We start from the raw sequence: 506100 nt of genomic DNA, 5'->3' as shown, positions 1-506100 counted from the left end.
GAAGGCCACCAGAGAATTGAATTGAAGCGCATTGTGTAAATCAGCGGCTCAATAAAATCTAATAGCCCCGTCAGATTGCGGCTCAGCACGCACCGCACCAAGGCAACACAAAATGGGAGGGGGTCCTTTAGGGGGCAGCAAACATAAATTACTAGACGGGCACAAAGCTCGTCCTTGACAGTGGCTAAATTTTGATAGGCATCATAATAAATGGCAGGAATGACAGACTGACGTCAGTGATCCGAAGAGCTTCAACCCGTTAAGAATCCTGTGAGCAGATTGTCTTGAAAAGTTGGTTGGAAAATATTAAGTATAATGGGGTATTCTGACCAGCAGGTAATGAAGATTTTCTCAAACAGAATATCTATCAATATAAAAAAGTGTTTTATATAGAAATATTAACAGGTGAAAAAGAAAGTAGAGGTATATACTTGATTATTAAATCCTCTATTTTATCAGTAAAAATACTTGTATTCTTGTTTTTTGGGAACTTAAAATGCCGTCTTATAATAGACTAATCAACTAGTTGAATTAGTAAGTTAATCAACATTTTATTATATTAAATGAAGCGGTTTAGCTATTAAATAGATTCCAATTAAAACATATAATTTACAGTTGAGATATAGAATACCACCCTGTACAAATATTTATACTGCCAAGGTCATTATCCAATCTGTTTTGAATAAAAATATAATTGTAAAAAAAGTAATTTCCCCGGTATCATTAATTTCCCATAGACAGGGGGAAGTACTGGTAATCCCAGTTCTCCCCGCCGGATGCTTTCTTTGTTCATTATCGAACTTCCCGACGTTATAACGTTATAACACTTGCAGGGCCAAAGCCACCGGCAGAGTATTACCACAGGGAAGCCGCTTTGGCAAATTAACTAATGACCCCATGTCGGGGGATGCGGGGCTAAGGACGGAATCGAAGTTCTGAGCGGGGGGTTTTTGCCGGATTGTGTGGCCGGGACTCGCCGGATTGGGGGGTGGTTGAATGGCGAATAGCGAATGGCGAGGGGCGTTTGTTTAATTGTCGTGCGACCCGCTTTTTGCTCCGTTTTAATGAGTCAATTTAAATTCCGATTTCGATTACGGGAAAAGCGTTTTTCGAGCAGCTGAGGCCAAATCGATGTTCATTAGCAGAAGGCGAGCCACGCCCCGGCCGCCTTCTTTGTTCGCTCTCTTATTTTTTGCCCTCTGACCTCTTTGTTCCCGGCATTGTCAACGCAATTAGCAGCGCGAGCGAGACAGAAGTTTTAAAGTTAATATTGGTTTTTGTTTTTAGCATTCAAACGACTTCGCACGTCGTCGTGCAAAAAGGTGGCGGATTGAAACATATTTCTCGATCCCCCGGGCGAAGGTCAAATATCCATAATTGAAGCATTTGGCTTTTATTATAATTTAAATTGTAATGCCGGAGCTTTTTTAGTGGTTTTTAATTAAAAACCAACCGCACTTTTTGTTAGCTAAATTAATGAGCAGAGGCGTGTAAAAGTATGCCAACTCTTTTAGCATTCCCAGTTTTTTGCCAGCTGGCCATTTTAATTAAAACATCAGGGCTTTATTATTTGATTTATTGCACCATCTGACAGGCCGCAATAATCGCCGTAAACAAATGCATATGTAATTGCATATTTGAACTCAATTAACCCGTGACTTGACCGCACAAATTTTGCAAATTTGTCAACCCAATCGCCGAGAAGGCGCTTGGTGGGTGGTCCTCCCACTGGCAGGGTCATAAATCTCGGCCTACACTTTCAACTTGACCCCAACGGAGTCGCCTCGATGTCGTTGGAGGCGCAGCGCTGCATGAAATGAAATTTAGCGCAACGGCCTCCTTCCATATGCTTTTTTGTTTTGAGTTGAGTTTTTCGGCTTTTCCGGAGCTGCTTCTATATTTTTTATACCGTTCTTTCTCGCTTTTCCGTGCGTCGCTCAACGCAACAATTTATGGCTAAGCGCTCGTGTTTGGCCTGAAAGTATATCCATATATATGTGAGGGGAAAAACCAGTTACATAGAAACACGTCGATAAATTACAGTCGCCCCGAGAGGCCTCGGTCTCGCCGACCTAGCCGAGTTGAACTAATGGCAGCCGAGCAATATCGTTATATAACCGCGAAAAAAGGGAATTCTTAAAAAAATTATCCCTAACCGGATTGCTCTGATTTGTAACAGGTGTTTGTATTGATTTTAACTAAAACCACCTCCAGTTTTAAGTGAAGCCATATTATTATTTACATTTAATTATTTTCATAATAACTATGGGGATTTTTTCTATTAATCTGTTATTATTTTGTTTTCATAAAAACTATGGTAAGGATTATATAGACTTGCTGTTACGCTCACTGAACAATGTTTTTGGCATCCTAAATGTTTATTAAAAACTAATATTATTAATGTGCTGTTTCACTATCTGAAATATATATTTTTTTAACCAAAGGAAACTTCCTCCATTTATTCCCAATTCAAGCACTATGCCAAAAATGGTAATTCCATTGTGGATTTCTAGGCTCATCAATGGTATACCTATAATACCTTCAACATTTCTAACCAACATTGTCGAAAAACGCATATACCTCAAATTATTTAAATGGGCTGTGAAAATAATCACGCAAACAACAAGAAAAATAAATTTAAATTCTGTGTCAACATGCGGCGTGGTGAGATGTTGCCAAGTCAACTCCCCCTAACAATTTATGCAAAAAAAAAGAGTGAAGGGAAAACAAATATACCAACGCAATAACATCGGGGGAGGGCAACTTGTGTGTGGGCTCGTGTATGTGTTAATTAAAATGCCTTAATTAAAATAATTTTCAAATATTTTGCAAGCTGAAAAAGTTTAACGCACACACAGAAACACAGGAGCGATGCAAATATGAACGATTCGGAGTGGCAGGAGTGGCCGGAGTGGAGCTACAAATTTTTTCCTTCCATTGACTGGCGCACAGATTGACAACCATGACAGGAGCAACTGCCTCCTCGCCAGGGGGAAATGCGCCCCCGAACGTATTAAAAACTTTACAATTTGTGCAGTGTAGTCAAGTTTAATTTTTTGGTTGAGTTCATGCGAAAATTGCAAAAATCATATTCCAACTGTTTGGCAAGCCATCAAAGGTATGGACGACGATCCGCATCGGCAGGGGATTGGACTGCTGCATAGAGGGTGAGGGATACGAATCTGAAACCTGCAAAGGACAGTTTTAGGGAAGGAATAGCTCCGAAATGGAACTGCAGTTTGGCAGGGGAGGGTTAGGGGAGCAACATGTGTTTGTCCATTCAGCACAAATCGATTCAAGCAGAGCTATTTGCTTAGCAAATTGAAAATTTCCATAAACCTTGATTTCCGCCGCACAACCGGCTTACGAAAAGGTTGACAATTGTCCCCTGCATTATTGTTATCCTTGAGTCCTTCGGTGAACTGGCCCTTCTCATTTTCCCTGCTTATCTGTGCCCTTTGTTAAGTTCCTTCTTTTGCGGTAGCTGCCACTTTTTAATGTCTTATCTACGTGGACTGTTTCTCGAAATGGAGCTACAAATTTAACCCAAAACACACGCGCCACACATAAAAAGCAAGCGGCGAAACGAAACGAAGCAAAATAGGCGAAAGCAAAAAAATTGTGTTGAACTGTAAAGAGTGGAGTATGCCGCACACTAACCCTTTATTGCCCTCCTCGAGTCCTGTGGGAAATAAACCCCCAGCCTCCCAAAAGAAGTCATAATTATGCCCGGCCCATCGCGCAATGAACGCGGCACGCAAAACATTTTTCGTAATTATCTCTCTAAAACCAGAAAAAAATACAATGAAAAGTACGCGAACAAACACTAAATAAAAAAGAATCCACGGGTTGTGAAAATTGTGAAACCGACCTTATATGCCCTATTCAGAATAGAGCTCAATAAAAAATTTAAGATAATAAATAAAAAACTTAACTGTTACTTATAAATGAAAAAACTTTATTTACCAACACACCTTTTTCATAAAGCACATATAAAAACATACTTTAAAAAGTTATTTTTGTCTAAATAATATTTATTAATAAAGGAATTTATAAAAAAAAGTGTCAACACAATTCTTTTTTAACCTAAAATATATGATTTTAGTATTTTTAAAAAAATATTTATTAAGAGGAGAGCTTAAAAGCCATCAACTCTAATGGCAAACTTGAAACATTTTGTTGATGTTTAAAAAAAAAAAATGTTTTTTAAAGGTAATATATATTTATGAAATGTTTATTCACTGCACAACCCACAAAAGAGTATCTCACTTTGACTCTGGCAAAATAAAGTTACCGCATCACAGCACGTGAAGCCAAGGATAAGAAAAAAAAGGTACACGAGCAGAAATAAAGAAATTTAACAGCTACAAGGCCATTTTGTTGTCTTTGCTTTAAGCGAATATCACTGAGTTATTATTGCGTTTAAGTGTTTTGACTTTGTATCTCTATTGCAATTCTGTAGGTACTTCTTATAATTAAATCTAATAAGAGTTTAATTCAAAAGCTTAATTATCTCACAGAATAATATAATAGTTTTAAAGCCTCTTTATAAAAAGTTCTTTATTTTCAACTGATGTTTACTCTACTATAATTTATTTTATCATCTTTACTAGTTTAAAGTATATTAAGAAAATAAGAGATATCTATAGATTTTTGCTGAAAATCTATAGATGCACCTCACAAGAGGGATCTACAGATTCCTGTCAATTTCTTAAAGAGTTGTCCAGTTCCTAGCGTCAACTCAGCCGCATCTTGGCTTACTTCCATGGAGGGCCAACACTCCGGGCCGCGATATCTGGGCCAAGAGTCGCGTCAGGGGCACGAAAACCCAAATTCGAGGCGGGAAAGGATGAACCTTCGCAGCCAAACGACGGGTGGGCGTGTTGCTCATGCCAAATATCCTTGGAGCGAGTGTGTGTGTGCGAGGGGAAAAGTTATTGTTGGTAATATCAACACTAAAAGTGTTTATGATATGAAAAATGTTGACAGCAACTGCAGAATAGATATGCTCCGGGTGGCAAAGGATGAGCAGAGATGTGTATATATGCCTGGGTATGCGAGTGTGTCTGTAGTTTTTATCGCTGCTGCTGACTTTGATGAAAAATATGATTATGTCCTTTATGCGAATGCCTTGCAGTAAAAATAATAATAACACCGAGATACATTCCCGCCTCGTTGTGGCATTTCCACCGAGATCCTGGCCCTTTCTCCGACTGTTGTTTATTTTTTTTGGCAACATTTTTCATGACTTTGTTCGGCTTCCCTCGACTTTATTGGCCGCCTGTCCGGCTTTTGCCTGCGGCAAAGCATTGGCGATTCTCCCAAGAATTCCCTCGTTGCTTGCTTGTCATATGTTTGCTTTATTATGGACAACGCGAGCAGTAAGCAACACTGGCCATAACAATAACAGAAGGCAACAAGCCACCAAAAGACCGACCCACCAGCGAATGCAGTCAAACGGTTGTGACCCATAAAGTGACAAAGTTGCAAGTGGCTCCGGAGATTTGACAGGGCAGCCACGCCCAGAAATCCGGCAAAAGTCACGCCCCCACATATAAAACGCTCGTTTTCACTTAGATGCGATTAGTTATGGTGGTGGGAAGTGCCTGAAAAAGGATTACCCAGAGTGAAGTCAACTTATAGCAGATCCCCGAAAAGTATGCTATGATTTTTTAAACTTTCTAAGAGTTTCTCTGAAATGGTTTATAGCTCTCTTGGCGCAATAAGAAATCGTGGCGTAAGCACTTTTTCTACTAAAGAAAAAGTCCTTAAATTTATTTATTTCTTAAGAGAAACTTTTTTTTTATCAACAAATAAATCAAGAATGTAGGAAAGTATAGTCATCCCATCTTTTAATAAGGAAACCAGGATTCTAAGAAAGGACTTAGTAAGAGATTTAGCCTGATCAGGCAATTATACAACTTTTTCGCAAATTGATATAATTATCGAAAACTTTTTGATTAAACTTACATGATAACAACCTCTCTTAAAGATTTTCACAAACACACTTTATTACCGAGTGATTCAGATTGTGGGAAGCCCAAACTCCCCCAAAACAAAACCTGATTCTTAAGCAAAACAGGAAACCCCCAGAAGCCTTGTCTCCACATGATTTACTTTATATAATTTTGTTCCGGCGATGGTTAATTTATGGGGGAGGAACTGCTGAGGAAGAATTCCGCCACCCAAGTCCACTTAATGTCGCTGGAATGTAATAAAAATCCAAGTCGATGGATAAAGGACGATGAACGAGGGGCGCCAGACAAATGTCCCGTTAAATATTTAGTTGATTTAATTATGTGGACACACTCTGTTTCAGTGTGTGTGTTTGGGGTGTGGGGTGTGTGTTGTGCGACTGTGATGAAGTGAGAGAAAAGGGGCGGGGCAGGAGGAAAACCATTAAATCAACTCAAACTACGGCAGCAGAATTTACGAGCCCCGAAGTTTTGGCTCTCTTTTAATTGTTCTTTTCGGTTATCTGTTGCTTATTTATTACGAATGCCATATGCCATATGACATAACAGCGCTGAGGAAAGAAGAAGAAGACCCACACACACATATGTATATTCACACATGGGGGATGATGGTTTTGCTTTGTGGTCATTTTTTGGTAAATTAATTAAACAAATAAAATAATATGTCAGCAGCAGCAAAAGGCAATAAATACTAATTTGCCTGTTTCAACACAAATGTCATCTTTGTGTTGAGATAAATAAGGCAGAGGAAGCCCACAGGAAACACACACACCCACATATAAATGTTGTTGTCCTTGCGGCTGCCCGAATTCCTCGGCATTTGTTGCCAAGGATTCCAGCTGCTCGCCGTGCGGTTGGCCAGGACCATGGGTTAAGTGGATGTGATGGGATGGTGTTCTTGAGGGTTCGGTGGATCCTGGGCTCGGTGGTTGGCTAGACAACTTATCGCTGACGCTGTTATATTTCTCCTTTGAATTAATATCAGATATTTCTAGTTATGGGGGGAAAACAGACTTTAATATCTTTTAAGCCCGCAGTCCATCTTATTTCGTATACAACATTTTCCTTAATTGGTATTAATTGAAAATTGAATTTGCTTCCTCTCTGTAAATATTTAATCTCGAATTGAGAACAATATCGCATCCAATGGCCTCGCGGGATAATAAATGCCACATTGTATGATTATTATTTGTTATTAAAATGTTTTGTGTTTCGAGCACATCCTGAAGCATCTGCTGAATAATTTCTTTGGATTTAATCCCCATTAAAGAACGGTTATGTTCGGGCCGGCCATAATTGTTATGCTCCTTGTACGAACATCTCCTTTGTTTTCCATCTTTGTTTTTCACCCCCGGGAGCCCGGGCTTGTTAGTAATTCTCCGACTCTGGGCTGTTTGGTTTCGGATTCAATTCACTTTTTGTTTCTATTAATGACACACACACAGTCAGAGTCAGACATTCAGAGCGATCCAGTCGCTGTGAAGGACATTTGGCAGCGCTTTTGGCCCAGTCTCTCCGGGTTTGTCGTCGCTGGATTTATTTCACGGCACATTTAATTCCAGCACGCGCCTGCCAGCGAGAAAATGGCTCTGGAATATCCCTAAAAACAGCGCTGACAAGGGGGACAAATCGACGACAGGCATTTGGATAAGCAATACAATACCGTCGCAGGCGCAGTAATTTGTTTAATTTTAAGTAGCCCCGAGTAAAACTATTCCCACTGCCCAGTGGGTCAGAGTAATCGCCTTCGCCATGGGGGCCAGGACAATTCCCCAGCTCACTTATCAAGTGCCCGCAGATCCTCTGCGCCGCTGTGGCCATAAAAATCAAAAGAGCATAAAAATACATTTGATAACAGTGACGACTTCTGTTTTTGGTGTTTAGTTCGTTGGTTTGGGTGGATGGTGTCTCGATTCCCCAATCTTCCAATCCCCAAATCCCCGATTCTGGAGCAACTCCCCCTGGCCCTCGGCTTATTTGCCTAAAGTGCTCATTTCAATGTCGCCCAGTGTCATGCCAAGATGTGGGCAGCATCCACATCGGACCAAAAGGCCATGGAAGTTTGGGCTCAGGAAATTGGCAATGCCAAAACCAAAAAAGAAAAAAACACAAGTACCAAGAAAAACAGAGGGGAATACGAGGCGAAACGGAACGGAACTGAGCGACAGGCGGCGTCCAAAAGTGAATTAAAATAAATTTGCTAGCGGGGATTTGGGGATTTGTTGTGCTGCGCATTTTTAGCAGGCGGCTACCAAGGACACGACTAACGCATTCCCGTTCCAAGTCTCAGGGCTGCGAAATCGTATTGGTATCCCATAAAGGAGGCCACATCATATAAATTTATATTGCTTTAAATACAATTAATAATAAAATTGTATTGGTATCCCATAAAGGAAGACCCCGCAACTAATGTATATCTCTTTTAATATGAACAAAAAAAGTAGTAAATAAATAATGGGATAGTGGCGACCACAAAAACATAACTTCTAAATTAAGGATAACAAATTGGTCAAATAAATTTCTTCAGTTGTTCGTTACCCATTATAAAAGTATATATATTTTAACCTTACTTTTTTGTATACGTTCGATGTTTGTTTTTGTGTTGTTTTTCACTTAGATTATAGGTTTAATATTATTTCTTTATCCCTTATCAAATTTTAATACTTAAACTAAAACAAAAAAGTTTCTTTCATTTAAATCATATACCTAAAAAGGGTACAAATTGAACAAAAAATATATCAAAACATTTATACTTAATTTAGCGAATATATTATTTTTTTATAGTATGTAATCTTTCCAAGCTCTGGAGTATGTATTATATTTTCAGTACCATTTTCATTATATACCAATTTTTTCTTCAGCCCTGAACTCTGTTCCCCTTCCCTCGACCCCATTGATGGACTTATAAAATATAATAAAAATGTTCTGGAGGAATTGGCCATGTTTTTCTATGCCCGCAGCTATTATCTCTTCTTGAGACGGCGACTAAGGCGGCTGCCCCTTGAGCCTTGACTTCTCCTGCTTTCTGGGCCTTGACTTCGACTTGGACTTCGACATCGGCTTCGGCTTGTCCAGTGATGCATATAAGCAGGCGGCATTTATATAATTGTTATATCAAATATTCGACATCGCTGAGAACACTTTAAGCGCTCAAAAGGCCATCAAATTTATGGCTTTAAAATTAGACCAAAGGCAGCTAGGGAAAAAAACAAGGGGCGAAAGCATGGGGCAAGGATTTGGGACTGGTGGACAGGATTAGCGGGTGCCGAAGGTCCTGGCGGTATTTCTGTGGTTCCGGCGACGTCTGTCGGTTTTGTTGTGGGTTTGTTCTGGAACTGGAAACCCCGCTGCGTTTATAATGACGATGCGGCCTGTTGGAGTTTACTAATTCTTGTCCCGCTTTTGAAAACTTTACAATTAGATTTTCGCCCTGCCTCACAGTTGGTCGGCTGTTTTCGGGGCCCTCGTTTGGGGGCTTGATTTATTGACAGACCGGCCAGTCGCGAGGAAAGCTCCTTGTGGTATCCTGTGGTCAGCCCATAAATCAACGAAATGTACGTAATATGTCGTCGTCTTCTCTTTAAGTACATTTTAGGTAGACGGGCCTTCAATTTCGTTTCCTATTTATATTCTTATAAAAGTACCAGTTTTGGGAAATGGGTCTAGCCTAATGATCACGGCATAATCCAATTTTCATTACATTTACATCAGTCCCGAATGATAAATGAAAAATTCAAATAATGAGACTAAGTCCGGCCTTCTCTGTGGGTAACCCTTTTTCGCAGACCGCTGACATTTTATACAATTCCTTTTTTCGGGCTGGACATATACCCGTTTTTTGTGGAGTAAGTACTCTATCTCTTTTGGGGTATGTATTATAAATAAGAGATATAATTTTATTATTATTGGTTGAGTTTATTTTATAAAACAATTTTCTATTTATTAATTGTTTTGGAATTTAATTGTAATAAAAATACTATGGTAGATATACGCCTCAGTAACTAATTGTAATAAAATGTAACATTGTGTTAGGTTTTGAATCAATAAAATCACAGATGAAAATATTAAAAAAGATGTATAGTTATTCCTATTTCAGACACAAAAAATATATATATTTGGATATATACGTTAGAAAGAGTATTCCGCGTTTAGTTTCCTCTACCCCAGAGGCCTTTTGTTTCATTTCTAGCATTTGCATAATTTTCTGCAGATTAAACTACAATTTATCATAATTTTTTCATGAGTGAATTGTTGCCTTGCGCCCGACTGCTCAAAGTGATTTTTAATAGCCGACGGGCGACATTTTCCCAGCTCAAGTTTTGCATTCACATCATTTGTTTGATGAAAATGGCTGTCCGAATACGGCTTTAAGCATTTTCGGTGGTAGAACTGTGCCCAGTCAGCGAATGGAGACAACCATGCGAAGAAGTGAGTACATCAAAGGCGGGCAATAAATCCAGGGAAACTGGAAAGGCGAGTGCAATGCATGTACCATATATGGGGGCGGATAGGGGGATTTGGGGAAGTGAAGGAGCCACACACACGATAACTTGACCAAACACCAAACAGCACAGATAGAAACGGGCTAAAGGGGGTGTTGTGTATACATAAATCCAACTTGGCATTGGGCTGGCAACTTTTGAGTGAAGTCAACACATTTTCACACACAATAAATTTTTGCCAACGTTTGCTGGAATCGGCGGAAGACGCTGTCCGGAAGGCGTTGCCATTTGGGGCGTGGTCAGTGCGCTGGTTTGCCTATTGATTTTCTGCTTCGGATCGGTGTTAAAGCTCATAGTCAGCTCTGCACACATGGCGTATGCGCAATATTGGCAAGGCCAGCGCATCGAGGATTTCCGAGGATAACGACCACGCGACAACCTTGAGACGAAATTGTCTGGTGTCCAAAGTTTCCTCTGAAAGATTTATGGAGGAAGTGGCAGCGGCACTCTGAATCTCTCACACACACAAAGCGTTAATCCAAGTCAATTAGTTTCTTTGTTGTTTTCGACAGCGCCTAAAATGTTCGCCACTTAACTTTATGGCAAAGTTGAAAACTTCCACAATGCCAGCAACAAGCAGCAAACACTATAGCAACAACAATGACCTTTGCATCCGAGCCATCTACCGTTTTGGGGGCTTAAAACTAAATTAAAACTGGGGAGAATGCGAAGGTCAAAGTTGTGACAGCCTCTCGAACTTGCCTTTAATTTATGACTTCACTTCTCATTACGCAGCGGCCTAAAGCTGAAATTTTCCCAAAAAATAAAGGGGAAAAGTTTTCAACAACCTGTTGTGGATTTTAAATTAAAAGAAGAATTTTCAACATAAGTGTAAGGATGGGTTTCAAATGGCTGTCAGTCACAACGATGAGTTTGTCGCATTTATAAACTTAATTAAGATAAGAATTTTTGTGTGTACAATATATTTTTAAAGTCTTCAGCTGACATCTTAAAATTAAAAGGTGATTTAAAAAATCAACTATTAAAAATATAATAAAATTTTGAAAGATATGGGTGTCGCATTTATAAATTAAATTTTACAACAATTCATATAAAAAAAATAGCTTTAAACATAAAAAAGATGTTTAAAAAAATTAGATAGTAAATATAAAATATTGAAAATATAATATAATATTAAAAAAATATTTGCTTACATTCCATAACTTTGATTAAAATCTAACAAACATAATCCTTTAAAAACAAGCCTTTGGTAGCATTCATGAGAAATCAAACTTAGATTCAATATCAGTTTTCTCTAAAAAATATGTATGCTTTAAAACTAATAACATATGCGCTTTGGATAATGTCTCTATAAGTACTTAAACAAATATCCTGCATATACTCCCGCATTATTCATTTAGCGGTACTGAAGCAGAAACCCTAAAACGCTGATGTCTTATTTGCTCCACGCCCAATTCCCCAGCCAAACCCTTTTTTCAGATGTCAAGCCTACTCGCCTGATTTGCTGCCATTGAATTGAATGATTTTGTTTTTCAATTTATTGGGATTTTCTTGAAGGCCATCAGCGGCGCGGGGGAAATGCGGAAGTTGCCAAGCGGCAGGGCCCGCCATCAAAACATATAAAGCATTTTTATTATAAAACGGGTAAGGGCCACACGCACGATATTATCAGAATTGATTTATTTGCCTGCTTCCCCTTGCTGTTGTTGCTGTTTTGTTGGCCCATCTCCTGGCAATGTTTAAAAGGATATCTGGGGTTAAAGCCTTTGATTTCCTAACCGGGCTCTCGCTCAATTTGCTGGTCACAACACGTTTCAACTGTTTGGAGTTTTTATTTTCCTCGCCTCGAAGCATAAAATATTTATTTCTTCAAATTGTTTTCGCACGAGTTTTATTTAATTAAAATGCCGCGTTGTTTTTGGACGCCCGTAAAGGTGAGAATGGGACCGTAATCCTAAATGTACACTAAAAAAAACCTACATTTTTATTTTAATGGTTATACGAGAGTGACGCGTTTATTTGCTGAAAATCAGTTAATACCAAATAATTATGGGCTCTATAAACTTGGCCATAAATTCAACACAGGTGCGATTGCCGAACTAAAATAAAAACCTAAAAAGAGCTGTAAGAAAATTATTACTGTAATAAACACAGTAGTTTTAAAAGAGTTGTTGGGCAAAAATAATTAAAAAGAAACAACAAACTGAGTAAATATAATATATAAAATACATTTTCAGACCATTTCTGTATTTTTATTTAGTATTATATTTGTTTGAGTGCACCTATTTCTGAACACACTTCAAATATTATTTCTTGAATGTGTGTTTTCTTTTTATTATTTTAAAAACCGCAAAGCTGATGAACGCCGGGAGCTGGGTGTTGGTTTTTTGGCTTTGTTGGTTTGTCTGACTGGTTATTAAAAATGGGGAAAAAAGCGCAACAGAAGAGTGAAAAAGGAAACAAACAGCCCAGCGAAAGGCGTCGCATCCATAAATCCCGCCAGCATTTCACATTTCACATGTGTATAGGTTTTTTATTGCCATGGGTGCTGTGTTGGCCAAAAGGCAAACGCTTCGCGCTTCCCAACCCAAAAAAAAGCCAAAAACAAAATAGGAGGTCGAAAGGGGAGATATTTGAAGGAAGGGGGGACGGAGCGGACTGGCAGCGGGCTTTGCGCTTAAGTCTAATGCGAAAAGTTGTGAATAGGCTCAGTAGGAAATCCTATTTTATGGCGCAAAGTTACTGCAGTCATAAAAACGTTGGGTTATGCGAGGAACCCGCTGAATATGGAGTAAGAGGTAAATTTTCAGGACTCAGATCCTTCAACTCGTTTCGTTTTGACATCTTCATCGTTTTGTTTGCTGGCCAAATATTTAGATTGGTACGATGGTATTTTTGGGATAATAGAAATCATATGTCGTTTATTTAGCTAGGAATAGGTATATTTTATGGGCTCTTAAATATTTTAAATTGTATGGCATTTACCATAGGGGTTAGTACTATTATAAACGCTTTATTTTCTTCCTTATTTTATTTAATAAAATGCATAGTAATTTATTCCCACAAAACTCATTCCCAGATTCCAATCCGGAAGCGAAATAAATGGCTCTTTTCGCCATGACAGCCGACAGGGCATCATTAACAAAAACACTTTGCCTATCAAGTGTGATAAATGCCGGGAGCAACTGCCGTCAACATTTGCTGCCAAACTGAGCATAATTTTTTGAAGGTTACTTTACCCCTGCAGACCCCTCTTCAAAATAGCGCCCTCGATGCAGCGTTTCTAAGTCGCTTTGTAAACAGGCCGCAAATTAATTGATTGTACATCATTTATTAGGCACGCGTCGCAGCCATCGAACTGTTTTGGCAGTGTCGTGTAAACAGAAATATCGCGCATACGCCGCGTGGCCCTGAAAACCCAAGCAGGGACATAAAATCACAGCGTAATTGCTATGCAAAATACACGTAAATATAATTTACTTTATTTTGTGGTGTTGCGTTTACCCCGCGACTCGATTTTCATTGCCAATGAGCGAGCAGAAATGTCAAACGACAAAAGCGAGTTTCGCACACATTTTTATGGTCCCCTTTCCCGGGAGTCGAGAATTGTGAGAGGCGTCGGCGAAGCTTTTCAGTATTTCAAATCTAATTTATGACATTGAATCAATTTCCCCAATCTATGTGTGTGTGTCTGTGCCTGAGTGTGTGTTTGCTCTGCGGTCAGCGACGATTTTTCATATTTTCCAGCACTTTTTGCGCTCCTTCGGGCTCGCCTTTGATGTCTGGCCTCGATACCGCCAACATCAGCAGAGGATTCGAACCCAAGCCAACTTTCTGTTTCCGTAGTTTTCCTCGGCTCACTTCCGCCGCCATCGTCCTGCGTCCTTCGTCCTTTGGCCACCGTCCTCAGTCCAGCAAATGCCAAATTGAAAATTGATGAATGCCTCTGATTGAATTTGATAGGTGCCAAGCACTCAGTGCGGCTATTAATCTCCGCTAACGTATGATGTGCGGAGGCTCAACCATGGACTGAAAAGAGATCCGAATGTTTATAGTTCCCTATAAAGTGGACCAGGGATATTCGTATTTTATCCTTAAGATATTTCCAACGAATGTAATGTATGGGTATACGAACATTTTTATAAAACAAGATCAGAATTCTATTCAATTATGCCTAGTAATAAAAATTGAATACCTATTACTCCAACATTTTATATTCCATTCCATATATGGAAATTAAAAATTTAATATCTTATACTCCAACATTTTATATTTTACTCCATATATGGAAAAAAAAATAATTTTTAGGTATTATATTTATGTTCGGATTTTTTTAAACTATAAATAGACTTTATGGTATTTCGTCTTGTAATATTTCAATATATTTAGTCTCAATGGTTTAAAATCATTCAGAAATGTTCTAAAACCAGGGTATATTTTGGTTACCCATCCCTATTTTTGATCATTTATGGACGTTCTGGTATCTCGGCTTTGTCTGTTATTGCTGTGCGAATTTATGGCCTACAGATTGGCTGTCTACACAGCCTCTATTTTCGCCCCGAAGATTCGCGTTCCTAGTGGAGCTCCAATATTGGCATTAGCTTCTCAGCCCCATGCCCATATATTTGCCATTTACCCATCACAGTCACCATCACCATCGCCATCGAAAGCTGTTCCCCAGATGCAATTAAACATGTTGAGCACGTCAGGTTTCAATGAAATCGATGCGACCGCGACAGTCACGTGCCTGAGATATTGAAAATTCAATCGTGGCCATTAATGCTCACAAATCTTGACTTTTCGGGGAATCATCAATGCGATAATGGCACTCAGGCTTCAGGTACTCTGCTCACTTTTGCAGGACGACATCAGGCGGAAGTGCGGAAGCGCTTTGAATTTTTCAACATTTCCGCTTATTATTTTACGTGTCGGATTTGCGTGTCACGCAGCATCGTGCACTGGAGCATTGAGGCAGTAAGTAGATAGCGAAAAAGGGGCCTCTACCTCATCCCGAATCCAAAACCCAGCCACCCACCATGTTTATGCAAATTAAAATATGTGCAATCAAATAGAATAACATGTTAACCGAATTATTTGCATATTACGACAGTTGCAAAAATTGTTTTCCGCATTTGCGATTTATGGCTTAGCAGCCAATTTACAATAAAAGTTTATTAGCAGAAAGAATGGCACAACAACTGGTCATTAAGTCGGAAATTTCCATGCAACATTTTAATAAAAATAGTCCTTAATAGAACAACATGATTGAACATTGAATTATTTCTCAATACTAGATAGTATAACATATCTTGAAATGGCTGATTTTATTCAGAATTTAACTAATAGAAATCAGAATATACTTATGTAAACAAGGATGATAATATATTATCCTTCTTAGTAATCTAAACAATTTTTAATAAAAATTCTTTATAAGGAATTTTAGAATTATATCTTCTAATCGAAGATTCGTTTAAGAATCAAATGAGCGATGAGCTCGAAGGAGTAAAAATCATATATTGGAAATCCTTTGGTCAAACGATCAACAAGCGATCCATCAGTCTCATCCAAAATGTGACAAAAGCTTCCCCAATATCCATTTGGGTTTGATTCTAATTAGAGGGAATGGGGACGCGGTTCTGCCCAAAATGATTGGTCACTTACATCCATCATGTCCCCAGTCGAATATCAATATGATTGGGTTGGCAAAGTCAACTCTCTTCCTCCCTTCATATTGACATATTAATCACGAAGTGTCCGACTTTTAAGCTGATTTCTAGTCAAACAAAAGTGGGTTTCCCAACCAATGTACATCTTTTGACTTCTGGGACCAAGGTCCATGCAATTTTAATGCGTTGCGGATACCGAGATGTATTTAAATGATTTTCGGAAAAGCCAACAGTAACGAGGACACTTCATTTTATATGCCACAGTAAAAGGAGACAGAGCAACTTTTACGAGAGAATTGAAAACTTTTGACCTTTGGGTTTGAGCTCACAACAATACAATCAACACGTTTCCACAATCGATCGATTTCATGAGCAATCAAATGTTGTCACATCCAGCCCCAGCGTCGAAAAAGTTACAGCACAAGTTCAAAGTTCTTAACCCACAAGGCACCCAGCTCGGTCCCGAAAAACGGAAAAATGAAAAGGGAGTTTGGTAACAAAACCCGAGCCAAACAACAACAGCAGCAACAAGGAGCCAAAATGTCCGGCAATGAAAAAGAAATCCATTCAACATCCGCATCAACCGTCTGACAAAACTGTGACAAATGCGATGAGAACGAAACAAATTTAAATTAAATTTGCGCCCTATTCGGCAGCCAAAAACTTTATACGGTTCACCAGTTGGTTTTTAGTTTGTCCTTATTTTCGGTACTTTATTTTTAAAAGTTAAAGATGTTAATAGAATAAAATGGTACTAAAATTAAAAAAATATTTATATTGTTAATATTAATCAAGGATTTTAAGTATAAGTGTTTTAAGCTTATGAATTTGTTTCAAGTACTTTAAAGATACATATAAATATTCTTTATGTGGAACATCAGCAATAATATTGAGAACATCTTTTTTTTTTGTATAGAAACTGAAAAGAGAAAAACGTTTAAAAATAGTAATAACAAAGTATTAATAATATAGTTCCGAATTATCTTTAATTATTTGATAGAATGCATGGAAGATAAAGGCAAAAATTTTCTGGAAATTGAGATAATAAATTGATTTTCTAAACACTATAGTTATAATGGAAAATACTGTGAAGCTCTTTATTTATTTCAAGTATTTGAAATCGCATCTCGCTCATTTTTATGAGTGTCCCCAAGGTAAAATAACAATAGCGCTAACCGGTTTCTCGAGTATTTATGGCTTAGCCAAGTGTCAGCACCCAGAGAATAATTCACCGAGCAGTTGTCTTATGGCTCGATGGCCGTGCCAGTGCGAGGAAAAGTTAACAAGAACACGTAGTAAAGATTTTGCCGTTTAGGTTTTAATGCGATTAGAGTGGCAGACAACAGCAAAGGCGAGATCTTGGCTTGCCCCGTGATTTATGGCCTGAAATACACGTACCCATAATCGATGCTGACCCACAAAGCGAAGGGACCTAGGCCAAGAAGCTGGTGACCGACCCACACAATATTTAAGTTTAAAAATTTATCAATTGGATTTGCGAACTGCTTTGTCATAAGTTCTCTAACCTTTGGAACTCTCAACTTTTTCTCGGTTCCCAGGTTCAGATAGGGCCAGGAATTTCCCTCCATCTCGGGATGACTAGTTATCGCGTAGACTTTTGGCACGTGCCAGTATTTTGTATTTGATTTACTGCCATACTCAAGAGATTTATCCCAGTTCGGTTTGGAGGAATCCCTGCGGGAGATTCGGTTCATGAAGGAATCCCGTCTTAATTTGCCTGAGGGCAGCGGATAGTCCAAGTGTTGATAAAGTTCTCAGAACTGTATTTATTTTCCTCATTCAATTAACTAGCTTTTATTTAGAGCAAACGCGGTTATTATATTATTGCTGGATTAATTATTTTCGAAACCGTTTGTATTGCCTAATCAGTTCAATCGTATAATTTCCTGCCAGCGCCATTCAGAACTGCCGACTAACTCAATTATAACTCGATTGGTGGCTAATTCAATGCACTGCCAGCATCATGAATGCGATAATAAAGCTTTGTTTGCCCGCTCGTCAATGGAAACCGAATGATAACCAAAATATTTCATGTCACTTAAATTAGTTAATTTTGCGCATAAATGCATAGATAAATGTACGAATGCGGTTAACTGCATTTGCCGGTATTAACTCACCTTCAGTCTCTCAGCACTCAATGCTATCCTCATAATTATTATTCCGTTTTTCAATATTTAATTTGTTATTCCACCCCATGAATCCTGCCCCCTTTTGGGCGGCCGCACTTTTCGACTCATTTAGTATGTGGCAATATTTCTAATTAAAGGTTGCAAACAAAATCAAAACAACCGCGGGCCAGCTGGACATTCTGGATGCGGATACATACTATATGGTGTGTATCCTCCGCACAGAACAGCCTCCATGCTCGCCGATGCATCTGTGTGTGTGCCTGCGTGTTTGCCCTGTTAAGTATGCTATGATTTATGCATCGCTGCTAAATGCTGCTGAGGTTTTCCCCGTTGATCCTGCGACCAGTGGCAACTATTCCGCATTCTAAATTGCAATATTCGATGCACGCATAATTGGAGCTATTGATTAAATCGACCAGAGGGCGTGCGTGCCACCAATGACATGGGGCAGACTAATTAAGTTGGATGGATGATGACAGGATTTTCAGGGAAATATATTCGGGAAATAGGAGACGATTTTTTGGTAAAATAAATTAAGGGTAGTGTGGGCTATCGCTTACCTTCCAAATATTATTATTTGCTTACCTTATACAAGCATTATTACCTTTTTGTTGCAATAAATGCTTAGCAATAAGTTTCCCTAGCTACCTTTTTTGATTAACTTTATAAAGCAAAATGAATAGCTACTGTTGTTAATGAAAAATGTTGCAGAGAGTTTTGCTAGGATATGCCTAACGAGATCCAGATTGCCTTAGCCAGACTCTCCAAACTGATATAAAGAAAAAACAGATTAACGAAAAGTACATAACATCTATTTAAGTCTAATAATCATAGCTTATTAAGCTCTTTATATTGTGGCTTTAATTTACGTATGTAAATTAAGAAATATTTTTAAAGAAAGCTTAAAGTTCTTAATTTTAATTTTGTAATCCTGTCCTGTTGTAAAAGTCAGCGTCTGGGGCTATCGAGATTTGGTTGGCTCCCCTTTTGTGTTCCTCTTTAACGACTCCCCTTCTATTTCTGTACGATTTTACTTTCACCCTTGGGCCAGGCATCCCCATTTTGGTTTATTTACCGGCATGCATTACCTTTTTCCAACTTATCGACGTAATTATCTTAAAAAATATGAAATTATATATAGCACGTAAAAAGACAGAGAAAAGCGCTGCGCAAAAAGAAAAGGAAACATGAAATTCCAAGGTGAGCATAAAAAGGCAGGCAAAGTGGCTTCCATGCCCAACGCCCTTTGATTATGTGGCTGTGATAGCCCAGCTTTGTTGTTTTCTTTTTTTCGTTTTTTGGGGCCTTGTAACGAAGGCGAGCCAGAAAAACTTGGAGCAGAGCACTTCTCATTAGAATGCTTCACAGCGCAGATTTGACAAGACGTCCGCCTAAATACAGCCAGCATTTTGCCTCCCAAAAACCACACAGCACTTTCTCATACCTCTGTTTATAATACTCTTTCGGATGGTAAGGAAACTTTAACAAAAAGGCAGGTGGAAACACCTTTCAGTTGGTAAAAATTATTATGAGTGACCCTGATTAAATATATTTCTTAAATGTTTTAAAATAAATGTTAGTTCTCATGGTCTTTTTTTAGGACTTGTTAATAATTGTTTTTACAAATATTTTATTGGAAGTTCAAGATCATATTAAACATTTTTATTTAAGTTCTATATATTTAAAAGAATTTTAATCATCGGGTATTTGCTTTAATGTATTTCTTCCTAGTATTTGATGGTAATAATATTTACAAAAGATATATTTTTCAATATTAGATTAAAAGTTTGTGTTGAAATTCTGTATATTAAAAGATTTTTAAGCTCCTGTTACTTGGAATTAAATAAAATTAGTAGTAGTTTTCATGGATTTCTTTCTAGGATTTGATCGTGATAATATTTACAAAAGACCTTTTTGATTTCTTTCTAGGATTTTATGGTGATAATATATACAAAAGACATATTTGATGTTCTTCTAAAAGGAAAACATGACTTTTTTCTGAATTTAATGTTAAATAGAAAAGGACACAAAGGTCCTTTGTGTGGCTTAAGCTTGTGTTAAACATTTAAATTAAGATTATATCCTTTATAGAGTATATAACCTTCGACTGTTTGGGGTTTCCTTTCTGGGCCTGCGAGTCGGTTGCCTCACCTTAGCACACAAGCACGCATTTCTCGTCGCTGTCGTTGTTGTTACAGCTGCGCATTTTTAAACAAGATTAAAGCGCGCACGTCGTCAAGATTTTAGAGTGTGAGGCAAATGGGTGTTGCGAAAATGGGGGCGGTGGTTGAGTGGTGCGGGTGGTCCGGGGTGGTGCGTGGTGGGGGTGGCATTGCTGGCGGCAATTTGTTGACTTGACTGCAAATGTGTCGCATCTTAATGCGCTGTTATTAAATATGCCACAGCAAATGGAAACGGGAATATACCAACAGCAGCAACAAGGAAGCATAGGAAAATTTTTACAATCTCGAATCAAAGCGAGTGTCTAGCTTCTTTTCCATTTTGTAAGATGGATCCCTGGAATATTTTACTAAGGGGAATGTATTCAAGGCAACAGCAGTTGAATAAAGGCCATATCTCTGAATTTAGTTGAAAATCCATCTTATTATACATGTAATTTCCCCAGTACTATGCAGTACGTGCACTCGTTAAACCCCAATGCTTTAGTCTTCAGCTCGATTATGCAACGCCGTGTACCAGGGTGCAAATTGAAATTATAATTGTGTTAACCGCATTTCGAGTCCCCTCTTATAATTTGTTCGAAGCTTGTTTCTCTGATGATTATTTTCGTATGCTGATTTTATTGAAATAATTAAACGCGGAAAATGCCGAAGGTGCGCAATTCATTGATGACCCAAAAGTGACACTTGCACATTCATTTGTTGCATTTTTATTCGATTTTATATTTTTTTGTGGGTGCGTGTGCGTTGGATTTAAATTGCATTCTGTTCGCAAAACTGTCCGATGGCCGCCGATGCCTGCTTGCAATAAATTCGCTTAATGAAGTTTTAAAAAAAAATACGAACTGCTTGTGGGCGTTGTCAGCGCGATCCACGTGTTATGTAGGAAATGCATTTAATGTAATTATTTCTTTAATTAAAATATTTAGCGCAACAGCAGGGGCAGCAACAACAAAGTCGCGAGGAGCGCCGACGTTAACAATTTGCACAAAAGTCACGTCGTTGCTGTTATTATTGTTAATGTTGTTATAATGCCTCGAATCGGCCATTCAGCTTAATTGAAACCATTAAAAATATCGTTGCAATCGGCATACTTCTCCAGGATGGCCACGTGATAAAAGAGGATTTCGTTGCATAACATTTCGACTCTATAAAGCTTGAAAAGCACTGCTTATTAAGCATCATCGAGCACTAAACTCCAGCCACTACTTGGAAATTCCATTTACAACTTCAATGGCACATCATGACAAATATGGGACCTCCGGCTGCCAACAGTCCCCCCAAAATCCCCATTCATTTCTTGAGTTGGACGAGTGCCAGGCAAAGGTTAATTTACTTGAAAAATTCCGGAATGCTTATTCTTAACAAATATGCGAGCAATTGCTTAGCTTACTTTTCAGGGAATTGAATTGGCTTAGGGTACAAAGGAAACGGAGTGGAGGTGGGGGAAATACCAAGGCAGCACTAACAACTGCGCTGATTTATCTGCACAAATTGCCAACTGAAATTAATAAGAGAAATCAGTTTACCATTTCCTGTCGACGACGAGCAGGACGAGGACGACAAAAATACTAGAAAAATGCCAACTAATAGTCCATTGTCGATGTCGTTTCTAGGGATACTTGAGAACGGGTGGTGGAAATGAAGAGACATTCCAATAACTGTACAACATCCGGTTGCATACACACACGTACACAGGGGCAAACACAATGGCAAAAACGTTTCCATTTTCAATGGAGAAATATTTCTATTTCAACATGAAAATATTTTTAGCAGCCTTTTGTGTGGGATATCTAAACGACTCTTCACCTGACGAAGACCAGATAAAAATTTCTGCTTCAGCAGAGGAAACTGATAAAAATAAAAAAGAGGTAAAAAAAAACCAAAAACCAAGAAAAATTCAATCTTAATCCAGTCGCTTGGCAGGATATTTTTTATAGACAGAAAAGTAACTAACAAGAGTGGAGCAACCAAAGAATAAAATCAAACCAAAATGGATGCCGTGCACTTAGACCTTAGGTATGGCTCTGCCGAATGCTGAATGGAACCAGTGACGTATGCACTTGACTTGCACATTTGCGGTGGCAGAAAGCCTCTGGAACTCAATTCGAGCCACATCCCAGTTACCAGTTACCAGTTACCAGATCCCAGGCCAAAGCCAAATCCAAAGAAAAATAGTTATTGTTAGGGCAACGAGGACATCGCCAACGAGGAAGGCAGTAAGTAGCTTTATTATGGGATTTTAAGTTATTACACCGGTGGCCCGATGATGGAAAGCGGGTGAGTTCGGATGGGTTGGCGGGAAAATAGGAAGCCAGGATCTGGCAGCGATGATAATCGGGGTGCCATTGCCAACACTCACATATGCGACTCCTTGCACTTGAGTGCAGGACTTGGCCTACAGCCGAATTTGTCAACAAGACTGGCAAGGAATTCAATTCGTCTTCCTTTCTTCGCCTTTTGCAGCTTCGGTGGGGAGTATTTGCATTGCCATGTGGATAGGATTACAGAGTTCTTATTTAAAGCAAACTTATAAAAAGGAATTTCTGAGGGGGAAATAGAAAATATGAGAAATGATCAGAGCTCGCAGGTAAGTATTACTTTGAAACACCTACTATTGCATGTGGGTTTCTATTTATGTATAAAAAAATACTTAAATACTTTTTTTGTTTTCTAAATTGTATACTCCTTTTTGTTTTAAGCAGACTTATAAAAGGAAATTTCAATTCAAAAGAGAAAAAATTGTAAATAACCAGGAAGAACCCGTATTACCTAAAACTAGTATCGATTTTTATTCTTATTCATAATGGGCAAGATTATGTTGAATGTTTGATAGTTGCTTATTTTATTAGATTATTATTTAACGGACAATGGTGCTATTTTTTTTCAGGCTTAAAGAGAACTTTTAAATTATTTGTGAATGCCTAAATTAATAAATAATTAATAAAATTATTTTTAGAACCCCTGGAGACTACAAAATGTTCTATTTCTTACTCCAAGTACCCCGCACCTTCGTGTTATTCTTGAAAGCTTAATGCCAGAGTTTTGACAGTTTGTTTCCCAAGATTCGGATACTGATACTTTTTATTTGTATGACCCAGTTAATAATTCAGTGCCATACCATTAGGCGACATTGAGTGTCTTACCCGCCCTCGGCACATCAGTTTTGGTGTCAGAACCTGACACTAAGGCTAATTTAATGGAAAATGTCCGAGCGGAGAACTTGAAATTCGTGTTTATCGCAACGACACGCAACGGAGGCATTTTCGCCTCGGGCAAACGGGAACAAAGTATAGGCCATATAGGACCGGCTCATATGGTTCATATTTTAGCTGACATATCTATTTATATGCAAATGCCGCGGCGGAAGTCCCTCTGTCACCTGGACTTGGCCTACTCATCCTGCGTGCGTGCCAAAGTCGAAGTCGGGGAATTTTCCTTTGTTGTTTTCGCATTCCCGGAAACTATAAATCACGGCACCTATGATAAAGGCGAGAGGGGTAAAAACTAATAAATCTAGGGCCAATTAATTGACTTAACTGCTGCTGGCGAAGGCAGAGACCAAAGATGAAGCAGCGTTAGAGGCACAGACTGCAAAAGGGTCGCAATTTATGGCCACACCATCAACTTGAACCCGCACATAATAAATCATAACATTTTACAGATAATAGAAAACCTCACACATGTCCAAACAATCGGAATCCCCAAGCCGTTTCACCCCGAAAATTCCTTTGCCCGGCGGCTACAAAATTTTAATAAACCGCAAACGAGTAGTGGGAATAAAAATTGTTTCACATAATTTATGCCGCCTTGGAGGAAAACTAAGCACGAGGAAACACGGGGGCGGACCCAAGGAACAGCAGGATGTTTCCCAGGATTCGTATCCGCCGGCGCCCCTTCGATCAAATCTAACTTTGCTCCATCTAGTTGGCATGGGTTTTGTAGTAAAGCCTTGATCTGGCATCTCAGCTCGTTAGAACTTCAGTAGTAACTTGGTGTAGCTCACAAACAGTTCGCATCCAAAACTCACAGTAAAATTGGTAGTGGTAATTTCAGTTATCTTTCAAAATATCCAGTGAAAAAAAGATTTGCTTTTATAAAATAACGACGACAAGAGGTGAGTGAAATGGAAACAAAACGTGTACATATTTGGAAAAAAATTCGGATAAATGTTTTAGGCCGGAACCGAATGAGACATTATTTGTGGTATTTTTTTTAACGACTACAGCGCTTTTCGTTTTTAAGTTGCTTATAAATATTCTTGCTCGTCGACTTCGTTGAATTGGCATCGTTCCTTATCAAGTCAATATTATCGGTGGTCCTTCTTATTTCGTAGTGTGCCTTGACCTATTTGTCACTTGTGACTTGGTGTATTGAAACACATTTAAATTTCTGTGTAAAAATTTTGTAGTCCAAAAAGGGCAGTTATAAGAAAGTGAAACCTTTAGCTCCTAAATTTCAATAAATTTAAATTTCAAGTAAACAATTTTAAGGCAAGGATATACTACTCGCGCAGTAAGTCAATGTCGAATGCGAGGTTGTGGGGCGTGTTGCACAAAAGTGTTGCAAGTCGGAACGGAAACTCGCCGGCCACGCCCATTTTGGCGGCCCGCGTGTTTGTCTAGATGTCGGATGGCTGTGGCCGGGCCCTCCTATCTGGCTTTAAACTAATGCCGGGGGCAGCCCGTCGACAGGAGACCACCTAGCCACGCCCCACGCCTTGTAATGACGTCATTTACATGCTGCACTACACTCGGCTACAAGCAACGGGCAATTACATAAATCATAGTGCGCGGGGGCTTGAAGGAGGAAAGATCTCCGGAGTTAATCCGGAGAGGCACTCTAGATTCTTTCGTAAATAAATTACATGTCCTGATTGATCAACTTTTTGGCCCGATGACAACCATAAAGGGGCAGCAGACACACGGGGGCACTGTCATTGTGGCCGAAAATGTCGAGGCAGCCGCTCGTAAACATAAATCCAAGTGACGCTAATTGTTTGTTGCAATTACTGCTGCAGTTGTTGCCACCGTTCAGTTACGTGTGCAGCCAGAGGGGTCAGCAAGTGGGGTCAAGTGGGGCAGGAGCCCCTTCTGTTTGCATGCAAATTTTGTTGCATCTGCAGTTGCTGCTGTTGCCTCTTGCTGCTGCTGCAACGGCAAACAATTACTCAAACATTGTTGCAACTGCAACTGCTGCTGCTGCTGCTGATGTTGCTGTCGTGCATCTCGTTGTGCGTGCTAAATGGCAACTACTCTGCCGGCTAATGATAATCACTCGACGCCCTCGGCTCCTGTCGATCCTTACTTAGTTTCACCTGCTTCCCTTCGGCATTTATGGCCATTTTGCCATTTTGCCATTTTAGCACTTAATCAAAATGGTTTAACCTGATTCAATATGAAGAGCTCGGGAAAGAAAAGTATTTCTAGTTTAAAGATAAGCTCTGGAGAGCCTGCGAATAATGGCATTTAATATTCCACATAATTCCTCCTGTCCTCTCATATTTAACCACAAGATGAATTTGAAGTTTGCATGCAAAGCCAACAGCAGCAGCATAACTAGCCACAAATGAGGCATCTATAAAGGGGTCATACTGTGGTGGTTCGGGGAGTACATAAGCAAGGACCTCTGCAGACAGTCCAATGGCACAGCTGGTTATAAATTAGAATTTATGCATATCCATTACGATTCCAAATTAATATTTCAAATTAATATTTCGAGTTAACATTTTTGGGGCACAGAATTTCAACTGGGTCGACTAGAAGATTCTGGCGACCATTAATAAAAGAGATAATATTGAATGGATTATGGGTAACTCAGCTTTAAACTCGATTTATAAACGGAAAAAGATTTACTTTGAATAATTTCTTCACTAAAATGGGTTGACCAACTTAAATAAATTAAAGCTTGGTTACTGTACACCTTTTAAAGTAAAATAAATAGACTCACACAGTAATAAAAATGGAAAGCCTCTAGACCTTAGACCTTTGTGATCCGAACGCTTAGAGATAACTACAAAGTAATGCCGATTTTTCCAGATTAATTACATACCCTCCCATCTACTTGGGCTGACTAATTTGCACAACAAAACCATAAGAGACATGGAACTTTGCCCGACAATTAAATAAACAGTTCTTAATACCATACCCACTAGGTCTTGGGCAACAACCGACACTTCCACTTCCATGTGCCCCACACATGGTGACTAAACTGTCGGCTGTCGTGCGGCAGTTTGCAACTGTAAAGTGATATTAATTATGGGCTTTGTTGCAGTTGCAACCGCCTGTCGGCTGCAGTTCAGGTCTACGGACTTCTGGGTGGAGATGAGATGAGGCTCCACTTCTGGTTCCGTCCGGTTTCAGCTTCGGGCCAGGGTTACTCGTTCCTCGCTGATTAAGTGACACAACTCTGCGGCTTCTGGGGACGGCACTCGGTGCATCAGGCAGGACAAACTAATTTTATCGCAAATAATAGTGGACATCGCACACAACTAGGCAGTAAAGGGGAAGCCACAATTTAATCCTATATTAACCACTGGTTATTTTTTTTTATTTCTAAAATGTATGTTATGTATTAGATTTGGGGAAGTTTTCCTAACCTCTGGTTAAATTTTTTTTCACAATTTAATCCTTAACAGTTAAATATTTTTCTAATTTTTCTAATTTTTCATATGTTTCCTAAATCCTCCCAGGTTTCGTGAAAATTTCTATATTTTCCAGGTCTTCATACGAACCTATTTTTGATACTCTTAACGAATTTGACCCTCAAGATGACAGGCGAAGCAATGGAAAGCGAGAGCATGAGTGTGGGATCTTGGGCGACCAATGGATTTCTGAACTATATGCGTCAACTCCGTAAGCAAACTAACCCCATGAGTTGGATGGATTTCGCCGAGGAGAGTGCCAGGGGCTGGAAAAAAATGAGCCAGAAGGAGAAGAATAGCTACCGCGATATGGATAACGCCTGCGAGGACAATGCCATGTATGTTGATGGCGAGGACCCCCAGAGATCCAATGAGATGTGCAACCATCCCATGGGCAAGCAGCGCAGGTCCAGGAACTCCTGTGCCCCGCCGGAGAAGTCCTGTGCCAAGCCGATGAGGTCCTGTCCCAAGCCCAGGAAGTCCTGTGCCAAGCCAAGGAAGAAGTCGGCTTGTTCCAAGCCCAGGAGATCGGCTTGTGCGAAGCCCAGAAAGCCGGCTTGCCCCAAACGGCAAAATAGGTGTGGAGCCAGGCCAAAGTGCAGTAAGCCCGGTCCTGTGACCAATAATGGCTACCTCAACTTTGTGCGCTCCTTCCGCAAGAAGCACTGCGGCCTGAAGCCCCAGGAACTGATCTCGGAGGCCGCCAAGGCCTGGACCAAGCTCCCCGAGGAGAAGAAGGACCGCTACCGCCGCATGGTAATCTATTTTATAAGGTTCCCTTAATACAATTTTATATCTCTGCTTTTTCTGCAGGCCTGCAAGGTCACTCATAACGAACGCCACAAGCGCCGTCGCGTCTGCAAACGCTGTTAATATCCAAAGTGGGTGGAAGCGAGTCCCAATATCCATCAGAGTCCAAGTTCCGTACGCTTTACATATTCATGCAACTTTTCGGTCTATAAATTGTGGTTTTTGCATTCGAAAGTAAGAGCGTCGTCGTTTTCGAAATAAAGAAAAACATTTTGGCATATACAAAAATTAAAATGCAAACCCTTGTTGAATATTTCTTTTGGGGAGAGCATCTTAGCTAACGTGTTGAATATAGATATTGCCGAAATTATATTATACTGCAAATATAAAAATCCTTACAAAAATGTACCTAAGCTTTAATTTTGTGAATAATGATGTGCCTACCTTATATATTTAGGCAAAATAAAATACAAATAGGATGAATACACTATTTCCCTTGGTGTATAATTAAGTTATCTTAGAGAATTTTAGTTTTTTTTCGTATACATATGTACAGTATTTTTCTAAAGGGAGTTTAAGGGAATTTAAGTTTTTGATAGAACTGATACGACTTAGAAACGTGAGTAAAACTGGGTTTTCTCGGCTTGGCCTAACACGTGTAACTGTTTATGCAATTGTACCAGCTCGTGGACAAAATTCCATTTATTATTCCCCTATATGAGCTTTCGCACTTAACTTGCATGAATAGATAATGAGCTAACCGCCGTGGAAATGTAAGTGGAACGGGCAACTGCTAAATGGTAATGGGGTTTCCTCGGAATATTGAAGTCGAAGGTATCGCATTGCGTGTTTGAAGCTTTCCCAGAGTTCTCTGACCCGGCGCCTGTTGTGAGAAGGCTAAATTGAATTATTAATAACACGCAGCGGATGCTTTAACCCCGTTTCTGTATCTCTAAATATATATGTGTAATGCATATTTCTGTGGTTTTGGGGAGACAACCTTGGGACAGTTGGCGAAAATAACAAGCGAAGGGAGCGGACTAATCGCAGCACTTACGACCATAATTTGTCAATTTTCGAAACAATTCCCCAAGCTCGCATAAATTGTCTGGTGGCCTCCTGTCTCCTTTTCCCTGTCGTTGGCTTTTGGCACCCATTACAGCTCATTTCTCTTACTCAGAGGGACATTGCGCAGTGAAAAATGAAAGTGAACCCGAAACACTGACGAACTGGAGCGGCCTTGTTTCGAAAAAGGAGGAAATAAAGGCATTTAAATGCCGTTGTGTGCATAAATTACTCAGGAGTTGACGTTTTCCCACATAAATGTGTAAATGAGTCTCAGTTTTCGCTGGTTTTTTCGGTGCTGTTGCGAGTGAAATTGAAATGAATGCACGGATCGAGTTGGAGTCCTTGGGTTGGTTTTCGGTTGTAACTTGTTGCTCCCGCTGATTGAAGATGGAGCTGATATGTGTATTTCAACGCGGCCTCCCAGCGGAAATTGTATGTAGCCGTCGACTATATTTTTTGGATATTTTTGACTCAGTTGTGGGTCAGCTTAAAGTTAATTCACATATCAAAGAGATTTTAAGGTACAATTACCATTTCATATATGCTAAAAAAATGTTGAACAGACCCCTTCTATGCTTTTAGGGAATTTTTAAATTCAGTATATAATTCACAGAGCATTTTGAATATTCTTTAGATTATATTCAAGCTAATTCCTTTTCTTGGACTTGAAAGCTAAGTAAAATCAAAAGTAAAAACCAAATAAAATTAAACACATACCCCTAAATAAAGTCTGCCAATCGAATAAATTTAATGGACATTTACTAATAGCTATGGCAAATAAAAATTCACTTAGCTAACAAGAAAGGAAATCCAAAAAAAAGCTTGGGGCCTTTTGTTTTTTTGGCAAAAAGGAAATGTTCAGAAAATTACCGCCCCTTTGTGCATTTGGCCCTAAGATAACTGCCGGCCAAATGACACACATTAGGACCAGGCCAAGGTGTATTTTTTGGTACGGAGGAGGCAGATGTGTGCAAAATCAATTCAAGCTCGATTTCCTTTGATGAAATGGTAAGTGTGGGCATGCCAGACGTACGTGACAGTTATTCCTAAATGGCCCAAAACGAACAAATTACTGAAAATAATGTAAGGTAGATGGTGCGGCCTGAAAGTGCGCAGACCCCAGCGAGAACTGTAGAATATTGATCCGAAAAGCGTTCAATTAATAACGCAAATCCTTTATGGTCAGTTACCAGGGACAGCGGACCGTTAATTAATGCACTTGTCTGTTCCATCCTCCAATCGCCTTATCTCATCCTTCAACCCGATTTCTCCCCGCCAGCCGCCTATGATTAATGTTTAATTAAGTTTGCAGCATTTAAAAAAAATTCCCGAAATGGCAGCCCTGGCAAAGGATTACATCATATTTAATCAGAGTCATTATTTATAATGATACCGCTTGCATGGAGCATTATTATAGTCAGTGCTCCTGAAATATGCCACAAGTTATCAAAAGCCCGAAGTAAGCGCCATATCATATAAGCGTTATTAAGTGAATTCCATGAGAGCCCCGGTAGTTGTTCTGCAAATTAATTTCGTGTGCATTGCAACGGGGTTTTGGTATGGTAAATATATTTTACATGAAGTATTTACCGATAGCCGTGTTCCCAGGTATTTTTAAAGAATTTTAAGTTCTGGAATTTATTTTAAGTATTCAATAAATGGCGGGAAAACTTTCTTATGCAACTAGTCAATATATTTTTTTGAAATATTTATAGACAACCAAATTCCCAGATATTTTATGGGGTTTTTAAAATTTGATCTTTAATTTTCTTAATTTTTCAAAATGGTGGAAAATTGGGAATACTTCCTTATGCAACTCATCCACGCAGAGAAGCTTAAAGTCATCCGTTTCGCTGGAGTGAGCCAAAGCCAAAGTGCAGTTCTCGTTCGAGTTGAAGTAAATTAATTAACAATGTTTATTGTTTGCATAATATGCGAAAATTCCCTTGCAGTTGCCATTGTGTGGTCGTTGTTTTCGCAACTCTTATTCCTGTGGCTGTAGTTGTTCGAAAGTTGTTGTCGTTGTCGCTGCAGTTTCTGATGTTTGTGGCCGCTTTGCCTGACTGACAGTCAATTTGCAGCAGCACTTAAAATGTGCAGAAATGTTTTACATTATTTGCACATGCTGGAAATTTAAATTAAATTATTTTGTTTTGCCCCGACTACGGCAGGCTTCGGCATCGGGCACTCTGACCTGCATCTTCATCAAGCACTTCGGTCAATGCAATAATCTGTTAATTGGTAATTGTAAGCCATTAGGATATGAGCTGGCTGAGAATACCTGCGGCCGGATACTCTTAATTATAAGCATAATAATTGAGGTGACCCCTTTGGAGAAGTTGTTCTTGCATCTTGATGAATGGCGTTGCCTTTGCCATACAGATACTGTAAATAAAAGGGAAACAATTCAGGGTTATCTGGAAACTGGCCAAGCCATTTTGAATTAATTCAAGCAGTAATAGTGTAATTTACCTTTGACTTCAGGCAAACATATTTATTCAATATGGTCCTGGGCAACCAAGGGCACTTATTTATTTTCATTTAAAATTTTATATTTTGTTGTATAATTTCTAAGATATCCACGACCTAATTGTCTATCAATTGAACATTCAGTTTCGGTACATCTATTCTAAATTACTAACAATTTGTAGGAGAGTTAGTTACAATGGCCGATGTGCATGAACTTGTAGTGACGTGCATTATATTTCTTTACCAGATTTTCCTGATTTTTGTAAGCTATGATATGTGCATTATGTCTAGGATATTAATCGAAAATGTATGTTCTTCATAGCGATCAATACATCCATTGAAGAAGGACGCCCTGCTGCTCATCCTGCATAACTTTCTGCTGTACTATGTGATCAATATGTTCAAGCACCTAGCTCAGGGTGGGTTACAATCACTATATCCTGATCCTATAACCTGTAACAATTTTCCCTGGACAGCTTCTATTAACTCCGATGGACCGGTGAACACCTTCTACTATGTACCTTTGGTATATGAAGAGAACGTGCCTTCGGGATCCCATCAGAGTTGGCACGAGGTCCTCAGGTCATCCAGCTGGCAGTTCTTTGAGGTCCTTTTCAGGCATCATCTGGCCCTGCTGTTGCCGTTTAATTTGGCTCTCCTGGTGCCCGTAAGAAGTGATTGCTCTTTGTGTCTTTGTGGTGGTCAAACTCCTTATATTTCCCGGCAGCGCTGCAAGTTGGCCTTCATTAGCACTTTGGTGCTGGTGTCCAACTTCGTGATGTTCGTCTGTTTCTCCTCGGCCATTTGCCAGCTGGTCCTGGCCACCAGCCACGCCCACGGCATGCGCCTCCTTGCGATCCTGTGTGTGGGCCCCGTGTGCCAGGGGCTCCTGGTGTGCCGCCTCCTGGCCCGAATATGGGTGAGTCCCCGTGGCCAGGGAACCCTGGGAGTTGGCAGCCCTTTCTTTAACCTGGCCATGTTCCTTTAGCTCAGCCAGTGGATCCTTGTTTGAGGCATGAAATTTGATTTGCCGGCACTGATTGCTGGCCAAAACGCCAAACCCACACCCACAGCCACAGCCCCAGAAGTTTAGCAGCAGCAAATCAAAGCAATAAACCAACTGAACCCATCCGAAAATCACTTTCACTGCACAAACTGCCAAAACTGCAGGCATTTATGACAGCCAGTGGGTTGAGGGGGCCAAAATCGCATAGCAAAATTGTTGCTGAAAAGTTGAACAAATATTGAGGTCAGCAGAATGTCGAGCTGGAGAGTCTCGAGCATTGTTGGTGGTGCAAACTGTTTGCTAGCCCCCGGCACAAACTCCCGACTCAGTCTGGAAGCCCTGACTCCAAAAGGCCTCTCCAGGCCCTCGTTTCGAGGCCGAAAAATATTCAATGAAAATCGGCAGTCGACCGTCGTCCCCTCTTTGTCAATAATACAAAATGGGAAAAATGAGTTGTTGCTGCCGCAGCTCGAGTTTGCATGGCGCAATGCAGACGTCCATGTAGCCCGGGGGTCCGGTTACGATGCCGTCTGCCCTGACAGACCCTGCCCCTCGAAAGCCCCCTTTCGACGCCTCTGGGCCGACCACCAACCCCCTCCCTGCCAGCTGCCTTCACTTCGAATTGAGAAATTGCCGCAAATGCTTTTCGATTTTTCGTTTTCCTCGGACAAGCCTTGGCTTTTCATATTGCATAATTGATTGTGGGTGTGCGAGTTGCATAAATACCGAGCAGACGGCATTGTCACCACCCCCTCTCAACCCCTCCTCACTCCGACCCTGCCAGCATTTATGCACATTTTCAATATGCATTCAGATTCGGATTCAGATGCATTGGGCCTGCATTGATTTCCGCAGAGGCCCAGAAAAGAGCATTGCCAAGTTGGCGTGTTGTGTTTACGCTTTCTTGGGTAATAATTAAATTTCGGAGCTTTTAAATGAATTTCTTTGAAAATCAACAAGTTCAGTTAAAGAAATATTAAGCGCTGAAAAATTGTGTATTAAAGTTTAAAGAGAATTCATATATATACATATTCACTCCAGAAAAATTAAATTAGCTTATTATTGCGGGTTTTTCCACTTCAAATTATTTCAATAGTTATAAAGCTATATATACTTTTTTAATTGAAGGTGAATTTTTTGCTGCATATCGACGGGACTTTTCACCATTTGAAAATAAAAAATAAAAGTGTTTTTTATGAACAAGGAAAACATTTGTCATATAAAAAGCACGCAGATTATCAATACAAAATTATATTATGTTTTTCACAGGAATGCATATATTTATACAGCTTTGTATTTAGGTTAACACGAACGTGACACATAAGTTGTGACACTTTTGTTGATTTCCCTGGCAAAATGCACAACATTTTAAATTCAAAAGCAATAACAAGTGGATATTACTTTATAGAAGAGCTATATAAGCATTGGCTGCCGTCCTCATTATGCCACCCACACAAAAGCAAGTTATCCGTACTCCCTGGCCAAGTGTATATAAATGCTTATATGCTCATTTGATTTACACACTAAATATATACGAACTGTGGTGGCAAGAAGGAAAGATTGCAAATTGCATGTGCTATTCCCAAGAGTCTAATAACATCAAAACAAAGCAAAAAACTTGCAGACATCAGGCATAAGGAAGTGGAAGATACCCTTTAACTTTTGTGAGCCTGGGGTACATAGGGAATTTTTAAGAACGATATCATACATGCCCTTTTATGCTCCTTTGAACTTAAAACATGATTTTATATAGAACCTACTCCTGATGGTTTTTTTTGGATCACATAAGGAAGTGAAAGATACCCTTGAACTTGTATTTTAACTAACTTAAAATATTTTTTTATGGAAAAAACATGAAAAACGTGAAAAGTTTGTGATCTTTTGTTATTTTTCTATAATTATATTATAATATTTTAGGGATTCTTTGTTCTTCAGTTGTTTTCAGGGTATTAAAACTATTTTTATAAAGAATATACCCCTATTAGTATTTTTATGAGATCGCAGTGAGTTACCTTTTTGCAAGTTCATTTCTCTCTGAGGATTTTTTGCACCCCTTTCGCTTTTGTGCTCTTTATCACATAGTTAGTTTACCCAGCTTGAGTGATGCTCTAGAACTGGGAGGGCCCTCGACGAATCTCAAGTCGTGATATAGCCGCGCAGTAACGAGCCACAGACCGTGTCCGTACTCGTATTCGTCTTCCAGCCCCTGCCACGTGACTATATAATAATGAGCAACGGCACAGGTCCTCGGTCTCTAAGCATGAGAAATTTAATTTTAAGCCACCCCACATGCGAAGCTCCATCGCTGGCACACGCCCATGCCACATAATTGTGTATTCAAGTAAGAGATATGGGAGCTGAAAGAAGCTCTATCAACGGGGTGGTGAGGAGGGCTCGGGGCAAGGACTGCCTTAAATTAAGATAATGACACGTGAGGTATCGCCTCCTGGGGCGCAGGAGTGGTTGGTAAATTGCGATAACATAGAAATGGCCTGAATGGCGGCTCACTTTAAAACACTTAACCCTTGACACCGACACCCTGCCAACGCCCTGCTGCCCCGAACCACCCTGCTGGCACGCACTTTTAAAGCGCAACTTGATGGCAAAGTGCCAAAGAGTTGACTTCCTTGGGCGAAGAAAGTAGGGCACGCCAATGGGCCTGCCGTTTGGAAATTTAATTTTCCCCCAAGCTCATGCAGAGCTCAATTGAGCCCTCACTTGCCCAGTTTGACTTTGAGGAATGCTCCGATCACAATCTGCATACTTTTTCCAACCAAAAGCTCATGGTGTCGACAGCGATAGTAAATAACTCACTGTTGTTACATTCAGGTACTTAAAACAAACGAACATTGCTTGTTAAACATATTTGTAAGACAATAAAATTATCTGTTTAATGAAAAGACATTTTCGTATATAACTAATCAATCCACAAAATATTTTAGCTATGTTAAAAGTCTTAAAAGTTCAAGCAATCGGAATAATTTTCACAATAATTATCCTATCCTGTCTTTGAGCATTGCAATCCTTTCAAAACAATTTCCTGTCCTCACATCATAAAATATCTTTTTCGATTGATGTGGAAGTCAGCTAATCAATTGGAAAAAAGAGAACTAGGAAAATAAAATCACAACAGACGAATTGACGAACTGAATGAGAATTTTCTGGGAAATTCAACCGAGTGGACGTTGCAAACAAAATTTGCATATTAAATGGCCGCAAGGTGGGCAAGGTCCTTATATGTGTATTGCAAATATATACGAGTATATAAATCTCTCAATGTGATTTGTACAAGATAGGCAAACACTAGTTTGACGAAGCAATGTATAAAAGTGTCTGGACGACGGAAAACGGATTTCTCCTCAAGAAAACCCCAGGGGTGTTAACTACTTAGACTCCCAGACAAACACTCTTTTCCCCACACAGAAGAAACTCCCAGGGGTCTACATCACCGCCGAAAGCTGGAAGGAATCTCAAATCCTTGCCTCGTAATTTACTATGCAAAGCGGCACTGTGGTTAAAATATGGCATCTCTTAATAAAATTAAATTATAATTAAATATAATAATTACAGCACTCAATGAAGTATTCGTTCTTATTTTAAGAAACTTAGTTTTATATAATAATTCTACTTTTACTTTTCACTTTTTACAAGGGGCAACAAATTTTTATATATTTTTTTAAATTCTGGGCGATTACTTTGACTAATTTATATATACTCGTATATTGAATGCATTCACTTCCAATTTATAATTAAACTATACTTTTTTTTTGATACACATATATTTAAAAAATATTTAACGTAAAACGGTTTTGAGCTATCTGATCACACTGTGCAGGCTGCTGCTTTATTTTCACATGTAATGGCATTTTAATTGCACGCTACAGCTCAGCCAAGTGTCTCTCAATTAAAAGTGTCTGCTTGGCTCAAAACGACATCCTGTCCCCTCCTTTTTCGTCCTGCCTTCACCCGCCGTAATCTTTGAATGGCTGAGGAAGGAAAATGATGTCAGCCACATGTCGTAATTTGCGTAAAACGAGAGGTGAGGGGATCCCCCGAACCGGAGAGACCCCCTGAATCGCACGCACCCCGACTGAATCGGATATATCTGTTAATTATGCAGGGCAGGCCGCGTGTTCTGCGAGATAAGAAGTCCAGGGGAATACGCCATGGGTTAATTGCCGCCGGAAACTCGGGGAGCATAAATGCCTTGAACTAACAGTCATTTCTCTGTTGATATCCAGCTGATTTGCTGTATAATACACAAAATATTTTTATAAATGTATCGTATGTTCGGTGGTACAGAGCCGCAATCATCGAACGGCTATCTTCAGGAACCCTTAAGTCTGAGGGAAGAGTTCCGCTCCAGCAGATTCGGGCTAGGTCATTCCAATCCGTCCGATTTTTTACGATCTCAAGTTGGTTTTCTACACTTTCCGATCGAGTTGTTATATTAATATTTTATTTTTAGTGGCAATCAAAACCAAAATCTTCTATTTTCTTGGCCTATCGATGGCTTCTGGGCGGATTCTTTAACGTCGGATTGGTCAATTATGTTATTCAATACTACAGGAACGGAACTGTTTTTATCTACCTGACCAACTGGGCATTTATCATGTGCGGCATCACCAGCATAACAGGAGCCGTTCTTGTGACAATATATCACTGCAAGCCGGAAACATGGGGTAAGGCTGTTATTCCGTTTACTCATTTTTAATCAGTGTTTAATAGTTTTACAATCTTAAACTCCTATCTCACTTAGTTCCCCCCAGGTGCGTGATCAAGACTTATTGGGCCTTTTATTGGACCACTATAATAATGGAATGTTTGATCGCAATTACCTATTGGGCAGCCATATATCCCGACGATCGCGTGCTTACTAACCCGACGCGAGTCTCCGATTTCTATAACATATTTATACACCTTCTGCCGCCGATTTTCTTCACCATCGATCATATCATAGTAGCGCAGCCAGCCCGTCTGCTGCATTTCGTCTATCCAATGGTATTTGGTTATTCATATGGACTATTCGCTTTAATATACTATGAACTGGGAGGTCTTAACTAGTATTTGAATTTTACCCACTCCCTTTAGGAAATATTAATTTAATAACATATTTCAGCAACGGGAATTCCTTTATCTATACATTTCTGGACTTTGAAAATCCGAAGATGGTGCTAGTCACGGTGTCAATGATAACTTTGGCGACGGTCTTCCTGTCCGTCCTGCAATATGGAGTCTATCGGCTAAGGACTTTCATAGCACGCAAGATGGGGAAACTTCTGTGATGCTGTGCTGTTCCCCTAATAATTGCATTAAAGTGAAGCGTGTCAAAACTTTAAAACTAAGCATGCAGACAGTAAAGGGGGGAGATAGCTGTACCAACTTGAAGACACCCTATAGAAAGTCATTATAGTTTTATTCAGCCTTGCACAGCTATTTATGAAATATTTTTAAATCTTTTCCCCTTATATAGAGAGAGACAATCAACTTCTGCTGCTGGTGAGCACTGGGCATAATAAAGACCACAGCAAAAGAGGAGGGATGTCAAAACAAATTCAGCTTATTTGTCCTCTGATATGTCGGACTTGTTTTGTTGTTTACGCCGCTCGCACGTGTTTGGAAAATTAAAAGCACTGCTTCTGATGCTGCAGCTCCCCATCCTTTTATTCCCGTTCCCATTCCCAGGGGTTATATGGGTTGGCCACATCATGTCGCCTGTATCTATATCAGCTTGTATCTATCTTGAATGTGCTATCGCATGCGGTTTTATATGTCGGGTGCTCATAATTTGTTTTGATAAAGTTTCGTTTGAGTTTTTCTCTCCTATTTTTTTATGTTTTCCTTCTTTTGCTATATAATAATATATTATTTTGCATGGCCTAACCCTAGCATTTTTTCTACAATTTAATTTTTATATTTTATGTTCTGTATAACGAGTTCCCTTTAAATATTTAAGCCACCAGCACGAGTTGCACCTGCAATTACAGCTGTAAATAATGTTGGGGCGACAGCAACAATAAGTTGACTCATTGCTGCATTTTTCCATCCAACCAGCATGCAACCACCCCCTCACACCCCCCGCCGCATTAACTTCTGCTTCGATAAATAAACAAGTTGAGCTACTTAAGATTTAAGTTGTTGTTGCAGTTGTTCCCGTCCTCGTTCGCCCGTTGTTGTTGCAAGTGGTGCGCACACAAAATTTATAGTGAATACTTTTCCCCTCATAAACCCGGGGGTGCCCCACCCCCCTTTCGCCCCCTTGGACCCCTTTAACTGCATTAACCCCTTCAGTCCGTTACAAAATTGCACATTACGTATACGCTACGTATGCTCACTTGAAGCATGAAACCCTTCTGCACAGTGCACAACAGCAGCTGCGCTGCCTGCGTGTGCGTTGGATAATAATATAAGCATATAAATGTTTATGTTAAATTAAATTGAATGCAAAAAGGCGGAAATGTTACGAAAATTGTAAAAATAAAAACGAAGCGAAACGAATGAAAAAACATTGAATACAAATGTATTTTCGCCTTGTTGGGCTGCAAAGTCAGGAAACGGTACATAATTGCCCCAAATGGAGCGCCATGGCGATGGAAATTTAAGACGTCCCTTTTAAGTTACGTTGGCTTAAACTGCCATCGCCACCCACTTCGTATGGCCATGCAGTTTGGCGGCTGTCAGGCTGAGTGCAGCCATAAATACGTTAACGTTCGATGTTTTAGGCGATGCCAGCTGCAACTATGGAGCCCTACTAAGTGGCTGCACTTTAGCAGTTCCCACAGGGTCCCTCTCAAGCGCCACTAAGCAGGGGGACTTTATGGGAACGTCTTTTTTCAGTCCTCACATGTGAAGAAGCCAATATCTCTATAGGTATATTAGCCTGCTGCGAAAGACTTGCAATTTTCCGAAGCCGAAATCACTTAAGTAAGTTGGTGATGGCAAGGAACATTTAACAGCTTTTAAAATAAGTTTGCATTAAAACTATCACGAACATCTCTGAAGAACTTAAATATTTCCGACAGTCCAACAACTTAATTTTCTTTTGTGGCATTTAGTTGAAGGATTCGCGTTCTTGTTGTTCCTAATATTCGTTCTCAAGGAACATTTAACCATTCCAAAAATTAATTTCCCTTAAAAGAATACCCAAATTATATGTAAACTATTAAAACACATACGAGAAGGTACAAACGTTCAAATAACTTTTTACGCATTTATCTGAAGAATTCGCGTTCCCATTATTGTTCATAAATTACTTTTAAATATTTATAATTAAAAGGTTAATTTCGTGTAATTAAAAATTGAAGCATAAAATATTCATTCGAGTGCCCTGCCGAATAATCATATAATGCCCAACTATTTCGCATTGTGAGTTCAATGCTCATTGTGTTCTGTGGAATGTTTCGGTAGGCATTTTGTTGTGCCCCGAGGGCTCAACTCAAGCGGCATTGGAATTTTATTCTTTACCAGTGCATTCAAGTGTTAAAATATGTATATGAAATTGATTGGCTGATTAAGCACACACTTTACACACAGCCCGCCCACATATAGGCGCTCTTTTTCTCCACTCAATATTTTTTTTTTGCTATACATTGTCTGGGATTCGTGTTTTCCCCTTTTTTGATTTGCTTCGGAAATGACGCAAATAACGCAACAAATTTAAGCCAGTCACAAAGTTGAACAAAAACCAACCCAGACGAGCTCACACATTGACAAACGCAAACGCAAACATACCTTCAGAACGGGTTATTTATGACAATAGGCATGTGAGCGGCAATAACAGGATGTTTTATATTATGCCATGGGAAAATAAAGGACATCACACAAACACACACATCCGCTCACGTAGCTACAATCCGAATTTTGCATAAATTCCATTTAATATATAGAGAATGACGGGTATACGTGGGGCAGCCGAAATTTAAAATAATCTGATGAGTTTGGTAAAGTATAAAATAAATCTACCCGACGTCCAAAATAAACTCCACAATTTATTATAGTGACTCCTTAAACAAGAGTTATGCTAAAACACAACTGATAAATTTTCATCCAATTAAGCGGTAAGAGCAACGAAAAGTCTACTTTGCGTATGGGAACCAAATTATTGTTCATCCTTTCGAGTAATTTTGAGAGTGAAATTTAATTGTGCTGCTCATTAATAGCACGTCGAACGGTCAAGAGCTCACCGGAAATATGTGATTTCCGGAAATAAATTCATATTTGTTTCGTATTCAAAAGCGTTTCGTGTAGGCTGGGGAATCAGCAAATAATTACCAAAAGTAAAAGTATTCAGACTGAATTTGGAGTGCTTCATCTTGAAAAGAATTTATTTGATTGAATTTAAATTTATTACCTGATTATCATTTTTGGATTCGCTGCTTGGGGATGGTTGTTGGGATTTTTTTCCTTTGTCAGCTTTTTAAGGGTATGCATGGGATAACAATAAACAGTCATTTGAGCATAAGGACATAAATCTAAGAAGTCAATAATCTGAATCCCTTGAAAAATGCAGAAGGGGAAATGTTTCGATGAAAAGCCCAAAAAAGCGAACTCGCATAACGAAGTATTGTAGTTAACTGGGAGTTGTTTCTTCAATATACTGAGAAGCACAGACAGAAATCACTGAGCATTATCTCTTATTATTTCCCCTAATTTGTCCTTTTGTGTTTTGACAGCAAGACAGTACTTATCTCTCAGTGACACTCACTTCGGCATAAATCTAATAAATTTCATCGTGTTAAAGCGTATGCATATATCCTTTGCAATAAGGACGGTAGAGAAGCAGGGGTCAGAAAAGCAAGTAGAGAGCAAAGCCGAAGCCAATCAAAGGCGAAACAATAAACAAGCATGACAATAAATAAATAAATAAATAAATGCCCAGACAAAAGACTTAAAATGAGGAGTCGCTAGCCAGGATACGGGTTTCAGGATCCAGGATACAGGATCCGGCCAAAGAAGTGCGAGAATGAGGTCCGTCGTTTTTGTTTGCGTGAAAGGATAATGACGCGCTCGTTTCTCTGGGTTCTGGATTCTGGAATCTCTTCGCCTGCAAATGCAAACGACAATATTGAAAAAGAAGGACATCGACAGGATAAGGCTGCCAGTGGTCGGGGTTGCGGTGCAGAAAGTGATTGAATGGCGTATTAAACTTAAGCCACACAAACACACGCGCCGCCATAAGCAAACATTTATCTTCCCCCTTTTTGGCTCTGTTATTTTCCCTTACCCACTTCAATTTAACGGCTACTTAAGTCCATCATTTTGAATAATGCTATGTACCGAAAGGAACTCGGGCTGAAGTCTATTGCAATGAAGAATATGTGTATGTACTGCTGAATTTCGTAACTTGGGCAATTGAATCTCGAATTAGAAGTGGCATACCTCTAGAGTTTGTGGTGGAATTTCTTAATATTCTACATTTAAATTTATGTTTTAAAAGGGGGTCGTATTTCTGATGGATTTCAGAAAGAGTTCCCAAAACTGCCTTTCCAGATTCCATAACATGAGTTAATGGACCCCGATTTTGAAGTGGGATACCTCTATATGCATGTGGTTGAATTCCCTTAAACTCTACATTCAAATATTACAATTTTTCGATATCTAATCTTTCAGTATGGGATCCAAATTTGATCCCGATTTTTATGTGGGATACCTCTATGAGTTTGTGGTTAAATTCCCTGATATTCTACATTCAAATTATTGGCCTGTTTTCATGTTTTATTTTTCCGGATTTCTGAGGGCTTTCAGTATGGGATCCCAAAACTGGACTTCCAGATTTCATAACTTGGGTAATTGGTTCCCGATTTTTATGTGGGATACCTCTATGAGTTCGTGGATAAATTCCCTGATGTTCTACATTCAAATTATTCTATTAAATAAGGGTCAAAATTTTAACCCATTTTCATGTTCGATTTTTCAGTATTTTCAATGGCTCTCAGATTGGGACTCCAAAATTGAACTTCTAGATTCCATAACTTGGGTAACTGGATCCCAATTTTGAAGTGGGATACCTCTATGATTTTGTGATAGAATATTTAAACATACTACATTAAAATATTTATTTTAATCGAGGGTCCATATTTTAGCCTGTTTTCATGTTTTATTTTTCAGGATTTCTAAGGGCTCTCAGTATGGGATCCCAAAACTGGACTTTCAGATTTCATAACTTGAGTAGTTGGTTCCCGATTTTTATGTGGGATACCTCTATGAGTTTGTGGTTAAAGTTCCTAATATTCTACATTCAAATTATTCTTTTAAACAAGGGTCAAAATTTTAACCCGTTCTCATGTTCGATTTTTCAGTATTTTCAATGGCTCTCAGAATGGGTCTCCAAAATTGAACTTCTAGATTCCATAACTTGGGTAACTGGATTCCGATTTTGAAGTGGGATACCTCTATGAGTTTGTGATTGAATTTTCAAATATACTGCATTCATATATATCTTTTAAACGAGGGTCCAGATTTTAGCCTGTTTTCGTGTTTTATTTTTCAGGATTTCTGATTCCTAATATTCTACATTCAAATTATTCTTTTAAACAAGGGTCAAAATTTTAACCCATTTTCATGTTCGATTTTTCAGTATTTTCAATGGCTCTCAGAATGGGACTCCAAAACTTAATTTATAGACTCCATAACTTGGGTACCTGGATCCCGATTTTGATGTGGGATACCTCTATGAGCTTGTGATTGAATTTCCAAATATACTGCATTCAAATATATCTTTTAAACGAGGGTCCAGATTTTAGCCTGTTTTCAGGATTTCTGAGGGCTTTCAGTTGGGATTCCAAAACTGCCCTTCCAGATTTCATAACTTGGGTAATTGGTTCCCGATTTTTATGTGGGATACCTCTATGAGTTTGTGGTTATATTTCCTAATATTCTACATTCAAATTATTCTTTTGAAAAAGGGTCAACATTTTGACCCATTTTCATGTTTGATTTTTCAGTATTTCAGATGGCTCTCAGAATGGGACTCCAAAATTGAACTTTTAGATTCCATATCTTGGTTAACTGGATTCCGATTTTGAAGTGGGATACCTCTTTGAGTTTGTGATTGAATTTCCAAATAAACTGCATTCAAGTATACCTTTTAAACGAGGGTCCAGATTTTAGCCTGTTTTCATGTTTTAGTTTTTAGGATTTCTATGGGCTTTCAGTATAGGATCCAAAAACTGCTTTTCTAGATATCATAACTTGGGTAATTGTATCCTGATTTTTATGTAGGATACCTCTAAAAAGTTCAAATTCTCTTAAATTTTTTATTTTTGTTTTAAAAAAAATAATTCCAAGTGGTTTTTTTTATATTTAGTTTTTAAGAAGAAATTTTGTTCACTATCTAGTCGAAGCTTTAAATGTAATACCTTATATTAATAACATTATTTAGATATTTTGAATGCTCAAATAATATCGTATACGAAATAAAACGGTTCCACCTAGTGGATTAAAGGCAAGATTGTACTGATTTATTTGACAAGCACATTTCGCTTCTTATTCACACTTTTCAATCGCCGAGGACCGCAAAAGCCGCCCTTCTGTTTAGCTTACCTCCTTCAATTTAACGGCTACTTTAATCCATCATTTCAAATTATTATCTTCTCGCCCGGTGGCAAAGTTGGCAAGTTCCCGGGCACGCTCAGTTGGCCACGCATCAAATGGGCCCTCAATGGGCGTTAAAAGGAGCCTTGGCGATTCCACCTGAAAATCGTGATGCGGGACTGGGGGACTGACTGGGAAGTTGAGTGAAGGACCGAAGACCCATTAAAAGGCCACCGCACAAAACTGCTGACATCACGACTGATGGCGCCGCTGTTGGCCGGCCACTTGGGCGGCGAATTAAAAAGTTGCCTTGATAATCCTTTCGCAAAATAGACGGGATTAAGTAAAATGCTGAGCCGGAAATTTATGCCGGCCCAGGTGGGCCAATTGGCTGCTGGCCAGGTGTTGACCATCAAACTGGCCGAGCCGAATGAAAAGTTCCCCGCTTGAGCACTTAAAATGTGCCACAGTGTTGCAATAATTACCGTTAAATGGTCACAGTTAAGAGGGCACTTTCGGTGGAAAAGAGGGGATTCAATCTTGTGCAGCAGGTTGTCTGTTATTATCCTTGCAGCCGCGTCCAGCATCACAATGTCCTTGGCGCCCCGATGGCTGATGGCGGTGATTTGTAATTTTAAGCGCCCTATGATTAACTTTACGGCTGAGGTAGAGAACAAAGAAAAGAAGTTTCAGATCCTTCACCACTTTAAGTTGAATAAGTTGGTATTTAAAAAAGGTATTAATGATGTAAATGAAATGAGCAGGACTCAAAATACAGTTTAAACTATTTAACGTACGGTAAATAAGAGTCTTTGGAAGTTATAGTTAGGTGACTATAAACAATAAACTTTGTCTTTCAAGATGTAATTCCACAGATTTTATTTGATTTCGTTACATTTTGATTAAATTCATTATTTTTTATTTATTTATAAGCCCAAAAAAATAGATAAATTAAAAAGAATAAAGTCAAAATTGTAAAAAATATTTTTTTATTTGACAACTGCATTTTGGTTTCATTTTTAATTTCACAACACGTTACTTCCGTTTTACCGCACGATTTCATCATACGATTTATCTTTAAAACCTAATATTAGTTTAACATGCGGATGATAAAATGGTCCCTAATATGTATACTTTGCAATACGACCAAGTTGGTCTCTTTTAATGACTCTTTAAATAATTTCCCCTGTCAGATTTCTTGAATAAAGCTCATCTTATAACTAAAATCAGTATGTTTTTTCCACATTTTACCCAGGGCCCAACTGGCTGCAGACAAGAACTAATGACTTGCCATTAAATTGGCTAGCCAAACACTGCATTTAAATAAATGCACAGACAATTGGAGAGTGCTGGGAGGCCCTGGAGGGGATTATAGAAGGAAAGAGGAGACTGGGGGTACTGGAACCCCTGCCTTCAGGCAATTGCAAGCGGAGCGTTAAGCCCAATCCGACCTCAACCCACTGAAAGTGCCGGGTTGGCACCCTTTTTCGGTGCCAGACAAGTGTGCACTTGTACTCATAGTTTAGCCAGCGTAAAAACATATAAATAAATATGAAAATGAAAATCGCATAGAAAAACCAACAGCCAGCAGCAGCACCAACAATGGCGGCAGACACGGAAAAGTGTCCTTGTTGGTGTTGTTAATGTTTTTCCACTGGCTGTCTGAGGGAGCACGAGATGCGATGCGATGCGATGCGGCTGTCTCTGAACCAAAGTGCCATGCATTTGAAATTTTTAAGCACAACACTGCGTATGATCAACGTGTGTAGGTGGGTGGTTTAGCTGGATTTTCTGAGCCAGGGCAAAAGGTCAGGGGTGGGGTGGAGAGGGGAGGGGTCTGGCGGGGGCGTGACTATGTGGCACTGCACATGAAATAATGACAACAGCTATAAAATTTTGTTGGCTTTTTGCGACACAAGCAGAGACACAAAAGTGAGCCATGTTCCTGGAATCGCTGGCAGCTACCAAATTGGAATTGCATATCAAATATTTAGTTTGTGTCTTGCGGTTATCGAAAAGCATAATAAAGTATGCATCGAAATAACTGCTTACTTTGAGGGGAAAAATATCATAAAAAAGATTTTTGATATGAATTAATTATCTGATCAGCATCCTGATAAACATCCAAACAGTTCACCAAAACTCAACTTATAAAAAAAAAATTGTTTTATTTTAATTTGATATTTCAGAAATATGTTAAGCTGTAAAATAAAAGTAGAATAATTAGCTATAGTTTTGAAAATTCTAACAAAAGCTTCGTAGCAAAAAAGCATAGGACAATATTATATAATAATATCGAAAAATAGTCCACTGAAATAAATAATTGTCATATAATACTGACCTTAAACATTTTATTTTCATGTAAGTTAAATATTATGGGTCCTTAATTTGAATAATATTTGTATGATCAAATTAAGAAACTCTTTTTATTTAATGAATATTAAATGAATGTTAAGTGTATCTCATTTCCTTGCAAATTCACGAGTTTTGGGGGCGAAATGCGTAATCGAGAACACACGACAAACGCATTTACTCAAGTGGCTCTTTGATACTGTGCGTCTGCTTTTCCTGCTTTTCCAGTTGTTGTTTTTGCTGTAGGTTATTTCCCTGGCCCGACTGCCTTGAATTATTATTCATGAGAGCTTTAATTTATGCTGCAGTTAGAATTAGTGCGCTTTGCATTTTTCGCCATCTCGCTCACTTGTTCACATCCATATGCATATGTACATTCTGTATGTGGTGTGTTTAGTTTTCGTAGCGGAAGTACTTAAAACGGCATTAATACTTTCATGACTTGTGGCCCAGGGAATCTGCGGTCAGGTGGTGCCACCAAATATCCCCATTAAATATTCAAATCCATTCCATTCGAGATTTCGGGCGGGTTCCCTTGAATTTATTCGTGTAATTGGCTAGCATATGTAATGAATTGATAGGATATTAAATTAGACATTGGTTGGGTGCAAATCAATTTTGGGAATTTAATGAAATATTATGGTGGTTTGATTTAAATTGTAAACTATTGCTATTTATCAAATAAATTAAGTAATTTTTGTAGTGGAACATGTCTTGACTCTTTCTCGTATTTATTTCAAGAAAGCCACCCAGGGAAATTTCGATTTCCATAAGATTCCCTTTATTCACAAAACTTGTTTGTCATCCCCATCTATTTACGTGTTCAATTAGTTTGATGGGCAGTCGAAAATAGGGGAGCTGAGCCTGCGGCAAGTGGGGAATCAGTTTATCTGACTTTTGACGGTTCAGAAACTCAAAACTTTTTTATTTCACTCCCCCTCCATATTTCATTACGCCATTTGCCTGCAATCTCCTCAGCATTTTGGTAGCTGCTTATGGCCATTTACTTGTAGCCAATTTCCATTTTAGTTTGAGTGGCAATCAGAGCTGGGATTTGTTTATGGTATTTTCATGCTTATTTTTATTTCCATTATCTTCCCTTTTATTTGTTTGTTTTGCTCTTGCCACTATGAATGAGCAGTGAACTGGCTCTCCATTTGCCATAGAAATACATTGGCATTTGCATACCCCCAACTCGCACTCCTCATTCCACCCAATCAGAAACAACAATAATAAGTTCAGAGATCTGCGGAACTTGGCTGCATATATGTATGTATCATACCGCTTTCCACTTCCGATGGAGAATTTTCTTTAGCCAGGGTTTCGCTGCGTTCGTTTTGCATTTTTGCGCTGCTTGTTTGAAAACTAATTAAAAGTTTAAATGTTTGTAATTAGCGTCGAAATAAATGTCTGCCTGCCACATTATAAAATTAGTAAATTTTATGCCAAACTTCTGCTGCAGTCAAAATATTCGTACTGAAAAAACAAACGCCAACGCAGTACTGCTGTCCTTTCTGCCTGCGATGCGGTAGTTTTAATTTCGCAATTTCCAGTTCGGTGTGGTTATATATTGCGTTTGCCTTTTTTGGCCATTAAGCTAGCTGGGTTTGAACGCGATATTTGTATAAGTTTTTGCTAATTTTATTTATTCGAAACTAACATTTTGAGCGAACTTCGCAACTTGCGTGGGTAGTGAGAGCCAATTTGTGTATCTGAAATAATCTAAAGAAACCTAAAGAGGATTTAATATTTGTATTGCAGCACGAATAAAAAACATTGATGATTCAAAAATGTTTTATTCTATTTAAATATTACAGATAAACATCAATGTTAATGATTCTTAAAAATTGATTTTAATATGAAATATTTCCCTATCTTCATATAATAATTAAAGTAAATATCTCGAGCATCGTAATAAATATTTTCTAAACAGTTAAAGCTGAATTCAATTGCATATATTTATTTTAACTACTCCATTTTTATCAGTGAGTAAACCAAAGTTACCCAGGCCAAAGTCAATTGAGTATTACAATGTTTTTTGGCCAAGGCCCACCAACTTGGCCAAGAAGTCAATACATCCTGTTGATGAAAATACAAACAGGTTATTGCGAGGGGCGGTTCGGATGGCCACGCCCATGTCAGGGCATTCAATCAACAATAAAAACGCACACGCTTAATTAATTTAACCCGAAAAGTCAACCACGCGAAACGTTGACGAATGACAACGGCAGCATGAGCAGAAGGGGCCAGGAAGGCCAAGTTAAATTCCCCAACAACAATACCACCGAGCCTCGTCCTCCCAAAAAAATGTCACAATGTCAGACATCGATAACAAGTTGATTTTGATTTCGTTGTCGGCATTAAAATAAAAAAGTCAAATGAACAACGACAAAGGATACAATCAGGCCTTTGTATGTTTTCCGGGTAGAAAGGAGATTTACGAAAGCAATATTACTTTTATGCGCATTAAGCAATCTCATCAGAAGGACGCTTTTCATTGTTCTTAATTTCTAGTTATTACCTAAAGATTGATTTTTTGTCAGCAGTTCATTTATTCAAACAGCTGGAGGTAATGAAAACACAGTCCCAATTGATGATTTTTATATATTAAGAAAAAGTATTTTCAACGAGGGCCTAATATCATTTTTACATGACGAGTTTACAAGAAAAATAAAGATTGGATAGGTGTGTCAGTAAATACAACACAATGTAATGAAAAAGGGGTATCGAATATTTGTTATTTCTTAAATATATCTAACCAGACGAATAGTCAGCGATTAAGTGTGCTTTTTAGAAATCTGTGATGATAAAGGTGCTAAAGATACTGTTCTCTTACCTACTTAACAGGTGTCCTACCTTAGTTTGAAGGGGCCACCAGCATTCCATCACATTTTCAACAGGCTTACGTTTTGAGTCGGATCCCATGGACCAGACCGTAAATGCAGGCTAGCAAACATAAACTCATTAGCCCAAAATCAGCCTGTATTGAAGGTGGTGAAACTGTAGCGTCCGAGTTTCCGATTGGTCAAATATTCAATAAGCGCCCACTGAGTAAGCGGACACCACAGCATCAGATAAACGCAATACATCGTCGCTTAATTAAGGTTTGCTAGTCAGCCTTCGCTTACACCCACCATCATCCGACCATCATGCCACCCAACTATTCATACTAAATCCCCGATTCAATTGAATGGACTTATGCACACATTCCCATGTTCGCAGACAACTCAATGAAATTATGTGCTAAGTAATCGAGCTACTACCCAAAATTCATTCAACATTCGACAATCGCGATATGGTCGAGGGAGAATGGCCCTGTTGGCGGATTGGCTGCAAACCGATAACCAACAATTCACATAACTGTGAACGTTCTTGGCCATCCCCAGCAACTATGAAATTAACAGAACTGTTGTAACCTGTTTTAACTGATTTGAAAACTGAGATAATTATCAGCATATAGATTTTTTAGATACTCCTTAATATTGAGTAAAAATAATCCAAAGTGACTACTGTAGGTTTGCCCAAAGAGAATAACTCTTAATTTTTCGTCGATCCTAGCTCTTATTTTAGTCAAAAATCATTTCAATAATGCTCGTTTCTTGTTACTGGAATTGTATATATAAACATATTTTTTTTAACCTATTCTAAACGCGAATTCTTCAGTACGAAAACTAAAGGGTTAAGGCTTGTTGCTTACTGCAGAACTGACTCCTTTGTCTTCCTTTCCTTATTGTGCTCTCTGAATGCCTGTTAAATGAAACTTATTTTACTTAATTTCTGCAATTCCCCTTAAAGGCACTTGTGCTACCCCGTGAAGTTTTGGCCCTGCCACCCCAAGAAATTTTCGCATTGCTGGCTCAGCAGGAGCCGATGACCAGAGAGCTGCGGGCGGGTTAAATGTCGTCGCTGTCGCTTGTGCTGTGTTGACCGGAAAAACGCGGGAAATTAAGGATAATGTAATTTATTGATATACTGTAAAAGTTAAGCTCCAGCCGGCGGTGCGGAGCCCCTGTGTTCCAGTATAAATTACAATTTGACAGAGCAGACAAGATATGGAAAAGGATTCTCGCTGGTCGGGATTCATGCGGGTTCCCCAGGGCACTCATTACCTTTTATGAGCCCAATTAAATGCAAAATATTGCCATGGCTTAAACAGTTTCAAAACTTAGAAGCACTATAACAGAAAATTTAAAACGTAAAAAATACAAACGATATACACACCACGCAAAAGCACTCAAAAGCCTTTGTGAGTTTCAAAATATTTGCGGGGCACTTGACCACGGCGGTACGTGAAGCACAAACTTAAGCAAAACAACATCAGTTGACTCTATTGGTTCTCTTTAGAATGAAAATTGGCAGAATTTATAGTTTCCATAATATTTTGGCATTATAAAACATCGAAATAAACATTCATAAATACATTTTTATTCTTGGTTTAAGAAAATAACCACTATTTTTTGAAAACCTAATTGTGGCAATTAAAGCACACTCAAGGAAAGTCAAGCGTTTTCCGTGACTGCAACGGAAATTCTTTCTGACCAAACAATCAACACTTGTCAGGAACTGGCCCACTCACCCACACACTGGCGAAAGTGTGCAAATATTCCATGGCTTTCGGCTTTGACCAAACAAACATATTTGCCGAAATGCCTTTGGCTTTAATTTCGGGCGACGTCTTTGGGATCGGAGGCGCTTGGTCTTGTTCTGTCTATTTATATCCCAAGTTCCCGCCCATATATATCCCATATCCCGTGGCCCAGAAGACACACATACACATCCTTGAAAGGAATGCCAGCAGCTAGTGGCAAGTGTAAGTGTGGCGCATTCCAGGCGTGTTGAAACTGTAAAATAGAAGCTGCCATCCCCATTTCCGCCGCCCACCCAAGATGCAATTGCAGCTGGTTACATTCGAACGAACTTACAGATAATTACACTACGGGTCATAAGTTAAAGTTCGAAATCAAAGTTATACAACTAATTATTAAACTTAAATTTTCATCGAATAAAACTACGAATTTGAACCATTTTTATAATCCGTCCATACTTATATCATACTTCTTAAAGAGAATCTCAGAGTGTAATAACTTTCCTACAATTTGAGATCTTTTTTTTAAGATATGATGTATGATATGATGTATAATATGATGTATGATATGATGTATGATATGATGAATGATGTATGATCTTCAAAGTAAAAAGTGAAGTACAAATATTTATTTTAATTTATTAAGTGTCTTACCAAATCTACAATTCAGTTTATAATCAACCTTATTATTTGTGATACCAAATAAATATTTTTATTCGACATTTTTATATGTCCTAATCCTTCAGTTTAAAAGACATCTTATATTGCTGAAACTCAGTGTACCACTTCCCCACATGCTTAATCTGGAAATCCTTTTTGGCCTGCTCACACAAACACCATATAACTAACAAGGATGCGAGGATGCCCCCTCCTCGTATTTTAGGTTCCATACGCTCTGAGCTAGCTTAGCTGGAGGAGATTTATGGAGGAATTCCTAAAAGAAATCCAAGTCAATTACTTGCTTAATTATTTCCTTTGAAATTTATTGATTTCTTTCGCTTTTCCCTCGGAGAACGCCAGGAATTTTCGCTCAACACGCTTCGTTTGCTATTTGTTTTGTCTTGGAAATCGGCAACTGTACGATTTCTCCAGCGGAAATGTGAAATGAAATGGGAAAAGCGAGTGGGTTTTGCTCCTGGCGTTTGACTTTAGTTTAGGTGCGACTGAGCTGTAGCCTAAGTGCAATTCGTGACTGTCAGTTAGCTGGGAGCCAATACAAATAGTTGACTGGAAAATAATAATTAAATGTAATGCAAGTTGTATACTTGAATTTTCAATCTAAAGCTCAACGCCAACTAAACAATATCATTCATTCCATTTTGTTTTCCCCGACAACAATATAACATGGCATTTTTCATCAATTAAGCAAATTGTTTTCAATCGCTTCCAGTGAATTAAATTTAATTATTAAGACCCGAAGCAGAAATTCGATAGATCAACTTTTGAATCTCTTTGTCTTGAATTAAGGGCAGTTTTTTCGCTTGCTTAACTGTGCATATGAAAAGTATGAATATTGACGTACTTTCGCCTGAATGCGTTTCGGTTGTTTAAAACAATTTGTGTGTAAGCTGATGCTTCCTTTATTCACTTTTTTAGATTTTTCCCTTTTTTGTTGATGTGCTTGTTTTCTGCATGACTATTTATGTGTGTGGATTTTAAAGTAGTTTTTTGACGGTGGATGGGACTCGAGGTCAATTTATAAAATCTCTAGTGCTGCGGCAATAAATGATTATTCTAAAGTGAAGAGAGAAAAGGTTGCTTTGTATTGTACTTACTTTAAATAGGTCCATTTTTATAAATAACTAGTTCACTTAACTTAAATTAAATTAATTAAATTTTATAAACCCTTTAATGAAAATTAACTGAGGAGTATGAAAAAATCCAAAGCATATTAAAGTTTATAACTAATTTGAATGGAGTATTTTTCTGGACTTTAAAAGCAATTACACATTTGAAAGGCCACTAAAATCTAAATTGAAGCAGCCATTCCGTGGCGTTGAAATCACTTTCCTCCACCATTTGTAAATTCCGTCGTCGAGTGTCGCCTCAATTGTTTTGCACACAGAGACAGGACTTTTTTTGTTAGCTTGTCGTGTCCCAGTGAAAATGTTTTCCCTTTTTTTTAGCGATTTTTTGTGTGCACCCTACGGCAACAGCCACAACGAAAATCTCTTTATTGGATTATCCTGCAAAATTTACGCGGCATTAAAAGCGGCCAAACGAAACCCACTACCGCGGCCCCTGGGGTGATACGAATAGGTGTGTGTGTATTGTGAGTGCGCGGGCTTCAAGGGGTTAAGCACAAGGTAGCCGGCCAACTCGTGAACAACAAAACGAGAGAAACATTTATTTACATTTTTAAGGTCGTCGTCGGGGCTTCCATTAGTCCACAGCAACAACGAGCTTCCAATACCCCATGCCATCCCATCCAAAAAAATAAAAGTGGGTAAGGAAAAAAGAATCCATTAGCCCGGCGCATATTTCGCAGCCATTCCCTACTTAGGCCATTTAAAGTTTTAAGGCCGCAATGAAACAGCGGGTTTTGTGTAGCGGACTGGGAATCAAAGGGAATTGAAATGTTGGCGAATTAAGCACTAGGGGTAGGGTATCAATCAATTCAAAGAAACTCTTGCTTTTAGGCTTATTAAAAATGGTTCAGAGAATTAAATTTGTTTATTGGAAATGTAGAATCTACAAATATGTAATGTCTTTTCCAAGTTTGGAGGCCCTGCAGACCCTACCTTCAACGGAGTCCTCTTCTCTTGTCACTCAGTTTTTATTTTGATTGGTCGTATTCCAAAAAAAACCCCTGATGTTCCAATCACTACCAGCGAAATGTAGTTTCCAGATGTTTGGATCTGGGTCCCCTCCTCTGAGACCCCAAAGGAGAAAAAGCGAAAAGAATGCACCATTCAAATTGCTGAGAAACCCCAGCAACGGCAGTGACGGTACCGCTGATGACTCCCAGAAAACAGGACCATTCCGGAATTCTCCACAAAAAATGGAAAACTTTCTGAAAACATGCGTATGGATGGGGATGTGAGTGGATGTGGGTAACGTTTGTTTGGCTGCACCAAATTGGAAAATTCAACCCAACAAAGTTCTGTGCCAAGAACACTTTACAAGTGATTTGTTCAAAAAAAATTTGTAAGTCAGTATAGGCAGAAACATTTTCTTTAAAAATACGTTGATTTATTGTTAATTTGCAAATGAGAAACCATTTTTTAATTTGTTCAAAATAAACACTTTAAATGTCACTTAAATAATTAGTAAAAAAATTATTCTTTTTAACATACCTATTATGTGTGTTCTCATTTACTAAAATATTGTTGTAAGTATTATTTCAAGTAGTTATAAATTATTAATGGCGACCTTAAAAACTTATATTCCTTTCGTCACTCTTGCTACTCCTTATCCACAGGAAGGACTGTTTGACATGTCAGAGCCAACATCGCTGTCATAGCAACAATAATTGAATATAATTTGGCATGGAAATCAAATAAATGCAAAAAAGAAATCAAATATGTCAAAAAGAAGTGGGAGGATGTGGGTGGTTGGGGAGTTCTCATTCAAGGATTTTTATCTATAATAGAAATACATGTATGAGTGATTTTAGATCTATATAAAAGGGCTATATACGCATAAATATGGGAGAATCAAAATGCAAATGCATGTCCGCATATTTATTACGTGACTGCGGAAAAAATTAGGAAATGATTTTTTTATTCGAAGTGATAAGTACCCTAACATCACTTCTATTGTATATTTAAAAACAAAATTAAGAACATATATTTTGAAATATTCCTAGTTTTATGTACATGAAGAGTTCACATTAATCTGGCTTTAAATACCATCTGCACAATAAATTTCTTACTATATAAATTCACAAATGCAACCTGGCGAGCGCACAAAAATATGAGTTAAATAAAAATAAATAGAAAAAATATATGAAGGCAAAACAGTTTGTTGTTGCCCCCAGGATGCATCAACACAATGGAGGAAACTTCGCAAGCCCCGAAAAAAACCCTCACCTTTCTCCTGAACCACCAACCTAAAAATCACGCATGACAAAATGCCAAAGTGCCGGCAACAACCATATTTACAGCAGTGGCAACCAAATATTCGAAGAAATTTCGAACGGGTTTCGTTTCGCCCCTTTTTTTGTCGGCCGCAGCAGCAATGACTTTTTACAATTTTCATATGAAATGAACCATTAAATTGAATTGGCATTAAAATTATGTGCATGCTCGTGAACGAAACAGAAAATACGGAGAAGAGGGAGATATTTTCGTAGCTTTTGGCACTTTGCATACGACTAGCCAAAACCCATTCGAGTTCGAGTTATTTGCATTTTTATTACAACAACTGCGAGCGCACTGGGAGCCGCAAATAATAAAAGAAGACGGAGAGGAAAAATTCAAATAAATGTTTGTTAAGTATTTTTGAATTGAGTTCCAGGCACACCCGCCCGAACATCCATGCACGCATTAGGCCAAAGTGAATAGGAAACCGTTTAGATCCGTGCACCTGCTGCTTCTCAGCCACAACATCGCAAATGGCAATAACAGCAGAGCCCGCATGGCAACGACAGCGACAGATGTGTGCAACAAAGGCGGCGAAAGGCGGGGGCATCTTATATTGTGGCTCAGAACGTGGGGCTTTGCCGGGGAAAGAAACCAGATCGAATATTTATAACAACGGGCAACTATCTGAGGCACCACTTACTTTTCCCCTTTGTGATCCTTTGTTATTCGATTTTCAGAAAGGGAACTCAATGGAAAAAATACTTATTAAATAAGGAATACAATTTCAATACATTTTAATTTAAAATAAAATAAAATTTTATAACTAATTTATAATACTTATTAGTTTAGTTTATTTTATAATATTTTTTATGATTTATTCTTTGAACTATTGTTCTGATGTAAGTTTCTTCTTTATAATAGAAATATTTCTTAACTTATAAAAGCCTTGGAACTTTGACCAATTTTGGTTTATTAATAAATAAAAATCAACCTTTTGAATTAAATATTAAAAGCCAAGTTTTAAATAAATAAGTTCTTATGTCAATTTATTTAATTCACAAAACGTTTCAAAACATTTATTATTGAAACTGCATTTAATTGCGTAAATAACACAAGGCTGCCTTTGTCATATTTAAAGCAATATTTACTTTTGGTTCGGGGGACTAACAAACCCCGATTGATGAGCCATTTTTGGCCCCAATTGGTTTCCCTTTCCCCTGCTTTTCCTACGCATTTTCCTGACCGTAAATTGTGGTCTGCTTTTCGCATTTCCCTCGCCCCTGGCTCTTTGGCCCCAGGCCACTCCTTTGGTTTCGATGCCACGCTTTCCTCGCACTAGTTGCAGGCATCGCGTGTCTCTAATGACCCGCGACAATGGACGTTTACGAAATTTCGGGCCACCGCCTCCTTTTGCATATTGCACTGCAGCTGACATAAAATTGCCATCGCAGGACGACCGAAACACCAAGCCACTCGATGGGGCATTCGAAAGCCAGTTGGCAGACGGGCATTGCAGTTTATCGGTTCGCAGTTCTAATTTTCGAAGGGGCAGCGGAAGTTGGTCACTCAAACGCAGACGTTGCTGTCTTTTCCAGTCGAGGGGCCGAAGTTTTCAGTTCGACTTGGTCAAATATAATTAGAAACGCTTTAGTCAGGACTCTTTATGCCCCATTCGAAATTTTAAGTTAAGGAAATTTGGTGGGTACAATTAAAACAGGAAGATTGAAAGACATTGCAACCCGAAGTACAATTCACCCTGCGTGTACTTAATATGAAAAATATTAAAAGATTTTCACTTCCAACTTTAGGATAAAAAAATCTAAAAAATAAATAATTTATTTTCAATTTGTACTATCTAATGAAAGATTTCTGTATGGGAATCCCTCTTGAATTTGTATCTCTACTAGCATAATAACTATCATAATCTCATTCAATCTTTCAAAGAAACCTTAAAAAATAAATATTGGTAAAGAGTGCCTTACCTTTTTTCAATTATTTCCCACAGCATATTCTTAATTTTAGAAATATACAAAAATATTCACATCGTACTTTAACCTTTAAAAATGTTCTGAATTGAGCTTAAGTATACATACAAAAAGATGTGTTTATGATATGTTCCTAAAAATAGAAAGCTGTATTAGAATGTCCATTTGAATTTGTATCTTGACTAGCGTAGCCCTCCCATTTAATCAATCAAGAAGCCCTAAAAAGAATTATATGTAAAATGTGCTTTACCTTTTTCGATTTTCCCATTACCATCACCGGCCAATAAATAATTTTCAGGACGGATTCCCATCGTTTAGCCGGCTTCAAAATGATTTCATTCCCATTCCAATGGAGCCTCGAGTGGCTGTCAATGGGTTCGATGCCACTTGAATCAGTTTGCGTGAAAGAAACGACAAAAAGGCGAAATCCTTTTCATGTTTTTACGTTATTTAATTAACAAGCAATTTGTTTCGGCCCGCTGCTAATTAGGCGCGCCCCATCAAAGGCGACAGAAGACAAAAGTCTGGCGATGCATCGAAGCGAGCTCGAATTTCGCCCAGCGCCTTAACCCTTGACAACTTGAACGCCTTTCAGACACATTTCCATTTTCGCACTCAACGTGCCGAAAACAATTAAACGAAAGGAGCCCTAAAAAGGAAGCAGCCAAAAAAAGTAAAAAATCGCTCGCTTTGTCTTAGGGAATCCTTTCAACTTTCGGTGCAGAGTGTCGAAGGAGTTTCGAGGGGTATGAAAAGAGGCGGCAAATTATGGGTGTGTATCCCCCGATATATCTCGAATTCGTTTGACAAAGATGGTCGCCGGCAATTTGAAGAACCGCCATCTCGCAGCGGCAAACTTGCGAACTGCACGCACCACAAGAGTCAGCTAACTATAACAACTTGCGTTGCATGCCTCTTTGAGTCGAACAACAGCTATAACAACTAGCACAGCATTAGTGGTTCGGCGGCTATGGTTCCCATTCACAGATGCACTGGGGGAATTTCGTTGTATTATTGGGGAAAAATAATTGGATTAGATTTTATTTGGTTAGGACTGGCTTTCTTCAAGAAGTAAAGTCTATCGAAAAAATTGAAAAGTTCTTTGCTGGGAGATTATGCAAGGCAACACTGCGTATGCGCTATATATAGGGGATACCATTTCTAATATAGCGGATTAATATGGTATCTTTAAAAATCGATATAAATCCTGATTGTAGGTATACCTAAAATATTCATTTGTAATTCCTTTTAAATTCAACAAAATTTAATTGAGCATGAACTAAACTTTTATTTAAAATAATTTTATTTTTAAATATTTCTCATTTGATATGCGCTTTAGAGGTCGTGTGTCTGAGACCCATTTCTCCCAGTGCAGGGCCAGAATCGTTGTCATGGTCACGTTCAGCATCTGGTGCAGCTTCCGGCTGGCGCTCCGCACGAACGGACGATGAATGGCGGCCATGTTCCGAGTTGCATGCTCCATGCTCCATTCTGCCACCGCAACAATTGTCAAACAAGCCAGAAAAATGGCGGCTTTCTGCTGTATCTCCGGCTGCCACTTTTACTGCTCCTCCGAAAGCCGCGGGCGCTTTTGATGCAGTGCTTATTATCCTCTAATTTTTTTTTTGTGGCCAGCTGCTTATGACCGTCTGAATTATGACATTATGTCTTCTTTGACGAATACTGGTAGTCTTATTAATTTAATGTACTTTAAATTAATATCTTTAATGGTTTGGTGTAAACAGAAGAAACCGTATTTCGTGAATTTTTTAAGACATCTGAAATAAAGTTAATATCTTTAACAAATATTTTAAATTGCAATGGTGGAACAGGAGAAAAAAAATTAAAAAAGAAAATGCGCTTAAGTTCAGAGTCGTATGCTTGCAGAGCAATTAAAGATAAATGACAGAAAAAAAAAAGATGAGAGGATGAAAAGGAATTCGAATTTAAAGAGACGCACGCAAGAAATCAACAGAAAACGAGGTGGCAAAAAGTATTCCCATGTTGGTTAATTCATCGACCTAAAAACTTTCCTTTTGGGAAAAAATAATGTTTACTTTACATTTTCCGTCCTTCTCTTAATGTTCATTTCGATTTCTTTAAGAGACTATTTAAGAGCTTAAATATCCGTTTCCACCAAGCTATTTACGTTTAATAGGACCACGAAAATTAACTACAGAAATAAGTGGCCCAGAATCATTTTCAATTAGCGCTCAGCTCGGAACATTTATGGGATTTGTCCAATATATAATTTGAGGAAAACTTTGTTTTATGGCTCCGTGGCTTTTTGAGCCCGCAAATAAACATTTGCGTAATGCTCACAGTTTGTCCCATGGCCTGTTATGCAAAAGTTGTAAACGACAACGATGGCGGAGCTTCTGGAAATCCTGTTTTATGCCCGACACCCCCGTCCCCATTCTCCTCGCAAAAGTTGCCGCAGTAATAAAGGAGATTACCTTGCACATAACATGTGAGTAGCCGAGTCGAGTCAGATCCAGATTCAGATTCAGAGGACTGAAATGATTTCTGGCCTGGCCACAAAAGCCGAAAGGAGCCTTTGAGGCGGTCGGACATGGATATCCAGGATGCTACTGCATCCTCTGCCGGCCAAAGAAAGTTGAACATTTGGAGCGGCGGCTCCAGAGAAAATGCATTTAAATGTGTCGAAAAATTTTAAACGAAACTTTTTCATCTCCGTTGGGGCTAAGCGTTTGCCACAAAGGGGATCAAATGGGACCTTGCCTACATTCCGACGAATATTATACAACTTTGCAAATATGTTTTATCATATTTTGTATCGTGTCCATTCTAAGAAAGGGATACTTTAATAAAAATTGAAGGCCCATTTTTAAATATATTTTTTTTTAATTAGCTTATATGTTCAAATCAATTTATCTCTTCTTTATAGTTACCTATTTTATATAACAAAAATTATATCCACAGACAATGTCAATTTGGAAAAATATCGCTACAAAAAATAATAATAATTCGTTTAGCGGAAAATGTTGAATTCCAGTTTTTAAAGGCAAAATAAAATATGTTCAAGAATAAATAGCCATCGATTTTTGACGCGAGATTTACGAAGCTTAACATTCCATACAACACTTACATTTTTGTTTCAAAAAAACTAATTTTCATTTACAAATATTGTAAACTTGCGACTAGTTTTTGGTTAGCCTATATATAAATAAATGGATTACTTTTGATGTTATTTTCTGCGTGACCTAAAAAGCACCCGGCTATGTCCTCCACAACTTTAACCCTTAATTGTGACACCAACTTTTCTTGGCGTTGCAATATTTAAAATATAGCTGAAGTAAAAATAGCAATCTGTAAGTTTTTCGGTCTCGGCCACCGTCATTTAATTCGGAAACAACAACAGCATCTGAGCCAGAGACTTAACAATTTCTTAGCCAAGACTTTTGCTTAGTTTTTAATTGCAATTAAAAAGTTGTGCGCCAGGGGGAGATGGACGGGGATCACACATAGCGACGTCCATTTGGTAGGGCTCCGAGGACTGGACAGTTGGCCAGTTGATCCAGTTTTGTCACCCCCAAGGTCCCAGTCATAATGACAAAAACCGAGACCCACTAAAGGGCCCTGGATGCTGCATCGGAGTCTGAGAAGGGCGTCTGGATGTGGAAAATCCCACAGTGGCCCAGAGTAAACCGCAAAATGGCCATGCAACCAATTTTCTAGCATAAAACAAGCTAACTTCTTCCGCCCAATCCCTTGTCCATCGTCTCGCTCTCTGGCACATCGGCAAAATGCTCTTTGCAGACTTAATGATTTTTGGCTTAAAGTTTTACCAGTTAGCAGTATTTTTGCAAGTAGTTAACATTTTATGAGACAAACCACCCCATCACACACACCACCTTCTCGGACCCAATGCCCTGGGGGCTTTGTTTTATGCATTTTCCAGCTAGCCAACGAACAACTTGCTCGCTCTCCTCCGCTTCTCCTATCTTATGGGGGAAATCAACGGCTTGGCATAGCCAAAACCAGACTAAGAACAGGACCAAGACGATGACGACACACAAAAACGAAGCGAAACTTGATAAAAACTTTTATCATAACAATTTGTGTTGTTTTGCTTAGCTGCTGCGGCCCGTGCCCCAAACCCCCGAAAAGAACAATAGCTCTATGTGTATATTTGGTGTGCGTAATGAGAAAAGTGTAAGTGCATAGCCCAGGGCTCGAAGAAAGCTACAGTCCGGCGCTTAAAGTTGGAGTTTTCAGATCCGGCATTGAAACCACTTTAAAATGTTCAAAAGTTTTTTAAGCCAAGACAAAAAAATATATCACGCTTGCACCATTTAATATAAAACATTTACTTTTCCTTGGAATTGTTTTTAGGTTTTCTTAAACTTCTTATCTACCAAAATGTAAATGAGTTCCATGAAAATTGTACCCACCTTCACATTTGTATGTAACTTCATTTATTCAAATTCATTCATGAATATTTTAGAATCTGAATAAGCAGGCAATGATTATTGACGAAACGCATAAATATTTATCGAAATATAGATTATTTAAATATAAACAAAGGGGAACTTAAAATTTTTATTAAGTCGAAAAGGTTACTAAATTAAGATTAAATAAATAAGTATTTGCTTTTTCTAGACACGAACCAATGATCACTTAGCAAGGTCAGCAACCACCTGCCGGAAGATCACTCATCAAAGACCCGAGCCCAGTGGCCCTAAAACTGTAGGCTGAGCTTTCACCTATATAGCTGGCTCTAACTACGGCTCTAGAGTCAAGTTCACAATAAAACCATCGGAACCTTGCCCTGGCTCATTCAGTTGGCTGCTGGCACTCGGCTTGGCTTTTTGGCTTTTTGGATTTCGGCTCACGATCGATCGGGAAACGCGTTTCGCGGCAAAAGGCTCTTGCAATAATAACGGGTTTCTCGGATGCGACCCTCTCGGCTCGGAAGTCTTACCAAAAATCGTGTGTGTGCTGCTGCTCATCGGTTAAAACCGTAGAGTCACCAAAACAATAGCACTAAAACAGAGTGTACTCTTAGCATTTGTAAAACATACAACCTTGGGTTGGGCAAAGAGTTTTAATTGAACAAGTACAACTCCAGCAAAGCAGTTCAAAGCAGTTAAAGCCGCCTGGTACCTTACCAACATTAACAAATATCAGCCAACAACAGCACCTGCAAATCGGCATAAAACAACCTCAATTGTCGCCTGGTGAATTGCATCGAAGTGAAGGTGTTAAGGCCCAGTACGAAGAATATCGTGTATAAGAAGCCGCTAAAACAAAACCGGGTAAGACACCATCAATTAGTTCAAGGAAGCGGAGATCATGCAAATAAAGTGGTTTAGTGTCTAGAAACTGGGGATCTGAAAATACAAAATAAAAAACAAATAAAGTATGGAGCTTAAAAATATAGTTGCCAAGTCGAACTGAACAACAGAGTTATAAAAATAACTTTAAATACATATAAAGCTGTGAAATAATGTGATGCCAATAATAATCCACTTATAAATAGCAATCAATATATCGTTATTCTGGAAACCGATTACCATTTAAACATCTATTTTAAATAACTAAATTGCTTATAATAAAATGAGATATCAATTTTCCGTTTAGTTTCAACATTGTGTTGCATTGTTTGATCACAATTATTGAGTTTGCACAATGTGTTTGACCTTTTCCACCGTTACCAGCATTTCCATAATGACGTATACGCAACGTGGGTAACAAAATCATAGCACCGAATGCATACATATTTAATAGTGATTCGTCTATCGATCGTTACCGTCCATTTGTTTTGGCAGTGAGCGCAACAAGTTGGCCATATAAAAACACGTTTTTGCATGCTAATGCCCTGACGGTAGTCGATTGAAGTGTCTGGGATCCAAACTGAGTAAATTTAAATTGGTTTTATACCATCATTCATTTCAATGTGGGCGCAAAACTGTTTACCATGCAGGAAAATAATAACAAATAAATAATATGAAACAATAACTTGAGTAAGGGAAAATAACCAAAACATTGTGCTGGCTTTTTTTTTAATTTCTTCAAGCTTTTTGTCCCAAAATCTCCTAAATTAAGATGAAACCAGAAATATCTGCTTATAACCACTACGTCTCTGCGATGTTAATGACGTCAGTTCAACCATTCCCTATGTTTTCTTTAAAGAAGTAAAAAAAATCAACAGAATAGAGTTCTGATGGTCTGACTCACTGGCGGGGAAATCACTTTTTGTCTCAACGTTTGCCATTAAAAACAGAATATTTTTAAGCAGAATCCCAAACCAGTTTTATAATGAGCACAATAAAATCGAAATAAATGCAAATGTATTATTGCGGATTTAGACAGGTATTCAATGAGTATTGTTGTGGTCTCCTTACTTACTGACTTAGTTTTGTTATTTTTACTAGTGGACTTAAAAATGGTTTATTACTAAAATGCAGCTCTTCTTATCTGTATTATAGCACGCTGTCAATATTTTTTATTTTTAGAGTTTCCTTTTCTTACTGTTGCTAATCATAAATTTTAATTTGGCTCATTAAAATTCTTTTATCTTAACGTAACTCATCATTCTGTCCACATTGTTGCTCTTACTGATATTGTGCATCTGCAAACGTTGGGCACAACAATTGGTTAAGTAATTGGAAACAATTTTTTTTATTTACACAATATGTGACGAAATGTATATTGAACAGATCAATCAAAGTACACAGTACTAAATATTTTAAGAAATATTCTAATGAATTGAAACATGCTTTGGATAATAACAGTCAAGTTAATGAAAAACAAAATTGCGATCGAAAAACGTGCTACCTTACATCAAATTAATAATTGTGGATAAATGCAAACAAGACGTGTCAATATTTCACCCTACTGTCTGGTTCGCCAAGTCAAGCATACCTGTACTTTGTGTTCGTAGCCAAACAAATATCAAATATGAATTTATACATCACTCACGCTTAGCAGTTTTATTTACCACACCCATTAACAGCTGGGGAAGTAAATCCAACAAGGTGTAAATTGTTTAAATGGTTCAGCAAATAAAAGTCTTTATCTTTAGTTCACTCAAGTAATGGCACTAACTCGAACAGATGTCTTAGCATCTTATAAATATTTACTGTTTTGGGTTTTCAATGAAAGTAATTTCTTAGTAAATTTACAGACTCCGTTGATACCTGTTTTGTGGTTGGATTTACAAGATATTTTATCTCAATTTGTATAAGTTCAGTTCAGGTTTCCTTTATTTATTTCCCGTAGTTTAAATTAAAACGAAATAAACCTCACTTTTCTTTTGGCAAGCATTACTACTTGCTCTTCCATATCTGATGAAAACATTAATAAAATGGTATATTTTACCATCTGTAAACTTTCCTGGGGATTAACTTTTAGAAGATCTTATCAAGGCCAGACAAGTGCCATAATTTCAGTATCTAAAGGGCACTGCAGCGACCCCTTTCCAGTATCTGTCCAAGCATCTAAGTTTATCTAGCTCGTGACAGTGACATCATTTCTTATCTGCAAGATCAGTGGGTTAGTCTGATTGTCAGTTATACGGCTTCCACAAAGAACATCCCGCAGAGAGCCCACTTAGTTCAGGTCCAAAACTCGATGCTAACAGAACGAATAATTCCAGCTGGATTTGCACTGACAATATGGAACCGTCGCATAGGAACCACCAAAATCCAGCCTTCGTGGGCGACGATGGACGCAGCACGGCCAGCACAGTGGAGATTTCGGTATGCTCCGCCTGAAAGCGGTTCCCACATAATCCATGAGCCAACTAATCATCGTTCCACAGGCCAACAATCCCGCCCTGCGAGATAATGCCGAAGACCAGGAGGCGGGCGGCAAATTGCCGGAGGAGCGTGCCACCTGGGGCAAGGGCGTGGAGTTCCTCATGTCCTGCATCGCCATGTCCGTGGGCCTGGGCAACGTGTGGCGGTTTCCCTTCACCGCTCTGGATAATGGCGGGGGCGCCTTCCTCATCCCATATCTCATTGTCCTGTTCCTGATTGGCAAACCGATTTACTATCTGGAAATGGTAATTGGCCAGTTTTCCAGTCGCGGCTCGGTAAAGGTGTTCGATTTGTGCCCGGCAATGAAAGGTAAGCGTCCGTGTTTTCATTACAGTAGGCTCGAAGTTGTCATGCTCTTCTCGGAAAAACAAATATAGAGAAAAAGAGAACGAAATAATCTAAGGTGAAATTCCTGTAAATAGAAAAACATTAATTATTCATTAAAAAAAATCGTTTATTATTATTTTTGAAAAAAAAAAGATTTGAAAATGCCAATTTAACATATACCAGTTCAATTTTTGAAAACTATAGATTATCATTTTGATGTTGCCTAAAATTTATAGATGTTTTCAAAATATTAAAATATATAATCGAATATTTCCTTAAACCTATGCGATATGTCAATTTAATATTGTAGTTACCATCGAAATAATTTGTAAGTCTGAGATATTCTTAAAAATTTAAATAGGGATATATCAGACTCCTATAAAATAAAGCTAACCCTGATAAGTAAGAGCATGACAACAGCGAACTAAAGAAAGTACATCGTCATTCTGTTCATCAACTCGCCTGCCCGTCCCGAATTCGCGACCGCATCCATAGGTGTCGGAATCGGCCAGGTGATATCCATATCCATGGTGACCACCTACTACGTGGCCATAATGGGCATAACCCTGCGCTATCTGTACGACTCGTTCCGGTCGCCGTTGCCCTGGTCCGAGTGCCAGCCGGAGTGGCAGTCCTTCTGCGTGGCCTCCAGTCTGGGCAACACCTCCCAACTGGCCAGTCCCAGTACCAGTTCCACTCCCATTTCCGGGGACCCGGAGATGGCCAGGTTGCCCCAGCAGCAGCCCGTCGCATCCGCGGAGTTGTACTTTCTGTAAGTGGTTTGTTCTCGTTCTGTGGTTGTTCCCCATTGTGGAGTGTGGATTGTAGATGGGTTGGTGGTGTTGCAGCCGCATGTTATTCGGTAGTCGGTGGTGTTATGTGTGGGTGATTGTGCACTGTGGGTAATCTTATCGCGGTGCTCGCAACTCGAAATCACAGCGGCGTACTCAAGTTTATGGCCCCAACCCGGCCGACAAAGGCGCGGAATGTCCGCTTTATTACGCGACTAATTGAATGAGTACCCGCATCCCTCTGCCGGCAATTATGGCGCCCATTGCCCAGTGCCCATTGCCATCAATTGTGGGCCAGTGGCTCTGCAATAGAGCGATGCGATTGCAACAGCCAAACAGAAAGTGATTCCATTTCCATCCGCTGGCCAGTTCAATTGACAGCCATCACCAGCGTCAATATCTGCATCCAATTTCCGAGGGATTGAATCACTCAATCGCAACAATGTCCGGCCTTGACCTAAACTTGAATTATGTGAATGCACACGAGCACTAAAATGATAAGAAGCCAATTTAAGGGGTGATCTTTCAAAATAGAGGTTCCTTATATTGCAGGAAAAGTGCACAATTTTAATGAAAAAGATAAATAACCCATTAATATTTTTAAATATATTCATTTTTAATCACAACAAACTTGCTAACTCTTAAAATAGACAAGTTTCATTTTAATAACTGTGTTTAATATCTTAGAAGTTCAAAAATTTACCCGTAATATCTAATAATATCCGGAAAATCTTCTTACTGCCCGCAAGTCTTACACAAGATTATCCCCAATGAAGCACTTACCACTAACTGATCCACTATATGTTTGAGACCTTCTTTTCCCCATCATCCGATTATCATCCCCAAAATAATCTTAATGCTCTCATAACTCTCTTCTATCTCATTCGAATTGTGCTTAAACTCTTTCTTCCCGTAACTCGTTTATAATCGATTGGAAAAAGGTGTTGGAGCCGGCCAGGCGTTCCAGGTGTTTATGCTGAACACTTACTATGCCGCCCTGGTAGCGATAATTGGCCGATATTTCATTGATTCATTTGGCGACCCACTGCCCTGGGCCACATGCCGAGCGGAGTGGGGTAGCCTCTGCATTAACTCGGCCCCCGATGCGAGTAATTGGTCTCTGGTGGAAAGCGATCAGCGAACTCAAAATAACACTATAAAATCACAAAACGATCGGGTCATCACCAGTTCGGAATGGTACTTTGTGTAAGTGCTATAAGTCTGGGACATTGCGGTTGTGACACTTACTGGAAAGTTCACCAAATGACTAATATAGGGTTTCTAAGCAAGTTGTATTATAAGTATTATTGTAGGAATCCTAAGGGGAAATTTTTGTTAGTTGATTGGTCCAATTGTATAGAAACTTGAGGGGTTTTACTCACCTAAATACTTATATTTATTTAAAAAATTCCTTAACACTCATACGTACTGTTGCCTTTTGATCAACACTTTTTTCAACCAAACATTTGATCACTTTTTCATTTTTTAACAATTATTCAAATATTTAGATAACATTTTGTTTGTCTTTCAATACATTTTTTGCTTATCAACAAGATTTTGGTAAAGTACAAAAGTTTAGACTATTGTCAATTTGTGAACTTTATAGAAAGTGTCACCGCAGCAAAAACATAAAATCGGTGATGGTTTTGACTGAATGTTTTTAATTGGTGGTGGTGTATGCTCAGTGATATCTCTGCTAATTAAATAATATCCCTCCCCATTTAGTAAGGAAGTGCTGCACGAGAAACCAAACATTGAGGATGGAATTGGCCTGCCCAATTGGGAGCTGGTCCTTGGGCTCTTTGTGGCCTGGGCCTGTGTCTTCTTCATTATTCGGCGCGGAGTCAAGAGTTCGGGAAAGGCATCCTACTTCCTGGCCCTCTTCCCGTACGTGATCATGGGTGTCCTTTTGGTAAGAGCCGTCACTTTGCCCGGATCCTTAGATGGCATCTACTACTTCATAAAGCCACAATGGGGCAAGATCCTGGATCCGAAAGTGTGGTACGCGGCTGTAACCCAGTGCTTTTACTCCCTGTCCGTTTGTTTCGGCAACATCATCATGTACTCGTCGTTCAATAAGTTCGGTCATAATGTGCATAGAGATGCGGCCATTGTCACGGGTCTGGATACAATGACCTCTCTGCTAGCGGGATTCACGATTTTTGGTATTCTCGGACATTTGGCCCACGAGATCGGAACCGATGATATAGGATCGGTGGTGAAAGGTGGCGCCGGATTGGCCTTTATCTCGTATCCCGATGCCATTGCCAAGTTCAAGCAGCTGCCACAGATCTTCTCGGTTTTGTTCTTCCTAATGCTCTTCGTCTTGGGCATAGGATCGAATATTGCCATGACTTCCTGTTCAGTGACCGCCATTCGGGATCGGTTCCCCAACTTCAAGCAGTGGCAGTGCTCACTTCTCATAGCGGTGCTCAGCTTTTTGATCGGTCTGATGTACATAACGCCGGTATGTTGTAGATACTCCAATATCTAGAAGGTTTTTCTACATTTTCTTTGTATTTCCAGGGCGGTCAATATATGCTAACTCTGGTGGACTTTTTCGGCGCCTCCATGATTGCATTGGTCCTCGGAATCGCCGAGCTCTACACTATAGGATGGATTTACGGTACAGATCGCCTGTGCAAGGACATTGAGTTCATGCTGAATCGGAAAGTGGGTCTCTACTGGAGACTCTGTTGGAGCATCTTTACCCCGCTGATCATGACTGTTATTCTGATCTACTTCTATGCGACTTACGAGCCCCTGACATACAATAATATTATCTACCCGAACTGGGCTTACAGTGAGTCTTACTGATAAAAAAAAAAGCACCTACCATTAATAAGTCTTAATTTTCAGGCATTGGCTGGATGATCACCGCCTTTGGCATTCTTCAACTGCCTATTTGGATGATTGTGGCCATTATTCGAGATCCTGGCAAAACTGTGGGTGCGAAAATCCGCGGAGCCTTCACGCCGAAAAAGAACTGGGGACCTATAGATCCTTTGCTCCGAGAGCAATACAACAAGGAAATCGAAAACGAGTTGACCCCGAAACGGGGTCAGGGAATTTGGGCTGCCATCAAGCAAAACATATTCGGTTGATCCATCCAATACAACAAAAAGCGCTCATGTAAATAATCCGTTGTATCTTAAGTGAAAAGAATTTAAAAGATCTTGTATTAATCCTAAGTCTGCCAATAAATTTGATAAGCATCAAAAAAGTATTGTTTCCTCACTGAAATTTTTTATAGAGGTGTAAATTTCCCTTTACATTCATGTAATGCTATAAATTAAACTTAACACACCTCTTCTATCACCTTGATTAACTGGAAACACAATTCAAGCGTAGTTTGGAATTTCGCAAAAAAGAAAGGATTAGGGTTACCCGGTCCTCGCCAACCACTATTAAATAACCTCGCTTCGCTCCACTTCTCGTTGACCCCACAAATTCACCGCAACATTTGACAATTTTCGGCATTTGCCAAATCCGCCGCAGAAATGGTGGCCCGGGAAAGAGATAGAGCAAATCAAGAGAAATGTTATGTACTTTGTCTCCGTTACTGTTCCAAATCAAACAAAGACAGCGGCAAACCGGCGACGGAGGGTCGAATTCACAAAAGCAGACGACGGTCACTGTCATTGTCAGCGATTCACAGTGGTCAAAAGGTGAGAAAAATGTAAGCTTCTAATTTTATTCAATAAAAAAATTTCCAAAAATTTTAAAATCCTTTTTTAAACGACCAAATAGTCAGAGTACCATAAAGGAATAATAAAATGCAAAATATAAACTAAAAAATAAATTTGTATGATAGATCATACATAAGTTGATTTAACTTGCTAGCTGAACTCAAGATTATAGGTGGATATAGTATGTCTTTTTAAATTTTTTTTTAAAATCGAGTACAGAATTCTTTCGGATTTCCCAAGGCTTACCACTTTTAAATACTTAAGTCTATAAACAGGCAAAGTAAAATAAAGATTATCTATTTTAATTTGTTAAATAAAATAACTCGTAATATTTATTTTTACAAATATTTTTCTCAAATATCTTTTAGATTTGTAAAATATATAGCTTTGACCCACTGTCCAATAAAGCTGTTAGCAAAAGGGAGTGGGCGGGGCAGGTCGACGACGAGGCATCTTAGAGATAATTGCTTTGATAAGGCTTCGCGTTCGGTCGAAAAGAGGAGCCGGGGGCTGTCCGAAAACATTTTTTATAAATGTCGCCAAATATTTACATGTCGCGCAGCATTGTGAAGCGGCCCGGCTGATTTTTTCCCGGCCTTTCCTTTGCCTTTGCCTATTTCCCACCAAGTTTTCACCCTGGCCCGCATTCTGCCTGCGGCTTGACTTTGCCAACTGGCCAACTGGGCAACTGGGCGTAGTGGCTTCCTGGCCGGCAATGGCGATGGCGATGGTGATTCCGGATGGCGGCGGCCACCGTCGCGTTGGTGGAAACCGCATAAAAGTCATTGTCACAGCAAATGGATTAATTTTCGCGGCACGCTGACATATACACCTCTCTTTCGCACCCACTCCATAGCACCCACTCAGTCCGTTTGTCTTTCCGACTCTCTTTTCGTACCGCTTAATGATGAGGTATATCGGATCTAAGAATTCCAATTTATTTTGTTTTCATTAAAAATATAATCCTTAAAATGAAGTACTTTTTCTGAAATGTTAGCCAAATATACCAATATTTTAGCGGATCTGTAATTGTTACTTTGTCCTGAACAGCTTGTAACTAAAGCTAACAATTCACATCACTTTTCGTTTAATTTATTTTTTGACCAGTTTTCGAATATTTCTTAAGGAGTTACATCATACTTTTTTCGAAAAATGGGAAAAATTAAAAATTTTTCGGTTTGATCGCCAATGGATTGAAACTTAAATAACGAGCTTAATGAGGTATGGCATTCATCATTCTAGCCCTTTTTGCTTGTTTCGAGTCAAAATAAGTAATTCATTTGTTGCAAAAATTAGGCATTTTTAATTAGCAATCATAAAAAATAAGAGATTTCTTTGTGATTTACCAAAATATTTGTTCACATAATAGAGCGTTTTATAATAAATTTAAAAGAGACCGTTGGTTTTAAGTATTTGCGATGTTATCCTTTTTTTAAGCTCTCCATGAAGTTTCTGTGAATCCTTTTATGACTGGTAAGTATATTATTATACATATCTTAAAAGAAGGTATGCTTACCCATTTATTTTACAAGTATTTTAAGTGAAAATAGTATAGGGTATTATGGAGTCGATAATATGGCCTTTTTCTCGTTTAACTTTTTTTTTTGTATAAAGAAATTAAAAAGCCTGGTCTGTGGTCGAGGGCGGGGGCGTGGCAATGGGGGTTTGGCATTTACCGCAACAATAATTACGTTTTGGGTGGGTTTTTCAGATCCTGATGCTGGCACGGAAGTGTATAATGTTGCTAAGTAGTTGCGGTTACTTGTTGTTGTTGGGCGACATTTTTTGTTTCGTCCCCCCTCCCCTTGATGTTGTTGTTTTTGTTTCGTGTTCCGTAATTATCCTGAGAGGCAACAGGAGGTTTATTTCACGCTATAAATGCTTCATAATTAAGTTTTGTGGCTCTTCACAGCCAGAAAGGAACTCATTTTATAGCTTCTTTTGCAGTGTATGCAAAGCACCTTTTTGAGAAAAACAAGAGATTAACTGAAATGCTGCAGTTGCTAACTGTTTTCGACTTTATGATGAAATATGATTTACCCCTTTCATTACTACGTTTACCGATCCAATACGACCCACTAAAAAAACATCATTCTTAATAACTAATACTGCCATAAGTATAAATGATTAAGGTTTTGAAGCATTTTCTGTTTATTACTTATACAGGTGAATTAATGTGAACCCCATTTGTTTAGTTGTTCATATATTTGTTTTGGTTTCTCAATGACTTTTTCAAAAATGCCCTTCTCCCGCGTAGTAGTTGTAGTCGTATATGGCACCATTTTTTTGTATTGCGTAGTTTTCTTAGTAGCCTTTTGGGTAACTACACTAGGCAAATTTAAATTACTAGGATCCAATACTTCAAGAGGGTCCTTTATTGTAAGCTCCTCTGGGTTCTCAGAAGCAACGGGAACTGGAGTTGTAACAGTTCTGGAAACAGTTGGTGAAGGTTTGGTTTTCTTGGTGGTTGGTCTGGTTGGCCTGGTTGACCTGGTTGACCTGGTTGCCCTGGGTGGCCTTGGAGGCTTCGTCTTTTGCTTGTATTTTCCGTTAAGCTGATCTAATATCCTTTGAAGTTCCGCAAGCGACTTAGCTGGTTCTTCACTTTCCCGTTTGCGAGGGTCAATGCAATGGCGTTCGCAATCCGTTCGATAAGTAAAACCGTGCCTACAAGTCAGTCTCTGCAAACACATAGCCGCTATGGGATTGTAGAACCATTTTATTTTTCGTAGTTGGCAATCAAGGCTGAAGCGTTTTTTGCACCTGACTAAATGAAGAAAATATTTAGTAATTATGAAATTCGACCTATCAGCTCTTCTAATATGCAAAATGCTTATACTCGTATTTATTTTCAACACTTTAGCAAATATAGTTGTAAAACAGTTTACTACGTTTTTTGATTTTTAGAGCAACTCATATTTAAGTCATTATTTCACGGTAATTTTATAACTATTAAATATCATACAAATTTTTTTTTGTGAACTTTGTATTGAGTCTGTTACATTTAGCTTTCAATTTTGCAAATGTTACCGAAAAGGGTTTGTATTTTATAATTTTTGTACTCACATTTATTTTCACTGATTCCTTCGACCAACAGCAGTAAACAGAAAAAGCCAAGCACGAAGTACATGACTTCAACAATGAGTGCGTAATGAAGATGTGTCAATCCTTAAGTGAAATCGAAAACAGTAAAAGTTCTGCCCGTTCAAATGCAATTAGTTAAGCCGATTCTCCACCGAGCCGAAACGATTTTCAAATATCCATCTTTGCCTTAGCTTGTTTCGAGGGCTGACATGTTGCCAATCAGTCCGAGTGCCAAAAACTTGGGCAAACTGCGATCCGAGAGTAAACTCGCACATAAGGCGGTAGCATCTCGCAGACTCCAAATAGAGTTCTATTTAACTAAAAGCCAAAAAGCACCGACAGAAGCTCCGATTCTCCCCCGACTGAGACCGCGTTTCTTGCCTACGCTCACAAATGCATTTGTCTTGCCGAAAAACCCGCAGCCATGCAGCAAAAAGGAGATACAGAGCCCGAACTAATCCTCAATTAGGGATGGCAGTGTAAGAAAAGCGGTCCTAAGTAATTTTAATAAAGTTCAATGCAACACTTAAACTTAAAATTTATTGTTTTCTTTTCTTTCTAAAGTTCTGCAAATAACAAATTAAACAAATTTGGTAAGCTAAGATCAGCTGATTAGATTCTTTTTATGGCTATATAAACTCAAAAACGTTTTAGAAACAAATCCGGCCGGGTAGTACAAAATCTTGGAAGGATAATAGGATAAGATATCATTTTTTTTGACCCATTGTATCGTAAGGATTTTAGGTATCTATTGTAGCCAAAGGATAAGAGGTCTTTTAATACTTTATATACCCGTAATATATTTCTACTCACGCTCCCATCTCCAACAGCGGTTCTGGCTGACTCATTCGCACTCCAGCTCGCAGATAACCTGGCCAAAAAGAAAGATTTTCAGCTAAAAGCAAGCCAGCATAGAAATGGACCAAGGGAAAGCAAACCGAAAAGAGGAGACTAACAAAAAATTCGGTGTGTTCTTGGGAGTTTTTGGCAAGTAAAGTTGCGCGCTCATGCGAAGAGCCGCAAATGTGTGCAGTGGGCACAAGTTGCGAAATGGGCCGGGGAAGGGTATCCCTTTTTCGGGCCCTTTTTTATTTCTCTGTTTTTGGCCCTTTCAAATGCTCTCTTTGCCATTTCTTTCGGCAACGGGTGAAAATTTCTATGTAATTTCGCGAGCGTGTAGAAAAAAGGTTGGAAATGTTTGGTGTTTAGAGTAACTGACAGGTGCAGCGCGTTTGTGTGCGAGTCCGGTGGGCGGAAGTGGGTGGGCGGTGTGTTTGTTTTGCGGCCGGTAGATGGCGTACAAACATATGGGCGGGTGGCGAAAATCGGATGAGGATACAGCAAAATAAAGTAATTGAATTTTCATAGTGCTCAGAGCACACAAAACTTGCAGGCCCCGTTGTTGTTTGCATTGTGCCCCGCATTCGGTTGCTTTTAATGCCCTGATTGTCTTTTTGTAACCACCAGAGATCCTGATAAAACTAAGTAAGATGGGGAGAGAAAAAATGTAATAGTAGAAATTACTACAAAAATTACATTTTTACTTAAATTATGTGTTTCTTATATTTTTAAAGAAATTAAATTAAATTTTTTTATTTATAACATTACATTTAATAATTGAATAGCTTGTAAATTGACTAGTTATAATTTAGTTGTTCGTCTGTTTTTATTAAGTTACAAAATGTTCATGTTGATCCATTCATTGCAATTCTCGGAGTTCAAATATACCTACATCAAGTTACAATTTACAACAGGGAGAGATCGAAAAGGATAAAGCGCTGGTGGGAGTATATTTACGACCTTCAGTGTGCGACGTAAATATTCCTTTGTATTAACTTTTTAAGCACGGTGAACTGATTTGAGTGACACATAAACGCTTTTTCTACGGGATTACCGCTCCTTTAATTACGAAACAAACAACAGGGAGCCAGTAAAATGATGGTTTTGATGGTCTGATAAATGTGATTGCCCTTGGTCATTGACGTTTTTGTTTTTCGGCGATGGTGACCCCGACCGGCAACAAAGACAATCCAGTGGTTAAGCCATGGGCGTGGCCGAATTTCGCGTGCCTACCAAGCAGCCGCAGCGTTTGTGGTCCACCACAAGCGGATGTGCAGCCCCTGGCCAAAATGCCAAAATGCCAATAGCCGTATATATATATATGTACATCTGGATCCCTTGCCTCGTAGAACGTGCGTTAAATTGGGGTAAATGTTTATAAATAGGCTGCGGTGGCCGTCGAAATTTAACACTGATACCAGCTCCATTCGACGGCGCATAAACCACTTCTGGCAGTGGCGAGGTTCTCGTGGTTTGCTGTTCATTTATTCCAAATTGTTAGATTTTAATTACATAGAGTTTGCATATGCTCAGTTATTTGCATACCATTTAAAAGGTGGATTTTTTAGGGGAGTTTGAACTCTCTGTGCTGTAATATACAATGGTTTGGAAATTACACACACAAACAATAGACCTTTTTTTCCATTTTTTCAAACCAATGATTTTGAACTTAACATGGATGTTGACTTTATTTATATAAAAACGTGTCTTGAAAAGATCAAAAATTCATTATTAACTAAATTTCATCGCCAAAAAGTATCTTATCTCCTTGTCTAATTATGTTCTTTAAAAGTGTTAAATTTGAAAGCATTCCATGCTGGTAAAAACTTACTGAACATTAGTATGTAAATTTTCAAATAGTTTCTGCGGTTTTGTATCTGTTTCAGGATCCACGGCCCGTCAATTCAACGTGAACCAGTCTTGAACCAAATTGGACACCAATCCATGCCACTAGAACCATTGCCGAAATAAACATTTCGCAACAAAAACTAAACCTAACCAATGGCGACCACATTGAAACAAATAACAGGGCCAACAACAACGGGAACTGGTTATAACTGCAACATCTGTTTGAACAAATAAGCAAAACACGGAAATGTAGATGGCTGCTTTGCCCCACCACGCCCATTCAGAAATTGTTTTTAAATTTTAAGTTTCGGAGGTAGAACCTAAAATCCTATTAAAAAAAAAAAATTAGCTTGAAATCCTTACTTAAATTAAAACAAATCATTATATTTAATATTCCTTAAATTAAATATTACTTTCACGAAAAAATACATAACATTAATATTTAAAGAAATAAAAAATTCGTATTCATCATATAGTTTTACAAATAAATACGGTTGTTGCTTTAAATTCCGTTTTTTAAATTTTATTTTCAATCAAAACAAAAGTGTGCTATTTTTTCTCACCCAATCCAATTTAAGCACATACATTTTTTAATATTTGAAGCCCATTGAACGCAAGGACAATTATTTGTTCAGAGACGGAAATCTCATTTAGGTTGTAATAACAAAATGCCACGCGAAAATCAATTAAATTCATTTCCCATTAAAATTGTCCGTTGCAGAGCAGCAGCGTCATCCGCCAGTGGGTGGTGTTTCAGGATCTGGTTCTGTTTTTGTTTCACCTGCCGATGGAACCACCAACCCACCTCATTTGGCATCTGTTGCCACCGTTGTCATTTCGGTCGCAATTCACGTGTCTCCATCGCCAGAACCATCCTCATCCCCACCGCCTTCCTCCCAACAATGTTGTTTTACATTTCCGGTAATAAATATACATTTGACAAAATAATAGAGAAAGCTGTGGAACGGAGGGAGATGGGGATACACTCACACACAGGTGGCACTTGGCAATTTGCCGAAATTTTTGCGGGGCGTGGGAAATTGGAATTTTGGAAATTCGCTCGCTAGGTGAGAAACTTTGCGGCATTTCATTTCCTATAATTAATTAATTATTGTTTTGAGTCGTGCTGATAGCTTTTAAACCGTTCAATATATATACGCTGTGGAAATTGAGACGCCATTAGGTGTTTTAATTTATTTCAGTGACATATACTTGATAATAAAGATCTTTTAATATTTTTCTAGTTTAAATTAGTCAGAAAAAACATAATATGTGGAGAAAACATTAAAATAGATCACAAGAAAAAAAGGTTGGTATGGGAATTTGTATTCTATTTGCTTTATGTGCTAATGTTTAGTAAAAATGTTTCTATATGTTAAGCCTTTAACCTCTAGTTCTACTAATTATCAGCTGTTAAATAACCCAACTGATCCCTAAGTTTGCAAATTATTACAGTTCCACACATCCTGTTGGATTTAACTGACAGCGCGACTGAACAAAGGGACAATCCGTGTCCGGTGTGAAAAGGGTGTGGGAATGGGTTCTGAAGGGAGGGGTAAAGGGAAGGAGTCCGGAGGCACACACCTGAGAAGGAGTCAGGAGTCATAACCATGACCAAAGTCACACATGGAACTCACATACACACACACACGGCTAGGTCCACATCCGGTGACATCCGGTACTTCCTGCTCTGCACACTCCCATTCTCCCATCTCTGTCGCACTCGCTCGCCGAGGATCCTGCGGCCTTGTCATACGTTATCCTGCCCACCAGCAACTACTGCCTACTGAAAGCAGCCATACCAAGAATTCGAGCACCAACCATCCCACTTTACGAGGGACCGGGAAGTTAGGAGTACAATGCAGTCAGGGATACTCTGGGTTTTTTTTTAAAGTATTTTAAAAAATTGTTATACAAATAGGTATACCAGTCTAGACTACGCCTTTGATGACCTACCAATAAATTAAGTTAGGCAAGAACTGGATGTTTTACGCCTTTAATCCTATGAACTCTACTATGAATAATCGAGTTGTTGATAATTATAATAAAAATACGTTTTAAAATTCTTTACAAACCTTAAATACAATTTGGGACTTTTTAAGTTTTTATGTTTAAATGCGGGAATTACTTATACGTCCTGTTGTATCTGGTCAAACTTTATTTTTAAGCCATACATTGACTTTTTCCCATGTTTTAGCAAATACATATTTCAAATTTTATTTCAACAAAATTAAGTTTATAAATGGAACAACGATTTTTACATAATTCCTAGTGGCATACGAGTCGTATTAACTATTGTTAAAAAAGCAAGCTTTCAATCCTAAAATAGTATTTTTTGTTTTTTAATATATTACGTATATATTACGCAGAAAAAGATAATATATTTTAGACCACACTATTATACATATAAGTCGAAGCAAACATCAAATGTGAATTCGTTTCTAGAAACCTTTTACCTGAATTACCATTACCAATATTCCATAGGGTGTACAAATGAAGACTTGGCAATCGTGATTCCATACTTACGGCTTACTCCTTGAAGTTGGCTGCTGGAGTCGCTCCTCGTCTCCTGTCTGTCATGCATCCGTTTGCAGGACGCACGGAATAATTCTATTTGTGTGTGCGTCCCCCTTTCCCCGTTGTCCTCGTCCTGCCGGAGTCCTTCTCCTGGTCCTAGTCCTGGCATCCTTTGGTCCTAAGTGTGCGTGCTTTCATCGGCGTGGGTGGTGCTGATGATCCCAGCTGCACCGTTCTCCCCGCCCGACTAGCTGGCTGACTTATTCCACTTCCCTCCTGGGATCCTGGCATCATGGAATCAGGGAATGCTGGGGATCCGAGCCACTGCAGCCCTGGATCTCTCACGCTTGATGTAGTTGGTGGTTTACTACTAATTTGCAACCACATCGTTTGTTTTGTGTGAGGGGTTCCCTTCTGCTCCTCCTTCTCCTCCAGCAGCAGCCAGTGTCCTTTGTGTGTGACAGGAGCTCCAATTCAGCCCCTTCTTCCCCTGCTGCGACACGTCTGGTGCATTAATTCTTGCATCACAATAGCAGCAGGAGGAGAAGGCTCCTCCTCTCAGCACACTTTCTGTCAGCTCGCTTTGTTATAAATGGTCCTCGTCCTTCTCGTCCTCATCCTCGTCCTTGAGGAGGAGTAGTACTGGTAGTCCTGGAGTCGTCTTTTCGGAATTTTCGCCGCTTATCAGTCCAAGCTGCATATTTTGTGGCGCCATTGACATGGCTAACGGCGAAAACTCTGGAGCAGTCTTCCCCAAAGCGAGCTATTTGCCTCATTTTGGGATCTTTATAATTATGAATACATTGTGCCGTGCATACATTGTTCAGATATTTAAGTAAGATTTCCAAGCTTCTCAGAAGGCAACTCAATATCTAGAAGATCTCGTAATTTTCCCTCTGTCGGTTTTCTTAAAATATCTAAATGAAAACTACCTACATTTTTTCGATTGCTAATCTTAAGCTCAAGAAAGCCATGCTTTAGAAATGTAAAACCTTTGACGGTTTTTCTTTCACTATAGCATAGGATAACTACTTCACTTGCTTTAAATACCTGTTTATTTTCCATCAGCTGAAGTTACTTCACCATCTCTACAGAATGCTTCATAAATTGGCATTAAAAATCATTCAGCATGTTAACAAGGCAACTCAGAAGCATGGAAATTAGAGCTTTGCCTTCGGTATTCAAATTCAAAAATAATAGAAATAAAAAATTGACAGAAGCCAGAGTTCATATGTGAGAGGCAACACACAACATAAACATAAATATATACACGCATACTCATAAGGGACATGAGTATGATATAGAAATTGCCTTTATAATCGGCTTACGATTCTGATATGGGGACAACAGAGAAATGCCAGTACACAAACAAGCTTAAATTGACTTTCCTACGCAAACAACATTAAACATATATGTATGCATGTACAAAGTACATACAGTATAAACCCCCTTGAGGGGACGTGGCCTTGTCAGGTATTTTTTTAAGCCTCTTTTATGGGCCATCATATCTTTCCATCCAAAAAAGTCAAATTCATATGCTAAGATGGTGATTTTAACATTTGTAAAATGTTTGTAAATGTTCTTAAATAGTCAATTTCATCTTCACGGCACTAATAAATTTGCATCCGACTTAGTAAATTGGATTCATCAACTTTTCAAACCTTTTAAAAAGTAGCTATTTATATAAATTAAACGAAAAAATTTAAATATTTTTAAGGCAGCATAAATCTTTGAGCTTTAATAAAATACCAAGAAGAATCGCGAAAAAACTTAGATAAAGCCGTCTATTTGTCTTTATTCATCTTCTGCATCAACGCGCTAATACAAAAGCCAAAATCGCCCTTTCCACTCCCTGAAACAACAGAACTTTCAGTCTCCCAAACGCTTTAAATGCTCGGAATGCATTATTCATGCTTCAGTTATTTGATTATTAGAAATTTATTGATAACCATTTCTCCTACAACGATTCCTGATTGCTGCATTAACGAACTTTAATGGATTCAATTACTTTCGACTTGTAACTTCACTTAAGGATTTTCGAAACTAATTTGACATTTGAGAAACGTATGAAGGATGTTTTAATGTTTTAATGTTCTTGAGCTTAAGGTTTCTTGTAATTGAACGCCTTTAAGTAATCCTTTTGTTGCAACCCCATTTCATTTGTATAATCCCTACATCCCCCATTCAAACTAATTACATATTTTCTGTCATTCTCCGCATTTGTCTTCGATTTCATAGGAAAGTCATTTCCCACCTCTGTGTTTTAGTGAATCAATGGGAAGTCAGAGCTGAGATGTAGGGAGTAAAACTCTTGAAGAATTTAATTTTAGGGCGCTACAAATTATTTGGGCATCTAAAAAGCATATGCTTTCTTGGGAGCCCTTACTCCATTTCATACCGTGCACCCATTTATCTCATGTAGGGCTCTCGTCGAGTCGAATCAGCTGGCTTAGAGCACTTTAATGCGCAATTGCCCTGGCTTAACCCACGAAGCCCCCACTGGCCAACCCGTCCCATCGTATACCCCATACCCATGTCCCGATGTCCTTATGTGTGGGTTTTGTCTTGCCGTTCCTGTTGTTCTTGTCGCCGATGTTGTTGTCGTCTAGTCACGTCTGCCGTTGACAAGCGTCTGTTGTGCACAGTACACCCCATATTGAATGTCCTCTGGTCTCCTTTCCAGGACAGCTCCTTACCGCCTAACTCCCACTATCCACCCCTTCTCCATGGCCAGGCTGCACTGCATGGCGCATTTTGCGACGCCATTGTCCTGCTGGAGGTACTATTTTTGTGTCGCACAATTTACTGCACTTCCTGGCCGGGGCAAACAGCAAAAAAACAACGTACAGCAGAGCCAGAAGGAGCTGGAGCTCCGAAGGACGAAGGACGCGAGCATTGTCTCGATAATTACCCATGTCCCCTGGTGTGGCGCCGACGACTCCCGACTGACCCCTGACCCCCGGGCCCTGGCCACGTTTACTATCTATCAACAACTTTTCGAACAAAAGTTGGGCACGTTCGCCGCAGACGGAGTGACAGACTGCGAGGAGCAGGATGGGGAGCATCCCCATCATCGGGAATCAGGAATCGGGAATCGCAAACGTATTTTCCAAGCAAGGACTTGTCAAAAATACATTCACTTCGGCCACTTGAAATCGCTTAAAGAGAGTACCGGCTGAGATTTGGGAACGCTGGGGCATTCAAGGGCTGCGACAACTCGAGTAGTTGCACTTTAAATTGGAAACAAGAGTTCAAATATTTTAGAGGAGACTTTCTTGGACATAAAGATAGAACATTTAACCTAAATTGTCAGTACAAATTTACTTAAAACATCTTAATAAGGGCTGGCAATATGATAACATTCTTCTCGAGTTTTAACTTAGAAGCAGAACTTTATCTTTTTGAGAATTTATACAGAACTCTGCCTTTTGATTTAATTCTCAAATATTAAATTTCAATACCATTAAAATAATGAAAGCTCGCTTGAATTAGGCACCATATCTCCAAGTAAAATTGTGACCCAATACGAATTGAACATGACAGACCCGAGGCTCTTGCGCAGACACCCACAGAGGAAGTGAATACACCCACGCACACGAGGAGAGGAGCCACTGACGTGCCGCAACCATAAACATAAATCTCTGGCATTTAGCTCGGGCTAAAATAAAATCAGGCAGCACACAAACCCACTAGCCGTCTAAACGCCACGGATTGTGTTTGAGGGCCGGGGAAACAAAAACCTCTGATGACGGAACACGGCACGATATTCAATTGTTTCTGCAGCAGGAGAATTTAATTTGACACGTACTTTTAATGTGGGGCTCTATGCTCTCGGCACTCGCCGGCTAATGCCAGGACATGGGTCTGAGCATCCAGCATCAGTTCCGAGTTGCCAGGTCCCTCGATCCAGGACCAAAAGCACCCACATGTGCGTGGGGTAGTCACAAATTGAATTTAGATACAATTTCCTGTGACTGCGTGACTCTGAGCCTAAGCCGTCCCGGGCTCGGTTCCACCCGACGCTCTATTCGTCGCCATTTTCCAGGGCAATTAAAAAAAATTGCTCCCCCTGCTGATGGGTGCTGGGGAAAATTTGCTGTCGCCAAACAATAAATAAGCAATTTATATGCACAAATGCATTTATCGAGCGTGAAAAGATGCCATGAATGAACGGTTCGAACATTGAGAGTTGAGGGCGGGAGGATCAATATTGTTGGACCTTTAAAGAGCAGAACAATTTTATTTACTACATGTTCGTTCCGCTGCCAGCTGGCGCTATTAATTATATTTGCCACTTCGATATGAAAAAATCTCCGAAAACATCAACAGCCAGTTTTTATAAGCGGAATTTACGAAAATAAAAGGAGTTAGAGTTCGGTGATTAATGCAAATAAAATGCCCTTTTTTGGGGCAAATATTGAATTTCGTTGGGGGAACTGAACTTTCTTTAAAATAATAATGGGTAATATATTTAGCTTAAATAATATGTTTTATATATACAGTCTTTTACAAAAAATGTATAAATGAAAAACTGGGTCTCACAATTATCTTATAAATTTACTAACCGTAAGGGTATAGCCACCCATTTTTTACACAATATTCAATATTCATAGTTTTTTGTATTTCAAATTTTCCTTGCACACCCACCAATAAAAACCACTCGTCCTTCATTCATTTTTTGCTTGCCGACAACCATTCAATATTTGCCTAAAAAATTTACGAGGCGGAGGACGGGCGTGCAAATGCCGGGCATTGCGTGAATAATTCTCTCACTGAGTGGCCGTTGAGTCGCCAACGTCCCCATGCCAAAACCTTTTTCCATTTTGCAAATATGAAGGCGAAAAAATACCAGGGGCGCCTCTACAAACTGCCCTCAAAGGCAGGAATGCTGGCTTAAATGGTGAAGGGGCACTACAAAAATAAAGGAACCCGTTAATGAAAATATTATTGCGCATTCTGTGTGTGCTCATATTTTTTATGGAGGTGCGAAATATTGGATTCCGAAATGTAGTTTGCCTAATTGTATTTTTAAGTGACGGTTAATACTTAAATAAATGGGGAAAACAGTTTTAAAGATTTATTTTCTTCATAGATCTTTTGTGGGATCAAAAAGTTCCATCTTTATAAATTGACAAAAAGAATTTGCGATATTATGTGGCTGCCAAAAACCAAAATAGGAAAAGCCATAGTAAAGTCAGCCAATTTTAATATTCTTTTTAAAAGGGCTCCCCCAAACATTTATATTGGTTCCGAACGAAGGTTAAAGTTTCCCATTTTATAGGCCAAACAAATAATAGATTTTTTAATAAAAATTTTGTTTTTTGTGTGGGCTTGCAGGATAGCAGCAAGTTAAATATTAGTTTTTGTTCTGCCTTTGGACTATTTGTGTCTTGCTGGCGATGGAACAGCTGTTCCGCCGCTTCACGATGCAAAATTAATCACGGTCGGCACTTTGGAGTTGTTTGGACAGCAGCATTATGACAAACGGCGGCGGCAGATGGCGCCACCATGCATGTCATGCAAATTATGAAACTTTTATGCTCCGCTGCCCCGAACAGACTCACGTTCAGCTATGCGTATGCGTGATATTATTGGAAATGGTCGGGAAACTAGCCAAACTAATAAAGAGTAACAAGTTAAAGTTGCGTTCTCTTTGTCCGGTGTCTTGTTCTTCAGCTGGTTTCATTTCTCAAACTTGTCAAAATAAGTTTTATTGTTTATGATAAACAAACAATGGGAATTGCATTCGTAGAGCACCCAAACCGAAATATTCATTTCTGCAACGTAACCCGAGACACCGAAAAAGTTGCTCTACTTTCATTTTCAATACCCACACTATCCCCGACTACGAGAAAGTTTTAATTTTCCAAACACGTTTTGGTCAAATGAAAATAGCAGCCATCTCTCTGTGCTTGTTCTTGTCGCTTCTTTGTACCCAGGATATGTAAGATTGCAAGGGCATGTTATGGAAGTCCTATTCTAGACTTTAGATTTAGACATAAATTATCTGGGATATATATATATATTTTATAGTATAAAATCCTTATTTATTTATATACTTTCCATATTTTATGACTTATTTCTAAAGTATTTAATAGTCGAGTCCTTGAAATGGCTGTATTAGGTTCACTTGTTTCCTATACAAGTAGACCGTTTTGAAGAGAGTGTTAGATGGTTGGGTGGCGAAAAAACTTCCAGCTGGACTACCCAGTTTCAGTTTCGGGGGATCGAATTCGCAGGACATCAGCCCCTCACTCCAACTTCCAGCTCACTCGTCCGAATTGTCTGTGCAAACATATGGAATAGAATTGGAGAATCGGATACGTGGAATTGCGACCAGCACCCCCACCCAAACACCCCATACCCTCGTTGTATTGCGAACTGAGCGCACGACTTCACCTACCTTCTTCCGGCGGATTTTTTGGGGGTCAACCCATCGGAGGGCTAAAGTGTCCGAAACGATTTAGTGGATGCTCCCAGCTTCTGAGGTTATGTGTTTCCTGCGTGAAGTACTCACTGGGAATAATGGAGTGTCTCGGCCAGAGATTGCTCTTGTTTCAGGGTGAAAGTGTCGTCCGAGAGGTCAGCAAAGTGATTGGATATACAATGTAGGTCCAGTAAACACTTAGGCCATTTCAATTGAGATTGAGTCTCTTGTCTAACCTAATTAACAAAACAAACTAGTTAGGCTCTATATAATTTATTTCTTTCAATTATGATTGGGAGAGCTTACTGAACAAACTGTTACTATATTGTGTTAAGATCTTAAGATTGTCCTCATATCTGTGATAAGGGACTTAAGAACTAGGAATATTACCACTTGACCTAACCTCAAGCATTCAATTAGTTATAAATTTGCTCTATACCTCAATAAAATATTTGCACGACCTATGGTGGCTGAAAAAAATCTAGCAATTTGCATTGCGCTGGGCAGCAGTGGCGACCGCTTCCAAAAACAAACACAACCGCGCCTGGATAAACATTTAGATGGAGAACGCCCAAAGTTCCGGCTTTCCACCGGCAGGTGTATTTGTGGATGTGTGCGCCGATGTGTACAGAACGCAATATGCTCAACATGTTGGCAAACTTTCACAACTGTTAGTGTAAATATTGCATGCAACAAAACGATGCCTTAAAATAACAAAGCACCCACATACGCCGAACGAGTGGAGGCCGCAATGGTTACAAGGACGAAAAGTGGGTGTCGAGAGGTCCTGAGCGCCACAGGATGGTCGAGGAGTTTGGAAATAACCATTCATAACTTTCATTAGCAATAACTTATTTTTGGCGGTGCTAAAAAAGGAATTTATTTTTTAACTGAAGGTTACTTTAGGGTTAAGTCTTCATTTACTAACATAATAGCTCACAATCAACGTTAAAACTATAAGTGCGAGTATAATTATTTGTATGCAATTGTTTAGCTATAAGACATTTTTAAAAAATTATAAAGGTATATTATCCATTAAATTTGTTAACCAACGGTTAAATCGAGAGGTTACCTGCTTCACTGTCGGATTTTCAGTTGGCCACATGATTTCCTTGCTAATCACATGGCGTGGTCATGTCCAGAGGCACAGGATAAGGCAATAACTGGGGATACAGCAGCAGTAATCGGTTCTTTGTGGCAATATCAATATCATTTAAATTCAAATGTGTGGAAGAAGGGCAAGCTCAGTGCTAAAATACACTGACAAAAATCTGGATCAATTTTTAATGTGTATCAGGTCTTATAAAAATGTAGTTGCCGAGTAATCTAGTGAATAGCGAGTCTATATACCTCTTAAAATATTTGTATGTTGTCTAGATACAATAAATTCTTTTATTACATACTGTCTGGGTTTCGGCTTTGATCACAACTTTTAATTCCCAGTGCAATGGTCACAAAGACAACGCTGGAAAGTTCAGGCTGGACTTCAATTGGCAACGGTTTTTTCCCTTGCAATTTTCTTTCACAATTTTTGTTTTGCATTTTTGCCGATGCAAAATGCTTTCAAAGTCGAGAATGGTTGGGGAAATGGAAATCGTATGGCACGGCATATTAGTAAAAGAACCAGAAGTTGGCAAAAACTGCGTGCCTGTGTGTGTCGGGGAAATTGAAAATGCTTTTTAACAGAACGAAATCGCAGGGCTTCGTCTGCTTGCAAGTCCAGGGCCGAGTTCAGAGCCTGTTTCTGCTCTGGGTCCAATATCATCCGTATGTACCATATCCCTAACCCCTGTCCCCATCCCCTCCCCCGTGACCCCACCCAATTCAGATTTGATGCATTTACATTTGCACCTGTGCCAGAAACACACACAGCCAGCCGGTTTGTAAGCTTAAGTGCCATTACATGCAATCGAGTCGAGTTTGAGTTGAGTTTTCTCCACTCCACTCCGTTTTTGCTCACTCTTTCCATCGGATTTCCCCAACTCCGCTCTATTCAGTGATACCAACTGTGGCTATGGCTACACGAAAGGATCTTGGGGTGTAGTCTATGCAGGATTATTAATTGCTGATTCAGAATGCTGGTCCACTGTTTTCCCTCTCCTTTATTAAAACATCGATTATTGTCATAAATTAAAAAGGTTCTTATCAACAGGTATTTAACAAGCTCGAGTAAAGGTGCCTTGACCTTCAAAAAAGCCAGATTAAATGGCATCACTGACCACCAAAAGCGTTTCGTGTATTTGGAGTTTGGTCCATAAGAGCATAATGCATATTTAAGCATATTTTGTAGTCTACTTTCCAGGGCAGCTCGCAAACATCCTCGTCCCAGCACTCCGACTCCTGGCGCAAAGTGCACTTCATCAGACAATTTGTTGGGCGGTTAGAGGCCCTCTCCACTGACTCTTTTTTTTGGAATTTGTATGGCTTGTAAGTGGGTAGATTATGTGCTGGCAAAGTTGTGACAGCTTCGAGTGACTGCAGGTAAATATTGTGGGCGTTGGGTGGCAGCTGGTGAGGTAATATTTAAAGAAAGAACGTTAATAACTACTAAGCGGTGTTTTTTATTAGCTTTTAACACTTTCAATAAAGATTATAATTTTGTAGCTAGATTACAATATGCATAATAAGGTAGGGGATAGAGGAAATACAGCATCCAGAATGCTTGTAAACATGATTATCTACTTCTTAAGAACAACATTCGTATGCATTTTCGATAAGCCAGACATAATCTGTTAACATTAAATTAAAGGTTAACTAGGTCATCTAAAATTTATCAACATCCTTTACAATTTATTTTATACGTTCTCGATTAATAACAAAAATATGTCATTGTAAATGTAAACGTCATTACTTATAGTATTATTAAATTTAAATTCGTTTTTGGCTAACTCCATATCAAGATGGTTAAACTTAAGAAACGAAAACTTAAGCTTTTTACACTAGAGTCTCGAAACCTTGCTATCGATTCATCAATGTTATTAACAAACTTTTTTTGTATTCCTGGTGCCTTTTTGAAATAGAAACCACTTGCTCATTTTTTAGAATATTTGTTTTAACAAAACAAGAGTAACAAAAGTACTTGACTTTTGTTAACCGTGAAGACCGTGTCCTAAGACTATATTGCCAAGCTGCAAATCAATAAAAAATTTAAATTCTAAAAATAACGGAATTCCTATATGGGAGTTTTTTCTGCGTATATATAGTCGGGCACTACATATTTCATGGCCAAAATCAGGCCACATTGGGAGTAGGCGTAGGTGGCGCAACCCCGTGTAACCTGTGTAACATGACTGAATAAACACAATTTCCTCCTGTTTTGCCGCTCCGTTCGTATGTCAACAATTCAATTCATCAAGCGAAAGTTTCACCTGAAAGGGGAGAGATATTCGTGCATTGGAGCGCAGATAGAGAATCGTTTCGTTACTTTCGTTTCTCTATTTTCTTTAACTAAAACCCCCTTGAGAGTTTTTCTTTATTTGATCATCTTAGCTGCCACTTGCAGCGCACACAGACAGACAAACACTCGGCAGCAGGACGAAGGACGAAGGACTCAGGACGATGGAAGTCGACCTCCTGACATCCTTGACTTGCTGCCTCCCATAGACTTTTACTTTTGGCTTTGGCAAACATGTGGAGGCTCCATGAGGGCGTGTGCGGGTGCTTCCGAGGCACAAAAAGTTTGCCAACTTATATTGAAAAATGTTGTTAACACGCAAAAGTTTTTTGCAACGTTTACTCAGCCCCAAAAACAACAATACCCACTACAACTACAACAGCAGCATGGGGCAGAAACAAAATAAGGCTAAACAAGTGGAATTCAATAACTGGACACAGAGTGCAAACAAAATATCCAAAAAGCCGCTCAGCCCATGTTAAAGTGCTTGGAAAGATGCCCCGACCAGCAGATAGGAGATGGAGATGAGCCAGCTCTGGCCCTGATTTGAATAGAATTAGAATGTTTTCCCTACCTGAGACGTGTTTTGGCCAAAGGTAGCAGTGCTAAGGGCCGAGTGCCAGTGGGTTCTGGGTAAATATTTACCCGAGGTTAAGAGCGGCGGCCATTTGAAGGTAGCAACTTCTGAAGATCTGGCCAACTCTCGGCGAATGGGGCAGAGCCCGAAATTTGTGTGTGTCCGCTAATTCAATTTTGGAAAAGTTTTTGCAAAGCATTCCAGCTGCTTTTTTCATGTTAATTTGCCCAACCGACGTTCATTCAGAATATATTTTTATTATTTGTATAAGTTCTTGATTAGTAGACTGGGGGAGAGAGGAAGAAGGTAGCAGCATCTTAAAAGTATCTGTTTATGAATTTCAACGAACTTGGATTTAAAACCTTTAAACTTGAACAAGCTTTATGCTCAGGCTTGAAACGACTAACAACATAGAAGTAAATATATTGAAAGAAAATTGTATTAGTAAGTTAATTTATGTTTATTAAATCCATGCTAAACGTAAAGTTTAGTTATTCTCATATTCTTCAAAAAGAAATAACATCTTTTAGAAGGTTTTCGGCTATAGTGCGCACATGAACCCATTAAAACCTACAAAACAAATGATTTAATATTAAATAATTTTAAGCCAACTTACTATTATCACTCAATACGATTCCGATGTAATAAAATAGGGAGCGGCAAAACCCTTGACAGAAACATTTTTGAAAATCTCCGAGATATCCTTAGGTGTTTATGGCTTTACTAGAAATGCACGGCCAAAATTTTAAAATTAGTTTCTTTTTTACAGCTGATGGTGCTTACATTACAAATTATGGTAACAAAGAATTGACAGACATGCCCTCTTTGTTTTATAATTAAATCTAAGCCAGTCAAATATCTTCGCTCGGAGCTTAACCATTAAAAATAAACCTATGTGTAGCTGTATGTATATTGTGTGAAAATCGTGTTAGATCTTTTTCACTAGCAAAGTCCCTATGATTTGTTGTTGTTTTCTCCATGTATAAGCTAATCATGATTTGCAATTTAATTTGTTTGCTCGCGTGCGTGGCGGAAATAAATTTATGTCACCCACACGGCCACGTCCCTTGGAAAGCAGCCCTGCTCTTCATGTAAGTGTGGTTCGGTATTGCTTCAGGAACACCCTGGTGTCTTTTTTTCTGGAGTGTGAGATATTGCTTTCAACGTGTGTACTTGGCTCACTTTGGCACACATTTTAATTTTATAATTATATGCATATTATATCACGTATACGCCCACGCTCGTGATGCGCCAAAATAATTTGATTTATGCTATATTTTGACATACAAGTGTTATAATTTGACGGAGACAGTTAACGCCCACTTCATTATTTGCTGTGAAACTGTTTTAAGCAAACAGTATTTTAATATTTATAAATTTCTTAAGGAAGTCCATACATTTTCTAGCACTTTAACAATATACCCAGTCGCCCCGAAAGTAGGTATATTTTATTTGACTTCTGAATTATATCGAAAGAAACCAACGTTGAAATAAACAAATCTAGATGGATATCCATACTTGATAGTGGACAGAACAGGACAAGGGGTACGGGGTCGGATGGAAGGGCAGATATGTCTGGGGAGAACTTCGAACCATTTACGAATGCTCAAAAAGCCATTTAAAATGATTTACGTATCGAGTCGTGTGCATCTGTGTGGTGGCTGAATAAAGCGGGACTAAGGCGGCAAGGCGGACATCGATTCTAGTTTGGCAGTTAATTACAATCGGTGCACAACTTCCTCTTTCTCCGCTCTAATCGTGAATTAATAAAGTGCCAGTCAGTGGGAGATTTATGACGCAAACATCGGAAATCGAGACAAACCGTTTTGAGTGCAAACATTTTCGTCAATGATTTAGTCTTTCCTACTGGTCACTAGAAGACCTTTTTAGTCGCTGAAAAAGTGTTAAAAAGTGTTAAGAATGATATCTACAACAAATATAGATTATTCGGTGAGAGAGGTCATAAAGTCCTGATATCAAGCTATTTTAAATGTAAATATTAGACTTTTTTGTGTTGCTGCTACTCAGAAAGTATTAAGCCATAGAAAATTTATGAGAATTATAAAAAATATTAATTTAAAGTTGTAACGTTTTCTAAAGTTAAATTATTCGCTTAGTCAATTTTAATATATCCTATGATTTTAAGCTCGTTCCATGTATTAATCATTAATCTTAAAATATGTAAAGATTTGAGGTATATTATTATTGAAGTAGTAATCTGAGGGGTAGTTCCCTGTAGTAAGGGCGGTAGAGGTTCCCACCCTTGAAGTCCCTTGTTAAAGGATATTGAAAATGGCGCCCAGCTGGACTTGAAAACCCGAGGCGGAGTGCCAGGATACGAATGCACTCGAGCACTAGAGCGTGTGGCGCGGCTAATGCCTTCTTCCTTGGCTGCACTAAACGCCGGAGTGTGCGGCCCATTGTTGAGGGCTGCCATACAATTTGACTTCCTTATCGCACGCTTTCGAGTGCCAATACAACAGGCGGCTCCAATGAGAGCTTCAATTTCGTGCCGCTTCCTCCGCTCCTCGGGTCCTGCTCCTTCGGATCCCCAGGATCCCCTGGATCCCCGGGATTCCCCGGATCCAATGGCTCCTTTTTGCTCCTCCGACAATGAGTTGTGCTCGAAGCGGAGCTCAATGACGACGACGCATCGTTGACATCAACAGCGCATTTGATTTATCAAAAGCCAAGAAAAGAATAAAGCGGAAAGCTGGCAAAGTGGCAATGGAAATGGCAACTGCAAAAGCGCAAATCACTTCCGTGTGAAAGGGCCAACAAAAAGTGCGATCAGGTTTCCGTTTCGAGGGCCACCTACCCAGAACCAGAACACTGAGCCAAGGCTGGGGGCATGTTTATGACTCGGAATTTATTGCAATTGATATCGTCGGGCACAGTGGGAAGTGGCCAGGCCATTTCATTGATTGTTCCTTTGATCAGACAATGTTTATGGTGTTTACAGTTGCTAAATGGGTAGAAATCTGTTATGCCGAAAACGTTTTGGGTAACCATAAAGTATTTTATGAAAATATGTAGGTGGGAGCAGACTCTACCAAATATCCAAGCATTATCATCTTAATTTAAGAGGCTTCTTCAACTTTCAATTCTTATCTTAAAAATAACATAACTATTTGGAAAATTTTGGAAATTATTGAGCTCAGTAAATTAATATTAAACTTTTAAGCCATCTGGAAGAACAAAAAAAATTTTCTCACTTAAACAGTCTCTCATATTGTAAACATTTCGGTGAGATGTTATGCCCAACTTTATGGATTTAAAATAAATTCCTAAAATGTGCTGTTCCTGCTCAAAAAAAAATATAATTTGGTAAGATGAAAATATATTTATAACTCCCACTGTGGAAAATGCATTTGCCAATAAGACGACTTCGTTTTCCCTATTTTGCATGCTCATCCAAAAACCGAAAATAAATGCGAAGGAGAAAAATGGAGCAAAAAGTCTGCCCCAAGAAATTTGCTCAGCACTCACGTCTTCACGGCTGCTTTGCCATAGTTTTTGTTCTTTTTTGCCGATGGATTTTTCCTTCGTTTTTTGTTTATTTTGCTTATTTTTGTGGTTGTCTGGCGCAGGCAGCGGTGCAAGAACAACATCACATAAATCTTCATAAGCAAGTTTGAGCAGAGCGAAGGAACCACAGCCTCTCGGCTGGCTGGTTAGTTTACCTTTACCTGGGCAGAGCCATTTGGCTTGGGCCTCCATTTCCCCACTTTCCCCACTTTCCTGAGTTTTCCCCACCCACCCACAACTCCCACTGGTAGTGCTAATTTTTTGCACGCCCTCGTCTGTAAATAAAACACGTTGCAAATGGCACGCCCCCGAAGAAGATATCCACACGCAGCCGAACACAATAGGCGCCATAATTCAACATAATATATAACGCACAGACCAGAGATTCTGCAGAAGGGGAATCCCGAAGCCAACTGCTCTGCAGTTTGGCAAGTGGCTGGAAAATGTTCTTTTAGTTTCGCCTCACATTTGGAAAGCCTCGGAAAACTTTGCTGAAAACCAAAGATACACAACGGAGTGCAATGATATTTTGAATTCAAGCGTTCTTTTGGGAAACAAAAATTAGTAAATTCTTTGAAAGTTAGCCTCGGCAGAAGTGACTATTCAGAAACCCGCTTTTATGAAGATCAAATACTAACTTAAAAAAGGTTAATTTAATTCGAATGCTGCCTTATTTATATTTACTATTTACCACTTCTTCTCTTATTTAAATGATCATTTACTTTATTGTGTGTATATATTTTTGTTGTGTTAATTATTGACTTATTTAGAAGTGTTTTCTATATTTACAACTCATTTTTCATTTGATTACCAACATTTGTTTTGATCATCTGCTATGTCACAAGCACTCTTCTTGGAAAAAGTAAATTTTTCGATTCGACTTAGCTTTACAAAAGTAAAGACATGTAGAAATATACGTCTCTAATTCAAACTGAACGAAAGTCATGACGTTTCTCTATGGGAATAAAAATCACTACAAAATGTACCACCAGCAAGGCAATGAACGAAAAAAACGGAAAACTTTTCTTATTTCGGATGAAAAATGCAAAACTTTTTTAATATGCCGAAAGTTAAATTTCATTTAAATCAAGACTGCTGCAGACGCCTTATGCAATGCTCTGTCTGTTGATTGTCTGTTGATGCAAGGGCTTATATGAACTTTTTTGTTGATGTTTTTAAAAATTAAAACCTACTAAATAACGTAAAAAATAGTATCAATTTATATTGTTACGAAAGGGATTGAAGATTACTAGTTAGTGTCTGGAAAAACCAATTGTCAAGAAAACATTTAGTCTCATTTTTAAGCATCGATCAATTCGAAATATTTTGGCATTACATAATCACTGGATTTTCGACATTTGCCTTCAAAACTGAAATTAATCCGCAGTAAATTTGGCTTCCCCATTTACGTAGATTCTGCGTACTGTTTAGCTACAATTTTCAAACCACAGCCGCTTAAATTACCTTTACAGTTCAGTGCTTTCGGAGAGCAGAATTTTGGAATTGCGAATATCGCGTATTCGCCCCGTTAGCCGTTGGAATTTATGGCAATGCAATACAAACAATTACCTTACCGAGCATTCATTGACGAGCCAGATTATGATTGCACCTTTCCATTATTTCTCAAAAGGTTTACAAATTCTGTAAAATTTGGCTTGAAACCAAACATTAAATTTTTAGCATGAGTCTTCTACATCCTGCCTTTTTTAATAGTTTTTATTCATTTCGTTAGTACCAACCCGATCCGATGTCCAGTGCCCAGTGGCAGGAAAAATCATATCAAAGTGCTGCCCCACTTGAGCTAGGTGCAAAAGCAATTACGCGCATTGACTTTGTAATTAAAATCGATTTTCATCAAGTTTTAGTGCCAACCAAAGCGCTTTTGATTTCCCCTCAAACGCTCACACACGCGACCATGTAGATACACGCCCTTCCTCACACTTTTTGGAAAGTGCAGTCCCGAAACAATCCGTTTTTGCCTGCTGCAACTGCTGTTTTGCGGCAATTTTGATTAGAAATTCGGCACGTACCCCTTCACTCTTTCTCTGTGCAAATTAATCTGCCAGTTGAACACTGCCCACTTCACACACACCTCGCCTCCCCTGAAAAGGAACTTTCGTCCCATTATCAGCATCGACATCATCGTTCCGATAGGTTCCTTCCACAGCTGTTGAAAGCTCGAAAGGGCCCCCCGCCAGGCAGTCCTGCTTTTGACAAGGATATTTTCATAATTCCACAAGAGCTAGTCTTCGATGAGTGCCAGAAAATATTCCAAGAGGATCTTAAAGTCCTGGCTGGAAGTCGCCGTTATTCTTAAATTTGGAGTACATTTTCTTTTCCCATTTTTAATGATCATTGTTCTCTTTAAAGACTGAAACCGCCTGTCAATATTGCTTCGCTTGCCTTCGTTTAATTGTGGACATATTCGAGAAAAGAGTAAATAAAGTAAAACCATAATTAAAGACAGAAATCGCATTCCATCAGGCGCATATACCTCATATATTTATATCTGCTGATGCCGGCAAAGTGAATAATAAAAATATATTTTTTAAAACCTGATCGAATGCGTCGTTTCACGTGCTTTTGATGCATTGTGCCAACAATTCAATTGAATTAAATTTTACGCCATTACTCGAAGAGCCCTTGGTCCTTCGGTCGTATTCCCCGTACTCCCCATCCGACCATTTCCGCATCTCCACAGTTCCATCCGTTGGAGGACATACGAGTCACGGCTGCCTGTGCACATTGCCCACATGTGTAATCTGTTTGCCAATATTAAAATATTCATTCACCTTAATTGTCAACGGAGCGGGGAAGGACGGCAATGGTCACTGTCTCTTTCTCTGTCTCTGGCTCGATCTCGACCTGCACCCACCTGAACGCCACAACCGCGTCAAAATCCCCCTCTATTTATCCCTCTGTCACTCGGTCCCTACGCATATCTATATATAGCTATATCTCCCACCAGCCCACACACACGGATATAATAACTTGATCTCTGTTGAGTTGTCAGCAGAACATCACGAAAATTGTAACGAGCGGCGTAAAAAACTTTCTCTTTTTGTGCAGGTACCTATTAGTAAGGGAAATGGGGAATATTAGTTTTTAAATTAGTTCTTCTTAGAAAAAAAATAATAATAAATAATGAAATAAAACATTTAGTCGTTGAGAAGTGAGTAATTTTCACGAGGCAGCTCGTTGATGAGTGCTGTTGTACACTGTACGTGTGGCGGAAGAAAGCGATCAGAGCTTCGAAAGGCTGCCGAACGCTGCATTATAGAGATTGATAATGCAGTAAGTAAATGAAAGGTGATTTTTATTATTATTCTCTTGGATTAAAATTGTAATAAATTTCCGATATAATTTATGTTTAAACACATATAAAGTAGTAACAACAAAGTGAAACCATCTAGAACCAAAGGTAATCATGAAAAATATCATTGGTGCCGGAAATGGGTCAGATTTTTTGTTGTCTACAGGATATCGTATAGTTCAAGTGGGTTCCTTTACAATAATATTTTTGGTTCCATTTTGCCAGGGTCTCGTGTGCGAAAATTTCGCAATGCCTGGTACACCCACACGGCCAAACTCACTGTTTGTTGTTCTTTTTATTTATCTGTATCTGCATGTGCTGTGCTTTTTGCCACCCAGCTAGGAAAACCGAGGACTGTGGGAAAGGTGGGTAGATTGGGTGGTGGTGTGGTATGCCGGTCTAGGTCCAGGAATACAACAATTGTAATCACTGGGAATCAGCATGTTTCACATACCAACACGAAAATCTGTCGAACATAAAAAGCAAAAATGCTGTGGCCCACCACCCACCATAAAATAAAACTGTTGAAGGTGCAAGTATGAGAGTCTCTCCGTGTGGAGAGTGTGGCGTTCGAGGGGGCCATCACAAAGTGCTGTGCTCCACGAAAATAAAAATAAATATAAAAACAAAAATAAAATAAAACCCAACTTCGGACCCTGTGTGAGGGGACCAGTGCCACGCCCACACGCATTTTTACCTTTTGCGTTCCGCATATGAAAATTCAATTTGCCCTTCAATATTTGTGTTTCGTACCCATCGCCTTTCCCCTTTCTCCGACCCTGTCGTTTGTGTCATCCGCTTTCTTCCTTGTGCTTACTTGGCTTTTTCCTTTTTCGACATTTAAATTTCATTCAGACTTGTTGTAATTAATGATTTTTATGCAGTGCAATAAAAGCGGCAATTGTTTGACCAATTCGAGCAGACAGTGCGGAGCGGAGGAAGATGGCAATCCGAGAGAACCGTCGTTACCAATCTGGATAATACCTATATATTTTGGGGACAGAATAAAAAGTTAAAGCCCATTAAATCCATTCTTTCCTCTCTTCATTAAGCAGCTGACTGTAATATAAAAATTTAAGATATAACTACGGTTTTAAAATCACTTAAAAGGGCGCCTAACAGTATGCAGCAAAAGGGAGAGCTTTGATCTTGCGAATAAATTGATTGAACTTCCTATTTTACAATTTCCTATTTTTATGAATAATTAATTTATAAATTATACTACCAATTTTAACAAACATTCATATTCCAAAACCGCATTAAGTGTCAATTGATTGTAATGACGCATTTGAAAATCCGCTAATGCGGCTAATTCCAATTAACCACAGCGCCCGTCATTAAGGCAATGCAAAGTGGTAAGCTCCCCTGGTCAAAAGGCGACAGCTGCAATAAATATTAATGGCAATCGACCTGCAAAAACCCGCACAAAAGGGCAAATAGTATTAATAATCATTTCGCGGTGACCGCAACTTTGAAAGGCTTTGCAGACTCCGGCCCGAATGCATTTAGCACGTAATTCACAAGCAATTTAAATCCAAAAACACTGGGCCACCTCCACCCTGGCCAGGAGCCATCCGGCTTATACTTTCGCTCTACGCATCATTTGTTTGCCATGCGAAACACGACCGCAGAATATTTATTCTATACACCCGCTATATTTATACATTTTTTCAATTTTTTCCCTCTGGCTTGTCAAACGATTTGCAAAACCAACTGGCGGCTGCCGTTAACAATTGCATTTGCAGTTCTGTTTTCTGTTTGCGTGGTCAATTCCTCCGCTTTTTTGCGCTGTTGTTTTAAGCGTTAAATTTAATTACTCGCCAATGGCTGGGAAAACTATAAAAATTCATGGTGGCAACGGTGTGTGTGTGTGCCGAGTGTTTGGGGAAATGGAAAACGCATTCAGCGCGGTATAGAAATTTGAACAGCTGCTGCAAATAAGCAAACAATCAAGAGAGCGGCTTGCGAAAATATGAGGACGCCCAGCTCGGAGATAGTCCACCGCATGCATCCTAAAAACCGTTTTTATATCAACCAAACCAAATATAAATATGGCCATATATCAATTAAACGTGTTTACTTTCCAAAATCGAACCATTTTAGCTGTAGCAACAAACCACAGTTAATTAAATAGAATACTCTGTTTTGCAAGCTGCAAAAAAGTATGTTACACTTTTTGTTTACGACAATCTTAATTAATTTTAATTGCAATTTGAACTTAAAATACCTCGATTTTTTCACACCGTATTGAGATGAATGCATTAATTATTAAATTGGATAATCCTGCAGGCAAATGTAAGTCTAATTTAATGAATGTTCTACATATTTTTCCAAATTAATAAAATGGTAGATTGCAATACAATTTTAATGCATATTTGATAGATTTTTAAGACTAATCCCTGTAATTTGAAATGCGTAATAGAACTTAAGGTGGGAATGGTCAGCAAATAGCCGCGTAATATTGTCGTGGTCAATTACAAGGACCTTCCGATTTATGGCTGATTTAATTCGCCGAACTTCGCTATCGGACCCACTGGCCAAATGCTCCGTGGACACGCATTGGGTTTAATTAATTTAACACAAAATCATTGAGACGATGTTTCCGAAACTAAGCGAAGCCTGCATCAAATAGCTTATTGACATGCCACAAGTGGATGGTCATTTGTTCAGAAGGTGAAGGTCTTAATTAGCCGACCAATTTTCGATTGATTTAATCGAGCACATTTATAATATCAAAAGTAAACACAAAATAAAATGCTCCCCCAAGCATTTTATTATTCTCACAATATTTATATTCATTTCAAAATATTACAACATATTAAAAAAACTCTTAAATAAACTTTGTCATCGTATATTCATTAGTTTTATTTTTCGCAACTCAAGTGAGCAACACACTTTGGCCAAGAAAACGGCAAAGGAAAACAAGTATTTCCAACGGTGAAATATTTTCAATTTAAATTTCCAGTTGCAATCTTTTCGGCTTGTTAACGACCATTTACTGAGAGCAAAGTTTCCCAGCCTCTATCCCCGCCCACGATACCCGGAGTTTGGTCTATTTCAAAGTGTTTATGCGGCTACAAAATGAAGCAGAGCAAAGTTTTCGTTTTATTTTCGGTGACTTTTTTTTGTTTTGACAAACTTTACTTTTGGTCACAAAAACTTCTGCAGTTGGCAGCTGGCAAGACTGGCGGAAAAGTAAAGCAAAACATTTTTCATAAATTTAAAATTGCAAATTTTTGGTCCCCAAATCAAAGGGGAGAGTGAAGGAACCACCTCCCCCCGAAAAAAGTATAATATCTATCTATTTGGGGAAGATTGTGTTGGCTTTGTCTTTACCCAGAAATCAATAAGGCAGCGGTTCAGGACAACTGAATTGTGCGTCCTTGTGTTTGTGCGGATTTGCGGATGTCGGCAGACAGGACATTAGATAAATAGGCACACGGCACGGAATTCTATATGCGGCATGGGGTTTACGGAACACGATGGTCGGTTGGACGGACGGTACGATGTGGGAACGGTGATGGCAACGTCTTAATTGATTTAACACGAAATCAGTCAAACGATAATCGAAAATTGCTACGCAAACTGTTTGATTACATGCAATGTGGGCAGAAGGACCTCGGCCGGCACAATTGACCTGCCGAGCCACCCGAAAAGTCCCCGAAACCACCCAACCACCCAGCACATCCTTCGGCTCATCCGCTTCCAGCACGCTTCACTGCCGACTGAGGAATTGACAAAGTTGCCCGATTTGGTCTGGTCGTGGGGACATAATTGAATTTCCTAAATTGCAACCGTTAGTTACTGCGGCTCCGGCGGATTTGATTTGGGCGCCCCGATTTGTGGGCGTGGCCGGTCGTATGAGCAATTGTCGTAATTGTGTGCATTTTCTTTGCTTATCATTCATAATCGCGCCCCCCACCCATTACCTCCAAGCGGTATCTTTTGCTGCCCATTCATCGAAATTGAATTACAGTCCCTGCAATACCATCCAGTTTCTTATCGGCAGGCTTTACATTCGATTTGGCAATGAACTGCCGGTCTGCCAGTGTTGACTAATGCCCCCTAATTAGTCAACGGAACTGTTGTTTTTTCCACCCCGCCTATTTTTGTTTACTTCGGCTATTTCCAGTTTCCCATTGTAGTTCCCAAACTAATGTTGGATAATTTATATTTATTTTTGGTTATTTATGGGGAATGCGCCAATAGTGGGAGGTGCCGAGTGAGAGGTTGCTAAATAATATGTACACAAGGAAGAATAGATTGAGCGACGGGCCTGATTCTAATGGAAATTGATTAAGTGTTTTTGTGGTCGGAGAAAGTTCCTAAGAAATTGTTCCTAAAGTGGTGGTCTGAGAACAATAATATTTTTGGGACTCTTCTGTTTTAGATAATCAATTAAGGACAAGGTCTACAACACTTAGAATGACGAAACTCTAAGTAAAGACATTAGGAACTTTCAAAGAAAACTATAAAAATTATATATTATAAGCTTCAGACTATGTAATAACTTATATTCTTGCTAATATCAATTTTACTTTATATGTTCAGGCATTATTTTTCCGGCAAGAGCTCGTCGTATTTGTGGAGGGTTTTCCCTAACGGTCAAAGTGCGAATTAAATCAATTATTGTTTTACTTACTTTCAGAATACGCTAAATTGCTTAAATTTGTATTACTAGATATGCATGTATGGCGGTCAGAAATAAGCAATTATGCATGCATAAACAAAATGGTCATTTCGGCGGATTGTGGGTGGGGGTCAATTGAGGTCGATGGGTGGCCTGGGGAAATACGTGAGCAAGTTGGCACTTAACCCCAGGCCCCGACCTCTGACCCTCCCCTCGCTCCTTGCCGGCGTCTCCTGTGCGTTTGCAATTGAATTGCCAATGAAGCAAAGTGCCATCGTATGAATTAATGAGCAGACGGTCCGTCCGGCAACAACAATAAGAGCATTAAAGTGAGTCGGCGACTCACGAGGGAAAGGGGGGAAATCGGGCAGGGTTCGAACGGAACGGCACTATTGAGTGTGATAATCCGTAGGCCGTTTCGCTTTCGCTTTCTCCTTTCACTTCGCCCAAAATGGTTGTGGCCGTTTGAAATATTCATGCACTGCATATGGCCCCTAAATGATGCACCAATTTTCCCTCTTTGAGTGAAACCCATGGACCAATTTCCATTCATTCAAATGGTTTGTCCGAGCTTTCGAGTCGGCATTTCATCAGTTTCAAATATAAGAGAAGGTGAATCGGATAGTTCAGGAATCTGCATAAATTTAGAATCATCACACTAGGAACTCTTACCATTAAATATGTAGTATCTAAAAAAACGTATTTAAGTTACTAAGGGCCGTTTTAACATGACATTGTTAACTTTTGCCATTGAGTTAAATATCTTTTAGGTAAAAATTTTGATTCTCAATATTATGTTAGGCTCATATATATACAGCAGAATTTTTAATGATTTGCCGCTCTCAAAATTAGAAGGACATTGAGAAAATCGTCTGACTGATATCCAACTAGACCCTTAACTTGACATTGAGATATCGGCCTTTTTTAAAACTCATTGTATTTCTTTGATAATTAAAAATGCCTCAGAATATATAGAAAAACAATAAAATAAATGAAATAAATATTGCATTTATTTTTGCTCCATATTCCAGTAGGAATACTTTATTGAACTGCTGCTCGGCGACTGAGTAATTCACTGTATAAGAGGTCGAGTGAGTCAACACTTTGATAGACAGTGGGATACGTAATCGAGCAGACTTGTTTCACCTGGAGTGGATCCACGCCCACCGTGCATACGACGCCCACTCACGCACACACTCACGCACAGCAATGTCGGAACGAGATTCATGCATAAAATTATAATAAATCATGGTCCGCAATAAATATGGAATGCAGGGAGGACGGCCCATATGCGTGGGCGTCGATAAGCTGCCCGAAAAGCGGCTAAACATAATCGAAAACGCGTTTCCGTTTCCTTTGGCCCCCACTTTCCCCCAACTTTCACCCGCCCTTCCATTCCGAAATCCATATTCCCGAATCCCCTGCTGCTGCTGCTGCCTTTCTTCTGCGTTTTTTGTATTTAAATATAAATGAAAATGTTTTGCAGCTTGATTGCGGCATATTTTGACGCAGCCCAGGGGCGCCGAAGGGGGTGGGGTTGTGGTGGTGCTCGCGGTGGGTGGTTCAGTGGGTGGCTCAGGGCCCCATTTCGCTTTCTCTTTGATAAAATCACGTACTGCCTCCTCAGGCATTGGGCTCTCCAGAAAGGCTTAAGCCTTAAGTTTTGCGCCCAACAAAAGGAAGCGTTTGCGCCATTTTGTTGTCTGCTTGAAGTGTCGTTGTTGTTGCCGATGCGTCACTTCACCACGCCCACCGCCCACCACCCATCAACCCCCTTAAAGCCCTTCTAAAAATCCCCCCTTTCCAATCGGTGGCACTTGAGATGCCTCTGAAGTGGTGAGAATAAGCAGTTTACGGAACTTGATAAAGTCACATGTGCTCCATGAGCCGAGTGCATTCGGCGGAGTTGAGGCGGGTTTTGTCACCATTTCACGGGTGTTTAGACACAGCCCTTTTGGCCGCGCCCACTGATTGAAAATGCCGCCGAGGAGGCGTTCAATTTCATGGCTGACTGCCGGCAGGTGGGGTCAACGTGGGTCAATCGTAATGTTCGGCTCCAGGTGCACTTAATGTTCCAAGTTGCACAGAACCCACATGTGCTCTTGCGATTCCTTCTCTACCGCTTTATATATTTTTTGAAATTCTTCCTTTTTATTGAACTAACTTTACATTTCTGTGAAACTTAAATACATCATGGCTTACAAATCTTTTTTGCATAGTTATAGTGAGAGAAATAGAACACCATAAAAGAGAACAAATATTAAATTGTATATTTGTTGAAAAATTAAACAATCAATTACATTTTTGTGTTTAATTTTAATTTTTTTTTTATAAAACCAGAAATATTTTATAAGTAATCGTAAATTACAAAGAATAATTAGTAAGAAACGTCGTAAAATTCGTTAGATTTTGTAATAGTTACAAATATTTTTAACGAAAATATGTGTCATTCTGCCACAGATTTTCCACTTCAGATTGAGGTTATCCAAAACCCGCTAATAGCTAAATGTCCCTGTGGCAACCCTCGATAAAGTCGCAGAGATTTCCGCATATATACATTTCTGATTTAGTAACCATATCCCATATCGCAGCACAGCAATCTCGCTAAACGCATTCGCAAATAAAACGTTTCTATTGCCGTGCTCGGCGATGGGTGAAAAATTAAACAACTTGCGAGGGTCGTGAGTTGCCTTAGAAATTTCGCATAACGAGGCGAAACAAGCGAGCGACCACGCCCCCTCCACCTCATATCATACCATACCATCCTAACCGCCCAGATCTGTCCAAAAGTCAAACAAATTTAAGTACTTTTATGCGCCATAAGAGCCACCTGATAGAAATCTTTTATTTGAACAGGAGACAGGGGGTGAAATGCATTTTGCATGGGGGCTCTGAGCAATAAGGGTTGCCATGTGTGCGTCTTTCGTATCAGCGCGCTTTGTGCGATTTATGAATTAACTTTTTTTGAATGAATGAAGTCGACTCGCAAAGCACACACACACCCACATCGGAAAAGAAAGGAAGACATGCTAAATCCTTACAAATGCTGCCCAGACATATGCACAGAAAAACTGAAAGAAAAAAATTCGAATGCAGAGCGAGTCGAGGATTCTGCAGAATTCGCAAGTAAATCGTAGCGAATGCACATGCCCTATAGTTAAAAATATACTCACCTAAATACAAAAATACCCTTTCGGATTAGTTGAAATTCTAAGAATATTAGGTATCGATAGATAATTGCACTTTGAGATTTATGATAATTATATCAAGTGTTGAATAAATGGTTTTAAATTATTTATCATATTGATCTCATACTTTTCAAACTAATATTGTTTTGTAGTGTTAAAACTATTTTTGATACCAAGACGAAGATAAATAAAATCCGCTTCTTTTTAAATACCCTGCACCCTTAGTTTCCCTTGTACCAAATGCCCATCAAAGCCAACCTATTTGGTTAATTAAAGAGTGATCGTTCAGCGTTGAGATTCGCAGATTGCGAGTTCCTGATAAATAGCAGCTCAGAGGTCTTTGAGGCGGGTTCTGCACCCCTCCCAACTCTTTGGTCCGCCCAACTGAACATTTCACTCCTCTGTCGTTGCATATCGTATTAGTTGAACTTTTGTGCTGCGAGCTCTCATTTCTGTGTATTTTTCTGGATGTGTTCCGTACCCTCGCCATCTTGCACATTGCGAGCCTTTAATTGAAATGCCTCTCAGACTAACGAGTGACTTGACTTGCACGTTTTGTTTTGACATAATTTCCACTTGCCTGCAAAAGTGCCTGCATAATGCATTGAAAAGATGGGATGGATGGTATGGATGGTATGGATGAGATGCCTTCGTTATGGGCTTTGTACCGCTGGAGCCGAGGTCCTTTGAGCACATATTTGCTGATTGCATATAGATAGCATTTGTCTAGTGAGTATTTACCGAGGCATATTACCAGATGAGAATTTTTATGTTTGCCTTGGTGGAATCAGGCCAATGCGATTCAGATTCAGGCGTATATTTGGAAATGAGGTGAACGGAAAAGATATCGAAGAATACAGGCTCTTTGGTTTTTATCAACATTTTATCAAATACCCCAAAATGATGGCTATATTTATTTTCGAGATACATTTATCCTGACTGTTGCTTAGGTACAAGTTTATATTATATAACTTTATTGAGTATACTTATCCTCATTATTATTTTTTCTTAGCCACTCACCGAGGGGAAACCATAAATAACCATCCCACGTCATCGGCCATTTGTACGGCCTCAGTCATGCACTCAGCATGGAGTTTGCCTATCAATAGCTTGCCACCGATAAGGAGGCATCGAATGAGCTTGCAACTTCTGCCTAATATTAATTTCATCAACTTCGCCAAAGTGCAAAAGTCATGGACAGCCGGGAAAAAGGCGGAGAAATCTCTCAAGAGCCATAATCATGCGAATGTCAAAGTTAATGCGACTCAGTATCAAATTGCTAAAATAAGAAACACAAATATATATATATACGGCGGTCCCTGATTTGACAACCGACCTCAAAAACAGAGTTCATCATTTTGTGGCTGTCATCGTGGGGAATTGCTTTCGGCCATGCCAATCGGTTTTTGAGATTTTTTTGCCGCAGATTTGGGCTTTGTTTGGGTGGCGTTTAAGTGATTTGACGCCACTAACTCGGTACAATGGCTTATGCCTCGTCATTTCCTCGGCCAACCGAAAAGTAATATCGAAGATAACATCCCACTGCAGAGCCTTTTCTCTGGCATGATGAATGTATGCCTGCTTTGTTTTCAGTTTATTTGGGCAACGATTTATCTGCATTCTAACCCAAGGGGCCAATTTCTAATCAGCGAAACTATAACTCATTGCGTTCTTTATTACTAATATCTTAGGGATACAAGTGTGCTTGCTTGAACTCGGCAAAGATGCCTGCAGAATACCTATAGATGTGCTCCTTTAATAAAACAATTATTTATGGTTTATATTAAGGTTATTGACCAAGGATTATTACATTATAGTTAGAATTATATAGATAATTTAATTAAATATTGTATTTCAAATTACTGGGCATTTTATTAAATATGTGAAATGTAAACTACAAATTAAATTCAGTAATTCCGTTATTTGAAGGTACTTTCAATAAATTATATTGAACCCATTTTTAGACTGAAAAACAGATACAAGATGGATATTTTTGAAGCTTTTATTGTTTTTAACAAATAAATGGAAAACGTAATCTACTTGGGAAGCAAGCAATTCGGCATCTTCGAATAAAACAAATAAAAGCAAAGCAGACAAACACAAATAGTTCATTAAGGAGTGCAGTGATATTTCAAATTCATTTGTCCCGTTCCATTTTGCGATTTGCATATTTATTTGAAATGGGGGACCATTGCTATTTCTATTTCTATTGCTATTGCCATTCCTATTTTCTATTTGTGTCGCCTGTGCTGGCTTTCCGTCAACTGTATCGCAGTCGGGGCCCCTTAAAATCTATTCATGGTAAGTGCTTTTCCAAGTTGGTTTGCTCTGTTTAATGAACTGAACATGAAGAAATTATATTTTGCCCAACAAGCATGGAGAAGCGAACAACACACATCGAGAACCGAATGTATCTGCCAGATACGAGTAGCAGGAATACACCCTGCCAAACAGATACACATATATACAGTTTAATTTTTGCTTGTCAAGCTTAATTTGCGCTTGAATGCATTGCTTGTGTGTGCGTGTGTGGTTGTCCTGGCCGCTGTGAGTGTGTGAGTGCTTGTATCTATGTGTTTTGGATTGCATGCACGAGTGGCAGGACACGGCAGGAAATGCCAAAAGAAAAAGCCCCACACTCGCACACCCAAATCCCCCTGCGGATTGCATTTGACGAACGAGGGTCCTCCGCACAGTCAGCATTTGTTTTTAGGGGCGTAAGATCCAATCCCATGCGATCCGGGCCATTGCTCATATTTGACTGCGGTCGTTGGCAGTTGTCAGTTCGCCGATCTGTGCGGGAATAAGCAGAACAATTACCGCAAATGTCGGTTATAAACACATCTATGGGCCTTCTTTGAGGTCTAAGCGCTGAACAAAACCATTGCGAAGGATTAGCTTTGAAGGTATTACTCGGAAAGTGGTTGACAGCAACGCGTTTGCTATCGAAGATCCAAAAAATGCATAGCATCTACATACCTACCCTATTTTGACCTAACAGTCCTAACACTCTGATGATGATACAAAAAGAATAACTTAAAAAAATATTTAAAAAATCGAAATGCAATTCTAATTCAGTCACGCAACTAAAAAAATGTTCATCGTACAGTTTGATTTCAAATAATTTTACAGATTCCCAAGCCAACGTTTTCAAAGAGTTTTGAGATTTTTCTGAAAACACTTGTATCTGAATGAAGAAAACTACATTAATTATTCGATAAAAATTAAACTTTTGATTAGTACTCATCATAAAAACCCCTATATATTTTATTTCAAATGAAATGAGCTCTCTAAATGTAAAAGTTTGCGACATCAGATATTCAGATTTCAATGTTCAATCGACTGCTAGCTTTTGCTGTGGTCTGTGATTCTCACATCCACTTGCCTAATGTAAAATTTAAGCGAGGGTTAGCTGGGGATATTGCCAATTCTCCAGCAGACTAAGATGAAACAACACCATCCACTAATGCGCATTGATTTTCGCATTTCCACTGGCGTCATTTTCCATTGTTATCCGTCGCTCTTGTTGTTTAGCAACGGTTTTCCGACGGATCCGACGGTTCTTTCGGTTCCGACGGTGAACTAATAGCAGCGGATGTGGTTAAAAGCATTTGCCCGGCTACCTTTTTCATAGACCATTAAATTTGCATTTGCTAACGTTCACTGGCGCGATTGCCTGTCAGGCAGGCTGTTGTTCCTGCCATCTCCATCTTCATCTCAAATCGGGTATTTTAGGAAAGGAGTAGGCAGGGGTAATCGACTGGGTACTAAATATTTAAATGACTTGTTTCTGAGACACTTGCATTCCATGACGAGGCCACAAAAGGTTTTCGAACCTCATTTGATAAATGAGAAATGATATGAGCAACTATTTGCTGTCAGCCAGCTCCGTTTTGTGTTCAGAATATCCTCAAAACATAATAATTTCCGCATCTTTAAAGGTCAATTTACTAAAAATTAAATTCTAAAATATAAACAGTCTTCAAGCCAATGCATATACGATTTTTTTTTTCATTTTTACACTTATAAATTTGGAAAACGTTTATATGGTTATTCCAAAAGTAAGCAAAACGTTCTGCCAAAGCGTCCGAGGTACAGGTCGCCCAATATAAGTCTTATAATATACGTAAAACAAAAGAGCCGTGAAAAGTATTGAAAAACAAATGTTAATTAGGTACGTTGTCAATGTCGAAGGAAACGGTTTTCTTTCTCTGGGAATATTAAGCTTTTCAAGTACCCTCTGGCGGCAAAACCTGCTTATCCGCTTATTATGTTTTTTCTTTTTTCGACTTAATTCATCTTCCATCGAGGCGTCCAATAAATCCGTCGTGAGTCTTCTGAAATAAGAGGGCGTTGGATAAATGAAGTCATGTAAGTGCACTTCCCAAGAAGTAGCGGGATCGCCTGTTGGCGGGTCAATGACCCACTGGAGTGTGGGATAAACATTATTATCTCCATTGTCACTGGTAACAGGAGTAACTAACCTCTGTCCTGGTCGCATCACACGAGGTTTACGTTGAGCTACAGTAGGATTTACAACGGCTACATTACCAGGGCGTCCCAACGGTTGGCGATTAGTATTGACTTTAGCTTTGAGTTTAATATCTGAGGGGGGCTTAGAATTTTCCTTAATTGGGGTCTCATTCGGCCTTTCCAACCCTTTCCCGGGCGAAGTGCAGTTCGGTATTTCCTTTATTTCTTCCTCTTCATTTTCTAAAACAAAATCTTTCGGCTTGGTTTCTCCTACCGATGGAATGGTTTCTTCTTCCGATGAAATGGATCCTTCGTTTCCCAAATTTAAGCTAAAGTTATATCTATAGTCATAGTCTAAGATAAAGTCATCTAAGGTGATCTCTTTCTCTTGAAAATAAGCTTCCTCTGACAATGAATTCGCCGAATCATTTTCTGAGCTTAACCCATTCGCCATGCAGTCCATCTCATTATTTTCTGGAATGGTTTCTTCTTCCGATGAAATGGATCCTTCACTTCCCAAATTTAAGCTAAAGTTATATCTATACTCATAGTCTAAGATGAAGTCATCTAAGGTGATCTTCTCTTTCTCTTGAAAATAAGCTTCGTCTGACAAAGAATTCGCCGATTCATTTTCTGAGCTTAACCCATCTGCCATGCAGTCCATCTCATTATTTTCTGGATCAGAGGTGATATCATTTCTAGGTGTCACGTTTTCGGATTCACATAGAGTAACATCATCATATTCTCGCTTTGCAGCTAGCTTTTTTGTAAAAGATTTTTTTGTGGTTTTAAGACAAGATTTGTTTGACTTTTTTCCGCAATTGTGCTTCTCAACCCTCCCTTTATAATATTCTTTGCGTTGTCGTGGAGAGTTCTTGGCAATCTCCAAAACGCGTTTGCCAATGGGATTTACAAGTTTTGGATTCATGAGAAGGTTAAATTTGTTTATCCTTTTCATGGGGGATTTCTCTTTGCCTAGATTAGGTGTAGTAGGCTGAACCTCATATACATTCATCATATCCGAAGCTATGGTTTCCAATGAGCTTCTATCTTCAGGACACTGATCACTTTCGCATGTCTTTGTTTTAAAAAAATTGTTCATATCCATTCCAAAATTCACGATGTGTTTCTTCTCTACGGCTATAGTCTGACCATTGGCACTCAACCAGGTCGTTTTGTCCTCCTCGATTGGCTTATTTTTCCGACCCTTCTTCATCTTCTGACTTACGATTATGAGGGAAGACCTCCGACGGAGGCCATGTCTTACTTTACAAGATGGTTTCTGTTGTAACCGAACCTTTCCCTCTTCCCATTTCTTCAAGGACTGTTTGGCTATTAACTGGTTATAAAAAATAAGTTAATGTGAATAAAAAAAAAATATATGAAGCTCACCGGCATTTTCTCAATGTTTTATGGGTATTAGTTATGTGACTAGTGAGAGAAAAAGCTACTGACTGTAGTGACTGCTGACACAAAGATAAAGTTTAAAGAAAGCCTACTTTGTATATGGTGTTTTCCGAAATGTATGTTTGAACATTCGCAATTTAAATTATAAATCCAGTCCCTTTAAATTGATTTAAAAATTTCACATTCCTGCTACCTCTTTGCCGACATTCGGAATCCTTTTAAAGCTCCACCGTCATCGCCGCCAAACAGTTGGCACGTGCCCGATGCATAAATCGAAGTGGGATGAGTATTGTCGACATCTGCTTCTGGTCTGGCGCACATGAATCATTCATGAATCGTTTTGGCACAAATGCAAATCGTGCAAATCTTTACAACAAACAAAGGCCGCCCCTCTGCATCGGGCACACCCGCATTTCGACACGGAAAACGCGAGCTAAACAATGTAAAATGTTAAATAATTATTTAAATCAGTCGGATGGCTGGCGGGTTGGGGGCGGCGGAGAGCAACAATAAAATGTTTACTGTTTACTTTTTGGCAAATTTATGGCCTAATGCAGCTGGCACTTGACCAACCCAACCCCCTTTAAAAGTCGATTCCACAACAAAAAACTTGCTATGCAAAAAAATCATTCACACTGCGGGTTGGCAGCTATGTAAATAACACAATGCAACATAAGTGATTTGCATTATATGCACATAATAATACCACAAATACATTTTAATTCATCTTATATAATGCAGTGGTTTAAATGTTTATTCAATGGAAGCTAACCTCTACTTCTTATCCATTTATGTTTTGGTTAAATTGGTGGTAGCAAATAGTAAAACGAAATTCTAAGCCTTTGCATTTTAGGAGAACTATAAGTAATATCCACTTAATCATGCCACAAATACATATTAATTCTTTAAATAAAATGCAGTGATTTAAATGCTTACAATAATATGTTTACTCATACGAAACTAACCTCAACTTCGTATGTAGTTATATTTATTGGTGGATAAAAATAGACTTATTAATCAAAATCATAAACAACAACTATAGTATTTTCTCTTTGATTGATGTTTGTCCTATTTAATTCTGCTTAGTTTAGTTTCCGGTTAATTGTGTTAAACAGTTTAATGGTCAAATCAAAGGCCCAGCAACAGCAGCGACCACAATAATCAGAGTGGCAAATATGTAATCTGTCAAATCATGGAATTAAATTAAACAACACCTTCGGCAGTGCCAAACAGAGCCAAATAGAACAACCCAGAATTTCCAAGGAAGCAAAGCTGGACAGGCAAATGTTTGACTCTGGCACATATGGCCTCGAGAGTGGAAATTTTAAAGCAATGCGAGCCAACCTGGCAATTATATTTATGTTCCCATTTACCAAGGGGCATACTGTTTACTTGAAAGCAATTAAAAGCAAACCAGAAGCAGGAATACAAACATCCAAACGCCCATTCCCCCGATACTTCATCATATTTGTGTGCGAATATTTGCTTAGTTCTGGCCCCAAGATAGGGGTTGAGTAGCTGGATGGCTAGATGGCTGGATGGGATGATATAGGGGGCACTCCAACTGAAAGGCCTCGCAGTAAAATGGCCACTCAGGAAACGAACTTCGTTTATTGTGTCAGGGATATATATCTTTTCTGAATTGTTTGTCTGAGTACGCTGGCATCCCGGAATGTAGAATGTAGACCGTGCCAGCGAGTCAGAGCGATGCACAAATAACCTACGGGGCCATAAAAGAAATACGTTTACTACGTACTAAAATTGAGTAAACGCTGCCATTACACAGGCTGCAGCAGTCAGAGATCCTGGGATCCTAGGATCCTTGAATCCCTGAATCCTCCTCCCAAGTATTCAGTTTTCAGTTTTCAGCTTGCGTTTTGTCCCTTTGTCGTATTTGCGCTCTACTGTTCTCTATTATTTTGAGTGCACACAACCTGCTGCAGCAAAAAAGACAACAAAATTTAGGATGGAGCTCTGAATGGGCATAGACCCAATTTGAATTGTCCGTTCAGATTGGGGCTTTGGCATTGCCCATTTGGGCTTTGGTCTGCCCCACTCATCAATTAATCTCGTTTGCAGCGTTTGCTCAAATCAATTAAGAAGTACCACACGCCGATTGACGATAATCGAATTAACCCCGTTTCGCCCCAACAATAACAAGGAGCCAGTTCTATATATCAAATCGGGTGGGTACAGGAATTAAAGCGGGCAGAATAAATATTAAACAACATTTTCACACACTTTGGAATCCTTAGACCCGAATTCAAATGCAAATTCCTACTTTAACAATCATCAGCTTAGCCGAAAGCTTTAACTTGAGGCTAATGGAATGGAAGAGAGTAACATTCAACCACCTGACTTGCCACTTTGCCAACATTTACATTTGCACAACAGTTGCGGGCTCGGATTCAGATTTGGATTCAGATTCGGATTCTGATGGGGAGAGGGCAAAAAGTGAGATACAGATACAGTTCAAGATACATTTTAAGCAACAATCAAAGCTTTGCATTCAGGGCATCTCCTCTGATGGCAAAAATGTTCGATTTCAAGTGGTTTACCACATAAATTTGCACTTTGCCTTGTTTACAAAGCCATTGAGGGAACAAACAGAAAAATAACAAAGAAATTGGGGGCAAGTGAAACCAGCAATTGAAAAAAAATAAATGGAAAGGTCGGCAGTTTATTCCCAGTTAAGTGAGGTAATCAGGATAATGTCTAAGTGCTTACTTCTGGATAGGTATTCACAAATTGCACAAGACGCACTCATTTTTCTTACACCTTATTATCATTATAAGTATTATTGTTTGCCTAAGATATGTAGTGGTGTTTAGCTTATTTTTCAAAATATTTATAAAATAGGTAGTGGTGTACAGCTTTTATTCAAAATATTATTACAATAAAATACTTTTTAATTACAATCAAGATTTAGTACCCGCTTGGCCTCTCCGAAATATGTCTTGAAGCGATTGAGATTAAGGGAGTAGTCCGATTTCTTGAACGTTACCATGTTGGTGAGAAAGACAAACTTCTCGATATTTTTCTTGTGAGGCTTCAGATACTTCCTTTCGTAGGGGGGTCCAAATGGGATTTGTCCCCCTTGATACCGATCGTTATTTGTGTTTTTTGATTCTGATAAACGACCACGTACCTTAGAAATCGATGGAGGTTCCTTGGGCGGACCTACAAGCATGGCACTCATCTCCTTAGGATCGTTCGATAGATAATGCCTTGAACGGTTCAGTAACTCCTCAGACTCTTTGACATGCTTCAATAACTTAGCTTTTTTTGGGCTGCTCAACTTCCTTCCACTGACATCGATTTTTTCGAGCCTCCTATATATGTTGTGCAAGTCCAAAAATATCTCAGCTATGTCCTGATCTACTGCTTTCACTTGCTGAACATATGATTCTAGTAATTTTTTGATATTTTGAACTTCCTTGTAGACCGTATCACAGCCCAACAATTCGCTTCTAATTTTAGGCAGAGCCGCTTCCAATATTTCATTTACATTGAGGTTGCCACAGTGAGGAACTGCTTGAATTTCTTCCAAGGCCTTTGTCACAATTTGCTTTAGTTCTGAACATGTTGACGGGGAACTGGCGTCTAAGGAACTGCTGCTAATATCCAGAAGCGAATCTACCTCCTTTAGCACAGTGTTAACCAGCGAACTATTCGCACTTTTCTCATTTGTTTCCGACATAATTTGGGCAAGGCAATACGAAAATTTTACCACACAACAATCTAAATCAATTGATGATTTTAAGTGACATTTTTTTCTTGGATCTATCTATGTGTACTATGCGAAAATAGTAATAATACCTATATTCCCACTCGATTTTTAAAAGGTTGCCTTCCATGTAAAATGTATATTTTTAGCCAAAATCCTTGGCAGATTTCTCTGATTTAGCCCTGGGCTGTGGGGCCTAACTCAATTGCCTAAATGGGAAACAGCCCGCTATTTCCTGCCTGCAGTGCACACCCATTCACTTAAACCCACTCATCTGATTCCGATTCTGATTCCGACTCGCTTCTGCCCACAGCCAACCATATTTCGAACTATTTTTATGGGGCATGCAAAAAATTGCCAGTGCAGAATCGAGTCCTGCCGAGTCAATTCGATTCGAGTGGTCGAGATGGTATATGGTCGCTGGTCGATGGGCGACGTTCGATGGCTGGGCCCGTGGAGAGTTCAGCGTGACGCTGAGCGCTGTCAACAATCACGAACCAATTGTCTATAAATACCAGCAGCGTTAAAGCAAACTCATTCGGATAGGGCCGTAGTCCGTGGTCCTGATTCCGAACCGGGCCCCCTCGCCACTCGCCAGTCGCCACCCCTGGTGAAATGGGGAGCCGGAGACCCACTGCGACTTCCGCCCTGTCCTTTTTCATTACATCGCATGTAACTTCCGGTTTGTTAAAGCGACACGCACTGTGCTCTTGTCCTCGCTCTCGTCCTCGTCCTCGAGCTGAGTCCTGACTGCAGTCCTTTGGCAGGGCTGCTGACAGCCAGGCCAGCAAAAAGGCCAAATATGAGCAGGACTCACGATTAAATTGGGCGGCGATCGGATCGTGACCTTAAAAATTCCAAAAATACCAGAGGTGATAGAGGTGATCTTTAAAATGTACTTGTTTAGTATTCTATCTTAAATAAAGCGATCTTAGAAAAGGTATTTGTTAAATATTCAGTCTTGATTTTCGTTAAACGTTAAAAGTATTTTTAATTTCATTAATAGGATGAATAACAATAATAATCCTTAGAATATTATTTATTTCTTATTGTCTATCCTATCCTATCTTTATAGTCTTTATATTATTATCTTTAAATCGAAAAGGTCTCTGAGATCATATACAAGTCCTAACTCATCGAACTCGAAGCACGCCATCATCTCTAGGACCCTCGCACACCGAAACGGCATGGAGCAGGCACAGCCCGACTGGGGCTTCCGTGTCCCATCTCCATCTCATGGCTGGGCGGCCGGCCTTCTGCGAATCCCGATTCCCAAGCCCCACATCCCCGAATCCCCTCATCCTGTGGCCCTCGGGCACGACTGATTCAGTGTTTGTCCGCACGTTTAGAACTGGAAATGACAAATTCACCGTAGGTGGGCCCAGCGATGGGACGGCTCTGTTCTGGCCCGCAAACTCATCCCGCTTAACTCCGCCAACACGTTTGCGACTCAGCAAACACCATCATCAATTTCCGTGGGGAAATCACACAAAATTTTTGCACAAACAAAATGTTTGGTTGGTCAGCGGCAGCAGAAGCCGGAGCAGCTAGAAAAAACAGCGAAATGCCCACGAATTTTTGCATGTGACTCTGCGGTGGGGGTTTATCTTCTGTATACCGGTTGGTTTTTCCGACTGCGGCTTAGACCCGCGGTGGAATATTGAATCAAAGAACGTATATCTGAGTTTCAGTTCATTAACGGGGAATTTTACTAACATTTTTTACCCTTGGAAAGTCTGTATGAAAAGTAAATGAAAATAAATGTTATAAAACTAAAAATCAATGCACAGCTAAATCCACTTGACTGGCAATATTAAAATTTCTTTTATTACACTTTATATATTTAAAATAAAAATGTTTGCTAACTACTCACCTACTCTTCTTAACTCAGCTAAAAATTTAAGTTTCCTCAAGTTTATTTTGGGCCACTTGGTATTTAAGTACTCCAGTTTAATCCCACGTATTGACCCATTACTTTCAGAGCCACTCAAAGCTGTGGTCCAATTAGTCGCAATTTTGGCTCATTTGTTGCACTCACTTGTTGGGGGTCAAAAGTCCCGGAGTCTCGACCATCAAGTTATGACGAGGTGGGCCAGCGAGGGTCCCAACTTTATATCTTTTTCTGTAGCTCCTTCCGGATGCTGATGCTCTGGCCCTTGTTATTGTGGGCCATGAGTAATACTGGTCCGTGTAATTTGCGTTTTACTTCTGGTGAAGCGTAAAACTTTCAAAAAGTCATCAAAAGTTCTCTTAGGCGGACCCACCTAAGTCGAAGCATTTTTCCAGATTTTTTCTACGCTTTGCATATGTTAGCAGAGGAAATTTCAACGCTTGCAAGTTGGCAAGAACTTTTTAAAGTCGTCTCACTTTTGAGTTCATTTAAGTGGGCATAATTTAAGTCCGGTTGGCTCTTTAAGTTAGGGCTAAGGAAAAGGAAAAGCCGAAGGAGGTGTTTCAGCTAATTAGCCAATGCCAATGGGAAACGCACTAAGAGTAAACTCGATTCGATGCTATCGGGTTGCGACTTCATTCCCCCAACCGATTTCTTGATTCTGCTTCGTTTACTCTCGCCTCTTGTAATTGCAAAAGTTTATCTTTATCTCGGCCAAAGCAGCAGCAACTAAAGCGGCAAATGGTCGCATTAAAGTAATTACATTCACTGCCCTCTCCTCATGCAAAAACGAGTGCTATTTGAGACGAAACAGAAATCAGGAAAAGGGAAAGTCGGATAGGTAAGGTACTATAGAACTCGCGTTGATCAGAACTAACCCCTCTTTTGTACAAGGAGTCAGCAGAATGATTGATAAATTATACTGATAAATTAATACAAGCTGCTGAAACGAATTGAAGAACATCTAAGTCAAAACTGCGATAATTGCAATTTTCTAAATATAAGTTTCCATATATGTATGTAATCCTTTTTGTAACCAAAGAAGTAGAAACCAGTATTATAATAAGATAAGGCATCTCTACACAAAATGAAACTTCATAGGAAGAGAGCATGTCAGAATCAGCAAATGAGTAGGTGTATTGACTGACTAATTTCCTGTCAGAAAACAATACCAATAAAATTAGATAGGAAAACAAAACAAAACTGTAATGATTCCCAAATGGAAATCCGGTTAATTTTCCAAACTTCTGGTAATCAATCAAATGCCTTAAATTCGCCTTAGACAATGGAAGAAATAAGCTGGCTCTACCATCCAAAGCCGGGATGTTATAGGGAGATAGAAGGAAATGGAAGGACATAAAAATGCCAGAAAAGGAGGATCTGAAAGCTCCTTGGCTGGTTGGCTCCTTGGCCTGGTTTATTACCAACTCACATTCAGTCCTGATGACAGTCGTCCACTGGCAGAGCAGCTGGGCACTCTCACTTAAGAAGATTAAAGACTATTCGTTAGTTGGACTGCGCCTGCAGGTCCTTTCTCTATTTTTGTGTTTTTTTTTTTCACTCACCAGCTCAATTTTCCGTTTGCGGCTTTTCGCGGTCTGCCTATATGTATGAAACCACTGGTGACAACTTCATTTGTTTGCGGCATCTCTTACAATCAGTCCTAAAAGCCGCAAAGTCGAATTGCTTTTTATGGAGGCTGCTCCTACGTTTCCTTTTTTCGGACTGTTAAATGGGATACAAATACCCTTTTATAGGGATTTTCAAGAACAATTCTTTATTAAGGTGCTAGGACTGAGTCACATTCAAACATATCAAATACATTTTCACCTGTGTTCGTCGGCTAACCTAAATACAACCCTTTAACAACCTGATTCAGGCGCATCCTTAACCCAAATATTATTTTGGAAATAGTAAGCTCAAGGTTCTATCTTTGCTGTCATCGCCACCAATCGTATTCCCATTGCCACATCCCCTGCCTCCCTTCTATTTATTTCCCGACATCCCCCACTTGTCGAATCCTCGAATTTTCCTCGCCCTCCGCTAACACATTTATAGCTGAAAACATATTTCTGCTGCATTTGTCGCCGTTCCGTTCGTCAGCCAAAATGCAAATATCGCACTAAACATAAATCGAAGCATTTTCAATAAATTCCCACAGTGTCGACGGAGCTCCTCTAGGTTCTACCCACCCAACGAAACCCCACTCTTGCTTTCCACCAATCTTCCATCGAAGCGAGGCGAAAAATAATAAAAACTAAAAACTTGTCAACGAAACAGTGAGACACGAGAACAATGTGTTCCACTATTTGCAATTGAATTTGGCACTGTTGATTTGCTGCACCCCACATTTCCCCTCCCAATCATCGCAGCCATCGACTCTTGCATTTTATTTGAAATGGATGCTGCTTGGGTGTGGTGCAGATACTCGCACCAGGTCCGTAGAATTTCCCTTTTTTAATTTTTGAATTGCTTTGGGAATAGTCAGAAAAAGAGAACACACTAGATTTGCAAATACAGCCTGATTGACAAGTTAATATTTATTTTAGAATTTTGAAAAATAAACAATTATCTTACTAAACAGTTTCTGTGTTTCATATGGTTTCTCAACTCATAAAATTGTTCCTGAATATAAATGTTGGTTAGATGTAGAATGTAAAATAGATTTTATGTAGATAAAAGAGATATATATTTTCTAAGTTCTAGAAACTCATCTTATCTTATAGATTGCATTAGTAAAGTTAATCATAAAATATTTTAATATTTTTACACTTTCCTGAAAACATAAAATATTTCAAAACGTAAAAATTTACTAAAGGTAAATAATTGTTTAGTTTTTTTGTGGACATAGTTTTAACAACAATCTTCTTTGAAAAGAAAATTTTGGTTATAATAAAATATTAATCGAAATACCTCCATATACAAGTCAAATCGTTAGTGCTATAAATTTATACCTTTTTTACCAATTGCTGGCTCTCTTCGAATATATATTTCGCTCTCTTATACTGCGAGTCCTAAAGAGTCCTGTAGCCGGCTTTTAGCCCAGTTGTCCTGGCTGTTGCTCCACTTTTGGGCTTCGTTGGCAGCCGAGTTTCCCTGGCCTACCGCAAGCACAAACTTGGTCAACATTTCCCGGCTCTCCGCATTCAGCTGCTTGTCTATTATGGCTGAATCGGCGCTCTTTTACCCCCATTTGGCTCTCATTTTCCCAGACATATTCTCAGTGACGTTGGGGCCTCGTGTGTCGCGTCGCTCTGTGTCAGTTTGAGTTTATGTCTTCATTGGATTGGGTCTGCTGGAAATTTATTTGCATGCCGGTCAGGCCTTGCCCCTTGGAGTATGCTCTATAAATTAAACATAAATCAGCTGCACGGCAAATCATTTGATTTCATTTGATTTGACGAACATTTAGACTTGTCTCACGTAGTTCGTGCCTGGCTGGCCTTAGGTTCCAAGACCAAAATGATTTGAGATTGTCAAGTCAAACAACTGGCGGGGCAGCAATTGATGAGTGAGTGTCAAGGGCCACAGGCCATGGGAGTGGGCTGTGTCCAATAGGTTGACACGGCATTGATAAGCAAATAGCCATTTAATGGGCCTGAACCGAACAGTCAAAGTAATCAGAGTGATTAGCCGCGAATGAGGTTAAGGGGTTCACTTTTTTATTCTGTTTATCGCGATCTGGATACTCAGAAAATCGATGAAGGTGTGGGGGCACCCAAAAACACCCACACTCGATAAACGCATCTATCAATATATTTTATGGTGCATTTTCGACCAAATTTACGATGCGCCAAAATGGAAACTTTTGAAATAAAAATGCTTTGGAAGGGGGACGGGCATATTCGAATAGGGGCTTACATTGTTGGCCAGGTTGACGACAAAACAGACAGCCACGTGTGGCCATAAAAACCGGTACATGGGTATGGGTTGTCCTCTTTACACCCATTGAAACTTGATTGTATTCCAGAAATGTTTTTCGGTTTGTCTGACCTAGATTTTGTTTTACTTTTGCATCGTGGCTGTGTGACCATGGCTCCGGCTTTTATTTTATGGAACGGAAAAAATACATATTCATTAAAATAAGTACTATATATTAAATACCATTTTAACATAATCAAATATCAGTCTTAAATTTCTAAAACAATATTTTTTTTCAACAACTTTCATTGCAAGTCACCATGAAACTATATGTAACAATAAGACATTTTGTTAATTATGTGTGACAGGGCAATATATATTGATGAACCTAAATATTTTAATCGACATTGAGGAATTAGATCTTGACCTAAATATATGACTCGTGGCAAAGTCGCGTATAGTAACTCGAGTTTTATATACATATCTATCTATAGATATATTTCTTTTTTAAATAATTCGAAGTTACAATTTATGAAGCCTATTAAAAATCAACTGCTTGAAGCATTCTAAATATATTGTACTGAAAAGTAGGCCCTAAGCGCTATAGATACTTTTAACCGCTGTTTATATTAACCTACTCTAGCCTTTTGTGCCCTGTGGCAAGTATGGTGGTTAACCCCTTCCCAAAAATGGGGGTGATTTTTGCCACGTCATAGAAAATACGCAATAAAATCAAATCATGCTCGAAATTTGATGAATATTCATGGCATTAAAAGCTCTTGAATTATTAACGACGAAGATATTCAGTTGGCCAACTGCTCTTAGGCGAAAGCACTTGCCACCCCGCACATCCATGTACATACGTAGTACCCTCATGCATATTCCCGTTCTATCATCTCCGTCGATGGCTGAAAGTGTTCAATTATGAATTTTTGACAATGTCTCCCTGGCAGCAGCGAGCTCGAGTCACGAGCAGAAGGTGCAAAATAGGCAAAAAAAGGGTCTGTGGAAGTGAAAGGGGGCTAACAACCCCTAAATGGGTCTGCAATTTCACCTTTGCCGGCGATGTGCTGTGAAGAGTCATTGAAATTGCCTTTGGCAGAGTGCATCCCACTGATCCCCAAAACAGAAAGGAGCAATGCAAGTGAAAGTGCCAACAAAGGCGCTGATTAGACGATGGAACAGACAAAAGAAGGAAAGTGTCCTCCTGGATGCGTGTTAATTGAGCCGGAGGAAAGGGACTTTTGAGGAGTGTGTGCCAAATGTTGCTGTCTGAAAAATGTCTTTCTGTTTTTCTCATTTTGCCCTGCTTACTCGTACAATCACACTTCAGAATTTACTTCTTATCCCAGAGAAAATGTTTCGCAAAAAACAGACAGTTGAAGTGGATATGGACATTTTTCTTAGTCACATCTTGTTCTCTTTTTAAGTCATTGATTTCTTCAGGATTTATGAAAACAATGACTTTAGATTTCTTGTGCCTCTCTGCAGAAAACACAAGAAAATATTCGATTTTTTGCTAGGCAAAATGTACTTATTGTTTTTTTTTTACTTTCGTTTCACTCGTCGCACAAAAAGTCAGACTGTCTAGACGTCTCAACGTGGGTATACAAAAACCCACGTATCTACAATTTACACAGACTTATGTGCATTGATGGTCTAAAATATTAACAACAATAAAAATATATTAAAAAGTCCTTTATTTTAACTGAAATTAAAATTTTTTTAAGGCAATTAATGAATTTTTTAGCTTTGTAAATGCATGAAATTGTGCGTCTTCCCCAGAACTCGAAAAAAAAAACTTTTTTTATTACCTGCACACTTTTTTCTTGGACAGGCCCATTAAATGAAGTACCTACAAAACCGAAAAGGACATAAAAACAAGGAAGAACGCTATAGTCGAGTACCTCGACTATCAGATACCCGTTACTCAAAGGGAAATGGAGATATGCAAGCAGCAAAGCGAAATTAAAATGCGCCACCTACCGGCGGTAGACAGATTTAAGCGTTATGGGCGTTAGAGTGGGCGTGGCAAAATTATTTTTGGATCAATCGATAGGTATTGACGACACCAATACATTTCAGTTAAAATTTTTTATCTAGCATGCAAATTGTGGGCGTCACAGGTTTTCGCGGTTTGTGGGCGTTTAAGTGGGCGTGGCAAACTTTTTTTTAGGTCAATCGATAGGTATTGATGAGAACAATACATATCAGTTAAAATTTTCTATCTAGCATCAAAACTGTAGGAGTTACAGTTTTGGGCGGTTTGTGGGCGTTAGAGTGGGCGTGGCAGTCTACTGAAACAAACTTGCGCTGCGTAAGAAGCTCAGGAATTTGTACGCCAAATCTCAATAGCCTAGCTCTCATAGTTTCCGAGATCTCAGCGTTCATCCGGACGGACAGACAGACGGACAGACGGACAGACGGTCAGACGGACAGACGGACAGACGGACAGACGGACATGGCTAGATCGACTCGGCTAGTGATCCTGATCAAGAATATATATACTTTATGGGGTCGGAAACGCTTCCTTCTGCCTGTTACATACTTTCCGACGAATCTAGTATACCCTTTTACTCTACGAGTAACGGGTATAAAAAGGAAATCAAATTATGACTTAATTATTCCTAAACGCCTATTACCAGAAGGACACAGATGCTCGGTATTATTATGTTTGTCTCTGCGCAGAAAACCACAGAAGGAATGTTGATTTCGCTACAATATAAATAACACAGGACTATTTGTTACTTGAGTAAATTGGTCACGTCGTCGCTTTCAGGTATAAAGCGGATATTGTAAAATTAAATTGATTCTCTTTTGCCTGCCTCCGCTTTGTTTGGCCTCTGTAGACTTTATTTTTCGGTTTTTGCTTTACATCACAAAATGGATATATATATACTTTGTGGGCAGAATAAATAAATATAAATGCTGGTTCATCATTCTCATTTTCATCAAGAAAACGTTACGAATTTACGTGACAGATTAGTGAGTGATAGATAGAAAACCAGGAAGCAGAAAATGCCAGACGAGGAATTTATTTTTAATAAATTTTAAATGAATTCCCAAGCACGAATAGGGGCTTTTAAGCCCTGCCGTTGAGCATGTGCAGCGGAAGCAAGTAAAATCTTAGAAAATTGGTTTCGATATGGCTTAAATACAGTTTTATATGTTAAAGAAATTGCACCTTAAAGGTGTACTTTGTCAAAGAAGTTTATGGATACAACTTAATCGTCTGACACAAAGTGGGAAGCATTTTAAAAGTAAAAAAATATTTAATTAAAATTTTGCATTTTAAAATTAGGAAAATTAAATTAACATCAAGATCCTGAACAGTTTAAGTATCTTACATGTGATTATATCTCTTGCAATTTTCCCCATTAGGTTTCCAATTAAGAGCATAACAGCTTATTTCATATCCCACACATCCTCTGCTTTGTTTCAATTCCCTTCGACCACTGTCAACAAGCACATCAAAATATAGAACAAAACAGGACCGGAAAATCGGAAAAAGCAGCGAAGGAAAACAACGTGGAAAACACTTCCATAAATGAAGGGGAGACGCCGAAGGAAGCGCAACAATATGTTGCAATTGTCTGGCAGCGCGTTGTAACAAAAGTGAAATTCTAACATCACGTAGGATGTACAAGCAGTGAAAACAGAGAAAAACGGGAAGTAGGAGCATCGGATACATCGGAAAAGCCAGAGCCACGTATGCGAACGTTTTGGTGGCGGGGCTTCTGATTTTGTCGAGCAGCGATATCGTCATATCGCCATATCGCCATACCATTCTCATATAGCCCCAGTGAGTGTGTGATGGAGATGGTGTGTCCATCGCAGTTGCCGTGACAATCCCAATCACAACAAGAACAAGGACCCCCGGAGGCAACTGCAGCAAACAGTGAAACGAATCCGCATCCCCAACCAGCAGCACCAACTGCCCTAGTATCACGATAATTGGTACTACGCGAATGAGTTTCTCCTCACATGTTCCACGAGGCAATATGAGACACGCCAACGGCGCGAATCCAAAAAAGGAAAAAGGACAAATCTAAGATATCCTCTACACATCAGGCAAAAAGATAGTTTGATCCCTTAGCCAGGGGAAAGTGTTTCTCGATTTTCAGTACGAAATATTTTGAATCATTGATGAATTTTAGGTATCCAGTTTACAATATCACTATATATATTTGACATTTGATATTTTGTATCAAGTACAAGTTTGGTATGATAAACAGAAACTAATAAGAAATGGAGTAGTAAAAACAAATATCTGGTTATTGAATTCCAAATTCAAAACATATTGAATTCATCACTTGAAAATATTTGAGACCCTTAAGAATATGTTATTTACAATGATACTAATTTAAAATATTCGAATTAAGGTAAAAAAATGCTGATGATAAGAATAATTTTAATCGTATACATAAATATTGATAAATTCTTGGCTTTATTATGGTGCTTAACATTGAATAAGTCAAGAAGTAATGTGTAGATCATAGCAGAAAACAATGTCAAAGTTAATCGTGCTTACACACTTGGCAACACAATTGGCAACAATCCTAGTTTGCGTTTAATCTGTAAGACACTAAGTGCTAATTTTCGGCTAGGAAATTTGGGCCAAGTGCCAAGAACAGAGGTGTTGATTATGCTTGCCAGGTACCTTCTAAAAAATGTTTAAGGGTGTTGAGGTATTTATAAAAAACGAATCGAACTTTAATCACTCTTATGTGAACTGAAAAACATAAAATTTTGTTTAAAAGTTCCCTGTATCCGTAATTATTTTATTGATAATCGAAATCTTTAATTAAAAGAGAATGGTGTCCCAAAGAAATTCTTGTTCCTAATAATGTAATTCCAATTAAGTGGAGGCTTACAGACCTAACACGCCTAAGCATTAAAGGCTGAGAAGGGAGTTGAACAAACTTTCTATTTAGGTTGTTGGATTTCAAGTCAAGTAAGTCCTTTTCCTGTTTTTCCAACAAATGAAGCATTTCGCGTTTTGTTTTGTCACTCCCTAAAAGCAGCACACAATTTGCACACACATTGTCAGCAAATCCTTTGCATCTCACATGGACACATCAAAAACCGCATTTATCATGCAGAAATGCAACTTGCCTAGGAAGTTGACGACGGAAAGCTTTTTAGTTTACTTTTCTATGTTTTTAGTCTGTACAGGTTGGAGTAGTAAAAAGAGAGACTTTTTTTATATTTCTTTGCTTGGCGAAAATTAAAAGGGCTGGCAAGGTAGAAAATACGGGGTTATTGTGGGGGGCCTTAACTGAGCAAAAGATTGTCGGTTAATCCTTCTTGGCTTGCAAGCAGTGTAAAAATATTTTTAGCTCATCACCTTAAAATAACTAACTCATCTCAACCTTTTTATTAAATTTTATGGAGGTTAACTTTAATAATCCATAATCTCGTACTTAATAATTCACATATTTATTTCTTATTTTTAGTGGGATTATTATGGTCCTATTTTAATTATATCCCTGCGATAAGCGCAAGTTATTGAAAATAAATGTTAAATGTCAAATGCGGCCGTTAAAAACTGTCGCTGCCCTTAAATGATTCAATTAAAGAAACAATTTGCATACGATTTTAAACGATTTTTATTTTCATTTTAACTTTTTTCCGCGACAACAATTACAACTGCAAATAAATTACATTAAAATAGGCAGAGCAACGTGAACGTTGCTGTAGACAGCGAAAATTAAATGCCAGTCGTGTCAGTTTAAGTTCATCAGAGGAAGCCGAATGTTGGTTACGTGAACGGAAAAAATGTTCTATAAAAAAATGCAGGAAAGGTGGGGAGGAGCTTCAACCCTAAAAGGAATTTTATATTCCCTGCCTATCTGAATACTATATTTGTTAATATACCAAACCTATTTTTCTATCTCAAGAGTACAAGAAAATACATCCTATATAAAGCTTCGGAACTTTCAAAACCCGTATAGCCCGAGGGCCTTGTAATATTCGATCGTACACATCCACAAATGCATTTCCGCTTCCGTGTGTCTCTGCTCGTTATGTTGTTTCAGTTGTCTTTTCAATTTGCATATCAATGGGCAGCGGATTCGAGTCGCATTCCCGGCCGCGCCCAAAATGCATCCATCAGCATTTCCATATGTCGACATCCTCATCGACAGGAGCGGAAAGGACGAAAGGACACTTTTGGCCAGAAGCGAAGGCAATCGGGCAATTTGTTGTTGTCATTTGGCACCTGTGAAGTTGTGCGCTGCACTGCGCGTTTTAAATTCATTTAACCGCAAAAATGTCAAGCCACAAAAGAGTTAATGCCACGCCCATTGGCCGCCGCAGCCGCCCTCTTTTTTCGCCCATGCTGAATTTAATTACTCAAGTGGCAGGCCCATGAAAAAAGAAGGCAGGAAAGAAGTTAGTACTGCGAGCGGTTTACTCTACATATATCTGTGTGAATTTATGGCCAACTTATGGCCGTTGGATATTATTTTTTCCCATGCGACTTTCATGTCGAACACGAGCACGAACATCATCAGAGGACGGCGAAAGAAAGATGGTCCGGACAGCAGAAACGACAATCTGAAAGAACAATGCAACATTTTCTTTGATTTTATTTCCCCGCCGTGATGCGTTTTCCTTAACTGTTGATTGCGAAATGACAAATGAGTTAAGTGAAATAATCGAAATGTATTTTCCATCATCGTTTGTATTTTTAAGAGATAAAGAAAGTTATGGGAGAGTGCCCACTCTGTCATATAGAACTTATCCAGTTTATAACGATATATAATAACGTATATCAAAGTATTACCTGCTAGCCAAATCTCGCCACCAAACTTAGAAAACTTTACTAAAATAGATTTACTTGTATTTAGTTTGTATATATTAAGATTTGTTTCAGAAAACAACTTGATTTGAATATTGTGTAAAGCTATCCAGTAGGCTTTTCGGATATTTACCTTTATTATATCTTATTAAAAACAATTTTTTTAGAGTTCTTTGGTGCCTGGGTGGTGTATTTTCTGGTTTGGAGGGATTTTGAAGTCTCGAGTTCAAGGGCAAACTTATAAAAAATATATACAAAGCTCAGCGCCTGATGTAAAAATGACTCACAGTTTCTTTGTTTCTTAAAATTTTATATACCAAAGCATCACCAAAACAAAACATTTCGAATCGTACTTTGAATCCATCATAATTTGTTGGGTCAAACTTTGAATGGAGCGGCTTAAAAAGATCACAACAACATTTTGTTTCAGCTATAGATCCTCCTCTTTTATCATTAGGTGTATATTTCCTATCAATTTATACCTTCATAACTTGTTGGGCAGTTTTGCTTCGAGTGGATGTTCCATCTACACCAACTTACTGGACGACTATCTTAAATCTCTTAGAGTATTTGCCACCTTCAACTTAATGCTGAGAATCCAACGAACTGGGAGCGATGGACGAGAGAGGGAAACGTCGCCATTTGCCCGTAAGTGCCAGGTTTTCGCATCCCAATGGGAGATTCCCCTGCTGCAGGCAATTGCTGCTACATACTAACGCTGCCTACCGAGAGCCCCACAGAAGTCCCGGTTAAAATATTCGATTTCTGGCACTTGCCAGCCAACTCTTTAAATATGCATTATGTACATTTGTAGCACGCCCCGAGGCAGAGGTTTGGAACCGAAACCGACCGGGGGATCGGGGAAAGCCTTTGGTGCTAGTGCCTAATGGCACTTAAGCTTAGGCATCTCCACGGGTGGAGGGGTATGGGATCGGTATGGAATAGGTATGGAATAGGTATAGGTGTGTCCCTGGTCCTCGGCCCACTATATCACGACTGGTTCTGGTTCTGGTTCTGGGTTTGTCTCTGGTGGAACGTGATTCGTTGACGCCCTACGACTTTGGTTTGGTTCCGCATCTCGCATTTTTGCCTAGGTGCAAATGCAAATTTCAGGAAAATCAGATTTCGTCTATGGATTCCTTGCTGCTCGTGCATAATTTATACGCACAATGCAAGCGGCAGCCAACAGTTGGTGAGGGATTGCACAAGAAGCGGAAATGGTGTAATGGAGGATGTAATACAGATACACCAGATATATGGTATAGTTATACCTTTCTTCAAGGAATCACTGGGAGTTGATAACTATCTGGGGAGGTTATGAAAATAATAAGACATAGTAAATGTTAAGAACTAGAAAATTTCACTTTAATATTATTTCATTAAATAATACTTATATTTTATTTTTAGGAATCTTTAAATTGATATTGATATATATTTTGTTAATTTTTATTTGGGGTGTACCTGTTCCCCTAAATAATAATAAAGTACACACTCGAAATGTATATAAATAAAGTCATATTAATGTAGTTTCCATCAGAATCTACTATATATTAATTATAAAAATCCATTATGTTTTAATTATGAAATGGATGTTTAATAAATAAATTGCTTTCCGATCGTTTAAATCGTTGGATGAAGTCGGGTAACTCTACCCCCGCTTTTGTCCATATTTTATCCAGTTGCTTTGTTATCGGGATATTTTTTCCACCATCTCGCAGTCGGTGTCTGCAGCAGGGAAAATGGAAAAACTGCGCAGGGAGACTCCGAAATGACGCCACTAAAGTCCGTGCTGCATAGCCGCGAGCTGCATTAACACAATCTTTGTAAATAAGCTTTTATCCGTGCCACGCAGAGGCATCTCCCCGCCCATTTCTCCGGCTTTCTCCGCTTTCTCCTCGCAGACGTATTGTCCAAAACGAGTTGGAAACGGGGTTTGCTTTCTCTTTATCTCTGTGCGCTGGGGCCTTTGTTTGGGCAACAACAACAGGAGCAGTCGCCGTGGAAGAAGCTGCAGCAGCAGCAGCAGCGGTTCAGACGTGCAGCGGGGCGTATGCGTAATGTTTCCACTTTTTGTCCATACATATGCCTGCCAGTGTGTATTTGTGTTGAAGTCTTTTGTGTGCCGACGGTTGTAATTATTGCTACTGCTACCGCTGTTGCTTTTCTTTTGCTGTTGCTCCAGCCATATCGTAGCCCCACACACACTCGTAGCCATAAAAAAGCCCACATATTTCTGGCCTTTCTTTTCGGCCCCGGCTTGTTCTGGGCTCTCCAGTCTTCGGGCCTTGGCAACTCCTTGTTTCGCCTCCGCGGCGCTTGTTTCAGTTTTCCGAGGCTTTTGTCTGCGCTAATTAGCACAGCTTGTGGCCTTTTGACTGAGGAATTGCCTGGGGGCTCTGCCACGGTAACGAAGTAGTAGTAGTACAAATGTGGTCTAATTCCAATGTTTGTACAGGTCTCAAAGCTTTTATCAGAGGTTATGTCGAACTATCACAATAGAGAAACAAGAAACTTATGCATTTTTAAAAAAAACTTTAACAAAATCCATTTAAAACTTGTTTCCAAATATGTGCCAATCCTAAGTAACATAAGAAAGTTATGATGTAGGAAAATATCCCTATCAGTTCCATCATGATTGGTACAATAATCGCTGGAAAAATAAAGAAGACTGTTGAAGTTATCACTTTTAAAATTTAATTAATTGAAATAGATATTTTTTTAATTTTATCTATCTATCTGTTTCTTAAAAACAATTTATGTTAAAGTGCAGAAATAATAACTAAGCCTCACCGTTTTCCAAAAGCTTATACCGCCTAATACTAGCTCAAATCAGTGTCATATAAACGTAACTTAATTTTAGGTAAGCAGGGATCGAAATAAATCCATTTAAAATCATTTATAATTTACTGTTCAAGCGGGCCTCTCAGTTAAAAGCGTTATTAAATGGGTCCATAGAAAGGATCCCGGCTACCTTCCCACGTACACCCTATTAATTCTCAATGCCGCCGGCGAAACCTTTATCCATTTAGATGAAACACATTCATCAGACCGCTTGTGTGCGACTTTATCCCCAAACTGTCAACTCGACATAATTTCAATTCCACAAATTCTAAATCAATTAATGTTAAGCTCTAACCGAAAATTTCGAGTTTTTTGTGCTCGAGAGGGGGCGGTGAGAGGGGGATGCACTGCCCCAAATTGGAAACAACAAATGTCAGCAGTTTTATGTACTGCAGACCACCGTCAGAGGCAACAAAAGCAACAACAGCAGACAAATACAATGTATAAATGATGATGTGGCTGATGATGAATGCACAAGGATGTGCCAGTGCGCCAGTGTGAGTGCGAATAAAAGGACATCCCTGCGTGCGTGTGTGTATGTGTGTGTGTTTGTCTATTTGTGTGCATGTGTGACAAAGTGAATACGAAATTTGCATACGTTGGCTTTACGACTGAATACAGGGAAAGAGTTTGCCTTGGCTACCAATTTACGAGCAGATCACCCAAATTGAAGGACTATCCCATCCGGACGTGTGTGTTTGTTGCCCTCCTCGCCTGTCATTTCGAATTTCCAAACATTTCTCGCAAAAAATAAACGATTTTGGCTTGAACCACTTGATTGCGGTACTAAATTAAATTATGGCGTTACTGAATACAGAATACATTCTAAATTTATGCAAATTTCGGTGCAAGTTTATGTCAATGCAAATGTGTGTATACCGAATGTTGAAAATCTCTAGAAGTGATTTGCTTTATTTTTCGGGGGCGCACCAATCGACTGTGCTGTTTTTCCAAGTGATTTTAAAAACATTATTTAGTATCTACAATATAGCAGTATTTTTGAAAGTTTTTTAAAGAGTTTTCCATATTAGCTTGTGGAAACGATTAAAAATGAATTATTAAAAACTAATATGTAAGTGATATTTAAATTAAATAAATTTCTTATCATTTATTGGTGGATTGTTGGTATTGTCAAGGACTTTTCCGATTAATTTTAAAATCTTTCTTGAATTTATATCTTACATATATTTTTGATTTGTCCTTAGTTATTAGGATTACCTTGTGGATTTCAGGATCATAAGGTTGATTTAATTTAATTAATATTGAAAGTGTGCTTTTTATAATTTTCGTTCCATCTCTTCACTTTCACAAAAAACCCGCCTTTATAACGAGCCCCAGTCATCTTTTGGTTCAATGCGTTTTCAGCCATTTCTCGTTAGCCTTCGTTCACTCGATTTCCACCTGAGTGTCTTGAAAAGCAAAGCGCAGCTCATTATGCAGTCTATTTGCAATATGCTTAAGTAACCAGACTCCCCAGTTTGCAGTTTCCAGGCCCCCCACAACCCACTATACAACCGCCCCAACTCCATGGAGTGCATTGTAGTGCCACTTGGTGGGCTCCTCCCTTCGCCCCCTGGGGCGGCTCGTCGTTGATGTTTTGCGAGGGCTGCGGTGAAAATTAAAATTACTTTGGTTACGTCAAATAATGTTGCCTGCGGTGCTGTCCAGGACCCAAAGAAGAAAGGGCCAAAAGGATGCCAAAGCCAGCATCTTCACCGGCAAAAGGCAACAATTTATAGTGGCCACCGAAGGAGTAGAGTGATAAATTTGACATGGCCGGCGCACAGCCCCAAAAGGGGGGCTACAGTGCATTCCAGCCCAACCTTCTGTTCATAAATTTTAATTATGCCCAGGACGAAACAATAGCCGATGATATAGGCGGGTAAAGTACAATTGAGTAGCTGGAAAATTAAAATACCTGCAATTAAGAGGTATGTTTAATTAAATTTTTACAAATACTTTTACTCCGCTACTTGCGGAATTAATTCAATCAAAATGAAAGCTCTGCATTTTTTCATAAATAAACGCAGGCCAAGTATTCCGATTAAAGCCCTCTTTCTTGTTAAAATAATAAACTTTAATCCTTGCCCCATTTTCCGCTTTTCCCCATCTCGTATTGCAATTATGCTGGCCTTTACCTCACTGCAAATCAATGGGAAATTTTTATAACGAGCTGAAAAGAAAAGAGGGAGACAGAGACAAAGAGCTACTTGCATGCAATATTTTATGGTAATTTTATGCAATAACCGTTGAAATGTTTGTCATCAATTTTCTTAACTCATATTTCATGTGCCACCCACATTTTCGCCCCACTTAGTCAACAGAGGTCTGCACTTTCTTCGCGGCAGTTGGATGGAATTGAACGCCAGCTGAGGGGGAGCGGGCAAGCCGCCTGAAAGCTATAATTTCAGACACTTTTTATTTTAGACGTTGTCTACGCTAAGCGCACCCTCCTCAAGAACACTCCAATGTTCCAACATTCATCCCACTTGGCGCCCCTGCATTGGATTCTACCTTTTCCTCTCTCTAAATGATTTTAACCCAGACGCAAAGTGCATCTAACTGATAAACAGGGTACTATTTTATATACAAATATAAATTATCATAATAATTTACATCCTTATATCATATATGTTAATATTATTTGTCATTTAATCCACCAAACATGATATTTCAATATTTTTAGCTAGATCCCTAAAGAGCACCCTGTCCTGCTTGGCACTTTTGTGAGGTATCTTGTATTGGGGCTTGTTCAACCTGAGCTTGAGCTGTGCCACCATGAACTCTCCTTTCTCAGTTGCCTAACCATTTTTATTCGCTCCTTTAGTTTTACGCTCGGCTAATGTGATTTCCAGCGAATAAAAACGATAAATCTATGGGTAGTCCGATGATGATGATGACTACGGATGGTGCGGCGGTGTTTGAGCAGGGGAGCGGTTTCGTTTTCAGCATTCTTTCCTAGATATTTCGCTGCCTTCACTAACGAGGCAGTTAAACCGAATCTGCGCCAATTTCTGAATTGCTCCGAACCGAAGCTAGAAATTGCAACCCATTAAATGCACATTTTTGTCTGTGAATGCATTGGCTTCGTTTTTTTTTAGCATTTTCCTATTTTGTTAATTTTTTTTTTTGCTTTTATGTATTTCAATTTTAAATCGAAAATGGGAAAGTGTTTGGGCAGACAACGCTTATAATTGTTTAGAAAAAATGCAGGTGAAACATAAAAAAATCAATAAGCTGTTAGGCTGAAATTGTTCAAGTGGCAATCATATACGCTTTTATTCTGTAAAATATTATGTATACATTACTATTTTTTACTTTGTTTGCAATAATGAATTTCTGATCGGAAAACTCGTAATCAATGCCTTGATAAGAATTATTGTAATTATAAAACCGAGATTCTCAATCAATCGGCGGACATTCGCGCAATGAAGACCGCAGTAATCGGAATTCTAGCAATCTCCGGATTTATTCTGGTGCTCCTGCTCCCACTCCCCGGATCAAGTCAGTTTCTCGACGCAGCCTGTGGAATCCGAGCTCAACCGAAGATTGCGACTCGTATCATTAATGGCCACATTGCAAAATCTAACTCCAGCCCGTGGATGGTTTTTCTACACTCGACTACGGATTTATTTGTGTGCGGTGGAACTCTGATCACAAACAGTTCGTGTTTACCATTCACAATACACAGTTGAAACAAAAAATGCTCGACTCTAGCTTGGTTTTTTACAAAATATAGTTAAATATTAATTTATTTGAAGTCTATTTGCTTTGCGAATTCTAGTTTAGTAATTGTAACTCATTATCTTCACAGAACTGGTACTAACTGCAGCGCATTGCTTCATTGCCAACCAGCAGTTGTAAGTTATAAAATCGTTTTTAAAGATAATAAATAAATATTAAATAATTTCTCTACTTTTCCCAGAGTAGCTCGTCTGGGTGAGTATGAAAGAACACGAAGTGAGGAGTGTGTCGGATATCACTGTAACTTTCGGGCGGAACATATGGTGGATGCGGGCTTCAAGCACCGTCTATACAATCCCAATACTCATGCTAACGATATTGCCATTCTACGACTAGCTAAGAGAGTGGTTTACAGAGGTTGGTACTGTGATATAGGGATATAAATAATATATTATAATCTCTTCTTAGATAATATAAGGCCCATTTGCATTGTGTGGGATCCGCGATGGAGGAAGTACATCGACAGCATCGATTTGCTAACCGGAACGGGATGGGGCAAGACGGAGGGAGAAAGTGATAGTGATGCTTTGAGGACCCTGGATATCCGCCGCCAGCCACCAGAGGTTTGTACTCAGTTCATTGGGCTGACCATCTCTGGAAACCAATTCTGCGCTGGAAACTGGGATAGCAATTTGTGCAACGGGGATTCCGGTGGACCAATTGGAGCAATGGTCCCATATAGAAATACCCAGCGCTTCGTTCAGATTGGCATAGCCAGCTATACGAATAAGAAGTGTCAGAAGGCAAGCGTTTTCACGGACATTTTGAGCCACGTCGACTTTATACTTCGGGTGTGGAGGCAGTACGGCAATGGACAAAGGCTCTCGATCCCAATGACACCCACAACCACCCAGGCTCCATCTTGGTGGCATACTACGCAGGTTCCACAACAGACTTTCGAGGATTATGATTCTGATCATTCTGATAATTCCCATGAAACGCATTGGGATTGGAGTACGCAATGGTCTCCTGGCGGGTATTTCCATTTTTCCATCTGGTAGAGCTCACTCCTTATTAATAAAATTATTATTTAAAAAAACAGTCTCATCATCCCCAAAATAAGTTTTCTTCTTTATGATAAAAAATAATTACATTAAAAGTCAACAAATAGCATTTTCTATTGAAAAATAAATAGCATCGGGATTTTCTCACAATCAAGAATGATGTTTACTAAGAAATTTTCCACAAAAACATTTCCTGGAACCACACACTCAATCAAACATAGATAAGCCGCATTGTCGACGTTTTAAAACAGAGATTCCCGACTGATCGTCTGACACTTGCGCAATAAATATCTCAGTGATGGAAAACATAGCGGGCACTGTGATACTTCTCTTATTTGTTTTTCCGCTCCCCGGTTTAAGTCAGTTTCTCGATCCATCCTGTGGAACTCGATCTGAACCAAAAACATCAAAACGTGTTATTAATGGCAAGATAGCGAAATATAACTCGAGTCTCTGGACGACTTTTCTTAAATCAACTGACGACAGATTCGTGTGCGGTGGAACTTTGATCACAAACAGTTCGTATTTAAAATTAGAATGTTCTCAAAACTCTCAAGTGGCTAATTTTAAAATCTAGTGCAAGTACTTTTTTATTTCTTGGAGAACTAGTATTAACTGTAGCGCACTGTTTTAAGCCAAACAAGACATTGTAAGTGACTTCTAACTGCTATACAAATGTTATTACTGGCCTCCCTGCAGATATGCTATCCTGGGGGAGTACAAAAGAAGCCAGCAAGACGGATGTATCGGAAATTACTGTCACTTTCGAGCGGAGCATAAAGTGAATGCGGGCTTCAAACATCGCCTGTACGATCCAAAAACGCATTTAAACGATATAGCAGTTTTGCGCCTGGCTACTGCCGTAAAGTACAGAGGAAGGTTCGAAGTTAATTAAACAGTAAGGAACATACTTTGGGAAAATCTTCTTATTACTAAGCTTCTCAAATGAAGGCAGTACATAGACAACATCCAGATGATAATCGGAACGGAATGGGGCAGAACCGAGTCGGAACCTGACAGCGATGAGCTTAGGACACTGGACATTCGGCGGCAGCCTCCACAAGTGTGCTACTTCTATATCGGGAGTATCATAGTCTGGTGGACCTCTGGGAGCCTTGGTTCCCTATGGGAACACTAAGCGATTTGTACAGATCGGCATAGCCAGCTATACGAATCAAAGGTGCCAAAGTCTTTACGGGTGTTCTGAACCACGTCGACTCCGAGTATGACGACAGGTTGACAATGGTCAGAAGGTACCAGTCCCAACCAGACTACCTACCAGACCTACAAGACTTCCAACAAGAACAACTACTACCAGTCCACCAACCACTCTTCCAACCTCTACTAGACCTCCTACTGTACCACCTACATCACCACCGGTAGTACCCCTACCTCAACGTGAACCGGAACCCATTTTCGAGGATTATCGGACTGGGATGAGAACCAGGAGTACCCGGACTACGATTCAAGGGAGTTTTCGAGAAATCATTATAGACCAGGTCCAAATCGAGTGCAATTTTCAGTTCAATATCCAATGTTCTTTTTTAATGTATGGTACAAGATTCAGTAAAATCATTTTAGCAAAAATAATTCTTATTTGGCTTATAAACAAATATATAAGCCTCTTGCCTCCAGGGCAGCCAAAATATCTACAAAGAAGAAAAACATTTTCCGAAAAAATATTGTGTCTTTGCCATAAAATATTTAAATCAATAATAATAAATACAGACATATGTCATCGCCCGAACATCAGTTTTCTATGTACTGCCATGGAGAAAATGCACACAGCAATTATTATTTTTGTTCCGGCTAAGCTTTTGTTTTGTTTTTCAGGGTGGCACGGAAATGCCTGTTGGGTGGTTGGGCAAAAAGCAAAGCAAAAGCATTGCCAACTAATTAAACTGATGAGAGACAAAGCCTCATGTGAAACAGTAACAAGCAGTAACAAAATAGCAGCAAATACTGTCTATCTGTCAGCAATCCACCCTGCACACTTCGCCCCACCCTATTCCCCGAGCTCAGACTGATGTATGCAAACAACAGCCAGGAGTGAATCTACATCAGTATCTGTCTTGTTTTGAATACCCTTGTACATGGAAAGATACATCTGTTTATCTGGGGGATATGAAATGCATTATATTTTATAAATAGATCACATGGATGTGTTTTAATGTACAATATATGTAGAATCACAGAAAGAAGGAAATATTCAGTTTATGACATTGACGTAATATATTTTTAGGATTCCTACACTTTAATGTACCTAAATGCATAAGAAATATAGAAGACAACATCATTATAGTAATAAATTTTTATAAATTCTTTTTATATATTTTTTGCTCAGGAGAGACTTATAAATTCGTTGTGACTTAGTCAGATATCTTTCTAGTTGTATGTGCTTTTTTTGCACTGTTGTTACGGCACATTTAAACAATTGAACACACTCGCATTCGTATGATGGTCAGGCCATGTGGCTTCGGGTATGCGTGGCATTCGAGGCCCCAAAAACGAACTGTTGTCCTGGCATTTGCACAATTTCCCACAATGAAAAATAAATAGGTGCTGGATTCATTAGGATTACAAGAGTTTGCAGTCGACAATTGTCGGAAAAAGCGGAGACATCGTATGTAGGCGTATAGAAATATAAAATCAGATAACAGTCAATTCGAAATTTCTAATTGATGAGTTCGGCCCTTGGCGAAAATGCTTTAGAAACAATGGAATTTCTGCCCAAAAAATGATCGAACTAAGTAGTATTATAGTTTTAAAAATATATAATAATATATTAAAGATAATATCTTCTAAATTGGACTCATTCAAGCTTTCTAATAATGTTGTGCACCATTTTTCATATGCCTTTCTAAATTTTGTGTACATATTTATCACTGATACGCCGACTTTCATCTGATGTTTACCGTCAAGTTTAGGGACATAGTTTACGCTGCGTCGCCTGCTAATTTCAATGTAGACTCTAATTTCCATAGCTGAATTCCACTTCCCTGGTAAATGTTTGCATAACAACAACTGGCAGTACTGGCGCAATTTCTGCACTCAAAATGTTGAGCAAATAGAGTTTTGAATGCATATGCATGCGTTATGTTTGGTCAGAAGCAGCAGGATGTGACTGCCGTGGGTTGGGTGTGAAGTCTGTGCCAAAATATTTAGCTAATTTGTAAATGGCAGAGCCTGTCCTTTGCCATCGACCATTCTTTTTTGAGGTTTCCAGTCAACAAAAGACACATGACACGAAAGTGCTGGACAAACTGCATGAAATTTACTTGGTAATATATGCCTCCGTTGTGAAATTAAAATGAACGAAGGCTATTTTCCCTTTATTATCGTGAAAAAATATAAATATAAAATGAGCTCTTAACTTGTTATAAACGTAACACATATTGTAAAAATAGATTCGTATGGAACATTTTTAGCGAAACATTGCAGGACATCTTTTAATCGGTCCTTAATATAAAATGTTATGTACAATATCCGGTTTCGTATCGCTCCAGGACGGGTACTCAGTTGTATCTACAAATATATATACGTACTGCATAGCTGCAAACATAATTCATTTTAAAAATCGATTTACCCGCTGGGTCCTGCGTCCAGTGTCCTGTGTCCTGCGTCCAGTTTCTGTGTCCTGTGACGCAGACGTCGTCGCTGCAGTTTATGAGTTTATTGTTTACGCTGCTTTCAGCCATAAATATTTGCAAAGTGCTTGTAAAAAACAAAAGGTGGCAAGAAACCCAGGGACAGACAGAGTGTTGATGATGGCCAAGAACGCTGGGATGCGGAAGTGGAAGGGATGCGGAAGTGGAGTGGAGATGGAAGCGAGAGGAAGCCAATAACTTTGTTAAACGCCATCGAGTCGAGCGGCTTTTGTTGTTATTCCGCTCGGGTCGGAGTTCGCACAAAACTTAACTTTTAGTTTGCATGTTTCAGCCATAAATGGAGCTGAAGGAAATTGAAGTGGCCATTGTCCTGGCGGGTAAGGGATAACCAGCTAGAACTGCTCGTATATATGTATAAGAGCTCCATTGGCCGGCACTCCAGCACTCTAAGCCCCCAGAAAACAAGCAAGCCAAATCTATAATTGCCCCCAAACAATCGCCAATCAAATTGGGATCCATCCTTCCATCGACCTCTGCCCTCTGACCCTGTCGTGACTGCTCCTTCCTTCATTCCTTCCGTGTTAGCGCACCCAGGCTATAAAATTTAATTTATTTGTCTCTAATAATTTCCCACGGCGACTGTTTGTTCTGCAAATGTTTGACGTTCAAGTGCTGTATACACGAATTTCAGGTTCAGGAAGTTGAAAATCATTCGAAATTGGATATTTTATGGTGAGGAAAGTATTTATATTTTAATTTGAGCGGTGCTAAGATCTAAGAATCATTTTAATATGTACACCACCCAAAATCATGATGGGTATTTGGGAATCCTTAGTCTTTTGAGATGTAAAAATTAATTGAATTATAAGATCAGATCAAAGGACACGCTTGTTTTCAATCTCTTTATCTTCTCTTTTTTTATAGTTGCCCTTTCATATAAATCCAGAATATTAAGAATACCTAGTGTGACCTTAAGACTATCAAATACCAAAAATTATATCCTCTGGTATTTTTATTTAAAGTTTTGTAGAACTGAATTTTATATTAGGGTATCCACAAGTCGCTGTTCGCTTTTCTCCCCAAAGTGCACACTTGTTGTACCGATTCCTTAAGACTTCCCCCGAGCAAATCTGAAGCTAGCAGGACCTGGAATAGGGCACACACACTCCACTTCCATCTAGTCCCCCTCTCTGGGCCAAACTCATAACTTCGGTTGGCTTGCGTGCCAATTTGAATTGAATCGGAGGTGGCTTGAGTGGGAGCAACTGGAGGAAGGCTCGTAAAGTTGCTGCTTTCCCCACTTAAGCGCAATTGGTGGCCATAAAAGCCACCGCGCTCGACTCGAAGGGATGGTCAACAAACAGGGGCCGGGATAATAAATAATTAGATCGTTTTGGCCGCAAATTGAAACTAAATGCGGCCAATAATAGGCAAACCCAGAGCTGCAGTTAGTTGCATTTTTTCAATGGCTTCCATTTGTTCTAGCCCGCTTTATTTTCCGCTCCCTTTTTGCGGATGGCTACACACTTAAAATATAACATGGATATAAATTGGAATAAATGTATATAATTATTTGTAAGAATCTGTTAGTTTACGAAACTGAAATATTACAATTTTTTAAGTTTGATTAAAATTTATATCAGTAATCGTTCTTATAGTTCTCTATCTCACTGGGTCATGAAACGCCTAGAAATAGGTCTTAAATTTATAAGTTCCCCATTTTTTTGTAACCTTCCAATTTAGAAAACCTCTACTACATTTTTCTGAGTGGTAGAGGCGGGGTTGCTGTGGCAACTGGAACGTCAAGCCAAACAATTGACTTATCATTTGACTTTGTGCGGAGCAGCCAATCCCCTGGGAAAGATCGAAGGGGACAATGGCGAAATTCCACGCAATCGGCTTATGCTGTTGACATTGCTGCGGTTTGATGCCACTCCCAGGACCTCCCCTTCCCCATCCCCCTCGACCACCTGCCCATTTCTGTGGCAGGACAACGCGAAAACCAACAACAATCACCGAGCATGGCTTCCAAACGCGAAACAAAGAAGAGCTTGTCGCAAAATCAACATTGTTGACAAATATATTCGCATTTGGGCGGGGCTCGGATGTGCCAAGTTCACGGCAATTAAAAATGGCCTTCTTGCTTTTGAAATAAACATACCAATTTATGATTATCACTGGTCTGAACAACTGAATAAACAGCTTACAAAATATATGGGAATTTCCTATTTGTTATATTCGTAGAGTTAATTTTACTCACGTTATATCGGCTGGGACCACAGTATTTTTTTTCCTAACTTAAAAGTCCCCTTAACCCTATAAATTTGCATAGATTTGCACAGACTTTGACTTTCAGACCTTTTCCAAATTAATTCTTTTATTTGCGATTCCTTCTGTCTACACTTTTTTTGAGGTACACGTGAAAAGGAGCCGCATTGGCCGAGATAAAAATTCAATTAAGCCCGGCCCAAACCAGCTAAAAACAACTGGCACGAACACCTTTGTCAACTAATTACATGTCGGCAACCCGATGGCCGACGAAAGGTTAAAGTAATTTGCAGTGAAACGTTCTTTGGCTTTTAATTGGAAAAATACGTTTTCGCATTGTGTGACAAAGGTGTGATTTATTATATTGAATGGCTGTTTGGTTCATCACTCTTTTTCTGTTTTTTCTGGCTTCCTTTCAACCCTTCTCTTTATTTTCCCGTGTTTTTGCCTTCTATTGTCTGCGAAGTTTTTTATTTTAGATTACTTCCATTTCGATTCTGCTCGCCAGACAAATTTGTTTGCCAATGCTTAAAGATGTTTGGGTTGTTTGTCTGAGGAGATTCAAATTAAATAAAATTCTTTAATTAAATTCCATTTTTCAGTGACTCAAAAAATGTGGAATTATCTATCCGATGATATTAATGAATAGGTTGATGCTCTTGTCAATAAACACCCCAATATAATTAGTACTTCAGTGAAATTTAATCAGGAAACGCACAGGAAATTAACCTACAACGTTCAGTCATCACAAAATTAGATATTTTCAATTAAAGTAGATTAAAAAAATCAGTGATTTCCCGCGCAGAGGATGAGAGCTTAGTAAAAAAGCTGTGAAAGAATGACAGAAAAATCCAAAAGATAAATAAGTAGATTGTGACACAAAAAGCACTGCAATAATATTTCCGATTAACTTTTCATTTTGATAAAAAAATAATTGTAAAATGCAAAAAATTTATTGAAAAATAAGTATGTGACATTTTATTATCCACACAAACTCCCAATATAAGCTACATTATAGAAACTGTAAGCCCAAGCTGAAGGCTTCATACTCTTATTGCCATTAACTTAAAATTGCTTGAATCACCACAAGAACAGAATCCTCAGCTTGAGCAATCCTTGAGAGATTACAAGGCATTTCCATAAATGTATCAATACGGTCTTATGAACCCAATTTAATGATATTGTCAGGGCATTATGAAAAATCCCTCTCATTCAATACTCGAGTGGCTAAGGTGCGTGTGTTTTAAGCCACTTTACGCTGCTGTGCACGTAATTAGTTAACAAGTTGCATAAGTCCTCAAACCTAAGCCGTTTAAGTAGCCATGGAGCGTTGATGTTTTAGTCCTGCTTTCGGGTTTTCTCTTCTTCAGCCAGTTAGAGTCGGCTTTGTCCACTTGTAGCTACCGTACACGTTCGTATAAACGTGTATATGGGTATCTACACGGGGAAAAATTAGTACTTCCTTAAAAAACTTATGTAAAAATCCCATTCAAAGTAATTATTTTATTTTAAATTGTGCAATATTTAAAATAGATTTTAAAATATGTATACACTAAAGTCATTATAATTACCTAAAAAAGTATATTAAAGTTATATATTTAAGCTCTAAGGGCAGTATGTTTCTTTGGGTAATTCAAAATTGTTTAAGTTTTTTGTTATCTAGAAAAATGTTCTCAGTGCATGGGTACGCTTGAGCCAGCAAGGACACTTTATGCAGCTAATGATGTATTCATTTTCCATGTGCAGCCTCGCTCCTCCCCAGTGTGTCTTTTCAGGCTTTCAATTGCCGGCAAATGAAGCTCCTTGTGGGGCTGTCAGAGCGTTCTGTGTGCTTAGTGCACTGGAAAGATACTTGAATTCGTATGAGCAAATAATGCGATTTGCTTAATGAGCTTGCCAGGACATACAAAAAAGCACAGAGCACACAGACACATTCACACCGATAAGTAGGCAATTCGGTCAGAATTTCAACCTTGAACCCGATCTGTGAGCCGTAGTTAATTCCGGTGAATATATATTCACAAATTCCTGAGGGCTCGCCGGATTCTTTCTGCCCTCCGCTCCCAGGAGAACTATAAATAACCCTTTCGATAACAAACATTGCGATGTGTTGATAATAAAGGGTTGATTTATTTCTATGCTATGTTGTGATTTATGACCTTTAATGGCCGCCGATGGAAAAGCTTGCGATGCGAACGCCATCGCTGTTGAACGACAAAGGGAGCAGAAATTCAACAATGTGATTTAACATTTAACATTGGGCAGTTGCAAACAATAAAAAAGAAAACGGTGAAACAAAATCACAATGAGGAAGAACAGCGAAAGAATGCGGAAATTGGGGTGAATGGCTTCCCTGGAGGTTAATCATGGTCGAGACAAGGGAGTATCCCATCAAATAAACATAATATTTTCAAAGTACAAATGACCATTGAATTTGTATTTTTATTATACGGTGTCTACAAATTATGATGGTTGAATTACTTCCTAATTTTAAGATAAGAATTCTTATATTGCCTCATTGAAAACCTTTACAAATTTAAAACAATTACGAGGAATAATATAGAAAACGCATTCAATGAACTAGAAATTGGTTCAAAAATAATAGGCAATGTCACGAGAATTCTATATGTTTAGCTCTGGCTAATCCATTCGACTTCTCGGAATTAAATGCTTGATAAGCCTCAATGTCGAACTTATTAAATGGGGAACCTCAGTCGATCGATCTGCAGTAGCGCCATGAAGTCAGCTGTAATCGGAATCTCAGCACTGCTGATTATTCTCCCCATCCCGGGACTATCCCAATATCTCGACGGGGAGTGTGGAATTCCTCGAAATGGAAAGATTGCTAATAATATCTCGAGCCCATGGATGGCTTATCTACACACAACAGAATTGATATTCGTATGCGGGGGAACTCTTATCACTCAAAGTTCGACAATGCGAAAAATTTCTTAATCTAACTTAATCATTTTAAAATTGTATATTACAGAACTAATATTAACTGCAGCGCATTGCACAAAGGCCAACGAACAACTGCAAGTGACTTTTGTAACCTGAAGATGGAATAACTTAATTTTAAAGATTTGGTTTTATTTGCAGAGTAGCTCGCCTGGGAGAGTTTATAGAAGCAGACAATGAAAATGACACAATTCATTCGGAGCATCAAGTAAACCAAACGTTCGTTCATCCTTTCTACAACATTAAAACAAATGACAATGACATAGCCATACTTAGATTGGATACGGATGTAGTGTATTCAGGTGAGTTGAATTGTATTTGTTTATCTATTACAAATAAAGAATAAATTTAATTGCCACCAATATCAGAAATTTATAAGCCTCAAATAGTTATATAATGTTGTTTCTATTTTTAATTAAAATCTTATTTGTAAATTATATTAACTTGACCACAATAATACAACTTTTTCTTTATCTAGAAAACATCAGACCCATCTGCATTACTTGGTGGACCATTTGGAGAGGGTATATCGACCATATTCCGGTCTTAACCGGTGCTAGATGGGGTTTGCCAATGGTAAAAAATGAAAGCGATACATTTAAAACTTTGGACATTCGGCGCCAACCCACCGAAATGTGCTCCACCAAAAATGGAACCAAAATTTCAAGCAGTCAGTTCTGCGCGGGAGATTCTGAATCAAAGCTGTGCAACGTGGACTCTAGCAATCCTCTGGGAGCATTGATATCTTACAGAAACCACACTCGTTTTGTTCTGATCGGCATAGCCACAACAAACCAAAAATGCAATAGGCCCAGTACTTACACTGATATCCTGAGCCATATCGATTTTATCCTTCGGGTGTGGCGGCAGTTTGGGAACACCAATAGGCCTCCTAACTCTCGGAATCCAAAAGTCATACTTGTTGACACTGTTACCAATTTGAGTTCGCATTCGAAAGATTAAATTTATAGATTTGAGGAAATGATTTCTTGTTAATAATTTGTATCACTATACTAATAAAACTTTGTTTGTAAAATAAAAATATCGATTGCATTTATGCATAGTTGATTTTTTATATTCTTATAATAAAAGCCAAGTGAAAATACGAAAATTATTTAGTTGGCATGGAGTTACATGTAAAAGCTTCCGTTTAAAAAAATGTTCATGGAATTGTATAAAACAAAGGAAAACGAAATGGAGTGCAAAATGACGCGGGAACCCTAAAATTAGGGCATTTGGCTCCACAAAAATGGAAAGCGTCCACTTGGATGGGCGTAGCGCTGCGAAAAGTAGAAATGCCCCGAAACTTCCGCTAAATCCCGATTTTTTTTTGAACAATTAAAATGCCTGAATAGCCGAAGAGCCCGCCCACATGCCAACCGACAGCACATTAACTACAAATTACATTCACATTAGTGTTTCGGAATTTCGCAGCCTGCCCATCCGGCCGGTTCCTTAGTCCTTAGACCTTGGTCCTTGGTCCTGGCTCCTTGTTCCTGGTTCCTGGTTCCTTGTTCCTTCGTCCGGCCTTCCATTGCCCGTCCTCTGGTGCTTTTCATTTCGTTGCCTCGCTTTTTTTAAACCAAACACCTAATAAATCAAAGCGGACTCGTGAGAGACCCCAGGAGTATGCTTGTTAAATGCTCGTAATAAATTAGCTGCCGCCTCCCGGACCGCAAAGTCCGGCCCCGCCCCCCAAGGCACCCCGCCCACCTGCCAGACATCCTGCCCCTTGATTATTGGCTTAGCTCATGGTCTGGCCAGTTTACAATTGCCTCCTCGCCATCCGATGCCCCCCAATTGAACTCAATCGATGCCATTCTTTCTCTACACTCTGTGGCCCAGACTCATTCATTTTGCTTGCCATTTTTTCTGTTTGAGATTTTTTTTTGTTATTTTTAATGAAGTCAGCGCAAATTTTTACGCTGGGCTTGCAATTATTGGCGATGGCGGGAGATTCGGAGTTTTGAGATTGGGGAAAAGATTTCGCGCATTTGGCATTCGCTTTTATGCAATTCATTGTTAATTTCATTCTGTTTGAACTTTTCTTTGATTGTTTTGGGGGAAAATGTTTAACATCAGGGTCGGTCATAAGATACGTTTTATTTCTTACAAGTCTTAAAAGTTTTTAACATTTTTAACACCTTAAACAAATAACAAAATGGTTTATGGCTATGAAAATTGTTTTTAAAAGTGATTAACTCACTCATGAATATTTCTTATTTAGAATTTCTTTTTTTTCATATTATATCACTTACACAAGTTAGGATTGCACAATTTCAATAGGAGTCTCCATCGTACTCTTTCCTTTAGTAGAAGACTCATGTTGACTAAAATTAGTTTCCGTTGATACTTATTTGCTTTCGCGATTCAGTCCAATTTTTCTTGCTGAAGTACTGAAAGCATTGCAGCTGCACATGAGCACCTACGAACGTTTTTATGAGTTGCGCGTAAATGTTGCATAATTGTTTCATGTACACAATGTCACACGCACGCGACTAACGAAGCGCTCCATGATCGGCCCAAGAAGTCAAAGTTCACGGGAATGGGGAGAGGGGACATGGGAGCAGGTGGGTCGAGTCAACGCTAATTAGAATGCCAGCGACAGGTAGACGGCACCAACGAGCAGAGATAGTCATCAGCAGCTTCCTACTCCTGCACAGAGAAAAAACAGGAGTTATAAAAGTAGAACCCTGTTTTTTTTTGAGACAAGTGACAAGAGACAAGGTTCTCCCAAATTGGATCCCTTTTAAAGAAGATCTCTTCGTAAAAACAACACATTTATATAAACATTTTAGTTGAGTTGTTTAACTGCTTAAAATGAATTGCATTTGAACGTTCCTTAATAAGGCCACGGAAAAACTTTTTTCAAATAAAATAAAAAATATTTATTTTTGTGAATACCTATTATTTTATATTTAATTAAGTCATTTTGTTATTAAGATTCTAATTTCATAAAATTTTATTTTATAAGTTTAAAATTCATTATTGGATTCCATGATCGATTAAATTATCGAGTTATTTTTATTAAAAGATGTTTTTAAAATGTTTTTTTATTTGCGATTTTGTTTCCTGTGTTGAAAAATTTCCTGCCAGCCAGGCGAAGTTGATGAGAGGCTCCTTCTTGACTTCTAGCCTCCGCCCCAAACTTCCTTTCCAGCATTTTATTTGAAGAACTTTGGCGCAGCAAAGTTCTTAAGCGTGCAGGGAAAAATGCAGCGTCAACGCCTCGAACGTAGACCGAAAGTTAAATGTATCTGAGTGCCCGGAGGTTGCAAATGGGAATGGGGAGTGCATCACGCTAATTTCTGCAAACGCGTGGCAGGCTAAAATTAAAATAGCAACGCCAGAGATGCTTACTTTCGGAATCGGAGGCAAATACAAGGTGGCGTGCGCTGCAAAGTGTGCTACGAAATTTGTGCAAGCTGCTCCTTCGCTACTAATAAAAATGTTATGAATTTGAAATGAATACAATTTGTGCATAACATACCTGAATACACGAAGAAGGGAATGCTTGAAATAAATTCCCATTCCTTACCTTCTTATAAAGTTAAGTTAAAAATTTAATAATTTTAAAAATGTGTAAGTAATACATAAATTTTGTATAAGCGTCAGTAAAATTTAAAAATACTTTATTTTCATTTTGAGTACTTATGTAATAAAGCCATAAAACAGGAAACCCCTGCAAGAGTATGTAAAATGAAATGCCCAAAAAGACCAGGACTCGTTTATTATTCAAAGGCCAAAAATAAGGGAATCCCTTATACATGCAGCAGCGAGAGGCTGAAAGGCTAAGCAATTTTTTTAATACATGCAGCAGACGTGGTCGCATGGTCACTTTGCAGTTGCATGCCGCACGCGTTCAGTTTCCCACTTCTGGCCACAACTGTTGCCCCAAGGAAGCCCAAGGAAAATCGCTCCAAATGAAAAATCACAGCGCCGTGCAGCGGTGTCTCATTCCGTGCGCTCCACTTCCGGTCTCCCGCGCTCTCTTTCCCTTCCGCTTCCTGGCCCGAGGGTTCCGCCCGAGTTCACCACCCACTGGCCGGCGAGGTCCTAACATTTTTATTGTGTTCTGCTCGGTGTGGCAAAGTCATATTCATTCACATTCATTCATTCATTCACTTCTGACTTGCAACACATTTTTATATCTCCCCCTTTGGTGTTGCTCTTTTTTGTGCGGCGAGTGTGAATGGGTTTGTCTTGTTTTTATTTCGGTTTCTCAGATACACTTCTCAGGGTCTTATATTAAAAACCATAAATACCCTGAGGAAAAGTCAAGTATTTAATAACCATATCGTTTAATAAAATGTGTGGCATAAAGTATGAAATCACTCTGTAACTATAACATGAAAATTAAGAGAAAAATAAAATTTATTGATTATATACAAGAAATAACATCACATTTTTATGTGATTTTTTTTAAAGAAAGTGGCTTATAAAGTCGGCCTGTTCTTACTGCCTGGCATTTGGTTTTTATTTATTTTTTTTCATTTTCATTTCCTATTTTCACATTTTTACTTCTGTCTGTGCTTTGGCTTTTTGATGTGTCCCATTTTGTGTTTGGTGTGGTGTGTGCAGTTAAAAGATTTATAAATATGAATTTTATACATTGTGGCATGAAAAATGCAAATTTTAGAAATGGCCAAAGGAAATAGGAATGGTCATGGGCAAAAGCACAGTTTTTGCCATTTCCCTCAAAAGACTGAAGTCCCTACACTCCTGTGGACCCCTTTTCTCCTTTCATTCCGTCTCTCATTTTTTGTGTCCTTACAAAGGAGTTTTATAGTTTTTACCACCATTTTTTCCAGTCACACAGATGCGTTTAATGACTGATACAACGAGTATTGTACCGAATGCAACAAATGGCCACAAGAACCACCAAAATGATACTCTTCTGCAGTGCCAAAAAGGTACAGTGTATATTAAACAAGATTTGCTGCAGAAGAGGGTTAATATTAAAACGTTGGCAAGGCCAATCATATTTTTAAATATTTGCGGACTTATAAAGGTTTGAAAAAATTTCTAAGATTTATTTCGTTCCTAAAACTAAAGCAGCTCATATTTTATGTTATAGTTCAAGCTTTAAATTCTGTTTAGGGTATGGATAGGCCGTTTCAACGCTACGCGAAACAATCTCGTTTCATTACTAGATAATTAATTGCTATTTGTGCACGATTTTTTACAACCCACTCGCTGAATGAACTTGTCTGCTTTTTTTGTTGGGCAACGCCATAAATCAGTACACTTTTATGCAAAATTCCCGGAAATTTTATGGGCTAAAATTGGCAGTTTGCTGCCCGGCCGAAGGACATTAATATTTATTAACATGCGGTGCATGATTAATGCATAATAATGAAATTAGTTAAAGCCTCGAGAACTGCCGGAATGCGGCCACAAAAAATAGGATGTGCAATTTACAATTAAGGGTTTCAAGTTGGATTGTAAAGTGTAATTAATATCAAATGTCATCAATTATTCTAAGCCAGCACATTTTGTGGGGCCAGTGTGCTAGAAAGGGGGTGCGATAATTGACAGAGAAATCGCTATTTCCATTTAAATCAATTAAATTATGAATGCAACCAAAATAATTTAATGATGCACAGGGGTTCGGCTCCGCCCAGCCACTTGATGACAGCAATAAAATAAATTTTGTATTACGCAATTGCAGTTAATTATTAATTCAATAAACTTTTGCCCACTCACTTAAAAGTATTTCAAATAATTGTCATCAATGAGTGCTCGTGAGTGTGTCTGTTGGTGAAGCAAATTACATAAATTATGCAGTTTATCAACGGTCGGGCAAAGAAATTGTCATTTAAAGAGTGTGTTAATTGTCAAGTGGCTTGCGGAAGTGCACATTTTAATTGAAATAGCCAACTGAAGGACTTATGAGACTAATATTTAAATAAAATGATAAGCCAAAAAAATGGGGGAATATTTTCACATACGTGAAACGAAATTCAATTGCCACATAAATTCTGCGGTGCATCGAAACTTGGCCTATTTTAACTAGTGAAATGCTCTCTAATTTCCTGCCATTGGAATCACTTAACATAGTGCCTCATTAAAATTTATCGACTGAAAGCTTGAAGTTTTATATGACTCTGAAACAGCATATAAGTAAGTGGATTGTTGGCTGCGAAATCCTTTCTCGTAAAGTTTCTCTTGGCTCAATTATGCCTTTCAGCAGACAGTTGTAAAAGGGCCACAGCTGGCTGAGATTTTATTACAGCGATTTACATAAAACCGTCTAGGAAAACGGCCGCAATATAATCGTAAATTTCAGCGACTATCAAATTAGCCTACTAATCTGTTTATTCTAGGAGAATATTTTGTTTTAAGCCAAAAAATTAATCATATTATTTAAGCTGCTAAAGTAAATATGACAATCTCACTATAGTTAGGTAAACACCTATAGGTTCATCTCAATATCTTAATTGATCCAAATCCTCACTTCTTGAACCCCAATCGAAAGTCATTTGCGGTGCTCTTGTCGTTGTCGTAAAGCTTGAGATCGATGGACTTTGATCTTGGCCGTAATACCGCCATACCCGGAGAATAAAATCTATGTGGCTTAGGACATCAGTATAAATACTTGGCATATTGCACCTTTGATTCGTGGTGGCAATACCAACTTGGACAAATCTTAGCGAACTTTGGTGAAAAACCCATGCTCCCAGAGGACTGCTGCAATCGACGTTGCAAAGATTACTTTCCGAATTTCCCGCGCAGAACTGATTGCTCGATAATGTATATATTGAGCTACCGATATGGTTGAGGCACATTTCCGGAGACTGCCTCCGGACTTCCATTATCTTGTGTCCACTGTCATTCTCATTTTCGGGCTTGCTCCTTACGGGACCCTTTAGTATCGGAATATTATCAATGTAGGCTTTCCAAGAACTATCCCACACTATGCAAATGGGCCTAATGTTGTCTAATCAGAATATAATACAGTGTTAAGCATATCGTGTGAATATAACGAAGTAAAACCAAACTCACCTGTGTACACTACACTTGTGGCCAGCTCGAGCACTGCTACATCGTTGGCATTTGCGTCTATATCGTAGAAGGGGTGTTTCCAGTACTCCCTAATCTCGTGCTCCACTGATGGGTTGTTTTCTTCAAGGGTTCCCCCAAACTCGCCAAGACGAGCTACCCTACAAAGCGAATGAAATATTTTCACGCAATTTTTCCTCCATTTTTTTAAGTTTATTTACAGTTTTGCGTTGGCCATTACGCAATGCGCTGCAGTCAGTATTAGTTCAACAAAAAAAAAAATAAAATAATTGATTAGTTACTAAAATATGAACAAAAATTGGTATTATAAGAGTAAATAAATAAATACGAACTGTGAGAGATCAGGGTTCCTTCGCATACGAATATATAATCAGTGGTGTGCAGGAATGCAATCCAGGGACTAGATGAACTATTCGCTATATAGCCATTGGGATGAGTTCCACACTCGCCATCGAGAAATTGGTTTAGTACGGGAAAGGGAAAAATAAACAATAGGAGACTGATTAAGGCTAGCATTGCGAATGCTTTTGCTTCCATTTGGGTACTGTCGTTCGATCGGTCGCAGCTCTCTGTTTAATATAAAATATGAAGTATATTAAAGCTTATCAAGCAATAAAAAAGCGTTGAACCCGTGATGATCAGTCAGAATTTTTAATGCCAGCTCAACCATTAAGATATTATTTGATGACCTGGCAGAGACCTATTCTTATAAGTAGATTCTTTTAAGTTTTTCTATCAGAAAAACGATCATATTGCTAACGGGCTTAGCACCTTTGAATTTCGGGAAATGCATAGCGATTCGGGGAATTCGGGAAATGTGCTCCCAAGTTTACAGGCCGCCGACGGCAGTCAATTTTCTTGTTTACAATGGAGCACACACACACGTGGCCCCGTCCCATTTCCCCTCCCACTGCCACCCACACACGCACACAATGACAAATAGCAAACAATTACAAGGGGGCGTGGCGGGGTTGTCTCCGCCCCCTATCTCTGAGCGACCAGCTCCCGTTGTTGTTGGTTTTTGGCCGCAATAAATACAATTTGCATGACAAAATAGCAAACAACGGCAGCTTTCGCCAGTGCATGTGTGCTGCATCCCTGTGCATGTGTGAGTGTGCGTCTGTGTGTATGGGTAAGTGTGTGGGGGCGGGTGATGAGGCGGGGGCGTGGCACGGAAGCGTCTGCAGGTTCACTCAGCCAAACAAAACTACACACAAAAACAATCAACTGCCCGTCCAATGCAACAACAATAGCAACCAATTGTAACGAAATCTTTGTTTCAAAGACCGAATCTTACAGTACCCTAGAACAAAAAGGTAGTACATTAAAAGATAATAAATAACCAAGACATTTTTAATATATTACAAAATGGATTTTAAAAAGTATATGAAATAATATATAATAATTTTTACTATAAGAAAATAAGTTAAGTGATCCTATAGTATTCATTCAACAACTTTTGATTTCAACTCTTCATACTTGCTAACAAAAAGGAATGGTAGATGAAAAAAATGAGTAGGTATGCAACAAGGAAAATTTCTACTTCATTATCAGAGACCATTTTTCATATACTCCATTTTTTAATTAAGTTCCATGCTGAATTTCAGATTTATACAAAAAATAAAAGACCATTCGCTAGGGTATACCAGAAGCAAACGAGGCGGAGGCTGAGGCCCGTAGTTAGGCTTCTGCCGCTTCTGTGAAACAACTTATGAATATTCAATTTTACATAAAAGATTTTTTGTTGTTGCTGTCGTAGCCGTTGTTATTTTGAGTTTTTGTTGCCACTGTGCTGCTGCTGCTGCTGTTCTTTCATAGACTCTTCTGGTTGCAGTCTTTTTTTTGCAGATTTCTCGCTGTTCTTCATGGCTGAAAAAACTCTTGATGCCATGAAATGTGAAAAATATTGGTCAGGCCGACAGTGTGGGGCGTTACTAACTGGATAGGATGGGTACTACCGTAAAGAACTAGCCAGGATAATACCGAAGAAAATTAACTGGTGGCGAGAAATTGGATGAGATAAATATTATAAGAACATTATTTTGAATGCTTATGTTACACCTATTAAAAATGTTTGTTAGATTTAAAAATGATTTATATTTATAATTTTAGTAAAGACGGTAGATTTTTAAACCTTTAATTTATTTTCGAATATACCACAAAACACTTTAATCATCCGATTACGAAATTATCTTAGGAAAAACAAGATAAGACTGCTAATTTGTTTCCTGTTTGGTTGATAAAGCATGAAGTGCTTTTATTTTCGGGACTCAGAACGATATGGCCCGTTTCATCAAGGATTTAAAATTTCCATCAAGGACCTCAGTCCAACTCCAGATCCTTTTCGACGAAGGCGTTGTGCGCTTGAAACTTGGACACCTTCATGACGGTCAGCGACTTGAGCAGGTCATCCATGTGGATCTCCAGTTGCTGGGAGTCCTGTAGGCTCTGATCCTTGGACGCGAAATCCCACTGGAACTCCCCCTCGCTGGCTCCCTCGCCCATATTTAGATTTTCGCGCATAAAAAGACGCATGCGGTACATGGAGGCGTGGCGACACAACTCCCGCAGATCGGATCCCGAAAATCCCGGGGTCAAGCGGGCCAGTTCCTTGAGGTTAACAGAGGGGTTCAGCTGCTCGCTCTGCAGGATCAGCCGAAGGATGGCCTGTCGCTGACTGTCATGCGGCACTCCGATGTGAAATTGAGCTGGCATTCGGCGGAGGATGGCCTTGTCCAGATCCTGTGGCCTATTGGTGGCTCCCAGGACGAGGACACACACATTGGCACTGCTCATCAGGCCATCCCACTGCAGCATGAACTGGGTCTTCATCATGGCGGTGGCCTCGTGATCGCCACTGCCGCGCATCCTCAAAAAGGATTCGATTTCGTCAATGAAAATGATGCAGGGTTGGATCTTCTGGGCCAGGGTGAAGACGGCAGTGGCCAGCTTCTGGCTTTCGCCATACCACTTGTCTGTGAGCACGGCCACATCCAGGTTAATGAACCGCATCCCGGCATCCTTGGCAATGGCCTTGGCTATGAGGGTCTTGCCACATCCTGGAGGTCCATGGAGAAGGACTCCCTTGGGAGCCCGCCAGAGTTGAGATCGTCGGAAGAGTTCACGATGGCGAACTGGCAGCACCACTGTCTCCCTGAGTTCCTGGATAACCCCATCCAATCCAGCTATGTCCGCCCAACTGACATCGATGTCCTCCGGGGTCACCAGATGCGAGGCGATCACCACCTCGTGCTCGTTGAAATCCCGGGTCCGGAACTTCTGGGCCGCCGAGGAGTTCAGCTTCCGCAACTGCTGCTCCGCCACCTGCTTGGCCTTCTTGCGCATCTTGCTATTGGGATCCAGGGCACCCAGCATCCACTTGGCACTGTAGTAGGTAATCGCGGTCACCGCGCACACCCGCACCACCATGGCCAGGATGTGCCCATGCGTTCCTCCGTCCGGCGAGTCCATTTTCCACACTCCAATTTGTAGCGGCAGTCCTATATCGGATAAAAATGTCAAATCTAAAATACCCATTGGCAGGGGATTGAGTGGCTCCTGCGACTTATCAAATATATATCTTCGGGTTTTCAAGCTTAGAGCAGTTTTAAACTAGGTTGCGTAAGATCATTTGAGTCTTTAATTAAATGCATAGAAACTTTATAGAACAATGGGTGGTCTAAGTCGCTTTTTAACTTAATTATAGGTGTCTAAAAGTATTCAGTAAGTAAAGGAGTTTAGTATGTGCTGTAGCTCACTTTTAGGCACTTCAAGAAGTAGTATTTTGAAATCATATATTAGCTTTTAATAAATCCTTTACGAAAAAGAAATATTTGATCTATTGTTCTTTCAACAACAATAAAAAAAATAACATATTTTATGTTAGTAAAGAATAATCATTATCCTATCGTATAAAAAGTCGAAAATCGTTATTAGCCATATATCGTAATACCGTAATATACATTTTTTGACCACTGTGGATGGCCCAGCTGCGTTTTAATTTCTGCTTAACTTTTCCTGGCTGCCCCTGTTCCTGCTGCAGGATTTTGACGCTAACCTGTAAGAAACGCTGGCAAATAAAACTGAAAGGCAGTGAATGGAAGGCGGAGAAGAATGTTTTCTAGTTTAGTATCTTTTAGCGGAAGTCAATGTAACAAAAGATAAACTTGTCCAGCCAGCTGCTGTTCCTTGTTGCTTGTATCTGAGCTGCGAGGCTGCCTCGCAGTTCCGTCGGAGTCCTGTGAATTGGAGGCGGCAGGAGCCGAGGACGAAAGGCCAAGGCGCAGGACGGCCAGAAGTATTAACTAAACACTGCAGCAATTTATCTGCGAACCCCTTTACCACCCAATTTTCCCCGCCCACGTAGGTCAGTTCTTTGTCTTAAAGTTTTTTCCGAAACTCCCCGTTCCCTCTTCAGGAAATCGCTGTGCACTGTGTTGTTTTGAGCTTCCTTCCGCATTACAAAAGAATTACTCAACACAATGTCTGGCTGAAGTTTTTCACTGCTGCGAAATGGAGGAAGATCAGCCCCGACCCTTTCTGCATCGTTTTCCTCCAATAGTTTTCATATTCCCAGTTCAGGTGTCTCTGCTGCCCCGAAAATTGGTATTTCACAAGCTCTTGTTTGCTTTTGAATCCAACATTTTCACTTTTGTGAGTGCTAATCAAAAATTTAACATAATTTCTACCTTAAACAAGTGTACATTAGGGAAACAGTTATGAAAAACTGCGAGACAATAGAAATAATTTTTCTTGTTTTCCAATAAATTTCATTTCAAATGAACGAAATTTATAAGAAAATCCAATTAAATTAATATTTCTTGCAATACCTAAAAAAAGACTTACCTCAAACAGCGAGATGGGCTATGTCTTCGGAGCCCTCAAAACTGATCCGCTCTTGACCTTTGGCCACTTAACTGAATTTTCCAGACTTGGGCGCAGCTTTTCAATGGAAATCACCTTTATCCGTAAGTGGGAGGATGCTAAGATGCGCTTCGGGGGGTGATGGTCCAAGGAGCATTATATCTTACCACCCCCTTGGGCGCCATTATGGATGCAATTTCAGTGCGCACTTTGTGCTACATCTTTAAGCTCGTTAGCGTGCCGGGAACCTTTATGTTGCACAAACGGCCCAACTTCTTCCACTGTCTGTGCGCCTTTCACTGAGCTACTTTTGAAAAGTTCATAAAAATCACTTCAACTGTGCAATATTTCAGTACCTTTCACTATCCGCTGGGTTTCGTCATCCTTCGTCCTTTGCCAAATTCTGTCTTCTTAGCATGATTTGGACTTTGCCCGTTCGTACTACTGAACACACAAAAAATTTAATTATATTTGTTGTTGTTGTTGATGTGCCTATATTGTTAGAGAAACTGAAGGCGCTTTTACATAAAAACTTTTTAAAGATTGAGCAAAAATATGACAATAAGTCCAATTGTGAACTATTTGTATAACATTGTTTTCTAGGACTTACTTGAAGTTACCTTTAGGAAATAATGAAATAATATTCAAACAATTTGTAATCCTACTTTGGTTGACTTGAGCTTAACAATCAACTCAATAATGTATAGATTGGCAAGAGTTCAACTGAAAGTAGTCGGTTCAAGCTTTATAAATATTATTTCTTAGCAATGGCCTTCACGACTTTACATAAGTTTATTATTCTAGATAAATATATGAACCTACAATAGCCAAATGGAAGCAAGTTTATAATTATTATTTTATAAACAATAGCTTTTACGACGAACTATGTTTTTTTTTTACAATATCAGTCATCGTTTTTCTGTCTCTTTTCTTAAGCAGTCTGCCCATGATCATCTCGTAAAGGGTGTTCACATGTGGAGAGAGATAGACATCCAGCCTGACATGATCTTCGATTTCTCGCAATAGGCCAGCACAAGTTTCGAGCTGACCCTCGCAGAACTTGGCCAAGATGTTCCACATTTTTGGTGATAGTTGGAAAAAAGGACTAAAGGATTCTGAATTGATGGCACGGAGCTGCAAATTCTCCCTGTCGAAAGTGGCTAGGGCGCACAATCCCGCATAGAAGGTGACATCTTCGGGAGCAACGATTCTATCGTAATCGTATCGGCCAAAGGGGGTGCTCAGAAAGTTCTCGGCAGCAGGTTTGTAAATCTTGAGGCCCATGTTGGCCAAACCGGCGGCGCAGCTCAGACGAGCCGGAACCTCCTGGGCGAGATACTCGAACCCAAAGGCATACTGCTTGGCCTCATCGACGTAGGTCAAAACGTGCCACCAATTCTGCATATAAATGGAGACTCTGATTAGGTTGCGGAACATGTTGATCACATTGTCGCTGCTGGTACAGTAGGGCCTGGCTCGAGCGTAAAATTTGACTGCCATCTGGAGATTGCCGCTCTTCTCGTAATGATCCCCGATCTCCTCCAGAACCCTTCGCACATAGGCGCTGCCCGAGTTGGATTTCTTGAAATTTAGCTCCGCATCCAGTTCCTGGAGCATCAGAGTGGCCTCCATGGTGTTGTCCTCCACCCAGTAGGAATCGTAGGGCACCACGATTCTCCCCCTGCCACTAGAGGTACTTGCCTCATTGGGATCTGGGGCATGACTTGTGTCGTTCTCCTCGACCTGCTTCAGGGACTTTCTGCTCACCTCAGCGCACAGTGTCTTGTAGAGCTCGTCGTACAACTTCACATTGTAGGTGGTCTTCACGTGGTTAATGGCCAACTCGAGGGCGGGAACACTTAGTTGCGGACACACCTGGGCAATGAACTTCAAGCGTATAAGACGGGGGATATCCGTATATCGATCGGCGTAACTGGGCAGGTGCAACGTACTCCCATCCACCTTCATCTCATCCTTATCCATGGAACAAGTTATTGTGTCAAAGATCGTATCAGGAGAGGCGGGCACTCCCAGTTTACAACTGGAACCAGAAAAATTTTAGCTGACAGTACCTAAAGATTTGTGATTGTAAGATAGTAGTGTTCTAAGATGGCCGCTACAAGGTATAATAACATTTAAAAATTTCTTTATGGCCAGCGAGAACGATAAATGTTGTTTTTCGCGCTAAAAACTTTATTAATCAAGTGTTCCATAAAGCGATTCCGCTATTTATTTTTAGGTATAAAATGTAATCACTAGGTTACGTAACCTGGTGCGGTAGAATAATTTGAATTTGGAAACAAATAATTTAACTTAGTGTTAGCTTCCTCCGGCAGATAACAAACTAAACCTTGATTTTTAAATTTAATAAATTAGAGTGGGACTTCCCCACTGTCATCAGACAGCCTTATCTACTCCAAGAACAACGATCTCGCTTGCTTTCCATAAGTATGGCTGCAGTTTAAGACGCAGACATCAGTTTATTAAATTATAGCGAGGAGAATGGTTCGCCTTTCAGTATTGTGTTTGCTTCTGGGGCTCTATAGAGTCCAGTCTCTACGATTTCCGGACCCGGTATCAGAGCCCGCATGTGGCTACGCAAACCGTGACATCCTGACCTTCGGCAACCTCGAGGAGGACACCGCCGAGGAGGCGGAGCTGCCTTGGATGGTGATACTGCTAGATGCTCGAAACAGCCAACCGGTGGGCGGTGGCTCCCTTATCAAACCGGATGTGGTGCTCTCAGCCACCACCGTGACCAGAAATTTCCTCGAGAACCAGCTCATTGTGCGGGCTGGCGAATGGGATCTCAGTTCCGACTTCGAGATGAGGAAACATGAGGATGTGACCATCAGAAAGATCGTGCGTCACCCGGACTTTCAGGAGGATTCAGGAGCCAACAACGTGGCACTTTTGTTTCTCGAAAGACCACTTCAACGAACCCGACATATAAATCTCATCTGCATGCCGCCGCTCCCTCGTCCGATTATCTGGAATCGCTGCATCGTCAGTGGCTGGGGTAAGAAGAACATCAACGATGTCAGTGACGCGAGTCTCATGAAGAAGATCGAGGTGCCGTTGGTGGACAGTATTACGTGCGAGCAGAAGCTTCGACAGCACTATTCGGCATCCTTCAATCTTCATGACAGCCTCACCTGCGCCGGCGGAGAGACTGGCAAGGATTCGTGCAAGGTCGGTGGGGGATCCCCACTAGCCTGTCCGCTCAGGGGCGATCCCAATCGTTACGAGCAAGTCGGCATCGCGAACTTCGGAGCCGAATGTGGAGAGCCATTCCCTACAGTCTACACTGATGTTTCCAAAATGCTACCCTGGATTTTCCAAGAGATCCTAGCGAACTTACCCGGTTTTGAAGAGTTTTTACAGTTAAATTGGTAACATATATTACTCATGTTAGGTGGCCGCAAATCGAATCAGTTAGGTGGCGGTCAAAAATTGCATTTGCAATAAGGAGAGTACAATGAAATTTGACACGATGCCGTAAATTACTATAGAAGATGTTTAGTAAATTTTCTTATCTATTTCGAGTGCCTCGTAGGGTACAACAACTTTGGCTTGCCGAAGCAAGCTTTCCTTCTTGTTAGATTTTAACTTTATCCAGATAAAAATTAAATAGTCTTTCCGAAATTTTATCAATGTCGTTGGCTTTTAAATTCACCAAATTAATATATTCCCACCATCCTTTGAAATTTTATTTTGCATTTTCGTTTTTTTCCAGACTTAGCCATCCAGTTATATTTTGTAGATGGCAACCAAACCTTTTGGCCGGCTAAAGAAGGCGGCTAAGAGCCAAATCAATTCAAAGCTTTCGCACGATTTTCCTCCTGTTCTGTTTTGGCCATTTTGCATTTGCGTGAGGAAGAGGAAGCGAAAGACCAACGACCAGGCCAATAAATTCAGCCAAAAGCGACGCATCAATAAACCGTTAACTAGCGGTAACAATTTCTTATATACGTATGTACGATTCGATTCCCTGCCTTTCGATTTACTGATTTATGGCTCTCTGATGTCTGCGATTTCTCAAGTTCTGGTAATTTGATTTTTGCATATTCCCCTCACCACTCCAGCCAACCCTCGTTTGATCCCTTTCAATGCCTTTTGCCAATTTGATTTGTATCTGTATAATGGAATTTGGTTATTTCCCGGGAATCGTGAACATTTCGTACAATCTGCAGATACAGATTCGCGTTCGGTTCGGGCTGTTGCATATTGCATTTTTGCGACCATGTCTGGCCAGCCGGCTACCAATGGCATTCAAATATTCATACTAACTTGCACCTACAAGTCAGATATCACACATTTTATGATAATCTTGACTTAGCAATGTGTTACTTTGTTGTCCAGCTCAACGAGAATATATATAATCTGCTTTACTATTAATTATTCAGATAGTTAACGAATTTGTCAGTCTAATAGCTTAATACATACAATTTACTCAGCTTTTAGATATTAAAACCTCGAGAAAATATTTTGTTCAACGACACATTTTCTTGTACAAGTGCTACATATTTAAATAGCAGCATACCCTTCAAAATACAAAAAAATACCGAAATTACAATTTTTAAAAATACATATTCAATACAAGTATGTTTATATGTACATGGAAGGAAAGAAGGATCGCTCAGTACTCGTAATCTCTTTAATTTGTAAATTTTTTATAATAATTTCTTACAGTTTTTATATGTCTTTAGTACGAGTATAAGAAACATCTTTTTTGAATAGAATTACCAAAGTTCTCCAAAAAAAACAAGCTGGCTAGAGCTTTTTAGTGAATTTTTAGATGCGGTAGGCTTTGGTAAAACAAAAATTTTGGTTGGTCCTAATTTGGTAAAATCAGACAGCCGATGAGGAATTGCACCGTCCTCTGGCGTCCGGGAATTTTAAAAAACCAATAAGCGATCATTGATCAGCCATTCCGGCGGCGATAGTGCCGCCACATCTCGCAGATGGCCGGCTTGAGCAGGCAGTTGCACTCGATGGGTCGGGCCTCTGAGAAGGGATCCCGCTTGCACTCGGAGAAACTGGGATACTTGGTCTTACGACGGCTGCCACATCTTCGGAAGGGTCGACGGCATTGGGGCGGATTGCGGGCGGCCACACAGCAGTTGGGCATCTTGAATCGCGGACACTTCGTGGGCTTCATCAAGGTGCAGGGTTCCGTAAGATGGAGTTCCAGTTTTCCCAGGACACACAGATCCTCGGGGCACTTGGCCTTGAGTGATTTCCTCTTGCGCCGCGGCATTGGAGGCGCTATTGGCACACAGTGGGCCTTTCGCTTGCGCCGCTTGACTATGCACTCGAACCAGGTGCGGGGATACCTCCTTTTGGCCATGTCCTGCGGCTTGTAGTGGGTGATGTCCATAGGCAGCATCTCGGTGGCACAGGGATCGGCCAAACACTGTTTGCGGGCATCAACGAAGGCGTGCACATTGAACTCGGGGTCCGAACGGCATTTGTACTCCGTGCGGCGCATCGACTGCCAGCAGGCATCGTATACCTTGGACCTGTCCTTTTTCTCCATGGGCTTTAGGTCCTTGCGCTTCGAGAACTTGGGATAGCCATCCTCCGAGTGCAAACTGCCCTCCGAGCTGAACTGACGACAGGTTGACGAGAGCAACAGGCTAGAAACTCGCTTTTGCAGCACGTTCGAGATTGAATTCAGCGTAAAACTCTTTGCCAGCATCGTAATTTTTGTTTATTTCAATAAGGAACTAAAAAAATTTTGAGTCAAAAAAGAGTAAAAGGCCGCGAGAACACTTTGTCTTGGAATTTTGCAAGAATACTACTGACCGCACCGCATTTTACGTTTTAGATGTGCTCCCTTTGGAGCTGTTGGCAAGACTGAAGGAAAGGCAGTCCTACTGGGGGCAAGCCACTGACACTTGGACTGAAACAAATCTCATGGGTGTATAGAAGTATTTTACTTTCCTTGGTGGCAAGTTCTTAGAGGGTTAATGGCCATTCTAGTGATAATTTGGTTTGTTTTATAATAAATATTTATTATATTCTGGTTCTTATTTAGCCCTAGTAAATAATGGTAACCTTGAGCTTAAACACCTCTGTTATGATTCTTGATGCAATGAATATGACAAATCCACTTAAGTATTGCTTTAGTCCTAACACTTTATAAGTCCTTTCAACTCTTTTAACTGTCTTAAAGGCAAGGGAATGTATTATCGTTATTATACATTGCATCATAGTTCTTGCTAATCCCTAAAATATGATATATTAACGACTTTATCTTGAGTTTCAACAACTGCAAGTCCTTCAACTCTTTTTGTTATCTTATATAACATTTTGATTTTTTTGACTGGATGATTTTATTTTCTCTAATCTCAACCTTTTTTGGCGGCCTTTAAATCACCGGTAGCATAGCAAATCGGATTCTTTAAATCGAAATAGAAAAAAGTTGGATTGTAAAGCATACTCTGGACCAAGGGCCGACATGCCACGCCCCGTTAATTCCCACTTCCCACCGTCACACACTCGCCCACTTGACCGCTAATCGAGCGCCGAGGCTTTGGGCCTAGATTGCAATTAAAATCGATTTTCTACTTTGATCGGCGCTCTTTGATTGCCAAAGCTGCCCCGCCCACAGTCCGCAGCTACGCCCACCCATCCGCCTGCGTTTGACGTCTATTGTGTCGATTTGTGTCTGTCAACGTCTGGGGCTCCAACAGCCATCAGCCCTTTGAACAAATTTTAATGAAATTAGAAATTTGTACGCACTGACGAAAAACTGAAAACGATGCCAACGTTTTCTGGGGCACACACTCTCCCGTCCTCTCGATTACTTGCCAATTGTGAGGCATTTTTGACTTTGATTGGCGAGCCCAGGAAGCAGCGAAAATCCCATCTTTCCATCTTTCAGGCATCAATCTGGTTGGCTCGGATACTTGGGCACAAGCGCGTTTGCAACATTCAATCAAAAGTCATTGTCCAACGGGCAGTTCGCGATGCCAAAGGTACTGCGGATAAATTCAATTGGTTTTCAAACTAATTTAAATTCGATATTAAGTACTTTTACCAAAGTATTTTTCTTAAAATAAATAGAAAGTAATAACCAGTCTTTCGATAATGTTATTTTTTGTCTAAAATAAAAGAATTTTGTTTGTTATTTAGTTTTACCATTCGACTATGACAAATATTTATATATAGTTTTTGCTTTCCATTTTTTAAAAGGGTGTTACATATATATTTCAACAGTGGTCAGGGTTTGCGAACCACTCAAGATGTGCATTCAATTTATGTTAAGCGTCTGCCGTTGCGTGAAAATTTAATTATATTTCAATTCATTTCTTTTTCCATTTTTCTTCCTCCGCAGGAAATTAACACAAACAAAAGATGACTCGGAGCCAAGAGCTGAAGAAAGCTACCACTTTTGCACTCCAATTTACTGTCTTTGACGCGGTCCAAGGAGCTAGACAGTGCCACGCCCCCAGAATGAGCTCGGGAGGCGGTTACCACAACAGAGAAAGTGTGTGAAAAGGAAGGAGAACTTCTGGTTTTGCTAATTAAGTTGGGGTTGCCTTTAATAACAACGCTTTATGACTGCGGATGAGTAAGGAAAAATAGTGAAATTGAAATCCAATATTAAATTACCCGACTAAATTTAAAAAAGGGGCTTCAAAATCAACACAATTAATGAACTATAACAATTTTCCAACATGTCATGCTATTTTAAAAATACACCCAAACTTGTTGGTCCAATCAAGGCAATTAGGTAAAAACAAAAGCCGAATTCAGATAGATGCTGAACTGACAACTCAAAAAATGGCAGGCAACAAGCCAATCATGTCTAAATAATTGTTTATTTTCAACAAAATTTATTGTTCACTGCACCTGCGGCATGCCCCAAAAGTGAGCACATAGAAGGGGGGCAGAAGTATTTTCCAGCCTTGTATAGATTTTCATTTGCTCTCGAAAACATGGAAATTGAATGCCCTCATGAGTGTGCAAATTTTGTATATAATTTGTACGACAAACAAATGAGTGCGACAGAGAGAGTGCCTTCAGGCTTCGTGCTGTGTTGACCATTCAGCTTGGGCAAATAAAACATGTAAGCCGTTTGTCAAATATTTGCCGTCGAAGCTTTAATGCCATTGCATGCGCGATTTCGGACACTTAAAGCACACGATACTACACTGACCTGCGCAAGAATAGAGCAGAGAAACTTCCTTATCCATGTACAATGAAGGATGGTCAAAATATACTAACAATGGTATGCTATATATAAAAACGTGAAAGAGCTTTGGTATATTTTGGTATCTTAGTTCAAAATATTGTAATAATGGAATTGTATTTATTTCAATGTAAAAGAACTTTTGAATATTTTGGAATTTTAATTCCCCTTAACAAATTTGTATATGTTTTTAGGTAACTACAACTATATCCTGTAAACATTATAAAATTAAACACTTTTTAATTCTCACAACTCACAACAATGTGAAATACATATTGATAAGAATTATTACAATTTTTGGAAATATTTAACTTAACTTAAACTTAACTTAACTAAATTTGATACGATTTTTAAGATTGGTTATGGTAGTCCCTAAGGGTAGTCGCTAAGGGATTTTTTCTTTAATTGGAAAAAATTTAATTCACTTCCATATTTTATAAAAATTCTGATTATGGTTAAAAATAAAAGATACAAAAATAAAATGTTTACATGTTAAAGTACTAAATTTCTGAACAGTTTCGCTGCTGTTTCTGCCCCGTACACCTGACATACTGAGAAGGCAGCCCGAGTAGCTGTAGTAAGTGGGAGGCGAGGACGATGAGCGGCAAAGTTCAAATTCAATTACCTTTCAAATATTTGCATTTTGCGACACAAACTTTCATCATAATGCTGCACAATGGCTGCCACTCGAATGCCACTTGAAAGCGGCCAGTGGGTGGTGGGTGATGGGTGGAGATGGTGGGGGAGGGTGGCCTACGGTGGGTTGGTGGGTGGTAGTTGGGCTGTGGTGCAGGAACGATAAAGAACAGACCGGCAGGAAGCAGCACTCAAAACAGTTGCCGCTAATGTCGTCCTTCTTCTTTTGGCCCAACGACAACGACCCAACGTCGTCGAGTTCGGAAACGACAATGACGTTAACTTTCGCCGCCTACTGTATCCCGCCCCGCCCCCTCGTCGCCGCCCACTTTCGAAACAATTACAAAACAAAGGCCAGGGACTTCAGGGCCCTGCAGCAGAGCACAGAAAAGCAGGGAACAGCACGGTCGACGTTGAATGTCGAGCGCATAAAAAATACCTAAATAAGCCAATTTCAAAACAGAAATTGCAACAGCAACTCTGGCGACCTCTTCCCAAAAGCTGCATGCGGTTCGGAATATTTTCAATGTCCTAGATGGTTGGATGAGGGGTATAAGTCTACATGCTTAAAGGGATTATGTTTCATTTGTTTAAAGAAATAATATATGGTAACATTCCAATGGCACTTTTTTATCTACGTTTTACTTACTCAGATCAGATGTTCGATAGAACATAAATAAAATATATCCTTAAAATATCCCCCTCTGATTATTTAGAGGCATGTATAAAGGATGAAATATTTTTTATTGAGTTTTGAAACAGCGAAAACATTTTTTCCTCAATATACCATTAAGAAACTCAATATATTTCAACTGGAAATATACCGTAACTATATTGTATTTTATTTTGGCAACAATCTAAGAATACTTTTAAAACTGCCCCTGAGTAGCAGGTTGTATTGCTTGCTATTAATCCACCATTGTTTTTTGCAGAGATCCTTCTACCAAAACTTTACTTTTTCAGAGATTGAAGCCTCGCCCTGAATTGGCAATTTGTCATTTGCCAAGCAGACATCGAATGCATTATGCATCAGGGAAGTCCTAGTCCTAGTCGCTCAGTGACTTCACACGCTAACCCTATTTACATGATGAATTCTTTGCCACGCACCAATTGAGGAACCCAGGTGAGTGGCAATAGGTCCTCATAGAGCATACGTAATGCCCCCAGACTTCCTGCCAGTGGGTTTCGCGTGTGTACGGCAAAATGAAACTTCCATCTGCATACATATAATATGTATGTTGCATGTACTTACTTACATTCATCGTATGAATGCCCTCTGGCACGATATAAAATGCATAGAATTTTCCCTTTAGTCGATGCGTTTTGAGTAAAATCTATATTATGCATGGCGCTGTCCCAACAAAACCAACTACAACAAAGCAACAAACATAAACACAACGAGAAAATTCATTTCTAAGGGGATCCAGATTGAAAATAAGTTTTTTTTATCAGTTCTGAAAAATCAATTAATTTTAAGGCTTCCCCAAACTAATAATAAAGAAGATTATAATCAAAATTCTTTATAAAATTGCATTTATAATTATTAATAATTTAGACTGAATATTTTTCATTTTTTATAAGTAGATCAAGGTTTAAAGTCTACTAACGCGCCATTTACTTACCTTGATAAGTGTCCTGTTATTTTTCGCAATCTTCTTAATTATTCTTTTTAAATTTTCGGTTCTTTTGAGCATAGATTAAAAGATATGTCTATGAATATTTGGAAATTTATGAGTCATGCCACGGACAAAGGAAGGGCTTAAAGAACAAAAAGAACAAGTTAATGGGGAAATGTGGGGGATCGGGAACGGGAACGGATACGGGGCATATGGTATATGGGTACTGTACTGCCTGATCCGAGCGCTCTGTCTCGGGCGGCTAAAAGTGCAGCTGCTGTCGCTGCAGGAGTCGGCAGAGGACAATGGGAGCTGTCATCTACAATGAAGATGAGCAGCAGACTGGCTTGAATGAGCTCGGTATGGAAAATATATGAAAATGAGCAGGGAGGAGGTGGATTGTCTGGCCGCCTCGTGATATGTGCAGCCTGCATGGCCGGTCGGGCAAACAATAAGGGCTAACATTTATACAAGCCGCCCACATACGCACACACTACGTACTACATACACAGGAGTGGGGTCATACACACAGTCCAATCCTTTGGCCAAGTTTGTTTCTGTCCTCGTCATCGTTGCAGTTTCCTTATCCCAGCATTGTCTTTATGCCGGTTTAATCTGTGTCAAAAGGCGTGAGTTATTACAAGCCGGCCACGCCCACTTAGCTGCCGACTGCATTGTGGCTGCAAAATGGGGCTGAGATCCAGGGCCAAGTCAAAGGTTTATCTCTTGTCAACGGCTTTTGTGTCCACGGCCTAATCAACTCACTTTGATCGGCTCTTCCTTCGGGGCTAAAATCACCAGACTGCTCAATTATGCAAGGGTTATTCAATAAAGGGCAATTGCTCAAAATCTCTACTTGCCGTTCCTGTCAACCAAAAATGTCATTCTATTAATTAGGGTAATTCAAATTAAAGTTCGATTGGCCATTAGCAAGCCGACTGTGAGCAAAGCCTATCTAGCAGGAAATTAAAATATGATTGTGTGAGCATAAAAGAAACATTAACTCCAATTAAAGTAAAAAAGCTTCTGGCAAACATTTGCAGTTCCGTGCTGGGAAGTCCAGTCCCCCACTCCAACGCTCTGTTACTTTAATGCTAATGAACTTATTCCGCATTTTGAATTCAAATGCAGAGCATTTTGCCTCACTCCCCCTCACACCTACCTATTGCAAATTGGCTTATTGCAATCAAGGGTCATTAAACAATCGAATCTGCTGCAATGGTTGGTAAAACAGAGTGCCAGGTGGCCTACAACTGAAGGTGGAGTGTCCAAGCATGGTCATTGTGGAGCCAGGTCTTTAATAAATTTAATGTTTCCATTACCATAATTTATTTACTTTTTTATTTAATTTTAATAAATTTATCAATATAAAAAAATCGTTTAAAAATTTTTTATTTCGATACTAAATAATTAGGAATTTTCCAAGAAACTAGAAACGTAACATTGCATTTTCCCTCTATATTAAACAGATGTGTATATTAAAATAAAAGTATTGAAATAAAATAGGCTTATGACTCTTTTAAAGATTAGTTTTCGAAAGTTTTTGAGTTCCATGAACTGAAACTGCTAGAGGGTTCTTCATGTTACTTTTTGTGTATATCGTTTATCCCATGACTTCCGCAGGACCTCAGGATACAGCACATACGATTGCACCAACTGTACAACATTGCTGTTGTCTGGGCCCTTGAAGCGAACCTAGCTGGATTTTTATTATCTCAACAATATATAAAGCTATTTTAGTTGATATTTGTTAAGTGGGCGTTGGAACCGCCCCTCGTCCAGTATTCCTGCAAAGGAATGCATAGGACAGGGGCGGGGAAATGGGGGATAGAAAAATATGGCCAGCTAACTAAAGAGCAAAATAACCATGAAGTTGTATGTTTTGCAGTTCACTGCATTCTGCTTATTGTAGCAGATACGGCTGCCCCTCCGAAAGCTTAACCCACTATTTTTTGTGAAGTGCACTGCCAGATAACCAAATGGATGGGATGGCAGCAGCTGAACCCATTTAGGAGTGCTCGTATCCTGATCTCCTTAAGACCTCCACCTCCCTTTTCCTCTCGACCGATTTCCTATTTAGTTTTATTTTTTTAGAGAACGTTTTCTGCTTTATGGCCAAGACAGGCTAGACTCCAGTATTAGTCGAATCTCGGAGATGAGATTGTTTTGTTTCCGGTGAAAATAGACTTATGTAGGAGCTGCCTTCGCCAGAGCTTAGACACTCCAACTGGACATTGCTAGAACAGGGGCATCAGCCGTTTCCGGATCCTGCCTACTCTGTCTGCATTAATACTTAATCAGCTGTAAAACAGAGTCCATAGTTGAGCGGAAAAATAAAACCCAGACCAAGGAGATTTTAAAATGTATATTCAAAGTTTTTCACTTTGGTTTCAAAAAATGATTTTGTAATAAGAAGTTTTTTGGAAAAGACATGTCTTATATACAAATTTCGATTTAGAATGCTAAAAACCATTATTTCCATTATTATTTCCATTAAATTTATATACAAGTTTATATATTATTTGGTTCCAGTACATCCTACGATATGAATTATACCTTGCATTTACTCTGTCAGCTGCATCCACTGTGCAATCGGATTTAATGACACTTAACATCTGCCATGCAGTTAACAAAACTAATGCAGTAAGAAACTGGAACCATTTTCCATTTGTACATGTCAGTGCTGCGTTTAAGAAACTACAGAACAAAATGTGCACCTCATTTATATAAAGAAAAAATGAAGTTCAAAAATAAAGCAATACTCATAAAATGTTCTACAAGCTGGATCAGTCAAGATAATACTTAATACCTATAATAAAAAAAAATATATTTTCGCTTAAATTTATTAAAACTGTCATTGGAAAATAAATGTCTTATATGAATATGAGAATATCTGTATAAAAAAGCATAACACCCCCAAAATGTCATCACTGACGTATTTTCTAAAAACTAAAAAAAGAATTTGAGTTGAAAAATGTTTCCAAGTTAAATGAAGCGCATCAAACGTCAGTCGATAAATTTAAAAGCCAAGCTATTGACTTGCAGAAATAAAAGCAAATAATGCTCCTGGCCAGGCGGAGTCAGCCGGGTTGGCGAAGGATGTCAGATGGCAGGATGGCTGGATGGCGGGATGGATGGAGGCCAATCGCCAGCCCAGACCCAATCAAATACAGGAGAGTGGAAAAAGCGATTCCATGTGCATGCTGGTGACATTTTGCTGACAGCAGCAGCAGCCACCGGAAGTCCAAGTGTTGACAGCGCTCCCTGCGGACCGCCAAAAAGGAACTGCACACGGAACTGCATCTGCAGGAAGGAGGAAGGGATGGAGGAGGACACGGCTGAAGGACAAAGGAGGACATGGTGATTGGCTACTTAACTCCTTGCCAACTCCTGACTCAGATGGGCGTGGCAGCACCGTATGTGATCCGACTTCCGCCGCCCAGCCCCAAATTCACCCACACTTCCCACGGCCAGTGGACAAAGTTTGTCTTTTGCATGCTGTCGAAACTTTTATAGAAATTCAATTTCTCCTATATCGGTTCGGTTCTGTTTTATTTTGTTCCCAACGAACTGCATGTGTCGCTGGGCTCTATTGAAACAATAAATTTTTGAACTTGAGAAGGGTATATGTCTAACCCAGTCGAGAGCTTTGACCCCAGCCCAATAAAACCAATAAAATGAATAGAAGTGTTCCAGCATGAGGGGTAAAAAGAGTTGAACAAAGTTTGCACTTTTAGAATAGGTATTGTGCTTGCAGTTTCGCAAATTATTCAGACGTAGAAATAATAATAAAATTCCTCCAAGTTTATAATTGGAAAACGGGCAATCAAGTTAGAGACCACTCAAACCTTATAAACCAAGTTGCAGATCTATAACCCCACCGAAATGTTAATAAGAAATATATACCTATGATTTTGCAAAGATAAAATTTTAAAGTTAATATCCCTTAGCTCACCCTTTCTTCGCTGGCACAAATACTACTTTTCAGTGCATGTTTTCAGTTTCAGAAATGCTGACACAATTAGTCAAATAGGGTTTCCTTTGCTGAATCTTGTGCTTTTCGCAAACAAATTGCATATAAATTGCGCTCATTTATTTGCGGGTGGGGACCGATGTAGCAAAAAATAGGGAATCTACATAAAAATATTTCGTGGGAACATAAATTTCAAATCTTGCAATTTTCCCCTGCTCTGCGGAGCATATCAAGGGGCTGTCAGCAAATGAACAACAAAATCAACAACCAGAACCGGAACGGGAATAAAAGTAAAAGCAGCGGCAACTTTTACCTTGTCAAATGACTTGCCACGGCAGGTTCCCCTTTTCCAGATGGTATTTTTGATGAGCTCTACTTGGGTTGTGGCACTCGGTATGTCTAGCAAAGTCCTGTTTTCTAGGACTTTATTAAAATTATATATTTGCATGCTCGTTGCAATTTTCAGCGGAGGCACGAAGGCAAAAGAAATGGCAGTTGCATATGAATTTATAAATATGAGAAGCCATTTCAGTTAACTTCGAAATAAGTTTTTGTTGACTCGCCCGTTTGGCCAACTAACAGTTTTTTAATGAAAAGGTATCAAGCTCACTTATAAGGTAGGTTTTTATATAACCTAACATAATAATATAATTAGACTTACCATTTCATTACATAAGTGCCCCTAAAACTGTAAATAATATGTCTTTCTAGTTGGTGAATGGAAATCAGCTTTTAGCTTGTTTACCAGGAAGTGATCCCGAAAATTCCGCCATGCAAATGAGTTAAGTGAGAGATGCAAAATGCCTGCCCCTTGGATTTTTGTGCGCACCTTCAAGTGGCATAGACGTCTGCACAAATAAGCCGAGCATAAAATGCCTGCTCAGATAGGATATCCTGGAAGGGATATGGGAGTCATGTTAACCACGTTAGCCCAGGTGCAAGTGTTCGAGTCCCTGGGTTATATTAAATTGAAAGGCAAATGCAGGGAGCCAGGAAATGTGAGCATAACATTTTCGCCTTGTTAGTTTGTCAACGCTTCGCTGGAGCTGAATGATGACGACTGGGATGATGGCATGGATATGGAGGGCGTGGAGTGGTTGGCCGAAGGAGTCCAACGGAGTGGGGCGATGGGCGAAAAATGTTTCACATTTAATGACATTTAACGGCCGACAACGACGGCCACATAATTAAAATGCGAAACTACACTAGGTTACAAAGTAAAATGGTTAAATGTTCCACTAAACCGAAATAAGTTTAATCTTTCCAATCTTAAAGAATTCAATGTGGTGAAGAATAAAAACGTTTTATTTCCCGGTTTTGAGTGGACTGTACTTCAATGATTAAATTTGTCACATTTTTTTTATGTCCGGTGCTTTCCGTTGTAGTCTTAACACTAAGTCCTAAAAAATCTCTAAAGTGTGACGCAGCACCAAAATACATAAAAAAGGCAAAAGTTAGTATTTCATATACCAAAGAGAATAAGATTCAAAATTAAATAACGGCTGCAATGCGTTCATCAACATCCCGGGCCGCCCTGAAACAATGTTTCAGAATTAGGCAGTACTGCTAACTTGGTGATGGGCCGGGTCATCTCTCCAGTAGACGTCTTAAGTTTTACAGCGCGTACAAGTCCATCTGGTCCAGGATGAGCTTCCACTACACGGGCTAGTATCCAAGCTGCTGGAGGGAGATTTGAGTCCTTGACGAGGACTACATTATCTACTGCGATGTTGCGTTCCTTGCTGCTCCACTTTTGACGTTGCTGTAGGGATGTCAAATACTCTTGATGCCAGCGTTTCCAAAACCCTTGATACATCGATTGCAAGTGCTGCCAATAGTCCAGACGATTGATCGGCAAATGAGTCAGATCTCCCTCTGGAACATTTGTGAATGGGCGCCCAATTAAAAAGTGGGCCGGAGACAAGTAGGTGAGGTCGGTGTCAGGTGTGTAGCATAGCGGTCGCGAGTTCACCACTGCACTTATCTGAGCAATAAGAGTTTGCATTTGTTCACAGGTTAGAACAGTTTTTCCCACAACTCGACGCAGATGTAGTTTGACGGAACGTACTGATGACTCCCACTTCCCTCCCCAATGTGGCGAATGGGGAGGTATAAAACTCCATTTGATTCCATCATTGGCCAGCGATTGTGTTAGATTGCGTTGATGCTCCTGCGAAGATAGAAGTTGCTGCATCTCATCTAATGCCCGTTTGGCACCAACAAAATTCGTCCCGTTGTCGCTGAAGATCTGTGAGCATTTTCCTCGAAGGGACATGAATCGCCGAAGACATGCCAGGAATGTGGCAAACAAAGAGGCATATGTAGCCCTTAGTTTTTCGGGGATTGCGCCCTCTCCTTTCCTTTAGAATAAATGGTCCAGCGTAATCACAGCCTGAGTGCTGGAAGGGTAAAGCTTCTGTTATACGGATGCCTGGTAGATCGGCCATGAATTGGTGCTCCGTGAGTTTACGTTGGCGAAAGCATTTGATGCAGTTGTGAACCAGATTTCTTATCAGGTTGCGCGCACCAAAGATCCAGTACTTTTGACGAACAATTACAAAAAGTGCAGAAACTCCTGGATGAAGATTTGTCGTATGCTCGTGTTCCAAAATCATTCTTGTGATGCGGTTCGACTTGGGAAGCAGTATAGGGTGTTTTACATCAGCTGGTAATTGTGAGTTGTCCAGTCGTCCACCAACTCGAAGAAGGCCATCCTTGCAGATAATCGGCGAGAGTTTCACCAACTGGGAGCGGCAGTGAAGTGGCTTGTTTTCCGTCAGTAGTTTGCGGTCTTCCATGAAACATTTCTGAGCCTCTTGCAGGCAAAGAATGCGAGCAGCCTGAATCTCCTCAAAGGTGAGCATCTTTCCATTTGCCAGCGTTGGTCTTTTGGTCTTTTGGATGAAGCGCAAGGCGTAAGCTACAACGCGTACCAGCTTTGTCCAGGACGAGACGCGTTGAGTCAAAGCTTCGATTGGTGACAATGAGCAGGTTTCCTGTGCGGTTAATGCGGTGGTCTTCACTTCCTCTTTTCCATGGTTTTCTAAAAGGGAAGAACAGAACTTTTTAGAGGTCATCTTTACCGCAAGCATTTCTGGATCTTGCAGCCATGAAGGTCCCATCCACCATAAGTCGAAATGGAGCAGGTCCGAAGCAAGCATTCCTCGTGTGGCGCAGTCCGCCGGATTCTCCTTTGTGTTTACATGATGCCATGCGTTGCGCGGTAAGGCTTCGAGTATTTCTGAGGTTCTATTGGCTACAAATGTTTTAAGCTTAGATGGTGGATGTGAAAGCCAGGCCAAGACTATGGTTGAGTCGCACCATGCATGCACTTCAATGTCCTTGTGTTGTAGCGCAGCCTTGACTGATAAGAACAGTCGACTCAGTAGCAAAGCGCCACACAGCTCAAGACGCGGTAGAGACTGCTGCTTCAGCGGAGCAACTCTGGTTTTTCCTGCTATGAGTGAAACAGATACGGTGCCATCTGATCGCACCACTCTGCTATAGATGACTGCGGAATATGCCTTGATGGATGCATCTGAAAATCCATGCAGTTCGATGTGATCTTCATTGTTTTGAACAAACCGTGGCAGGCGCAGGTCGCGAAGGATGTGTAGGTCGTTACGGCATTTATTCCACCAGTCCGCAATTTTTGGAGGAAGCTCCGTGTCCCAGCCGAGATCGAGCAGCCACAATTCTTGGAACAGAATTTTAAACTGCACTACCACTGGCGACAGAATACCCAGCGGGTCAAAAATGCGTGCCACATCTGACAGCACTTGGCGTTTGGTGTTGTGCGGATTTGTTGTGAGGCAAACTTTGTAGGATAACATATCCTCTTCTGGATCCCAATGAATGCCAAGAACCTTTGCTGTAGAAATGGATCCTTTGCCTTGTACTTCGGTTGTAGCTAGAGATCTGTCAGCGACAAGTGATGAATTGGAAACCCATTTACCAAGTTCCATGCCTGCACATTTCATCAACTGGATCAACTCATTTTGATTGCGAATGAGCTCCTCCTCGGTATGTGCTCCGGTCAGTACGTCGTCCACATAAAACTGCTCCTTCAAGATCCTTGCAGCTGCAGGAAAGTCGTGTTGATGGTCGTGAGCTAACTGATCCAGGACCCTCACTGCTAAAAATGGTGCGCAGGATGTGCCGTATGTTACCGTGGACAGTTCATAGTGTTTAATAGGAGTCGTTTCGTCTTCTCTCCAAACAATTCGCTGAAAGCCACAATGGTTGGCAGCCACCCAGATTTGTCTATACATTTTGACGATGTCTGCTGAGAAGACAAACTTGAACATTCTGAAACGCATGCAAATCGAGAAAAGGTTTCGTAGAATGCTGGGTCCAATGTGCAGAGCTTCGTTTAAGGACCGTCCATTCGTGTCCTTGAACGAGCCGTCAAATACGACGCGTAGTTTTTGAGTAATTACAGGATGATGTGGCAAGTAAAAGCTCGGCTTTTTGTCAATGTCTTTTGGCGATAGTTCTCGCATGTGGCCCAACTGGAGATACTCACGCATAAATTGCACGTACCGTGAATGCAGATTGGGGTCTTTCTTTAGGCGGCGCTCTACACCCCTAAATCTTGTTAGCGCTCCCTGTAAAGTATCCGAAAACTGTTCCTTGGAGTTTTTGAACGGAAGTTCGACGATGTAACGCCCCTTAGAGTCCCGAGTGTGCGTCTTCACAAAGTGCTGTTCAACTTCATCGTCCTCTGGTTTCCCATGGAATTCCTGGTTGACATCCTCCAGCTCCCAAAAGCGTCTTAGCGATTCGTCAATGTCAATAGCCGTGTGCATTGTTGTTGTAAATGAACATCCGGTAGTAACGATAGATGTGATGACCCATCCAAATATGGTCGAAATGGCGATGATGTTGCCCTGGTTGTCGAACATCTTTTGACCGGTGAATACGGTCCAAACGTAGTCGCTGCCCAGGAGTATATCAACTGGCGCCAACGATTGATAGTCAGAATCCGCAAGCTCAAAGCCAGCGAATGCCTTGAGTGCTGAGGCGGCGATATCGTGTCTTGCCAACGTGGAGGTAATTTTGCTGAGTACGTGAGCACGTACCTTCATTGTGTGATCAGAGATCCTTGACTGCAAGTCCAGTGTGCTGCAACCTCTAGTTGTCTCAGCCTTGATTGACGAAATTCCGGTCACCAAGATTCGTGACGGTGAGCGTGCCAGTCCGAGCGCCTGTACGCACCGCTCGGAGATGTACGACAGTTCCGAGCCACTGTCCAAAAGAACCCGACAGGTAGTGTGCGATCCTGTTGCGTTTCTTACAAACACTAGAGCTGTTGGCAATGCACTTTTTCGTAGCCCTTGTGGCTGTGTTGCGGTTGTTGATCCGTTGCAGAAGGATTCAGCTGTGGGAGCCACTTGTGCCCGTGCGATATGGCTGATGGTGACGGTGGCATCTTCGGGAGCGCTTGGGATGTGTCTTTCATCATCTCGTGAGTGTGTCGCAGCGACAGCGGCTTGCGAACCAAGAATATCTGCATGTAGCAGAGAGTGGTGACGATTGTGGCAAAACTTGCATGTGAATTTGGATTCACACTTTCGCGACACATGCCCAGGCTTAAGGCAGTTAAAACACAGTGATTTTGCCTTAACAAATGTGCGTCTCTGCTCGATTGACAATTCACCAAACTTTGAGCAGGCGTAGATCTTGTGCTCCTTGGAGTTACACTTCCCACAAGTGTTTGCTTCCATCGATACTAAAGCGTGTGACGATCGCTTTGCCTTGCCATGTTGTGGGCCAACCTTGGAGTCTATGTCTGACTCACTTTTGCTGAGCTCAAATTCCTCGCAACGTCGGTCTAAAAACTTGAGTAGATCATCCACAGACGGAGATTCCAGTTCCCGGCTTCCTTCGATCCATTTGCGACGGGTTTCAGCATCGATCTTGGCTAGAATGAAATGTATAATCCAGCAGTCCCTATTAGTTTGCCCTGCTGCATCCAGGCCGCGTACAATTTCGGTGGCTCCGTCCGTCACCTTGCGCAGAACCGTTACATCTGCTCTGGCGGTCGAAGGTAAGGAAACAAATGTCTCCAGCAGAGTGTTAACAATGTGACGCGGTCTATTGTACCGATCAATTAGGCAAGTCCAAGCAGCCTCGTAAGCTGCATCCGTTATTGGCATATGTCGAATCAAGTCAGCTGCTTCGCCAGTGATGTACGTTTTCAAGTAGTGCAACTTTTGTATTGCTGTCAAATGCTGCTTGCTATGGATCGTACTCTCGAAGATGTTTTTAAAGGCTGGCCACTCCTTGTAGTCGCCAGTGAACAGCTTGATGTGAATTTTTGGCAGTTCATTATGCATTACATTTGCTGCCGAGTTTGCCCTTAAAAGCGTTGCTTGTTGCTCAGCCAAACGCTCGTTGAGCTGTTGTTGTTGTTCCAAAAAACGAACTAGGTTTTCGTTTCCCACTCCTGATGCCATTGATGCGGCCTCATCAGGGTTGCCAGATTGTCTGAAGTTATTGCCTTCTCTTTCATTCTCTTGAGATTCTTCACAGGTGCGTATGAGGTTGCGAAATAATGTGCTTGCCTGTAAGTACTTGTCCTCGTACCTTTCGTTGTCGATGGCTGGATCGACGTACCCTTCCTCTTCGTCAAAAAGGACCAGTTGGTCGCTGATGGACTCGAATTCTTTCCAGACGATGTTGAGCCTTTCCAATGAAACTTGTATTTCATCAAGCTCCCATTTTGATCCCGCACGTGGATCTTGAGACGCCGTTAGCAAACGCGTAATGCTTGCCTTCGCACGGCTTCTAGCTGCCTTCAAAAGTTTAAACTGATCCATGTTAATCAGTAACTAAATTTGGCTAGAAGGACCAAAGATATGGTGAAGAATAAAAACGTTTTATTTCCCGGTTTTGAGTGGACTGTATTTCAATGATTAAATTTGTCACATTTTTTTTATGTCCGGTGCTTTCCGTTGTAGTCTTAACACTAAGTCCTAAAAAATCTCTAAAGTGTAACGCAGCACCAAAATACATAAAAAAGGCAAAAGTTAGTATTTCATATACCAAAGAGAATAAGATTCAAAATTAAATAACGGCTGCAATGCGTTCATCAACACAATGTATTAGAAAACTAAACAATGAAGTTAATTGTTAAAAATTACTCATACGACACATATGACAGTTATAATTTCTTACAGTAAAATCGTATGCCCAATTTAAGATTATTTTTTAAAAAACAAGCAAATGGTTGATATCTGTGACACCTATGTGGAAATAAGTTTTTAATCAAAGTCAACGTATGAATGATTATCCTTGAAGCCAATGCGCAGACCCTAATTTAAGAATAAATAGGAATGTTTAAGCGATATGGTTAACCAGAACTACAGCTATAAAGACATATTTAATAATAATATCAAGCTATAAACACATATTTAACTTAAATATTTGCCATACTGCACTACTAAAATCACAATAATGTCTTAATTTTGTTTTGTAAAGTAGTGTTATTATGGAGATAAAAACTCTTCATGAAAAAATCAAATAAAATAAAATGAGAGCAATTTCCGTTCCAATTTCAGCTTGGCATTGGACTACTGGGAAAGTTAAAGCAACGCGGCACTGAAAGACCGAAACCCCAACCAGGCAACTGCCAGAATCACGCTTAAGCTAACGATTTATGTGAGATTCTTTAAGCGAAATCCAAGTCAATTAGTTTCCTAATTCGTTTTACGAAAAGGAATTTATCGATTTTATCTGCAGACGTGCAGAAAGTAGTTAAGACCAGTTTTCTCCGGACCTACTTTCTCCGCATACGATTCTCTATGTGTGTGTGGCTGTGCACTAGTGTTGATAATGATGCCGGGTGTTTGTGTGTGTGTTTTATGCTTTCTCTGTGGGAGCGTAAGCAATAAACCAGCCGCATTGTTCATACGCCACGTGGAGCATTGCAGTAAAAAAATGGAGGACCAACAAAGAGAACTCTGGGTAATTAAATTAGATTTGCAAACATGTGACTAAATAATTTAAAGTGATTTTTAAGAAATACAAAATCATTATGGTTTTTATTTGATATACTTAATTGTATTAAGGCGCTTCTTTTTAAGGGTTTGTTAAAAATCTGATCATTTTTGTAAAATGTATCTTAAGTGGGAAGTATGTAAGTCAACACTTGGCAATATCTCATTTATCCTTTACTTACAGCATCGTTTTAATTCCATTCCAAAAAGCTGGAACTCAGACCTCGAAATAAATCAAAAATATATAAATCATTTAAAATTAAAAACTTGAGTTAATTCCGCATTTGTTTACATTTTCCAGCACTTTCCGCGGCGCCCTTTTAACCCGAAGCGCAATCGCGAATTTCTTGGCCTTCCGCGGCAGGAAGCGTGGTTCTTGTAGTGGCTCAGGACGACGTGGTAAAAGTGTTCCGCAGTCTTAAAGAATTTTTAATTGCTTTAAAAACAAGTTGAATGCTGTTTTATTTATTTTGGCGGAGCGAAAGGCGATGGGCTGGGCGGAAGGCCTGGGGGCAAGACGATGCCATAGACAAATTCCATTAAACTTTTGGCTCCTAAACTGTGTCAAAGTTTTGGCCGGGGAGTAGGCTTCCCTGGTCCGCTGGCTCAGGATAATTCACTGGAGGACTGGAGGACCGGGGGACGAGGGCGACTCGGAAGCTCTCTGGGTAAAAGTTTTAGCGCAAAGTAAACTCAACTCTGAATGAAATGAAAATGCCACAGAGGCAGTCCAATAGGGTATAAAAAGCGGGGGACTGCTGCTGCTGGTGCTGCTGTTCTTGGTGAGCAATCAATTTCTGTTGACGTTGACAACAAGGCAAAAGTCCGGCTAAAGTTAAGGCCAAAAAGAGTGGGTCCGGGGCGGAGGGGCAGATGAGATGAGACGCGACCGAAGAGGCAACAAATCAAAGTCGATGCCGATGCCGATGCCGATGGCTCTTAAGACGCCTGTCGAATTGTTCTGGACGTCACGCCCCTCGGCCACCACCGCCCACTTTCATCCCTGCTGCAATATCTCAATCTTAAGTCTACTGCGGTTGAAGTGTATTTAAAAGTTTGATTAGTTTTTAATGTTTGTAGGGCAAGTTTTCCATCATCATCTCTTTTTGTATTTTTCGTAATTTCTATAAAGTTGATTCGATTTGCGGCTGGTACTTTATGTATCTGCACCTATCTATATGGGCATGTGCCGCCCATCCAGCCATAAACGCACTAATCACAAGCATATTGCATAAAATAGCAATTTCATTTGTCTAGACACATTGTTGGCTTCCCATTTAAAATTGTATGAATAAAATTATGCAAATGGTTGGCGTTTTAAAATACTTCCTAAAATTATTGTGCAGCTTTTGAACTGTGTACCTATTATTCAAATACAAAGAACGATAATTCAATATAAAAATACGTCATGCCGAAGGATTTAAATTTCTACATAATTTTATTATTTTGTCATGAAAAATAGTTTATTAAATATTAAGACTTTTATAAAATTAAAAACAACATCAACCCAAAAAAATATAAAATGTTAGCAATATGTTTAAATATAATAAATGCATTACCATAACTTTAAAAACAAAATCTGGATTTTATCAAATTTTTTGGCTGTAATTGAAATATTTTTAATCATGCGACTCCAGAACACGAAAATCGTGTGCCTTCCATCTGCCACCTTTCAGCAGTTGAATTATAATATATATACTATAAGGAGACGTTCAGATGCAGTCATAAATTATGAATTATGAATGTCAAGGTGGCTTCGTACGTGTGTGGCCCGAGGACTTCGCCCTTTCCGTTCAGTTCCGTTCTTTTCGGGCCTCTCGTCCCTCGGGTCCAATAATGTTAAGAGGGCCCCGGCCCCGGCCCTCAGGGGGCGGAACCCCGGGCCAAGTTAATAGAAACACTTTCGGTGCGCTGAAGTTATAAACATTTATGGCAGCTACTTAAAAATGTCAAGCGAAAAAATTATGATAATGATACGTGACATTTGAAAGCAATAACAATTTAGTTAGCACGCACTTTTTGATTACTCTTCTTTTTCATCGCCCTCTTCCTTTTTTGGCATCGACCTTCCACTCTGCTTTGGGTTCCCTTTATAATTTATGAGTTTTGTCCACATAAAATGGAACCATTTCTTTAAAAATTGTATGGGTGTGGTAAAATGAAATGCTTCCGCATTTACGGTGTTTAAGTAGGGGGTCAGGTACTTTACAAAAATAATTCCTACATGAGTACGAGTACATGCATTTGGGATGGTAAAAGGTATTTTAATTTACACATCCTTTTTTGAATATGATAAAGTACCATATAGACGTCCAGAGACTTTAATATATGCCTTAAAAATTAAATCTTACACTGAAAAAAAGGAATAGGAATATTTTAGGATACAAATGACTAAAAATCGACTGTAGGCAATGTGTTGACTTCAATTTAAGTTTTTCCTAGAACATGAGGGCATATCTACTTAATACAATCTCATTACAAATTTCGTTTTAGAAGATCTTGGAGGTAGAGCGAATAGAATTTAACAGACATGACCTTTTTCGGTATAATTGGTCAAACCTAGATTTTATAAAAATAACTACACTTTTATAACATTTTCCACTGGTTTACCCGGCTAAGCTCCTTTTGCGCAATCCCTGCTTTTTACTTTAACAACTGCTGGGTGTGGGGGTGTGTTAATTTTTCACCAATTGTCATGGTTACGAAATTAACCAAAAATGCAGAGGGAACTGGGCTAGGATCCGGGCGCAGATCCTCCGAGGAAAGCCGTATCCAGTACCCAGCAGCCAGCCACCAGCAACTGCAACCAGCAGTGTGGCAGTGGCAACAACATGAACAGCAAAGCACACATCCTGTGTGTCAACTGAATAATTCGTTGCATGCACAAAAGGCATGCACTCACATCCGGTTTCCTGTCATTCTTTTTGCTTTCTGCTTGCCAGAGACAGAAAGGACCGGCCCACAGTACTAGTGGGTAGTGGGAACGGGCTATAACCGGGTGGAGTGGAGTGGCCAAGCCTGCAATTTATGTCTATGTGTTTGCTGTTGTTGTCTTTATGGCGTGTTCGGTATTTGTTGCAACTTTTGTTTTGAATTCCTGCGGCCTTGTCACACGGCTCCATGAGCTCGCAGTTAAATTTATGTTGCATCCCACCCACATACAGGGCCAACTCTTAACGAACAATGAGCGGGGCTGAAAAAAGTGTTGAATGCATCAGGGGGCATCCAGGGGGCGGCTCGGGTCATAGGTCTTCCTGGGACTGGGACTGGGAACTGGTTACTGGAATGGCGACGCGACGCCCGCTTTTGTAAAGCAGCGTATAATCCACTGATTGCTCCCAAGGTTCAGCTTTCAACAATGAAGGACGCAGCACATACACCGAGCGAAAACGGGGGGCGAAAAGGTGAAAGATGGGGCAGTGGCCATGCGGAGGCGAAGAGTGATGACGGGACAGGTTGCCTCGGCTATAGCTGTCGGGTCAACGGATGTGCTGCACTTCGCTGTTGCAGGCCGAGATGTGTTACCAGATGGGGTACATCGGCTGTTCCATGAGATTAAGGATTAATTTCTTAATTTAGAGCATAGTATTTAAGGCCGGAAGCTAGTCTATTATGACACTATCTGGATTTCTCACTAACTGACTAGATTTAGTTTATCAATTCGTGGCAACCTAAAGAAAAGCTTGCTCTAGAGCTTTAAAACTTGTTATGAACCTTGACTTTAAAATAATATACAATCAGTTAATCAAAAACCAAGCAAGAGTCATTGGGCCTTATCGAAATGTTATTATTTTAGAAATTTACTAGTAAATGCTCTAGGTAAATAAGGTTTAACAAATTATTATTCTAATAAAAAATTGTTTTCTTTTTTGACTTTTGTAATGATACATTGAGATACTTAATAGATAACATAAAAAGCAAAACAGCATTCTTAAGTAATCCATTCCTTCAAATTTTAATTCCTGTGTTTAGGTGAGCTGATCAAAGATATCATATCCTTTCATTTTTAACTTAATGTATAGCCTCTTAAACAGCTTAATACGATTTAATACATTTGATAGTTTTTTTATTAACTTTTTTTTATATATTTATTTTTAATTTAACATATTTAAACAACGTTGTTAATGCTTAAAATTATAAATCCCCGGGTGAGGGTATTTCGATTGTGCAAGAACTGTGTGTCCTTGGACCAACATCCTGCAATTCTTGGTGTCCTTTGTGTGTCCGCTGAATGACATCGCACCTGGCCTGGTCGGGGCTTGAACTTTCCATACCCAAAGTCCCCATCTGGAGTCCCCAACCAGTATTAATTTTGCATATGAATACGATCACCATGGACCACTGGATGTGTCCTTGTTGTCAGAATTGCGCATTGCCGCTGCTGCTGCTACTTTTCCCAGCATTGCCATTCTGAAGTTACTTTTCCTCGCACTCGCTTCATGTTTATTGCAGGCAATAAATTAAAAAAAAATGTATCTAAACCCATCACACGTACCCATCCTGGCGTTACAAGCACTTTAAGCTGTTGAAATTGTGGCATTTGGGGGCAGAGCTCGAATTTCCCATCGATTTCGTTTGAAGCCTTAGCCTGGGCCAATTAGCTGCCGCAGTCGCCTCATTAGCAACACGAGATGGAAAACGGGGGACTTCCTGAAATTTGGCAGCTGTTGAACATGAATCCCAAAAATCCAAAAACTGGAAATGGAAGGAACAAAGGTTTTTGTTTTCCACGTGACTGCCTTTTTGATGATGAAATCAATGTACTGAATAGTAATAAAAATGGAGCGATTCTAAAGATTAATTAACACAAAAAAATTCATATTATAGGTAACTTTTTTATCAGAAATCTAAAAATTTGTATATATTTTACTAAAAAGTACAGAGACAAGACTCACTTTAATTAATTCTCTGAAAGTATGCAATGTTTTTAGGAATATCTAAACCTAAACAGTCGATGTTTCTGCTGCTGATTTCCATTTTCAATTTCTTGCGGTGGCTTCATTAGGCAGCCCCCAAGTAAATCAAGTAGGTTTGCAGTCGTAGCAGAATAGCTGAAAAATTAAAATGATATATACTATGTGCGCACATCCGAACCGAACCAAGTATTTTTCTTCCACACACGCAACTGCTCACCTGAAAAAGGGGTAAAATAAAGCTGCCAACTCGGCAGTTGTTGTTGCCCTGCATTGCATTTAAGTAAAATGAATTGCTTGCAATTTATTTTTGTTGCTTATCATATAAATTGCACTCGCTCGCCTGCAAGTCATTATTTGGCACATTTGCGCTCAATGACTGCACATTGTTTCTACATCGCAGCCCTCCACTCGTAGTCCCCGGCCACAGTGTTAAATAGGAGTGACGAACCGGAAGTTTCCAGATACAACAACTGCTGACCCAATGGGGCTGGGGGCTGGCTGGCAAAAATAGTCCTGGACGGTTGGTCTTTTGCACTTGACTGCATCTTTAACCTCCTGCAGAAGTGAAATTCGAAGACACCTGAAAATGCCACTTACGCATTTCCAGTTCCTTTATTTACCCTCCACTTGGGCACTCCACCCAACACCCACTCAAATAAATTTCCGGTTGTTTTACCACATTTTTGATTTACACAGTGCACTGTGGGCCAGAAAGTTCATTTTTTGGCCAAAAATCTGTAATTTCTTTCCTGGGATAGTTAGAAGGATGCAGTTTTTTGCATTTATCTCTTAAAAGATTGAACTTTTCAACGAACTAAAAGTAAAATTTATTGGAATTTTATATGGTATAGATAATCCAAACCAAAATCGGAAAATTTTACATACTTTTCGGTTTTTTATTTTTAAAAAAATAACTAGAAGACGCACTCAATCCATTTTCATACACGATTAAGTATGAGAGAAAACAAATTAAAAAAAATTAACACCACTATAAAATATGATGTCGTTTGAGATTTATGAACCGTTAAAAATTGCTACTTTCGGAGGCTCCCAATGAACGTTTCTTTAATAATCGACCTAACAAAATTTTCTATTTTTTTCTTCTTGCTATCTGTTTAGATTCTTATAATCAAATTATTAGAAAAAAATTGTTTGAAAAATATTGTTTTTTAATTCGTTTAATGTTAATTTGACATTTTCTGAAGTCATCACAAAAGTATGCTATTTATTTATTTATTTATTAATTTGAGATCATAGTAAAGTTTAAAAAACTAATACTAACATAGGGGGTAGTGCTAGCTACGGGGCCTTCGACTACGTATTTATGTAAGCTACATTTATATTTTTATAATATATTTTAGTTCTTCTCCGAAGAAAGTACAAGAAATGCAGCATACCTTTGGGCATACATAAGTCCTCCCTTAAGCGCTGTGCCAGGCATTTCATCTCTGAGCTGTAATTTCCTGTTTAATAGTTTCCGCATGGAAACTATACAGATTTCGAAAGTGACATGAACGGTTAGCGTAACTTTCTGTACCAATCACATGAAATTCCACATAAATGATCAACGTGGCGCTCACAACATTTGTCAACAAAGAAAACGAAACGGATTAGATTCGCTTGCCTTTAGGCTCAGCTCGCAAGCGGTATTGAAATAGAAACTGACAGTCTGCCAATTCTAGTGATCATGATCCTTCTGTCAAATGTTGTGGGCGCCACGTTGACCGTTTATGTGGCATTTCAAGTGATTGGTAAAGAAACCGAGAGTTGAACGGACGAATAGATGGATTTTAGAGATTGTAAGCCTTTAATATTCTTCTTCTGACAATTCTAGGGAGTTTTGGTCCTCTGAGTCTGAATCGGAAAAGTCTGAGTCGCTTATGTATAAATCTTCATTTGGGTTTAACATACACAATGCTTCTTTTGGAAAGTGCTGTTCTCGTTCCTTGCAATTTTTTAAACGTAATGAAGAAATAACAGGGTCGGAACAGTCCATTGATCTATAAAAAAGGTCTGACATCGTTGATATGCGATCACACTTTCTCGTATGGTTTATCCGATCATTTTTGTAAAATTTGTTTTTAGCCTCAGAGGCTTCTTCGCCCAACATACCTACCGGTAAAATACTCGTTCGAATTATATCTGCTCCATGAACCAATATTTTATGTAAAGTAGCGGTCATTGGGTACCACGGATATGCATCTATATACAGAAGAGCAGTTTGTAAAGCATATTTTTAAAATTTTTGATCATTTATGTCATGTTTTGAGTTAATAACTATTAAAATAATTTTTAGATTTTAGAGGTTAGGCAGACTAAAATCAAATTTTGGCGCGCAAAACGTACATTAAAACCTGACGGAAAAAAATACGGCATACTTTTAGGCATTCTTAGTAAAGCTCATCAAAATGGTTCGACTTCAAATTAAGCCATCAACTAAAACTAAAATTACTGAAAACTAAGGCAAAACCGCATCGAGTCGGCGATGAGCGATTTTAGTAAATTAATTAAAGAATTTATTTTTGATGTAATGACTTCATTCGGGGATGGCACTCAAAAGCACTCGAAAAGCAAAGTACTCATTTGCTAAAAAAAGCAGTAAAAATCAACGAAAAAGTTTCTTTTAGGAAACAAGTAAGTCAGAAGAGCTATTTATAATTTTTTACTTGTTGAAAATAATGACTTCTAAAAGTTCTGTGAAGAAGTCGAACAGCTACATCAGCATCTTTGACTTCTAGATTTTTTTTCATTTCCATCAATATTTGATGAATTTTTAACTTTAAAAACACGGTAAAAAAAAACTACTTGCCCGAATTCTTTGAAACTTTGGCATAAATTAGTTTAATGTATAATAAAAAGGACTCCGTACTCGGTCTTGTCATTTTCTTAAAAAAAAAAAACGTATTTTTGGCCAAAAATCGGATCGGCTGGCCCAGTGTGCAGTGTGGAGTATTTTGGGGAAATGCATTCTTACGAAATAAAAACAAAGCCTTTTTTGTATGGTTACTAATAAAGAAGGATTCTCAAACATTATTTTAAAACATTTAAACTTAGAAACATGTAGTTCTATAAAAAGTGTAATAAATTCATCAAACACATTTGTTATTTTGTATTAAATGTTTGCCATATAAAATAAAAATCAAATTACATAAGTGAGTGAGTAAAGAAGTACGTAAATTCAAAAGGGAACTTGGCCCATAGGCAATATCTGCAATTGAAGGTGGCAATAAAAACATTGGGCAAGAAAAAACCAATAGCACACAAAAAATTAATATTAAAATCAGTTACACTTTTTGGAACGCAAACCTATTTACTTTAAATATGAAATATGAAATTCAAGTTATTACAAGCCCACAAATAAATTATATTGTAAACAGATTTTTAATTAGTAAACATTACAAATATTTCGAATATAAATCAGTGCAAATACATTAATCAGCAGTGAGCTGGATTTAATTTCATGTTGCACAATAGGATCCCAATCTATTGGTTACCCGACGAATTGGTATATAAGCAAGCAGATTCCAAGCAACATTTTACTTGTCTACAATGGACTTCAAGAGCTGCGTAAGTTCGCTCAGGAATACATTCAGCTGAGCTGATAATCGCGACCCGAGCCAGACCCCGATTCTGATTAATAATACTTCTTTGCAGCTGATTTTCCTATCGCTATTGTTTGCCGGTGTTGCGGCGCGTGCAACCACGCCCCCTTCGCCGCCGCCCTGCACGCCCTGGTGCGCCGGACAGCCCCCACCGCCCCCCGGAGCAGTAAACTAATTCGTCTGGCCAATCCCATTCTGTCATCATAATAATATAAACATTTGAAAGATCACAATATACAATGCCTAAAATTCTTAAGCTGAATGATTATATTATGTTCAAATGTCCAATATGGCATTTACTTTTTTTGGATTAATAAATACTGTTTTAAGCAATCGTATCAGGGACATCTTCAACCCAAAAAAAACAAGATTGATTTAAATGCACACTTTATACATAGCAACATACATTGTTTATACTAATTTTCCGATCATATCAGTGATAAAATTTCTTTATTTATTTCATAAATACATGCTATTATTATAATTTATATAGTTTTTAGATTGAATGCTAAATAATTGCTCATTGGATGAGCGTTTGTTATGATCCTACGATTATTTTTTTTTTGTTTCGTTTGGAAATTCCCCAGGTAATTTAAAATTGTTCATACTTCTAGATACTCCTCCACCGTTTGGAGTAGTAACACTAGTTGTGCAATTTTTGTTACCATCGAAGAAATGTGTGCAACGTATGTGAGTGCACTTATATTTCCCTGTATTCCAAACACAAGAATATCTGTAAGAGGTTGCACTTCCCATGACTCCTGCTCCTTTTGGAGTTGTAACACTCGTTGTGCAGTTGTGTTTTCCTTCAAGTGAATGTGTGCAAAGCAGATAAGTGCATCTATGTTGTCCTGTATTCCAATTACAGAAATATCGCCAAGCGGATCCAGGGTTGGCCTCAGCAAAAACCCATGCCATAAAGATGACTAGAACAAGCTGGAGTTAGTAGAAGGTCAAAAATGTAAATTATTTATATTTGACTTTTAAGTCCTCTCACCGTAAACTGCATTATGCCAATGAAATGAGATCTTTGTTCCGAACTTTGCCTTATATAGAGTTAATGGTATAGGGCTGGCATGCAACATTAAATACCCTTACACAATAGTGTTGTAGTTTTTATAAACGACCATATTTTTTTCAATATTTATTTTTTAAATAAAGATATGCGGATAATTAAAACTCGATAGTCGAAGTGATAGTTTTCGTACTTGTATTATTTTTACACACATTTACGAGTGGAATGTAAAAAGAACAGTACTCATCTTTTTATATTTCCTGTTGTCAGTTTTCTTTAGAAATGTTACATACTTTTTCTAGTAAATGTTTTTAATAAGAATTTGCTGATAAGAGATTTTTTTTTGTTAACCTTGCCAACCATGATAGCAGTAGCTTCTTTAGAAGTGAAATAATAATTCATTGATATGTCTTTTAGTTTATAAACAGAAGAAAAAATGTGACAGGTTTTTAGTATAATAATTACTAATGTAAGCCAATCATAATAATAATTAGTTAAATCTTCCAGGGAAATCATAATGAGAAATTTCGCTTTTTTCGGTTGGTCTGCCAGTTGTATTACCATTTCCTAAGTTTGGGCTTAGTGCATTATTTTCCATGTGCAATTGATCGGTATTTGTTGAGCCATCGCTTGAGGAACATTCTTGCCTACCGTTGAACGAAGTGCAACGTAGATAAGTGCAAGTTTTAATTCCGTTGTGAGTTCTACATAGGGTCTTATATAAATGACCACGGATTCCTGGCCTGTCCACTCTGTAGTTGGAACTACTTCCCCAGCTGGCTGAGCCGTGGTTTTCAGAACTGGGTCCGCCGATCCCTGGGCTCGGCATATATCCAACATTTCCAATCGATCCGCCAGATGTCGGAACTTCGCTTATGGTGCACTCTTTTCGGCCATCAAAAGAATGTTTGCAACTTTCCTTGGTGCATTTAAATTTTCCCGCTTTCCAATCACAAGAAGTACGGTATGAGTTGGCCATGGCCCATTTCCATTGATATTGCCCATGAGCCTCACCAAGGTAAACGAACACCAATGTTGTTAACAAAAACTTTAAAAAGAAAAGAAAACATATTTAATAATTATTTTCATTATTTTATATAGCTTTGGTGTACTACCCACCAGTGAGTTCATTTTGTTATGAATATAAAATGTCATCTGCACATTGGCTTTATATAGAATGCAATGGTGCAAGTGTGCTGCTTCTTTTAAATACCCTTACAATGTATTATTATTCGAGCAGGAACGAAGAAAATTGTGAAATAGTAATTATTAATTTAAAGAACAATTTGTATAACCAAAGTTTAAGCCTATTGTTTTTATTTTGTGTACATTTTATTTTTAAGGGCAGGTATGTTAATATTCTTATAACTCAAATGTGTTGAAAATAACTTTATAATAAGTATGCTTCTGGGAACTTTAAATAAAAACTCAAACCAAGCTCGATTCTTATCGAAATATGCATTTAACTAGCAAAGAAGTCCAAATGTAAAGACAAAATTAACTTTCGATCTGCCGATTAGCTTTGATTACATTTTATTGTTTTGGCTTTAATCAAAACTGGGAATGTTGTCAGGGCCGTCAATATAACTGCCATATGAAGATGCTTATCCGCCGTTCTCTATGTTTCCTCCGTTATCATAAACGCCACTAGCATTACCTTGAAGTCCCTGACTTTGGGCGGAATTCCAGTAGTAATTGTTTCTAACAGGCTGGATCGGATTTATAGTTGACGACAGTATTCTTCCACCACTATTTGTGCTATGGTCGTAAATGGGTGAGTAACCTACGAGCATATTACTACCGTAGTTGGGTCTGATGCTTCCAGAACCTTGGATTCCATTGCTTTGAGCAGAAGCACCCGTATAATATCTGTTTCCAGGCGCATCCATATTATTTATAGCACTGCCTGTCGTTGTTCCTACTTCAATACCATTAATTCCATTTCTTGGTAATCCATAACTTTGAATCGAAGCACTAATGGCACTTGGTACGCAAGTTATTACTCCATTGGAAGCCGAGCAAGGAACACAATGTCTCTTTCCATCTATGTTTGAACAGAACAACCGAGAAGTGAACTCATAGCTCTCGGATTTTTGGGCCGTTGACAAACAAAATGCCAACAGAGCTACTAAAACCCGACCCTGTAAAAAAAATTTGGAATACCCATTTATTAAAGATTTATTTTTTGTTTTTTCTCCTTTTGACTGCTCACCAATAATTTCATTTTGTTAATAATGAGAGCTATCTTCTTCACACTTGTCTTATAAGGCATTTTAATGAGTATGCTCTGACAATTTTTAAATACTCTTCTTTTTTAAAATGATAATCATAATTTTGTCAATAATAATTCAAATGGGAGAAATACAATGAAACATATACTTCAGAAAGAAAAGGTGACGATTTTTATTTTAACTCGCGTGAATAAACCGATAAAAACGAAAGATGATAAGTGCTTACATTTTTTCGCGATCCAATTCTAAACAAAACTAACTTTATAACCACATGTATTAAATAAGTCTTCGCAATCTTTAAAAATTATTATGCTCGAATAAAAGAAGAGTAAACAATCTTATCTTGTACTTTTCTTGGAAATCGTTTACTTGATTGTTATAAAATTTAAGTACAGCGTTGTCTCAAGCTTTTAAATTGTGAAATATGTTGCCGAATAGGAAAACATTTGCGAACATAATAAATAAAGACTGTTCTTTTTTCTAACATCAGCTTTCAAATAATTTTTGTAGTATTGTATTTAAAGTTAAATTATGTCCAAATACCAATTACTCAGAGCTGCCGTTCAGCTTAATTTTTAAGAGTCCCAATGTAAAACTTTAAAAGTTAAATATAATCGCGGTTGTTCTTTTTGAAAAAGACAATAGCAAATAAATTATATTGCAAAGATTAAGGTTAGAATGTCTTTTAAAATTTTAATTTTCGATGCCTTTTTTTAAGTCTATCTGTTCAGGAACGTCCATGACCACCTCGACCTCCTTGTTGTCCACGTCCGCCTTGACCGAATCCTTGACCCTGTCCTCCTTGACCGAATGCTTGCTGGCCCTATCCTCCTTGACCGAATCCTTGCTGGCCCTGTCCTCCTTGTTGTCCACGTCCTCCCTGACCGAATCCTTGCTGACCCTGTCCTCCGTGCTGACCACGTCCTGCTGCAAGAGCCACAGCGATCAGGGCGAAGAAAAGGACAATCTATAACAAAAGCAGAAATGAAGAAATGTTACTTCTTGGCCCCAATAATATTCTTAAGGACCTTAAAGAACTTACGAAGAATTTCATTTTGGTAGATTCATTCTGTTCACGGTTTAAAGTGTTATAACCAATTCAACGTCGATCTGCTGGTCGTATATGACGATTCTTTGCAGCTTCCGCCACCAAAACAAAATATTTTAATTTTTGTTTTGATGTTTACTCGCATGCAATGAGACGACATAATTTGACCAAACACTGACTTAGCCTTGTGCCATAAAGAAAGATACCTTGAGCGTGATCTTCCACTTAATTCGGAGCTGATTAGGTAACTCCCGATTAAAAGGTTTGTGATTTTTACTTGCTATAGTTTAATAAATGCACAGAATTTTTCTTAGTGTCAGCTTTGCTGATTTTACAGTATTCTTTTGGGCTGAATTAGTTTTCAGGCACACAGAACGCTTCACTAATAATTCATACAATACAAATCTTTTAGAGAACACTTATTTACTTGTAAATAACAATGGCAGCCCAAAAATATATTTTTTTCTTTCATCTCAGTGAAGAATAAACGCAAAAAAACTAACAATTCTTCTCATCGAAATACAGAAGTTCACATTATAGGATACCATTGAGTTTTTTTAATACATAACCAAAATAGTATATCTTTCAGGAATTCCTCAAATCTATGATTTCGTATTTACTTTTGCCGGGTTTTTGGTCACCAGGGTCTCTCACACCAAGTTTGCTGCTCCCATCGATGGAAACGTCTGCAGATGAGTCGATGACTCCGTCCCGGTTCTGAAAGTTAGCTATACTTATGCAGCCGGGAATCATCAAGGCGCCTTTACTTCCTGGAACTGGTAGGACACCTCCAGCGCCGGGAATCAATATGGTACCTCCCCTTACTGAAACCAGTGTAGAGCATTCACTGTTGGGAGCGGAATTTGGTAAAAAATTTTGGGAGCCAGTAATGGTTGGGACATTTTCGGAGTAGCTGGGAATAGGTATGGGAGTTGGTAATCCCTTTCCGACATAGGCAATGGGTAGAGCTTTTCCTGTTGGGGTGACAGTGAGCGGATGACCTCTCATGGGAATGGAAGGCGTTAGGGAATAAGTCCCGCTCCTTAATGCTCTCTGTCCTCTGTGACCAATCCATTGGCCCTTGATCCAAGAAGAGTCTGCCAAAACATAAGCTATGATTACCTGAAATTTTAAATTCAATGCCTTTACATTTTGCTTGTGAAAAATTCTGGCTCTGCAATCGCAGAGTATTGCTCCCAACTCACCAGTAATCTCATTTTGAGTGATGCTTTGACTCTTGGAACAAAGCGGTCTTACGAAGAATATTGATAGGGCAGTTCTATAATCGAAAAAGAGTCTGAAAAACAGCAATCGCACCCATTAGTTTACAGATACTGGAAACAAAAAATGTTCAAAATAAAATACAGTAGTACATTATTTCGTTTTTGTACAAAGAGGACGAGTAGAATAAGTCGGTCTTATATATTTATATATATCAAACAAAGACTGGTAAAAAAAAGTAACGAAATAATAACATACTAATATGTAGTGAAAAATAAGGTATTTCATATATTTACAATTTTACCCGTCGCTTTAAGATAAGAAGTGTAAGGATAAAATATTATTTTGCTTAAAATTCCATGTAGAGTAAACCAAAAATGGTTTTATACTAAACTAAACCTTCTTATTTGCCAAATGTACTATATTAAAAGATATTTTCGTTACATTTTTTATATAATGTTACTTCATTTTTAATGCTGAAAATTCTTAGTTCGACTCCCACCAACCGAGTTTATTATTTAAAATGATGAGGCCTTCAAGTCAATGATTTCGTACTTGCTGCCAATATTTCCGGTGGTCTGTCCGCGGCCGGCACTATCGGAATTTTCACCACCGCTATTTCCATTGCTGGGACTTTCACTAACAGTATCCGGTTTTCCGATTCCTAGGGATCCACCGAAAGGATGGTGGCCAGCTGGATATCCAGCACCGGGATTTTGCCCACCAGAGTAACCAGGAGGAAGTCTATCCGGATGGTTCCAATGTCCGGGATTTCGCCAAGGACCGGGGTTGTTGTGGCTCCAGCCTCGAGGATTTTGCCAAGGGCCGGGATGGTTCCAATCTCCAGGACTTCGCCAGGGACCGGGATTGTTCCAGCCTCCTGGTCCCTGCCAGCTTCCCGCATGTTGCCAGGATCCCGGGCGGTTCCAATGTACCGGACGTGGCCAGCCCCCTAAGTGGTTTGGCCTGCCGCTTGATCCATGAAAAACTCCTTCTTCGTAGGACCCACCACCGCTTCCTTCGTATAACTCATTATGGGAACTTCGAGCTAGCGAAACCGCCAAGTAAACTATGAATATTTGCTATTATAAAAATATTTTTATTAATATTGAAAAAGTATTGTATGCGGAAAAGCTGTGTTTTCTTACTAGCACTTTCATTCTGCTTGATCTTCAAAATGCGCATTGCAATACGCAAACCCGCTGTATTTATACACACATTTTTCATATATGTATCAGCCGATAATGGAATTTCGTTGAATGTGTAATGTATTGCATTATCAGATCAGAGTCTTATATATTTGAATTTCATCTTTTGAGATTGTTTTACAGATCTAACAAGATATAATTTAATTTGGGAGTTCCATATTGCATTTATATTGCTTCGAAATGGTACTTTAAGATCCTTAAAAAAAATTAAAGGTGGAAAACCAAAGAAAAAGTGTAACACTTGCCTAATTAAATGTTTTAAAATTAAAAACTCGTTTTTTAAGGGTTTTGTATTTTTAGTGTTTGTTTATTGAATTCGTTTTTTAGTAACGTCCGCCGTGTCCTTGCTGGCCGTGTCCTCCCGGGCCAAATCCTTGCTGGCCGTGTCCTCCCTGTCCAAATCCTTGCTGGCCGTGTCCTCCCTGTCCAAATCCTTGCTGGCCGTGTCCTTCCTGTCCAAATCCTTGCTGGCCATGTCCTCCCTGGCCAAATCCTTGCTGGCCGTGTCCGCCCTGGCCAAATCCTTGCTGGCCGTGTCCTTCCTGTCCAAATCCTTGCTGGCCATGTCCTCCCTGGCCAAATCCTTGCTGTCCGTGTCCTCCCTGGCCATAGCCAGCGAAGACGACAGCGATCAAAGCGAAGAAGACAATCTACAAGGAGAGAAGAGGAAGACAATCTTTAGGTTCTTGTTCCACCAAAATCCTTTTAAAGACTTTGAAAAACTTACGAAGAATTTCATTTTGGTTGATTGATTGTTTACAACGTCGAAAGCGTTCTAACTGACTAATAGTCGGCGATCAGGTCTTTTATAGCGACCGGTGGTCTGTTTGCAGCGTCCGTCACCAAAACAAAGTAATAAATTCAATTTTTGTTTTTATTTTTTTAATATTTCCACGTGAAATCTATATACCCCAAGCTGAATTTACTTTTCGTTGCTAGATTAATTGTCTGAGATGAGATGACAAAATTCTAGCACAGCTTTGACAGAGCTGATTGGTGATCAGGGATGAAGACCCTTAGCCTGATCTTTCTTTTTCTTAATTTGTTTTGATTATTTCAAAACTGATTAGCTAAGCGCCGAGTAAAAGCTTTGTGATTTACATTGAAATTTCCCAAAGAATACATTTTGGCGAAGACTTATTTGGTAATTTAAAAGCATCGTTTTAGGCGGAATTATAAAGGATGTAAAAAATTGTTTACCTTGACACTCTGACAACCGTTCATTAATTCTAATAAATATAAATATTTCTTCAGCATTACAGAAATATTTACAACACTGACAGCGATTATATTAATAATAAACTAGAACGGAAGTCTTAATACCCGTGCTAATTTTATGAATTAAAATATGACTTAAGCAAGATTAACTTAAAATATTAGCATTTAACAACAATACATAGGCATATATCTTAAAAAAACATCAAACTTGTATCCTATTCACCCTATGGCTAGCATGGTAGCTATATATTATAGCCGCCCGACAGCTTAAAAGCAGCTCAACTTTGCTAGTTTCATCCGATCTCTTAAAAACGCTAGCCTTTATTCTGATCTATATAGACGGTCTTGGTTATATTGTCTCGTCTAGTTACGCTGATCAAGATTATAAAGTAAGAAACGTCGCTACAAGCTTCTGACCACTCTCTGCAAGGGTATACAAATAAAACCATAAAAAACCATTGTTCTTTTTTAATGACTTTTTTATTTATGATAAATATGAATTAAATTCATTCAAACAAATATATCCCTTACAAATCGATAAGAATTATGTAAGAATAATCTATAACTGAGATGAAGTTAAGAAAAAGGGAGCCCGGCCTCAACGCTATCAGTGAGTGTATTTGATTCGTTTCTATTTATTTAAAAATTGTATTCTTTATATTTTGAGAGCACATAAACTTTGGCACGTTTTCAATGCGTGGAAACGCAAGCAGTTTTAAAGCAAACCTCGATAAAGTGCTCTTCTAAGTAGCACCTAAATATTTCTTATGTTCTATTGAGGCTTGAAACCAGACCCCGCTGGTTTTTGAAGGGTTGTTTGCTTGAGCTTGGATTTCTTATCAGGGCTCAAACATGGGAACCCCAGACGCATGGAAATTTTTTGGGTCAAATTTAATGGCATGTACTGGGTCTGTCTGGACATTCAAAAATCTGGATTCGTGACGACACAGATGAGATTGCGGGAGAGTATAAAAGGGCATAGGCGGCCGATAATGTCATTCATACCAGCTAGATTAGCCAAAGCATCAGCAACATGAAATTCTTGGTGAGCTCTTGATGGTATTTTCTTTAAGGAATATGAAGAGGACTAAATTCGTATTCCCTTTGTCACAGATCCTTTTCATTGCCCTCTTCGCCCTGGCGGCTGCAGCGCCTCAGTGGGGCGGACAACAGCAGCAGCAGCAGGATGGTTTTGGAGGTGGATTCGGTGGCGGATTCGGAGGCCAACAACAGCAGCAACAGGAAAACTTTGGAGGTGGATTCGGTGGCGGTTTCGGAGATCAGCAACAACAACAGCAGGGTGGATTCGGAGGCGGATTCGGAGGCCAACAACAGCAGCAACAGGAAGGCTTTGGAGGATTCGGTGGCGGATTCGGGGATCAGCAGCAGCAACAGCAGGGCTGGTAAACAGCTGATTACTATGCAAGAAACACAAAAACGCCTAGAACTGAAATTACCAATAAAATTATGAGACTTTGATTACAAAATGCTTAAAGGAATGAATTCCAAATGGAAAAAATCTTCAAAATCACCACAAGGAAAATGTTCTTTCTACAGTCTGGCTTATTTGCCGTACATTTTTATGCGTCCACACTAAGGATGAATTTTCAAGTCTTTTGAAAAGTCTGATACAGAGTTCACATGCATTTCAAGTCCTCTTACATAAAAATTTGTAAAGAACTTACAAGCAGCCATATTTGTTGTTATATGTGGAGGAGGGACCTATCGTTCAAAAACCCTAACGTTCTATATAAAATATTATATAAAAATTAAAGGTTTATTAAATGATTGGTTAATGTACCAATCCTTTAGATATGTATTATATATTACTTATTGTTATTCCGATGTGAGCCATACATGTTCATTTACCAATCCATGTTTGATTTCTAAAAATCCAACTAGCATTTCACAGACATTTTAGGCAACTGCTTTGTCAGCAGCAGCTTTTTCAAATTCGGGTACAAATGCAAGGAATTAAAAACTTTGGGTTGCATAACCTTGTTTTCACCTTAAAACATTTTAGTTTAGTATAAATATAGGCCAAAATGATCACAAAAATTTTGTTGTTTCTGGCATTGAAATAAAAACACAACCACAAATCGGGATCAACATGCTGGGAAATAAAAACATAGACAAAATTGGCCATGTGGCACCTAATCAATGGCCTCCTCAACCGGAGTCTTTTCCGGTTTCGCATGCTGTTCCCGCCCATCGACAAGAATAATCTCTGGCTTGGTGGCTGCCTGGACCACGGATCCCTCGCCTTCCGAACCGCCCAGCTGGGTGGCCTGCCATGCTCTTGTCCACGGCAAGGACATCACCGACATGACCTTGGACAGGCCGAGCCGCTGATCCCGATTCCTGACCCTCTCCTCGGGCATTTGCAGTTCCTCGCTGCACAGCATGGAAACTATCAGGTGCTCGGCGAAGAGGGCGTGTCTTCGCCGTGGACTTCCGCCCGCTTCCGTTTCCTGCTGGCAGCGCACTTCCTGCTGCGCCACCCACTGCAGCAGAAGATACTGCTCGGGCTGCTCCTTGGGCTGGGGTTCCACAATGATCGGGCTGGAAGGAGTCTGATCCTCTGGCGGATCGACCATAATGCTGGGGGGCAGCTGGGGATCGGTGGGGTCCCAAGGGGCAGCGGCGAGCTGCAGGATCACGTTGTTGGGTTGCTGCAATTGTTGCGTCTGCAATAAGCGCCGTCGGCGGATGCGACTCCGGTTGAATGTCCTTCGCAGGGGCGGCGTTTCCGGCTCCAGGAAGTTGGCGTGATCGATGTGGTTGAGCAGGAGATGACCCGACAGATTGCGAATGGCCACCAGCTCGGCGGCCGGCAGTCCGGCGCACAGGGGGCAGACCACATAGCCTTCGGCCAGGCGATGGCGTCCACACACGTGCTCGATCAGCCGCTTGGCCGTGTGGCCGAATTCACCGCAATACGGACATGTGAAGCAATTGGGCAGGTGCACCACTTCCGGCACTTCGCCGTTGAGCAGCAGACTCGGCTGCGGATCATCCGGGTCCGGGATTAGCTGCATGGGATGGTCGGTGTGATGCTCCGGAGACTCAAACCGCCTGTCGTAGCAATCGCCGCACAGGTCGAAGTTCACGCAGCGCAAACAGCGGTAGCGGCGTCCCCGGAAGTCCCGCCTCTCACAGCCGTCGCAGCAAATGTTGCGGTGACCCATCCTCACTTCTCTCCGGTCGCATGCACTTAAACTCTGGTCGAAAAACAGGGCAATGGGGTTTGGAATTTCTACAAATATATTCTAAGCAATGACATTTTTTTCTTCGATTTTCTCTGATACTGACTTAATTTGAATCCAAAATTAATCATAAACCATAGGTTTTTCAATACGCTTTTCTGAGAGATATATTTATTTTTCGATTAGCACTATCAACACTATATTTTTATTAGGCGCGTGCTGAGACGTTTTCGATAAGAAACACAAAAAGCCATTGTTGACCTTAAACCCTAAATTTTCAAGTGCTCAAGGCAGCCAGCAAGATAAGCAAATCTGCTGGCACTGCTGATTATGGAAAAATAATCATTTTGAATACTTACACCATTTTTATAAGGCGTACATCTATTGATATAATCAATAAATATTATTTAAATTGAAGAATTTGTTTTAAAAACATATATGTAAAATCCGAGTTAATATTTCTGGTATTGTTTTCCTACATTTTAGTGAATGCTTGCAACTGAAAGCCAAAATCCAATTTAGTCCGTTGGGACCGCTTATATTTATTTAATTGGCTATCCAGGCAGTAATGGGTTAAGCACATCGGTTCTAACTGTGGCTTCTGCTCCTTTCGTAGCTCTTTCTGTCTCTCTCTCGCTTTCGGAATCTCCCTCTCGCTCTATTCTTTTCAATTTTCCAAGCTGGGTGCGCGGCATTTGTAATGGAAGTCTTCCGGCTTCATGCACCTCCTTCTCGGCACCACCCACTTTTCGTAGTCCATTCTGGTAGAGGCAGTACACTCATAAAAATAAACCCCTACATATGGGATAGAAGTTTTCCGTTTTTGCAAATAATATTACGGCTTTTGCAAATAAATATTGTAAACAGTAAGTCATTTTAAAGAAAATCACTTTTGGAAGTACCTTACTTTTGAGAGTACATTTGACGTTATTTTTGTTGAAATTTGTCTATGCCCCATTAACATTCTTAAATATTTAATAGTTAAAAAAGTTTTAAGTTTAATTTGCTTAGATGCCAATTGTTACATCAAATTTGTACAGGGGATCTCAATTTTTTTCGAGTGTACGACCAGAGCTCCTGTTCCTGCACTGGTGTTGGTAATTATTTTATGGAGTGTGGCGGACGGGACGCAATCTCCTCGCCAGTGTGTATGTGTGTATGTGTCTGCGTGGGCAACTTATGTTTACCAAGTGCGAAAGTGGAAACGTGCTGCAAACATGAAGTCCTGCCGCCACTCCCCCTTTTCCGCCCACCCCCCCAGTGTTTTACGCTTTATAATAGGATTTGAATACAATGGCATTGTAATGAAATGTGCAGCAAACGATGGTCTGCAGACGGTCGGTGGGTCTGTAGCAAGTCGGGTTCTGCGGTTGCCTTTGGACTCCGGGCCCCGAGTTCTGCGATTGCGATACTGGAACGACGATTCTCCTCCGGTTCGCCACCGGCTCTCCACCGATTCTCCTCGGGCTTGGTTCCTGGCCGAGAACAAGCCAAACAGCTGTTCCGCCTTTGTCTGTCTGTCTTCTGTCTGCGCGTGTAATTTGAGTTGGTAATTAAAAGTAAAGCAAAAGGCAAACTGCTGCAACTGCCGCACATCAAGTTACCGCTTCACACGTATGTGTGTTCCCTAATGCCGAAGCAGTCCTCTAAGTGCTCCACATTGGATTTTATTCGAGAGAGCTGCCTTAAAGGTGTCCTTTTGAAGTTCGGTGGGTTTATTGGATTCTCAACTACAATATTAAAAAAACATTGAATAACTGGATATTAATAATAAATAAACTATTTTAAAAAAAGTGTGTCCGTGTGATTTTATATTTATTCTATATTACCATATTAGAACAACTTTTATAAATAAATATATTATTAAAGTTTAGATAGCTTTAAGTATGGGGCCTTATAGTATTTTTAACACATTTACTAAGTAATAAACTAATATGTTCACGATTTTTAAGTAGTACTATCTTATTATTGGTATAATAAAAATTATTGAGTATAATTCCAGAAATAGAAGCGAACAGAAAGTTTAATTTGAAGTGTCAAAAGGTTTAAAACTTTTCAACTGCCTTAACGTTTGAAGGCCTCATTAGGTACGGCCGAAATATTTTTTTACAATTTAAAAAGCAGAAGAAAGCCCATCAATCAACGCCTGTCGACCTTTGTTGATTAGTTTATCAATTAAATGTAATTGCAATTTTATTTTCATTAGCCTTTCAAAGGGTGTCGTTGGGCCCGCTTCAATTGGGCTAATTAATGGCAAGCCTGTCTGAGAAGAAGTTCCCCATGGAAATCTCACAGCCATAAGCGATTTTGGAAAATCAGGCGCCCTAATGAAAATTACAAGGCATTGCCCATTAAAATTGGAAGGTGGGATTCGGGGGATTGATTGGATTCTTCTAATTGCGCTCCGCTTTTCCTTCTGCCGGAAGCTGTCAATGAAAATTTGGTTCTTTGGCCTCTTTTATTTATGTTAATTTGTTTGCCTCGCTCTGCCCGATTTCTTATAATTTTTTTCTGAGCCAGCGTGACGATATGCTCAATTGCTTTTGTAATCAATCAAAGTCAAAAGCGCAAAATGTTACTTACATACACGTATTGTGGGGCGGGCGATAAAGGAGCATATCCTGATGGGATTGGGATTGGGTGGGAAAGTGCAGCCAGGATATCCCGGGGGCGGAAACTGGATTGTCATGTGTGCTCGCGATGCTAGATACTCGATGCTCGATGCTCTTTGCTCGTATTTTGTGTTGGTGTTTGACGTGACACTTGAGCGACACTTGAAGCCCGATAATTGATATTGTGCTGCCTGAGGACGGGCTTCCGGAAGGGGCTGCGGATGGAGTGGGCGTGGCCGCGTGCCGGTACACGGCGGTCCCGGATTCTTGTAATTGTCGCTGACACATTTTCGTGGTTTAGTTGCGACCGATAAATCTAAAGGGATGTCCGTCAATCAGTGGTTAAATTCACAAAAGAAGTTCGTTTATGAGATAAGGAGCGTAATAAGATTAAGGTAAAGAAATCATGATCATTCAAAATAGATTTAGTTTCCCATCCTAAAATGTATATTCCGGAACTTAAACTCATTGTCCCAATAAGATGTAGAATATACATGCTCATAAAATGTTTTCTTTAACTTGATGTCTCAATGACTAGAACATTTTTTGTTTGAATAAAAAGAAATACTGTAAAATGTATGTGCTATATCTAATCTAATGACTTGAGAACAGCTTTAGCAAAGAATCATTCATCTGGACTTTGAGAAGTTTCTTCCTGGTGAAAATCCTAGCTCTCCACCCCAGTTTGCTTTAATTTGGGGCATTTGGTTGACCGTCCCTTGAATCTGGTCAATGTGCCAACTGCCGCACACTTAGTGTCAACTTCAGGAACAGTGAGCTTCCCCCAAGCCCCCCAGAAAGCCACCAGATAATTGTTAACCATTAAGTCGCACCGCAAATCAAGTGCAGCAATTGCAACTGGACTGCAATTCATTTGCGGCATGGATCATTAAAGGGCGCAGGGGCCGAGAACTTCGGACCGGGGACAAACCGCACGCAAAGTTGCCAACGTGGCCGAAACAGACGTCACCGCCGGAACCGACCGGGCCAAAACAAACCACTATCCTCAGCCATCCCCGAGCCCTGGGGCCATCGAAAAAGCTCCAGCCGGAAAGTTTGTGAGCATAAAGAGTTCTCAGCCACGTGATGGATGGAGTGGATGAGCTGGCAGGGTAATGGGTACAAAAAGGATTGCAGAATGGTTTCACGCTGCTTTCAGATCCATTAAGCATTGGATGCCAATCCGGCGATGATAATAAAGGGGTTGGAGACGGGGATGATGAGCTCCACGGCGCTTTGAACTTTCTCCGGGGACTATAATGACATGCGTCGCAACTATTTCGCATTTGGAATATTTAATGTACTGAGTTTCGGAAAACATTATCTGTCATTAGTGTCAGAAATTATGGCACATCTAGCAGAATCCTTTTAGTGCCCAACCCTTCCTTGGCGACAAGTGATAAGTCGATTCAGTTAATAATGTCAGCAGAGCTGACATCTATTAGACGACTGCGAGACACTTTTCAGCCTGTCTGCCAACCGCTCGCATTAATATTAATTTATCCGCAAAGTACATTATTTATGAAATTTTATCATTCTCGGTAATTAAGCTGCGCTCACGGGGTCTATGACATTTTAATTAAAGCGTAACCAAAAGCCGCCGCCATGAAGAACCAAAAAAAAAGCAAAGATAAACGCCCCAGTCGAATGCCTCTTGAAATTATTATCATCACACCCACGAAGGCAAACACAAGGGTAAAAAAGAGCAAGTAAAGAAAGCAAAAGTTTGGCGACAATCCCGACGCACTTTTATGGCACGGCTTTTGGCTGCGAGTGAAAATGAAGATACGAGAAAGTCCCGGCCCGACCCCAAACTTGGTATCAGTGTCATGAGTGGGAGATGAGTTAGAGATGGGACTAAAAAACTATTCAAATATGGAAAATCTTTTTAAAGGGGGTTAACATAGAAAAGCAACATGGTCTTGATAAAGAAAAACCATAGTATATTGATTAGATCTCATCAAATGGTCTTATTAGAAAGGGGACTGTCTTTAATTGACTTATATATCTAGGACTTATCTTTGATTTCAAGAAAATAATGTTGACTAATTTTTTTATTTTTTCAAATACAGTTCATACACTTTTCTTAACCGTTCTTAAGACATCTGTTTTCTTCGGTTTTTTAGGGGCTTCCATCTCTACCGTGAAACTTCGGCGTGTGTGAGAGTGTACTTTTCTGCTTAAAGTATGATTGCAAGTGTGAAAATATATATGCTAAACGTGCCCGAATGCCCCGCTTCGCCTTTGCCGTTGCGCTTCATGCGTTTTTGTTTTATGACGCGGCGACGTGCTCGGAAAATGAAAAGCACTTGACGCGCCAAAGTGCTGAACTTGGCGGTCCTCCACTGGAGCTCCGTGCGTCCGTCCTTCAGTCCGCCGGTTCATCAGGCCCCGAACCCAAGCCCCAACCACCCGACTCGCAGTTGGTCCACACATGCTAAATCGTAAAATGCTCCATTCTTCCTTTTTTTTCTGCTCGAGTTTTTTCTTTACTGTTAAAGTTCTCATACACTTTTTTTGAGGGGTATATATCGAAGACAAGCCAAGTTATGTCTGAAAAAGAAACGAATTTTAAAAACTTAATATTACTTTTTTTAATTCAAAGCTTTATAGAAAATGTAAAGGTTTTTGACCCTTCTTCGAAGAAAATTAACAAAATAATATTTATAGGTCAAATGTTTTAAAAATTAAAAAAAATATCATGGTGAATGTAATGATTAATACCATCTTAAACTAAAATTCCCTAGGACCAACTTCGAAAACTCCCTGGTCCTCGATTTTAATAATACAAGAGTATGTCGAAAACATTTCGAAGGACCAAATCAGTTTCCACTTTTTCCCGCTGCCTTATTTTTTATGCGACGTGCGCTCGCCTGCAAATGGGTTTCTCCTTGGCTTCCATTACTTCTATTCCATTCTCATTTGTTCGAACAATTTAAGAAATTGTCGCCTGTCTTGCCCCAGCACCGTGGCCCAACCTCCTGGCATAAAAAACACTATGCATGTGTGAAGTTTATAGTAAATAAAGTATGATTGTCTATTGTCAATGCTCGTTGTTTTTGTGGTTTATAAAAATTCAACACTCTATTTGCTGCTCGTCGTTGGCTCGCTCCCTCTCAGTTAATTTCATTTGATTTATATGGACTGTGCAAATGGAAATGGAAATGGAAATGGGATCCAGGATGGAGATGGAGGTGAGGATGGGGACGAGGATGAGCCTTCTGGTTGGGGTTAAGCCGGTTCTGTAATCGCTCTTGTTGATGACGCTGATTCTGGATGCTATTGTGGTCAATAAATTACCAGCTGTGCAGAAAGGCCTTTCACGCTTTTGTTCCTTTTCACACATTTGAAGTGCACTTTATGCTTTTTGCATGCACAATTCGCAATTAATTAAAACAATTATGTAGGCAGCGACACGACAACAAAAACAACAGTAGCAGAAACAGGAAAAAGGCAAACAAGAGGGCAGTTCAAAAAAGGTACAAAAATCCAACAAGAAAAACGAATTTTCTGCGGTAAAATGTCATGTCGCCTGTCAACCACACATTCTCAGTTCGAGTACTATGCAATTATAAAATTGGAAGAACAGGTCTGGTTAAATTACCCTGACACATCAGGCGATTCTTACACCTTGCTTCTTGAGTCAAATTTAAATCGAAAATGGAGAGAAGTGAGCAAAATGGTGATCTATGTATTGAGCCGCTTGTCTGAACTATGCAATTGTTCTTGTACCTCATGACCACATCGATATCGCTAATGTTGATCATGGAAAACGACGGAACCCCATTAATGGCATTATTGGATGGAACCTTCCTGAAGGGTAACAATCTTTCCACCGGAAGTTCTCAATCATTAAGGAGCGCAGAAGTTCGGTATACCTCCAAAACCTCTAGGTTAAGTAAAATGTTACGGTCAAGAAAAGATCAAGACGACAGTCAAAGAAAATTAGCTGTCGATGAGGAACAAAAAAGGATTGAGAGTTTATGGGATCCCGTTCTTAATCAAAGCTACGACTTCTCTAGTTTTAGGGATTACTATAACACTCCCTATATATTACCCACTAGAATAAGTAAAAAGTTAAGCCTGGAAGATTTGTATAATGAAGAACGGAATAGTTATCCGAATTTATGGCAACCCCTGATTAATAAAACCTTTGAACCTCCGGTCCTAGAGGATTATGATAGTCGAAACTTCACGGCGGAAAGTGAAATCGAAATAAATAAGGGAGAACATCGAAATATCTCACTTCCACAAATTGAGAAACGTTGGTATCCCATATATAACAAAAGCTCAATTTGCGAGAGTCCCAACTCATTAGAGTTTCAAAATGAAACAGAGGATGTTAACTTTAAATTACCCTGTCTGAAAAACCGATCACCACTGGAGAGCTACTTTGAAAGAGATCGTGGACCTAATAGGCCTAGAAGGCGAGGCCTACAAGTGCACTTGTACATCAAAGCGAAACTGGTATATGGAAAAGAATATTACATTTTCACGACCTTGCCCAGTCTGGGCAAGAATAATTTTGTGCTCACAATTACGGTGGATACCAAAGATTATTTAATCAATGAGATCGATACGGCCGTCGATGTCGAATATACTGGTTGGAGTTATACAACAAACTTAAAGGCTTTACTGCAAAGGTTTGGCATACATGACTATCGACTTAAATATCGGAGTTGTTATTATTACCGCAGCACAGCTACATTCTACAGTACGAAGCACCAATACATTATCGCCGAAGTAAGTTCCATGAAAGACAGGCGGAGGCTATTGGCACATGTGGTGCGTAGGAGAATTAGAGTGCGGAGACCCCCACATGTGACCTGCCTACCCTCTTTGAACTTAGAATTCTGCAAGAACCCCGAAGAAGCAGTAGTGCTCTCTCCCTGGGGTCATGTGGAATTCTTCGCAACTATAGGTGATGAGTGTCCCCTAGTGAAGTATAAAAATGTGAAATGGCTATTTTACGATATTCGTGAGAAAAGTAAGTTAAATTCATTTCCATTTCATAGAATTATGTTTTGTATTACGCTTTCCAAAATTATTTTCTAATCATAAAGATTAAAACTTAAATAATCGTCAGATATTTTAGTAATATTATACTTTCGTATCACAGAATTTCTCGGTCAGGCAGAGGGAGCCGTAGGACTTGTTTTAAAGTTATTGCCGTACCGTCTAAAATTCCGGAAAAATCCACAAGGAACAAAAGTCTTTCTGTTACGAGTAGAAGCCATAATAAATGACTTATTTACGGTAGCTCGTGTGAGTGTAGAAGCTCTAGGAGAAATGTATAACCCATCAGTCTTTGAACTTCTTCCAGTGCTATGTGACGTACAGAACCCCCCAAGTTGAACCTCAAATCAAGGGCAATGAGCGACGGAAGGTCGACGTACGAAAACCAATTTCCCTCGATGGGTCCGGCAGCAAGGACAGAATGAAAAAGACGGAATCTACTGAATCGAAGGATTTCTTTTGGAGCTGTCGCAGTCTAGACGATCCAGAAAACAAATATTGCAAAAAATATATGTCAGAGGGTGAGTTCTTATTATTTGCAATACCAGTAGTTTTAGGTCTTTACGATTTAAACAGACTTACGAATTTTATTGACTGTTAAATTAAAAAATTAATCTTGTTAATATTTTATTTAATAAGCCAGTGAATGCAGTAAAATCTGTATCCGATTATATTAAATCACAGTACATTATAGTTAGCAAATATTCCGAAATAAAGTTCAGGCTACATAATTATAAAATTTTTTCCTAGTGCCCTCCTTAAGATTACCAGCAAATGCCCTCAAGCCGAATTCCGACTACGACTTCACTTTGACCGTAGCTTCGCGAATCGACCCGGGGAATCGGAAAACCGTTTCCCAGGTGGTAAGGGGTACCACCATGAAGTCCTTTACTCCCCAAATCCTCTGCCGTCGTAACTGCGACCTGGGCGTCTATGCCCCCATCGAAAGTGTTCATCTGATCCCCAAATGCGACGACTGTCCGGGCAAGATTAAGAGGTATGAGTGGTGGGTGCTGCCGGAGGGAGATGCACCCCACCTAGAATCGCGGTACAAATATCTGATTCTTCACCACCAAGAGCCCCATCTATACATTCGACTCAAGATGGAGATGGAGAACAAGAGGTGGGTGGAAGCCTTTTATACGCTGCGCAGAAACGACGGTCCTCAAAAGGGAGATTGCAGAGTGTCTCCAATGTTTGGTCTGGAGAGCATTACGATTTTTGAAATAAGTTGCCTGGGCTTTGAGACGAACTACAGCCCGCTGACCTTTCGCTACACGACGGATACCGGGGTTATCGCCACGAATGTGCCGTACAAAAGGTTTAAAGTGACCCTACCAGCCACCCAGGGGCTGAAGATCTCGATTTGCGATAACATCGATATGTGTGTGGACCGGAAAGGCCGTGTATGGGTGATACCAATATATAGGATCTTTAGAAGTAAGATCGACTATGTAATGGAGAATGTGACCCATTTGCTGCTACATGGCCAGTGGAATAGGGCCTTTGTCACGAGCTTAGCTGCCTCAAATTTGATAAGGTCGACGGGTGAGGGACGTCAGGTCTACTCGTATGTACAGAAGGCGGCGGCCCACACGGGGTCCCAGCTGGAGCAGCTTACATCGCTGGCTACGCACATTATGGGGAAACTGAAGCCAATCGATTATCGCGGCGCCACCCTAATGGCGGACATCTTCAGCCAACTGAGCGGCATCTTCGAGGAGATCGTCCGGGAGCGCGAGTGGCTGCATCGGGATGCCTACCAGTCGCTGACTGCCAGTCATATGTTCTTCATGTCGGTGCTGGGGCAGAAAACGGAGCACCATTCGGTGGCCATGTGCAAGCCATATAATCCCGAGTGCCTGAACCTGCAGAAGCTTGACTTCGAGAGGCACTTTGCCATCGAGTTTGATCCCCTGATTCTGCTGCGCATCAACAGCTGGATGATGAACACTTGGTATCTGTACAAGTGCGTTTACTATATAGGCGTCGTGGCTACCCAACGACATCATCCCTACGATGACGCCTTGTCGGTCCAAGTGGGCGGCATTGCGTACCAGGTAGAATTTTATCGATACGATGAGCTTGAGATGAAAAAGTATAGTAAATGTGATCGCTAACTTTTGTTTTCATAGTACAAATTTAGCTTTTATCAAAAATTATCGTTTTGTTAGCTTCATCGAAATTTAAAGATTTTATATCAAGCTATCGATTTTTTTTTTCTGAAAAACATTTTTTCGAATATTTATCGATTTTTCCGATAGTAAACATATTTTCTTTTTCCAGATAAATGTCACGGAGGTAACGGTCAATGCCAAGGACATCGTTATGGAGACAATCGACAATATACACGTTGTTGAAATATCTAAAGAGCTCCTCTTCGAGTTGAAAGCCAGCCTGAATCACAGCACCATTCTGTTTCAGACCATCTCGCAACAAAACCACCACAATATCTTCTGGTGGTACCCGGATCCCCTGCCCTCGAAGACCAGTGTGCTAATCCTGCACGCCTACAGTCCCACTAACTTTTTTCATAGCTCCAAGGAGGCTGAGTTGAAGAATCCTCTAGTGTACAAGACGAACATTACCCAGTTCAACGACGAATTCTTCACGCAGTGGATGGCCAACAGCAGTATTCGAAATAGTACGGAGATCCACATATATAGCCTTATGCTGAACCAAAAGGCCATGTTGGCGGTGCGAATAGTGAGTTGTTCGGAGCTGATGTACATAAAGATGAGGATGCACAGGTGGCCAACTTTGGGTCAGATACGACAGGGGGCCTGTCGCATAACTCCCGAAATGGTGGGCAAACGCATTTGGATGGCAAACTCCTGTGCACGAAGTCGGGCCTATGTGGCCATTCACAGGCCGGGTGATGTGCGATATAGAAAGAAACTGAGGACGGGGAAGAAGTATAAAAAGAAGCGGATAAAAAGGGAAGCGTACTACGACTACGAATATGAAGAGCCGGAGGAAATTCTTGAGTCGCGGTTTCTGAACTACTCGATTCTTCTGGAGATATACCAGTGCAATTTCTGGAAGAACCGTTCGTTGGATCCCGGCTGGAGCAAGGACTACTGCACCACCACCTTCGAGCACGCTTCTGGAACCTCCGTTCAGTGCACCTGCTACACCCTAGGCACTCTGTCTTCTCGGATCTTTCCTATCTCAGCGGAACTGTTTGTGGAGCACATACCCGTTCCCGTGCTGTTGTACAACATGACCATGCTGCTCATCTTCCTGGTGCTGTTCCTAATGATCATCCTTAAGTGGATTTTCAATGCGGATATTATTACTGCCCATCTGAGGGAGCCAAGTATTCTGCATTGCGAAACTGCGAAAGGAAAAACGGATCGCTGGCACGGTAAAGGAGCTGAGATCCTTCTCGTAATAGTCACTGGAGGTCAAGAGTTTGCGGGCACTACGTCGAACATTAAGTTCTACTTCAAGTCGCCAAATCGACCGCAGACCTCGTATCAAATCACCCAGGATCCTGGGCATCCAAAGTTATTGAGGAACAGCACCAACAAGCTGATGATTCCGCGGGGGAATATCTACATACCCACCCGTTTGGCCCTGGGAATCGGCAGGAATGGAAGATACCCCTCGTGGTATTGCCGATCCATCACAGTCGTAGATCTGGAGTTGAATGTACAGCAGCTGTTCCTGGTGGACAGCTGGATAGAGCGGGGTCACACTCACTTCATGCGCTCCAAGTACTTCACGATGGGCCCCTACAGAAAGACCCCGAAGTACACGTGGTGTCAGCGATTACGACTTCGGATCGAGCAGCTATATGTCAGCTGGTTCATGATCAACCCGATCACCGGACCCTGGCAAAGTAACGTCGGCGGCATCACCATGAATCGCTTCGAGAGGAGTTGTGTGTGGATCTGCAATACGGCAGTCACTTTGGCCGTGGTTTCCTTGTACTTTGGAAAGTCCACCGTGGAGTCCATTCAGGAGGAGACGCGCCAGAACATAGAACACAGCCTTCAGATCACCGTGGTCATTGTCCTGGCCTTTTACGCCTTTGTCATCTGCTTATGCATACATTTCGTGTTCGAAGTCGTCATGTTGCGGTGGCTGTGGCCGCAGAAGTAATTTAAGATTATAAAATAAATAATAAAAAAAATAATAAATTGTACTAAATATTCTAAGGGACATAAAAGGTTTTGTGTTTTAAATGTCTCTGAATGGCGAATGTTTGAACAGTTTTTATTAACAGCCTTATTCCATTTTAGATCAAGAACACGGTAACCCTAAATCTTAATTTTTGAAGTTTCTATTTTTAATGATACTTAAGTGCTCCGGAGTCATTACCTACAGTTCCAGCTAAGCATACGAAAATATGCATTTGTCGAAAACTTTTATTTATGAGGGCCATGTAATTCATTTTTAGAATTGCTAAAAAATGTTTGCAGTACTAAGCCTATAATAAATTTCTGACCGATTGATTTTAGCGACTTTAAGTTGGCATTGTTGTTTTTTTTGCTATTAACTGGCAATTTTCAAATTTAAATAGTCCAAATTAGCACTGGAAGGGCTTCGCCTTCTGTTCCTGGCAACTGTATCCGACCGGGCCTGGGCTAATGGATTTTTCCACGCCTAATTACCATTACTTAGCCGAAAGGGGGCAAAAAACGCAGACACCAACGTAGGAAAAAAAGGTAAAATTGCATTAAAAATTATCGCTTTTTTTTAGAAACTATGCTTTTCGTATATTATTTTTTGTAACTTGAGTGTGTATGCAAATGGAATTTCATAGTCACCATTAACACCTTTTTGCACTGTCTCTGCTTCACACCTGTTTCTTGTGGTCCCTGCCATTTTTTTTGTTCGCATATTTTATGTGACGTTGGGTGAATTTAAAAAAAAATAAAAATGCATTTAATTAAATGCCACACAAATGCTGCGAAAAACGTTTTCAACGTGTGATATTTTATGCCAGAAGTCGGGGGTTTTTTCGGCATCGCGCTGTTGTTCCCGTTTCTCATTGTCGTGGGGACAGTCGAAAAATGCATTTTCATAACGTTACCGGACATTATAAATGTGTTAAGTTGGGGTGGCTGCTCTGGGTCCTGAATAATTTCCCCTTAAGGAATATTTCAGGATGTCCAAATAGATTAACATGGCATGCAAGTGTTAGAAAAGAAGAATGTAGAGAAAAGAATATTTATTAGATAAAAAAAAAATGTAAAATTATTAAAAAAGAGTTCAGTAGAAGTCTAAAAGATTTCCTACAATAGGAATGTCCTATTTCAATGAAAGTATCTGTAAATCTGATGCCAATTTCAATGCATTTCCATCGACAACTTCAGTATTCACCCTTGAGGCTGTAACCTAGTCGTGGATCCTCGAAATTTTGGCAACAGCTCAATCTGCACCCAGTTCCGATTTTTGCTTACTTTGTAGTTAGGCATAGATTTGCAGCCCTGCCTCCCATTCGCCTGAAGTGATTCTTTTTTTTTGTTCGAATGCAACGAGGATGCTACGGAAATTGTACTGAGGGCACGGCCATTATTCTCTTCACTCTGCCAGAAGCCCAAGGAGACGACATACGCATCTGAATTTGTCATATTGTAGTTCTTTGGGCTACAATGCCTGTGTACCCACTATTTGAAGGGTTAGAACTGGGTATGATTGGCATTCAGAACTGGGAAAGTACTATAATGGGGAATGGTACTGTATGTAAACTTAGAAATCTCTGCAACTATCCAGGTCCAAAAGAACATCCTTTAAAAGTTGCCTTAAAATATTAAATACTATACAGTTTTGTAGTAGTTAAGATACTGAATTATTAATAAATGCCGGGAACACTTTTAAAAATATTTTGTTTATATTTATTTTATGCTTTTTGTACTCATCTAAAAATGTAAATCATTAATTTATGCAATATCGTTAAGTATTTTAAAAAGGCATCTACAACCACTTTATTTTTTATTTATCAGTAATGTGGAATATTTAAATTAAAAAAAAATAATTTTTTAGAAGCTATTACTTAGGATCCCATGTATAATTAATTAAATACTGGGTATCTTTGAGTCGAAGAAGTATTCTAAAATTCTTACGTGCTTTTTTCTGTTTATGCGTTTTTCTGGAGCCACCAGCCGACAAAATTGCAGCCGACAGTTTGGCACATTCCCATTTCGAGGTTCTGGCATGGCCACGCCCACTTTTTGGCCACTGTTTGCATACGTGCCCGTTGTGAAATTGCCTGGGCGCACTCCTCAAATCATTGGCCGCTGCCACGCCCCACGTGCAACATGCCCACCCAAGGCCCCCGCCCCCTTTTGGCCTGTGGGAGCGCAACATGTTAGTGACACAATCGAAATGGAAAACGACATGGAACATGGCAACAATAACGAGCGGCAATAACAAACAACTTCGAATTTTCACCGGCGATGAGACAGGTAAGAAAACCAGGCGGAAATTGAAGTGTGAAGTGTGTGAGTGGATTAGTTATCCTGAGAATTGTTGCCGCTTGGCAAATTTCCTTCTGATTTGCGGCACTCACCTTTCAGCTTATGCTCACAGTTTGCGATTCGAGCTGAAAAAGATTCGCCCTCGGAGCAAACACCAAAAAACCAGAATTCAAGGAGAAGTTTTCCTTGCTGCATAAGCAGCTCTGGCGAATCTCCCGGGGAAAGCTACCTGTAAATAGTGGCAGTTTTCCTTCAGCCTTATGCTCGCTTTCGGCCCCCATTTCCCCCACATTTCTTTCCCATTTCCCAGCGGTTTGTTTACACTGCGACGACGACGCGACACTGCGGTGGCACATAGGCAAATGCAGTTGCAGATGGAACTTAAGTTGAGCCAGGTAAATGCTCGGATTGAGTGACTGTCTGAGGAGATCTCACTGGAAGGGATTACTGGGCATGATGGAAAGCTATTTAGTTTTTAATTAAAGTAAATAAGACAGCCTTGAAGAGCGTGGTTAATTAATTTATAAATATTTCTAAGGTTACCAGAGATTTTCAGAGTGTTTCGGTTAGGTTACTTAGTCGATTCAATAATGTATCTTAGCACACAACATAAAGCTCTTTAAATAAATATATTCAATCATCTTGTAAAATACTTGGTTAAGTTAATTTATAATAGCTTTTACGACTTGTGAATCTTATGCGGCTGACTCATTAAAGTGAATTTACTGGGCGTCAGTATACCAATAAGATAAATAAATAGATATCAATTTAATTTTTAATTTTTTGTGTATTTGTTGTTAAAGTAAATCAGTAAATCTCATTCCGCAACTAAAAATATCATTTCAATTAAAATTTTGCTAACAATGCACTTTAAAAATAAGTTCAAAAAGCTGTTCCCTTAGATTTGATTTTTATTTAAATGTATCATTACAAATACAAGGGAGTAATGTAGTAAACTTTTTAAATATGAGGTCACAAAAGGAGGTATCTAAAGACATATAGCCGAGACTACCCGCGACTGCTCAAGTGGAACGTCTACTGGTGAAGTCGTCGTCGTCTGTGGTTTTCCCAGGTTTCCCAGTTTTCCAACTTCCTATTCCCAATCCACCAACGCTCTCTGCGGCACATCGCACATACGCCGTGTGGTGCAGTTGAGTTTCGTTCACGGTATTTTGCCTATGAAATTCGCAAGAATTCCTTGTGTCAATGTCTGCGCTGGCTGACTTGTCTAGTTGGCAAATATTTCTTTACAGCCTTAAATTTTGCTCAACAAATTGGCATTTTTATTGTGCGGGTACGCAGCGCTTTAAGCCAAACACGAAGTCGTTTGCAGCTACATTTCGCGCAAAATTGTGGCTGTAGCTGAAAGCAGACCATCAAGTCTGCATTACATGGGGCGTATGCGTAATTTCGGATGCAGTAAAAATCCAGCTGCAGATGTTTCGAAGCACGAAATTAATTACGGAAAATAAGAACACACATACGCGAACGGAGACGGCGACTGGATACTGGCGCATAATAAGGCGGGGAAGGACCAACCCAAGGAACAGCGCCGGAATAATAATAATAAGTAACAAAAATAAACTTTACACGCTCGAGAAAAGCAGCCGAGCAACAAAAGCAGAAGCAATGCAAAAGCAGAAGGAGCCAAGAGCCATAAACAAGCATATGCTAAGGCAGAAGGCATAAAAATAAATCCGAGGAAGGGAAAACTTTTTGATATTATCTGAGGATGGACGTGTGTGTGCCTCTGTGTATCTATGTGTCTTGCAGATCATTTCGGTTGTCTGAGAATCCGTCACGAGAAACCGCGCTTTGTTTTTGACAGCTGTCAAAAAGCTGACTCCCTTCAAAGCGCTTTTATATAAATTAATTAGTCTATTGCTAAAAGTGTATTGAAAGTATCCTTTCTTATTCCAACTAAATCATCGTACTGCATTTTTAATTAAATTTATTACCAGCTAGAAAAATGTTATCTTTTTTGTCAAAGTTTTCCATCTCATTCACTTTATTTCCTTTGTCTTGCCTTTCATCTTGACCTGTTTTCCCTATTCTTATTACTGGGTTTCGCCTCTTAAGCATTTTATTTCACTGGCCAAAGGCAAAGGCCAAGCTCAGAGCTTAAAACATAAAATAAAGGCAGCAATTAGTGCTAAATAAAGAAATCATAAAGTGTAAATAATATTTTTCCAGCGCAAATGAAAAGCAAGCAGGGCAAACCACAAGAAGCCATAGCAGGCCAGTACGGAAAATACGTATTATTTACGGCTGTCATTGTTTTGGCATTTAAAAGGGAGAAGAAAACTCTTTGGCCGACAGCCTGCAATCAGTTTTGTAAGAGACATTTCGAGCAATTAATGTTAGGCAAAATATTTTGAGCAACGACAGAGCTTGTCTAAGCACACGTCCTGGAATAAAAGGTTGGAATTGCCTTTTAATAGATTTTAAAATATAATATTATTGTTCTAATTGTTATTTTAGAGAAAAAATGAGCTAAAATATTTTGAAAATAATTGGTATAGCTTTTCTTAGTTATGTTTTTCATACATTATGCAACACGTCTTCATTTATTCGACCCGTAATAAATCTGAGAGAGCACATTTGCCTCACAACAAATGCATGCGAAATGCATTTCCTCGTGCACAATCTAAATGAATTTATGACTACAATTCACAAAAACTCAATAAAATATGACTGTTAACTGTGAATTTGTCCTCCATTCAGATTGCATGCATAAAACCATCAGGGAAACCACCAAAATAAAAAACCCAGTCGTCTATATGTATTTATATTGTCTATCTGCAGAGGAGGAGAAAAGGTAAGAGTTTGTCTCTTGGCTTTAAGTAAAGTGAAGAGCGACGGGAGAGGGGAAGGGTGGCAATTCCTGGCGGGAATCACGTAACGAAGTGCATTGTTAAAATATAATAAAATTGCAATTTTGCGTTCATGTTGCAATGTGGCGTCATATCCTTTTTCCTTTAATTTTTCACGAATTCGCCATTTCGTAGTTCCGAAAAACTGAAACTATCCAACATTCCGGCACTCCGGCACCACCATCCTTAGTCCTTGGTCCTCGGTCCTTTTTGGGCGGAACATCCTCCGCTTTCTATGCACACTCCATAGATTTTAATGCAATTTTCTCAATGGCGGGCGCTGGTTGGGTGGCTCTGCGTATGTTTGAGTGTACATATTTTTATTTTCGCCGCTGTCATTGTCGCAGCTGCCAAAGTCTTTGTTCTTGGCCCGTCGAGAGTGCGAGTCGAGTGGTGTCGCGTCCGAGTTTCGAGCATCGAGCTGGGTACTGGGAACTGGGGGTGGAGGTGGAGGTGGGGAGTTGGGCGATCCGGGTTCAAGTCCAAGCCCAAGTCCATCCGTTCTCCCCGGCTGGTTACGTTTAGTGGACAGTGCTGCCAATTTCAAGATTATCTAGCTATTTCCAGCTATTTTTGAAGGATGTAATTGTAATCCTCTTTATCCCTGATGAAGTGAAAATGATATATTTACTTATATAATAAGATTTCTTTCTCATTTAAGATTACCCTAAGTATTTTTACTCCTTTGACATTCCAAAAATTTAAAACAATATTCGAGGGTGCAACACAAATAACTAGGGTTTTAAAATCACGCTACAACTACATTTTATGTGTTCAAAAGAATGCAACAATATATTTCAGGCTCAGAAGTACAGTGGTTACTTACTTTTGGACATATACTTTTATTATATTCTTTAGACATCAAAAATTACATTCATTCTTATCGAAACGGCTTAAAAATTACTGTAGTTTCTTAAGTTGATATTATTATTTTAAGTATTTTAATATTTTTATATATTTCTTAAACTTATATTTGACAACTCTGTTAGTGCCCGCTAATGTTTCTGAATCGCTTCGGTTCGGTTTGGTTTGGCTTGCCTGTTTGGACAGCGTATCCGCTTGCTAGTTTCTCTCCGGCTTTTGGCCATATTTCTGCACTCAATTGTCCTTCAGTGCATTTTGTGGTCGTCTCTATTCTCCCTCTGCATTGTGTTTGTCATCTCTCCCTCTTAGCCAGAGCTGTAAAGTATAATGCCTTTGTTTGTTCGCGCAATAAAAAATGATTACTTTAATTTCCGAGCCACATAAAAAGGCACGTCTAACATGAGAAATCGCTGTCATTGCCGGTTCGGTCCTCTCAGCCATCTAAACTGGCTGCATTGACCATAGACCTGTCATGGGAAATGCATTAGGGGTTTTGTCAGGGACACTTGGTCCTGTTGTGGAGGTGTAATCGCACAGATTATTCTTTTATACTTCCTTTGATTAGAATACTTAAGTGTGGGCTGCCTTGCCTGTTCTTTGTAATTTATGCTTTTATAGAACCTTGTAAAGGGAAATCTTTGTAATTGAGCATGGAGTGGTTTATGGTTTGGTGTTTAGTAGGTATACAATTGAAATATATTGAAAACATATTTGGTTACCATTTTATTAGTATATTTCTTTTTTACAATACTTAAGATTTATTTAATTTTAATAGTTGTAGAAGTTTACTTAGTACTACGAAGGAAAATGTTTAAAATATACTGGAAGCACAATTCATCACATTTCTTAATAAGCTATATATTTAAGATTTACTTAATTCTAACAGTTATAAGTTGTACTTGGTAGGTATACAATTAATACATAGAGTGAGTATATAGAAGATATGTATATCAACTGCTAACATATTTAAAATTATGTATTTTTAATGGGATTATCTAGATTTATTTCAATTAAAAGTTACAACAAATCCCCTTGAGAATTTACTTCACGATCACCTTAAATCAACCTTTTTTTGTGTGTTTGTGAGTCCTATCCTTTTTGTGCCATTTATTTCCTTTTTAACAATCGTAGCTCTCCAAATGCAAAAATATGCCTGCCAAGTCAAGTAATTCTTTTTGGGCTTCTTCTGTTTGTTTTCTTCTCTCGATTTAGGTGTTTTTCCTCCTTGTGATTCTTTTTTTGCTGTCTTGGCCCCTTTTTGTTCGCTCTGTTTTGTGTCAAACCGCATTGGGCCACAAAACAGAAGTCAGAGCCATATCCTGGCCGAGGTCCTTGGGTCGCCAACGCGCTGAGCTGCTAAGCGAGAACTTTATGCACCAAATTGTTTTCACCTGCTGTCCCAAATTTATAACACCTCACCCACCCAGGGCCTCTTTCTGTGTTTTTTTTATATTTTTATTTGTATAATCCTTTCGGTTATGGGCCAGGACACCCGCACCCTTTTTTTCTGAGGGGGTGGGGGAATGGGGCACCGAGTAACTTTTGGGGATGACAGAAACCAGCATCGGAATTTGCGAGCCGGCGCAGGGATTAAGCGAAAGACAAAAACCGGAGGCGACTCCGAAATGCGGATTCCACTGTTCACTGCTCACAGGCCCGGCACAGTGGGCCTCATGGCCACTTCAAGTGCTGCGGGGCCTCTCTTCACTTTATGGCCGCATCTCTGGTACTTTGCATAATGTTGTTAAGCAATTTTTACGACACTGTACTGAGGGTCACTCATAATGGCCGGCACACTTGTTGTGCCCGCCGGCTACTCGGCGAAAATGGGAGTTTTCCCGGCGAACACTTTTGAATGAGCCATCATTAAACGACCAGAAATTATATTAAATTTGCCAAGAACAAAACGCCCGCCAGCGGTGGCAGCAAAAATGTTTGCTGCATAAAAAAGTTGTAAATATTTTTATGCCTGCATTAATATGCAACGCCAACCACTGTGGGGCAGGGGCAGTCCGATGGGAAAGTGGGTGTGGGATGGCTGGGGATCCTTCCCCTCCTGGCTTGCTGTCGCTGCTAATACCACCGCTAATAAAATCTTACTGCCGCAGTAGCGTCAGCCTCCTCCAGATTCCGCTTCGCAGCCATGAAGCACAGCTGTGTGCAGTCATTTTTACTGCTGCACTGCAAAGGCATAGAAAGTCGGCGTTATAATAGGGATGCCCCTCCACTCCGGGGGCGGTATACCCGCCCCAAACTGGGCGTGGCCCGATCCAGTTGAAGCCAAAAGGCCAAAGTGCTCAAGTGCCCAAACTTTGTTATTAGATTGCCCATGGCCACTAGTTCAACACAATGATCTTTGGCAGGAAATGAAGTGAGCTGTTATTCATGCCACGCACAAAACTTATTATAAGTCCGTTTTCGGTGTTATTAGTTTTATTTAATTTAAACGGTAATTAAACAAAGATTTCATTTAAAGTATGAGTTGTGTTAATTTAATGGATTGAGAGCAAAAAATGAGAACTATACAATCTACTTAACAGTCTACTTCTTTGAACAATTCTTGAAGCTATTGGACAACCTCCAAGTTCAATTTTAGTTATATTTTAGTTGATGGATATTTTTTTATTTTATTTTAGAAAATTAAATTTATTTTACAATACTTAGTTTAATAAGTTTTCGTATCATTATCATTGATTCTAGAACACTTAAAAATACAAATATTTTTATATTTCTTTACTAAAAATGGGTTTGTGCATACATTAACTTTACATTTGTGATTTAATTTTAATGTTTTATAAACACAATTAGCTATTTTGCATTTTTTAGGGGACAACTAAGCAGAGTTCTCTACATCTGTTTATCAGTCAAAAATACTACCAAAACGGTGAGTTTATGTTATCAGGACCTATTTTAATGACCCGAACAAGGACTTGCTTCACTTTTGAGCATGTCACTTTAGCCGCTTTCTTGTCATATGAATTCAAGGAGAACGGCATTTGCAGATTGCAAACATTATAATATTCCGTATTCCATACTCCTGCTCCCCCACAGATGCCCTCTGACAGCTCGAGACTCGCTGCCTGTATCCTGTCCATCCTTACTGGATGTGTGCGAGGTCTGGCTCTTCGGCTCGGACCGCATTTCTTGCTTTGTTTGGCCTGTCTGTCTAGCTGTCAGTTCAGTTAGCTTTTGTTGGTAATTATTCAGATTTTGTTTGCATTTCATGCATAAATAAATCACCGAAAATTGCGACTCAAAACTATAAATGCCAAGTCATACATCTGTCACTATTTGGAGAGCTGAGATGGCGTTGGGATAATATTATTCTCGGACGGCACTAAAATGCAGCTGCCTCTCATTAGTACTCAGTGCCCCGTTCTGCTATACTCTAATTTAATCAAGTTGAATGGTAAGGGAAATTACGCTCCTTTTTTTCGGTGGGTGCTTCAAAAAATGTATATCCACAACAAAAAGCGATGAAGAAACGGAAAATTACCATGGCTAACAACATTTGGGGCTGCGCGTCCTTTATGTAAATTGCGGCCAAATTAGTGAGTCAAGGAAAAAAGGAATCCCAGCACAGGTAAGAAAAACAGACACTTGGAGGTTACTAAGACAGCTTTGGTCCTCCGAAATTACTAAACCGCCGGGCAAGTGGCTGTACATAAAGATCCATTAGATGCCAAAGGTAAGTGGTTAAGCGACAACATCAGTGGCCCCATCATATTTTAATTTGCATTCAAATTAAATGGCATATCAACGAAATCCAAACATTGACATTGCTTGGGAAGTGCTGAGATGCCATGGCTTTTAATTCTTTGTAAATGGTTTACATCATTAAGATGTGGGACTCCTCTACGAGTCGTGGTTAATTTTCTAATATTCTACAATAAAATATTTATTTTCAAAGAAGGTCAAATTAGTGAACCATTTTTATGTTCGATTTTTACGTATTTCCAATGGCTATCAGAATGGACACCCAAAACTGCACATCCACGTTAAACAAATTGAGTAATTGGATCCCGACTTCGAAGTGGGGTACCTCTTTGAATTTGTAGTTGAATTCTCCAATAATCTTCATTAAAATTTATCTTTTAAACAATGGTCAAAAATTTAAACCATTTTCATGTTCAATTTTTCTGTAATTCCAATGGCTTTCAGAATGGGAACCAAAAACTACACTTCAAGAATCCATAACTTGACTTATTGTATCCCGATATTGAAGTGGGATACCTCTATGAATTTGTGGTTGAATTCTCTAACATTATTTATTAAAATTTATCTTTTAAACGATGGTCAAAAATTTAACCCGTTTTCATGTTCGATTTTTCCGTAATTCCAATGGCTTTCAGAATGGGAACCCAAAACTGCACTTCAAGAATCCATAACTTGACTTATTGTATCCCGATATTGAAGTGGGATACCTCTATCAATTTGTGGTTGAATTCTCTAACATTATTTATTAAAATTTATCTTTTAAATGATGGTCAAAAATTTAACCCGTTTTCATGTTCGATTTTTCCGTAATTCCAATGGCTTTCAGAATGGGAACCAAAAACTACATTTCTAGATTCCATAACTTGAGTTAATGTGTCCCGATTTTGAACTGGGATACCTCTATGAATTTGTCCTTGAATTCTTTAATATAATTCATTAAAATTTATCTGTTTAATGAGGGTCAAAAATTTAACCCATTTTCATGTTAGATTTTTCCGTAATTCCAATGGCTTTCAGAATGGGAACCAAAAACTGCACTTCTAGATTTCGTAACTTGAGTTATTGTATCCCGATTTTGAAGTGGGATACCTCTACGAATTTGTGCTTGAATTCTCTAATAGTCTTCATTAAAATGTACCTTTTAAACGATGTTCAAAAATTTAACCCATTTTCATGTTCGATTTTTCCGCAATTCCAATGGCTTTCAGAATGGGAACTAAAAACTGTACTTCTAGATTCCATAACTTGGGTTATTCTATCCCGATTTTAAAGTGGAATACCTCTATGAATTTGGGGTTGAATTCTCAAATATTCTGCAGTTAAATTTATCTTTTCATGTTAGATTTTTCCGTAATTCCAACGGCTTTCAGAATGTGAACCAAAAACTGCACTAATAGATTCCATAACTTGAGTTATTGTATCCCGATTTTGAAGTGGGATACCTCTATGAATTTGCGGTTGAATTCTCAAATATTCTACATTTAAATTTATCTTTAAAACGATGGTCAAAAATTTAACCCATTTTCATGTTCGATTTTTCCGTAATGCCAATGGCTTTCAGAATGGGAACCAAAAACTACATTTCTAGATTCCATAACTTGAGTTAATGTGTCCCGATTTTGAATTGGGATACCTCTATGAATTTGTCCTTGAATTCTTTAATATAATTCATTAAAATTTATCTGTTTAATGAGGGTCAAAAATTGAACCCATTTTCATGTTAGATTTTTCCGTAATTCCAACGGCTTTCAGAATGTGAACCCTAAACTGCACTTCAAGATTCCATAACTTCAGTTATTGTATCCCGATTTTGAAGAGGGATACCTCTTTGAATTTGGGGTTGAATTCTTAAATATTATACATTTAAATTTATCTTTTAAACGATGGTCAAAAATTTATCCCATTTTCATGTTAGATTTTACCGTAATTACAATGGCTTTCAGAATGTGAACCAAAAACTGCACTAATAGATTCCATAACTTGAGTTATTGTATCCCGATTTTGAAGTGGGATACCTCTATGAATTTGTGGCTGAATTTTCTAATATTATTCATTCAAATGTATCTGCTTAATGAGGGTCAAAAATTTAACCCATTTTCATGTTCGATTTTTCCGTAATTCCAATTGCTTTCAGAATGGGAACCAAAAACTGCACTTCTAGATTCCATAACTTGAGTTATTGTATCCCGAATTTAAAGTGAGATACCTCTATGAATTTGTTGTTGAATTCTCTAATAATCTTCATTTAAATTTATCTTTTAAACGATGGTCAAAAATTTAACCCATTTTTCCGTAATTCCAATGGCTTTCGGAATGGGAACCCAAAACTGCAATTCTAGATTCCATTACTTGAGTGATTGTATCCCGATTTTGAAGTTGGATACCTCTATGAATTTGTGGCTAAATTCTCTAATATTCTACATTAAAATTTATCTGTTTAATGAGGGTCAAAAAATTAAGCCATTTTCATGTTCGATTTTTACGTAATTCCAATGGCTTTCAATATGGGAACCAAAAACTGCACTTCAAGATTCCCTAACTTGAGTTATTGTTTCCCGATTTTTAAGTGGCATACCTCTATGAATTTGTGGTTGAATTTTCTAATGTTCTGCATCAAACTTTTTATTTTTAAAGAGGGTCAAAATTATAGCCTAACTAAAAAAGTATTTTATAAATGCAAATTAAATGATAAACCATTTATAAAAGGAAACTATTAAGAGTAATTATTGTATTATACTCCATCTCTTAAATTGTTTTAAAATTAAGGCGTTTCGGCAATGATTGGATGCGTATGCCTCGATGAACTTGATGATTTGATTAAAAGTTCCCGCAAAATGTGCTTCCCCGCTTAACCCGAAAGTCATTAGGGTTTCCACTTAATTCCCTAATCCGCAACATCCTTTTCCGCCGCCCCCTGACAGAATGTGTGTGTGATGGGGGCGGAATTCCTCTCCACTTACCACTTTCCACCGTCTCCAATATAATCCCCAAAGCTCGCTTTTCTTACGATCCATTCCCCGTCCCAGTCCCATCGTTCTGGCCCCATAGACGACTGTCATCAACGACGTCAAAAGCGCTGCCCGCTGAGCCAACAATTAACAATTAAAACCCCAAAGCGCACAACTCAATTTTGCAATACACACAGCGAGTGGGGCAAACACTGCAATGGCAATTCCGTATATATATCTATGTGAATATCCCACAGATAGCTGGGGATAGATAAGGGCAACCCGCAACAACAATATTCCGGCACCAATGGGCACTACTGCCACGGCTAAGTTCCCTGTGTGCTCGTCGCACTTACAACTAAAAACTTGTTACGTATTTAATTGCAATTAAAAAGTTGTTTTGTAGTTACGAGTGTTGGTGCTCTTGGCTTTCTTCGGTTGGTGGGTGGTTGTTGGGCTGGCTTTCCCCGCTTTCCCCGACTCCTGCCGTTGTTTTGTCAGACAGCCAACAACAGGATGGCTTCGAAAGTGTCTCCAATAACAAAACCAGAACCGAAACCCCAAAGACTCTGAAGCTGGGATGAAGTCATTACAAGGCGAAATGAAAATGCGTGGAAAAGAAGCCAAAAGGGTTTTCCGCTTAATGACTTTGATGGTGTTTCGGTGCTTTCGGATAAAGGAACCAAATATCCCGGCCCGCACCCGTTCTCTGCTCCTCTGATTTCAACGATAGCACTCATTAGAGTTTTGCGATTTTTGGCTTAAAACTTTGGCCATAACAATTGGCCATGGCCATCATCGCGATTTTGACACAGAACACGAAACCATTGGCAAACTCACATCCAAATAGGAGGCAAATTGTCTGCTCCTTGGCCTCGTAAATAAATTACTTTCATTTGATTTGATTTCATTTCACTGGGCAAAGCGTTAAAGATTAAGAAAGCTGGGGGAATCACTTCAAGGAGCTTTATAACTATATTTAACTAGTGAAGTAATTTAAAGCAAAAGCAGTTCTCTGGAAACACAAAAATATTCAATTTTTTTCCATTTCTAAATGTGTATCTTTTGGATCATGGCTTTTCAGGATGGCTTCCTTTTGAATTCAAGAGGTGCTGGTCAGTCTTTGGCTAGATTTCCTTATTAAGCAGGATTAACCAAAGAAATTGAATAGATTTTCCTGCTGCTGCTGTTGCTGCTGACCGCCGCCTCCTTGCTGCTGCTGCTGCTGCCCCTCGAAGAGCTCGAGGCCGCCGCCAAAAGGACCTCTGATTATGAACCCCTCTTCCTGCTGCTGCTGCTGTTGACCTCCTCCAAAGCCGCTCTGCTGCTGCTGCTGTTGTTGACCCTGTTCCAATCGCTCAATAAATCCGCCAAAAGGCCCAAACTGAGCTGATGCATAGGCGAGCAGGGCCACAAGCAGGAATATCTAATGGAAATGTTAAATTAAATTATCTAATTAAAGTTGAAAATTGTGAATTTAAAATGTTACAAAACAATAATCGAAACGTAGTTGATGGAAGTCACACTTTTTAACTCATGATAATAAAATATAAAATCTCAAAGCCAAACCATCTGTAATATTTCTTATGATTTCTTTTAGAGGAGTTATAGGTATTATTTATATTAATATATAGGCTACACATTTTCCATTTACTTAATCTTTATTTTACTTTATATCTTATGTATGCGAGCACAATAAAATTTTTCATAGTTCAACTTTTTCCTTAACCGATGGCAAAAATATCCTGATGTTGTTGTTGATACTTACCAAGAATTTCATTTTAATTTTTAGGTTTTCACTCCACTGAATATCTTATTTGGCCGAGTTGCTAAACTCAACTGTTTGAGCTCTGCCTGCTGGCTGGGGTTATTTATTTGATTTTCGGTTTGGCTCACAACCACTCCAAACTGGTTGGACACGGTCCGAACGCAGCTCGGACTTCCCTTTGCGCTGATCGTAGATATTTGCCTTCAACGGGGATTTTTTCCGGTGATGAGATGAGATGTTCAAGTATCTGGAGCTGACGGGCCCACTAAAAATACAGGTTTTCAATCAGCTCTTTCTGGCATATGCTCTTCGCTAATCAAATTAGTTGAGTTGTTATTGTTTGAATATTTAGCTATACCACAATTTTTGCACACGTCATTGGACTCCTCCTCCACTTTTGTCTTATAAGTATTTGCACAATTGCTCGGAAATTATAGTAATTTTTTTAATAATACTTCCGCAAAGAGACGATAAACTTATTATTCCATTAACCTCTAAAGTGATCTTTGAATAACCACTTTATTCTTAGGAATATTTTACAACATCTGGAACTGGTTAGCGCATCAAGCAAATTAAAATGATCTTCTTTTGTAAATCGTATTGGTGGTGATAATTTGTTGGTTTGTTTGAAAGTTGGGTGTTTTTAATATCTAGGCTCATAAAGTTATTTATAAGACTGTAAAAATAAAATATTGAGAGATGGTAAGCATTCAACTTAAAACATTTATAAAACATTGATTTAGGAAAAGGTAATGATTTTAAATCACTCGAATCATTAATTTGAAATTGGTATGAAAAATTAGAAATCACAGCTTTGGTTCTTTATAATATTATTTTATTAATTTAAACTATTTTGATATTTCATAATTTAATAGCCTTAGAAGAAGCCTCCTTGCTGCTGCTGCTGCTGTTGCTCGAATCCTCCGAATCCACCCCCGAAGCTTTCTTGCTGCTGCTGTTGCTGCCCGAGACTTCCTCCTCCGAATCCTCCAAATCCTTCCTGCTGCTGTTGCTGCTGACCACCAAATCCTCCTCCGAATCCTCCGAATCCAAATTGGGGCGCAGCGGAGGCGAAGGCAAGCAGGGCCACGAAAACGATCACCTGAAGAGGTTTTCAAAATGAAATAGTCCTTAATTCGTGCGCGGTGTGTCGCTCAAGAGGCGTAACTCACCAAGAACTTCATGTTGTGCTTTAATATAAATTCGATCTTTTGATATATCCCAATAGATGAGGACGCTGCGACGTTGCACTCGATACTGTGCCCTTTTCAGCAAGTCTTTCTCTATTTATACGATTTTATCATAGTCATCTTATGTGCGAATTTCGGAGGTTCTTTACCCGCATAGGAAAAAACAAGTCCCCAGACACTGGACTAGACGAGGGGGCTTTCCTCACAGCTGACCAGCGTTTCTCTTTTGATCCGGTTTTGAATTTGTTTTGGTTATTGGCCGGTTTTATGGTTTGCGTTTTTTATCTGTGGGTGAGCAGGCGCCAGGTGCGTGCTATTTGATTTGAATTTTACTAGTTTGTTAATTTATATTTAAATAGGATTCTTTCAAATTTATGACTAATCTGAGACACGTTTCGAAAATCAGTAAATTGATCTCAATTCGAATCTTTTGATTTTGAATTTTCCACTTTTGCTTAGGTACGCATGTGTTTGTTAGTTCTCAAAACATCTTGCTTCCTTATGTAACGATTTTCACTAAATTATAATTTATAGGAAATAATTTAGTTTGTTATATAAGCTTTGTTTAAAATCACTTCCTAATTTTATATTCGGCCAAAGGTAAATGCAAATGAGTTCATGCGAAAAACATATTTTCTCAGTTCGGTTACATTTTGTAAAGATAAACACCTGCCATTCGCATAATCAAAAGAAACTCTTTTGTCGTTTTGTTATTTTGTCGGCGTTGATTTCAAGAGTTGTCCAAATGGAGCAAACGGAGCTCAATAGATAAGTGCTGCAAAGGGGAATCACCTGCAGCTGGGGAATACTTGGGACCCGAGAAAGACCCTACAAATTTCCTTTTACCTCCACGACGAGGGTGAAGTGAAATTGCATTTGATGTACGGAGCCAGGGGCAATCGAGTTTGGCAATACGTGTTGCCTTTAACTTGGCTCTTAACCCTGCCAGCCAAAAAAGAGGGTGACGTGAATGACGACGACGACGGTGTCTTTTTGGCATACTTCAGTGGAGCGCATAAAGCCCTAAATGAATTTATTTGGCTCATTTAAAGCGGCTAATTTATTTTTATTTTCATTGAATTTGTGTTTAGTCGGGCACGAGTTGCCCTTTCCAGCTTTCCAGCAAGTAAGCTGTTTAGTGTCTTTATCCGCCTGAAGTTGTACTACAGTTTCACTTAAGCTGGGTTACTTAAATAAAAGGGAGCCCTCTACTTCAAATAATCCACTACCTTAGGTCTAATCATAGAGAAGTCGCCGCTGGAAATGTGCTGTAATTTCGGTAAAATGTCTAATGAACCCTTTTCGGCAGGCCTAGAGGACCTCAAAATTGCAGAACCATGGGGCTAAAACCCTCTTCATCGCGTGTCAAAGTTGCAACATTCAACACTCAACGCTCTTTGGCTCCTTTAATTTTGATGGTGAAACAACACGACACCCAACGCCGTGCACTCAAATTTGTTCAAATTCATTTCAATTACCGTCAATTTTCAATAATTTTGTTCAAATTATATTCCATTAGGTTCAAAGACCGAAAAACACTTTGCATAAGCATAATTAGCCTTTGCGCACAGCACAGATTTTTGGGCCATTCTTTGCTCTCTTATATTTTAATGAAGTTGAATTTATAATCGAATACTGGCGTCACAGATAGTCACATCAACGGGTAAACACGTTGGAGTCTGATGACTAAACTGACTAAAGAGTTAAGTTGAATGGGGATTTTTATATAAATGGTAAGAATATTTTTTGAAAGTCAAAGTTAACCTGATCATTTATTAATTATATGTGGGACCTACGTTGTAGAAACTAGAAGGTGGAAACATTTCCATTTGTTCTGAGATTTATCTGAAGATATTTTTTAAAAGATTTTTTTTTATTTAAGAATTATATTATTAAGTAAATAAAAATATTCTCAGTACCCTACCTATCTTGAAGCTATTAGCCATACCTTATTTATTATTTATTAGCAAATATTTTTTGGAGAAATATTATCTTAATTTCGAATTAACAAGTAATGAAACGGAATATTTTTCGCAATATTTTTTAAATATTCAAAATCGTAAAAAAATTTTTTTTATAAAAAGAGAGTACCTTATTACTTTTTGTTACTTTTTTTAGAAGATTATCATGTTAATTGCGAAAGACTTAGTAACTAAATGAAGATTCTCCTAATACCCTGCGCATTTGTGACCTACCTGGTAGCGTTTTCTCCGATCCAACGTCATTTAATTTTAAACTTTTGGCGCCAGTAAGTTCGTTTGACTTTTTCAGCACCCCGTGGACGCAGTGTCTTGGATTATTTGGGTGGCTGGCAATGCATTAGCCATGTCAGTATTTTATGGGAAATTCGGAGGAGGTTGCCACCTTCCTTCCATATGAATTTCACATGCTTAAGCCGCAAACTTATGTGCGCGCACAGCTTGAAATCCACGCTCACGTAAACTTAACTGGAAACTAAAACCGAAAGAAATGGTATTCCGAAGAGGAAGATGTCGGCTCTTCCGTATCTGGTGCCAGGGAACTTTGGCCAACATGTTAGCAGGGGCTTAGGACTTAGAACTCGACACTCAACAATTTTTGAGCCAAGTCAATGAGCAATTGACTGCCAACGCACCTCCGCCACCTGCCTACATATAGAGATGGTGTGTATATGCGGGGAAACTTCCTTGCACTCTCCAGGCATCTGCATATTTTTGCGCAAATATGTTTTAATATGGGGTTAGAAAAGTTTTCCTCTGCACTCGCCTCGCTTCTTTTGGCGCCAAAGTTGGTTTTTCCTTCACCGGGTTAGTCTTTTTTTACTAAGTGCTCTTCCGGCAGAAATGCGAGGAAAACTGAATTTTACTTTTTGATGGATGTTTGCGCAGGAGCTATTTCGAAACCAGGCCAAGAAGAGATTTTTGAAGGCTTTGGCTTGATTTTCCTAATCCCAATCAAGGGAGTGTTTTCTTAGTTTTGGGTTCAAAGATTTTTGTTTCTAGGAATCTAGAAGTGCGCTGACTTATCCGGTAAATATACAGGTACTGTTGAATTACATAAAATTTGTAAAAACAAAAATGTACACCAATGTATTATAAATTAAGTTACATAACAGGAAGTGCTTTACATTTTTACGACTTTGGCTTTTAGGAAACTACGCCACAATTTAGTGAACATTTTTTAGTAAAACTTATTTGTTAAATGTGTTCTCCTGCAAAAGAATTGAATACATATAGAAAAGCTAACCAAATTAAGATAAGTTCTCAAAAAATTCTTGAAAGAAAGTAAAATATCTTAACTATTCTTATAAGTTTTATTTTCTTTTCCAGTCAATTTCGTTAAGTGCTTCGAAATAGTTATTTTTTGAAGACGATTTAGGCACTTCAACTGCGAAACCTTGTAGGCACATTGCAGTGTCCTTAGGCCCTAATTGTATTTCTGCACCTGAGCAAACTTTGGCCTTTAATCGCTTCGCCTGGCGACCAACAAAAGCGGCCCGCACTTAGGGCCTCACTCGAAGATTATGTCGCCTTGGTTCCGCCTGAGTTGAGAACGAGTAGTTTGCAGTTGGGTTGCCGAATGAAGATGCATCTGCGGCGAGGAACGTGAAGAAGACGCCGACGAGGGGTCCTCAAAAGTTTGGTTTTAATTAAAGGAAATTTGCGTGCGTGGCACTTGATTTGTAGTTTTCCAGTGCTTCCGTGTGTGTGCGGGCGCTTTCCACCACCACCATCCACCAACTACCCTTAAGCCCCATAAAAAATATAAATATAATTGAAAATTCTAAATTGCAATTGCCGCAAGTGCTCCTCCATTTGCAGATGCCAAGTTTCCGAGTTGCCAAGATGCTGGGATGCTGCGAATACGGGCCTGCTCAGGTCTCAGGTCTCAGTTCTCGGTTCCCAGTTCTGGGCAATTTCTCGTTCCCGCTCGTAATTAGAAGCAAATGCAAATTTACACTTTGAGTGTGTCGGTGATGACGGAAGTCATTGGTAAAACCTGAAGCTGCGGGTGGGCTCGAAGTTCCCGCTGTTTGTCGCTGTGTAAGTGCAGATATAATGAGAAAAGTTTCAGGTAATGCGAGGACTCTGCAACTGCCGGTTAAATCTGTTTTAGAGGAACCAATGCTCCCTTACCCTATTAATTCATTTTACAAGAAATTTGCAGATTTTATACGCAGATTTCGACAGAACTAATAATGTTCTTCACTTTGATTATTTCCAGTTTGTAAACAGTTCATCCAAGGATTATAAAAGCATACATTAACCTTCTATAGATCTAATAAGGATCTTGAAAACAATGAGTTACTATTTTAAGCCAGCTACCGTAACGATTAATAAGCTATAGCGTAATATTTGTTGGCTTATTACCATAGTGAAATTTGTAACATTACCTTACTTTATTACTTCCATTAGTCTAATTGTGCCCTAAAATATTCCCCTTATCAGATTTAGGTTTATTAACACATAGTAAAGCATATCTAATTAGATCTAAGCAGTCCCAAACCCTTTTTCCATAAAGTACTCACATTGCTGGCTGATATCCATAAGCCCCACTCCCGATTGAAGTCCATTTCCATACCAATCCATCTCGTTCTATACAAATGCACCTCATTCATGCCAAATTAATTACCGCAAAGCTATTAATCAACAAAAGGCGAGATAACCGACGGATAAACGCGTCCTTGCTTTTCGAGTGGGCGGTGGGTGGAGAGCGGGGCGTGGCCCGAGGAATACCCCACGAAAAAGTTAATTTGGTGTATTAAAAGTAGCCACAGTAGTGGCAATAAGTTGTAATGGCCACAGGACGATAGACATCAGCGATGGTCGTCTGTGTGGCATGAAATCCTTTCAAGCGTGAAATGTCCGAAATGGAAATGGAATTACCATTTGGAGAGTTTCCTCTTTTGACTTTTAACTGATGGGCAACAAGTGGAAATGAATGAATGTCTGAGGGGAAAGTAATTAAAATCGCTTCGTTGTCGGCATTGCCTATCTGTGGCCAAGTTGAGTCGGAACTTTTCCATATTTCAAATCGAGATTTTGAAACATTCGTTCCTCGGTCGCCAGGCTGTGTTGCCAACGATGGCTTATAAGCGGCATTCCGGTTGAACGCACTTCCCTCAATTGGCCTTAGAACTGCCGCACACCCCATATCCCTACCCCCATGGCCGCCCGTTTGATCTACTTCTTAGTTGGTTTTTGCCTCACAAGCTTTTTGATGAGAGGCTGGGGCAACCACAGGTAAATGAGTTTTGATATTGACATGAATTATGCGCCTCACTTGGCCCGGCAAATGGGGGCGTGTTTGATAAGTATCTATGTACGCACCTGCAAACATTCTTAAGTATTTCCACCTGTTAGGGTAGGACTTTATAAATTAACGGATATATTTTAATATACTTACCTTGAGACGGTGGCTATTGCTTGATACAATGTAGGTGGTTCTTTGGTTAATTCCAATCAACCAACCAAACAATTAAAATCGTTTTGTAATGATATTCTTCTAAGTACTTACATACGCCTTTATTTTCATTAGTATAAGCACTATTCCGACATAAGTCGTATTCTTGGTGCAAATAAGTGTAAATATACCACACGAAAAAGAATTTAAAAAAAAATTTAAAATAGTAAGTTTCAACATTTATCTTTTATATGTATGTATTCCAGGAGAGCAATAAGTACAAAATATTAAACCAATGACTCCGAAGGGAAACTTAATCTATACATCTTTTTGGGACGCAATAAGCAATAAATTAAATCAATGTTCCAGTATCAGGATACAGCTTTAGTAAAAATAAAATAAATTTAGGTCGGAGTTATGAAAAGTGAAAACCAGGTCTTAAAAACTATTTTCTGGAAAATTAAATATTTCAAATAGTCCCAACCAATTATCAAAGATGGCGCCAGGTGACGTCGCTAAATCTTATTTATTATTAATCCCCAAGAGTAGGCAATACTTGTGACCAGATCGCTGAAACGTAACCCGTCAGGTGGCGCTGCCACTTTCATTTATTTTTAAGACCCCGAAAGTAGACCACATTTAATAACAGTCCGCCGAACGTAGCCCGACAGGTGGTGTCGTTACTTTACTTTGATTTCCCAAAAGTATGCAACATTTTAAAACAGTCCGCAGAAAAGTTACCCGACAGGTGGCGTCGTCACTTTTATTTCAAATCCCCAAAAGTAGGCAACATCTGGAAAGAGTCCGCTAAAAAGTAATCCGACAGGTGGCGTCTTTACTTTAGTTTTGTATCCCCAAAAGTAGGCAACACTTTGTAATAGACCGGTACATGACGCAATCAAGTTTCCAGTAAAAGCCAAAAGGTGTCGCCACCTGTAAGCTTTCCAACAAGGTTAGTTCTTTTGCATTCCGGTAGGAGGCGCTATTATTGATTTAAATTTTAAAAAAATGTTTTTTTAAGGAAGCGAACGCAATAGAAAAGAAAAAGAGCACAAAATGGGAGTTGAGCCATGCCCCAAAATCGCATCCAATTGCCAGAAAATTAAATAAGATAAGTAACTTTTCAATTTAACAAACCATTTCCTAACATTGTTTCCCAAGCAATTAAAAAATTCAGTTTTCCTTCAAGCAAATCTTTCTAGAAACCACAAAATGTGCTCACAGCCATGGGCTATATGTAAATTCCATGGTCAAATGATCAAATGGTTCACTGTGCCAGCTACCGAGCTTCTATAGCCAGCGATGGGAGTCACAGACAGCGCAACCCAACCGAAAGAAAATCCATTTCCCTCCGATCCTCAGCTGCACTTGATACCCAAACCCATATCCATGCCCACCGGAAAAATCGCTCGCATGACTGGGAAACTGAGGAGTTGGCACTGCGGCCGTAATTGCTGTGGCACATTGGAGTGTTCCAGTTTCGGTCTTCCTCTTCTCGGGATCAACCATGTTCGATTCGGGGATCGCCTCACGCACACCCATCGCAATCGACTGGTCATGCAAATCGCAGCCACTTGACCATGCCTTCGGTACTCCTTGGCCCACTGAACTCGAGCATGATCGCCATTATGCACAGAAAAATAGTCAAATTATTTCGAGAAACCGGAAAAAAGTTATTAGATCCATAGATTATTAATATTTTATAAGAAATTTCTCTGTTAACAATTAAATAAACCTTTTAAAGTGTAAGTAACATTTATATAAAAATTCTGTGATACATCATTTAGTGATAGATAAGCCAAAAGTAAATATATATCGTAATAATATACGAAATTAGCCGCGGAAAAGATGAATTGACCTTTGATCTTATATATCATTCTTTGGTTCATCATTGGCCAAATCATAACCACTATTGTATACAGATATATCTACAAAAATTGATATTTAATAAGTGTTAATCGATAAAATTGGTTCAGCGAGTAAATATTTAATATTACAAGAGATCAAATTAGCCGCGAGACATACGGCCCGATCTTTGATCTGATTTTTCCCTGTGTGAGATACTTTTGAGCCACGCTTGGCTACCAGCAGCATTTTCCACCATGGGCGCCACTTGCTGGGCGTTCATTGGGGCAACTTTCCAGGCCCAGCGAAGGCTGACCTTAATCGATTGTCGTTTGGCTGCAGATTTTCTTTGCCATCGAATGGGCGGAGATGCAGGGTTCGGTCTAGGTTCTCCCCCTTCCGAGCCACTTGCACTGGTACTTTTACCCGAAAAGCTGCCAAGTCATTTCTAATTGACCCAGCTAAGACGGCAGAAGGAGGATGACGTTAAGAATAATGTCTCATAGTGCAATGATTGATGTCAATCGCTGGGTCGCCCTTCCCCTGCCCCTTTGCCCCCTTCAAAGCCATTACTTCTGTCTCTCTGGCAATTGGGTCAACTATTGGAAAAGCATTTTGCATCGCAAAAGTTCATTCTCATGGCCCGCAGAAATGTGTCAAGCCGCTGGCGCCTGGGGGTCTTTTAAAAGTATTTCCATTTTTTCCTCAGTTTCAGTTTGCCATGCAAATTAAACTTAATACGACGTACTAAGACTCGGCGGGCAACCAGTTTCTTGAGGAAAAACACTTGAAATTGTTCAGAACGCACTGGTCACTGGGGGAGGGGGAAATGCGACGTCATGTTCCATGTTCCAGCCCCGGAATCATTTACACCTGCCGCTGTTGCGATAGTTTGAGAGTTGGATGGGATGGCGATGGCAAAACCCCTCTGGGGTTGGGGTCTCCTATCCACTCGCAGGGATTAGTGTTCATTTGAAGTCTTAATCGCAAATCAGATTTCCATGGCCCCTCCATAAATGGCACACGGTCCATTTTCCACCTTTGATCGGATTTTCACTGTCGTGCGAAGTGGGTTTGGATCAAAGAAGTCCTCCTATGGAATTAATTGTCATTAAAAGTCGCTTTGAAAATAATTAAAAGGAAACAAAAATTTATTTATTTTTGGTAGTGAAAAAAAAATACAATGTAAATAATTTCGTCCCATAATAAATATATAAAAAACCTAAAAAAAGAAAATTGGAAAACCGCTGTTAGCATTGGAAATATATTACAAAATATAGAAACTATTCTCTTTATTACACCCTAAACCCAAAAATTCCGCATAGAAAATGTACGATATATACAAACATTTTAAACAATTTATTTGATCAAAATTTCTACCGTAGCTCAGCTTTCCCTAAAATAATTGGAATTTTCTCTAGCATCTTAAAATCTTCAAAGTTTAATTGGTGAATTCGTTACACAAAACGATCAAAGACGTGTCAAGATCTATGGTCGACGTCAAGTGGATGACATTAATCATTGCATAAAAAACACACCTCTGGATGCGACTTTCATCCTTTCTCTGATCCTTTCATGGCTTTCAATCGCCATTAAGTTTGAATTTATCTCTTCCTTTAAATATCAGATCACCTGGTCTACGGTAAATGATCTAGGCTGAGGCCTCAGCCCCCAACACACCACATAGGCACTGGGAACTGGCTGGGGTCTGTGATTAGACTAGTTTTTAATTTTTATGCCGTGTTTAAATATTTTGTGCCACACCTTTGCCAGCGACACGAGCAGCAAATGCTGCAAAGGCAGCCAGAACGCCTCGTGTGCACTTGTTTCGAGTGGAGTCCAGGCAAAAGCAGCTGGAAGCCAAATTTAACGATGACATAAATACTGGAGATAACGAGCAGCAGGTGAGCCCGAGCGAGTTTCCCTCAAATGGTGCGGCGAAAAAATCTAAAATGTAAAATCACAAATGGTCCCCCCTTCGAAGTTGGCCACACACTGCATTGCATTGCTCGAGCGAAGTACGTTTGCAGCGATGTAAATTTAATTAAGTGCTCGGACGTCTGCGATTTTGATTGCAGCTGGGTGTGGAAGTTAGCTTGGAAATATTTTATATAAATGACTAGGGAGCCGAGAAAGTTAACACAAGATTAGTTTATTTGTTTCGGGGGGAACTTTAGTTTTGTCTTAACAGCGGGTTTTTGTAAATTAGTATCTACGATCTAATATCTTTCCAACTTCACTATAAATTTAAAGAAAACGTTAAGCCTACGAGTAAAATACAGGCTTTTAAATACAAGAAATTTTTTTTAAAATCAATATAGATTATTTAGAAATAGTAATACAGAAACATAAATATATATAAATAGGCATTTTTTTTTATATTCTACAATTTAGGCACGTAAGCATTTATCAATCTACATAAATCAGAATAACATCTCATAGATTTATGGCCAATGTAAATATTAAGAACTTAGATTGAAGAGCCTTACAAGATTGAATATGTTTAAATAAGAATTATACCCTTCCTATATATATATATACATTGCCTACCCCTACTTATGTTTGAATTTTCCTACATGCATCTGAGACTCGAATGCAAATATCTTCTGCTCGACAAAGCCCGAAGCGATCTGCCTAGCTGCACCTTCTTTTCCACTTTTTTTCGCCCGAGCCCAGGCAATCCATAGCCCATATTTGTGGCATGCTGCAGTTTGTTGAACACAACTCTGCCTGGCCGCCGTGCCAGGAGCTGTTGTTCATGCTCATGATCTTGCTGTTCTGTTGTCGCTGAGCTGATAACTGGAGCAATAATCATGCAAAGCACAGTTAAATGAAGTCGCGCATGAAAAGCGCCAGCACAGAAAAGATACATCATAATGAAAGCAAAAAGTATATAGTTGGGTGCAAAAAGAAAACAAAACTAACAAGAGAAACGTAGTAATTGCCAGATGGTAGTCGGGCCAGCAGATGAAAGAAAGAATTTCTTCGGAAATTATATTTAACAATTTCAGTGAAAATGGCCAAGAATTAAGAGTTTGGAGCTTGCCCCGTTTTAATCAGCGGTTGCATGCAACAACCTGTTGTTGCACACACGACTGAGCAGATGATCGAGATTCGCAGGCCCCTCCACTGGGTGGGTTTTCTGGGTGTAGTCTTGTCATTATCTCGCTCGACGGCATTAATCAGAACGACCTCCTCCAGCCAGCCATCCACTATTCGATTCCATTCGAGTGAACCTATTTAATTAGAATAGATTCCCATTCCGATTCCTTTTCTCGCTGACTCTAACCTGAAACAAATTTGAACGTCGCAGCGAGTTAACGAGATTTTGATTTATTACATTTCTATAATTTGAAATAGCCAGGGAAAGAACAAGCGGTTGGGCGAAAAAAAATTGTAATGAAATTCGTATTTTTATTTCGCACTGTCGCCGGCAGTCAACAATGTTCTATGAAGATTTATGGCCACCAATTGACCCAAGTTTCGCCAAGGTGCTGGCTGCTGGCCCAAGAAGCTGTCAATTGGCCGCGGAGGGAGTCGGCGGCAAATTGAAATTGAGTTTCAACGGCAGAAGAAAGCCTCGCCAGTCGCGAATTGCGGCATTCAATGGGCGGAATTTGATGAATTGTTATTGCTAAAATTTATTTGGTTAACAGTAATTGTGGGTTTTATTTATAAGCGAAGCTGTCTGAAAAGAAAATTATGTTTTGCAATATACAATGTCAAATAAATACTAGTGTTTGGAAAATGGGAATTTTCAAATAATAACAACCAAATAAGCAAAATAATATTTTTTTTATGAAAATTATTTAGTCTAATGAAGTGTTAAATACATTTTTAAAAATGTTTAAAATGTGGAATTTATAAAAATATGTTTCCTTAGTTTTGGGGTTTATTTAGGGGTTATAACTATCTATCTAAATATCTATCTGATTCAAGTATACAGTTTCTATTTTTTTTAATTTAAAAATTAAAACCATATTAAAAAATATCTAAGCTCCTATTGCTAATTATTAAGTTTTGAACAATCCAAGTGAAACCTTAAAGATTTCACTGGCTGACTGCAATCTAATTACATCCCCAGTCGAGTAATCCCCCCGCCCAAGCAAATCGCACCACGTCTCAGCCCAAACTCAAAGCAAATTTGATTAATTTCACTTCAATTTCACTTGCTCGCCCAGCACGGCGGCATCTTTCAAAAATCTGACAGAAAGGGATCAGCGATGATCAGGGAGGCATCGACTCCCAAGAGCTTTGGGGGTAATTAGAGTAGAGCCGCAGGTAAGCGCCTTAGTATTGTAGTGTTTTGTAGCCCGGCTGCAGTTGCTGCACATTTTCACCGGGCAATTAAAGCGGCAATGAGTGCATAGAGAGGAGACAGGTAGCGACACTGGGAGAAATAGTGGGACTATTCTGGGGAATAGTTATAGATATTATACCTTTTTGTTCTCATTGAACTTCGAATTTTCGGGATACAAATACCTATGCAACTGCCTCATCAATATTTTTTATCAAATCTAATATTCTAATAATACGAAAACACATAATTTAACTAGGTACCACAAAGTTCAACAAAACTTTACTATTTTATAAAAAATATATTTAAAGATACCCTCTTTTTATCCTCCCAGAACCATTGAATAATGTTAAATTGAAAGTGGAAAATAATATTTCCTTGATTCCCTTTTTCAATGGATTTTTTACCTAGACCAGCTTAAATTACTTATAAATTATTATTAAATTTTTGTTTCAGTGCACCTAAGAGCCAGCACTATACTTTCGTGCGGCACTGTAGCCGCGCTGGCTGGGGCTGCACCCGCCCGCTTCTAACGAGCGAAAGTGTTGTAAAATATTTTGTTCGCTTTTTGCCCCATCTGGCCTCCTTCAGCTGGTCCATGTTTATGCTTTGAGCACATATTTCTCTTGTGATTTTATTGTTTTTCCATTTCGATTTTTTAATTGCATTTTTAGTTGTTGTCTGCTGTTGGTAGTTTGTTGTTTGTTGTGGGCTTGGTCGCGCTCCAATTTGTTGACAAACAATTTTTGTGCACGATGCGTCACAGTTGATTGAGTGACTCGCAGGTGGCAGGAAAAAAGGGGGAAAAGCCGAGCCGCTTTCGTGTTGCTTATGTATTTAATTAATTTCAATTTCTTTCGTTCACTTTGGAAGTGTGGAAATGTGCAGGCCAATGCAATCTCTCAAAACTTGTTGAAAAGCGTTTTGTCCACCGTCTGTGGCAACAAAAATGCAATCACAAGAAAAACTTACCTACAATTACTTTCATTTTCACAATGGGAAAAGAGCAAAACCGTTGCACGCGAAAATGCACATTGTCTAGCAGAGCGATGAGATCTTTTTTTATAAATGACATTACTAGGGATTTTTTGCGAACTCAAAATAATTGCTTTATAATTATAGATGGTATGGCAGAAAAAGCCACTAATTGCAGGAAGATTTTCAAGCAGAAAATATGAAACTTTATAATTTGAGTGAGGGAAAAATATTGCTGATGTTTCCAGAAGCTAATTAATCTATAAATATAAATAATATATTTTATGTTTCAGGTGCCAAAGATTTTTAACCTATAGATACCCACAACTTAGTTACGCTTGGGTTAAAAATATTTGCCAAGCAAATTGAAATCCCTCCTGTTCTATCCCCCAGTTGATCCATCACGTTTGTGTCTGAGTTCTGTGACATTTGCCACCGTAGCTGGCTAAAAACACTTCGAATTGCCAATTCACAACACGATCAGGCGCAAAGACCTCGGATAACAGCGGCCACAATGGCAATTTGTTGGCCCATTACAACAGCATTAAGCTCAAAAACAAAAAGCGGTAGTTGGGGGAAAATAATGGAATAAAATTGACAACCACCGAGCCCAGCTTGCAGCTCTTTTAATAGACTGAAACTGAGGCGCGGCGGGCTCTTAACGCCCCCCTTCCACGAAAAGTTGACTACGCACTGGCATGTGGCCAAAACCAAAGCCAAAACCAAAGGTAAAATCCAAAGTCTGTTCGCTCTCACTCATATACCCATCGAAAATTGGGTGCGTTTATGCAAAAAAGTGACAAGTCGACGTGGTTGCGACCAGGCCCCCTTTTTCCCCGAAAGTCCCCCTTTGACGCCGCCTCTGCGGAGTACTCAGAGGTATATATAAACGTATATCTGTAGGTGAAATCGCTTGGCGCACGCCTCAGGCATATTTTCATGCGTTTATTATGGCTGCGTTCGCTTTTTGGACGCCGCCACCGCCGAAACGTTTCCAGTCGTCAGTCCATCAGTTTGTCCCTCTGTCATTCTGTCCCTCTGTCCATCTGTCCACTCTTCCACCGCCGACTGCATTTGAAACATGTCTAAAATTTATGATTAACACACGTGCATTCAAATTTTTACCTCATTGGTTTTTAATTCTATGCAGCTTCGAGGCATGCCAAAGATTTCTATTTGTTTATGTGAATAATTTTTATGGGGATATTGTGGATATTTATAGTTCTTAATGGTGGGAGAGAAATGTTTAGGATAAAGGTTCAACAAATTTTAATTCAGAAGTGTGTGAATTTTATTAGAATATTACTAAGAAATTTCTCATTATTTTGAATGGATAAAGAACAAGATCTTAAAGAGCTTTTAAGAAACTAGAGAGCTTTGGAATTTCTATAAAATAATAAATAATATAAAATAATAAAATAAAAAAGTGCTGATTGGAAATGGAACTTTACTTTATTCATCTTCATCGATGTTTGGCAACAGGGCGGCTACGCATTTCGTAGAGCTTTATAAAGTAATCTGGGTATTCAGATAACCGCATATCCACATATCTCATCAAACATCTTTTGTGTAGCCTAAGCACACCTGGAATATTTAAGAGATACCTTCGAATATCAATTTTATCATCATTATCAGGCATTGAACATCTATAAACATCAAATTAGAATAGCGTTTCCCCCCCAAAAACATAGGCCATAAAGTGTTTGATGTAAAACATGAACATAACTTGGCTGAAGTTTAGAGCTTGGAATATGAATACTTATGAGTGCCTAAGCCCGACTGGGAGTGGCCTTTTTACGACTCCCTGACAAGTGTCGACGGATTGGCTGAAAGTGTTGAGGCCGTGGCTAATCTGCAGCCCCGATCGGATTGTAAACCGTATTCCAGGCACTTCGAACACCGTTTTCCCATTCAGGCGTTGACAAGCCCGAGTCAAAAGTTTTCCTTTCGGCCCAGGTGTTTTGTGGGCAGCTAATTAAAGAGCGCACTCACTGCCATCAATGTCCCACTGGGGACGTCATCAACGTCGTCGCCACCATCAAAATTTCACCCAACCAATCCGACGAATGTCCATCAAACATAAATTGTAACTTGCTCTTTTTGCCATTTTTTAAACATTTTTTTGTTATGACAGGTTGCGGCCGTTACACTGTCAAAAGCGAATCGCCGAATGAAAACGAATGCAAATGTTGCGGTGGGTCGGCCAGGAGGAAAAAAAACACTCTCCCCAGCGGAATATTCATGTGGGGACAGGCCGCAATTCCAATTTTGATTAAATTATAGCAAAATACGATTTCTGATTTTGTTTTTTCGGTTTCTTTTCGAGGAGGAGGCCGGCATTTTTTGGCGTACGTCAGCCAGCGAACAGCGAAATTCAACGGCAGCGACAGCTGCTCCACCAAGAAGCCCAAGGCAAAAAAAGACAGGGGCTACTGCTACTTACACTTCTTCAGACTACACTGCCTCACTTCCACTCGACTCCCACTCGTCCAACTGGCGGAAATACCGTGGTCTAGGAACTATTTTTCTGGGTCTAAAATATTATTTAAACTAGAATATATTATATCGAAGGAAATGTTAAAAAAACAATAAATCCTATCTTTAAAGGTGTCAATTAATGTATGGTAAGCCTTTAACACCTTTTAAAATTAAAAACAGAATTTATTTTGTTCTCATACGAAGCAATATAATATTTACCAATTTATTATTTAAAGCTGTGATTACAATACACATTTTTATAAGACCAACTATATTAATCATTAGCAATACCAATTAATATATTAATTATTATTTCAAGAAAACTTTTTCCTTTAATAAAATACCTACCATGTCATTTAAATATTTGTGTTCTAATCTCCTTTCATTTTCTTAAATCAAGTACTATATGCAGCATGTACTTTGTGATTTTTGAATATCTAAAATTTAATAAATATCCATAAACAATAGAAAATACTATCCAACCCACTGTGTATTTTTTGCCACCTCATTCAGTCAACCAGTCCGTCATTCATTTGGCACGTCTTTGTTCGCGACGAGGGGTTTGACTGTAGGTGGGGGAGGAATACGGTGGTTTGGCCGGCAGTGCATTCATCATTTAATCGAATATTCATATTCAAGTGGTGTTCTTGTTTGATTGCCGTTTGCCATTTTCTGTCGTGTGAAATTTCGCCTGACACTTTTATTTTTCTCTCCTTTTTTTGGACAAGTGAAATGGTTGTCGGGTCTACCAATCCAGCTTGAATTTTCTCTTTTCCTATAAATTGTGCTGTTTGCATTTACTATTTGTGATCTGTATTAGTTGACCATGATGCTTTTGGCACGCCAACGACGAAAACGTCAAGAACCAATTTCAAAGTCAGAGCTACGTTTCATCAATCAATGCCAAGCGGCTGACTGAGGAGGAAATGCATCCGAAAGGCAATTAGAATTATTAAAATCAAATCAAGTAATCAAAGTCACTATTCAACTGGCAGGTCCATTAATATTTCGCAGCCAAGGTTAGGATTTTTGATACGAAAGTCATTACCCTATGAGAATTAAGATAATTTACATTTTGGATATTTTAAAAAATCAATAGATCTTAAATTAGAAGCTCTACGTACTTGAAGACCAGGGAATTCCAATGACCTTATCCACAACCCAGGCCAAAAAGAGTTTCCCTTCAATTTGTGGTTTTCTGTTTGTTACTTTGAACTTGACGGTGTTTTTCAGCTGACGTCGCAAGTTCGAGTTGTTCTGCCCGTTGTTTTCTTGTATCTTTTTTTTCGTTGTGGTTGGCACGCGATTAAGTCGTAATTTGTAAAACGCTTTAAAGTGATACTTCCAGACTTGATGAGGTGTTTGGGTCAAGTTGATGACGGACCGATGGATAAAAACATTTTCCAGCACTTAAGGGGGCCTTTATTCATTTCGATGCGGGTTAAGTTGTTGGGCATGTAAATGCAACAATATAAATTGGACTCTGAGAAAATAAGGAAATAGTGTTATTGTGATATATTGTATTGTAAATAATATCATCATTATCTTGTAAACACAATTTTTCGAATAAATAAAATAATGAATAAGCATTTGGATCTTTGAGAAAGTAGTTATTATAATTTTAGGTTTTTTAAAATTATATAGTTTTGACTCCCAGCGTTTCTTAGTGTTTTATTTGGGAGTAACATTAAACAATTATTATTATTTTAATGATATTTGTTTCTTAAATGCAAAACAATAAATGTATTTTTTCAGAAACAATTTGGGCACTTTTAAAAAATATAGTTGCATATCCCCTAATAACATGGTACTTATTTTCTGAAATAAATAGTAGTAGTTCCTAGAAATGAAATGATTGAGTGAATACACAACATTCATTTTAATGTTTCCCAAGATTACAGAAAAGTTTGCCAACCTGAGCCGTGTCCGATCAGAAAGGTTTCCCCATACTCATACATCATTTTGGATTTTCCATTTTCAGCCCAAACACTTGGTTCCCTGCCCTCCCGTTTGCAACCAATTACATTTGGTGTTTTTCCCCCAGCTTTTGTAACACTCCCAAAGCAATCAATTGTCCTATAAAGTTGGGGTTTTGGCTGCCTCTCTGGATGGCCAAGCCTGCCCTTTTGCCACTTGTTTCGCAATCGAAAATGAGTTGTTCGAGTCGAAATTACCACGGCCAACAACAGCACAACACACGTGTTGTCCGCTGGCCATTGCACTTTATCGATGGACTCCGATGGCTGATTTCTTATTTCTTATTACTGATTTCTGATTTGCGATGGGAGGGAGTGGGGTTTCATTGCCTCATGCCGAAAATGTTGTAAAAGTGAAAATCATAAACTGCTAATTGTATTCAAATGCAACTTGCATTTGGCTTATGTAAGAAAAAGAGATATCCAACAGGAGATTTGGGTGTTGTAAATGGCAAAAGTTGGAGTTAAGGAGTTTTGGGAGGGGCAAGTGGTGAGTGGTGAGGCATAAACGACAACCCACAGGGCGAATTTCATTGGGGTTATAAAGCCGATTTCCCAACAGCATAAACCGAGAGGGAAAAAGAAAAAAGTTTCAATTAAATACGCATATCAAATGAGTCTTTATGGCCTAGACTTTTACTTTGCCTTTCGGTTTCGGTTTTTAAGTCCTCAAGAGCATAATTTAATTTGTTTTACAGCCTCAAGTTTATCGATTTCTTGTGCAATTTTATGGCGGCTTTCAATTTGTTTTAGCTGCTTCCTTAGCATCCGTGACTCAGCAGCAAAATCGCGAAACTCTTTGCCCGCAAGTGGAAGAAACTCGTCATCGAATCAAATCTTGAAGTCGCTGAGGCCGGGGCCAGTCCATCCTACCCAGCGAAGTGATATCCTGCTGTGTTCTGTTTATTATATGATTTATCTGCATACTCCTCTGGGCCCGAAGTTGTCGTTGCTGCTGCCTTCTGCCGGGGCTGTGCGAAGATGCACTTCACTTTGAGTTAAAAAGAGAGTGGGTCAAGTGCAGTCAAAAGTGAAATTAATATTTGCTCGCCCTTGCTAAAGCGCAGATAAGCTGGGGAATGCCTTCTTTAAGCTGGATTAGGTGCAAAAACCCCTTCATATTTTAAAATTGTATAGTGAACTAACTAAAACAGTAAATGAGAGTTAAGTAAAGTATGGTATACATATATACATATAAATTAGCTAAGAAGCACATCCAAATTAATGTATGTTTGAATTTAGAATAAAAATGTATTTTAATACCTTTTTAAATTTCATCTTATTTATCCATTTATTAATTAACCAATTTGATTGATAAAAATAAGACCTTGCAAAATCATTACCTACATATATCATTAAAAATAAAATCTAAGCAAAACTATTTTTAAGTATTTATGAACTGTATTGTATTTATTTAAAATATTCAAGAAATGTTGCCTTTGCATATTCAAAAATGTTGAAAAAATCTAGTGAATACGAATATTATAAAATTTAAATTAGGTGATTATTTATAGCCTACCCAAAGGGTATCAAATGACTGCAATATTGTTAAATACGTTTTTCGTTCTACCAGCTGCTACGCTTTTTATTGGAAATATGAATGTTGCCTCTGTGATTCATAATTGATTTCTGTTTTGCTACTTTTATCTGTTTTCGTGTGTTATTTTTATTTGTGGCTGTGTTTTAGCCTTATTTATTCGATGTCTGGCCAGCAGGTGCACAAAATTGGTGCTAGCAGAAACCCACGTTTGTGGATCCATAGTGTAGAAAACTTTGCTCACACTCGGATCTCAACTGGGCGTCGAAATTGCGTGCTTGGTCTGCATCTGGACTCTTTCAAATCGGTTGCCCCGCGAACACAAAAAAATAAAATAAAATAAAAAAGAATTAATTGAAAATAAAATTCATTAAAAATGCTGCATTGACAAATAAATCATTGTTCGTTTGGCTGTCATGTCAAATAAATCATAAGACACGACAAAACTGAGCGAGCAAATGGGAAACTCGGAAACTCGGAAAATGGAAAATGGAAAACTCCTCGCACCACGATTTTGTTACTTTGCGTGCCGAGTTGCGTTGATGAAGAGTTAACGGTAAATTATGTTGTCGCAGTCACCCAAAAGAAAACCAACCAAAATAATGAAAAATATATATATACATATATATAAAACGTTTTTCCCTCTGCTTTCCCGAAAAACGAGCAAACGAAAGGTATTATATCAAAAGGAAAACGAACGGAAAGCGGTGGAAAATAGATAAGTTTGGCGACCGCAACAAGTATACGCAATGTTGGACGGCCGGCCTGCAACGCTTTTCCTTGCCCCTCGGCTCATGTCAGCCTGTGACGCTTTTCACCTCCCCTCCCCAGTTTTCAATTTTCCTTTTTCCATGTTAATGAAACGCGATTTCCTAGCTGACGTCTGTTGTTGCAACTACTGCCGTTGCTGGTTGTTATTATTCACGCGCTTAGAGTCAATTATCAAAACCGACAAAAAAATAGGCCCGGATGGCGGGAAACGCTGACGGGAAAAGTCATCGAACCAGGAATGCTCTAAAATGGGTATTTTTCTCCATTTCTGGATACTTAAAAAAAAAAATATTGATCAGTATTTCTTCAAAAAGTTTTCAAGCATTCCAGATATTAAATATGTTCCAATATACAAATATAGTAAACTAAGAATAGGTATATTACTTTCAATGTACATATTTTAAACGCTACATTTAAAAATTTGACAGGAACAAATTGTTAGCCACATAAAAAAGTTAATCTGAAGTACAAACTATATGATTTCTAAGTAATTTTAACTCATATCATTTTTTTTTTTGTAAATTTGTTTCCAAGAAATTACGTATACGTATTCAATGTTTTAAAAGGCTAGGGAAACCATATGAAGATTATTTTAATGACTTCATGGTTTTCTATTTAAATAAACTAATTGCTGGCATAATACCATTTTTCCGACAAAGGTAGATCCTTACTGCATGAGAGGTGTAATACTACCTTGATCAAAGTGCAGGAAAACCAACTGGCAGACAAACAGACACTCGCACACTCTGGAGCGGACTTTGCGAAAAATTTCACTTTCACAAAAAGGTCTATGGACGTTCGTAGCCCCCTCTCCCAAAACCGTATCTTTCAGCCCGCCCCGGCCCCTTTCTCCCCCGGGTCCACACCCTGGAATTGGCGTGAGTCCGCGAATCGCTGCCAAATTGGTACCAGTACCAGCCAAAGACTGTCAGACGTCGATTTGCGGCATTTTCGTTGGCTTTTCTCGGCTTTTCTTGCCTGCCCGCCGATTGAAAATTGTTCGCAGGTGGTTTCCGTTAGCCAAGTCAAAATGTTTCGCCTGTTTCGGGGCCTTGGATCGGTTTCGTTATAGGTTTTGGCCTGCCTCGGTCAGTTATGTAGTCTTTTTGACGCCCAAAAAGCATTGCATGCAAAATACATTTGCGTATTTTAAAACGCAAACGTGTTGTATATAGGAAGTGGTGGTGCTCTCTTTAAAAGTAAAATTATTACCTAGAGAAAACGGAACTTAAAGTTTGTCCTGTGATTTTAGAGTATGTACCTGCTAATTAAATTTTCACTTTTCAAAAAGTGTGTGGTATAATTATTTACAGAAATTAAAGATGTTAGTGGTTAGTACTCAAAAAGGTTACATATAAAATAAGTATAACCTATACGGGTTTTCAACAAAATTATAATCTATATAAATTCCAAAACACGTTTAGGAATCATGGAAACGCATTTTAAACGCATTTTTTGGAATTTGTAATAAGATGTCATACAGTAACGCCTCCATAAATATTCCATATATCTAAAAATATTTCCAACTCTAATCCCTTTAATCTATCCATAACTTATCTTTGAGTTAAGTCGAGACTTATTGCTTCATAAGAATTTGGTGGCAAGTTCATTATAAATCATTGTCATTTCATGGAATATTTATAGAAATCTTAATGCTGGGCCCCCAAATGTGCTTGATATGCTTACTTGGGGATATTTCTGAAAATAGGGAAGAAAAGCTCTGAAGTGCTCCCTTTTTCCTTGGCATCAACGTTATTATAAATTATTTACAAAATTGGGTGGGTTAAGGGGTTGGTAAACATTATAAATATTATTATAACTTGCTCTTTTCAAGTGCTTGCTTGGTCCCAAAACATCACCATATTTTCATTTCTTGCTCATAGGCACAATCCAAGCACAAGGACAGTTTTTAAAATCGTTTATGTGAAATGACTCTTGCCTTAAGTTTCCTTAAAATTTTCTAATGCACTTTTTTTTGATTTTGAGAAAATTAGCATAGAAAAAGTGAAAGTGTTGCAGCTGCAGTGAATTTAATATGTAGCAGCCCCGACAACCCGGCCAGACTTCATGTGCAGCATTTAGACCTCGCCCTCTTCTCTCTAAATTACCCATGAATCGGGGCTCGCTGGCTGTCAAAAGGGCGCAAAGTGTGGATAATTTTTTTCCTTCGATTTTTTAAAGCTTATTTTCTTTGGGAAAATGCCTCGGTCGCGATATGGAAAGTGCCGGCCCACGCGCAGATTACGAAAAACTCTGGAACTACGGAACCAGTGGGGGCGGAGGCGAAGGGGCTGACAGCTCAGATTGCCTCAAGTTCAGCGCTTTGATTTTCAATTCAGTTCACGATTTGCATGGCTAGACGAGATACTTATTAACCCAAGTGCTCCGACAAGAAGCGTGATCCGAGTTTTTGGTCACACACCCCGAAGGCGGGATCGGATGCACTTGTTGTTGCTCCTGCCCCATGTTGCATGTTGCTGTTGCCAGTTGCCAGTTCCATGGCTAAGTCCACCGACTAATTGCCGTTGGATCAGTTAATGATACATGAAATTTGATGTTTGGGAAACATTTTTCGGTCTTGTCGGAATATTATACCATTTATGGGAGTGGAATACATGGGTAAACAAAAAAATTTAGCTTTTTAGAGTCGAGTCTTTGTACGAAAACATCGTTTCGTTTTTTAGTCTTACTCAATTCCGTTCTTATAACATTATTAACAATATTAAACCCCAACCTGATGAAGTCATTTTTCTGCCCATTAATGATTATTTCATCTGTTGGGCAATTTGAAAGGCGCAGAATTTTAACGACCTCCCAAAAAAGACCAGACGTTCGCTAAGGACTTTGGAAATATTTAGGGAAATAGGTTTTCTTCTTCATTGTTTGTCTTCCACATTACTTTGAATTCATTTTGAGTACCATCGCTGGGAAAAAGACGGGTTCGAGGGGGCGTTTAAAGGGGACAACTCAACTCGTGACTCGATTGACATTTGAATGAGAGTGGAAAATGTGCAAAACGAGCGGCGGTGGCTACCAAAACCAAAAAAATACAACACACTCGCACACAAAAGTGTGTCCCCCTTCCACGTCGAAATCAATATTCGGTAATGCATTTTTCAGCTATGCAGGTATTACAACAAAAGGCACAACAATGGACCCGAAAAGAAGCCATTATCATGCAACGTCTGGTGGCAAGGCAGCTGCCAATGCAATCGAAGTATTTTTGGCAATTGCACAAGAGCCAGCCGAATCCGAATCAAATTCAAAATCAACTAATTACCGTAAATGCCACCAACGGTAGCCGAGGTGGTCAATGAACTCACTGGTTACCAATGGTTAGTTTTTGTATTGCCTTGTTTTAACTTTAATGGAACATATTGCCCACGGTTATAAGACATAAATAAAACATGGATTACATTCCATGTTTCTATGTATGTGTTTTAGGAAAGACCCTAACTAATTTGTAAGACAGTTCTCCAGTACATGCTACCAATGATCTCCAAAACATTATAAAGTAGAGGTACAAGACATTGTGATCAAAATGGGATTTACGTGGCTTCTTCATTCCACCTTTATTCCAAACGGCTCCTCCTTTTTTGTTCTTTGAGGGCAGCGCCAGACATTAGTCTTTCCGTTCCGAGGTCCCGAAGCCCCCAACCTTATCCCCTCATTACATAGAGGCTCAAAAGGTAGGTGGCAGTCAAAATATTTGATCGAGGGCCGACTCCTTTTCGCCCCTTTCCCTGCGGCCTTTACTTCAAGTGCCAGAACTCTCGACAAGCGCAATTAATCAATTTTCGTTCTACACAAAGAAAAACAAGACTTTTAAAAGAGCCTTTCTAAATCATAAGATTCTTAATAATTACTTTATAAGCTATCTGAAATATATATATTTATTAAACCATAAAATTATAATAATTAAAAAACCTTTTTCAAAACAATAGGGCATTGATAAAGAAGTAAGACTTGTAACAAACAATGTATTTTTTAAAGTGTAGTCTCTTATTATTATTATTCCTCTCCCTCTTGCGTGAAAAGGGTTCGTCTTTATCACCCGTACCCCTTTGCTTATAGCCATCTTCCTCACTCCCCCTTAATGGTTCTGCATCGCACTTGAAAATTTGTTGACCGAGGCCGTTAATGAAGCGTGCAGTTAATTGTTATTGTTATTGGTACCGCTCTCCAGGGTTGTTTGGCTCCGGCCTTTTCTGGGGATCTGTAAACAAATTGTTTTTGAAATGGTATGATTGCCTTTGCCGGCTTTGATTTTTCCACCAGCATAACTCATTTTTCCAGTTCGAGTCAAAAAACTCATCAATTACAAGTCGGAAGAGTATTGTGGCAACATTTGTTGGCTGCGAAAACAGCGCACGAAATTTGTTAGCCATTTAAAATTTAGATGAGATAATATATATATAACGAGGTTTTTATTCGTGAGGATATCAATAAATAAATGGTGTATAAATTTGTTGCAGTATTATTTCCGACATCCGCATTTTTTTGTGATAAGCCCTTTGAGTATGTTAACGACAAAAGAATGTTATAGAAGATTTGCTTATACACTTTAAGAACTCAACTAACTAGTCTGAAATTTAAGCAAATAAATTAAAGTATAACGAATTCAATTCAAGCGAATCCACAAAATTTGTGTCAATTCACTATCAAATTCATCAAAAATAGAACCATAACAAAGGCCTGGACCATCGTATTTCAAGTTTTTGGCTAGGCTCGACGATAGAACTTGGTACTCAACACTGATCATCGAGAGTGAAAGCTCTTCCAAGCTTAACGCGAGCAGTTCCTTTAGAATCTGTGTCGCCATTAGTAGGTCGCCTTTGATTTTCGATATTTTTTTTGTTCTTCAGTCAGCTCTCGGCGCTCCTCTCGATTTTTATTAAGTGACACTTTGCGCTTGGAAAGGAAATAAACAAAAATTAGATCAAAAAATCGAAAGCCAAAAATAAGAGTACGGTACACAAATACGGTATACAAATTATTTCAAAAAATATACATACAGAAATATTGTAATGTGTAAAGTGTGTAACTGGAATGCCAAATATTTTAGAAATAACTTTAGCCATTTAACCATTTACTATAAAAAAATATTTTTAAAATTGTCCTTTGCTAAGAAGTTTTTGTTCTGCAATTATTTTTTTAAATTAGTTTAATTTACTAAAATTTCCGACATAAAAATAAATCGATAAACCTATATATTTCCATAAAAAATTTAATTTGCGATGATGAGATACATTTTTTAATCGTTAGCAACATTTATTGCTAGCAACATGGCGCAACAAGTGCACATCGTCCTAGCAACATGAAAATAAAGAGAGCGAGAGAGAACCGCAACATGCTGCGTAAATTTCTCGCATGCAATTGTTTATATAAATGTTGCGGATACGAAATGGAAATGAAACATTTTGTGAAGAAAACAAACTTAATTTTGGTACAACATTTTACTTTAAGTAATTTAAAATTAAGTTTTTCTTAATTTAATTTTTTTAGGCCAGACATTTAAAAATCAGGCAATTTTATTTATTTTTTATATTTTTATATTTAACATTGCCGCAGAGAGCGTGTGCATGTGCAGAGAGAGTGAGAAGAGCGAGCTACTATACCCTATAAATGAAGTGTTTTTATTTTAGCCAGATGTTTGTAACGCGTATTGTAATTTTTGAAACTATCAAATTTTACCTAGTAATAATGTACCCTGTAAGAGGAAAAGATTTTGGGTCTTTATTGTAAATAACTTTTGTGTAGCATACTTTATGGCGCACAGACGCAGGGACCCAGGATATGATGTTCCTTCGCTTGTAACTCCTTTAAAAAAACCTAAAATATTTTTGAAAATTGAATTTATTTATTTCTAAATGAAATTAAAGAACTTAAAAAGCACACCAAAAAAAAAATTCCAAACACAGGATTTTCATATTTTGAGGACCTTTTTCTCCGAGTCCTTGCTTAAGGAAGTAAAAACCCATACATTTCTTGATAGTTCAGATAATGTTTTGTGATCAGCCGAAAGAGCATAAAGACGTCGCCTTGACGCAGTTGTGAGTAGGTCGTTTCTCGTTTCTCTCGTACCTTTCGGTTTCTCATGGTACTGTGGGCCTTAACGGTGCGGTTGCTCTTCGGGGCGCTCATTCAGTTTTGAGTTTTGAGCGCGGACGGTCGTTTTAAAGTAAAGAGCGCGCTTGTGCGCGAGAATAATAATAATACCGGGTCGACGAAAATACCACTAAACAAATAACAACAGCTCCATAGCGAAATATACGAGAAAATACGACAAAAAAAAAACAAAACAAAGCGGCGAAGAAGGCCAAGAAGAAAAGCTCTGGTTCTCAGCGTGCGCGAGTGTGAGTGTGTCCGGTGTCCGTGTGGCTTTCGCGGGCGTCTGTGTGTGTTTTGTGCGTAATTGTGTGCGTGTGTGCCAAAGCCAAGAATCAAAGTGCAAAGCGAAATTGAATAATTTCCCCATCTCTCTCTCCCCCTCTGTCTTTCTCTATTGCAGAGTGTGTAACCAAAATACCCGAAAAGTACGAAAATAATCAGAGCTGATAAAGGCCAAAAAGTGAGATAGTAAACAAGAGGGCTGGCTTTAAAGGGCCAAAACAAAAACAAGCCAATGTTTTGGCTTACGTAACACCGCATCCTTGCGAATCGAATGAGAAACAAAGCAAATTGAATCTGACACAAAAAGTAGCCATGCAATTTCAGAGAGAATTCTAAAAGCACCTCCGTTTCCGCACTCTCTTTCTCCTCTGCAATTTCCCCAATCTGTTTTTTTTCGCTGATTGAACGTAGCGAAATGTCAACCGCCACAATAACAACAACGGTGCCTGCCGCCCCCTCAAAGTCGGCACCACCCACTCCCACAGCAGCAGCAACAACAAACGCACGCACCGCCGACTGCCGCAAATTCACGCCGAACATTTTCAACAAGAGCAAGTGCAGCCACTGCTTTCGCCAGCGGGAGGAGCACTCCGCCGCCGCCTTGGAATGCAATAGGGTGAGTTTTGAAAGTAATACCTTATATGGGTTACCAAAATTTAAGACCAAACACTACGGAGATAACATGATTTTTGGTATAGGAGGTGCTGATAGGAAACTAAATTTGGATCGAAAATCAAAAGCCTTGAGACTTTGTTTCTGGTTGGTAAAACATAAGTTCAAACTCTTTGGAGAGAAACGAGATTTCTGATATAAGAGGTGATGATAGCCAAATTCCTGGGATTTAAAGTCCAAAAATTATACTTTTATTTTTAGTTGACAAAATTTAATATCACTGGATTGGTTAATGCTTCGTTTTGGAATGCAAGTACTAAACTTCTACCTCTAGTGACAACATTATATTTTCATAAAAGTTTTGGTAACAGAAGTGCTAAAGGGAACTGATTTCTACTACCCCCATATAATAAAAATTATAGTAATCATGAAAATTGTGGGGAATAAATCATAATTATGGTTAATTTATGTATGACAAAAATTAATAAAACAAGGTTCTAGATAAAAACCTCTTGATGACACACAAGAGCTATTTTCATGACAATAGACCCATTTTAGATAGGTTGGTTAGGTTAGTTTCAATTCAGATTTTTAGACATATTCCTTAAATTTGATTGTTATTGAGTTGAGTACTCCGGCACAATAAAAAGAAAAAGAATAAATAAACTAAATTTCATCCAGGTTTTTAAAATTGTAATTGTACAAGACTTTATCCAAAACACAAAGATAAATAAATATTTTTTCAAATAAATTCCACTAAAAATATTACATTTTTTAAGATCTTACTTTGTGTTCAATTTAACGAATATACACTGTACTTTGAAGTTCAGATGAAGTTTCCCTCGAAAAAAACTAGTGCATAAATTTATTTTCGGGCCTGCTATATAAATCTTTATTTAGTTTCCAACTCTGTGCGGGCGTTTCTTTGTTATTCTTAAGTTCTGAAAGTTTGATTTTCTTTTGGTTTTCCCTCAACTATTGGATTTGGTGCCGCGTGTTGGAGTAATGGGGCATTTGGTAGTTTTAAAAAATTTATTGGGAATTTCTATTGCAGGAATTAATTAAGTTGTGAACACGAAATGATTTTCATCCAAGAAATGCAGTTGAAAGAAAGGAAATTAAGGATATTCGTAAATTTGTGTACCCAAATGGTTGCTTAAATTTATTTATGATCTATCACTCATTTCATCAGAACTGTCATTAATTTTAATTAAAACATTTTTAAATAAAACAGCTTAATCTAACCCGTAAAAGCTGTTAGGGCTGACACAATTCGGTTGGAATTAAGAAACTTTATTGAGAAAAAGCAAAGGTTTGGACCAAGATTAATTCATCAACTTGACCCAAAGCATCGATCGCCCCTGGGCAAAACATCTTCTAATCTTGAAACTTTCGTTCAATCAAGTTACTAAAAAACACCAGAAGACGACCAACATTTAAAAAGCAAACAAAATTGCGGCGTGACAAAGGAAAACTCTCGCTTTCTCGTTTCACTGGAATCTGGGCTTAGAATTCGAAAAAGAAAATAACTATACGAAAAAATGCCACTGAAAACTAATTAAAATAACAAAAACTAATCAAAGCATAGAAAACATAAAAACCCACCTAGACTGAAAAATGGATGGAGAGCGGCGGGAAAAAAAGTGAAAATCGTTTATTATGTTTACCCGGGTTCGGGGCTGGGTTCCAAAAAATTTACGACAATACTACGCCCCGAACCAAAACACCGTGCCAGAGTCCCGAAGTCAAAGCTGAAAGGCCAACCGGCTTTTTTATATGCCATGATAAGTTTTGGAATTTGTATTTAATAAACATAAAATAGCCGTCGTAAAACATCGAAGAAAACTAAGCGCGGTCCCTCCTATTTGAAAAACAAAACCAGAAGAGTAGTTTACCATTGGGAAAGTTTCGGTTTTCGTTGGACTATGCAAATGAAGGTGGTAGAATAGCAGCGGGAGACATATGTCAACTGCTTCTAAACACTTGTCGAAAGATAAAGATTCCAGATTAGGCATCATTTGGGTAGAACAGTATCTAATCTTATATCTTTAGGAGATTAAGATAGTGTAAGGGGTGAATGAGTTAAGATACAGACAAAAATAGAACCCAGATTTTAGGAAAATGTTACTTATAAAGCTACTTAGTCAAAGGAACTGGTCTTATACTTTGTATTATTCTCTTGCTCGATTTCATTATGCTATTTCTACTCTGCTCCCTTTTGTTTATCATCTGCCCTGTCAGCTCATTAATTAATATTTTATAATTTTTGTGCTCATTTCGTTTCTAGTTTATGAAGATGTATTTTTAAACAACTGACCCTAATAAATTTTGATCTGTTGTTTCTTTTATTGCTGTTCTCGTTCTCAATTCTGTAGACAGGGAATTATGTGCAGTTTTTGTCTGTGTTTTATGGGTCGACAAATGTTTTTTTATATTGTATAGTTTTTTCTGATAGCTTACAGTGACGGCCCACAAGTGCCGGGTTTCTCTAAAAGCCTGCAAAAATTAATTATGCGATTGTCAAAAGCAATTTCTGGCTTGCCTCTTGTCTGTTTGCCAAATTGGACCAGGTCTTTCTTTAATTGATCACCCAAAAATTATACGGATAGGCGAGAGATTTCTAGCGCAGCTTGGCCCGAGGCGGAAATTGCTTTTTGTGGGCTAAGTGCGCGTAGAAATCAAAATTTTGTTTTCCAAAAGCTTCAAATGTGTCCGTGAGCAGGGGAGAGCATACTTCAACTGCGTGACTGATCTTAAAAAACAGAGCCAGAATGACCCCCATGAAATTAGCACAAAACGCTCACACATTCACAGCGTGTATTGTATTGTTAACCATTTATTGAGGAAGTCACAGACCCGAAAAACAACGAGAACTCATAGAGAATTACCCTCTGAGAGACCCGAGGCCAACAGCACTTGACAGCCGTGAAAAATGTCGCCCTCTGGGGAATCGAGAAATGAGATTGCGGAGTGCAGGGGGTACGGATATGTGTGTATGTAAATGATCCATAAACTGGAAAACTAGTTGATCGATTTGTTGGCTTAGCTGTTCCTGGCAGCATTTCCTAATTTATAAATAACTCGAGTTACAATATTGAATTACCCGGGCTGAGCGAAGCGTTGGAGTCAAGTGTTCACAAAGAAGAAAATAAATAAACTTTACTATTTGAGTGTGAAAGTCATTTGAGTCAATAGCCAGTGGGTAGAACAACTGTGTCAACAAGTCGGTGGTGATGGCGGGGATATGGGGAATGGGAAGTGGAAGAGGAAGTGGAGCAGGGCGGGGGTAAGTTTTCCATAAGTAGGCAGATCTAAGGTTAAACACCCTAGCTAAGAAACTATTCAAGTGTTTCCTACAGAGCGGGAAAGAGTGGGTTTATTGGGAAATTCATTTGTGAAAATATAAGATATTTTGATAAAATAAAATAGATTCCTATTTTCTGTTAAATATTGGATATGAATTTCCTTAGTTTGTAGTTCGAATTAGGCAATGCAATGGGCTAACTTAGAAACTATTTTTAAATCGTTGGAACCTCGCCACGGCTGTCATTAAAGAACCCCTCTGGCTGTAGACATTTTAAAGTCAAATCTGGGCACTGGGAACCGTGTTCTCCGCACTCCTTCGGCTCGGTTTGTTCCACATTTGGCCCCCTTCTTCTTGGCGATGCAGTTGCTCCGCAGCTAATATGTATATGTATGTAAAAATAGAACTCAACTCTTGGCTTCCGCTCGTCGAGCGGCAATTAGAAGGCGTCGGCAGCAGTCAGCTAGCTCTCCCCCTCTCAAGACCCCTCAAGACCCCTCGAGACCCCCTCCAGCGGTCCCCTTTTGCGGTTACTCAACCGACAGACCTCACAGGCTTAGTCCCCCCGACTAGGCCCCGATTTTCCTACTCCCCAGTCGTTCTAAATTTAGCAACACTTTTGCTTTTGTTTCTCGCTCTCCGCTCCAGAAGAGTGTCCATGTGTCCATGTGTCCATGTTGGCCTGTCTTCTGCCTGGGTTTTGACTAGTGCATAAATGCTGGGCCATAATTGTTGCATTGTCTGTCGCCGATCCGAAGGCTAATGAAGCCGGCAAAAGCGTCCCTAACACGGCTCTCGGATTACCTGTCCCTGGGATCGGACGGTATGAGATGGTTTGGCTGTAGCTGTAGGACCACCTATCGTTAGGGGTTCCCTTTGTAGTTGGCGGTGCAGGAAAATGCGCAAAAACAAAGGCCAAGAAAAACGCGACGAGGTGCAAAACGGATGTCAGAATGCATTGTCAAGTCAATGAAGCGGAACATTTCAGTTATCACAGCTAACATCCACTTCAGAACCCATTATATTCGAGGAGATGGAGCTCGTGTTTTTTTGGGGGCTGTGCCATGTTGACAGGTCAGGTCAAAGGCTTTTAGGTTCTGATGCCCCAAAGCCCCGGGAAAATCTCATCTTGCCACTCTGTTTTTGTTTTGTACTTTCCAGGCGCGTGACTGGGCACCCCACTATGACTTTGACTAAGACTAAGACTAAAACTAAAACTAAGACTAAGACCTAGGCCCACCAAGAGGTCTAACCCATAGGCAGTAATTGTGGACTTTTTGCTGTTTCTGGCGGCCGTCTATTTGTCTGGCAAAACAATTGGCTTGGGACACCGTGGGCCCAGGCAACTAAAAACTTATAACTCTATAACAAGTTACTTTTAAGAAAAATAAGTACTATTTACTAAAGATTACCAAAGAAATTTTGGGAACAAAGAATACTTAAAGCAAACAACCATTATTTTCTATCTAGAAGAAACCTCTTTCAAAATGGCAAAGTACCTAATATCCCTAAAAATATTTCACACCTTATTGTTAAAAATATTTTATGACAAAAAGTGTTCAAAAGCCATTTAGGAAACCCAAGTTGTTTCACTGTCCGAAATCGGGTGTCATTTCGAACTTTATGCCCCCGTTGAGTATTTGTCTATGGTTCTCCCTTCTTCCCTGTATTACCCTCTCTGCCTCACTGTTTGGCCAAGTCGGCTGGCCATCGGTGTCCTAGGTGCCTGCCTATCCCACCAAAAAGATCTCAATTGGTCCCCGGGGTGTTATTGAGCTATTGGCAGCATGCCATCCCAGTCCCATACCATCCTATACACCATTCCGTCTCCAGGTCTCCAGTGGAGTCGTCGCTATAGACCTCATTCTCTCGGTGACTCGTCTCTCGGCCTCTCGTGGCTCCCCTTTGGCCCTTTGAGGATAGGATAGGATAGTTGGTTCCCAGTTTCTGCCAGTGTGCCCGGGCCTCAGAGCCAAGTTCTTGTGTTGTTTGTCAGAGAAGTATACACATAATAAATATTACTTTTGCACACCCATCCTGTATGCCCCGTCCTATGGCATACCTTCGTGTATCCTCCTTTCCAGTCTTAACGTGCTCAAGTGGCCAACAACCAACAACCAACGTTGATTGATTGTTTGGCTTAGAAATTATTCTCAGTTCTTGGGGCCCCCTCCATAAGCATGTGTGTATGTGAAGTGGGTGTGTTGCAGAAATTTGCATTTTTCTAGGTTAATTAGTTGTGTATAAGCCATCCAGCGGAGTCAAGTGCATTGAACCCGTCCACTCACTCGTCACCTGTATCATCCACGATCGCTATTGGGGTCATCTGGTTGCTATCTAAATCTATAGTTGGTTAGTTGCATTGTTAAACATCAAGGTAACACTTCAGAGCGATAAGGCCAAGGCAAACAATTGTGCAAGTGTGAAAACAAAAGAACTAGCTAAAGACCAGATAAATAAAGGAAAACAAAGAGTGTATCTTCGAGATACACTCGACTGCAGTAGACAGTCTGCAAGATGCTTGTAGTTGGCAGTTGCGCATTCTAAGCACCATCAGCAGATAAGAGAAGTCAACTCTTCTGCTTCGGAGGTCCAGGTGGTATATTGGTCGAATCTCTTGGATGGGTTATCTAGCATGTTCCGTTTTGTTGCGACAGCTTGTTTTTAGATATTGCTGAAGATTTTTCTAGCGAAATGTATTTCGAAACTCTGAGATAATGGCTATCGCCATTTCCCGACTTGCTGAGAAAATGCACAAGATAGTTGTGAAGAAAATGATGGGAACATTTACAAATGGGTGAATATATTTTAATTTTTGGTACTTTTCGCCCAGAACTAATATTGTAATATGAGGTGTATTTTTAAAGAGCATTACCTAATAATTAAAACGCATAGTTCAAAAGATTTGGATCCTGTGGTAACATTGATGACATAGTTATTAAAGATGTTTACTAGATATAGTATAAGAAGTTTTCTAGATATAGTACAGAAGAGTATCTGAGGATAGTCTTTTGAGCTAAGAACCCTTCCGTCTTGGCGGTTGGGCTTATCTATCTAACTTTGTTGCTGCTATTTGTACTGGGTTGTCTGTCTGCAGTTGCCTGTCTGTGGTTGCAATTAGCAGGAGGCATCGTCTGAATATTCTTCAGCCACTCTGCACTTCGGATCGCCATTCTGCGCAGTCTTTCTTTTTTGCATGGGGCCGTGTCACAATTATCAGCACGAACTTCTCTGTCGCTCAAAAACATGAGCAAAGGTAACCCGAAGACAATGCCCAGAAAGTTGGCTGCCTCATCCACAATCTCCGGCGCTCTTTTTGCTTTGTTCAGCGATGGGGGCCAACAAATGGGGCCCACCAACCTTATCGCGATACACAGCCAACAAATCATCAATCATTCCATTCCATTCCACCAGCAACATCATCTACAGCAGCGGCAAAACCAAATCGACTTCTTAACGCCAACAGCTTCATCTCCGCAGCTGCTTCAGATTCAACATCATCTCTAGGCCCTGGCTATTAGATTTCCTCATAAAAACCAGCTGAAGTCGGCAAAAGTCTGAAACTAAGATCTGGAAAAGAGAGCCCCATCCGCGGATTTAGTTGAGGGCAGGGTCCCCCTTCTGATCCGAGCTCAAGACTTTAGTTTATAAACTCCCGGCGACATCTTCCGCTGCGGCGGCATTTTATTTATTTATTTCTTTTTTATTTTTGTCTACCTATTCTATCTCTGCGCTATGCCTTAATTAAGTCGGCTTTTCAGGCCCCGTGAACAGTGGGTATAGATAAGAAGGAAAAGCCCTGATATCATTCTTTACAGCGAATTCGAAAGTTATGCAGTTATTATTTAATCGATTGGGGAACTTATCAGATAAACTTGCTATCTTTTGATATGCAAATCTTATTTTTGATTATTAAATATATTTCTTCAGACGTTAATAAGTACTTTATAATACAAGTTTCTAGGTAAAAAACTCTATATACAATACATTTCAATCTTCCAGAAGAGGCACGTACCGAAAGAAATAGAGATATTTTTTTATATTAGCATTTGGTAAATTGTTTTTCCTATTTTCTTTTGAAGAATAACATCAGTTGAGCCTACCAAATACAAAAAAGAAATAACAGCTTCATATAAGACGCTTTTAACATATAGAGGATTATTTCCTAGTAGTCAACTTACTAAATTACCATATTAACTAATTTTATTTGGGCTAACTTAAAATCAAACCACTGTACCAAGACCCAAACGCACATTCTATCGCCAAGGCCCAGCTTCCTTCTGCCGTTCAAATTGAAAGCTAATTCTGTTCAGTAGCCGCGGCAGCTCCAAGTTCCAAGCCGTGCCATCTAGTCATCCATCTACCCATCCCCGAAGTCTTGGCAACCGAGAAGATCCCCAAGTTGCACATTCACTTGTTGCCTGGCTGCAACGATTTTGCCACTTCATACATCAGCCAGCATCATCATCTTTGAGCCAGAAGAAGGGTCCAGAGGCAGAGGAAAGGGGGCACTGCCTTCATCCATTGTTCCCTTCTCCAGCCCAGCCGTCCCATGTGACATTTTGCTGCATAATTGAATTCTTATTCTCTCCGCCCGGCTCACTCAATCAAGACACAACAATATACTGCCTACCAACTCCATTCTGCGGCCTGGAGCCCAAGTTCCAGTTCAAATGCCGCGCTGCGAAATCTTCTGAGTTATGGCATCTTTACACCTGCCCCTGGGCACGGTTCTTCGCTTTGAAAGAGATAGAGTCGGAATAATAAGACCTGGGTAACACCGGGCAAACACCATTAGATGGCCAGCGATAAAGACGGAGAGGATCCAGAAGGGGATCTTGGCATTTTCCTGAAATAATGACGTGTTGAGAAGGGCATCTTGATTTCAAATTAGTTTATAATTATGATTTTGCCACGACTGCAACCTGTATTTTGCCATTCCACTCTTTCTCTTCCTCGACCATTGAAATTGCTGTTTAATTGGAAAGTAATTTGCACGATATCGGAAGCTCTGCAGCGACTAGTCTCGGTAGAAATCGTTAGTTTAGACCCGTCGCGGTCCAAACTGCATGCCATAATTCCACATTTCCACACCTCCTCGTCGCCGCAATTATTGTGAATTGCCTGGCCAAATATTTATTGGTGCGCATATTTTAGCACAAAAGCGGGCCAAAAAAGCACAACCATTTCGGGGGAAACAAATACCCGCCTCTCGGGCATTTGCAATTAACTATCAAATGCTAATTTCCTGTATAACTAACACAAAAAAATAGAAAACGTATTAAAACGAAATAAATAAATATTTATGCATGCATTAGTCAGGTTTTTTGAGGGTTATTGAATGCGATGAATGCCTGTTCTTCATGAATAAACATAAGACAGATCTTATAAATCAAAAAATCACCTGTCAAAACGTGTACAAATAGCAAGCAGCCCTGAGCTAGAAGATTTTATTGCGACTAAGGTTTTGATTAATGACTTGTTATTGTGGAATGATATAATGGGAAATCCCATAAAGAACATTATTTTAGTTGTAAAACAATCGAGTAAAATTATTATGAATGAATATATGTAAAATGTATTAAATAAATATGAATAAGGAATAATAAAATATTCAGTAAACACTATAATAACAATCTTATTTGAAGTCTATCAAAACGGTTGCCCATTGAAAGTTCAATAATAATTGATTTCCATATTAATTCTAAGAGGCTTATGCATATCACTAAAATCTATTGTTAGCATCTTCCTCACCTCGCCTTTGCAACTTTAATGATTATGATCATCTTCGATGCTTTCAAAGATTTTCCTTAGCTTTCCAAAGCGAAAATTCGCCTGGCCAATTTGTTGTTATTGCTGTTTTGTAGCTCGTTCTTTGAGATTCTTCGGGTTTTGGGGCCGTGGCAAATGACGATATGTAAATTTTTTCTCTCTCAGTCTCTCAGTATCTGTGTTTTTTCGTGTTTGGTGTGCGGTCAAGGTGATCGAGCCCAGTCGAGTCAAGTCGAAACTCAATAGGAATCCACGGGCAGGTGGGGTAACGAACCGGGTGCGGCCTATAAAGCTGAGGAGCTTTAACACTTCCAGGTAGAAGTTTCAATTTTATGCTCTCCTCTGCTTGTTGGCTGTTCCATCGCGTCTAGATAAATCATCTAAAATACATTCCATTTATTTGGCAGTTTAGAATTCGGCTGTTCTCCGGTGATTTTTGTTTTCGCTGTGCGTAAAATGTTGGCATGGGTTTTTTGGTGGGTTTCTTGGAAGCGTCGTTTTTGGAAACAATGGAAGTTTGAAGATCTCTTGGGCTGATCGCAGACGTGCCCAGCAACGACAGTCCCAAAATAACAAAAAAAAGATTGATACACAAACAGAGTTCCTATGCTATATATAGGGAAACCTGAGGAAAAACAATAAGCCCAAGAAATTGGCAATTACAGACCCAAAAATAGACAAAATGAACAAGACCCCGGCTGCGCTGCCGACGACAATGGCAAAAGCATTTATTTATAACCAATAATTTAGGCAATTGCAACAACGGCAACAACACATGCTAAATTACGTAGGTGGACATGATAATTTTGCTCCGCTGCAGACACCCTGAATATGAGAAAAAATCCAACATTCAAGCCGCTCCCTGAAACAAAAAATATAGCAAACACCGCCATTGCCCTCGGGGAATTTCATTTAAATAAAATACATTTGTTGCCTTGCTGCCCAAAAAAAGAGCGATTTCGGTCTGCAATTACTGCAAATTTGTGGCGGTTACAATGCAAATGATGAGTGATCGCGAATCGGGAGAAGGGGGCTTTAAAACTCGGAATGGGAGGCGTTTAATTAGAGCTGCCGACTGGGTGCAAAAATGGAAGAGTTTGAAGTAATGAGTTTACATAGAAAAGCGAAAGGGAAGGTGCAATTCATTCATTGTACCTTTAATTAAAATTAAATGAAGAGAGGTGCTCAAAAAATATTAAAGCAACTTTCAATTAATTTTTGTTCAGTTGAATTGGGTATGTAAAATGAAAACCAAATTAAAAACGGGATCTCTTCATTAAATATATTTTTTAATTATATAACTATATATAAAGCTTATTCGCCAAAAATTTTCACATATTATGTCTTTCTATACGACCAAATAAATAAATAAAATAATATAGATATATAACAAATTAATAAATAATTAAATACTACAAATATATTTAACAAATTTAGTTGTTCAATTAAATTAAATATATAAAAATGTATTTTTCAAAATTAGACAAGAAACCCCCATCTCATGTTTTCAATTACACCTCATATATCAACAAATATGTTGACTTCCTATTATGCACACGAATAATAAATATGCAAGGCTGACTGTGATATATAGATGATTGTTTTGCGCTTTAAGAAATTGTCAAAACTATTGTCAAATTTTCGGAGCCCAGGCATTTAACACTGCTGCAGGCCAAGTGAGCCCAGGAAAAATGCATTTTTAATAAGCCATTCGATTCCGCATGCTGTGATGACGATGGCAACGGGTGGGTGTACTTGCACGGGAACTACCAAACTTGCAAACCTCCAAACTTCCAATCCATTGACCCCAACCACCCGAAAGTCCCCGCTCTACCAAGCCACCGAGTCACCCACAATTTGCGATGTTTATGTTTTGTCTTCGATTTGTTTTTTGCCTCCCACAGTACGTGGGTCGTTGTGGATTTGTGGATTTGTCGATTCGGCTTTAGCCCCACTATCTGTATCTTTTGGGCTCTAAATGGGCGAGCTTCAAGGGGCGATATCATGTACAGAACTCAGAGACCCCAGAGAAATGTACGGAAATATTTTGTTTGCGGGTGTCTCTGGGGCTTGTGGCATTTTTTGGCTCGGCGATATGCGTGTAATTTATCAACTCATGAAATATTTAGGTGTTTGCCATATTTGAGCACGTCTTGCATAATTTGTACGTTTGTACTTTTAATTAAAGATATTTTAGATATATTTCTTGTTTGGCCATATTTGGCCAGCGATTGCGAGTGCGATTGTTTTGTTGTGTGTGGGGTTTTGGGGCATGCCGCAATCGAGCAACCGAGGCAGCAAAAAAAGGAAAAAGAATAACCACCACATAGCTGCCTAAACGTTGACTTGCAAATTGCGGCCCTAATTTGTCTTTTTACCCCTTATCCGAAACCATTTATCATGTGGCCATTAATAGGCATTTTCGGGGCATAATTAGTTGTTGTTGAAATTTTAAATAACAATATTTTTCGAAAGCAAATATTTGACCCCAAAACAAAAAATATACAATGCGAAAGAAAAGGAAGCAAGACGTTTTCTTTCTGCACAATTATGAATCATTTGAGATAAGAACTTTGGCTTGTCTTTTGTCTCTGCGGGTTGAGCTGATGATGATGCTACTGATGATGTGTTTCTGGTTATATGATGATTAGCCAGCTCTTTCCCTCCCGCAGATTTAGATTTTGCCCCAGGGCTTTCGAACACGTACACAAAGTTTTCACATCTATTTACTAATTTGTATACGTTTCTCTTCTCGTTCTCGTTTCAGGTATGTACGATAAAGAAAAGTCATAGATGTTCTGCGCTTATGCGAGATTATTTGTCAATTAACAAATTGGAAGGTTCTGAAGGTATTTTTAGCTTAAGGTTGCGTCTTTTGCCAAAAATAAGTGAAATATTGGTTAACGAAAAACATTATTAATCCTAAAACTTTATTAACGTCAAAGACATTCTGAAGTATACTGTTAAGATTCAAGTTTATTTAATCGCCTACGAGATCCAGCAAATAGCATTAACATTTAATCTTATAATTTATTTATTTAGTTACCCCGGTCAATAAATGTTTATTCATTTATATCTACAAGCATTTTTTATTCCTCCCATTAGCATTAAAATCAGTCAAAAATTATAAAAAACTTTTTAGTAACGACCAAAGCTATAAACAAAACATATAAATGGAATGAATAACGTTTTTATTGGCGAGTCAAAAAAGTCAACATAAACAAAAGTGACAAACAGCTGAAATTAATTAATTAAGAAAGAAGCGAACTGAAATTTCATTCCTTTTGTTTGTTTGATTTATTTGATGTGCCGAAATGAGTTCAAATTTTGGTCAAAAACTTGGCATCGATTTAAGGCAATGCTTCGTTTAAAGCCGTAAAACATTAATTCAATAAAGTGAAGCTTTAATAACACCTACGTAAGGCTTCAAAAGAAAGCGTTTTGAGAATTTTTTTCTTCTCAGAATAAATTTTCAAGTAAAATATTGTTCTTTATAAGAGATTTTTCTTCTTTTCGTTAACTGCTTTACTTTTAGCCCGAAAATTGCACGTTCATTCTTGGTCATGTTTACATTTTCGCGCGTTATCAGTTATTAACCTACTTCCGCCAGAAGAAAAGAAGAGAAATTAATTTTTTAGTGCTGCCGAAGCCGCAACGGGCAAAATGAAGAAGCATCAGCAGAAAAATAATTTACAGAACCTAGAAAAAATCTAATAAATCATCAAAGCGAATTGGGCTAATGTCGTCGCTTCATCAGCTGAGCTGAATTTCGTGTGAAAGTCGGCGGGTCGCATACACTTCAGCTTCTCGTTTTCCTTCACACAAATTAAGTAATTTTAATTTAATTAATCAAATTATTTTGCATTTAACATGATTATTCCATGGCCCGAGAATGACAGACCTAATTGAGGTTGAGTCTGACACAGAAATTCCGATTCCAACTCACTTTTGAGGCGTTAGGTGGGCTTGGCCTTTGACTCGATACGGTTGTACATACAACGAGTATACTCACACACTCGATACATTTCATTGCGTTTCATTCATTTTCATTTGAGTTGACAAATGTGGCAGTACTGTGTTTTGTGGGCTGTGTGTGTGTGGCCCACTTTATTTCCATTCAATTCGTTTAGATTATGGCCTGAGTGGCTTGTTCGGGCAATAGAGAAGTAGCAAAAAGCAACAATAAAGTAAAAATCCACTAACAAGATGAAAAAGTTGCACTTCCATTAAATGGAAACTGTTAATACACTGAAAAGGACTTATAAAGTAAAGAAATGAAGAACCTTAAAGCTGCGAATGAGTTCTGTGTTGGTAATGAACAAAGTATTTTTCCAAAGGCCCATCTTATAGATATTTAAAATCTCCCACCATATTGGTAAACTAATTTTTTAAGAACATTAAAAGTATAAAACGTTTTTTGAATTTATTTTTCTTACATTTTATAATTTGATATAGTGTAATTTTTTAAATCTTATACCTTCCATATCGTAGCTCTTTTAATATTCACCTTTTCCCGTTCAAAAAATACCCAACTCATTTAAAGCACGTTGAATAAGTTTTGTTGTGCATTGGTAACTTGAACTGTTTTTCTTTTTTTACTTTTCGTACAAATTAAAAAAATCAATTCTCATTGTTTTTTTTGCGTTCAATTTGAATCGCGCATTGGAGGAGTTGGGCTTTTGATTTTGCGATTGGTCTCTTTGCCGAACCCGTTGACAAGGTCTAGGTGCAGCCCCGTTTGTCAGTTGAGATGGAGAAGTTGGACAACTGATTTGAATATGAATAGTACGCGTATATAAGTTTTTTGTCAGTCATTTTCGATTTCTTGCACGCGCCAGTCGGCGCACAAAAAGTCATTGGAAATGTGACTGAAGTGAGTGCGAATGAGTGTGAATGAGTACTCATGACACGGTTCATGGCGCAATCTTCGTCAAATGCAAATGACTGACAACCTAGGGCAAGGTAATCCAAGAGCTAATATCTCTTATTCGTATCTGTAGTAAACACGGCTTCCGCACTTTACAAATAGAAAGTACCCACACCCAACCAAAGACTAAAAGTAAATAAAGGCAGGAGTGATTTTTCCCAACAAAATCGGTAAAAGAACAAACGCCATGAGCTATCAACTTCCGTTCGAAAATCTTTTTCTCATGTTTACAAGGTAATTGTAGCCCCCATACATTATACCCCTCTGTCTATCTCGTTTTCTTTTCATATATCAATATCCATCTGGGAAGTGGGTAAGAAAAAAACAATTATATTGATTTGATTTGTGAAATTTTCCAGATTCTCTTCGAGGGTACCGTTCGTTGTTGTTCTTGTGGTTTCTGTTGGCGCCCTTTTGTGGGCAATTTTCGCCCAGTCTTCTCCTCGTTCTTCTTCTTTACCTTCTTGCACTTCTTGAGTTTCCTCTGATTCTTCCCGATGATGATCATCGATGTGGTTGTGGATGCCCCGAATGCGTGGTGTGAGTGAAGTAATCGCCCCATTGGGCTCTCTGCCCTCCCCTTCGAGTTTTCTACATCCCCCCACTGATCTCTCTTTCTCTTCTTGTACACTGAAGAATAAGGTATAGATTCATTTTGGTTAAGAATGTTTTTTCAATTTATATTAGCGAGAGATAATAAAAGCACTTATGTGAATGGTATAATAACTCTAAACCAATTCATCTAGAAGATTGTCAGTACATCATTAAAATTTAATATACCTGATCTTAATATACTTTTCCTAAGTTTTACAAGATACTTGCATATATTTCTTAGTAAAAACTAAAATTTCCCCATAGTAACTCTATTTTTACCGCATTGATCATTTTCTTTCGGTGGACCATCTCTCTGATGTTGATTTTCTTCAGAGACGAGACTCCTTCAGAGAAAAGGTTGTTGAACTGGTCCGTGTGTGTCTCGTGTGTTTGTGTATTCTGGTGATGTTGTTATTGTTATTGTTGTTGTTGTGTTCCCTCAATCAGTTGCTGCTGTGCTCGTTTGTTCTCTCCCCATCTCTTTCACTCGGCACATTGAGTTCTATTATAGAAAATTATATTATTATTATGTACTCCACTCGGTTTTTTCCTGTTTTGTTTGGGTCTTCTGTTGTTCTTATTTCAGGCATTTTTACTGTTATTACACGCAGGCTTTATTTCTCTTATGCAAATTTTTATGATTACTCCAGGTGATGATATTCGTTCATAAGGTTTCTTCTTACTTTGGCTCTCACACCAAAATATGCGAAATTCTTTTTAAATTGCTCCGAAGAACACGAAAACAAGATTGCGTTCTGCACTTTGGATGGTGTTTTTATAAACATGTATTTTTTCGTAATTCTCCTGCATTGTGTTTCGTTGTCGTGCAGGCGATATAATGAATTTAGGGCTCTTTTACGATCCGACAATTTAAGGTTAACGAAATTGAATTTGGGTGAGTTTACGAAAATTACTTTTCAAGTCATTAACGTTTATCAAAACCTTGAACCTCCAAACACACTTGATATATAAATTCCAAATATAATCTTTGATTGACAGGTTGTAATTGATCCCCGAAAGCCCCGTTATCTGTGTTGACACTTTCAAGAAACTAATTTCTTGTTTCCCTCTTCAAACTACAGTCACTCCAGTACTATATTTATTTTCCCACCACATCTGGTCGAGCTTATCGGATCTGGCTCTTCAATTAGCGCCCCAAAATGGCCCATCCAAATGAACCATAAAAACCAAATTAATTCAATTGAATCCAAATAGACAGTGAGACCTCTGGCAACTCACGATGACTTCGGGTTCTTATCAGCTGATCCCGCCGTCTATTCAATGACCTCTCCCCAGACATCTGAGAATTATCAACTGTCGCTTGGAATCTCAAAGTTTGTTGCCGCCATAAAACTAGAAATGCTTGACTTTACTTGGCGTTGGCGTTCAAGTTGTTTCTGTTTTTGTTTTGGTTTTCGTTTGCTGCCTTTTTTTGGGTCAATAAAAAATGCTGACCTTTTTTGTTTGTTGCCGTTTCAGGGCTCAAAAAGCCGGCCAGAGCGGCGCTAACAGGTTTTTCCCGTACATGTGAAGCAATTAATTTTAATATGAGTCGCTCTTAGAATAGAACCTTGGGGAATGTGTTTTTGTCTAGAGAAAAGAAAGTGTTGATTCGGGAAGAAAAGTTATAGTACTATTGTAGATTGAAGTAGATTGAATAAAGAATAGTTCCATTTGGAATTTGGCAGACATAAAGTGACATTTTATTCACCATAAAATCACATGAGAATAAATGGTTTTTATTTCCATTCACTGCATTAGCCAACTATTGAATTTATGTCTTTGCCAGAGTCTGGCCTCTCACCCCTCGGTCACTCGGAATAAGTGGGTTTTTTGAACCTACTCTAATCAATACATCAAAATTTACAACAAGCTCTCCGGGACCTGGACCTCATGACTAACAAAACCGCCCAGCTGGTCTCTTTTTCGGGGTCTCCAGTGTCCGAGCGGTAGAGGTGGAGCGATCTATCTGCAGACCGCCAATTGACACAACAAAACGACGAAATATTTCGACACAAGCCGCAGAAAGAGAGGGCCCCCAAAAAAACCAAACCCAATTCATGCAGAAAATATCAACTGAAAGGTTCCCACAGTGTCCACATGGACAGACACTTATGACATTTTGCTTTTTAGCAATAAATAATTTATGCATTTTACACACGTATAAAAAAATGTGGAAAAATATATATAAGTATATTCGGAACCGATAAAAATTGTTCAAAAATATCCATGCAGCGCCAAAGAAATTAACAGCAATTGACGGTTGCAATTTGATTTATTGGCTTTGTCTGGCAGCAGGCGAAAACAGAGAGAGACAGCTAGCCAGTTATCGAAATGAGAAAGAGATGGAGACAGAATTTAGTGATTTATTGGCACGATCGGTAAAACGTGTCGAAAGGAGGGGCCGTATAGCAAGTGATTCGGGCCCTCTCTTCTCCCCCAGCACACGTGGTCAATACGGAGCGGGAGTCTTGACCCATTCCCATTTCGAATTTTTAAGAAATTATAATGGAAAAAATAAACACATTTAACTGTAAATCTCATTGAGAACTCGCGCAGCACTCTTTCCCCAATTTCTTTACCTATTTCCGTCCCGTTTTCGGTTTGTCTACGACAGTTAGACTTCTTCACCGTGGCAAAGCGTTAAGCAATAAAAGCGTTTGAAGAAAGCTGAGAAGTGAAGAGGAAGACTCTCTTCCATGTGCTTCTTTACGTTGCGTGTTCAGAATGATCAGCAGAAAGGCGCCGGTCTTGAAGCGACTCTTGACTCTCCGTACCAGAAAATAAATGTTCCCAACATAATCAAGTCAAGTTCCAAGCTAAGTCCCAAGACTTCGAAAATAAGTTTATTATGTTTTTAGTTATCATAAAATACCTTAAATTCTTCTTAAAGTTTATAAAGATCAAAAAAATGTGTGTTAGCCAATGCTTCATTATTTGTAATCCCAAAATACTTTTAAAATACAAGCTTCTGTTTATGTATTTCATAATTTTCTTTTAAAGGGAATTCTCAGCCATTTCTTATTCAAATTCCAATGTTAATTTCACACCACTCTTACCAAAAAAAGGTGTCTTATTGTTCCACGCAAAAAGTACACGAAAGGTCTTTGTCATAGCGCCGGAGTTCCCTTTCTTGCTCAGCAAATCGAAACGAGTTAACAAGTGTAACATTGGCAATTTGTTAGGTAATTTGCCAGAACAGCCCGGCGAACCTTGCCCCCCATCTCCATCCACCCACTGAAAAGCCCATCAGGGGGGCAGTGACCAGGGCAAAAACAATGGGATATCTGGAGGAAACCCTAATGACTGCCAAAGCATAAGTAAAGTTATGTAATGTTTGGAAAATTGTCATAGCCTTTTGTCTCTGTGTGTTTTTCAAAGCTAATTTCATTTTCCGTCAGCCTTGTCGACTAGTAGTAGTGGTGGAAAACTAGGTCCCCCTTTGTAGATTGTACGATTTTGTTTATTTTCCACTTCATTAATTCGCGCGATGACTTTTGCCTTGCCCAACAATCGCGCGGCTGCTTCAAAATGCCCATGCCTAATGTTATGTAATTTCCTCGAAATTGTAACTACTTTATTTTGTATTCGAATGTTTTCTTTACGTCTCTTTATTTTTCTTTATATCTGCATTTGTTTATCATTCGACTTTTGCCTCTTTGCCATGCGTTTTGCCTTGGATTCAGCTCGAGTCGGGTTTTATTTGGTGGGCTTGCGTTTGTGTGTCTCCGTCGATGTTGTTTGGCTTTGCCATTACTTGGGCTTCATTATTCAATCAAATGCATTGTGTTTGCAACCGCCTTGCCCCGGTGCGTCTCCATACCCGATTCGAAACGACCAGGTCTTCGTAATGATTTTGGTTCCTACTTTTTCTGCTCTTTCACTTTTGTGACTTGTCATTATGCAGACACTGCCAACGCGATTGAGATGTTCTTGAAGGGAAATGGAAAACATAATCCAGAATAATCGTAAATAATCCAATAGAAATGGGAACTATTATATGGTTCCCATGGTATTCGGGATGTATGCAAATGGTCGTTAGTTATGCTTTGGGTTTCAAATGACGCAATCAATTAATTACGATTTTTTGTTATCCCAAACCATTTAAAGTACGATATTATATTCTGTTATCATTAAATTTGTATAACCATAAATTGTACCTATCGCTTTTAATTGGAAAATAGGTTCAAACCTCCTAAAGGAAAGTCATAGTAGAAAACCATCTGTTCTTAACCCTACTCCCAAGCTCAAGATAAACAATAAACCAATCAATGCATTTTCTTCGCACCAATTTCATTCATTCGTCTCAGTTTCGACTTTCCCATCAAAACTATTTCTTTAGAACACCACATCGATGCCCTATTAGATCTCATTATACCACTTCGTTCAGCCTCTTTTCCGCTATCAATGATCTTTCTACTCTCTTTTTCAATTATCATTGAATCAATCAATCAATCATTTCATTTCGATTTCAATTTCAACTCCAGTTTTATCAAACAAAAGCTGTGCTCCCATTTCACGATCTCTTAGCACGATCGAAAGTGTGTCATGGCGGGTGTAATGAGGAGCCCCCAACTGTCCAATTATTGTTTAGATACAGCTTTGAAGCGGGAGAGATATAGATATAGCCATGACCCATTTGTGGAGGAACACCCACTGATCAGTGATCTCTTTTAAATGCGGCTTTGAAGCTTTTGAAGTTGTTATTTCTGGGAACTCGAGCTTTTACTTTTGGTTTCAATGCGGCTGTAAGTTGGCCAGGAAAATAGGAAAATAATAAGGCAAACCGTTACCATTTTCCATTTCCCGATTTACCATGTTTGGGCTCACTAATGCATTACTAATTAGATTTTTGGGGCCGAGCCGAGCCTTTCGCCAAAATGTTTCGCCGCTGCTGCACTTTCACATGAGTGCAGTTTACAATATACTATGTACAATATACAATGTGCAATTGAATTATTGACTTTATTGTCTCAAGTGGCAATAATAAATAATCGTAGGATGTAAAACAACATTCACCATTGTTGGCAGATACACTTTTGGCCATATTCGGAGCGGCGGAACCACCGTTAGACATGCAAATCGTGTAGGACTTTCCTCAGTCGGTCCAACCTTCGAATGCGTATCTGGCATTTCATGTTCATACTCACGGCATTATCATTAGCCGTAATAAAAGCTGAATAGTCTGAATAAACTGGGTACTGAGCACTGAATACCTCAAGGCGCAGTCGCAGCCCGTGCAATCGGAATGAAAACCTCAAACCGCACTGGGTAAACATTTTTAGAACGATTCTATTAAATTATATGTCTGTATCTGCCCATTATCCGCCGTTTGTAATCAAAATCAGGGTTTTTCTCTCTCTGCTCGCTTCCCCGGTCTTAAACATCTGCCATGTGTTTGTAATTGCTGATCCACCGGAGAAATGATTTATAAACGGACCCCGAGATTGGGGTTCCGACGGAGAGGTAGAAGCACTAAATTGTGTTGCATTGCAAAAAAGGGGCGCTTATTATTATGGCAAGTCAGAAAACAACAGCAAAAAAGGTTGAAACGCTGTACCGACGAAGGTTAAATACCCTAATTAGGTCAGTTTTTACAAAACAGTTTACAGGTTCATTGAGATGTCAGAGATGAAAGCTTTGAGCTACATCGAAATCGAGTTTATTAAGTAATTGGGTAATTAGTCTTTGTTGAAATATTTCTTGACCCTTCAACTAAAGCTTTGTTTTATTACTCTATAAAATCCAAACTCCCTGTTTTATATCCATTCCCAACTGATTATACAGATTTGCATACCTAATCAATTTTTCTTTATACCTCCGCACATTTCACATTCGATATCATATTTTCCTTTCTGATCTCTGCGCTCAAGTCCAGTCAAGTTGATTACAATACGTTTGGGTTTATAATTCGATACAATTTTCGAATGCTTCAATACACCTGAGACACTGACAAACTGACTAGCTGACTGAATGACTGACTGACTGAGCGACTGACAAACGGACAAAGTCGATCACACAATGAAAAACACCACGAAAACCGGCTGACGAGTCAAGTTCGGATGAGTGACTGGCGCAAGATCATTATCAATGGGATCTGCTTAAAAAAAATCGAAATTATAGCATTGAACAAATAAGAAAATGAAAATGAGAAATAAACGAAAAACAGGTGAAGTGATGATGATCGGGCCGCGGCTCTTTGTTATTATTTTTCATTGTAAGCCTGCGTATTTTTTACCCCAACTAAACTGTAACAACTTTTTATATATATATAAAAATATAAAATATAATATATATATTATAGAAACCCGAAAGCTCTGTAATGTATTTTCGTATTATTATTTTTCTTTCTATTTTTAACTGAAAAATTACTTAATTTTTTCACTTCCAGCGAAGACAGTTTGATTCGATATTGAAACAACTTTCACTTCATTGCCGCAGCACGTTCCCACTTCAAATAATTGACAAAAAGAAAAGCCTTTCCCCACCGCCCCCTTAAATGCCACTCCTCTAATTTGAAATCGAAAAGCGAAAAAATCAAGCTCAAAGCGATTTAATTAATTACGAATGCATAGACTTAAACCTTTTTTTTTTTGGTCAGCCGTTTGTCGGCTCTTGTTGTCTTCTCCTGCAGGTGAATGCCTATAAAAATCAAATTTAAATTAATTGAAATTTTTATCTAGACGCCCAAAAGAGTTTTTCCGAAAAAACAAAAAAGAAAACCTGAAACCGAATGGAACCTCGCTTTGCCTGCCTTCTCTTAGTCGCTGCAGCTTTGGCTTGCCAGGTTAAAAAATATTTTAATTAGAAATTATGCAAATTACCTTTTATGGTGGCTGTTGGCGACGCTTACGTTAGTTGGCCTCGGGCTGGGTAAGATAGGATAGTTTCCAGCAGCTTAAGTTACTCCCCCTTGCAGGTGGCGAGGGGCGCTTAATGAGTTTGGCTGCCTATGCAAGGTTAACTTTGAAATTGGAATTTACTAAGGAGGATGGTAACAGGAATGATACAAAATAAGAGAAACAGTAAACGTTCCCAGAAAAGTAATATTTATAATCCGTTATCATTTAACATTTAAAGTTAAGATTGAGATAAAATAAAAGGCACTTACAGAAAAATAGTACCATTTTGATGAAAATGGTATTATGAATTTATTTTATTTAATTATTGTCAGTTAAGAAGATATAAAGCATTTATAAAAAATATTTCACATACAATATAATAAGCCAGCCTAATCAACACTCTGTTAGCTTATATGTATTTTTAACCATAAGACAGAATTGGATAAAAAAATACTAATTGCCCATACAAATACTAATAATAGTTGGTTTTAATAATGGGATGACATATAAGAACGATTTATTATATCTAGATATTAATTACTTTTATTTAACTGGTATCAAAAGTCCCCAAATATTGGAACTACCCTCGACCGTAGGGCCCCCCACTATTTAACTTGGCAGACAAGCTGTCTGAAAATTTTGTCATATTAGCCTGTTTAAAACGTTTCTGTATCTTTTCATTCCTTTTTTTGAGCATGCCGAGACCGCCTTTTGGAGTTCACATAATGATATAAGTTGCACTGACGTAGTCGTAGGTTGCCTGGGTTCGGTTCAGTTCGGTTGGGTTGAGTCGGGCAGAGTTGGGTTTTCAGTTGGGGGCTTCAGGGGGCGCCAGATAGCTTATGCAACAATGGGTAAAGCTCTCTTGACACACAAGTTTCTCACATTAAGAAACAATAACAATAACAACAACAGCAATTGCAAGAGTCTATGAGAAAAATCACACATTATCTGCTTGGAAAAATCAATAAATCAGGGGACTGCAGCACCAACAACAAAACAAAGGCCCTCAAGTCTGTCGCTATTGCTGTTGTATTTTTTATTCGTTTAATCTATCGCAAAAATCTGAAATATTTTGCCATGAAAAATCTCGACAAAATATCATTGAAATCCACATAAAAAGGTAAATAAATAAAACCCAAGTTACCCCTCAGTTGCAACTTGCAACTATTACAGCTACAGCTGCACAAGTGAAATGTCAAATATGCAATAAGAAGTGCCCCGGAAAAATCAGAAAAAAAGCGAACCTTTGCCTCTGGTGGTGCTTGTAAAATTTTATTGTTGCTTAGCAGTTTACATTGTTATTGGCATTTCTGCTACTTTTTGCAAATTGTATAATAACAACAATTACAAGCCGCAAAAACAAGCAGAAAACAATTTAAAAAGTTTTCGAGCAAGTCGAAAAAAACGAGCAGCAAAAACCACAACATCTCACCCACCTCAATGGGTCGCAGACTCTTTTCGAGGTTGTTGTTATTAGCCCCGGCGACTAAATGTTCATACCCAGATTCGACCTCACTTGACTTCTTTTTCACATTGAAATTAACAAGAGTCGGGCCAAGATACAAAACCAAAACACAAAATGCAGCAGACATGGAAACCGAACTCAATAAATAAGAAAGCCTCACATGCAGCAAATATTTACAAAATGTTTACCCTCGAGTCTGGAGTTTTTCTGGAGTTTCTGCAATTGCAATTTCGGTGTTTTTGTGCTGGGGAGAGAATTGTGTAATCGCGATGAGCTTTCAGCGATAACCGACTTAAACAAACTGGTTGTCTTTTTTCTCGCACGGAAAATGCTATAATCATTTGGTAGGGAATAAATTATAGGCTGACAAAAAAGAAGAAAGGGAAACTGCTATTTTAATGTGAGTTAAACAAACCCTTTCGGTTTCTAAAAAAGTTGGACCTCTCTTACTAATATTTGTAGGGTGTTTGTACGTAATCAAATAATTTAAATTATCAGGATATTAATTATTAATATCCCCGTCTGGTTCTACAAAAACTAATGTTTTTATAAAGTATATTGCTGTTTTACTTGTTGGTTTAACAGCTTGCTTTATTACATTTATAAATATATTTTTATTTGCTGGAAAAGTGACACTCTTATTATTTTAAATATTTATTTAAAGTATTTGCACCTTACTTAAATATTTAACTTAGATATTCAATTTGCAGCTCCCTTGCCAAGTTCTACAAAAAATAATGTTAATATAATTCTAAATCCACCCCAATTTATTGCCTCTTTAAAGAGATTTCCAGAGTTTTCTTTGGTATATTTAAATTAATATTATTCTATGCTTTAGCTTAAGAGTAGGGAGATCGCCTAGCGGCCAAATTGCTGGGGACCGCAAATTTCTGCAGCACGAATTCCAGATATAGAAGCAGACCATTTATTCAATTATCAAATATATCAATGGGTGGAGTTTCCCCGCCAGCGAATTGGAACTCTTGTCATTTAGTTTTGGTGAGAGGAGTTTTGGTCCGTCGAACATTTTATGGCAGTCCATAAAAAGCGAGAGGAAGAGGCTGGGGAAAAAAGAGCCGTTGTGGCATAAATCGCAGTTGGCAAATCATTTGCACATTTATCTCCCGCACCGAGAGCCACTTTACTTCACTCCATGCCACACCACTCCACTCCGCTATAGATAACGAGCCCACAATTTATGAATGACAATAATTATGCCACCAAATAAGAAAATCACAAGCGAAAATACCGAAAGGCAGCCAAAGAGGCCGTCACGTCGCATGCGAAAATCAATTAGGCGCAGTCCGACTCGGAAAGTATCTCGTGGATCGGGGATTGGGGTTTGGGGTTTGGGGATCGTGGCTATCTGGTCTTTTATCTGCTCCAGGAGAGCAGAGAGCTCTGCTCCTCGGCTGCCCCAAGACAACAGGTTGAAAACTTATCGCGATCGCTGTCGCTTACGGTAAATGTCCAAAGTTATTACTAAAAGCTGACAAATTACGACTCGAGTTGAGTCTGGGTTTCGGTTACGCGACTCTCGTACACTTTGTGTTGCATCTGGTTGCGGAAATGCAAACTCAAGCTCAAACTCTGATCGGATCTGCCCCAGAGGAGTCATCCCGGGCAGCCTATCCTAGGTCTTGCTGCTCTAACGCGCTTCAGAGAAGCGTTAAATTAAAAGTCGCTAATCATATCAATGTCCGAAGCGTAGCGGTTACCTGTCAATTGATGAGCCGAGTCTACAGTTCTTCTGGCTCTCAACTCTATGGGCAAAAAAAAGAAAACAAAACAGCTAAAAACTGGAACTGCCACCGGGCCAAGTGGCCACAAAAGCGACACGATCGGGAGGTGGAGTAACTGGCTTTCATAGCCGCTTAACTTAGCGCCAAGTTACGACATTGTCGGATTGTCTTTTGACTAGCCAAAAGGAATGCCTTAACCCAGAAGTGGGCTTGGAAAAATTATTTTTTATCAACTACTTTTAATTAAAAGGGATTTAAGAAGGCCGTATGCGCAAGATGCTCAAGAATTCGTGTTTTCAGGTGCAGGCACAGAAATAAGCTACTTAAGTCATAAGGCAATAGGTTCTTATTTAATTGGTTGTTGCTTAAAATCCTTAAGAATTCGCGGTTGCAGGTTTTGGTGCAGAAACTAACTACTGAAACCGTAAAAATTCCATTGTCGTTTAATTTTAGAAAATGAATTGTAGTCAAATATATAAAATTGCTTTAAAGATGATCTTACTAAAAATATTCCTAAATTATTTTACCATAGTTGTAAATAGTTATACTTTTTAAAGTAACCACACTGCAGCGATTAATCTTAAGGTTCCACTTCATTTGTCATGTTATGAGGGTTCGTCAAGTATGGCATTAAGTTTTAAGGATCTTTTCCGACATAAGGGTTAATTGGCCCGCTCTGGGGCCGCCGTCGAATCCAATAAAGACAGACGGACAGATGAATGTCGACAATGGGTCTACTTTGGCCAGGCCCAACCCAATGGCCAATAGCTTGGCCAGCTTTTGACTTCGGCAGCCGAGGAGGAGGTTACCTCGAGACACAACTTGATATCTTGCATCAAAAACTGTTTTTGGCTCCGCTTGGTATATATATTTTTTCCGCTGAACCGACTGTTTTCTGAGCGAGCGCACTCAACACAGCACTGAATTTGTTTATTTATTTGTTCTCGGTTTTTTGTGTCGTTTAATTTTCTGGCTTTTGCCTTGTTTCTGCCAAATTTGGCAAATTTGGCGAAAATAAAGCTGGCAGTTGGTAATTTTGAAAAGTTGCGCTTCTTTTTTATTTACATTTATATTTTTACTTGCATTTCTTTAACCTGTGTGCAGCCTGTCCTCTACATCTTTGTCTTCCCAGCTGACAGTTTAATATGCACTTTGCGCCCATTTCACAATGAGAAGGAGAATTATAAAAATAAACATTTTGCCTTGCCGCTGGCTGCTGCATATTCAACTGCCAAAATAATTAACATCAATGTGCATTTTTCCCCGTATTTCGGCTTTTGTTTTTTGTTTTGTGTGGCGAGCTGTTTATTTTTATTGGGCAGACATTTTGCTGGCGGGTAAATTTCTTGCGCACGATTCTGGTGCCAAAAGTTTTCAGCCCCATCATTCCGGGTGACACAGATTTCGGATTTCAGATCTTTGGTCGGTGAAATGCATTTATGCGTATATGCTAATTAACCCAAAATTAAAGAAGCAAAATGAGGCTGAAGAGGCGGATGACGAGTCATTTACTAAGTCCCTTGGACACCGAGCCATTAATCATATTTAAGTTCGCTGGATCCGTGGCGGAAACTTATTTCGAAACCGTTTGGAAACGGCTAATTTTCTGAATCGCTGGGCTTTTGCACAATAGCAATTTTCCGATTTCCACATTTTCATAAAAATATTTTTATATTTTACTAAATTATTTCGTACCCTGTAGAACTTTCTTTGCTTCCGTTTAACACGGGAGTATTTTAAAAATGTATATTATTTATATAAAATATGCTCAAATCTAAGTCAGCTTTAAAAAAAAACAAACATGTATAGTTAATATAATGGTCTCCTTTATTATTACTAAAATAGTAGGCATTTCTGGTCATATATTCAGCTTCAAAAATTCAGTTTTCAATATAATCTGTTGGCTTTCTTTTACTTTTTTCGAAATGAAAACTTTCTTTGAAGGGCATATTATCTTCTTTTTGGCCGCTCCTTGAAAAGTTTTCGTAATATTTTCTTGCAACATTGTTGTCTTACGAAATTTTGAGTGCGTCTAAGTAAAGTCTGGCACGCCCACTTGGAAGGCTGACTAGTTTTTCTTATTTGTGTATTTTCTCTGGGAAGAAGGAGGGGACCAGCTGTGTCTGTCAGTCCGGGTCCCCTTTCTACCCCCACTTTTGACAACTAACCAAAAACAAAAAGCCCAACAATAGGCCCCCGATTCCCGATTTGCGATCCCCAAACAACAAAGACAGTTCGTCTGCTTTGACTTCGGCCTGTGCCTCTAGACGAAAGTCGAATTGCAGAAAAAGTGCATTCATTGCAGACGCAGACGATGCGTCATCGGTTTTTATATAAACTTTTTATATACATGCTGCAATTGCAATTGCAAATGCAATTGCTGATTGGGCAGTTCACACCCCGATCCCTTCGGAGAAGTCCATAACTTAAATGGCCACCATGCATCAAGTTGGTCATAAATTATTTGCTCGTTGCTGCCTTTTTTGTGGCCGTTGGTCTGCTGCCGCTTGCGATTTTATAACGTTGACCCCGCGGATCAGGGGATCTTTGCTTTGCCCATATGTTGTCTCTTGGACAAACTTGAAATTTTTATTGTGCCTCGGTCGTGTGTTAAAGTTCAAATGTGCCTGTGCCCCATGCCACCATGCCACATGCGTCGTTGCAATCTGTGCTGTGTCCCTAAATACATATACGAGTATATATGCGCGAAGGTATCTCAATCTCTTTGGGGTTTCCAGACCCATACCATACCATACCACACCATACCATACCATGTGTATGCGGTATTTATAGGCTCTGCGGCGGGGACCTCTGTACTTTTACTTTTGTTTGCCTTTTGCCTTTGGCTCGGCGAATGTTATAAATTATATGGTTGGGGGATTAAATGCATTTTTATTGGTCTTTGACTCGACCTGCAATATTTAATCCGACTTATTGCGGCGAATTTATCGTAAGTCGGAGGATGAGATGCAGGAGAAAGGATTAAAACTGAATGCAGTTGAGTTATATAAGTGCGAATTATACGATCTTATACGATCTTCCGTAATAATACGTTTTAATACGGTATTTGAAATCTTAATATCTCAACAAGTCTTGTCTCTTTTTAAAAGTTAATTTACTACTTTATATGCAATACCTAGCTCAAGCACTGGTAAATGGTTTATATACCTATCAGTTTAATTAAATCAAGATCAAATCTGCATATCAAACTAGTTTATATTATACCATTTATCAAAACGTTCGTATTGGTCATACTTTATTTTGGTATAACAAGTTTCCTTATTACACCTGAATAAAACTAAAATAAAGTTCTTGCAATTAGTTAAACCCCATTTTTATTCTATTTTAATATTCAAATCAATAAATGTTATACAACAGCTCGTTTTGAGAGTAAACATGTTATTTAACCAATTAATTCATTTGGTACATACAATTACTATAGAATTCGCGCAGCTAAAAACCTTTCATTCTCGATGGGCGAACTCATTTATTTTTTATTCTCCACTGGAAAGGAGTTTCGATTGAGGGAAGTCACTAATCTCTTTATCGTGATCGTAAATCATTTCGCAGTGATTGGACGCATCCCAGATCAATTTGGCCCTTCGGCCGGGGAACCAAACACAAACCCAAACCAAATCGCAAACGTTCCGCTAAGAGGAGAAATACCAAAAATAGTTCACTTAGAACAAGACACGAATCCAAAGTCTTTGGCATTGCCCTGCCATGGGGATCTTCTCGGTCGTCGTCGTCGTCCAGTCATTTAAAGTCCTTGGTACAATATGGTGTGCGGAATTTCCATTTAAACCAAATTAGGCAAAGGAATAATTTTTTCGCTTAAGGCCAAGCTGAAATGCCACAACTACGCTGGGTTCTTCGACTGTTAGTTGGGATAGACTGTAGCCTGTAGACTGCAGACGGGATACGGCGATCCATCGATGGTCTGTGGAGAGCTGAGCCCAGCTTAGATATCATCATCATCGTAGTAGTCGTCTTCGTGGACCTCTCCACTCCATTGGCATCCAGATTGTCTGCGGATTTTGTGCAAAAGTCAATCGCTTGATTGACAAGTCGGTGCAGTCTAAGTCCATTGCCAGTCCCCCGTTCTTTTTGTTTTCTTTTTTGATAATGCAAGTCCAGAAAAGTGATCTTGTCTCCGTTTGATTCCTGCATCTTTACTTCCTGCTCCGAGGGCGAAGAATTCCTCGACTCTCCAGACATCCAGAAAGCCATTAGATTCAAGCTCGAGAAAGTTTTCCCCCTGCATTTTTTCTGGAATACTTTTCATTTATATAAACCTCATTTCGAATTTTTTTTTCTTTTTTTGGGATAGTGTGACTGACCCAGTTGGTCTTTTGGGATTCGACACAAAACACATTTGTCCACACGACAACGCCCCCGAATCTCAACCCATTTACGAGCTGTTTTTTTGTGGGACTCGGTAACAGTTCAAAGCATTGTTTCCATTGAACAAAGAGTTCTGGTGAAAACCGCAGTTAGCTGATGTCCGATGTGAGGCGGTGAGAGTGGGCTATATAGGGTGGAGGGGGTAGATCCCACAGTCCCACCGATGCATGTGTGCAGTGATCTATGCAATATCCCCAAGCTGTCCAACTTCGTACTTCAACTTCGGGGGAAATAAGGAAAGTATTTGTGTTTTGCAATTTGTAAACATCCTAAAGAAGGGTTCCGAAATTTGTTATTTAAAATTATCAATCCTTAAGTACAATTTAGTATTCTTCAAAGATAAGTAAACCCTATAATATGGAAAGAATTTCTGAGGAATCACTTGTATTGTTTTTTATAAAAAATCAGAGCATTGTTTAATATTTGCCAGTAACGAGATAAAGTTTTAAACCAAATTTATAAATATTTAACCATTTTTCCACACAGCTCATCTCTATTTCTAGTAAAACCCTTTCCCATTACTTTTGTTTTTTTATTATTATTTAGTTTCAATGGCTTTTGTTTTATTTTCCACTTGGCCACAATGCCCATTGTGCTATTATTGTTGTTGTTGGCCGCTCACCCCATTTAAGGCCCAAAACAATTTACAATAAATATATTTGTTATAGTTTCCAAATGCATTCAAAGCATTCCAACGAATTAAAACCAAAACAAACACAAAAAAGAGAAATATAAATAAATAAGAGTCGTCTGTGCTTAATTTTTCTTTTGATTAATTTCCGAGTGTGAAAATGGAAAGTGTGAAAGTTGCCAGAAGCCGGGGTAAATGCAGCACAGCATCAACAGAAGCCCGAGATGTCGACTAATTAGCTTTGATATATTACATTCGAGTCTGGCCAAGACAAATAGAACTTGAAATTCATCTAATTAGATGGTTTTCACCTGGAAAATCAGCGAATTATTAGTTGATTTAGATTTTCATGGTTTTTTGCACGATGCCGGCGAGTTGGAAACTCGAATTCACTGGCCAGTTGAAAACTCATAAATATTTACGAACCGCAAATCGCAATCGCGACAAGTGGCCAAGTGTAAACTTGTTTTAAGTAATTCCACCAGAGTTTAGTGGTCGATAGAAAGGGGGTAAAAGCTCGACTGTGCTAAAAGTGCAATTAGAATCGGGGAATCGGGGAGTGGGGCATATATGGCATAGGGCATTCCCGCACTTTGCCGACTTTCCGGGACTACGCAATCCCATAGCCAACTCAAAACCAGTCGGCTAGCTGCAAAAGCAAAAACAATTCTAACTCAGAAGTTGTTGTCCAAATGCCAAAGAATATTTTAGACTTGATGAACGTGCAGTGGATACTGCAGCAGCTCTACACCGGTTGCAACTGCAACATCTACTTGCAACTGCGGCAGCAACTGCAGTTGCAATTGCAACAACAGCAGCAACCACTTTTGACCTAAATTTCAAGTTAAATGCATTTTAAATTCATTGAATCGATCTACAGCAGCCACAACAACACTTGGCTCAGGCAGCCCCCAGTGTTTTTGTACATTTTAAAATTGAAAATGAGTCGAACAAAAAAAATAGCAGAATAGAGTAGGAATGAATAGGCGGCAGACTTAATTACACAAGTTCGACGGAAATCGATTACACTCATAGCAAAAAAAAATGGCAGGGAAATTTGGAAATTAATTTTTCTGATGAACCAAGCTAGTACATTATGCACAATATCGGGTGATTTAAAAAATAGCTTTTTTGAGCAGTGATTAAAAAAAATATATATTTTATGATATGCTTCAACACTAAGAAGATTAAGATATTTAAATTCCTCAAAAAATTAATTAAATAAAATAATTCAAATTTATTTTTATTATCTAGTATTATGAAAAATAATGGTTGTTGGAGTAGTGGATTTCAAATTGGGAACGCTTTTAATGTATCAAAATGAAATACTCTTCTCCAAGTTTATTTATATTAACAAAAACATTTATATGATTTATTTCAGTGAAATAAAGATACGTAAAACTTTGTGTAGGAATTTTGTAGTAACTTATACTTTTTAAAATTAAAAATTTTTTACTTTAAGAAATCTAAGGCGGTGCAAACTTTATCGTTGGATTTTCTAACAAGTATATACAATGGAAGAAAAATAGGAAAAAATAAATAAATTATACAACTTGCAATTGCCAAGTTGTGGCCGTGGATGTTTCTGTTGTTGGCTTACGCGCCACGTTGGTGTTGCCGTTGTTGCTGTTTGGGACAACAATGTTGGCTGGAAATGCCGTCACCAAACCAACGAGCCAAGAGACTTCGATATTGGTAAGACGCCGGTCTGTGAGGCGGACGAGCTCCGAAAGTACGTCAGCATCATCCAAGTTGGCTTGTTTGCCTTTGTTTGTGCGACTGCTGCTTTTGCTGCTGATTCTGCTGCTTTTCTGCTGCTGCTGCACACACAAATTGAGCAATTCCAGTCAACAACTCCTACTTCTAGTTGAAAAGTAGCCAAGTTGCTGCCGCTTCTCTCCCTCAGCCGCTGCAGAAAGAGAAAAACATTTAATAGAAAAACCAACCGGGCAGCCAAACGGCCAAACAGCCAGCAGACCATTAGGCAATATCAAATACGGTCATAAGTCTTGGTAGCAGGTTCTTTGCTTGGTTTGGTAATTTATACTTGAATTTTCTTCCTCCACCTCGACTTCTTGGCCAAGTGACGGCGATAAGTAGCACGCAGTGTTGGCCAGTCAGTCAGCCAGTCAGCCAGCCAGTCAGCAAGCCAGCAGCAATTCTCCTCGATTGGTAATGTTTTTAGCCACTGTGCGGGTTGTGGGACATATGGCACCCAGGAATGGGTTAATGTGCATATTTCCACTGAACCCACAGTCAAAACAAGGCAGCAAAGAATTTTTAAAAATAAAATAATATTGAATAAAGAAGTAAATTGAATAATATTATATTACAAGACTACATTACATTTTACCTTACATTTTATTAATTTCTTCACTTAAAAAAAACGTTCTTATTTATTCCAACTAACTTTTTAAAAGTTCTAATTGTTCTAATTTTAAGAACATTTTTGATAAGACCAATTTTCAAGAACCACTTAGTCTTGATTCAAGCACTTTTCAACTCAAAACATATATTTTTATGTTAAAGAACATTTTTAGCTAAAATGAGAACATCAAAATTATGTATGTGTATTTAGTTTGATTCGATTTTAAATTTATATGTAAATTTATATATATCATGTAATGAATAAATGTTAGTATTTAAATGATATTTCGCAATCTATTTTAGTTGTCTTTTACCATATTTGCCATGCATCCCATTTATTTTACTTCTAAATTTAAATTTTCCAATTTATTCAAGTCAATGGCTAGACGTTCCCAAATTCCCATCATAGCTCATTTCCAGCGTTCCCATCATATTTAAAGTTCATCCAGTATTTTCCTGCCATTCCGCCTGTGCTGTCAGTGGCTTGATGATGAATTTGCGTTGCTTTGACATTTGGCCAATTGGCATTGGGACACGGCAAACACACAGCGTTCCCGGCCGAAAAACCAGGCAACTCCGCAATGGCATTGGCATGGCCAGGAGCAGGGCCATAGCAACCGGTTCCCCCATTGCCAAATGATCATCATCATCATCATCAGCATCAGCATAAAAATAAATTTCAATATTGTACCATTTAACGGTTCCCGAAGATGCTGAGAGGAGTCTCCCAGTTTCTGAAGACGCTGGCTCAGCGAAATGTTCTTTTAACCAGAAGATGACTCTTCGGGTCTTCGGGTCTCCTGTCTTGCGGACTGGCTGGCACTCATCACACATTCTCCTCCAGAGAATCTTCGTTCTTCGCATTTCTTCGTATTTTTTTGGAGTCTTTTTGCACAGACAGTGGTAAATTCGCTGGGATATCAAATACAGAAATCAACTGTCATGTTGTATGTCAATGACGGAAGTCATGCGAATTTGTTGCCAGTCTTGGCTCCTTTTTGCGATTCTTCTTGTCGGCCTGTAGAATTGTTTTGGCGCGCGCAAACTTCATTCTAGCGGTACTTGACCAGCTCCCAACTCTTCGGCCTCGTCTTCGGCTCCATCTCCCTCTAATCTTTATGGCTCTGAAGATTCGAAAATTAGTATGTGGTCGTAAATAACAGCGAAAGTACAAGTCCAACTCGGCCCACGTCCCGAGATTTTATTTCTCCTCGGCCAGATGCATTTGACACCCAAAGCCGAAAACCCAAAGCGAAATAAGCCCGGCCTTTATGTAACTGGACGTCGACGTGGGGTTTATTGCATCGACTCAAACCGAAAACCAAAAGTCCATAAAAGTAACGAAAACTGCTGCAGTTTCGTTTCATTACACTTTGTCCCACTGACACACTAGCATTCCGAAAAAACAAAAACATAACTGCCCAGGCAACAATGAGGCACACTCCTAACCCATCTATGTTCGTACAGAAATGAATTGGGGCCTGAAGAGCCATAAAGGAAAATACGACTCTCGAAATGCGGCGAAAACGGTAGGAAATTCCAAGTTAGAATGGGGAATGCCCTAGCTGTAAATAATGGTGGGGAAACCAATGGTAAATGATCGTTAAAAAGGGATAAAACATACTTTACATTTTTAGTTAACTCCTAAAAAAGATGAATAGGTCTTAAATAAGTATTAATAAGGCATGCACATTGAATATTTAAAATGTAACTTAGTATATTAATAAGTATTTAAATTACATTTTATGTTACGTTTACCTAAAGATTAAAACAAATTTTTTATTTTGTTTGAGGAAATTTTAAGATAGAATAAAGAATGCTCTACCTAAATAAAAATATATTTACCAAAAGTGAATGGTCGTTAATTAGAGGTATAAAATACTTGTGTTAAGTAACTACATAATAAAGAAGTTGTTTAGTTTTTATCATTATATGACCATTATTTAAACTCAAAAAATGTATTGAAATTTTTAAAAAATATCACAAAAATCAACTTTAAGTTTATATCAATTGATTGTTTTGACATTTTTTTTTTGTTTTTCTGTATTCGGGTTTCATAAATAGTATCTTTAACCTCAGAGTAATGCACCAAGCAATCCAAACCTTTTAAATCTTTTCCAAGTGAGTGCCAAGTTATACAGCGTTAGCCATAAAAGTAATAACGCTTGCAATGGCATGGCCAAATTATGTTAAATAGCAAAGCGACAGACGACCTCTTCCAACTTCCTCCGCCGCTCAACGTGGCGTATGCGCAATGGCATTTAAACGTTTTTACGCTGGCACTTAAGTGACTTCTTCTGTTGAATTTGGCTCGCTGGCTGGCTTGTTTGTTTGTTTCTCCGGTTTCTCTGCCTTAAACAATAATGCGACAATAGGGTTGAGGAGTGAAAAGGGGCTAAACGAGGTAAAAAGGAAGTTGCAACGCCGACGCGGTTGTGTCCCACTTTTCCGATTCTCGCTAATTGAGCAACTGCTTTTCCACTGAATGAAATGTGAAACCGGCCAAAGACTATATGCGTCTATAGGCATTGCCTATCCATAAATAGACAAACGCTGAACCGTTTCTGGCCTCTGTTTTCATTCATAAAAATCATCAGAATGGGCGGGGGGCAATCGGGAAACTCTCTCTACCGCCTGCCGAACCAATTTTGTAATTACAACAACCGACCGGAGTCTCCGGATCGGCCCCAAAACCATATAAGTTGTACCGAACCCAACCTTTTTGGTGTCCAGTGTGTGTGTGTGCATTGTTTTGTTGAATTACGGCCTCGAATGGAGTCATTTGTGCCAGTTTTTCCCTCAATGCACCACTCAATGATTGTTGACTGTGGTTCCGCACAGAATATAGTAGTATTTATCATAACCGAACTAACTTTTCTACCGTTTTCTTTATCTCATTGCAGGTAAGCACACACAACTAGAGCACCCGAGCGATAAAGCCAGTCCCAGTGCTAATCTATGTCGGTCAAAAAAGTTAAAACATACGTAAGCTTGTAGATAATTAAAAACTCCAGATAAAATTCTTGTTTGGGAAGGGTTTAAAAAATGTTGTGACAGTCACTAAATACAATTTGGAGGTCATTTGGTGGGTGGCTCTCAAAATTTCAAGAGTTAGAAGGAATTTTCTTAATACATTTTTAATGGCAGGATTAAAGAACTTAGTAGATAGTAAAACGGTTAATTACTCGCTACTTTCCTAACTGTTTACAATCGTTAAAAAATTTTCCCGAACATGAATTCGACCTGCAGTAAAAAATTACAATTTTACTACCCATTTTGTACGAAATGCCAATAAAAATGTTTAGAAAATAGTGTTCCCTCTCCTGGGGACTCCTGCTGAAGCTTAGCCCAAAATATATTTCACTAATAGCTTATTTAGGCCGTTCGATTTTCTCAGAGAGCCGCTTTCCCTGTGAATGGTTCCCTCCCCATTCCAATATTTTATGGCCTTTTTTTATGGCTTACTATTCACAACCCATATAAGACGGGAAAATCGGAAAACCCGCAGCTTAAGTTTACGATCGCATAACTTAGCATTTGCTTATCTAATCGGCCCAAGTGCAATCAAAACTGGCCGAAAACTGAAAATGCAGCCAAATTGTAAAATACAACATCGATTTGGCGGAAAAGGAGGTTTTGGAAATAACCAGAAATTGAATTGCAGCTGCAGATAAGACTCCTTGTCATATTTCACTTTTCACCTTTTTTCTTGGCCAAAATCGAACGCAAATTGCTGGCAATGGACACACACTCGTATGGAAAATTCAGGCGAAATTCCATTTAAATTGCGGTCCAGCTTGGGTTTTCATCTAAGCCGCCCAGTTGTGTATTGCGTATCCCGGAACAATGTTGGATGTCAAACATTTCTAATTGGACGAATGGTGTGGTGGCTGGTCAAAAGGAAAACCAGAGATCAAACGGACTCGATCATGAATGACGGCGATCATGACGTGGCCCCATCAAGTTCACTTTCACTTAGTGTCAACAGCAGCAAAGCAGCCGCTGCCGATGACAATCATCGATCTTCATCGGCGGTAGTACCCTGGGCAGCCCCTTTTCCCTCAGTTTTCCACAGTTTTCCTCAGTTTTCCTCGGCTTTCCTCGGTTTTATCCCCCCACTTCCATTGGCCAAACAAAATTTATGTGCAAAGGCAAAACTTGACTGCGGTCTGTCGAAGGTTCGTTGCCATTTGACGGCGATCGACGATCAACGATCTCTGCACATATATACACACAACCGCAGAGCGCTTTTCCTCCTTCAGTACCGTACTTTTTTTGGATTTTTTTTATTTTTTTGTAAATTAAAAACGAAAGTAGCTGTGAGTCGGTCTGCGAAAATTTATGCAGTCGCGCAATTATTTCGCTTTTTTCTCCTCCTGCAAGTTTTCTCGCGTTGCAAGACGCCTTGTTATGGGCCTGTATTATGTATATATATTTTATAGGAGTATGTCCACAGTTTAGGGAAGCTGCATGTAAGGAAGCGAAGTATTGTTGTCAAGGTTATGGGAACAGCCAAGGGTTTAATGGATGGCAGGTGAACTTAATCTGATGCAATACATAAAATACATGAAGAGAGAATTGCACTTTAGCTAAAACAAAGTATGGGAAGTATTTCAATAATATTGGCTTATTACAATTAGATTCAAATTAAAATAATACAACTTTTGCAATGTAGTTGATTAATACTGTTTATATTAAAATGGTTTCATTTAACATGATTATTGTTACAGGAACTTTAAAGTTTATGTTTCCAATTTTTTTATTTGTTTCGAAACTCAATGATTTTTTTGATGCAGGGTAACACTGGATCGAACTCCTACCATTTTTCCTAGCCCTGTCAAGTTTTCCGCCTTTGTTTTGCTCCGTTTAAGCGCCCTGTGGCTCTCCTTGTTAAGTTACTCAATTGGCAACGAGTTGTTAACCTTTTTGGCTGCACCTTCTCCGATTTTCCCCCCACACAGTTCGATCTTCGATTGGCTCAGTTTGGTTTTTAGTTTTTTGGTCTGGCGAGAGTTTCGCATGAGGTCCCCCGAAGCGTTGACATTTAATGATGAATTTGACACACAAGGGCACGACATCGAATCATTTGCTGTTGGTCATCTGTCAGCCCCCCTCCCCTGAAATATGCCCTTCATCGCGTCCTTTCCTTGAAATCGGACAGATGATTAATTTTGGGATACCTAAAGACAATCAATCCAGGTGGTCCTTTGGTCCCCCTTTTATTTTGGGTCTTGGCTTTTTTCCATGTTTTCTTACAGATCATCGTTGTGCAACTCTCATAAATAACGATGATTGCTGTTGATTGGTAATGTAACCAGCGGCAAGTGATGGGGGAAATCTTGATTGTCCTGTGCATAACTAAATAAGCTGGCCACACTGCAATTGCATATAATTGCATGCATTTTGAAAAGTTGGGAAATCTGTTAGCGGTGCTTTGGTGTGAGATCAAATTGCTGTGGGTCTTTAAATTCGATTTGCTATTGGAGATTTCAAAATACACAGCCAGTAGGGGTTCTTTCAGTATTTCCAAACATTTATCAGACACTATTATTACTGAAATAGTCGAAATGATATTAATTTCAATAAACGGGTGGAAGAAAACTGGTAAACGAGATATTATTATAAAGTTTTTATAGATTTTCTGAAATATATTGATGTGAAAAAACTTCCGAATTTGAATCTAAACCTTTTACGAAGTTTATTATGTAAAATAAAAACATATTTCAGGATCAAGTCTTTCCAGTTTTCCTGCACATATGATGGCGAAAACTTTCCATTTCATTTTCGCATTCTTATACTTTCATTTTCATTTGCCACTGCCCATTTCCCCACTTCCCCCGCCGAAGCCTTGAGCGTTTTATGTATTTTTAAATGCATTTCTAAATGAATTGTAATACCGTCTGCCCCATCGCGAAGTCGGATTGCCAGACACGACCTGTGCGAGCCAGTATATATGTATGTGCGATGTCTATCGCCCAAAAGTCGGAATGGAGTTGAGTTTGAGTTTGAGTCCCCGGCAACTTGCAAACTCATGTGCGGCAATAAAAATAAAAATAAAAACTACATACTCGTATCGGTACAACAAAAAGAGAAAAAGAAACACAATCAAATGCAAACATATGCTGCTGCGGCACACAAGAAGCCAAAAACGTTGAAGGTGATTTTTACTTTTACTTACTGAAATTCATGTGCACGATTTTCCACCATCGGACGTCGATTTCAAATGCCGAGCTTTCAAATGAAGAGGCAACCACCGAGCAACAGCATCCACATCCACATCCACATCCATCCACGCAGAAGTCTCTCCAAATCCAGATGCGAAAGATGATGAAGCTACCAATAAAAAGGCCTCCTCCTCATCGCCCTTCTTTACCTCTTCACCTTAATTCCATTGAAAGTGAAATGTTGCCTCTAAACTATTGTTTTGTAATTTTTTGCTCTTCGTGGCCGCCCGTGCGTTGTTTTCCCCTTTTTTGGAAATCAATTTCTGACAGTTTTTCTATTGTAATTTCTTAGACAACAGCTCATCGGAGAAAACATAACATCAAGGATTGCGTTTTCCGCCTTTGTGTGTGGTCACCACCGCCTGGATGACTAGATTTTTATATCATTTATTTAATTCACAGCTTTATGGCTTGTTTGGCTAGGCTTTTACGAGTTACCCGTGGAGTTTTAATTAGTTTGGTCTGGCCGAGGTTTCCTTTTTCTGGGCAACTGCAATCTGGGCTTTAATTGTTGCCTTATGGCTTTGTAATTTGATTTTGCGGTTGGACTTTTATTGAGGTAGCAGTAATGTGAAAATCGACGTAAATGGCAATCAGATTGACTGTACAATGGTCTGAAGGCTAAGAAATGATTTTTGGGATCTATAAAGGGGGTTAACTGAAAAACTAATATAATATACCTGTATTATATTTGTTTTTCCTATTTGTTAGTACTTTTTAAATTACCTATAGATGTGTTTGGATTAATACCATAAACCCGCACGCCCTTATATTTTTCTTAATGAACTTTCTTGGTTGGTGTAGGCCCTACCCAATACCTTTTCTTCTTCTTAAGCTCTCCCTTTCTCCACTCCATAATGGTGACTAATTACCGGGCCTAAACGATGTCACCCATGCAGGTGATCTCATCCGATTCGACTCCATTCCCACTCAGCATGATGCACATGCACTTCCCACAGAGATCGGCCAACGAAAGTGAAACTGGGAAAAGAAAGAGGAGAGGCGGAAGAAACCGAAGTTTCCAATATTTCTTTTTCGGTTTTGTTTTTCTTAAATATTACACAATGGTCTGGAGTCGAACGCCCATCCAAGTCAATATTATGTTATGTTAATAACTCTGAGGCCGCCGATGGGACCCCGAAACTTTCCCACTCTAGCTGGGCAATGCAGGCGAAATTCTTGGCATGCGATGCAGAACTGGTCGGATGTTGGATGTTGGACGTGGGGATACGTTGACTCGCCTCGAATCGGATTCGATCGCTGCCAGCGGTTCCGGATCGGATCGGATCGGACCGCCAGACAAGCGGACAAACAAACAGACAGTATGTCGGAACCCCCTCGGAATCCCCCCGATTCGATGGACGTACGTACGAGTATCTCTTTGGCCCTCGCTTCGATCCGCTTTTTTCGTAAATGGAGCTTGAAGCGCGACCGCGCACCGCAGGCGATGATCAAGCGAGTACACTGAGGAAAATCTTAAAAATCTATATAACTTCAAAACTGTAAAGCACCAGTGATACTGATATAGAAGGATTGTTAGAAACTTAGGACTGAAGAAACGAAGTATTTTCTGTTAACCGCCAAATTTAATTTTATGGACTTATGTTCCGTTCTGCTCAATGCTTTCACTTATCCTAACTCTACTTCTATAAAATATTTGATCCTTAACGTTAAGAAATCATTTAGTCGGATTTTTATATCTTAATATAGATTTTAAAGTGCAGCCTTGAATTATTAGACTCTGATCCCTTTAAGCTTTTAAAGAACAGAAATTTGTAGGGATATATCCATTAGAATTTTTCTATATCTTTTCCCAGCTTTTTTATAGGCTTGGAAATATTTTTAAGTTTTTTGTTGTATCACAGATATTTTTTTCAGTGCACCAAAGCATTGCCACACAACCGCTAAAACGACGACATTCGCTTTCATTTCCAACTGCAGTTCCTCTCGGCTGCTGGTCAGTCACACTTGCTACCCAGTGCCATAGCACACCATATTTTCATGCCATGCCGTGCCATGCACTTGCCACACGGCCCCCCTGCGCCCTCGGCACTCCACGCCACTGCGACCCCTTCTCTCCATTCCCCCCGCAGAGGGGCCCCCCCTTTCAGCTCGACGGTTCATCGGTTTGTTGCACTTGATGTTCGGTCTCTCTGTTTCTGTTCAAGTTTCGTCTGTGTTGCGCAGTTTCGCTTTCGATTTCTTTTGTACTTTCGATTTTCCATACCCTTGAATAAGTTGTCAAAGGTGTTTGGGTGTTTGGTACCGTAACTCTTAATAGATCTCTTAGTATAAGCCCTTATATAGTTTAAAAATGAAAACCGTTAATATGGGAGTCCTATAATTATCTGTAATATTAAATATTATATTTATATATTTATAAGTATATACTTTAATCACTGTTTAACAATGAACACTGCATAAAAATCCATTTTGGATTCCTCGTATACACTTCAGTTCAACAAACTTTTGGAATATGGCATGGTATAGTAAGATATGGTATTTTTACCTCCCCTTTTGTTTACCTTTAAACTGCGCCCGGTACTAGTAAAGCTTACCCACAAATATGTATATAAATATGCCCATGGCATTAACCCTTGTCCCTACCCTCTTGAAGTCAATCAACCTGTGTCTCGGCTGATCGCAAACCACTTTCTTCTTTTCTTTTGATCGGGGTCTGGGGGACTTAATAATCGTGCGAAACTTATTAATCATATTTCATGTCGGAGGGGCTGCCATGCGTGGTGGGTAAGGGCATATACGTATATACTTATAGTTATGAATGAGCGGAGATTAGCCGTCATTGGCTTAATCGGGCCTAAGATCGGCGACGGCCCTTTTGGCCAGCAAGTCGGGGGCCACTTTCATTTTTATTTCAGTTGGATTCCGAACCACTGAGGCGCTGCGATTCATGGTCAGCGAAGAAAGTTGTTCTCACACATTAATTATGCTCCTCCGAAACCTCCCCATCGATTGATTGATACGATTTATAACCGGAAAAAACACTGTTTCTGGTAAAAATCGTTTTCATTCATTGATGGCCGGTCAAGTAATTCCAATTGTCTTACTCAATCTTGTTTTTCTCGATCCCTGGCCCACTTTACTTTCCTGAAGGTACGACTGTATGACAAAGACCCAGACTTCGCCAGACTTCATCCACTTTACAATTTGATGGTTCACTTATAAGAATTGATGGCCTGTAATTTTCATGTCCCATACAAAAGCATTTTGGAGAGGAAATTCCGTTTCGTTTTCTGAAGAATTTTGGGGCTCGGGAATTATGTAGTGGTTTTTGCATTTGTTTGTTGTCAACAGATTTCGCGGAATTTAAATTATATTAGCATACTGGCTAGAGTTTTGCGGAAGTGATTAAAATTCCACGAAGTTTTTTAAAAGGTTGAGAAATAAATAATGAACTTTACAAGAAAGCCTGTTTGATTGCTTATGATTAAAGAACATCAATCATGCGACTTCAATTGATGAATAACTTGTAGCTTGCACGTGTTTTAATCATAATGTTTGACTTTTATGGCTTCATTGAATGGAAAATTAAATTAAAAAAAGCTATTTGATAACTTTGGCAGAAATTAGTAACCAGAAAACCAAAAATTGTTTATAGCAAGCGCGGTTGGTTGGAAAAAACCTGTTGCCATCTCTTTGCCAACTGGATGGATGTGGTGGCTAATGATGATTTAGTCGGCTGTTGTTGTTTCTCTGTTTTTGTTGTGGTTGAGGATGTTGGTCCGATGGATGTTGCCTATTAAGCCGCAACTTAGAAACTCGAAGCGAAACAACAACTGCAATGGCAAGATTGAAAATACACATGTATAAATAAACAAAATAAATAAACAAACAGAGCTAGCAGCCAAAGCCAAAGCCAAAGCAGGCTGAAATTGAGTTAAAAGCCCAAGAGATTCGACGAGATTCAAGAGATTGAAGCTGCAAACAACTTTCCACTCCAGCTCGAAGTTGTTTGGGACTTGACTTGACTTTGACTTGGACTTGGACATGATCCACGTGTGCGTGCGGCTCACTAACTAAACACGATATACTGAGTTTATACAGATAGATACAGATAGATAGATATATGTGATATGTGGAGGGGATGCCACAAATTGTTTATTTGTCAATCGGTTTTTGGCTTATTAGCCGCTGCGGCAGCAAAAGTGAAATTTTCCACAACTCTCGAGCTCGAAGCCGATTTATGGCCAGCGGTACGATTCAGTTAATAGCCCCGACTGCTGCCAATAAATCAGCCCGCTTGGCAGTGAGTGAAAAACGTGACTTTTGATTTGACATTTCACAGTCATAAGTATGCGACTATGCCCCGGGTTTCTTATCAAATTAAATCGAAAACAAGTCGGTCTCATGCAATTTAAATTCATTTGCTGCAGCTGGGGGTAAGTTGGGGCCCGGCCTCATCGCGAGCGTCTTGAATGTCATCTCGAATGTGGCTAAATGTCAAAATGCATCAGCCCCATCCGAGACATCTTCCCCGCTGCTAATTGAGTCATTTGGTTCTTCTCCACCTCTCTCTCTCTATAACCATTTAATTCCCCAACTAACCGATTGCATTCTCTATTCGTATCTTGCACGCTTGCGCAATAGCGAACCTCGTCGAATCTGGCAGAACCAGTAAGTATAAAACTGCATATATTGCGGATAAGTATGAGCTAAGATCCCCCGATCGCCTCTGGTCTCGTTGCCCATGTCTGTCATACATAATAGTGTTTGCATGACTTCATATCGAGTGTTTTCTGTATGTGATTATTTTCATAAATAGCACGGGGGTCTATTCTCACCAGGAATTCTTGTTGTGGTTTTTCGTTTACTTTTTCATACATTTTTGTAATATACCAATTTTAAGTATTTTCATCGTATTACGTATGCAGTAAAATATATATTATTCACACTAAAATTGTTGTTGGGGTTTTTCGTTTTTGTATATTGATGTACACTCATATCACACTTTCTAAAATTTATATTTCCTAAATATAAATTTGTACATATATAGGATATAATATAACGACGTAGTAATATTGATTTTTAAACTGAAATTATTAAATGTTTCTTAATTGATTCAATAGAACATCAACTATTTTTAACGTAGTAACAAATAACGATGGCAAATTAAATGAAGTAACAACATTTTTACTTCAACGTTAAAGACTAATCCATTTTAACTTTACTAAACCTTCCAGTCGGTAATGGTTTTCAATTAAAAGTAATTTATAAACAAGTTACCCAAAACCTTGCATTATAGCCCACTAAGTACTGAGTTCTCAACAGTCACAGCCTTTGATTTGTCATTAGCATTCGGATTTGTGGCTGAGTTACTCACTCGGCGCGATCAATCAGTTGGGCTTTTTATTCGACTGAGTCGGTCCACATTTGCACGGCGCACTTTGCTTCATTAGCCAGCGCCTGGGGGCGTTGCCACGCCCATTATCCAGCGGCTCACTCAAAATTCTGCACGCGCAGCCCCACAGACCCCCCTTTAGTACCCCCTTACTACGCCCCATTTCGTTTGAAAATCTCCCATTTGTGTGTCAGCCGCGACATGCGCGATGCATAAATATTCAGCATGTGGCTTGGTTTTGATTTGAAATACCCTAAAAACAGAAGTTGGGTTGGGTTGAGGCCTCCAAGTTGGCTCCTGAACAATGAAACTCTTTAAAAACTAGAAGGCACATACGAAGAGGTAGGTGACAAATTAAATTACAAGATTGTACAGACTGAAACACCCATCATTATATCCATACTGCCTCTAGAATAATGAAGCTTTTGATAAATAAGAACACAATAGAGATCAGGAAGTCAAGATTTCAAAATAATAAATCCATTCGATTTATAAAAAATATATTTGAGTTTTACAAGCTATCCATCTTTTATTATCTCCTAATCTTCTTGAGTTAATTGGTTATCTTAACCTTAGTGCATGATTGACCTTATGAGAAACAAACATTTTTCCCACACCAACCGTTTGCTAATCTATTATTAAACACTATTTACGGAGGGTATATTATTATCCACATAAGCGAAGGCTCTTTTTCGTTGTATTTGATCAATTCTTCTGGGGGGCAACGTAAATGAAAAACAGTTCGCACAATTTGGAAGACAATTGTGACTCATTTAGTCACGAATTTTTCCTATTTTTTGCCTGTAGTTTTCGTATAAGTTTTTTCTATTTTTGCGAACAACCGAAACAGCAACCGACTGGCATTGATAATTTATGTTTGAGTGTCTGAATGTCTGTGGAGTCGGTCTACGTGGTCGGGTATTACGAGTAGCCAACGGTATTTTTCGGAACCCCTTTACCATCGGAACCATCGCAGTCCCCACACGTCGCACAGTTTAGCGGTGGCCGTAATGTTGTGACAAAAAACTAGATCGCAATTTGGTGATCGTGTGAGCCGGGGCACCGATCGCAAAACGGGTCGTTAGAAGGTGCTACCTACCCACTAAACCTGAACCTATTTCTGTCACTTAACTTCTCGGACCCATTGAAATTTATGTGGAAAACGTGTCGACTGACTTAACCTGATGAAAGGCTGACAGCAGCTGCAAGTCGCAACTGCAACTGCAATTGCGGCTACTGTTGCAGCAACTGTTGCAACTTGCAACTTGCAAGTCTCTCACTCATTCTCTCTCCCCTAGTTATTTGAATACAAACGTGCGACTTTTCACATAAATCAATGTTAATGGCGCATTTAAACGACCCACCACCGTCAACATCCAGCAGCCAGCCCAGAGAATATCATAAAATGCAAAAAGGAAAAAAGACATAAGAAAAACACAAACCAGATAAATAAAATTAGCCAGCGTAATTGCAAACCTGGCAGCCGGAGACCCCAAAAAAAGGAAAAATATATGTATATAGAGTAGCTCGATTAGACCTCCGTGGCAGAGGAGTGGGAGGTATATTTTTTCCATCCGACCAACTTTGTTAAGTTGTTGGATAGGCTAGTTTTGGAGGCGAGTGAGTGGCCGGGAACTACCGAATTACACATTTCGTTTTTGGGCTTTGGTTTTCGGCTTTTGGTTTTCGTTTTTCCCATTTTATTGTTTTGTTAACATTTTATGGTGTCAGCTTACAAGACATGATCGGGGTCGCACGGGATCGAGTCAAAAATCGGGATCCCAGGCAATATTTGGGGTTGCATTGGTCATTTGCAAAAGGTGACTTAATTGGTGGTTCGTTTAAAGTGTAGATAGAGTAAAAAGGTAGTATGATATTTATTGAAATTTTTTATTAAAAATGATTTTTTTTGGGTATCTTACCTTATGTAGAGAAATTCTGCATGAGTTCTTAGTTAGCATTATAACAAATATTGTCATTGTATTTTAAAATTTTGTATGTGTTACTTATGTTATATCTAGCTATTCATATTAAGACTCGAATATTACGATCTTAAATTTATTTTTAAAAACATCTTATTATGATATACCAATATGTGTCGCTTTTTAAAGATTGCAATTCTATGTTTTTTATACTTTATATATAAAAAAAAGTTTAGTATAATCGATTTAAAAATTGCTGATGCCATTTTAAGATCAACTCACTTTCTTTAATTAGCTGTTGATTGACGACCTTAGGCCACCGTTGGAGTTGTCTTAAATTAAATGTCGGTTCAGTTGGGTTCAATTGGAGGGGGCATTGTGCTATTCCTATCCCCACTTGGCACTCTCGTTTGCGGCTTTGTCAAATCGAAAGAAATATATGTACAAGTATACACCCACCGAATCCAGACCAAAACAATCCGAAACCAAAAAAAAACGACGGCAGCCTAATGGCGGGCGCGACTAACGACTGAAATCCACTTTAAATGCGGCCCAATTGTCGCTTATTGTTCGCCTGCTCTGGACTGTAGGCTCTATAGAGGTGTGCAAAGGCCGCGACCCCCTGAAACCCCACCAATGTGTGGCAGCCAAGTGGTCTGGTTTTTGTAGTTGTTTCTACTTGTAATTTATTTTATTTGCTTTAACCCCCCAAAAAATAGAAAATAAAAGCCAAAAATACCACGCAGACAGTTAAATTGGCGCACGTCATTAACATTAGTCATGGCTTAGACGAATAGTTTGGTTAATACCAATATAAATGTGTGTATATGTCGGGTTACGGTGTAGTTAACGTAACACGTGCGCGATAAGAAGCCCAACACAAAAGGGGGCTAAGAAAATTTGGCATTTTTTAATTAAAAATACATTTAAATTTGTTTTTTTTTCGGTCCCGAGATAAGCGAGATATGATAGCTGTGTTCATTTTCTTTTCGTTTATTTTTCGCCAATGATATTTCCGAATAAATTTGTTTTGCTAATTAAGATTACACATTCCTGGTAATTTATTAAACATTTGTTATCGAATGCTAGAAAATATTTTCATAACTCAATAGACTTTCAAGCCATAATTATGTAATTTATATTCCATAACAAATCAGCATTGAAATGTGTTTATTAGTCTTATGCGACACTTTTGTTTATCATAAATATTAACATATTTTTCTTTCGACATCTCTTTAGGCTTCGCGAAAGGTCTCCAAATGTGGATATCTATTTGTGGCGCCAGATTGGGACTTCAGCAATCCATTGTACAGAACAAAGGTGAGTTCTAATGATAATATTGATTTTGACATATTTATGTCATCTTTAAGTTTAACATGGTTCTTAGTTCTATAAGTGGTGATATTAAGCCAAACAAAGGTCTACAATTAATTTATTATTTATTTACTAGTAAACAAGTTCTCTAAAAATATACTTAATTGTATGTTTAAGTTTTTATATGACCACAGGTGTTATTTAAAGAGAAAATCTCAAACGCAACTTGAATCTGCCATTATTTTTTTTACTCATCAGAATAAGAAACCCATTTAAAACTAGTTCAAGAACAACAGACAAGATCCATATCTAATACTCGGTGAACTTAATGACCGCCGCAAGTGTAGCACCTCAACTGCACAGCTCTCCAATAAACTGACTGTTTAGAGAGATCCTCATCCCAAGAGTTCCACACTCGGCGAACCAGTTCGTTTGGGGGCACACGAAAAGAAAAAATCACACCTTGAATGCATTAAGGCTAACCAAATTTCCGATGTCCACTTTCCCAAAAATGCCAAACCGCCTATCCCCACTACAAGTAAATCCCATAAAGCAAATTGCCAGCCTTGTCCACTGAGGGGGGAGCGGGGCTGGAAGGGGTTAGCTAGGGGGAGTGGGGTTGCCATGGGTGGCGACTCCGCGGCGTTGACGGGGTGGTGTGAAAAGCAGAAACACTTGAGCAAATATTTGACAGCATCTGGCGACGCACCACAGCCACCGATTTGTTTTTGGACGGTTGGCAAAGAAAGTGCCGCTGGCTGTTGGCCAGGGGGAAAGGTGACATGGGGGAGGGGACACAGGCAGGTAATGATGACAGTTTGACACTTGATGCACTTAAAAAAAACATTTTTCTGTTGATTCATCAATAGCTATTTTTAAAGTTTTCCATAAATAAATATTCAGTGGAGTCCAGTTTATTTCCTTTGTTTTATAAGTACTGTAATTGAAATTTGTGCATTAATAAATGCATTGAAGTCTTGAATTTATTTTTAGAAATAATTTTTTATAATATTGGGAATTTTTGGGTCGAAGTAAGAATAGTTATATTAGGCTGGTTCAAAAAATAGAATCTCCCTTTGTAGGTTTGATTGAAAAAAATATGTATTCCAAATCCAAATGTTATATTTAAGGATATGTTAAAAATTACTCATACGACACGTATGCCAATTATAGTTTTGTCATAAAAATCGTTTTTTCATTTATTCGTTTATATAGTTGTTAATAAAAAGGAAGAGAAATAAAAAAAAGTTTTGAAGTCTATGCCGCTTAACTCAAAATAAATTTGTGGTTGAAGGCAACAGTACGTATGAGTGATATAAACATTGGAGGCAATGCGAAGACTTAGGGTGTTTTTTCCAAAATATTTCTTGTGGTATTCCTTTTTAAGGCCTCAATACTCTTAAAATGTCATCGTAAGGGTAGGATTTTAAAATGTTCATACAAGCGTTGTTATTGCATCGGATAAATGGATATCAAAATGTATTATATGCTAGGAATCCTAACTTGGGATACAATGTTTGCAGGATTTTCCTTGCAGTGCATTCAGTACAGCTAACAGCACCCGCAGGGGCATCAGCTGATGGCCAATGCCGGCAACGCCTCTTCCACATCCTCATCCTCTTCCTGGGACTGGGAACTCGGGCCTAAGACTTGGGGCTTCGGCTTGGTTTTAGACTGGGCCTTCGACGTCGTCACTTCACTCTCTCGTGGCGATTTGTATCTCGACCAATTAGCGAATGACGTAGCGACGTGGCGACAGCAGCGCATCGTTAAAACCGCAACGCAAACGTTCGGCGACATATGCAAATGGCTGCAAACAGTTACAGGTGGTTTGTGGGCTTTCCAGGGGGCGGCAGGTGGGTCGGACAGGTAGGAATGGTGGCCACTCTGCCCAGCCTCCTCTGATTTGTGCTGAGCGACGTCCGAGCCCCGACAAACTCTCTGGCCAAAGACAGCGATGCTGATGATAATAATAAAAGTGTGCGCATGCGCAGAGCGCACTTCCTTGTTAACAACATAAATTTACGTATGTTTTTTAATAGATGGACAGGTATTTAATTAACATTTGTGCAGAAGCAGTCGCAGTCAAAGTCGCAGTCTCAGCCTCAGTCGCTCACAAACCGGATGTTGTTTTCTGCCGAGAGCTGTTGTGCTAGCTCTGGAAAAGCACTCAGATCCATCGAGCGGGGAAGGCAGTCATCAAGTGTCTTGAATCGAGGGCGGGGCTAATTGTGGTGCTCGAGCGGGAATGGGAAGGAAATAAATTTAAGCAAACTAGCCAGTGTTCGGCGGTTACTTTCTTTTGGCGAATGTGCAAAAGTAATTGAATTAATGAAGAAAATTGGACAAACTTTTTTTTTGTTACTAATAAAATGCTTGTATTGTTGGAAAGAAATTTATGGAATTTTCTAAAAATTAATAATTGGATGATGAGACTCAAAGTGTCCAAAAATAATGATAAAATATTCAAGATTTGATGTCTGAATAAATGTTCTATCTAATTTATTCCTCTTTGTATTCAATCCAACACCTTACTCTATAGGAAGTAACTTAATATATCCGACTAAATGGCTCTCTCTATGGTAATCCCCCACTCAATTTCCATTTCACTAAAGTCCTATGTATCAGGTTGCCTAACTTTCCCGGCTTCTCGGGAAATATCTCCCTCGGCCATCAGTTCTTTATCTCAGCCAAGCAGTCATCAAGTGGTGCCCCTTTCCTGGCCTTCAGCAAATCCACAGCCATGGGCTCTGGGTTACCCACAAAGATCCGCTGCCTGCTCCCTTTACTGCCGCCATAATGTACCCATAATGTACCACTACCACCAGTGGGGCAATTACGTGCTCTGGAGCCCAGGAGTATACCATAGCTCCCCAGATTTCCGACCCCACAACGATTGCAGGTGCAGCCAATTTCTTATTGTCTCGACTTTTTGCATTGGCACTTTTTGTTTGAACATTATTAGGATAGCTGACCATGCACCTGAACTTGATTGGGATGCCTCAAGGTGTCTAGCTGGCCATGTCTTGCCATGGTTTTTTGATTAGATTTCCAGGGTCTTGGTGGGTGGTAACGTGATAAGGTCTACATTTTAAGTCCTTAAGCTACTGGAGAAAGCTGATTCTATAGTTAAATAAATGAGATAAGACTACATCTTAATCATTGTAAGGACTGAACTTAAATCACTCTTTATAAATCCCATTTAAATATTAAACAAGTCAATTAAGATATATTATCCCCCATCTTGTACCAACTAAAACTGGTCCCAGATCGGCCCAATACCCTCGAGCATAGCCCTTAAGACAAATCGACAGTTAAGTTAAGCATCTGGAGTTCCGAAAGTAATTTCACCGCGCCTGCCGCTGAAACCCTTTTTAGCATAATTTCCGATAATTTCCTTTGACAAGTTAAATGCTGCAATTTGGTATCCGATAATTTATCATATAACTTAATATTGATTGCGATTATGAAAGGGCAGGCGAAAAAGGGGGAAGACTCCTGGCTCTTTTTTCTCTCTTACTAGCTATCTTGGGCCAAGACCCGCCGAGCATCTTTCTCCCTAGGAAACGGCAATAAACTTACGGCTTGGAATTATGCAGATTTTTATCGCCTCGCCAACTTTTCTGCATACAAAGTGCATAATTTCCAGAAAGGAAAACCTGCTCCAGAGACGTGAGACGGAAAGACAGACGGACACGTGGGCAACATAAGCGCTGGCTGAGCAGCAGCCGATAAGCTTTTGCTGGGGAAATATTTTCATAATGACGACTTTTGCGTGAGGAGGCATTCAGCTGGGGTCTTTCGAGGGGACAGGAGAGTTCAATGGACCTGCTCCTGGAGAAGAAGTAGAAACCCCTTCTAAAACGGAAGTGTTTGCCTCGGGTTGATCTCGGGCCAGGGTCTGATAATGAAATTGATAATCACAATCATCATGGTCATGGGGCTCTGAAATGTTGTTGATTGACAAGTCGGCCAGGAGACTCTCCTCTCTCGCGGGCTTTATTAATTAAACCAGGAAGCATTTTCGGCCTGCCTCCGCGGGCAGTCCCACTCTATAGAGCCGTACAGCTGCTGCAGCTGGGGATCTTGAAAATATTTATTAAAAATTATGCACGCATTAGCTGGCCCGGCGGTCGGTCTCCCTGGGCTTTATTAAGGAAGTGTTTTGGCTTGGTGGGCGAATTACACGAAATGCTGCATATTAATTTAGTTTCTCTAGCGGTAATAGCCGCGATTTGCGGTCAGGCTTAGAGAGACCCAGACTCGGTTTATGGCATTTTGATAGCCGAGAGAATCCGCTATAAAAATAGGCATCCAAGATTTTACGATCCGTGCCCGTTCTCTTTCCATGCCATATCTTTGTAGAGCTCGATGGAGGCTCGAAACAATTTTTCGATTTTTTAGCTCTACGCCCACTGCATGCGTAGTCGTTTGTAATTTCCTCTCGAAACTAATTACAAATGGCAGATGGAGGGGGTTCTGCGGTGGGGAAAACAAATTAGAATATTAACTGAAAATTGTCTACACGTAAGCAAATTCATTAGTCGCAATTAACGGATGATAGGAATGGAGACTATCGATTAAGTTCGCCTCGGATTGCAGTCGTTCGGTTGTGGGCGTTCGTATCGAAATGGGATGGAAGTGGAAATGAATTGCCGGAGAGACTGTGGGTGATGCGGATGAATAGGCGGGAGATCTGTAATCCAGAACTAATGAGTATGCAGTCTGGGCTGGGGAAAAATAACGATCGATCACCTCTAAACAAATCGATCACGATGCTGTAAGCCCAAAGAAGTTGCTTCCAATTTATGAGACTGCTAATTGGGTGTTAATGATGGACATTTAACAGGAGGGAATCACGAAAACTTACATAACAAATACTATTTCAGAGTTGCTAATTGTAGGGTAATGAAAAACAAGGTTAATTAAATTGTAAAGAAATAAAAATAATACAAATAATATTTTTCGGAATAAAACACCAAATAAAAAATAACATATTTCGTAACATAAAAACATACATAAATATTAAAATTATTTGACATATTAATAATAGTAAAGGACTAAAAATAAGTTTGGAATGACAAATTTTAGTATAAAATAAAATATTTTTAAATAACCCAACTCTTTGCAAACATAAATAATATTTTTATTTGACACCTGGCAAATATTTAGCAATTATGCAGTTATTTTTGTGGCGATCATTCTGGGCACACGGCGTACAAGTGGGTTAAGCACATGCATAAAAACCAAACCAAACAAACTAATTTGCACACTTGACGGCCTGCCAACTTGAGAATGGCTGCATGAACGATTGAATGGAATGACTAACTGAATGACTGACTGTCAGACAGCGAGGCAGCTGCTCTGCCGTCTCCCACCGCCAATAAATAGCAATTAGAATAACATGCCAATAAATCTTGGCTGGCTAAACTCTTTTTCCATAAACTGCAATCGGCTGTTGTCGATGCTGCTTTTGCTGCTGCTGATTTTGCTGCAACTGCAGTTGAACGGAACTGAATCCGACCTTGGCTTGCATATGAGTACGAGATGCATATTGCAGATTTGCTCACTGTAAGAAAATATAGTCTGCAATACAGGTTTAATATGTAATCAGGAAAAAGTTAGCATTACATGGTGTCATTTTTTTTAAATTACAATTATATATATAATTAGGATTTATGCATTAAGAAGTTATATATCTAAACTAGTTAGACTCGATTTCCCAACATCATTATAAAATATACTACTATTTAACTTCATGACATAAGTTAACATAACTCTGATAAATCGGTCATTCCAAATTTTACACATTTAAGTTAAGATCTGTACAATATATTTGTCCAATTTAACTACCCATTTTTCTCAGTGCACTAGAAACTCTCCCACTTGCCATCCTCCTCTTCCACCTCCACGACCACTCGCCTCTTTGTCTCTGTCAGTTTCATTCATAAATAAATACAAAAGTGCAACACCTCTAAATTTATATGTTAATTAGTTGGGCTGCAAGCTGAAACCGCAAATTAGCCCACGACTCGCGAGCGCCTGATGCATTTGCAACTGTCAACGATGGAGTGGATGGTTGATGGTGGTCGGAGGATGGAGGATGGAGTTCTCGACGTGGGTGCCCACCACCACCTCCTCCTTTGCCTCCTCCCTTTTTTCCACCCACCCAAAGGTGTGTTAATTGATTGCTCGGGTCTCTCAGGGCCCACAATTGCTAACGGTACATGCTGCAGGCTACGGCCACCAAATCCACAAGAATTCAATGGCAAAAAAGGCAGAAACGGAGAAAATAAGTCGGAAAACAAAACTCATCTCCGGGGTCCATTCCATTCTGTCAGTCAGCAAAAACCAGACGACAAGAGAATTACTTGTGCACATTGTTTAAAGTCATATTTCAAAGTGACAATCATTTAAAAACGTATGGCATTACGATACCCTATTGAGGGAAAAGTTTAAAAATGCAATGAATTATTGACTGGCTTTCATATCTATTTTAAACTATGTCAGAGTTGACTTATTAAACTAGAACAATTTGTTATTAAACATTTTAATAAGAATCCAATTTACAATTTCATATGAGCATAATAATAATGAAGTTCTCAAGAATTTACGTTTTCCATCAGATTTCGATTGTTTCAACATAGAAAGAGTCTCAGAACTTCGATGGACTTGCAATCGGTATTATTTTGAGTGCTATATGCGATACCGCGTTGACAATGGAATATGGCCAGCTGTAGTCTCCTTCGCCTTCTGTGCTTTTTCCTCGCTTTTTGCTTCTGGCCATTACATAAAACAGCGGGCTGAGACAAGGCGAGACTTACGTAGACGTAGACCGAGCGTCTAACGGAGATGACGTTGACTTGGAGAGATCGCGTATTGGATTTCCACGCCGTCATTGTCGTTGAATGGAGCCGCTATGAGCCATGTACGATGGGCGGGGGGCGGTGGTGCAGTGGTGCTGGGAGGGGGGCGTGGTGGCAGCCCATGTGTGGTTGCATTGACGAACTGTCTGACGGCGGAAAGAGAGGCAATATTTCTAACTGTGGTGTGGTTTTATTGTGCTCATCAAGCCTAGCGGGCCAGCCTTAATAAAATGTTGGTTTTTGCCTCAGCCTACCTAGGATACCCTGGACTAGAAAAGAAAGATATAAAAAAAATCATAAACAATAAAAAATATTCCTTACGGCAATAATTAAATAATTATTCTTATTGAAACACATATGCAAACTTTGATAGAAATATCTTTATGGAAATACATTTGTTGAGTAAGACTTAGATTAGATTAATATAAACTCTTTTGAAGCTTAGAGAGTTTATAATATTCGGTTTAAATAATTCTCCAATTTTGTTTTAGGACCCATTCCCAAACGATTTTAAAGGTCGAAAACTAGGTAGTCTTGTTAAGAAAGACTAAGTTTGAGGTTAATCAATTCATCTAGAACTTAAGATCTGAATTTATTCTACAATTTCAGTAAATAAGTGCTAACAATATGTTTGGCCAAGCTTCGATTACCTATGTTACCTATGTTCTAGAACTTATCTTTGGGTTACAGCATATTCCCCATTCGAAAGACCCACACTTGAGTGCTTATGAGATCTCTACTCATCTTTCTGAGGCCCCCTTCACACCCCCTGGAAGGTATTATTCAACTTTTTTCATTTTCTGCCCGATGCTTTATGCAAGTTCGTATATCGTTTCTGTCGGCATTTGTTTTTTCATTTCATTTTTCATGCGCTGCAGCAGTTTGTTTTTGTCATCTGGCCCCATGTGCAATATTGTGCAGCCAAACAAAAAGAGAGGGGGATATTATGGGGCGGAAAAACAGAAAACAGAAATGAAAGGGGGCGGTGGAAATGGTCGCACTAAAGTTTTCATCATAACGGTAACGACTTTTGCAAAATCACCAGGGAGACGTTAGATGTTTGATTTCCGCGTAATTACCTTTTTTGTGTTGCCCCTGTTGGCTGGGTATTGTTTTTCCAACTTTGTTTGGAGAGTGTCTCGTTCGCACTAATTACGAAAAAACGCCTCCTGCAGCTGCAGATTTGTGGGCGTGTCGACGATGGTGCAATTGTTTTTTCCCAGTTTTTTTATGCTATTTTTCCAGCTCACTCGCCGTTTAACACGTATCGCATTAAGGCGCTTTTAATAAGCCCATTCCCATTCCCCATTCCCCCATAAAAGAAAATAGCTACTAGTGAACGATTTCCGCTCGCGACCGTCATTTGACACGTTTAACGAAATGAAAATGATTGACGACTGGGTTACTTGACGACTTGCCAACTCTGTATTCCCCTATGACTATGTAATACCCCTGTACATATAGACTTTGCCTCTTGCAAAATAGGCTGCTGTGGGGCCCACTGACAAGTTAATAGTCGGCTCTATTAACTTTTTATGACCGCAACAAGTGCTCTTTTGTCGCCCCAAAGGAAGTTGCCTTCACCCGAGAACAACAGCGCTGAAATAATCAATTTACCAATATTGAAAATGAGAGCTGCGAGCTGTTTGGTAATGACTAAATCAATAATTGACTTCCTGCGGTGCTTTGGCAATCCCATTTGATCATTATGGCATTGATTAGTTTTTAGTTTGTTGTGTTGTGTAATTTGTGGTGACTATTGAGTCTGATTGGTTATTAGGACAGCTTTTAATTGTCAATTAAAGCGGTAGAATGAGACTGTTTGTTAACCCAATACCCAAAACTAATTACCAAGCCAAAAAAGTCAATAAAACATTTACCAAAGTGTTGAAATGGCCAAGTCGATACGAAGTCATAAGTCAAGACTGCAATAAAAATAAGTAACTGCTTCCGACAATAGAGAAACAGATAAATTGTTTACCCAATATGGGTTTTTAATTACACGCAATTTAAGAATTGTAGAATTATAATGGTATACAACTAATTTTATTGTAAGAGGTACAAGCTTAAAAAAATGTTCAAAGACATAAAATTGTATTTATTGTCTAAAGTGAATGTTATAACATAACTTTGGGTTAACTAATTTGTATTATATATAATACCATTCCCATTACTATCGATGTGTTTTCTGATACCTGCAAATGTTTTTCCCAAATCAGTTTCCAACCATTTTTCAATCATCAAAACATTCCCTTTCGTAAGCTTTGCAATCGAACACTGATCAGAAAGGCATTTCCCAATGGCCATTCAGACTGGGTGTGTTGACAAGGCTAACCAATAGACGCCCCCGCAGATCCGTCCATCTGAAAACAAGCTCAATTTATGAGCCCAGCTTGTGGCATCCATCATCGCGCAACTTGTCTTGTCTCCTAAAAGGGCCCAGTCTTTGGAAGCTATATGTGCATATGCGTATACCTATATCTTTCTGAATGCAAACGAGAACGCCACATAATAAACGCCAAAAAGCGAACCGAAAAAAAGGGTAAGGAACGCCGTTCCGAGCTGTCCGTGTTATAAATGATGGGGCCCAACTGCGAGTCGAGATTCGAGCTCGAGTTCAAGTCTCTTTCTCTCTGAAGCCTTTTACTCTAGCGCCACATGCCACGGCAAAAGATCTAAGACCATGTTGCACATCAGAAGATTGTCTGTCCGGCTGTCTCTCTGTCTCGGAGTCTGTCTAAATGTTGGCGGCCCACGCATTCTCCGGCTAAGAGATATCCCAGAGAATACCAGGGCAGGGAAACCTGCTGCATCATTTTTCACTCGAAGATTGCATAATGATTGACAATTCATTATGCCAGCCAGCTCTTTGCTGGGATCTCTTAAGCATCAAGGAGTTAATAGCACTGGAAAAAATATGTGTGTTTTTAGGGATAAGTAGGTCTTAAATACTTCATCTTATAAATATTCCAAAAAATTAAATTCCACATTAAAAAGATTGGCATAACTTTGATCTAAATCAGTGGTTACGAGCAGAGGTAGAGTGTTCATTGAAATAATGGAATTTGTTATGCTGTGTGTGCTTGAAGAGCAGTATTCCATGGGCGGCACTGCTTATGTTTTCTAATTTTATAATATCAATACCTTTCCCCAAGTGTACAAGAGGGTTTCTTGGGCTTTTAATGGCCGGCCAGATTAGGCATCTCCCCGTAGGCAATAAGGAAGTGTGTTTGTTCTCCTTAAGTTCGTGTTCTTGCATCTAATAACTCACTAATGAATCTCTTCAAATGTTTTCTTTTCTTTCAGGTGAGTGAAGATCAAATAGACAGAACAAAACGCGATACACAGATTGAACCGTGTAAGCAGAAACTCAATTGCGAAGCAAAGTATCAAGGTCAGCTGATCGTTTAATTGAAAAATCCACAAAGGTGTGACCGCAAAAAAGCAAAACAACAGAGATATCGTGAACTTTCGAAAACAATAGAGAGATCCGAGATCCGAGTACTTGGCCCCAACCGAGAGACCCAGCGCCTGCAATTGAGGCTCATAGACAATATTGCACAACTCTGTCGGTCGTTTTGCACACCTGTTGCCGTGTGTATGCTGCCTTCAAAGCCCCAGTCGATGTCTAATTGAAGCAATTAGTGAACCCATTATGGCATTTTTCTTCGATTTTTTTTTGTTTCTGTTTTGGTTATATATTTTTCGTTACTCTCGCCGATTCAATTAGTTTGGAGGGGGGTTTCGCAGGGGTCCGAGAGGCTCATAATTAGCCCGAGCTTATCTGTGGTTCGGGGAACCTCATCCAATCCATCCATCCATCCATTTCTGTTGGGGCTATGACAACACACCGTAATAAACAACACAGAAACACTGACAAAATACAATTGACCTTCCTTAGTCAAAAGTTCATTTGCATCAATTTATTATGGCATACTACACTATGAACTGTGGGAGTTATTTGCGCAAACATTGGAATAAAAGCCAGGCTGCTTTAGTTGACTCAGATAAAGTCATCAGAAGCGGGATAACTAACAATAAGATATGAATAAATGAAGGTTTAGCCATATAAATTTAACAGCTAACCAGCATGGAATACACAGATATAAAATTTATTCACGCATTAATAAAGGGTTGATAGGTTTCGTTTTAATTTTCTTATTAAAAAGTTCACAAAAGTCTTAGCCAATGCAAAAACCATGCATGTTGTATTTCCGACAGCGGGGTCCAAGTGCAATTTCATTATCTGCCATCGAAAAATGTATAAGCCCAAAAAAGATCCAAAGGCAAATTATGAACCATTTTAAGATTCCAGACGGTTTGCGATCCATTAAAATTTTCTTCCTGCTAGCTTGAGAATAAAAATGTTACTGACTGAGGAAATTCGTTCTTGCTGTTACACAAGGAGCCAACTAAAAAATATATGTAAACAAATTTGCAATCAATCGATTTGTGAACCGTAGATAACCCAAGATTGCATATAAATAGTAAAGATTTAATCTAAGCTTCATAATAAGCAAGAAAAAATAAAAAAATTATTTATGTTTCCTATAAAAAACAATTGACACAGTTTATGGCTACACATTTACTTTAAAAGACGGCTGTCAGCTAGCATAATTTTGTTCTAGTTCAACTAGTTCACCAGAAAAATTTGCATGTGGCTTTTAATCTGGCCAGAAAACTTTACGACTCTGCCAATTTACAACTAGTTTCAAAACTGGAACTGCTTAAAATTCCAAACTCCGGCAGTGTGCTGCCCACTTTGTTTGCACAAAAGAAAAACATTGCAATTTTCATAAATCAAACGTGAAAACCTCGACAACAAATGAAGCTGAGCAGAGACCTTCAACCTTCGGCACTTTGCATAAGCTTCATTATCGTGCGAAATGCCTGGCTGAATGACCACGTGCATGGATATCTCTATGGCTCTATCTTAATTCAACCCATCTCCCTGCACAAGTGTTTCTCCACCATGGTCACAACTCACACAAAGCTGTCAGATTGGCTGACAAAAAATTGGAGGCACTCCGGCTGACATTTAATGCCGTGTCACTGCGAAAAAAAAGAAACCGAAACCGAATCTGCAAATGAGTTCAGTGAACGCGCGACACAATCAACGTCAATCAATGGTCAGCTGACTTACGATGTCCGAAGTTCCCGCTCCCCTCGAATGCAACTTCATATGCATTTTTGGGGGCTCTGCAACCAAAGTCACTTTCGGAGTTTGTTCACCCATCCACGCGGACTGGGAACGGGGCGCCATTTCCAAATATCCATACAAATATTTTTGCCGTGTTTTTCTCTTCGTTTTTTTCGGCTGCAACCTGCTTGGGTAATATCATATGTTAGCAAAACTTGTTGAAAATTCCAAGACACCAATACAAAGGCTGCGCGCAAAACACACACGCTGCTGACCAAGCTCTAATAACTAATGGCCAAGAGCGGAGGAGCGGGCCAGTTTGCGGCTTTGGCGCAATTTGAGACTCGATTTCTTGCACCTAGATACAAGGCAGCCTGCCTGGAGGAAGGCAAAGGCAAACAGCTCGGCAATCGCCAATCGCCAACCGCATTTTCTCAGCTCCGAAACAAGAAAGGAAAGCTGACTGCGAAGGAACAGAGTCCATGGATACCCTAACCTTTCCTAAATGGCAATCTTATGGATACAATTTAATAGAAAATGGGCTGCACACATATAGATATCTATGAAGATAAAGATAATTAAATATGGACAAAGCAAAAGGCAGTTTTTTATATTTAACTAAGACATTTAATTTCAGACTCAGTAAAGGAATAATATAACTCTTTTAAATGTTGTATCTTCAGATAGGAAACGACCTTTAAGTCTCTCTCTCTCTGTTGATGGTGATATTCTTGGGAATCCAATGTGTTCTAAATACATCCCCCAAGAGACAGACTTAAAACAATATTTGGTTAGAATCATATATCATATTAAGATACTTTAAACCAGAATCCGAATATAACGAGAGCATATTTCTAGTTTAATAACAAATGATAACTGGTAAAAACTTAATGTATTCCATTACATAAAGGAATGAATCGAAAATATATTTAAACAATAAATTAGTATTAGCCTTTCAGAATATTACATTAGTAAAGATTAGAACGTGCTTGGTGAAAGGCTCTCTAATTTCCAGCAAGCTTGTTTTCTTAGTCTTTTCTTTGGGGATGCTGTTCTGACATATCCTTGCCAGCAAAAAGAAAGATGAAGGCAATCAAATCGTTTAGTTCTTAGTGAGCTGCACATACTTTTTTATACCCCATATACCACTTCCCTTCTTATCCATCAAATAAACGCAGTTCTTACACGGAACATAATTTTTGTTGAATATCTATGTATATTTAATACTTATATTGCATAAAACTAAATTTTCTATTAGGTACTACTTAGAGCATATTTCAATTTGTAATAGATCCCAAAATATTTCTACCAAACACAAAAAGGTCGGTATTTTCTCTGAGTGCAGCTCCAAATGATGCAAGGCAGTAAAATGTTGCGAGAAATTTTTGCGGCAGCTTTTTCTCTTGGTCAGTTTTTCTGTGGGTAAGAGCAGCACAAGTTGCAGCCGCAGCAACAAAGACGTTCTAAATGTTACGTTATATTATAGCATGATGCTGTTGCTGCATTTGCTGCTGCAGTTGCTGCCGCAGTTGCCGTAACTCCTCTACAGATGCGCCTCGAATTGGGTCTCTTGGCTCGGGGCGCTGTTGCAGTAGCATTTGCTGCCTCTTTGCTGCTTTTTGTGGTTGTGCTTTTATTGTGTAATCAGCAGATAACGGCATTTAATGGCTGAATGAGTTTTCCGGAGAGGGAAACTGCAGCAACGCATTCCGCACGAGTCCATTTACTACCGAAACATTTTCCCCCTTTGTCGATAACTTAATTTTATTTTCGGCTCTGCCTTTGTTTTCTAAAATATTTGCTGGTCAGCTGAAGCGTGGCGCTAATCGATTTCTATTGCCGCAATTTCGGCTTGCCATCAATTTTGAAATTGCCAAATTATTTCACAATTCGTTGTTTTTCCGTTAGTTTCCCATTTCGCAGGTCTTTCGTGGGGCAACTTGAATTGCACTCGAGATACTTGTTATTTAGATAGAGTTGTTGATTGGACGGTTCAGCCCGAGTGGTTTCGATTTCATTTTAGCTGATTAAAGTGTCATAATTAACCGTGGCTCTGGAAATACTCGGTGAATAATTTCTATGTTTTATGAACGCCTTTTGAAATGGTATCTTAAGATATATTATTTCCTCAATTTTATTTTATCGAAAAAATGTAGTTAAACATATTACCCAGAAGAAAGTTCTTATCCCCTAACTGTCCAAAAATAATTTTATGGAACCATTAAATATTAAATAAAACTTTAATATTATTTTATTATATAAAAACACAAATATTTCCAAAGTCTGTGCCCAGTGCACACCCATTTCGTTGCCCCAGGCCTTTTTCTATTGAAAAACGAAGAGCAAACCATATTGGGAACGATCAAAATGCAATGTTCCAGCAACTAATAACAGTAAACGTTGAACTACTGGCCAAGATTGATTCAGCGATTGCCTCACATCATCTCGTCGTCATCATCATCTCGGCAATCAATGCCGTGCCCCCAGTTCCCAGTTCCCCGACTTCGACTTCGACTCCCAAAGGGAGAAGGGAGCTTGATCTTGAGCTCGAATGCAATTCCCCCGACAACTCGGCGTGGAGTTCAGAACCCAGCTCAACTTGCCAACTTCTCGGCTGCCTGAGCGACTGTCTCCACTGACTGGCCAGATCACTCGCATCCACATCCACATCCCCAACCCCATCTACATCCACATCCACATCTTCTGAGACAACACCAACAAACTGGGCAAAATCAACAGCGACAGCAGCAACATCAGCTACGTCGACGATGACGGCGACACATGCTATGGGTACATAGCATAAAAATTACTTCCTGATTGTGTTACATGCACCCAGGACCGGTCCCGTTCCCCGGTTGCCCCCCTTTCGAGCACCTCTCTGAGAATATTGCTTATTTTTACACTGCAAGAAGCAAGAAGTTCTAAAATGCAAAAACATATTTAAAGATGCCCATTCTTAAAAAACCGTTAAGTGCTAATGCAAATTGCAAAAAGTTCTTAGTTTCTGGAAATTATCACATTAAATTGATTAATTAATTAAAAAACCTAAACATTTGTATGAATAATCTTTGGATTTTGAAAATGGATTCTAAATACAATGAAATGTAGATTTTGAATGTATACTCCCAAAAGCTTAAATAACTTATTTGTAGGAACTTAGTTATTTACTAGATAAAATCCATTTATATTCTTAAGTAAACTCTCTGCCCTTTTCGGGGTCCTGTTTCTCGCAGTGCACCGACATCATTTCACATTCGTCTCTTGTACATACAAAGTGGTTGCTGCCTCAAGGCTGAAATGGGTACCGTGAGTGGGGTCTTGGGAGGGGGCTAAACTGAGGAGGGCAGGAACTCTGCGTGGGCCAGTCCGCCGGCTAGGTGGCCCTCCCGGTTAAACAGGGTGACCCTCCATCAGAACCCAGATCGAGAGCAGCGAGATCCGTATCATTCAAAGTGTCAATGGACGCAAATTTACAAAATGTTTGCTGTTTGTACTCCAGAGCCATTGTTATGGACCCATTGTCGCCACGGCACGTGTCGGCATCTCAGATCGGGGGATCAAGTTCTGCTCCACTCCCGAATCGGGAATGGTGGTCCATGGTTTATGGTCTATGGTTCCCTGGGTCCATGGTGCCGAATTTAGAGTGGGGCGGATGAGGTGGAAGCGACGACCCCCGGAGGGCAAGTAACGTTTTTGCCTGTCATTTTTCTTCATGTTTATTTTTCGCTTACTGCATTTTCTGGCATTTAAGCCCCGCTCTGATCTATCTGTCTTTTTGCACATTTTTTTTTTGGCCGCCAGTTGGCCAAGTTGGCGTTTTGCCTTCTCAGCCGGCTGTTTGAGTTTCTGTGTCAGCCCCAAACCCGGAGCACTTGTCGTGATTAGTTTAGAAAAATGTTGGCTATTAATTTGCTGCCTTGAGTAACACTTGTTATTTGGCTTCGCATTTCGCATATAATCTTGTCTGACCGCCTGGTGCCATGTGCGGCCGTAGATAATCTTTATGCGCCGCTCTGAACTCGACTCGGTCTCAGTCTAAATCTCAGTCGAAGGCCCATAGTTATAGAGTCTACGAGTCGGCGATACAAATGGGACTTGGCTTTTGGAGTCTTAGAGCGGATTGTCCGGGTACAGGGGCATTTGCTCTCATATCTAACATGTGTTCATGTGTTTCTTTTTTGTGTCTTATGGAACGAGATTGGGGAACTCTGCCCGGGGGGAACTAGATCAGAGAATCAGCATTGAAGAGATTTAGAACCAATAAAATTTTACAGCTTCCTGTAGTTTTTCATGAAATTAAGGTCAAATATTAATGTTTTTTAAGGCTTATATTTTTATTACAACAAAAATATGTTCACTAAAGATTTGACGGGTTTATTTATTAGAACAAGATATTGGACAAAACAAAGATACATCCTGTTTTAAATGTGACCCACATATTGGTTGGATAACCTTTGGTTAATTACTGCAATACCTTTGCCCCCCGCACAAAGTAATGAATGGTTATTACGTTCCGTAATGAGTACATTATCAGTGCTGGGTATAAACTCCCATCAAATCGGAGCTTTATTATCTCACAACGCCTATACACAGACAGCTGGCCGATCCCATCCATGCAGTTGCATAATCACAATCTTCTTCGGCTGTGGCGTGCATCCGTCAGGTTAATTAGTAAAATACCTGGTGACCAGGCACGTATTGCCATTTAAAAAGCATCAGTTATTTTTTTCCCCCATTTTTCCGTACAATTTTTTGTTGATTAATCTCCACCTACTGCCGGCAACCGGTCGGTCGCATGTTTTTGTTCGATCTATGGTGGCTATAAAAAATACTAGAACTAGTCGAGCCTCAGATACTCTTAAAATTAATGGTTGGGTTTAAAAAATATGAGAGTAATTTTTGTAAATATCTATAGGTATAATAACTACACCAGAACACATTCTGTGAGATAAACAAATAAAGATTAATTGTAAGCTATGGAAATCCGTGTCAAAGATAATTGTTTGATTGGTCTATTACCCACCAAGAATATTTATTATTTGCAGCTATTTTCCTTTACCGCAAGTTGGTAGATTTTTCTTATAGCCAACCTACCCCAACATTTTTGCCTCCAACTCACGGCCTCTCCCATTTTGGCTATTGTGCCCTAGCCAATCGATTACTTCCTGCATTTTTAAATGTCCTCCCCCCTTTGACTCCCGGCAGCCGACCAAATTAATCAAGCGTGTGCCAAAAAATAAAAAACAGAAAATGGGAAGAAACCAGCAAAAATTAAACGAAAAAAAGGAGTTATAAATGAAAAATGCTGGACAATTGCATGGTTCGCTTACAGTGACTAATCGATTTTTGGAATTAAGTTGCGCCGTGGAAAGGAAAGCAAACTTGCCGGGGTTTCAGGGGGGTACAGAGGAGAAACACTCTGGAAAAATGGTTTGATATGGCCTGGCCAGATTCCACTCCATGCGAATCCGTTGGTTCCATTCCGCTGCGTTGGGTCCTCAATGTCCGATGGCATTGTGGCTCTTTTTGGTCTGCTGGCTATTGATTTTTTTACGATCCGAGTGGCCCCCAGCTGAAGACTAGGAAGACAACGCACTCGAATTGGAAGTATGCCAAGGCGGCGTGCCCACAGTTCACCCTACTATATAGTTTTCATACACCCAGAGATATTTATTCGCAAAATATACGTACAACATATTTATAAGCGAACTATCTATACAGGAATATTTAACTATACAAAACTAATCTTCACAAATCAAATTACCACAATAAGAAAATACAGCTAAGCTAAGTGTTGATTCTTGGTACATAGGCCACAATTTTATCTTTATAGATTATTTTGTTCATCGTTTTTTGGAGCTTAATGAGTACTGAAAATATTAAAACCAAGGTGTAAATTTAAACATTTACAACGTCTTTTTTCTGAGTGCATCTATAGCCCCTCACTCCCATTTTCCTGGGCAATGTGTCGGCAGATTTGTTTGTTTTCGCATTCAATTCTCGGTCGCCCGATTGGATTTCCTTCGGTTGGCTGGCTGTGCGTTTGGAAATGTGCCAAAGTTCAATGCACGGCATTGCTCTAGCAAAATTTCGACTTGCATTCGCATAGTTGAGATGCACTAGAGACGGTCTAGAAATGTGCACGAAAATGCTGCGGATATTGATGGGGAAAAGCCTTGAGTAGTTGGTCTTGACTCAACATTTGCTATTTAGATCAAAGGGGAGAGGAGAAAATATATATGAAAGCACTGCGTCAAAAAAATTGAAGGGAAATAAATGTGTTCTACATCCTAAACTCAAATTCTTTATAAATCAGCGGATCAATATAACTGTCATTTGTTTTCTGTGTGGTTCCCCCGCATTTATATACTTTTCAAAATCTTTAATTAGCTACCTAGGTTTCCCCAACCACATTAATACGCGTATCTAATAATAGTTCCCACCAATAATCGCTGCATACTTTTGGGCACCGCCATATTTGTCATTATTCATTCACACCCCCATAGATGATGACCCATATTATTATTATGAGTATAACAAAATGAGTTGCCTACTTTTGTCGTAATTCGTTGATTTATTTGATTCGAAACTAATCTTGATCCTCTTCATCGTTGCTCTGCATATAGTGCAAGAACTGATCGGCCATATGCCAGTACCAGTGCAACTTGACCAACTCCAGTCCACCCTTATCGGCGATCCATATCTGACCATTTTCCGATCTCTCGATGGCACTGACAATATTCTGGCCACAAACCGATGTGGATTGGCAGGGAGCTCGACGCAGGCGATTGGCAAAGGATTGTCCGTACTCCAAAAAGGCTTTTAGTTCCCGGTCCACAAAGACCCTGGTAGGACCACAACAAACGGCTATGACAGCGACTCCGTTTTGAGAATAATAAAGAGGGTCCTTCGGAAGATATTATAGAAGATATTTAGGAACGAAAAGTCATAAAATTCGAGAAACCTCACCGATAGACTCCTGGTAAACCCAATAACACCAAATTTCGAAGCACTGTAGGCGCAGAAAACTGGCGAAGGATCCAATCCTATGACGGAGGTAACATTCACAATGAGACCACCAGATCCTCCCATTTTTTTGTCCATATGGGGCAACACCGTCGCCACAGTGTTCATCATTCCAGTCAGATTTGTATTGATGGTGGCATCGATGTTGTTCTCATCGCACAAGGTCGCTCCATTGATTAGAACGTCAATATAGTCCATTTGGACTATCACCTCATCGAAGTACTTCTTCATTTCCTCCCTGGCCATGGTCACATCGTAGGTCCAGAAAAATATCTGGGTACTCGGCTTTATCGACTGCAGCTGAGCGATGGCCTGGGGGTTCTCCACACTCTGTAAAATAGCAAGTTTCTGAAAGAACAAGAAATTGTTATTTACAATTGAGTGATTTGGTCAATAATAAATACCCTTTGTTTGTTTTTAACCTACCACCATTATCTTTTAAAACAGAATTCGGAGATAAAGAGTACAAATATTTGAACAATAAAATGTTTATCTTATTGAAAATAGAATTCATTGGTGGTTTAATATCGTCACCTTCATAAAAGCTTTGGATAAGAAATAAAAACGTTCTAACAATGAAGTGTTTATCGTGTCGGTGAAAATATCAATTCGTGGGAATTATATCAAATCAAAATATTTTATTTATTTTAAACTTTAAAATATGTATTATTTTATATCATATCATTCAGGGAAGCGAAAGTGCTAAGTCCTTTAGTAAAATCTAAGCCAATCCAAAACATAAACTCGATTGTTGCGGCGCGCGAAACGAACATGAAAAACTCATTAACTTAATTAGTTTCGACGGCGACTGGCTGGACTAGTTTCGAGTTCGATCTGGGCAAGAACCCATGCCGATCCCAACTCACCGCTATATTCTTGGTCATGAGAACCTTGCTGGTCTCCAGTGCAATTCCTCCGCAATCCGCCACATAGCAGACATGCTTGCCCGTCAAATCGAACATTCTTTCTTTCCGCTTTCCACGACTTCTGTTTTACGACTGACCCTACTTCGCCATTCCCAATCCCATTCCTGCCACTCCCATTTATCTATTTTAATTAAACAGAGGGCTTATCTCTTGGATTTCTCAATTTTCATACATATACTTTCATATATTTTCATTATTCATGGTGAGTTTCATTATTATCGTATTGGGAAGAATGTGAGTGTGCATCGAATCAGCCTTATTGCCATGCGTGAATATCTAGTGGTTCGCAGAACCCTATGAACTAATGTTAGGTGTGCTCTTCGGGGAGTATCACGTGGCTTAGATGCCCGAGTCCCAGTGCTTGGTCCACTGGATGGCCTCCAGGGTGCCCAAGTCCAGTTTCCAGATGGCGCCGTTCTGGTTCAGCTCGATGGCCTTGACGAAGTTCTGGGCGCAGGCCAGCGAGGGCTGGGTGGGGTGGGCCAGGAGCTTCTCGGCGACCTCGGGCTCCACATCCAGCCAGGAGTTGAACTTGTGCACCAGGGTGGTACGGGTGATGCCGGGGTTGACGGTGTAGGCGGTCACGCCGGTGATGGGGGCCAGCTTCTACGGATCGGATGAAGAAACTTAGTGTTTTCCAAGGATTTCTCTTGAGGATTACTTACCGCCAGGGAGCTGGTGAAGTTGACCACGGCGGCCTTGGTGCCGGAGTAGACGGGCACCTGGTAGATGGCATTGAATCCAGTCACGGATCCAATGTTGCAGATAATTCCTCCAGGACCTCCCTTGCGCTTGTCCCAGAAGTCCAGGATGGCGGTGGTGGTGTTGACCAGGCCAGTGTAGTTCACGGCAATGGTGCGCTCAATCTGGTGATCGTCCAGGATGCCAGCTCCGTTGATCAGGACATCGACGGTCTTCAGCTTGGCGAAGATGGTCTTCAGCAGCTTGGTGGTCTCGGCGATGGGCACGGTCACATCGTAGGGGTAGAAGGTGACGGTCACCTTGGGATTGATTGCCTTCAGCTCGGCAATGGCAGCCGGGTTGTCAATGCGGTCGAGGATCACCAGGTTCTGATTGGGGGGGATTATTATGTTATTTTTTTACCCTCTAAGGATTCTGAGGAGACCCACCTTCAGGTCGCGCTTGACCAGCTCCTTGCTGGTGTCCAGGCCAATGCCTCCCAGACCGGCCACGAAAATCACGTTCTTGTTGGTCAGTGTGAACGACATGGTGACTTCTGTTTTCTGCGCTGGCTCTTTCGATCTGTTTAGATGGGAAGGGGCTCTGTTAGTTGTTTGTTTCCAGTGCGTTTCGGCCCCGTATTTATAGGGAGATCTTTCCTGCCTGAGCTTACGCTTACGTGGAGCTTTCTCACTATCTCTAGCATTACGTGATCTGAACTACGTTAACTGCGCTGCCTAGTTTATGGTTTATTTTTATTATTTCTTTTTCGGCACACTTCGGGTTTGTTTTTGTTTGGGATCTCGAACCGGCAAAGCACTTCGTCTTGATTAGTATTCTCGTTTATATGTTTAATATTTATGCCGCACTGTGGCTGATGTTTGGAAAATTACTGCCGGTCTGCACGCGCCCCGTTTTTTTAGAGATAGCTGACGAAGGCATGACGCCGATTAACAGGGGCGGGTTATGTTAAAATAATCTAATTTTAGAAGTTAACTAACAGGTGATTTTCCTAGCAATGTACTGGGACAAGAAGCCGGCCTCCAAAAATTTGATTATGTTTCTCTTGAGTTTACAAAAAGGCCCGTCACTCTGACAGTTCGTCTTTGCAGAACAATTTCATGATTAGAATTACATACAAGGCCCCGAATCTAAATTTATAGCTCCTTTGTAAAATGGCTCAAACGATTATTATTTATTAAATTGTATTATTTAAATTTTAATAATCAAGATTAAGTGGGCGCCTTCCTTCTTACTTACTTGATCAATTTAGTAAATTTGAAGAAATGCAAGTACTCGTTAGCCGGTCTGCTGAACTGCAACTGACAACTGCACTGAGACAATAATCGGCGACTTCGGCTTTTGCAGCTCCTTAAATACTGTTCTGTCGTGGGGGCGACTGCAGTCGAAGTCGACGTCGCCGCGACAGCGACGCTCAAATAATCTGTAATATGTAAAATGCAATAAAAATACGCAAACAAATGATCTGCAAATAAATGCCCGGCCAGAGCCCAATAGAAAATAGAGCTGCAGAAAGTGCACTGGAATTTAGATACTAACAATCTCAACAGATCCAAACAAATGTTCCTTAAAATATAGCTCCTTATAACAAGACTTTAATTTTTTGGATACATTTAAAAAATTTACTTTTGACATTTACCTATTATTATTATTATTATTATTTCAAATGAATACTGTTATTACTATGATTATTTTCGATGCCCTTACTTATAAGTATAACATAGAATTTTCTTCAGTGTAGAGCTCCCGGGACAGATCAGTAAGAGCTTTAACCTTGTGAATGTCAAGCATAGCTATCAGAAGTGTAGAAAGATCCCGAGCCTGTGTTGTTGCTGCGGTCGCAATTGAACTTCGGCTTAATTTGCATACGTGTAGCTCAGATAGAGAGCACAAGGTATACGAAGGGGGTGGTATAGGGTGTAGCTGGAGGCAGCGTAGAATCAGTCTAGAAAAGTAGGAAAGCAAGCAACACGCCCCCTAAAAGCAACTCATTAGCAATCTCACTTGTCCGCAACTGTGACCAAGCCCACTTTATAACCGAGAATAGCGGTTTCGAGTGCACCTCTTAAGATTTAACCCATGTTTGGATAGCAGAAAGCGAAAAGCGTAACACTAAAGTAAATATCGATATATTAAAAATATTTTTTAATTGCTGGATCTTGCTGGAATAGAAATTACAAATATAATTTATTTTAGGCTTATAGCTATTTGAATGCTTATACTTTATTCTTCAAATCGAGATAATTTTTTTAAATACTTTATTTATACTTTACATATATTATAACCAATTAAACTCAGATCGTTAATTTCCTAGAAGAGTGAAATAAGTGTAAAAACACGAAATTTGTGTTTATGATGAAGGATCAGATGTAACAATCTATGTTGTGTAAAAATGTCATCATCCCACCTTAAACACTTAAAAGATGCGTTCATCTAAAAATGTTATTTCTTCAAATATGTCACTACTCTAGTGAATAAGCGATATTAAACAACTTTATATTTCTAAATATAAAGATCTTATCGAGTTAGTGCCACATATTTTTCAATTCAGAGAATTAAGGGGGTTAAATTGGATGAGGGAGGAGGCTACTGAAATTGCAGTTGCACGTGTGATGAGAGGGAAAGAGATAAGCATGCGGAAGAAATAAGCTTTCAATTTGCATAAAAAAACTTGAACCTGTTTAGTGCTGTGAAAAACAGATAACCAAAAGATGTGGGGTACAATCTTTTTAGAAGGCAAGACTTATAAGGCTGTGATCTCTGGAAGCTTTTCGCTGACGTTTACTTATTAATAAAAGTTGAGTCTAATTTTACTTTGCGTATTCTTATTAATTTATTAATATTAGCTATTTTTGATAATCTTTTGGGGGTCGCCCCCAGCGTTATCACCAAACCATGCATGGACACTTCGAGAAGGCATGTTAGGAAAAATTCGGTCACTGATAAAGATTTTCAGCTCGAAATTTTCCCACAATCAATAACTCATTTTCCGGATTGACCCACTAATAGAACGAGTTGCTCTAGTGCCTTGGCAACCGGTAACTGGGAAGTAGGTATAAACCACATCGTATGACTACTCGAACCCCTAGACGTTAATTTAATATGGTCTGGCCTAGTCCGAGCAACAGTTTTCCTTATCAGCAGACGTGCCTAACATCTTCGCACTGTTACCCGTCGATTTTTTGCTTTTATTGGGCACACTGAGTGAAAAAGTGGCATTTATATGCAAACATAACAAATATTATAAATAAACAGAAATTTGAGATTTGTTTATTTTGTTTTTCATACCTACGTCAAGAGAACTTATTTTTATATTTATTTGATATGTTCTACTGCTAGCTTGTGAAAGCTTTTGATGCTAACATTTCTCGAAATAATATTCTGTTTTGGTAATAATTTATTGCAGTTTTTTTAGTGCTTGAAACGTGTTTAATTGGATTAAAGAAAATTAAAATGAATATTAAATTTTACACTTTTGAGTTGTCAAACAACAAATATACCTATTGAATATTTGATTTTAAACGTACCTACGCTTGCTGTAAAATATTTTTAAAATATATTGATATTTCTATTTTTTTGGTGTATCTTGAATTTTTTCTCCGTGTGCACTGTACACTTCACAGTGGGCAGTGTGCGCCTTATCGGTTTGGCCCCCAAGTCATGCTGCCGGTGACATTCAACCTCTGCGGGGGTAATGACGCCAACGGCGTACCTGTCAAAACCGATTTACACTGGGTCTCACACTCGCCTCGCACATTTGCACACACTGATGCCCATAAGTACACGCTCGCCTTTGAGCATTGAGATGTCGTTCGCCGGGCTAATTAAGCCACTGGCATTGTCTTCCCGCTGTGAGTGTCTGAGTATTTTTCTGCCTATTGAAACGAAACTGGGGCTTCTAAACGGCGGGTTCTAAGCTGCTTACCTCAAGTATACTACTGCACCATACTATTATATGGGAAATGTAAAGTCCCGGGGAGGTGGTATAAGGGTTCCCGGGGTTCCGTGCGCTCTACATGAATATTTGGGGCGCGGTTTCCATTGCATCTCGATGTAAACATAATCTAATTTACTATTTCACTGCCTGACCCATTTGACTCTTGCCAATCTCTAGCTGGTGAAAAGGAGGAAATCAACCTGGTTTGACGTAATTGAGAGCAGAGAATCTTTCCCGCGATCCGATCAGGTTTCCTCCACGCTTGACTTTACTTTGGGGCATACTCTGCGGGAAAACCGCACAACGGTTCTATCGTATTATTTTCCATAGCAATTAAAAATTTAAATATTAATTATAGGGGCAATACAGGTTTACTTATTTACCCTTAAAGGTTAAAGACTGGCTATACCAAAAGCCCAATGTTATTACCAAAATAGTGATATATTTCCAACACTGCCAATATGTTTTTATTACCCCCACAAATCCTAATCACCCGAAAGAAAGCTCATCAGATCCAAAAGAAATCGTTAGCTCTCACTTCATCAATCCCCACATTCCTGTGGCCTCAAACATCCAATAGGTTCGATTCAATATTTATGAATTCAATCGCAAAAAAGAAATACGAAAAATATAAAGAACTAGAGCGTAAAGTGAAAAATGGTGCTATGGCTTGATTATTCGTGTGCGAGTTCCCTTCTTCTAGGCCTTATAAATAAAACGCTCGACACACCTCAGCACTTCACTCCACTTCTTTCACACTCACTCCCTCTCACCTGCCCATTGTTGGATGGGGAGAAATCAACTTTAGGGAGTTGCAATATGCAACTTGCAACACACAACTTGCAACGCAATGGGGCAACAGAATTCAACGTCATCTTCGCTGAAGGTTGAGCTTAATTTGCTTTGACTTTTAGCAATTTGCATAAATATCAGACACACGTTGAGTCCTATACCCTTGTGGCCGTGGCACGTTTGTTATGATTCTGGCAACCAACAATAACAATCAGAATCAGATCCAGATTCAGATTCAGATCCAGATCCAGACCGAATCAGTGCAAAGGCGTTGGGGCTTGGTTACCTTTCATGGGAATGACAACGCCAGAAAATATATGAAAGAACGAATTATAAAGGAATTATGATTTCTGTCGGGGGCGTTGAACATTATTTACCCCACCTTTCATACTTGCAAATTGCAAGCGACAATGCAAATTTGTTCTAGAGTGATGAGATCAAGCGATCGCGATAAACTTAGACTTGCGACTAAGTGGAGAGCAAATAACAAAAGTTGTAAACATTTAAAGTCAACTAAAAGTGAAAATAGGAAATATTAAACTTTAAACATTTTTAGTATTTTTAATATTTATTATCAATTTCTAATAAACCTTGTTTGTTTTCCATTTCCAGCGCTGGCAGAGAAGATGGTTCGTTCTCTATGACGATGGCGAGCTGACGTATTCGGTTGATGATTATGTAAGTATTTATTAATTTATTAACAACTAGGAATCTGTGAGCCATACACATTTCTAAAGGTTTGAAATTCTTTGTTATAAACCGTCGATAAACATTATTGTATTTTCTATGTTATGTTTTGATTATCGTAATAATAACAAACAAAAGCCGAAAGAACACAAAAATGTTATTGATGGTGAGATCTGGAAAGAACAGATAACAAAGCTCATTGAAGGTTTTATGAATTAAGGGGAAAGTTTGTAATTATGGCCTTGCTCTTGAAACCATATAAATTCTTATTGACTATACCTTATCGGTGGACTCAAGAAGTGTGCGACACCAACAACTTTTCCGGTGTCTAATCAGTAATCAGTAAAATATTTATGAAGTGGGCGAGTTTCAGGGGATTCTTAATTGCCATTAGACTTATTTATTTCTACACGGTAGCTAAATAAATAATAATCTTATCATATATTTATAATCTTTGAGTTCAGATAATAAAACAATAGGTTATGGCGAACCTTTTCAAATTTGAGGCCTTAACATTATGAAAAGAATTAATATATTAATCCTGTTCCTTATAGCCCGAAACCATACCGCAGGCATGCGTCGACATGACCAAAGTGCTGGAGGTGACCGGCGCCGTGGAGGTGACAGGTCATCCCAACTCCATCGCCATAACCGCCCCCGAACGAGTGACCTTTGTGAAGGGCACCAGCTCGGAGGAGTCCCAGTGGTGGCTCAACATCCTGGCCGCCTTCCCCAAGTCGAAGGGTCGCCACAAGAGGAGCGCCACCCTTCCTGGAGGTCAAGTGGTGGGCAGTCTACGTCAGTCCAATAATGGCGACCTAACACTGTCCACCAAGTTGGGCAATCGGCACAGCTCCTACCACAAAGACACCCTCACGTCCTCGCAGTCAGCGGGAAATCTTCTGAGCACCCTAGATCTGGGACCCAGCTCCACGAAGACGGGAGGATCACCACTGACCACCACCCAAACTGCTCTCGCCGATGACGAGGAGGACGACGGGGTGGAAACTGGCGAGGATGTGGACGAGGATGACGAGTTGGATGAGGCGGTGCCCAGAAAGGCGAAGACTGTCAGCATTGGCGGCCAGGACGAGAACAATCGGAATGCCGGCAACGAGATCACAAATCGGGGTGAGTTTATAAAATGTATATCATATCATAAAGGATTAAATCCTTATACAATCATAGGGGAAATATTTTTGTAGCATTAAAAAATATTTTTCTAAGTATATTTTTGTTTGAGAAATAATTTAATGATTCCAAAAGTTGATCTAGTAAAACAGAACTTAGCAAAAACTCAAACCATAAGATAATGACAGAAAGCTTTCGGAATATTCTTTCTAGAAGTATTATAATTATGAAAAGGATTAATGAACTTGTAATATATCTTATTATTCTATTGTTATAATAATCTTTAAGAATTTATGGTTCTATGAATAAACCATATAATAATTCAAGTGATTTTCCAGTCACCCAAAAGAGATAAGTTGTAAGGCAAACTCATTAATCTTTTTATGCAATAAAGTTGATGAAACCGACTTTTACTTTTTGAAGAAAATGGCTTTTAAGTTTCGTTATCTTTTGCTCTGAATTCTCAGCCCTTTTTCGCGAATTGTCTTCCGCCTGCCCCTGCCCTCCAATAAAGTAGAGTTGAGTTCGGTTCAGCCCGTATCGGCTGCTATAATTTTTATGATCATTTATGGCTCGCAGCAATCAAAATTATCAACCTCGGACCGAGGGACTCTCGGCTGAGGGATTGCAGGAATACTCCAATTCGGGGGGCAGGGAATGGAAAAGGGTAAGGGCGTCTGATGGAGATGGAGATGGAGGGCAGTGCGTGCAGCTAGTTAAAGCCGCAGCCACGAAATTAACCTTGAATTCACACACAAAGACAGGGACAAGCTGGCGGGGAGGAAGCCCCGCCACTACTTAAGATCGTATAATGGTAGGCTTCATAAATTTTCTTTAGATCCCAGCAGACTCTCGAGCGGAGGATCGGTTGGTTGGTCGGTTGGTTGGTGGGTCGGTAATTGCAGTTACTGTGAATGTTCTCACATACATTGCTGCAGGATACTTGTTCATGGAAAAATGATATTCACGCTTAAATTATAGTGTGTCTGCCCTCGGATCCGTTGTTGTGCCATCACGGCTGGGTCCCTTGGCCGCCCTCCTTATAGCCATAGTTGCAAATTCAAGGCTCAGCATCCACATCAAATGGCATTATTCCGTTGATAAATCGCCAGTTAAATACGTGAACCAGTTTGAATTGTTGGGCCCACGAAATGGAAAGCGAAAATTAACTATGCAACTTGACTGATCCGATAATTTATAAAGAGAATTCTTTTCCGATCCATAAAACAGCTTGAAAGATGCAATAACCCCGTTTCCATATTCTTAATAGCAATAGTATCTATTTTTTTACTCCGACAAATCGTAAAAGTAATAGTTCTGAATAATGCATTTCATTATTGCATTTACCTGCGGAAAGTACCGCTTCTGGAGCCACTCTAATGGTCAGTTTTCACACTCACATTTGCCACCTTTTTCGATTAGCGATGCACCGTTGGCTAGTAATGGCTCTGGAGGTCTGGATGTCTGGAAGTCTGAAAGTCTGGAGAGGCCGAGATCAGTTACCAGGTAGGACTGTAGGGCATTTCGCTCACTGGTGCTGACACAGACTAATTACATTCCATCAATAAGCAAAATTGTGCGGCAAATGAGGCAATTCATTGGTCGGCCGGCCAGTACTTTCTGAATGGGTGTTAGGATGGTGCGGCCGGAGGTAGGAAAAGCTCTTAAAATGCACAACGACAAAGATTATAAACTGTCTACACCTAATAGCCGTCGGCAGGCCAATGTCAGGCCGGGGCCAGTTGAAATATTTTCCAAGTCAGCGCTACATGATAGCCCCTCTGGACATGGGTCCGCCGTCCATGTGGACCATCCACTAGGGACTTGTAATGGGCAAAGTTTCACGGCAAAGTGAATAATTACAGTGCAAATAAATCTCGGCGACTGGTGTGGAAAGGCCCTGCTCTCCACTGGATTAGTTTAGAAATTTCAAAAGCCTCCCTGGGCAGAGGTGACGAAATGCGGCTCTACGACTTCCTTAGCTAACCAACGATTAAACGCCCCGAAAAAATAAACCCCCAGACGAATCCCAGGCCAACAATCAAAGCATCAACCCAGGGCCCATTACAACCGAACAAGTTTCCGAAGAAGTTGGGGTTTTCGCAAGAATTAAGTGCAAGATTGTAATACAATGACAAATTATAAAGGGCCCGCAGACGAGCAGAAGTAACTACTTATGATTGCAACAAAGTAACCGCGCATTTCATTAATCAGATGCACTGGTAAAAAGGATTTGATTTAAAGGATTAAATTATTAATTAAATAATAAAAATAATTTTTTTAAATTGATTAAAATGATATATGATCTCTGTTAAAACACTTAAGAAGATTCATCCTTATTTTTCATACCATATCCTTTTTATCAACTCAATGCAGTGACTTTTCTCAGTGTACCTTTAACATAGAACTTGCATTTGAACTATCTGCCAGGCGTTGTTATCGGTGCATAACCTTCATACTATATCAATCGCTAATTACAACCCTTTGCAACTTTGTAGAATACTAAAGACTGCCACAGAGAAAGAGTTCCATTAGTTCGGCGGTGAATTCATTATCTTTCTATTGAGCAGCCCCATTATGAGCCACACAGAAAAAGCATGTTAACAAACGTGGTTAGGACCCGGGTCCAGATCCCAGATCCATTGAGGCCGGACAACTTCTGTGCAAATGCAAAATGACAGCACTGGATGGCCCAGGAGGCGTCTCGGCAGCTAACGATGCAGGTTGCGCGATTTACGAGACTCGAGAACTCGAGAACTGCCGAACCCAGAGCTTTGGAGCTCGAAGAAGTAGAAGCCAGCACCATCACCTATAACCAATCAATATTCATAAGTGTAACGACTTGCAAGCAAAATTTATGCAACAAGCTGGGTCCGGTCTGGCAGGGTTTTATATTTTCCCCACACGGAGAGCGGGGTGTACGGCCAGTTAGAAATTTTTCAAAGTCATCGTGTGAGGGGAGCCTCGGGCTGGAGGGCAGGGTCTTCGACGGGCGGGAGCGATCCAATCCAAAGGCAATTTTCGCTTTCGTTCGCCCAAAAGGCAGAGACGGGCAGGTAAATCAACTTGCAATTTGATTATTTATTACGTCTGAGGCGGGGCTTTGGGTTCGGTAAAGTGGGGGGGGGGGAGATCGGGGGACTTCGAGAGTTATTTGCAGGAAGCCCCGGCCATGATTGAGTGGGTTGTTCTGAGTGCGCTTAATTGTGGTCATAATTAATCAAACGCTGTTAATTAAAGATATGAAAAAAGTCGCCACCAGAGACAATTCCAAAAATCTCAATGCCCCTCCAGATTCCCTCACCTTGTCACCTTGTATAGTGCATTGTCTGATCTTGAGAGTTCCTCAACTGGGAGGAAAGGATCCATAATTATAGGGCTCTCTGCATCAACAGCGGCATCAAGCCACTTGCCAGCCCATGTATCTGCGAACACTGTTTTTATCAACTTAATTACACTTAGCACCTTACGCGTTTTTTCTCCTCTTTTTTTTGCCCCACTGGTCTCTGTGTTCTGATTTGATCTTGAACTTGAAAGCGCGTAGTAAAAGCCACAATAAATATTAAATGGTGCAAAACACATCAAGGGCAGGCCACAAAAGCGAAACAAAGAGCCACAGATAATAAAGCAGCGAGTGGGGATGGTTTTATGGTCGGTTTTTTAAGGGCATCAGGAATCGAATGAGTGATGACCTGTAAACTTGGAGAGAGGTCCTGGCTGCCATGTAAACCCTTTTTATTACAATCGCCGCAGGGATTCCATAATAAACTTTACAGCTTACGTTTGTTCTTGAGGTTGTTAAGGCTTAAAACATTTGATTTATTGATAACTCATTTGTCGAAAAAGGTTATATGTTCCAACCTTTTATAGAATGATATTAAATATTTCAGTTCATTAGTATATTTTACAGCGTCCTAACTCTTTAACTTCTTGATCTCGAACGGAACTCATATTTCAGCGGATCCCTGATCGCGGCCTCGTAAACATAATGAACCCCATTCAGAGAGTAAAGTACCATTGTCCTGCTGTCCTCTCGGCTATGTGTAATATCATAAGCATTATAAATTCCATTGCTGACATAGTCCCGGCCCCGAACTCGAACCCTAATCGATGTAGCGTCGCCAGGGCCACTTTGGTCAGTCTTCTGGTCAGCCTTTAGCTTTGTGCGATGGGCCGACAAGTCGACCAATTAAAGGCATACCCCCTGCCCATCGCCATCACCATCAGCCCGTAACCCGTAAACTCCCCTTGGCGCAGTTAGCACAGTAACCTTGAACCTGCTCGGTGAGTCAGTCAGTCACTGGCCAGCTCTGTTTCTGTCAGAGTTTTAGTTTGAGTTTGAGCTGGATCCCCAGTACCATACCATCCCATCCCGATCTTTAGCTTTAGCATCCGTATCTGCAGCTGGAGTTCAGAGGCTGCTGGTCCACCTCCTTTCGCTTTTCGCAACAGCTCAATAATCAAGATAAACGCCGAAAGACCAACCTGTTCGACTGACCGAATTGATGCGCACTCAAAGGAGACTTCAGTCTCGGAAACTCTCAGGTTTAGGTTCAGATTCAGGTTCAGGTTCAGTACCAGTCCTCTCAGACGCCCGACTTTATGGGCAGTCGGAAATTTGTATCATAATCATAATAAACCTAAATGTGGCGGCTGGCTGGAACAGGTCTAAATATATATTTTGTAATCACATATTTTATGGGACAACTCGGAGCTGGCCTCTCTCGTTCGTCTGGTTCGTCTCCTCGATGGACATGGGTTCGAGTTTGGGTGTTAATAAAATTATGGCACTCTGCCGAGCTCTCGGGATCTGTGTTGGCCAGCCAGCCTTATCGCGATCCTTCGTATCCCCTTACAATACACACACCGTGTGCCCGTTTTAATAATTTTATTATATTTGCGCGCACATAACTTGGCTCTTTTGCCGCGTTTTACGGCCCTATGTTGGGCATAAATATTGTTAGGGGTGGAGTAGTCCTCAGTTCTCAATCCCCAATCCACCATCCACACGATCCTCTGTCTAAGTTAATTTCAGTCAATGGCATTGATATGGTTTGCTTAGCCAAGAGAGATCCCGACATGCTCATATTTCAAACTATTTAATGAAGACGTTGAGCCAATTATAAGAGAAGAATGCGTAGATGGCTGGCCGAGGTTTGTTTTGGGCTAAGGCTGATGGACAATTTATGATCCTTGATCACCGACAAGCTTGTATGCTTATAATTGCCCGCTTATCTGCTTAAATGATATTTTCTTTGTAGTTTTGACGTTTAATGGCGGTTACTTGTTATGATCCATAATCTTTGGAAAGCTTGGCTTTATCTTCTTGTTAGAAGTCGGTTTGATTATAAGATAATCTAACTTTTTGGTTTTTTTTAGTTAATTTAAAGAAAATCAAACTTTAAATTGTCTTAGAGTTGGTTTGAAGTTAATTAAACTTAAAGTTTTGGTACGGTTAATTATACTTTAATATACCTTTAAGTTGTCTTACGGTTAATTTTAAGGTAATCGAACGTATAGTTACCTTACGGTTATTTTGAGTTAATCTAACTTTTTGTTATTTTATTGTTCATTTAAAACTAATTTAAGCTCAAGCCATCCTAAGGATAATTTTAAAAATAATTTAAAACGCTATTATATTAAAACTTTATGTTTTTTTTTCAGTTTCCCAGCCCAATACCTGCCTGCTGATAGAGGACATTCGGCGCGATGAGAAGACGATCAAGGACATTGCGAACACCATTACGAATCTGAGTCAGCAGCAGAACAAACGGTGGTCCACGGCGGTGAACAATGCCCTGAACAACCAACACCACTTCAGCCATCACAGCCAGTACCAAGTGACATCCCGGGATGAGACGGACTTCCAGACTTCCAGCAAATCCCAAAATCAAGCCAGCGAGCGTCCCAAATCCCTGCCCCTGGCCTCCAACTCCACGCCTGCGATTGTCTCAGCCATAGTCAAGAAGATACCCACGGTTATGGAGCAGGGTGATAAAACAAAGCCCACTGCCAGACTCCAGTTACATCTAAAGTCCCCCAAACATTACCAACACGAGCGAGGCGATCCTGATGGCGGATGCAATCTGGACGAGCTGTGCGTTAACTACATGGCCAAAACGGATGAGCTGCGATCGGTGGGCAAGGCAAACAGTAAGTCAACCTCTGGTCAAGGCAAACCCCCGGTTAAGGCCACGGCAGAGGAATCGCTGAATGCCAAGAAGGGATGGCTGATGAAACAGGATAATCGAACGGGCGAGTGGTCCAAACATTGGTTTACTCTCAGTGGGGCGGCATTGTTTTACTACAGAGATCCCTTGTGCGAGGAAAGGGGAGTACTCGATGGAGTCCTGGATGTCAATAGTTTAACCAGCGTTTTGGCTGAACCTGCGGCTAGCAAACAACATGCTTTTCAGCTGACCACCTGGGACAAACAGCGTTTGGTTTTGGCCAGCTTGTCGCCCAGTTCGAGGAATAGTTGGCTGGCAGTCCTGAGAAGTGCAGCAGGATTGCCTCAGGTGGATACGCCTCCTAAACAGACGGATATCGAACAGGACTTCATCAAGGCACAGATGCAACAGCCTGCCTCGAGTCCTGCCACTCCAGGAACCCCAGCGGGTCCGCACTTTTCCTCGGATGAGGAGTACAGAACTGCTTCTGAGGGTGGGAGGAGGGATAGTTTGGATTGGGGATCTCCCTTGTCACCTTCACCACCTGTCCTGAGGAGTTGCCTGCGCAATCGCAGCCTGGCCAGTTTGCACAAAAGGAGTCGCAGTTCGCCACCAAGTTCCAGGCGCAGCACAGTGGACAGTGTGGCCAGTGATGAGCTACCATTACTGGTAGTTCCCGAGGAACTGCAGCCAACGGAGAGCAGGGAGCTCAAGCAGCAATGTGAGACTTTAAGAGCAGAGGCTTCGCTGAGGGAAGCTCGCATGTCGGAGCTCTTGGCCACCCTGCAAAGAACCGAGCAGCAATTGACTGCCAGGCTGCAGGAACAGCAGCAGCAACTGAACACCGAACTCAGCCAGGCCAAACAGAGTGCCTCCGAGCTGATGCACAACCTGGGGCTGCAGCTGACCGACAGTCAGTGCCAGATCAAGCAGCTGGAGGATAGGCTGGCCCAGGGCATCGAGGAGAACGAAGGTCTCTACAAGCGTTTGCGGGAGCTGCAGGCCCAGGATCATGGAGGCGGCGGTGGTGGAGGAGGAGCACTGAGCAACCTGCAGCGTCACAAAATCAAGCGAATGGACTCCCTGAGTGATCTGACCACCATCAGTGATATAGATCCTTACTGCCTGCAAAGGGATTCCCTGGCCGAGGAGTACAATGAGCTGAGATCGCGCTTCGAGAAGGCCGTCAATGAAATCCGGGCCATGAAGCGTGAACTCAAACAGTCGCAGAACCAGTATGATGCCTTGGAACTGGCACAGGCTGCACTGCAGCAAAAGCTGGAGAGGAGGCAGCACGAGGATGGAGCTCAGCTTCAGCTAATGGCAGCCAGGATTCAGGATCTGACGCTGAAGTATAGCAGTTCGGAGCGTCAGGTGCGGGCTCTCAAGCAGAAGTTGGCCAAATCCGAGAGGCGAAGATCGTTGTCCTTGAAAGGAAAAGAGCAACTGGAACTGAAACTAAGCGAGTTACAAAGAGAGACGGTGGAGCAGAGGAAGGAGGGCACTCCTCCCACGGAATCCTCCAGCAGCGAGTCCAGTAGTCAATCCCCGCTGAATGCCCACCTGCTGCAGCGCCTCCACAGCCTGGAGCACGTGCTCCTGGGCAGCAAGGAACGTCTGGAGCAGAGTCTAACCCAGCTGCAGCAAATTAGAGCAGGCCAAAGGACACGGCGCTCCGTTTCGCCCATGAACGACAGGAAGGATGGCCTGAGGCAACTGGAACGGGCTCTGGCTGAGACATGTGTGATGGTCAGCGAGCAGATGGAGCTCACCTGCCTGCAGGATGCCTGCCACAAGTGCTGCGATCTCCGCCAGCGGGTGGAGAAGCTCTCTGCCCTGCAGCAGCAAACGGAGACGGATCTGCAGAGAAGCGAGCAGCTGCTGGAGCAGCGGGAGTCTGATCTCGCCCAGGCCCTGGAGAAGTGCGCCAGCCAGGAGCAGGAGCAGGAGCTGCTCCTGCAGCAGCGCCAGGAACTGAGTGAGGAGCTGGGCAGGCAGCAGGAGCGCTGCCGGCGGTTGGAGAAGCGACTGGAGCTCCTGGAGCGGGAACACGGCAAGCAGCTGGAGTGCCTGAGGGAGGTCTACCACACCGAGCACGCCAACGCAGCCGACGAGCAGAGCTTCCGGAAGCGCTACCAAACCGAGATTGAACAGCTGAGGGTGGGTACAACATAGAACTGGTTTAGATACTCTCACTTTGTTATTTCGTTAATAGTTATTGTATTCCAATACCTAACAAAATCTTTACAATTGTAGACCCTCTGCGAGAAGGGATTGAGTGCCATGGAGACTTCGCATAGGCGGCTAACTTGCGACCTGGAGCAGAAGCACAAGATGGAGATCGAGCGCCTGCTGGCCGAGAAGGAAACCGCCCTGGCCGAGGAGACTCAGGTGGACAATCACAATTAGTTTTATACCTATCAACCCTTACTCAACTCTTCTGGATTTTGTATTTACTTAATAGGCTACTCTGGCAGCTTTGGATGCGATGAGAAAAGCACACCAGAGTGAGGTTCAACGGGAGGTGGCTCGATTTAAGCAGGAGTTCTTGCGACAGGTTCAAAGAGGCGAGCAAATGCGGGGTGATGGAGCCAAACTGAAGGAGTAAGTACAGAACTAGACATAACAAAGGATTTTTAGACTTTGTATTGGTAACTAAAAAGAACTCAGAAAGATAATGGCTTTTGTGATTATATATAGTTAATAAATTATTTAAAAAATCAAAAATTTAAAACTCAGGGAGGATCTTGGAGAGCTTCGTATGGAAATTCTGTCCTTTTCCGAGAAGTACTCCATTAAGTGCGTGGAAAACGCAGCTTTGGAGGAAAAACTGCATATGGCCAACAGCAAGCTCAGGCACTTCCAGCAGATGCAGCAACTGGAGCTGAGGTAGGCCTATAAATATGTTATACCTAATGATCCTATATCCCTTTTATGATATCTTAAAGAAACAAGCAATTTCGCGCCCACTTGGCCTCCGATGATCCATCAAATGATGTTCACTTCGTGCAGGGTCTGACCACCGACGCTCGAGAGGGTGCTGATTGTGAAGATAGCGAGGTAAGGAATTAGCATTGGAGCCCCCTAAGTACCCCCCAATTAACACTAGACAAATTAGTTTAAGTTGTGACTAACACTTAATCACTACAACAGCAGACAACAACTAATCCACTTTGTTACCATCTTCCACTATCCCAAAAACAAAAAAATGAAAAACAAAAAAACACACAACACAAACAACACACCACAACTACAAACTACAAACCACCCAAGCCTGCACCACAAATTATGGGTGCCACAGCAACAAGAACCACTGCCACAAGAACCACTACCACAGCAACCACTTCAGCGGCCTCGAGCGACACTGAGTCCAATCCCGAATCCGATTCCGAACCCGAATCCGATAGAGAAACCGCCGATACAGATACATCGCGAGGGCCAGCCGAGAAAATGGAGCAAAGTCTCTTCGTGATACCCTCCCATATGCTAAACTGTTCCCCCGTGTCTGCCGCAAACGCTTCTGATCAGAGTGAGAGATCCCTACTCTATCGAGATCTCGATGGGCCCGAGGCTGGTTACGAGCCATGCTACAGGCCCTTCGATATATTCGCCATCTATCAGAATCGTTTGAGCTTCCAAGGTAAAAACGCCAATCTCGATCTATTATCTCCTGGGGCAGCGCACTCTTCTTTCTACATTCTACACACATCATCACCACGGCTGTCTCTGCTTCTTCTGTCTTCCGTCTTTCTGCAAATCTCTCCTGGCCCTTTTCAGTACTCCTCTAGATAGAAACATTTAAATGTATATCTTAATATCCCTTGAGAAACTAACTAATTCTGGGTGTATTACCTTTGTTTTTTGGCTTCCATTACAGGTCTGAAGGGCAGCTCCACGTTTGGCAAGAGTTTGAGAAAATCCGCTGCTCAGACATCACCAGCATCATCAGAACTAACAACAACAGCACCAACAACCGATCCAAATAAGCCCAGTCACAAGCAAATGTTCAAAACGGCTGCCGTCATTAACATTCAGCAACAGGAACTCCAGGAAGAAAAAGCACAATGAACAAATCGAAAAAAGAAATGCAATAACCAAGAGCAAGCAAACAACAAACAGAACCAGTGGAACAACCAAAGAATAATTAGTGCTAATAATAACTAAATAATTATAATTATTTAAAATATATTAATTAAACCAAGCAACCAAATGCAAGACAAAATCGAACGGCACAACATCCCAAGATGTATGTACATAAAACGAATAACATTTCTCTAACAGACCGCAAAACTGGTTGAAGATCCTAAAGATGATGATGATGATGTTGGTGATGTAGCAGACGAGTGAAATACGTACATGAGGAGCTTCAGATTTCACGTGGAGTTGAGCTAACAACGACTGTTCACCCCCCTCCAACGCAAAAAGTGGAGGGGACGTCGAGCAATGGAAAACTAACCCCCAACAAAATAACAGCAGCAGCAGCCACTGCGTCATCAACAGCTACAAGAAACAACAACAATTTTGGGCCAAATTTATGTATTTATCATCTATTCTATCATTGTATCTGTATCTGTATGTTATTCTACTGTACGTTTATCCAATTCTCTATGTCCACAAAATGTGTCATTTATTTATGTTTATGTAGTTCATAGGTCACCTTTGGAGCAGAGCAATCAAGCATACTCGCCTCCCTTTGTTTCGTTTGTATTAAATATATCGAAATTGTTTTCAGCTTACATACATGTAAATGCATTATACATAAAGAAAATACAAACAATAAATCATCTAATTTTACTTTTGTTTTGTTAACCATTGGTATTAATCAATATATTTTACCTAAATTAATGCAATTTTAATCGTACTAAATAAGAGGGGCAAAACAACAAATGTTAATATTATTTACCCATAAGTCGTTATTTGTGCAACAAAAATAAAAACAATAAGCAATGTTTATAATTTGAGAAAAAAAACAAAAATGTATTTTCACTTGGGCTCGTCCGGGATTTGAACCCGGGACCTCCCGCACCCTAAGCGGAAATCATACCCCTAGACCAACGAGCCAGTTGCCACTCGCTTGTCCAAACGCCTACTTGTTTTACCGGGCATGCACTGCGCAAACAAAAACGTAAAAACTCGTTTGATTTTGTGAGCCGCCTCGATCACCTGGCTCGTTGGTCTAGGGGTATGATTTCCGCTTAGGGTGCGGGAGGTCCCGGGTTCAAATCCCGGACGAGCCCAAGATGCTTTCTTTTTTTTAACATTGATCTTTAATTTATTGTTTAGTACTTACAGAGGACAATGTTACATACTTAGTTTAAGCGCTTTGACAATAAAATGATCACAATCGCACTTTTGTAAATTGTTGTTGTTGAATACTAAAACAAATAACAAGGCTGTCTCATTTTTAGGGGGATTGCTAAAAGCAAATCGGAAATCCATTTTATAACAAGACAAATAAATAAATAGCAAAGTTATAAAGGCATTGTACTCAAATGTATTCTTGATATCATGGAATTGGGATTATTGCTGTGAGAACTTATTTGATACCGAAAAACCCGGTATTATAAGCCGAACCATCAACCGACTTATCAGTGGCAGTCTCATTTTTACAGTTACATGATTGGTATCAAAATCTGCTGTTGCTTATACTAGCCAATTTTTCTAAGGCCTTAAAGGTCAAGTGACGCGACAAATTTATGCAAAAAGCTTAATGACTGTGTTAGCCTATCGTAATATTTATACTGCTAGTAAATGATTCGTTTTTCCGTACACCTTGAAATAGGTGATAATTACTTGGGAGCTGTGCAAAAAAACAATTACTGTAGAAAAAAAATTAACTTCTCTTGGGCTCGTCCGGGATTTGAACCCGGGACCTCCCGCACCCTAAGCGGAAATCATACCCCTAGACCAACGAGCCAGTTGAACGGAGCGCGCCAAAAATTCATTTTGTTATGGCGGCCTCTCCATGCGCAAGTGCAAATAAAGCTTTTGGAAGGGTTCCAGTATAGACTCGACTGCTAGATACCCTTCCCTTCTCTTACCGGTCTAATCAAACTTGCTCTGCGCTTGCGCATTATAAAAATCTAAATCTTACAGCTAGACTTTCCAGTTTTTATATTTTTCGGCAGACAGACTTAGCTCAACTCGGTTCCTGATCAAGAATGTGTGCTGTTTATATGTAAACGATTCTTTTCGCCTCCTACATACTTCTCGAGGAATACGATATACCCATTTCCTATAAGGTAACGGGTAAAAAAACAAAAGCGCAACCAAGAGCAGTCGACTCATTACATGCCATTTCAAGTAATTTCTGCCGCAGCCAGCAAAAAACAAAAACAGCTGAATAAATGAGCTTGTTCAGACCTCGATGGTTCCAAGCAGTCTGCCGCATCATCGACAGGGAGAAGGGTGTAGTCAGGATTTCCAAGAGGGGTGTCAACTTTACAAATACAAATACGTTAGATACAAATATGTTAGATTAGAAAACCAAATTTAGATGTATAAATTATCTAATAATCAAAAACCAAGAAATGTTTTAAAAATAATATTTGATTGTTGAGCACTTTTCCCACTTCTGACTACGCCCATGCAATGGACCTTCGAAGAAGTAAGGAGTCCCATTCCATAAATGTCAACTAACGTTCCCTTGGGACGTGCGACTGGGCTGGACTAAAAAACCCTTTGGCGAGTTTAAAATGCAGAATGCATTTGCAGTTATGGAGTTTTTCCCGAGAACTCTGGGATATCTGCTTTTGGACACTTCTGCTGTGTTTTCCTTCTGGATCGATTGCCTTTTTAGGCAGCAGAGCGATTGTGACGTCACTTTAAATGAGTCGCAATCGATTTGAACTCTTGCCAATTGGAAATGGACTATTGAAATTGCGCGATTGATTTCCCATTCGCCGTTAATTCGCATAATTGTTTTGGCTACTTGGGAAGCAATTCGACAAAATGTTGACGAGGCCAAAACCAAAAGAGCAAGCTAATTCAAAGCGAAGGAAAGCAAAACGTGTAGAAATTAGTGAAAATTACAGGCCGCTGTTTGACCGGGGAATCACGATTTTCACTTCATTGGCAAGCCATCGATACAATTTGTTTGGTTTTCCTCGCTGTCTGTCCCTGACCCTTGTGGGGACACTCAGGAAAGCAAATATCCCGAGTGGCGCTTTTCTCTCTGCTTTTTAAACCCGGCTAACAATCCATTTTATTTGATTATCTACTCAGCTGCCGTCGCGTGGGTTGCCGACTGACGTGACGGAATAGAAATTACTTAATTCCGGCGATTGGCAGGCCGACTTCAGTGGCATGGGATCAAACGGGGCTAAGCGCAGGCAGGTGATTCGATCGGGGGTCACTGAACTGATATTGATTATGGTTTCTATCTGAAACAATTCAGGGAACGGAGTTCAATCAGAAAATGCACAAAACCCTTACATATTCCCTCCTTGTCTTTACAGACATCTCACCAATATGATATGATTTATAAATTTATTTTTAATGTCATGGTTCATATCTGACTTAGAATTTGGGTCACCTATGATTCAGGCTACTCCGATCTGGTCATCGCTAACAAGTGCCCAGCTATAGTAATGAGCATGATCGGGTGGAAGTCGTCCGCCCCTCCCCAACGCAATTCCCGATCTCGCCCCGTCCCATCCAATCATCCCCCAATTGGGGCCTCCACTTCCACCCAAAGCAGGCCTCCAACCAAAGTCGTCATTACCATGTTGCACACCTGCAATTACCATCTAGTTGTCCATGCAATTTCCAGCCTGAAATTGAGAAAAGTCTTCGCCTATGTATATAATGCAGCCACGAGCTCTGATTAGTCTGTGATACGCAACTGGAAATAAGAACAAACCAGTAACATACAGAGAAAGAAACATTAATTCTAAAAAAATGTTTAACTTTAATGTTCAAAAATAGCTCTTTATATGGACTTGTAAAAATCGAAGTAATCGAACTAAATTAGAATGTGTGAAAATGGATATCAAAGTTTTTATTTAGGATATCACACCGAAAAGCTTTTCCCAGCCGATTATCTTTTCCATTAATCCAATTAAACTATAATTTTAGACGGTGAAAAATTCGACAGGCCAAAGCAATTTATGGCACCTCTGCCACTCACGTCCCCCAACTAATTAAACACGGGTCGTAAACTTTTATGATACGCCATAAAAGATACGACACTAAATCGTTGAGCAACTTCAAAGGATTTCGCTTGGCTCTTTCACTCCGGCAGCGCTTAACAAGCGCCAAAAACAAAATCACCGCAAATTAGAACAAACCCATCACGATCGATTACATTAAATAATGCTACGCCTGGGCCGAAGTGCAATTTTTTGTTTCTTATTGTGGCCTGGCCCCTTGCCGCCACAGATTCTAACAAACTGCGACAACATCAAAGGCCCAGCCACGACCCAATTGGCCTTCTTCTCTCAGGGACCGAAGGGGCTCGGGATCCCAGATCTCCAGCTCAGCTCAGACCCGACTTCATTGAGGCATAACGTCCGCCTCGGATTCCTTGGGCCTGTTATAACGGCCACGAAATCGCGCTTCCCAAAACCCAAAAGCCAAGGCAACTTGCAACTTGCAGCAGTGGCACAAACGGTAGCTGGCGTTGATGTTGGTGAAAAGGGAAAATTGTTTCGTTTCGTTCCGTTTCGATTTCGCTCTGCTTGCAACTGCAACTGCGACTCTCAGGGGATATTATGTTTGGTAGCTGTTAACATAAATTTATACTGCCTTTAAACTAATTGACGATGACAACTTCTGTGCAGCAGAACAGCAACAATACCGACTCGAAAACGCTGCTGGCATACTTTTCTAGTCATCCCTGTTCGCGGATTGTCTTTGGGATCGCTTTGTGTTTGTGGGCTGGACGCGATTTACGAGTGCCGCGATCTTGAAATGCCCCTGAAAGCATTCACCAAATGTGTGTGGCAGTACCACATTTTGTTCGATAACTGAGCTAATTGGAAGGTGTGCGTCAAAAATCACGTTGAAAAGGCCAGACCTTTTAAGATGTTTTTAGCGTAAAAACCTAGAAGCACCAGTAAATTAAGAAAAAAATGGATCATGTGATCAGATGATATTAATTTCAGTAATATTTGCTGAGTTTTACAAGAATAAGAAGTAAAAACTTTTATACAATTTTTTAAAATGTATCATTCCTCCTGAATCTTATGATTTTTATAATCAGTAAAATGTTGTAAAGGCTATATATTTTTAGAAACTATGTGTAGATGGTACACTTTCTTTTGACATCCTTATACCATTATTTTTTTCGTAGATCACTAAAAATATTATTTATATATATACATCTCTTTAGATTTCAACTTTTGCAATAAAGATACTTTTTTTTAGGTTTACAAGCCGCCTTCTCAGAAAACTGACAACTTCTTGCACATTTCCCCTGATTGATTGAACACATTGACATCGGACTTCGCGCGGCTGGGCTTCCTTGACTCGACTCTCATTGGGAAATTCAGTTTCATTAGATTTTCCATTTTCATAAACGTGTACGGTCATCAATTGTCATTAGTGAAATTAAAAGCCGGCGAAGATAAAGTGCCGACTGTCAAAGTGGCCAAGGAAAGTTTCGGTTTGGGACCGTTTCGACAGAGTGAACTTCTGTGCGCCGACTCGAGATCAAGATAGTGTGGCAATTGATGAATTCGTGGAGGCGAAGAGGCGGCTAGGAGAATTGGAGGATTGGAGGAACCACCAGCACCATGGGGCCACTGGGGAAGTCGACAACAAGTTGTAAGAACAAATAAACAATTGGTAATTGTTTCGAATTGGGAATGGAAATGGAAATGGCAGTGGATTGGGATTGCCAGCTATGAGGAGGAGGAGGATGGGGAGGACGAGGAGGAGGCACAGAGACCCGGTGACACACATTTCCATCCATTTTCCAGGCACACACCATATACACTACATGGATCGTACACGAGCTTGGAAACCGAAAGTCACACAAACCGAGATAATCATCAAACGAGACTTCGACTTCGCCTCCGACTTCGACTCCTCTACGTTTCTGTTTCTCTGGGCCATCGTGTGAAACATAAATGCGCCCAAATTGATTTTTAAATGCTCCTGGGGACCGGGACCTCTCCTCTGCCGAGGATTGACCCAGCTCAACCCTCTGGGAATCGGCTGGGAAGAATCGAATTCAGCCTCTCGGCTGTCGCTGCCGTAATACGCAGACCCCGTTTTTGGCCTCGGCAGGACGGGAATGAACGAAAAAATCTGTTTACTATTTAAGGCAGTAACAATTTGTTCGGCTCACGTTTTTGGCTCGCACATATTTGGCTAGGATGCGCTTCTTTTGCCCCCGAGAAGAAAAGAGATATACGAAAAAAGTGGGGAAAGATGGCACCGCAATGCGCAAAGTTTTCGGGGGAAAAGGAAAGGAGAGATGGCCCGATCCCAGATCCCAGATCCCAACGCCCACAAGGCGTTGCTGCTACAAATTCCCAGCTGGCCGATATGAAATCACAAAAACATTGCATAAACATCGGTACATCGGTGCTGCGGTGGACAATGGGCCACCTAAATGAACCGATCGTAAATTGTGCGGTAGTTGGGCACACAGTCAAAAGATCCCCCTTCTGGGATCTGCATCCCCATCTCCATCCCCGGGTAACTGTGAAGTCATAAATTTGTCGACCGTTCCCCGTTTCTGCCGGTTAACGGAGCGTGCACAGTGCGTGTCTTTTTCGGCCTGCAGTTAAAGTTAACGTAACAGAGCACACACCCCCAAGGGAATTAACATGGTCAAGATCATCTCGGGATCGTTGCCAGGTGGGAAGGCAGGGGGTCCGGAAATGCTGGGAAGTAATGCTTTGGAACTGAATGCCGAAGGCAGTACAAAGACCAGCTTAAGCACTTACACATAGGTTATTATTAAATCTACAGCTTTTAAAGTGTGATAAGTAGGGGCTTCTTAGTGTTGATCATTAAGACAATTTTGTTTAAATACTTAACTAAGCATATGATAAACTTGGATGATTTTATAGAATTCTTTTCTCAGATGAGATGAACCAGTTGTAGAGCCTTAACTTGTGGTTAAGTATAAGTTCCTTAACTTTGGTTTTTTGCTCTTGAAACCTCTAGAAAATCGTCACCGCAAATCCAACCATCCAGTCATAAAAAGTAGCTGTTCTTCTTTATGAGCAGTGATAATTTACGGCTCGGCCTGGATAAACACACTTTCGGAGATCGCTCGGTCATTGGTCGGTAGCCAAAGCAATCGAGTAAACCATTGGTTAAAGGGGCCGAAGGGGTCGATCTCGAATCTAAGATATCTGATCGAAAATGTTCTCCAGGCCAAAGGCGAGGGCAGGGCGGGAGAACCCCAAATCAAATGCCATAAAGAAATGTTCGGCCCAAAAGTCTAATAAGCAGTAGCCCAGGCTCAGCCTTAATATTTTTAATTGAATTTTAGGCAGTGCCTGTCAGGCGACTGGCCAAAATGGCGGCAGAGCTCCGGCAGAGGGGGCAAGACAACAAATTGTAGTTGGGTGTGGTTTGGCTCGGTTTCGGTTTGGAAATTCTCCGGGCCAAGGCAAATGTCGAAACATAAATTAATATGCAGGCAGGCAATAGGCGGAACCGACGACCAAGGCAAGGCCAGTAGTCGGTAGTCAGAAGCCGGCCAGGTTTTATTGATCTCGCTGGAGAAACTGCAACTATGTGGCGGCAACTGTGCAACATGCTTGCCAAAAACATTTGCTCAGACAATTTTCTAATACCGATCATACATGCATATAAATCTTGCGGCAAGTGTGCCTGTGCGTTTCTACCCTAGCAAAAAGGTTTCCTTGGATGGTTATCCAATTTGAATAGATTCCAGCTGATGAAATATGAAAGCAATTTCCTGGAAGATTAACTATACCTTTTATTACGCTTGTCAGTATATTATAAAATTGACTGAACAAAGGACAAACAGAATAAAAATCATTCAACTTAACAGAATTATTAAATTTATCAGTTAAGTGAGATAAAAAACTCTTATTCATTTTTTAAATTAAGAAGAAAGTACCATCCTCTTCATTTGGGTTATAATACATTTTCTAATCCCCATCAAGAGTATATAAATCTCTCACATACTTAACCATTTATTTATTTTAATGACTATCTTCACTCCCCGAATTTTTCGGTTGGGTGGTGCTGCAAAATTGAACATGAACAGGAGCAACATGGACATGCATCAGCAACAAATTCAATTCGAATTTCCCATTGAGGCTGGCGAATTCTATTTAAATTGTTTCGCCAATGCCAATCGAGGTGGATTCTCTGGAGCTCCGTTTAATGGGCAGTTGGTTGTTGGTTGTTGGTTGTTTGCTTGTTGGTTGTTCTTGTTGCCGATGTGATGTTGCTGCTGTTATTAGATGTTGCTGCGGTGCAGAGACTGCTGCCTGGGCGTTTAACCATTATTATATATTGGCCTCATGCTAGTCATTCGTTTGATTTTGTGTTTTCCCCAGCTTTTTGTTTTCCTTGCTGCTCGAGTAGGCCGCAGCCTCTGCAATTTATTCAGCAGTCTCGGTCTTGTGGGTAGCCTTATACCCCGGTACTCAGATACCTCTATACCTCTATACCTCGATTCCCCGATGTTTTTTCGCTGTTGCTCTCGTTGTTGCCTAGCTGTTGCCGAGACATTGATCTAATAAATGTGGCCGGTGGAGGTCCGTGCTTTTTGTTTTATTTCGTTTTCCTCAGCAACTCAAATTGCCTTTTGCGTAGTCGTTGTCGGTTTGATCCACTAAACCAATAATGCCACAGTGCTGACCCAGTTTCTCCAGATACTCCCCCCATTTCGTATATTTTTTTTATCGCCGTTGCAGCAGCTTGTTATGCGATTTCTGTGGTAATTATAGGAATAGAAAGATGCTAACAGAAAAAGTTGTCCAAAACCTACACACAAGCAATTTGCAAGCGAAATGCTGTATTTTCGCTGGGTTTTCGCCCCGAAATTGCAAATCGAAGAGCGGGTTGGGCCGGAAAGCTCTATATAGCGATAGATAATTGGGCGAGATTTGGGTTAGCTTACTGATACTTCCCACATAAGATTGTGTCTTGAATTTTGATCTAGTTGGGATAAATTATATCTATTTTGGGGTATTTTACAAAGTTCCAAGTGTTTAGTTAAGATATTTGTAATCATCTCCATAAAAAATAGAGATTGGAAATAGATTTTCCTTCTGGGATACTTCCTACGTAAGATTGTATCTAGAGTATTGATCTAAAATAATGTTTTTATAATTTGTAGTAGATTATTGCAAGTTTTGAGATACTTCCCACATAAGATCGTATCCAGAATTATGATCTAGAAAAATGTTTTCACTATTTTTTGAGTACTTTAATCAAATAAACAGGTGTTTATAGTTTGATATTTATAATATCCGTTAAAAATACATTATGGCAAGTTTATTTAGCTTTGGAGTGTTGGTGATACATCCCACAGAGATTGTGTCATTGTTTTCGGATAAGACAATCTGAAGTATTTTAGAAAATTACCAAAATACATTAGACAAAATCAGATATTCAAAACAACATCCATAAAATATAAATTAGGAGTTTGGAGAATAGATTTAATATATTCTCTAAAACGGTTTTTAATATTTTTGCAATGTGTGTGAGTTTCGTTACTTTTCATATGTGAATTTTCTTTCACCCTGACTTTCCAAGGCCCCCGAACCGAACTTAAGAATCTTTAAATTATGAATGCCCGCGGCGTCGACGGTAGCCGGAGATCTTCCAGCGTTAACTGCCGATTTATGGCCCAACTTAGCACGGTCAACCGGCCAGAAAGAGTTAAGGAAAACACTAACTCGGGACGTAAGTTAAGTATGCCAAGTTGGCGATCTATTAGAAGATATGCTAAAAGCCCGCGCCAAGCCGGGCCAAAGTGAGTGGCTGCCACTCGACCGCCTGGCAAACACTTCTGTTAATGACTCGTCTCGCGGCTCCTTGGCCAGTGTTAATTTGCGGTCATTAGCCAGGTTCCCCAGCTCCATTGGCCAACTCCGATGGAAAACTGCGTCTTCGACTCCTTCGCGGCGTTCAATCAATTTGCGTCTGCGCGGATTCTTTTCTCTCTGGATGGGACGCGATGTGATGGCGGGTAAAAGGCTTTCTTCACAATGGGTTGTTAGCCCACAATGGGCTTTTGTTAACGGTTAAATTACACTTGATGCCGCCTCTTAGGCTAATGATGCGTATGGGAATCGGGTGAATACAAATGCTAATTCATTTGCACTCTGCCCCGCCAGATTGGCTGATTTATTTATGCAAAAATGATGCCGTTGAAGGCGCTGGCATAACAATAAATTACGGACACAAAAGTGAATGTTTAAGAATGGCTAAATGGGTCAGACTCGATCGGTTACGGTTGCAGGTGCCCGTTATCGGATAATCGGCAAATTAAGCCGCCCGATGATATATTAAGTGGCTCTTTAGGACCGACCTGCTAAAATCCTCCGACACGCCCCCCGAAAAGATGCCATTGCTAACCCAATTTCCCCGGTAAGGGAATCTGCGTGCGATTCAAATTTCCTTTTCCTTCAATCGCCATTGGCACAAACGTTCAACACACACCTGCCGAGCGGGGCCAACAAATTTCACTTATTGCCAATTTGCTGGCAATGAAATAAAATACTTTTCTTCCGCGACGCGCCTGTTTGTTGCCGATAGCCAAAAACCTGACCACGATGGACTCCAAAATCAGGGAGTGCGAGAGGGGAATCCCCGTCCAAATTGAACGGCAGCCCGCGCGGTCTCTGCAATAAATAAATTGCGAAATTTATTTGGCGGCACTTACGCGTCGCTTTTTTTCATCGACTGCATTTTCCATAGTGATTTATTTGCATCGATTGGCGCGGGGCTCGGGCATCGGGCAGATGATCCAGCCCCGGTAAATAGATGGCTAGAAAATATCAATAAAAAACTAAAATATTCTAGGTTATGGCCAGTGCCAGAGATGCGGCAGCAAGTGCGTGCCAGTGAAGTGACTGAAGATAGTGACAGGTGAAAATAATCATGGTAAAAAAGAGAATTATTCGCCTGCTTAAAAAAATGTAAATATCAATTCGATATATGATTAAGTAACTATAATTTTTACCATTGATAAAAATAAATTTGATATTGGGAAATGGCATTACATTGACTTGATACGGAATTTCAAATTATCATTATAACTCATCAATTCTAAGTTAAATATTAAGTTGTATTTTTTATCAATTCAATTTAAAATTTATTTTAATTTTTTATAGAAACCTTTCTTTTTCCCAATTTCAGTATTAACTTTAGGCTGGGCTTATAATTTTAAGGAATACGATACACCGCGTTTTCATACTACCGAATGTAGTGATTGAAATATTCAGTCAAGTTACCAGCTTATATTTTTAAATCACAAAATTCAGCCAACTTCATTCCTGTCCTACAGACACAGTTGACTTGGCCAAGCGGTGACTGGCGTTTCCAGTCCCAAGTTCCCAGGGGGCAGCATCTCCGATTCAAGTCGGAACAGCTTCCAGCTGCTTTTCCGCGAATCTCTCTCGGGTTGTGTGTGTGTCTTTCTCCCACCAAGATGCGTCGGCCTTTCGGGCATTTTCAATTGATTTTCAAATTTATCAAACAGGAAGCATCTCTGGCTACGCAGAGCGAGAACTCGCAGCAGTATGGGGCACTGGCTCTTTCTATGGCTCTGGATCTGGCATTAGCTCTTTCTGCAGATGTGGCTCGCGCTGCGTGTCCATTTAACGGCATCTTATGGCGCAGGAATTGGCCAACTCCACATCCCAGACTCCGAGTGTCCGCCAGATGGCCAAAACCAAACAAACAACCAGCCAACCGAGCGACAGACGACAGGCAAAGTGTTTCTGTCGCCGCTGATCGATGCGGCGAGTTTCGATTCGGCTTGGACTTGTATGGCGATCTGGCTGACAATTTGTCAATTGCTCGCCCAGCTTTACTTTGCTAATTTAACTGCTGTTTTAATTAGCCACCGCGCCTCCGGCGAATCTGCTTAAGTGACTGCCTTTGGGTGGGAGACGAGTGAGCGTTATTAATTGGCCGGCTTTTAGCAGACGATTCAATGGCCGAGTGGCAGGTGACAGGTAGCAGTTGCTATTAAGTCACTTTACATTTCCTGGTGAGTCCTTTTGGGATTCTAGTTCAGTTGTTAAATGTCGGCTTATAAGAAAATTTATGAAAACAGAAAGCTGTTTTATCGAAAGAAGGAAATTATCTACTTCCTGTACTTCTTCTGGTTAATTACGTTATTTTCTAAAATGTTTATTGTTTCTTGTTTAATATTTTTATTTTATCTTAACAAATTAAAGCTAGTATAAAATACTAAAATTAATATTTAAAAAGAAAGAAGGGGCGCTGGAAGCGAAAGTCCTTCGGCCCGGTTTAGTATTTTATTTTTAAAGGGTTTCCCAAATATGAGGGACAGAAAATCTAAAAACAGAAAAGCTAAAGGAAAGATTGCAAGACTATTGGTAGGTTAACTTAAGAAAAGATTTTTTCCCTTAAAGGTTTTAAATTAAAAAAAAAAATAAATAGTTTATAAAATTGCTTTTAACTGAATAAAATAAATTTGAAATAACATGCAAAAATATTAAAATTAACGCTGAAACACATTTCTTCTTCCGGAATAGATAACGTCTCGTACAAGTAAATTCTGCATGAAAAGGTTATCTACGTACAAAATAATCATTTTGTGGAGCCTCAGTAAGCAATTGTTATTGATAAGACTATATAAGTAAGGAACCTGTATAAAAGAAGCCTTCAAAACGCAGAATACATCAGTTGCATTCTGGAACGGAAAGAATTTTCAAGAGGTATTACAGACATGCACAAGCTAGCAATATTGTTATACATGATAGTTACTGGTAATCGTTATAGATCTCTAGCAGATCATGCTCCTTCTATGTGCTTATTACAAGATCCTCCAAATCAATGCGGAGAATTCTGCCTTACCGCTTTAAAGCCTCTGATCGATCACATTGCCAATCACCAGGAGCTGTGGAACTCCCGTGATGCGGTTAAGTTGAATGCAACACTGGAAAATATAGCCAAGATAAAGGATCAACTGGAAGCCGTACAAGAAACATTAAAGGGTATAATCGCTGCGGACTTTAGAGAAAAACTCGGTTACATCCAAGTTCACCAAACAGCCTTAGAAAGTCAACTACAAGCTTTGCAGATTAAGATGGATGTCCAACAAACAGCTTTACTGGAATCCCTTTCCAAAGTCAGTAAGAAAAGCATACCGCCGAACTTTAAGCGGATCGGCTCAAGATTCTTTGACATCGAAGGCAACGTAAAGCTGGATTGGAGAAGTGCTGAAAACGCCTGTCGCCATGTGGGTGGACATCTCGCCATCATCCAAAGCGATGAGGAATTCGGGGCCATCAATGCCAATCTCAATAGGAATTATATCTACTGGCTGGGCATCAACGAGCCGAACAACAGAAGTGAATTTATGACCTTAGATTCCGACCAACGAGCCCCTTTCTTGAAATGGCAACCGGGTGAACCCAAATACATAGATGATTCCAATCATTGCGTGGTCGTCTATAAAGCCCATATGTGGGTGGATCCTTGTAATTATAAGGCTTTCTTCATTTGCCAGGCAGATGATGTTATTTAGTATATAGTTAAACACAGATTATCCTCTTATGTGTAAATAAAAATATTTAATATAAAGATGTCTGCGATGGATTTAGGATTTAATTGGTCTGTCTTCTTGACCAATTTTGTGTTACATACTTTAGAACATGGGTTTACAAAAGACCTATAACTTAGACGCTCTTTAAAAAAAAAAGGTTCATGTAGAATATTAAAATTATAAACTACAAGCTCATAGCTATATACCACTTCAAAATCTGGATCCAATAACTCAAGTTATATAATCGAGATATGCAGTTTCGAGTTCTCGTTCTGAAAGCAATTCGAAATACAGAAAAATATAACATGGAAGTCGGCTTGAATTTTGACCATCTTTAAAAAGATAAAGTTTAACGTAGAACATTAGACTATTAAACAATAAATTCATAGAGATATCCGACTTTAAAAACGGGATCCAATAATTCAAGTTATGTAATCGAGAAATGCAGTCTTGGGTTTCTATCCTGATAGCCATGGGAAATACGGAAAAATATTACATGGGTTAAATGGGAAAATGGGTTAAATTTTTGACCTTCGTTTCAAAGATAAATTCTAATGAAGATTGTTAGAGAATTTAACCACAAAATCATAGAGGTATCCCACTTCAAAATCGGGATACAATAACTCAAGTTATGGAATCTTATCGTGCAGTTTTGGGTTCCGATTCTGAAAGCCATGGGAATTACGTAAAAATCGAACATGAAAATGGGTTAAATTTTCGACCTCCGTTTAAAAGATAAATTTTAATGAAGTTTATTAGAGAATTTAGCCACAAATTCATAGAGGTATCCCACTTCAAAATCGGGATACAATAACTCAAGTAATGAAATCTAGATGTGCAGTTTTTGGTTCCCATCCCGAAAGCCATGGGAATTACGGAAAAATATAACATGAAAATGGGTTAAATTTTCAACCTCAGCTTAAAAGATAAATTTTAATGAAGATTATTAGAGAATTTAACCACAAATTCATAGAGGTATCCCACTTCAAAATCGCGATACAATAATTCAAGTAATGGAATCTAGAAGTGCAGTTTTTGGTTCCCATTCTGAAAGCCATGAGAATTACGGAAAAATCGAACATGAAAATGGGTTAAATTTTTGACCTTCGTTTAAAATATAAAATTTAATGAAGATTATTAGAGAATTGAACCACAAATTCTCTGAGGTATCCCACTTCAAAATCGGGATTCAATAACTCAAGTTATGGAATCTAGAAGTGTTCCCATTCTGAAAACCATTGCAAATTCGAAAAAATCGAACGTGAAAATGGGTTAAATTTTTGACCCTCATTAAACAGATAGATTTAAATGTAGAATATTAGAGAATTCAACAACAAACTCATAGAGGTATTCCATTTTAAAATCGGGATACAATAACCCAAGTTATGGAATCTTGAAGTGCAGTTTTTAGTTCCCATTCTGAAAGCCATTGGAATTACGGAAAAATCGAACATGAAAATGGGTTAAATTTTAGACCCTCATTAAACAGATTATTGTTAATGTTGAATATTTGAGAATTCAACCCCAAATTCATAGAGGTATTCCGCTTCAAAATCGGGATACAATAACTTAATTTATAGAATCTAGAAGTGCAGTTTTGGGTTGCCATTCTGAAAGCCATTGGAATTACGGAAAAATCGAGCATGAAAATTGGTTAAATTTGTTGACCTTCCATTAAGAGATAAATTTTAATGAAGACTATTAGAGAATTCAAACACAAATTCAAAGAGGTATCCCACTTCAAAATCGGTATAGATTGTAGAATCGGATTGTAGAAAACCATTCTAATTCTGGTAAAATCTAACATAAGAATGGGTTAATATTTAAGTCTCATTAAAACTAAATTTTGAAAGTAGAAGCAAACATGGTCAAAATATTGCATACTTTTCCATGCACTTTAGCGTCTTTTAGAGTGTTTGTTTTTGGAACTATTTAAGGAAATTACAAGACGCTTACGTTGACGTGACGTTTTAGAAACGTAATGGTGTAGCGCCATTTGTTATTGTGGCCATTTCGTGTCTTATTTAGCGCCGTTAGCCCCATTGTTTGTTTTTGGAACTTCAATTTTTACATTGCTCTTTTGTCTCTTTAATGCTTTGCTAGAGGGCGCCACAATGTATTCCATGAAAAGAGGGCGTGTCTAAGATTTGATATGCCATTTTCTGCTCAAAAATAGGGGTGGAGTCCAAAGAGAGAGAAAATTACCCTGAAGGGGAATTTATTACTGGGAAATTTTTCAGCTGCTTAATGTTTAAAAAAATATTATCTTATATAAAATGAATTAAAATATTAAAACTAACATTTTTAATGTTTGATGATTTGTATACTAATATTTAAAAGTGCCACTTTCTTTTCATATACTTTTTTTAAAGTATGTAAGCCAAAAATAAGGATATCTTTAATCATTTTCAATAAGATATGTAAAAATATAAGAACAAAAACGAAACATAAGATTATTTTAAGTAGGGGTAAACGATAAGGACACCAAAATTGGTTCGTAATCACTATCAGCATTTTCTCAAAGCTGGTAAGGATGGCAGATACAAAGGATCCTTGGTCTCAAATTTCCCTCAAGAAGGCGTTTCAAACTTGAGAGCACCCCACCCCCAGTATTTTGCCACCCTCTCTGATTTTGCCACCCCATTCTCACCCCTCCACCGCAGTCGCAGTCGACGTAGCTGGCAGAAAGAGAGAGATGGCAACTGGGGGAAAGGACAAAAGTCCGGGTGGAGAAAAGGGGAGGAGAAAGCAGAGGAAAAGTGAGGCGGCAGCAAAAGTTGATTAGATGGATTTCGTTTGGTTTTTGTGTTTTTAATCACACACCAATTTCATTTATTAAATCTTCGCATCAGCATTTCATTTCTCGCATTCCCTCTCGCTCTCTTTCTCTGCTGCTGTCTCTTTCTCTTGTGGAGTGCCTTTCTTTTTGCTTTGCGACGGCATTTTTGTTTTTTTTTCCTTACCGTTCTGTTTGTTGGTTTGGCCCTCTCATTTTCTCACACTCTTGTTTGTTTGTTTGTTGTTTGCTCTTTCTCTCATTGTCACGAGCAATTTGACTCTCTCACTCCCCCTCCTCCCCTCTCTTTTCCTCTTTTGGCCCGGGCAAAACTTTTTGCAAAATGAAATTGTTTTCGTATTAACAATTTCATTAAAATTAAATTACTTTTATTATTCCGACAGAATCAGACGAACGAAAGGAGAAAAAGTCGGCCTCCCATTTCTCCCCCTCCCCCATTTTACCCACTTCCCACCTCCCTGCGACCCCTTTTCCACCCACTCTACATTAAAACAAAAGCTTGGAGTCTGTTTTCTTCAGCTGACAAACAAATTAATTGCGCTTTTAATTGATTTGGTTGGTTTTCAGTAAAGAAAGAAAATTATACGAAATTCTTGAAAATTTCTTTTAAATTATTTTACAATTTAAAAACAAATTGTTGTTGTTGAGTTTTTTTGATCTGGTTATATGATTTGGAGAATAATATATTTAACTGGATTTTTTATATGGTTCATCTAAAATGCCCACATCTTTCACAAGCTACAAAAAGGGGTTTATAAAAAATTCAATATAAAATAAAAACCACAAATAATTATTTTTTTATCATACTAATTTAGTTGTTTGAGCATATAAAATGTCACATGCTGAGAATAACAGTTTTATAGATTGAAGGATCCCAATATTTAATAATTTGTATTCGGTATTCCCAATAACGATATTAAAAAAGGAAATATTAAATGGGAACATTTTATTCGTTCCACTAATTTTATCAATGAAGTAATACCAATAATAATTCTTCCACACAAAAAGCACTTACAATAAAAAAAAAAAACAAGTAATAACCGTCCTAAATAAAAAATTCGCCACTTATGTAGAGCCGTACAGCAAATAAAATACCATAAATGCGATACCATTCACTCGTCTTTCCACATTTCCGAATAAATAACTTTGAGTAAGCCCCATACCACATCCTTTTGGGCCGCAGCTCCTTTCACTCTAATTCTGTTTAGCCATTTATTTTATTTAGGCATTTCATAGAACGATTACCATGCCACACCGTCCATCCCCAGTTTTATTCCCAAATTGTAGTTGAAGACATTGCTCCAAATGGATTCTTCGGGAGCTTTTTTTACCCTCTTTTAGCCAAATGATGCGTAGGCCATAAAACCGAAAGGGCAACGATGGAGTCTTGGCCATTTGCTTAGGCGATGGGCGTGGCCACTGCCCCTTACCCACTCAACTGACTAAAATAATAAATATACACTTGAAAAAAGAAGACATTTTATGTCACATATTGTGATTTCAAAAAAGTAGATAAGCTAGGGCTGAAATCGAATATCTAAAAATATCTTTGTAAAAAGAAATTTCCATTTGAGGTCTAGTATGTTTGGAAAAAGTAAAATTATTTATTTTATTATTATTTGGCATGTAAAATATTATGTGGTATTTTTTTTTTTGGTGCATGCAACAATTTTTGATGGCGCCAATAAATTGTCGAGGCCTTTTCATGCCTACGAATGCGAGTTGAAATGTCGCATCATAAATAAACGGGAATCGCTTTCAGGAGTAAGGTGATGAAGGGGTTGGGAGGTTGAGGAATAAGTGCCAGGGGATGGTTTTTGGGAGGGAGAAGGTGGCCTTCAAATAAACCGCAATGCAATTTGGCCTAAAAGAAGTTAATAAAATTTCGGTGGAGGGAAAGGGAACTTCGGTTGATTTTTCATGTGGTTCCCGGGAGATTGGTGTACTTATAAGGCCAAGGGCCTACTTAAAACAAAAAAGGGGTTTCAGAAAAATGAGTATATACATTTCATAAGCTTCATATGGTTAAAATGTTTAAATATAATTAAGAATTCTAAAATTTATATATCTATATATAAATACATTTTTCAGAACTATCAGAAGACCTGTATTATCTTTACCTAACAGATTAGCTTTTTTAAGATGTATTTTTTAAGGATATATGGACAAGAAGGGTGTTTCGTAGATCTTAAAACCCCCTTTCCACGCCCCTGCTGCCTTCCATCTCGCTCCCCAATTTCGCGTTGTCCCTTTCAGGCGGCTATTCATTTTCGGAGGCTGCGCCATTTTGGCTTGGAAAATTTATAAACGTAATTGAGAAGCCTTCGCCGCAGCAGAACGTTTGCCCCGCTCCCCCATTTTCCACTCCCGTTTTCCGCCACCCAACTGGCCGCACGTAAAATGCATTAACTGCTGCTTCTGGCCTCGTCCTGGTCCCGGATCAGGATCCGGATCCGGATCCGGTTACAGCTACGGGTTTTCACTCCTGGCAAAAGTCCGAGGCACTCGCAATTTGGTTTTCGAAAAATAAGCAATTTGTAAATTGAAAATGGTCGTTCCAGGAGTCAGAAAAGATGGGGTTCTTTGGGGGAGGGGCGAAATTGCAGTTACATGCGGCCATTTACTACGTGGGCGGTGGGCGGTTGGCAGGGGGCGTGGCAGGCTAGAACCGGCTTCGCGGAAGCTGGAAATTAATTATTTGCCATTAAGGCTAAGTAGATGATATAAAAAGTGGCAGCAAAGCGTGCTCCAACAGGGGAAAAGGGGGTGTGGCGGTGGGAAAACGAGCGGAAGGGGAGGGGAAAACGGGTGGAAAATGGTCGGAAAAGTGGAGGTGGCAGTGTTATCGAGGCGGTTTTTCCCGGGGGTGGGGCTCAGTTCTGCAGGCAATTTAGACAGTCAAGTGCCCATATAAATTACATAAATTTCACCCAGGAACTGCCGGGCACCAAGAAAATGGTGGAAAAGGATAATAAATAAGTACTTTAGCAGAAGATGTAGAAAATTCTTAGAAGACGAAGAGCGCTTCGGTTGGTCAGTGGCTTTAGTTTTTAATAAACGCTTTTATACTAAGTAATTTTAGAAAAGCCCCATTCTAAGTCATACTTAAAAAATTGTGGAGTAAAAAATAAAAAGAATGAGGTTCGAAGTCCATAAAATGTAACAATGACAAATAAGCGTTTATCTCTACCGAATTGAGCCCACCAATTCACTTAATTAATGCACTTTATCGCATAAATGATAGCCAACCGATTACTGGCACTGCAGTTTTGGATAAAAGCCTTCTAGTATGGCTTCTAGTATGCTTCCAAAGAATTGAATGTTATTGCAGTTGCAGGAAAAATCTTTTTCTTCGCCGAATCGCAGGCACTCACCTGCCAAAGGAAGGGGCGTTAGGAGCAAAGTGCCACGCCTTCTCTCTAGCGTCCAAAACGAATCCCAGACTCATCTATTATGGAGCAAGTAATTCCACTAAAACGAACCAACCAAGAAAAGCCCCGAAAAATGAAGAGGGTGTGGAAAATAAATACAATCAAAGAGGACAAAACAAAATTTAAGCACAAAATGAAATGAAATTCGGATTGGAAATGAAACTAAAACACAAACTAATGATGGGGGAACCAAGTGTGGGCGGAAAAGCGGAGGTTTGTGGGTGGGCGAGGAAGTAAGCTAACAATAGACAAAGTCATAAATCAGGGCGCCAATTTGCAGGCCTGACAGGACAGGCTTCCTCCAAAAGAAAGGAGCGGGAATCCAGGAGAAGGATGTAGGGAGGGCCAGAAGAAACTGAATAGTTATCCAGCACGGGCGAAATTCCAAATCTAGGGGGACGAAAGAAGTGCACTTGAAAAATCAAATATTAAATAAACGAGTTTTAATGTAAGTTTTATGAACTATAAAATAAATCAATTTATAGTGCTGATCACATTCTTCTTATTCGGGATTTTTAAAAAGTTTACTTCTAGGGGTTTCACATAAAACACTATATGAATGTTTTTGAAGTGCATAAGGGCAATCGTAATTCATAAAAAATTAAAGAATTTTATATATGCTCTGGATTGTAAGAAAATAGTCCTTTCTAGTTTTGGAAAAAAAATGTTAGCTCTATTTTTTCTTCTTGGCCAACACATTTTACCGCAGTGCAAGAAAGGCAGAATAGGGACTGCAGGAGGCAACAAATTCATTTCGTAATTGTGGCCAACGAGTCAAGGGGTGAAAGGGGGTGGGTGGAGCGAGTCCTGGGGTTCAGGGGCCGAAGGACAGTTGGAGGAGCTCATTCAGGCAAACAATAATAAATGGGATCCAAGATGGCGTCACTGGGATTGGGAATTGCGACTGTACGGGGTGTATTTTTGGGGGAGGAAACGGAAGAACGGGGGGCTGGCCATAACAATAATGCCCCATAATAAATTAACTGAAATTCACTTAGTTATTTATTTTTTTCTCGACAAGATGAGAAATTAATCTAAATAAATTGAGTTGTCAAGTGGGGCAAACGGAGAGAAAAGATAGGGGGAGGGGTGGGTAAAAAATGATATGCCAAATAAATACCAACGGTGAGTAATCGTTTTCTTATTGTTACTGCTGTAGTATCCTCTTTCTCTTCCCAGAAGAACACCCAAAGCACAAAAGCTTCGTCTTCTCCCCGTTTCTTCCCGCCTCTTTCCACTCCTCGCCCCACACACATTCACCACACTTAACGATGAAAATCCAATTTAAGGCTGCCTCAGTTGTTTGCGCTCTCTTTCCCCCCCTGGGGGCTAGTCCCGTCTCGCTCTCTCTCACACACACACCTAAATAAAGTGTAATAAAATAAAGTAGATAGGGATAAGAGTAGATAGGGATATTAGGAACACGAGAGCCCCTTCAACGTTTTGTGTTGTTGTTTTTGCAGCTCTCCATGCCGAAAATTCAATTTCCACAATGAAAATGCGCGAGAAAATTGTCTTACATACCGGGAGAAAGAGCAAGAGAGAGGGGGAGTGGTGGGTGAGCGAGATGGGTATATGTCTCGAAATAACTGTGCTTTGGTTTGCTGACTGCGCTGCGCCTGCGCGAGCAAAAATAACGGGAAATGGCAAAGGCGGCGCTTAGGGGCAAAAACAAATCCTCCCCCTCCCACCCTCTCGCTCGCTCACCCTCCCTCTCTTTCCCACCCGCAGCCATCTTTCTGCCGACGCAGATCTAATTTGCCGCCGACTGCGCTGTCGACGTTGCGAGTGGCACAGGCACCGTTAGATCATTCGCATTCTGACGTTCCACGCGGTCGGTTCGATACCATCTGATACTATATTCCACATGGACCATAGTTAAAAAGCCCCCAAAATACGTAATACCCAACTGGATTAAATGACACTTTGACATCTGAAAAGGAAGTTATTCCGTCGGCACAACGGTTCTGTTGAAAACTGTTATAAAGTCAAGATCCTTGAAAAAGATCCGTCAAAAAACTGCTATATTCTCCCAGTGCTAACCCCACACGTGTGTGCTCTTAACCCAAAACTAACTACTTTTGCGGCCTATTACCTCTCAGATTGAGTGTGTAATTTGCAGTAGAATCTTAAACTTTCGTCGACATCCTATGTGATTCCTGCACACATCCTCGCAAGAACTTTTTGGCCAAACTTCCTGCCAAGTGTTTAGACGCTCGAGAAAACTTTCGCACCTTTGTCTTACGTGAGTTCGTGCTGTGAAAATTGCGAAAAAGTTAAACTCAAAAAGAGCTCAGAGCCAAAAAGCTAAAAAACAGCAGCGACAAGGGATTTTCTTCTGTGACACGCTTGAAGTATTGTTGCCAAAATTTTCACGGACGGTAATAAGGTAAGTTGAGTTTAGGGAAATAAGAAACAATGTTATTTGTATGGTGTTTTTCAAAGTATTAAGTCTTGGAAAATCCTTTGCTCCATAAAATGAACCAAAGGTATTCTATAAACAGTCTTAAACCTAATCCTTTACCAATGGCGGATATAATACAAAAGATCTTATATTTTGATATTTTACAAATTTGAATATCCTCGAAAGCCTGGCTACTAACTTTTTGTGGAAGTAAAATTCCAAAGCGGATAACTAGAAAAATGATAAATTATATTCATAAAAGTATTATCAATCTTCAATTAAACACATAAATTGAATTATGATTGAGGATAAGAAATGAAGTACTTGAATCCATTGTCTTTCCCAAAACCCATACTGATTTCATAAGACAATCTTCCCACTTAATGCACAGCACATTGTGCTTATAATTTATTTAGACGCTTTTAATTTGCATTAAGGAATTTCCTAATGAGTTCCAATGTGATAAAAATCTCGGTTTTCAAGAGTCCCGAATCCCGAAGTTCCTGGCTCATGTGGGTTTTTGTGTGAGTGTTGAAGTGTCTGGCAAAAGTGTTTGTCCCGATGCCTTTCCTGTGAGAAATCGCACAAAACTCGTGAACACTTGAAGAGCAAATGAGAAAAAACTGAGGATTCGGGGGCGAAGAAGGAATTAAAACCAAAATTGGTGTATGCATAAAGGATTCGGCAGCAGGGATCCAAGAGGATATTGCCTCCACTCGCAAAGGAAAGGGGATTTCGGTTTAAAACTCGCCGCTTAATTGAAGACAGACCAAAAGTTGATCACTCCGCAAATGCAGTTTGAATAATTGATGGTAATTAAGAGAGGAAAAAAGAGGAGAAAGCTCATGGGTTCCGTGTGCGGAAAAGAGAGGGGACAAGGGTACAAAATCAATGGCAAATAATTCGCCAAAGAGCGGACTGAAAAAAATGCGGGGGAAAACGAAGTTTCAAATTAAATTGATCAACCGCAAATTAATTGGAAGCCATGCAAACGTTCAACGCTCCACTGGATGCCACGCCCCCAAAAAATGGGGCTGTGGGTGGCAGACAGGGGCGGGGTTTCGAGGGGGAGTACTGGATCCGCAGAGGAGTCAATTGGAGTTGACGAACGATTTTTCCATTCGTCGCCAAGTTTTGTTCGATTCGTTCAACTCAATTAGGGAAACATGGGTGGAGCGAGAAGTGGGAACGCGGGGGGTAAAAATGCGGAGAAATGGGGATTGAAGGGGGTTAAAAAGCGGGCTGTGTCATTGGACCGCAAACAAATAAAATACAATTTCGTATATTTAAATTAGCAAATGGAATTATCATAGAGAACGTTAGTCCGAAGGAGGTTAGTTCGGCCATGTTTATTGATTGCTTGATTGAATTGAACATCGAATTGGTAAATGGGCCAAATTGATGGATAGACTGGGACCCACTCACTCAGATAGGGGCATTCAATATGCAAATTAGACATGTCGCGGGATTATGAATTTCGACAAGATTTGTTTCTATAAAGGTTTTTTTATGATCCCATCACATACTATTTTGATTATATTTATAAACTCACCAATGTGAAAAGCGATAATACCAATATTTTTATTGGTTAAGGACAATAAAATTAAGATCAGTCATTGTTCAGAAATCAGTGATCAAATTCAAACTAGTAATCAATGTTTTTTATGATTATTTTATCTCTTAAAAGTTTGTCAACGTTCTATTAAAAATACCCTATTCCACTTAATCTTATCCCTTATGTTTTTCAATCACTCGACGACCCCCCGCAAAGCTTTATATATGGGACTAACACCTCCCGTCCCCTTACCCAAATGAAATGCACAAAACAATTTGCTTTAATTAAACAGAAAATTCAATCAAAATATTTATAAAACAACAAAACCAAGAGGGTAGGGGTGATCAACGGCTTTTCCTCCCCATGCGGGCGCCCCGAAGACTGGTATATATCATATATATATGCCACGCAAATTGAAGGGTTTGCTTTCGAAATCGGTTCTGTTTGGCTTTCGAGTTTTGGGTAAATTGGTGACACTTGGACACGAAAAACTGGCGGGGGTGCATCGTGGCTTGCTAATTTAATTTACTTAAATTTTTTGCAGTGCAATTCTCAGGCGCTGATTTGTTGGTGGGTGGCTCTGCACACAAATGCTCGGCATCATTTCGGTCTGATTTACACTGAGGCTCTGATTCTCTGATTCTAGGCGCGAGCCAATTGACACAATCAAATTCGAACCTCACAAATTCGCTTAATGCGCCGCGAGACAAAAACAAAACCAGCAAAAACAAAAAAGAAAATAGCCCAACCAAAACTGCAATCAAGAGGGATACTTAGATGGGGGCATATGCAAATAGTTTGTATGGACAGTAGAGATAGTTGTTAAAGGATTTCCAAATTTTTAGGTATACCTACTAAAATTTAAGAGATTAAGAGATTAAAAAATTGATTATAAACTATTGATCTTAATCTACACAGTTCTAAAAGGTTAGATGACTGGCTAACACATGTTTTTAGAGCGGATCCTTCGGGGGAATTGGAGAGTTCACACCCCCCTCCTACTCAGATACATTTTGATTATTCCATTTCTAACTTTATTTGGAAATCCTTATGCCACACAGAGTGTTCACTGTTACGCGCGTCATATGAAAGCCCACTCCAAGTTGGATCATCAGTGGCAGACTGCGCCAGTTTAGTTTGATTATGCCGGACGGACAGACGAACGGACGGACGGACAGTTCTAAAAACGGATGCACTTTACTTCGGTGGCAAAAGTGATAACCTCATCGCTGGCCGAGCGTTTTCCTGCCACCTCCTCCTGGTCGGCCCCCCAATTTCCATATCATCTCACCTCAGTGGGAAATTATCGCGCTTTCGGTTTGGGGCAAACAAAAAACTGGAAACTAGGAAAACTAGAGAGCTAAACGAGTGTGTGGGTGGGCGGTAGGCAATTTCGCAAATGCGTTTAAGTGGCTCTAATGCCAGCGGGACGGGGTTTTGGAGCAGGGATGCGCACGTGGATATGCCCATGGATACGATACCCATACGATACCATGCCGTAGAACAGTGCCGTCTGGTCTGGCTGCGAGTTATGCCACTTTCCAGTGTGCACTGCACTCTTGCGAATCCGTATCTCAGCTCGTCTCGTTTAGTAGTGATTTGGCGAACCGAGATTCAGGCGGCCGATAAATCCATTAGTCCAGCTGCCCCTGAACGAAAGGAGGTCGTCGGTGATCAGCTGTTAGTATGACCTTCAGAAGAAATGAATTAGGAAAAATGTATGTCTGATCTTCAAGAGCTGCAACAATAGTGTAACTAAAGGGAAAAATTCCCAGAACAACAATGAAAGAAGGACCACCTATAATATCTTAATGATTTTTGTTAGTCAATGAAATATATAAATATATAATCAGTAAATAAATATTCAATATACCACATAAAACATATTTTTGTAACCTTTAGAATGACACCTATGCCTTAACTTTTAGATACATCCTTTAAAAATCCACATACCACATTCTCCCTCTGGTAAACCCTTTCGTCTCCCCCAAACTCATCGCTTCTGGGTGTTGCACTCGCTGATTGACTTGTGTTTCCATTTTTAATTTGGTTAATTCAAATTAATCAAGCGACAGTTGATAATTCCTGCTCTTCGTTTTGTTATTTTTTTTATTTCGCCGGCGCAGCGAAATGCATTTGTTGCATGGAGAGTGCATTGGCATTGGAGTCCAGAGCAGACTCATCCATATTCATGTGCATCCAATGTTGTTGGGTTTTCCGTTGTCCAGACGCATTGCATTTCCCACTTTGTTGTTTGCTCAATTAATGCAATTGCTCGTTTTGTCTCTTCGCTGTTGTTGTTGTTGCTGTTGTCATTCGTGACATTATTAATTTATATTTATATTACTTTTTATAGCTGCAGCTGTTGCATAATGCCCTCAGCAGTTGTCGCTTCTGCCGCTGCAGCAAATTGCATTATGTTCTGATGCGTTTTAATTAATTTTGAGTTAATTTCGTATTTTATTTTGTGGACTTCAGGCACTCAGAAGGCACAATTAAATAGATGGGGGAGCGCTATATGGAAATAAGTTCGAAATCAGCTGTGATTGCATGAAAATTTATTAAAATAATTTGGAATTCAATCAAATAAAATATTTATTTAAAAAACACTTGAACAATATTCTCATTTTTTCTACGATTAATGATTATAATAATCATAGTCACTTTGAATATCTGCTTAGATAAACTTTTCTAATTGTAAAACGGTTTAATTGTCATTAAACTGAGTGGTTCAACCGTCCTATTTCCTGCAATTTCAGACCTTTCAAGCTGTCTCCTCCAACTTCTCTCCGCCACCTAATGCAATTTTGCGAACACTGCATCCACATCCGCTTCCAAAGTCCCCTCCAAATCGTAATCCTCCCGCTCTGATTGAATTTACCCGTTTTTGGCGACGGCTCGTGGCAGAAACTAGCGCAAGCTTCCATTACTAAACCCCATGTCCGAGGACCGACTGGACAACAAAGGCTTACCACACAGATTTCCACCAATCTGCCAGCCCTTTCACCACCCCGCTCTTCTCTATTCTGCATTTTCCATCCATTTTCCCTGCACTGAAAAAACTAACGGTCCCTGAACTCAGAATTTTGATTTTCCTGAATTTTTCATCGCATTTTATAGAATACACCTTTGAATTATACAAAATTTGAGAAATATCCGGCTCGACGGACCAATAGTAACTTAAACAGGAGGCAAAAAAAATACTAGTTTTGAAATTTCTAAATTTGTGGTTCTTTTAAGAAGACATAGTTTACTGGTCTTTAAATTTAACAACTTTTTTTCCTCTGCATCCCGCGTTTTCCCTACGATTCCGCTTGGCGTTTTGGGGAGTGCAGTCAAATCGAAATCGTTGCGCTGTTTAGTGCGCACTAATTGAATTTCGCGTGTGCTGCTCCACCATCCACACACAGATACTCACTCACACACTCTAGCAAACGCCCTCACACAGATACACACTCACACGCAGCGAGTTGTGTTGCATTGTCTAGGCCACAAACATTGCCAAGTGCATTTCGTGCAATTGGATAATTGCATTTGGCTTGGCGTCGCCAGTTGCCGGTTGCCAGCGACAGTTGCAACACCAATTGCCATTGCAGCAGCAACAGCAACACCAGGAGCAGCAACAACAACTCCCTTTCAGGTGGCGAAGTTCGCAGGTGAGGACAATTAGCAGGGTGAGCCCAAAAGTAGGCACTTTAAGTGGAGTTGGAAAGTGATCAGGAGAACATTTTAAAGAAAAGTTTTCAAATTATTCATTTTTTGAACTATAGATATTTTGTATATATATATTTCTTCTACGTATCTTATAAAATAAGTTCTATACTACATGTAGCGGAAAGAAATAGTTTTGTTACCATATTTAATATGATCATGATCTTTTAACACTTAGGGTCTTTTGTTGAAGAACAAGGAACAAATACTTTACAAATTTGAATTAAAAAGTCTTCTTAAAAGGTTCCGGTTTTAAAAAAATATCTTTCCATATAATAACTGAAGGGATTTGTTCTAAGGGTGGACGCCGGTTTGCATTTGACCTCACATTCGTCCCTGTTAGTAAAGTAGTTTCCCCTCACCACACAACCCCTGGCCTTATAGATTACACACCGGTTTCTTACCTCCGAATAGGTATATCCCACAATTCTATTGACACATAGCCCCACAGGCAGGGGTTCCAAGGAACAGACGACTAAATGGAGAATTTAAATAAAGTATGGCCACTGAAATTTTAAAGCAATACTCACGATCCTCATACGTCTGTCCTTGGGCAGGATTCATTATGATAAACAACAAGGATACAGATGTGAAAAACTTCATTTTCTTGTTGTTGCTCTGTGAACTGTCGTTTTCAGATGGTGCGATAAGACTAAAGTCGATTTGACGGAGAATTGACAGTATAACTGGGCTTAGTCTTCTGTACTTCTTTCAAAAATTTACATAGGTTTAAGTCAACTTAATTTATGGTTTGTCGTAAAAAATCCCATTTGCACATTAACTAGTTGACATGCGTGTTATACAGAAGGTGTTTCTATAGCAACAAAACTAGATCTTTTAAACAATACCACAATTACAAAATAATATTATTTTCTGGCATTACATTGTTGGAATAAAGTGACCTCAATCCATTTTGCTTCCCTGTAGTTATTATTCCTTGGTTATTTCACCTGCAAAATATCCTTTTGCAAACGATTTAGGCCTAATGCAAACTCTTGGCCAAAGTAAAAGCCCTGTCCAATTTGTGTCTCATAGTTGTGCCAACTAATTTGGCCCATATCACCATTCCATTACAGTGGTCCTCATAATCTCCGCTGCTCCATGTCCGGGACATTAAAATTTCAAAAATCAATTTCAGAAATAGCATTTTGATTTGATTTAAATGTAACGCCCCAAGGTCCAAACACAAGTGAGAGCTTTCGTGCGATTCCGAAACGCACATGGGAGTAGTATTATCCGGGTACTCTGCTCTGCTCCACTACTCTACAACTCGGCGCCGCAAAAGCCCCTCTGCTGTGCCTATTTAATACGGCCAAAATAATTCAGCATAAATTATTCACTGGAAATTAATTCACTAACAACACCAGTAACGGCCTGCCAGGCCCAAAAACCCCACCCTCCGCCCGTGGAAATCCCTCTGTTGGCGATGGCACTAAAACTTTAGAGCCTGGTCCTCTGGACCCAGGGCCAAAACATCCAGCATTCAGTTGCCAACAGCCAACAGCCAACAGGCCGCATGTGCAACATTAGACACGAAATGGCAATTTTCCATTTGGCAAATGAGTTTTGCGGCCGACGGACTCCAAATATAACAATTATGCAAAATTACAAATTCTCACAATTCTAATGGAATGCTGGCGCCCCTGGGGGGAGGGGCGTGGTCAGAAAAGGGGGCGGTGCGAAAGGGACAGGTGAGGGTGAAGACTCATTCCCGCACTAAATGGAAATTTATTGGCGCCACTTGTCGGGGCTCGACTTTTGGGATCGCGGCCACATCTGCGACCAGGAAATAGCAGGCTTTACCAGCACACTGAAAAAAACATATTTGAAATTAAAAAAATTTCTTATAGGTAATAATGACGAAAATACTATACTAGTAAATAAAAAACGGTTTCCGATACTTCCGCCAAATCTCGTATAAATTTATCTATTATCTATTTCATAGAGCAGCTCTAGTCTAATGATATACAACAAATTGTAAAATAAGAAAAGGAAAAAACTGTGAGACTAAACCTATTATATATTATGGGTAACGATTTAAAGGTTTCTCCAATTTTCTGTAGTACACTTTTTAAGAATTTACTTTTTTCTCAGTGTAATAAGGACACACCCGTAGGCAGGACACGCGCTGCCGCTGAGCACGTTAAATTATTTTGCGTGTGTAAATTTGGCGGAAATAGTCTGTAACATGATATGCTAACACTTGTGGTGCATGGGGCGGTGGGCGGTGGGTGGTGGTCGTTGGGTGGTGCTGTATATATTGTGGGTGCCACTGCCAACAGTCGTGTGGCGAGCACCATAAATAAAATTCATAAAATTTTTTTTAACAAATTTACTCAAATAAATTAAAATGTCGGCACAGGCAAGGCGAAGGCCCCACCTGCAATCCGGATGGTGCAACTGTTTCGGTTGTCTGGTTGACTGGGTAATGTGTCATATAGAAGTTACAATTAATTTTAATTGCAATTGAAATGTAACGGAAAATTTGATAGCCCAAAAAGAGGAACCATAGTTGTTGAACCAACACAGGAAATTGGACTGTGTCCATCTGTAAATAAAGAAATATTTTGTCGATTGGGTTTAGGAAATGGGATGAAATTATAATTTATTGATAATGGAATCACTATTTTTATTGGCTGAACTGCCTTAATGATTTTAATAATTTGTAGTTAGAATAAACTTTTGGGCTATTCTCAAACCTAAAATATTTTTTAAGTCCTCCAAACGTGTTCAAGAACTATCAGCTTCGGCAAAAACACTTTTCCCACCAATATCAATTTCAATTTTAATTTACCAAAGGGAAAATGCACTTTCCCAGCGCCTTTCTCTGATCTTGGCTATCTGACAATCTCTAGCTTGACACTGTGACTTCTTTCTCTGCCCTTTTTGTATCTCAAAGATATAGAATTTTCCAATTCAACGTTCCCTCCCCGTTGGTTATGCCGGCAGAGAAATTCCTCGACTAATTAAGCCGCAAACTGCATTGGGAAAGGCGCCAGCAAAACGCAAAACATCGACTCATAACTGAAGTGAGTTCATCAAGACCAGTTACAGTTACGGCCATAGTTATATGCCGAGTCTTTTGCGGCAAATGCAATTAATTTAAATCAATTGATTCGTTTGAGGACAATTTAATTGTATGCAGACGACACACAATGCAGCAGGGAAATTGAAACAGAAACAGAAACATAAAAACGGAGATGCAAAAGCAGATGAAATCGATTGTGGATGATTTGTCAGAAGACTGTAATTGCCTTTAATTGAATCGAATTGAGTTTGAGGTGCATATGACAACATTAAAGGCGACGCAAAGTCGGCCCACAAAAATGCCCGCATGTCTCCAATTGAATTGTGCACTTAAATTACAAGTTTCTCGTTCACTCACGATGATGATCATCGTTATTACCATTGTCGTGATTGGCAAGTGAATTTATCAAAATTACATGCAATTTAAAGATTCTTTTTCTCAATTTCGATCGATGAGTAACCCTTGATTCCGATTTCGATACTGATTTCTCACTTTGATTTCGATTTCAGCTCGGTCCTGCAGCCGCGGGCAGAGGAATGTTTTGCTACCAGTGTCCTCCAGCCCTGCACCCCTGCGGCCCCCATCCTCCGCGCCTGCCGACCCTCGACTACCCCTTCGCCGCCACCCATCCATGTGAGTAGATCTCAAAAATATATTCAAGGATAAAATATAAATGTGAACGGTGAAAATAAAGATGTTCCCAAACATATGATTTTAGATAAAGATTAGTTGTAGATCTTTAAGATATATTCAAGGATAAAATATAAGTTCAAACGGTAAAAATATAAAGGTTCAAGAACTAAAGTTGAAAGTTATAAATTGATTGTGGAAGCTTAAAAGATATTCAAGGATAGAATATTAGTTACAACGGTGAAAATATGGAGGTTCTAAAACGATTTAGATTTATTGTAGTATAGATTATCAGTAACACGCTTATATTTATTTTTGAGGACGACCTGTGGATATCCATTTAAAAACTAAACCATTCCAAATAGTTAAAGTAATAAAAAGAAATACAAGTATTTGGGTTTTAAAAATAGTAAAAACAGATCATTTGGCTTATATTTATTTAAAATTAATCCCTTCCTGTATATATCACAGAGTTATATAAAACATATAATAAATCATATTTCAGTTTTTTGGAACTTTGCTTTTATTCTTTCTTTTATTTTTGCACTCACACCCTAATTGCATTAAGTAATTTAAGTATCTCCCCATAATCTGCTCGAAAAGATGGATTTCGAACTGCCAAAAGAGCAATCTCCTTGTTCGCATCGAATTAAATTTAGATAAAAAGGCAATGATAATCGCCGGGCTTCTGTTGTTACTTTGGCTGTCGTCAATGGATTATTGTCTATCGGCGCATCTCTGAATCTTGTAGTTACATTAACGAATTATTCTATTAGCAGCACGTTGCAGGCAGGGTAGTACTCTTCCCCTTCTCATTTCCTATGTGGCATATCAGATTTCATGGTCGCACATGTCGAGAGATTGCTGTTTGCCTCGAAAAGTTTGGCACTTGGTCAGAGGGTAAGTGCTATGCGAAGTGGGGATGAGAATAGATTGAGATTCGGAAACTGAAGGATAGAGTATAAAATAGAAAGGAAATAGGCAGAAAGATAGGATACATTACCTATTTTAGAACAAATTAAATCATAGTACATTTAAAAAGAATGGGATCAAATATTAAGTACCTTCTAATATTGATTATGTGTGTTCAAAAACGTTGTCATACACTGTTTTCAAGTATGTAAAAGTGATGATTTCATTGGTTTCAAATATTGATATGCAAGGTTTTTCGAAAAGATCTGTTGTCAAATAATATTTGAACTATTCTATTAAGAATTGCCTATTTATAATTTAAAATAATTTATCATCTACTGACTTAAATATAATATAATAAATATAGTTTATAAATGCTATTCCTAAAAATGGTAGAGAGCTAGACAATCTCTTGCCCCAACAGAGCCGCAGAAAACACAACATTAAACGCCATTTCGATGAATTGGGTGTAAGGAAAAGCCACAGCGGAGCAATTTGATTTGCTATTGCCCACTGCTGGCCTCCCAGAGCAGAACCATTCCGCATTTTCAGACCCAGTCCCTACTCCCCACTTTCCACTCTCAATCCCCGACCAATCCGAACCCAAATATACTTTGCCTGGCACTCCAGAACCCAGAATCGGAGGACCGGGGACAGAGGCCCCGCTGCCATATAACTATAATTGAATAAAAAAAAAGCAGGAGGCGAGAGCATGGGCAACTCAATCGATATTCGCATGCAGAAGGGGATTTTTGGAGCAAAGGAGTGGCCGAACCAAAGGCAAAGTCAAGCAAACGTGAACGTGTCGAAAAGTGAAGCGATCCATTCGAATCGTAATTGGGTAGCGAAAAGGGCTCGGGGTACCGGGTGTGGGGAATTTTGGATTTCAGATTTCATTTCATGCAATTATCGAATGGCAAAGCGTTAATGCTTTGGCATGCAAATTTTCCTTCGCACTCGGATTCGGAATCGGAATGCGGCGACAGATTTCGACAGATTGAGGCTGAGTGCTGAGGCATTTATCGAAAATCATAAATCAAAGCGCCAGCCCGCCGACGGAATAGTTTATTGATTTTTTCCCACCCACTAACCATAAAAGGCGCCGCCGTAAATAAAAATGGTATCCCAAAAAAGTAAAGCTTGCCACAAATTGCAGTGCATTTTGTGGGCTGCTTCTGCGGGGGGTTTCTATCATCTCCGAGCCGAGGGAATGTGCGCTATCTAATGGGATTAGATGGAGACTTACGAACGCATTACGTAACATCTTGGCACGTCTGCCCGCCCTGTAATCCTAATCAGGTGCAAATTCCATTTACTGCTGACTGATTCAATATGACAGACGGATGGGCAGACGGCCAGGCAATAACTTATGTTCCCTTTAGGGAAGGGTCCTGCAAGGGTCGAAGGTCCTCGGAGGGACTGTCGCTTTTGATTTGCGACAGCCTAATGCAATTTACTGGGAAATAATTTGAGTCTCGGTTTCGATTATAGGCAGAATGGGCCTCAATTATTCTTGCCTAATAAGTAAACGATTCAGAAATATTAAAAAGTCCAGATTTGTTTAGGGATAATAATTACACTTGATGTGTCGCAAGAATATAAATAAAAAACTAAACCTATTTCTTAACGATCCTCAAGTTAATAAACAATCAATATATTGAAACGTATCAATATTGAAATTCCAAAATATTTGCAAATCACCACCAAATGACACGAGCACTTAGTACCAAAGTTCAAAAAAAATCTCATAATATGGTGAAAATTCCCATAACGAATCCACTTAGGGCGTGTCTGTTCTCAGTCGTCCCCCCTTTCTTCATGACATAACCAATAAATATGGCTCACAAATCAAAATAAAAAATTCCCCAGAACATTTGCATAGCTAATTCAATTTACTCGCTGTTTTTTCGAGATTCCAATTCGTGATTCCTTGACGTGACACTCCACATCCCCCAAGAAAAAGCAACCCCGAGCAGAGCTGACACCGAGAATGCTTCTCAATTGCTAAACTAATTTAAAATTTTTGCCAACGCGTGCCCGGACTTTCAAGCACTGAAATTGAGACGGTGACACTTTCCAAGGGAATTCGACCTTACGCCGGGGGAATCCTTGAGTTTTCCGAAAAGAAACTAGGCCAGCCAAGGAAAACTACACATAATGAATGCTAATTCCTGGCTCTCAGATTAAGTAAGCGAAACTGAAATCGAATGAGAATTGATTTTGGCCTCGTGTAGATACAGAAACAGAATCGGCAGACAAAGTTGCAGACAAGTATCTTACGGATACGGATATGCGGATGCGATGGCTGAGTGGGCGGAGCCCGGGCGACTAGTTGGGTGGGCGGGGCCGCTCTGACGGGTTGATTGCAAGGACTCTTGACTCCTGACTGCTCCCAGACCGAAAATTCCTTAATGATGGTTTCGCTTGTTATGCCAAATGTTTAAAAATTGAATTATCTCCCATTACCGGCGCAGCTAACGAGCAGACGCAGAGCAGCTTCGGTGCACTGGAAAAACTCGGTTCAACTCGGTTTTAAGTGGCAAGATATATTACGAACAAATCCAAATCTATAATACTAAATACCAAATAAAATATTACTCGATGTTTAGAATCTTAGAAATTGTTAAATCATTTTTTCTTAGGTATCAAATGCAGTTTGGATCTTCATACGATATCTAGAATTTCAAAAACTTCCTTGACATTAAATAAAATATTATTATATTAACGTATACAATCACAAAAAAAGTTTTTTAAAAATGATTCTTTAATTTTTACGATTGCATTTCAATGCTAATATTTTTTAAGCATACTAGATTTTTTCTCTGTGCACAATGAGACGGATTGCTTGGGTGCCAGGGAGGGTTATAGAGATATAGATGGCTGGCTGGCTGACTGACTGGCTTGTCTGCGCCCCTTTGCGTACTTTTTGAATCAATTTGGCAACAAGGATTTGTTAATCCTGTCTTCCTGACAAGTGCGGTTAGTTGACTTGTTGTTGCTGCCGGTGCTGCTGCATGACGTTTGATGTTCCAGCTGGGAAATGTGGCAGGGGAAATGTGGAAATTTGGGGGGGTGGTGGAAATCCTCCATTGGCTCGGGTTTTTGGCCAAAGCTTTCAGCATGAAATTCTTATTGCCCGGTTTTTGGGCAGCTTTTGCTCTGCGCTCTGGGATTTGCACTCGAAACCTAATTGTGCTAATTGCCAGCCGCTTGAACGTCAGTGGAACCTGTTCTGGTCTTCTTTTTCGGCCCGAGGCATTTTCCGGCCAACCTGGGGCATTTTCCATTTGCATTTTAGGCAATTATTGGCTGCAAAGAATTTGATTAGCAAGAAAATTGCACTGCAGCTGGATGAGCCGGTGATGAGCAGTTGGGAAAGGTCGTGTTCGTGATTATCTGGAATAGGGTTGGAAAAAGGGAACTAATTACAAATTAAATTAGTAACTTTTGATCGATGAAAAATGTTTTAAAACTACGCCTCTGAATAATATAATATATATATTTTTTTTAAAGTAATTAATAAGAAATATAATAATTGCCATACTTAAAGTTTTTGTTTCAAAAATTATGATTTCCATTATTTGTAATAATCTTGTAAAGTTATAATCGGAATTAATCAACGTGCCTGAGATACACGCTGCCACCTCTCATGGGAACCTAACCTTCCCCAGCCTCCTCGAAAAATTATGCTGAGTGCCCGGAGCTCAACTCATCGACTATTCGATTAGCTTCTGCCTACCTCTTTGATTGCTTGATTTGGGCCCGAAATGCGTGCTTCATTAGCAGGATATATCGAGAATATCCTTTGGGCTTACCTGAGAGCCTGATGGCGAAAGAAGCCGAAAACATTTTGTAATTATTTTCATAATTAATTATTAATCGATGGCAGGCATAGCGACACTTGCTCGGAAAATAGAGATAGAGACCGAGGAAAACATGGCAAACAACATTAGTGCGCATTACAGAGGATCTCCAGGGAATTGAGACAAAGGGGGTGAAACTTGACGACCTTCGGCCTGGCGAAAATGAATGCCAAGTAACAACATTTCAGCTAATCGGATTAGAGCCCCCAAAAAAGTTAACACACACACAGACAGAGAAACAGGGAAAGAGACGAAAAAGGTCAGAGAAAAAGAGACGGCAGCATTACTCGGCTTTGGCAAGAAGAAAATTAAAATTAAATTTTGCAATTTGCCAGCTAATTATTTATTTAAAATCAAATTGAAAATTAATTTTACAACACGAACGAACCGAGAGTCCTTAGCAAAAAAGGTCCGACAAAGTTTCCGCCTTTCGACTTTGGTTTTCCATTTTCCGGGGAATGGGGTGGGGGTGGAAAGCCCGGGCGGAGGTCAAGTGGGGCTGTCAACGCCTTTCCTTTCCTCTGTGTCTCTCTTTCTGGCTCAAAAGGCAGTTATAAAATATTTCGTAGCATACAAAATGGCGCTGCTGCTAGAAAATTCAATTAGCCTGCAATTTTTGGCAACAGCTGGCTTTCAGCAAAAGCCAAGTGGACAAGGAAAACTCAGGAGGGAGGTGGGCTTTTCCAGCAAGGGCACAGCGGCGGGGAAAACTTTTGGCATGAACGAATTCCAAGGCAGTTATAGTTGGGTCATTTAAAATTTAGAGAAAACTTCGGCTTCACTGGAGATATTGGAAAAAATAATGGAATTCTATCTAATAGCTATAAATAAGTTAGGGGTACGAAGAAGTTTAAAGAAACATATTTAAATCAAGAAAATCATATTTTACAATTTATAAATAATATAGATCTCAATTTAAGCTGAGGAAAAAGCTAAAAAAAATATCCGTTTGGCGATGAAAACATACATTTGTGTCCCTTATTGTTAATACTAGTTGTCCTTAATTAATTAACTGAACTATTTATGCAATGAGACAAATTAAAATGAAGCAATTGAACATTTTTCAATCCGAACTGATAATTTATTACACAAGCTTTCAAGGATTACATACTCTCTCAAAAATTGTCCTTTATCCTTAATACCTTTTTATTTTTCTTCTTTGGATTATTACTCCATCTTTATTTTTCCAAACACCTGAATTGAAAATCCTTCTTAAACTATTTTATTCATGGCGACTCTAGAGAAGTCACATCCCAGCTTAGTGGCACTTATGCCCTTGCACCTTAGTGCAACTAGTTGAATTAAGAGGGCTAATGCAACACCTCACACGGCTAATACCCCCGCTTCCTGCAATCTGCTATTCCTCAGATACCAGCTACTCGTATCATCCTGCCATCCACGATGAGACTTTTGTCCGGCGGAAGCAGCGACGGAATCGCACCACCTTCACACTGCAACAGGTAAGTCGAAGGGAAAAAAAGGAAAACCTCTTTTAATTTTTAATTTCGAGCAGCTGGAGGAACTGGAGACGGCCTTTGCCCAGACCCATTACCCGGATGTGTTTACTCGCGAGGATCTGGCCATGAAAATCAACCTGACCGAAGCTCGGGTTCAGGTAAGAAAAATATTCCCCCTTTCATTCCTGATTTGCTGACCTCTTTCGGGGAAAATTATGCAAAATATGAAGAGTTGAAGAATATTAAATTCGGAATTCAAGAACTTGGCGAAATCATATCAAATTTCATAAGTATATAAGTGTAGTACAACCCTAGAACGGTCACGCATTCTGATCAAAGCCTCGGTTTTTCTATATCCTCTCTTCAACTGGAACTTCATCTTCCCCCGACTCGATTAATAATGCATATGCATGCAGAACAGGCCCACGGACTCGGGGATTACCAACGGGTTCGGGTTCGGGTTCTTGGGGTGGCATGTAGCATGTAGCCAGCCTAATGCAATAACTGCCTTAAAAAATATATTTTCTATATACAGAAAGCCTGAAACAGGCGGAGCGGCAAAATATGCAAAGTTCTTAAGCGATAACAGGGAAAATATAAAAATGAAATACAAAAAGAAAGTAAAGAAGAGTGGAAAGCAAATTGCTGGTTATAAAGCCCTCTTTCTCCGACCTGCCGCTAAATCAAATTTATATTTCAATATAAGAGTTCGAGGAGAGTTTCGTTTGGCTTGGAGCAGAAGTGCAAAAGCCCCCAAAATGATGATAGAAATTTGCTTTAGATCAGGTTAAGTAGTCAAAGTAAAGAAGTTCTTTATAAAATCGAATAGAACAATGTATAAGCTTTTTCATTTGCTAAAATATAATAATAAAATAAAATGAAACGTAAACAAACCTTTTTAAAATCTTGCTCATTAGTCTTTAAGCGATTAACTACTCACATTTAATGTGTATAATATATAATATACATATTATATTATTGACAGTATCCTTGAACTGTATGACTGTAACTTTTTCACATTATTCATGATTAATTTCTGGCAACTGCAGCCAAAATTAGAATCACTTTTCCGACACTTAAGCACAGGAATACGGATTTATCAGAGCGCTGATCTAAATGTAAATTAAGTCAGGAAAAGATTGTTTGTTCGCAAAAGACCGAAACGAAATAGGTAAGTGCGAGGGCAATTTGCATGATATGGCGAGCTGCATTTGTCAGATTAAAATGACAATTAGCGGATCTACTTTGGGGGAAATGGAAATGCAAGTCCGCAGATCTTGGGTGGGTGGAAATAACGAATCTCCGGCCACTCGAGCACGTCGTCTCGCTGAGGCCGAAAGCAAATTATGCACATGAAAATGGAGGCTGGAACAGACCAGAAACTTAATGAGGATGCCACACTAACTAGACACGTTTGTCGCGAAACCCACGCACACTTTGGTGGCTATTAAAACACTTTGGTGGCGTTACGACATCCTCTCCATTTTTCTATTTCCGGCACAATTAGCCCGAGCTTTTTTCCCAGGCGTAACCAGATACTTTCAATTCAATTTGCCTTATAAAAGTTCTGGCAATTTGATATTTGTAAGTAAATACACGAAAACGTACGACAATGGGACACTTGTCGCAAACACGTGTACTTGTCAGCCTAACAAAATTACAAGTTAATAAAAAAGAGCCCACCCTCTATATGGAGAACCTGTCTATTGCTAGCAACTTCTGTGGTCCGAGTTTGCAGCGTCCAGAAAATTGTGGCGAAAATTGTGAAAAAAACCGAAAAACATTTCGACTGGACAGCTTAGTCTGGGATTTCGATAATGGAATGAATGCCAAATGTTTTGATGAGGGTGTGCGCACACAGTATTTTCCAACCGCATTTTGACACATTTTTTTGTTTTTTGTGCCCCGGCCAACGGCAAGGCGGAAATAAATTTTATAATAAAATTTATTATGTGTACTTCGCTTGATGCCCCAACATCCCCGACTTCGGTTTAGCCGCTCACTTGCCTGTAACCTGATACATTTTCCACGGGATTTTTTCGTCTGTCAATTTTTGATGCCCCGGCCAAAGCCCTGGGTTTCCCTGTTTTTATTCCCCTCCTGTCGCAACGCATTTGAGTTCATTGCAAAAATCATTTACTTAATGTATATCCCAGCGAGCTTATGGTTAAGGCCCCGGGACCCAGCTGGATCACGGGATATATCCCTAGTTATATATTCGCGGGGCAGAAAGCACATCCACCTGACAAGGACAAAGCACTTTGAAGTCGAGCTAATGCAGTACGGCTTTCTAATAACTGATATTGATTGATAAATGAGTGGGAAATTTGATTTTTGAATGGGATAATAGGGGGAGAAAATAACACTGGGGTGGAATGGAACTTACTCATCGGAAAAAGTTGTGGAAAAGATTTGCGTACCATTAAACGATGAGTTCTAAGTGGCTTACTAAAAAGGCAGAAGAAATGTATAAAAAATACTTTTGTGTTAAATTTCAAAATCTCTATTGACCAACTGTTTACCTAGGTAATTTCCAATCAAATTTCTTGAAGCACTGCAATACATTAATAATAATATCCTCAATAAGCCCTCTCCCAGGCACAATAGTTATCAATTTCCCCGTCTAAGGCGATAAATAATGAAGTCGTTAACCCACTGCGATTACCGGTTCCCACATTTCCGACTACGCACCTCATACATAACTAATTCGATTAGAATTAATGTGCTGCAGCATGACAATTCGAAAGGGATACACCCACTATAAAGCCACCCAATCGGAAAAGTAAGGAACCACCCACTCAAACCGCCGCCAAAGGGCTGCCGCCGCATATAATGCCAATAATTGATAATTTATTATAATCACGGAGGTCCCAAGTGGCGATGTGAGAAACTGTTCAAGTAAAAAAACCGCAGAAGATGGTGAGGAATGAAAGGAGGGGTGGGGTAAATGCACTGGAAAAAATATTTATTTCCAGGAAAGGGTTAAGGGTTAGAGGTTAAATCTTTAAAATCTTAAGGTAGTTGTACTTGTCAAATTACCATATCAAATACAGGGTCATTTTGATCTTTCTTAACCAAATTGGTTCTTATATATATACATAAATTATAGTAATAAAATATCTTGAATAAATACCACATCATAATGATAGGATCCAAGATCCAATTAAGGTATTCTGACATTGCGTAGGCATTACCAACCCAAGTTTAAGATCCAATGAGCTAGTATAGATTAGAACTTAACGCATCCAGAACTTCAATTCATTTTCTCGCAGTGCACTGGGGTGACTGGTTGACCGGGCTGCCTGTCAAATAATTGCATTTGCTCGAGTAATCCTTTAATGCTGATCCAAGTTGATGGCCGTCGAATCGAATCGAGTCTGCCTTATGTTGGCCTCAGGATATGGGCGGTTTCAGGGGAAGGACTCCAGGAAACCAGCATTCGGGATTCCAGGGTGCGGGGAAAGTGGAAAGGGTGGTGTGCGGTGGGTTGGTGTTGGCTGCTGCGGTAGCCCAATTATTGTTGCAAAGGGTTCTGTTTAGCCCCGAGCGAAATGCGCTTGATATTAACACATCTGTTCATTCATTCCACTTGAGCTGCGTCATCGAGGTCCTTGGTTTTTGGTTTCTGGTCCTTGTTCCCTGGGTGTTGTTTGCATTGAGTGTTCCGGGATCGGGACAAACTGTTTGCGGAAGCTAATGGTGCGCACTTGTCCGTAATTACCCCATAGACGACCTCCTGCATCTTCGCCCCTTTTCCCCTGATTTTCCCTGGCTTTTGGGTGGTGTTTCCATTGTTTCCTCTTGTGTTGTATTATATTTTTTGTGTGTAATTCGCTGTGTTACAACTTTGTATTGTTTACGCTACCCCGCTTGTTTGCTTATTTGTTTTCGTTTTCATGGCAAATCGGTTTTCGAAACTTGTAACCGCAAAAATTGTGTTTGCCAAGTATATGAATAATTGTTTTGTTTATTGTTCTTCCAGAATTATGCGAAATTTTGTCGCTCTGGGCGTTTGCTTGGGTAAATAAATTACTTGAAGTGGGTCGAGGGTTTCTGGAGAGGATCCTTTCGGATGTGTTGATTAGAAGAGACATATGCAATGGGGCATTATATTTGGGTAGGCATATAAAATATTATAGTTACACAAAAAAATTAAAAACATGACTTTTAAAAAGTCTAAAATTTTGGATGCTATCTTAACAGTTACTTATTTAATAAACTCCCATATACTAAAAATACCGCAAAAACTTATTTTTTGCGTTTTGGTCATATTTAAATGTGAACCACGCGGTATATTGATCAATTTTTTAGCCAAAGTTAAGTAAAAAAATTTATTATTTATTTAAAAGTGATCAGACTTTAACAAAGAGTGCTACGCGTAGTAGCTAGCTTTGTAAACGTTTTTAAGTTTTCAAAAAATAAGTCGTGTGACTGCCGACTGAATCGTAAGCGACTGGATCTGGATCCTTAAACCCTCAAGTGAAATGTCGCTGAATCCGCAGTACGAGAACATTGGCAAGGCATTCGTGCAGCAGTACTATGCCATCTTCGACGACCCACCAAATCGGGCGAACGTGATTAATTTCTACGACGCTACGAACTCCTTCATGACCTTCGAGGGCCAGCAAATCCAGGGGGCACCCAAGATCATCGAAAAAGTTCAGGCTCTGAGCTTCCAGAAGATTGCCCGCGTGATAACCGCAGTAGATTCGCAGCCCACTTTCGACGGCGGAGTAATAGTCAATGTCCTTGGAAGACTAAAGTGCGATGAGGATCCCCCGCACTCCTTCTCGCAGGTCTTTCTCCTAAAGCCCAGTGCCGGCTCTTTCTTCGTGGCCCACGACATCTTCCGCCTAAATGTCCACAACGCTGCCTAAGAGCCATTTAGCTGGACTATATCCAAGATATATTTTTATGAACCGACACAAACAAATGTTTCAAAAGTAAGGAGTTTTTCTTGTTATATGCATATACAAATATTTTAAAAGTCTATTCTAAATTTTTTAGGTCAACAAACACTGTTTACAAAACAATAGAAATGCTTCTGTTTCGGAATAAAAATTAAAAAAAAAATGTAGTCGAGTGCCTCGATAAGCACCCAATCGAAATAAAATACGGAATACAAAAAGGAATAAATGATAGTGGACATTAGTTGGATCTTGTGAATAAATCTTAATAATAAGTTAAAAATGTATATTTGCAATCAGATCAATCTACATGGTATACATATTAAATATTATGTATCTTGTCCCCTCCTAAAAGTATACTTTGTATTGCTATAGGTTTGAAGTTAGTACATTATTTGTTTGATTGAGCTTTCAAGGAAATTAAAATATGCAAAGAATCTTTAAACTCTAACTTCCAAAAACAGGCCTAAAACAATACCCTGAAATATTTGAAGAGGTTGAGTAGCCCATCCCCTTCCAAAGTAATTCCAAGCAAGCAATCAAGGAACTAAACCAAGCGAATTGAATAAATAAGAACACGTTAAATTCAGTGTGTAATAAAACAAGGCAAAATTGTGCATGAAATTATGATAGTGAGGGAGTGAGATGGCAATGGCCGGAGGGAAAGAGACAGACGCACACAATTGTTTTTCATTATTCAATTTTTGTCATAATAACAGGAGCAGTCAGAAGGAGAAGCTGCTTTTATCGTTATCTTGCCTCTCTTTCGTTCTTTGTATAGCTTTCTCCCTCCCTCTCCATCTACCCCCAGGGTGCACACGTACACACACAGAGAGAGAAAAAAAGTTTACCCAGCCATATTTTATTGGTAATGTGCTTATGGCATAAATATTGTATTAAGTAACTGGTGGGCGTCACCACCAAAAAACGAGGAAAACTGGAAAAGTTCAGACCTTGCAGTGGGTGGTTTGTGGGGCATTTCCTTTTTGGGGGTTGGATTGTGCGCAATTTATTGTTTGCCCAGGCAAAAAGGAGCCGGGGAAAAATCCAGGAGCAACATGGCGGCCCGAAGAGAGAGAAAAGCTATGGCCCAGTGGTTGGGGATCTCGCCTGGAGGCCAAAGTATGCTGAAATTGTTTTACGCTGCGTTATGATTACAACAATGGAGCCAAAATGCCAACTTTTGCACAATGTCTAATTTGAATTTTGATTAGGAAACTTGCTTACACACGCACACATAGAGCGCACAGAGCACATAGAGAGTGATTTTCCTTCAAGATGGCGCCCGAGCAGGGAAATCCCATTAGAGGGCGCTCTAAGCTGGGGAATCAACGCAAACCGGAACTAAAAGCAAACGAAACGAACGGGAAGTACGGAAAATTGGGAGTGAAAAACGGGAGAAAGTGGGGTTACGAAAAAGGAAACACGCGCGCATAAGCAAGCAATCCAAAGGATATTTCTAGGGATGCCAGGGCATTGTCTTGATTGAGCCTCATTAGAGCAGGAGCGTCATGTGTGTGGGAGGTTCTCGCCCCTTTGGAAAAACACTCCACCCCCTTCCCAATTTAGGCGCTGATTACAAGCCAAATTTGTTTTGTCTTCCTTAGGAAAATTGAAAATCAGATTTTGTTTGTTTATGTCTTAGATTGGCTGGCAAGACAAAAGGGAAAAACACAAACATTTTTTGGGGGTGGCACCGGCACCCGAACCCCACACACAAATTGTTAAAGTTTCTGAGGTGGAAAATTTCGTTTGTGTGTGGGGAAAGTTTTTCAATTTTCCATTGGCTGGCAGCGGGCGACTTGCCCCGTGGCATAAATAATAATAGACATGTGGCCATATCATGGCAATTTGCTCCGAAACTTTCTCAATTTCATTCGAGTTTCCCATCCCATTTTCCCATCACGCAGGTCTGGTTCCAGAATCGCAGGGCCAAGTGGCGCAAGGCGGAGCGACTCAAGGATGAGCAACGTAAGCGGGAAAACGGAGAGAGCAGCAGCTCGCTGGATAAGGTAAATAAATTGAATTATAAAGGGGTTATGGGAGGGTACAACCCATAGTTAACACCTTAAGAAGGACCTAGCTCTGGAGACTTAATATCCCTCGAGGAGGTGCTTAAAAATGTAAAAAAAGTTCATGTTAAAAATTTAATAATAACACACTCTTTATATTAGATTAGAATTAAAAATAATTATTATTAATTAATTATAATTAGTGCAGGTAGTGATTAATCATTGATTACAGGATTAACAGTGATTTTTTTCAATACTACATTTTGTTTATGTTTATGTTTTTATTGAGTTTATCCATTTTCGTAAAATAAATAAAAATGTTTTTAGCCAGTTAATGTGAATGCTCTTTATATATTCTAAAATAAATTTGAAAACATTTTTAAACCTGCTACTTACTGCTTCTTCAGCTCCACGACTCGCGTGAATCTTCGCCAGACATTACGGGTGAAATAGACGACGACATGGATGAGTTGCCGCCTCGTCAGCGGTCGCACAGTCCGCTGGCCAATGGGCAGATGGAGCAGCAGCACTCCCACTCGCATTCGCACTCGCATTCCCGCAGTCCGGGGGGCGGGATGCACCTGGACTCTAGTGACAACGAGCGCCCGTTGTCCTCCAACCAGCTGACCGCCACCCCGCACTCCGCCTCCCAGTCGCTGGGCTCTATCAGTGCCGGATCGCCATCCCCCTCGGGAATGCACAGGGATCGGGAGCATACGCCCCTGGCGGGCAGCGGGGGTCAGGGGCCGAGCAGCCCCTCCAACTCGCGGAACACCGACTCCCCCATCGAGGTGGGCGGACCCATGTCCTTGACCACCAGCTCAAGGATGCCGGCCTCCTCCAACAACTCGGCCTCTTCCACGCCCACGCCCACCACCCCACACGCCCCCCAGATGCCACACTCCTCGGCGGCTGCGGCGGCCGCTTTCGGGAGCCACATCTTCGGGAGCTTCGGTGGAGGCAGTAATGCCAGCGATAGGTAAGTCGAGTTACAGAATATGTACCTTATAAGAATGATATTGGAATTACTTAAGGAAAACAATGTACTTAAAGGACTAACTTAAATAATGATATAGACCTAAACTCGTCATATAATCATAATCAAAATGACCTAAGTCCATACTATATATTTTTAATTTCCTTGAATAAATATATAAATCGATTTTTCCCTATTTTACCATGCGTCATTAAAGAAAGCTTATACATATTGTTTAAATCTCTCGGTACTCCTCTATAATTCAATCACAGACACTGAAACACCTAATTGTCTATACAACCCCAATAAAAACGAATCAAGACTTCCGGCGATAATCAATTCGCAGAGCACTATCACCCAAGTCATTTATCTTCTGGTCCGCGTAGCTGCTGAAGGATACCCAGGATAACCATCCGGCATATCCCACATATGGCTGAGACAATGGCGGGAGTTCCGCCGATGATTAGACACTGGGCGCCCTCGGGATCGCACGTGTCGGCCATATCGATGATGACCGGCATCATTAGCGGGGGGTCAGGACTGGGATTCCACGGGATGGGACTCCTTCCCCTCAACGGTGGCCATCGGGGGAGGAGACTGCTCTCTTAATGTTTCCGCTGGCGCACACGACATCCGCTGACCGGAAGTGCGCCAATGGAATTTAAACGTTTTCCATCCAAAACATTAAGTAGAACGCCTTCCGCTGCGCACGCCTGTTCAATAACCCGTGAGCCGGGAAAATCCAACGGGAAAAAGACAGAGAGTCGAGAATCAAGAGATAAACACCGCAGGAGTCGATGGCACAAGGACACTGGGGGAAAAATCCTTGTAAAACGAAAATAAGTATTAAATTTTTTATTACTTACAAACAGAGAGCATCAAGAAAACTGATCTTAGAGATTACCAGGGTTTTGAAATGAAGTTTAAAATCCAATCTAATCTATATAGATGAAAGATCAAAAGTGTTCACAAGTATGTTTCATATCCCAAACTTCAAATAATATATGCAATACATTTAGAAGAACTAACAAATTTATATCTTTATGTTCTTTCGTAACATCTCATGTACTTAAAAATGAGTTCGACAAACTATACTGCAACTTTCTAACCCATTTTCCCAGTGGAAGACGACTAAAGATGCAAAAAACAGGGGATCTGGAGCCAAGAATCGCATTGTCCACCCGGCCAAGCATCTAATGTCATTACTGCTCTCATTGCGGTCATTGTCTGGCTGCCTCCCCCAAATCCACCCACTCATCCACCCCCCGCCCCCTTAATCAGTTGCTAATTCAGTCATCGTCGCCAGAAAAAATAAGAGAGTGTTAAACAGAGAGGAAAGACAAAGAGAAAGAGAGACGGCTACATTGGCACTGCCCACTTAGGGGTGATATTTTGTCGCAATTTCCTCGTTTTGTTGGATTTTTGTAAATATCTGCCAGGGGTTGAAAAACAGTTTGTTTCCACTTCTCCTTTATTTTCCTGCCAGTTGTTTTTGTCGCTGCTTGATGACAAAATGCGACACTTGCCATAAATTTTATTGTTTGTTTGTCTAATTCCTTTGTAAGTGGAGGCTTAATGACACGCAGGCAATTAGCAGATCATTTGGCTTATAATCGTTTAGACTGCCCGAAAGGGGAGGGATCGTGTGAGGGTGCTGAATGGGATATTGCCGGGGGGTTGGGGTTGTTGTTTTCACATACATGCTTATTCATGAAGTGTACATTTTTCTTAATATTTTTTTACATCGATAATACTTATTAGGAAGACCCTTATTTAGTTTAACAAGTTGAATGGCTGTAAGCTGGTTGTCCATCTTGATCTGTATAGATTCCAGTTTATTTTCCAGGATTATAAGATAGTTCTTCGTCTCTCCCAATTTTTTTTCAAAATCTTCTAGGATTTTCTTTTTAAAAGATTCTTGATCCATGACATGCAGGCTCTCCGTCCTCTCCAGTCTTTCATCCCTCGATTCCAGAGAAGTCTTGAGGTTGCTTACAGATTCTTGCAGAGTTCTGAACTTTATGTGTACCTGACTGAGTCCAGACAGGGATCCTTTAGGACGCCACACAATAAAAGTAAAAGCTAAAACAGCAGCGAACCTAACCATTTTTATTTTATTTTTTTTAAACGTAGTTAAGTTCAGATTGAGATTGCCATTGAAGCGTTAGGTCTGGACTTCCCCATTTTATACCCTCTGAGCAAAAGAGATGCTGTTTTTCTTACCAGAAGAAATGCACCTCTTAACGAGGAAAAGCTAGTGACGATCGCCCCTACAACATAAAGTGTTAAATCAAACCTTGTGATGTATATATTTTGCAACACCCCGGTTGTCCTCGTCACTAAGTGTACTGCCGTCCACAGTGATTATAATTGAAACGTAAAAGTATATTATTTATTTGTGTTGTCGTTGAGATACGGCCGCTGATAAAGTACACAAGGAGCAAGAACGCTGATTTAAAGATCTGTTCGTGCTTTTATGTTGCTTCTACTTTGATTCAAATGGCTTCACATTCTATATACATTTTATTTATATTAGTATTTCTTATAGAATCTTAACTTCGTCATCTGCCTGACAGATGAATAGAAATGATTCTTTATTGCAAGGGTCCACATGCATAAGGCCAGAGTTTATAAGAACGCAGTGCATTGAGTCGTCTACATACAAGGGTTCCCCGGGCTTCCAATTGAAAAATGGAACCTCCTTATCGGATGCCACAGAAACAAAGTTGCTCCTCGTCAGCTGCTCATGGATGCCCAGCCAGTAGAAAGTTCGATCCTTAAGCTTGCCACTTAGTAAGCTCCACTCTTCTTCGTTTTTAATGGATGCCAGATATCCACCCATCTCACGGCAGGTTGAATTGGCTGCAACCCAAGTTTTCTCATTTCTCTCTTCTATATAAAAATACCTCTTGCCGATCAGCTGAAATACCGGAGGAATGACTTTCCTAATGAATGAAGATAATTTTCCTTCTAGGGCTCTTAGTTTGTTGTCCAAAATAGTTTGCATGGTCTGCAGTTTACTTTCTATTGCTATTAGATGAGCTTCTGATCTGCTCAGCATGTCTACAAAGTTCTGGGGGATTATGTTCCTTAAAGATTCCTGCATGGCGATCTGCTGACTGTCCATCCTGTCCAGCTTTCCGTTTTGGAACTCCTGAGAAGCTCTAACGTTGGTGACAGCATCTTGCAGGGATGTCAACTGGATTTGAATCTGGTTCTGATCCGCTCGGGTGACGTTCGTTGTGATCTCCTGGCAGGTGTTCCACCTATCCTGGTTGACAGCAACGAAGTCCATTACTGTCTTCATCCTAGAGAAGCAGTGTCCATTGCAGCGGGTTCCAAAGTCCACCGATTCACTTCCAGGACCTGGAATATTCTGGGAGACTGCCAGAGATCCACAATGGCTCCCAGTAACTAAAACGTAAAAAAAAATGGCTGCCAACATCAGAATTATTATTTTATATTTTTTTTATGGATTAAACAATAATTGAATCAGCTTATGGAGGCTACTGACACGTATAATCTTAGATGTCTGCTTTTATACACGTCGGTGAACGCTTATCAGTTACTTAATAAGTGTCTCTATATACTTCTTTAGAATCTGTGAACCTTGATAATGTTATTTTTATAATTAATCGTTGGAAATAATGACTCACGTACAAAATTATTTAATAAAGTTTTGAATTATTCTGGGGCACCATAACTGAAACAAAATTCAGCAACAAAAACAGTGTTCTTCAGTTCAAAGAAGAATTGTAATTTTATTATATTACATTCCATAGTTTATTTGGTAGTGAATTCATCCATTCTTAATAATTATCCGACAGATTGCCTATTATTCCTATTTTATTATATTCTAGCACACTTAAAAGATCCTTACAAAACAATTCTATTCGTTTAAATTATAAGTACTGAGGGAGGCATAATTCTAGTGAATGAATTCTACTTTAGTTTTTAAATGTTTGTAGAAAGATTGAATCATTTAGAAACTCTTGGAATTACCCTTATTCTTAAAAAACAGTCTTAAGCAAACTAGATATTATCTTCTATCTAGATTGCAGAACTTCCCTTCATTACCGATTCATAAAGATTATTAACTCCGTTAGTCCATTTGCTTTTAGCTACTCAGATCAGAAATTCAAAAATGCCCGGCCACAAGGCCATAAAAAGCTACTTGAAAATTAAATTGGGCGTAAACGAGGGTGTTTTGTTTGCCGTTTGAATTTTTCTGCGGAGAGTCTAACCATATGCCGAGCAGCCTGAAAACTCACAAAAGGCGGGGGGTTGGGTTGGGAACTCCCCCTGAATTACTTTCCTATATCGGTGGGCGGTCTCATCAGACGGCAAAGAGGCCATGGGTGGGCAGGCAAAAAATAAAAGGGAGTAAAAAAGATTGGCTCACATGTCAACGCGCTGGAACAACAAACATTACACCACAATAAAAAAGAACAGGATCCGGCAGAGACACAATCCGAGTCCCGAAGACCAAGGACAACCCACTGGGAAGGGGCACGCGTTTCGATTCCGATTGTCGAATCATTGCCCCTGGAACCCCCACTGTTTTTGCTGCTGTAACGGTTGACCAAATCAATTCCCAGTCTCGAGCACTCGGAACTTGTGATATCTCGCCTGTGATATTGTTATTCAAATGTCCCAGAACCGGATGTCCTTGCCATCCATCAGTAATGTATCTTCGATCTGAAATCAAGCGTTTCATCGCAAGCATTTATCATCATATTAGTCAGGCACTCAATAGCGTTTTCTTTTCGCTTCGCATATTTTATGCAAATCAAACACTGGCAAAAACTAAATAAATAATTACCGAGCACTAATCCGCACTTGTCTCGGTTGGCAAGGTCGTCGATGGTGACGTAAGAGGAGATACATCCATATATGTGTGCCAAAAACCGGTTTATACTTGGCCACTCAAGGGAACCAAGAGAAAAGGCCAAATTGTACGGATTATGCAACGACCCAAAAACACTTAAATGCAGTTTTTATTGCAAACCGATACTTGAAACGCGCAGGGCAAAAAACAAACCAAATAAAAATGAAAAAACTCAAATGTAATTTGGATCTTCTGTTCACAGATATGTACAATAACGTATTAAATATTCAAGAAATCCATCAGAACGTAATTTTCCACGAACGCTAGTCCTCAAACTAAACCCATAATCATTCGCTGGAATAAGTTTCGAGTTAAATATGTTAATTGAATACCCGCCAGCAGCCCAAAATCTCTCAGCTCCACTCCACTCTATGCACAAATAACCAAACATACCCCGAAAATCCGCATAGAGGGGCCCAAATGATGTGTACCCCCCATAGTGTATACACCTGTATATCCACCCACATTCCACCTGTAATTCAGGTGTGTGCGGATATTCCGACCGCTTATGCTGCGCGCACGAATGCGAATGCTTGAATAATAAATTAAGCAAATATTTTAATATTCATCATGCAATTAAAATAAGCTGCCTCCGTGCTTCCAAACTTTTCGGGTAGCCTAATATAATAAGCATTATGTGGGGCTTCCAGGGGGGGGCTGGGGATCCAAAAAGTTTCGTGGAAAAAAGTACATTTTGCGGAAATTAAGTTTGACTTTGGGGGGGGGGGGCAGAAGCGGAAAGCTAAGCCTGTGTAGGTGTTGATTGCTCGAGTTTAATTTGTTAGAATTGCGTAAAGCATTAAAATGTTTGCCCGACTAATTACACACACACACAAACAGACGAGAAAAGGGGTTGAATTTTCCATGTGCATGTCGGGTCGTGAAAACTTCATCCTTCGTTAAATGCAATCTGTGAAAAGTGCGAAAATTTGAAGAAAAACTTCTGCGGCAACTCAAGGTGGAAACTGAGATGGAGCTCCCAAGATTGACATTGACAGAGCCCCGTTTTCCCCCGCCATTTTCCTTATATCTCTGCATCGCCTGGAGGAAAAGTTATGTACTAACTAACGAGCTCAACGACAACACTCGAGCTTGTGAATGTCTTAATTAGAGGGAGAGGGAAAAGTCGGGCGGAACGGGTCTATGAGTATAGCAATTAAGGCGGCGGCAGTCGAGTGGGCGTGGGACATGGCCACGCCCCCAACACTCAGTCCTCTGCACTGGTAAAAAATGTGGACAAGGAATAAATGGTTCTGGAACTTGGGTTATATATTGTACTATTATATATTGTTTATTGGAATTTTTATCATGTATTGTATTTTTATGATTCTTCAGGGATTAGGTATATAAAATAAAATATCTTATTAAATCTATAGATAGCTAGAATTGTTATAAAAGTGATCTTTAAGTTATTCAAACTGTTTCATATGTAACAGATTCTTAACTAACTGCAAATATTTCTCGCAGTGCTGTAACGTCGCCTATAGCAATTAGCATATTTTTGCCAGTCCCCAAAACATGAGTGAAAGAGAGGGTCTTATCGGGGGAGCTGCAACGGGGATAGGTTGGTAGAAAAGGGGCGGGAAGGCGGGGCGAAAATCGAGGGAGGTATTCTAGAACGTAGCCCCGAGCTCCAGACTCTCGGGCATCCGAGGCAGCTGTTGGATGTGCACATGCAAAATTTAATTACGACCAAAGGATGAGTGCTTAATTATACGCAAACATTTAAGTTTACTGCTTTTTTCGCAACTAGAGAGCAGGGGGGGCAAAAAAGGGGGCTGTCTACGCCCGAGTGTTTGCCTTCGTTGTTTTTCCATGGCTTCTATTTGAGCTTTCTCATCTCGTTTTTGCCGCTTGGACTTTTGCTTTTTTGGCTCGGAGCTTAATTAGGGGCCATGGGGTGAGTATCCTATGTATGTGTGTGGGAGAAATGGAAGATATAGTTGGCTTTTCCATATACTGGGTGGGTTTCTAAAGCGAACTGAATGTTGAAGAACTTTTTAGCTTTCTCCGAAATTTTTCAATTTAAAATTATTTTCAAAACAAAGAAGAAGAACCTTCTTAGACTTCTCCAGTTATCATTTATAACACAATAGTTTATTTTCTTATCCACTCCCAACTCGATTTTGAAAGAAAAATTGACAAAACCATCGTTTTGGGACCCAGCAAAAAATACTATTACCTAGTTAAAAATTCTGTTTCAAGCGGCCAAGCGTTTTGCAACTACCGAAAAAGGAAAGCGAGAAAACCTCGGAAAAATCACGGCATTTTGTGGGTGGCTAAGGGAAAACCAAAAACAAGCTTAGGAAAATGGTGAGGGAAACGTTTTCTGGGGGAGGGAATATAAAAAGTGAAAAGTGAAAAGCGAGGAGAATTAAAAGCGACAGTGGCCGCGACGTTTGTGGTCCTCTTTTCCCGGTGGTTGTGGTCGCTGTTCGCGAGGTCTGCCTGTCAAAAATTTACCTAAGCCCCCCAACTCGATTAGCATATCCAGAGATTTTTGTTATGACCGCAGCCCCACCTTTGCCGAAATTATTAAATTTTAGACACATTTAGCTCGGTGGCCCGAGGCTTAATGTAAATTTGAAGAAATGGAAATTGAATTTTTTTCACTTATTCCGCGGCCATCAAATAAACTCCAGCTAAAGCCTAGCACTTGTTGATTAAAGGGAATTATTTCTAATAAAAAAGTATGTATATTTTATGATCTATAATTTTATTAATGGAGATTATGGGAGCCATAGGAATTTACCAGTTCCGCGAAACGTTGTCTCACTTATCAATTAAAATTTCAAATTGCATTAAATGTTTTTTATTGTTCGGTTGGGGTGTGTGTGCTGATGTTTTTTGTTGTTGTACTTATTTCCATTTGCCTTGACATGCGACTAAGCGTAATATTTCATTCAATTAAAACGGTCACAAAAATGACAACTGGGTGTTGATTATGCCCTCGCCCCCACTCGCACATACAAAATATTTAGGTTTATTAATAATAATGCAATTACGCATAAAAATGTTTTAATTTATTTCAATTAAGCGTTAATTAAAACTCTGTTTGTTGTTTTTGTTTGCCCTGTGTGATGTGGTGTTTAATATTGTTTTTTTGCTTTTGAATTGTTTAATGTGCGCGTGCAGGCGAAATGCAAAGCAGTTCAATGTGTAAGTAACAGAAAAGCGAGGGTAGTCTTAGGAGTTTGTATGATAAATCAGAGTTTTATTTTCGAAACAAAAATATTTAAACAAAAAAACAAAAAGACTGTAGGATTTAGAGGGAGTTTCTAGTTTTTGCAGGACTGCTCGCATTGCTCCTTGGTGTCGAAATTGTTTTGACTTCCCTTGCAGCCACTGTAGGAAAATTTGCTGCACTCATTGGTATCCTGGTGATAGGACCACTTCGGAATCAGCCCACGACAGGGTCCCACTAAAGCGAACTCCTCGGCGCAAATAGCTGTATTTAAAATGTATTTATTTAATGTTTCTTTGTTAATACTCTTACTTACGACTTTTAACTTGAGCCATAGCAGCTCCCAAAAGACAAAAGAGCAGCGCGAAAGCTGCAAAGTATTTCATATTGGTTTTGATATTGTTTTTGGGTCACGGAAGTGTTCACCGCGACTGATGAGTCTATACTGTTGAACGGTTCGAGATGCTGCCTGCGTTATATAGGCGCAAACCGGATCCCTTATCATTGAACTTTAAAACAAAACGTTCATTTTCGCCTCTGAAATAAGAAAGAGAATCTCTGAGTTTTTAATATATATGTAGCTTTATATTCCTAAGCTTCGTATTTAACGCAAGATTGATATCCAAACATGTCCAAGCCAAACAAACCGTCCAAAACTAAAGCGCCCGCATTTTCAAAGCTTAAAATTTCTTTTGGTTCTTCTATTATATTGTTCTTTCAGCATTTCCATGTGTAAAGGCAGGTGCAGTGACAAAAAACGAGTTTGTTTAACGAGTGTGTTTTGTAAATCGAAGTTTTATTTTCGGCGCTTAAATATTAAGTAATTTGATGATTGGGGGATATTTCGAGAGCACCTAATTTTTGCAGGACTGCTCGCATTGCTCCTTGGAATCGAATCTGTTATTGTTTCCCCTGCAACCAGTGTAATAAAATTCGATGCACTCATTAGTATCCTGGCGATAGGTCCAATTCAAAATTCGCCCACGACAAATTCCAACTACACCGAGCTCTTCGGCGCAAATTGCTAAAAATAAGTAGCATATAAAATATTATTTTTATTCAACACAGACCTATAGAGGTTTAATATTTAAACAACATTTTTCCTTTGAAACTTTACCGTTTCCTTATAGAAGTAATTAATAATTTTTAAATTCAAATACTTACGATTTTTAACCTGGGCCATGGCAACTCCCAAAAGACAACAGAACAGCGCGAAAACAGCAAAATACTTCATGTTGATTTTAATATTGTTTTGATCAATAAAATGTACACCGCGACTGACGAGACTAAACTGCTGAACAATCCGAGATGCTGCGTGCGTTTTATAGGCCCAAATCGTCTCGCCTATCAATCGACGAGAGTTGAGGGTTAAGGCCTGGCTAATCAATCGATGTGAATGAACAGTTAAGGCTAAGCTCGACTTGATTACATATTCCAAAACCAAACTCCTATTTTCGCCTTTGAAATAAGAAAGAAAATCTGTGATGCTAACAAATATGTGATTTAATATATTTATTTAGGTATACGTTAGATAATATTATTAGTAAATATTTTTTTACTTTCTACTTGCAGCAACTGCGGCTTTCGCCCGGTTCTGAGTGAGCAGAGCGCCGTGGCAGCAGCGGCGGCGGCAGCGGCGGCCCAGCGGAGCGCCAACCACCCACCGCTCTTCCTACCGCCCCACCTGGCCGCCCAGTTCACCCATCAGCCGCTTTTCCCGGGACTAAAAGGTGAGTTGCAACACACCGCCGGCCAATCGATCAGTGACAAAATCAATCCAAATCACTTCGGTATAATCAAATTATCTGGAGTGGGCCGAAAGCAACAGATGCTTCTCGTTAAAGATAAATCAAAATCAAATCTTTGTCCTGAACAAATTTAAAATTAATAATCTAATTAGGAAGTATATTTGGCTAGATTCTGTTTGCAAGCGCGATATTAATAATTAATTAGGCCAATAAAGGCCAATGCCAGAGATTGAATTTTAATAAATTGTATGATTTATACTTACCACAAATATTTGTAAATTACTTCTAGATTATTCAGGCAGTTTTTGTTGATTAAAATGGTTATGCAATTTTAATATGCAACGTTACAAGCTGCCTTTAGCCTATTTAAATTAAATTAAAGAAAGGAAATTCATTGGATTCTGAAGAAAATACTTTTAATCGACCTTTTTTTAATCACAAATTTCTTGCTTACTCCATTTCAGGTGTATCCCCTTTCCAGAGCCTGTGCTCCTGCTGCTCCCTGAAACCCCCGCCGCCACCGGGCTCCTCGGTGGTGGCTCCCTTGAGCATCCCGGTGAGCAGCAGTTCGGCGGCCAGTTCGCCAGAGTCGCCCAAGTCCTCCGGCCAGGGATCTGGACACGATCCCAGGTCCAACTCGGTGGCCGAACTGCGGCGGAAGGCGCAGGAACACTCGGCTGCACTTTTGCAATCCCTTCATGCGGCAGCTGCTGCAGGATTGGCTTTTCCTGGACTCCACCTGCCGCCCCTCTCCTTCGCCCACCACCCAGCCCTGGGGCAGCATGTGGTCAACCACAACAACAACACGATGCGGATGAAGCACGAAGCGCAGGACATGACCATGAATGGCTTGGGACCGGGATCAGGATCAGGATCGGGATCGGGAGTTTCGATGGCGGGAGGCAGTTCCTCGGCTGCCCTTTTGGACCTCGCCGAATCGGCTGTGGCATATCAACAGCAACAACAGCAACATGCCACATTGTCGCCCCCAACCACGCCCACTCAGCAGTCCTCGGGGGGCGTGGCCGCATCCGAAGGCTCTCCAGGATCAGGAGGCATCTCGGGATCGGGTTCGTTAAATGGCAATGCGGTGCTAACAAAAATGGAATAAGGAAGAAAATCAAATCAGATTGTGCAATGAAAGCTTCATAAAAAGGGCCTGGCGGGGTATTTTGTTTCTCAGATTTCTAAATTTGTACAAATTTAGGGCAAGCATACACCCATATTCCCTTATTTCTTTAGGACTCAAAATAAAATCTGTATAATAAAATACCCAAACCAGCCCGTTTGTAACAATAAACATTTAAAAGTTAAATGGTAGACTAAGCCCTAGCTTAACTTTAATTTAATCAAGCAAGCAAAAATACACACAAGAAAAAAAGAAAAAAACAGCAGCACTCTTTAATAAAAAATATATATATATTAGAAATATAGTTAGCTGTTGCTGGATTTGGCAGATAAGACGAGAAAAGATAACCCCTGATTGAACCCAACATAATCAGCAACAGCCGAAGACAATTCCAATGACTAACAATATCAATTAACACGCAAATGCATATGAACAATATTTACAACAAAAATACAACATATATACAAAATTATAAACTAATACAGAATATAGAGATAGCCAACAAATCGGACATATATAGCCTAGCCTAATCACACTGAATCGGACACTAACTACAGTAAGCGCCAAACCAATATTAATTAATATTAAACGAGTTAATAAAGCAAACAATAAAGATGATCACATTAGGATAACAAAAACAGAGTTTTAACTTTATTTATGGGTGGGTTATTAATTTAATTAGGACTTAATTTTTGCAGGTCTTTTCGCACTGCCCCTTGTTCTCGAATAGGTTGTTGTTTCCATGGCAGCCAGAGTAGTTGAACTTGATGCACTCATTGGTGTCCCGGCGATAAGTCCATTTGTCCTGCAGCGACCTGCAGTCTCCGATTTTACCGAACTCCTCGCCACAGATTGCTGGAAAGTAAATTGAAGTAATATTTTATTAGTTAAGTTTAATTAAGAAAATATGTGCCCCAGAATAAACCTTCACCCATACAGCTTTCAGAACATAGTAAAGATATTTTGTTTAACTTAATGGCTCATGTTTTCAATTTTAAAAAGTTTTTATAATCTAGTATTTAATTTTTTTAGGCTCAAGATTTTTTACTATTGTTGTACAAGTGACTTGTGTATATTTCGACAATACTATCACGCGGTTTATCAAATTAGGAAAGTTTACACTAAAACTATTATATCTTACAAACGGAAGACACTATTTACATAATTTAAAAGCAATTGGATAAGTATATTGATCCATTGTAAGGGTGAAGAATTTTTAGTACAGGTCTGAGCATTCAAAATTTCAAAAACTGTTTATATATATACAAAAAACTAATAAGCTATAAAGTGGATCTTGTGATATTCCAGCAGCTCTTTTTTCACCATTTCTTTAAAATACTTACGATTTTTAAGCGCCGCCAAGGCGGTTCCCAAAAGGCAACAGAGCAGAGCGAAAACGGCAAAGTATTTCATCTTGATTTCGATTGGCACTACTGAGATCTCGATCGCGACTGACGGAACTAAACTGTTTAACGATCCGAGATGCTGGCTGTGTTATATAGGCCCAAAACCGGATCGCTTATCAATCGACGAGGGTCAACCGCGATTTCTGTTTGAGTTTTTCGAGCACTGACAAAAACAACAAACCTTGATATTATAGTTCAGTTCTTTTTTATTGTTTGTTTGGGTTGAAATTTTGCAAAACAAGATTGCCGGTTATTTGTTTTGCTTAAAACAGTGGGTTTTGCCCGAAGGTGTGTGAATTTTTTCAGTCCTTGCAGGCCTTTTCGCATTCATCTCGGGAGGAGAACTGATTGGAATTCCCGCCGCAGCCACCGAAAACGAACTCCGAACAGGCGTTTTTGGAGGCATCATAGGTCCAGGCCGGCATAAAAGCCATGCAGGCAGCTCCATCCTGGGCCATGCCCACCATCGAAGGTGCCTGCTGGCACATCTCTGCAGAGATTGGGAATCACCTGTGGATTTCTGATCCCGATCTATTAGATCCCCACTTACCCGGCTTGGCCTGGGCCCAAAATCGATTGCTGGACAGGCTCAGCAAGATGGCAATGGCAACCACTCCAAGATACTTCATTTTTAATGCAACTCCAGTTGAACTCTGGTTCTCCAGTCTTGCCAACTTCTCATTTTTATAGTGACTTACATATAGAAATCGGGAGAGGAATAGCTTTCGCTTATCTAGCAGGTCAGCGGAACCCGACTCTATATAGAAAGTCTGGAGATAGCAGGGAACTAGCACATTCCATCGTTTGTTTATAAAAAATAAATAAGTTCATTTTTTAATATATGTCAGGCTGGGTTTTGACATCTGTTACTATCAAGCTTAGATTGCGTCATCTTTACGTTTTAATGGCTTTCTCATATCAGGAAAAAATCAGTTTTTGCACAAAAGTAAAGAAATTGTATTGGCATCAACTTTTGGAACCATTCAACTATTCCAAAGTCTTTTTAAGTTTGGGCTTAATATTAATGAGCTCTATCAAATGAGTTCTCGTAAAATATAATTTTTCAGAGGAAAACTAAACTAAACAGCTTAGATGCGCCCATAATCAGGATATATTACAAGTTAACTTTTTTTATCCAAGACAAGTATCTTCGCATTCCTTTTTAGAATCGAAATTATTTTCATTTCCACCGCAACCTCCGTAGGTAAAGTCGGCGCACCCGTTGAAAACGGAAACGTAGGACCAACGGTGGAGAACGGCGTAACAGGTAAATAAACCGCTGCCATCCTCAAAGGGAAAATCGTAACATATTTCTATATAAATAATATTTTTACAATTGAGGACGACTAAAATGGCAATTTCATAGCCTTTTACCATTTTTCTGAGCCAGAGAATTGGCCACGAAGGCGACAAACACAGGCAAAAACATCAGATTCATATTGAAGACTGAATGAAACTGAAGTTGAAATTACTTTACACCCTAATCATTACAATTCATATAAAACATTCATTGCAAACACTAAAAACATTAATTTTTATTTTATACAAAATTATTTGCAAACACGTCTTAGGATTTCTTTTCTTTGAACCAAATCTGTGTATGAATTGTACAATTTGGTTTAATAAATAAACTTAAATATAGTTAGGTAAGTAAAAAAAATAATATAATAATTTTTTTATTTCTTTAATTTTTATTCCATTTTTCAGAGCCATAGAATCGACCATAAAGGTGACAAACACAACAAACACGAAAACCAACTTCATGGTGGAAAATATTTACAACTTCCAGTTGACATTGACAAATGGAATCTTTAGCTGAAACAACCCGTTTCGAGTACTTTATACTCAGATCAGCTCATTAAAAATTATAATGACACATAATAAAAGACTTTAATTTCTTTTTGTTTTATACAAATTTATTTTCAAGCACGTTTCTTCCAAACTTTTTTGTAAAACAAATATGTTTTCCTCCCGTACTTTCTTGTTTATATTATAATACAAACTCCCATTTGCAATAGATGAATTCCGTAGATGAATTGCCGTAGATGAATTCCACGCACTTATTATTACCAGCATCGTAAGACCAACTCGGGAAATATGCCTCGCAGGAGATTTGCGTTTGATATCACCATCAATGGAATGAGGCAGACCACATATTTCTGAGTATTTTTAATAAATTTAATTTAGTTGAGTATAACCAAAGAAATATATGTAGAGTACCATTTTTTAGAGCCACAGCACTGGCTACAAAGGCGATGAACATAAAAACGAGGATCAGCAGCTTCATGGTGGAAAATATTTAGAACTTTCAGCACACTTTGACAGAAATAAATTGAATCTAAAACACTAGCGTCGTGATTTTTATACACTTTTCATTAAAATGAGCTTACTGCTTATCGGGAAAGCCCATGAAACATTTATATTATTGGTCAATAGAAAATAACAAACCTTGCATCGATTGATGTAAATATTTACATGACCTTACAATTTGTGCAGTTCTGGTTAATTATAATTAAAATATCTATTTTACAAGTTTATGGAAGCATTTTAAGTAACACAAGGAGCTCACTAATATTATTTACCTGTTTTAATGCTGTTATACGTAAACAAACCTTAATTTCGACATCGAAAACATACCTCCTACACTTTCAAACACAACAGTGGAACTGATCCAAAAATAGGAGATAGTAAATACAATAAATATTTCTCTCTAATTAAAAATACGTGTTTTTTGCCTTTCGTTCACTACATTTTATACCAAGCACTTGTCTTCACAATTTTCCTTTGAGTTGAATCGGTTGTCGTTGCCACCACAGCCTCCGTAGATAAATTTGATGCACTCGTTGTGGTTACTATCGTAGGACCAACTTGGGATGTAGGCCTCACAGGAGATTCTACCATCACCATTGCGGGAATGGGGCAGACCACAGATAGCTGGAATTATGCAATGATACACTGAGAACATGAAAAGTTTGATTATCACAAACCATTTTTCAGAGCCGATGCACTAGCCACAAAGGCGATAAACACAAAAACGAAGATCAGCAGCTTCATAATGGGGAATATTTTAGAACCTTCTGTTGGCTGAGATAAAAGCAAACTGAAGCTGAGCGACCAGAGTCGCGTAATTTATATTGTATTGAGCGTTTCATTGTATTGAACCTTCGGTTAATCGCCAAGCACCTTAAACATTGTGATTATACGACAAACAAATCAGGCTGAAATATGGCTGGGAAATCTCCACAAAAATTCGCACCGATTTATGTAAATATTTGTGCCGGATTGTTTACTTTTGTCGGCTTCCCAGAACCCACTTTGTTTACCCAGCCGCCAGAAAGGGAAAGCCCCCCATTAGTAGGTACTACACTACACATTTTAATTGCATTATCGTATTCGAAATAAACAATGAGCCCGACAAACAAAGCGTGTCAACCAGTGTTGAAATGGTGCTGTAATTATGGAGTGGTTCCCTTATCGATAGGGAAATGGTTTTAACACACATTAGTGACAATGACGAAAACTCTTTGTAAAATATTTCACATGCTGCGTGAGTCATTGGATTACATGTGATATATCACAAAGAAACAAAAATTGACTGCCTGAAGTGAAGTTTTCCTTCCTATAAATATTTAATTACTCCACGTAAACGGTTTAATTACTTATTGCATCCATAATATCAGCTTGCTGAAACAATAATTCAATTAATCAATTTTCTAGGCAATTAGGGTTACATCTAAGGCAAAAATTGTAACTGCTGCTATAGTGATTTACATATCTTAAATGTAAAACAGGTTTTCGGACCTTTTATTTCTTACTTTCATGTGAAATTAACATTAAAGTATATTTTTTTTTAAAAACTTTAAAAAATCAAAGTACAACTTTATCTATCTAAAGTCTGTCAGAAGTTTAATATTTAAAAAATAACTTTTGACATTTTTTTTGTACAGTACAATTTTTTAAGTGAAATCTGTAAAAACAACAATTATTTTCGGAGTTGTACCAGTTTTATTTTGCTGTTTTAAGGGGTATGAATTCTTAAGAAAGAGACATACAAAAGTAGTTCACTAGAAATTGTTCTTTTTATTGGATATTATTTTTAACAACATATTTATTCCTTGCACTTGTTCTCGCACTGCTCCTGGGTCGGGAATCTGTTATCATTACCACCACAGCCGCCGTAGACGAAGGACTCGCAGGAATTGGACTCGGAATGGTAGCTGAAGCTGGGCACAAAGGCGGCGCACTTGATGATACCATTGCCTTCAACTGCAGCAGGTTGTCCGCAGATGGCTAGTACACGGAAAATTAAATTAGAAGGGCTTCGACTCGTGTATGATTTTCTACTCACGGTCCTTGAGGCCCAAGGCAAGGCCCATCAGGGCGAAAATCAAACAGACAGCAGCAATGAACTTCATATTGATTTCGATGTGGAATACTTTCTATCGCAGCAGCTTCCGTGGAAAGACTAATGCCAATCGGAGGTCTAGCACTAGGTTATATACGGTGTGCCAATGGGAGCGGGAACTACAAATCGACTCGGGATCTTATCGACGTGCTCATGAACTTACGGTTCGTTAACAAGTGCTCGTGAAATTGGTGGCCAAACAGACGGGACTTTGTGTACTTTGTATTTGTGTTGGAAATAAAGCCGGGGTCGCAAATAAGCCTAGGTACTACGTTCTAAATAAAGTAAATTAATTCCCGGACTTATTGGTGATTTGAACGTGGGTTTGTTCAAATTTTTGAATTGAATTTCTGTTATCTATTAAAAGTATATAATGTATGTGCTCTATTACTCAGACCGGATTTTATAAAAAAAAAAAAAATTAAGTTTAAAAAAAACACAAAAAATTATATGGATGTTTCATGGAAATAGATTAGCCAAACTATATGGTAGATATGTTTGACGCCGATCTTTTGTAACTGTAAATTGTTTGATTTCAAAGAGAAAGTAGTGTATTTTCTCTAAAGCCTACCTATAAGTACATCTGTATATACAGACAAATATGGTTTCTATAAATATCAGTTCCCTAAATAATGACTATTTAAGATGAATGGGTGCTGAGACTTACACGGATCTAAAAAAGTTTAGGAAAGCTTTTTTTTCCACATTCCTAAATTTGTACAAATTTATTATAACCCTGTTCTGTAATTACTGTGTGTAAAAACAATACAACTAATATCAAATAAATATAACTATGTTATACTGATTTATATGATAGTACATTTAATTTTTATTAAAAACAGAAAATCATTTCAGTTAAACACTAAACAGTATTTAAATGTGTTGCGGTTTTATTGGAGATGAAGTCGGGTGATAAATAAATTACGAACTAAAGACTAGATAAAATCAAGCGGAAGTGCTAGTTTCGGTGGTCACGTCGCTGATTTGCTCGGTGGTGGAGGACTCCGAGATGGACTTCCCCAGGCAGGCCTGTTCGCACTGCTCCTTGGACTCGAAATTGTTCTTGTTGCCGGCACATCCGCCGTAGACGAACTCCTCGCAGGATTGGGTATCCACATTGTAGGCGTAGCGGTAGAACAGGGCGAAACAGCGGCCGGTTTCCTTGGGCTGGTGACAGTCCTCGGGAACCTTGAAGTCGGCCTCTGGCAGGGGCTTCGGAACCGCGGTATCCTCCGCCTTCTCGACCACCACATCCGAGGGAGCTGCCCGAATTCCGGCTGCCAGCAGCAGAACCGCCGCGATTATGATGAAACTGAAGCTATATCTGAAGCACATTTCGATTCCGTTGAGTGGCTGCAAATGATTTCAGATCGTTCGGGTAGTGAGGCTTAAATACTATCCGTACGAACTGATCCACTCACGTAGGCGAATCGTTCGGGTTTTTACCCACCGTTTTTGCCTCTTTCGCTGTACTTTATTTATCGGAGCGGGAGTGTTGGAGTGTTTGTCCAACTGATTCGACGTCGCATGTAAATCACGGCGGTGCCTCTGACGTCTATATCTGTATCTATATGTCTATATCCATGTCACCTGGCACCGTCAGCTCTCAGAAGCTATCGCAGGTCCAACCTTCGGTTGCAGTTCAACGCACCAGCTGACTCAATCATAATGCTGGCCATAAAATCATATTCCAACTTGTTTCCGGATCGGAGGCATAGTTTTAGCAAACCACATCACGTTTATATGTCGGAATGGGAACCTTACTTAATTACCTATTAACTGGATAGCTAACTAGCTAATAAAATTGTGTATGTGCCTGAATTTAGGATGGATCTAAATAAACAACAATTAACCTTAATCAATTGTGTAGAGAAATATAAATCGAATGTTAAACAGCTTCCATTTTTTATCACATTTTTGTGCTTATTTGTGCATCAAACAATTAAGCTATTTTCACCATTATGCCTTTTATTGGAACCAACTAGCGGTACCTGGTAATGTTATATAGTTAGTAGATATATATGCTTAAAAATGTATCAAGCGTGGAATCAAATATTTATAATCTTGACCTACGTTACCTATGCACGTAAAAAAATTCATTGAATGTCCTTTAAATTTAAAGGAGCTTACAACATACTCTGAACATGTTACTAAAAGTTAATTTTAGACATAAGAAGAAACAAATATATTTAAGTTCGTAATATATCTATGCAATCTATACAGCCATGTTCGCCATTATATGATCACTTTTTTGGTAGACAGGCCTCCTCGCAAGTTTGCCGGAATCCCCAACGATTATCGTTTCCCCGACATCCGCCATACTTAAAGGTCTCACACGCTTTTTTATCCTTGTTGTAGTAGTAACGCTCCAGATTCATCCGGCAAGGACCCACTTCCAAGGGCTGCAGACATTTAGGATCTACAAAATAAGGGTTCCGATTTAAGATAAAGATTGAAAATAAATTGACAACTTATACAAAGCCAATATGCCTAAAATAGGTTGAAGTATCTCTTTGTTATTAACGTAAATTAGTATATCATTCTAAACATGTTGGATTTTATAAAAGTGAAAGTTTATAATCTTATAAAAACTAACCTGGTACTAATCTCTGTGGTTTAATTGTGGTTGTGGCAATTGCTGGCTTATTTCCTGTCGGATTTCCAGGCTGCACCTGAACCACGGGCTTCGGCTTGATATTATTGTTATTATTATTGGGTGTGGCCACTGCCTGCGTAAGTTGCATAAGACTTAGCAATAAAAGTGCTCCAAGGCAAAGAAACTGGGTCATCCGTAGTAGCATTTTGAGTGTGAAACCTGATAACTGGACGGTAAAAGCAGCGACTGTGAACTGAACTGAACCGAATGTTCTATATTCCAGTTCTATAAGCTGTGTTTGAGCCGACGAGTTGAGTTCAAATTAAATCACTTGCTGCTCTCTGCCCATCCATGTGTGAGTTTTTAGCTCGAATTGCGCATACGACGCGTTGAGCGTAGGCAAGATTAATTATCTGATTTACACAAAGAAAACAGTTCACACATAAATATTAACATATAGACACACTCAAAGATGCTAGTAAAGATACTAGTAAAGGCACATAAAAACTAAGATTACTAAATAGAATTTAAATAAACTAAAACAAGGGAGAACACTATAGTCGAGTACCTCGACTATCAGATACCCGTTACTCAGCTAAATGGAGATATGCAAGCAGCAAAGCGAGATTAAAATGCGCCACCTACCGGCGGTATACAGATTTAAGCGTTATGGGCGTTAGAGTGGGCGTGGCAAATTTTTTTTTGGATCAATCGATAGGTATTGACGAGACCAATACATTTTAGTTAAAATTTTTTATCTAGCATGAAAATTGTGGGCGTCACAGGGTTTTGCGGTTTGTGGGCGTTAAAGTGGGCGTGGCAAACTTTTTTTTGGGTCAATCGATAGGTTGATGAGAACATTACATTTCAGTTAAAATTTTCTATCTAGCATCAAAACTGTAGGAGCCACAGCTTTGGGCGGTTTGTGGGCGTTAGAGTGGGCGTGGCAGTCTACTGAAACAAACTTGCGCTGCGTAGGAAGCTCAGGAATCTGCACGCCAAATCTCAATAGCCTAGCTCCCATAGTTTCCGAGATCTCAGCGTTCATCCGGACAGACGGACAGACGGACATGGCTAGATCGACTCGGCTAGTGATCCTGATCAAGAATATATATACTTTATGGGGTCGGAAACGCTTCCTTCTGCCTGTTACATACTTTCCGACGAATCTAGTATACCCTTTTACTCTACGAGTAACGGGTATAAATATATATTTATTAACTTCTGAGAACTATGCGGCATTTAAAACATTTTGATTTTTAGACATAAGTTATATATAAAAGTACTTTTTACATGGTAGCTCTCACTACAGAAAAAAACACTAAGCTTGAAATATTCTCTTATTTTATAAGAACTGTACCTGCAGGGTTATTTGAAATTAGACACAGGTTTTAAAGCAGTTCATTAAGATTTAGTAGCGTTCGTGTGTTTATTTCTTAAAGCTTAAATCTTCAGTAGATTCTAGTCAAGTAAAAGATATAGTTTATAACAAGGATATGATGATCGTTAGCTTTTTTAGTTTGCTTATTTCACTTGTTTGTTTTGCTAAGGGATTAGCAGAGGGTAAGAATGTATAATATTATGAAAAACCGATATCATGCTAAAAATAAGAATTGTTTCGGTTTCTTAGACGTCTGCCAACAAAAGCCTGGTGCTGATGGCTTTGGAAAAATTATGTCTTGTGCACATTATAATAATCGGTTTTCTTATCACCCTGACAAAAACGAATGTTTGGAATTCTCTTATGGCGGTTGTGGTGGCAACGATAATAGGTTTACAACTAAAAAGCTTTGTGAAGATGAGTGCAAGAAGAAATTAGTAAATAATTAAATTTGGAATAAAATATTTACGTACCTTACAATATTCCAGTTTATCATGAATGTTCCCACCAAAATACTATTGCGAAAACAATGGAATACCCTCATTTCATCAAAATCATTGCCTACTTTTTGATGGCCCCTTTATATTTGCTGGCAAATATTATAGCATCTTAGAAATATATCTTATATAGAAATATATAAAAAACAACTTCACATTTTTTTAAGTAACAAATATAATAATGAATCAATTTTGCATTTGGCATAACTAATTTAGTTGGATTTGGATAATACGGAGAACGTTTATAGGTGAATTTATTGTCCACGTGGCTTAATTCACCTCAGTTTATTGGGGAAATACTTCCATCAAGGATGAAAGCAATATTCATTTGCGTTATAATTGCAATGTTGGGCGCAGCCCAACGAAGCTAGGAAAAACTGATTTCCGTTCAAGTGTTAAAATAGAGCTTAAAACAACATTTTTAATTGGCTGTCATTATATATTTTATTTACACATAATAAAAAAAAGCAATTACACTTTTACATTTGTATTGCTTTGATACCTGTGATTCACAATGCACAGAGTTAGGTTTTACTACAAGTAAATTCTAAGGATTATAATAAATTAAATTAAATTAATAAATAAATTTTTTTGCCCTTCTAGAAATCAAGAAAATCGCGAACCAAAATATAATGGAATGTGAAAGATAAATTTTATAGATATCTGAAATAATATATTCATAGGAAAATAAATCATTCTATATTTTTGGAATCAAAATAGAATAATTATATTGATTTTTACTGTAATTCATTTTTTAAATCATTTTTTATAAATTATATAATTAGGTTTTTAAATATCTGGATATTAATGACTAAAGCCAATTGTATTAGTAACGCATGTTAAATAAGCTCTATAAAAACCGCTTCCCCTTCATATGGACTCTTAGTTGCTTAAAATCAACATTGAATTGGTTATTTTAAAAAATGAAGCCGATATTCATTGCTCTATTGATCACCCTATTTGGTTTTGCCATGGGTCTTAAAAATCGTGAGTGTTTAAATATAAACTCTTTAAATCTGTTAGTAAAATATTTTTTTATTTTAGCCGTCTGCGGTATGATTCCTTTATCCTATGGATATTGTTTTGGGACCGCTAAAGGATATACTTATGAATCTAGTTCAAATAAGTGTACTGAACTTTCCATCAAGTGCGCAGGAAGGCAAAATTTTTTTTATACATTAGCTGCATGTGAATCTAAATGCAAAGAATAATAAATTAATTATAATAAAAGTGGTGAATTTGTCCTTAATGTGTTCCATTTATTTCACAAGGATATCGGGATGTTTGAGTTAATATTTTTTCTCTATTTTTTGGATGAAGATAGAATAATTATCACTTTTTATAAATTATACAATTAAGTTTTTAATTTTATGGAGAAATAAGTGCTAGTAACGCATGTTAAATATGCTCTATAGAAACCGTTTTCCCATTTCGCCTGGATTCATAGTAACTTAAAATCAACTGTGAATTTTGTAGTTTTTCAAAATGAAACCGATGTTCATTGCTCTATTGATAGCCTTGTTTGGTTTTGCCAAGGGCCCAAAAGATCGTCGGTGTTTAAGTATAAGCTCTTTTAATTTGTTATTAATTTATTTTTTATTCCAGCCGTTTGCGGTACGGAAGCTTCCATTGCATCGTGTTTTTATAAATTATATATTTAAATTTTCAAGTTTCTGGATATTAATGACTAAAGCCAATAATATTAGTAACGCATGTTAAATATGCTCTATATAGCGCTTAGGTGTTACCAATCATTTACTCAACTCTACTCGTAAGTTGAATTTGGCTTTTAAATCAGCTTTGTGTCAACAGTCGACCCAAGAAGATTTGTGTTAGAACTAATTGAATTAGAGACAGATGTACCTTAAATCTTATTTAAAATATAAGTAGCGTAAAGTCAAAACAATGGAATACCCTCATTTCGTCAAATTCATTGCCTACTTTTTGATGGCCCCTTTATATTTGCTGGCAAATATTATAGCATCTTAAATAACAAATATAATAATGAATCAATTTTGCATTTGGCATAACTAATTTAGTTGGATTTGGATAATACGGAGAACGTTTATAGGTGAATTTATTGTTCCACGTGGCTTAATTCACCTCAGTTTATTGGGGCAATACTTCCATCAAGGATGAAAGCAATATTCATTTGCGTTATAATTGCAATGTTGGGCTCAGCCCGGGGCTTTAAAGACAGTGAGCGCTGTAAGGAACGGTCAATCCGAATATACTTATTTCCTCTCTTCACAGGAATCTGCAATCTTGATCCGTTTGTGCAAGGACCATGTTTGGAAGTAATGACCCTGTATTCCTATTTGAGCGCAAGAAATGAATGCGTATTCTGGCAGGGCTGCTTGCTAAATGGTAATCAGTTCACCAACAAAACTGAATGCGAAGCCAAATGCAAGACTTCGTTTTTAAGATAATGTAATTTACGAAGCTAGGAAATACTGATTTCCGTTCAAGTGTTAAAATAGAGCTTAAAACAACATTTTTAATTGGCTGTCATTATATATTTTATTTACACATAATAAAAAAAAGCAATTACTCTTTTACATTTGTATTGCTTTGATACCTGTGATTCACAATGCACAGAGTTAGATTTTACTACAAGTAAATTCTAAGGATTATAATAAATGAAGTGCATTGTATCGATTAAGTTCCATCTTTTTTTGCCCTTCTAGAAATCAAGAAAATCGCGAACCAAAATATAATGGAATGTGAAAGATAAATTTTATAGATATCTGAAATAATATATTCATAGGAAAATAAATCATTCTATATTTTTGAAATCAAAATAGAATAATTATATTGATTTTTACTGTATTTCATTTTTTAAATCATTTTCTATAAATTATATAACTAAGTTTTTAAATATCTGGATATTAATGACTAAAGCCAATTGTATTAGTAACGCATGTTAAATATGCTCTATAAAAACCGCTTACCACTTCATCTGGACTCTTAGTTGCTTAAAATCAACATTGAATTGGTTATTTTAAAAAATGAAACCGATATTCATTGCTCTATTGATCACCCTATTTGGTTTTGCCATGGGTCTTAAAAATCGTGAGTGTTTAAATATAAACTCTTTAAATCTGTTAGTAAAATATTTTTTTTATTTTAGCCGTCTGCGGTATGGCTCCTTTATCCTATGGATATTGTTTAATGACCCGTAAAGGATATACTTATCACTCTAGTTCAAATAAGTGTACTGAACTTTCCATCAAGTGCGCAGGAATGCGCAATTTTTTTTATACATTAGCTGCATGTGAATCTAAATGCAAAGAATAATAAATTAATTATAATAAAAGTGGTGAATTTGTCCTTAATGTGTTCCATTTATTTCACAAGGAAATCGGGATGTTTGAGTTAATATTTTTTCTCTGTTTTTGGATGAAGATAGAATAAGTATCACTTTTTATAAATTATACAATTAAGTTTTTAGTTTTATGGAGAAATAAGTGCTAGTAACGCATGTTAAATATGCTCTATAGAAACCGTTTTCCCATTTCACCTGGATTCATAGTAACTTAAAATCAACTGTGAATCTATTGATAGCCTTATTTGGTTTTGCCAAGGGCCCAAAAGATCGTCGGTGTTTAAGTATAAGCTCTTTTAATTTGTTATTAATTTATTTTTTATTCCAGCCGTTTGCGGTTCAGAAGCTTCCATTGCATCGTGTTTTTATAAATTATATATTTTAATTTTCAAATTTCTGGATATTAATGACTAAAGCCAATAATATTAGTAACGCATGTTAAATATGCTCTATATAGCGCTTAGGTGTTACCAATCATTTACTCAACTCTACTCGTAAGTTGAATTTCGCTTTTAAATCAGCTTTGTGTCAACAGTCGACCCAAGAAGATTTGTGTTAGAACTAATTGAATTAGAGACAGATGTACCTTAAATCTTATTTAAAATATAAGTAGCGTAAAGTCAAAATAGAGGAACAGTATTTATTTATTTATTTGAAGATGAGAACGATTCATTTTGTACTTTTATTAAGTTATATCCTCGGGGCGATTGCAAAAAAATCTCTGAAAAGCCGTAAGTTTTAAGAAATAAAGACTCTTTTTTTTTATATTATTATTTAATTTAGCAATCTGTGGCATAAAAGCATCTTTCGTTGGAAAATGTAAGGGCTTTGCTTACATACCGCACAAGAACAGATGTGTTAGTGTATCTGGAAACTGCTCAGGAAAGGGGAATTTTTTTAAACACTCAAGATCCTGCGCAGCGAGATGCGTGTTATAATGAAAATATTCACAAAAGTAATGAATAAAGACAGAAATGACAGCTACTTAATTGATGTTGATGGGATATAGTGTCTTTTAAAAACGTACACCATTGGTCTAGCTCCTTAAATCGTATAAATACAGGACAGTTAAATATATTCACACTTCCGCTGCCCAAATTCCAGCTGCCCATGTGGCAATCCAAACTGAGCTATAAACTGCAAGCAATTTGCATAATAAATGTGAGTGTCAGGGCCATTTTCCAGAGGCAGATATTATTATTTTGATTATGTGCGAATGCGAATGGCACTTTGAGGAGCTCATTAAAGTTGCATTGTGTGCTGACAGGATGGGAAAGGACTAAAGTCCTTGGCAAGGACGATAATTAGAGCCACATTAGGGCCGGAATGCTGGACAAGACAAGATGGTCAGCAGGAGAAGCCCAAGCAGAACCGATCCCAGGTGTTAATTCGCAGTGCAAATTGAATTATCGCTCGGCGATGATGATGTAACGATGATTCCCATGCTCGAGGTCCTCGAGGAGTTGGGGGCCTGTCAAACTGCCGTGCTATTTATTCATTAGCCCAATCGCACACACGTGAGAGGGTCGAACATTTCGGGCCCGATTGAGTGGCCAAAATGCCAGGTGTGCGGGGTGACAATTCAGTTAACTGTCTAATTTGCTTGAAATAATTGAGCACCAGACGTTAATTGTCCCTCGTTCTCAGCTGCGTTTAATTACTAAATTAGTGACATAGCTGTGGAGTTTGATGTTACTCAAAAGTCGCTATTAATTATGGAAAATAAATTCAGTTTTGGATGCAGTAGCACAGTCTCTAAATTGTAAAATATATTTTATAAGGCATACAAATTTAAATTTAATGGCATAAATATGAGATAAAGCCATACAAAATTGCATTAGACTCAGCTATTTATATTTGGATTTATAAATATAAGTTGTTAGCTTAAAAAATGTAGTGCGTTGATTACAGTGGTCGGCATATGTATTTTGACAAAATAAAAGTTAAGTATACTCATAACTTGAATTTACTTCTTGTAAACTATAGGCATCAATGGAAAGGTAATTTCAATGCCGTTTGAATGATACAATACATTTCTTAACCCATTCAGTATTTATTGAAAAGGACGAATTTGTGTAAATCAACTTTTAAATTTTTTTTTCAAACTTTTTTCCTCGACTTGAAAACTTAAACTTTTTGATGCAAAAAGTTTCTTCAAACAAAAATAATAGTAACTGCAAAAAGAATTTTTCAAAAATCATTTTTATTATATTTTTTATGAATTTTTGAAAATGCTTAAAAACAGGCATTTGAGCCATATTTTTCTCTTTTTCATACAAATTTTTTCCGACATTGTCACCTTCAAAAAATCATAAAAAATATAAGAAAAATGATTTTTGAAAAATTCTTTTTGCAGTTACTATTATTTTTGTTTGAAGAAACTTTTTGCATCAAAAAGTTTAAGTTTTCAAGTCGAGGAAAAAAGTTTGAAAAAAAAATTTAAAAGTTGATTTACACAAATTTGTCCTTTTCAATAAGTACTGAATGGGTAAAGAAATGTATTGTATCATTCAAACGGCATTGAAATTACCTTTCCATTGATGCCTATAGTTTACAAGAAGTAAATTCAAGTTATGAGTATACTTAACTTTTATTTTGTCAAAATACATATGCCGACCAGTGTATTTTCAAGGACTGAAGCTTCAAAACACGACCTACTATGCAGATTTTGTGTGTGACCTGTTTATTTGTAGCCTTACTTGGCTGTGTCATGGGAGCAAATGGTAAGTACTTGAATATTAAAAATATTACAATATTTCTAATCGGCTTTAAATATTTTTCATTAGTTCGCTGTGGACAAAAAGGTGGAGTGTCAGGAGCCTGTAACAAGATGATTAAGGGGTATATGTATAGTGCGCCGAAGAAAAGTTGCTTTTCCATGGTTCTTAGAGGTTGTGCAACTCAGGGTAAATTCTTCGACACCAAGACCGACTGCGAAGAATGCCTGACATTTTAATAAATAAATTATGTCAATTTGTAGAATACTATGTTACTTACATTTTAATACTTATGGGTATTCTAGTGGTAAGTTGAAAGCGAAACTTTAGTTGAAATTGAAATCGCGTTTCTGGTTGTCAATCTATACACTTCACACACTGGTAGTTGATTTTTAAGTATTGCCAGAGCCGCTTCGTTGTTGTTGTTGCGGTATTGATATGCGGAACATGTTTTTGTTGCCTTCTGCCAAGTGTTTTTTACGTCATCTCCGCGAGTGTGTTTTTTATACAAGAGCGGGTGTAGGGTATCCCACGGGAGGTTCGATTTTTGCACTCAACGTGGGTTTTATAGGTAACGAGTTGAGTTCGGAAAAGATTAATAAGTTTAAATGTTACAAAAGGTGTTTCTACTTAGATGATTTTTTTAAAAAATATTTAGCAAATATAGTTGTGAATCTATTAGGTTTTATGGAATTATTTAATTGCAGGCGTACCTTTTGTATCCCTACGAGTGCTTTAAATCTATATAAATATTTTAAATAAAAACAAAATAATAATGGTAAGAGGTAGGTAACTCTTCTTCTGTTATGGCCCAACCAATTCCCACCTGTTAACTTGGTCAATGTTGAATATTGGCAACCAAAACAAAAAACGGGTATGAGCATTTGAAGGCATTTGTAAACACAGAAATCAATGCTGAGAGCCCGTTTCAGTGAGTTGTTGGCCCAAGAACGTGACGGTTGATTTGTATAGGCGGAAGACGAGTGGATCTGTGATCGCTGATCGCTAACTCTAGATGACATGATGCCGGCTCTTTGGCAGTGGCTTCTTTTGGGCCTCCTTCTGCTAATACCACACCATTCGGGTGCGGCCTCCAAGAGAGGTAATTCCACCCATTGAAAGCCTTCGCGCCACTAATCAGTGATATCTTTCAAGTGAAACTGTGTCTCCAGCCGATGATCAGTGGCCGGTGCTTTGGGTATGTGGAGAGCTTTGCCTACAACCCCATAAAGCGTCATTGCGAACCCTTCATCTACGGCGGATGTGGCGGTAATGACAACCGATTCAGTACCAAAGCCGAGTGCGAGTTCAACTGCCGTGATATTTAGAAATGTCAACCGAAATGTCAATTTCTTTACCCAAATCAACAAAAGTTACGTACAAATATGTTTAAGTGAAATAAAAATATATCTACGAACTGATGTTTATATTACATAATATACATTCAATGTTGCATTACTGAGATAACGTCTTAGATAAGTAGTTCGTTGGTTTGAATTAATCGTATGTATTTTAATACTTAAAATTAAGTTATGCTGCAAAAGTTAAATTTACAAGTTTGAATATCAAGCTAAAGTTAAATTAAAAACTAAAAAAAATATCCTTAAATTTAAAGTTCCGTTTAAATGTAGAAGAATTGTAGATATATATAATATATAAACGGAGCGAACACATGCTTGCTGCTTAACAAAGGGTATGCAAGGTAGTTATAAAAAACTCCAGTTCTACACTCAAATTTGCAAGCTTGGTTCATTTTAAACTCAGTCAGAATATTTTTCAAGCATATTTAAAATTAACAACAGTTCCCTATGTTTCTATATTGTGTTTTCAATGCGAAGTTTCGTTGGCCTTTGCTTGGTTGCGGCGCTTCACGTGTCGCGGATTGTTGCAAATCTTGTCGCAATCTTCCAGACTTCCAAAGAGTCTTCTGTTGCTGCAGCCCTTGTATTGACAACGTTGCAACTCAGGATCGTAATAGATTCCCACGGTAGTAGGTCCACAGACTCCATTAGTGCTCGGCACCATTTGGCACAGATCTCCTGGAAAGCGAAAGTAAAAATAGGTATAAGTATTTACTAACAAATTTATCTATCGGGGTAAAAGACCCATAAATACCGCTTTCAATATGCTTGTAGTTATAGTTTTGTCACAAAAAAGATTTAATTGCTCATTCTTCTTATTGTGCATTATGTGTCATTTTCAGTTATAATATTCGTATTCTTTGGAATTATAAAAAATTTATCAATTCTGTCTAAAAAAATAAGTGTTATGCATTTCTTTGTAGTTATTGTATACATTTTTCGAAAATATTATTAGTCATTTTTATTTTAAGCTTTTAAGGAGTTAGAATTCTTTATTAAAATTAAAAATTTCCGAAAATATACCATAAGTAAATTTTCAAATAATGTGAGCAGAAGAAAAATAAATGTTTATTATAAAAGGAACCTAATATTGCTATAATGTTGTGATTACTGAGTACAATATAATATATCCTAATGGTGTTATGTGTAAGAATAACAGAAAAGTTGTGAGGTCTAAAGTTTAAGCACCTTTTTTTTAAGTGATTGAATCTTCTACTGGAGTCATTGTCCTACGGATTTTGGCATTGAAAGGTTGAACAACAAGATTTGATAAGGAATTTTCAATTTAAATTAAATCAAATAAAATAGTCCTCAAAGAGGTATACAATCTTTTACATTTTTTTTCTAGTACTTACGCACGCGAGCCTCTGCGGTGAATTGCTGATCCAGGATTATGGTTAAAACCACACAGAGCCAAACGGTTATTCTCAACTGACTGTGTGAGGCCATTTTATTAGAATTTAAGATGATAGTTCCGCTGGATTATCCTCGATATCTCGTCAAGTTGGTCAGCTCCGTATTGCAGCTCTACTTTGCTCCCTGGCACCGATGATGTCAATCTGGTTCAGGACAAACACAAATGCGCAGCAGCCGCTCGTCGCCATATATAAGAGGCAGTACGGAATGTGTCCGATTCCACAGTGATTGAAAGCCTCTAGTATATAGATGATCGGCCGATCCGTCTGCTTCTCTACTTTTTTACTTGCTTCTTTACTCTGCTATATTTTATGGGTTTTTTAATCTAGAGTGCAAGAGCCCAGCCGAAAAAATGCGATCGATTCTTTGTTGCAGTTGTTGCCAATTCCTGATGCAGATAGGGAATACTCCAGTATCCAGGGTTATAATGCTTCTTTCCTTGGACTTTGTCAGCGCAATTTTCAAAATAATGTTTAATGGCAGAAGAAACGGATTTGGTTCACCACACACTTGGTCACTGACTAAACGGCGAGTCGCGAACTCGACTTGAAACCTCGAACAAAAGGCATCCAGGGCACATATTTGTAATCGGACTGCCTCTGCCAACAGCTCTGCTGCTGATTTGGATTCTGATGAGAGGAAAAAATATTTCCACTGGGAAGAATGATGTTCAAATCTTTTTAAGATAGGTAATATTTTCTAATTTAGGAAAAAAGTTTAATAAATACTTCTTATTGAAATATTTAATATGTAATAAATATAAACCTTTTTTGCTTAAAAAAATGTATACAATTTCTTACACTAACTATCAAGAATATTATTCTTAAATCACATCAAAATTCAGCATTATTACATTTTGAGATAGTAACAATTTTGTATGCCTTGACTTTCCTCAAGATTAATCTAATGCTAAGCTAAATTAAATATTCGCTGTGTGTATCGTTTGATAAGACTTCAATCGTCTCGCTGCGATTTAGCATGAGAGATCGATGATGATGGGGGATGGTGATCATTCTGGGGGTTGTCTCTCCCCCGATTCCGGCTAAATCCGGCGAGTGCCTGTTGCAGAAGGCTAGGACGAGCGGAGAATTGAGATAACGCCTGGTACGGCCATCATGACGTATACGCAACGAACTGCGGATGCCCTGAGAAAATAGTTCATAGCTTAATCATTCGCGTCATCTACTTCAATGACATTTAATTGGAGCGAAATATTGAGGTGAAACTATCGAACAGTGTTGTTTGCCGGCCTTATTATTTGTGTACGCTTGACAATTTAAATAACATTTATATATTAAACATTATTTTATTTAGCAAAAACAAATCTAAAAATATTTCTGCCGGTTAAATACATCGTTCTTTCAATTTCTAATGAAAGTGTAAGGCCATCTGAGCTTTGTGACTAACCCATAGGCCTCGTTCTTTGTAGGGCAACAGGAGATTATGCTATCGTAAGCGACGTCTCAATGTTGAACTAAGTAGCTCCAACAGCCAACAGGCCATAATCATAGACTTCTCACACGTTTCGATAGTGCGACAAAGAAATAACAATTACGTCACGGGTCAACGGGGCGGATGATTGACATCCAGCTGAGATTAAGCATTTCGACGCAATTTGTTTGCTGTTTGATTTGATCAACTCTTACCGAATCAAACTCATTCATTCATTCATGGGTACATTTGTTTACGAATTTATTTATGTTACGCGTTCACATAATAGTCATGATTCCGACTGCGCCCATGGATACAGGTGGAGATGCAGTCCTGCAGGCTCCCAAAACTCTGGCCACGGATCAAATGACACGCCCCGATCTTATATATCTTGCAGTCCAGTTCACTCGGATCGTAGTAGTATCCCTCGATATCGATGGCGCAAACTCCCTCGGAACGTGGCGGTGGTTTTTTGCAAATACCTGGGAATATAAATAGAACACAGGGGGTAGTACTTCTGTTTTTAGTCGAGGAATATGTATATGTATCTCAGAAATGTAAGCATTTTATTTATATTTTAGTTAACAAAGGAAATCTTCTTGCTTAGCAACACTTTTAATTCCCAACCAGTTTGTTATTTAATTGATTAATTAATTAGACGTCGGATTGTATGTAAAATCATTTCTAAAACATGCGTTTGGTTACATTTTTGTATAAAACCATGATTGTATTATATTAAAAATATGATAGACAATATAGTTCATAATTATTTCACTTATAATCCCACGTCTATAAATAAGCACTAGTTTCATCGCCAAAATCTGAGATTTATGGGTATACTCGCCAACCATCTAGATTTCTGCGACACCCCAGTCAAAGTGGCTACTCACTGGGTATCGAAGGCACACCGGAGGCCACGAATCGAGCATCTGTGCGGTGGTGGTGGTGGATCAGCATCAAGAGCACCACCGGCAGTAGCGATAGCACCACCGACGCGGGTTTAAGTCGAGACATCTGGACGGGCGGCGGGCAACTGAGTAAGCGAGGCACTCGGGAACACTTTCCGAGCTCAACCCATGCTCATCGGGACCCGCGATAAGGAAAGCACAGCAAACTACAATCTCGTGTATTACAATTTAAAGGCCTGCACGAGTGGGGTAATGGTTATCTTTGTTTTCAGAACGCCACTTGATCTATTTAAGTTTTCAAATCCCGTTTTATAAAGATGTTCCACGTCATATTTACAATTTTTTATTTAACGTGAGTCAAAGTTCCCTCATGAGTTATTCCATAAATAATAAAAAAAATTTTTTACCGATGAATCAAAGAAATAGCTGTTGCAAGCCCTTTTTAGAAATTCTAAGAATATACATAGCGCTTTTCGAAGAACGAAACCTAATTAACAATATCTTAAATCCATTATGTTGAACTGATACCAACGAGACGGAAGCGAAATTTAAAACATATGTACACATTAGGTCCAGATAAATTATTTCAATATTAAATGTGATAAGGGGGCATCGTTCCAAGATTACTTACTTATTAATACAACAGCTTTTTGCTTATAAAATTAAATTTTTTTAATTGTACATTTTTAAATAAATTAAGTGACGGACTTAAGTTGGCTAAAGCAGTTCGTGTATGTGAACATCCTTGCGGACGGCATTGTTGAAGCCCTCCTTATAGCGATACCAAATGGGGCTCTTCACGATGGCATCGGTTTTTGCTGGTAATAATTACTCATGAATAAAAAGGAACATACATAAAAGATTTAAAGCACTTACCATCCTCTACTGAATTTTTGGAACTTGATTTGTGAGTGATCCGACCAAAGAAGTCCTTGGTGAGCTGAAAATAAAATAAGTAAATATGCAAATTAACATTTAATATACAAAGAAGTAAGTAAATATTTGTTAGTGTCCAAACATACTTATAAAAAGTGTGTCTGGGCAAAGAAAAGGAAAACGAAGTAAATACCCCCATTAAGTAGGAATAAGAAAGCTGTTTCAGTCGCTTTCGCTTAGGATGGCCAATAAATGTTCGTTTGCGCTGATCCCACATTACGACTCCAATGACAATACCACTGGAATCCCCTTATGGGTTATTAGCTTTTCGGGGATTTGCCAGGAGAAAAAGAGCTTTGGCAAAGGAAAACCATTTTGGGGATGGGGAAAATAAACTCAGGTGAGTCCATCGGTAGCATATACTCGTTATCGTTGAGTGATGAAAATTTGCAAGTAAATTGCTGCTAAGTAAATGCAAGGCATGCAAATCCTCGTAAACTCACCTGCTGTTTGGGTGCACTGTGCACATTGGGCGCCGAAATTGGTTTCGGCTTCAATGTTTGCAAATGATTGGGCAGCTGAGCTGCAGCAGCCGAGGCTTTCTTCTTGGCGGCTGAGGGGGCTGAAGGTGCTCCACCCTTAGGGGCAGCTCGCCGGATTCTCTCCAGGTCCACCTCGCGGGCTATCAGTTGACGACTGAAGTAGGGAAGCGACAGGCCAGTAAAACCTAAAGATACAAGTAATATATTTTAGCTTTCAATGGGATTTAGAACCTATCCCATATACCCACCTGGAAAAGCACTGAGTGCGTCGAGATCAGGCTCCGTTTGGAAGACATAGTGGCCTTCCTGAGACTTGACCTGCACGAAAGTCAGGCCGAGATCAACCATCACCTCGATGGTGTGCCGTAGGTCCTGCTGCTCCCTGAAATTAATTTATATGGGATGTATACAGATGCAGTAGGGTATTCAGGTCTACTTACTTCAGAGACAGCAGCTGCACCGCCACGGAGCGCAACTGGGGCGACAGAATCCTCTTCAGCAGCGGCACCGTGTCCAGGAGCAGCGTCTTGCCCTGACCCACGCCCAAAGCCGAGGTGGTGACACCCTTGCACAGGGCCTGGAAGATGTTCCTCTGGTTGGTGCTCTTCTGCTGGAGCTGCAAGCACAGAAACATAGGGGGTTGGTCCGTGGGCAAACATTGCTCAAATCTATGCAGGAGTCTCATTAATCTTGTGATTGCATTTGAGGCACATAATGGACAAGAAATTACATGGCTTGATTGTGTTGATTATGCACTTTCCACAGGCCTTTGGCCGGGGATGTTTGCCCCGGCTAATGACGCCTGCATAAATCATGAGCCTGCCTCAAAGAAGCAGCCTCGCTGCGATGAAAAGAAATAATGTGGCCCGGGGCCATCATCTCATCGTCATCGGCATCCTCATCGCCATCGCCATGGTTTCTTTTCCAGGACCTCACCTCAAAGCCACGCGTGGGAAATGCAATTTTCGGCCAGGCCAGTGTGGCGAACAGCAGGTGCCACACGACAAAGCCGTACTGCAGGTACGGGTACACACTGTAGTTCTGCTGTCTGCTAATCTGATGCTGCACCGTATCCGTGAAGCAGAACCATTTGAGGGCCTCGCACACACCCGTAAAGTTCGGATCGGGCATCTTCTGCTGCAGGTAGTTCTCGTAAACGCCCTGGGTAAGTCTGCAGAGTTGAGGAAAATTAAATATAAGTCAAAAATTATAATTGAAATTTCAAAATTTTAAAATATAATACTGACACAATTAAAATTGAACTGATCAAAGTAAAATTGTTTTTTTTTTTTATTAACACAAAAAATGAAAGCTATCCAAAATAAGAATTTAAAAATACAATATTTTAAGAGCACATTTATTCATCAAAAAGAAATTTTAGCTTTCAAATTTTTCTATTCTAATGGCTTGTTCCTGAAATCCTTATAAAAAGTATGCTTACCTTTCGTAGTCCCCACTGGAGTGGACAACATCTAAAACATTGCGAACTCGTGTGGTTACCGACATATTGGTCATTGTGACCTGGCCGGGTTCATCCATCTTATTGGCGTCTGTTTGCAGGGTTTTACGTGGACGTTGGATCTTTAAAAAAAAAATATATATATATATATTTAGGAGTTATTAAAGTAACAAATAAAAGAAAAACCCACTCGGAAAATAGCATCCCACACAGCGAAAAGTCCCTGGTGTCTGTCTTTTTGTCCCAGGTTATTATTGAGCACATCTTGCAGGGTCAAACTGTGTTTTTGGGCACTAGGGAAGGAAAAGGTCTTAGTTTAGCAAATAATAAATATTTTCCAATTTCTAACTTGAAAAACTGCATGGAGGATATACAGCTTCTGACATCATTTCCAGATTTCTCAGCCAAGGCAATCAGTGAACCAAAATCTGTCTTTAGCTGCTCCCTGTGGGCAATCTTAACCAACCTGAAATGAAAGTTAAAAAATCTTCGGAATAAATATATATTTTTTTATATATAAATATAATATACCTTTCCGCCAGACGCGCAGCATCGATGGGCGGAAAGGTGACCACAAAGGCCACTTGTCTCAGGGGACGCAGGGCGGGATCGTAGACATCGTTGCAGATGCAGATGATGGGTCGCTTTAGGACGTTGTGCTCCGCCTTGGCGCCCTTGGCTTTTACTTTGTTGTAGATCCCATCGCTGATGAATTTGACCAGATACTCGATGGACTGCCGGGGAGCGCCATCGATTTCATCTAAGGTAAAAGATACATATTGAGTATTTATAATTTAAAAGCTGCTTTCCCACCTAGAACTATGCAGTTGGGTCGCTTGTCTGCATTGAGCACCGAAGACATTTGTGTGCCGTTCTCCAGGGCCAGTTTAAAGGCCTCTGGACTGCGATCATCGGAGGCGTTGATTTCCCGCACATTGTAGCCAGCATGCCGGGCGATGGTGTGAGCTAGAGTAGTCTTGCCCAAACCTGGAGGACCACATAGCAAGGCCACCTTCTGCATGGGTCTGCCCAAAGCATCCACATTTGTGTTGAGTGCCTGGCGAGATTTGCGCTGCCGCCAACCGCCGTTGGATTCGAATTTGCCAGTGCGCTTATTAAAGCTGTTCAGCTGATTATTAGCTCCTCCACCAGCGGCTCCTCCTTCTCCCGTCACCGCCTCCTGTTCCTGTTTGCTGTGAAAGGCCTTGCCGAAGACCACCTTGTCCCACATTTTTAGCCAGTAGAGCAGACTCCTGTTGGTCATCTCATCGGACAGCAGGTCAATGTATTTCCTCGGCTTGTACTTGTCCACCCAAAGGCGATCGGGTTGGGTGTGGGAATCGGTGGGTACTAGGGTTACATCTGAATCTTTTTCCACTTCCAAGCGACTTAAGACCTGTGAGATAAAGGGAATTATTAAAGGGTTATACGGGGTTTACATGATACCCACTATTTCGCTGGCCTCCTGCCAGATCTTCTCTTTGGCCTCACCCAAGAGACTGCCCACCACTTCGCCCCGGGCGCTGATCATGTCCAGCTGCCTTTGCTCGTAGTCCTCGGAGTGGAATCGCACATAGATCCGCTCGAGATCGCTTCGTTGGATGGCCAAGAAAGGCCAGTTGGGTATGTCGTAGGAGAGATTCCGCATCTTGAAGTCATGAAGCGCCTTCAACCGACTAACATCATCTTTTCGCAGCGTTTTGCTGGACTCGCGCAATTTGCGGCGGAGTTCGAGGATCTTATCAATGGCCTCGTGATCTCGCTGCTCCTCGGTGCGGGCCTTCTTGACCATGGGATCCTCGTAGGACTCGTGGAAAAGGTCATCTATATCCCCAAAGAGATCACGTTCCAGGCGGCGCTTATTGAGGTTTTTGAGACCAACTTCCTGGAGTTGATTGGCAGCGGGATTCTCGGGCTCCTGGTCGAATCCCCGACTAGTTAGTTGGGTGCTCTCCAGCTCCTGAATGGCGGGCATTCGCTGGAAGGGCGTGGAGCAGCCCCTGCCCACCGGTGGTCCCTTTGGAGTCCCAAATAGCCGTCGATTTACAAGGCCTCCAGTAGAAGTTCCTGCTTCTAGATCTTCTGTTCCCAACTGACTCGCTCCAAAGGTAATCTGTGAAAGCTGAGGCGATCCCAGAGTGGAGTTACCCAGGCGGGAGACATCCTTTAAGGGAGGAGCCCGGTTTTCCTTTTGTTTCGAGGTGCTGGGAGCGGGAGCCTCATTGAACTCGTCCGGCAAATCCTCCAGTAGCTCCAGTTCATCTTGGTATTGCAGCTCAAACTCCTCATTCTCATCGGGATACTGATCCATCCTGGATATTCGCGAATTACGACCGCAAAATCCTTTATATTGTAAACAAATTTGGAAGTTATTTTCCCGCCAAAAGTGCAAACGGAAACAGCTGTTCTAAGGCAGAGTTGCCACATTATGGTAAACAGCTGATAGCAGAGGCACGGCGGTAAAAGGAAGTACGCAGCTCTGGTCACACTAAGATCCGTTACATTTTAAATTCAAATTTTAATTTTACACAACATTTGATGTGTTCACAACAAACATAAACCGTCTTAGCGAAAAGAGATAGCAGCAAGAGAGGTACTAAAGGCGCTAAAAAAACATCTTTCTATTAAGTATGTTTTTTGATAAATATTAATATATATGTATATATAAAATATTTATTTTATATCATTGATCCGTTTTACTTTTAAGGAAGAAAATCAAACTGCAATAAAGCAATATTAGCTACTTATTTAATTTAAAAATATCAAAAGAAATTTAAGCAAAATAATAAAAACCGTGATATCTTCAGTTGTAGGATTTATTTTTCTGAGATTCCGTAATTTCCGGTTTCCGCATAACGGTCACTCGTTTTTCCATTCCCACCGGCGACCCGATTTCCCTTGTAAAAATAATGCAACTCACAGTTATAGTCAGATCGGACGCCCCCGCGGCGCTAAAATCGGGCAGATAATATACATAGTATTATCCACTTAAATTGGTATTATTACAAAGTTCATCCCCCGCCGGAGCTAAAGTGAAAAACCATGTGTTGCTAGCGAATATACACGAATGAAAACAGCTGCTATGACCAAAATATCGCTCGGTTCCTCAGATTGCATTTTTCTCTTGTTATAGTTTCCACACCCCTAAGAAAATCAAGGAAAAGCGAGAAAAACTAGTAAGAGGAAGAAGAGTACAACAGAAGAGCAAAACAAAACAAAGCGATTTAGCTTTCGTTTTCCCTGATTATAACACACACCCACACAAAGTAAGTGATAAAATTTATTTACGTCACCCACTGATAAGGTCAATAACAACAAACGCACTGGGAATAAAAAATAATCGCCTGTCTTATTATCCATGAAATTACATGCACTCGATAAACCATCAACTTGTGATTTTCATTGAAATTGAACAAGTACAGTGGGTTCACGTTACGGTGTATTTCTTAAAAGTGGGTTGGCGTAAAAACAAAATATGAACATGAACACTACCGTTGGCGCTACAGGAACCAAATTAAAAAACCAAAGAAATATTTTACGATTAAACTTAATATTTTTCACTTTTATATACCAAAAAATCAATAATTTTGAAAGAAGAATAAAATACTTTCAAAAATGTTATAATATCTTTCAATGAATTATTTTATTAAGCGAAATATTATATTGAATATTGAAAAATATATAATATAGTACTCGTCAATCGAAGCTAAAATAGCTTAAACTCGAGGTTAAACTTTTTCTGTATACAGCACATAATAATGTACTTACTAATATAAAATCTCATCCCCGACAGAATGCAGAACTGGTTGGCCTCCCACGATGGCGAAGAGGATGCGATGGCTGCTCCTTCTTGCTGTCCCTCGTCCTCGGAGAACGGAAGTCGCCTGGGATCCCGTCGAATCTTTGGCGACATAACCACGAACAGACTTTGGACCTTTAGGGTGCTGATGAACCAGGAACTGGCCGCCAACGAGCAGTTGGCCATTGTGGGAAATTGTGAGGCCCTGGGTAACTGGAAGCACTCGGGAGCGGCTCTTCTGTCCAAGGATGATGAAGATGATGAGGATAGCAATCTGTGGACCGGGGAGGTCTACATTCCGCGTCACTGTGACACGGAGTACCGCTATATGGTCTGCGCCCTCGACCCCAGTGCTGAGCAGCTGATGGTCCGCCGTTGGGAGACCCAATTACAGGTTTACAAATTCATTATGTACTGACCCTATACGAGTGGAGTCCATAAATCCAGCTGGCCTTGGGATCGGATTTGATTTGTATGCACTCGTATGGGACTCAAAGAGCAGAGTTTTTGGAAGGGTAAAGCTAAAAGAATCTTTTTTCCACAGCCTAGAGTTATCAAGGAACTGGATGAGCAGCCTGCCAAGAGTCACATGGATATATTTGGCTCGATTAATGGGCAGGAGAAGGTGGATCGCGGATGGCTGACCAAGGAGACCTTGGTTCAGTTGAAGTTCTTCTACGCCCCCTTCACCTTCAAGCAGCGCATGAAGAGGAGGCACATCCAGGTGAAAGTAACGCCCATGAACCTGAGTATTCCGAGTGCCAGTTGTGAGTCCATGGCGCCCGTTTCCCCCCTGGAGGACTCCCTATCGAACGACACCCATGATACGAAGGAAAATGGTGGAGAATCCTCCACAGCCTTCGCTTTCAGCGAGGTGGTCACCCTGAGTGCGGATGAGTGTGAAATCCGGCGTCAAGAGCAATTCGGCACTGGATGTGGACCCAGTGACCTGGTCATATTCCACCTGACCGTCGGGGACTTTGAGAATACGGCATACCTGATCGACTTGTATAGCTACAGCTCGCGGGTGGCCAAGGAGGACGGTCCTCCGAATCACCTGGGCTACCACTATGTGCTCCCGAATCTCTTCAAGCGATCCGAAGGCAATCTAGAGCTACCAATCACCTGCGCCAAGGGCCATCGACCCCTGGGAATGATGCGTCTGGGCTATCTTATCGTAAAGCCCTCATCGCAGTGCGCCCTCATGGACATGAGTGTCAGCTATGCCCGCTATTGGAACAACAAGTGGACGGGCCTGGACGTGGGCCATCGCGGTTCGGGCACCAGTTTCAAGGCCAAGGATGCGGTGATCCGGGAGAACACCATCACCTCCCTGAAGAATGCCGCCGACCACGGTGCCGACATGGTGGAGTTCGATGTCCAGCTCAGCAAGGATCTGGTGCCGGTGGTCTATCACGATTTCATGATCTACGTCTCGCTGAAGTCCAAGTGCAGTATGCAGGAGCATGACTTCCTGGCCCTACCGATGAGGGAGTTGTCCCTGGAGCAGTTGAGGAAGCTGAAGGTCTATCACATAGCCGAGGGGCTGTCCAGGGAGACGCGCTCCTTTCACAACGACGACCTTCTGGAGCATCAGCCCTTTCCCGAGCTTTCCGACGTCCTCGATGCCCTGGATGTCCATGTGGGATTCAATATCGAAATCAAGTGGTCCCAGAGGCTGGAGGATGGCAAAATGGAGGAGGAGTTCGAACACGTGGTGGATAGAAATCTCTATATCGACTGCATATTGGATGTGATCCTACGAAAGGCGGGTAACCGCCGGATAGTCCTGAGTTGTTTCGACCCAGACATCTGTACCATATTGAGATTTAAGCAAAACCGATATCCCGTCATGTTTCTCACCCTCGGCAGGACCACGAAATACCAGAAGTATTTGGACCCCAGGGGCAACTCCATGGAGCTGGCCGTCTGGCACGCGGTGGCCATGGAGTTCCTGGGCGTTGTGGCGCATACGGAGGACCTGCTGCGAGATCCCAGTCAGGTAACATGATCCACTCTCGAGTCGTGAATCACTCAGCTACGGACGCTTTTAGGTGAATCTGGCCAAGGAGCGCGGTTTGGTGCTGTTCTGCTGGGGCGACGACAACAACTCCAAGGACACAATCAAGCTGCTCAAGGAGCTCGGTCTGCACGCCATCATCTACGATAAAATGGATGTCCTGACCACCAAGGAGGTCAAGGTGAGTCCTTGTCAGGCTATAGTTCGCTGAAGAAAGGGAATATGTACAGCTGCGGTCAAAAGAATAGTGGTTTTTCAACTTTTTAAATATGAATATGAAAATAAAATAAAATGTTATATTTTTATAAATTCATTAACTACATTTTTTTTTTTAAATCGCGAACTAAATATTTGACTATATAGATACCCCTTTTATCAAGCGAATTTAGAATTTTAATACATATTTTTAATGAATCCATTACCATCTCCCCCCAGCAAAGTGTCTTCCACCTTCAGGCCAAGGACAGCCAGAAGGAGCTGCTGAAATTGCAGGCCCTGGAAATGGGACATGTGTGGCACACCTCTGCGGATGGAAACGAGGAGCAGCAGGCATAGGCACTGGATATTATATCTGCAAGACTATTTTATACTCATCTTTATGTACGCAAATACCGCTCTGCTAGGACCAAAACTCATCTGATTTCTACATCTTTCATCTCCATGCCTCCATTTCGTCACTTAGCAAATTGCATTTGATTTTTATAAATAGTTAATTAAAAATGTACTTAAAATCTGTCCAACCAAAAAAGGAACCTCTTCTTCGTTTCCTAACTAAATACAACTGCTCTGTACTTCAGTTTTTACGTTCCCAAAGCTCTTAAAATTATAAATTTAAACAACAAATGCGTGCGATCTTTTTTGTGGTCACAAGAAGTGTCTAATGTTGGAATAAATTTGGGAGTACTATTTAATCAACTTAAAGAATAGAGATGTAACTAATTTGTCTCTGATATTTTAAAATTATGACGAAATTGAAATTGATTTCAAACATTCTTATTATATGCACGTAAAAATTATGGAAAAAGTAAAGCCGATGTGCGAGATTACATTTTTAAAATGTTTCACATTTTAAATATAAAATTTTATGTTTGGAAATAATATAATACATTTGAGCAGTTAGATTTAAAACTTAGCCTAATAGAAACAAATTCATTAATTGCAATTTTTGTTGTCATTTGTTTATATTAGATTTTGTCATCGGTCTGGCAAATAAACCTTTTTTTATAAGTACAATTGTTCACAAACATATACCCGTCTTGGATTGCAATGCAGCGCTCTTGGTCGTAATTGTATACGGGCTCATCAGGAAACCACTTGAAAAAGGAAGCTGGCCTTCCCGAGGCCACGGACACAAAGTCACCCTTTTTGTCCCTATCGTTGATGCCCAGAAAGTATTTCTCCGAATTATCGAGCTTCGCCACGATAGCATCAAACTCCTCTCTATTTTGAATTGAGGCCAAGTATCCTCCCATTCGACGGCAGCTGTCCTGAGCATCAGCCCAATTCAGCTTTATATCTTCTTGGATGTGAAAGAACCTTGATCCAATCAGCTTGAAACCAGGAGGTATGGATTTTGTATTGAGTTTAGAAAGGGTTTCGCTAATTGCTGTGAGGTGGTTGTCTATCTTGGACTGGATAGACTGCAGTTTATTTTCAAGTCTTGTCAGATGAGCCTCCGTCCTGGACAGCTTGTCCTCAAAGTCCTGAACTACTGTCATCTTTAAAGATTCCTGCATGGCGATCTGCTGCCTCTCCAGCTTTATATACTTGGACTCCAAAGAATCCTTTAGGCTGCTTAAAACTTCTTGTGTAGATGCTTGGGATGTCTGTGTGTCCTTACTTACTAAGTGATGGTTGTTTATATTGATCTGCATAGATGCCAGTTCATTTTGTAGGGCTGCAAGTTGGGTCTCCATACTGCCTAGTTTTTTTTCAAGGTCTTGGGGGATAGCCTTCGGTAAAGATTCCTGCATGGCCATCTGCTGCCTATCCATCCTGTCCAACTTTACGTCCTGGAATTCCTGAGAAGTCTTAACGTTGGTTACAGCCTCTTGCAGGGAAGCCATCTGGATAAGAATCTGGTTCTTATCCGCACGGGTGACGTTCTCCGTGATTTCCTGACAGGTATTCCATCTCTCCTGGTTGGCAGCAACGTAATCCATCACTGAACTCATCTTAGAGAAGCAATGCCCGGTACAGCGGGTCTCCAAGTCCTCCGCTTTACTTCCAGGACTCGCACTTTTAGTGGGTCCTGCCAAAGATTCATTATAATTACCAACAATTAGGACGTAGAATAGAACTGCAGCCAATCTGTGCATTTTTATTATTTTTGAGGGAGCACACCCGATAAAGATCACCATTGGTAGACTACTAAAACAAATCGACTCAGTTCCATAAAGTTATACGTGCTTATAGGAGCTTATCAATTACTTAATAGCTTTGTTTACGAATTCTGAGTCTTGGTTCTATTATATATTACTTGATAAGTGAATAATTCCAGGAAAATAATAATTCGGTATTTTTAGCTTGGAAATTAATTAAAATAAAAAAATAAAAGCCAGAAGAAATAGGGTGTTCCAACAGTCCATGTTATTTTTTATTTTGATTTTATTATGTTCTTAATCTTGAAAATATATTTTAAGAAGTGGCATATAACTCAGATTCTTAAAGCTAATAAAAACGCTACTAAACGGACTTTAAAATTTTAAAAAGATTTTCTCCATCACGCATACGCAGTGTTGCATTTTGGCGCAACAATCATGCGAATGTCAGAGCAAAAGGAAATTAAAAGCGGAGACAGGCACTGCGCATGCACTTCATATAGAGCGGAATACGACGAGCCGAAGAACAATATCAACATCCCTCCAGAGAGAGAGGAGCGTGAAATGCCATCGGTTTGTTCGGATTCCTTTTCAGTTTGTAAAATCGCCTCGAACGGTTCGGATCGAAAGCGCGCGCGAAGAGAACGGACGGCCAACTCCCCGGAAAGGAAGAAAAACAGAGGAAGGAGGCGCACACCCCCAAAAAGAAAACGAGTGTAGTTTAGTAGTGCATTAGTCCACAGTTTAGTTCTCCCCTTGGTTCCACAATTTTCAACAGGCCCAAATCATTGGTTTCCTGCGTTTCCCCAAGTTTTCCTGCGAGCAGAGTCCCAAAGATCCCAGCAAATCGGAACTATGTTTACGGGCAGAGCGCAACGAGGCCGCAGGATGAGAGAATAGGTGAGAAGTCGGAGAAGGCGGGATAGGGATAGGGATAATACGGATGGGAAATGGGGTACGGATATGGTATACATCTGGGCAGGAGTCTTACTTAGCTCTACCTTTTTAAAGTCAATCCATATCCTTCGGCCGACAATAAGGAAGTTTGTGATACACCGAAAACGGAAAAATCGATGCGTGCGCGACGACAACACACACGTGTAGGTCCTGCTGCTATGTGTGTGTATATCAAGTATACGCCAAGTTAACCGAGGCAGGCAACTTCATACCACAACAAAAACACGCTACTTACAAAGCACTCCTGACCTACTGTGTGTGCACCCCCATTTTCCATTTTCCCCGCCCCAAAAGTAACTGCCACCTTCTAACTACTCTACTTGCGTGTAATGTTCTTTCGGAGGGAAGGAAGTTCGGTATAAAAAATATACGGAGGGGAAGAATGGAGCCGAAACTCATTTTAAATACTTCTGGTTGCGGCCAAGAAGTGTGTGTAGGTCCTTCCAGCTTTCCGCCGCTCATTTGAAGTAAATAAATAATGCGGTTAAATGTGCATACACGTACCTATGTACACTTTAAACCCGTGAATATTAAGCTAGAGTTTCGGCAATCCCGAAACGGCATCACAGTGTGTATAACATAATCATTAGCATTAATTGCAACTGAATTCCACCACTTTTCCGGACGGAAAAACTGCCCTCAGCGTGTGTTTGGCTTGTTTGTTTTGTTTATAAAGCCTCATGAAAATTGTGTGTGAGTTGTTTTGTATTTTTATGGCGCTGATTCGAAAATCGAGAATCGAAATTGAGGGGCAGCCGGCTGCGAGTAAACAACCAATGGACACCGATGAGCATCGACAACAGAAAAAGAACAGCCCGGACGGACAGGGACAGGCAGGCAGTTGGTCCAAAAAGGCAGACGGACAAGACGCTGTTGCTCACTTTGTGTACATGATGTACAGACATTAGTGGTCAAAATTGTAGTGCCGTTTGCATCACTAGGTCTTATCGGAGTCACAGATATTTCAAGACAGAGGTAATCACTCATCAAAAGGATTAGCCTTTAAAATTAGTAAGGAGAAAATAGGCAATTTCAATTACCATTTCCTTCCTTCTTTTTAAATCAGTTAAATTGGTGTCCAAAAGTATGCAAGAAAATTATGGATTCATAAAGGTGTCTAAAAGTATGCAATTAAAAAATATTGCATATTGAAACCAATGAGATATTTGTATCACCCCAATTGGTTTCCTTTAACGAATTTTTATTAAAAAGTCCAGTCTCATTAAAAACCTACAAGATTGGATATAGTGTTTGGCAATTTCAACCTAGTACCTGCAGTGTACGTTTCTCAATCTTATCGCCTAGATCTTTATAAGATCATACAAATAATTTTTGTTCCTTACTACTTCTCTGCCCGCAGCTGTATCTGCTAGTATTCAGATACATTTGTATCTGTGCGTGCGAGAGTGTAAACAATGCAGCGCCAAAACTAAATATTGTTTAAGAACAAATATTTGCCTTTTGTGCAAATCACGAACGGCAATTTCATTATTCCGTTCAGCTCCTTTTTTTGTATTTTTTTTTAATATACTACAATATAGTCTGTTTCCGTGCCACTCTCCAAAAATTGATGACGCTATCGATGATATGGTTGGACTATATTTAGTTAGATCTGGGAGAAAAGGAAAATAATCCCAAGTGGGATGCGCTTCACGAGCTGCTAATGGGTCAATTCAATCGAAGCAAATATTATTGCCCATTTTCCAAATAAATGACCTTAGTTCGGGCGTTGAGTTTGTTGATTTTAAATATTTATGCGGCGTAGAAGTACTCGCTAAATAAAGTGAATCCAGGCATTGAATCATCGGATGCATACATCAATTAAAAGAACGGGTAAAAACTTACTTTAACCGAATTCATCCGGCACACTTCAACACATAACTGAATCATTTGGTTTTGGAATCGCGGATCCATATTCTTTATCTTAGAAGTAAACAAAATTTTCGATTTTCTGCCACAAGCTAAAGACGTGCGAAAGTTTGCCACTCTCGTCAAATGAGATAAAGAATATGAACTACTCAATGATTTGTGTACAGACAATATTGATTTAGAATCGATGATTTGTATGCTTAACATTCGGAAGCGAGGTCAGATGACTTTGTTTATAAGGCGACTTGCGGAAATCCTGCATGGTCATTTTTATTGTAATCAATTTTATTCTTAAAGATTGCTTACATATCATATGGGTAATTTACTTAGTAAGAACCAAAAAAATCTTTAATAAAATATTGCATTTTTAATGTACACCCACAAATTTTATTGTTCTTAAAATAGTTGTGCGTGCGTACATAATGGCCTCTATGAATTGACTCTGTTACTTTTACTCAGCACATGTGTCTAGGTCATAAACTCATAATTATGAACCATTAAAGTAAAGGAATCACATAAGAGGTTCTAACATTCTTAAGTCTCTGTGATTTAAAAACGTATTTATTTCAAGAATAACAAAAAAATGGCTTCTTTTTTGTTGATGTTTATGGGTTTTTAATTATTTTAATATATTGTGGGCAACGTTTCGCAACTTAAATATAAACAATTGTTTAGTAACTAAGTGTAATTTTCTTATCCAAACATCGTTTTCTTTCAGCGCCATGTTGTCCAATCCAGCCCCAACCTAGTGAGTAGCTCATTACCGAGAATCATTGGGGGGTGTTCCTAACATCTGGTTCAATATTTTCAAGTGGTGGTCCGAGGTCTTGAGACCTGATCCCCTGTGGGTGCCGAAGAGTGGATCGCAGGAAGTGACAGGAAAGAGTGGTGCCTGGGACGAGGGGCACTACTAACTGCAAAAATCGTGGGCAAGGACAACGAAAGGCATTCAGGTTGGAGAGTAAAAAAAAGAAAACAATGAAGTCCCAAGAAAAAACACACGAAAATATTTATTAAACCCACACAAAAAACCCACAAAAAATCGGAAAGTAAAGAAGTACTTGAGTTGTGGAAGCACCTGAGTGAAAAACCCAAGAAGAAAAAAAAACATAAACTTTTAGTTTATCCATTAAATACTTTATTTAGATTATTTTAATTTCTAAAACACTGAAATACTTTAATATCTCCAACCAAAAACCATTGATATTCAATTCAATTGATTAACCAACTTGTTTGTAAATGATTGACTTTTGAGTTCTTGATTGAGACAATGACTTATATACCTAAAAAAATGCAACACTATGCGCATGCAGCCATGAATCTGATCAATATGGACTCGGAGAACCGGGTGGTGCTCAATGTGGGTGGCATTAGGCACGAAACCTACAAGGCCACGCTGAAAAAGATTCCGGCAACGCGACTATCGCGACTGACAGAGGCCCTGGCCAATTATGATCCGATACTGAATGAGTACTTCTTTGATCGGCATCCGGGAGTCTTCGCACAAGTGCTCAACTATTACAGGTGGGTGTGTAGTACATAAGAAATATAAAACAAATCAAAACACAAAAAACATATAATTAAGGTTTTCAAAAGTACTCAGAGAACTTCGAATGCTACTAGCACTTGTGATTTCTCCTTGATTGTTTCATTTTAAATGATAATCTTCCAGAACCGGTAAGCTGCATTATCCCACAGATGTGTGCGGACCGCTGTTCGAGGAGGAATTGGAGTTCTGGGGCCTAGATTCGAACCAAGTGGAGCCCTGCTGTTGGATGACATATACACAGGTAAGTCACACTATTAAATACCATTTTTGAATAAACCTAACTTATGGTGTACTATTTGTAGCATCGCGACACCCAGGAAACCCTTGCCGTATTGGATCGACTCGATCTGGATACGGAAAAACCGTCCGAAGAGGAATTGGCTCGCAAATTCGGCTTCGAAGAGGACTACTACAAAGGCACCATATCCTGGTGGCAGGAGATGAAGCCGCGCATTTGGTCCTTGTTCGATGAGCCCTACAGTTCCAATGCCGCCAAGGTGTGTCATCTTTTCAAATATATCTAAGTCTTGATAATCAAAAGAACATTTCAAGCAATAAGACATACTTGATTAAAATGTTTTTATAGTTCAGTTTCTTTAAACACTTTCAATTAAAAATGCATTTGCATTTGCATCATTTAAAAACACTTTTCAATTAAGCTATAAATAATTTCAACAATTTCACGAGTGAGTAGAGAGCACCCACTCACAAATTCCGTTTTAAAAGCGATGTACTATGTAATTACAAAAGTGCTTTGAGAATACATATATCGAGTGGCATCTATTTTTATTTTAAGTGAATGCATATCAAAGCATATTAAGACATTAATCATTTGTTGACGTTTTTATAGAGACTTTGAAATGTAAATTAGGTTATTTATTAATTATCATTTTTAAATTCCAGACCATTGGCGTGGTTTCGGTGTTCTTCATCTGCATTTCGATCCTGTCGTTTTGCCTGAAGACCCATCCCGACATGCGAGTGCCCATCGTCCGGAATATTACAGTGAAAACAGCGAATGGAAGTAACGGCTGGTATTTGGACAAAACCCAGACCAATGCGCACATAGCCTTCTTCTATATCGAATGCGTTTGCAACGCCTGGTTCACCTTTGAAATATTGGTAAGAGATTAAAGTAAAAGGTTGTGACCAGTCACTGACTGATTAAAAACCATTAAGTCTACTAAAGGTCTTTCAAATAACTCCATGAACTTTTCCAGGTGCGCTTTATATCATCGCCGAACAAGTGGGAATTCATCAAGTCATCTGTTAACATCATAGATTACATAGCGACGCTTAGTTTTTATATCGATCTAGTGCTTCAGCGGTTCGCATCGCACCTGGAGAACGCTGACATCCTCGAGTTCTTCTCAATCATCCGCATCATGCGACTGTTCAAGCTGACGCGCCACTCGTCCGGCCTGAAGATCCTCATCCAGACGTTCCGGGCCTCGGCCAAGGAGCTGACCCTGCTGGTGTTCTTCCTCGTCCTGGGCATCGTGATCTTCGCCAGCCTCGTCTACTACGCGGAGCGCATCCAGCCGAATCCGCACAACGACTTCAACAGCATCCCGTTGGGTCTGTGGTGGGCCCTGGTCACCATGACCACCGTGGGCTACGGGGACATGGCCCCCAAAACCTACATCGGTATGTTCGTGGGCGCCCTGTGCGCCTTAGCCGGCGTACTAACCATCGCACTGCCAGTGCCCGTCATCGTCAGCAACTTCGCCATGTACTACTCGCACACGCAGGCCAGGGCCAAACTGCCAAAGAAGCGGAGACGAGTGCTTCCCGTCGAACAGCCGAGACAGCCCAGAATACCAGGTGAGTCCATCCTTCACGGCGTAGTATGAAAATGCGGGTTATCCGCCATCATCAAACTACCCTTGCCGGTAAAAATGTATTTGGCTTTTAAAATCATTTCATATGGTTATTAAACGAATGTTTTAAATATATTTGATTTAATACCATGATTTTTTTTAAATATAGAAATCAAAGTTTAAGAGGAATATTCCAATGTGACATTTATTTCAGATAATAATTATTTTGTTTCTGTTGATTATTATAATATGGTTTCAGAATTATATCACTTCATTTCAAAGGTATTTCGAATTTATTTGATGGTTGAAATTTATTTTGCTTTCCAGAAACGTATAAATATATCGCAAATCACGTTTGCTATTTATACAAAAACAATTGAATTGTAGAATATATGAAAATTATGATAAAAGAATATTAGGAATTGGGGAATATATATTGAAAATAAGAATGGATAGTCTATTACAAAAATGCAAGAAGTGAATATAGATATTATCCATTTTTTTTAGACCATCGATCTTTTTAAGATTTTTCTCAATAAACACTTAACCGTTTTATTACATTTTCCAGGTGCCCCTGGTGGTGTCAGTGGCTGTGGCACCCCGGGCTCGGGTCCCCATTCCGGTCCCATGGGATCCGGTGGAACTGGACCACGTCGCATGAACAATAAAACGAAGGACCTGGTCAGCCCCAAGTCAGGTGAGCCCATGTGTGTCCTTAAACGAGTAACACCACACCGATTCCCACAAACCAGCAAAATGCAAGCCTCAAGCTAAAGCCACAAAAAAAGAAAAACAATTTAAATCGAGCTGCGCTTCAGAAAAGGCACCGCCAAAACCCAAAACATACCACTAAAAGTACAATAAACGAGTAAACCAGCTAAACCAAGCCAACCAAGTTCTTAACCTGTACCTAAAAGCTCGCACAGCTGCACCCTCAGTTCGAAAGTAATCGAGTTCAATGGATTAACTTGCAAAACACAACCCAGTAATAAATACTCGTTATCCTTTGTGCCGTTTCGCAGTTTCTCCTGGCAAATGAATACAAATAGTTATTGATAACATATTAAGTGCCTAGTAAATGCTGCCAAGATATACGAATCTTTGACCCACAACGACTCCATATCTGGGGTGCGCTTTCCCTTTTTGGCTATACTGTATCCATTAAATAACATACCGTTCGTCGTGTACGTGTATATATGTACTCTATGTAATTACCATGCATTAAAGGCTTCTTTATTCATATTCCAATTTATTCATTTATTCGAGCTTAGCTTTCATTTCACGCTAATCATTCAAAGGAATTTAAAATGGCGAATTATGGAGTTGAAATGGGAAATCGATGGGAATGTTACGGGAATAAAACTACAAATTCTTAAAAATATAAATATTTTTGAAACACTTAAAATATTATTTTAGCTATTTAGTAAATTCCCTTTGCAATCTCATAGATCTACATGAATTTCCCAAGCTCCAAATGTAAAGCCAAATTTTCAAGTCATTTCCATACCATATAACACATATGCAGACCCTTACTTTCTCTCCATTCATCGAAGGCATACTTGTATATTCAAAGTCATCGTTCTCCAACCAGTTAAGGATGTAATTTTTTCCATTGAGTCAGCAAAATACAAGAATATGTATGGTACCAATATATGAACATATTTATACCCTTTCTTCAATGGTTATGATACCCAGATACATGACTCTATATTATATTTATCTATTTCCATCCTCGATTTTTTGACATCTTTGCTCCAAATACTTTTGTTTACTTTAATATAATTTAATTTTATTGATAAACGATCCAATCCAAACCCCAAAAATCTTGTGTAAATAGATGAATATACAACAATGATTGGCAAACCGCGCGATGGCAAAAAGAGCAGGCTGCTCTAAGCCAAAGAACACAACAACAGCAACAACAACATTAACCACGAAAAAACAACAACCACAACAGAACCAGCTGAAGAACCAATAATCACCCATACCATTACTTCCAAGCTAAAACTTGCAATGAGAGATGATGATGTTGAAGATCTTTTCTATATAAGAATTTGGCAAACTGATCTATGAGTAAACGAAGGAATAATAGAGAGAAGCAAAAATGCAACCCCGAGGACTGGATTAAGATCAAATAACGGATAAAGATCGTGGTACGTTGGATCGAAAGAAAAGTTCTGGACGCCATATAGCCATAGATATGCATATAGTCGTATATGGTTTATCGTTTACTCGTGTCGGCGACGTCTGCTATTGTTACTACTACCACTCCAACCTGCTATATAATCGTATATATATCTATACAATATGTAATTTTCTACGTGTTTTCCTCTCTCTCTATATTTCTCCACCTATCTTTACATAAATAATATTACATATATTATATATCGTGTACGTGTTGTTCTTCAGTTCTGGCTCGTTCGTTACTTCGTTACCAGTGTATAAGATATAAGATACTATAACTATACTCAGATCTGTAACCGTATCTTCTCTCTCTCTCTGTGTGTGCGTGTGTAATTTTGTGATACTTTGTTTTTAGTCCCAATGCCCCCAAATCAGAAATCCCTTAGCTATGTAAAATTGATCAAAAAACATCGAAAAAAACATTTGTATTATCTCGAACTCTTGTATTTCAGATATGGCCTTCAGTTTCGACTAAGACAGATAACAGAACAGAACCAGAAAGATATTTTGTAATTTGTTAAGCCCGCTCAAGACACAAAACAAGAAAAAACTCAGCAACAAAATCGAAATCGAAACGAAATCAAAACGAAACCTCAGTTATATACAAACCGTAAAGAACTAATAAGTCCCCGGTTCGTTCATCTATCATCTAACTACTTATCAGCTAACCAAAACTCGGACTCTGCTGGGCGGGTGTGTGTTGGTTAAGAAACCTTTATTATCTACCCCTAATAACCTCCAACTTTCTCGCTCTCTTCCAACCCGAAAAACTCCCAACTAAAAGTGTCAAATAGTTGAAAAACTTTGAAACTAGTTCGTAGCAAGCAGAAACTCTAGAGTTTAGAGCCACCTTCACGAATCCGATTTCCCAGCATTTGATTCTACAAAGTTTCCCCCCGCCCCTCTGTTGCCTGAGTCCAAAATATCCACCCGAGCGAAAATCTTTGCCAAATGTAGTTTGCAGATACTGTATCTAGCCTTATATGTGTGTGTTTATTTGCCGAGCATGCTGCATGTGACCCGAATTTTGACCCGAGTCTTGGAGTGTGATTAGTGTTTTCATAGTTGTGTGTGATGTTTGTAATCGTGTTCGTGTTACACTACCCACCCCCCAGAAAACCACCCCACCACCCCTCGTATATCGTAGTAACCAAGTGCACCCAGTAATTACCATCAGCAATTTTGAAAAAGTTGCCTCCCACCTGTCATAATAAAATTCAAAGTTTACCGAATTCGGAATCTCCAGCTTGACTAACCGACTTAATGAAAATAATATATTTACTTCTCTCTCTCTTTTTCTTTCTCTGTTTTTCTCTTACTCTTCCTGGACCTCCCACTACTATATCTATCTATTGTTTCCGGCTATATAACTCCACCTACTCCACCTACTTCCTATCCGAAACCGAAACTGATAATCCTTTCTGTGGCGGGGTTAAAACAAAAAGTTGCTCAACTTTTCGCAGGTCCGCTGGGCGCAAGTATTGTGGCCATGAGTCCCAGGACAATGTTGGACCTGAATCCTGCCCTGGCGATGGGCAAGCCGTCGTTTCAGCCCCGTATACCCACCCCCCTGGCAGCCACGCCCCCTCCCCCGCCCAGTGCCGGTTCTGGTTCCGGTTCCGGTGGGCTGACGACATCTGTAACGGTTGGAGCAAGTGGAACCACTGCAGCACCACTTCAACCAGCACCACCCACCATCGCGGTGTCCACCACAGCGAGTGTGGGCAAGGATTTGGGCATCTCGACCACCACAACCACACAGGCACAGGAGACCAGCAAGAAGGCCTTCCTCTAGGAAGGGCAGCCAAGAGACTCAAGCCACCTGATATCTATCTATTTGCGATTCCCATATCCCCCCATATAAGCAATATCTATACGATATCATACATAGCCTTCGCATACGTACTTGCTAAGAACAAAGAACGAGAGTTTCAGAGATGGCAAATGGATCATATCTTATCACTGATCAAAGACCGTCTTTGTTTGGCCGAATCTAATACACGAAATATCGAAATGAATATCATATATTCACCTGAGAGTTGGCTATGGATCAGACTTAACTGGGAATCAGCCGCAAATCAAATATAAATTGTGATGCTATAAATTATATAAAGTATTCTTTGATTTTCAGCAGAGGTTTAAGCTTTTACTCAATTAAATACCATTTGACTGTTATTATAAACTAGTTTATTATTTTGAAATCTCAAATCGTATATATTTATGCCACTTCAGAGGTGATACAAAAGTTAAAGCAATACCACTTTTTATTAAATATAAAACTTATTTATATCACATAACGATCCAGCCATCTCTGATCGATTGCAAATACCTAGACTCGCAATTTGTGTTGACCATATCACGACATACCTATCAATATCGAACCTAAACATAACCTTAGCTAAATATAGATAATCGAATTGCTTGGCGACAACATTTTACCATCGAGAGCTAGCCAAGACAGAGCGAAAACCATACTTTTTAACCATACAAAGTGTTTTTACCGAATGCAAGCTTACTAACGATCCATGTTCTACATAAGCCATAGATATTAAATCGACGAGGAGTGTATATAAACCTAGATGCTTTATAACTCGGTTTGCCAGTTCCTTATGCGTTGTGTAAAGACTCGAGTGCCCCAGTTCTCGTGGGGCAGTTCGGCTTGAAAGCTTTAATTTGATATATTTATAAATGGAAGACTCCAACTCAAACGCGGTTTGAAAAGCTTAATTAAACAGAAACCAATCAAAAAGTACACATACTGTTTAAAAATTCATCCAAGCCAGACAAGTGTTGACTTCAACTTTTTTTCTGAACTAAAAATAGAAAAGGTGCTGATTTTCTTCGAACGAAAAACGCAAAAGTTTTCAGGGTAAAAGTTGAAACCGAAGAAAAACAAACGAAATTTTCCAACTGTTGGCACTTTTCGCTCATCACTCACTTACATGCTGGGATTACTCGGTAAGCTGGGAAAGAATCGCTTCTTATATTTTCCCAACCTGAGAAGTTGGCTCACATATCAACAAGCTAGGGAGACCTTAAGGAAAATTTCAAATTTCAACCAGTTAAAATGCAAATTATTTCCATTAAATTCTGTTAGGTACTCCGCCAACCTCCCCTCAACAAATGAAAAACAAACAAAGAATCCAGAAGCGGCAGGGAATTCCTTACAGTTCCGTTCAGTTAACTTGAGTTTGTTGAAAAAGTTTACAAATTGCTAAGGGGTTAAGTGGGTGGATTTAGCCCCGAAAACTCACTGGCGTGGTTCAAAAAACAAACAGGTTTGCAAATTGTTTTCCCCGATTTTCATTTGATTTTACTTGCGCAAGTCATTAGCTAATTCTCTTGTACATTTTGAATATACATATATATCTCTCAGCAAGCATTTTGCCTACATATTTGTAAGAATAAACATGATAATTACTGAAAACAAACAGTGGATCAACAAAGATAGCGAAATAAAAGGATGCAAAACTTAAGCAACATTAAGATCGAAGATGGGCAACAAATAAACGAAGTTTGCAAAACATTTGTTAAGTTTTTACAATGAACAAAGCATTAATAAGAACTAAATTAATATTAAATATTGCAAGCTATAGGAAATTGATAAAAACAATTGTTTATATCGTTTTCGTTCTCTCGCTATGATTTCGAAACTGTTTTTTAATTGTATAGTTAAGCAAATTGTATACTATTTGAACTAAACAAAACAAATTGTTCTCTCAATAATTCATGAACAAAGAAAATTAAACTAATTATATATACATTTATATATATAATTGAACAAAATATATATATGAATTTAAAAAAATAAAGAAATGCAATAAAGAACTACTGAACACCAAAATGGTAAATGTTGAATTTTTGTGGGGCTTTTTGAGGAAATAGTTACTAAATTAAATATAACAACTCAAAACTATTATTTTTATTAATGTTTTATTTCATGTTTAACAGCTATAAATATTTAGTTGATTTAATACAGAATTATAAATAAAAGATTCCAGTGCATATAATTTGTATGTATGTACAAAATTAAAATCAAGTAGATAAGTTTTTTTTGTATACCCTTTACTCGTTTATAATTAAATTTCCTCATCTGACTGACAAATGAAACTCATTTTCCGCTCGCACATCGCTACCCACATGAGGCCATTTAATATGGCAACGGAGTGCATTTTGCCATTTATATAATTTGGTTCACCAGGTGCCCACTTTAAAAAGGATGCTCGATTCCCGGAGGCTAAGGACACAAAGTCATTCCTTAAGGCTAGATCGTTTATACCCAGCCAATAGGAAGTATCTTTCTTGAGTTTCGCACTGATGGCCGAAAGCTCCTCCTCATTTTGGACAGATGCTAGTCGTCCGAATTTCCGACGACATGCGATTTCAGCATCAGTCCAAGAAACGAAACCACTGTGTTGAATGTAAAAGTATCTGGTGCCGATTTGCTCATAGTTTTGGTATTTTTTCGGTATTTTCAATGTCCTTGTCTCCAGCGTCGTCAAAATTTTGGATAATGTTTCCTGCAAAGCTGATAGCTGATTTCCCATGGAACTCAACATCCCCTCTATCCTGTCAATCCTTTCCTCAAGGCCTTTGTGCTGACTCTCCTTTTGAGGGAAGATCCTATCTTCATTGGACTCTATCCTGGACTCATGGGTGTCCCTTGCTGTGGTCAGGGCATCTCGCAGGGTTGCCAACTGGGATTTTATCTGGTTGTGTTCCGACTGGGTGTGACTTGCTATGATTTCCTCACAGGTATTCCATCGAACCTGGTTGGCGACGACATAGTCCATCACCGGCCTCATCGCCGAAATGCAGGTTCCTCCGGGTTGAACCTGTAGGTCTTCCGATCTACTGCCAAGGCTGGGATAAGGGTACACGCCCACGGATCTACAACTTTCAGCAGCGAATAACACGTAGAGTAGAGCGACTACTAATTTAAACATTTTCAATTTTTGATTAATTTAAAGTAAGCTTTTAGAAGCAACTGCAATATTTGGCAGAAGATTTCTGCTTTTATACGTATCCGCGAGCTGTTATCAAAAAATTAATTGGGTGTTTTCACACTCTTTATACTTCACATAATAAATTACCAGATAAGTCATGCCAATATGTTTAACACTTGATAACCCCTACATATTTAAAAAGTATATTGACATGGGTCTTGTTAGAAAAACGTGTATTCCCTTGCAGATCTATTGATCATGATAACAAATATATAAATTAGAAAATACTTTTTCTTTATTTTCATAACGACTTATACGTACTGCAATATGTAAGTAGTGGGTTTACATTTAAAAAAAATTAAAAATTAAATATTATAAAAATTGTTTACATTGTTTTTGTTATTGTTTTTAAAGCCGACCTTCAAAATTGACAAAAATAAGTTAGTTATATTTGGAACTTGGTTGATTCTACTTGCAGTTCGCGTGTTTCTAAAGAGTATTGTCTGGGGATTACTCTATTAACCTGACAATTTGGGATTTCCTACGATTTAAAGCCCTTATCAAATACAAACGAAGGCTTCTTAGTCACAGCTGAGCTTTAAATAATGACCTTTCGATTTTTATTTGTTATGTAACTAACAATACTTTATTTTTATTAGTTGGGTATACAATTTTCTTTCGTGTGCTATTATAATAAATTCAAATTTGATGTGATGTTGTTTTAGTTACATTGTATGTCTAAATATCTTTATCTGACCTGCAAATATAAATGACAACGAATGCCTCATTTAAGCCCATTTTGCATTTTAAATTTACGTTGATTTCTTTTTCTGGCAGCGAATTTATTTGGATTTAGGACGTAACTGACATTTTCTAATTTTATAAGTGCCCTAAAGACCTTATGAGTAGCACCACATGTTGGTTTTCAGATGGTAAGAAAAACACTTGACTGCGTTAATTTTTATTTGAAAAGTGTTTAACCCTTTGTAGCCTGCATAGGCAAAACTTTCCTTGCTTAAGAGGCGAGTGCGCTGAATTTAGTTAATTATGGGTACAAAGCAAATGTGGTGATTTCGACATCTCGGTGGATTCGAATCTTTAAAGTAAATTATCGTGAACCAAAAAATACGACAAAAAGAATAACGCCGAACATTTATTTATTTTTTGTAGTTTTATTAGATATCTAGGTGGGAACAAAAGTATGAACATTTATTTATAAAATTCCAAACAAAAATATATTTTGTTCTAACTAAAATGAACGTCAACAATTTTTCAAGAGTATTGACATCAAATCACTTCATCTGCTTGGCAAATAAAATTACGGTCTGCTATGCAAAGGTCATTTCTCATTCCCCAGATATCTAAAGAAACACAGTGTGACTCGTCGTAATCGTAACTGGGTTCATAAGCTTTCCAATTCAAAAAACGAGCCTTTTTTCCTGAAGCTACTGATACAAAATCTCCTTTTTCTTCCAAATCGTTGATTCCTAACCAATATACAGTGTTTCCTTTGAGTATTGCATTGATGGCGATGCCTTCCTTTTCGTCTTTAATGGCCGCTAAGTGTCCGCCTTTCTGTTTGCAGGCTTCCTCAGCAAGATGCCAACTTTTCTTTTCATTGTGTTCAATGATGAAATGTCTAGAGCCGATAGGATCGTATTCGACCAGATTGGGTTCGATCTTGTGATCAAAGTACAAAAAGTAGCACAAAAGTGCTCCCAAGAAATAGAGCAGCATATTAACTTTGTGTTATTTTATTTTGTGAGCACTATAAGCGAATAAGTTCCGATTGGCAAAGTCACTGAACAATTTTTGGCTAGTTTCCTACTTTAATACGCCAGTTTCTCGCTTATCAGTCAGCCAATAGATTTGGTCTCATATGGAATAGACAGTGTAGTTTGAACTTAGAACTTAAACTTGATTAGAATCATTTAAAGCAACTTTGTTTTAAAAGGAAAAAATTGTATACAAAACCATAAATAATAATTTTATAATACTAATTTATTGTTGATACATATAGTCGTTTTTTTTATTTTTAACTTAATCATTCTCTGCCTGGAAAATGGAAAATTGAAAAATCTAGAGCCGGTTTTATCATATTCCACCAGATTTGGCTCTATCTTTTGATCAAAGAAGAAATAGTAGTACAAAAGTGCTCCCAAATAATAAAGCAGCATTTTAAGTGTGTATGATGTTATTTTTGAGCAGTAGTTCAAGTTCCGAATGAAAAAGTAACTGAAACATTTTCGCTTAGTTCCTAATTTTTATACGTGCGTTGCTGTGCTTATCAGTCTGACAAAAGATTTGGATTCATACGGTTCCTAGCTCACTAGAAACTTTTTGCACGTATTTGTGTATCTCTGACCCTTAATGCTTTGTTTCATGTTTGGAACTTCTGATTACAGGGAACTGCCACTTAAAGGCAAACGTGTAGATTTAATTTAATTTTTCAAGGCCTTGTGACACATGCTTGATATTTTACCGATTGATTGAATTTTTTCTCAACGTTTTGGCAACCCTAGCTGAAGACCTTTACCAAAGTGTCACAGGGCCTTAAAGGCTACAAAAATAATTTTGATATTTGACATTTTGGGATACTTAAATAGTAATTGCCCAACTTTTAATTCATAGGCGAATCAAGTGAAACCATTTTAAAAGCTGTAATACCTCTTTTCCTCGCCTCTGTGTTTATCAAATACTTTCGCAACACTTCGACGCTTTGGGAACCACTTCATTGCCACTTTCGGCATTTGTTTCGATTTCATTACCGAAATTTGCTATTGCAATAACAGCTCAGACACCCGAACCAACAAAGACGAAACGAAAAGAGAAGTAACGCTTTGGCCCCCGAGGGCCTGACCTTCAACACTTGGCACAAAAGACCCGTATAAAGCGGGGAAGAGCCTTAGCCAACCAAGTGTAAATCGGGTCGAGAGCCGTTCTCCGTTCACCTCTTTTCCGGCCCTTGGCGATGGTCCAATAAAGCGCTTCATTAACCAGAGACTTTTCGGGGTTGGGGAGTGTTACGAACGGGTTAAGGTGGGTGGGCTTAGCCCCCAGTTCCCCAGTACCCCCGAAGAAAAGAGCAAAAATTCCAAAGCCCAAACGGGGGGAATCCCCTCATCCCAAAACCAAAGCTATTTTGGACTGGCCCCAATCAACAGTTGGTTCTTTTGGGTGGCCACAATCGGGTGGTCGGTGGCTTTTGCGGAAGAGGAGCAGAGATTTTCGCTCAAACAATTTTTTACTATCCACCCACATTCTGTCTGGGGTGAACTAATAATCCATGAAATTTCAATTACAAGTCAAAAATTATACCCCTCGCTCTATCTTTATAGCACCGCCGCCTCTCTTTCTCTCTTCTCCAGCCATCTCTCTCTGGTGTAAGTTGTAATCATTGGGAGCTTTTTTGTTGTGCGGGAAAAACTCGGTTACTATATAGTTTTGCCGACAATTTGCAGAGTTTTCCAGTTTCGGTGAGGGGTTTTCCTTTTCCTTGGAAGGGGGGAGGGGGCCTGGAAAAAGCTCTCTCTTTGGGGGACTCTCTCCCTGTTTCGGAATCTCCTCAGAGAAACCTGCGCTCTTTGGACGTGTAACGCTGGTGCCGCTCACCTATTTGGCTATTTTGCATGGCTGTTGCTCCCAGAAGAAAGCTGCATCTCTTGAAAGACCGAAGAGAGAGTGGTGCGGCTTTGGGGGGTGGTGGTGGTGGTGCAGGTGGTGCTGGAGGCGCGGGTGGCTCTGCCGGTCCGGTCTCTTTGGCTGCCTAAAAGCGGATTCAGTTGAATTTCGACTGCCCGACCAGCCAGTCTCTCCCGCTTTTCTCGCCCGCTCGCGTCGGTCTTTTCTTTGTCGTCTCCGCATCTCCGCATTTTCCCAGTATCTCGGTATCTCAGTGTCTCAGTGCCTCCAGTGCCGACAGTTTTCCGCCGACGTCCAAAAAAATTGTCAAAATAATACAAAATACGGGAAAAAAGAAGGCAATACATGTAATAAATAAAAACCAGCCAAGAAAAGCCAACCGTGAAAATATAAATATAAATTCCTGGCGTCAACTGTCAACGGCAGCAGCATTTTCCAGCACAATGTTGTTCCTGGGCATTCGGCGATTTTAGGTTCGTTTTTCTTCTTTTTTGGGTGCCTCTTGGCATTGCTATTTTGCTATTTTGAATATTAAAAGCCAAGTGCGAGGACGGACATCAATAGCAATGACGCTGACAGTTTTCCCGACCCCGACTCCGTCGCTTTTCCTCGGCTTTTCCTTTGCCAGCGATTAAGACCAGGCAAAGTTGCTGGCCGTTGCCTGGCTACGTTTACAAGCCAAGAGTCGGGAGATGCCATGCATTATACATAAGCTCTGGTGAGAGGTTTGCACCGGGAAAAATATCACCAAAAATGTGTGGCATCTCATTGGCAGGTTTTCAGCCCACAAAAGCTGGCGAGCATGGTAGTTTGGTCGTCAAAAGTGTCAAATCAAGCATTCGAGCAGTAGTATTTGGGCTATTCAGTAATTTAATGGTTTAATGGTGCGTCATTAAAACGGTTTGGGTTATAACAACCTTGGCACATACTCTTCCTGGTTTGCAAAGAATAGAAAAAATATTAAGAAGCCCCATCTAATAAGTATCCGTAACGTATCATCATTTAAATTAGATCTGGAGAATGTCAAAGACATAGATAAAAATCGTAGGATTTTTGTTGTGCCCCTTTAAAAATCTTATTCTTTTGAAATATCCTAAAAAAGTTTTCTTTTATTTCCTGCCGTTGGTAAATTCCAAGATCTGATAATTCACCTCATATTATTTATAACCTTATCCTATATAAGAAGCCTATTCCTAAAGAATTTAAACCTATTCACTTTTAGTTTTGTTATAGAATGGGCAAAAGAGGATTACTAAATAAATCTATAAGATTTTTAATAACTAAGTGTAGTGTGTTAGCAACTATGGAGTGAACTTGGAGTTTTCAGGTTTTTTTTTAACGTGTGGGGAGAAATATGAGAAAGGTGGTTGAAGGGGCGAAGAAATGTTTGGAGTGGCGAAACCAAGCGAGAAAAGAGTAAAGTGCTAGTGGCTGCTGGTCTCCAACTAGATTAACTGTGAGCCGAGCTTTTATTTTTTGAGTCTTTATTATTAGCCGGGCAATCAGAGCCCGAGTCTCGCCTCCCTGGAAATTGGACACTTCTGCAGCACACGCACTCGTTATATATTAATGACATTTTCCCTGACAAATATTGAATCGATTGTAATGGTTTCTGGCAATGGTAATTGTAACTCGATGCGGTTAGTTAAGGGGTATCTGAATAATTGCGGTGGGCTTTGGTTTACCGGTTGTTGTTGATCAAGCGGAAATGTGAAACAGGTCGTATTCGGATTAGCCTGAATTGATTGAGATGGTGTCCAGATGGAGGAAAAATTCTATCTTCACTTAATTTATTCGCATATTCTATGAGAACAAGATATTTTTAGAATAATCCCAGAATAGATGAGAAATTCTGGAGCTCTTGTTATGCTCCTGAAATTGATTTGAAATTCAGCAGTACGCTTGAATTATGTCGGAGGCACTCGAGAATGAAAAGTTAGTTGGCAGGTGTTTAAATTTAACTTTCTTTGGCAACTAACCCAAACCAAACTTTAACAGTCAAATGCATACACAATGTTGCACACTTTCAGCACGAAAAGTTTTGTGCATTTTTATTTATTCATTAATGTGGTAAAAGGAAATTCAAAGAAGCGTATGTTCCGGTAATATTTAATATAAGTGAAAAATGGAACAGTTTTGTTAAAGTTGGATATTATGAAGTCTTTTTTAGTTGGAGGTTGCTACAATTATATTTCTTCTTTTAAAGATATAGCTCACAAATATTTTTAATTTATATAAAAGGCTTACAACAGAAATTACTTGTATTATTTAAAAGGGTGTTTCAATTCGTTCAATTGTTAGTGGCTGAAAAAATATTTTGCGAACAATACCGATTGTTTTTGTTATTTTTCGATCAAACAGCGCTAGATGGTCTCGGACCCACAGTTTTCCAATTTCGGTCAACAATAAAAACCGAAAATTGTTGAAAAGCCAGAGATTTGCCAGCTTTTCCACGGAATACCCAAAGAGAATTAACATCAAAGTTTACCCGGCACGAAGAGTGACAACATGACAATTACGCGAAAAACCCAACTAGAACCGCTGATACCAAATAAATGGTGAGGAAAACTTTGGCCCAGCCAAAGTGGCGGTGAAAAGCCCGACGGAGTTTCTTGAGTTTTCCGTGGCATACTTTCAGGCTAGCTTTTCTGGGCTGGCCCAGGGGAAAATCTGCGGCGAAAAGAGCTGGGAAAATTGCGGCCATGAATGACGGGAAATCAAGGTATCCAGCGGGTCGAGCCCAGCGTTTAGCGCAATTCTTTGGTTAATTTTTTATGTGATTACCCAGCAGGCAGCTGGCAGGCGGCAGCCTGTAATTGCATTTTAATATTGATGATATATTGATGCCGCGAGTTGCCAAATGGATGGATGTGTGTTCACTTCATTTATGAAATTTACATTTATTTCATTTAGTGACAGGCCACCTTTTCGGTTTTGATTAAAACGGTTCGCGGGTCACGAGCCATCCACCCAGCCAGTCTTCATTTGCATAGTTTGATTTCGCGATTGGCATTTGGCATTCCGGCGTTGAGTGTTGACACTGGACGTCAGCTGCGAAAACAAGCGAAAGGTGAGGTGTTTGTCGAAAATCAATTGAACGCTTAAGTGCCTGGACACTTCACACGAAAGTTTTTACTCGTCCGTGCTCTACACTTCAAAGCAAATATTTTTTAAAAAGTATGTTTACATTAAAATTATAAGGCTGTTCCTTGGAATAATTTAAAAAATTAAATTTATCTCTCCTAATAGTGCCATTAGGATAACATTTTCAAACTTTAAAAACTACTCTAAGGCTGTCTAAAAGTAGGCAACAATAAATATGTGCTTGGAAGGAGTGCTTATTTTACAGCATACTTTTAGAGAGCTTCCAAGGGGATTTTAAAAAACGTAGTGAGTTTTTTTTTAAGAACTTCTAAAATATATTAAATTCATTACAAATTGCGAATTTTTAACTAAGAATAAGAAAGTAAATGTATATTTTCAGGTATATTTCTATTTTAAAGTTTTTCTAATCTTTTTAAACCGCCAATCCGTTCGTTTTTTTTTGCGGAGTGAGCATTTCATTTCCATTTACAATATTACATTTGTGTCGAAGAAGTCGTGACAGGAAAGGACTCGTCCTGTCTCGACCCTTTTCCTGCTGAACTCCGCACAAAATTTTCCACTCCACCCCGCCCGCAGACAAATGCATTATTTTTGTTTTTCCCTTTGTTTTTCCTCCACTCGAATAACAAGTTCATTTCGAGTCCTGTAAACAATGGATTCCATCACAACAAAATTCGTATATGTCAATCCAAAGTATTTCGTTTCATTTTTGTCCTGCTGATTCTCCTCAAAAATTGTTTCAAACAATTTTGGGTTATGTGTGGGAAACCTTTTCCTGTTTGTTTACAATTGGCTTATCTCAGATTTGTCTATGGATTTCGATTACAGTGAAATGGATATTTTGCGAGGCTGCATCAACAGGACCTGGCAATTATTTATTGATTAGATAGACATTAAGATTTATCTTTCAAAAGGGCTGACAAAAAAACAGAAGGGACAAAAGCATATCAATAACCAAGGACTGACCTGATGCCCGAGCATTGAAACATTGTTTTTAGACCCTCCGAAAGTCATCAAGTTTAGGGCCCTGATCTTTCGGCAACAATTCCGAATCGGAAGCAATTTGCAAGTCGCCTTGCCTGGGAAAAGTTTTTAATTAGATGAGGAGTAATCGGCATAAAGTGTGAATAATTTGCATATTTCGGGAAAATTCACGAAACATTGAATAACTCTCGGCCAATTTAGTGACTTTAAAAGTTTTAAATTGTTCAGTGTATGCTAATGAAGACACTGGCTCGAGTTTTTTGCTCAATTCAGCGGAATTTCCCTGCTTTCAGTGGATTAACTTATGATTTTCCATCTTCGGCTTGATTATGATTAATTTTAAAGTTTGTAAAAATCGTTTTGGTGTTCAATTTCACACTGCATAATGGGGAGCTTTATTATTGATTGATTCATTAAACGCAAATCGTTGGGCTAATTAAACGAGAAAGGTTTAGAATAATTGAGTGTGCTTTGCATATTTTGGCATAAATTGATAAATAAATACCAATTCACTGATTTGGGATGGGGAGTTAAAGTTATTTTTAATTAAAATGGCATTTGCAATTTTAAAGTAAGAACAATATGGCTTTTTCAATTTTCTGTTGGGCTTTTCAAGCCTGCTCATTCATTACAAGAAGACAAATTGACACTTTCTTGGCTTGCCTTTTAGCCTAAACCCCTTGAAACTTTCCTATTTGCTCTTTTTATAACAAGTTCCGAAAAATTCTTTGGCTTTGCTCAAGTATTAATTCTCAACTTTCCTTAAAGTGCTCGAAGGAGCGGATTCCCTGCAGTGTTTAAACCAATTAGTTTGAATAATTTGCTGGCGCTTGTATCATTTATAACCCGAAAACTTCTTAATCAAGCCGCACAAACCACACAAGGGTTTCCCCGGGTTTCCCTTGGTTTCCCCCGACTTTATTTTCATTTCCCATGGTTTTCCATAGCATTGCTTAATTGTCCCTGGGTGCGTTTTCTTCGCTCTGCCTCTCTCTTTTTTTGATACACCCCTCCAGAATTTGATGGGGCTTAATCCCGAGCAGACTTTTGGGGCCCTGGGACCACTGGGAAGTGCATCTTATCTTAAGCACTGGCCAAAACGCATTGACAGCCACTTGATGCTGCGTTATTTTCCGTTTCTCCGTTTTTGGTCATGGCAGTTTATGGCTTGCAAATCCTTTGTGATTTAGTAGAGTGTCACCCCCTGGAAATCCCTCTCAGCTGTCACATAAACCGATTAAACTTTGAGCAGCTTATGCATTTTGTATCTGTCAGCTATCTCGTATCTGGCAAATGTGCAGCTCTAAGCAGGCTCCGCCGACAGCTCCTCTCGGATACCCCAAAATCATACGTATAAACACACATCGTTGACCATAAACTGCAAATTAGAGCTGGCTAAATATGAAGCACTATCGGATGAAATGGTATCAATTTCTAAGATTCATAGATATATCCAGAAAAAAGCCCTGGAATTGTTGCATTATTCTCATACATAAATCCACAATATATCCTAAATTCTCCGAAATTGTCTCAGAAACAGTAAGTTTTAATGCTTTTCCTTGAGTATTGCAATAATTGCCATCTCTATGTCATGGAATCCAAATATTTTCCTCTATACCTGTAAGCAAATTGGTTGCTAGATTTTCGATCGTTTCGAATGACACTCGTTTCAGATTCTGTTGCTTAATATTTTTGCAATTATCCCTGCCTTGATGGCTTCCTTTGCTTGGTATTTTTGTAGAATTTTACTCTTCCGCCTCGCAGGACCGCAAATAAACATGCACAACTTTTCCCAGCGATTTGTTTATTATTTCACAGTGCTCTTTGAAGCAACTCAATTCAACTCGTCTCCTTTGCCGTTCTTCCTGCTGTTCAAGGAGCAGAATAATTTTAAAGTAGAATAATAAAATAATGGGTATTACACATTTATTGTACAGTTTGAAAGGGAACAAAAGCCGTGAGAAACAGAGAAGAAAGTGGAACAGCTGTAAGGAATTCAAAGAAGTTGCTAATGTTGGGGCTTAAATGGAACTTTAGTGTGGATAACAGCCCTTGGAATGTTTTTGCTCGAATATAGTAGTACTTGTGTAGAGACAAAGGGCTTATCTTCTAATTGAAAATTATTAAATTGAATGGGTGGATAAAGTAAAGCGCTGGCAAGTGATCTTATCTAAACGAAACTTATTTCGGGATAGGTTTTTTAATAAATTATTTTGTTTTTGAATGAAAATTTAGAAATAAATATAAGGTATTTTGAAATTTTATAGCAAATATTTCTTATTGATATGAAAAAAAAATAATAATGTTTTCAGAAAATGAATTTTTGTAATTTTAGGTTTTATTGTGAGTCTGCACATTTCTTGCATTATAAATATTATTTTTTCTCTACAAAAATTTCTCTAAGTAAATGTCACGCCTTCTTTCCAAGTTCCATTTAAAACTACAGAGTAAAACCAACTTCGTGGCGCTATTTTAAACTTTTTCACTTTGTCTACATCAAATTTCCGTGATTATTTTTCCTTGAGCCTCGGTGCCATTCGCTTAATTTATTATTCAATTAAAGCTGCAAAAAGTAAACTTTAATCGCAGAGCAGTCATCAGCAAAAAGACCCCAAAAGACACTTACGTACAGGAACCCACACAGACAAAAGAACAAAATAATAAAAATAAATATGGGAAATCGTGTGCCAAGAAAATTGCAGCCAGCTTTTCGTTGCTTTTTCATGATGCTTTTTAGGTTTCCTCTCTGATTTTTCGTTGTTCGTGCCAAAGTTGTTGCAGCATTTTTTTTTGTAATCGATTAAAAGTGCATGTCAAACTGTGCGTGTGCTCGCATTTTTTTAATGGGCTGCTAAAAACAACAAAACACCAGTGCGGAGGAAATAATAAAATACAACAACAAGGATGAAAAATAAGCTCGGGCGCATTAACATGAAAATGTGCGATGAAACAGCAGCAGCAGCAACAACCACGAGGAGGAAAAATTTAAGTGCAGAAAACAAAAAAGAAAGAAAATAACAGATGAGAAGAAAAGCGAAAAAATATGACAAAATTTACGAGCATCGTCCCTCATATTTGTACATACCAGACTCTCGCTATAAGCCTTGTATAGGCACCCCCCCTCCCTCGAGATCCGAAACAATATCTGCCAGAATATTAGCATAGGTTTAGAATAAGGGACTTAAAACCTTAAATTCTTTTTATTTAAATGTATTTATATGTATTTTATTTTGATAATATTTTAGGTGTACTTTAGTTTTAGATCCTCAAACTAGATTTCTGTGGATATTACAAATATCCGAGGCTTATTTAATGGTGCCTAAAAGTATGCATCAATATATTCTGAAGTCTCCGATCCGATAGATTCAATCCTAGTGACAACCTTCATTTTCCAGTGCATACTTTTAGACACCCTGAGTGATTTTCTATAGAAATTTATGTTGTAAGCGATCGTAACTCCAAAACGGTATTTTCCAAAACTGCTTTCTACTTTTTTGACCTCATCTGTGTATCCCCTAACACCCGCTCCACTTCCCGCCGACAACTTTGGTGACGCTTCCTCGTGTGGCTTGTTTTTAGTGCTTTGGCACGTAATGGGGTCGTTCCACAAGCCCGTCCTGCTGCCGCCCCCCCTGTCGGCATGCCACGCCCCCCTTTTACCCACAATCGCCTTTTGTGTGGCGCCCGTTGTTGTCGTTGTTGTTGTTTGCATGCCGCCTGGTTTTCTTTGGGACTCCTCCAAAAACTCATCGCTTGCCACTTGTGTGCCATATGACGATGATGAGATGAGCGCCAAGTTGAGTTGAGTTTAGCAGGGGCTGAGCCACGAGCCCAGCTCCCCAAACTAACTGATATGCATGGGCTGGAAAAACACTTAAAAAAACAGGAAACCAACAAAAAAAGGGAAATAATATCATTAAATGCTAAGGACTGAACTAAACCAATAATAAATCCGCAAAGATAAGATTTGGATATACCACAGATGCATCTGTGTGTGGCAAAAATGTTGATGTTTACTTGAAGCTATAAAGTGACAATTTTCACAAACCAAATTTGGTTTTTTCTTTTGTCATAAAAAAGGTTAATTAAATTAAATTTTTTTTTTATAAAGTCCGATTTCTAAACCTTTATGATATGCTAGATTGATTTTATCTTTAAAGTTTTTCTTTTTTTTTATGAGTGTATTCTTAGTGCTTCATGAAAGTTGGTTTCAGAAAATTAAATTACTCATCACGTTATGATAGGTAAGGAATTTTCATAAGGCTTTTTCATCAAAACAGTAATAAAAAATGCATCGTAGATATATTTTACAAAAGTTCAGAGTATGGGGGTGCTGCAAAAATCACTATTCTTTTAAAATACCTCAAAAAGGTGAATGCAGTGAGAAAAAGATCATAGTCCTTCGGAAAGAACTCATTTTCATACGGTTGAAAATTTATTAATGCATACCCTTAGGCGCCCTTTTAAGAAATTTCTAACCGTACTGATTTTTGTGGCACCCCACCCTTGTAAATGTTCCTAAATTTTTTTAGTCAAGACAATTTCCCCCATTTCCGCCCAGTGGACTTTAGGACTAGGTGGCGCAAGACTTACGGCTCCCTTCCTTTTCCCCCGCGAACTGTCCGCACTTATCACTTGATGATGATGCCAACTCGGAGTCAAGTCTGCTCGGTTGGTTGGTTGGTTGGCTGGATGGATGGATGGATGGATGGATGGTTTGGTTTTGGTGTGGAGCCAGGGCGGCACTTGCCTCTGTTTGATGTGATCTGAAGGACCGATTAACGGCATTCAAGGGCCTCAGAACGAAGTCCTTTAGCCGACTACTCCGACTCTACCGACTCCTCCGTCCTTGGCTAACTGCTAACTGCTGCTGGCAGATTTGTGGAAACCACGAAAGCAAATTACGTTGACGACGAGCATCATTTTCCACTTTATTGAATTACCCCCAAAAAGCGGTAAATATGGGGGCAGGATGTGTGCTGGATTTTCCGTTGGTTTTTGGCCCTGTCCGCAGGACAACGACAGATAAACAGAATTTCAATTTAAAATAATTTTGTATATTTTCCCTGGCAATTTCTCCGGTGGTTCTGCTGGCTTGGCATAATTTTCTTCTTTCTTGGGAGGCAATGTCTTCACTTTGGCCCAGACATAAAGAAGTTATCAGCATGGCGTTTATGGTTTTAGCTTCAGGGGGGGTGACAGTTTCCCCGGGGGGCGGATTTACCCCTCCTCACCCCCTTCTAAGCCGCCTGTCAGTCAGAGAGTGAGTTTTCCCCGATGCCTTTCATTAGCCGAACGACTGTCAGTCGCTTTGTTTAACTTTTTGTTAGCCCGTTTGCCTGGGTGTCTGTTTGTTTTTTTGTCACAATTTTGATGAGCCCATCACCTACACAAAACTGGGTGGTCTCCTCCGCGTATAAAAGCTTGAAGAGTTATATATATATGCGTGCGTTTGTATATAATCATCATTGTTATGCGCATTCCAGGCACTTTCGCTAGACACTAACAACTAACAACTTTTGGCGGACAGTGGAAACGATCTGGGGGCTTGGATTTGGGTCTGCGAAAATTCCCGAAATGAAATCAACGGAGAGCCAGGAAAGTTGGGTGATTTGATTTGCAATATTAATAAAATACGAAAGTGCAGAGTCTCAAATTAAGAAAGTTGGGCCATTGGATTAGAAATTGGGGGGACACAGAGCTGCTCTTCAAATCGTTATGTGGGACATTTTGTCTATCACTTTAAATTGAGAACAACAATTTGGAAATAAATCGAGACATTTAGCTTTAAAAGGTTTTCAAATGTTTTAAAGTTAAAGCGAAAGTGAAAATTATAAAATTGTAAGCTCTATTGCAGGGTTATATAATATAGGATACAATCAAGAACTAACTTAGTCTTATAAAAAGTTAACTTAAAACTACCTAAGCCTTACTCTAAGAACTACTTTAGCTTTGCTGGAATAATGCCTATTGTTGCCCATATTGAATTTCCGATAAATTGGAGCCACTGTGCCTTGTCAGCCGCATTTCGTTACCCAGTGGGCGCCATTCAAGCTGCGTGCTTAAAAGAGCATTGCCCGCCGGCATTATGTTTTGTGTCAGCACTAAAAGACGGTGGCGGCGGGAAAAGGGGGTGAAAGTGGGTGAAAGGGGGCGGAAAGGGCTGTTCCGGGGACTGCACGTACTTTTGTGGGTTAGCAGGCCTTTCATCCTGGCTGCTCCGCTTTCTGCCATCGCTCTAAGTTGGCCATGTTGACTATGTCATTTGCTAATTTAGCACAAACTGTTTGAGTCTACTTGGCCTAGCCACACTGGTTCAACTTGCATTTGCCAAAAGGTCAACAAAGATTGGAGGGGACACATCTCGGACACACATCCAGATCCACATCCTCATCCACATCCTCATTCATTGCAGACGAACATTAATTAAGCAGGCCAGCGATGGATGGCAAACAGCTAAAAGGATGTCACTCATGGCACAATGCCGTCCAGCCGAATAATAACAAAAAAAAAAGCCATTCATAATTCCAAAGCTCTTGTACTTAATGGATTTTCCACTTTTATGTGTTGCATCTACACAGGTAAAAAAGTATTAGGTTCCATTTTAAATTGTCAAATTTAATTTGTATTAAAATAAACGTATCATATAAATAAATGTTAACATGTAATTTTTGTTTGTAAGTGAATATCGAACATCAATTATAAGCTCTAATAGTTTTTATCAGTGTAGTTATTTTTGAGCTTTTGTCGCTTAGTATTTTTAGTCGAAGCGAAATCAATTTGTAAAATTTTGCAAAAATTCTCTCGACAAGATTGATGAGGTTTCTGTGGGTTTTGGGGAGGGTGGTGGTGCTCCCATTTTTGTGGCTGCCATTGTGCCCCGGGGAGAAACCGAATCTGAAACTCGCTGGCAGCTCTATCAAGGCCCTAATGGCGAGATGTCTGGCTCGGATCCAGACCCCATACTCCATACCATCGATGAGCTGACAGAGACTAACGCTCGCTCGTCACACACGTTGACACATTGTTAGTCAAACAAAAGATTTCGCATGCTAATTCGATTCCCCGGACTAACACAAACACATATTTGGGCTAAGACCCCATTTTTTTATATTTTATTTTCTCTTTCCTTTTATTTTTGGGAAGCCCAGAAGCCAATAATAAAAATGTTTATGTGGGTCTCTGGGCTCGGAAGCTGTCGCCTTTCTATACAGAGGGAATATCAATTGGTGTTGTATTAGGAACAAACTTTTGGTAAGAATAATATTCACTTAATTTTTTTTTTAATTTTGGGTATCTTAAAGATATATTGACTCTATTCATGTTCGGCTTTTTGTTGGTAACATTTTAGTGCTACTCTCTAAACCTCCTTTAATTTTATATAAGCCACTAGGGTCTTGAAACCACTTCTTAGATTGGATAAGCAGGTCTTTCGAATTTTATTGCATACTTTTAGACACCTCTATAAATCATTTGAAAACTAGTGATTGACTCTTCTTTGGTTTCAAGACTTTTATCTATACCTATTTGATAAAAAATTTTGGTAATATCGCTAGTGTTGGTGTCGGATCCCACACAAAGATCAACGTTTTTTTTCCAGTGCAGTCTTAGCCTAAGCGCTGATGTTGATAAAGCAAGGCGCACGACACAGGAAATTTGTTGCGAATTTCTCTCCGCTCGCCGGAATGCCTTGTAATTTTCATTGTTTTTAGGCCGGGCCGAAACGAGATGAGACGATGCTTGACTTCCGCCTTGAGTTCATCCCTTTTCCTTGGCACGCGAGCTGGAAGGAAGTGTCGTTTTTCAGCTAAGAAGGTCTTAACTTTTCCCTTTATGATGCGGCTCACGCCTGCCAACAAAAAAAACCGGAGAGAAAATCACAAACCACCGAGCCACAATTTCCGATTTTTTGGTGCGGTTAATTTCTGAGGTCTCAGCGCGGTTGGCATTAAAAATGTATATCGGGAATAATATTAATTTTAATGTCTGGCTGCCGCTAACGGCGAACCTAATTATGCCCGTGATAGGATTTTTGAGTTGGGTTCACAGCTCGTTGGGCACTTGATCCTCCGATAGGGATGAACCCTTCCTAACCAGATTATTTACGGCCACCCTTTAAAATTGGCTTATTGGGGACACATTTTAATGCCGTGTTCGGTTCAATTCCTAATTTGGCTGAGAACATAAATCCATTAGCCGACACTGCAGAGCACTTGGGTATAAAATATGCGAAAACTTGCAGACAGCGCAAGAAATGGTCAAGTTGAAAACTTTTCCCTCCTTTTTTTGGGCAGTCTGCAAACTAAATGAAAAAGTATTAATATATCCCTTTGCCGCTGGCTGCATGGCAAATGATTTTGCCCTGGGGATTTCCTAAATTTCTTAGCATTTCGCATACCCACAGCCACACAAAGAAAGCGTTTATATAAATACGTGTGTATACAGCTTGTAAGTTTCGAAAGGAGCCAACAAAAAGACATCAAAATTCGTACCCTTTTCGGGAGAGGCGGCCAAATAAAAGTTGTAAATGCATATGGCAAAAAAATAGAAAGAAGTCGGCGTGTTCTGGCAAACAATTTCGATACAGTTCACAAACTTGTTCGAACTGAAAATGGAACTTATCTCCTGGTAAACAACTCGATCTCGTTTGTTGTCTGCAAAAGTTTGAATTGTTCAATCGGAAAAACGAGAGGCCAAGAAAAGTTCTCCATCATTGTAAGGTATTTTGCAAATTCAAACAGTTACAGTAACATTTTTTAAAAATAAACCACTATTGTTTTTAAGACAAGTCTATTTAATGGTAAAATAATAAAAGTATTCTTCCCTGATAAACCCTGTTTATTGAAAAGGATTTGAAGGATTATGAGGAAAACCATTGAACTTCACCTGCACCGATAAATAACTTTTAATCCCAGTTGAAAAGCATTGCATTTTAAATACCAAACTTTAGCCACCGCAAAAGCTCTTGACGGAACTCCTGCTGTTTTGGCCACAAGAAGAAAACTGTAATTGGAACATGGCCACCACAAAGCTGCCTCCGTTTTATTATCTTCGCTTCTCGGTCCGCGCATTTTATTTACTTTTATTTTTACTTTTATGCAAGGGTGCTGATGGTGTTTATGTTGTTGCCACTGGATGTTGCCGCTGTTCGCATATTGTCGTGTGTTTATTACAATGCAAAGTGCAGAAAAAAAGCAAACTAAAATGTGAAACCCCAAGGCAATATGATACCCATTATCTGCAAGTTGGGGGCGACAAACTCGAACCGCGGTGAAAAACGTTAGCGAGAAAAGTTTAAATAAATTTTATGTGGCTGGGCCATCGCTTCTCACCCTTTTTTATTTTCGCCTTTTTGTTGCGGCTCGCTGATGCTGGCGCATATGTTTAATCAGCAAAGTAAACCGACCCCAGAATGACCCGGCATCCAGTTAAATCTCACCTTCTCGCCGCCCACTGCGCCACGCCCCCAGCAAATAAAAGTTGGCCTTTTTTGACACAACCGCACAGACACACAGCGGCAGTTTTTGGTCTGGTGCTGGGGTTACAGTGCGTTTAAATGGTGTAATACAACTTTTAGGATAATCTCACGAATTTAATCGGGAGTTTATTGAAATCACTAGTTATGGTGTCCAAAAGTATGCCACAAAATGTTGTTATATTAAAAATTCTTATTTTTACTGCATACTTTTAGGAACCATTCTCAGGGGTGGCATTCAAATGCCCTGATATCTTCTGTTCTATAATTATTTCCTGTAAGTAAACAAAAATCTGCAAATTCAAATCGATTATTACTAAATTCGTATTCTCTCTAACCGAAATATATTTCATAATAAATATAATTACCAAAATAATATGCAAATGAAATTCGATATCAAATGCAGAACTTACAAAGACTTGCTCATATATGCTAATTGGATCATATAAAATCATTTCCCATTTTAATTGAAACTAGCAGGCTTCAATTTTCAGTTGATTGCACTCACTTGCTGTATCTTTCTTTATATGAAATACATAAATATGAAATTTAGTATCACTTCAATTTACATATATAAACACAGTTAATTTGCTAATCCGTTTGAGGCAAGCCCAATTATTAATCAATCAACTTAGGCAATAAACTATTTAATTAATTTAATCAAGCCATTTCAGCCTTATTAAAAGGTAATCCGCACTGCCGGCTGTCAGATGTCGGTCATACAGTTCCGAAACGGACTGCATAATTTTGACTGCAGCATAAAGTTGGTAAAGTCAATGACCAGTTAAGTCAACACTTTGCCTGCCTGCTGGTGTAAAAATTCTGGGGAGATGAGATGGTCTATATTGAAAACCCGGCCATCATCGCCGGGCTCTCACATTTTAATATTACATTTTAAAGAACATAAAACTGCTGACACGACCGAGTCATATTTGCGTCCATGTGGCAGAAGCATATTTAAGGATTTTATTGCAACGCACCAGTGCAGCAACAAAGGAAAGCCCAAAATGCTGTGAAAAGTCCGACACCGCACAAAGAAAAGAAAAGTGGGAAAAAACATTTTCTTTTTTAAAATTTGTATACTGAAAAAAAGGGCTCACTTGTTATTATAGTAAATACTATACCATTAGGAGAATGGTAAAAATTATTATTACACTTATAATATAGGATATAATGGGACTTATAAAGTATCTGAAACATTTAATAAAAACTAAAACTAAATTTATTGTTTCTAAAATTCACCCACTCTTATTTTTTCGTGTACCCAAGAAGTGTTACGGCGGATAACATAGGATATCGTTATGTATGGCCTGTTTGCTCTTTGCTACAATGTTGTTAAATTTTATGTTTCCACAGGTAATAGTCGTGGAGTCTTTCCAGGGAAACTCTATTCACCTCCCACAACCCACAGCCCACCTGCTGAGCTCCTTGCAGCCGGTTTTTTGATTGATGTTGCTCCTTTTCCTCGACTTCCTTTCCTCGGAAATGCTTCCGCTTTCCCCACAATCAATTTAAATGCGCCTCTGTGCATTGTGGGGCTAAATGCGAAATGCGAAAATACTCGTTGGCCAAATCGCTGTGTGCGATGCAGCCATAAAACTGGATAACTGGGCCATATGCTGCTGCACAAACTTTTCCCGATGCAAAATGATGCAAGTTTCGCTTTCTGTGCTTTTGTTTTCCCAAGCTCCCCCACGTTTCCTTGTTTTCCACCAGATCATTTATCATTTTTATAGCCCCTCAATGGGACATTGGACTAATCTAACTGATACCATCGCTCCTTAATGGAGAAATAGTCAAACGATAAAGACATAAATCAATCAAGTTCTTGGGAAAATCGAGAGACGTGCGGACTTGATGTTCCACTGCAGCTTTTGGCCAGGCTACAAAAATAAGTCAAAGTCATTTTGTAATTTGGCAAAAAATCATTACTTTTTAGATGAAACATTGCTCGAGCTCTGAAAGGTAGAAACTGTAGTTTATTTTTCCCAAAGAGCCTCCGTACTTTAAGCTTTGTACATTCAAATATCTTACTTGACATACTTGATGAAGGTCCTTTCAAAGTTACTTTTTCGACCTAACCAGGTCGGAAATTGTCACAGGAAATTATCTTGTCAAAAAGTTAAGAACGTTATAATTAAAATCTGCAAATTACATTAATCCCTATCTAATTTTCCAAAGCTTATCCTTTATTTCCCCATTTGTTGCCAAAGCACCACTTAATAATCGTTTTTTAAGTAAGGCAATAAATACACGAATAATAAATTTACTACATATCTCGACATATTGGCTGACACTGATAAGGGTCCTCGATGAGCAAAGCTGACCAAATACTAATATCGTTGCCCTTACAAAGAGTATTTTAGCACTTCAGCCATGAGCTACTAAATATATTTATTTCAAATATTTGACAGACAAATTCGCTTTGCACACAGACACATTCCTAGTTCAGTAAACGAACATTAAAATGTAGAACATTTTTCCAGGCCAAATATGAACACATTAAGTTGAAAATTCCTCGCAAAAAGGGACACATTCTTCGAGCAACTTACCGTTTAAATCCATCGAGGATATTAAATAATTTAGAAAATGCAAATAAAATATGATGGGATAAATGTGTTATACGAAGTGCCAGTCGCAATTTGCCCTAATTCTTCTGCCACAGTGACCGCAAAGTTTTCGCCCATCAAAGTTTCTGTGTGCCACGCCCCCTTTTGGCCCACTGCCGCCCACTCGACTAACATGGCTGGCAGGCAATTGAAATACACGCAATTGAACAACAAATTGAATTATGCATTGCATATGCTTCTTGTTTTGTGTGCTGGTGTAGAGTAAACAAATTGATTTTGATTTGATTTATTTATCGACTCCCGTTGGTTCTCTTTTTTTATACGCTCCCACATCCTCTGTTTCTATCTCTGTATCGCCATGTGCTTGTTTTTGGATTTTAGAAAAACTGAAAAAAATATTTGGTAAAAATATTTATGTGATATGTGATGATTTAATTTTTAAACATGAATAAAATTACATTATCAGATATTACACAAATTTTAAAGTATGTCTAAAAGTATGCAACAAAATGTGTTTCTTCCATAAAACTTCGTAAAAATGTGGCTGCCTACTTTTAGACACCTTTTCAAATAATTTTCAATTCCTTATAAAATTGCTTTTTAATGTTTTCCCAAAATATAATATTCAAATTGTAATTTTTTATGCTTTCATTTTTTCCAGTGGCGGAACACAATTTTGCGCTTGGCTAGCAAATGTTCGAGATGGACCCAAATGGATTCAGCGGGACGCAGGCGGCGGCAGCTGCCTAGAAATCCTGGAGTGCTCTACTCCATCGACACCGAAACTGAAACCCCCAACCTAAAACCAAAACCAAAACCAAAACCGAAACCGAAACCGAAACCGAGACCCCAAACTCGGAAAATAATGTGCTGCAGGAGTGGGCATTATTGAAGTTGACAACACTTCGGCAGACCGGGCTGAAAGCACAGGGTTAAAAGCAATCTCTCTTGGGGCAGCCGGAGGAGAACAATGGTCATCCAGTGCACATGTGATTGCAACTGCAGTGATAGTAGAGATAACCGGAGCATAATATCCTGCCTGCTCCCGGGTCGCAGTCAGCCGTACAAGTTCGGAGCCTCGTTCGGTGGCGATGATATGGAGCAGAGGATACCGTACTACCGCCGCCTATCGAATACCTCATCGGCGCTCTATGGCAGCTGTCCCCAGTTGTTGCCCAGTAGCAGTAGCACCACCAACCATCATTCCTGGCTGAGGATCCCCAAGAATCCCCAGGAGAATCCCTCGGAGAATCCCCAAGAGAACCCACGGCAGTACTCGAGTCTGGTGAGGCCCAAGCAACGCAGTCCCGTGCTGTGCAACAAATGTGCCCTGTGACGAAGATACAATCTGAGCTGTGAGCATCCCAAGGAAGCCACCGGGAAGCCGGGCAACACCGCCCAACAAAAACCGGACAAAGAGTCGTCATCGAACCATCGTTACTTGTGCCACGAGTGTCGTTTCAATAATCAGCCGCTGGCCTGGTGGGTCTCATGTCCCCGGCTCTCTTATTTACCCGCTGAGCAAACGAAAATGCAGTCCACTGCCACGCCCACCCGTCACTGCCACGGTGGGGGAGTGGGAGTAGGTGGTGCCCCCCAAACCACCGGCACACCACCCACTCTGCCCCGATTTCCCAGCAAACGGCATTGTGACAATTTCGGCAGCTACGCCACATTGCCCACCATTGAGCAGCAGTTGACCATGCCAATGATGCCCCACTGCAGTCGACACGGTGGTGGTGCTGCTGCGGTAGTGGGTGGTGCTGGGGGGGCGGGTCCCGGTGTAATGCCCGCCCCACCACCGCCGCGCTATGCGAATCCCAATTTGAATGGCTGCTGCTACATGTACAATCCCATGCCCGCCGCCCATCAGAGCCATCACCTTCAGCACGGCCAGCATGGTCAGCATGGCCTGCACCACCCCCAGCTGCCCCACCATCAGCATCAGCACCACCACCAGAATCAGCACCACCCCCACCAGTACGCCCCGCAATATTGCCTCTGCGATAATTGGTACCATCAGCCAGCGCCGCCGCAGCAACAGCACCACCAACAAAGGACCAAGAATCAGATGGCCAACGGCGGCTGCTATTTTGGTAAGTACTCTCATGGAAAATGTAAAGCAAGAAGCCATAAATTAGGTTCTAATTGAAAAAAGGAGAGCACTCTCTTCGGTGGAAATTTATTTGGTGAGGGGGGACCAAAAGCCAGTACTTAGGAACTCTTAAAAGTCCTGCACGAGCTCTAAGATTTTAAATTTTTGAAGGGACACCAATTTTAAAAGAATTTTGGGGAAATAATCTAAGCGCGTCCTAAATTTTCCTTAAAAAATCAATCTAGGCTATAAGCATATCAGTGAGATGTCACTAGGGTTTCAAAATCACTTTTAAATGTCAGGTGTCTAAAAGTATGCAGTGACTAAGGGATAGTCGCCTTAATGAATAAATTCATTGCCATTCTGAGCTCAACATAGTGTGGTGCATACTTTTAGACATAAAAATAACATTTTAAAGTGATTCTAAAAAACTAGTGATTTTGTCTCATCCAGCATATATGTTTAAAGAAGGTCACTGATTTGTAATAGAAACCAATTCTTTGGACAATTTCACTCTCGTGTACCGCGGTAAACCAGCCAATTTGTCCGTCATTAAATCACCTGTCAATTGTTTTTCATTGCCCAGGCTACGAGGCGAGTCATCATCCCAATCTGCATGCCACGCCCCCCCATCCCAGCCATATAACTGACGAGGAGGACTCGGCGTTTCCCGGACTGGCCGATCGAGAGTTCCACCTGCTGCACCGGAATATTCCGGCACTGCGACGAACCGGAGTAGATACCACACGCATTAGACAGGTGAGGAATATATCAGAAAGAATGGCTATCTCACAGGACCTGTCAAGCAATAATTGCCAGCCTTTGTTCTGATACTTGTACACTAAAAAAAAAGTATCAATTATTATCACAACTATATATAAAGACGTATAAAAAATCCTATGTGGTGACGACATAGCTGATGTTTCGAAATCCCTTATACAAATCTCAAAAAAACGAAATATTTATTTTACTTGAATATTAATTAATCATTATAAATACCCTCAACCTATACTTTTTTCCTGTTCAATTGCAGTACTTTTACCCCGACGGCGGCTGGGGCTGGATCATCTGTGGCGTGTCCTTTCTGGTCCACATCCTGACCACCGGGCTGCAGCTGAGCTACGGCCTTTTGTGGTTCTATGCCGTCCAGTATTTGCATAATACCAGTGGCATAGGTAAGTCATGGAAAAAAGGGGGTCCGGACAGGTAGAGTCGTTTGGCAAGGCAAGGTCCTTAATAGGAATGTGTAATCACAGTCATCGCAGCCTGTTGTTATCTGTCGGTCATTTTCTTGTTTTCCCTGCACATTTGTGGTGTTTTCAGTTTTCTGTTTTCTGTTTCGAGACCCCCCATCGAGTAATCAAAATGTTTGCCACTCTGTTTGTGCTGGAAATGCAAATGTTTGTGAATAATACATGTTTGTAGGTGTGGACTTTTGCATAAATTAAATTTGCACTTGACAGTGCGGACATAATTTAAGAATAGTGTGAATATTGTGTATTGCCAAAAGTGTTTACCAGTTTAGAGCCGACCATAAATCGTAAAAATAAAGTGTTAATATTGTGCCAGCGTGTGGAGTTCGTATTTCATTGCGATTCCTTTGTTTGTTTGCATATTTTAAGATTATAACAATATTTTGCTTTCCAATTAATTGGCTTTGTGTTTGTATCTGTATTTATAGCAGCGAAGGTTAGATATTGCTTAGATATATATATTATAAATGGGTCTACGGTGTCATCGGAAGATAAATTACATATTGCTTTATTTTGGGTATTTATTGTTTCGCTAATCTTTAAGCTGACGTACATGTTTCTCGGCTACATCTGATAACGCAATAAATATTTAGATGACAATTTACACAATTTGTACTGACTTCGGTTGTCATGTTTAAAACTCTTTACACGTGTTTTATTGTGGCCATTAATTCAGCAAACGACATTCTGTTATTAGGACTACAATTTGTTTAAAATTTCAATTAATAGTTACTTGTAGCAATGCATGTGCATACGTCAAAAACCATTAATGAATTAAATTGACTTATACACATTTTAGTCTGGGCAGCATTCCCTTTAAATGAGGTCCCCTAAAATTCTTGCTTTAAGACATTTTGAAATATTAACACCCAGCAACACACCTTCTCGCATAGGCCTAATGACCTTCGTCAAGTTGACTTTGCCGCTTTTGGAATATTATAACATTATCACTCAAGAGCTTAATTTCTCCTTACAGAACTGCTGGGCGCTTTGAGCTGGTCAGTTTCCATGGTGGCCACATCGTTTGTGGTGTCCCTCTGTCGCAAGCGCTCCATCCGCCTCCTGTCCATCGTGGGCGGCCTGGTGATGCCCCTGGGCATACTGTTCACCTCATTTGCCACGGAATTTGGCCAGGTTGTTTTCAGTTATGGTGCGTACAGTATGGTGATTATATAAATAAATAACCTGCCAGATGCCAGTCAGCCGGCACCGGAAGTTGCTTATCATTTGCACCCAAGCACTGGAAGAAAACTAACTTTTCCAATTCCAAATGAAATACTTTAATCGGGAATAACATATTTTTGGTCCTCTTCCACACACCAATGATTCCGGATTTAGAAGCAGTTTAAATACAATTTTAAGAACTGTATAAGCCAAGCTTCAAATTTCAGACTTTATTGTGATTGTGTGAGCTTTGACACCTAGAAAATGAATCATTTGGCACTTTAAAATTAAGTGTAATGATCTTAAACATAATAAAATTAAATTTATTTGCCGAGCTCTGAACTAGGACTATAGTTATTTCACTAACTAATCTGTCTAATAGTATGCAACAGTATATTGTGAGTACATTCCCATTTTTACTGCCTACTTTTAGACACCTTTACTGAAATAACTATAATATACCCGTAAAACTTTCTCACAATGTACTCAAAACACCATTCAAAACACTTCCCCAGGCATCGTCTTCGGAGTGGGGGTCGCCATGGTGCGGGAGGCCTCCACCGTGATGCTGGGCAATTACTTTAAGCGGCGCCGTCAATTCGTCGAAATGGTGGCCATGTCCGGCGAGGGAGTTGGCATCGCTTTGTTCTCCGTCATCCTGAAGGAGGGCGTGGGCAAGGCGGGCTGGCGCCTGGGCCTCCAGATTGTCGCTGCCCTGACGGCACTCAGCTTTTTCATGGGTCTAATGTACCGACCCGCCTCCCTGTATCACCCACAGCGCCGGGCCATCCAGCATCTCAAAAATCAGCGCAAAAAGGTGGGAAGCCGTGTTGTGCGAAAGTTTTGGTTTTAATTTCCGACCCGACCCCATTTTCCAGATGAGGGAGAAGAAGCCGATTCTCAGCCAGGAGGTGGAGAGCAAGCCGAGATACTTATTCCTGGACATATCATCACTGAAGTCGGTGACTGTTAAAATTTTACTCATGACCTCCAGCGTGGCCTCCTTTGGCATTTATACACCCATGTTCCTAATGGTGAGTGCTTTTCCCCATTTATCTTATTTATCTTTTTGGGACTTGCTTTATCTTACCTAATTGCATTAGGCTAAAAGCATTTTATGAACTGTTACCTAATTTTTCAATATCATAATCTTGGTTTTTATATTATTCAAAAAATGTCAGTAATTTGAAGTAATATAACTTATAAAGGTCTCTAAAGGTATGCTATAAAAAATGTTGTCATTCGAAATGAACTCATCGTTTTAAATAATCGCACACTTTTGGACACCTTTTTATGTGATTTAGATCCCTAGTGTTTTCTGTTTGCATCCGCTAATATTTACATATTTTATTTACACCATTTATAATCTACTTTTTTACAGGCTCTCAATGCCGCCGAGCAGGGCTCTGATGTGCAGGAGTTGGTTCTTTTGCAAACATTTCTAGGAATTTCCATGGCCCTGGGTGTGGTCATAGCTGGAGCTTTGCTTAGACGTTGCTTTGTGATCAGGCACTTTGTGATCAATACGAAAATTGTCACACAGGTGGGCCAAATATTGAAAAGAAATCCCTGAACAGTACTTAATTGAATTTTACCCCCAGCTGTTCTTATCAATTGTGGCCCTGGCCATCCTATTTCTGTCCTTTGTCATGGGTTATACAGGCCTTTGTATACTAAGCTGGTTGTATGGCATTGGCCTGGGCGGTTTTCAATACTCCCTGAAGATTTTAGCACTCGAACGCATTAAGCTGAAACACTTCTCGAAGGCTTGGGGTGAGTCCGGGGCACTTTGAATACTTAAAATGTGGATTAAACTTTGGGTCCTGAACTTCCGCAGGCTTTATTCGGGGAGTCGAGTCAGTTCCTGTGCTGATAAGCGTTCCACTCACCTCGTTTCTGAACGATTACTCCCTTAAATACGGTCGAGCGGGCTATTACATATGCTCGGCGGCGGCTGCCATCTCGGGAATTATAATATTTTTCATAAGTGAGCCGCAGCAGCAGCAGCAGCAGTTGCAACATCATTATCAGCAGCGAAATGGCCATTTGCCGACTCCCATGCTGATGCGCCACTCCTCCGCCCGCCAGCCCCGCCCCCATTTGCCGATGGACTACGGATATGGGGAGTACCCCGCCCCGCCCGACCTCCTCAGCCGGAGCTGCATTAGTCTCAATCAAATGGAGCCCTATCTGCAGACCAACTTCTGCCAAAGGCACATGTTGCAGCAGCAACAGCAGCAGCAGCAACACTCCCACCTGCAGCAGTTGGCCTGTCACAATCTCGATTTGCAGCAGCAGCACCAGGTAATGTCTCACTGGGAGAAATAATCGTAACAAGACTTACAATATATATATATTTAACAAAAATCTAAAAACAAAATTCTCTAGGATGTTAAAATCACTTAAATATAAGTCTAAAAGTATGCAATAAAAAAGAAAGTCGTCTTACTAATCGGACTTTCGAATTCAAGATATTTTGTTTTAAAATGAACATTCTATCTATTGTAAAATTGGTTAATTTAACTAAGCACTAGTCTAAAAGTATGCAATAAAACACAAAAGCCGTCTTATAGAATGAGTTCAACGGTTTCTGTACTGAAATAATAATAATAATTGTATTGCATACTTTTAGACACCTTTATACTTTACATCCGTTTTTCTTACCATCTATTCATTAAATATTTATAACTATTTTACTTGCAATATCCCATCCCTGTTAAGGGCCTACAAATATTTGATTTCTAATATTTTTTCACCGTTTAGGGACGTGGAGCCTACCAACTGGGCCAAGGGAGCATTGGAGCCAAGATGGGCAAGCGACTGCAGCGGAGTCTGTCCTTCATCCAGCAGCACAGCAACTGCTGCGATGGGCAAATGTACTGCAGCTGGCACAGCACCTACGAACTGGGCTGTCACAAGAGCAACAAGTGAGTAAAATAGATGGAAAGGGACTCCCACTCCTAATCACACCGGTGTGTGCAGTGAACCGGCTCCCTTTATATGCAATTGAATGGCAAATCAAAGTTCAGTTGGAAATTGTCTGACAATTTTACAAGTTAAGTAGCTATCGACAGCTTACATTGAATAAATGGGTAAAAGTCAAAGGGATTACAAATGCGCAGGGAAAATATTAAATCGAAGGTAGCGATACACAGTTGCCACAGGAATATCGCATGGGCTATCATGATGGCACAATTGCATCTGATGCATTTTAAAGACCTCAAAAAGCATTTGTTACAGTAATTTATACTGATCTTTCTCATTTTTGCGAGTTTAACGAGAATCCATTAAATAACCCATTATCAGAATTATCAGGGCCTTACATTTTTAAATTTATCTGAGAAGATGAAAGGAAAATACTACCATGAGTTACAAGTATTATTAATAATTGAAATGTTTGAATATTTTCGTTTTTAAATATGTGTGGTTTTTATTCTTACTCAAAAATACTACGGCTTATCGTTTCAAAAGTGAAGTAGCCAAAACGGAAGCCCACATCTCAATTGAATCGAAAACCAATTAAGAGATTTCCCGCCGAACCCAACAATCATTGGCAATCAGGCTAGAAGCCCTAGGAAGACAATCAATTTGGCGGCATCCTTCGCTGCTCATGCTGGCCGCAAATTTGCCATTTTGCCAATTTGCCACTTTGGCATTTACGATGCTGGGATACTGAGATACCCCCATACCATTTTACCGCATGCCGAAAACTGTGTTGACACACCGCCTAAACCCTGGAAATTGACTTGTCTTTTTGCAGGAACCCCGGATCGGCGGACCAGCAGCCATTGATATGCACCTGCAGCAGTCCGAACAGGAACCCAGTCACCTATGGAACACACGGCCCACCTGGACCCCATGGACCACCCAGCTCCACCCGCAGTCGCAGTGTTCCGGAGGGTTTATCCACGATGTCGCAGCAGTGTAACTGTCGTCAGGCTGCTGCCACTTTTCCGGCCCCCACGCGGGAGTTCATCTACGTGCCGCACGCCTATGCCTCCCTGCAAAGAACCCCCCATCGCCACAGCCAGGGGGCGGGTTCGGGGTCGGCATTGCGAAACAATCCACAATGCCGCCTGAAACGATCCCAGTCCCTCTGCCGACCCACTGCCGTTCAGTTTGTGGAGCAAATCACCACGTCCGTGTAAGAAAGTCGTGGGTGTGACAAGGGCACTCGGAAAAAAGTGTAACGAAAGGCAGAAATATGTTTAACAGAATTTTAGGTCAAGTCCCTAACTGAAAATCTCTATGTTCGAAAACAATATGCTTCAGAAAAAAAGTCTTCGTTTATAGGGTAACTCTATGGAAGAGTCAAAATAAATCGTAGCATACCTTTAGACACCTTTTCTAAATGATTACATATCTAACAATTTTATTCCTAACTCATTCAATTTATAGAAATATTTTTTTAAGAATTTGGTTTCCATTTTCAACAATTTTATTTGAAATGTTTATTGTTATAAATGTTTCATTACCTAAAATCACATTTCTAACTGCTGTAAATTTTTATTTCTCTAGAGATTTCCCAAATTTCATTACCCCTTTGTTCCGAGTGTAGTACAAAGCACAAAAACAACGCAGAAAATCGAAGAGGCCCCGCAACAATTGGGTCCTATAAAACTTATAATTTTGGTATGTTGGTCCCACACACACACACGACTACGTGAACCGCATCCACAATTTGCCAGATCTCTTCTAGTCTTTTGTCGTAGCTCTATTAGAAATGTAAACTTAAAAACTCCAACCGAATGAAGTCGAAAGTGTAACTGAAATCCCACAACACCCAAACAAAAAACGAAACTCGATGAATTTTTCACAGGAAATCCACATTAAACTTTTACACACACGCATGCACTAAGCTAGGATGAAAATTTTACTCATTAGCATATTAATATATTATAGAGATTACAGACAGACGAAAAAGCTTTATCTTTGTCTCAAGCAAAAAGTATTCAACTTGTGGCCAGTGCATAAATATTTATGAGATAATTCAATTGGGCAGAGAACAGACGCAAACTGAAAACAAACAAACTTCTTAAATGGTCCATTTTATAACGTGCATACAATTTAACCACCGAAAACCGAAAACCGATTACCGATATATACTCGTACATGTAGACAGAGGAGAATGCGTATATGGACATGAAGTCGATCCAATTAAACGACTCTTTACCCCGGGGACAAGGCTGAGCTGTCCTGAGTGCCGAGTTTTTCGTGTCGGCCAAGTACTTTATTTTTCAATAACAATTATATATTGCATAATTAAGAGGCGTTTAATGGAGGACAACAGAAAGAGGCGAGCGAAATGTCGATGGAAATGAAAATAAAAATTACATTGGCCTTATTTTCCAATCGAAATGAGGCATATGAAAAAATAATTATTGCCATATGATAGCCTGAATTAATTGAGAACTTCGTTTCGGACATAACAAACGTTTTGTAATGGAAGTATGGAATTTTATTGGGCTGAGATTTTTGGGTGTTCAAGGTTATAAATATGTTTATATTTATGACCATCAGTTCTCTCACATTTATTTTCATTTTGATTGCAAGGCATCTAAAGTAATCCCCAGTAAATTACAAATATATGGCCTATGAAAAACAAAAGAAATACCCCACAAAGCCAATTTGTATATCATTAGTAATTCATTCCAATAAAGATCTGAATTTGTAAAAGAGCCAGGTACATAATCAGCTAAATAACAAGTCACATTACAACCAATTAAAAAAACAGTTCGATGAAGCCATGATACAGCAAACAAAATAAAGAAAGGGCCAGCTGCAAATAAACAAATATTTGAAAAGCTTAAAAAAGGCAAATAAACAAGAAAGGACAGCATAATAACGCAGGAGTGATTGTCAGCGGGGGAAAACTTTCATAAAGTGAATATTAAAATAAACTAGTAAAATGGCAATCGAAAAATAAACAAAACCGGCAAAATGCCAAACAAATTTAAACAATATGTTAAAGGAAAACCCAATACAAATGGCTAACAAAACGGACAGCCAATTTATAAAAATTTACGAACAAATCGAATGGAAATACATTTACTAAAGACCACAAAAGAAGTAAAACGAATTTTCCGCATCTCACCTCCTTTGTGTATAAATTTCCATTGAAAATCTTTATAATGCACGAACAAAAGGACTTAAGTCAAAACCAACTGCCAAGAAACGCAATAAAGAAACGTTTGCATATGTTTAAATGAGTCCATAAAAGTCTTGGAGAAATTCTTCGCTCCCTTAAGGTCATTAAAATAAATTAGATATATATAACTTTCGACTCCAACTCCTTTTTCGCCAATTGTGTTCAGCGAAAACGAAACACTTAGCATAAAATAATATTACACCCTCAAGCATATCTATGTGCCAAAAAAGAAATCATAAATTAAAACCATAAACTATTTGCAATTTTGCCGAAATAACACAAAAGGAACTAACCAACTTAAGGTACAACTTGTAGCTAAAACAATTTTTATCTGATGGAATTTAGATACGTGAAATTTTTCAGAGAAAAACCTAAGCGCAAAAACTCATATTTGTAACTCTTTATCATTAGTAGTTTAGTGTGATAAATGTTAATAAAGAAAGCATAAACGGAAACCCAGCCAATTCTATTCAATTTGTGTCTTGACTTTGCAGCCTGGCTACCCAAAATGTCGGGTAAGTTGAACGTTTTAACCCCAAAATCAGACAGGATTTGTGCGGTGGCCATAATAAACTTTTCATTTATTACGTGCTAAAATTTAATAAACAGGTTCAACAGCGCCACAGTGTGAATGTCATATTTCACTTATTAATTAATGGCATTAACATAAAGCGTCAATTTGTGCGGCATCGGGATCGGGATTGGGATCCGGATCCCATTCCGCATCCCATCCCGTCCATAAAAGAGGCAGCACTCTAAAGCCGGGGCGATTAAAAAGTTTACCCTAGCCAAAGTCAAGACCGGCCCTTAATGTTGCATATATTGCGGGCACATAGCCCCGGGGTCCCCATTACTGAACGTGCCTAGACTGTAAACAGTCGACCGGGGGAATCGCAGACACACTCGGCACATATATGATGGCACATATAGCATACAGCACATACCATGCGGTATTCGGCACTCAGCACACAGCTGAGCGTCAATGACATGCTCAATTTTTCATGCATTATGCCGGGGCGTCGGGGCCACAGTGCGTATGCTTGATATTTGCCTCAATATCAGGCCGAAAGCACATTTAAGTCGCCGAGCAGGAAAGCCGGAATATTTGCGTGGTAAGCGCTGCGAGGGCGAGAAACTTCACAGGGCCCATCAGACAATTTGCAGCTAGCTTACTGAGGCGCACTGAAAAAAAATGTCTCCTGTCGACGGTAAATAAAATCCATAATATAAGGAACAGATTCTTTTGCTATTTCATTTAGTTCTTATTTGTTCATTTTCATGTTCATTTTTCGTTTTGATGTATATTTATCTTAATGGAAGAAGCCACTAGGTTTTAAGCACCAAGAAAAATATATTATGCATTTTATTCATCATCAAACAAATTGCAGAATCACAGTGATCAATATTAGCTCTATTGTATTATTTTTTTTAATAACAAGAACATATTGTATGTTTCGTGTTTATGTTTGAGTGTCTCCCTGAAAAATATACGTATAATTTTGGCAAAAATTAAAAAAATCGTGAATTTGTTATTTTTGGGATGTGTTGCCTGAGACAACAAATCTCATGCTTTTTGATAACCTTGTATAAAAACAAACTATGGCAAAATGTGTTAAAAATATTATTCTAGTGCGTACGTATTTTCCGCTGGCCAAAAACATTTATAAGTCTGTAAGCACGTGGGTGTATTGTAAAAAAAAGATAAAGTGACTTAAAACATTTCTCACAAAACGTTTTATTTTAGATTTATGGCCTCTTGGGATGTTTAAACCATTTTGCATTCTTGTATAAGAAAATGTTTCAAATTCTTTTATAGAAAAATTCTTTAAAATATACTAAGAAAAATTGCTGATCCGATAATTGGAATGTTTTTCTTCCGGTGTATGCCAACTCATACATATGCACGCCTTGATACACATACTAGAATTTTGGTTTCGGGGATATAGGCTCAAGCTGGGGATGATTTCGTTGCCTTCGAAAGTGTGGACTCTGAGCAAACACCGTGGAACGGAAACTATCGTCGTCTATATTGAGGAAATGGTTGGGGCTTTTCGGTCTGGGCATTTCGGGTTACATAACTGATTAAAGATTGGCCTAGCTTATGGGGATATACTCGTACAGATGTGGTGGGCGAGATTGGACCAGTGTGTAACCTCTCGTGTCAACTTGTTGACTAAGCAAAGTCAGCCAGCCCGATATGAGTTATGATTTACTCAGCTCTTAGGCAGGGAAAACAATGATGATGGGAAATTGCCTTTCACTGCCTCATATTCTTATATTGTTGCCAAAAAAAATATTACGTAGGTCATTGTGACTATCTATCATTATCAAATATTCTATAAATCTGCGATGCGTATATCTTTCTTACCCTAAAGGGCCTGCAATAAGTCAATATGATATAACAAAACCATTATATATACCTTATAATCATATTAGGAATCTAGACCAAGATCTATGTCCTGGTTCACACTAGATAACCTTGGTGTGAGACATAAGTGGCTAAGGTTTCTGCTCTTCGAAAAGTCTTTGTAAGAAAAGGCAAATAATACAAGTGAAAATTTAATTATTTATCTTTTTGGAACTCCAAACAGAAAATTTGCTGACAATAGAAATATATTTAACATGCTAGCAAAATGATAATAAAATACATGGATTCCGTTGGAAACAAATATGTCAATATACAACAGGCATTTTAATTTTGTCCTTTTTTTTATTTTACAATCTAAATTATTTTTTTTTAATTATTTATCTAAATTTAAAATAATAAATCCAGAAAGGAAAAGATAATTTATAATTGAAGTGCGAGAGTAAGCTTTAATGTAAGGGAGATTCAAAAGACATCTTAAAGATTATCACTGCCCTAAAGAACCACAATTTCGGCTTGGACATTTCCCCTTCCGCAAAATGAATCTTCAAACGTTTTATATGTGTCCTAATGCCATAAAACAGACCTAAATTCGTGGTTTGCCGTAGCTGTTGTAATTTTGTTATGACCTCTGCCCCCTAATTCCCATCCGCAAAGTGTGCCAAAGGAAATTTCTGAGTAATTTAGTGAAATGCTGCAGCGGCAGCTTTGTTTGGCTTTGTTCTTTCATTTTGTGGCAGATATCTCAAGCAAATTAACCTAACTACTCTTAATGCCGGAGTACAACGCTTCCGCACTCACACACAAAAACCAATTAAATTCTTCCGCAGAGGCATGAAAGCTTCGTTGCTTCGATTAAAGCTTTCCCGAGTGTGATGAGAAGGAGGTGCACAGAGAAAATGTAATACCATCTTTATAAGGCTTATGCATATATAAGTCTTGAATGTCACATATCATAGATTTTAGTACAAGAAAAAATAACAAAAATGTAGTTGACTTGTAACCATTAGCATTATTTTAATAACAATTATTATAACAGACTTGACCAAAACCATGTATTTTTAAATTTGTTATGAAATTTTTAGAAATGGTATATCTCTCAAACTTAATTAATCTTTTTTTTTGCTAATTATAATATAAATTATTTTAGGGCTCGCATAAATTGTAAATCATTTATGTTCGATACACATATTAAATATTCATTATATTATAATATAAGGTTGACAAAAGACCCTAAATTCATTTGATGGAAATATTTTATTTGGCTTTTAGAACTAAAAAATGTTGAATATTCCTGCTGAATATATTTCAAAGATTCAAAAAACGCAGTCAATTAAACAAGAGAGGCTTATTAATATCATACAAACTTCAATCAGATGGCGAAAACAGGTTACAAAAGTTGAAAAGTAAAGTGCTCTCATTTTGCAACCGTGTACATTTTGTTAGACATGTTTTTGCCTTAAAGCCAGACATGGAAGCCGTGTGAAGTCGACTATTGTGGACGCCTCGAACGCGTTCTAAGTGAAATTTAGCCGTTGGCTACGTGACGATGCTGCTGTTCCTGGTATTTCTGCCGTTTCTGCTCCCGAAATAGCTGCATGAGGCATGGGGATGTGGCGATGGCGATGGCGATGGCATGTCCTGGCAGTCATGTCCTGGCCGACTGTCTGCCTTGTTGACATACGTCCTGCTGCCTTTTTGCCCAGATGCTGTGCGCAAACGCATGCTTTTACTGCCTACTTCCAGCCGCTTTCATTGTTGCGCTTTTGCAGTCGCAGAATCCCCGAATCCCCCGAAAAGCCAGGAAAACCCACCAGCCCCCCGAAAACGCACGAGATGCCGAACATCTGTTTTATGTTTGCCTCGCTTCCAGGAAAACTCTCTTAAATTCTGGTGTGTGAAAAACTCTGGCTCTCTCGGTGCGTCGGAAAATGCGAATGCTGCCTGAGCTTCAGCAGTTCCAGCATCAGCGCCGTCGAGTGAGGAGCGTCCTTTGGAGACCGGAAAATCCGTGAAAACTGTCGGGTTACTCAAGCCACGCAGCACACACACACACCCCAGCCGAAAAAAGAAGGAACGGAGAAAATCCCTGTGAAAAGCAGCCAACTCAGCAAAATTTAAGAACAATTAATGGAAATGCCAAGCCAACTCCGCGGGAAAACGCACGCAAATTAAAAACCGTAAAAAGCCCCAGCGAAAAACGTCCACTCTGCGTTTTTCCTACGGCTTTTCCCATCGCTTTTTTGGCCAGCGCAAATATCGATTGCTGGCTGCCTTGCATAAGTCCACGAAGATTAGTATACAAACGCAGAGCAGTCGAAACCGTCTGGAAAAGCGATTCAAATGACAACGAACAACAGGCCCTACTCGTAGTAATTAAGTTTTTTAATCACCAATATTGGAGTCACCATGGAGCAGCTAAAGTCGGGGATTTCAAAGCCTGGCCCAGACAATTGACACGGAAAAAGACGAAGACTTGCCAGGATATATATAGAAGTTGATTGTACCCAACAGCGTGTGTGTGTGTGTTTGCCCCTGTTTCGCTTTTATTTTCCTTTCCATTTTATTTCCTTTGTTGGCTGTTTGAAAATGGATATTGCCTTGCGTGGCACAAACACAGCATCATCAACATCAACGACTGGAACTGGTGAGTCCTTGGGATCCCCGGCCCAGAGGCGCATAATCGCATCTTTTATTCCGCTGGCAAGTGAAACAACGACCTTTTCACTTACAGGTCTGCATCATGCTGTGTCACTGGGCAACATTGAGGTCTCCACCAAGGTTCGTACTCAAGAACACCTCTCCGAAAAACGCAAGCCACAAAACACCACAAAGTGTGCGGCGAGTGAAATTAATTTCTGTCGGGCGAAAAGATCCAGGAAGGAGGCGCTGTCATAGCGAATGATTGACACAATTATTTTGGGCGAAATCCGGAGGGCAGGAAAGGACAACTCAGCAAGTGCCCGGAAACATTTGGAGCTCTTAAGTTGGGAGGGCAGAAACTAGGAAGGAAATTAAGGGATTACTATTAGTCAAGATTAGCACAGAGTATAGTATAGAGAGGGAGATCTGAAACCATCAAAACGGCAATAAAAAGACAAGAATACTAGGAAAAACGAAAGGCTTATAAGCACAGGCAAATTGTGTATCTTATAAGGAAATTTTGAATCTTTTTCGAGTTAAAGAGGCAGGAAAATTATATTTAAAAAAAATAAAAAATTGTTTATTTTTGGGGGTAAAATATACGTATTTGAGTCCTAAGCCAGCTTAAATTATTTAATTTAAGTTCATTTTTGAATTATGTTTTGCATTAAAAACTTTTAGTAGACGTATACGTATTGTTCTAGGGGGTTTTTAAAAAACCTAAATTAAGTATACGACAGGAAGTCCTTTAACAGGGATAGAACTATTAAATTTTCCAAGAAAATCTATATGAATAGAAATCTGTTCAGTAAAACATACGATTCAAAGATGTTGACAGTCACTATCATTATCACAAATTTATCCGTATTATTCGAATGTAATCAGAATCATGAATCATAAAATAACATATAAATATTTTTTATTACATAACCCCTTAGACCACCTACTCCAGCCACATGGATCGCAGCTACGACTCCGAAGACGAACACACTGGTCGCCGAAGACTTCGCCACACACTCTCCACCGAGTTGCAGCCTCGCACTTCAGTCTACTCACGCGGAGATATTAGGGAACAGGTAAATTAGACGTGGTGTAATATAATTTTTTATATTTAACATAAATTTTAATATCTTCAAAGTACTGCCTCACAGATCGCCAGCTGCACAGCATAGAGCAGCGTCCTAGGCGGGAACGATTTTTTGGCTGCCTTTCGCGTCGTGGTCAAACGCAGTCGGGCAGTTTTTTGGGCGGCTGTGTGGGTCGCCGGGTGCCCTCCGATGAGAATCTGGCCGCCTACGCACCATTTGAAAAGTATCCACGGTGGGTAGAAATTATAACAAAAGAACAAACTGGATATCACCAGGGTTTCGAAAAAGTGTCTAAAAGTATGCAACATAATATTTATATACCGAAAAACATCGGTAATAATTTCTTTGCATACTTTTAGATACTGCTATTAGAGGACTAAAAAATAATTTCCTTTGAATATATTTTCTAGCTACCAGAACAACTACACAGACACACACGAATTGGAAAGTTCCTATTTTCGCCGTCAGCCGGCTTCCATTTTGAGCACTGGTAAATCGGGTGAAGCGGACCTGGGAGGCCGTTACACCTGGATTGGCCAGCAGCAGGTGCCACAGGTGACCAACAACAACTCCGACTACCAATCGGACCACAGGTATGAACGGCCTAAGAGGGCGCATCGCAAATCAATACAGAAACAGAAATAACCAAGAACCAAAAATACCCAAATTAAAACCGTAAAATGCTATGCCAACTGTCGCTTAGATCATGCTTTACTGTCGCACTATCCGTAGTCACTAACTCTCTGTCGCTCGCTATATCCCTCAACTCTCCCGATCTGTCTCTATGAATATACATATATTGTTTTGTATATATATGTAAATCGCTTGCAATGCCTGCCTTTCCGACTCATCAATTGCATAACGCCGCTTATTGCCTCCAAGTTCTTCTCAACCACTCGAAAAACCACTGATATACACCCTACTAGAAATGCTGTATAAAAATACTTTTTCGTGTACTCTTTCGTTATTCATCCACCTGTCCTTCTCTCCTCAAAAATCCAAATAATAATGAAACAAACGACTGTAAAAATCAACCAAAATTTAACAATTGAATTGCCACAACCAAAACCCCACCAAATACTAAATGATATGAAATGATCAAAATGTGTAAAGGGCAACTTGTTGTACAGCACCACTTGAATCCTTTTACCAGGATGTTTTGCTACGGAATTATTATGTCGAGCTTTGCGCTCCACCAAATCCTACACCACCAACATCACACACCAATCAAATCGCTAATCTAAATGTTTGGTATGTAAAGTGATCTAAAATCTAACAAAATACTTAAATAAGATATGTATGCAAAAATCTGCAAAAAAATAATAATAAACTCTATTAAAAAAGTGCGCTAATTAAAACTGTTTATTTATGTTATGTGTCTGCACGTGACCGAAAAGCAAAGAACGAACAAATCTAGTTAAAATTAAATGAATAAAATTAAAATAAAAATGCTTGTGTGTTGAAAATGCTAAAACGCTGCCAAGGGAACTTGATTAATATTCTGCCGATGTCCTTACTCCACAGCTCGTATCACTGCCCCACTTACGCCACGATGCCAACCACTCACCACCAGCACCACCACCAACAGCAGGGCGGAAATGTGAGGTAAGTCCTTGCCAGATAATCCCCGCCAGAAATCCAATCTTTCACAAATTCCCCTATCCAGAACAAAGCACGTGAGCTTCGCCAGGTCCCACACACTCACCAGCTTCGATAATGTGAATGCCGGATTTCGATCCTCGGGGCGAATGAAAACCGCCCGAAGTCAGGAGCGATTAATTGGCGGCAAGAAGCCCATTATCGCCACGGGCTCAATGTACGAAACCCTGCAGCCCCCTCTTCAGGGCCAGCAGATGCAACAGAGCTCCACCCTGCCGAAAACCTGGCTGCCACCTCCAGTTCAACTGCAGCCCTGCCAGCACCACCATGCCCCCATTCACCTGCACCAAAATATTCCAGGTAAAGTCTTAGATTTAGCCAATAAATTGCTGGGAGGCTTGCCTACGACGAGCTAATCTTTTAATAGATTCAGTCTGCAAAGAACAACAGAAGATCGGGCACTTTGTTCTCTAAAATCAATTGAAATTGGTTCTTACATTACTTTTCATTCCATCGTCTTTTTTCATTAAAATAAAAGTGAGGTATCCTACAACAAATTTGGATTTCTTAGAACTATAATCTTATACAGTTGATTTGTTTCAAATTTTATCTAAAAATACCTTTTAAAATATTCTATATTCTATTTTATTCTATTCTTTTCTGTATTCTTAGTATATAAGATAAGAAAATTTTGCAATATTGCAAAATGCAATTAGTTTAAATTACAATATAATGAAGTTTCTATAATTTTAAACATTTTTCATAACCTTCCCAATTCCAGACAACATGGTTGGCCTGATCATACCACAGCCCCTGCCTTTGGCTCTTCCACTGCCCAGCCCGGAAGTTCTCATCGTGGAGAAGAAGTTCCGCAACGCCATGAAGACGCAGGCCACTCAAACGGATGCAGCTGCCCGGCGACAGGGTCAAGTTGGCTATAATACCCAGGTATTGGCCCTAAGTCCCCGGCCACCCCATCGTATTAAAGTGGTCTCCCAGGGGGCTCAAACGAATGGCCTACAAAATGGCAAGAAACTCACGAAGAGCCTCTCTGAAATACCCAATGGAAAGGAAATTCCATTGCATCATTATCAACAAGGGTATGTTATATATTAGGATAATAGAAACATTTTATTACTATAAATTTTTAATTTAAAAAACTTTAACCATCAATTTCAAAATACACAATGTACCCTTTGCTCCGATAGTAATATTTCTTCCCCCTCAGATCGATTTACCCCCACGAGATGATCTACCGCACTCAGTCGCAGGACGTGACCCCTCTGCAGACCCTCTCGGATGCCCAGAACAACATCATGTACTACAAACCGCCGCCCCCCTTGCTGGATGCCCACAGCTATGGCCTGGGAATGGAGCACCTGAGCAGGACTCGACCCTCGCCCTCTGAACAGAGTGTGGAGTATGTGAATGTGAATGCCGCGGCGGTGGCCCTGAACGAAAGTTTCGACTACGAGAGCAACAGTTTGCCTCGACGAGCGTGTACCTCGCACACGGATTTCTTTTCGAACAGTTTGCCCAGGAGACAGGATGTGTGCAAACATGTTACGGAGTGCTCGGAACTGATAGCCGATAGTGTTCCCTTGGACTTTAGCCAATCGCATTTATTGCCGCCACCCAGTGAATACTGCAAGAACGACGACGATGTGGAGGTGGAGGAGTACTACGACGAGGAGGAGGACCATCCCCACGAAACGGAGAGCTACAGTTCGGAGGTCTGCATGGAGCAGGCGGCCCAACATCGCCGAATGTCCATGCTGCCCCAGATGATTGACTCCCCATTTCGTCGCGATGATTTGAGACGCCAGTCGATGCCTGTTTATGGACAAACAGAGAAACTCATTGACGGCTTCGGACCGAGGAGCTCTTTTCGCAGACGCGACAAGGTCAGCTGCTTTCCCGACGAGCCGCAGCCGGAAGTTCGAGATGAGCAGGAGATCTTCATAGATTTCAAGCCACACATCTCACCCAAACCAAGTCCCAAGTTGCAGCTGAAGCACCGGAAGCAGCACAAGGCGGAAATCGCCATGAGGAAGATGCAGCAGCAGCGGATGGCACAGGCGGCTGCCTTGACCCTGCCCAAATTAAAGCCACAGCCAGTCGAAGTTGAGGTTAGAAAAGTTGAACTTGAGCCCAGCGATGAGGAAGAGGACGAGGAGGAGCCCTCCGAGGCGGAAGAGGAGCCCGAAGAGGAGGAGATCGATGAGGATGAGCAGAAGCTGGAGACGGATCACCAGGAGGACGAGGAGCCGCTGTACGAGAACATAACTCCCTGCGGTTGTCGGGTGGATCCCCAGCCAGATCTGGATCAGGATATCCAGGACAAGCGCTCTCAGTTCCGCAAGCGCTCCGTGAGTTTGGATGACGACTACGAGACCAAGGCCTCGGGAACTCCCACTCCTGGCCTGCGACTTCCATCCACCCCAGCCAGTCCTTGTCGCGATGAACTGCTGGCCAACGTCTCAACTTATCCCTCCTCAGACTCGCTGGCCAATGACAATACACGCGATCATTCCGATGGCATCTGGAATGAGTCGCAGGTTACTGTCTTGACGGCTGAACAGCGCGATATATCCGATGGATCTTATAGCTCCAATTTGCTATTGACTCCCTCTTCCAAGAGAAAGAACCTGCTGCTGCAGCACCAGCAGAGAAGCTCGGTGGACACCGATGCCCTGGATTTCGAAGAACAAGTGGGTATATGAAATATATTCCTTAGATCATTCTGTTATAGTGCTTTTTCTCAGAGCCCCACCTATGGCCTACAAACACTGCCGAAGATCATCAAGACTCCAACACCAACTGCATCGAGGCCAGCTTCCACTCAACCCATAATGCCGCCACCAGCAATTGCCGTGACCCCATCTTCAAATCAGATTCCGGACTCATCTATAAGTTCGCCACTGCCTAAGAGGAGCATGGTGGCCAGGGGATCCGTTCCAGACGCCCGCCAGCTCATGTTCATGGGTGGAGCCGCCAAACAAAGGTTACTTGAAATCTTACAGGGTGGTTTTTGATAAGCAGCTAGATACATATACCTTCTGCCCAAAAGTATGCCCTGCAATCTGTAAAGGTTCACCAATAGATATGATATTGTATAACATTGATTTCACATAGTAAATAGTTTAGTTTTATTATTACTTTACGTTAAATTAAAAGTTCTCAAAACGTTATTGAAATCATTAGTTCTTTAAATTAATAGTTTAAGCAGAATACATAAGAATTAATAGGCTCTACCTTTGCCAAAATCAATATATATTTTATGCATTTCATACTCCTTTCCAGACACTCGGATGCCTCGTTCCTGCCCATGGGCGCCACCGATTACGCCAGGAGTGCGGATATCTCAGAGTGCAGTACGAATACAGATGAGTATGCCACCTGCACGGACACCTCGAAACGCACACCAGGTATTAAGACTCCGCCGACAACGACCAGTTCATCGTCGACCACACAAGTGCCAGGTTTGGGCCCCCCGATACGTACTCGTGCTGTGTGTGTTCCTGTCTGTGTGTAGAACTCGTACCAAATCGCATAACCAATCCAAGTCTTGATCCATGAATGAGTGTTACAAAAAAAATCAAATCGAATTGTGTTCGTGGCCACCACTCCACCATCATTGCTCCAAACCACCGTATACTCTCACCGCTTCCATGCATTGCGCCCTAGTCTTATACAGCCTATAGCTTATAGACCGTAGACTCATCTACCACACCTCAACTTTGACTGTCTCTCTATATCTCTCTCTCGCCTCCCTAGTTTAATGTTGTTGATGCCTGATCAAATGCCTTGCCCGCAATGCTTTAGCTGTACTTAGTAAACCTCCCCATATGACCTTATTAACTTGGGCTTGAAATCTTTTCTATTCCACAGTTTCCACCCAGAGCTCGCAGTTAGAGAAGACCCATGCCGGCAGTTCCTTCGAAAGCGCTAGTTCTCTGTATTCCATGAGGGAGGAAGTACTGCAGCACGACGAGAGGGAGAAAGATAAGGATAAGGCTCCGCTTTCCAAGGCCCAATTGAAGTCCCCCATTGGTTCGGTGGCTGAGCTGACCAGGAAATCACCATCGCACTCCATAAGTAGCACCACCTCTTCGGGCAGTTGTCCTGTCTCGGGAGCAGCTATCAAATCACCTGCCAAGGAAAGTCAGCCACAAACGGTTGCCAGTTCGGGAACGACACAAGTGAAAGTGAGCTCAGCTGAAAGTATTCCTCCTGGAACTGGAACTGTTACTGGAACCAAGCCCAAGCCCGATTCCATATCCGAGGATGAGCGGAGCGAAGTGCGTTACTCCTCCTCCGGTTATTACGAGAGTCCTCACGACGAAGATGATGGAGAGCAGGTGATACGAAGCAAAGCACGCCGCATGAGACAGGAAGACGAGAGGAAGAGGCGCAAGACTAGCATGAAACTGGACATTGAGAAGGAAAACATGCGGGCCCTAACGAGTCCCATTAAAAAACCCTCGGGATCTAGCAAAGTCACATCGCCAGAGCAACAGATTGCGGGACCACTGGACAACGGGAGCAGTCCCAGCAAGATGAAACGCTTCCGTCCCAAGATACGAAGGCAGCTGAGAAAGAGTTCACGGGAGGATGTTCTGGCGGCGGCAGCGGTGCGAAGGAGTCGTGCCACGCCCACTATTTTTGGTCTAAGCAGCGGAAGTGGGGATACAGAGCTCCTGCTAGATGCCAGCATGTCTACTGGCGCCCAAACAGGAATTACCACTAGCGCCCTAGCAGGGGCCTTAGCCGGGACATGCACCACCACAACCGTTATGACGTCTGCTTCTTCCACTACATCGAAGTTTCCAACATCGGAGTCATTAACCACAGAGGCAGTAGTTATTCCGTTGACGGTGAAGAAACCCCATAGTTGCGCCACGCCCACATCCCTGCTGTCGCCCAAACTGCCCACAACAACAACTACTACCGGTACCCAGTCGAAGTCCACATCGGACACCTTTCAACTCAAAGCCAAATCCATCGAATCCCTGCGATCCGTGTCACCAGGTTCCGATTCCGTGTTCTATAGCGAAGCAGACGGCAATGTCGCCAGTGGAGAACAGAGTCACTGTCACCATTGCGGCAAGGAAATGGAGGGCAAGCAGCAGAGCAACACCATCAGCGAACTCGCCGGTGATTCGGTGGAATCGATACCCTACATCGAACAGGATATTGTAAAGCCGCCATCGGACTTTGCCGACTCCCCGGTGACCACCAAGACCACGCAGCGGCTATACAAGAAAATGGACAAGCGATTCCGATCCGAGGAGCGATATCACGGCGAAAGGGGCCGGCACTACAAGACCAGGCAGGAGAACATCAGGGCAAAGGTTAGTGGTAGCATTTTGTAGTTCTTATCCTGCAAATGAAATGTGGGTGGAAGGCATCTCTTAAACATTCCATTTATTTTCAGAGCGAGGAGCGTGGACGCGTCCCCAGTTTGCCCAATACTCCCGTATTGCGTCCTGCCGGCTCCAGTCCCTGTGTTTTACCGGATATCAACACAGAACAGAACCAGCACATCATCTACAAAGGACATTATGACGCAGGTCGCTATACTCGACTTACTGATGATGACTTGTGGACTCAGCTGGACCATCAGTGTTTCGGTGAGATATATTTATATTTGTCTTATAAGTAATATAAATCTGATAAGTCGAATAAATGTTGTGTGAATTTTGTGAATAACAAATATTAATAGTAAATAACTTTACTACTTGATATTTAAACTAAACAAGAAAGTTTATTTCGGGCTGTCAATTTACAGAAAAAAAATTAAAATGTTCTATAACGAACAACATTAGACGCGGTTCATAACGAAAAAACGAACATTAAGGTAACTTTCATTTGCGAAGAATAAGTACAAGCCAAACAGACGATGAAGATTAATAAAATATCTATTATTCTTATCACATTCGGGCTTGTCCATGCCATTTCTCTTAAGGAACGTAAGTTTTAAGTGCTAGTTCAATAATCAAGGCTAATAATCTTAATTTTAGCTATTTGCGGCTTGAAGCCAAAAATCAAAAGATGTATATTGCCTGCTAATACACCTTTTACATTTTATTATTATAATGCTACCACTAATGCGTGTCAAATATTAAAAAAACCTTGTGAAAAGTTAGTCAGAAAATTCGCAACCAAGGCGATATGTCAGAAGACGTGCCAGAATTAATTATTCAGATTTTTAAATAAAAATGGATTGAACAAAAAATATATACCATTTATTTTTGCAATTTTGTTATTGATTTAATTATTAGCTGACAGTGAAGGGATTGACAAGGGGGTATTATACATAACCAAAAGTATTATAACATTTTTCGAAAAATGACATATTTGCTTAATTTATGGGGCCACCCCATTTGTTTAAAGTGCGCAGTACCACATTGAGATCAAAGCATATTGTTTCCCAGACGTGTCCTTATACCTATTTCGACTATATTACCATATCTGTTGTGTGTTGTTCTCTGATTATCTTTTGCTTAAACAATGACCTTTTTTCCTTCTAGATCGTTCCAGGGAACGTCGAGCTTCAACGGAGTCCGAGAAGGGCTTCCACGCCAAATACCAAGTGATCCTGCATCGTCTCGTCCAGCGACGTTGTACCCTGGAAATGTATCACCGCCAGAAGAACAACAGCTTTCGTAAGTCTGAGGCCCACTTAAAAGCACCCTGTTCGAACACCCAAACAATATTCTAAATTTGGCACAACGTGCGCCCCTTTTTCATGAGAAGTAGAGAGAGATTGAGAGAAAAGCCCCAAATGGGAGAACTTTAGAGATAATGAATGACATGGCGCTCCGCATTTTCATGACCGGCACTTGGCACACATAGATATGTATGTAGGAATGGGAAATATCAGACAGAACCGAAAAAAACAACCCATGCCCATAGTTTTTTGGCTCTATTATCGAGAATAGTTGAGGTGCGTGCTTTGTTGTGTGCCGACCATAAAAAATCCGCAACGCTTCCCGTTCGGTACTTCGGTTTAAGTCAAATGTAAAGAAATAAGTGCGAAAAGTTTTCGGAATATTTTTGTGGTATTTACACAATACTCAGGCCAAATGATTGGTGTGTAAACAAGAAAAACGAAACGTTGCCGGTTGGTGCTTTTATTTTAATTTTTCCATTTTGGTGCATATTACCACACAGAATTAATAGCGTCTAACTCGACGCCGGATTCGGTTCGAAGAAAGTTGGAGGAGGTATTGAAATTGATGCTCTTGGTCTGGGCACGCGAAAGTTTTGTGATATCCAACTTATCCAACGGTGCACATGGTAAATGATGTCCGGACGAAATCCGGAAATAAAATAACACAAATCACTTAATTCCCCGCCTCTCTCTCTCGCTCTATAAATAATCATTAACAAAACACACTCGGAGAAAAATACTGAGAGAAAATAAAGTCCAAATAATTTTGATGGTCAATAAAATAAAATTGATCTACTAAAGTTATAATATCTTTTTTATAAATGACTAATAATATATTTGACATTTCGATTTTATACGATTTTTTCTTGTATCAACATTAGTTGTAAATATTTTTTGATATCATCTAAAAACAATCTATATATTTTTTAAAAGTTAAATTCATATTACTTTTTTATAAAGCAAAGTTATAAAACCTAAATTTTAACAATTTTTTTAAGAGAACATATAATAAAATATTTTTTTCTCTTAGGCGTGGATAAAACCGTGGTGGTCAAGAGCGATTCCGGTGAGTTTGGCTTCCGTATCCACGGTTCCAAGCCCGTGGTAGTGGCTGCCATTGAACCGGAGACTCCGGCGGAGAGTTCTGGCCTGGAGGTGGGCGACATCATAATCTCCGTGAACGGAGTCCAAGTGCTGGACAAACACCACACCGAGGTGGTCAAGATCGCACACGATGGCTGCGAAAAGCTGGAACTTCAGGTGGCCCGGACCATTGGAGTTCTGATGCACGAACAGCTGGAACCACCAAGTCAGCCCATATTCAGTGGATATTTGTGGCGACAGAGCGGACAGGCCAAGGGAGCCCCGAATTCAAAGAAATGGGTGCGACGCTGGTTCTCCCTGAGGCCCGACAATTGCCTGTACTACTACAAAACGGAAGATGTGAGTATGAATTTTAATGAGTTTTGGGGCTGAGCTTTTTTTGGAGTTCTCGGAACTTTCAAAGACGTGAATTCAATTGGCATATTTGAGGAACTACTATATTTTTCTAAGAAATGGTTGATTTGATAATATACAAGTGTCACAGAAATAATTAGAACTTTGAAACCAGTTATAAAAAAGTATGTGTCCGATGGACTTACGTTATGCTTTTTTACTGCATACTTTTAGCCACCTCTACAAACTCTAGTGATTTGTATATATTTTCAGGACTCCCAGCCCGTTGGCGCCATGATAATGGCCAAGCACACGGTGGACCTGTGTCCTGTGGATGTGGGCAAGCCTTTCGCCTTCAAAGTGGATGCCGGTGAGGGTATTCCCATGTATGTGGCCGCCGATTCCGATGAGTTGGCCAACAGGTGGCTCCAGCTACTCAGACAAGCGGCCTCCCAGGACAACCAGTGGCTGGACAAAAGGTTGGGGGACATTGATCTTGGAGACTGATCCATTCCTTACTGATCCACTCTCTCACATCACTTCCCTCACAGTGCCCGGTGTTTGTACCAGAGTCCCACCAACATTCAGAGGCCCGATTGCTTTGGCTACCTACTCAAATTGGGCTCAAGGTGGTGCGGATGGTCGAAACGCTATTGCGTTCTTAAGGATGCCTGCCTCTATTTTTACCAAGATGCAAATAGCAAGAGTGCATTCGGTGAGTCAACTCGAGTGCTCGAAAAAACTAGATTAGATTAGATTGACAAAAAACAGGTGACTGACTGGCCAGCAATTAATTCAATTTCTCTATTTAGGCATGGCCTGCTTGCACGGCTACAAAGTGGCCTCAATGTCCGCCAATGCATCCGGCAAGAAGAACTCGTTCGAGATAATACCACCAGAAACGAAATTGCGTCATTATTTTTTCTGCACCGAAAGCGAAATGGATAAGAAGCGGTGGGTATCTGTATAAAAGCCTAAGTAAATAGGTTAAAGTCAGTCTTATTCCTAGAGATTTTCTTTGAGGTACCATTTAAGTATATTTTTCTAAATAGCAAAATATGTTTTGATATGTTTTATTAAGAACGATTTTTATGAATGACAGTTATTCAGAGTTATTACTATTCAGCTGTTACAAAATCTATGAAACATATAGCACCCTATAAATTGAATCTTATCGGTTATATCTATTAAACTATGACTGCTACAATTTTCATTATAATTTTTTTTTTCTACTCATTCTTTCAGCTGGATATCCGCACTGGAATACTCCATTGACCGCTGGATAAAGTCCGGGTAACTAAGGTTAAAGACCCGCTCCAGATCGGCTCTGAGCAGCCGGCTCAAGCGTCGCAGTTTTAGCTACTTGATGGATTAGGCGGGACGATGACGAGATATATTTATGATTTGATTTGTTCGACACTAGTACGGGTACTACCAACAACACTTAGAACTTAAGCCAAGCAAACCAATTAGTTTTAGGCATAGGCGATTGCTTAGTCCAAGGAATTTAGTCGGTCATTCAAATCGGGTTTAAAACTATTTTGAACAAAGCGTACATACACAAAATATATACACATATAGAGGAATACGATAGAACATTTTTGGTGTGTATTCTTGTTATATAGCTTACAACAAATGGCATATATATATATATACAAAACTTATGTTTAGTGAGGTTGTCTTGTCACTTATATACATAGAACATATATTTAGCCACAAAAAGAAAAGAGAGAGAAATGATAGTAGACCAAATTGATTGTCTAATGTATATAGAATTCGGCTAGGCTAAATCCAAATTTAAATGATTAGGTATTCAACGGCTCAAATCCAGGCAAGGCAAAACAAACGTTTTTTAGATAAATGTCTATTTACAGAAAGGGTAATACAGAACAAAAATGAACTCAAGCGAGACCAAAATTCGAAATTATCAGAGTGTAACAGTTCGAAAAGTCATTATCGAAGGCCGAGATCGAGGTGAGTTCCCCATTTTCCATAGCTGCTTCTATCAAAAACAAGAACACAACATTTTGTGAATAATTAACAACGGTTTTCGTCCTTATTGGAAACGATTATTAGTTAGGCGCTGTTACGATATAAGCCAGAATTAGTTAGCTGTTTTGATAGGTTGGATTTTTTTAGAAATCATACTCACAAGCAAACACATCAACGTTCATGGTAGGTCAAACAATAATATGATAGCAATTAATTCGGAATCCAGTAGTTACTTTGTCATATAAAGATATGATCTTTAAAATGCTGATTTCCTGTTTTTTTGGGTCAGTGTTCAAATACCGAGATTGAGTGAGGATGCAACAATTTTGAAGCTTCTTTTTTGTTTTTATTAAGACGGTAGCGAATATATATACACATATTTTATATATTTTAAATAGAGATTTCCAATTCGGCGAGGCGCAAAATAAAAATTAGATATTAAACGTGTGCATTATGATTATATGATATACATAAGAGACAGCCATTTTATGTTGTAACTCATCGAGTGGAAAACGAGACAGCAAAACCAAACAAAACAAAAGAAAAAGAAAACTAAATAAGAGCTTTAATTATTAAATAAAGAATATACCGAGAACAAATGACAAATGTGTGTCTTGCTGACAGCCCGGGGGTATTGAAATGCATCTAAACACCATTAATATGGCTCAACGATCCGATTCCGAATCGGATTCGATCCAGGCCCAGCCCAAAAAACAAGCTACCTGCTGAGGCCAACGAAGCATTTCAAATGCGATCAATGAACCTGTTGCTTTTGGCCCTCTAGCTCGAAACTACCAGATGAACTCCGTGTCGGCCACATGTTTTACACAAATTTCAAGTAATTTATTTTAAAATCGTAAAGCGATGCAAAATATGCAAGGGGCGAAACGTCATCGGCCGCGGCGCACTTAGAAAAATCCTTATCAAATCTGGATAACATTTTCAACTTTTAATGATTTCCTTGTATATTAGCAAATGTTTTTTAATGAATTGGTGGTTTTTAAGGCGCCAGGTAAGGATACTAGAAAATATTTAAAAACTAAATTAGGAACTCTACAAATAAAACACCATGTCCACCTGATAATTCATAACTTAAACCTTCCCAAAGATATAAAATAAAATATATCTTTAAAGATCCATAAAATGTATACAGCTCATGGATGTGAAGTAATTCTATGTATTCCATAATTTAGATAGATGATTTCTATACATGATAGATTTCGAGGCAAACTACTTTCTGAGTGCAGCAAGAGCAACAGTTGTTGATGGGGGAAGTCGACGACTAGCATAACAATTCGCTCGCCCTATGAGCCAGCTACCGTTTTTCCCTCTTCTCCTTTCTACCACTTATTTCTGGTCTTCTGGCTGCCGCTTTGTATCTCCATTTACCATTTTCCGTTTACTGTTTTTGCAGTGGCAACAGCCACAATTTAGTTCCACTGTGCAGCACCTTAATTACATGGCTCCGGCTCTCTTTTGTTGGGTACTTTTCGGGTTTTATTTTTCGGCATCTCGGGATCATTACGACCGTGATCATCATCGCGCCCGAACCGAAACTCCCCCTACTTTTGGACCCTCACTGGTTTTTTGGTCTTTGCTTTTTTGTTTCCTTCTTTCCTTTTACCATTTGACCGCATTGATGCTGGATCGCGAGATGAGGTTGCCAGATAGTTAAGGCTGGAATTCCAGAACTGATAAGGCTTATAGGGAAATTGGGGTAGTATCATTTAAACCCATATTTGGACTCTACCTATTTTTGGCCATTTAGTTATCCGCCATGCATCATAAACACTAATTACCATTAATAAAAGTCAGTCTGGCGATAACTTGGTGCTAGAGTCATATTGTTTTACAATCATTTTTTCTACAAGAAATTTAAAACTTGGCTGCCGAAATATGGTCATCGTTAAGGTGCTCATTGAAAATATAAACAAAAGTTTAAAACAGGAGTACCAATAATTAATTTAGCATTCCAAATCAGGTATTAATTAGATGAAATAATTCAACACTTACTTATCAAACACAAAGTAGAATAGGCCATTCGCCATATCATAATAGATAAAGCAATATGAGTAATGCACTTTATTTCACACCAACTTTCCATATAATCGCCGCTTAGCAACCCTTTCTCCGAAGAAACCTTATCATCTTGCCTCCCTAAAACTGCTTTTCGATTAGTCATTCCCCTAAATAAAACCACAACAAAGACCAAAGAAGAAATACACCCCCACTAAAAAGGAATAACCATAAACAGGGGACTACCAGAGTTACACCCTCCACCTTCTCCAGGGGAAACCACCATAACGATCCATTGGCAGAAGCAATGGCAATCTGGCAACACCCGGGCAATTTTTACCCTACCCTCTCGACCGGGCCCAAAAAAGCAGTCGGTGGTAGTCGGTAGTCGGACGGTAAACAGGTAGCGCTCTAACTGACAATAACTCGTCGTACGAATGCACGTTCCACGCTCCGCCAGTGCCAGTCTCTGTATAAGTCCGTCTATAAGTCCGCCTGTCCATTTAGCAGCGTGCGACTGGCGGTCGGTTGGGTTGAGTTCGGTTCAATTCCTCTCCTGCACTGAAAGAAATTCGGTACTTTCTTATTGAACAACTCAAGTACCTTAAAGCAACTAGGGGATCAGGGTAGTCAATGAGAATTGTACCATGCCTACTTTAATGATATAGTATATCTCAACCCATTTTTGGAGGAAAGATAACAATTCAATATTATTAGATACTATTCATTAAGCTAAATATTTAGATAGATAGATAGATAGATTAAGCTAAATATTTAGATATTTGAAATACTAAAAGAGTGTATTTGGATTTTCTTTATATTTGTAAGGCACTCAGATATTTGAAACACCCAGAAATTTATTTGGTTTTAAGACATATTTGAGATCCTAAAACATCACTAACTATTAGCTCCCCTGACCTATGTCTAGTATTTGGAACTTCGTAATATGTAGAAACTTTCTCCGAGTGCACTAAGCTGGTTTTCCGGCTCCCGCTCGCTACTCGTCGGATGTCGCCCTCTCTTTCTCCCTATCTCAGCCCGCCTCAGTCGATTCTCTCCGTCTCATATCTCTCTTTCTCCATTCGGGCCCTGTTCTTGGGTTCGTGGCTCAGTCTTCGAGTGTTGATCGTGGCTAACGCACCTGCGCGCGGATCGTTGGTAATACCCATAGGAAAAGTGAACTGCATTGTGAGTGCCTCTCGCTCTGAATATCTATCAGTATCTTTCGCCGATGTATCTTATTGAGCGGGCTCTAAGTATGCCAGTGTGTGTGAGTGAACTTGTTGCATCGCCAGTTGCCTCGAGAAAAGCGCTTTTCAACTGCAACTGACTCTGTGTGTGGGAAGAGTTTGGGACTACTTGAGGAGCGAATTGGTAGCTGCACTGGCTTCAGCTCCTATTTCAAACAAAATGTAGAAAAACACATTTCAGCTGCCGTGTATCTCTCGGTTCTCGTTCGGTTTTCAGTTCGCTGAGGTTGTGGGTTTCGGTTCGGGTTTTTTTCGTGTCGTTCGGTTTTTGTATCTGTAAGATACGCGATATACACTGTGTGTTTGTGCGCGAGTTGTACGTGGATTTTTAGTTGGAAAAAAAGAAAAATAAAACTACGTGGTTTGTGGTAGCTGACTGCCGTTGATGCTGCCGCTGCTCCCGTAACCGCCCCCCTGCCGCCCCCTCTGTCCCACCCCCAGGGCGATCGTGCCGTGATTTAAATCTCAAAATTGTCCCACTGTGTGCGTGTTTTGAAATACATTTTAGCTGCGAGAGCAATCGGATAATATAATAATATATTATAAAATAAAAAAACCTTAAAAGACCCTTTCAAAATCCAACACAACCTTATCCAATTTGTATCTTTTAATTCACAGAAATTAATCAACGAAATATACAATTTACAAAAAATTTTCCATAAACAACCTGCAAAAAAAAACAACGCAGTTCAAGTGCCACTTCAAAAATCAAAATTTCGACTTTAAAAAAAAAAAACAATGCCAGGCATTTCAATGCTTACAAACTAACAAAAAGCAGAAACTTGTTGAAAAACTACTTGGATACTTGAGGCCGCAAAGATAAAGCCCAAAGCGCCTGGGGCTTTCTTCTGTTTAACCCACAGGTAAGATTCCGCCAAGAACAGGCCCTGCCCACTAAGATGAACAGAAAAATTCCACAGCACTTATTTTTACTTTTATTTTTTTTTGGCGTAGGGCTAGCTAATTATTTATTTTTTTATTTTGGTATTTTTGCGTTGGCCAAAAAGGCAGCGAGTACAAAAAAATAACGAGTACGCAGATAGAGAGAGAGAGAGAAAGACCCGAGATATATCTCAAAACCTGCTCCACAAAGTGAAAGAGACGGGGCGATAAAAAGAGAAAGAGAGGGCGACAACGCTGGCGGTTGGCGGACTGTCGACCGACAAGCGGCTTCCACTACAACTGCATGTGCCACTGTCATTGCCACTGAACTCAGTGTGGTGCCGCACAGTCCGCAGTGGAGTCTGAACCACCAGCCCCTTCCACCCCCCTCACCTCTTCACCACCCCCTCCCACCATGCCCCATTGTTGTTGCTGTGGCGCTCAGCTCCAGTTGGGCTCTTCGAGTCGGACTCGAAAAACCTTCGCTTGGAATTCTGGGGGTCTCTTGTAAGTACCCTCGATGGGGGTATTATGATTTCTTTCTACTTTTTAAAAAAATCTCTCTTAATATTTAAAGATTCTTAATCAGAGCAAGTATAATATCATGATATCGGTTTGTTTGTAGTACTTTAAGATTCTTAATCAGAGAAATCAAGCTAGCCATATATATTTAGAAGAAATTATACAAATGCTCTATGATTATATTATGTTATATCATTGTCTATTACTTTTCTTAACTATAAAATATTATGTACTTTCAAAACTAGAATTGATTACTGTCAAGGACTAGTTTATGTCTTGGATATATATTGTTCTACATCACAACGGAGATATTTTAGTCAATTTAAAAGCTTGTCAAAACTTTTTTGTCTTAAAGACCTTTGTTTAGAAAGTTCCTATCAAGAACTTTTCAATTATAATTTTTTGAAGTCTAAGACTTGGTACATGTTTTGCAAAAGGGTATAGAAAACCCGCTATCAGAATCAGGATTTCCCCTTGTTTTTTTCCACCTCTGTTTCTTTTCTTTGTAAACCAGTTCACTTGTAGCCGTGCCAGTGGCCACTGGTCGCTCTCGCCGTCTTTTTCGCTCTTTCTGGGTTTTAAATCCGGTTTTTTGGTTTTCAGTTTTTCAGTTTTCGGTTTTCGGTCGTGGTCGCGGTCTTAACTTGGCTCGATTCCGATTCGGAGCTTGACTCGGTCGGGCTTTAATTGTCCAGAACGTGTGGCCAAAGAGGAAACGCAATTGCCGCAAGCTTCTGTTGGGTTCGGATACTGATTTGGATTCAGATTCAGCCTCAACCTCAGACCATCATCATCATCGTCATCTACATCTCTTGATTTCTTTTAAATGCTTTACTTTTTTCTTAATGTTTTTTACCTTTTTTATAAAACGCCTCCCGCGCTCTCACAGTCTGGGTTTTTTTTTGGTTTGGTTGCGGTTCTATAAAGTTATTGGCTTTTGTTTCGCCCCAGTGGAGATCTATTTTGGAGGTTCATTGTCTTGCTTTATGGGCTATTTGGTTTTGTATCCAAAAAGATTTTTAGCATAAGAATGGGAGTACCATAAAAGTTTATTGCATTTTAGCTCTTTGGGTGGGTTTTCCTCTCCATCTTCGGATAGCAACTATAATACTATTTTTCGGTTGCACCAGCAGCAGAGGAAAATGTTTAATTGCCCTCTGGCAGGAAAATCGAAATTAATTAAAATCGTGACAAAATAGCTGATGAATTTTAGTTGGCCATAAAGCGGCGGAACAATGGCTCGTTAGGGTTTCGCCATGTTCGGTTTTAAAATGGGAATGGGTATATAGACAAGACACGCCTGGTTTTGGCACGTGTCTATAATTCACCTGATAGACCAGTTCGTTTATTGTTGTTCTGGAACGGGGACTCATCAATTTTGATGAGGAAATTAGACGTTGTCTAGGGGAATATGAATATTTGATTCTATTAACGAAATCAGACAGCGGAAAGGTGATCAAAAGTTAACATTTTATGCTTTGGGTTGGTCTTAAAGATGTGAGAAAATCGATTGGGATGAGAAATACATTTTGCATAAATAAAATTAATATAAAATTAATTTTTAATCAGGAATATGATTTATAGAGATTACTCATCATAATCCAATTGCACGGAGATTAATAAATCACAGTCTTAAGGCTCCTAGACTTATTAGCATAAACTCTTCTAATAAATAAGAACAGTCCCATTGAAATAGTCATACAAAAGATTGTCTGAAAAAAGTAGCAATCTCACTAACAAAAGGTCTTAAGATCGCTATTCAGGGGTGAAATTCTTGAATGGATTTAGTTCAAAAGAAAGGAACTGCACAATATGCCAAAGAAATTTATGAGGAGATCGGCTTAGCATACAAAGTGGATTACTGCAAAGGGGATTAGTTTTAGAAAGAGTCAAAGTTAAGACGAGAATAAAACAATTTCAAGGAAGAATAAATTAAAAAATGTTCCGAGCCCCAGAGATAATATTTCAATTCGAATTTAAAATATATCTGTAATATTTTTTGCCAGATTTTCATATTATTTTTAAGATACTTTCTGGTTATTTATAGCCACCTTCTATCTTTAAAACATAAGCCCTCGAAGATACACTCTCAAACCTTCCATCCTTTAATAATAACAAATCTTTGGTCATAACTTTAAAGCATTTTCAATTTATGCTAACGACGATATCAATCCTGCTGCAGCTGCATTCCCGAACCCATAAAACTTCATTAGCAGTTGTTCGTTCTCCGATTTTCCCCGCGAAATTAGCAAAGCTTTTAAATTAATGGCCGGCACACACTGAAACGGAGGTAGAGGAGTGGTGAACTGGGTACTGGCCACCACTCCAAATGTGTAAATCTCATGGATATTAATCAAGAAAATTATAGACAAGGCAGCGAAGAAGGAAGATCGCCTGCCTACCTCGGGAGCGAAAAGCAGAAAAACAGCAACCCAACTTGTTTTCCACCATGGGCGATGATTATGCTAGATTTTTAATAGCTTTGACTATAATCTCAGATGCTGCATGGGCCCGAAAGGGTTTTCAGATTAACGCATGTGAAGTGCAGGTCTCTTTTTTATTTTCTTGGGTCTCCTCTTCGACTATAATTATAAGTCTGCAGCGTTTTTCCCTCTCTTCTTCGTTGCCTTGATTATTAGCTACCTTCACACACACAAATCTACACACGGAGGAAAGGTAAAAAGTATCCCGAAGGGATTAAAAACAGCCTGGCCAAGAGCATTCCGAACTGCAAAGCAGATCTCGGCGACCCTTTTTCCATTCCTTCACCCGTAATACCCATTCTCCTCATCCGAGGAACTCCTCCCACCACTCCACTTTCCATCGTCATCATCTTCTGGCTTGTTTGTTGTTGTTGGCTGGTGTTTTGTAAGCAAACTGAAGTGCATATGGGGACCCCGGTAAGCACTCGGCCCCGAAGATATGGTCAGAAGTGCAGGCTTACTGATAAGCTACAGGAATACCCTAGGATACCCAGGTTTATTCCCTATATATTTGCTTTTAATTATAGTTCCTCCTATATTTTTAAAAATATTACTTATATCATTAAAAATAGCAAACTTTCCATGTACTCTTATTTCGTAATATTCAGTGGACATACATTTAACCTGTAATTTATGAGATAAATATGTTAAGCAGTGGGTTATTAATGGTTTAACTTAGGGTTAACTCGCTAGTACTCTTGTTGTCTTTGTATCAGATGGTTTGATCTGATTAATAGACATATTATTTCATAATTTCATGGACTACTGATTAGACCTATAGTGCCGTTCCATCTATCTACTTCCTTACATCTCAGTTCTACCCAGTTATTACATGTCGTTTAGATTTTGATGGATGGTTTTTCTCGCTGCGAGTAACCTGATATACCCCTTTTAACACTAAGTACTGGGCAGTAAGACGCATGGACATTTCCAACCATCGTAGGCCATCATCGGAGGGACAAACTCGCCTCCTCAACTCTCTGCGTTTTCTATACAAACACTAAATCCGTTTGCCCAGTGTGTGTCTGTGTGTTTATATATTTTTGTTTTTTTTTATCAACTGAAACCTTTTCACTCTGCTGGGCCCTGGGTTTCTGCTGGCCTCAGATGTTTACACACAAAAACCCAGCAAACGAACCGATCCCGGACCCAGAAAATCCAGCAGAAGAGGCAAGACGGCCCAAGAAGAAGAGGAGGGAAAAAAGTGGCAGCCAAATTGCTCCTCGATATCTTTTATTTTCCTCCCAGCAGTAGTTGGTCTTCTGGCTCTTTTTATTATATGTGCGGTACAGAGAAAGAAATGGTATAATTGTAATGGATATAACATTTTTTGATTTATTTAAAAGTATAACTCAGCTCTTATTATAAGGAGCTTTCTAAATAGATCTGTCGAGTTATTATATCGTTAATATCGATATACTTTAAGTATAGATCCCCAAGTTAAATTGAGAATTCTTTACTCTTAAAATTTAAAAACCGAGGAACAATCGATGGAAAATTTTACATTTTATTTGTTCATACCTTCGGAAATTCTAAGTTACTTTTTATTGGCAAAACGTGTTAACTTTTTACAGTGCACCCACAGACGCATATTCGGAACTTTAAGCCTTTGGCTTCATTTGCTGGGCAACCGTTTGCGCAAACGTCTCGGTGTATTTGTGTCTGTGGATCTTTGGGTACGAGTATCTTTGTATCTCCGCATCGGTAAATGTATCTGTGCGCACAACTCTCTCTCAATATTTCTACGGCAGTCTACGTGCCGTCGCTTTTGCTGATGATGTCCATTATTTACATGAATTTTATTTGTTTTTCTTATTTGGCTTTACGTTTTCAAAAGTGCCGATGTTTCAAAAAAGATAATGAACGCTGAAATGTACATTGTATGTGCACAGGGTGTGGTGTGGGGAGAAACGTGGGTACGTCGCGCAGTCCGAGCGGTCGTAAATGCAAAAGTGTGGAAACAAACCCTAGAAAAAGTACCGAGATCGGGGAAAAAATATATGAAAACCCAAAACGGGTTACACTTTATTTCAGTCGAGGCTACCAGAAATACGTGAGCCGAAACTGGTGGGGGATTATCGGGATCGTAATCGAATGAGATATTACGGGGCCATCGCTCATCTAAAGCAAAGGGTCCGCCTATGTTGGGGGATTTACTAGAGCCGAGTGTGTCATAAAAAGATCAGATAAGTGCTTTATTGAATCCAATATAGATAGAATGCGACAGATTATCGGCGAGGGCAGGAGAACTCGCATGGGTTAGATTAGAAATACTGTGTGTTTGCTACCATAAAATGGATTGGGAGTAGACGTATTATCCAATTACTATCTAATAAAAGTGGGGATTACTTTGGCATGTGCTTCTGATATCAAGAAAGAAATAGAAAATTGAGATTGGGTATTTTTAATCATGTACCATTTAAATGATTCGTTACACCTTTCGAGATAATTATTATAACTTTTACAGTAATCAAAAAAGATAAGACCTACCCACACCTAACATACATTTGAATTACTTATGTTTCTTCCACTTGAACTGCGTATGCTCCGCAGAGTCATTCCCCCAAAGACCATCACAATGATATACCCATGATCAAGTCATGATTTCAGCTACTTTATAGAGCTAATCTGACAGCGCACTCTCCAGCCAGACAATGCCAAAATTATTTCCATAGATAAGACCCCCTGAGCTAGTCATCCAAAAAAAAAGAACGGTATCTCCAACAATGGGCGCCTCTTCAACTGCCACAAACTCTTGGCCAAGCTTTATTTTTTACCCAGCTATGACGATCACTTTGCTTGATGTTGGCTGAATGTTAATGTTGATCTTGATGACGTTGCAGCATTTTGCAGTAAAATCAAGAGAGACAGCGAGAACGATTCTAGCAAATGATAAGCAAAACTGTCATTGCACCGACAGCAGGGTTATTTTTTATGCTTTTTCGTCTGTGCGCAACTGGTTATAAATTTAAATGAGGAGAGTACACCGACCAAAAAAATAAGGTCACATTGCTGAGACCAAAAAAGATAGTTAAATCACATTTATTTTGTAAATTCCCTGGTAAATACTATATTTTACAGGCTAATAGCTTATCCCATTTATTAAATAGGAAAACATGTAATATATTTATTATGTATCCTAACAACTCTTTCCATACAAACTGGGACAATTAAAGCGACCACACCATTTTCTTCCTGTGCAAAGCTTTAAGATGGCAGCAAGAAGCGTTTGCAGGATGGGGCCACAAATTTTATGGCCCCGCCATCATTGTGATCATTATTATCTGCATTATTTTGTTATTATCGTGATGATCACGTTTCGGAACCCGAACCCCTGCCCCTTTTTTCGAGGCACTCAGAAGTCGAGGCTCCTGTTGCGTAAATCCAGTAAGCAGTCGGTCGAGTTCGGTTCGAGTCATTTACCAAAACCGACGGCAACTTGGCTGCCTGCCCCTGTATCTGCATCTGTATTTGTATCTGTATCTTTGTATCTGTATCTGCGAGTGCCGGGGTATCTGGCGATATACCATATATACACATATATATCTGCCTGGGTGAGAGAGTATGTGTTTATATCGCTACTACTGTGCTGCTTACTCAGAGACTGAAAAGGTTCGGAGGCAGGTTTTTTAGACGCACAATCTTATCTAACCTGCGCAGTGGAAGCACCCGATCGCGGTGCCAAACTGCGACTCGTTTTCAGTTTAGTTTCACTCGTCGTCGACGGCAGTCCGCTGATAATAATAAGCCAACAACAACAATACTAATAATAAAATTCATATGGAAAAAACACAAAAACAACGATAGTCTGGGGCCATAATGTGATAAACTCTTTAGTTACCCTGTGAAAATATTTGCTGATACCAAAAGGTTCTTAGAAGCATATAGGTAGTTTTCTGGAAAAATTATTTTGTTTTTATTCTGTGATTCAATAAAGCACGTTCACGTGGATAAATTCTGGATATACAGCTTTCAAGTGATGTGATTATTCGTACTCTCGGGCTTTTGGCAAGTTTATTATTTAAGCTGTTTTATTCCCTGATAAGAAGTGCTAAAAACAAATTTAAACAATTTGGGGTGCTTTAAAAGTGAGTTACAACAGACTACTATACTTGTATGAATTTGTATGATAAACAAAAATTTAAGGTTTCTGAATCATAATAAAATTAACTTAAGTTTCAACTCAATTGATTTCTCAACCATATCCTGAGTTACTATAGACCACGGGCAAAAGCTGCCATCCATGGCATGAAACCTTAGTATTTTAGCCTCCAAAAATATCTTTCTAAGGCCCAGTTAGCCCACGTGACTATCATACCTCTTACTACCCTAAGAGCAATAAAAATACTACGTGGAAATAACTGTTTATGGCACTTGACTCGCAATTAAGATAAGCCCCCAAAACGAGAGCCCAATTAACCCAGCACAATCGTCTACTAATTGTTATTTACCACCACCCTTATTTTATTTTTGGTTTTTTTTCCGTTCTATCCCTATCTCCGGCAGTTCCAACGGAATGTGAAGAGCCCCTCCAATATAATGCCCACGGAAAGCTCATCCAGCGAGATCTCCGGCGGAGGAGGAGGCGGTGGAGCGATACCCATGCTGCGACCTTCCCGGATGGATCAGTTCATGACCTCGATGGCGGCGGCAGCGGCGGCGGTGGGTGGTGCGGTGGACCGTAACGGATCCGGAGGATCGGATGGTGGCTCCCAGAATGGCAACGGCGATTCACGCAACTCATCGGCCAGCCGGATCTCGGCATATGAAACACAGCTGGCCTATCAGCAGCACCTGGCGGGACTCCATGGACCTCCGCCGCCGGCACCACCGTCGCACCACCGCGAGATCTCCGCCTTTGTGCCGGTCCTGCCCACCGGAAAGGTTCGTCCAGGCAGTAATTCCAACTACGAGATCATTGCCATGATGGCGGATAAGCGAAAGGAGCTGGCCCTCAGAGAAGCCGCGGCGGCAGCGGCCATGTTGGGCAGGGGTCCTGGAGGACCAGGAGGACCAGGGGTGCCACCCCCAGGAGTGCTATACGGACCAGCCGGCGTCCCACCTCCGCCATATCTCACCGGACCCGGTCCTTCGCCCACGGGAGCCGGGAGCTTTCCCTTTCCCCCAGGAGCCGCCGCCGCCGCAGCTCTCTTCCCACCTGGTCTGGGTCCTGGAATGCATGCAGGACTCGATAGACGTCTGCTGAGAGCTCCTGGTCGCGCCTCCCGGCCCAAAAAGCAGTTCATCTGCAAGTTCTGCAATCGACAGTTCACCAAGTCGTACAATCTGCTCATCCACGAAAGGACACACACGGACGAGCGGCCCTATTCCTGTGATATCTGCGGCAAGGCGTTCCGGCGACAGGATCACCTCAGGGATCACAGGTGAGTTGGGATTTGGACAGCGGTTGGGGTAAAAAAAAGGGGGAGTATCTGCTCTGGTAATTGCTATTCAGGCCGGCAGATATGTTGGATATTTAGACTGGGATTGGTATGGGGAATTCAGAAATACCCTTCAGCTCATTTCCCTACTAGAATATCATTATTTAAATGTTTTTTGTGAAGCTTAAGAATAAACTTTTAAATTTGCAAACTTATAGCTAAAAGGGACAGGTTATTAAAGTAAAAAAAGAAGTAGTAGTAGTAGTACCAGTATATATATTTTTTTTATATTTTTTAAAAGTTTCATTTTCACAGCTTAATACTTTAAAAAATTTTAGGAAAATGTATTTAAAAATTACTTTTGATATTTTTACTCTTCATGTAAAACATTAAGAAAAGACTAACAAAGGCTAAATCCTATTATTGATTACAAATTATCGGGTTATCGCTAACACATAAAACAAACGGAATTTTCCAGGAAACGTCCAGTCCCAGCGACGAATTTTCCTACCCAACGCAAAAGAATTTTCCCCCTAAAAAACCTATAAAAAGAAACCAAAATCAGAGCTCCTCCGACTGCCAGTAAAACTCCATCTTGGTCGAAGAGTACAACACAAAGTTAATTAACTCTGTTGGTTTTCCTTTGGGGCTCCTCCACCAGCATTAAAACCGAGGGATGGCCGAGGGGTTGGGGCTGTGTATCGGGCCTATATATCCCGATGCCGATGCCAGGCAGCAGGTCTCCACCATCCACCATACCATCCAGCATCCAGCATCCAGCATCCCGACTTCAATGTGTCGGCCTGTCCGAGCGTTCTGTCTTTTGATCGTTCGGTATCGGTCCATTTGTCGTTTGTTTGCTTTGCCGCGGGGCTAATTCTTCTTTATTTTTTTGTATTTTTTCCTTTTTTTGACCAGAAACGCGCAGAGCATGGGAGAAGAATCTCGGGGCCCCAGAGCCAGAGACAGAACCTGTTTTGGGTTTTATATTTTTTTCACCAGCAGCTGCTGCCTCCGATGCGATGCTGAATCTGAGGCTCCGTCGGTGATGGGGACTTTAACTTTTAACTGAGGCTGCTGCTAGCCAACAACAAGTGGACGCCATTGCCAAGATGGCCGCCATAAACATAAAAAACAAGGAAGAACGCTATAGTCGAGTACCTCGACTATCAGATACCCGTTACTCAAAGGGAAATGGAGATATGCAAGCAGCAAAGCGAAATTAAAATGCGCCACCTACCGGCGGTAGACAGATTTAAGCGTTATGGGCGTTAGAGTGGGCGTGGCAAAATTATTTTTGGATCAATCGATAGGTATTGACGACACCAATACATTTCAGTTAAAATTTTTTATCTAGCATGCAAATTGTGGGCGTCACAGGTTTTCGCGGTTTGTGGGCGTTCAAGTGGGCGTGGCAAACTTTTTTTTAGGTCAATCGGTAGGTATTGATGAGAACAATACTTTTCAGTTAAAATTTTCTATCTAGCATCAAAACTGTAGGAGTTACAGTTTTGGGCGGTTTGTGGGCGTTAGAGTGGGCGTGGCAGTCTACTGAAACAAACTTGCGCTGCGTAAGAAGCTCAGGAATCTGTACGCCAAATCTCAATAGCCTAGCTCTCATAGTTTCCGAGATCTCAGCGTTCATCCGGACGGACAGACAGACGGACAGACGGACAGACGGACAGACGGTCAGACGGACAGACGGACAGACGGACATGGCTAGATCGACTCGGCTAGTGATCCTGATCACGAATATATATACTTTATGGGGTCGGAAACGCTTCCTTCTGCCTGTTACATACTTTCCGACGAATCTAGTATACCCTTTTACTCTACGAGTAACGGGTATAATTAATGCAAGGCGATCGCAGACACGAAAGTTAAATACCCTATCAGTTATAAGGATGTTTTGGGTACCTAATAAATGTTTTATAAAGGTTATCGATAAGAAAATATTTAAAGAAATTTATGGAGGCTTGAAAGATATTTTGGTTAAATTTTCAAGACACAGCTTTTGCATACTGTTTTTGTCGACAGAGATGCAATTTTATCCGTAGCTTAAAGCAGGGGAGTCAGCTTGCCAATATTTTAGATATAATATATGCAGATTACTTATCCTCTTGACGTAATTCCTTAATTTGTTAAGCCCTTCTTTGACCTATCAGATCCCCAGTTAGGGTATTCAAAGGCTGTTTATCAGCGAGCTTTATCGATTTTGCGGGGTTCGAGTTAAGGTTGCATTTGAGCAGAGATAACTGTCAACCTGGTTAGCTACCACTTGCAGCTACCAGAAAACGCCCACGCAGTAACAATAATATCTAATTGTTTCACCTCTTCCCCTCACATTTTTCCAGGTATATCCACTCCAAGGAGAAACCCTTCAAATGCACGGAATGCGGCAAGGGCTTCTGCCAGTCGAGGACCTTGGCTGTCCACAAGATCCTGCACATGGAGGAATCGCCACACAAGTGCCCCGTCTGCAGTCGTTCGTTCAATCAGCGCTCCAACCTGAAAACCCATCTGCTCACCCACACGGATCACAAACCCTATGAGTGTTCGTCGTGCGGCAAGGTCTTCCGCCGGAATTGCGACCTGCGACGTCATGCCCTGACCCATGCAGTGGGCGAGGTCAATTCCGGGGACTATGTGGATGTGGGTGAGGAGGATGAGGCCAGGAATCTGAGTGGCGACGAGGAGGACTCCCTGCTGGAGGTGGACTCGCCCCGCCAGTCACCGGTTCACAATCTAGGCGATTCGGCTGGTCCTGGCGAGAAATCCGAGTCCGAAAGAATGAGACTTAAGCGCAAGGCAGCCATTGATCAGGAGGAGAGTGAAGAGGAGTTCGATGACTTCGACGAGGAGGAGGAGCTGCAGGATCTGCCCAGAGTTCACGATTTGGCCCGGGAAGAGGAAGAGGACTTTGATCCCGAGGACGAGGAGCAGGCGGAGGTGGCACTGGTGGCTCGCTTCCAGGCGAGTAAAGCTGCATCCTCCACCCTGCCATGCCCTCCAGTGGGCTTGGTGACCAAGCCGGAGCGTCAGGGAGTGACCCACTGTCATCATGAGGGTGGCGAAACCTACACAATGCGGCCACATGGCGAGAAGCATCTGGAAGATCCGGGGAACTCCGGAATTACCAGCCTACCGGTTCCACCTTCATTTGTGAGATATCCGGCAGCTGCACCACCACCACCGGGGGCTCCACCACCCCCACCGCCGACCCACCCACACCAGGGACATTCCATCGCATTACTGCCACCCAACGGAGATCCCTACTTACCCATCCTCCACGTCCGACGCGACTTGCACCACAAGAGCCTGAACCTTTCGAAGGGTGCCCCACCGCCGCCGCACACACCACCCACCATAATAACCCAACCGGAATCGGGCAAGCCGCCCAATCAACCTTTGCACTCACCGCATGAAGCTATGCCCAGCTTTCTGGGTTCGATCCCGATGAGGAAGAGGATTCTGCCGGCACCGACCCTGGACTTGATGGATCCGCACCACCATCCTGGCTTGGGTCCAAGGACCTTTGTGGATAGTCCCAGTATTTACGCTCTGAATATGTCGCGACATCCACCGAGGCAACTTTTGGGAAAGCCACCGAGCACAGAAACTAGTGGAGCCACCACCGAAAAGGGACCACCTGTGGCAGCACCACCGATAGCACCACCACCTGCACCACCCAGAAGAACTGGATTCAGCATTGAGGATATAATGAGACGTTAAAAATAATATGCATAATAGCAATTGCTTAATAGTTGGTAAAAGCGAAATTGAGGTACTTGAAATCACTGGATAAGGTTTCTAAAAGATTGCAATGCATACTTTTAGGTGGCTATACAAGAGATTTCAAAACACCAGGGATAATAAATAACCATTCAATGTATAGATCTAGTTTTGAAACTCTGATCTTGTATAATTTGTCGAAAATCTAAAACATCAAATCCGTCTTCGCCAATTCAATCAATGACAAAAACAATTGTTCCCAATGGCCAAACGATAGGAAATCCCCTACTTGGACCTAACAGTACATTAAAATTAATTTAGAGCTACGTTTTAATACATTTTAGTACAATGTCTAGGCAAGGCAATAAACCTAAACTAAGTAATAAAAGCAGTTACACCCCTAAGCGATAATTGTAAGCGAAAAGAAACTCCGTTGTTGCATTTTATAGAGCCCTTATGTGTTAGGAACTTAGCTTAAATCTGCCCATTTAAGTGTTTAAGCCTTTAGTACGAGAGTCTATCGATTAGTTTTTTTATGTGTGGCCGCCCCAACACTAAGTGTTGCTTTCTGAGTGAATTCCAATTTTTTATTTATGTTTCCTTATCCGGTAAGCTAATCTTAATGAGTAAACAAAATCGTAAATCGGTTTTGCTGTAGGGAAAAAAATGGTTGAAAGTAAAAGTTAGTGTAAAACAGAGCATAAGAGCAATCAAACTACAAGCAACATTCCAGTTGAACCTTATGTAATTAGGCCTAGTTTCTAAAAGTTTTATAGTAGTTATTGTAAGCAGCCCACTAGAATTCAATGGTCTTCCTTCAATTTTAAATGATTTTATTCAAACCATAGCGAGTTAGTTTATTTCAAATAAAGTTTGCATTAATATTGAAAGTATTGTTGTATTTTTTTGGGAGGGATGTGTAAAGAGGGTGAGTGATGATTCTATCAGCGAAATTCAATGTCGATCATAACATATGTGTTTGGTAATTGGTTCAAAAAAATGATTTTCTGAACTGAAAATATATTTTTCTTCTATATATGTCACTAAGAAATATATCTATATTTATGGTTATCGACTTAAAAAGGTTTTAAGAGCTCCTAAGAATGCCAAGGTTTCTCCTCAAAACACTTTGCCTAGTAAATTTGAAATAAAGTTAGCTCATATTAGAGAGATCGATGTCCAGATTTTTTTCCACTTGATTGAAGGGAAGGGATCTGCGTAGAGTTATAAAAATCCACTGACTCACTCGCATGAGGCCATCAATCACAGACGGCGGTAATAATACTTCAGGCACGTTTCGAGGCCCCTCCCCGACCTCCTAGACACGACAGTTTGCGGTTTGTGGCAACGCCTTTAACATTGACTCGAATCGACGAAAAATCGCTGGATGGGGCTCGAATCAAAGTACACCACTCAAACACGTAGAAAGTTCAATTAAAATGCCACGCAAATTGTCATCACCGCCAGTTGGAGTTGCCTGTTGGCTTCCTGGAATTTCCTCGACGGGCGGAATGGGAGCCCACATTTGTCCCCCACTGATGACATCAATTTCTGGTGCAACTATAAAATAATTCGCGTAAGGCCGCAGAGTTTCTCCGTCAGATGATATCATCTGAGGTCCACGAAAGCACGTGATTTGCTTGCCAAACTGTGCGTGAGAATGCTCGGATATTACCCAAAAAAACTTTGAGGGTCTTTATACATATTTCTATTAACACTGAGGTATATTTCCAACAAATTTTTAAGGAAAAGCGGGAGTAAGTAAGAACATTATATTTACCAAAGATAGTATAGATTCTTTAGTCTTTGCTTTAACCAAGATATGAAGTTTTAGGGTTGATTGGGAAACTAGTATTGGTTATTATCCGTCGTTTTTAAAGGAGTCCAGATGAGCGGAACATCCAAAAGCTGGTTTTGATACCGATGGTAATACCTTTCAATCCTAGCACTCCGTTTAAGTAACTCAATTTCACCTAACACAAAAGTGTGTAGAAAGACATCAGTCGAGCAAAATAGTTTGAAACAATATACATACTACTTCAATAATATCAGCCGGACGAAATGGATGAATTGTCGAGGGAGGAACAGGATCTGCTCAGAGATACCTTCAGGATCTTGGACAAGGAGAACGAGGGAGCCATTACCTCCAAGGAGCTGGGTGTGGTCATCCGTGCACTGGGTCGCCAGCCCAACGAATCCGAGGTGCAGTCGATGATAAATGAAGTGGATTCGGATGGAAACGGATCCATCGCGGCTGAGGAGTTTTACAACGTGATTCTTCGCAAGATGCGCGACACAAGTAAGGAGGACGAACTGCGCGATTCCTTTCGCGTTTTTGATAAGGAGAACAATGGATACATCTCTGCTGTGGAGTTGAGGGCCGTTTTCATGGCACTGGGTGAAAAACTAGGTGAGGACGAGCTGGAGGACATGATACGCGAGTACGACCTCGATCAGGACAATCACATCAATTTCGAGGAGTTTGTCAACATGATGACCTTGCGTTAGTCTCCAGATGAAATTTACAACGATTTATTAAGTACCTTACCTACATTTTGCACTGAAGAATGAAAACAATCAATTATAAAGAATGTCTGACTGAAATATATATCACAGATCGCATTCAAAAATGCTATCCCATCCCACATTGTATTTTATTTATCAAAGTCCGATAAAATCGTATTGTGTCTTACGACCGCACAGGTGTCGCTAATGTATTTAGTTCCAACTCTTACCACTACGGGAAACGGCGCCGTAGTGGATATCATTAAAGATCTTGTAGTTCCCAACAACGCCTGCGGTGGCGCCACTCAAAAGTAGTTCCTAAAAACAACACGTAGATATAAAAAGTTTATGATAAACCTTACGACTTTGTTATTCCCTTTTATCGGGTACTATATTATGTGCCAGTTGTACTTTTGCCAACATTTAATTCTGGGAATTCATTTATCGAATAAAGGTTTTCAAGTGCGATGTTCCTCAGCTTGACATCTAAATTTTGCGTATATTCCTTATCAGAGACAGTCAGAGGCTGGTACCAGATATGGTCTTGATGCGTAAAGTTTTGGACAGCTCCGGAATCCCATAAGAAAACAGCTCAAAATCCACAATTAGTACATATCCGACTTTTGCCTTTGTCGGTTGTTTAAATCGTCAACACTCATATAATGTTTAAGCTCAGCCACTATATTATTCTATCAGTAATCTTACTGATTCTTTTTGGATCCTCTGTTGATTCTACCCAGGATCCAGGATCTGTTTGTATCCTTAGCAATGCGCCTCAACAATGCGGCGCTTTTTGTGTATCGGCATTGGCGCCTCTGTATAATCGCATAGAGCTTCTAGAACGTCACTTAAGGGAAATGCTTATCAAGGTGGATAGAATAGATAAGTCTTTGCAAGGAAGGCTGCCAGGAATGGAAGACTTCCAGGCAACTTTAGAAAGTAAGCTGCTAAACGAATTTGCACTTGTAAAGGAAATGGTATCCAGAATAGATAAAAAAACCCCACCTTCCGGATTTGTGCGTATCGGCTCAAGATACTTTTATATAGAAGAAACTCAGCTGCAAACATGGACAACTGCTAATTTAACCTGTCGCAAGATGGGAGGACAACTGGCATCCATTAAAAACCAAGAAGAACTTTATGAAATTTGTGCTAGGCTTAAGGCCGAAACTTACTACTGGCTAGGCATATACGAGCCATTAGAAAGGGGTAAATTTAGATCTTTGGCCTCCAACAAGAGCAATCCTTTTACAAACTGGAGACCGACGGAACCGACGGAACCGATGTACGAAGACGAATCACTTCACTGTGTTTTATTGAGATCAGGCTTCATGCATGTGAGCCCTTGTGATATACGATCAAATCGTTTCATTTGCCAGGCCGATGAAGACATTTTGTTCACGCCAAAAGGGCGTTTAATTTCAGGAGACAGTGTCGAGCGGCAGTTTTATCCAGATTTCTATATCTCGCGCGCTCGCACTGCCGTCCGCTCTCCCTCTCCATCTCTCTCCTAAGTCTCCGCTCTGCTCTGGAGCGCTTAAGTTAAGTTAGGCTTAAGCAGTTCATGTTTCAAAGTGTACGAATAAACACCTACGCACGTCGCGTAAAAACCCCAAAAGTACCCGCGTATTTTCATGCGTACCACTCGATCTTGGGGCTTCAATTATTTCATCGATCAAGCCGCACCGCCCCAACATTTTGGTCCTTCGAGCCGGATTTCAAAATCTTTGGACTTTCCTCTCCTGGAGTTTCCTTTGATTTTGTCCCAGCAGGCTTGAAACACTCCAGATAAGTTCCGCTTACTATAATTGCCGGTCAGACAGCCAGTTTTTCGAACCCTATTTCGACTAACTTTCTGTATGATATATTGTCTAAATCCAAAAGAGATTAATCCGACGCAACGGCATTTAATATATGTATTTCAATTCCGTTACTTGTGCCCGACAATATTCCAGTTTCCTTTGCCCACAGTTGCACACTTGAAACAATTCCAGTAAATATTTCAGTGCTACTATTCAACGAAAATATTTGTCAAATATATTTTCAATTCCAATCGTGTGTAAAATATAACTCAGCCGCAGTAAAAAATTCCCGGTCATAAAATTTTTCCTTAAGATTTGCACTCTTTATTTTTTACTGTGTTCCAGCTGCGTGTGTATATTTACATAAATATTCTAATACAGTCCACTCTAACTACTCTTTCTAATACAGTCCACTCCAACTACTTTTCTCGACCTACAAATACGGCTAAACTATTTCTAAAATTAAAAACAAAGTGACAATATCCACAAATTTACTCCAGCAAATCGTTTGCAATTTAGTTGTGCAGGTGACAAACAAACGCACCGACATACAAACATAAGCGAAGTCTTTCCCATTCCCGCAACGTTATTCTGCTACTCGCAATCCACATATGTACACACATACATACGTATATCGATACCTTCGCCAGTGCACAGTGGGTCAAGAGCTCACAATAAATGTTCCTTCCAAACATACAATATTAAAGTCCGTAATTCTTTACATAGGTCCGACAATCCGATATAATAAATATTTATTGACTCTGCCTATCCTACAGTGTGACCGTATATATTTACAATCTTAATTGGTTCCTAAATTCCAATTTGATTCCAATCCGTTTCCTTACATCTGAATTAAAATTCTAAATTATTTAACGTCATGGCAACATCAGTAAAATCCGCTTTAACCCGATTTATGGCCACAGCTGACTGTCTGATCCACTTTGAGGCCACTGTGAACGCTCCTGGTGCTCCTACACCAACGTTATCCGCCTGTAACATCCGTCGCGATCACCTCAATTCCTTGTGGCAAACGGTAAAGGCAGCATACGACATATGCTCCGACTGCATTATAGCTGCAGGCGAGAGCGCCGCAGAAACAAAATCCATACTAAAGTCCAAGTATTACCAAACGTACTCCACTTACGAAATATTTGCCGCGCAGCTGATGGAACAAATCCAAAAGGGCTCCTCCCAAATACCTCAAGCTCCAGTAACTCCGTTCCAAAATTCCACGTCTTATGGCTGTCGGCTCCCTCCTATCGACACAGAGGTTTTCTCTGGCGATTATCTTCGCTGGCCAACTTTCCGGGACCTTTTCACGGCAATATACATAGACAATCCGAGTCTAACGCAAGTTGAAAAATTATTCCATTTAAACTCAAAAACAAGTGGCGAAGCTCACTCCATAGTTTCGAGATCCCCACTCACCAATGATGGCTTTCGCTCAGCCTGGAATAACCTAACTGAGCGTTTCGAAAATAAGCGATTGCAGGTGAACAGTCACCTGAAAACACTTTTTAATGTGCAATCCATAGCACAGGAGTCGGGAGCAGCCTTAAAGGAACTTCAACGCACTTTTCAAGGTTGCTTAACTTCCTTAAAATTTTCCGGTGTTAATATTGAGAATTGGGACCCTATCCTGGTTTATATGTGCTCGACAAAACTACCAAAGCTTACTCTCTCATTATGGGAGCAATCCATCCAAAATAAAGCCGAAATTCCTACGTGGCTTGAGCTTGATTCATATTTGACGGAGCGCCATCTAACTCTTGAGGCCGTCGATAGCTTCCGATCTGCCAATTTCCACCACGTCCAGTCCAAAGACACAAATCGAGAGGCAGAATTTCCAAAAATAAATTCCTTCAACACAAGGTTAGTTCCGATAACCAAAGGCTGCGATCTGTGTTCGAAGAAGA

At 39.6% G+C, this 506100-nt stretch overlaps 55 protein-coding genes, 5 long non-coding RNA genes, 3 other non-coding genes and 2 pseudogenes across 91 annotated transcripts; 30 read left to right on the top strand and 35 right to left on the bottom strand.

Moving 5' to 3' along the window:
• Positions 1–24397: 24397 nt before the first annotated feature.
• Positions 24398–28121, top strand: ProtB (Protamine B). Its single transcript, XM_017073304.4, has 3 exons — positions 24398–24551; positions 27126–27833; positions 27891–28121. Exons 2-3 carry the CDS (start codon positions 27204–27206, stop codon positions 27948–27950), a joined length of 690 nt encoding a protein of 229 aa, XP_016928793.2. The 5' UTR covers positions 24398–24551; positions 27126–27203; the 3' UTR covers positions 27951–28121.
• A 3348-nt stretch (positions 28122–31469) lies between these two features.
• Positions 31470–32506, top strand: LOC108011330 (uncharacterized). Of its 2 annotated transcripts, XM_017076451.3 has the most exons (5): positions 31471–31626; positions 31687–31783; positions 31841–32031; positions 32092–32283; positions 32353–32506. In XM_017076451.3, exons 1-5 carry the CDS (start codon positions 31561–31563, stop codon positions 32374–32376), a joined length of 570 nt encoding a protein of 189 aa, XP_016931940.2. In that variant the 5' UTR covers positions 31471–31560; the 3' UTR covers positions 32377–32506. The 2 variants fall into 2 exon arrangements, with proteins under 2 accessions (XP_016931932.2, XP_016931940.2); XM_017076443.3 differs by having other exon boundaries at positions 31470–31626; positions 32092–32496.
• A 4074-nt stretch (positions 32507–36580) lies between these two features.
• On the top strand, positions 36581–37711 carry LOC108012365 (protein rolling stone). Of its 2 annotated transcripts, none has more exons than XM_065868312.2 (4): positions 36581–36785; positions 36839–37052; positions 37130–37423; positions 37490–37711. In XM_065868312.2, exons 1-4 carry the CDS (start codon positions 36648–36650, stop codon positions 37546–37548), a joined length of 705 nt encoding a protein of 234 aa, XP_065724384.2. In that variant the 5' UTR covers positions 36581–36647; the 3' UTR covers positions 37549–37711. The 2 variants fall into 2 exon arrangements, with proteins under 2 accessions (XP_065724384.2, XP_036678643.2); XM_036822748.3 differs by having other exon boundaries at positions 37130–37433.
• A 23943-nt stretch (positions 37712–61654) lies between these two features.
• On the top strand, positions 61655–68977 carry LOC108021460 (sodium-dependent nutrient amino acid transporter 1). Of its 2 annotated transcripts, none has more exons than XM_017090192.3 (7): positions 61655–62128; positions 64471–64573; positions 64636–64942; positions 66693–66957; positions 67477–68218; positions 68278–68554; positions 68611–68977. In XM_017090192.3, the coding sequence occupies exons 2-7, from the start codon at positions 64490–64492 to the stop codon at positions 68853–68855; spliced, it is 1920 nt and encodes a 639-aa protein (XP_016945681.2). In that variant the 5' UTR covers positions 61655–62128; positions 64471–64489; the 3' UTR covers positions 68856–68977. The 2 variants fall into 2 exon arrangements, with proteins under 2 accessions (XP_016945681.2, XP_016945680.2); XM_017090191.3 differs by lacking the exon at positions 66693–66957 and adding an exon at positions 65456–65732 and having other exon boundaries at positions 61656–62128.
• Positions 65490–193627, top strand: LOC108012551 (heterogeneous nuclear ribonucleoprotein A1). The gene is made up of 3 exons (XM_017077966.4): positions 65490–65493; positions 193158–193185; positions 193254–193627. The coding sequence occupies exons 2-3, from the start codon at positions 193174–193176 to the stop codon at positions 193545–193547; spliced, it is 306 nt and encodes a 101-aa protein (XP_016933455.2). The 5' UTR covers positions 65490–65493; positions 193158–193173; the 3' UTR covers positions 193548–193627.
• LOC108008153 (uncharacterized) lies at positions 106039–108771 on the bottom strand. 3 transcript variants are annotated; one of them, XM_017071953.3, is made up of 3 exons: positions 108652–108771; positions 107271–108598; positions 106039–107123 (listed from the first exon to the last, which is right to left on the bottom strand). In XM_017071953.3, the coding sequence occupies exons 1-3, from the start codon at positions 108655–108657 to the stop codon at positions 106829–106831; spliced, it is 1629 nt and encodes a 542-aa protein (XP_016927442.2). In that variant the 5' UTR covers positions 108658–108771; the 3' UTR covers positions 106039–106828. The 3 variants fall into 3 exon arrangements, with proteins under 3 accessions (XP_016927442.2, XP_016927434.2, XP_036668668.2); XM_036812773.3 differs by having other exon boundaries at positions 106933–107212; XM_017071945.3 differs by having other exon boundaries at positions 106040–108598.
• Positions 111532–112409, bottom strand: LOC108010915 (uncharacterized). Of its 2 annotated transcripts, XM_017075926.4 has the most exons (2): positions 111815–112409; positions 111585–111762 (listed from the first exon to the last, which is right to left on the bottom strand). In XM_017075926.4, the coding sequence occupies exons 1-2, from the start codon at positions 112364–112366 to the stop codon at positions 111718–111720; spliced, it is 597 nt and encodes a 198-aa protein (XP_016931415.2). In that variant the 5' UTR covers positions 112367–112409; the 3' UTR covers positions 111585–111717. The 2 variants fall into 2 exon arrangements, with proteins under 2 accessions (XP_016931407.2, XP_016931415.2); XM_017075918.4 differs by having other exon boundaries at positions 111532–112409.
• Positions 131210–132629, top strand: LOC108008554 (chymotrypsin-like protease CTRL-1). Its single transcript, XM_017072428.3, has 4 exons — positions 131210–131451; positions 131603–131648; positions 131714–131889; positions 131941–132629. The coding sequence occupies exons 1-4, from the start codon at positions 131217–131219 to the stop codon at positions 132531–132533; spliced, it is 1050 nt and encodes a 349-aa protein (XP_016927917.2). The 5' UTR covers positions 131210–131216; the 3' UTR covers positions 132534–132629.
• LOC139353055 (uncharacterized) lies at positions 133074–133960 on the top strand (annotated as a pseudogene).
• On the top strand, positions 141114–142429 carry LOC108004716 (vitamin K-dependent protein C). Its single transcript, XM_017067772.4, has 4 exons — positions 141114–141341; positions 141402–141447; positions 141512–141672; positions 141849–142429. The coding sequence occupies exons 1-4, from the start codon at positions 141149–141151 to the stop codon at positions 142331–142333; spliced, it is 885 nt and encodes a 294-aa protein (XP_016923261.3). The 5' UTR covers positions 141114–141148; the 3' UTR covers positions 142334–142429.
• On the bottom strand, positions 147548–148582 carry LOC108004649 (uncharacterized). The gene is made up of 2 exons (XM_017067645.4): positions 148376–148582; positions 147548–148310 (listed from the first exon to the last, which is right to left on the bottom strand). The coding sequence occupies exon 2, from the start codon at positions 148183–148185 to the stop codon at positions 147799–147801; it is 387 nt and encodes a 128-aa protein (XP_016923134.3). The 5' UTR covers positions 148186–148310; positions 148376–148582; the 3' UTR covers positions 147548–147798.
• LOC108009123 (outer mitochondrial transmembrane helix translocase) lies at positions 150524–153627 on the bottom strand. Its single transcript, XM_017073206.3, has 2 exons — positions 153239–153627; positions 150524–151893 (listed from the first exon to the last, which is right to left on the bottom strand). Exon 2 carries the CDS (start codon positions 151862–151864, stop codon positions 150716–150718), a length of 1149 nt encoding a protein of 382 aa, XP_016928695.2. The 5' UTR covers positions 151865–151893; positions 153239–153627; the 3' UTR covers positions 150524–150715.
• On the bottom strand, positions 154009–155363 carry CSN1a (COP9 signalosome subunit 1a). The gene has a single exon (XM_017075262.4). The coding sequence runs from the start codon at positions 155237–155239 to the stop codon at positions 154130–154132; it is 1110 nt and encodes a 369-aa protein (XP_016930751.2). The 5' UTR covers positions 155240–155363; the 3' UTR covers positions 154009–154129.
• LOC108004553 (phenoloxidase-activating factor 2-like) lies at positions 155725–161518 on the top strand. 3 transcript variants are annotated; one of them, XM_070995601.1, is made up of 3 exons: positions 155725–156275; positions 160146–160239; positions 160599–161518. In XM_070995601.1, the coding sequence occupies exons 1-3, from the start codon at positions 155759–155761 to the stop codon at positions 160678–160680; spliced, it is 693 nt and encodes a 230-aa protein (XP_070851702.1). In that variant the 5' UTR covers positions 155725–155758; the 3' UTR covers positions 160681–161518. The 3 variants fall into 3 exon arrangements, with proteins under 3 accessions (XP_070851702.1, XP_065724431.2, XP_016923012.2); XM_065868359.2 differs by lacking the exon at positions 160146–160239 and having other exon boundaries at positions 155726–156275; positions 160599–160621; XM_017067523.4 differs by lacking the exons at positions 160146–160239; positions 160599–161518 and having other exon boundaries at positions 155726–156906.
• Positions 157896–159135, bottom strand: LOC108009304 (uncharacterized). Its single transcript, XM_017073558.4, has one exon. It carries the CDS (start codon positions 158955–158957, stop codon positions 158181–158183), a length of 777 nt encoding a protein of 258 aa, XP_016929047.2. The 5' UTR covers positions 158958–159135; the 3' UTR covers positions 157896–158180.
• Positions 169198–174502, bottom strand: LOC139353053 (uncharacterized). The gene is made up of 3 exons (XM_070996214.1): positions 169991–174502; positions 169750–169929; positions 169198–169665 (listed from the first exon to the last, which is right to left on the bottom strand). Exons 1-3 carry the CDS (start codon positions 174500–174502, stop codon positions 169198–169200), a joined length of 5160 nt encoding a protein of 1719 aa, XP_070852315.1.
• On the top strand, positions 184115–184370 carry LOC139352592 (uncharacterized). The gene is made up of 2 exons (XR_011603816.1): positions 184115–184164; positions 184252–184370. It is a non-coding gene; the product is annotated as an uncharacterized lncRNA (long non-coding RNA).
• On the bottom strand, positions 184715–185208 carry LOC118876819 (uncharacterized). Its single transcript, XM_070996192.1, has 2 exons — positions 185197–185208; positions 184715–185135 (listed from the first exon to the last, which is right to left on the bottom strand). Exons 1-2 carry the CDS (start codon positions 185206–185208, stop codon positions 184752–184754), a joined length of 396 nt encoding a protein of 131 aa, XP_070852293.1. The 3' UTR covers positions 184715–184751.
• LOC139352866 (uncharacterized) lies at positions 185661–187364 on the bottom strand. The gene is made up of 2 exons (XR_011603937.1): positions 186334–187364; positions 185661–186262 (listed from the first exon to the last, which is right to left on the bottom strand). It is a non-coding gene; the product is annotated as an uncharacterized lncRNA (long non-coding RNA).
• On the bottom strand, positions 188855–189828 carry LOC118879753 (uncharacterized). The gene is made up of 2 exons (XM_036822687.3): positions 189699–189828; positions 188855–189615 (listed from the first exon to the last, which is right to left on the bottom strand). Exons 1-2 carry the CDS (start codon positions 189708–189710, stop codon positions 189079–189081), a joined length of 549 nt encoding a protein of 182 aa, XP_036678582.2. The 5' UTR covers positions 189711–189828; the 3' UTR covers positions 188855–189078.
• Positions 189978–190987, bottom strand: LOC108010447 (uncharacterized). Its single transcript, XM_017075311.4, has 2 exons — positions 190863–190987; positions 189978–190796 (listed from the first exon to the last, which is right to left on the bottom strand). Exons 1-2 carry the CDS (start codon positions 190872–190874, stop codon positions 190233–190235), a joined length of 576 nt encoding a protein of 191 aa, XP_016930800.2. The 5' UTR covers positions 190875–190987; the 3' UTR covers positions 189978–190232.
• On the bottom strand, positions 190979–288251 carry LOC108009999 (antifungal protein). 2 transcript variants are annotated; one of them, XM_070999575.1, is made up of 3 exons: positions 288248–288251; positions 191650–191676; positions 190979–191572 (listed from the first exon to the last, which is right to left on the bottom strand). In XM_070999575.1, exons 2-3 carry the CDS (start codon positions 191659–191661, stop codon positions 191246–191248), a joined length of 339 nt encoding a protein of 112 aa, XP_070855676.1. In that variant the 5' UTR covers positions 191662–191676; positions 288248–288251; the 3' UTR covers positions 190979–191245. The 2 variants fall into 2 exon arrangements, with proteins under 2 accessions (XP_070855676.1, XP_016930278.2); XM_017074789.4 differs by lacking the exon at positions 288248–288251 and having other exon boundaries at positions 191650–191682.
• On the bottom strand, positions 194294–195470 carry LOC108009853 (uncharacterized). Its single transcript, XM_070996179.1, has 2 exons — positions 195453–195470; positions 194294–195396 (listed from the first exon to the last, which is right to left on the bottom strand). Exon 2 carries the CDS (start codon positions 195326–195328, stop codon positions 194294–194296), a length of 1035 nt encoding a protein of 344 aa, XP_070852280.1. The 5' UTR covers positions 195329–195396; positions 195453–195470.
• Positions 201590–207124, top strand: LOC108021720 (uncharacterized). The gene is made up of 5 exons (XM_017090578.4): positions 201590–202945; positions 203078–203223; positions 203282–203495; positions 203725–205034; positions 205261–207124. Exons 1-5 carry the CDS (start codon positions 201673–201675, stop codon positions 207079–207081), a joined length of 4764 nt encoding a protein of 1587 aa, XP_016946067.3. The 5' UTR covers positions 201590–201672; the 3' UTR covers positions 207082–207124.
• Positions 220757–221722, bottom strand: LOC108012884 (heterogeneous nuclear ribonucleoprotein A1). The gene is made up of 2 exons (XM_017078379.4): positions 221573–221722; positions 220757–221230 (listed from the first exon to the last, which is right to left on the bottom strand). The coding sequence occupies exons 1-2, from the start codon at positions 221582–221584 to the stop codon at positions 220955–220957; spliced, it is 288 nt and encodes a 95-aa protein (XP_016933868.2). The 5' UTR covers positions 221585–221722; the 3' UTR covers positions 220757–220954.
• On the bottom strand, positions 222435–222898 carry LOC108013287 (single-stranded DNA-binding protein). The gene is made up of 2 exons (XM_017079062.4): positions 222745–222898; positions 222435–222674 (listed from the first exon to the last, which is right to left on the bottom strand). The coding sequence occupies exons 1-2, from the start codon at positions 222754–222756 to the stop codon at positions 222450–222452; spliced, it is 237 nt and encodes a 78-aa protein (XP_016934551.2). The 5' UTR covers positions 222757–222898; the 3' UTR covers positions 222435–222449.
• Positions 248165–334069, top strand: osp (myosin phosphatase Rho interacting protein outspread). Of its 3 annotated transcripts, XM_017081979.4 has the most exons (12): positions 248165–249032; positions 291912–291938; positions 295824–295904; positions 321900–321965; positions 322529–323105; positions 328770–331435; positions 331532–331666; positions 331740–331879; positions 332015–332164; positions 332224–332335; positions 332549–332915; positions 333153–334069. In XM_017081979.4, exons 1-12 carry the CDS (start codon positions 248832–248834, stop codon positions 333341–333343), a joined length of 4713 nt encoding a protein of 1570 aa, XP_016937468.2. In that variant the 5' UTR covers positions 248165–248831; the 3' UTR covers positions 333344–334069. The 3 variants fall into 3 exon arrangements, with proteins under 3 accessions (XP_016937468.2, XP_016937486.2, XP_016937503.2); XM_017081997.4 differs by lacking the exon at positions 291912–291938; XM_017082014.4 differs by lacking the exon at positions 332549–332915.
• Adhr (Adh-related) lies at positions 314426–315933 on the bottom strand. Its single transcript, XM_017082025.4, has 3 exons — positions 315797–315933; positions 314874–315278; positions 314426–314811 (listed from the first exon to the last, which is right to left on the bottom strand). Exons 1-3 carry the CDS (start codon positions 315890–315892, stop codon positions 314494–314496), a joined length of 819 nt encoding a protein of 272 aa, XP_016937514.2. The 5' UTR covers positions 315893–315933; the 3' UTR covers positions 314426–314493.
• On the bottom strand, positions 316000–317861 carry Adh (Alcohol dehydrogenase). Its single transcript, XM_017082035.4, has 4 exons — positions 317798–317861; positions 316987–317119; positions 316522–316926; positions 316000–316462 (listed from the first exon to the last, which is right to left on the bottom strand). Exons 2-4 carry the CDS (start codon positions 317083–317085, stop codon positions 316196–316198), a joined length of 771 nt encoding a protein of 256 aa, XP_016937524.1. The 5' UTR covers positions 317086–317119; positions 317798–317861; the 3' UTR covers positions 316000–316195.
• Positions 334070–334264: 195 nt separating the features above from the next.
• Positions 334265–334336, bottom strand: TRNAP-AGG (transfer RNA proline (anticodon AGG)). Its single transcript has one exon. It is a non-coding gene; the product is annotated as a tRNA-Pro (tRNA).
• Positions 334337–334440: 104 nt separating this feature from the next.
• Positions 334441–334512, top strand: TRNAP-AGG (transfer RNA proline (anticodon AGG)). The gene has a single exon. It is a non-coding gene; the product is annotated as a tRNA-Pro (tRNA).
• Positions 334513–335120: 608 nt separating this feature from the next.
• Positions 335121–335192, bottom strand: TRNAP-AGG (transfer RNA proline (anticodon AGG)). Its single transcript has one exon. It is a non-coding gene; the product is annotated as a tRNA-Pro (tRNA).
• A 10924-nt stretch (positions 335193–346116) lies between these two features.
• LOC118879010 (accessory gland protein Acp29AB-like) lies at positions 346117–346996 on the top strand. The gene has a single exon (XM_036821970.3). The coding sequence runs from the start codon at positions 346140–346142 to the stop codon at positions 346938–346940; it is 801 nt and encodes a 266-aa protein (XP_036677865.2). The 5' UTR covers positions 346117–346139; the 3' UTR covers positions 346941–346996.
• An 8015-nt stretch (positions 346997–355011) lies between these two features.
• Drgx (Dorsal root ganglia homeobox) lies at positions 355012–389877 on the top strand. Its single transcript, XM_036818027.3, has 8 exons — positions 355012–355575; positions 364394–364517; positions 370658–370749; positions 370803–370904; positions 377564–377665; positions 378073–378644; positions 388286–388443; positions 388926–389877. The coding sequence occupies exons 2-8, from the start codon at positions 364421–364423 to the stop codon at positions 389570–389572; spliced, it is 1770 nt and encodes a 589-aa protein (XP_036673922.2). The 5' UTR covers positions 355012–355575; positions 364394–364420; the 3' UTR covers positions 389573–389877.
• On the bottom strand, positions 361067–361420 carry LOC108021630 (Seminal fluid protein 24Bb). The gene is given in 3 exon segments (XM_017090475.2): positions 361067–361107; positions 361110–361331; positions 361387–361420. Coding segments are annotated over 3 exon segments (297 nt in total).
• On the top strand, positions 375142–375930 carry LOC108020963 (probable nuclear transport factor 2). Its single transcript, XM_017089409.4, has 2 exons — positions 375142–375689; positions 375754–375930. The coding sequence occupies exon 1, from the start codon at positions 375231–375233 to the stop codon at positions 375621–375623; it is 393 nt and encodes a 130-aa protein (XP_016944898.1). The 5' UTR covers positions 375142–375230; the 3' UTR covers positions 375624–375689; positions 375754–375930.
• On the bottom strand, positions 381020–382139 carry LOC139355190 (mannose-binding protein-like). The gene has a single exon (XM_070999573.1). It carries the CDS (start codon positions 382084–382086, stop codon positions 381184–381186), a length of 903 nt encoding a protein of 300 aa, XP_070855674.1. The 5' UTR covers positions 382087–382139; the 3' UTR covers positions 381020–381183.
• On the bottom strand, positions 386723–387152 carry LOC108020968 (chymotrypsin inhibitor SCI-II-like). The gene is made up of 2 exons (XM_017089413.4): positions 387030–387152; positions 386723–386977 (listed from the first exon to the last, which is right to left on the bottom strand). The coding sequence occupies exons 1-2, from the start codon at positions 387097–387099 to the stop codon at positions 386808–386810; spliced, it is 240 nt and encodes a 79-aa protein (XP_016944902.2). The 5' UTR covers positions 387100–387152; the 3' UTR covers positions 386723–386807.
• On the bottom strand, positions 387489–388026 carry LOC108020966 (chymotrypsin inhibitor SCI-III-like). The gene is made up of 2 exons (XM_017089412.4): positions 387878–388026; positions 387489–387737 (listed from the first exon to the last, which is right to left on the bottom strand). The coding sequence occupies exons 1-2, from the start codon at positions 387945–387947 to the stop codon at positions 387568–387570; spliced, it is 240 nt and encodes a 79-aa protein (XP_016944901.2). The 5' UTR covers positions 387948–388026; the 3' UTR covers positions 387489–387567.
• A 331-nt stretch (positions 389878–390208) lies between the features above and the next one.
• LOC108020965 (male accessory gland serine protease inhibitor) lies at positions 390209–391092 on the bottom strand. Its single transcript, XM_017089411.4, has 2 exons — positions 390934–391092; positions 390209–390445 (listed from the first exon to the last, which is right to left on the bottom strand). The coding sequence occupies exons 1-2, from the start codon at positions 391001–391003 to the stop codon at positions 390276–390278; spliced, it is 240 nt and encodes a 79-aa protein (XP_016944900.2). The 5' UTR covers positions 391004–391092; the 3' UTR covers positions 390209–390275.
• Positions 391093–391184: 92 nt separating this feature from the next.
• Positions 391185–391698, bottom strand: LOC108020964 (male accessory gland serine protease inhibitor). The gene is made up of 2 exons (XM_017089410.4): positions 391547–391698; positions 391185–391486 (listed from the first exon to the last, which is right to left on the bottom strand). Exons 1-2 carry the CDS (start codon positions 391623–391625, stop codon positions 391299–391301), a joined length of 267 nt encoding a protein of 88 aa, XP_016944899.2. The 5' UTR covers positions 391626–391698; the 3' UTR covers positions 391185–391298.
• Positions 391699–392127: 429 nt separating this feature from the next.
• LOC108008363 (male accessory gland serine protease inhibitor-like) lies at positions 392128–393283 on the bottom strand (annotated as a pseudogene).
• A 50-nt stretch (positions 393284–393333) lies between these two features.
• LOC108008373 (male accessory gland serine protease inhibitor) lies at positions 393334–394138 on the bottom strand. Its single transcript, XM_017072217.4, has 2 exons — positions 393984–394138; positions 393334–393930 (listed from the first exon to the last, which is right to left on the bottom strand). The coding sequence occupies exons 1-2, from the start codon at positions 394048–394050 to the stop codon at positions 393749–393751; spliced, it is 249 nt and encodes an 82-aa protein (XP_016927706.2). The 5' UTR covers positions 394051–394138; the 3' UTR covers positions 393334–393748.
• Positions 394139–395056: 918 nt separating this feature from the next.
• LOC108010440 (kunitz-like toxin PcKuz3) lies at positions 395057–395573 on the bottom strand. The gene is made up of 2 exons (XM_017075301.4): positions 395345–395573; positions 395057–395286 (listed from the first exon to the last, which is right to left on the bottom strand). The coding sequence occupies exons 1-2, from the start codon at positions 395409–395411 to the stop codon at positions 395105–395107; spliced, it is 249 nt and encodes an 82-aa protein (XP_016930790.1). The 5' UTR covers positions 395412–395573; the 3' UTR covers positions 395057–395104.
• A 677-nt stretch (positions 395574–396250) lies between these two features.
• On the bottom strand, positions 396251–396784 carry LOC108006015 (kunitz-type serine protease inhibitor bitisilin-2). The gene has a single exon (XM_017069462.4). The coding sequence runs from the start codon at positions 396734–396736 to the stop codon at positions 396347–396349; it is 390 nt and encodes a 129-aa protein (XP_016924951.2). The 5' UTR covers positions 396737–396784; the 3' UTR covers positions 396251–396346.
• A 778-nt stretch (positions 396785–397562) lies between these two features.
• LOC108006026 (uncharacterized) lies at positions 397563–398258 on the bottom strand. The gene is made up of 2 exons (XM_017069472.4): positions 397998–398258; positions 397563–397820 (listed from the first exon to the last, which is right to left on the bottom strand). The coding sequence occupies exons 1-2, from the start codon at positions 398200–398202 to the stop codon at positions 397645–397647; spliced, it is 381 nt and encodes a 126-aa protein (XP_016924961.1). The 5' UTR covers positions 398203–398258; the 3' UTR covers positions 397563–397644.
• A 1203-nt stretch (positions 398259–399461) lies between these two features.
• Positions 399462–399840, top strand: LOC139355192 (kunitz-like toxin PcKuz3). The gene is made up of 2 exons (XM_070999576.1): positions 399462–399560; positions 399628–399840. The coding sequence occupies exons 1-2, from the start codon at positions 399494–399496 to the stop codon at positions 399825–399827; spliced, it is 267 nt and encodes an 88-aa protein (XP_070855677.1). The 5' UTR covers positions 399462–399493; the 3' UTR covers positions 399828–399840.
• Positions 399841–400497: 657 nt separating this feature from the next.
• LOC136116483 (uncharacterized) lies at positions 400498–401124 on the top strand. The gene is made up of 2 exons (XR_010653422.2): positions 400498–400862; positions 400920–401124. It is a non-coding gene; the product is annotated as an uncharacterized lncRNA (long non-coding RNA).
• A 797-nt stretch (positions 401125–401921) lies between these two features.
• Positions 401922–402426, top strand: LOC108013127 (kunitz-type serine protease inhibitor conotoxin Cal9.1d). The gene is made up of 2 exons (XM_017078808.4): positions 401922–402074; positions 402129–402426. Exons 1-2 carry the CDS (start codon positions 402011–402013, stop codon positions 402302–402304), a joined length of 240 nt encoding a protein of 79 aa, XP_016934297.2. The 5' UTR covers positions 401922–402010; the 3' UTR covers positions 402305–402426.
• Positions 402427–403816: 1390 nt separating this feature from the next.
• On the top strand, positions 403817–404184 carry LOC139355194 (uncharacterized). The gene is made up of 2 exons (XR_011605939.1): positions 403817–403931; positions 404002–404184. It is a non-coding gene; the product is annotated as an uncharacterized lncRNA (long non-coding RNA).
• A 1638-nt stretch (positions 404185–405822) lies between these two features.
• LOC136116497 (uncharacterized) lies at positions 405823–406182 on the top strand. Its single transcript, XR_010653455.2, has 2 exons — positions 405823–405923; positions 405987–406182. It is a non-coding gene; the product is annotated as an uncharacterized lncRNA (long non-coding RNA).
• A 655-nt stretch (positions 406183–406837) lies between these two features.
• On the top strand, positions 406838–407358 carry LOC108006217 (chymotrypsin inhibitor SCI-III). The gene is made up of 2 exons (XM_017069658.4): positions 406838–407019; positions 407073–407358. Exons 1-2 carry the CDS (start codon positions 406938–406940, stop codon positions 407243–407245), a joined length of 255 nt encoding a protein of 84 aa, XP_016925147.1. The 5' UTR covers positions 406838–406937; the 3' UTR covers positions 407246–407358.
• LOC108006209 (boophilin-H2) lies at positions 407306–409265 on the bottom strand. The gene is made up of 2 exons (XM_017069649.4): positions 408634–409265; positions 407306–407956 (listed from the first exon to the last, which is right to left on the bottom strand). Exons 1-2 carry the CDS (start codon positions 408725–408727, stop codon positions 407745–407747), a joined length of 306 nt encoding a protein of 101 aa, XP_016925138.1. The 5' UTR covers positions 408728–409265; the 3' UTR covers positions 407306–407744.
• A 1130-nt stretch (positions 409266–410395) lies between these two features.
• On the bottom strand, positions 410396–411172 carry LOC108009798 (early lactation protein). The gene is made up of 2 exons (XM_017074466.3): positions 411016–411172; positions 410396–410607 (listed from the first exon to the last, which is right to left on the bottom strand). Exons 1-2 carry the CDS (start codon positions 411137–411139, stop codon positions 410396–410398), a joined length of 336 nt encoding a protein of 111 aa, XP_016929955.2. The 5' UTR covers positions 411140–411172.
• Positions 411173–411680: 508 nt separating this feature from the next.
• Positions 411681–416318, bottom strand: cutlet (chromosome transmission fidelity protein 18 homolog). Its single transcript, XM_017069297.4, has 12 exons — positions 415361–416318; positions 414724–415306; positions 414442–414670; positions 414260–414376; positions 414101–414203; positions 413893–414032; positions 413388–413622; positions 412892–413067; positions 412700–412833; positions 412413–412636; positions 411910–411973; positions 411681–411851 (listed from the first exon to the last, which is right to left on the bottom strand). The coding sequence occupies exons 1-12, from the start codon at positions 416219–416221 to the stop codon at positions 411751–411753; spliced, it is 2967 nt and encodes a 988-aa protein (XP_016924786.2). The 5' UTR covers positions 416222–416318; the 3' UTR covers positions 411681–411750.
• A 433-nt stretch (positions 416319–416751) lies between these two features.
• LOC108021464 (glycerophosphocholine phosphodiesterase GPCPD1) lies at positions 416752–421586 on the top strand. 3 transcript variants are annotated; one of them, XM_017090196.4, is made up of 6 exons: positions 416752–416906; positions 417044–417176; positions 417704–418103; positions 418254–419711; positions 419764–419910; positions 420165–421586. In XM_017090196.4, exons 3-6 carry the CDS (start codon positions 417705–417707, stop codon positions 420282–420284), a joined length of 2124 nt encoding a protein of 707 aa, XP_016945685.2. In that variant the 5' UTR covers positions 416752–416906; positions 417044–417176; position 417704; the 3' UTR covers positions 420285–421586. The 3 variants fall into 3 exon arrangements, with proteins under 3 accessions (XP_016945685.2, XP_070855670.1, XP_036675253.1); XM_070999569.1 differs by having other exon boundaries at positions 416780–417176; XM_036819358.3 differs by lacking the exons at positions 416752–416906; positions 417044–417176 and having other exon boundaries at positions 418066–418191.
• LOC108009237 (C-type lectin domain family 4 member F-like) lies at positions 420892–422111 on the bottom strand. The gene has a single exon (XM_017073409.4). It carries the CDS (start codon positions 422087–422089, stop codon positions 420914–420916), a length of 1176 nt encoding a protein of 391 aa, XP_016928898.2. The 5' UTR covers positions 422090–422111; the 3' UTR covers positions 420892–420913.
• Positions 422112–422642: 531 nt separating this feature from the next.
• On the top strand, positions 422643–432587 carry Shaw (Shaker cognate w). Of its 8 annotated transcripts, none has more exons than XR_011605937.1 (11): positions 422643–422950; positions 425595–425624; positions 425689–426400; positions 426549–426666; positions 426728–426922; positions 427329–427547; positions 427646–428249; positions 428814–428942; positions 430083–430398; positions 430882–431122; positions 431893–432034. XR_011605937.1 is itself a non-coding variant. In XM_036817190.3 (10 exons), the coding sequence occupies exons 4-10, from the start codon at positions 426192–426194 to the stop codon at positions 432222–432224; spliced, it is 1824 nt and encodes a 607-aa protein (XP_036673085.2). In that variant the 5' UTR covers positions 422644–422950; positions 425595–425624; positions 425689–425829; positions 426190–426191; the 3' UTR covers positions 432225–432587. The 8 variants fall into 8 exon arrangements, 3 of the variants coding, with proteins under 3 accessions (XP_036673082.2, XP_036673077.2, XP_036673085.2); XR_010653453.2 differs by having other exon boundaries at positions 431875–432016; XR_005014411.3 differs by lacking the exon at positions 430882–431122.
• Positions 432588–434508: 1921 nt separating this feature from the next.
• On the bottom strand, positions 434509–435375 carry LOC108021461 (accessory gland protein Acp29AB-like). The gene has a single exon (XM_017090233.4). It carries the CDS (start codon positions 435373–435375, stop codon positions 434509–434511), a length of 867 nt encoding a protein of 288 aa, XP_016945722.2.
• Positions 435376–439151: 3776 nt separating this feature from the next.
• On the top strand, positions 439152–465439 carry LOC108021722 (uncharacterized). 2 transcript variants are annotated; one of them, XM_065862939.2, is made up of 12 exons: positions 439152–439490; positions 455813–457247; positions 457833–458005; positions 458280–458421; positions 459476–459649; positions 460179–460480; positions 460542–460697; positions 461045–461206; positions 461265–461436; positions 461501–461967; positions 462427–462590; positions 463424–465439. In XM_065862939.2, the coding sequence occupies exon 2, from the start codon at positions 456122–456124 to the stop codon at positions 456485–456487; it is 366 nt and encodes a 121-aa protein (XP_065719011.2). In that variant the 5' UTR covers positions 439152–439490; positions 455813–456121; the 3' UTR covers positions 456488–457247; positions 457833–458005; positions 458280–458421; positions 459476–459649; positions 460179–460480; positions 460542–460697; positions 461045–461206; positions 461265–461436; positions 461501–461967; positions 462427–462590; positions 463424–465439. The 2 variants fall into 2 exon arrangements, with proteins under 2 accessions (XP_065719011.2, XP_065719010.2); XM_065862938.2 differs by lacking the exon at positions 439152–439490 and having other exon boundaries at positions 456490–457247.
• LOC136116878 (monocarboxylate transporter 12-like) lies at positions 456683–461456 on the top strand. Its single transcript, XM_065864451.2, has 8 exons — positions 456683–457247; positions 457833–458005; positions 458280–458421; positions 459476–459649; positions 460179–460480; positions 460542–460697; positions 461045–461206; positions 461265–461456. Exons 1-8 carry the CDS (start codon positions 456683–456685, stop codon positions 461454–461456), a joined length of 1866 nt encoding a protein of 621 aa, XP_065720523.1.
• Positions 465440–470146: 4707 nt separating the features above from the next.
• Positions 470147–484217, top strand: LOC108019829 (uncharacterized). 5 transcript variants are annotated; one of them, XM_017087895.4, is made up of 21 exons: positions 470147–470823; positions 470911–470957; positions 471758–471895; positions 471958–472139; positions 472318–472500; positions 473432–473512; positions 473574–473866; positions 474288–474606; positions 474735–476217; positions 476272–476510; positions 476810–476934; positions 477398–478860; positions 478944–479139; positions 480040–480174; positions 480524–480601; positions 480683–480808; positions 481213–481625; positions 481893–482098; positions 482171–482334; positions 482432–482573; positions 482865–484217. In XM_017087895.4, the coding sequence occupies exons 1-21, from the start codon at positions 470766–470768 to the stop codon at positions 482914–482916; spliced, it is 6123 nt and encodes a 2040-aa protein (XP_016943384.2). In that variant the 5' UTR covers positions 470147–470765; the 3' UTR covers positions 482917–484217. The 5 variants fall into 5 exon arrangements, with proteins under 5 accessions (XP_016943384.2, XP_016943348.2, XP_016943338.2 ...); XM_017087859.4 differs by lacking the exons at positions 480524–480601; positions 480683–480808 and adding an exon at positions 473021–473158; XM_017087849.4 differs by lacking the exons at positions 480524–480601; positions 480683–480808 and adding an exon at positions 473021–473158 and having other exon boundaries at positions 476810–476988.
• Positions 479364–479740, top strand: LOC118878123 (uncharacterized). Its single transcript, XM_036819594.3, has 2 exons — positions 479364–479478; positions 479530–479740. The coding sequence occupies exons 1-2, from the start codon at positions 479409–479411 to the stop codon at positions 479703–479705; spliced, it is 246 nt and encodes an 81-aa protein (XP_036675489.2). The 5' UTR covers positions 479364–479408; the 3' UTR covers positions 479706–479740.
• A 2467-nt stretch (positions 484218–486684) lies between the features above and the next one.
• Positions 486685–500767, top strand: bowl (brother of odd with entrails limited). Of its 4 annotated transcripts, none has more exons than XM_017090004.4 (4): positions 486685–486815; positions 487496–487740; positions 495271–496148; positions 498500–500767. In XM_017090004.4, exons 3-4 carry the CDS (start codon positions 495304–495306, stop codon positions 499875–499877), a joined length of 2223 nt encoding a protein of 740 aa, XP_016945493.2. In that variant the 5' UTR covers positions 486685–486815; positions 487496–487740; positions 495271–495303; the 3' UTR covers positions 499878–500767. The 4 variants fall into 4 exon arrangements, with proteins under 4 accessions (XP_016945493.2, XP_065719008.2, XP_016945498.2 ...); XM_065862936.2 differs by lacking the exons at positions 486685–486815; positions 487496–487740 and adding exons at positions 494473–494634; positions 494702–494772; XM_017090009.4 differs by lacking the exons at positions 486685–486815; positions 487496–487740 and adding exons at positions 494473–494634; positions 494702–494852.
• Positions 500768–501832: 1065 nt separating this feature from the next.
• On the top strand, positions 501833–502517 carry LOC108011626 (calmodulin-1). Its single transcript, XM_017076818.4, has one exon. It carries the CDS (start codon positions 501939–501941, stop codon positions 502383–502385), a length of 447 nt encoding a protein of 148 aa, XP_016932307.1. The 5' UTR covers positions 501833–501938; the 3' UTR covers positions 502386–502517.
• Positions 502518–506100: the final 3583 nt, after the last annotated feature.

This window comes from Drosophila suzukii, chromosome 2L (assembly GCF_043229965.1).
Source record: "Drosophila suzukii chromosome 2L, CBGP_Dsuzu_IsoJpt1.0, whole genome shotgun sequence".
Taxonomy (NCBI): domain Eukaryota; kingdom Metazoa; phylum Arthropoda; class Insecta; order Diptera; family Drosophilidae; genus Drosophila; species Drosophila suzukii.
The sequence above is the reverse complement of the archived record's forward strand: the minus strand, read 5'-3'. Positions and strand labels throughout refer to the sequence as shown.

Coding starts and splice junctions, on each gene's coding strand:
- ProtB (XM_017073304.4), top strand. CDS start 27,204: ATGACAGGCGAAGCAATGGAAAGCGAGAGCATGAGTGTGGGATCTTGG. Junction 27,834..27,890: donor AGGACCGCTACCGCCGCATG/GTAATCTATTTT, acceptor CTTTTTCTGCAG/GCCTGCAAGGTCACTCATAA.
- LOC108011330 (XM_017076443.3), top strand. CDS start 31,561: ATGGCCGATGTGCATGAACTTGTAGTGACGTGCATTATATTTCTTTAC. Junction 31,627..31,686: donor ACCAGATTTTCCTGATTTTT/GTAAGCTATGAT, acceptor TGTTCTTCATAG/CGATCAATACATCCATTGAA. Junction 32,032..32,091: donor ATTTGGCTCTCCTGGTGCCC/GTAAGAAGTGAT, acceptor ATTTCCCGGCAG/CGCTGCAAGTTGGCCTTCAT.
- LOC108012365 (XM_036822748.3), top strand. CDS start 36,648: ATGTATCGTATGTTCGGTGGTACAGAGCCGCAATCATCGAACGGCTAT. Junction 36,786..36,838: donor CCGATTTTTTACGATCTCAA/GTTGGTTTTCTA, acceptor TTTTATTTTTAG/TGGCAATCAAAACCAAAATC. Junction 37,434..37,489: donor GAACTGGGAGGTCTTAACTA/GTATTTGAATTT, acceptor AACATATTTCAG/CAACGGGAATTCCTTTATCT.
- LOC108021460 (XM_017090191.3), top strand. CDS start 64,490: ATGGAACCGTCGCATAGGAACCACCAAAATCCAGCCTTCGTGGGCGAC. Junction 64,943..65,455: donor TTTGTGCCCGGCAATGAAAG/GTAAGCGTCCGT, acceptor CCGCATCCATAG/GTGTCGGAATCGGCCAGGTG. Junction 68,219..68,277: donor GTCTGATGTACATAACGCCG/GTATGTTGTAGA, acceptor TTGTATTTCCAG/GGCGGTCAATATATGCTAAC.
- LOC108010915 (XM_017075918.4), bottom strand. CDS start 112,366: ATGTCGGAAACAAATGAGAAAAGTGCGAATAGTTCGCTGGTTAACACT.
- LOC108008554 (XM_017072428.3), top strand. CDS start 131,217: ATGAAGACCGCAGTAATCGGAATTCTAGCAATCTCCGGATTTATTCTG. Junction 131,649..131,713: donor TTCATTGCCAACCAGCAGTT/GTAAGTTATAAA, acceptor TACTTTTCCCAG/AGTAGCTCGTCTGGGTGAGT. Junction 131,890..131,940: donor TAAGAGAGTGGTTTACAGAG/GTTGGTACTGTG, acceptor ATCTCTTCTTAG/ATAATATAAGGCCCATTTGC.
- LOC108004716 (XM_017067772.4), top strand. CDS start 141,149: ATGAAGTCAGCTGTAATCGGAATCTCAGCACTGCTGATTATTCTCCCC. Junction 141,342..141,401: donor GGGAACTCTTATCACTCAAA/GTTCGACAATGC, acceptor TGTATATTACAG/AACTAATATTAACTGCAGCG. Junction 141,673..141,848: donor TACGGATGTAGTGTATTCAG/GTGAGTTGAATT, acceptor TTCTTTATCTAG/AAAACATCAGACCCATCTGC.
- LOC108004649 (XM_017067645.4), bottom strand. CDS start 148,185: ATGGAAGTCCGGAGGCAGTCTCCGGAAATGTGCCTCAACCATATCGGT.
- LOC108009123 (XM_017073206.3), bottom strand. CDS start 151,864: ATGGACTCGCCGGACGGAGGAACGCATGGGCACATCCTGGCCATGGTG.
- CSN1a (XM_017075262.4), bottom strand. CDS start 155,239: ATGGATAAGGATGAGATGAAGGTGGATGGGAGTACGTTGCACCTGCCC.
- LOC108004553 (XM_017067523.4), top strand. CDS start 155,759: ATGGTTCGCCTTTCAGTATTGTGTTTGCTTCTGGGGCTCTATAGAGTC.
- LOC108009304 (XM_017073558.4), bottom strand. CDS start 158,957: ATGCTGGCAAAGAGTTTTACGCTGAATTCAATCTCGAACGTGCTGCAA.
- LOC139353053 (XM_070996214.1), bottom strand. CDS start 174,502: ATGGATCAGTTTAAACTTTTGAAGGCAGCTAGAAGCCGTGCGAAGGCA. Junction 169,930..169,990: donor AGGGCTACATATGCCTCTTT/GTTTGCCACATT, acceptor AAATGCTCACAG/ATCTTCAGCGACAACGGGAC. Junction 169,666..169,749: donor GAGGGAAGTGGGAGTCATCA/GTACGTTCCGTC, acceptor CTTATTGCTCAG/ATAAGTGCAGTGGTGAACTC.
- LOC108009853 (XM_070996179.1), bottom strand. CDS start 195,328: ATGGGTCACCGCAACATTTGCTGCGACGGCTGTGAGAGGCGGGACTTC.
- LOC108021720 (XM_017090578.4), top strand. CDS start 201,673: ATGCAATTGTTCTTGTACCTCATGACCACATCGATATCGCTAATGTTG. Junction 202,946..203,077: donor TTACGATATTCGTGAGAAAA/GTAAGTTAAATT, acceptor TTCGTATCACAG/AATTTCTCGGTCAGGCAGAG. Junction 203,496..203,724: donor CAAAAAATATATGTCAGAGG/GTGAGTTCTTAT, acceptor ATTTTTTCCTAG/TGCCCTCCTTAAGATTACCA.
- osp (XM_017081979.4), top strand. CDS start 248,832: ATGTCAACCGCCACAATAACAACAACGGTGCCTGCCGCCCCCTCAAAG. Junction 295,905..321,899: donor ATCCATTGTACAGAACAAAG/GTGAGTTCTAAT, acceptor TTCCATTTCCAG/CGCTGGCAGAGAAGATGGTT. Junction 321,966..322,528: donor CGTATTCGGTTGATGATTAT/GTAAGTATTTAT, acceptor TGTTCCTTATAG/CCCGAAACCATACCGCAGGC.
- Adhr (XM_017082025.4), bottom strand. CDS start 315,892: ATGTTCGATTTGACGGGCAAGCATGTCTGCTATGTGGCGGATTGCGGA. Junction 315,279..315,796: donor TCATGACCAAGAATATAGCG/GTGAGTTGGGAT, acceptor TTGTTCTTTCAG/AAACTTGCTATTTTACAGAG. Junction 314,812..314,873: donor GGTTTACCAGGAGTCTATCG/GTGAGGTTTCTC, acceptor TATCTTCCGAAG/GACCCTCTTTATTATTCTCA.
- Adh (XM_017082035.4), bottom strand. CDS start 317,085: ATGTCGTTCACACTGACCAACAAGAACGTGATTTTCGTGGCCGGTCTG. Junction 316,927..316,986: donor TGGTCAAGCGCGACCTGAAG/GTGGGTCTCCTC, acceptor CCCCCCAATCAG/AACCTGGTGATCCTCGACCG. Junction 316,463..316,521: donor ACTTCACCAGCTCCCTGGCG/GTAAGTAATCCT, acceptor TCCGATCCGTAG/AAGCTGGCCCCCATCACCGG.
- LOC118879010 (XM_036821970.3), top strand. CDS start 346,140: ATGCACAAGCTAGCAATATTGTTATACATGATAGTTACTGGTAATCGT.
- Drgx (XM_036818027.3), top strand. CDS start 364,421: ATGTTTTGCTACCAGTGTCCTCCAGCCCTGCACCCCTGCGGCCCCCAT. Junction 377,666..378,072: donor GCAGCAGCTCGCTGGATAAG/GTAAATAAATTG, acceptor CTGCTTCTTCAG/CTCCACGACTCGCGTGAATC. Junction 388,444..388,925: donor GCTTTTCCCGGGACTAAAAG/GTGAGTTGCAAC, acceptor ACTCCATTTCAG/GTGTATCCCCTTTCCAGAGC.
- LOC108020963 (XM_017089409.4), top strand. CDS start 375,231: ATGTCGCTGAATCCGCAGTACGAGAACATTGGCAAGGCATTCGTGCAG.
- LOC139355190 (XM_070999573.1), bottom strand. CDS start 382,086: ATGTTGGCAGCCATTTTTTTTTACGTTTTAGTTACTGGGAGCCATTGT.
- LOC108020968 (XM_017089413.4), bottom strand. CDS start 387,099: ATGAAATACTTTGCAGCTTTCGCGCTGCTCTTTTGTCTTTTGGGAGCT. Junction 386,978..387,029: donor TATGGCTCAAGTTAAAAGTC/GTAAGTAAGAGT, acceptor TTTTAAATACAG/CTATTTGCGCCGAGGAGTTC.
- LOC108020966 (XM_017089412.4), bottom strand. CDS start 387,947: ATGAAGTATTTTGCTGTTTTCGCGCTGTTCTGTTGTCTTTTGGGAGTT. Junction 387,738..387,877: donor CATGGCCCAGGTTAAAAATC/GTAAGTATTTGA, acceptor ACTTATTTTTAG/CAATTTGCGCCGAAGAGCTC.
- LOC108020965 (XM_017089411.4), bottom strand. CDS start 391,003: ATGAAATACTTTGCCGTTTTCGCTCTGCTCTGTTGCCTTTTGGGAACC. Junction 390,446..390,933: donor CTTGGCGGCGCTTAAAAATC/GTAAGTATTTTA, acceptor TTTACTTTCCAG/CAATCTGTGGCGAGGAGTTC.
- LOC108020964 (XM_017089410.4), bottom strand. CDS start 391,625: ATGAAGTATCTTGGAGTGGTTGCCATTGCCATCTTGCTGAGCCTGTCC. Junction 391,487..391,546: donor TTGGGCCCAGGCCAAGCCGG/GTAAGTGGGGAT, acceptor CAATCTCTGCAG/AGATGTGCCAGCAGGCACCT.
- LOC108008373 (XM_017072217.4), bottom strand. CDS start 394,050: ATGAAGCTGCTGATCTTCGTTTTTGTGTTTATCGCCTTTGTGGCTAGT. Junction 393,931..393,983: donor TGCATCGGCTCTGAAAAATG/GTTTGTGATAAT, acceptor GCATAATTCCAG/CTATCTGTGGTCTGCCCCAT.
- LOC108010440 (XM_017075301.4), bottom strand. CDS start 395,411: ATGAAGTTCATTGCTGCTGTCTGTTTGATTTTCGCCCTGATGGGCCTT. Junction 395,287..395,344: donor TGCCTTGGGCCTCAAGGACC/GTGAGTAGAAAA, acceptor TCCGTGTACTAG/CCATCTGCGGACAACCTGCT.
- LOC108006015 (XM_017069462.4), bottom strand. CDS start 396,736: ATGTGCTTCAGATATAGCTTCAGTTTCATCATAATCGCGGCGGTTCTG.
- LOC108006026 (XM_017069472.4), bottom strand. CDS start 398,202: ATGCTACTACGGATGACCCAGTTTCTTTGCCTTGGAGCACTTTTATTG. Junction 397,821..397,997: donor ACCACAGAGATTAGTACCAG/GTTAGTTTTTAT, acceptor CTTATTTTGTAG/ATCCTAAATGTCTGCAGCCC.
- LOC139355192 (XM_070999576.1), top strand. CDS start 399,494: ATGATGATCGTTAGCTTTTTTAGTTTGCTTATTTCACTTGTTTGTTTT. Junction 399,561..399,627: donor TGCTAAGGGATTAGCAGAGG/GTAAGAATGTAT, acceptor TCGGTTTCTTAG/ACGTCTGCCAACAAAAGCCT.
- LOC108013127 (XM_017078808.4), top strand. CDS start 402,011: ATGAAAGCAATATTCATTTGCGTTATAATTGCAATGTTGGGCTCAGCC. Junction 402,075..402,128: donor AGCCCGGGGCTTTAAAGACA/GTGAGCGCTGTA, acceptor CTCTCTTCACAG/GAATCTGCAATCTTGATCCG.
- LOC108006217 (XM_017069658.4), top strand. CDS start 406,938: ATGATGCCGGCTCTTTGGCAGTGGCTTCTTTTGGGCCTCCTTCTGCTA. Junction 407,020..407,072: donor GGGTGCGGCCTCCAAGAGAG/GTAATTCCACCC, acceptor ATATCTTTCAAG/TGAAACTGTGTCTCCAGCCG.
- LOC108006209 (XM_017069649.4), bottom strand. CDS start 408,727: ATGGCCTCACACAGTCAGTTGAGAATAACCGTTTGGCTCTGTGTGGTT. Junction 407,957..408,633: donor CACCGCAGAGGCTCGCGTGC/GTAAGTACTAGA, acceptor TTCGCTTTCCAG/GAGATCTGTGCCAAATGGTG.
- LOC108009798 (XM_017074466.3), bottom strand. CDS start 411,139: ATGTCTCGACTTAAACCCGCGTCGGTGGTGCTATCGCTACTGCCGGTG. Junction 410,608..411,015: donor CGGTGTGCCTTCGATACCCA/GTGAGTAGCCAC, acceptor TTATATTCCCAG/GTATTTGCAAAAAACCACCG.
- cutlet (XM_017069297.4), bottom strand. CDS start 416,221: ATGGATCAGTATCCCGATGAGAATGAGGAGTTTGAGCTGCAATACCAA. Junction 414,377..414,441: donor GCTGCGCGTCTGGCGGAAAG/GTATATTATATT, acceptor CTTTCATTTCAG/GTTGGTTAAGATTGCCCACA. Junction 413,068..413,387: donor TTCCCACGCGTGGCTTTGAG/GTGAGGTCCTGG, acceptor CTGTGCTTGCAG/CTCCAGCAGAAGAGCACCAA.
- LOC108021464 (XM_017090196.4), top strand. CDS start 417,705: ATGCAGAACTGGTTGGCCTCCCACGATGGCGAAGAGGATGCGATGGCT. Junction 419,712..419,763: donor TGCTGCGAGATCCCAGTCAG/GTAACATGATCC, acceptor GGACGCTTTTAG/GTGAATCTGGCCAAGGAGCG. Junction 419,911..420,164: donor TGACCACCAAGGAGGTCAAG/GTGAGTCCTTGT, acceptor ATCTCCCCCCAG/CAAAGTGTCTTCCACCTTCA.
- LOC108009237 (XM_017073409.4), bottom strand. CDS start 422,089: ATGGTGATCTTTATCGGGTGTGCTCCCTCAAAAATAATAAAAATGCAC.
- Shaw (XM_036817182.3), top strand. CDS start 426,147: ATGACTTATATACCTAAAAAAATGCAACACTATGCGCATGCAGCCATG. Junction 426,401..426,548: donor CAAGTGCTCAACTATTACAG/GTGGGTGTGTAG, acceptor ATAATCTTCCAG/AACCGGTAAGCTGCATTATC. Junction 428,943..431,874: donor CCTGGTCAGCCCCAAGTCAG/GTGAGCCCATGT, acceptor TAAAACAAAAAG/TTGCTCAACTTTTCGCAGGT.
- LOC108021461 (XM_017090233.4), bottom strand. CDS start 435,375: ATGTTTAAATTAGTAGTCGCTCTACTCTACGTGTTATTCGCTGCTGAA.
- LOC136116878 (XM_065864451.2), top strand. CDS start 456,683: ATGCAGTCCACTGCCACGCCCACCCGTCACTGCCACGGTGGGGGAGTG. Junction 458,422..459,475: donor GCATAATACCAGTGGCATAG/GTAAGTCATGGA, acceptor TTCTCCTTACAG/AACTGCTGGGCGCTTTGAGC. Junction 460,481..460,541: donor TCAAAAATCAGCGCAAAAAG/GTGGGAAGCCGT, acceptor CCCATTTTCCAG/ATGAGGGAGAAGAAGCCGAT.
- LOC108021722 (XM_065862938.2), top strand. CDS start 461,783: ATGGGGAGTACCCCGCCCCGCCCGACCTCCTCAGCCGGAGCTGCATTA. Junction 461,968..462,426: donor ATTTGCAGCAGCAGCACCAG/GTAATGTCTCAC, acceptor TTCACCGTTTAG/GGACGTGGAGCCTACCAACT. Junction 462,591..463,423: donor GGCTGTCACAAGAGCAACAA/GTGAGTAAAATA, acceptor GTCTTTTTGCAG/GAACCCCGGATCGGCGGACC.
- LOC108019829 (XM_017087895.4), top strand. CDS start 470,766: ATGGATATTGCCTTGCGTGGCACAAACACAGCATCATCAACATCAACG. Junction 476,935..477,397: donor CACCTCGAAACGCACACCAG/GTATTAAGACTC, acceptor TCTATTCCACAG/TTTCCACCCAGAGCTCGCAG. Junction 480,175..480,523: donor CCAGAAGAACAACAGCTTTC/GTAAGTCTGAGG, acceptor CTTCGGTTTAAG/TCAAATGTAAAGAAATAAGT.
- LOC118878123 (XM_036819594.3), top strand. CDS start 479,409: ATGAAGATTAATAAAATATCTATTATTCTTATCACATTCGGGCTTGTC. Junction 479,479..479,529: donor TGCCATTTCTCTTAAGGAAC/GTAAGTTTTAAG, acceptor TCTTAATTTTAG/CTATTTGCGGCTTGAAGCCA.
- bowl (XM_017090004.4), top strand. CDS start 495,304: ATGCCCACGGAAAGCTCATCCAGCGAGATCTCCGGCGGAGGAGGAGGC. Junction 496,149..498,499: donor GATCACCTCAGGGATCACAG/GTGAGTTGGGAT, acceptor ACATTTTTCCAG/GTATATCCACTCCAAGGAGA.
- LOC108011626 (XM_017076818.4), top strand. CDS start 501,939: ATGGATGAATTGTCGAGGGAGGAACAGGATCTGCTCAGAGATACCTTC.